General features: G+C 37.8%; 1 protein-coding gene, 1 non-coding gene and 1 pseudogene across 2 annotated transcripts; 1 reads left to right on the top strand and 2 right to left on the bottom strand.

The window, feature by feature from the left end:
- Positions 1 to 98873: 98873 nt before the first annotated feature.
- Positions 98874 to 98980, bottom strand: LOC115897816. The gene has a single exon (XR_004057603.1). It is a non-coding gene; the product is annotated as a U6 spliceosomal RNA (small nuclear RNA).
- Positions 98981 to 103544: 4564 nt separating this feature from the next.
- WDR72 (WD repeat domain 72) lies at positions 103545 to 347746 on the top strand. The gene is made up of 20 exons (XM_030931778.1): positions 103545 to 103583; positions 131760 to 131924; positions 142333 to 142439; positions 148517 to 148595; positions 149828 to 150002; positions 150685 to 150761; positions 152283 to 152402; positions 153711 to 153856; positions 154238 to 154334; positions 159090 to 159231; positions 159936 to 160181; positions 163404 to 163624; positions 165795 to 165990; positions 193746 to 193942; positions 250643 to 251460; positions 253158 to 253249; positions 257433 to 257512; positions 270238 to 270433; positions 338172 to 338276; positions 343781 to 347746. Exons 2-20 carry the CDS (start codon positions 131772 to 131774, stop codon positions 343834 to 343836), a joined length of 3303 nt encoding a protein of 1100 aa, XP_030787638.1. The 5' UTR covers positions 103545 to 103583; positions 131760 to 131771; the 3' UTR covers positions 343837 to 347746.
- Positions 208161 to 208267, bottom strand: LOC115898038 (annotated as a pseudogene).
- Positions 347747 to 576716: the final 228970 nt, after the last annotated feature.

Genomic DNA, 576716 nt, shown 5'->3' with positions numbered 1-576716 from the left:
AATTCTTCTGGAGAGGTAATGAAGGCCAAGCTAACATGCCCATGGAACAATCCGCTGGATCCGCTTCCAACTCATTGTGTTTCATGTCTTTCTTTGCCTCACTTTTCTTTTTTCCTTTACCTTAACACACAAGGGTTTGCACCTCTATAGGCAGCAATCCTTTAATTGTTGCCCCAGGCTCTGTTTTCTAGAAGACCCATGCTAAGAAATGAGTTTTTGACAAGCACTATATATTGCTTCTCAGCCTTTTGACAAGATCAAGTGTGATAAAGATGATATCTTTTTATTATGATAGAAAGAAATCCAGTGACCTTATTAAAAAAACAAAAATAACACAACACGCAAAAAATATGGAGTTGGGTCATTTTATGTTTAAGATGGTTGTTTAATACCATTGTCTTTCAGAAAGCAAGTGATAAAGTTTCCAATTATATCCTTGTATAAACACAAAGGCTGAATAATAAAACATACTTAATAAATTCATGCCTTTTAGACAATTATACCCAAGTAATATAAATTAATTACAAAGTTTAAACTTAGCAGGAGGTCTCAAATATGGAGTCCTTGAACATACTCATTTTAATGCTTGTCATTGACATACATTTATTTTAAAAGCTAAACTGAATGTGCAAATAATATGAAATAAAGAGAAATATATGATATTTTAAATAAAATTAAGATTCAGAATGATGTCATTCTATAATGTAAATTATCTCTAGCTTTCAGAGAATACTTAAATACATTGACAAGGTGAATTTCATCAAAAATAAGTCTAAAGCCCCACATTTTCCTTCGGAAAATAAAATCTACATGAACTGGGTAGAAAGAACCTATTTTAGCAGCAAAGATTAAATCTAGGAACTTTAGTTGATCACAACATTTACATGCATCTTCTCTTCAAGAAGATGCATCAATAGGAGCACAGTGTCCAGATGACCTGAAAGAATAGTCTGCCATGCTCAATTTTATAAGACTTTTTCAGGAATATTGATTCCAGCTCTGGAAGACAATGTAAGACTGTTAAAATAACCGACATATTCAGAAAAAAAAAAAAAAAAAAAAGGCTAAAAGATTGAGGATCTGAAAAGCATGTTATATGAAGAGTGAATGGTTTGAAAGGAATAAGAATGTTTAACTTAGAGAAGCAAAGGTTCCTGGGAAATTTCACAACTATCTTCAAATAGGGCTATTTCAGGTCATTCTAAGAGAGAGTCAGATTTCAGATCTGAAATTGCAGATTTCAGATCATTCTAAGAGGGAAATTTCCAATGATGATGGCCAAACATGGAATGAGAAACCCTATGGGGCAATTACCTCCTCATGACTGAAGTATCTAAACAGATGTTGCATGACCAATTAATTCATTTGTCATTATTCTGCTTTGTGGCTGGGATGATGGACCAATGACCTCTACAGGTCCCTTCAACTGTGAGTTACCTCCCTGAGGATCCTCAAAATATCCTTAATTTTGAAATTTTGAACATTTTAGGTCATAAAAGCAACCTGTAAAATATAGCTTGAAAACGATATCATGTGACTTATCATATGATATTATGATTATCATCTAACTCTAACCTCAATAAATTATTAAAGTAAAAAAAATCCATACATATATTCAAAGCTTAAGACAACTAAATAACTATGTTATACAATTGTACAACGTGCATTCTTACTTTAAATGTCATTGGCAACAAGGAGTCATCAATATCTAGAAAGAAGTTGGACTGTGCTGCTATAATAACAGAACTGAAATTTGATACAGAATTCAGATAGAGAAAAACATATCTGGATTTCTTATCAAAACTGGGACAATCACAGCTAGAGTAGGAATTCCAAGAGGCAAGAAGGCAGTGCAGTTATTTCTCACCCTAAAGAAGCAGAGAAAGACAAAATGTAGGAGTGCGCATAGCCCAAAACTGTTAGAGAAAACAGATCCCCCCAAGCCTGGAGTGAAATCAGGATTCAGCAATGGAAATAATACAAATAGGTATCAGAAATGAGATGTGGAGCCAAGAATCTGGCCAGGGAGATAAAAGCAGGATCTGGGAAACAGCCTAGAACTGTCTTCCCTGGGTACCCATTTATATGAAGTTTTCTGAATACGGGGTTGGAAGTTTATAGCATTAAAAATGATAACCAAATATGAGTGTGTGTGTGTGTGTGTGTGTGTGTGTGTGTGTGTGTGTGTGTGCATGCCTTTACCTATTTTATAAACCATTCTTATCAAAGACTTCTTCAGTGTAAGATTACAACCTTCCTTTTCTTTTTTGGTGTTTAATATCCTCTCTTTTATAAAATAATGATAAAACAATGCAAATAATTTGTTTCGTTTAATGTTTTCAATGGCAATAAGAAATACCAACAAACTTGAAAACAATGCAAAGAATTTGTTTTGCTTAATGTCTTCAATGGCAATAAGAAATACTGACAAACCTGGGCCATCCCTTCCATTAGGTTTTCTTGTAATTTCACTCATCTATGAAATTTTAAAATCTGGAAGTGGTTGACCCAGAACATGCATTCATATTTGCAATTTTGGTGAGGCAGTCAGGATGATATATTTTGACCAAAGAAAAAAGTTTGAAAAGAATCAATCAATCTAGCAATAATTATACAAATTATTTCTATCATAAAACATTGTTTTATTAATGATGAGACATTAAAAAATTTTAAATTAACATTAAAATATTACAAAGACTTCCTAGGGTTCTTTTTTGTTTCATTTTGTTATTTTGGTAATGCTTTGCTGAATGCTAGTTAACTAACTTTCTTCTTCTATGAGTTGTACATGCACATTTACAAAATGCAAATAAGAAAAAAATCAAAGATAATTATTTTCAATATTTAGATTTATCAAACTTAAAATATTAAATACCATTACCCCAAATATATCTAAACATATAAAAATTTTTAATATTTTAATATCAAGTAAAATGTATCTATGGCATAAGATGATAGATAGTTTGAATCATGTGACTATGACTGAGTTAGGCTAGGTACTTATTCCAACTACTGTATGGATATTTTGAGTATTAAAATGTCTCCTTAATATTAACCATATGCATGTTTATACTTATAAAATTTAAGAAGCAGTGTGTTAGCCATTAGGCCACAGATAAACATGTTTTTGTTTCTGAGCCTATTTCAAAATCTCATTATCTGGGTTCGGCACGGTGGCTCATGCCTGTAATCCCAACACTTTGGGAGGCCAAGGTGGGTGGATCACGAAGTCAGGAGATGGAGACCAGCCTGACCAACATGGTGAAACCTCATCTCTATGAAAAACACAAAAATTAGCTGCGTATGGTGGGGCATGACTGTAATTCCAGCTAGTCAGGAGGCTGAGGAAGGACAATCACTTGAACTCGGGAGGTGGAGGTTGCAATGAGCTGAGATCATGCCACTGCACTCCAACCTGGGCGACAGAGCAGGACTCCATCTCAAAAAAAAAAAAAAAAAAAAAAAAACTCATTATGAGGAGAAAATGACATAATGAATACACAACTGTAAGTTGTTTTTAATAAAAATTACATATCATGTCACAACACTAAAGTGAAACCAAACATAATTTAATACTATTCCTAAGCAAACAATTAAAATACATATCAAAATCTTAGTGTTTTATATTGTTGTGTTCAATTTTCACTAGGTAAATGTTACACAGTTCCAATTGATAGAATGCTAGATAATACGTTGCCTGCCTTATCTAACCACCAATATTACAGATGTACATCTCAAAAATGAAGAAATTAAACATGACACGTGACATTCATGTAGAGGTTAAAATTATCATTTCTGCAAGAGCTAAATTAGAAGCCCTAAAACAATGCTTGTCATTTTCTTTTAATAACATGTTCCAAATTAAGAAAGCAGCATGTTAAGCATAAATCTTAATGTATGAACTTCCTTAGGGAATGAAATAAATTCTGGGTGACTAAGTTGTTTTAAAAATAACTTTGCATTCATTAATGTTAAATAATATTGAAGAAAACCTTAACACCAGCTCACCATTGTACTTTCAGCTTGATAAATGAAGTGTTACCAAAAAAGTTGATCGGATAACATTTATATAATTTCACGTTTAAGATAATTTTCCTTCTAATCATCTGCCAAAATTCGAGAGAGAAATGGAATCTTTTCTCTGCATAATTTTCCCCAGCAGACTGCCATTGCCAGCAGCAGTTGGTTAATAATAGATGCTCAGCATCTTAGAATATTACTGGTATAGACAGCACAGAGCCTAAGGTTAACACAGAGGTCACTTAGGGTCATTCTGCTCAATAGATCTGCAATAATAATTTGCTAAAGCTCTGTTCCTTATAGTTTGAAAAATGTAATGTCTTTCCTAAGACTTCTAAAAACTCCCAGGGGTTTTCCCCAATCTGACTCTGAGCTTCTGGTCCCAATATTATCTTAGTTTAGGATAGACTTGCCATCTCATACATGCTGTTTCTGTTCTGCCTTGTGCCAATGCAGATGTAAAAAGTCTCTCTTCTTTAATGTCTACAAAATTCACTCATTTATTTTGGTGTCTAACAAACTCTACTAAAAATTTGGGTTATGAGAAGTAATTTTATTGTCAAAAGAGAAACTTTAGTTGAATTAAATTTAAGAGTTTCATTCATGAATCAGATAGCCTCCCGAGCCAGAGTAGGCTTAGAGACTCCAGTGCAACAACATGGTGGAAGGAGATTCATGGGCAGAAAAAGGAAAGTGATATACAGAAAATGGAAGTGAGGTATAGAAACAGCTAGACTGGGGCTGGACGTGATGGCTCACGCCTGTAATCCCAGCACTTTGAGAGGCCAAGGCGGGCAGATCACAAGGTCAGGAGATCAAGACCATCCTGGCTAACATGGTGAAACCCCATCTATACTAAAAATCCAAAAAATTAGCTGGGTGTGGTGGCGGGTGCCTGTAGTCCCAGCTTCTCGGGAGGCTGAGGCAGGAGAATGGCGTGAACCAGGGAGGCGGAGCTTGTAGTGAGCTGAGATTGCACTCCAACCTGGGCACTGGGTGACAGAGCGAGATTCTGTCTCAAAAAAAAAAAAAAAAGAAACAGCCAGATTGGTTAGAGCTTAGCACTGGTCTTATATGAACACAGTTTTAACAGTTGGCCATCTTTTATTGGCCAAAACTCTGTGACTGGCAAAAGAGTAGGCTACAGTGTGTTTGCAGTTCCATTTAGGTTATAGTCCATGATGTACAGAGGAATCTTTAGGCTGAACTTAAGATATATAAGGAGGCAGCTTTACTTGGTTTAACAATATCAGAGAAACACAACTTACAATTTAATGTTAGGGATTCTTCTTTCTCAAATACTTTCTCATTCCTTATTCTTCTCCTCTTCCTTTTTCTCTTTCTATTACTAATTTCCTATTTTTGGAAATCTATCTCCTAAGCTCCAGTCTCCCACCATGCTACTTCATCCTCCATTCTAGCTGCTGCTTCTCCTCATCTGATTTACCTATCTTGTTTGTCACACAGGATAGGAAAATATAACTTGCTCAAGCTTTTTAATGCAGACCAGTTCAAGTTCCTCTGAACAGTATTGCCTTTCACAGTGCCTACAAAAACCAACATCAGCGTCATTTCTTTAAAATTCAAAAGTGTTTTTCAGTTTAAAGGCTCACAAGTAAAGTTCCGAATTACTTAGAATGATGTAACCTAAAATTACCATGGTCAAATATTCTCTACTGAATGACTACGGTGAAGACTAAATTCTCTGGAGCTGACTTAAAGCAACTAGACCCTACCAAAGAATGCACATATGTTAGGGAGTTAGGGGTATAAGCCTGGTAATGGTGTGTAGGCAGCAGCCAAAGTTCAAGAGTTCTAGATATGCATGAAATACGTGTTCATTATCTGAGTCAAATATTCTTAGCTTTTCCTTATTGATGCCCAGTCACACTAGGGAAAAATCAGTTATTAAATCGGTCACTTCAGCTTGAAAGGCCAGGTCACCTACAAAGGGAAACCTGTCAGACTAACAGCAGACCTCTCAGCAGAAACCCTACAAGCTAGAAGAGATTGGGGGCCCATATTCAATATTCTTAAAGAAAAGAATTTCCAATCAAGAATTTCATATCCAGACAAACGAAGCTTCATAAGCAAAGGAGAAATAAGATCTACTTTTGACAAGCAAATGCTGAGGGAACTCATCACCATTAGGCCTGCCTTGTAAGAACTTCTAAAGCAAGCACTAAATATGGAAAGGAAAAGATGTTACCAGTCACTACAAAAACACACTGAAGTAAGCACACCAGTGAGACTATAAAGAAACTACATAACCAGGTCTGCCAAATAATCAGCTAGCATCATGATGACAGGATCAAATTAAAATGTAAATGGGCTAAATGTCCCAATTAAGATACAGAATGGCAAGAATGGCAAGCTGGATAAAGAGCCAAGATCATTTGATATGCTGTCTTTAAAAGACCCATCTTAAGTGCAAAGACACATAGGCTCAAAATAAAGGCATGGAGGAAAATGTACAAAGCAAACGGAAAACAGGAAACAGCAGGGGTTGTAATCCTAGTTTCTGACAAAACCAACTTTAAACCAACAAAGATCAGAAACAACAAAGAAGGCCATTACATAATGGTAAAGCGTTCAATTAAACAGGAAGAGCTAACTATCCTAAATATACATGCACCCAACATAAGAGCACCCAGATTTATAAAACAAGTTTTTAGAGACTTACAAAGAGATTTAGACTCCCATACAATAATAATGGGAGACTTCAACACCCCGCTGTCATTATTAGACAGATCACTGAGACAGAAAATTACCAAAGATACTCAGGACCTGAACTCAGCTCTGGATCAAGTGGACCTGATAGATATCTACAGAACTCTCCACCCAAAAACAGAATGTACATTCTTATTGCCTCATGGCACATACTCTCAAATTGATGAGATAAATGAAAACACTTCTCAGCAAATGCAAAACAACTGAAATCATAACAGTCTCTCAGACTACAGTGCAATATAACTAGAACTCAAGATTAAGAAATTCATTCAAAACCACAAAACTACATGAAAATCGAAAAACCTGTTCCTGAATGACTCTTGGGTATATAATGAAATTAAGGCAGGAATCAAGAAATTCTATGAAACTAATGAAAACAAAGAGACAACATTCCAGAATCTCTGGGGGCCCAGCTAAAGCCATGTTATAGCACTAAATGCCCATAAAGCTAGAAAGCTAGAAAAGATCTCAAGTTAACAATATAATATCTCAACAACAACAACAACAAAAAACTAGAGAACCAAGAGCACACAAACCCCAAAACTAACAGAAGACAAAGAAAAACATATTATACCTGAACTGAAAGAGATAGAGACATAAAAAAAATTCAAAAGATCAAAAAATCCAGGAGCTATTTTTTTAAATAATAACAATAATAATAATAAAATAGACCACTGGCTAGACTAACAAAGAAGAAAAAACAGAAGAATAAAATAAACATACTCAAAAATGATAAAGGGTATATCACCACTGACCCCACAGAAATACCAGCAACCATCAGAGAACACTATTACACCTCTATGCACATAAACTAGAAATTCGGGAAAAAAATGGATAAGTTCCTGGACACATACACACTCCCAAGACTGAACCAAGAAGAAATTGCATCCCTGAATGGACCAATAACAAGTTCTGAAATTGAGGCAGTAACAAATAGCCTGCCAACAAAAAAAGCCCAGGACCAGATGGACTCATGTCTGAATTCTACCACAGAATTCTACAAAGAAGAGTTGGTACCATGTCTACTCAAACTATTTCAAAAGATTGAAAAGGAGGGACTCCTCTCTAACTCATTCTATGAGGCCAGGATCATCCTGACACAAAAACCTGCCAGAGATACAACAAAAAAAGAAAACTTCAGGCCAATATCTTTAACCAACATCCATGCAAATATCCTCAATAAAATACTGGCAAATCAAATCCAGCAGCACATCAAAAAGCTTATGCACCATGATCCTTCATTCCTAGTATGCAAGCTTGGTTTAACTTAGACAGATGAATAACCGTAATTCATCACATAAACAGAACTAAAGACAAAAACCATATGATAATCTCAATAGATGCAGAGAAGACCTTTGATAAAATTCAACATCCCTTCATTTTAAAAACTCAATTAACCAGGTATTGATGGAACATACCTAAAAATTATGGGAACTATTTATGACACAACCACAGTCAATATCATACCAAATGGGCAAAACCCGGAAACATTCCCCTTAAAAACCAGCACAAGACAAGGATGCCCTCCCTCACCACTCCTATTCAACACTGGAAACTCTGGCCAGGGCAATCAGGCAAGAGAAAGAAATAAAGCATATTCAAATAGGAAGAGAAGAAGTCAGATTGTCTCTGTTTACAGATGACATGATTCTTTATCTAGAAAACCCCATCATCTCAGCCCAAAAGCTTCTTAAACTGATGAGCAACTTCAGCAAAGTCTCAAAATACAAAATCAATGTGCAAAAATCACAAGCATTCCTATACACCAACAATAGACAAGCAGAGATCCAAATCATGAATGAACTCCCATTCACAATTGCTACAAAGAGAATAAAACACCTAGGAATACAGCTGATAAGGGATGCGAAGGACCTCTTCAAGGAGAACTACAAACCACTGCTCAGGGAAATCAGAGAGGATACACACAAATGGAAAAATATTCCATGCTTATGGATAGCAATAATCAATATCATTAAAATGGCCATACTACCCAAAGTAATTTACAGATTCAATGCTATCTTCATTAAACTACCATTAACATTTTTCACAGAATTAGAAAAATCTACTTTAAACTTCATGTGGAACAAAAAAAGAGCCCAAATAGCCAAGACAATCCTAAGCAAAAAGAACAAAGCTGGAGGCATCACGCTACCTGATTTCAAACTGTATCACAAGGCTACAGTAAACAAAACAGCATGGTACTGGTACAAAAACAGACATATAAACCAATGGAACAGAATAGAGAACTCAGAAATAAGACCACACACCCACAGCCATCTGATATTTGACAAATCTGACAAAAACAAGTAATGGGGAAAGGATTCTCTATTTAATATATGGTGTTGGGAGAACTGCTTAGCCATATGCAGAAAACTAAAACTGGACCCCTTCCTTACACCATATATATAAAAATTAACTCAAGATGGATTAAAGACTAATATAAAACCCAAAACTTGGTGGGTCATGGTGGCTCACACCTGTATTCCCAGAACTTTAGGAGGATGAGGCAGGTGGATCATGAAGTCAAGAGTTCGAGACAAGCCTGACCAACATGGTGAAACCCCGTCTCTACTAAAAATACCAAAATTAGCCAGGCGTGGTGGTGTGTGCCTGTAATCCCAGCTACTCGGGAGACTGAGGCAGGAGAATCACTTGAACCTGGGAGGCAGAAGTTGCAGTGAGCCGAGATTGTGCCACTGCACTCCAGCCTGGGTGGCAGGGCAAGACTCCAAAGGAAAAAAAAAAAAAAAAAATACACCCCAAACTTTAAAAAAACCTGGAAGAAAATCTAGGCAATAGGCAATACCAATCAGGATACAGGCACAGGCAAAGATTTCATGATGAAAATGCTAAAAGCAATTGCAACAGAAGCAAAAATTGACAAATGCTATCTCATTAAACTAAAGAGCTTCTGCACAGCAAAAGAAACTATCATCTGAGTGAACAGACAACCTACAGAATGGAAGAAAATTTTTGCAATCTATCCATCTGACAAAGGTCTAATATCTGGAGTCTACTAGGAACTTAAATTTACAAGAAAAAAAACAACCATTAAAAAGTGGGCAAAGGAAATGAATAGACACTTCTCAAAAGAAGACATTCATGTGGGCAACAAATGTATGAAAAAAGGCTCATCACCACTGACTATTACAGAAATATAAATCAAAATGACAATGAGATACCATCTTCTCCTAGACAGAATGGCTATTACTAAAAAGTCAGAAAACAACAGATACGGGCCAGGTTGCAGAGAAAAAGGAATGCTTTTACACCCTTGGTGAGAGTGTAAATTAGTTCAACCATTGTGGAAGACAGACTGGAGTTTTCTCAAAGACCTAGAGGCTGAAATATCATTTGACCCAGCAATCCCTTTACTAAGCATATACCCAAAGGAACATGAATCATTCTCTTATTAAGATACATGCACACGTATGTTCATTGCCCCACTATTTACAATAGCAAAGACATGGAATCAACCCAAATGCCCACCAATAATAGACTGGATAAAGAAAATGTGGTACATATACATCATGGAATACTACGCAACCATAAAAAGAAACAAGATCATGTCTTTTGATCCCCACGGATGGCGCAAACTAATGCAGGAACAGAAAACCAAACACTGCATTTTGTCATTTATAAACAGGAGCTGAACAATGAGAACACGTAGACACATGGTGGGGAAGAACACACACTGAGGCCTATTGGGGTTGGGGGTGAGGGGAGAGAGAGCATCAGGAAGAATAGCTAATGGATGCTGGGCTTAATACCTAGATGCTGGGTTGATCTGTGCAACAAACCACCATGGCACAAGTTTACCCATGTAACAAACCTGCACATCCTATGTGTGTACCATTGAACTTAAAATAAAAGTTGAAGTAAAAAAAAAAAAAAAGATAGTTACTTAAGTGAGTGGGGGAGGCAGAGTGCACACACATAAAAGATTACCCCTTATTATGAATTCTGTAGCAATTTTTCTTAGATAAATAACATATTTTTCTTACTTTCACCATTAGCTACCCAAATAAACAGTTAAGTAGATTCCACTTCCAATCATGAAGGAGTATTAGAATCCAGAATTAATCTCCTGCCATAAACAATTAGAAAACTAAAAAATATATAGAAAATAAACACTATTTTCATATGTTGGACTACATAGGTAGTGCAGGGCTATGATGGCAGAGAGAGAATGGACACGATACGGTAAACCTTGTAATTGTTCACATTTTCTACTTGAGGCAATTACCAAACAGCAGCATGGGGCAAGGGGTGAGAGTGATCTGGAACAGCCTAGTGAAAGAGCTCAGATTTCAGAGTGGCAGAAGTGGCTAAAATTTCCACAGACATAGAATACGCAGAGAAAACATTATAGAAATTTATTTTGTAATTTTAAGTCTGTGGCTGAATATCCCTCTGTACATACACAGGGAGAACCCCCATGATGCCAAGCTAGGAGAACCTTCTAGGAAAGGAGAAACTGTAGAAAAAAAACTGTAGGTGGAAAATTCTAGAGTTCACATAAGGCCTGGAGTCATTCAAGCTTCCAGTAGCTACAGTAAAAGACCTGTTAGAAAAAAATGTCGAACACACTCAAAAGTGTTTTTATCTATTCTCTTACTCAACAATCCAATCAGCACAGAAGACACTGTGACCAAATGTGTGAGGGTTTACCCCACACACCAAGTGGCAGACACCAGCTGGGTTTCCTCTAATTCAATTAAAATCTGGCAATGTCTTCCCGGGAAAAATGTCAGATCCCACAGGGTGAAGGCTGAATCCCGCAAGACTGTCCCTACCTTCAGATACCAGTCACAAGTTTGGGCCTCCAGAACTTCTGACTGAGCAGCTTCAAGTTGGGATTCCCACAACTCCCTCTTTGGATCCCATTTATTTGCTACAGTGGCTCACAGAACTCAGGGAAACACATTTACCAGCTTATCATGAGGTATATTACAAAGGACACAGATGAAGAGACACATGGGATGAGGCACAGGGGAAAAGGGAACAGAGCTTCCTTGCCCTCCCCAGATGGACAACCCTCCAGCAACCTCCGTATCCTAAAGCTCTCAAACTCTGTCTTCTTGGGCCGTATATGGAGACTTCGTTGGACAGGTATGGCTGAATGATGGACAGGCATGATTGAATGATGGACAACCATGTCACAGTGTGATTGGACAAAAAGGGCATGATCTAAAGCCTGCAAAGGCTTGCTGTTCAGACCCTTCTTGGTCTCTCTGTGCAGCATTCCTTCCTCCAGGGTACAGGATACAGCCCCCCTGGAATGAGGGTTTACGACCCCCAATGAGGTGAGAGTCCTGCCTTGGGCAGGTGAAAGGAGGACAGGAGGAGATGAGAGAGAGAGAGAGAGAGAGAGAGAGAGAGAGAGAGAGAGAGAGAGAGAGAGAGAGAGAGAGAGAGAGAGATTCTGTCTACTATAACAGGGGCTTGGGAGTTATGAGCCAGAAACCATGGTTGAACATCCCAGTGAACAAAAAGAGCATTCATTAGAAACTGCATAAGGGCTAGGCATTAAAACTGGGGCTAAAGTAAAGGTAACTCCTGTTACTTTTAACATAAAGGAGCTTTAAAACAAGTCTCAAAATGATCAAACTGATAATGAGTTAACCTTTCTGTCTGCCAGAACAAAGTCCAGTACTCATTGCCGGAAAACAACAAAATCTAGACATTCAAAAATGGAAAATTTAAAATAACTGGATAAAGAGGAAGGAAAAATGTCACCAATAACGAGAAGAAAAGTCAGGCAATTAAAATACACTTCAACATGACATAGATGATCAAATTTATAAATAAGAAGGGATGTTAAAACAGTTTACTTGAACATGCTATATACGTTCAAGGATATAAGAAAAAATTGAAATAATAAGAGAAATAGAGGATACGAAAGAGAACATATTAGAACTTCAAAGAATATAAAAATAAAATTTCTGAAATAAAAACATCACAGAATAAAAATAAAAGCAGATTAGACACTGCATAAGTAAAGATCAGTGAACTGGAAGTAAAAGTAAAAGTAAAACCACTTTCCAAAATGAAATATAGAAAAGGAAATAAAGGTTGAAAAAATGAGCCTCAATGACATGTGGGAAAATATCAAATATTTAATGCATGCATAATGAAGTCCCCATAAGACAGAAAGGAGAACAGGAAATAAGAAAAAAAAGAATATCATAGCCAATATTTATCCAAATTTGACGAAAATGGTAAACCCATAGATGAAATATGCTGAATGAATCCTAAGTAGAATTAACATAAAGAAAATCACACATGGCTAATTGTAACCAAATTGCCAAAATCCAGTGATAAGGAAGAAAAATTTTAAAGGAGCCAGAAATAAAAGACATTGTTTCAGTGTAACAAGGAATGATTGCAGATTCATATTAGAGATACGCATTTTAGAAGACAATCAAATAGCAATCTTTTAAAGAACTTAAGGGAGAGTGGGGGGGTTGTGATGCCCCACTAAATATTTTTAATTAATTAAAATTCAATTTTAAAAAATTATTTTTAGAGACAGGGTTTTGCTCTGTTACTCAGGCTGGAGTACAGTGGCACAATCATGGCTCACTGCAGCCTCAACCACCTGGGTTCAAGTGATCCTCCCGCCTCAGTCTCCCAAGTAACTGAGACCGCAGGTACATGCCATCATGCCTGCCTAAATTTTTTTTTTTTTTTTTTTTTGTAGAGATGGAGTCTCACTATGTTGCCCAGGCTGGTCTTGAACTTGACCTCAAGTGATCCTCCTGCCTCATCCTCCCAAAGTGTCAGGATTAGAGGTGTGAGTCACCATGCCCAGCACCACCTAGAATTCTATATCCAGCAAAAAATCTTTCAAAAATGAAGGCTAATGAAAATAGAAACTAAGGCAAACCTGCACCACAAGAAATGTTAAAGGAAGTTCTTGTAAAAGGAAAATGACACTAAAAAGAAACATGTATCTACAGCAAGACAAAGAAGTCTGTAAGTGGTAACGCTGTGGGAGAATACTACAATACATGCTTTATTCATTGTTTAATTTTTTTAAACACATGGCCCACCTTCTTCATTGTCTCACATATGTATGTGTAGCATATTGCTTATTCTTCTTGGCCTTTTACAGTGGCCTGCATCACGCCCAGAGCCCCTAGTTGCCAATGTCTTAGGAACCCCTGTAATATCATGTCCTGGAAGCACAAGGATTGCCCTTCCATGAGAACTGGTGGTTGCTGCCACAATACATTTTGTGGAAAAGAATAGGAATCATGTGACTCATCATCTAATGGCTTACTTGCCTTCGTTAAAAATGAAAATATGCAATAAGAAAAAATATTTTTGGTCTGAAAATGCTTTTTTGGAAAAAAAAGAAAAAATATATAAGTGACTGCTCAAAGTAAAAACTGTAGCAACAGTAATGTATTCTGGAGTTTATCATCTATGAAAATTTTAAATTAATGGCACTATTGTTTTAAAAAGTAGAATGGACTTAAAGTATGTTGTAAGATTTATATTTTATAAAGAAGTTTTATAACACTATTTGAAGATAGACCATAAAACTACATTTTATATTGTAAACCTTACAGTAATTACTAATAGAGACATATAAATAATACATTGATAGTGGAGATAAAATGTAATTATAAAAATTGCTTACTCCCAAGGAAGGAAAAATAAAGGAAGATGGCACAAAACAAATGCTGAAAATAAAAAATAAGCAACAACATGGCAGGTTTAATTCTACCTCATAGATAATCACAATAATTTTAAATGTTCAAAATGCATCAAAAGGCAGAAAATATCATATTGGATGAAAAGACAAGATTCAACTACATGCTATCTACAAGAAATTCATTTTAAATATAAAAAAATAAAAATTCACTTTAAATATAAATTTAAATAAATTATAAGCAGCTATCTATAAGAAATTCACTTTAAATATAAAAATGTAGATTAAGAGTAATGGGAAAAGTTATATAATGCAAACACCAATAGAAGGAACCTGGTGTTGCTCTTAACATGAGACAAGAGAGTCTTCATAACAAGAAATACTGCAAGGAATAGAGAGAAAAGCTGCATAATGTTAGCGCGGTCAATTCATCAAGAAGATATAAAAACACACACACACAAAAATGCATGATCTAGTAACATAATTTCAAAACACATGAAGTAAAAAATGTAAACACAGAAGAAGTAGTTAAAACCATAATTATGTTAAAACCAAAATTATATTTCGAGATGTCAGTACTTCATATTCTAAACAGATTGACAGAACAAGAAGGCAGAGAAATCAATAGAAACACACAAGACCTAAAAAATGTCAAGAATCATCTTGGCCTAACTGACACATAGAACACCCTGTCCAACATCTGACAAATATACTTTCTTTTCAAATGCACATGGAATATTCACCAGTAGACACCATGTGCAAAAGGAAAATGACACTAAAAAGAAACATGTATCTACAGCAAGACAAAGAAGGCTGTAAGTGGTAATGCTGTGGGAAAATACTACAATACATGCTTTATTCATTGTTTAATTTTTTTAAACACATGGCCCACCTTCTTGTTTTATCCACAAAACAAATCTCAATATATTTAAAAGAAACAAAATAATTCAAAGCATGTTCTCTGACAATATGCAATTAAATTGAGCAATAAAACAGAACACTATCTATGAAAAGGTCCAAAATACATATTTGGAATTAAATAACATACATCTCAATAGGAAATCACAAGTTACATTAGAAAATATTTTAAATGAATGAAAATTAAAACATGACAGAATATAATTTGTGAGGGCGAAGCTATAGATGAAAACAATAATCTAATTTTCTACAAAAAGAAGCTATAAAAATAAGAGCAAATTAAACTCAACTAGAAAGAAAATATAATTCAAATAACAGCAGAAACCAGTGAAACAAAAGGAAATAGATAAAATCAATAAAAACCTAGTTCTTTAAAAAGAGTAATTAAATTATAAAACATTAGTTAGACTGATTAATAAGGGAGACAGAATACAAATAAAATACCGATGTCAGAAATTAAATAGAGAACATCACTAGACATCCTACAGACATTAAAAGGGTGATAAGGAAATATGAACAATTTTATGACTACTAAATTAACTGAGATGAAATGTCATGTGCCCATCCTCAATAAATTATGTCAAGGTCATGAAGTACTTTGATTGGCTTAAGTTTCTTTACATGTTTACCTCTGTCATTAGAGGTTCAAATTCACGCAAAACACACAATCAATGAGAGAGAGGTCCTGAGTAGGCAAAGAAAATACATGCTTATCTTATCACAATGGTCCATGTTTAACCTTACTGTTTCATGTTTGGTATTTGTTCCATTGAGTCATCCCTGTATTGAAGTTGATTTTCCTATATCTAAAGGTCAAATCCTCTAAATCTAGGAAGGATATAAAAAATTAGCTAATGAGGCCAGGCACAGTGGCTCACATCTATAATCCCAACACTTTGGGAAGCCGAGGCGGGCAGATTACCTGAGGTCAGGAGTTCAAGACCAGCCTGGCCAACATGGTGAAATCTCATCTCTACAAAGAAAAAAAAAAAAAAAAAAAAAAGCCAGGTATGGTGGTGGGCACCTGTAATCCCAGCTACTTGGGAGGCTGAGGCAGGAGAATCACTTGAACCTGGGAGGCAGAGGTTGCAGTGAGTGGAGACCACGCCATTGCACTCCAACCTGGGCAATAAGGACTAAACTCCATCTAAAAAAAAAAAAGCTAATGAAATGCCTTACCTAGTTCATACTCTATAACCTTTCTCTTTCTGTTAACCTGGATTATTTAACGTCTTCCACAGTTCTTGCAACACAAATTGGTAAGTAGTGAAAGTTAAAAACCTGCAAGTTCAACTCTACTACAAGATCTAGACTAAATCTTTGTTTGTAGAAAGTTAATAAGTCATTATGTTTTAGCACAAAGTTCCTGCAACTGTTTGTTTTTATGTTGGGTCTAGTTTCCCCTTCCTTGAGCATTTTGTTGTTGCTGTTGTCGTTGTTGTTGTTCTTGACATCATGGCCGAATCCTGCACTCAAGTAACTGTAGACCAGAACAATGGCTCTAGTGAGGTCTCTCTAGGACAACTATTCTCAATGCTGACCTCTGCAGTTGGGCCCTACACTGTAAGACTTGACTCCTCCAAAGCCAGATTATGGACTCATAGTCATGGGGTTTGCTCTCCTGCTGAGGTATTCTGAGACACCTCTGTCTCATTCTCAGTCTGATTATACATCGCCACAGTATAACTAAAGCTTCTACCTAAAGGATCTTGGAATTATTCAATGGCTTATCTTCCTGAAAATGTTATTTCTGAAAATAAGTTGGATTAGGATATAAGGCATATGAAGTATCTCTTTTATATAGTACAATCTGGAAATTTTTTTTAAAAAATTGCCATTCATTACACTGTTGGTGGGACTGTAAACTAGTTCAACCATTGTGGAAGACAGTGTGGCGATTCCTCAAGGAATACCATTTGACCCGGCCATCCCATTACTGGGTATATACCCAAAGGATTATAAATCATGCTGCTACAAAGACACATGCACACGTATGTTTATTGCAGCACTATTCACAATAGCAAAGACTTGGAACCAACCAAAATGTCCATCAATGATAGACTGGATTAAGAAAATGTGGCACATATACACCATGGAATACTATGCAACCATAAAAAAGGATAAGTTCATGTCCTCGGTAGGGACATGGATGAAGCTGGAAACCATCATTCTCAGCAAACTATCGCAAGAACAGAAAACCAAACACCACATGTTCTCACTCATAGGTGGGAATTGAACAATGAGAACACTTGGACACAGGGTGGGGAACATCACACACCAGAGCCTGTCGTGGGGTGGGGGGAAAGGGGAAGGGATAGCATTAGGAGATATACCCAATGTAAATGATGAGTTAATGAGTGCAGCACACCAACATGGAACATGTACACATATGTAACAAACCTGCACGTTGTACACATGTACCCTAGAACTTAAAGTATAATCACAATTTTAAAAAATTTGCCATTCATTAAAACTACCTAAAAATGTCTTGAAGCAAACAGTTATTGCCATATTAATATATAAATATGCTCAGCTTTGGCTGTGTGAGTAACCTACAAAAATTTATTTAATTCCCATCTAACTCTGTAAAGTAAATACTAAAATTTTCTTCTTATGAATGTGGAAAATAAGTAACTTGCACAAATCCACAAATGTGGAAAATACATAACTTGCACAAATTCAAACCCAAGTTTGTGGCATCACTAGTCTCATGGACTCACTGGTTATCATAAAAGCGATATAAAGTGCATGCAGACAAATTTTTTAAAAATCCACCATAAAAACTGAACTTGATTTACCAAATGAAGATTATTACCAATCTCATAGATTCATTAGTTATGTGTTCTAAACCTCATCACACTACACAATGCCATGTGAATGCAAAGATCTGATCAAATCATGTCAGTAGAGTTGCTCCTTAACTGACAATGGGGTTATGCCTCAATAAATCCATTGTAAATTGAAAATATGTATTTCATACAACTAACCTACTGAACATCAGAGCTTAGCCCAGTCTACTTTAAATGGGCTGAGAACACTCATATTAGCCTACAATTGGGCAAAATCATCTGACACAAAGCCTATTTTGTAATAAGGTGTTAACTACCTCACGTAATTTATTGAATACTGTACTGAAAGTGAAAAACAGAATGGTCTTATTGGTACTTAGAGTATGGTTTCCACTGAGTGTGTAAGTCTTTTGTACCATTGCAAAATTGAAAAAAAAAAAAAAAAAAAAAAAAAAAAGTAAGTCAAACCATCCTAAGAGGGGGACTGTTTATGTAAGGATTCTGCCCCAAAAAGGAAAAATGATGCTGTCTGCAAATGTCAACTGGGTCTGCCACAGTTCAAACATGTCTCATTATTAATACATAAAATTTCTCTAGATTCATAGCATTCTAGGAAATAAAAAGGTTCATTCATAAAACAGTACCATTTCATGGACTGAATCACATAAAATTTACTGACAGTTAAATTGAGTTTAAATATAATACATATAACACATAATTAATAAGTAGTTACAATTATATTGAGCTTTGCATCCCTAGACCCGTGATTGGCATAGAGTAAGCATTCAGTAAATTTCATGAAAGATCAAAACATTGAATGCATAAGGAAATAACATGCTGTGGTATTAAAACCAACTTCGTATCATTGGACATTGTGTTGAAGGCTATAGGCAAAGTAGGAAGGCTGTGTGGTCTTCCAGCTCTGCTTCACAGTCTCTTCTGATTGTAGTTGTGAGATTAGATTCTTTTTGACCTACTTCTCTATTTCAGTTTTCCATACTGTTCCATGCTGAACATTCTGTTATCAATTTTCTTTTTTTTCTTTTTTTTTTTTTTTTAGCTCTGTCACCCAGGCTGGAGTGCAATGGTGTGGTTTCAGCTCACTGCAACCTCAGCCTCCCAGTTCAAGTGATTCTACTGCCTCTGCCTCCTGAGTAGCTGGGACTGCAGGTGCATGCCACCACACCTGGCTAATTTTTATATTTTTAGTAGAGACAAAGTTTCACCATATTGGCCAGGCTAGTCTCGAACTCCTGACCTCGTGATCCACCCACCTTGGCCTCCCAAAGTGCTGAGATTTCAGATGTGAGCCACTGTGCCCAGCCTTCAATTTTTAATATAATCAGTTTAGAGAGCTTTATCTGAGATTGCTTAAACTTAGCTCATACATTCAGACTCACTGCTTTAACACCTGGATATAAACCTGTATCATCCATTTCATTATGAACTTGAGAAAGTCAAACACAACATGGTGACAAACGCTCTCTCCTTGACCAACCTGTAGCATGGCTTCTCACAGCTCAAGTTTGGCCCTCCAGGATGATATCACCAGTCCCCTTAACATGCCTGCTTGAAAAGCTCAATGCCAGCAAAAGAATTTACTATTTGTTCCAGCAGAAATCTGACTATAGGTCCCTGATCTCTTTTTTCTTAGGAACTGTCCCTTCTACTTGAGAAAACTTGCAGTTGTAAAACCCTTGTCGCTTCGACATGCATCTTCTACAACCCAAAACTGTCATTCTCAAGGACCTGAAAGCCAACCTTATGAAATGTCATCATCCAGAATGCTAAAGCTCTGTCTTCCAGGCTATGTGAGAGTACAGGAGCCTAACTTTGTTAACAAATACACAGATGACCTAATCACATTGACCCACCTTCCCTGCCTCAGCGTCCTTCAGTACTTTTCCTTTAGCACACCCCAGCAAACAAACACTCCCGCCTTTTGTTTCAACAAAACTGAGCTCAGTCAATACCAAAGTGTTTCTCTCCAATTGCAGTAGCCTGAATAAAATCTGCCTTGCTGCCTTTAATGGACATTGGACTCTGTTTCTCTTTAACAGTGACCAAATTTCCTTATCTCATAGATAATCTTGCCTTCTACTTCACCAAGAATATTAAAATTATCAGTGGTGATCTTCCTTAGCTCTCTGATTGGCAACCAACATGCTTATCTACAGTGACATACACTTTTTCCTTCCTTCCTCTGATTTCAGAGGTTGTGTCTCTCCTGCTCCAGGAAAAACATTTACATATGCTCTGGGATTCACTTATTTTCCCTTCAACTGGGACCTTTCGTTATCAGTTCCCCTCTTTATATGTCACGTCTCCTTTAAACTGGCTGCTTCTCAGCCAATCAGCATGCTTAGGCTCTTCTGCTCTGAAAAGATTTTAAACTCCATCTGATTTATTTTCTCTTCTTATTCCATGAGTCTTCAGTGAGTTATCTCTACTTTTCAATGCCCACTTTCTAATATTCACTTAATTCTCACTCCACTGAAATGGAGCCTCTCAACAAATCTCATGGACTTCCTCTCACTAGTGACTTCCTAAATCCTGACCTCAAGAGAAACTTTGACTTTGTTCTGCACACATGGCCTTCATTTTCAGGCTTCTTCATGGGCTTTTTCTCCACATATACGACATAGTATCCTCTTCAGGCCTCTAGCCTTGGTCCTTTTCTCACCCACTGCTCCCTCCTTGAATAGCATTACTAATCTCATGATTAATTGCTTATAAAAAATAAGTAAAACACACAAACCAAAAAAAAAAAAAAACAAACAAACAGAGCTACCCTGAAGAGTGATATATTTGAGATAGGATTTCACTCTGTTGCCCAAGTTGGAGTGCAGTGGCATGCTCACAGCTCACCGCAACTTCTGCCTCCTGGGCTCAAGCAATCCTCCCACCTCAGTCTCCTGAGTAGCTAGGACTACAAGCATGAGCCACCATGCCTGGCTAATTTTTGTGTTTTTTTTTTCTTGGTAGAGGCAGGGTTTTGCCATGTTGCCCAGGCTGGTTTCAAACTCCTGGACTCAAGCAATCTGCCTGCGGCCTCCCCAAGTGTTGGGATCACAGGCCTAAGTCACTGAAAAAGTGAATTATATTTACCAAATAGGTGACCCAATTCATTGTTCAGAAATAGAAATATTAATATGGAAAAAGAAATATTCAAATGAGAAACATCTAAAGGGCAAGTGACTTCAACGTCAGAGATGACTGACTTTTGACCATTCTAGTTGTGAGTAAAATTCTAGTCATTTAGCAAAATTTTTCTATTCTTTGTTTTAATTTTTAAATTACAAAGCAATTTTTATCTATTTTAATTTTTAAATTACACATATATAACTTAAAATTATATGTATATAAGTACCTGAATGATCCTGGTGTTCAAAATTTCTTCAGTTTCAAGTAATAGAAACCCAACTCAAATTTGGTTTAAGCAATAAATCAGCTACTATAATTTGAGGAAAGTTAAGGAGCAGATGTCAGGCACTTCTGGGTGCAAGTTGTCAAAGTATACAATTTCTATCTCTCAGCTCAGCTTCTCTGTGTGTCAACTTCATTTTCAGGTTTAATATCTCCAACCATAACAAAGATGCCTAAGATGCCTATTATCAATTTAGATTTATATCCTACCACCTAAACAGCCATACCTGAAAGACAATATAACTTTCTCCATGTAGTCAATGAAAGTCTCAAGAAGGGTTCAGTGGCCTGGCTTGAGTTAATCCAAGTCCATCCTGACCATTTATTATGCCCAGAAGAATGCAGAACTCTTACTGGCCAATTCTGAGTCACAGACTCAGCCAATGATCTTAGGAAATTGTCAGCCTTACCTGAATGTCATGAATTGAGAATAGTGGAGATAATTTCCCCAAAGGTAAATCAGAACGTTAGTGGCCAGAAAATGTATCTACAATGATACTTTATATCTGTAAAGTTTTCTTTTATCTTTTCAACAACAGAAATTATTTACACTTTATGAATTAGCAAAACAAAATTCAGAGGAAATAAATTCAGTCACATAGTAAAAGACAGTATTGGATTTTCACTTCCCACTCTTAAGACTAATATTCTTTTCACTATGTGATGCTTCCCATTCTCCTGCTCAATGCTAGTAGGAGATTCTGCATTTGTCAGTGTCAAAGACACTGAAAGCTTCAATTTATGCAAATACAAGTCATAGTTTGATGTTCTCACTCATGTTCAGAATATTTAAAAAGACATCAAAATGTTCATGGATAACTCTCCACCCTTACTCTTGCTTTAACATATAAAGATCTTCCCCTAAGTGGTCCAGAAATTCTTCCTATCCAGCTAAAGCGAGAGTCATAACATCACCATGGCAACAATAACTCTGAAGAGAGAAGAGGCAAATTTTGTCTGGAAAATTAATCAGCTGCAGTGACAATCTTATTTACTTTCTCTCACAAGTAGTGCAAATCCACATAAGACCCCTGACAATCTTCCAGTTTCATTTTCAGTTAAAAACTAAAAACTACAGATCTATGTTAAAACACTTTTTTCTAAACAAAAATCATAAACCTTCTATTCCTCAGCTACCTTGTGGGGAGCTCTTTGTCACATATGCCATAATTTTTCAAAATTTCATGCAATAGGTAGCAATTTTTTCATATGCTTATTCTCAACTAAAATATCTTATTTTTTTTTTTTACTTATTTAATGTCTATTAGCTGCCTGCAGATTTGTGCTTAATAAAGACTATGTCTTGAGAAAGAGGATGTTCAATAAAAGTGCAGAATAAGATAATCCACACAATATATATTACAGAAAAGCAAAGCAAATGTGTACTTTTTAGCCTTCCTTTTGGTTGGAGCTTTCAATATGTAATTGGAAGGAACAGGAGTTTATTTCACTGGGAGATGGTCAAGGTAGGAGGGAAAGCAGAGACTCTGGAGTCAAATAAACTGGTATTAAATCCTAGCTCCCCCAATTGATAGTTGTAAAATGGTCAAGTCTCTTGATATGTTTTAATCTCAGATTTTTTAAAACATAAAATAGGGATCTGTAATTCCCTGATTTTCTAAGCTTCTTGGAAAGATTAGAGAAAATGTATATGAATTGCGTGGCACACAGTAGGTGGTCAGAAAAGGCAAATGAAAGAAAACCATTCCTGTTTGTGAGACCATCCACGCACTGGTTTTGCCAACACCACAGCTCCTGGACTTCGACTTCTCACTGACTTCTGATAGCTTTAAGCTAGACTAACCATCTGAATTCGACACTTGCAGTTACTACACTGGAATTCTGATACTTAGGATGATGTACCCATGCTATGCCTCATACTTATACATTTCATGATCACTCCTATGTGAGCAGAGCAGTATGAGGTCATGGCGTACATGCTATGCCTCATACTTATACTTGCTCTGCTCACATAGGAATCCTGCTCATTTACATCTGTTTCTCTTTGTCCTTCCATTCCAAACTTGAAGGCTCGCATTGATACTTCCTCAGTGCCTTTATTCACAGTCAAAATGGGACCTATGGTGCTAACAGAAGAGGCACACAAGCCTTACTAGAACCTATACATCAAGGCAAAGGGAGGTGGTGTTAACCATTTGCTGCTTGCTACAGTCTTGAACCCTGTCCTCAGGCTTCACCTCAGGTGCTTAATACTTTGCCTCATGACTGCTCAAGTCTTGCAGGCCTCTGTTCTAGGTCTTTCTCCTTGTTTTTTTTTTTTTCATGCTCCTTCCCATTATGACTCTAGTTTTGCTTGGCTAGAAAAAGATCTCAGTCTTACGACTTTGTAGAGAATATTGACAAATTCCATTGCAAGCTCTCAGTAAATTATTTAGTTGAGCACATTAATCTCTATTTAATAGAGCTAAAATTCTAATAAAAGGCAATTCTTAGACATTTAGATAAGAAGAAAAGTTCTCAAGCATATAGTGTAATCTTCAAGCTTTTTTCTCATAGCTAAAATACTGAACATGGATTCTTCTTCCTATTAGTATTCTTTCATTGTAGGAAACAATTCTCTATGCTTAATAATCAATAATATTATCAATTTGCAATTCTATTAATTTTGAAGGAATTGGTATCTTAGCAGAGACACCTAACTGTTAAGTTGGAGAAACTGTTCTTTCATCCTGTTCATTTGTTATAAGAAAAGAATCACTGCAAATGTTAGCAGTTTTTAGAAATCTACAGATATGAGTCTTATTGAGGGATGGGAAGAACAGTAAAAAATAGGATAGAATAAAATACTTGCCAGCAATAACATGTAAAATGTGAGGCTGGTGATTAGAGTTCAGTCTTCCAAAAACCTCTTACAAAGATACTGATTAATATGAGACATTATTAAATTACATACATATATATATCAAAATTGAAGTGGCAACCTTCAAAAAACCAAAATGGTATATATACTTTCCAAACAGAGCAACAATAATTAATCCAATGAAGGCAAGAGAGGAGGGGAGAAAGCAGAAGGGGGAAAAAAATGGAAAGTACCATATAAGATGTTAGAAATAAGTCCAAATACCCAAAGTAAACATAATAAATTTAGGTGAACTAAAATAACAGGTTAAAAAACAGAGACTGTCACAGTACATAAGCAAAATTCATATGCTGTTTATAGGAGTCAACATTAAAATATAAAGATACTGAAAGGCTGAAAATGATGAAAATTAGTAAAATAATAGGTTAAAAAACAGACTGTCACAGTACATAAACAAAATCTATATGCTGTTTATAGGAGTCATTGTTAAAATATAGACATTAAAAGGTTGGAAATAAAATGATGAAAATTAGTAAAGCTACATTTTATTTAAAAAATTATCTTTAAGACCAAAAGCATCTTGTAAAGAGAGACACTAAATAGTACAATGAAACAATTCTAAAACTGTCTTAAATGTATTATAAAATTAAATAATGTGTAAACATGTTGCTGGGAAGCAGATTTCTCACAGTAGAAAAAACACACACACACCCGCCCATATACACATGCATATACACATTTTACACGTTTAAGAAATCATGCAAAAAAGGGACAAACACATATATACAATACTTGCCATCACAAAATCTCATAGCTAAAGATAAAGTAACATTTAGAAACTAATAATATAATATTTTGAATCACTACACCAGTAAATTTGAAAACTTGGACAAATTTTCAATTTCCTATGAAAGCATTTATCAAATATTACTTAATGACACAATAAATATCTGAATATACCTTAACCAGAAGTTGAATAAATAAATTTTAACCAACTGTCTCTCCTCCAAAAACTTCTAACATTTTAGGACTTACTGGTAATTTATGCTAAATGTTTACATGTTTTAACAAGCTCTTTCAGAGAACAGAAAATGAGGAAATTTTCACTAAATTGTTTTATGAGGATAGAAAAATCAGAGAACAAAAAATTATAGGTCAATTTCTCTTATAACATAGTACATGTATCCTAAATAAAGTGTTGTCAAGCCAAATTAAAAGATATAAAAGCATAGTTCATTATAATCAAGTTAAATGTATATTAGAGATGTTAAAAATCAATTAGTATAATTTTCCACATTAAGTTTGAAGAAGAAAACCATTTAGCTGTCTCAACAGACGAGTTAAAACATTCAATAAAATTAAACATCTATTCATAGGAAAAGTTAAATCTAGAAGGGAGCACATTTAACCTGATAAAAACATATCCATAAAAATCTATGGTAAACATCATAAATATTAATGAAGAAAACATTTTAAAAATCTATATGCTACAAGTACGCTAGCAAATGTTGTGGTTCAAGTAAGCCTTCTAAAAAATATAAAGAAATGAATGAATGAAAGAGTGAGCAACTGGCATAAGAGATTTGTGATATTTTATGGAGAAAATTATAAAGTTTGTAAAGTATTAAGGGAGACATAAATGATGGAAAAACACATCACATTTATAGGCAAACATTAAGGATATTGATCCTTCCCAAATTGACCCATAAATTTATGTAATCCAATTAAAATCCCAACAAGATATTTTCACGGAAAAATTATAAACTAATTTAAAAGTTTTATAGAACTTTTTTTAGCAAAAATTATATTTTTAGAGCAAAATTTTTTAATTCAAAAAATTGATCATTAAGCAAGGGAGTATTATTCAACAAAATAGCAAGATTTATTAAGCCAAATAAGTTTAAAGAGTTAGTGAAACTTTGATTTAAAAGTAATGCATTGATTTTCTAAAAACTCAGACCAATAAGATACTATATAGCACTTAGAAACTGATCAACATATATAAACATAAATGTGATCTTTAAAAGTGGTGGCATTGCAAACCAGTAAGAAAAAGATGGATTATTCAATAAATGATCCTTTGGGGAAATGCCATGTAAAAAGTGAAACGGGATTCCTGTCTCATACTACACATAAGAAATCAATTCCAGTTAAATTTGCAAATACAAAAGCAAAGCATTAAAATTTTCAGAAGAGACTGTCATTTACCTCCACTACTGCCTCCTAATGCTGGCTGTGTGCTAGTTGGTGCTGCCTGGCACCTCTTGGGTAAAAAAGCAGCTAAAACTACTTCAGGACTCACCTTGGCCAATGAAAAGCTTATGCACTGAGTCAAGATTGAGAACGAGGAACCAAGTTAATTTGAAGTGGCAGGGCAGGTGTTGTAGAGCAGTTTAAGATTAAGAGGTTTATACCACTTAGTAAACTTAGGAAAACATGTTGTGAACCACAGGGCTTTTCAATAAGGCAGAACAGCTCCTGATTTGGTGGGCAGCCAATCAGTAAACCAAACACACCTGCAGAGTTGGAGCTGGAGAATGATGATGCCACTGATGTATCCCAGCAGCAGACAGGGGTGCCTCATAAACAAACAACAAAATGACTGCTTTTTGCTTAAACTGTGTTCCCTTGAGGTGATGCATTCATGATTAGAAAACTGATTTGATTCAACAAATTCCAACTGCTGTGGTAGATCTTTTTCCGTCTTCAATTTTCCCCCTTCTTGATTCATTTCAGTTGTCAATCGTCCATAACATAATTGATGTATGCACACAGGTATGTTGCATTTTATTTTCCAAATAGACAATGATATTATAAGGCAAAATTACAACAAATTTAGTTTAAAGATCTCATTTACTTTTATTTGTGATTCTATAACATAGAGTGAGTATTCTGATGAGCTGAGAAGACAAATTTGGCTTTATAAGCAGAAAATGGCTGAAGAAAGCAGAAATACAGAACACAAGGCAGACTGGTTATTTGAAAGTTACCATCCTCATAGGGTTAAAACTGAGGGAACTTCCTTACTATGCTGACTCAGACAGATTGGAATCTCCTGTGTTTTGGAAAATTGGCCCATTTCAAAATTGTTTGATTACCGTCCCTTAGTCTAAGTGCCTCCATTCTGGTTTGGTCTGGTCTGCTGAGACCAAGTGCAAGAGGCTAGTTCACAACAATGGCCTCCAATAAACTTTGTTTAACAATGTGCAAAGCTGAGTATTAAAGCATTACTCTGGCCCTTAGAAATTCTGATAGGACCTTCCCTCTCTCAAAATTTTGTCATTAGTTCCTCATAAATAATATACTCTTTTCAAATCATCCTAATTGGAATAATACATCTATTTTCTTGCACTCTGGTTTATACACCTATTTTTTCCAACCATGGCCCTGAATCAGAATGTTTGGTGGCAAAATATGTGTGAGAGTCTACTAGTTGGTGTAATCTGTTCTGACTGAGGTCTGCAATTCTGAATTCTCAAAGAAGAGATGAGATTTAGGTAGCTGGCTGTCCCACAGCCCAGCCAATATGTGTCCCTAAGTGTGCTTCTAGGAATAGGATGAAAGGTAATTAAGTGAAATATTGGGAACCACCAGTCTACATACAAGAATTTGTTCACATAAAACTTACTTGTAGTTCATAGATTGCAGAGTGGAAGCAGGCATATTAGGCACTTATTTACTCCAGTAATAGCCGGATTTCTTACTTTTTTGTATAAATTTTTATGCAAATAACTTTCTAATCTGTGAGTATATGAAGAACTTTGATAATAATGAGGGAATATAGTCATAGAATAGTTACAAAATCTTACCGTTAATATGTATTTTGAAGTAAAAATATTAAAACTAACCAAAGACATATTTTAGTTTCTCTTTATACCAGAGAAATATAACATATTTCTTAATATAACATATTTCATAATATACAGAAATATAACATATTTCTCTGGTGTAAAGGGCTGTTTACCTTCATACAGTGAAAATGATATTAACTCTGTGGTTGCAAGAGGAGCAAGGGTACCATACCACCTAGGTTTTCATCCCTCGGAAGCTTGTGAAGTTCAAGACAAGATCTAAGCATGCTGATCACAGCTGGGAGGATTTGTTTTGTTCTGTGTTGTTTTTCTGAGCTGTAAGATATTAGCAGTATTTAATTTTGTACTTTGCAAAGCCCTATGCTTTTCCCCAATCTGCATGTATATTTGTTTCTTATAATAAAAAATCTAAACTATTGACAGACAGAAGATATTTCACAACTCAGCTCCGACTACTTCCCCAGGTCATCTCCTATTTATCCATCTAACAGGCTTTCCCCCGTCTCTCCCTGTTCCTGGCACACTCATATCTCGACACTTTCTATTGCAGGTGATATTGTTCATACTTTCCTACCTATGTACCAGAGGTCTCCTATCTGGAATGCCCTTTTCCCTTTTCAGACATATTTCAAAACATTTGTTATCTTCCCACAAGGTGATTCACTGAACTCTTTCAAGGAGCTGGCCCTTGATGTTTTTGTTTCACTCCTTGACTTATTGTTCTGGTATATTCAGGGAACAGAAGTCCTTTCCTTCCTCTCTCCATCTTCCTGGGCAGGTGTTGTCTACCCTGCCCTGAAATATTATATTAACTTTTAAGTGAGCTGGCTTTGGGCATTGTGAGAACCACTGTGTACCAGGTAGCCTGTTAAGCTCTGGCAATACAAAGATTGCCAGGGTGGCAAAGTAAAGAAGGTAAGAAGCACTAGACACTCGGGCAAAGAAGCATCCTCCAGTTGTTCATCCCGGAGGCAAGTGCAAAAGGCTATGTGAACACAGATGCCATAAACAAGAAAGATGATCAAAGGTGATGCACCGGGCAGGAAAGAGTTAAACATATTTCTTTCTGGTTCCAGTCTGGAGCATTTTATTGCAAAATCACATTCATACAGTTTCTGTTCATCTGAGAGAGAAGACAAAAAAGACCTTAGAGCAAGTAGTATGTTTTCCATGGAATATCAATCTTCCCGCAGTCCTCTCTTGACCAGCATTATAGGGCAGAGATGGATATTCCCTGTGAGAACACAAAAGCCCATCTGTGACTATGGCCAATCCCCTATTAAAAGATCTCATGAGAACAGGTATCTCTCTTTCTTAGCACTTGGCATAGCCACAATTTTGAATTTTGTTAAACATAATTACATGATGATTTTCTATAATGCTAGACTGTAAAAGCCACAAGACCAGGACTGGACTTATTTTTCCCACCTTTTTATCTTCAGCACTGAACACAATGCCTGTCACATTAAAATGCTCAATAAATACAACTCAAAAAGAGAACCAATAAATGATAATACTACTATTAGCTAAGTAGCTACATAAACAGAGATACATTACTTCATGTAATCTTCACAATAACTCTATTTTAATCATGAGATACCTGAGTCTTTGAGAGCAGGAAAATCGCAGGTTAAAAGTTGAACCCAGCTCTCTCTAACCTTGCTGCGGCCTCACTCTCAGTCCCAACACTAAACCATCTTATAATAAGATCCATGTGCAGATACAACAAGTGTCCAGAAGCAGCAGGGGCTGGAAGCACCAGACAGAATGGAGAGTCATTTTTAGCAAGGCCATCTGACACCAAATGCAGAAGTGCTGACTTCCTGCCACTTTCTATTCCACAACTATAAATTAGAAACCACTTAAATACCCAAAAAAGGAAAATTGTTAAGTCAATTATGTCATACCTATATGATAAAATATTATTAGGTAATTAAAAGTCATGGTTTATAAGAATAAAAGAAATGTTCAAGATACACCATTAGGTAGACAAAGTAGATTATAAAATGTACTATAATCTCAATTTTGTTAAAGTATATATTGCAACAAATGCAACACACATTTTAGAATAATATACATAAAAATGTCAATGGTGGTGTTATGCATAGAAGTATAGATTATTTTCATTTTCTTCCTATCTTTTATTTTTCCTATATATTCTATAATTATCATAAATTACTTCAAAATTCTTACAAATATGATTTATGGTTAATATACAGATAAAGGAACTAAAACAAAAGATTAATGGTGATTTTCCTCTGTAAGGTAAAATGATAATTTTATTTATTAATAATTTTTATGTATTTAAAAATTTAAAGCAATTGAAAAGTTTTATAAGACTGAAATAAACTGCCCTCTAACTATGTTTTGACAGCCCTCAAGTTGCAAATAAAATTGCCTTCCGTTCCCTCCTGCTCTTCCCTACATAATTTTCCTACCTAAAATTATGTTCTTAGCAACTACTCATGACACACGTTTGCAGTCACACAAAATTTGGGGTCCCAGTCATTTGTCTAACACACACAGACACACAGGAACAAAAGGAAACCAGTTATTTATTTTAGGGTCCACATTTTTGGAATATGGACCAAAAATATGGACGCTAAAATAAACAAATGATTTGCTTTCATAAAGTTGCTAAACATCACCAGAGTCACTGAAGCAGTACTAGATTTATTTTCATAGCGAATTCTTGCCTTTTGGCTGCTCTGAACCCTGGCATCATTCCCAGATTAGATCTTAGCTTCTGCTAGGAGTCAACCAACTGCTGAAAAAGCAGAGACTTAGAAGCCAAAAGATTGGAAAAGAAGAGTTCACAGAATGAGCCAGACTGTCTGCTAGCAAACAGGCTATAGCTAGTGGAGGGGGCAGAATAGATGCCTCTGCCAACCACTAAGGGGACTCCAGGGTGGATCACAGAACATCTGGGACAAGCTACAGGGAGCTCAGAGGTGGGAATTTTCCAAACCTGAACCCTGGCTATGATTTAACTGTAGTTCTTTTCATCTGATTACATCCCAGGAGAGTTTTACCTTTTATCTCTTCCTCCCATTGTGCCTCCCATTTTTTCACATCCTTTATAGTAACTCCCATTATTAGCAGATAATACAATTCCTTCTGCCTTAACTGCCCCAGTAGAACTTGAATTGGTCTGGTTGCTTCAAAAATCTATACCTAGAGTAGAATGCAAGACTGAGAAATCTATGAGCCCCTGAAAGATTAGCAAGATGGCCATCAACCCTCCTACAAGCTCTTGGAAATCAGAGCTCCCAGGAAACCCAAGGGCTTTGCTGAAATGTAAGGGTTAGCTCAGGGTTAGTTTTTCCTGTGTTCGTAGATGTAGAGTACTGAGCAATAAAGGGCAGAGTATGAACTTGTACCAGAAGTCAGAGGCAGCAGCTTGAAGCAAATTCTCCCACAATCTCCATCTCTAAACACAAACTACCCACAGTAGAATCTGTGGATTAAACACAAACCATCCTCAGTAAAATCTGTGTGTTAGCACAATGATTCTGATTTGGGAAGAGTTTTCCCCTTGAGAAGAATCTTCCATTCTGGCATGTTACTCTTAATTCAGCCTAAACCAAACATTCAATTGTAGTGTTATTACCCCTCATTTGCTGGGGCCTTATGAAAGTTGCATATGAAAATGCATATGAAAATGAGGGAGTAGGGGGCAGTCAGTTATGTATTTGCTCAGTAAAACTGCACTTTACATAAGGTAAAGTAAACATAGAGTAGAGGAAGAAGTCAAATATGCATTTGTCTTGGGGTGGAGGGGACAACTTCTAGTCTCCTCTTGTCCCACACTCTTAAAGGTAAGCTGTTAATTTACATTTTCAGGGTGAGGGATGCCACCTGGGGAGATATGTGGCCTTTTATCTTGTAACTGTTTAGGAACAAAAGGAAAGGCAGGTGTTGGGATTTGTTTGTTTATTTGTTTTTGTGCATGACTCAGCTTCCAAGCTTAATTTTTCCCTTTGGCATAGTGAGTTTAGGGTGCTGAGATTTTCTTTTCCTTGCTCACTATATAGCTATTTATTTAAAATAAGCCCACAAGGAAACCTTGTGGTATTAGAACTGTGTAGTGTCTGGACCATGGAGGAAAATACAGGAAACTACATAGGTGATAAAATGTATAGAGCTTAATACACTCCAATTCATACCAATGAATACAAGTACAATGGGGGAATCAAAGTAAGATCTTTGGATTGTATAGATATCTGTACCTTCATTGTGATATTATGCTGTAGTTTTGCAAAATGTTACCATTGGGGGAAAATAGACAATGTGTACAAGTGACCTTTTGCATTATTTCTTACAACTACATGTGAATCTACAATTATCACAAATTTTTTAAATCTTTAAAAATAGTTTAAAAATCAATGACAAGCTTCTAAATAAAATATATTCTATACTCCTACCTTGAAAAATAGACTTTTCAACTACCTGGAATTCCAGTAAGGGAGGAGACCAGTCTTCATAGTGACTTATGACCAATTACTGCCTCAAAGAAAAAGTAGGAGTTAAAGACAGAAGTGAAATCAGTAATCAGACAGCCTGGAGCTGCATTCGGAGCCTGGTAGTTAAAGATTGACTTCTGACTTAACCAGTTACGTTATCTATAGATTCCAGACATCGTATGGAAAAGCACTGTGAAAATTCCTGTCCTGTTCTGTTCCGTCCTGATTACTGGTGCATGTAGCCCCCAGTCACGTAACCACTGCTTGCTCAATCGATCACGACCCTCTCATACGGACCGCCTTAGAGTTGTAAGCCCTTAAAAGGGACAGGAATCTCACTCATGGAGCTTGGTTTTTGGAGATGTGAGTCCGCCGATGCTCCCAGCTTAATAAAGCCCTTTTTTCCACAACTCAGTGTCTGAGGGGTTCCTGTCTGCGGCTGGTCCTGCTACACCAGGTTCAGATTTCAGATTCCCTGACTTGGAATTTTCCATGGGAACACAGCTGCCTAGGAAAGCTGCCCCGTCTCAGATGCACTCCTTTTCTCTTCTCCTCCCTCTTCTCTAAAATGCATGTTTGTGTACACCCACATTTGTGGACAGAACGTACAAACCTCATCTACACTCCTCTTACCTCTCAAATGGAGTCCTTGGCCACTTCTTGCAGGCTCTGAACCCAGGCTTCAAGTCCTTCAAACATGAAATTCTGAGTCCCACATACTTGGAGTTGGTCTGTGGGTCAGAGCGAGGGGCACTGTATCCTCTGGGTGGGCACATCTCCTTTACCTTGCTAACTCTTCACATCATCTGTAGCCAGAAAAGGACCAGGGAAGAGTCCAATGCAGGGTCTCTTGCCAAAGTCTAAGGGGAGTATCAATCATTACTACCATTTTATAGATAAGAAAATTGAGTGAAATTATTCTTCATGTCACTGATAACTAGTAATATCAGGTTTCCAGCCATATCTATTGGAGTCCAAGGCCATGTCACAGCAATTATAGCACACTCTCCCCTGATGAAAACCTGAATAAAATGCCCATTTTATTGTCTAAGGAGTCCACAAGGGCCTATGTATCTGCTCACAGCAGTCCTAATTATGAGCCAGATATACAGTTGCCTTTCTCAGGACTTGTGTCATTCATTGAATGAGGCAGATTATTATTGAAATTGAGTTCAATTCAACAGGCCTTCACTGAGAACACCATAGTCATTTAGACACTGCTCATTATTTGCAGGACCAGCTCATTAATCTTGATTAATTCAGGTGTCAACTCTACAACATAAAAAATAGATGCTAAACATATACAGATGCATTATGCAGAAGCCGTTATCAAGAGTAGTGCTTTCATCGGCATTCCTGAGACATTACTATGGATTCTGCTCTATTTTTTTCATTATTTACAGAAATCAATCTCTCTCTAGTTCTCAAAAAAAAAAAAAAAAAAAAAAATCAGTCAATTAGAGAGGATGGTACACAAAACCCACCCTTTTTTCTCCCAGGTAGGGAGATGGAAAAGAAATAGACAAAGAAGAAGATGAACAGTGCAGATTAGTAGAAGTGGGGATAAAATAACAGAATGTTTGGAAATGCTTTTTAATTTGTCAATGACAGTTTTTCCATGACCTTTCACTTCTCAACTTAAAAAAAAGTGTCAGATATATCTTTGCTCCTTCCAGTCGGAATGTCCCAGGCTGTTTCTGCAAGTGTCCCCAGTATTTCCTCCTTATTGAGTGGTGTAGACAGATGGGACTGACTCCACCCTGCATGGTGCTCAGTGTGCCGAGTGGACCATTCCAACAGCTGGGGAGAAACAAGTTCCTCTTTGCACCCAGTGTGATAATAAGTGAGATCCCTAGGAACAAACAAGGAAGGAAGCTTCCTGACACAGTGCACCATGGACATTTAGCATGTAACTCTTCTGTTATTTGTGGAAATAAGGTTGTAAGAGGAAAATATGTAGACATGAGAGCGTGGAGTTGGGGCATCTTTTCCGGCAACCCAGAGGCATATTCTTCTGGGTTCTCTTCTGCATTCCATTTGTAATCAGAATTCTCTAGGTAAGAAAAATGTTACTTTAGTAGATAGAATCAGTAAAAGTAAAGTAAAAAAAATTTTAAGCATCATAAATGTGGAATAAGAAAATGAGATATTTAGGTTAAGCTTGACTGGTTTAGATTCATTTTAAATCAAGTTTTAATATTTCCTTTTAAATCTTCATCATTAAAAATTCTGCTGATCTACTTAAAGTTGAAAATACAAGAAAATCATTCTTAAATTAAGAGATTTAATTGTCAGAATCCACAAATGTTAAACTATTTGAAAGATGTGAAGAGGATTTCCCTGAAATATCTTTTCCAGTATAAAATATACTGGAAGTGAATGAAATCAGCCAATGACATGAGGTGTATCACAAAGAACTGAGTAAGCGGAGAGAAGAGTGGGATAACACCCACAGAAGGGGATCAGAGCAAAGGGAAGAAGCAGAAATGGGAGGAGCATAATAGTTAGGGGTCTTCCAAACTGGTCAACTGCAGTAGCCAACAGTGCCTCCTGCTTTCACACTTGTCTGCCTCCTTCTATTCTCAACACACTTCCAACCCCAACCCCCAAGGGCTTCCCGTAATACTTGAAAGGAAACTCAAAGGCTGACCTTACCATTCCCTTGGTCTTGTAGGATCTGGCCCCTGGCAATTTCTTTAATTTACATTTCCTACTACTGTCTCCCCTAGTTTATTCCACCTGATCCACTCTGATCAGCTTGCAATTCCTCAAATTCCTCATGCATGTTTCCATTTCAAGAACTTTGCACTTGCTCTACCCTCTGCCTGGAATGCCCTTTCCCTAAAGAGTCACATAACTATCCCACTTAATTATTCAAGCCTCTATTTAAATGCCCCAAGAACACTTCCTTGGCCACCCTATCCAAAGTAGCACATATATCCATCTAAGTTGCTTTCTTTCCTTCCATTCTTATTTTTTCTGCACAGTGACATTTACTGTTATCCTGTTGTTTGTTTATAGTCTGAATGTCATACTGGTTTTAAAAACTATGAAAGCAGGGACTTTATGTAGATTGCCTCCGTATCTGCAGTTCCTACAACATACCCAGCACGTGGTAAGCACCCACTAGGATCTGTGAAATCAATAAATGAAGTCAGGTGAGTTGGTCACACTGGAGGATTATGTGGGAGGTAAGTTTGGCTGAATGGGTAAGGTCAAATCACGAAAAAATTTGAATCATAGGATGAGTCTGGATATATATGATACACTGCAGTTTCTGAAGAACAGAGTTCAAGCCCCAGGACCTAGCATAGTTCCTGACCCACAGCAGGCATTCGTTACATGTTTCATGATCATGTTATGTCAGATGTTAAACAAAAATGGAGAAATTCCTTTTCTGTCCAACATGAGAAAAAGGAGAATGCACTCACCCAGATTACAGAATTGACATTTTCTCTTCTTTCTTTCTTTCTTTCTTTCTTTCTTTCTTTCTTTCTTTCTTTCTTTCTTTCTTTCTTTCTCTCTCTCTTTCTTTCTTTCTTACATTTTGTTTTTTTGTGTGTTTTTTTTGAGATAGAGTCTTGCTCTGTTGCCTAGGCTGGAGTGCAGTGACACAATCTCAGCTCACTACAACCACCACCTCTGGCTAATTTTGTATTTTTAGCAGAGACGATGTTTCACCATGTTGGTCAGGCTGGTCTCGAACTCCTGACCTCAAGTGATCTGCCCACCTCGGCCTCCCAAAGTGCTAAGAGTACAGGCGTGAGCCACCTTGCCCAGCCAGAATTGACATTTTCTGAATTATTCTTCCCTCCTACAGAATACGGCAGCCTTCTGATATTTCTACTCCACGAAATGTTAGAGCTTTCTTCTTGTTCAGTCTTCTGGGAATTCTGCTCTGGGTGAAACAAGATAGCAACTGATGATGAGGGAAAATGAGACTGTTTCCGTAAAAGACACTGGCTTAAGTTACATAGCTATCACTGAGGCAGCCAGCATGAGGACCCCATTATAAGTGCCCTCAGAAGACATCTGAGAAAAGGAATATCTCATTTCCCTTGAGACAAGCATCTAATTTTCTGTAACATTGTGTCTTCTCACAGATGAAAAGGGCTGCTCTCAGTTACTTGGATCAGTGTTCTCAGATGCTCTAGGAAAAGCACTTTAAATGGTTACCATGACCAGGACAAGATTTTTGAGCCAGTGTGTTACCTGCAGTTTTTGTGTGTGTAACTACAAAGAGTGTTTAACAATGTAGTTATAAAGAATAAGCATCATTACAAGTTAATTTTAAAAGAAAAATTATCAAGTTGCATATATATGTACATACATATATTTTTATAACAAAAGTGAAAAAATACATAAGGAAAAGCACACTAGGAAATCATCAGCCGGTAGTCTTAAATGATGCTAGCAATCCTTAGTGAATACAGCCAGATGGATTACCTGAATACTCATTTCATCTCACGACAACCTCATGGTATGGTTACTATTAACATCATCTCTACCTTGCAAATAAAGGAACTAAGGCCCAGACAGGTAAAATAGCATTGCCAAGTACATGCTTTTAGTAAATGGCATAGGTGGAATTTGAGTCTAGTCAATTAGATCCTAAAATCTATGCTCCAAACCATTACACTGCCAATGGTATGGTATTTTATTCCTTCTACTTCTCCATCTTTGATAAGTTTTACTTTTACAAAAAAAAAAAAATATATATATATATATATATAGGATTGTCCATATTTCTTGTTTGTCATGTAGAAAAATAAAATAGTATTAATGGGCTCATATACCAAATCCAAGATAATATACAAAATATATCCTAAAGTTACAATTTTTACAAAACTCTGTCTTGCATGAATAAACACCATGCCCTATTTCTTGCTGAGTCTATTTTTTTAGAACAAACAAGTGCATATGTTCTGAAACAATGACCCATACCTTAAAAAGGTAACCTGCTGTGACTGTATCCGCAATCTGAATTGTAATTTTTAAAAAGAATTAAGCTAAAAAAAGAAAATCACAGGTGCATAAAGTATCTGATTTGAAAAAAAAATTAATGATGAAACCATTTTATCTTTTAAAAAAATTATTACTCAATTCTATTTAAGTTTTAAAATACTTTTCTGGGAAAAACATACTATTTAAAAATTATACATTTTTAATACTATACTTTTCTGAAAGTGATATTGACCCTGTAAGTAGAAAAAATTAAACAAAATACCGTGGTAACCTTTGAAACTCTACAACTCTAAGTCTTTTTAGAAAAAAATTCTAAACAGAAAGTTGTATATTAAAATCTGTATCTGATGTATACTCTAAGAATCAGTGACTGTGAGTCTCATTTTACCAAAGACCTACTTTAGATAGCAACGCTCTCCTTCAACTCATCTTCAGCTCATTTAAGGTTTTTTCCCTCTCAGGTTCTGTTTGTTGTCACCTGATGCTAACAATGTTTTCTTAAAAGTATGAAGGAAATGTTTTCTTCCAACATAATTTTCTGTACGCTACAGGTCTTTTCTTTTGCCATTAAATCTCTGGTAACTGACCTAACAGATTTTATATTTTACTAATTCCTCCACCATTATTACTACGTTTTGGTTAGATTAGAAAAAAATTTGAGATAAAACTATTTTTAATTAAGGTTATTACATCTGTGTATCTTTCCGTATGTGCTTTCAAAGTCCTTGTGACGCTGAGTTACAGGGCTTTGACTTCTAGGTCTAAAAAGTACATCAAGTCCTGGTAAGGCTTAAACACTGACAACAATTAAAGCCTCATCTTAAGGCTCAGTAGAAGATGCCAATAAAAATAAACTGTGTTCCTGACACACAGGACCAGAAATTAAAGCTATTCAACTCCTCAAGGCTCAGGGACTATTGCAGAAGGGGTGGGTGTGTGAGATTGTAAGAGCCAATTTTGAGAGAGAAAATAAGTTCACTTTCTCTATAAATTAACCATCAATGTGAAGCACACACTGATGCAAGACCAACATATGGGCCCTTGTGTCACGTTAACAAGGTTTTCTTGAAGCATTAACTGACTCTGTACTAAAGGTTATAAAAGTTTTATGGAAGGTATATCTTATGGTCACAATTAAAATTGTATAGATTGTTTAGAAAAACAAATTTAATTGGCTTCATCCTGTTTTATTAGGGCTTAGTGTTTGGAAAATTAAGTCTCCTCTCTCAAAGAATGAAGGTTTTCACCTTTTTAAAAAAATCGTTGAGTTATCACTCAAGTTAAATGAATGACTTATTTGACAATGACCTGTGATCCTATGTTGTGATATCAAGTATTTTAAACTTTTGATATGTGACAAACTTTCCAAGATCAAGTTATAAATTTTGTCTTTTTCTGACCTAATTAATCCTTTAAGATATTAGCTTCACTAAAGTCCAAAAAATGACATATTTGGCTTATTTAGTATAAAAATTGTACAGGAAACATTAGCAAATAGGAAATGGTGTTTGGTTTTCTTTGGACTGTAGTTGTATAAATATGCTATTGGTATGTGTTCCAAAATTATGAGAAACTCCTGTAATTCTGATATGACTTAGTGTTTCAGTAATAATCATAATTGTTATTTTAAATTATTGTGTGCCACAGAGGTAACAATTTCCTTGTCAATTGTGTCTTTGACTATGGCTGCCCTAAAACCTTTTGTCATCTACAAACAGTTGTTTTGTTTTGGTCCACTTTAGAAGGTGGTTTTATAATCAGCTATAAAACTAACAGGTGCTCTTGAATGCAGGTTTCTGGCAAGTTTGGAGACTGTGACATCAGAATAGAGGAAAAATTTTCAGGACTCATGGAGAGTTAAAATGTTCATGAATATCAAGGAATTAGCTGCATGGACTGAACTAATAGAAGACAGAAGTAATTCTTTGACTTTTTGCTTAAAACATTACTGATCCTTTGTTTTGTTTTTCAGAGTCAAGAAAACATTTATTTTGAGCTATTGACAGCTTTTAACAATTAAGTATACTCCTGTGAACAAAATGTGGAGCATATTTGTTTCTCTCTACCTGATTTCTCCAGAATTCAGAAACTATTTGTGAGTATTCTTAACTATGGCAATAGTTATTTGCATAAGTGCAGTAAGAATCTGTTTTCATTTATAACAGAACAAAATTGGAGAAACTGCTTATTTTACCAAGGCTTTGACTGGAATGGTGTGATTTCCTTTAAGGAATTAAACTTGACTTATAGAGTTGCCATTAAAAGAGTCTTAGGAAAACTGGCTTCATACCTTGTCTACACAGTTCCTGTCCCAGTTCCTGTCCTGTGATAAGTAAAGAATGTCATTTTATGACAGGCCCAGGAGCCCCAAGTTTTTGGGGAACCACAAGAGGAGAGGAATTCACCCAACTTACAGATATTTGATGGTACAAATCCATGACTGTGCTTGGTTTTACAGAAGTCTTATCTGAGATTCCTTCTATGGAACAAAGTTCCATCAAAACCAATTTAAAAAGCCTATGTGGAAAAAAATAATTATTTCTGCTGCACTTTATACAAATAATCTGGCCTAGTATAATAAAGCAAATTGGTCCTACCATGATTTGTCTTTAATAAAAATGGGAAACTGGAGAAAGAAATAAATATGTTTCAAAAGCTACAGTATATCTGTTATTAGATTCTAGTCTTGCCTACTGTTTTTCAATTTTTATTATTGTCTACAGTTTGGACTGAATTCTAATTTTTCCTGGGTATGTCTCCAAAATAATGCTTTCAATTTTTTTCTTCTTTCTTTCCCTTTTTTCCCCATTTTTCCTAATTTGAAATCACTGAAAACTAAGCCATGCTTTCTTAAATCCTTGCAAACTGAAGTTAGACAACTTAAACTTCAGAAGAAAATAACAACTTGTTTATATACATAAACCGCTTTCGTACCTGCCTACTAATACACGGACTTCAGGGTAATGTGGCTATATTAATTTTCCAGGATTATTCTTTTCATTGTTGTTGTTTTCCTCCCTTCCTCCATTTTCTCTTCACAGGACATGAGACTTCACAACCTGCTAAAAATGAGCTTTGCTAATAACATAAAACCTACTCATCTAGGAATAAACTGTCCTAGCCATGAGAGATCAGACCAGAGACTCATTGTCTTCTAAAATGCTTCCTCCAAAAGATTTTTAAAAGAAAAGGGGGGAAATTTGAAGGGAAAATCATTCTTGAGGCCCCCAAATCACTAAGCCAAGGGGAAAAGTCAAGCTGGGAACTGCTTAGGGCAAACCTGCCTGCCATTCTATTCAAAGTCAGCCCTCTGCTCACTGAGATAGATGCATATCTGATTGCTTCCTTTGTAAAGGCTAATCAGATACTCAGAAGAATGAAACTGTTTGTCTCTCACCTACCTGTGACATGGAAGCTGTCTTCCTGCTTGGATTTGTACCACCTTTCGAGACAGAACCAATGTACATCTTACATATATTGATTGATGTCTCATGTCTCCCTAAAGTATATAAAACCAAGCTATACCCCAACCACCTTGGGCACATGTCATTAAGACGTCCTGAAGCTGTGTCATGGGTGCACATCCTCAACCTTGGCAAAATAAACTTTCTAAATTAACTGAGACCTGTCTCAGATATTCAGGGTTCACAAAGGAAAGCCATATTTTAGGGTGAGTTCTGGCAAAACTGCCAAGAGATAGTATACATTACTTCTGTCCATGAGTTAGCCTGTGTCTCAATTACAGGTTTTGCATGATCTTTTTAAGTAAGGAGTCAAATAATTTTCTAAGTTTATTTTTTTCAAATCAATATTATATAACAAAGAAAGGTATACATATATTTAAGATAAGATAGAGGGTTTTTTTTTCTTAAATATTTATTCAGCATTGGAAAAGATACATCTCATTTATTGTTGCTAAAATATCATTGGATATTATAAAATCATACTTGTTTATTTTACGAGGTGAAATTTTCCTGCTTGTCATTCAGTCACTTACCTACTCTTTTATGTATTCCCATGATTCATGTATTAGATTTCAATTAACAGATTTAAACATAATAATCTATAGGTGAAAAGAGTCAAACTCTGTGATATGGTTTGGCTGTGTCCCAACCCAAATCTCATCTTGAATTGTAGTTCCCATAATCCCTACATGTGGTGAAAGGGACCCAGTGGGAGATAACTGTAACATGGGGGCAGTTCCCCCATGCTATTCTCATGATAGTAAGTTCTCACAAGATCTGATGGTTGTTTTATAAGGGCCTTCCTCCTGCGCTTGGGACTCATTCTCTTCCCTGCTGTCCTGTGAAGAAATGCCTTTCACCAAGATTGTAAGTTTGCTGAGGCTACCCCAGCCGTGTGGAACTGTGAGTCAATGAAACACATTTACTTTATAAACTACCCAGTCTCAGGTATGTCTTCATAGCAGTATCAAAATTAACTAGTACACTCTGTAAAATATTTGAAGAGATTTACTCTGAGCCAGATATGAGTGACCAATGGCCCATGACACAGCCCTCAGGAGATCCTGAGAACATGGACCCAAGGTGGTCAGGCTACACCTTGGCTTTATACATTTTAGGGAGACATAAGACTTCAATCAATATGTGTAGGAGGTACATTGGTTTGGTCTGGAAAGGTGGCAGTGGGGTGGCTTCTAGGTCATAGGTAGATTCAAATATTTTCGATTGGCAACTGGTTAAAAGAGTTAAATTATTGTCTAAAGATTAAGAATCAATAAAAAGAAATGTTGGGGTTAAGATAATGTACTGTGTGCACCAAGGTTTTATTGCAGATAAAGCCTCCAGGTAGCAGGCTTCAGAGAATAGATTGTAAATGTTTCTTGCCAGACTCAGACAGTCTGTTCTATCAATCTAAAGGCCTGTGTTGATATTAATGCTGGTCAACTGGGCCCAAATTCCAAAAGGGAGGAGAGTATAATGAGGCATGTTCGACTCCTTCCCGTCACAGCCTGAACTAGTTTTCCAGGTTAACTTTGGAATGCCCTGGGCTGAGAAGAAGCGTCCATTTAGACGGTTGGGGGACTTAGAATTTCATTTTTGGTTTACAATCAAACGTTATAGATTCTTCTGTAAATAGTGTATTATTCATAAGCTCATACTTAATTCATTCTCTTAATTCTGCTGTTAATTTCTACATAGTTGATTAAAGTCCTCTCTAATATCCATTTAAGTACAGGGATAGAACAAAATGTTCCCAAATTACAACCCAGAAAGTTATGCTCTGAACTATAGAAGGATAGTTTTGTTTAATTAGGATGAATTCCATGCTCTCAGATGTTAATAAGAATGTGCTTGGTCCGTCAAATGCATAATTATAGATTTAATACTTTTTCGACTATGAAATAAAATTACATATGTAACCACCTATAAGAATTCTCAAGAATTTATCTCTATTAAGCTTCTTAAGGCATATTTGGACAACCTATATAATTGACATTTGCCTATGCAAAAAATAATCCTAAAGCACACATTAGGGATGAAACTAATGCTGATCTCTGAACTCCATCGTATTCTAGCTATAAAAAAAGTTAATCACTAGAAATATGGTCTAATAAAAAAAGTTCCATCCATCTCACTAAGAGACAATATTACAAAATATTTTGCTTATTATCTTTAACAATTAATTGGATGTATTTGAAAGAAATATGACCTTTTTTAAAATATTATTTTTTTAATGCAAGGAATTTTTCTCCAATATTTACTTTTAGTTGTCCATTTTAAATATCTAGGTCATTTGAACAAAATATGTTAAGAACATGCCAGTCAAGATTTCTAATATGATTCTAAGTCAATGGAAAGTCTTTAAAGTTTTATCATGAGATTACTGAATTAATGCAATTCATATTTTTAAAAAATCACGGTGACTGATATACGGGGAACGAATAGGGGAAGAGGTTAAAGAGTGAAAGCAGTTAGACTGGTTGAAAGGAAACTGTAGTCTTTATAAGAAAGGATGGTGTTTTGGACTGGGGTCGTGGCTAGAGAGATGTAAAAAGGGAGAGGATGTAGCATATGTTTTAGAGGTAGAAACAACAGAATTTACTGATGGGTTTGATATGGACCGTGAAAGTCAATGATTCCTAGATTTTTGTTTTTGTTTTATTACATTTTGTTTTGTGTTTTGGTTGAGCAATCGAATGTAATGTTGTCATTCATTCTATTAAGAAGCCTGGGGGAAGGGCAGACTGAGAGATAACAAGAGTCCTATTTCTACATATTAAATGTCAGTTGCTTATTAGATATTTAATTAAGGTTTCAAGTAGTCTATTGTATATAAAAGTTTGAAACTAATCGAAGAGATCAGAGGTGTAGAAATTTAGATTCATCAATATCACATGGTACTTAAATCCACAGGACTAAGAGAAACCACCTATGGAATGACAATAAATAAATAGACAGCTCTTGACTCCACCCAGAAGCAGTCTATCATTTTGAGGTCAAGTAGAAAAGGTGGAACCTGAAAGGAAACCGAGAAGTGGTGGCCAGGTAAGTAGGAGGAAAACCAGGAGGGTATAGCATCACAAGAAGCAAGAGATGAAAGCTTTTCCAGACACATTCATTAAAAGGATGATCTTAACCCTATATTCTATTGGACTGTACCTGGAATGTGCCATTTATAACAACAACAAAAATCTTTTAAGTAGGAGATTATAACAAAGAAAAATTTTTCAACCTGAGAAAAGAAAGGGAAAAAAGACAGTTTGAGTGATGATTAAAGGGACATGCAAACCAAAAATAGAATCCTATGCACCCCCCTAACTGACTGAATGAACCCCTCTGGCCACGGGAACCCCAGAGAAACCTGAAAAACTGAATTTCTAGCCATGACAGGAAGGGACACAGGACATGCCTCATTATATCCCTTCCCTTAAAGATGCTTTGTGGCAATAAGGTACCAAATTCCAAATTGACTGTGGTATAGCATCACATGGCAGATAGCAGACCCTGAAAGAAATCAAAATGTTTTATCCCAAAATATATTTCTTTAACATATTTTGAAATGGCCCTGCAAAGTTGTCCTTTCTGGAGGAAATTTACTTCTGTAAAGAATCTCCATTAATGCAGCCAAGACCTCCTCCTTCTAGGAGAGACTAAGAGTCTGACACCTTTAAAGGTCTGAAAAGAAATATTTATGATTTTTTCTCTTTGAAGGCTGCTACCTGGAAGCTTCATCTACATAACAAAACAAGAACCTTGTCTTCTACAATCTCCTTATCTTTACTCAAGAATTTCTTTCTATTGACTTCAAGTCTTTAGACAAAGCTTAACTCTTTGAACTAATTGCCAATTAGAAAGTCTTTGAACCCACTTATGACCTGTAAACCTACCCTACTTCTCCCACTCCACCTCCAATTCAAGATATCTCACCTTTTTGATCTGAACCAAGGTATTGATTTAAGTATTTGCTTGTAATATTGCTCTCCATAAAATGTATAAAACCAAACTGTAAGTCAATCATCAACCACCTCAGGCACCCTTTCTCAAGACCTCTTGAGACTGTTCCTTGGGCCACAGTTGCTTGTATTGGTTCAGAATAAACCTGTTTAAATATTTTACAGAGTTTTTTTTTTCTCCATCAAGAGACAGATAACCTCTTTATTTATTAACTTAATATTTATTCACTTATAACTGTGTGATTTTCTAACATTTTGGGAACAGAGAACAATTAAGAGGTCAAGAAAGCTGTTCCCAGAACTCTCAGAGGCCATAATCATGAAGAACAAACCTAAAGTATCCTTTTTCCCCCACACAGCAATAGTTACTTTATCTCATGAATAGGCCAAGAAATGCCATATTTAACATTCAGAAACATGAGAACAAAGTAAATCATAAAAGGCAACAACATATGAGTGAGGTGATAGTAGTGCTTACTCTCTCTCTTCACCTCCCCACTCAATTACCATAAACATTTGCATGAAGTAACCAGACAGTAAATACTGTAAAGACAAATGCACATTTAAAATCAGACGCTTACTCATTTTGAAAATAAGAAAAAATATCTCTTTCTCTCCATTTACTTTGAGCACTTACTTTAGAAAACTTATTATTGCAAGTTCTTTCTCCTCTCTTTGAAATGTATATAAATTCTTTTGAAGACTAAATTGGCATTTTGTCAGCTATATAATCTAGAAATATCTTTCTCAAGTCCCTGGTAGCCATTTCTTTGAAATGTAAACATCAAGGAAGAGAGTACCTATATCTCCCAGTCTTTGGGGTAGGCTTAAGTCTGACTTAGGTGGGCACCTTGCTCCAACTTGCAAAACTATTTCCTGTCCTAAATATATGAGAAGTTTGAATTTCCTCTGGATAAAGCAAATTAACTAGCACAGTTAATTGTACCCAACTAAAAGGTGCAATTATGGTAACCTATGTGTGACATATAGCACTGTCAAGTCCTCTTACTTGAGTTATTGTTGATCTTGAAAACATGCATATAATGGGTCATGTCTGCTTGGCTGTATATAAGGGTGAGCAATGTGGATTGCCTGTGATACCCATTACATTATGTTTCAATGCTTTCAATATTAAAAATGTTTTCTTTCCCTATTACCTTTGTGGAGATGATTTCTAGATAAGAAGATTTTGGTTTTAGTTATATTTCCCCAACAATACCCATTTACTAAGTTAGCCATCTGCCTTAATTACAATTAAAACAAAAAGTTCTATTTGTGAAAAGTATTTTCTACCAATGATAAAGGAAAGCTAGATTATATAGAAGAAAACTTTGTGAATTTTCAATGCATTCATCCTAACCAGACAGCTTTTCTTGTTTTTCCAAAGTAATTATATGATATGGAAATGGGTATATTATATAATGAGATGAATTACATAGCAGAATAAAGACATTTAAATTAGGAAAAAGTGCATTTTAAATAAAGTCAATTACATTTGACTATTAAACAAGTGTGTTGAGTACTTCCTGTGTTCCAGTTGCTATGCAGGCAATGGGCTAGCCAAAGGGAATGAGACTGTTGGGTGCTGTGGCTCACACCTGTGATCCCAGCACTTTGGGAGGCTGAGGTGGGTGAATCACTTGAGGTCAGGACCAAAGAGAATGAGATAGCCTCTGTTCCAAGGGTACTCGGGGTTTAGCTTGGAGGAGAACTATCATATCTTTAATTAATTTTGTATATATAAATAGTAATAAGCAGGAATATCTTAGCTGTTAAATAGATGATTTGTGATTCTATATACAGTTGCTTCCCGGTATTTTGCTTCAATTTCATATTTTTAATGTTTTTCCAATTATGATATAAAGGGAGACTAAAACACTAAGTTCTAAGGAGGAACTTAAAATGTATAACTTTCTACGTGTTTTAGCCATGGATGAGAATATTTTTTAATAGACTGAAAATCTAGGACAAGAGTCAGCAATATTTTCTTAATGGAAAATTGAAAAAGAAAATTTAATTCCAAGGCAGGTCAAATTCAATTCTTTGCCCATAAGCAATGGTAAAACACTGGATGAAATATTAATACAACAAGAAGATTATCCAGGTCTTCTGTTTATTCTCATGGCCCCAAAATACATCCAATCAAGTTGACTTCCTATTCCAAACAAGATTTTTTTTCTTTTTGTCAAGATTGAAGCCATGTTTTGGAAATATGTGTACTGAGCTATAGCCACAATTAGTAGATATGGACTTCCTAGATTGTTTTATTCTCAGTAACTATGAAAATCCATGTCTGTAGCCCACCTCATTTCACATCACAGTTGTAGTTCTACACATTTAAGTGCAGGACAGAATGGTCTTTGGAGTCATTCAGACCTAGGTTTAATTTCTCCTCTGCCCTTTGTTCAACTATGAGGATTTTAAGTAACATTTCCAGATCTCAAGCTCTTCAATTATGGAATGGGTGTAAAACTCACAATTCTATTAAGAGAATTAAGAAAAGATAAAATTTATGAAACATGATTAAATATTTAAAATCTCTGGTATGAAGTAGAAAAACATTAAGTATGTATCCTTTTGCTGTCTTGAAAACCCTAAAAATGATTCAGTAGAGGCTACAAAAGCTATTCTCAAATCTTTTGGTCTCATGATTCTATACACTAAAAATTATTGATGAAGGCTGCGTACGGTGGCTCTTGACTGTAATCCCAGCTACTCAGGAGGCTGAGGCAGGAAAATTGCTTGAACCTGGGAGGCAGAGGTGGCAGTGAGCCAAGATCGCATCACTGCACTCCAGCCTGGGCGACAGAGCAAGACTCCATTTCAAAAAAAAAAAAAGGAAACTAAATACTTTGCCACATATTGAAATGTTAGATAATTTATAGATAACTCTTATATAATGATAAGAACATTATCCCCAGTTAATGAATATTAGTAAAAGAGTCATTGCTCTAAATATTAAACATTTTGTCTTTGAAAAATATTTAAATTGTCACCACTTCAAATGTTTTACTATCTCATGATAAGTCAAATTCACTTTACTTCATGAGTTCCCTCCCCACCATATATCATTGGCCAATGTATCAGAAAGAAAGGTGAATAGGAATACCTCTGGTTTTCAGCCAGAAAACCTTGAAGTATGTCCCTGCTCCATCATCATGCTCTCTTGAGCACATTGCCTAAACTTTCTGAATTTCTTTTTGACTAGGGGTTGGAGGAAAAGAGAGGAAAAAATTTTCTGTCCCATATGTGGATCTTTGGAGAGCATGGAGAGGAACAGTCTTAGAAAGGGAGACACAAGAGATCAGGGCTTCAGCAGGAAGCCAAATAGAGCCAGAGCGAGAAAAAGAAATGTGACTTCTTTACAGAAATGTCTATTAGAGCCCTTTCCCCATTTTCAAACTTTGTTGGTTTTTTATTGTTGTTGTTGTTGTTGTTAAGCTGTAGGAGTTTTTTATTCATATTTTGGACCTTAGCTCCTTATTAAATATATGGTTTGTAAATATTTTCTCTCATTCTGTAGGTTGTCTTTTCATTCTGTCAGTTGTTTTGCTCTACAGAAGCATTTTAGTTTACAGTAATCCCATTTGTCTATTTTGGCTTTGTTTGTCTCTACTTTTGGTATCATGTCCAAGAAATCATTGACAACACCAATGTCAAGAAACTATACCCTACATTTTCTTCCAGTAGTTTTATAGTTTCAGTTTTTACATTTAGGCCTTTAATTCATTTTGGCTTTATTTTCGTGTATGGTGTAAAATAGGTGTCCAATTTTATAATTTTGCATGTGGATAACTTGTTTTCCTAGCACCATTTATTGAAAAGACTCTCCTTTCCCTCAGTGTATGGCCAGTAAATACATGAAAAGGTGCTCAACATCACCAATCATCAGAGAAATGAAAACCAAAACCACACAAGATATCATCTCACACCTGTTAGTATGACCACTATATATATTTTAAAAAGATAATAAGCATTGGTAAGGATGTGGAGAAAAGGGAATCCTTGTAAAACAGTGCAATCAAAAAGTATGTGAAGGTTCTTCCAAAAGTTAAAAACAGAACTACCATAGGACCTAGCAATCCCACTTGTGGGTACATATCTAAAATATTAAAATAAAGATCTTGACAAGATATCTGCAATCCTACATTCAATGCAGCGTTAGTTACAATAGCTATTGTAGAAAACCAAGATTAGAGAAAGACAACATAGTATAATACAATGGAATATTATTCAGCTTTTGCAAAGAGGGAAATCTTGCCATTTGTGACAAAACATGGATGAATCTAGAGAACATTATTCTAAGTGAAATAAGACAGCCACAGAAGGACAAATACTGTGTGATTCCACTTAGGTGAGTTGTCTAAAATAGTCATAAGCACAGAAAAAACAGATAGTAGGATGAAGGGTACCAGAGGCTGGCAGGGGTGGGAAATTGAGAGTTGATTTTCTTTATTTTTTTTTTTTTTGAGACGGAGTCTTGCTCTGTCACCCAGGCTGGAGTGCAGTGGCTGGATCTCCGCTCACTGCAAGCTCTGCCTCCCGGGTTTACGCCATTCTCCTGCCTCAGCCTCCCGAGTAGCTGGGACTATAGGCGCCCACCACCTCGCCCGGCTAGTTTTTTTGTATTTTTTAGTGGAGACGGGGTTTCACCATGTTAGCCAGGATGGTCTCGATCTCCTGACCTTGTGATCCGCCCGTCTCGGCCTCCCAAAGTGCTGGGATTACAGGCTTGAGCCACCGCGCCCGGCCGAGAGTTGATTTTCAATGGAAATAAAGTTTCAGTTATGCTTGATGAATAAGTTCTAGAGATCTGCTGTACAACATAATACACATAGTTACCAATACGGTATAGCACACTTAAAAATTTGTTAAGGAAGTAGATTTCATATTAAGTGTCCTTACAACAACAACAACAAACAACAAAACAAAACAAAGAGAAACAAGGAAACTTTTCGAGGTGATAGTTATATCTCTTACTTGATTGTAGTGATGACCTCGCTGGTATATGCTTATGTCCAGGCTCATCAAATTGTGCAAATGTTAATTATGTGCAGCTTTTTTGTTTGTTTAACAGTTAAAGTTCAATTAATCTGTTCTTTTTTAAAAAAAAAAAAAAAAAGATAAAGACAGACAGGAAGAAAGACAAACAAGCAAGCAAGAAAATTGCACCACTCTCTCTGCCATCAAGAATTCTCAGATGGGCCAGGCACAGTGACTCATGCCTAAATTTCAGCACTTTGGGAGGCCGAGGCAGGAGGATCACTCAAAGCCAGAAGCTCAAGACCAGTCTGGGCAACATAGTGAGACCCTATCTCCACAAAAAATAAAATTAGCCCAGGCATGATGTCACATGACTGTAGTCCCAGCTATTTGGGAGGCTGAGGGAAGAGGATCACTTGAGTCCAGGAGTTTGAGACTGTAGGGAGCTATGACTGCACCACAGTACTCCAGCCTGGGTGACAGAGCAAGGCCCTGTTTCAAAGAAAACAAAATAGAATTCTCAGACAGGCTGAGTGTAGGATCACGCCTGTAATCCTAGCACTTTGGGAGGCTGAGGAGGGTGGATCACTTGATCCCAGGCATTTGAGACCAGCCTGGCCATCACTGTGAAACCCCATCTCTATTAAAATACAAAACTTAGCCAGGGTGTGGTGGCATACACCTGTGCTCCAGCTATTCTGAAGGCTGAGGTGGGAGAATCACTTGAACCTGGGAGGTGGAGGTTGGAATGAGCTGAGATTGTGCCACTGCACTCCAGCCTGGGAGACAGAACAAAGCTCTGTCTTTAAAAAAAAAAAAAAAAAAAAAGAATTATCAGGCAGATGTTTTCTCACTCTGCAGGGGATAGGATTTTCTCTTTTGCTTTTTTCTTTTATAGGGACAAGGTCTCACTATGTTGCTCAGGCTGGTCTTGAACCCTTGAGTTCAAGCAATCCTCCTGCCTTGGCCTCCCAAAGTCTTGTGATCACAAGGCGTGAGCCACGGCACCCAACTGGGTTGGGATTTTCTATCAATCAGGGGCAAATCTTTCAAAAAACAATGAAGAATTTAACTCATATTTGGATCATATATATAAAGTTCCTGACATATGGTAGATGCTACATAAGTTTTGGTTCTTTATCTGCACTTACTTATTTTGAAACAGGGTCTCTGTTTCACAGGCTGGAGTGCAGTGGTACTCTGTTGCCCAGGCTGGAAGGCCAGTGGTACAATCTCTGCTCACTGTTAACTCCCAGGATCAGGTAATTCTCCCACCTCAGCCTTCCCGAGTAGCTGACATTACAGGTGCGCACCACTATGCCCAGCTGTAAACAATTAAAAATCAAAGCACACACTTTGGAAGATAGAAAATCTCTGATTTTCTATCAGGACAGTTCTGGTTTGTTATTATAGAGTGTATGAGCACTCACACACGCTCACACCCCAATTAAAGCACACAATCGAAGAATCCTTAAAAGAAGGGGAAATTGGGGCAGAGTAAAAGGATGCTAATTGTTGACAGTGAAAAATGTTATTTGTAATGCTAGAGACTAGCGAAAGCAAAACACATGTTGCTTGTTTGTGAGACCACCCCACACCCAGCAGTCTGACTTGATTGGAAGTTGTGTCAATGGTCCTCCATCAAAGACTATCATCGTGAATGACGTCTGAACAGATGTTTCACTGCAATTAAGAGAAGCTTTAAGTGATCTGCACAATGGCCATGTACTTTAGGTTATTTGCAAAAGTTTTGTAAGTTAAATTGTGACTTTAACTGAGAGGACTTTTAAATCTATAAGCAGTGAAAGAAAAGTTGAATTGACAGTGTTATCTAGAAAGGTGCCTCTCTCAGGTAAGCAAGGATTTGGAGAAACATAAAGACTTGGGTTTTATTGAGCACACATGGACATAAACATGGGAACAGTACACACCGTGGAATACTAGAGGGTGGAGAGGTGGGTTAAAAGACTACCTGTCAGGTACTATGCTCACTACATGAGTAATGAGATTCCTACTCCATACCTTAGCACCATGCAATATTCCCATGCAACACATCTGCACGTGCACCCACTGCATCTAAAATAAAAGTCGAATTAATAAAATTAAATTAAATTGAAAAGGCTGGGCGTGGTGACTCACGCCTGTAATCCCAGAGCTTTGGGAGGTCGAGGTAGGCGTATCACCTGAGGGCACGAGTTCAAGACCAGCCTGGCCAACATGGTGAAACCCCATCTCTACTAAAAATACAAAAAATTAGCCGGGCGTGGTGGCACTTGCCTGTAATCCCAGATACTTGGGAGGCTGAGGCAAAAGAATTGCTTGAACCCAGGAGGCAGAGGTTGCAGTGAACGGAGATCATGCCATGGCACTCCAGCCTGGGCAATAAGAGAGAAACTCCATCTCAAATAAATAAATAAATAAACAAACACACCTTGGTTTTTTTCTCCAATCCCACCTGCCCTGGCCCCTATTTAAGACGTAAACTATCACCAGTTTATATATGCACTGTCAAAAATAACAAACAAACAAACAAACAAACAAACCAGCTAGGAAGACTAGCTCTTTTGTTTTCTATGGCTCCTAAGAAGTCAGGGCGACATCTGGTAGACAGACAGTCTTAACTATCTATCAAGACAGTCTACATTTCTATCTGACTCCCACTTTAAAAGTTCTCAAAGAGGCAACAATTTAAAAAGGAAGTTGTGCCTCAACTGGACAGAAAACATGACTCTGAACCCCAAACACAAACTACTCAAAGAGTATCCTCACAATTAAATAGTTGGATCTAGAGATACCACTAATGCTGTAAATGCACATATCCAAGATGATGCGTGGCTCTGAATAAAAAGAAAGATTTGTGCTTTGTTTTGCTAAAGGACAATTTTTAAGAGGATGTAATTGCAACTCTCCTATAAAATGAATTGTGTCAAATATTTTAGTTAACTCTTTTAGTCATGTAAAGAAAAGGAAGACATTGAAATTGCACAAATATAAAATACATGCTCAGCTCATGAATCCACCAACAGGAAAGTATGACGAAAGCGTAAGGTGCCAGATGGGAAAACCGAATGAAAGGTCTATGCAAAATAACTGAAGCCAAATCAGAAAAAAATCTTGCAAATCGATAGGAGAGCAGATACTTTTTTAAAGAAAATGGGAAGCCATTGTGATTTTAAGTAGAAGAATGACATAATCTAACTTGTGCCACAGAAAATTAATCTGGCACTCAAGTGGCGCATGGATTACAACTTGGAGAAAGACAGAAGGCAGGATCCAGGTTAAGAGGCACAGTATTCCAGGTAAGAAATGATGAAGAGCTAACATAAGCAGCGGCATGGGGAGGAGAGGGAAGGAGACACATTTGAGAAGCATCTATGGAAGGTGGGGCTCTCTAACGTCACAAACTTGCAAGGGCAGACTGAGTTACATGCACCCTTATCTTCTAATCTTATTAACTCCAAATGCCACCTGCAGAAGCAGCACTTCCTCTGCACAGACACTCCAAAAAATGTCTGGGAGTTTGCAACCGACTTCTTACATATGCTTACAGAACAACAAAAGTATCAGGTTGCTACTTGCCGTTAGCATCTTCCACGATGAAATCAGAAATTTGCTGATTTTCCCTGGCCACCAATGCTCTCGGTCCTCAGGGTACAGCACATGCCCAGCAATCTCTTATTAAGTGGAAAGGAGTTTCCTCCCCCAGCCCATACCCCTATTGTATTTAATTGAGGGGTGTCCATAGCAGGGTAAATTGAGCAATGGTGTGCTATACAGTTTAGCGACTTTAGGGTACAAACAATTCATTTTTTTTCAGGGAGCACACATATCACCAGGATAGCTGAACTGGAATGGGTTTACCTACCAGTTACAACATTGTACCTTGCACCCCTCTGACCCTTAGTCCCTTTGGGTGAGGCTGAAGGTCCATGCTAGATAACTTCCCCACTTAGAATGAATTCTCTCTGTGTGTATTAGGTTGGTGCAAAAGTAATTGCGGTTTTGCCATTACTTTTAATGCCTATACTTTCTTACCTGCCTATAACCTAACTCGCAATCTGGCAGCCCTGTCTGAACTCCAAATATGGACAGAGTTCATGCTTTACATCCCTCAGTGTCCTCAGTTTTCCTGAAAATCAGTCTGTCAGAACAGTTAGAGGTCATGGAGATAAGATGAGAAGAAAAAACCAGCTCTACATATTAGCCACATTAGAATCTAGTTCTAAACCAGCTGAAATCTATTACACCTCAGGTAACAGGCATCAGTAAAATGCAGACATCAATAAAATATAAATGTAAACAATTAAGTATAGAATGTGAGGGAAAGAAAGTGGGCAAAGAGGTCTCCGAGATCTCTAACTTAGGTAAATAGAAGCCTCCATCAAAAAGGTGGGTAGGGGGAAGGAATACAGGAAGTGAAGCAAACGTTTAGGTTATGAAGTGATGATAGTCTTCATGGAATATCCACATTCCAGTGGAGGTATCCGGAAGACTGGAGCTCCTCCAACCATAATACATCCCAACGAACTGGAACACTTTAAAAAATACATCTAGGGAACTTGTATTGGAGCCCATACATCCCTCTCTTTAACAAATTCTTTAAAATTCTTGAAAGGCTCTCTTAAAATTTACCAAAATACCAACAGTGATTGTCTCCGGGTAAGATCTATAGTTGCAAGCACTAGAAAAAAAAAATCTAGTTATTTTAAACAGTAAAAAGGAGATTTAAAAAGAAGATTTTAAATAGTTTACAGACTCTTGAGGCAGGAAGTGGTTGGGTGTGTAACAAAGGGCTAAAGGAAGTCAGTTCAAGAAGCCAAGAGCAATGTTCAAAATCATCCCAAAAGCAGTTTAGTGAGGTCCCACTGTGCCATCCATTGTTTGAAATTTTCCTCAATTTGGTGAAAGATCCATGAAACTCAATGAACCCCAGTTCCCAAATGAACTGGGCCAGGGACAGGGCAGGGCTTCATCACTGTCCCTTGCATCACTGATGTTGCTGCCTCAGGAGCGAAGGTCACTGCCACTCCCTGGTGCCTCACCTCTTACCGGCGTGGATTCTTTCCTGCTTATGCTCTCTTATTATCAGACCCACATCTAGGGCAAAGCCTCACTTACGTGTCCACATCCAAGCTGCAAGAGGAGGTAGGGAAAGCAGGGATTTTCACCTCCATAGCGAAAGAGGTTCTGATGTCAGGCAAACCAAAAAAGATGAAAAATGTATACAACAGTGATTTTTTTGGGCGATGTTTTCTGGTTCTTTATGCTTCTCGATATATTCTACATTTTCTATAATGAAGAGGGTTAAATAATCAGGAAAAAAAGTTTAAATAAACTTACACTGGAGATTGTATTCAGGTTTCTTTTTTTTTTTTTTTTTTTTTTTTTAGCACGTCTGTCTGGTATTGCTTCTCCCTCTAGTGGAGACTAAAGGAAATACACAGGTGGATGACTTCGGATGGTTCTGTAACTTGACTACTGTTAGAGTAAAATGTACCATCACTCCATTTCATAAGTAAGCAAACTGGATCTAAGAGATAAGAGACAGTTTACCAAAGGCACATATGAACTTAATGGTAGAGCCAGTTCTACAATCAAGATATCTTGATTTAGTTTTCTATTTTGGTTCTCTCATAAAGAGCATGACTGTAAACTATACGGCATGATTTGAGGGGCATTCAGAATCCCCGAGTTAATTCTCTGTTTGTTTGTTTGTTTGTTTGTTTTTAATAGAACACAAGAATTAGCTATGACTAAAATAGTAAGTGGGTTTAGCAATTATCCCCAGTATTTCATCTTCAGTGAAAATAAATGTGAGAGGAATCATTGTTAGAGAATAAGAGTGCAAACTTTGAGACAAAACTTCCTGGATTTGATCCCAGCCCTTCCATTTCCTGAAAGGAGTCCTCGAAAAACAAAAATTGCAGCTGGCGAGATCGGAAAATGTATAACTTCCTGCCTGAGGACAATCTCGAGTCTGCACAGCAGCTCTGGGCAGCAGAACATCGCAGCCTTACTGCTCTGAAGCATAAAATGTCAGAGTTTAGGGCTTGGAGAGCAGCCAGAAAGCTTGAAAGAGAAGGGGTCATGTAGCAGGTGCATCCCAAAATATGCAGCTAATATTGGCCTGAAATGTAGGCTGACCACTCAGCAAAACTTCACAGGGGAACTAGTTAAAAAGCAGCAGCTGGAAACTACAGATCTTAGGGAAACTGTTGACTGCAGGGGACACAAATGGAGTTTGAGTCCAGTCATGTTAATTGTTGACTGTAATAAAAATCAGCCTTCTCTGAGTCTATTATGTATCATTCATGCAAAGAAATGGAAGCACGTGACCAACACTAAAGAAAAAAAGAGTCAAGATAAACCCATCTCAAAATGACTCAAATAGTACAATTAGCAGAGAAGTGAAAGAAAAGTAATGGATATAAATAAATGAAAATACTAAACAAAAATAACTCCTCTTGGCTGTGACAGTTTCTCAGACTTTCTTGCATTTTTTTAACTTTAGCAATTTTGAGAAGCATTGGTCAGTTATGTTGCAGGATGCTCCTTTATTAGAATTTGTCTGATGATTTTTTCTCATTATTAAACTGGGGTTATGAGTTTTAGAGAGAAAGATAACAGAGGTTAAGTGCCATTTTTGTTATAACATATCAAGGGTATAGACTATTAACATGATTTATGACTAATAATGGTGACTTTGATCACCAGACTGAAATAGTCTTTGAAAAGATACTCCTTTTTTCTCCCATTTCATTCTGTACTTTTTGGAAGGAAGTCACTATGCACACCCCACACTTAAAGAGTAGAGTTGGCTGGGCGCGGTGGCTCAAGCCTGTAATCCCAGCACTTTGGGAGGCCGAGACGGGCGGATCACGAGGTCAGGAGATCGAGACCATCCTGGCTAACACTGTGAAATCCCGTCTCTACTAAAAAATACAAAAAACTAGCCGGGCGAGGTGGCGGGCGCCTGTAGTCCCAGCTACCTGGGAGGCTGAGGCAGGAGAATGGCGTAAACCCGGGAGGCGGAGCTTGCAGTGAGCTGAGATCCGGCCACTGCACTCCAGCCCCGGCGACAGAGGGAGACTCCGTCTCAAAAAAAAAAAAAAAAAAAAAAAAAAAAAAAAAAGAGTAGAGTTATGTTTCACCTTGTTGGATGGGGGAGTACCCGCCGCATATTTATTTGGAATTATTCTACATGGGAGATTTGTCCCTTCTTCCTATTTATTTTTCAATCATTTATTTATATCAGTATTCATTCATGGATATTTATTTTTCACTTTGGGTTATCATCCAGTACTACTTGTTTTCTTTTGTTACTCAAATTCTTTCAGCTTTGGACATTGGGAGCTCTTTCAGTTGGCTTCTGTATTAATCATCCAGGGCTGCTGTAACCAATGACCGGAAACTCCATGGCTTAAAACAACAGAAATGTATTTCCTCAAAATTCTAGTGGCAAGAAGTCCAAAATCAGTTTTACTGAGACAAAAACCAAGTGATGGCCAACCTGTGCTTTCTCTGGAGGTGAGAAGTTATTCCTTGCCTCTTCCAGTTTCTGGCGATGCCAGCAATCCTCCCTTGTCTTGTGGCTGCCTCACTTCCATCCCTGCCTCCCTGACCACATGGCCTCTTCTTCATCCCTGTGTCTGGGTCAGATCTCTCTCTGCCTGCTTATAAAGATACATGTTAACTGGGCACGGGGGCTCACACCTGCAATTCCAGCACTTTGGGTGGCCGAGGTGGGTGGATCACTTGAGGTCAGGAGTTCGAAACTAGCCTGAACAACATGGTGAATCCCCATCTCTATAAAAAAAAAAAAAAAAAAAAAAAACCACAAAAATTAGCCCGGCGTGGTGGCGTGTGCCTGTAGTCCCAGCTACTTGGCAAGCTGAGGCAGGAGTACTGCTTGAGCTGGGAGGCGGAGACTGCAGTGAATTGAGATTACAACACTGCACTCCAGCCTGGGCGACAGAGCGAGATGCTGTCTCAAAATAGAAAAAAAGTAAAAAGATACATGTGATTGTATTTAGGATCTAGCCAGATTATCTGAAATAATATTCCTTATTCACTCCGCAAAAACCATTTTTCCTCATGAGGTAGCATTACCAGGTTACAGGGAATAGAAACTGATACCTTTTGGGGAGCATTATTTAGCTTACCACAGCTTTTGTGCCACTTTGACATACCCACATCAAGGTAGTTTGTGGGTTTCTTTTCTGTTCTGTTTGTTTTTCGAGCATTTCCTTACACTCTAACACTATAAGATGCTCCAGGCTCATCTTGTGTATTTCCTGCTACAGTCCTAGAATTAGCCATTGCTCCAAGGAGCCCTACTTCCTTGCATTGGAGAATGGTATTAGAAACCATGATCTGGGTGCTAGATATGCTAGTTGCTACTAGAGTGTTGCTTCTTTTAGGATCTCTAAACTGACAGAGCAAAACAATAGATGTGTGTCCTGACCCATGTATATACGCATACTCATAAATATTTCTATGGGCAATCACCTGTATCTCTTTTAAATTAAACTTGAGTTCTTACTAATGTAATCCATTACCATAGGGATCATTCCAGCCTTCTCCCCTTGCTTATCTGTATATTCTCAAAACACTGAGAAACCTGGCTCCCACCATCCAGCATTCCTTGTTCAGTTCTAGTATTCATGTATGGCAGTATGAGAATCATTACTCCATATCCTTAGGGGAAACAAATGGATCAACTCCACACAGTGCTTATGTGCAGTTCCTTTTGCCTTTAGTCTCACAGACTCCACTTATTTCCAAAGTTACTTAGGTCAGCAACTTTTCCCCAAATCCCTCCGTGTGCTTGATTCATACATGTGTGATATAGCTAGATTATCTTCTCACAATATGCATTTTTTTCCTGTGACTCTAAAACATCCTGATGAATTTTCTAATTTGCATACATTAACATTTACTCCTTTTATTGTCAAGTTCTATGAGTTTTGATAAATGCATAATGTCTTGTATCCCCCGTTACAGTATCATACGGGATTGTATTACCACCCTAAAAATCCCATGTACTTCACCTATTCATCCCCCCAACCACAACCCCCCCACACACCAAAATCCTTAACAATCACTGATATTTTTCTTGTCTCTATAGTTTTAGCTATTCCAGAATGTCATATATTTGGAATCAGCAAATATTTTCAATTTGACTTTCCTCACTTAAAAATGTGCATTTAAGGTTCTTATGTCTTTTCAAGGCATAATCACTCATTTCCTCTTACAATTGAATAATATCCTATTGTAAGGCCGGGTGTGGTGGATCATGCCTGTAATCCCATCCCTTTAGGAGGCCGAGGTAGGTGTATCACCTGAGATCAGGAGTTCGAGAACGGCCTGACCAACATGGAGAAACCCCATCTAAAAATACAAAATTAGCCAGGTCTAGTGGCACATGCTTGTAATCTCAGCTACTCGGGAGGCTGAGGCAGGAGAATCTGTTGAACCTGGGAGGTGGAGGTTGTGGTGAGCCGAGATCGCGCCATTGCACTCCAGCCTGGGCAATAAGAGTAAAACTCCGTCTCAAAAAAAAAAAAAAAAAAAAAAAAAAAAAATATATATATATATATATATATATATCCAAAATCAGTTTTACTGAGACAAAAACCAAGTGTTGGCCAACCTGTGCTCTCTCTGGAGGTGAAAAGTTATTCCTTGCCTCTTCTAGTTTCTGGTGATGCCAGCAATCCTCACCTGACTTGTGGCTGCCTCACTTCCATCCCTGCCTCCCTGACCACATGGTCTCTTCTTCATCCCTTCATATATATATATATATATATATATATATATATATAGAGAGAGAGAGAGAGAGAGAGAGAGAGAGAGAGAGAGAGAGAGAGAGAGACTATTACATGGCTATACCACTATTTGTTTATTCCCGTACTTTTGTGTTTTTTAAAAAGTTTTCCAGCTTCACTGAGTCATAATTGACAAATGAAATTGTATAAATTTAAGGTGTATAATGTGATAATTTGACATGTGTATATTGTGAAATGATGATCACAATTAGGTTAGTTAATACATCAATCACTTCACCTAATTACCTTTTGTGTGTACATGTGTGTGGTATGAACAATTTAAGATCTCTATTAACAACTTAAAGTGTACAATACAGTATTGTTAACTATAGTCACCATGCTATACATTAGATCCCCAGAATGTATTCATCTTATAACTGAAATTTTGTGCCCTTTTGCCAACATTTCCCCATTTCATCCAGCCCCAGCCCCTGGCAATCACCATTTTATTCTCTATTTCTATGGGTTCACTTTTAAAACTTCTACATGTAAGTAAGGTAATACAGTATTTGTGTTTGTCTGACTTGTTTTGCTTGGCATAATGCCCTCAAGATTCATCTATGTTGTCACAAATTATGGTATTTCCTTCTTTAGTAAGGATGAATGATATTCCATTTTCTATATATAACACAATTTCTTTCCCTATTCATCTATCAACTGACATTTAGGTTGTCCCCATGTCTTGGCTACTGTGAATAATGCTGCAATGGACATGAGAGTGCAGATTCTCTTAGAGATACTAATTTCATTTCCTCTGGATACATGCCCAGGAGTGGGATTACTGGGTCATATGGTAGTTCTGGTTTTAATTTTTTGAGGAACTTCCACACTGTTTTCCATAATGGATGTACCAATTTACATTCTCACCAACAGTGTACAAGGATTCCCTTTTCTCCACATCCTTGCCAACATTTGTCTCCTGTCTTCTTGATGACAGCCATTCTAACTGGTGTGGTTATATCTCTCATTGCAGATTTCATTTGCATTTCCCTGATGATTAGTGATGTTGACCACCTTTTCATAATATACTTTTGTGTATTAACCTTGTATCCCTTGCTATACTCATTTATTAGTTTCAGGGGTTGGTTTTTGGGTGGTTCTGGGAGGTTGTGGCATGTTTTTTTGGTCAACTAATTGCAATTGTTTAGATACACAATCATGCCATCTGTGAACCAAAATGGTTTTATTCCTTTTTTTCCTAATCTGTGTCACTTTTATTTCATTTTATTTTCTTATTACACGATCTACGAGTTCTAGCACAAGTCTGAATAGGAGTGGTGAGAAAAGCCATAGTCACTTTGTTGTTCCTAATTTTAGGAGAAAAGTATTTAATTTTTCACTAGTATCATGTTGGCTGTAGGTTGTTTTAGATGTTCTTTATCAAGTTGAGAAATCTCACCCAATTCTAGCTTGCATAGAGTTTTCATCATGAATCGGTATTGTATTTTGCCAAATGCTTCTTCTGCATTATTTGAATGATCATATCAGTTTTCTTCCTTAGCCTGTTGATGTGATTGATTGTGTTAATTGATAATCAAATGTTGTATCAGCCTTGCATATTTGGAAGATATCCTGCTTGCTTGTGATATCCAGTTCTTTTTGTATGTTATTACAATCAATTTGCTATTACTTTGTTCAGGATTTTTTATCTATATTTTTGAGAGATATTAGTCTTTAAGTTTCCTTGTTGTAATGTCTCGGTATTAGGATAATGCAGGCCTCTTAAGAATTAGGAACTGCTCCCTACTCTTTGTTTTTCTGAGATTGTGGAGTATCATTGGTATATGTCGTGAACATTTCTTCCTTAATAATTGGTAGAATTCACCAATAAAACCATCGGAACCCACCTGAAAGTTATTACTTCTTGATTTAATTTCTTAATAAATATAATCCTATTCTGATTATTTCTCCTTGTGTGAGTTTGGGTAGCACTGAAAGTTTTGTGACTTTCAAACAATTGGTAAATTTCATATAAGTTATTAAAATCGTGAGCATAGAGTTGTTCATAACATTCATTTGTTATTATTTTTTAATCCATCTCCTCAAACGTTTATCCACTGAGTTGCAAACATCCTAAGTTATTTAAAAATATACAGTTATTATTGACTATAGTCACCCTGTTGTGCTATTAAATAGTAGATCTTATTCATTCTTTAAATTTTTTGTGCCCGTTAACCACCCCTTCCTTCCCCATATCCCTCCACTACCCTTCCCAACCTCTGGTAACCATCCTTCTACTCTCTATGTCCATGACTTCACATTGTTTTGATTTTCAGATCCCACAAATTTTGTGTGTTTATTTTGTATCTGTATCCTGTAACTTTACTGAATTTGTTTATCAGTTCTAATAGTTTTGTTGGGGAGTCTTCAGATTTTTTCAAAAATAAGATCACATCATTGCCAGGTGCGGTGGCTCATGCCTGTAATCCCAGCACTTTGGGAGTCCAAGGTGGGTGAATCACCTGAGGTCAGGGAGTTCAAGACCAGCCTGACCAACATGGAGAAACCCTGTCTCCACTAAAAATACAAAAAAATTAGCCAGTAGTGGTGGCACATACCTGTAATTCCAGCTACTCTGGAGGCTAAGGCAGGAGAATTGCTTGAACCTGGGAGGTGGAGGTTGTGGTGAGCTGAGATCACACCATTGCACTCCAGCCTGGGCAACAAGAGCAAAACTCCGTCTCAAAAAAAAAAGAAAAAAAAAAATTATCTGCAAACAAGGATAATTTGACTTTTTCCTTCCAATTTTGGATGCCCTTTATATCTTTCTCTTGTCTGATTGGTGATAGTGAGCATCCTTGTCATGTTCCAGATCTTAGAGGAAAGGCTTTCAGTTTTTCCCAATTCTGTATGATTCTAGCTGTGGATCTGTCATATAAATTTTTATTATATTGAGATACATTCCTTCTATCTCTAGTTTTTTGAAGATTTTCATCAGGAAGAGATGTTGAATTTTATGAAATGCTTTCTCAGCATCCATTGAAATGATAGTGAGTTTTTTAATCTTTCATTCTGTTGGTATGTGTATCACATTGATTGATTTGCGTATGTTGAAACATCCCAGGGATAAATTCCATTGGTCCTAAGGAATGACCTTTCTAATGTATTGTTGAATTCAGTTTGCTAGTATTTTGCTGAGGATTTTTGCATCAATATTCATCAGAGATTTTGGCCTGTAGTTTCATTTATCTGAGGTATCTTTGTCTGGTTTTGATATCAGGATAATACTGGCCATGTAGAATGAGATTGAAAGTATCCCCTCCTCCTTTATTTTTCAGAATAGTTTGAGTAGGATTCGTGTTAGTTCTTCTTTAAATGTTTGGTAGAATTCATCAGTGATGCCATGATGTCCCGGGCTTTTCTTTCCTGGAAGATTTTTTTTATTATTATTACAGTTTTGATCTCATTTCTTGTTTTTTATCTGTTCAGCATTTGGGTTTCTTCCAGGTTCAATCTTGGTAGGTTGTATGTATCTAGGAATTTGTCCATTTCTTCTAGATTTTCCAATTTATTGACATACAGTTGCTCATAGTAGCCACTAACGATCCTTTGAATTTCAGCAGTATCAGTTGTAATGTCTCCTTTTTCATTTCTGCTTTTATTTATTTGGATCATCTCTCTTTTTTTTCTTAGCTAGTGTGGCTAAAGGTTTGTCAATTTTGCTTAACTTTTCAAAAAACTACCTTTTGGTCTCATCGATTTTCTGTGTTTTTTATTTCAATTTTATTTATTTATACTCTAATCTTTATTATTTCTTTTATTCTACAAATGTTGGATTTGGTTTGCTCTTGTTCCTCTAGTTCTTTAAGGTGTATCATTGGGGTATTTGAAAATTTTCCTCTTTTTTGATGTGGGCACTTACTAGCTTTAAATATCCTTCTTAGTTCTGCTTTTGCTATATCCCATAGGTTTTGGTATGTTGTGTTTCCATTATCATTTGTTTCAAGAACCTTTTTAATTTCCTTCTTAATTTTTTCATTGACCCAGTGGCTATTCAGGTCCATATTGTTTCATTTCCATGCATTTTTATAGTTTCCAAAATTCCTCGTTGTTAATTTTTAATTTTGTTTGTATCCAAGATGCAAGACAATGTCCTCCCCTCTCTTTCTTCCCTCAAGTAGAATGAAGGGGTGTCGTTTTTGAAGTCACGAGTTGTGCAGCCTGGTGTTAGGGGATGGGTGATGCCAGCACTCTCTTGGCTGCCCCAGCTGGTGTCTCAGTATGTCATTCCCTTTCACCCCCAGTCTACTCTCTCTGGGCTTATTTCAGTCCTAGGATTCACCTATGAGCTGCAGTCATATGGCATAGAGTGCTTTTAAGTTTACTTACAGACCAAGAGCCCTTTAAGCCTTGGTAGGGAGGTTTGTGGGCACTCAAGTTCAGACTGCTTGGATCTTTGACTCCCCTCTGGTTAGGGCTGCTTTAAATACTCCTTCTGTGGGCTGTTGTCAGTTGAGTTTGGTCTATGAGTGCTCACCTGATTTTTGGTTCTTGTGAAGGTGTTTTTTTTTTTCTTTTTTCTATGTAGGTAGTTGTTGGTGTCTTTGTGGGGAGGATGATCAGTGAAGCTTTCTATTCTGCCATGTTGCTCCACCTGTTTGTTTGTTTTCTTTAATTTATTATTTATTTAATACCCGTAGTATCAACAGTGGGAACTCCTTTTTTTGTTTCTGATATTAGTAATTTTTGTCTTCTATTTATTCGTGGTTAGCCTGGCTAGGGGTTTACTAGTTTTGTTAATCTTTTCAAAGAACCAGCTTTTGGTTTTGTTGATTTTCTCTACCTTTAACTGTTTTCAATTAATTTGATTTTCCCTCTAATGTTTATTATTTATTTTCTTCTGCTTGCTTTAGGTTTACATTGTACTTCTTTCATTAATCTTTTAAGTTGAAAACTTAAATTGATTTTAGATCTATCTTATTCTCTAATAATATGCATTCAGTGCTATAAATTTTTGTCTAGGCACTGTTTTTGCTGTGTTCCACAAATTTTGATAAGATGTATTTTTATTTTCATTTAGTTTAAAATATTTTAATAGCCCTTGGAACTTCTTCTTTGACCCATGTTTTACTTAGAAGTGTTTGTTATTGCTTCTCTGCCACTTGGCTAATATCAAGTATACACTTGTTTAATCTACAGCTGTCTTCTTACGATTGATTTTTTGCTTAATTCCAGTATGGTCTGAGAATGTAACTTGAATTATTTCTATTTTTTAAAAAATTTTAAGATATGCTTTATCATCCACAACATGGTCAATCAGTGAATGTCCATGTGAGCTTGAGAACAATGTGTATTCTGCAGTTGTTAGATGAAATATTCTACAAATGTTAGTTAGATTTAGTTGACTGATGGTGCTGTTCAGTTTAGTTATATCCTTACTGATTTTCTACCTTCTGGATCTATCAATTACTAAAAGAGGGGTGTTCAATTCTTCAATCATAATAATAGATTTTGCTATTTTTCCTTGCAGTTTTCTCAGCTTTTACCTTACAAATTTTGACATTCTGTTGTTTGGTGCATACATGTCAAGTATTGTTATATCTTCTTGGAAACTTTACTCAGTTATCATTATGTCATGCTCTCTTTATCCCAGGTGATTTTCCTTGTTCAGAAGTCTATTTTGTCTGATATTAATATAGCTACTTCAGCTTTCTTTTTATTGTAGCATGGTACTCTTCTATCTCTTTATTTTTAATTTATCTGGGTTTGTACATTTAAAGTAAACTTCTTATAGATAACAGATAATTGAGTCTTGTGTCTTTATCTACTATGACAGTCTCTGTCATTTAATTGATAATATAGAAAATTCACATTTCAAGTGACTATTGATATTGGTGAAATAATATCTACCATGTTTTAAACTGTTTTCTATTTATTGCATTTTTTTCCTTTTTTAAAAATCTTCCTCTCTTTCTGCCACTTCTGGTTTTAATTGAGCATTTCACATGATTCCATTTTATTTTCTCTCTTAGGAAATCAATTATAATTATTTTCTTCCATTTTTAGTAGTTGCTCTAGAGTTTACACACCTTTACAACTAATCTAAGTCCACTTTCAAATAACACTGTGCCACTTCACTAGTATTGCAGATGTCTTAGAGCAGAACATTCTCAATTTCTCTTTCCCATCCCCTATTACTTTTACATTTTTTACTCATCCATATGCTATAATGCCTTAATATTTTAACTATTATTAATTTGACAAACAGTTTCTGTTGGATCATTTAAGGAAAAGAAAAATAAAATGTTTCATTTTACTTTCATTTATTCCTTCTCTATGAACTGTTTTTCCATATAGATCTGAGTTTCTGACCTATATTATTTTTCTTATCTCTGAGGAAATTCTTTAACAGTTCTTGCAGGACATATCTACTGTTAATGAATTCCCTCAGTTTTTGCTTTTCTGAGCAAGACTATTTTTCTTCACTTTTTCAGGATAAATTTCCTGAATATAGAATTCTAGGTTGGTGTTTTTTTATTTATTCAGTACTTACATTTTACTCCACTCTCTTCTTGTTTGCATGGTTTCTGGCAAGTATTCTACTGTAATTCTTCTAATTGTTTTAATGATAAGGTGCTTTGTTTGGTTTTATTTTGTCCTCTGAATTCTTATGCGATTTTCCCTTTGTCTTTGAATTTCTGCTGCTTTGATAAAATATGCTTATTTCTTGGTATTTATTCTATTTGTTCTTTATTATGCTTGGTGTTCTCTGAGCTTCCTGGAGCCATGAACAGATAAGAACATGATGACAAGGTGTGGGAAGAAGAAATGTTCTATAATAGTTTAATTATATTTTAGATTTCTAGGGGGACTGTCTGCCTGAGCCATAAACGTCACAAGTTTTTCTTAGCCATTTTCTCCCCTCTCTTTAAATGAAATAGGAAGGCTAGAGAACCTAAAGTTGGCTAATTTCCTTCCCCCAGGTTAGATAAAATTTTGGTAAAGTGTTTACCATGACTTAAATTAAGGAGACCAGCTATTTGTTATGAAATCTACTATGGGAATATTTCAAAAGCTGTTTTTCCCTGACCATAATTCAAATGGTTACTTTTCCTTCCTCCTGCCCAAATTGGGATTTTTCTAGATCTTTACCTTGAGAACCTAGTGGGTTTATGGAGGTAAAACCCACAAAAGTGTGGAGGGTTCCAAAGCCTGAGCCTCCAAGCTTTCTCATTCTCAAGCTAATCCACACTCAGCCTACAGAAGTTCATCAAAACTATCATTTTGGGTTCTTACCTATTTGTGGCTCTACTGACTTCTGTTCCATGTAAATTGACCTTGGCTGAGATTCTCTGTATTTACCTATCTTGCCAGGTTTTGGGGTATTCTTGTCCTATGACTTCAGTTCCCAGATGGGTCCAAGAAAAGAGTGATTTTCAGTTTCTTAGGTATTTTAAATTATTCTGCAGACAGGACAAGCTCTTTCTATGTTGGAGCTGAAATTGTAAGTAGTCTGTTACATACCTTTTAATCTGCAAATCTTCTCTTACTGTTTTTCTTCTTTCACTACGTTTGTTGAAGAAAGTGGGAAGGCAGGTGGAGGGGCTCATGCCTATAATCCCAGCACTTTGAGAGGCTAAGGCAGGAAGATCATTTGAGCCCAGTAGTTCAAGATCAGCCTGGGCAACATAGTGAGACTTTGCCTCTACTAAAAACAAACAAAAAATTAGCCAGGTGTTGTGGCATGCACCTGTGGTCCCAGCTACTTGGGAAACCGAGGCGGGAGGATCACTTGAGCCTAGGAGGTTGAAGCTGCAGTGAGCCATGACTGCACCACTGTAGTTCAGCCTACACAACAGAGCAAACTTTGTCTAAAAAAAAAAAGAAAAGAAAGAAAAAGGAAAAGAAAATGGGCCATCTCTTGGAGATTCTCACCTTCTAAAATTTGCTTATTGCCTCCTATGGGGAGTTTTCACACATTATTCTGGCTTCTTTATTATCTGTAAAGCTAACGGCTTGATCCGATTTGGCTTAGATTTATGGCATGTCTGTTGTATATGGGTGTTGTGTTGTTCCATTAAGAGGCACATAATGTCTAGTTCTTTCCCTTTTTTGTGGCACGAAGTCTGGGCAGTAGGTTTGCTGTTGTCAGCCTCATCACCATTATAAAATTCCCTATCAGCAATTCACTTAATGGTTTTAGTAGCCATTGATAATTATAACCTAAATCCATTATTTCATTCGGAGTTAAATGATGATATTCTAATTCTACTACTGCTTTCATGGTTTATATGCTATAATTCTTTTTAAAAGTCTTTTTTAAAATTAACTGTTTGGTACCCTAAAATACTATTTGTATAAGAAATATGATGTCAATGCTTGATCATTTCACTCAGTTTACCAGTTTTTACAATAAAGTATTGGTTCATAGCATCTTCCAAAGGTGATTGAGAGTTTTTGTATGTGAGTATCCTTAAGAACTAATGAGTTTTAGTATATTTGATGTGTCTTAATCTATTATCATTATTATTCTTTTTTTGTTGCTAATATTTTCCCAGTGCAATCCCCTTCAAATTGGCTCTGGGATCCAATTAACATGAACCCAGTTATTTCTTTTTTTTTTTTTTTTTTTTTTTTTTTTTTTTTTTTTTGAGAGCGGAGTCTCGCTGTGTCGCCCAGGCTGGAGTGCAGTGGCGCGATCTCGGCTCACTGCAAGCTCCACCTCCCGGGTTCCCGCCATTCTCCCGCCTCAGCCTCCGAGTAGCTGGGACTACAGGCGCCCGCCACCGCGCCCGGCTAGTTTTTTTTTTTTTTGTATTTTTAGTAGAGACGGGGTTTCACCGTGTTAGCCAGGAGGGTCTCGATCTCCTGACCTCGTGATCCACCCGCCTCGGCCTCCCAAAGTGCTGGGATTACAGGCTTGAGCCACCGCGCCCGGCCGAACCCAGTTATTTCTAATAGCTTCCTTGTCTTTCGTTAAGACAGAATATTTCAGATATCTTTTATGCATTTCCTGGCCCAAAATTGGTATCTGCCATTTCTTCAAGGATCCCCATACTCTTTAAGCCCTATACTCTTAATACAAACCACACATGCAAGCCTGTTTGAAATATCAGTAATGGTGTACTACAACTTGCTAATATTTAATACTATTCTATTGGCTGTCTGCTTTTAACTATAAACAGGATGTTCATCATTCTAACAAATGTCATTTCTGAAGATTTTTCCATAAAGCAAAATTAATGTATCAGTAAATAATCTACTTGCTTCAAGTAACATTCTGTACAACACAATTCCAGCATACCAAAACAATATTTATTTATCTCTGAAAACTAACTTGGTATTTTTCTTCTTCTGATTACCTATTTATATACCATTGTTCATATTTCTGCAATGTCAATTCTCCAGCCTTATTCCAACCTTGATTGTGTTGAGGTTTTTGTTTGTTTGCTTTTGGGGGGGGGGTTTTGAGACAGGGTGTTGCTCTGTCACCTGGACTGGAGTGTAGTAACACCATCAATTCTCACTGCAGCCTTGACCTCACAGGTTCAGTTGTTCCTCCCATCTCAGCCTCATGAGTAGCAGGGACTACAGACACATGCCACCATGCCCAGCTATGTTTCTCTTTTCTTTTCTTTTTTTTTTTTTTTTTTTTTTGAGATGGAGCCTCACTCTGTCGCCCAGGCTGGAGTGCAGTGGCCAGATCTCAGCTCACTGCAAGCTCCACCTCCCGGGTTTACGCCATTCTCCTGCCTCAGCCTCCCGAGTAGCTGGGACTACAGGCGCCCGCCACCTCACCCGGCTAGTTTTTTGTATTTTTAGTAGAGACGAGGTTTCACCGTGTTACCCAGGATGGTCTCGATCTCCTGACCTCGTGATCCACCCGTCTCGGCCTCCCAAAGTGCTGGGATTACAAGCTTGAGCCACCGCGCCCGGCCTGTTTCTCTTTTCTTTTCTTTCTTTCTTTCTTTTTTTTTTTTTTTTTTTTTTTTTTGAGACAATGTCTTCTTATGTTGCCCAGGCTGGTCTCTGAAATTCCTGGGCTTAAGCCACCCTCCCACCTGGGCCTCCCAAAGTGCTAGGATTACAGGCATGAGCCACCATGCCTGGCCAACTATTGTTTTCACACCACTGCCTCCATAACTACACCTGGTCCTCATTTAGATCTTATTCCCATTTCAATTCCACCTATATTTCCAAGTCACAGCCTAAACACTCTGGTCAGTGAATGTAGGACATTTCCAATTTTAAACGACCTATGTAGTAATGTCTTCATTCCCACTCACATTCTGTTATTGCCCCACACATGGCCTGCTCTAAGTGTGTGCACAGCAATAATTTGTCCCTCTCCACTGCCCAGCAACTCTGACCTCTTGAGCAGTACTTCTTAAATTTTACCCACTGTAGGAATCACCTGTGGTTTTGTTAAGATGAAATTCCTATTCAGCAGGTCTGGAATGAGGTCTGTGTGGGACAGAGAGTTTCTGGGGTGCCAGTTGAGTTGGTCTCCCCTGTGTGAGACATCCTTGGGAAGCCATGGGTGGCCTCTGAGGAGCAAAGTCTCCTTATTGCCTTCATGTCTTTATGCTTCAAGAGCATAAGAGCTCAGCAGCATTCCACAGGTTGCTCAGGGAGATAACACTCCCTTGAAGCAGTGGAGTATAAGCAAATATCTTGGTTCCTCCTGAAACCTGCTCCCATCCATTTCAGTCCCGATAAGTTAAATATCTTAAGCAGTTTAGACACATGCCTTTGCTCGAGGAAATTCACAGAAACCGCCACTTCTATACATCTTATTGAATGACTCACGAGTTCTCCTTCACTGATTAATCCTTTTCCTCATCCCTTCCTCCCCTTCCCATCTGTCCCTAAGAACAAAGAGCTTGTAAACCAAGTAATTGGGTGGAGGCCGAGAGCTCGGGTGGTGAGCAAGCCTCCGATGCTCCGGTCCCCTGGACCCACCTTTAAACTCTTATTCTGTCTCTTTCTAATTCTTTTGTCTCCACCGGACTTGGGGTACCCGCCAGGTGGTGTGGGGCTGGTTTCCCCGACAGTCTGATACTCTGCATTTCTAACAAGCTCCTAGTAGGTGAATGTTGCTGATCCTACGCCATATTTTAAGAAGCAAGGCTCTAGTGTGCTGGTGTTATGTGCTCTATAAAGAAATATTCCAAACACACATTTCTCCCTAATCTGTCCTTCCCTTCATCTCTACTATTATGCTTGATACTCTTCCTTCTTACTTCACCTAAAAGACTGACAACATCAAATGTGAGCTTGGACAACTGAATATGCTCCTACCCTTTTGATAATGAGAAATCTGTTACATCATGTGGTTAAATCTGTTAAAACATGTTAGAGATTATTTGGCATTTTTCTCTTCAAAAAGGAAAGATTAGTTCCCCTTCCCTTGAACACAGATCAACCTTAGAGACATGCTTCTAAAGAATTACAGAGCAGCAATGGTGAGTGATCTCCAAGACTGAGTCATAAAAGAAGTATGGCTTCTGCTTGCCTCTTTTTGGATCATGTGCCTTTGGAACTACCTGAAGCTGCCAAGCTGGATAGACCACATAGAGAGAGAGAGAGAGACGCCTGAGGAGCCCCAGCTGTCCAGTCCAGCAGTTTGAATTTTCCCAGCCCTGGCACCAGACATGGGAACGAGCGAGGCTGCAGATGATTGAAGGCTTAGCTGCTGACTATAACTCCCTGAGAGACCTAGAGTCACAACCTCCTTGTTGACCTACAGGCTGCTCACAAAAAAACATGAAAGATAACAAGTTCATGTTCCAAGTCATTGTTTTGAAGTGGTTTGTTATGCAACAAAAGATACATGGAAATATATCACATTTCCTCTTGTCCCTGACTGCCAAAAACTTCAGAGCCAAATCTGATATTTAATCACTCCAACTCTGCCAGCTCTCACGGCTATCATATTTGCTTCTTCCTTCTTTCTAAGTCCTGATTTTTTTTTATTAACTTCATTATTTCTATGTTCTTTTTTTAAACGGCCTCAAATTCTTTTAGATAATAGATGAAGTATAAATAAACAATGACTCTGTTTCTCACCCACTTGCCCCTACATTCTTATTTCTCAGTTTATTTTCTTTCATTCTTTTATGTCGTCTCAGAAAAAAATAAATGGTCTTTTTTTTAAATTTTCTGAGACATCTTTAATCTCTTGCCACTTGTGTTCTTGCCATTTGATTTTAAATAAGTACAAAGCTCTTCATCTTGAGAAAACCTTTACTTTTCTACCACTACCATGTTTATTACTTTCTTTTCATAGTTAATCTTCTGAAGAATGCTTCTCTTCCATTTTATTGAAGCTCAAACTGAATTTTCACTAGTACATCAGGATGTGAAATGCAACAGCACCTACAAAGTAAAATTGTGCGTATGGCTGGTGTGTTAATTTAATGCGGAAGAATGTCAGTAGAGTACTTCTATTGTTACTCATTAAAAACACTTCTTGGCCAGTACTTAAAAACACTTATTTAATTATTGCAGGTATCTCCAGTGATCACTTTTTGCTTGTTTACCCTTTAGCAATTTGTGAAAGCATTTTTTTTTTCCCATTTTCAAATGTCGTTGATGACACTCTTGTTAGTAACACTGTTAATCTTTCACCCTATGGTCCAGTAGATTTTCTTTGCAAAACAAATGCCTGGTAATGACAGGAAAAGTGACATTTCTTATTAATATTTAATTATGTTGTGTGTACAATAATGCAATAAATCCTCCCTCTTTGACACTGTCCTAATGTACTTGGAACTAATGTCTCCTTATGTTTTATTATGACAACATTTCTTTCCAGGGCTGATAAGCCCTAATTAGGGGTGCTGGTTGGGGACAAGGTCTTGTTGCTGAGCGGACGAGGGGAATAGAATCTATGCCAAACTCAGTCCAGGTTCAGAAACATATTTTGCAACCTTGATGGAAGTAGATATGATGAATTTCAACAAGAATTTCAAACCATGTACACTACATCTAATGAATGGCAACACATTTCCTTTTACACCCGAATTTTGCAGATTCCATTCTCTGTCTAGATTTCCATCTCCCATTCTTCTTGCCCTAACCCTCTTCTTACTGACATTTGTCTGATCACCATCTCAGTTCTTCACTGGGATGCCAACCCTTCAGGAGGGCTTTCTGACCACCTACTCTGGGGGTAAGAGCCCTTTCTCTGCATTTCATTATGCTCCTATGACCACAATGTTGGACTTGCCTTCTCTCCTGTCTATTTTCACTAAGTGGTTTTCTGAGAAAAGAACCATGGTTTTTTCCTTTAAGATCATATATCTTGCACCCTTAGCACCTAACACAAACCTGGCTCATGAAACATTTGCAATGTATGTTATATGTGGAATAAGAACTGTATGTTCATTCCTTTCAATATTTAAAAACAGGACATCTTACACATTTGAAGGTAGGTTTGATTTCCTAAACAAGTCAAAGTTTATTTAAGTGGGGGTAAGCAAAATGACTGATCAAGCTTAATAAAAGCATTTTTGAGGTGACAAACAAAATAACCACTTGTTCTCCCCCCAAAAAGTACAACTACATAATAATAAGACTGGTTTTATGTGGTTTTTGAAGTATCACTGAAAACCATTCCCAAAGAAGAATGTAGAGTAACAGAAATGACATCTGATATGAATGAGAATATCACACCTTAAAGAAGCTCTTTTGAGTGGGACAATTTTCCTTTGGCTACTTGTGAAACAGTCACACTGAGAATTAGTTCTAGTGGACAAAACAAATTCTGAAATATAGTTGCAAGTTCTGTCTCCAGCTTTGACACTATAGCTGGGTATAAGACCTTGGGAGAAAGATCCACTCATGTTTCCTTCCTTCTTGACAAAGGAATGGACTAGCAGTGCTGCTTATTAGGGCACTGCTGCACTGCAAGTATCCTGGGTCCCTGGCACCAAATGCCAGGAACAACCTCAAACATTGTAACAACCAATACAATGGGCAGTACGGCCGCCAGAGGAGAATTACTGCCTGATGCTCTTTCAAGTTGCTTACCATTCTATCATTCCGCAAAAGAAGCAGAGGTTTCTTCATTGAGTTTTTTTGTTTGTTTGTTTGTTTGTTTGTTTGTTTTTAATAATCCTCACTTGTATTTATACCGATGAAGTGTCTTATGAGGGTGAGCAAATTGGATTCCTTTTCTAAATGTGACTCTTTCTCATCATTTGGGCCTCATTGTGGTATTGGATATTTCATCACTTGATTCTTCATCTGGGTAAAAACAATGTCATTTTAGAACTCTTGTACATGCTCTAGAACCCAAAGGAACTCAAATTAACGTCTTAAGTAGAAAAGAGTAGAGAAGAAAGGACTAATCAGTTTTTAAAATAGCCTAAAATTTAAGTAGGTTCCTGATAAGGCTCTGAGAATTATAATATTTTCCACTAAGAAAGACAGATAAAAACACTAAGTATCAGTTAGTGCATTAGCTAAAAATGCCTTGATTCTCTGCTAAGGAATACAGAAAATGTCAATACCTCTACCTTTTTCTGTAATACATAATGGAGAATAAATAAATAAAAGGAAAGAAAGGGAGAGTAATGGGGGAATACAAAGTAAGAGATTTATTGAGGAGAAATTATTCCTAGACTTTCACATAATCAGTTTGAAAGTATGCAATTATTTTAATCTATAAGACAGTAATAAAGTCTTTAACCTGTTCATTGTCTCTTCTCCAACACCTCAAATATAATAGACCTTCACTAGATATTTGCTGAGTAAGTAATAACAGGCTAACCATTTCTCAAATGTTGTTTTTACACCAGATTCTTTCACTTGACAAGTTTGTCAACAGCCAGACCTGGCAGTAAATCATCTCTGGCACTTTGTGTTAATCAGAGAAATTTAAGCTTCTCATTAATGTTATCTCAGGAGTCGTAAATCGACCACACAGTGATGTATTTTAATAGGCATGAAAGCCTGTAAATCAATGGACTAAGCATAAACTTCGGGGTTAGGAAGTTATAGGTTTAAATTCCAGAGGAGTGTATATCACTGTTTCCTTCCCAGACTCAGGAGCAAAAGCATTGCATTGAAGGGAGCTAATAGCATAGTTCTGATGAAGCTTTCCAGGGTATAGTGTATTCTGTTACTTTTTAGTCTTGTATTTTTATCTTGATAAAAATATTCAATATTTACAGTAGTCAGAGAAAAACACAGAACTTCACTCGAGTTTTACATATATTATTAATCTTATAATAAGACATATGCATATGCAGGTGCCATCATGATATATTGTTGTATTTCTCTATAGTAGTTTCTCTTCCTTTGGGACATTAGTTAGTGATGGGGCATGCCACACTGCCACACTGTAACCCAGAAAACTTGCAATCATTCCACTTTATCATCAACACCAAGCTATACCACTGTTGCAATATTATAGTTGAATGGTCTTAAGCAAGTTAGTTTACCTCTGTGAGCCTGTTTCCTTATTTTTAAAAGGAGAATTACAGTAAAAAATAAAGCTTAATGTGTGCTAAATCTTACTCTGAACAATTTACATTACAATACCTAATCTGTAGGCTTCCTGGAGGGTAGGTACTATTATCATCACCATTTTGTAGAAGAGGAAGGCAGGGGTCCTGAGAGGTTAAATACCTTGCTCAGTAACATAGCTTTTAAGTGGAGTAGCTGGGATTCCAAACCAGACTGTCTAGCTCTTGGGTGCAAGTCCTTAGCCACTGTACTACAGCCACTGCTCGTAAAGTAGGGAAGGCAGTGAGATGATATAATAAAGGCATTTAGCACAGTGCCTCAAAGATAGGGAGTTTTTATAGATTGATGGTTAAGTTCACTGGAGCAAGGTTCAACCCCTCAGAAAAAATGACAGTGTAAAGGAAAGCACGAGGGTTTTGGAATTGAATGACCCGGTATTTAAATCCCAGCACATTGACTCCCTAGTTGTGTGATTTGGGGCCAGCTACTTATCTCTTTGAAACTCTGCCATTTTCTTACTGTTGCAGTGGGATGACGATACCTTTTACGGTTGTCAAGAGATCTAAGTTTAAGACAACACACGGTGTATGGTGTGCCGTGGTGAGGGCACTATGTGAAGGGTGGTGTACAGAACAGCTCAGGAGCTAGGACCCTCTGTAGGCCATTCTCCTAATTCAACCAGCTTCATGTCCAACTCCCCTCTTCCCTAGCCACCAAATGCTCTCATTAAATGAATAAATAAGTCTGAGTCAAAGACACAATTCTTCGCTAAATCAGAATCGAAGGCCAGCTTAGATTATGGACCAAAGCTTGGATGAAAACACTAATTTCCAAACTGGTCTCCTTGCTTTCACTCTTGCTCAACTCAAAATAATTTCACACAGCACTCCTTATGATATGGTTTGGCTGTGTCCCCACCCAAATCTCATCTTGAATTGTAATTCCCATAATACCCATGTGTCATGAAAGGGATCTAGTGGGAGGTAATTGAATCATGTGGGCAGTTTTTCCTGTGCTGTTCTTGTGATAGTAAATAAGTCTCACAAGAACTTACGATTTTATAAAGGGAAGTTCCCCTGCACATGCTCTCTTACCTGCTGCCATGTAAGATGTGCCTTTGCTTCTCCTTTGCCTTTGTTGAGATTGTGAGGCCTCCCCAGCCATGTGTAACTGTGAGCCCATTAAACCACTTTCCTTTATAAACTACCCAGTCTCAGGTTATGTCTTTATGAGCAGCATGAGAACAGATTAATACAGTAAATGGGTAGCAGTAGAGTGGGGTGCTGCCGTAAAGAAACCTGAAAATATGGAAGCAACTTTGGAACTGGGTAACTGGCAAAGGTTGGAACAGTCCGAAGGGCTCAGAAGAAGGCAGGAGATGTAGGAAAGTAACTTCCTAGAGACTTGTTGAATGACTGTGACCACAATGCTAATAGTGATACGGACAATAAAGTCCAGACTGTGGCGGTCTCCAATGGAGATGAGGAACTTCTTGGGAAATGGAGTAAAGGTCACTCTTGCTATGCAAAGACTGGCAGCATTTTGCCCCCAGCCTAGAGATCTGTGGAACTTTGAACTTCAGAGAGATGATTTAAGGTGTCTGGCAGAAGAAATTTCTAAGCAGCAAAGCATTCAAGAGGAAGCAGAGGATAAAAGTTTGGAAAATCTGCAGACTGACTGCAATAGAAAAGAAAAACTCATTTTCTGGGGAGAAATTCAAGCCTGCAGCAGAAATTTGCATAATTAACAAGGAGCCAAATGTTAATCACCAAGACAATGAGGAAAATGTCTCACCTGCAGGACCATGCCTCCCATTACAGACCTAGAGGCCTAGGAGGGAAAAATGATTTCCTGGGCCCGGCTGTGTGCAGCCTAAGGACTTGGTGCCCCATGTTCCAACCACTTCAGCCATGGCTTCAGAGGGTGTAAATCCCAAGCCTTGGCAGCTTTCACATGGTGTTGGACCTGCAGGTACACAGTAGACAAGAATTGAGGTTTGGGAATCTCCACCTAGACTTCAGAGTATGTATGGAAATGCCTGGATGACCAGGCAGAGGTGTGCTGCAGGGGCAGAGCCCTCATGAAGAACCTCTGCTAGGGCAGTGCAGAAGGGAAATGTGGGGTTAGAGCCCCCAAAGAGAGTCCCCACTGGGGCACTGTCTACTGGAGCTATGAGAAGAGAGCCATAGTCCTCCAGATCCCAGAATGGAAGATCCACCAACAGCTTGCACCATGTGCCTGGAAAAGTCACAGACACTCAACTCCAGCTTGTGAAAGCAGCCAGGAGGGAAGCTGTACCCCGCAAAGCCACAGTGGCAGAACTGCCCAAGACCATGGAAACCCCCATCTTTCATCAATGTGACCTGGATGTGAGACATGACGTCAAAGGAGATCATTTTGGTGCTTTAAGTATTGACTGCTCCGCTGGATTTCAGACTTGCATGGAGCATGTAGCCCCTTTGTTTTGGACAATTTCTCCCATTTGGAACAGGAGCATTTATCCAATGTCTGTACCGCCATTGTATCTAGGAAGTAACTAATTTGCTTTTGATTTTATAAGCTCATAGATGGAAGGGACTTGCCTCATCTCAGATGACACTTTGGACTTGGATTTTTGAGTTAATGCCAAAATAAGTTAATACTTTGGGGGACTGTTGGTAAGGCATAATTGGTTTTGAAATGTGACAACATGAGATTTGGGAGGGGCCAGAGGTGGAATGATATGGTTTGGCTGTGTCTCCACTTAAATCTCATCTTGAATTGTGGTTCCCAGAATCCCCAGATGTCATGGAAAGGACCAATGGGAGGTAATTGATTCATGGGGTGTTTTTTTCTGTGCTGTTCTCATGATAGTAAATAAGTCTCACAACTTAGTTACTCTGATGGTTTTACAAAGGGCAGTTCCCTGCATATGCTCTCTTACCTGCTGCCATGTAATTTGTGCCTTTGCTTCTCCTTTACCTTCTGCCATGGTTGTGAGGCCTCCCCAGCCATGTGGAACTGTGAGTTCATTAAATCTCTTTCCTTTATAAATTAACCAGTCTCAAGTATTTCTTTATTAGCAGTGTGAGAACAGACTAATACAACTTACAACCAAATCTTATTGTTATCCTGCTTTAAAATGTTACAAAGACTCTTTGCTGCTATAAAGGAAATAATCAAATTTTCTACCACAAACTGAAGGCTCTGGGTGAGCTGGTATCTGCCTGCATCTCCAGCCTCACTCACACTATGCAGTTACCCTGTTAGTACTCCTTTGGATGCTTTCTCAGATGTTTTTTCTTTTCAAATATGTATACTTGAAAAGGAAAAATATATATTTGGAAAGAAAATATATGTATTTGAAAAGGAAGATTAGAAAGAAAGGGAAGATTTTGAAATGAAAGGTTATATATGTGTAAATAATATTACATATTGTAATGTTAGATATTACATGATATTTTAATAAACATAAATACAATTGTGTGGCATCATTTTTGCTGCACTACAATGACATTCATTTCTAGAGCCAATCAGAAACAAATTTTTGTTATTATAGAAACATGCTGCATTGACAATAAAAAAGAACCAAATCATGTTCTTTGCGGCAACACAGATGCAGCTAGACATGGCTTTCCTAAGTGAACTAACACAGAAAAAGAAAATCGAATATCACATATTCTCACTTATAAGTGAGAGTTAAACAAAGGGTACACATGGACATGAAGATGAAAACAATACACACTGGGGATTCCAAAGTGGGGAGGAAAGAAGGTTGGGAATGGGTTGAAACATCAGACACTATGTTCACTATTTGGGTGATGGGTTCAATCGAAGCCCAAACCCCAGCATTATGCAATGTATCCATGAAACAAGCCTACACATGTTTCACCTGAATCTATAATTTTATAAAAAGTCAGATTTTTAAAAATTACAATAAAAACTTGCTGCATTGAGATTATCTTTGTGGCTGAAACTTTGTGTCATTCTTATTTCTTCTTTCAAGAAAATTTTCTGAAAACAAAATTGTTGGGTCAAAGGGCATATGCATTTTTGAGACATTTAGTACATACAGCTAACCTTCCTTTTAAAAATGTCTTATGACGTTCAGTCACACAAGCAAATAGTGGATGTCTTGCTGGATTGTCACTAATACTAAGGAATATCATTCCATTTTCTTTAGATCAATTTCATAGTCAAAACAAACAATAAAAGAATTAAAACACCAGCCAGGATACTATTTGAATTTGTTCAAATATTGGTGAGATTTAACAAGTTTTTATATATCTGTGAGTGAAATGCCAGTTTATTCTCTGATATGGTTTGGCTGTGTCCCCAACCAAATCTCATCTTGAATTGTAATTCTCATAATCCCCACTTGTTGTGGGAGGGACCTGGTGGGAGGTAATTGAGTCACAGGAGTGGTTACCTCCATGCTATTCTCAGAATAGTGAGTGAATTCTCATGAGATCTGAAGGTTTTATAAAGGGTTTTCCCCCTTTTGCTCTCATTCTTCTCCTTTCTGCTGCAATGTGAAGAAGGATATGTTTGCTTCCCCTTCTGCCATAAGTGTAAGTTTTCCAAGGCCTCCCCAGTCGTGCTGAACTGTGAGTCAATTAAAACTCTTTTATTTAAAAGTTACCCAGTCTCGGGTATGTCTTTATTTGCAGTGTGAGAACAGACTAATACAGGAAATTCATACCAGGTAGTGGGACAGTACTATAAGGATACTCAAAATGGGGATGCCACTTTGGAATTAGGTAACCTGCAGAGTTTAGAACAGTTTGGAGGCACTTGGAAGAAGTCAGGAAAATGTGGGAAAGTTTGGAACTTTCTAGAGATTTGGAGGGCTCAGAAGACAGAACAATGTGGAAAAGTTTGGAAATTCCTAGAGACTTATTGAATGGCTTTGACCAAAATGCTGATAGTGATGTGGACAATGAAGTCTAGGGTTGAGGTGGTCTCAGATGGAGATGAAGAGCTTGTTGGGAACTGGAGTAAAGGTCACTCTTGGTATGCAAAGAGCATGGTGGCATTTTGTCTCCACCCTAGAGATCTGTAAATCTTTGAGCTTGAGAGAGATGATTTAGGGTATCTGGTGGAAGAAATTCTAAGCAGCAAAGTGTTCAAGAGGTGACAGAGTATAAAAGTTTGGAAAATTTGCAGTCTGACAATGCTGTAGAAGAGAAAATTCCATTTTCTGGGGAGAAATTCAGCTAGCAGCAAAAATTTGCATAAGTAATGAGGAGTCGAATGCTAATTGCCAAAGCAATAGAGAAAATGTCTCCAGAGCATGTCAGAGACCTTTATGACATCTCCTCTCATCACAGGCCCAGAGGCCTAGGAGGAGAAATGGTTTCCTGAGTGAGGATCAAAGCCCCCCTGCTGTGTGTGCAGCCTTGGGATTTCATGCCCTGTGTCCCAGCCGCTCCAATCATGGCTAAAAGGGGCCAAAGTACAGCTCAGGTCATGGCTTCAGAGCATGAAAGACCCAAGGCTTGGTGGTTTTCATATGGTGTTGAGCCTGTAGGTACACAGAAGTCAAAAATTGAGGTTTGGGAACCTCCACTTAGATTTCAGAGGAAGTGTGGAAATGCCTACATGTCCAGGAGGAATTGTGCTACAAGGACAGGGCCCTCACGGAGATCCTCTGCTAGGGCAGTGTGGAAAGGAAACATGACGTTGGAGTCCCCACAGAGTTCCCCCTAGGGCAGTACCTAGTGGAGCTGTGCTAAGAGGGCCACCATCCTTCAGTTATACCAGAATGGTAAATCCACCTACATCTTGCATTATGTGCCTGGAAAAGCCACAGGAGCTCAATGCCAGCTTGTGAAAGCAGCTGAAAGAAGGGCTGTACCCTGCAAAACCTCAGAGGAAGAGCTGCCCAAGGCTGTGGGAGCCCACATTTCACATAAACATGCTCTGGATGTGTGCCACGGAGTCAAAGGAGATCATTTTTGGAACTTTAAGGTTTTATTACTGCCCTACTGGATTTCGGAGTAGCATGGGGCCTGTAGTCCCTTTATTTTGCCAATTTCTCCCATTTGGAATGGGTATATTTTCCGATGCCTGTACCTCCATTGTTTCTAGGAAGTAAATAACTTGCTTTTGATTTTACAGGCACATAGGTGGAAGGAACTTCCCTTGTCTCAGATGAGACTTTGGACTTGGACTTCTGGGTTAATGCTGGAATGAGTGAAGACTCTGGGGGACTATTGGAAAGGCATGATTGTGTTTTGCAATGTGAGGATATGAGATTTGGGCAGAGCCCAGGACAGAATGATGTGATTTGGCTGTGTCTCCACCAAAATCTCAACTTGAGTTGTAGTTCCCATAATCCCCACATCTTGTGGGAGGGACCTGGTTGGAAGTGACTGAATCATGGAGGTGGTTACCTCCATGCTGTTCTCATGATAGTGAATTCTCATGAGATCTGATGGTTTCATAAGGGGCTTTTCCCCTTTTGCTCTCATTCTTCTCTTTCCTGCCACTATTGAAGAAGGCCATGTTTGCTTCCCCTTCTGCCATATTTGTAAGTTGATATGGTTTGGCTGAGTCCCCACCCAAATCTCATCTTGAATTGAAGGTCCCATAATTCCCATGTGTTGTGGGAGGGATCCAGTGGGAGGTAACTGAATCGTGGGCGTGGGTCTTTCCCATGCTGTTCTCATGATACTGAATAAGTCTCATGAGAGCTGATGGTTTTATAAAGGGAGTTCCCCGGCACACACTCTCTTGCCTGCTGCCATGTAAGACATGCCTTTGCTTCACTTATGCCTTCTACCATGATTGTGAGGCCTCCCCAGTCATGTGGAACTGTGAACCCATTATTTTGTATTAGTTTGTTTTCATGCTGCTGATAAAAATATACCTGAGACTGGATAATTTATGAAAGAAAGAGGTTTAATTGGACTTACAGCTCCATATGGCTGGGGAAGCCTCACAATCATGGAAAAAGGCAAAAAGGAGCAAGCCCCATCTTACATGGGTGGCAGCAGGCAAAGAGAGCTTGTGCAGTGCAACTCTCATTTTTTAAACCATCAGATCTCATAAGACTCATTCACTATCATGAGAACAACACAGGAAAGACCTGCCCCCATAATTCAATCATCTCCCGCTGGGTTCCTCTCATGACACGTGGGAATTGTGGGAGTTACAATTCAAGAAGAGATTTGGGTGGGGACACAACCAAACCACATTAACCTCTTTCCTTTATAAATTACCCAGTCCCAGGTATGTCTTTATTTGAAGCATGAGAACAGACTAATACAGTAAACTGGTATTGGGTAGTGGGGAGCTGCTGTAAAGAAAACTGAAAATGTGGAAGCAACTTTGGATCTGGGTAACAGGGAGTGATTGGAACAGTTTGGAGGGCTCAAAAGAAAGGAAGATGTGGGAAAGTTTGTAACTTCCTACAGACTTCCTGAATGGCTTTGACCAAAATGCTGATAGTCACATGACAATAAAGTTTAGGCTGAGATGGTCTCAGATGGAGATGAGGAACTTGTTGGGAACTGGAGCAAAGGTGATTCTTGTTATGCTTTAGCAAAGAGACTAGTGGCATATTGCCCCTATACGAGAGATCTGTGGAACTTTAAACTAGAGAGAGATGATTTAGGGTATCTGCCAGAAGAAATTTCTAAACAGCAAAGCATTCATGATGTGACTTGGATGCTGTTGAAAACATTCAGTTTTATGTATTCACAAAGATATGGCTTGGAAATGGAACTTATGTTTAAAAGAGGAGCAATGTTCAGAAAATTTGCAGCATGACAATGCAATAAAAAAATTCCATTTTTTTTATTGGAGAAAAAGGAGAAATTCAAGCCAGCTACAGAAATTTGCATAAGTACTGAGGGGCCAAATGTTAGTCACCAACACAATGGGGAAAATGTCTGCAGGGCATGTCAGATACCTTCCTGGCAGGTCCTCCTACCACAGGACTGGAAGCCTAAGAAGGAAAAATGGTTTCATGGGCCAGGCCCAGGGCCCTCCTGCTTTATTTAGCCTGGTAACTTGGTGCCCTTTATCCCAGCAGCTTCAACTCCAGGAATGGCTAAAAGTGGCCAATGTACAGCTCAGGCCATTGCTTCAGAGGGTGCAAGTCCCAAGGCTTGGTGGATTACATGTGGTGTTGGGCCTTGGGTGCACAGAAGCCAATAATTGAGGTTTGGCAACCTCCACCTAGATTTCAGAGGATGTATGAAAACTCTTGGATGTCCAGGGAGAAGTTTGCTGCAGGGGTGGGGCCCTCATGGAGAACCTCTGCTAGGGCAGTGTGGAAGGGAAATGTGGAATTGAAGCTCCCACACAGAGTCCTGACTGGGGCAATGCCTAGTGGAGCTGTGAGAAGAGCACCACCATCCTCTATTCCCCTCAAATGGTGGATCCATCAATAGCTTGCACCATGCATCTAAAAAAGCCTCAGGCACTCAATGACATCCCGTGAAAGCAGCTGGGAGTGGGGCTATACCCTGCAAAGACACAAGGGCAGAGCAGCCCAAGACTGTGGGAACCCACCTCTTGCATCAGCATGACCTGGATATGAGACATAGAGTCAAAGGAGATTATTCCAGAGCTTTTGGTTTTATAAGAGGGAGTTCCTCTGCATATACTGTCTTGCCTCCCACCATGTAAAACATGCCTTTGCTTCTCCTTTGCCTTCTGCCATGACTGTAAGGCCTCCTCAGCCATGTGGAACTGTGAGTCCATTAAATATCTTTCCTTTTTAATTACCTAGCCCATCTTGTACCCATCTTGTAAGATGAGTAAAAGAGATACTCATCTTACTTGTTGGCTTATAAGACTTCATTCATTTATTCATCAGACACTTAGCATCTATACCATTTTCTGGACACTGTGCTATGTCTTGAAGATACAATTGAGTTTAGGATTAAGTCAACTTTTACAGTCTCCTTGAGTTCCTTCCAGTTTTGACTCCTGATCTAGTTCCAAAGCCAGTGGCATGTATTTTAGGTTTTTCATTATAGCAGCACCTGAAATTTTTTTTAACATTTTTGTTTGTTCATACTAGCGGTATATATTTATAGGGTACATGAGATATTTTGGTACAGATCTTAAACATCAACCTTTTTATTATGTCTCCCAGGTATGGGGGTTGATTGGGATCAGTAAGATAATTCTCCTTCTAATTTCCCTTGGGATGTCTCTCAAGTATGCCATCACTGGCATCTCAGGCTGGATTTATTTGGAGGTTGAAATGGATGCTCATATGTTTGGCCCTCTCCCTCTCTTCAGGGAATAGTAGGACTTAGGGTCAGCTACAGAGTCAGCCCAGATACAAGAGGATGGGAAATAAAGGCTATCTCTCAATGGAGGAGTGACAAACAATTTGCTGCCATCTTACATCTACTACAGATCATAATGGTTTCAATGTGACTTAAAAGTATTTTTTGAAGTTTGTCATATGCCCGTTAACTTTCATATGGATTCGATGTGTAGATGATTTTAAATTATACACAGTAAAATTTGTCAGTCTCTTCCAAGATGATCCCAACTTCCGGCCCACATACAAAATTCTCTTCTTAAATGAAAAGTAAAAAAAAGATATCTTGGTTTGTGTTGGGTGGGAAGTGCATGTACTATGAAGAGATTCATTTTCTTCATAACCTTTTGGTATTTTTACAAGATAATAAATGTGTATGATTTTTATATGTTTTTATTCTAAAAATAGAAAAAAAAAGAAAGAGGAAGAGACAAAGAAGAAATAGAAAGGCAATCATTAAGAAGTCAGGAAACAACAGGTGCTGGAGAGGATGTGGAGAAATAGGAACACTTTTACACTGTTGGTGGGATTGTAAACTAGTTCAACCATTATGGAAAACAGTATGGCAATTCCTCAAGGATCTAGAACTAGATGTACCATATGACCCAGCCATCCCACTACTGGGTATATACCCAAAGGATTATAAATTATTCTACTACAAAGACACATGCACATGTATGTTTATTGCGGCACTATTCACAATAGCAAAGACTTGGAATCAACCCAAATGTCCATCTGTGACAGACTGGATTAAGAAAATGTGGCACATATACACCATGGAATACTATGCAGCCATAAAAAAGGACGAGTTTGCGTCCTTTGTAGGGACATGGATGCAGCTGGAAACCATCATTCTTAGCCAACTGTCACAAGAACAGGAAACCAAACACCGCATGTTCTCACTCATAGGTGGGAACTGAACAGTGAGATCACTTGGACTCGGGAGGGGGAACATCACACACTGGGGCCTATCATGGGGAGGGGGGAGGGCGGAGGGATTGCATTGGGAGTTATACATGATGTAAATGATGAATTGATGGGTGCTGACGAGTTGATGGGTGCAGCACACCAACATGGCACAGGTATACATATGTAACAAACCTGCACGTTATGCACATGTACCCTAGAACTTAAAAGTATAATTAAATAAATAAATAAATAAAAGAAAAGTGGAGGAGACGGGGGAAAATGTAGACAAGGAAAGCTCTTTATCACACTAAAATTTTACAATATTACTAATATTTAACTCAAGACATCTTGTAGTTTCTTTTTCTCTACTTCCAAATGTATAGTTCATTTGAAAATTATTTAATATGATATATGTTAGGGTATAATTTTAATTTATTTACAAGTGCTTAACTAGTAATACAAATTCAGTAGTTGATTTCATTATTTAACTAGTTTTATTCAACATCTAATATGTGCTAAGCACTCTGGCCATTACTAACTGTACAGTCCTGAAATTGATTCAGTCACTGCCATGATGGAGCTTATAATACTCCAGTGAGGAAAACAAGTAAATAAGAAATGAATATATAACAACTATTTTCACTTTTGTTATGAAGGGAAAAAAATGGGAGCTGTAGTGAGAAAATAGGAAGGGAAATAATGGGAGTAGAAACTCAGAACTAAATAAGTCATAGGTTTTGACAATGCAAAGTCAAAAGCAAATGATTTCTATGTCATATTCTTTCTCTATTGTTTATGTATCCTCTCCTTCATTAGATCAGTTAAAATGACATATGTGAACGTTTGTTAAAGAATCAGGAAACATAAAAGGATGCATTTAAGAGTGGATAAATGGTCAAAATCCCCCCTAAAATGTTTTGTGTGGTTGCCGTGGGAGGGGATGGAGGAGAGTTTATCCAGAAACTGAGTTTGAATCAACCCAAAGAGTATCTGCAGAAGGCCCCGCACAGTGGGGCATATTGGCTACAGGGAGGGCGGAAGCATTGCCAACCAGTTGCCCATCTGAGCTATGACTGAGCATTGATGATTCTCCCCAGAGGAAAAGAATTTCCTCCTGGCCTTCGAGGTCTCTTGGTCTTCAGCACGGGTCCTGGTGCTGCAGCTACCGCCCTGCTGCTCTCAGTGACGGAGCTGCCAAAATGAACCTGAAAGACCGAGAAACAAGAGGGAAGCCGGGGCTCCCTTGCCTACAGTGGAGTGTCCCAGTTCTGTCAGCTTCCCTCCTCACAGTGTCTACTAACGACCGACATTTGCTAATGTAAATAATAGTAAATTATTGAGAATGCTAATTATTTTATAGTTTGTTTTTAATATAATTTAATTAAATAAAATCTGTTACTGTAAAAAAAAAGTGGATAAATTGGAGATGATCTGGAATATTTCTGAGAATGTAAAATTGATAACTGAAGGAAGTTTATATTATCCATGAAATGAGCTGGATTATTTAAAAGGACAAAGACAGGAAGATAGTCCAAAAGAACAGCTTCTTAGGATGACAATTACAGTTCACTTCAAAATGATGACATCATGTAAAATTGCCAAAAACAATGCAAAGTCCAAAGCAAATGATTTCAACGTCATATTTTTTCTCTACTATTTATGTATCTTCTCCTTCCATTAGATCAGTTAATATAATATAGATGAAAGTTTGTTAAAGAAGCACTATCCAAATGTAAGGCATTGTTGTTGCTGTCATAAATTGGAATTCAGTCCTAGTTCCAAATTGATTTTCTCAGGATAACAAATATAGGACTAGGATACTGACTATAGATTACTCTGCTCCTTGACCTTTTCTGGGATATTCATATAATTAAGTTCTGGGAATTAACTTCCCTTCATGTCAGAGTGTGCTACAATCTATAGCACAGTTTTTCTTCTGGAAACTTCCATTTGCTGATGATTAAGTACACAATGTTGCAGTCATTTATATAGGCAGCTGAGAAGAATTCACAAGGAGACTGCAAAATCCAAACTGCATCTGGGTCATTTATTCTATAACATTGTCTCAGGTAATTATTCTGCTCTTGCACAGAGCATTTAGAGCATGGAAAATAACTAGGTTTACCACTGTTATAGTAACAATTTCAAAGTGTTCAATGTTCACCTTTTTTAAGACACAGAATTCTGTCATTTAAAAATACATTGACTTGTCTTTTCTCATTTTGCCTTCAATGTAGGCACTTCCAAAACATGAAGAAGAAATATATTTGACCCTGAAATCAGGTGCTAGAAAAATAGCCTGTCTAAATGTTACTTTTCACCTAAAATATTATATTATAGGGCTGCTCAATGGCATGGCTATTATAAAGAATCTGCCATCATTTTTTTAAGCTCCTAGTTACACAGGCTATGACTTCTTTAAAAGTCATTCCAAGGATCTTCAATTCCACTGCCAGTTCAGGAAAGAAGACACACTCACATGCACCCACGGCGGTTATCTTTTCAGTTTTATTTTACAACCCATATATCTTTCCAAATCCATTTTATAAAAATATTAAGTCCTTAATTTGAGTAATAAGTGAGAAGTTACCAGCATGATCTGAGTCTTAACTGAGACGATGGGGATTAGGGGAAAGACCAGTGACTAGTGAGGTTGATACTTGAGCCCAGGTTTGTCACAACGAAATATACAACCTTGAAGGAAACCCTTAACTTCTTAAGGCTTCAATGTCCTAGCTAAAATGTGGTGTTGAACTTGACAGTGTTTACGATTCTTCAATTTTCAGTTAGGACTTTAGTGGAATAGCATAACAATGGAAAGTCCTGGACTTTCCTCTCTGATGATTGCTCAGAAAGACACATTTGCAATCTCTTCAATTCTTTACTATTATCAGGTATTTATCATAGTTTTCCTATTACATACTCTTGATCCAGGGGAGTAAAATCTAGTGAAAGAATGCATGTGAAATGTCAATAGTAAATGCTAAATTTTTTCTTTTTTTTTTGAGACCGAGTCTCGCTGTGTTGCCCAGGCCTAGAGTGCAGAGGTGCTATCTCGGCTCACTGCAAGCTCCGCCTCCCTGGTTCAGGCCATTCTCCTGTCTCAGCCTCCCGAACAGCTGGGACTACAGGTGCCCGCCACCACACTCGGCTAATTTTTTGTATAGTAAATGCTACATTCTTATTCTTCACTGATGATTTTAGTTTTAGTTAACAACAGAAACCCACTCTCGAAGTTTTAGCAGAAAAGTAATTTATTTAAGTCTATCATGAGGACTGCTAAGGACAACTTAGAGTTTAGAACTGCTCTGTGGACATGTGAATACCACTACTTTTGGCACAGGAAGCAGAATTCTCACCACCACAGCTGTACTCTGGATCCTATCACTAGAGCCACTGCCACAGATGCCTCTGAAGTAGAGGTCTCTGCTGCCAATGTGGCTGAATTCTGCAAGCACCTACTTTGTCGCATTGATGCTAATCTACGGGCGCATCTGATCGGTAGCCTAAGTTATGTAACTGAACCCTGGCTTCAAAGTAAACTGGGAAAGATATTTTACCTTCTATCTTGGGGAGGTAGCAGTGGGTTAAGTGAGAAATTTTCCCCAACTACAAATAGTGTCCCAAGAACCTGAGAAACCCAAAAGAAGAATAACTGTCCATTGTAATCTTCTCATAGCAAATTTTAAGTAGCATGAACTTTATATATATACATGTGTATATATATACACACACACACACATATATACACACACACACACATACACACATACACACACACACACACATACACACACACACACACACACACACACACACACACACATATATATAATTTTATTTTCTTGGAGATGGAGTCTTGCTCTATCACTCTATCACCCAGGCTGGAGTACAGTGTCGGCGATATCGGCTCACTGCAACCTCTGCCTCCCGGGTTCGAGCGATTCTCCTGCCTCGGCCTCCCGAGTAGTTGGGATTACAGGCACCCACAACCACACCCGGCTAATTTTTGTATTTTTGATAGAGACGGGGTTTCACCATGTTGGTCAGACTGGTCTCAAACTCCTGACTTCAGGTGATCTGCGTGCCTCCGCCTCCCAAAGTGTTGGGATTACAGGCATGAGCCACCATGCCCAGCTATTTATATATTTTTACATATAAATGTTAGGTGTTATTATCTTTGTAACTGTTATCTTTCATTCTAAATAATGTTGAATTTAGTACTTGTATTGTTTTGCATTTTGGTAATTTTTTAGTATTTTTCCCCAGCGTTCAAACCGACTCATCAAATATTTACCAATAATTTTTGAAATGCTCATACATATCAAGTAATTCATCTATTCCACATTCCTCTGAAGACTATTGTGCATCCCTTTTATCCTGCTATACAGACTGGCTACTATTTGGGCTTTGGGCATGTATCTCATCATGGTGTGTTTTGCCTTCACTGCTTTCTTAAATTGATTCCCCTGTTCCCATCATTCCTCGATGTCATGCTTTCCTTTTTCTTGGTTACTTTATTTGTTTATCTGAAGATATCCTCGGTGGCTTCCTAAAAAGTGTGTTTGTGAGGTTTACATTTTTGTTCTTGCATTATGAAAACGTCTTATAATTGTTGTTAACTTGACAGAATATACAATTCAAATCTGAAAATAGTTTGTTCTCAAAGCTGTGAAGGCCTTGATAACCTGTTTTCTATTATCCCACATTGCTGCTAGAAAGTCTAAGATAATTACACTTCTTGTTCCTTTGCAGGTGACCTTTATTTTTCTCTCTGTAAGTTTTTAGAATTTGCTTGTAACCCCTGGCATTCTGTAAATTCACAATAATAATAATATACATTTTTATTTTTGCTTAATAACAATTTTTAATGTGTTAATGTGTTTTATTTTTAATGATGTTACTTGAGAAAATAAAAATTGGCAACTCCCATTTTCTTTGAAATTTTATTCAGGTCTATGAAATTTGACATTTGGGAACTGCTTAGAGCAAGGATCTCTAACCAAAGCCTTTTGAGATCAGGTGGTCAGTTGGCGTCCTTGGTCTCAATGATAGAATAGGCTTTTGTCAGTGAAAATTCATGTGCACTCTTTATGCATGACCTTGCAGAGTTTTATAACTAAAGTGGAGAGATCCTGCCCTTAAAGCAAAGTACCTTCCTTTAAGTATTTCGTGTGCAGTTCTAGTGTTGGTCATTAGAAGGATAGCTTGTCCCTAGTCACCCAGCAGCAAGCCAGAATGCACGAGAGAGAGAGAGAGAGAGAGAGAGAGAGAGAGAGAGAGAGAGAGAGAGAGAGAGAGAGAGAAGAGACTCCATGTCCAGGTCCATACCTCTGCAGAGACACAATTAGTTTGGTAATTCTTATGTCTCACATGTGCATATTGCTTACAGTTTATATACGAGCCCCTTACTGATAAAAATAAATGTGTTTCTGAAGATTGTGTGATTTGTTTATAGTTACATATATGATGTCAGGCGCAGAATTCACAGATCACAAATCTCTGGCTCTTTTTGTGAATTTCAAGTAATTCCAGCTTTTAATAAAAGGAAGGCTCTGCTTTAGAGAAGATTCAGAGATTATATGCGAAAGCATAAAAGTAAATAATTTCAAGCGCAAATAATTTTAAATAAATATTGTAAAGGTTGCACAAAAGAGGCATTTGACCCCATTATTTTTTTATTTGTGAAATGTCATCCTGATATGATATTTCTTGAAATTATTCTTGGTCTACTCAGTCACTGAAATGTTTTGCTTTCTTTTGGTGAGTTGTTATTACTCTGGTGATAAACACATTCTAGTCTCTCAGCTTAGTTCTATTTAATACATGGTTAATGGTTAAACGAATGACACTTTAGTTCCTAGGCTTTTTCTTTAAGTCTACCTACAGTAAATTCACACTTTGTGGAGTTTGGTTCTATCAAAAATGGCAAATAGATACAGTCATGTAACCACCAACACAGTCTAGATATGGGACAGTTTTATTATCCAAAATAGTTATTCCATCTCCAAGGCAACTACTAAAGTATATAGTCTCAAACCTGGCTTGTTTCATGTAGCATAATGCACTTGTGATTCAGCCATGTTTTGCATGCATTCATAATTTGTTCCTTTTTATTGCTGAGTAGCATTCCAATATATAGATATATCAGAGTTTGTATGCTCACCAACCTAAGCTGTTTCCACTTATGAATAAAGCTATGATAAGTATTCACAAACTGGACTTTATATGAACATAAGTTTTTATTTATCATTATACCAAGGAGTAGCATTGATAGATCACAAAGCAAGTGTATATTTAACTTTGTAAGAAACTGGAAAACATTATCCAAAATTTCTGCATCATTTTACAATCCCTCATCACTGTATGATAATTTTAGATTATCCTCACTGGCATTTCATAATACCAATATTTTAAAAACTTCAGCCATTTCAGCAGGGGCTTAGTAATATCTCATTGTGGCTTACTGTGCATTTCTTTAATAACTAATGATGTGGGGCATTGCATCATCTGTTCATTTTTCATCGGTAACATTTTCTTTGGTGAAGTGGCCAAATCTTTTGACAGATTTAAAAATTCAATTGTTAGTGTACTTATTGTTGAGTTTGGAGCATTATTTTGTATTCTGATAGAAGTCCTTTACCAGATACATGATTGGCAAATAATTTCTCCCAATCTGTGGCTTTGCTTTTCTTCCCCTTAATAGTGTTCTTCATAAACCAGTTCTTTGATCAAATACTATTTTTCAGTTTTTTTATTTTATGGATATTGCTTTTTGCCTAACTCAAAATAACAAAAAATCTCTTCTATGTTTTCTTATAGAAGATTTATAGGTTTGTGTTTACATTTAGAACTAAGATCCATTTTGAGTTAATTTTAAGATGCAAAGTGTAGGTTAAAATGTATTCATTCATTAATTCATTTAGTGTACGGATGACAATAGTTCTAGCATCATTTATTGAAAAGACTATCCTTCATACAACCTTAAACAAAGATCAGTTTGACTCTACACATTTGAGCCTGTTTCAGAATGCTGTTTTGCCTCACTGATGTATATGTCTGGCCTTTTATCACCACTGCAGTGTCCTGATTACTGTGTTTTATAGTACGTTTTGAAATCAGAGAATGTGAGTTCTCCAGCATTATTCTTTTTCAAAATTTTTGACTATTTCAGTTCTTTGCCTTTTCTTATAATTTTAAAATGTCTGTCAATTTCTTTGATAATATTTTTTAATTGACAGATGAAATTATAAGCATTTGTCATGTTCATGATGTTTTGAAATGCATAAATATTGTGTAGAGGTTAAACTTGCCAGTTAACAAATGTAATACCTCACATAGTTATCATTTGTGTGGTGAGAACATTTAACATCCACTCTACATTTTTCAAGAATATATCATCATTAACTATCATCATTGTGCTGTATAACCTCTCCTGTACTTTTTCCTCTTTTTTAATTGTAATTAGGTATACTTTTGTCAGAGGTATTTGAACCAGAGCAACTCCATCTTGACTAGGGGCTGGGTAAAACAAGGCTGAGACCTACTGGGCCGCATTCCCAGGAGGTTAGGGATTGTAAGTTGCAGGATGAGACAGGAGGTCAGCACAAGGTGCAGGTCATAAAGACCTTGCCTATAGAACAGGTTGTGGTAAAGAAGCTGGCTAAAACCCACCAAAACCAAGACAGTGACTAGAGTGACCTCTGGTTGTCGTCACTGCTCATTATATGCAAATCATAATACATTAGCATGCTAAAAGACATGCCCACTAGTGCCATCACAGTATACAAATGCCATGGTAATGTCTGGAAGTTCCCCTGTGTGGTCTAAAAGTGGGAGGGACCCTCAGTTCTGGGAATTGCTGACCCCTTTCCCAGAAAACTCATGAATAATCCACCCTTGGTTTAGCATATAATCAAGAAATAATTACAAAAATACCAACCAGTTGCCCTAGGGCTGCTGTACCTATGGAGTAGCCATTCTTTATTCCTTTACTTTCTTAATAAACTTACTTTCACTTTATGGACTTGCCCCACATTCTTTCTTGTGCAAGGTCCAAGAACTCTCTTGGGGTCTGGATTGGGACCCCTTTCTGGTAACACTTTGGCTAACATCTCCCCGAGCTGGCTCCACTCTAACCACTGCAGCCTGTAGTAAACACTGTTCTACTTTCTACTTCTAAGATACCAGCTTTTTTAGATTCCACATATGAGTGAGATCATGTGGTATTTTTGTCTTTGTGCTCGACTTATTTTACTTCACATAATGTCCTCCAGATTCTTCTGTGGTTTTGTAAATGACAGGATTTCCTTATTTTTTTACAGCTGAATAGTATTCCATGATGTATGTCTATCATATTTTCTTTATCCATTCATCTGCTGGTAGACACATAGGATGATTACACATCTTGGCTATTGTGAATGGTGCAGCAATGAATATGGTAGTTCAGATACCTCTCTGACATACTGATTTCATTTTCTTTGGCTATGTACCCAATAGCGGCATTGCTGGATGATATGGTAATTTTATTTCTGATTTTTTGAGGAAACTCCATACTGTTTTCCTTAATGGCTATACAAATTTGCAGACTTAGCAGAGTGAAAACGTTCCCCTTCCTTCACATTCTCCTCTGCTCTTATGTCTGGTCTTTTTGATAATAGCCGTACTAATAGGAGTGAGGTGAGATCTCATTGTGGTTTTGATTTGCATTTCCCTGATGATTACTACGTGAAGCATTGTTTCAGATACTTCTTGGCCATCTGCCAATAGACATTTGAGAAATGTCTGTTCAGATTTTTTGCCCACTTTTATTGCTTTTTAAATTGTTATTAAGTTGTTTGAGTTCCTTAAATACTTTGAATATTAACCCCTTATCAGATGTAGAGTTGCAAATATTTTCTCCCATTCAGTAGATTGTCTCTTCATTATGTTGAATGAAATTTTTTCCTGCTCCCTAAATTATTTCTTCCCTTTTCCTTTTCTATTTGGGCATCTTGCTCTGCCTCCTCTTCCTTTTTCCTTTTCTAATTGATGTGTTTTGATCTTTTTCATATTGGAAGTTTTCTACATAATTCTGGTGATCCTTTGTTTTTTATTATAATGTAAATTTAAAGTACTACAATCTGAGTTGGCATTCTTCCTGTAAGGTGTGGATTGGCAGATCCTTCAGAATCATAAGTATGCTCACCCATTTGCTTGAGAAACTTGCAAATGTCATGCTTTTGAGGACTTTTTCTGGAATCACTCAATTTCTTTTGAGAAAATGTCTCCAGTATCCTGTACAGGGCCTATCTGCCTAGCTGTCAGCATTCTTATAGCTGATGTCATTACAGCCCTGGGGTCCCTGTTGCATATGTAGACTTTGTCCTAATCTCCCTCTGTTGGTTGGGCAGAGTCTGGGTCTTTCCATTCCTTTTGTTGGTGAAATGGGGTGAAGTCGGGCAGACAGGTAAATGAACTTAAGCATTTTATTATGGATAGAAATAGAACCCTGGGAAAGCATTAGAGGTGGATGAGAATAAATACCTTTTCCTGAGGGCTCAGAAGAATAATCACCACAACATCTGAGTTTTGAAGTAACCTCCAGGCAAACTGATTAATGAGTGGGAGGCAGAGATGGACAGATAAAAGCACTTCCATGAAGAGGTATCAGTGTAAAATCCAGAAAGCTTGGAAAAGCATGGTCCATTTCTGAAGCAGCAAGGGCTTCAATGCCATAATGTTTACAACTAATATATGGATTAGAACAGGGAGCTAGCACTTTATCTAGTTTAAAGAAAAACAATTAATTTGTTTGTTTTTAAAGGATCTAAAGCTTTTACATTTTTAATTCTAAATTTGAATATTACTTTATTTGCTTAGTTCAATCTGCACTAGTTAATGTATTTCAATTCTATCACTTGCTACTTGTATCTAACAACACATCATTTAACATCTTTGGTTCTCAATGGTCTCATCTGTAAAATGGAGCTGCCTGTATCAGTCAGGGTTTTTACTTGTGTGCAAAATAAAGCGACATGCTAATCTAAATTGAAAAAGATTTTATGAAACGGTATTGGATCTCTCCTAGGAAATAGAAAACTAACTTTGAATGTTATGCAATCCTGACAACATCCAAAATCATACTGCAGAACTAATACCATCATTACTGCCACCAGCTGGGCATAGACACTGGATCCTGCACCACTGACACTCTGCTAGTGTTCTTGGATGCAGTCACTAGACACACTGCACCATTGCCTTTGAAAACCAGATGTGGCTGTGGTGCTGCCGTCTCCCTCACAAGAATGTGTTTTGTCTAGAGCTGTGGGTCTGACTGGCAGAACCTAGAGCATGTGTTCGTGCCCTACGTATAACGGAATATTGAACAGTAAGCAATGCACTGTTAAATTCCCACTCCTAAAGAGGGAAGTGGGTTTCCAACCATAGAAAACAGGGGCAAAAATTGAATCATCAACAAGAATGATCAATGCTCACATAGTTTAGGCTACCAAAAGGTTTTTAGAAGATACATGACATTATAATACAGAAAACTTTGAAAATGCCAGATTATTATTACCATTATTGTCATCCTTAGCACATCCTCATCAAGGAAAGTTCTTGAATAAATTCTGTAGTAGTTATTTATTACTGTGTAACAAATTATCCTCAAAACTTAGTGGGGTATATGTAATAATAAAAAGGACTTTATTATTGCAGAGTATCTAGGTGACAGGGATTCGGGAGTGGTTGAGATGTGTGGTTCTGGTACAGTGTTTCTCATAAAGTTGCAGTCAAGATACCAGCTGGGACTGTCAGCCTGATTGAAGCTAGAGGATTTATCCACAAGCTGGCGCATTCACAGGAGGAGGCCTCGGTTTCTTGCTGGATATTGGAAATAGACCTCTGCTCCTGGGCCTTTCCATAGAGTTGCTGGAGTGGCTTCCCCCAGAGAGAATGACCCAAGCAGCAGAAAGAACAAGGTGGAAGTTACATTGTCATTTTACAATCTACATTTCACAGTTGTTCTCCATTATATCTACCATGTTCTTCTTGTTGGAAGGTAGTCACTAAGTATTGCCCACAGAGAGAATTCAGGCTTCACCAGGAGGAGGAGTTTCAAACAATTTCTGGACATATACTAAACCAACACGAGTTATTTTTATCATTTCACAGATTGACCAAACTAATTTCCCTAGGCATGATTTCTAGTCATTTTTGTATTACAATATGTCAGAGGATCTTTCTGATTGGAAATTACCACATCTTCTCCAAAGATATTTATTGTATCTGGCAAAAATCTTTCAGTGCTTAAAAGGAAGTGAGGTTCACACTGCATAGCATCTTAGCAGCAAAGAAACACATTTCAACTATAAATGAAATATCTGTCCTTTTGTTCAAGCATCTGAATCCTGCAGTACAGAGACTAACAGATCATAAAGCAAGATGTCATTGTCTGGCTAGCCCTATTGATGTGATGGGAGGAAAGGTAGGAGACAGTTTTTGTAAATCAAGGCACTTTTCTGGGAACCACAAAGTATTCTAGGAACACAAACTTGAGTGTCTTCAAAGGCCAAGCATGTAGTAGAGATGGGTACAGACTATAGGGAGTGGCGAGGCCTACAACATTCAAATGTCAGTTAAGAATAACAGCACCAGGCTGGGCATGGTGGCTCACGCCTGTAATCCCAGCACTTTGGGAGGCTGAGGTGGGCAGATCACGAGGTCAGGAGATCAAGACCATCCTGCCTAACATGGTAAAACCCCGTCTCTACCGAAAATACAAAAAATTAGCCAGGCATGGTGGTGGGTGCCTGTAGTCCCAGCTACTCGGGAGGCTGAGGCAAGAGAATGGCATGAACCCAGGAGGCAGAGCTTGCAGTGAGCCGAGATTGCGCCACTGCACTCCAGCCTGGGCGACAGAGCGAGACTCCATCTCGAAAAACAAAACAAAACAAAAAAAAGAATAACAGTACCAATACCAGGCCAACCAAACAAATCTCCTTCCAGTGTCCAGTCTGACTTTCAGCTGCCAGCTTGCTCTTCCTGCTGATGTCTAAGCTCTAACTTGCTTTTCTTTGGGAGAAATAAAGATGCAAGGAACGAGTAAGTTAAGGGAATCCTTGTGGTTCCTTTCTTTTTGTTCTCCCTTCTATCCTAAACTAAGGATTAACTGCACGTCCCCTTCCATCATCTACAGAGAGAGACAGAGGGCAGGCTCTCTTCATCCTCTCCCATCTGTTACACTGAACACAGTCTTGCTGTCCAAGGCAGTTGGACTCATATGCGTCCCCTCCAGGGGCATGTATTAGGGGCACTGTGTTTCTTTAAATAGGATGTCATTCCGAGTTTATTATTAGACCAGTTTTGATCATGCTGTGTTGAGGCTATCTGTGCCTTGACAGTACAGAAATTCATACACTGGAAACAAGGCCAAATAGGCACAATACTTCCCAAAAATTCTTTGTAGTTTAGGCGATAACATCAATGTCTGGGTTTGAGATATTCAGTGTACTATTAATTTTTCTTTATTCAAAGGAGAAAAGGCCTTTTCAGAAACATTGCTTTAGAACCTCCAATTTTATTTAACCCCATCTTGAATGGCAATTCTAGAAGAGTTTTTAATGACCACTTCTCAGGCCAAGGATTAAGACCAAGAAAAAATCAGGTTTTATGGCACTTACAAACTATGTTGGTTCCTTGCATTCCAAAATACAGTTCATTCAACAGTGTGATAAGATACAATATTTCCTTCATTCAGTCTTCTATTCACTATGTACAAAATAATTACCGAGCAAGGAGATAAGGTGGTGAACAAACAGACATAGCCCCTCATGGAGTTAATAGTCAATTTAGTACATCAAATCTGAAAATACTGAGAATATGTATATTGAATCCCCAGTTAAATATTTCCTTGGTGGAGAAATTGGCTCTCACACAGTGATGAGAGCACTTACTCCAATTATTAAAAATCAACTTGGAAAGGTGGATGGAGAGGCATAAACAATAGGAATACATTTTGATTTAATAATTCTGCTTCTGGAAGTCTGTCCTAACAAAGTATTCAACACAGCATAGTTTAGTGAAAATTTGGAGACAAATGCCCAGCAATTGGGAAGCAGGCATATTACAAAGCACCTATTTGACAGTCTATTATGCGGCTACTAAAAAGGATGATTATGAAGACAATGTAGCAACAAGGTAAACTTCTTATAATGTAATGTTTCAGGAAAAGGATACAAATTGTATCTGTATAACATCACAAATACATAAACAAGTACTTTTTCAAAGAGGCAAGAAAGAAATATACTGAAAAAAGGATACTAAAGGTTGTTTTAGATTGCTATAGTTTGGGATATATATTTTTCTCTTCCTCTTCTATATATTTATTTTAATGTATATTTAATCTTGGAAAACAAATTATACTAAAAGTACAATCCTTTTGTTTTTTTGAAAAATTATGATTTATTTCACTTTGGAAAATGGAATGCTTCATACATTTGAATGTCATCCTGGTGCAAGGCAGAGGCTGGTCTTCTCTGTATCATTCCACTTTTACTGTATATGCTGTTGAAGCAAGCACAAAGTGAGCTCTTCTTAAAGAAGTGGGGAAATTATGAAATTTCATCTGAATGGGCGAGGTGTCAAATTGCATATCATGTTGTTTTTACTTTAGAACTTATGGAGGTTTTTCAGTTATAATATCATATACTACATGAATAAGAAAATAAGAAATGAAGGGAGGAAGGGACAAACTATTGCTATAACCAATACCCACTGTGTCAGGACCTGAGAAATACATATAGGTTGGTACACAATCAAAGGTATTATTTGTGTGCTGGAACTTTCAGAAATGAAGCCTTGGAGACCTCCATTTTATCCCAAAAGCCAGGCACAGGAACAGCCCTGAGTCCAGTCAAAGAAGTAGCAATGAATAAGATGGTATAACAAATGAGGTGGGCGTGTCATTCTGTCAGTTGCTTCCTCCTGACTAACCAAGAGCAGATAATTGTGCTTCTGAATTCATTAATTTTGGCAAAAGGTATCTTGGTCTACCTAATTCAGCTTCTCCATTTAACAGTGAGGAATCCGAGGCAGGTTCACATTATGATTTTAATGGGCATTCTTGCTTTGGGAAGGCCTCTTCATTTATAATTAAAATTATATCTTACAATATTAAAAATTATATCTTACAATATCAAATTAAAAATATAGACTTGGGTAAGCAAAGACTTCTATTCTAAAGCAGTATTGCAATGGAGAGAAAGTGACTTTCAATAGGAGGAGGAGGACTATCGCAATTGGAAGAAAACTTTGATCCTGAGATATGCAAACCTCTCAAAGGTTAGGCAGAAAAGGTCTTTTCTTTTCTAGGAAGGAATAAACAATGCTGGAAAAACAGGATGTCAAAAAGTGGAATGAGTTAGGGTGAATGATCTTACGGTAGAAAAGAGAAAATTCTACCCTATGATCACCCTATTTTCAGGAGGGGCTCTTAAGGATGGGTTGTATGATGGCTCAGGCAAAGGGCAGGTCAAAGCTCAGGGGCCAGGGGACAGAGAGAATTCTAACTAAACTTGGGTCAAGTCAAGGTAGCAGATATTTTGTCCATATTTGTCAGTGGGTGAAGCAGTTCAGCTAATCATTAATGATGCATAAGAATGGAACGGTGGAGCGTCTATGTTCAGCTTTGTCACAAAAAAAACAAGGTTGGCATCAGCAAGTCTTATCGAAGTCACATGGGGAGGATCTTTCCTTGTATAAGCTGTTTCCTAGAACACGAATGGGTGGGAGGTTTCCTTTAACCCTCCATGTTTTCCAGGATCACAGGACTTGGGTAAAGTTTAACATGGTCAGTGACTACATTGGTACAAAGACCAATACATTAAAATTATATATTACAAGACTTTCTTTGACTTAAATGTTCTTTTGTTCTTTTCTCTCTGCCACCATTGTGTGGGCCACCAAATTATCATGGATCCTGGGCACTGTCCCTAATGGATAAACCAGCCCTGATCTGAGACACAGCGAGATTGAGGGTCTCTAAGATCAAGATAGCTACAGCACAGCTCAGACAAGAGCAACTAGGTCTAGACCTCTTTCTACACTTGTGACTATGAAGACTATGGAGAAGGCTCTGCTCAAGAGGTAGGATGAAGGTTTGGGGATGAGGGGATATGTGGGGATATTAACTTTGATGTAAGAACCTGCAGACTTAGAAGGAAAGGATTGGTGAAGGAAATTCATTAAAGAGTTGATGGCTGGGAGTGCCTTAACCATTGACTGTCACAGGCACATCATTCAGCAACATTTATTCTGTATCTCCTGTGTGCTTGGTGTCCCTGCCTTTACAGAGCTTACAGTCAAGCAGGGGAGGCCAATGCACAAGCAATGGTAGTCAGTTGTGACAAGTGTAATGACAGAGGAAGCAAGGTCATTAGGAGTGAGTAGCAAGCACACCTAACCTGCAGGAGGGAAGTGAGAATCCAGAATAGAAATGAACCAGTCCCAGAGGATGCAGAAAGCGAGAGGAGTGCTCTAGTAGGAAACATTGCATGCAGCCCAGGATATGTAAAGTTTAAGAGATGGAAAACCAGTGATCTTCCGTGGGCCTGGCCAAATATCCTTAATATTTTGGAAACCAGATATCAGTGAATAAAAGAAGGAGTTAAAATCTCTCCCAACCTGCTTCCAGGAGTCTTAGAATCCAAGACTAAAGAGTCAATAGGATTTGGAGGGCAAAGTCTTGTTACTGAGAAACTTAAAAAAAAAAAAAAAGCAGTGTCTCCCCACCCCACATTTTACTAACCCACCCAGTTATTCAGTTCAGGTACTTAGTCTATCCAGGCTAGGATGCTAGTTTCAATGTTGAATTTTTCACCCACTCTTGATACTTTTAATGTCTTTTCCCTATTCAGAGGCTGCATTTTTTGTTTTGTGGGTTTTTTGCTTTTGGTTGGTTGGTTGTTTGTTTTTGATAGAGTCTCACTCTGTGTCTCAGGCTGGAGTGCAGTGGTACAATCAGGGCTAGCTGCAGCCTTGAATTCGCAGACTCAAGTGACCCTCCTGCCTCAACCTCCAGAGGAACTGGTACTACAGGTGCACAGCCACCAAGCCTGGCTAATTTTTGTATTTTTTGTGGAGATGGGGGTCTCCTCCTATTGTCCAGGCTGGTCTCAAACTTTTGGGAGCAAGTAGTCCATTCACCTCAGCCTCCTAAAGCGCTGGGATTACAGGCATGAGCCACCATGCCCACGCAGTCTTGAGGAAAACGTCGTTCCATCTCTTATCAAAAGATCTGGGGTATACTGATTTCTTTTGCGTATATACCCAGCAGTGAAATTGCTGGATCATATGGTAGTTTTATTTTCATTTTTTTGAGGACCCTTCAAACTACTCTCCATAGTGGTTGCACTAATTTATATTGCCACCAACAGTGTATGAGGGTTCCCTTCCCTCCACATCCTTGCCAGCATTTGTTATTGCCTGTCTTAGATATGAGCCATTTGAATTTGGGTAAGATGATATCATATTGTAGTTATGGTTTGCATTTCTCTGATGATCAATGATGTTGAGCACCTTTTCATACGCCCTGTTTGTCATTTGTACGTCTTCTTTTGAAAAATGTCTTTTTGGTTCTTTTGTCTATTTTTATATTTATTTATTTAGAGATGGAATTTCACTCTGTAACCCAGGTTGGAGTGCAGTGGTGTGATCTCAGCTCACTGCAGCCTCCAATTCCCAGGTTCAAGCGATTCTCCTGCCTCAGTCTCTGGAGTAGCATTGACTACAGGCACACACCACCACGCTCAGCTAATTTTTGTACTTTTAGTAGAGACAGGGTTTCACCATATTGGCCAGGCTGGTCTCGAACTCCTGACCTCAAGTGATTTGCCCACCTCGCCCTCCCAAAGTGCTGGAATTACAAACGTGAGCCATTGTGCCCGGCCTTTTGCCCATTTTAAAACTGAATTATTATATTTTTTCCTATTGAGTTGTTTAAGCTCCTCAGTACTTCCACTATGGAGAATAGTTTGGAGCTTTCTCAAGAAACTAAAACTAGAACTACCACATGATCCAGCAATCCCGTTTCTAGGTATATATCCAAAAGAAAGAAAATCACTGTATCAAAGAAATATCTGCACTCCCATGTTTATTGCAGCACTGTTCACAATAGCCAAGATTTTGAATCAACCTAAGTTGTCCATCAACCAATAAACGCATAAGGAAAATGTAGTACATATACAGGGTGGAGTACTATTCAGCCATAAAAAATGAGATCCTGTCATTCACAACAACATGGATGAAACTGGAGATCATTATGTTAAGTGAAATAAGTCAGGCACAAAAAGACAAACTTCACATGTTTCCACTTATTTGTGGGAGCTAAAAATTAAAACAATTGAACTCATAGAAGACAGAGAGTAGGACGATGGTTCTCAAAGGCTGTGAAGGGTAGTCGTGGGTGGGGGAGTGGGGGGAGGTGGGAATGGTAAATGGGTAGAAAAAAATAGAAAGAATGAATAAGACCTACTATTTGGTGGCACAACAGGGTGAATGTAGTCAATAATAATTGTACAGTTAAAAAATAACTGAAAGTACAATTGGATTGTTTGTAACACAAAGGATAAATGCTGAGGTGATGGAAACCTCATTTACCCTGATGTAATTATTACACATTGTTTGTCTGTATCAAAATATGGCATATACCCCATAAATATATACACCTACTGTGTATCCCCAAAAACAAACAAAAAGCAAAACAAAACAAAACAAAACAAACAAAAAAGGTTGAGGCCTCGTCTCTGCTAATGCCTGGGGTCAACAGTTCACGTCATCTGGGCTCTTTTGATCTAATCCCCGCTAACTCTCTCCAGCCCTGAGAGGACAGGCAACCGCAGGCTGCTGGCGAGCCTTTCCCAGCCGCCACCGCAGGTGAGAGAAGGAGGGAGGGAGGCGGCGGGTCACGGCTGCAGGAGGGGAGAGCGGGTGCGCCCGGCCCTCGGGCGGCTGGGGCCAGAGCGAGCCGGGTTCGCGCGCTGCGGGGGCAGGACCGGGGCGGGGCCGGCCGGGGCTGACCGGGGCGGGGGCGGGGCCGGGGCCGGGACCGGTGACCCTAGGGGCGAGACCCGCCAGCTGCCGGTCCGCAGCCCAGGCCTCCGCCGCTCCGCCGCCCCTCGGCTTAGGTAAGGCAGGCACCCCCAGAGCTCAGGTCGGGCTGCCGGGTCCCAGACTGGGGGTCTTCGTTTGCCCCTGGCTGGTGCAGCGGCGCGCCTTCCCGCCCTCAGAGTCCGGCGCAGGAGGGGACGGCCCGCGCTTGGATATAGCTGGGTGGAGAAAAAGGGTGGGCGTGCACAGCGCTGTCTCTAACCCCTTCCTTTTGCTCTAAGTTCTTGCACTTGGAAATTGGAAAAGTCCTTCTTCAAACTCTTTTCCAGATGTGGCATCAGGAGTGAACAAAGCCGCTCATCTGGCAGTATCACTACCTGTGCTCCTGGGAGGAGTCTACCCCACATACTTTTAGGGACCTGCCTTTCACTGTTAGGATGATTTCTTGGAACTCGGGAATCGATTGAATTAATTTTATTTATTTATTTATTTTGTAAAACTTTAATTTTAGGTCGAATTAATGTTAAAGCTGAGTTCAGTTCAGGGTCAGGGAAAACGACCGGGTGGGTCTAAGCCTGCTGGGGTGTGACAGCTTGGGGCTGTGGGGACGGAGGCTGGCAAAACTTTCCTTGCTCTGCCACTTCGGCAGAGTCGGCAATAAAGACTGCGGGGACAAGACTTTCGCCACTTGTAAGACTGGATGAGAGGCAGGAAGATAAAGGGGGGACTGTCTTCACTGACAGAATCTGGAAAACATGATGCACTGGGAATACTTCCTTCGGAAACAGGTGCTTGCTTCCTTATACCATCTTCCTCACTTATTAAAGCATTTTTGTATCCATTTCAATACAGTTAACGATGTTCTGTTAAACAAAACGTAGGTACGTTTGTCTTTGCGCCCCCCCCCACCCCGCCCCCAGTTTTGTGCTAAGTGAGTTCAAGGTCAACGATTGGAGACTAGGTCACCTGTTAGGGATCTTTTTACCTGAAGTGTTTTCCTCCAGCCCTTCCCATTGTCACATGCCAAAGAGCCATTCTTTTCTTCCCTGTTTAGCTCTCACCACTTACAAACCAGTGAAAAGGAAAGCGACCACTTCTGTCATGCAAGTAGTTGCGGTTAAGTTAGTCTTGTGCAGCTTTTTTGTAAACATCACTTGTTCCTTTGTATTTTTTTATTCCTTCAATATTAAAATGTGCCAGTAGAGTCTTCTGTAAAGAATGCGCAAGACTGTAGGAGAAAGGGGAACTGCCCTTGAAGGCGTCTAGTAAAGTGATTTTTTTAACCTAAAAATTAATATTCTATATTGCGTTCCAATGCTTTCACTTCTTTTGGAAAAGATATTTTAAAATTATAAGTATTTTGTCAAGAAAATATTAACTAGGCTGGGTGCTGTGGCTCATGCCTGTAATTCAAACACTGTGGGAGGCCAAGGAGGGTGGATCACTTGAGCTCAGGAGTTCCAGACCAGCCTTTACAACATAGCAAAACTTCATTTCTACAAAAATCAGCTGGGTGTGGTGCTGTGCATCCGTCTACTACATAATCCTAGCTACTAGGGAGCCTGAGGCAGTAGGATGACTTGAGCCTGAGAGGTTGAGGTTGCAGTGAGCGATGATTGCATGCTTCACTGCAGTCCAGCCTGGGTGAGGGAGAAAGACCCTGTGGAGAGAGGGAGAAAGGGGAAGGGGAGTGGGGAGGGGAAGGAGGGGAGGGGCTCTTAAGTTTCTCCCTGTGTGTAAAATCTTCCTTTAACCGTCTACCCAATGAACTGAATGCTTTAGAAATCTGATGTTCTAGTTTACACATGCCTCCTGGAATAGAAGAGTGCATTTGACTTGTGAAATAATTTAAAGGAACCTTGAAAGTAATGGTATCAGTAAGATTTTAAGATTTCAAGTTTGTTGCATTCAGATATCTTTGTAGTTTGACAATTCACGCACTCGAAATTTCTGTTATTTAATAATAATAATGTTAGTAATAATGTTGCTCACAATGGGGGCATCCTTTATGAATAATTCTTTTAATTTTTGTTGTTGTTGTTGTTGAGATGGAGTCTCACTCTGCCTCCCAAGTAGGAGTGCAGTGGTGCTGTCTCAGCTCACTGCAACCTCCGGCCCCCAGACTCAAGCGATTCTCCTAACTCAGCCTCTCCAGTAGCTGGGGTTACAGGTGCCCGCCAACATGCCTGGCTAATTTTTGTATTTTTAGTAGAGATGGTGTTTTACCATGTTGACCAGGCTGGTCTCGAACTCCTGATCTCAAGTGATCCACCTGCCTCGGCCTCCCAAAGTGTTGGGATTACAGGCATGAGCCACCGTGCCCGGCCCTTTAGGAATAATTCTATCAGTACATCATAAAAGGCACCTTTCTGGAGGCCTTTTCAGTATGTATGGTTATTTTTTCCCAGTTGTTAAGCTTTCTAGATTCAATTCTTCTGTAGGCTGAATTGGAAGCAGACAGCTGTGGTGGAGACCTGGACTAAAAGTATCTATCTGTGCACTGAGGTCTAGCCCCAGGTCAGCTTTGAAGTCCTTGCAAGTCCTCTTCCTAATTTATTTTGGGAACCCAGGAGTTCTTAATTTACATGTGTCATGTTTATCTTCAAAATGAGAGAGTTATCCTTAGTCTAAAAAGACATTTGGACCCCTTTGAACTTTCCTAAAAAATGCAAATTTTCATTTACAGAGCTAGGTATCATTGCTGTAGGGGAACACTGATTCTAGAATTTGCTCTCATTTCCAGAGGGTGTCCTCACATGCTGACCACCACCTTTGCCCCACCTAACCAGTATAGTGCAGTGATTAAGACTGTGAGTTTTTCATAGACTGATGGATCTGTTTGTTTCCTAGCTCTGACCTTAGGCAAGTTACTTATGTTTTCTAAGACTCATTTTCTTCATGTTTAGAATAGTGATAATAATGCATATTGATATTATGAGGACCGCATGAAGCAATGCCCATAATGTAAGCAGCACAGTATCTACAGTTTAACATATAGTCAGTAAACGGTAGCAATTGTTTGCTTTGACACTGACTTTTCCTTTCTCTCTCTCTCTTTTTTTTTTTTTAACAAATTTGAAATTTAACTGGGAGAAATGCAAAGCCCTACACAGTAAGTGTTTAAAACAATAAGCAAGTACAGGATGAGGGAGATGTAATTTACTGAACCAGTCAACTTTTTGGTTAATTGACATTTGGTTGCTTGTGAGTGGGCAGTGAGTTGTGAGGGCCCATGTGTTAGTCGTTTCTCATACTGCTCTAAGGACACTGCTCTAAGACTGGGTAATTTATAAAGAAAAGAGGTTTAACTGACTCACATTTCCACATGGCTGGGGACCCCTCAGGAATCTTACAATCATGGCGGAAGGCACCTCTTTAAAGGGTGGCAGGAGACAGAATGAGTGCCGAGCAAAGGGGGAAGCGCCTTATGAAAACATGCGATCTCCCGAGAAGTTACTCTCACGGGAACAGCATGGGGGAAACCATCCCCATGATTCAATTACCTCCCACTGGGTCCCTCCCACCACATGTGGGGATTATGGGAACTACAATTGAAGATGAGATTTGGGTGGGGATGAAGCCAAACCATATTAGCCCTGAAAGCTCATATGATTTTAGATCGCTTTAGTATAAATGAGAACGCACATCTATAGCCAAGGATATTTTTTTTCCGTCTGTCTTTTGCTCTTTGTGTGTACTTCAGAGTTACTCTCAAGATGAACATTTACAAACTGACTTGTCTGGGACAAGAAGGAGGAGCGAAGAGAGGCAGCTCTTGAAGCCATACCATATTCATGCATAACGAATACGTTAATTCTCTGACTTCCCTTTCAACATTTTTGATGTATTGTTATATGTAAAGCTCGCTGCCAGCAGAGTGCAAAAGAGAAAAAGAACCCCCCCCACCCCCTCCCTGGCCTCCTGCCCTCTAAGCATACATTCATGGAATAGTTCAGGTAGCAGGAATAATTAGAGCAGAGTAATAAGTGCTCTGATAAAAGTAGCAAAGGGGAGGCTGAGAGTTGAGGAGTGCTAAATATCCACCAGGGCAAGCTCAAAGCAGTGAAAATTTAGTTCTAGTTTTGAAATTTCCAGTTTTGTGGACGTTTGCCAGGTGTAAGTACTGAGAAAAAGCACTTCAGGTTAAGGCAGTTTATGTTAAGGTATGCTGGGGAGAGAGAACATGACAACTGCAAATCATGGCAAACTGTGTCCCATCTTTTACTGACTATGGGACCTTAGCAAATTGACCTCTGAGCTATAGTTTCCTCATGTGTAAAATGGAGATCTTATTATTATTTTACATTATTAGGTAGTGATTTAATCTTCAAGCCTAGCCTATAAGAGTATCTAGCTCACAACACAGTTGGAAGACTTAGTTGTATATAAAACACTAACCTACCTGGTGCAACCAAAGTTGTGCCTTCCATCCCTCTCATTCTCTTGTTTAGAGACAGGGGAACACTACTCTAAATCGAGATGGGATTTAAGCCTTTCATGCATATTACAAAAGCAGGCCAAGAAACGTTTTAACTGTTCTTGTTGTTTAGAATGAAATATGAGATTTTATGCTTCCACCACCACTAAGCTTTTTTTCCAACCACTGTAAACTTTCTTTTTACTAAGGCTATGTTGTTAGCCTATGTTTTGGGGCCAGGCTCTGTGAAAGGAGTTCCTCTGTCTTTGAGTTGTTCTCTTGCTGGATAAGTCCACATTCTTACATTTACATGGTAAGAACTGTGGCCATTTTTTTGGGCCATGTTTCCTGCCCCAGCCATTGCTTCAGTTTGAGCTATTGAACTGACTCTTAGAAAACATTTTCATGTGGAGGGTATAGTAAAAACTGATTCATTACTTTGGGGCACTAACATGCAAACTGAACATTTTGGAAGGAATTTGTTATAGAATTTTACACTTTTGTGATTTTCCTTTAGTATTGTTAGCTTTTAAAATCCTTCTATATTTGGAAGAACTTGCCTCAAAATTCCAACTTGATCACGCATGAGTTTTTCCTCTTGCAAAGATTGTGCCAATTTGCTGAATAATTAAATACTTAGAGTTTTCTCCTTTAGGTCATTTTCTCTACATGGATTTCAAAGAGAAGACCTTATGCAGTGTTTTTGCAATGCCCTCAACAATGGAAAAATTCTACATTCCATGTAGGCAGTAGTAGACAGTAAGAGAATTTAAGTACTTTAGGCTTTGGTCATTTGAGGTTAGGGTGCCTGGGTAGGCCTGTTGGCTATGGAAGGCCCAGATCAGGCCAGGGATGGGTTCTTCCTAGATCATGAAGACCTATCATGAGTAAGAGCTTTTTGTGGGAATTGTTCTTTTTGGTCATTCATTCATTCAGTATATTTTGCTTCAATTCATTAATTAATTTGAGTATTTCATTGATTGTGTTATACATGTGGATGGGGATGCCGAGATAGATTCAAGTTCCTTAGACTCTAATTTGAATAAGAATTACTTTGGAGAACTAGTTTAAATTCAGATTCTTGCACTTTATCCCTTAAAAGCTCTGATTCATTTCATCCAGTGTGGGGCCTAGGAATCTGCATTTTAATAAGCCTCACAGGTGATTCTGATGCTGCTGGGAGCTTTCTTCTTTTATTAACCAATTTTTTTTCCCCAGCATCAGTGTACACATTTACATAGACTTTTTGGAGAACAGTGTAATCTCTCTGTCTAGGGCTTGTTATATCTGGTCAAATATCTAGACAAATCTAAATTCTGGTTCACTCTCTGCTTTTAACCAAGTCAGTGTACCTTTATGTTGCTTTTTTAATTTGTAAAATAGGGACTTGAACTAGATGTCTGTAAATTTCCATGCTGTTCCTTAATGTGATGATTTTCTTTGTTTTAAATATAAATCCAGTAAAAAGTATGCTTTGAACAGTCACAAATTAAAGTCATTCTTTGAATAAATGCACTGTTGAGTGATATCTACCCAAAGCCCTGTGAAATCCATATTCTCCTTAGGGTATCAGTACCCCTACTTTTTGTTACCACTTTCTTATGTTAAGAGGAATCATGAATTTCAGAATGGGGAAGTGAGAAGGTGTGGTTGATAGAGACTACCTTTTCTATTAGAGACTGAGCTATGCACCCCACTTTATTAGACGGCATATGTAAATTGCCAGCTGAATGTTTCAGTAATTGGACTTCCTTGGAGAAACTCTTCTTGATCTCCTCCCAGCAGGGTTAAGTGCAGCCTCTGCTGCACTCTCTACCTGCTTTGTGGGAACCAGGCCTACCCTTTCTCTCTCTGCAGTAATGGAGGCCCCATGATCTATCAGCATCATGGGACAGGAAGTGGGGCCTTCATCTCGTTCTCAAGAGGAGAACAGAGTCAAGAACACAGTAGGTGCTTCATAAATCTGTGTTAAATGAATTAACTGCCACTTCCCAAACCACTGTTAAAACAAAATTGCTTTATTTTCTGTAATGCGTTGCATAGTTTTCTCCTCTTTCTTAAATGTGCAAAACCCTGTGCTAATTCTATATGCCTGCTTTTGAGAATCTATATGCCTGCTTTTGAGAAATACAATGTATTTACCTGTAATTATTATTTAAAATTGAAAATAAAAAGAATTTGTAATAGCATCATCAATTTTTGGTTAAGGGAAATAACAAATGTGATCCCTACTAACCCGTTATGCCACATAGGCACACTGATAATTATTTCTCCTCTTCTTGAGGAACTGGGATGTAAGCATTTAAAGTATCTTCTTTATATGCATTTTGATTTCCTATTGAACAAAAAAATGTAAACAGGAAGGACTTCATTCTTTTTTCCATTGAGATCACAGAGATAAACCAATTTAGAGCAACTCTCTTGAATAGCTAATAGCTGTCGCCTGGGGAAGGAGAAAATTATTTTCTGCCTTCCATGTTGATGTATATAGAACATGTGTTCTGAGTAGCTGCTATTTTCACTGCCTCTTTTTCCAGTTGAGGTGCAACATAAACTATTTTAATTAATATTGTGTCACCAAAAGGAGTTGAAATAGCCAATTGAATTCTACCAAGATAGAGTCTTTTGATGAAAACATATCTTTATTGATTGTGGATGAAGAAAATCATTCTTAAAATGAAATCCAGAGAAAAATCATATCCCTCAGAGAAAATTTCTGAGTGGCAGGCTAAGATTAACATCATAAAATTGAATTTGTGCTGCAAGCCTTTGATGCAATCAGCAGCTGGGAGATGCTGTTGCCCTTGCTGTGCTCTCTCTGATTGGGGTGAATTATTGTGTGGAATGAAATAAGTGTTTCTTGTGTTCCTCCTCCTAGAAATACAAACAAGGTATTACCAGGTAGTTTCTTGCTAGTTAAAATGGATTGGATCGATTCCAGGCCTCTCAGGCTCTTCTACACCCATGAACTATAGGTGTTGGATATTTATTTATGCCCTAGGGACAGAATTTCTTTATATCACTGGACAGTGACATCTTTGGTTAGTAGAAATCAAGCAGAGAAGAGGGTTCCCCTTTGCCAGGGATTTTTTTTTTTTTCTTAGAATAAGCAGAGGCCAGGATGTTTTAGAAAGTGCTATAGTGCCACATATTGCCTGGCTTTTGTTGGCCTGTAGGTTCAGGCAAGCCCTTTCCTGTCTCCCTCTGCTACCTCTTATGTCATAAACTGCATTGAAATCACCCCAATGTGGAAACCTCACATTGTGTATTATGAATCATTTTCCATGACACTAGTGTTACAATGAGCTTTGTAGTGTTTTTGTATTAAGTTCTGATGCTTTGAAAACACTCTGGCCCATGCATACACTTCCACATATATAATGAATAGGTTTTATAGATTAAGACTCTTAGACTAAAGAGTGTTTGTGGATGCCATGTCACTCTTAGACTAAAGAGTTATTTGGCATCCTAACCACCCTTGTGGTTGAGTTTAAGTTGTGTTTATTTTGTTTTGTTTCATTTTCTTTAAAGAAATAGGTGGACTGGCTTGTCTGTATGGAAGTATAAACAGATGATGATGTCATCATTATGAACTCTTATTTTCAAGGCCTTTAAGAAATGGGATGGGCTTTGAGGTCATACAAATCTAGGGATGTAATCCTAGCCGGGGGATTTAGATTTACCAAGCCTTCTTTACCTAATAACAGTAATGGTAGGTGTGTAGATTACTTGAGAAAATGCATAGGAAAGCCACCAGCACAAGGTCTACAACACAATTGGCATTCAGTAAACACTTGTTGAATTGAGCATATAACCCTGTGCCTTAACACTGAGGAAAAGAAGCAAGGACAGTAAAGACAGAAGGTGGGATGTGTTTAGGAAGAAGGGAAAGTAGGAAGAACTAGGACTAGAGAAAATTTTGAATAATAAAGTGGTGAGACAGGGACTATGAAACAGAGGTGGGACTTGTCTTGGCTCATGACAGAAAATCCACAAAGATGTTCACAAGGGCTACAAAGGCTACAGTTCCTTCAGATTATGAGCCTCAAATCCTATACTTCCTCTACCACTTTTTCCAAACCACCTTGGGATTCTGCATTCATAGCCTTGCTGATGAAAGTCTGTTTTGGCCTAGCTTCTGCAAGAATCCTTTAGTGCAAAAGATGAGTTTAAAGTCTTTCCTGGCAGGTGTTCCTGGTTGGTAGGACAGAGTCAGAAAACACTAGAATCGTGGGCATTAGGGAGGATTCTCCAAATAGGCCTTGTCCATATAGGCCTATATTCCTGCCTATGGGAGTGCCTACCATTTGCTTATTCTGGGAGGAAAAAAGGATTGTTATAATTACAGTGGACTGACTTCCAGTGTCAACTTGTGCTGAAACTGAAAGAAGGGAAGTAGATGTCAGGGCCAAGGAAGAAGATAACTAGTCCTTGGAAGAACACAGGATTTTTCCACGAGAAGCCAAAGTGTAAGGGATGACCCGTTGACAGCCATGGGAGTGAAACTTGCTTTGCTGTTGTGCCTTGGAAATGCTTCTACCAACCTCCTTTACGTCGGTTCTTTACGTACTTAGGATTTGACTTATAGGTTGTGAATTCCTAGAGAGCAGAAACTTGTGTTTTTTTGTCTTTCATTTAGTAGGGCTTAACTAGATACTAATTATCAAATTAATAAATGAATACATTATTTTCTTAAGGAGCCGATAATGTAGATGGAAAAGAGATTTATTACACAAAGAGGTAGAGAATAGATGTTGGTATATGACCAACTGTGTGATTCATACTGAAATTTAAGTATATGTTTCAGGAATTGGTACATGTGTTACTGAGATCTACATTCTGACTCGAAAGAAACAAAGTCTGTCAAATGCTGTATTTCTTTTCTAGGAATGTGTAACAAAGTACCACACACTGGGTGACTTACACAACAGAAATGTAGTCTCACAGTTCTGGAGGCTGGAGGTCTGAAATCACAGTGTCAGCAGGGTTGGTTCCTTCTGAAGCAGAGATGAAGATTCTGTCCCATGTCTCACTTAGCTTCTGGTGGTTTGCTGTCAATCTTTGGTGTTCCTTGGCCTGTAGAAGTCACCCCAACCTCTGCCTTCACCTTTACCTGACTTTCTCTGTGTGTGTGTCTGTCTGCACATTTCCTTGTTTTATATGACAACCAGTCAGACTGGATTAGGAGTTCACCCCAATCCAGTATTACCTCATCCTCAATTAATTATATCCACTATGAACCCCTGTCCAAATATGGTCATACTCGGAGGTACTCCGAGTTAGGGCTTCAACATATAAATTTTGGATAGGCTCAATTCAACTCATATTAGATGAGAATGTGGTAGATTTTTGAAAAAAATCAAATTGTTTTTTAAATTTAAATTATTTTACTTTGCCAATTTGATACTTTTGAAGTTTTATCTTTATCTTTCCTACTTAATTCACTTCATAGATGGGATCTACTGTAAGTTATGAATGATAGAATGAAGAATTATAAATGACAAGAATTTCATTTATCTTAATATTGTTTACTTAGCAGGATTTACATACAGATTTTGAGATTTTAAAAGCCTTCTGATAATAGAGTAATATTTATTGAATGCTTACTAATTAATTAATGATTTTCAAGGATTATTTACTCATATCAACCGTATTAGATTGATATTATTTATCCTCATTTTATTGATAAAAATCCAACACAGAGTTGTAAAGTAACCTTCCCAAGGACATAGATTGGTAGAGTTGGCATTTGAATCCAGGCTTACTGACTAGAGGGCCTGACTCATTGGTACATGCTGTCTCCTTACTCATTACAGCCAGTTACAATAGATAGTTGATCCCCTTCTATGGATGACCAAATAAGCTCGTTGGGTCACAGAACCAGCAAATGTATAAGATTTGTGATTTAAACTTAGGCATTACAGGCATATCTTGGAGATATCATGGGTTCTATTGTAGGTTTGATTCCAAGCCTCTCTAATAAAGTGAATATTGCAATAAAGCAAGTCACACAATTTATTTTGGATTCCCAATGCATATCAAAGCCTATTAAGTATGCAATAATATAATATCTAAAGTAACAATGTGCATATTGTGATTAGAAATACCTTATTGCTAAAAAGTGCAAATGATCATCTGAGCCTTCTGCAAGTTGTACTTTTTGCTGGAGGAGGGTCTTGCCTCCATGTTGATGGCTGCTAATTGATTAGGGTGGTGGTTTGCTGGAGTTTGGGGGTGGTTCTTGCAATTTCTTAAAAATGACAATAATGAAGTTTGCTGCATTGATTGACTCTTCCTTTCGTGAAAGTTTTTTTTTTTTTTTTTTTTTTTTAAGGAGTCTCACTATGTTGCCCAGGCTGGTCTCAAACTCCTGGCCTCAGGAAATCCTCATACCTCAGCCTCTCGAGTAGCTGGGATTACAGGCATATGTCACTGTGTTCAGACCTTTTGTGAAGGATTGCTCTGTAGCATGTGATGCTGTCTGATAGCATTTTACCTACAGTAGAACTTTTTCCAAAATTGGAGTCAATACTTTTAAACCCTGCTACTTTATCAGCTAAGTTTGTGTAGTATTCTGAATGTTTTATTTTCATTTCAACTATGTTCATAGCATCTTCACCAGGAGTAGATTCCATCTCAGGAAACCACCTTCTTTGCTCATTCATAAGAAGCAGCTTCTCATCCATTTACATTTTATCAAGACCTTGTAGCAATTCAGTCCCTCTTCAGACTCTACTTTTAATTCTAGTTCTCGTGCTATTTCTACCACGTCTGCAGTTACTTCCTGCACTGGAACTTTGAATCTCTCCAAGTCATCTATGAGGGTTGGAATCAACTTCTTCTCAACTCCTGTTGATGTTAATATTTTGACCTCCTGCTGTGAATCACAAATGTTCTCAAGGCATCTAAAGTGGTGAATCCTTTCCAGAAAGTTTTCAATTGACTTTGTCCAGGCATATCAGAGGAATCTCTACCTATGGCAGCGGTAGCCTCACAAATCGTATAGCTTACATAATAAGAGTTGAAAGTCAAAATTACTCTTTGATCCATGGGCTGTAGAATGGATATTATGTTAGCAAGCATGAAAACAGCATTAATCTCTTGTGCATCTCAGAGCTCTTGGTTGACTTGGTGCATTGTCAATGAACAGTAATGTTTTGAAAGGATTTTTTTTTTTCTTTTTCTGAGCAGTGGATCTCAACAATGAGCATAAAATACTCAGTAAACTATTCTGTAAATACATGTTTTGTCATCCAGGCTTTCTGGTTCCATATACAGAGCACAGGCATTATTCTTAAGGGCCCTAGAATTGTTAGAATGGTAAATGAGCATTGGCCTCAACTTAAAGTCACCAGCTGCATTAGCCCCTAACAAGAGAGTCAGCTTGTCCTTTGAAGCTTTGAAGCCAGGCATTGACTTCTCCATTCTAGCTAGCAAAGTCCTAGATGGCATCTTCTGCCAATAAAAAGGCATTTCATCTACATTGAAAATCTGTTGTTTAGTGTAGCCACCTTCATTAATTATCTGAGCTTAGATCTTCTAGATCACTTTCTGTGGCTTCTCCATCAGCACTTGCTGCTTCATCTTGGACTTTCATGTTATGGAGAAGGCTTCTCTCCTTCAATCTCATGAACTCAGCTAGCTTCCAGCTTTTCTACTGCAGCTTCCTCACTTCTTTTAGCCTTCATAAAATTGAAGAGAGTTAGAGTGCTGCTCTGGATTAGTGTTTGACTTAAGGGAATGTTGTGGCTGGTTTGATCATCTTACCTGATCATTAAAACTTTCTGCATATCAGCAAATGTTTTGGTCTCTGGTCATTCATGTATTCACTGTAGTAGCACTTTCAGTTTCCATCAAAAACTTTTCCTTTGCATTCACAATTTAGCTAATGGGCTGGTATAAAAGGCCTAGCTTTAGACCTGTCTTGACTTTCAACATGTCTTCCTCACTAAGCATAATCATTTCTGACTTTGATTTAAGGTGAGAAAAGTACAACTCTTCCTTTCATTTGAACACTTAGAGGCCATTATAGAATTATTACTTGACCTAATTTTAATAGTGTTTTGTTTCAGGGAACAGAGAAGACTGAGGAGAGAGAGAGAGATAGGGGAATGGCCAGTTGGTGGAACAGTCAGAACAAAAGCTTAATTTACCAATTAAGTTTATCATCTTATATGGGTATAATTTGTGGCACCCCAAAACAATTACAGTGGTGATATTTATGATCACAGACCACCACAACAGATATAATAAAAATGACAAAGTTTGAAATATTATGAGAATTACCAAAATGTGATGCAGAGACATGAAGTGAGCACATGCTGTTGGAAAAAATGGTGCCTATAGATTTGCTTGAGGCAGGGTGGCCACAAACCTTGAATTTGTAAAAAAAAAAAAAAAAACACACAATTATCTGAGAAGTATAATAAAACGAAGTTTTATTCCCTCCCCTGGGGGAAATCCTTTCCAATTTTGACTTCAAGTTCTAATTGTGTTCCCTCCCTGGAGACTCTTGCATTTACATTAACACAGCACCTATCACACTATGGGATGACTTAGGGCAGGCCTGCCTCTTTAGACACCAGTAAACTCCTTGAGGTTTGTGACTTTCTTTGTCTCTCTTGTCCACATCCCTAGAATCCTTGCACAGTCTCTGACATGTAGCAGATAATGAATATTTTTAAACTAAATATATGTAAACAAAGGCAAAGGGACCAAAGAAGAGAAATCAGTTGAAGTCAAAATAAATAAGTATTAATAAAGGAAGTCATTGAGTTGTCAGAAGATGAAATCTGGAATAAAGGTAAAAGGGTTATCAGAGGAGACTAGTGTGGATATCTCAGAAGAAAATAATCGTAAAAATAAGAGAAAGTGATGGAATGTTGAAGTAATGAGGAAGCTCGTGTGTGAGAGACTTGATTTTCTTGGTTAATTGAAAGAAAGGATCATCAACTAGGAGTGCTGGGATATGAGGAATTACCTGTTAGGGTGGAATTTTGAAAGGTAGAGGAAAGGGTTTGACTATGACAGAGGATGAAAGCCACGTTTCCCAATGTGATTTTAGGTAGTACATACCAAGTATTTATGTTAATAGATAAGTATTTCTTTTAATGTGTGTTTTGAAAAATATAACCTGTACATTAAACCTCACGATTTTATGGACACTTATGATTAAGGTGATTCCAAAAAAATATACTTATGTAGCTTAATTTCTTCTTACTTAAGTTTAATTAATACATAAGGCAAGTTAATTTAAAGAGAGATATTAGACAAACAGTTTTCCAGATTGTTTTTGGATATGGGAAAGAAAAACATGACTCAAGACCAGAAATAGGTTTGCAGAATTTGTACACACACAAAACAATTGTTTTGTCTAGTAGCATGAATACGTAGTTAAAATTAATCAAAAGATGACTCCATGGTAGGTACTTTGAGGACCGGGATGGTGTTTTTCTGTTCTTTGCGTTCTCTGCAGCCCAACTAACCACATGGCTATATTTAGTTCTCAATACATATTTGTTGAATTTAATTAAGAATGGTCTAGGACAATGGTATTTTTTGTTTATGTTAGCCACATCTAAGTAAAAAAGAAATGACTTGCACTGTAAATAGAGGGTTAAATGTGGTATAAGCCAAATACATATCCCCTTCTTAAAGCCTGAACTTTGAGCTTTAGACAAGGGGATTGTAGTTTCTTGAGTTTGTGCACTAATTGAATATAAATAAAAGTGAAGTTACCACCCAGAAAGAATTGAATTGTTCTCTCATATTTCTCTTACCACATCTAATGCTCATCTCCTTGACAATGACTGCAAGTAGACACACTTGGCCTTCCTTTGAATGTGTCAGCTCTGTTGCACTACAGCTTATTGAGAGAGAAGGTGAAGTCTGAAGGTAATACTCTGTGAAAATCTTCAACTCTCAAGTCTGGAAGAGCTGTGAACTGTGATGGAAACCTCATCCATGTAGTGAAAGAGATGTGATTTCCTGGCTGTTTTGCTTTATACGTATTCCAGGTCATGAGTGTTTGGAATTCAGAGATTAATTTACACATCTGTTTAATTCCTCCTTTGATCTGTGGGCTGTTTCAGCTTTGACTTTACCTGCTAAGGTATTCTCTATCTAAAACACATTATTTTCTAGAGTTTACTAAGTAGCAGTTAATTACTCAGTGACAACATTTTTGCAGGAGCTTGGCGTTGATGTTGGTTAGGAGTTAATTCTGAAATAGTCATGTTCCAGTGGGTTGACCAGACAGAATGTTATGTGTTATTTAAATATGCCTTGGACGCTCTTTGACCTCGTAGAATTTTTTTTTTTTTTTTTTTTTTTTACCTTTTCTAAGGAGTGATCTAATTGCAATCTGTTGATAAAATAATAACTTCGGCTTCAGAGGCATTTTCAAATAGATTTTGGGTGGACAGGGCTTCTACTGAGACCCATGCCAGCTTGGACTGGCATGTTCTCATGGACTGAAGTCAGGCTCTATGGACTGCAGAGCCTGCTTGCTTCATAGTCTGCTGTGGTTAAAGTAGATCTCATTCTGGCCTACCTGAACACCCAGTTACTTTCTCCAGCTTTCTTCAGTTTCCTTGAGTTCCTTGTTCCTTCATAAAGCTCAACTTTGCCCTCTCCCAAGCTGTTTCCACTTACTAGATAGCTGTGTGACACTGGCCAAACCACCTTACTCTGCTTTCCAATCTATTCATTTGTTTTATAAAGCTTATTAGGGTAAATTTATAATACATTTAATAAACTGCACACTTTTAAAGTGCACAATTCCAAATTGAGTATACAATTTTCACACCAAAGCTCTTTTTATCTCCACCTAAACTCAAAATTTAAAAGCAAAACTCCCTCCTGGGCTAAAGATGACCAAGGTATGTTTTCTGAAAAAAAAAAAAAAAAAAAAAATCTTTAAGTCATTCATCTTGGCCCTTCACAGTGCCTATGAGTTTTGAAGAAAGTAGGTGGGATTCTTCTCCACTTAAGAGATGGAATTCACAGAGGTCACATAACTGTAAGTGGCAGATCTGAGATTCAAACCCAGGCCTATTTTATCTCAAAGCTCATCTTATTCACTGCTCTACTGTATTTACTTTCCTCTTAGTGTTTATTCTGGTTAGGATGTTATTGTTAAAATGCATGGATTGTAACCAGAGACTTTATCCTTGTGTTTCTAGTGGGCTGTCCTCAGTCCAGGGGTTTGAGATTTGTCTATGTTTGTGAGGTTGGTAAAGCAGACTCAGTGTCTGGGTGTGTCCCTGAAGACAGCTATTTATGACAAGGGTAAACAATTCCAGTGTCCAGCAGACACCACCCACAAAACCACATTTGCATCATTATTCTGCTACCCTCAGACAAGTCAGAAAGGTAAAAACAAATTGTTACGGGGAAGAAGATGAAGGTGGGCTGGAGGACGGGAGCTGTGATGGTGTGTTGTTGTTCCTTGTTCTTGCCAGGTGTTGTATTTATGGAGAGAGGATCAGGAAGTGTCAGTTTAGCTTTTAAAGGCAATGAAGACCATGTTGGAGCCTGAATGAATAAGAGGTTTATTACTCTTGTTTTGTTTGACTTTTTTTTTTTTAAAGAACAACCAAAATATCAAAGGAATTTCACATTGCAAATCCCTAAGAATTTCTGATGGTCATGACAGGGACATCTTTGCAATTGTGTGCAAGGAGCAAGTTCCAGATGGGCTGTTGATAGACCTGGTTCAATTTCTGTCTCAGCCACTCATTTCTTTGGTTACTTTGGCCAAGTAACCAACTTCCCTGGGCCTTCATTTATTCATCTATAGAAGGAAGGAGTGGTACTTGTGATTTACAAGGCTCCCTTTTGTCTTCAGCTTAGAGATACCAGAGACCCTACTATGCCTACAGGTCCCAGTTATATTTGAATTTCAGGTGAACAGTACATCTTTTCTATAAGCATGTCTCATACAATAAACAATATTTTTTAGTGTAACCATGTTGCAAATATTACATAGTATATACTATACAAAAATTATTTGTTATTCATCTGAAATTCAAATTTTGCTAGGCATTTTGTATCTTTATTTGCTAAATCTGGCAACCCTAATTTGGCTCGGAGTCATTGATTTAAAGATCATCGTAGAGTTTAGAAGTAATAATAACAAATTGTGTATTTTCATAGCCAAATATTCCAGCATATAGCCACTGTATTTTCAAGAAAAGAAATTGTAGTGTCTTTACTGTAAAAGTAAAGGAGGGAAATCTCACACTCTCAAAGGTATTTCTAGAAAGTGATAGTCATAATTTCTATCCACAGTACAAAATTATAGTGATTCATTGCCTCATCCAGTCAATTCATTCCATGTGCTGAGTGCTGATTATGAACAAGGAATAGTGATAAAAGTTATCTACACAGAGTCACCTATACTCCCATCAGTTCTCCAAGGTAGTTATTTTTTTTCCATTTTATAAATAAGAAAACTGAGGCTCAAAGAATATTTCAAGTTTCTAAGGTGTGGGAAAGGAAGGCAAAAATTTATCTGACTCATTCTATTAATATTTTCTTGCCTTTTTTCTTTACAATAAAGTATATTTTGAATTAAAATAATACAAATAGTGATATGCTGGATACAACCCAATGAGGAACCCAGAATCAGAAACTTTATATTTCTGTGTATTTTGTTAGAACACGAAGAGAGGAACTGGGGTGGTTACGTTCCCCAGAATATGCTTCTCCCAGAGCAACACTATGCTCTGGTCCTAGGAAGGTCACACCACCTTTCCTCCACTTCCTCATCAGCAAAATAAGAGTTCAGCATTACATTCTTCACGTCTCTTCCAATTTCTAGTGAACTCTTGCTTCAGTCTCCAGGTCAAACACATCATATAAGAAATATTTACTGAATGTCACCTATGTGGTAGGCAGTGTGCCAGGGACTAGGGATCAAACAGTGAAAAGACATACCCACCTTTTTCCAGCTGTAATTTACAGTTTTGCAAAGTGTCCCTACAGTGGTGATTTGAGAGGCCCTACGGTTTAGGAGGTGATTGGGAAGTTAACATTGCTAGAGTAGGTAGCCTATTTCTATTTCTATTTTAAAATATATTATTTAAAGAAATTTTCATGTTAAAACAGAACAGTTTGGGAGCTGGCAGGTCATCCTGTGAGTGTGCAACAGTCAGTGGCTCTCAGCAGGACTGCATCACCAGGAGGTTTATTTCTTAAATGTGGATATGGTTTTGTGAACTCTGTAATGGTTTGAACCCTCTATGGCTTTAAATTATTTATATTTCTAGACAAGTTTTACTTAATTCAATGCTTCCCATCCTTCCTCATATCAAAGCATAAACATAGAAAATGATTATTTTTGTATACACCAGGTTGAAAGTTTCAGTTCCTCTCACCACTATAAACTCTTCATAGCTCGTTATGTACCATGGCATGTTGATGGGAGGCCCTGATTTAGTTATTTTATATTGCAATAGAGTGTTGATTATAGAAAGGAGCACAGGGAACTCTGTTATTAAAATCCTGTGTCAATGAGAATGAAAACAGAAACATTACTGTAGATTTACTACAAGAAGGTATTCCTTTGATCTGAAGAGAAGATTCATTTGATAAAGATTTTTTATGTGGAATATCAAACTATCACTAGTATTTTAAAAATCAGTATTAAAACCAGAAATCCTAATGATTTGGAACATTGGATATGGCTTTTTCTAGAAAGTAAAAATATTCACGAGCTTCCTATATTTTGAATGGCTAAAAATCATTTGCAAGTAACAATTTGAAACATCTTTTATTTAGAAACAAATGTGGAAATTATAAACATGAACAGTTTTACTTTATTAACTATAAAAGATAGGAGGTCCCAAAATATATCACAAATGCTGTTTTGGTCTTATTTGATATATACCTAAATTTCAATCAATATTAAATATGTAATACTAAAATAACATGTTTAAATTTAGTATTATGCTTTTATTTCATAGTTATGTATAAATTGCAATGATCTATATATATAATTAAACTCTATAAAATCAGCTTTATAACACTTTCATAATTATTACACCTAAAAAATTTTTTCTTAAAATTTTTTTTCATTATGCCACCAAGAAATGACAAAATTATATACATATATAATGTGAAAATGGTAGGATATATATAAATGCAACTACATAACTAGCAAGTAATTCATTACATTGTTTTTTTACCTACTGGCTGTGAGCTTCCTTAAGCCCATTCATCCTTTCATCTTGAGAATCCAGTGTGGTATCTGAGTAGGCTGCAGTCAAGAATTTGTGTAGGAATTATTTGAGAGTTACTTAAGAGAAGTTTTGTGTCTGTATGTTTGGTTGTTTATATAATTATTTCCATAGCTGTATTGATTATATGATAAAATATTCATTACATTGCTTATATGTTACAAAATGCAATATCAAAATGTACTTAGTACTAAGATGTACTAAGTAATATCTATTAATATTTACCAAGTATTTACATACAAAATGTAATGTACTACAATGTTGTAGTTTGTCCTGTGACTAGAGATCCCCATGAGAGAAATTCATTTGACCTCTATAATATAGGCTCTAACTTTATCCCTATCTGTGGCTATGATGCTTACTTTTTTTGCTTAGCCAAAAGGCCAAGAAGTAATGCTATGTTTCTCTCTCAGTGTTCACTTACTTTTCTCCAGAGGAAGTATTTATTTTGAATTGCCTTTAAATAGACCAGATTTAAAAATTATCCTGCAAAATTCTACCAGCTTGCTTTAGACACCCAAATATTATTGAGGTACTCAAATTTGGTATACAATAATTTTAAATTGAGGGCTATGATAGAGGTTTGTAATCCCTTTCCAAAGACTTCTTTAAAACTTGTCTAGACACATAATTATTTGAAACACAACAGGTGTACTTCTGTCAGGAACGTAACTTTCTCCTCCACACCACAGAGATTCTAATGTAGAGAATTTTTAATCAAATGGTTTTTTTTCCTTTGAGGTTTATTTTCACTTAGAAATTTCGAGGGAATTATTAGGGATATCAGAAGACATGGATTTACTTTCTATCCTATTGATAGCAAGGCACTACGTTTCTGGGGTTACTTTTTAAATTTTGCTGTGAAAAAATAAAGAGTCTGAAAAAAGTGACTTCTGATATGTGCAAGCTTTTAATCAGTTCTTTCTCCTTACTGTATAATTCATTTGGTCTTTCTCAGAATCTCAGAATTAGAGATGATCTTAAGAATTATTTAGATCAGGCCAGGTGCAGTGGCTCACGCCTGTAATCCCAGCACTTTGGGAGGCCAAGGCTGGCAGATCACTTGAGGTCAGGAGTTTGAGACCAGCCTGGCCAACATGGTGAAACCCCATCTGTACTAAAAATACAAAAGTTAGCCAGGTGGCGGCAGGTGCCTGTAGTCCCAGCTACTCGGGAGGCTGAGGCAGGAGAATCGCTTGAACCCAGGAGGCAGAGTTTGCAGTGAGCAGAGATCGTGCCATTGCACTCCGGCCTGGGTGACAGAGCAAGACTCTTTCTCAAAAAAAAAAAAAAAAAAAAAAAAAAAAAAAAAAAAAAATCTGGATCACATTTCTCATCATCAACTTTCTTATAAGTAAGGGGGGGATTACATTAATGATCTAAGGCCACTTGCTGTAAATCCTATGGGAGTTTATGAGTAAAATATGCAAGGTAATATAATGATAGCATAATATGTATATTTATACCCATATGCTTTTGTTTATATCATTGTATTTGTTCCTCATAAGAATAGTGAAATGTAGGCAGCTCAGGTGATAATAACCTAATTTTACTAATTACTATATTTACAATGTGGTAATAAAGGTTATAAATGATAAAAGCAGCCCTGGAAGTACGTCTCTGAATTTCAGGTATGTTGCACTACACATGGCAATCTGGATTGTTCAAGATCAATTCTATTTGTGATTTGATTTCTTGTGGCTTTGGCCTTGGTCCATTTTGTTTTCTAATTTGGTTGTGTTAGGAATCCTGTGGCTATAAAGGTTTTCAACCTGTGAAATGCTTTGATTTACTTTCACCTCCCTAAACTCCAAATGCCTTGTATTTTAACAGGTATGTAAACATTTGTAAATATTGGAATGGGGGGATGTTTTATCATACGTAAGTCTTTAGAACTATATTGAATGTTCTCATTCCTTCATTAATTCAGCACATAGTTACTGAGTGTCTACTTTTGCTGAAACTGCTCTGGACCCTGCGATTATAGCAGTAGACAAATGAGACAGAAGTCTCTGCCCTCAGAAAATTTACAATCTACTGAAAGTGAAGTTGAGGTGAGTTTCATTTGAATAAGAATAAAGCAAAAGTGTCATGGTGAAAAAGTTTGACATGTGGATTATCCAGAAGTATGAGAGCCAAAATGAAAATAATAGTAGTAAGTTATGAATATTACACTCTGCTCTACATTGTGTGCATGATCTCATTTCATTCTCACAACAACACTGTAAGGTATCTATCATTATTATTTTCATATTATAGGTAAGGAAACTGAGGCTCAGAGGGACAAAATGGCTCATATTTAAGTCTAGCCTGATTAAAGTTTACACGCTTAATCCACTCCCTCTCTTTTGGTAGACAGAGCTTAAAAATAATGAAAAGAGGAATTTATTCAACCAATATTTATTTTGTCCCTATCTTCAAAGCACTGTTCTTCAGGCATTGTAGGGAATAGATCAGTGATTAAGAAATGATTCCCATATTTCAGAAGGAATGTAGAAGTAAGAAGCATCAAAATCAGTTGAATCAATTTTTTCAGTAGAAAAGAATATTTTCTACCATGGGATAGGCACTATGCTACGTAAGGAATGATCTCTTTCTTTGTGGGAAGTGTATCACTTCACTGAGGGAGACATCAATGCAGAGCAGATAATTTTCAGGGAGATACAAAACCAGAATACAGGTGGCCAGTTATTGGGTAGACAGTGTTGCAAAGATTCAAGTAAGAGAAGCTAATTTCCCAGAGCAATAGGAATATAAATACTGCACCTCAAGAGTTATTTATCCCTTAGTGTAATGTTAATCATTACAGATATATTAATTCCCGGCAAATGTTCCTCGGAATTTCTTTCTCCTGCTGTTCTACTCAGCAGGCTAGATGAATTTCTTTGGCTAGTTTCCTAGGTAAAGTTTAAAAAAGACACAAGTCCTTGGACAAGAGCCAAAGTGCACGTTGCCCATAAAAAATGCCCAGTTTCCTTTGGAGCAGTGTGACCCAGGAGCTTTCCTTTGTGTACCACTTTTTAATTCTTGGCTAAGCACACATTAGCCAAGCCAAGAGTGAAGGTCAAATGATTTTTGTATGGTGATTTTCATTGTCTCAATACTAAAAGCTGTGGTGAAAAGAGCAATACAAAGTCAGGAGCAGTATTTCTTGGAGCAGAATGTTAGAACACGCCCATGTGTGTCCTTCTCACTACCTGCTTTGCAATCTTCCCTTGTATCCCATTTATCTGGTATTCATGAGAGTGAGCTTTTCCCCAAATGTGAATTTTCCTTATCAATGAAACTTACTATCTATTTAACTCTTGTCTTAGAAATAGTTAAAACTGCTCGTTTCTACTTCCCCCACTTCTTGTAATAGAATATATTGGACATCTCAGCATCTTTTATTCAGACAGGTGGGTGCCATCAGAGGCAGTAATTGTCCCGGGCTAGAGGACTGTGGAGCCTTCAAGAGTGATAGAGATTTAGGCCAATTTGCTCTTACACTAAGGGGCCCAGGACTGCTAGATTCTGCGGCTTTAATGTCAGGTTTTTTGGACTTTTTGATCTCCTTTCTCCTTGCTGATTCACTTTTTTTTTGTGCTTACATCAGTTGAAAATCATTATGTTCCTACTTTCTTCACTTCATTCTCCTTCTGTCTCTCATCTGTTGATTTTAATATAAATGAGCTGTTAAATTAGCTGTCATTTTACTTAGGAGAATTTGTGGAGGTTTGTCCTATGTGCTTTCATATATAAGAATGTATCTGTTAATTCCCCAAGATTACACCTAATATGAAGTTTTTGCTGAAATAAATGTGTATGTGCATAATTTTACATATTTTATTCCATTTTAATGGTTACAGGTATTTGTGTTTCTATTTCATGTTCACTCAGATTTAGTAATCTATGTTTTCTGGCTGGGTACAGTGGCTCATGCCTGTAATCCCAGCACTTTGGAAGGCGTGGAGGGCAGATCACCTGAGGTCAGGAGTTCAAGACCAGCTTCTTCAACAAGGTGAAACACCGTCACTACTAAAAATAAAAAATTAGCTGGGCATGGTGGTGGGTGCCTGTAATCCCAGTACTAGGGAGGCTGAGGCAGGGGCAGCAGCAGGAGAATCGCTTGAACCCGGGAGTGGAGGTTGCAGTGAGCCGAGATCGCGCCATTGCACTTCAGCCTAGGTGACAAGAATGAGACTCCATCTCAAAAAAAAAAAAAAGGTTTGTGATCTATATTTTCTATAAGAATTATTTCACTTACCTTTCCAAATTTTTAACATTAAGTTAATAATATTCTCATTTAAGATATTTGAGTTATACTCATTTTCTCTGTATATTATTTTTGATGTTTTTAGGGTCTTCCTTATCAAGCTTGCCATAGATTTCCTCATGTTATGTCTCTTTTCAACCTGGGTTTGATTTGTAGATTATTTCTTTTCTGTTGTTGTTTTTATAATAATGTATGGTTTTGTCTACATTGTTTCCTTTTGCATTCTTTGTATTTATCCTGCTCTTCTTCTATATAAGATTTTAGTTTGTATGTTATTTACTTATTAATTTGCTGTCTTTTTTCTTAGTAATGTATGTATGTATGTGTTTAAGGCTGTAATTTTTTTTAATACAAAATCTACATTTGGCAAGTTTTATTACACAAAGTTTTCATACTCTTGAGTCTTAGCTACATCGAATTTATATTATGTTTTCTTGGTAGCCCAGGGATCATTTAGAATATTTTTTTTTAGTTTCCAAACATTCAGACAGGGAATATTTCGAACTTTTGTGTTACATGTATGTTGCAGGAGTGGGGAAGGAGGCAATTTCAGATTTTTATTGATTGTGGTCAGATAATGTTTCCTAAATGGTATTAATCCTTTTAGATGTTTTGAGACCTATTTTGTGGTCTAGCAGGGTCATGTCTTTTTAAATGTTGTATGCATGGTTTCATTGAAACGTATTTTTATTTAATTTCTAGGTGCAGGAATCCATACATTTTCATGATGTTACTAATACAAATTATGTGGTTCAAGTATTTAATATCCTTAATTTTTTTTGTCTACTTGATCTATTTATTACTGATTGAGACATGTAAAATGTCTCTCTGTCATAGTTAATTTATCAACTTTTCCTAGTAATTATGCAATATTGTATTTTATGTATTTTGAGACTCTACTTATTTAATCATTCTATAGTGATCACCCCCCCCCCCCCAACAGTGGTTTTGCTTTAAGGCCCATTTTGTCCAATATTACGTCAGTTTTCTTTTATTACCATTTGCCTGGTACATTCTTATTCACCTGTTTATTTTCAACCTTTCTGTGTTAATACTTTAGGAATCTTTTGTAAGTAAGATATAGTAGAACATATTCTAATTGAGAATTTTTGTCTTTTAACTAGTAACTTTAATCCATTTATTCATTCTGTTGCTAGCATTATTTATTTTGATGCTCAAATTGTCCATGGTTTGGCTGGTGGGGGCTCCTTCAAGCAGACTTCTGTGTCCCTTTGATATATCCTCACTCTTTGAGCACTTCCTTGTTTTAAGAGCAATTTAGTCCAGTATCATCTTGTGTTTCCCTGCTCCAGGGCTGGAGTCAACCAGTTTCCCAATAAAACCTGATTCCTTTTTAGTGTAGAATAGTATTTAGAGATGCTACGTAAGCTCACTGCTATTGGAGTGTTGCTTCTCCCAGGACTTCAGCCAACAGAGATGGCAAGTCTGCGTGTGTGTGTGTGTGTGTGTGTGTGTGTGTGTTTTACATCTACCTTTATTTTACACCAATTCCTCTAATTCGACTCCAGTATCATAGGGATCATTCAAGTTTTTTCCTTTCCATATTTCTAACTCTTTTTTCTAGCGGTAAGAAATCTGGTTCTTGTTATAAATGAGCAATATAGTAATTATTTGATCAGTCTGTTATGTAACCAATTTCCTGTAAATGTGCTGCCCTGTCCCCTGTGTGGATGCCCTCCTGATCATTTTATGGCTTTAACACTCCTTGTGGACCTGTCAGCTGCCTAATGTGTGAATATCCTGTTTACCCCTGTATTCCTTTACTATGTCTGATTACACTTTCAGGCAACAACCTTTCTGATCCTACCAGTGTTCTCAGGATGCTGAACATCCTCCAGTGTGCATGCATGCCTTCCTATCCTCCTTGGGCTTCAACACTTTGTGCCAGACCATGACTGTAAATGGACGTCCTCCTTACCCTGCCCAGGCTCTGGCTCCTCACAGCAGGGCCACTTCCTTCACTGTCCTCACCGCTAGTAGACTCATGACACTCCTTGTTGACGAACCTCATTATGTGAGCTCCTTTCTCACTTGTTCCTGCTCCAATACCCAGTGCCATACAGCCCTGTATACATTATTCCTCTTCACCCTGCTTAGGGGCTGCAACTCACATGCGGTTGCCCATCACATGCAGCTGCCCCCACATTTGGACACCTCACTCACCATCCCTGGGCTCTGACTCCACTGTCTTCCTATCCTGACACCCTCCTCATACTATTTGAACTCCAACACTCTACTCTTGCTCTGTTCTGTTAATACTCAATGGCTTTAGGAGTGAATTAGCAAAGAAGGGAAAAGGTTCTATCATTTTGGGAGCTTATATTAGATAAATATGGGGTCTTTTCACTTAGCATTTATATCTCTTAACATCTCTGATTAGTCTTAATGTCTCTGAATTCTTTTTACTCAACATTTTCAGGGTTTTTTTAAAATGACTTCTTGCTGTATTCTGGGACATTTCCTGAAAATTGTATTGAAGTTAATTATTCTCCCTTCACTTGAGTCTATTCTGACTTGTCCTTTTGAGATTTGTTATATTTTAACGATTATGTTTTATTTCTAGAAGTAATATTTGTTTCTTTTAAAAGTCTACCTTTTTGTAGGCTTTTTTTCTTTGGGTTTTTAATTTCATCTGTTGTCTATTTATTGATTTATAATAATTTATTATTTGTTCTTCTTTTGAAGTATGTTTTAGATTGTTCACTTATTATTAGTTCCTGGGGTACTAATCTTTCTGTTTGCTCATGGTTTATCTTGAATGTTTTGTAATTTTTTATTGTAAGATTATTTGCTACTGGGGCTACTTGTTTTACAGAAATCCCATTCACTCTCGATAGTGAGAGTGTCTTTCAGAATGCCTTAAGTAAAACATTCAACAACTTTATTGAAGTGTAATTGACACACACAATATTTGTGTGTCTACATAAATGCATTTATAGTATAAAATTTCATTAAGTTTTGATATATGTATACACTCACGAAACCATTACCATAATTAAATTAATGAACTTATCTACCACCTTCAAAAGTTTTCTTACTCCCCATTGTAATCTCACTCTTCTCTGTTCTTTCTTTCCCTGAGCAATCACTGACCTCTTTCTGCCAAACTGTTTTCCATTGTACATTCCTACCATCAATGTCTGAGTTCCGGTTGCTGTACATTCTTCTTAATACTTGTCATGGTCTTTTTTTTTTTTTCCCCCCTGTCTTGCTCTGTAGCCCAGGCTGGAGTGCAGTGGCGCAATCTCAGCTCACTGCAACCTCCACCTCCTAGGTTCAAGCGATTTCCCCACCTCAGCCTCCCGAGGTGGGATTACCAGTGTGCGCCACCATGCCTGGCTAATTTTTGTATTTTTAGTAGAGAGGGAGTTTCACCATGTTGGTCAGGCTGGTCCCGAACTCCTGGGCTCAAGTGCTCCACTCACCTCGGCTTCCCAAAGTGCTGTGATTACAGGCCTGAGACACTGAGCCTAGCCATTAACATTTGCCATGGTCTGTGAAAAAAATTTAGATATTCAAATAGGTCTGTAGTGTTTCTCACAAGCCTCCCAACAGTATCATTGAACTGGAAACAATTTTGTATGTATAATTATTAATAAAATATTATGTATAATTCCAGAATCCCCATGTGAAGAAATCCTTTCTGGAATTATCTGTAATACTTTTTTATTTTAAAACTCCCAACCCATTTGTACTTCAGGCTTGACAGATTTTTCTTGGGAGATTTGGAAATACACTTTCTTATCTTCCTGGGGTAGTTTTTCTGTTCCCCTTTCATTGAGCAAGGCCACTTCTGAGAGCTTTGCTTCCTATCCTTATATAGGGATTAACATTGCAAACTCCTAGCCAAAAAAGCCACATACTAATTTAGTTCCAATACTTATTGTATCGGTTTTCAGGTTTCTCTTAGTGTTTCACTGCTTGGGATTTTCTAGACTTATTTATAAGCTTGGTCATGAAGCAGCAACTTAAAAATAGGTATAATGCATTTTTCTCTGTGTTTGAAGCAGAAGAAGGTCCATGTTCTGGTTACAATATTATTGAAATCAAAACTCTCTGGTTAGCTTTGTTGTATGATTAATATGTATAATCCTGGCATTCAGAATTACAATGCTCAGAACATTTCCTATAGAAACTTTGGCCTCGTGGTGCCTGCATATGGCAGTTAGAATAATGCAAGTGTATCATAGACTAGATAGACTAACATATTGACCTAAGAAGTGAAAATGGGGAACTAGATACTGAATTCCAGACAATGGAACTACAAGGAAAATTTGTGTTCATAGTGTCAGTGCACACCCATGTTTATGTATATTTGTGTGTGTAGACATATATAATTGAACATTAGAAACAACATGTATCATAAGTTTTAAAAATTTATATTGGTATTTACCCTTTTGGTGGCTTAGCAACAGAAATCCTGTAGGACAGAAGGCTGTCATTTTCTTGACTTTCTCAAAGCAATGTGGGAAGTATGCTTGGCCCTTTTCTCCTCTCTTTTTGATATTTTTAATGGGATTAAATATATAAAGCTAAATTGCCTCCCAAAATTGTTTGTGTTTCAGGAACGAATGACCATTTGGGGAGAATATTTAACTCAGTGTTTCACAAAATGTAATGCACACATCACTGAGTGATACTTTGGGTGGTCATAGGCAACATTTATTTATACTTACGTATTCATTTTAACCCTTGCAACTAACATAAGAATGTAGTAATTTCGTAAAGATTATTGTTCAGGAAGATACCAAGTATAAAAATAGGTAAAATAAAAATTATTACTAAAATAGAATATGGCAGAAATCATGACAGTCATACATGAATCTTTGAAGACTAGGAAACACTGTTTTTATGGAAAAGATTTATTTTTTTAATAACAAATTCACCAATTTCAGGTATTTATTACCTAGATGAGGAAACATTTCTAGGGAGAGAGAGCTTGCAAAGCTGACTTCAAATTATACCATGTAGACAGCTGTATGCTGCTTGAGAGACCCAGCAGGACTTTGTAGCAAGTTAGATGTAGCCATAGGAAGAGCTGGGTGTGAAGTGAATAGACTGTTCCTTTCTTTCTCTTCATCGATAATAAGGAATTAAAAGATAATTCATTCTTTTTTGATGAATTCGCAGCATGCATGGTAATTTCAGTGTCTGATGACTACTTTCTCTTCTAACTGATGGGGAAGCACCCTTTTCCATAGCCCTGGGAGAACACGTCATTGAAGTTTGGGTCATCATAAATCCGCTTTGTAATATTATCAGTTTCCGCAAATTTCAAAAAGGTGACCATGTATGCTTCTTTCATTCTTTGTATTTTCAGGATTCGCCCAAAATGAGGACTTCCCTGCAGGCAGTGGCACTCTGGGGACAGAAGGCCCCTCCCCACAGCATCACTGCCATCATGATCACTGATGACCAGCGAACAATTGTGACTGGAAGTCAAGAGGGTCAGCTCTGTCTGTGGAATCTCTCACATGAACTAAAGGTTAGTGAAAGCTACTGATACTGAGACAGACACCACTCACAAAATAGGCACAACTTGCATTTTCTGTCTGCAATGACAGTGGAAGATTTGCATGATTGTTAAAAAGATGCTTATTAAAGTAATAAATTGATTTTACTTCTGAATTTTGAGAAAATAAAGTATTATATGATTGATCAAGATCATGTTTGATAATTATATTATGAATATTGCTAATCTTAGCTACCAGCTAAGTGTTATCATCCTTTAAGCTATACTGAGTTTTACTATTTTGTATCCTGAATTATATGTTTAAGTAACTGAACTACAGGCATGTAAGTATAATTCTAAAAATTATGGCTCATTAATCTAAACAAAGGGCACCCTTGAAAGCCACGATTAACTAAATGAGTAATATCTTAATTATCTGGGTGTTTCTACTGGTTTGGCCTGCTTGCTATTCTTTTAGTCTCTGCCTGCCTGTGATTTTTGCAGATCACATCAAAATGCTCTAAATCCAATTTACTATTGTCATCCTTCTGTTTCAGAACCTGACCTCACCTAGGATTTGGCCCATTGATTAGCAATTAATTGTCCCTGTCTCAAGTCATAAACATTTAACATATCGGAATAGATATTTGCTTAACTCTAGCAGTCTCTAGACCCAATTTGAACATTTAAACTAATGATGTAGTTAAAGTATACTGCCCTCATTAAGAAGCCTTTTAAAGATCAAAGACTATTTTTACCCTTTAAAGTTTGTCACTTTAAAACCTAAATTAACAATTAATTGTAATTCTATTTTATAGTATAATTAATTAACATCTCCCATCACTGAACAGTTCTACTACAGGACTGCCAAGAACTGCATAGCAGACAGCTCAGCTCAATGTTAATGAACGTTCTTGAAGGAAGGATGGGTATTATTGCAACGGTTGTGCTTTAAAAATAGTGGCCGCCTTTGAAAATTAAAACATTAATTTTCTATTATAGTTTAAACTCTGACTTCTAGGTGACTAAAATGTCTTACTTATTTTCAATGTTGAAGTGTATTATTTTCTGGGTGGAATAGTTGTGTAATAATATGTAGGTTACTATAAGCTTAAGAAATCTGGAATTCTAGCATCTTCATATTTATGAAGGCATTGCTAATATTTATTCAACATTTGTTTAGCATACATTTGTTGTTTGCATGCTGTAAATTGTGTGGTATGGTGGGTACTCATTCGTAAGTTCAAATGTGAATGATAAGACCTGGTGCTGACTGCCCAGGAAGTTACGATGCAGTACAGAAAAAAATGGGCTACTGTGGCACAGTTATGATATAAGGTACTGTAAGTAGGGAATGGTCTGCACTCCATATTCAGTGGAGAAGTTATGCCATGCATCTCTTAAGAGCAAGTCCTCTGCTTGGATTCAGAGTAGTGGTGCTTACAGGGGGCAGTTTTCCTCCCAAGAGACATCTGTTACTATCTACACACATTTTCGTTGTAACTATTGAAGGACGAGAGATACTGGTGGCATGTAGTGGGTGGAGCCGGAGATACTACAAATGTCATATAGTGCACATGGCAATTCCTCACAATAAATAATTTTTCCATTCCAAATGCCAAGAGTGCTGATACAGAGAAATCCAGGGATAGAGATATGGGCTGGGAATAGGAATTAGATTGGTGAGAGTGGAAGAAGCAAAGTTATTCTACATTAAGGAGACTGCCTGTGCTTAGAGGAAAGGGAGGAGCTGTCTGTTGCCTTAACCTAGGTGTGAAAAAGGATCAAAGAGAGGTAAGTCCAGAGGGGAAGACGGGCCTGGAGAAGTTTAGATGACAAGTGAAGGAATTTATATTGAATTCTCGAGAGCTATTGAGGAGATTTAAGTTGGGGATGGGATCAGCTTTGTGTTTTTGAAATTCACTGTGAGGACATTGTGCAAAAGTTAATTACACAAACAAGTTATTGCTTAGTATGAATGTGAGATACTCCATGTAAAGATTTTCCTGAACGTTTTCTATGGCTAACCATAGAGCCAGATTGAATAAACAGCATCTCTTATTTTCCCATGAATCTCGCCCCCACATTGCAACTGATCAACTATTAGTAGGAAAAACTCCAGACTGAAAAAAAATCAAGGGCATTTTTCAGTTCTCAACAAGTCCTCTTGTTATCCATAAGGTGGTCAAGTGAGTAGTTTAATGGGTTAATGCTTCGTGGTTTAATTTTATTTTTGTTTAAAAATGTGTATATAAAGGAATGATTTGGGTAAGGATAGAAAAAAAGGAGTCCTTGAGGACACAAGAGACTGTAAAAAGGACATAACTATATGGGTGACTGAGTCACTGTAGGGCAGCATCTCAGGGAGAGGATGGTAGGAAGAAGAGAAGGAACTCGGGCATGGGAGGTTGTAAAGTGAACAGGGAGCCATTTATTTTCTCTTCATATTAAATTTGGAAAGTTCTTTCCCCCTCCAAAAGTACATAGGTAAGAGAATACATCAGGTTCTGTGGTCTTAAACACTCGCTTGCCACCATGCAAAATGGAAAGACAAACCAGGGACACTTATTTGCGCTGTCATTTGGGAAACTACACAGGTACTTTTTGTTCTAGGCACAAATCCTCCTCCAAGTCTCTCGGAGTCCAGTGTGGGAGACAGATTTGTAAACAGGAAGTTGTAAGGCACTGAGACACTTTCCATCTCTATGAATTTGACTATTCTACATACCTCCTGTACAGTGGAATCATACAGTATTAGTCTGTTTGTGATTGGCTATGTAGTATAATGTCTTCAAGGTTCATTCATGCTGGAGCATATGACAGTATTTCCTTTCTTTTGAAGTTTGAATAATAGTCCACTGTATGTGTATACCACATTGTCTTTATCTGTTCATCTACAGATACATACATGGGTTGCTTCCACCTTTTGGCTGTTGTGAATGATGCTGCTATATACATGGGTGCACATGTAGCTGTATCCTTGCTTTCAACTATTGGGTACATACTGAGAAGTGGAATTCCTGGTTCATATAGTAATTCTATTTTTGAAATTATTTTTAATTGACACATAATTGTACATACTTATGGGGTGGTAATTCTATTGTAAATTTTTTGAGGCACTCCTATGGTGGCTGCACACTTTGCATTCCCATCTGCAGTGCACAGAGCAACCAGTTTCCCTGTATCCTCACCAGTGCTAGTTACTTTTTTTTTTTTTTTGTAATAGTCATTCTAATGGGTGTGAAGTGGTATCTTGTTATGGTTTTGAATGGAAAGCCTTTCTGAGAGTGATGCTTGAGCTGAGTTCTAAAGAATGCACAGGAATTGAAGGTTAGTTTGCAGACACAGGGAATGACAAGTGTGTGTGAAAGACGTGAGCATTTTGCCTTAAGGGAAATGGCAAAAGTAGTTGAGTAGACCTGGAGCATACATAGTGAATTAGAGGTGACAGGCTCATCTGGAAAGGACAGGATGAGTCCAGCATGGAATTCCACAGGTTGAAGGGTTTATAAATTTTGTTTTGTTTTTTCACTAGATAGAGCTAACAGCACAAGATAAGTAAAAGCAGTGGCGATTTTGAGGGCTTTAGAGGATATTTTATGTAAGATGGCATAATACTATTTAATTGTATCTGGGTTTTAGAAGATCACTTGCTAGCAATGTGAAGGGCATATTGGAGAGAGGGGGAGATGACATCAGGGACAGGGACTATGGCTATCAGACTTCTACTGTAACTTATTCAAGAAAGGTTTTTTTTTTTTTTTTGAGACGGAGTCTCGCTCTGTCGCCCAGGCTGGAGTGCAGTGGCCAGATCTCAGCTCACTGCAAGCTCCGCCTCCCGGGTTCACGCCATTCTCCTGCCTCAGCCTCCCGAGTAGCTGGGACTACAGGCGCCCGCCACCTCGCCCGGCTAGTTTTTTGTATTTTTTTAGTAGAGACGGGGTTTCACCGTGTTAGCCAGGATGGTCTCGATCTCCTGACCTCGTGATCCGCCCGTCTCGGCCTCCCAAAGTGCTGGGATTACAGGCTTGAGCCACCGCGCCCGGCCTCAAGAAAGGTTTTGAGGATAAACCAAATCAGTGGCAGTGAGGATGAAGCAGAGATGAAAACTGGAAAGACATTAAGAAGACAGAATGGACAGAACTGAGAAACTGATTGGATGTAGGGTAAGGGAGCAAGAACAGCCAAGGATCTTTCCCAGATTTGGGGTTTGGGAGCTGGGTGGGACTGGTAGAATGATGGTATTATTCATTTGCATATGGGATAAAAGGGATTGGAGAATAGGAATGGGGAGGGGAAAAGGTGGTGTAAATTCTGCATATCTCAGAGTGTCCAAGTATTCAATAGGGGATTGAAGATGTGCCTCATCTTTCCTTGACCATGTGCAGTGGGATGGCAGGGTGCAGGGGACCTAGAGAATAAGTGTCTCCCTCTCTTGGGCTTCTCACTGCATGCCTAGGTTATACATTCTGTCTTCGAGTCCAAAGTCTGACTCCCATAGCCCTCTAGTTTCCCCAAAATTTTGTAAAGTCTACCAGTGAGGAGCTTCTCCAAATCCCATGCCAGCAAATTCCTTACTTGGGTTTTCTGGTATTGATTGCTGGTTTTCTTCACACCTTTAAGCATAGAGAAAGGTGAGGTGAGTATCCTCTCAGATAGACTCCCTTAGTATTGCTATGTTCTGCTCTTCCGCCTGTCTAACACTCAGAAGGAAACAACAAAATGAAGAAGAGCAATGTGTGGAGAAAAAGAATGGAGATCTGAGTCAAGTGCCAGCCCTGATATTTACCAACTCTGTGATACTGGGCAAAGGACTTACATTCTTTGAGCTTCAATTTCCTCACCTGTGAAATGGGGATTTAAACACTGCCCTGTGATTGTGTTTTTGTCTGGAATATAGTAGATGTTCACTGATGTGGTTTTGGCTGTGTCCCCATCCAAATCTCATCTTGAATTGTATCTCCCACAATTCCACATGTTGTGGGAAGAACCCAGTGGTTGATAATTGAATCATGATGCTGTTCTTTCCTGTGCTACTCTCGTGAAAGTGAGTTAGTCTCACAAGAACCCAGTGGTTGATAATTGAATCATGATGCTGTTCTTTCCCGTGCTATTCTCGTGAAAGTGAGTTAGTCTCACAAGATATGATGGTTTTAAATAGGGGAGTTTCCCTGCCCAACCTCTCTCTTTTCCTGCTGCCATCCAGATAAGATGTGATTTGCTCCTCCTTGCCTTCCACCATGATCGGGAGGCCTCCCCAGCCATATAGAACTGTAAGTCCATTAAACTTCTTTCTTTTGTAAATTGCCCAGTCTCAGGTATGTCTTTATCAGCAGTGTGAAAACAGACTAATACATTCATCAAGTTGTGTGTTCTTCTCAGTCTCCCATTGTGCTGTTGGAAGTACCTGGAGGTGAGGGTGGTGGTCAGGAGGAACCAATGCTTCATAAAAGTAGAGCTAATGGACAACAGGAAAGGTCTCCTGGATTTCATCATGGCAATGACTAAGTGTGATTGTAGAATTTTTAAATTTTGTTATTCTTCATGGCAGTTCTACAACATGGTAAATGAGGAAATTTTAGTGAACTGTCTTAGCTTATTCAAATATATATGGGGATTTAGTAGTAGAATGAGGACTTTATATGAAAGGCCATGATATTCTGTTCTGATGTTTTGTCCACGGTAGATTTTCTCTGGATGAGGGAATATCCTTGATGTTCCCTCCTTTATTGCTTAATTTGGCTTTTAATAGCCTGGAAAGGCATTAAATGCCCAGGGATATGCACCCGTGAGCGTGATGACAGGGAGAGATGGTAGGTTGTTCTCCGAGATGGAACCTTCTGGACCTCTCAGGTAAAAGGTAGAGCGAACTTGAATTGTGTAGGATTCTAATCAACCACAAAACACTTCTTGTAGCACTAAAAAGTTAATCTGACAGCAGACCTTTTAAGAGGGAAATATCTCTGATTATGATAGAAGTGATATAAAGGCAGAGAACAATTACGTCATGAAATAATTTGTCCTCATTCATATGGGTGAGTTATCATCTATGTATGTTTGTATAGTTCAGAAAAAACATAATTCATGTTAATTCATTTGGAAAATAGATTTTTATTACCCACAAGATATTTGGTAGCTATTCAAATTCAATTTTTGATCTTTTAATTTTTTTGAGACAGAGTCTCACTCTGTCGCCCAGGCTGGCGTGAAGTGATGAGATCCACTACAGCCAGCTAATTTTTGTATTTTTAATGGAGATGGGATTTCACTATGTTGGCTAGGCTGGTCTCGAATGTCTGACCTCAAGTGATCCACCCGCCTCAGCCTCCCAAAAGTGCTGGGATTACAGGTATGAGCCACCGACTGCACTGGGCCAATGTTTGGTTTATTAGTGACAACTCCTTCTCCATCTGAGGAGATCTTAAATGTTTTCTGTTTTGTAATTTAATTTTTGTCATCTTGTTTTACAAAATAACAAAGAATGTACTTCTTTCACACTTGAGATAGTGGGGGAATTAGCCCTCTGTGCCATATGTTTTAAATTTTCATGCAGGAGAAAAACATTGGGTGTTTGTTTTTTCTTGAGATGGGATCTCACTCTGTCAACCAGGCTGGAGTGTGGTGGCATGAGCTCAGCTTTCTGCAGCCTTGACCGTCGGAGCTCAAGTGATTCTCCCACCTTAGCCTCCTTAGTAGCTGGGATCACAGGTGTGTGCCACCATGCCCAGCTAGTTTTTTTTTTTTATTATTTGTAGAGATGAGGTCTCACTACATTGCCCAGGCTGGTCCTGAATTTCTGGACTCAAATGATCCCCTTGCCTCTGCCTGCCAAGGTGCTGAGATTATAAACATGAACCACCATGCTTGGCCAGCATCGGTATTTTAAAGAATCATTTTAGTTAAAATTTTGTTTTTAATGTAGAAAGGTTAATTTTAGTATTCCTGATGCAGGAACATAAATAAGATCTTTTTAAAAAGTATTTCAATAGACTATTTTTGAAAGCAGTTTTAGGTTTAAAGCAAAATTGACTGGAAGGTACAGGGAGTTTCTATACATACCTGATCAGCCCTGCCCCACTCCCAACACACATGTACACACGGTCTCCTTCACCATTAATATCCCACACTAGAGCAGTATATATATTTTACAACCAGTTAACCTACATATAATCAAGTATTGGCTCACTCTTGGTATTGTACATTCTTTGGATTTTGACAAATGTATAATGTCATGTATCTTTTTTTTTCCCCCCCTTGAGATGGACTTTCACTTTGTCGCCCAGGCTGTAGTGCAGTGGCTCAATCTCAGCTCACTGCAACCTCCACCTCCCAGGTTCAAGCAGATATACTGCCTCAGCCTCCCAAGTAGCTGGGATTAAGGCCCATACTACCACTCCTGGCTAATTTTTATATTTTTAATAGATATGAGGTTCGTGCTGATAGCCAGGCTCATGTATCCATTATTATAGTATCGTACAGAATAGTTTCATTGCCCTAAAAATTCTCTGTGCCCCATCTATTTATCTCCTGCTCCCCACAAACCCCTGACAACCACTAATGTTTTTATTGTTTGCTAAGTTTTGCCTTTTCCACAGTGTCATATAGTTAGAATCGTAAAACCTTTTCAGATGAGCTTCTTTCATTTAGTAATACACATCAACGGTTTTTCCATGTCTTTTCATGGTTTGATAGCTCATTTCTTTTTAGTGCTGAATAATATTTCATTGTATAGATGTACCCTAATTTATCTGTTTGCCACTTGAAGTGTATCTTGGTTGCTATCACATTTTGGCAATTATGGATAAAGCTACTGTAAATATTTGTGTATAGATTTTTGTGTGGACGCAACTTTTCAACTTATTTGGATAAATGTCAATGAGCGTGATTGCTGTGTTGTGTGGTAAAAATATGTTTAGTTTTATATGAAACTACTGAACTCTTTTCCAAAGTGGCTGTCCTGTTTCACATTCTCACCAGCAATGAGTGAGAATTCCTGTTGCTCCACATCCCGGCCAGCATTTGATATTGCCAGTGTTCTGGATTTTGGCCATTTTGATAGGTGTGCTGTGGTTTCTCATTGTTTTTTAATTTGCACTACTGTTATGACATATGATATGGAGCATATTTTTATATGTTCACTTGCCATCTGTATGTTTTCTTTGGTGAGGTGTCTGCTCAGATGTTTTGACAATATTTTAATCAGGTTTTTAACTTTCTTATTGTTGAATTTTAAGAGTTCTTTGTGTATTTTGGATAATAGTCCTTTATCAGGTACGACTTTTGAAAGTATTTCTCTCAGTCTGTGGCTTGTTTTCTTATTTTATTGATCTTTTCTTATTTTTTAATATAAATAAGAAAGGTGTTTTAATTTTAGAAATTTTAGGTAATATAGATAATTTAGAAGTGAAAATTGATGCCTAAAGTTTTCTCTGGGGTAACTGGTCTGATATTTAGTCTATGACTAATGGAATTTTAGTCATTTTTATATTAACTTTATTGAGCTGTAATTAACTAGTAAAATTACATAAGTTTAAGGTATACAGATTGATGATTTGATATATGAATACATTGTGAAATGATTACCACAAATGATATGTTTTGGCTCTGTGTCCCCACCCAAATCTCATGTTGAATTGTAATCCCTACCTGTTGGGGGAGGGACCTGGTAGGAGGTGATTGGATCATGGGGACGATTTTCTGCATGCTGTTCTTGTAATAGTGAGTGAGTACTCATGAGATCCTATGGTTTAAAAGTGGGTGGCACTTCCCCTGTCACTCTTTCTCTCTCCTGCTCTGCCGTGATAAGATGTGCTTGCTTCTCCTTCACCTTCCACCGTGATTGTAAGTGTCCCGAGGTCTCTCAGTCATGCTTCCTGTTAAGCCTGTGGAACTGTGAGTCAATTAAATCTCTTTTCTTCATGAATTACCCAGTCTCGGGTAGTTCTTTATAGCAGTATGAGAATGGACTAATACAACAATCCAATTAATTAACACATCTCTCACCTCGCATAATCATTTTTTTTATGTGCGTGGCAAGAACTCTTAAGACCTACTCTCTTAGCAAATCTGAAGTATACCATACAGTATTAACTGTAGTCACCATGTGTACATTAGATCCCAAAACTTATACATCTTATGTATAATTCAATGTTTGTATCCTTTAAGCAACATTACTTCATTCTTCCCTCTCCCCCAGCCATTAGCAGCCACTAATTCTATTTCTATGAGTTTGGCTTTTTAGATTCTATATAGAAGTGAGATCATATAGCATTTGTCTTTCTGTGTCTGGATTATTTTATTTAGCATCATGTCCTCTAGGTCCATCCATGTTGTCACAAATGGCAGGATTTTTTTCTCTTTTATTTTTTTGGCTGAATACTATTCCATTGTGTATACAGTCAGCCCTTCGTGTCCATGGCTTCTGCATCCATGGATTCAACCAACTGTGGATTGAAAACTTGGAAAAAGAAAAGAGGATTGCATCTGTACTAAACACGTACAGACTTTTTCCCTTGTCATTATTCCCTAAACGATATAGTATAAAAGCAATTTACATAGCATTTATATTGTATTAGGTATTATAAGTAATCTAGAGCTAATTTAAAGGATATGAAAGATGTTCATAGGCTATGTGCCAATACTATGCCATTTTATATTGCATAGTTGCACATCCTAGGATTTAGGCACCTATGTGGTGGGGCATGGGGTGGGGGGCAGTGGTGTCCTGGAACCAGTCCCCCATGGATAATGAGGGATGACTGTATGTGACACATTTTATTTATCTCTGCATCCGTTGATGGACATTTAGATTGTTTCCGTATTTTGGATGCTGTGAGTAATGCTCCAATGAACATGGGGGTACAGATACCTCTCTGAGATACTGGTTTCATTCCCTTTGGATATATACCTAGAAGTGGGAATCCTGAGTCATGTGTAAGTTCTATTTTTATTTTTATTGAGGAACCTGTATACTGTTTTTAAAAATAGCTGCACCAATTTACATTCCTATCACCATATAGGGTATTATGGTGGTTTCAAAAAGGGTAATATTTTCTCTTGTATTATTTTGTAAAGTTATTTTGAATTCTGAACTGTGTATTAATGTGCTACTATTATTGAGGGGACATTTTGTTCATAGGAAGCATCAACACAGACTTATTTGTATTCACAACCTAGCTGTTGTAAGACAGGTTTAGCAGTCATGGAGGTTTCATGATGGACACCAAACCAAAACAAACAAAACCTGTCTACAACACAGTTCCTCTGCCTAGGAGTTTATTAGTCTGTGGATGTTGATATTCCATATATCAGTTTTCTGGAAACTTGTATACAGCAAAAACATAACAGAATTTCCTAATCAGAATTGTGAATACTATATTGTTGTGTTTTTATTCTTCAAACCGTTTACAATTATTTAAAAGCTCACTCTCACTATTTTCAGATTTCAGCAAAAGAACTCCTATTTGGTCATTCAGCTTCAGTAACGTGTTTGGCAAGAGCAAGGGACTTCTCTAAACAGCCGTACATTGTTAGTGCTGCTGAAAATGGGTAGGTATGGTGTGTAAACTTTGTCCCCTTCTCCATGTCCTTCCCTTTTTAAAAACTGCAGTGGAGTACAATTTTAGTGCTGAAGGAAACTTTTGTGATCCACATGTGCCTCTCACATATAGGAACATTTAGATCTTGAAAGTTTGAATAACTTGTGTGATGATCCCAAGGAATGTAATCAGTATTATGAACCCTCACTCAATACTCTTGTTGCTGGATTGGGACCAAGATAAGCATCTCAACATGTGTATCAGAACTTGTAGCACTCTTACTGGGTAAAGGTTAGTGACCAATGCCTAGTTTTGTAGAATCAGCAATGAAAAAGTCTAGGTGTCTGTCTTTTCTCATGTTGTAACATACTTTGAGCTCTTAAGCAAACCCATCCAAGCTTTCATAGTTTTACAAAACAATTTAATAGTTACAGTCTTCATGTTGTACCCTTGTCTGATGCTATTATGAAACTAACAGGCCGGGCATGGTGGCTCATGCCTGTAATCCCAGCACTTTCGGAGGCTGAGGCAGGTGGATCACCTGAGGTCAGGAGTTCGAGACCAGCCTGGCCAGCATGACGAAACCCTGACTCTATTAAAAATAGAAAAATTGGCCTGGGTATGGTGGTGCATACCTGTAATCCCAGCTACTTGGGAGGCTGAGAAGGGAGAATTACTTGAACCCGGGAGGCAGAGGTTGCAGTGAGCCAAGATGGCACTCCTGCATTCCAGCCTGGGCGACAATCTCAATCAATAAATAAATAAATAAATAAATAAATAAATAAATCTAACAGAGGAGAGGACTCAGTTATCAGTAGAATGGTGGCAGAGAGATAGAAAAGGAACATAGCCAGTGATTTAGGTGCAGTTTCATGGGAGCAAAGCTTGCCCTCATGAAGTAGGACTTACCTGTAGGAAAAAGCCCCACTGATGGAAGAAATACTATGAGCTAGGCTCCTGATGAGTTATTTGCCAAAATATACTCAGGAATGTGGTATCAATTCAGTATGCATTTGTTAATAAGGGATTGGGTTGCTAGTTGAAACAAGATAAGCCTCTCTTTGTTTTTAATCCAAAGAGAAATTATATGCTTCTGAATTCTGAAAACCAAAAGAATAACGAGGAATCAAGGTCCAGCCTGTATAAACAGAATAGTTTAATATGTTGGCTAGTTGAACAGATATCAAAGAGATACCTATTTTCATAGCTTATAGTAAATCATTAATTGTAATATTTAGAGGGATTGAACTTTGGCTAAGTCTAAAGTGAAATGTCCTAATACATTCCTTTTTTAACCTTTGCCTGTAGCTTTCATTCACCAGGACTGCCACAAAGTCTGCTACACATGCTGAGATATTTATTCCCAATCTAGAGAATTTTGGAGATGGTTAATTTTTTTCTGGGGCTGCATGAAAAATTGAGAAATACGTAATAGCTAACTGAGAAAAAGATCTGGAAAGTTACTGAGTTTCACCATCAGGTATTTGCCCATAGTGATATCACTCCAAAAGAGAAACTAGGGCTTAATAGATATATTTTTGATGAAAGATGAATTCAGCTGTATGAGCCCTGTAAATATTGTTAAAGAGCCTAGGAGTCTAGCTTCAGTCTAACTAGCTGTCCTCCTTCACCAAGTTGATGTGTATTTTCTAGAACTTTGTTCTTTTGAGGTTTCTAAATCTTATGCTGTATCTATAAGATACTTTTAAATGAAGGCAGTACCTACGTTTCAGCTACTGTGTACTTGGCAAGTCTTAACTTTATTCACTGGAAATTATTACTCCTACTAGGCTTGCCCCATTATTTTCCAAACAACAATGCATTTTTAGATTTGAGAAGTCCCATATATTGGCTATGGACTTAGCATTTTTGCCTTCATGGTGACCAGAGGGGACCCAGAGTTGCTTTATGGCTCAGTGTTTAACATTTTTCCCAAATTATTATTTTATTTGTAGGCAGACATCCTCAGATTCAGTAATCACAGAAAATTCTAGGATAATGAAAATAAACCATTGGAGATCTGATGTTAAAACAACAGAATGCCAAAGAAAAAGAGAAGATCCTGTAGGTAGACAGTGAGAAAAAGCAGATTATTTACCAAGGAATGTTAATTAAGCAGAGAGCTGACTTCTCAACAGTAATGCCAGCAGTGAAATCCCTTCAAAAAGTGGACAGAAAATATCTGTCCGCTTGGAATTGTATATCCAACAAAAACACTTTTGAAAAATTGGGGCAAAATAATAAATCTTCAGACAAACAAAAACTAAAGGTGCTCACTATGCCAACAGACTCTGGATAAGTATAATAACACATTTCTAAATGATGTTCTTTAGTAAGAAAAACAATGATTTCAGAAGGAAGATTTGAGATGGAAGAAGGAATATTGAACAAAAACCCGCAAAGTTGTAGAGACTTTATAAGATATAGTGATATTTATATACACCCACTCACACATACACGATTCTGGTCAACAATAGCATATAATAATATAGTAATAAGACCCCACACATTCTGGTGTTCTAGAGGTGGGTAAAGATGTTGATTAACTTTAGACCTTAAGCTATATTTATATATTTACATTTCAAGTATTGTTTAGTAGCTACAAAAACAATAGACAAAAGAAATAAAAAATAAAAGAAAGTGTATGTAACTTTCAATTTAAAAAAGAAAAAATATTGTTTAATTCAAAGAAAACAATTTTTTTTAAATGGGACAAATAGCACAAAATAAGCTAGTTGAATAAATCTGACTAAAACAGTCATTCCAATTACGTATTATCATTTGTATACTAATCAAAATAAGATTGGTATAACTGTATTAATATTTTATATATAGAGAGAGTTAATAAAATTTTAAGGCAAAAAGCCTTGGCACCGATAGAAAGGTTTATTACTTACTAATGGAAGTATTAGTCACTAGCAAGAGATGAACCCAGGGAAGTAGGGCACCAGGACTTGGAGGCTGCTAGGTGAGTGCTTCTCAATCCTGAGCATGCACCAGAATCACCTGCAGAGTTTGTTTAATTACAGATTTCTGGGCAGATTTAGTAGATCTGGGCTGGGGTCTAGTAACTTGTATTTCCAAAGCATTCCTAGACAATGCTGATACTGCTGGCCCAGAGCTCATATTTGGAGTAGCAAGTACGCACATTTGGGGCAGTAAGAGAAAATGTTGGGTCAAGAATTATGGGAAATTTATTAGTAATTATATCATTCATTGTGATAGTGAACCAAAGAGGGAAGATGCTATGCTTCATTTTGAACATGAAAGGGTGTGATCTCCTGAAAGTCATACAGATGGAGATGTCTAAAAGCTATTTCCATATAGAAATATAGAGCTTAAGTAAACAGGTCTGGGCTTCCAATAGCATAATAACAGTACCCAAAGCCAGGGAAATAGATAACTTACCCAGAAAGAGAGTGAAATGTAAGGATGTAAGAAAGTATAAGACAAATATCTAGGGAAAATCAGCACTTAAGAAGCAGACAGAGGAAGAAGAGGAGGCTGAGAATGCCAAAGAAAAAAATGAAAGTATAGTAAAAGACAAGGGAAAAGAGTTTGAAAAATGTAATAGACTTCCAATGCAAGATGGCAAAGCAAGCATTCATGTTTATCTCCTGTCCTTCTACACACTTCATTAAAGTTTGAGCAAAACTATAGTGTTACAAGCACACAAATATGAAAAATAAGAATGAGGTCAAGAGAAAATAATATATTTCCAAAAGATATAAAGTGTGTGGAATAATAGTGACTGATATATTTATCCATGGAATAAATTTTTACTGAGGTGCTGAGGAGGGGATGTAAAATTGAATATGACCAAAAAATGCCCCTTTTCAAGGCATTTGTAGTAAGAATATAACAGTTTTCTAATGTTATGTGTTGTAGACACTTTCATCTGTTTTCTTTTCATTGAAATAAGAATTTAAGAATTTTTAAGCTTCTAAAAATTCTTAAGATTTTTACAATTTTTAAAAATTATTAAAATTTTTTAAGATTTTAAGAATTCTTAAGTTTTTTTTTTATAATAGAAGGTGATTTTTGCTATGTACACACTTAGGTGAACAGTTTCAGAAAATGGAAAGAGTATACTTTTTAATAGTTCAATTTCATGTCTTAGTTTGACATATGTAACTGACATGGTTCCAAGTAAGATGTCAGCATTCCATTTGATATACCACAAATTTACTTTATTTTATTACACAAAATTGACAGGCAAAGAGCAAATTTTTTCTTTGTGATATATTTTCATTTTATTTTCAGATTTAATATAGAAAACAAAATGATAAGCAAATAAATAGGGAAAGAAAAGGGATCCAAGATGGTTTAAATACATTAATATTTTCAAAGGAACTTTTACCGGTATCCAGGTTCCAATCCTGGAAAAATGTGAATTAATTGGCCTGATTTGATATCTTGCATGGTCAGCCATCAGTATCTTTGAAAGTTCTCAAATAAGTCTAATGTATAGCTAGAATTTAGAGCTACTGGTTTAGAAATAGGCTAGAAACAAGTCAACTGACCGTGTTTTCAAAACCACACATGCCAGGATCTCAACACAGAGTCGTGGAATTAGAATCTCTGAAGGTAATATTTGGAATAGTATCAGGTGGTTGTTGATGCATAGCTAGAGTCAAAACCCTTGTTAATAAGCTCAAATCCCTTAAAGAGCTAAAATTTTATAATGTTGACTGCTTAAGGTTCAATTATTTTACCTTTGAGATATATTTCTTGATTTTATAGATGCATTATTAGTTTGTTTACCTTTGAGATATATTATTTCAATATCTACCTTCTTCCCAATCTTATTTTTTAGTAGGTACACACAGACACACACACACAGATGTTTTTCCTCCTGTTTTATAGAATTATATGTCTTTTCAGGTTACCTCAAATCTTTTTGGAAAGAGGTTGGATATAAACAGAGGGAAAATACTATGAATATTTCGTGTCTATTTCTGGAATATGATTTCTGAACCTCAGTGCTAATGGCATTTAGGAACAGATAATTCTTTGTCGTGGGGGACTGTTGTATGCATTGTAGGATATTTGGCAGCATCCCTTGCCTCTCCCCACTAGATGCCAGTAGTGTGTTCCTAGTTGTAACAACCAAAAATATCTCAAAATATTACCAAGTGTCCTTGGAATGTAGGTGGAATAGGGGGAAGCAAAATCGCCCCAGTTTAAGAAGGACTAATTTAGAAGATTGAGTGCCAGTGTTTGGTTAGAAAAACAAAAAAAAACCTGCAAATCACCAAATGCATACAGTTGTTGACATTATTAGTCTATATATTTTGTTTCTTAATATAATAGCGGTATCTCCTTTAAGGCCTATAAAACTTTTGTGTTATAGAACATGGAAAATTTTGCTTATGTGTTAAAACTCGCAAGACTGAAGAATATTACCAAACAATTCTGAAACAGTCATTCTGATTTTTGGGAAGTCATATAAACTACCCTATGCTGGGTGTACTTTGTAACTGTATTTTAAAACTGTGTCTTTGGAATATGTAAACCAAGTAAGAGTTTTCAAAATAATAATATTTTTCTAAATATTAGGTGGCAAGGATGATTTCAGGATTCCAAATCAGGAGAAGCAGAGATACACTGTTATCAATGATAGACCAAATGTAGCCTCTTGGTGGCACTGTTTGTTTTTACAAAAATGATACATTGGCCTCAGAAGATGCAGCACTTGATGCATTATGATTTTCAGAATATGTAGTTTAAGTTCAGTGAAATAAAGCATTTTCAAGAGGCTACAGTTTCCACTGAAAGATTGTTGTACTGTCACTAACAGGCTGTGATAGCTGTATCTCCACAATTTGTTGTAGGCCCAGTTGTCTCTAAAGTAAGGTTTGCAGGCTGGCAGCAGGGTGTAATTACCCAAACAAAAAGATACAGATACAGTATGTCATCCCTGCTAATGACCACAACATTTTCTTGCCCAGTAATCTGTAACAAAAAGCCACATAAATGATCAGGCTGCACTTAAGTGCAGCACTAGAGAAAAACTTGGTGGCGCAAAAATTATTCCAGACAATTGAGTGGAAATGACAGAGAATAATACAAAGTTATTTCTGCTAGGGAGATGTGTGTTTGGAATGTCACCAGTGGACAGTGCGTGGAGAAGGCTACACTTCCTTACAGGCACACTGCAATCTGTGTAAGTACGCTTACTTCCTTCAGGGCATTTCTAGATTCTGCAACTTGTTTAGGGCATTTGCAAATACACTTCTAAAGAAACATCTTTGGAGAATATTCTTTGCTTGAATTTTTATTTTGTCATGAGGGTGAAATATCACCAGTTATCATCTGCTATTTTGGCATTTTGCTTTCCCAAAAGGTATTATTCAAGCAGATTTTTTCCCCTGATTCTTTCATTTTTGTGTCTTTCTAATAGATTTGAAAGACAATTTCCATATATTGCCTTAGTGCCACAAAACATACACATACTTGTACATGTGTAAAATTTCAGTTTTAATGATGTGCTGTCTTATAAAGAACAAACAGTTTTTTTTCTCCCTCGTTTCCAATTTTAACCCTTATGTTTTGGTAGATAGGTTCTTAATTTCTATATATATAACTTTTATAATCACTTCCCAGTCTTTAAGGCAAATCTTGACTTTTAGTAGATGGTTTCCAAGCATATGTCGTGTGGTTGCATGATTCCAATGGTGCTGACCACGTTTTTAAATGTTTTACACTTTTAGTGTTGATGATGTGCATTTCAGCATTCACAAACTCTCCCCTTTTTTTTCTGGGAATAAAACCCTGCACAGAGAGAGCTGGTTAAACGTAGAATACTTTACTTGATCTTTAATAAAATATTTCCACAACTTTTTTGGCATAATAATCCTCAAATGCGCTTCAAACACTTTCTTTTTAACATACAGCATTGTTGCTACGGTAAGGAACTTGGGTTTTGTTGTTGCTATTAATTATTTTTCTTTAAGAGACAGGGTCTCACTGTGTCACCCAGGCTGAAGTACGGTGGTGCTAACGGCAGCCTCAAATTCCTGGCCTCAAGTGATCTTCTCACCATAGCCTCCCAAAGCACTGGGATTACAGACATGAACCACTGTGCCTGGCCTTGTTGTTGTTTAGTTCCAAGTTGCACTCCAGAAATAATTCAATTATGAGCTTTCCATGATTTAGAATAAAATTACTTCTTCCAAGGGATCTCTCTTTCTCCAGAAAATTCATGAGATGCAAATGAGACTAAAGTGCCAGTAGGAGTTTGGAATAACTGAACTAAGAGAAATTTTAGTTGCTGTTCAATTCAATACCTTAATTGATCATATGCTAAAACTAAGGTCTAGAGAAATCTTCAATGTAGCCAAATTATGTTAATTTCTAGTGATAATTAAATGTTTGCTTTGATTTCCATATGCATAGTATTACCACTGCTCATTCCGGATGACAGGAGAAGGCTGGCTTCTTTGTTGTGGAGAATATCAAGATGTCCTTATAATTGATGCCAAAACTTTGGCTGTTGTTCACAGTTTTAGATCATCTCAGTTTCCCGACTGGATCAACTGCATGTGCATTGTTCACTCCATGAGAATTCAAGGTAGTAGTTAGATATTATCTGACAGTAAAGAGATTGCGTATAAAAATATCTACTTTTGAATTATTTGTCGAATTATTGGGCAGGAGTTCAGAAAGAATGCTTCTTTATGTTTACCTATTAATGAGGATATGTCTGTAATACATCTGATCAAGAAAAACTAAGAACACCCATGCCAGTGGTTCAAAACACTGGAAAGTCAGCAAAAGGTTAAGATGAGGGGGAAAGAGGTGAATCTGTGCTTTTATCACCAAGTTCTGCTTGTTACATTTTCAGAGTGACAAGCAGGTTTTGTTGTGGATTAGCAGGACTCCTGGAATTTTGCCCTGCTGTATCTTCTAGATGTAGTATTGATAATTCAGTTTCTGTAATGAGTGACTGCAAAGGGAAGTGGAAGTTGGCTCCTCACTTACTTCTGAAACAGGAAGGTTCTTGTTACGATGATTTGCAATGTGATTCTGCTTCTAGTGGTGCTCTTCTTATACCTAGGAATCACTTTGAAATTTTAAAACAGATTTGGAGCACGATGTAAAATGTTTATTTTTTTCTAGTTAAAAAGTAACTCCAAAGCTGAAAATTTTCCATCTACACAGCCCTGCATAATTCTTAAATGACTATGAAATGGTTTTTACCTACCCAATTATATCCATGGTAAGCTTATATGTGACTTTTATTCTTTTCACAGAAGATTCTCTCTTGGTGGTATCAGTAGCTGGTGAGCTCAAAGTATGGGATCTTTCCTCATCTATCAACAGCATTCAGGTTGGCTTGGGAACCCTACTCTTTTTTCCCTACAATTTCAAGCATATTCATTGAAATGTATAAATTATAAGGCTATTACATGCTTATTGTCAAAAGTTCAAATAACATAGATGTGTATAAGTTCTACATCCATATATTTCCGCCATCCATCTTCCCAGGGGTGAGCATTGGGTACAATTGGCTTGTATCCTTCCAACCTTTTCTCCATGTATATACAGATGTTTTCATTTACACACATATACACACACACACACACACACAGAAAGATTACATTTTTAATTTTTTAAAAATAGCAGAACATCTCTCTGTTCCTTACAGCAGAAATCCTCCTTTCTTGTAAGTATGTGTGAACAGTGGCAGGCAAATGACTCTAAAAAATTGAGAGGCGTGTCCCTGGGGAGTCCAGTATATTCACCTGTTCCCTGGCATCAGACTACAAGTTGAGATGATGGACGAAAGAACAGCCATACTATGTGTGCTGATGACAAAATTATTTAGGCTTCCCCAAGGAGCTCTGGGGTCTTTTTAGGAATTTATTGGTTGAGGAAGCCTAGGAATTGTGATGGTATGCTGAGCTCAAGAAATACACATCCAGCATTATCACAAACTTATGGAGAATGTAGTATTTTATGTGCTGTGTGTTGGCTATTCTTTCCTTTTTTAATTTTTATTTATTTATTTATTTTTTAGCAATCAAAATACTAGGCCAGGCACAGTGGCTCACACCTGTAATCCCAGCACTTTGGGAGGCCAAGGCAGGCGGATCACCAGAGGTCAGGAGGTCAAGACCAGCCTGTCCAACATGGTGAAACCTCGTATCTACTAAAAGTACAAAAAAAAAAAAAAAATAGCTGGGAGTGGTGGCGTGCATCTGTAATCCTAGCTACTCAGGAGGCTGAGGAAGGAGAATCATTTGAACCCAGGAGGCGGGGATTGCAGTGAGCCGAGATCCTGCCACTGTGCACCATCCTTGGTGACAGAGCAAGACTCTGTTTCAAGGAAAAAATATAAAATAAAAGAAAATACTGTAGGTTTTTTTAGTCGTCATTTTAGATTTTTTTGTTTGACCTTTCTGCCATATCTAACGGTCTCTAGCTTATTCTCATCTTGACATTCTTAGCATCCAGCCATAGTTCCTCACAGAATGTTTGTTGAATGGTTGCATGTAATGAGCCCTTGAATCTAAGTGGATTTCCTGATCACAACTTTTTTTTTTTTTTCAAGAAATACATCCTATATTTCTTTAATTTTTTTTTTTAAGACTTTCAGAAGTACATACGCAGGTTTGTTATACAGGTAAATTAAGTGTTGTGGGGATTGGGTGTACAGATGATTTCATCACCCAGGTACAGAACTTCTATTGCAAAGTAACTTCTTAGTTCAAAACACTCAAAAGGAAACTCAAATACTTTTCATTTTATAATGTTGTGATCTACTTGAGATGCACAGGAAGTGGGTCCTCTCATGACTGTGTGTGAATTACCTGGAACTAGTACTAAAAGATTTTCTTTCCTTTTGAAGGAAAAGCGAGATGTCTATGAAAAAGAATCAAAGTTTCTTGAGTCCTTGAACTGCCAGACAATACGATTTTGCACATATACTGAGAGACTTCTATTGGTGGTGTTTTCTAAATGTTGGAAGGTATTATAAAATAACATAATAAATACCAGTGATGTACAAGTGTAATTTTTTTTTGATTTGTACAAAAATTAGAATATGATTTAAATATGATACAAATTCTCTGTAATAGTATTACCAGAACATGGAATGATGTGTCTTTTATGACTGACATAACAGTTTTTTTTTTTGTTTTTGTTTTGTTTTTTTTGTTTTTTTTGAGACAGAGTGTCACTCTGTTGCCTAGGCTGGAGGAGTGCGGTGGCACGATCTCAGCTCACTGCAACCTCTGCCTCCTGGGTTCAAGCAATTCTCCTGCCTCAGCCTCCTGAGTAGCTGGAATTACAAGCGCACGCCACTATACCCGGCTAATTTTTGTATTTTTAGGAGAGACTGGGTTTCACCATGTTGGTCAGGCTGGTCTCGAACTCCTGACCTCATGATCTGCCCACCTCGGCTTCCCAAAGTGCTGGGATTACAAGCGTGAGCCACCGCGTCCGGCCTGACATATAAGTTTTTAACTCTTTAATAAAATTAGGATATACTACTACATATTTAATATCATGCTATATGCAAGAGTTTTGTATCCCAAAATATTATATATGTAGTAGTATATCCTAATTTTATTAACAACAGACCATAATAACAATGAATATTTAGCTCTAAATTATTTTCAAAATTTGGTGTCTATACTTTAGAACTCAAATATACTTCTCACTTACATAGTTTGATTATATTTTTAGATGTTTTACTTTTTCTACTTTGTCACTGCATTTGTTTTAAGAGGGACAAGCATTATTTTCTTGTGAATATGTTCATTGACATTTCCAAGAAGAAAGAAAAGCTAAGTTGCCATCATTTCATAACATTTATTTTTCTTTAAAGTTTTGTATAACTGGCTCAGTTAAGAAAACTGTATGGTCTTACTTGTATGGTGATAATGTATCTTTGAACAAAGATTTAAAAGTATATGGTCTAACAAAATATTTATGTGATATACATTTTTTATGTGCATAATAAATTTTCAGATGTAAAACTTGGAGTGCTCATTATGGAAAGAATAAAATTACTTAGAAATTTTGGGATTTGGGGTTTCTATGTTTAGTGTACACACTCTGGAATGATATAACCAGATGAACTTTATCTACTGAAACCTACCCTAAGATAAATATAAGTCAATAAGTGATGGTAAAAATTCTTAATATATGAGTACAGTATGGTCTGTTATCAATGCTTACTATGTTGTTATATTATTACTATCATAATTTATATTCATCTTATTGGCAGACTAGATTTAAACCTTTGATAATGTGCATCAACTTCATATTTTAGGTTTATGATTATTGTGATTTTTCCCTTCTGCTGACTGAAGTTAGCAGAAACGGGCAGTTCTTTGCTGGTGGAGAAATGATTGCTGCCCACAGAATCCTCATCTGGACAGAAGATGGTCACAGTTACATCTATCAGCTGCTGAACAGGTGGGCTCAGATGGGAGCGGTATACAAAACATTCAGGTAGAAAATGAACTTTGGGAGGTTTATTATGGAAAAATCCCTGCATGCTGCCCATGATCAAAAACCAGAACAAAACAACTTTGGCACTAGAAGATTTACTCTGGGCTTGGTAGGCTTCAGCCTTTGTACAAAACAGCAGGGGATGGAGGAATGAGATTAACCATGTATAACTTGTACAGCTGGTGCTGGGTTTTCAAAAAGTCACTTGTAATTATTAACCCAACAATTTCTAAGTAGAGTTTAGAAACTTGAACGGTGCCATCCGGCTTTTGAAAGTGGGAGGGGGAAAAGAACGAATAAAGAACTTCAGAGTTCTAAACTTTGCTTTTTATTTTTGCCATGCAGTGGGCTTTCAAAAAGCTTATACCCTGTTGATGGAAGAGTGCTTAAAGAGTCCATTTATCCTCATTTACTGTGCTCTACTTCTGTGCAGGAAAATAAGGTAATGCAAGAAAAGAGTGACTGCCTCAAAGCTGTTTCACTCAGTTTCTTGGATAAGTGTTGCTTTGTCTGTCAGAGTCAGGCTTGAAAAAATTGAATGGAAGCATCCCATCAAGTTGTTAATGAGAAAATCAAGTTTAATTGTCAATGGCTACCAAAGAGAAAACTTTGTCTTTAAAAATCTACTATGTTTAAGTCTGTGTTTTAAGTTTAAAATGAAACAATACATATTTACTATAGGAAAATTATAAATGTTGAAAAGAAAGGAGAAATTAAAATTCCTAATTTCACCGCAGTAAATATTCACTGAGTTTTTTTTTTTTTTTTTTTTTTTACTTTCTTGTATGTATTTGGATAACACTACTGAAATAGAATAGCTGCTTAAATTTTATTTTGATTGGGAAATTTTCAAATATTTGGAAAAGTTGCAAGAGTGTTCAGTAATTATTCATATACGCTTTACCTAGATTCACCAATTGCTAACATTTTGCTCTATTTACTTTCTTTCTCATTCTCTCTCTGTCTCTCTCTGCATTTGTGTGTGTGTGTGTATATACGTACAAGCACATACACACACACCACACATTTTTTTCACTGACCCTTGTGATAAATGGTGTGACAAAACATTGTTAAACATTTTTATGTATCTACTCCAATTTTTAAACTTTATGGAATGTTTTATATTCTGTTTCTTTACTTAATCATATATTGATATCATTTTCAGATGTATTTAGCTATTCTTACGAATAAATTTTCTTGTTAAAACAAATATAATTACGCTTTTGGCAGAAAGTTGATACTATAATTGTGAGCTTATTACTTGACTGAATCATACCTTTGACACTCTAGGAAGCCTGAAAATTTAAGCAGTTATTTTATTTCAGTAGTGTTATCCAAAGTGTTTTTTTTTTTTTTTTTTCTAAGCCTTTGGACTTTGTCATCAGTTAATTATCCAAAAACATATTTCATGGAGAGTGGAAGAGTTTTGAATTATTGATGTGTCAACCAGGGAAGCATGCTACTGTTAACAGAATGATGGTTTACTTAATTAGGCAGCATAGCTGTTGGAAATCCTACAGTTCAGTAATTGTCCCTTTAACATATCTGTGAGGTTTTGTTGTGAAAACTTGATTAAGAAACTGTCAGCCAAAAATTAGAACCCCAAGTGCCACTGGGACACAAGCAAACTTTATAATTATGGCATGCATCAATGACTGTTTCTAAAATTACCTGTGGGCAGCAATAGGTTCCTGTTTTGCTGTTGATCACAAAAACAGTACTGGGGCTTCCTTAGAAAGGCATATTTAGTTATTTGTTTAAAGGATCTGCTCTTTTCCTCCTTAGCTTTGAAAGCGTTTTTACAAAGCACAGTTTGCCCTGAAAGCCAATGATCAGTTGTGCCCTTTAGGGGCTTCTTGTTCCTGAAAATTTCAATGTTATATATAACCATGAGGAAAGAGTACAACAATTAAAAAATAACTAATCTCATGGGAAGTTACCTTGCTTTGTTTCTCAAAATGTGAAGACATAAACTTATAGGTCTTTTACCAATAATTCTTGTTTAAACAATCATAGATGTTTCTGTATCTTAAAAGTGAGAAATGCCTAGAAGCCAGTGAAATGTGAATAGAATAATTGGAAACTGGAAAAAGTTGGTCTGCCTGTCCTTACTTGCCTTTTATCCAGGACATAAAGTCATACTTTCTTCCCCTTATTCAAACATCACCACTGTTCACTAAATATAAGAATCCTTAGTCTCTCTTGCAGTTACCAAGTAATGAAGGCATTGTGGTAGGATGAAGAGATGAATTTGATACATTCAGTGAGCTTAGAAAAGACTGCTCTGTAAGCAGGTAGTATTGTCCGGACTCATTTTTTGGAGTGATACCATCGAATTAAATCTCCAGGTTTGACAGTAACAGGTTCTCAGTATTACTGTTTGTAATGCCCATGTACATATCTGCTGATGGAGTTGCAGTGGTGAGAATGAGGATTCGTCTTTCCTTCCAATAGCTGCATGAGGATCTCCCTAGCTTCAAATCACAGCTAGTAATTGCTGAGGCCTGTGGTGCAGGGGTTCTGGCTGTTGAGATAAGGAACTGGGTTTCCCAGGGTCTCAGCCACAGAGTAAGGCTGCTGTACTGAGATGGGAATAGCTGAGATAGAAACAGCCTAAGGATTGCAAACAAAAACTGTGTGTGCAGGAACTAAGAGTAATGGTGATGATGATGATGATGATGATGATGGTGATAATGACGATGAAAACTTCATTTGAGTCCTTATTGTCAAACATACAAACAACCTGATTTATTTTAGTTGCCACCAAGATCCCATGTTGAAACTGATGGTCAGAGGGGTGAATTCCCAGGATTTGAACTCAAGTGGTTTAGCCCAAATCCAGTAATGGGTTTTGGAGTGAGTTTCTCAATTGTTCTGAGAAAAGAATAACCAGAATTGTCAAAATTAATTAAATAGGGACTAAATGTCAGGGACCATTCTGTGTACCTTATGTTTATCTACTCATTAATCCTTATACCAATCCCATATAGCAGGTGCTTTTATTAGTCTTATTTCACAGTTAGGGAAAATGAGACAGTGAGGTGTACTAAATTGCCTACAGTAACCGACTTGCTCTTTCAATGGAGCTAGGATGTGGTAAAGCCAGGATTTAAATCCAGGCAGTTAGCCCCAGGGATTTCAGGGAAGAAAGTATGACTTTATGTCCTGGATAAAAGGCAAGTAAGGACAGGCAGACCAACTTTTTCCAGTTTCCAATTATTCTATTCACATTTCACTGGCTTCTAGGCATTTCTCACTTTTAAGATACAGAAACATCTATGATTGTTTAAACAAGAATTATTGGTAAAAGACCTATAAGTTTATGTCTTCACATTTTGAGAAACAAAGCAAGGTAACTTCCCATGAGATTAGGCATAGCTAATGGCTATGTTTTATTACCTCCTGGATGATGGAGACTCTCATGATGAATACTGTGATGAAAAATCGGAATTCACATGGTAAGGGACTATGAAGAGGTTTTCAGGTGAAGAGCAGAACGAGAGGGAACTGTTTGGGAGGAGGAGGAGCGAGGGACCAAGGGGTGAGTGTGAGCAATTGAGAAGCGGCAATGTGGAAGGTGAAGGCAGAGGGCATGAGAGCAACAGCGAACTTCAACTGCAGGGGCAAAGCACCAGCTGGGAAGAGTTGTGCTGCCACCAACTTGAGTAACCCACCAGCCTCTTGGAGCTTCCTTTTCAAATCAGAATAACCAGGGAGTTGGAACAATCAGTTCTAAGTGCCTACAAGGGTGGGAGAGTTTGAATAGCCAATTTAACCAAATTTTATCAACACCATTTCAAATAGCTGTAAAAATCATGGCTGTAAGACACCGAAGTGCCCTCTGAGTCTTAAAAAAATTATTTAGAAACTGACTTTATTGGAACCATTTTCTATGATGCTCTTATTTCTTGGGACTATAGGGAATTAATTACACATCTTGGTTGGATGACCTTGGATTGGTTTCCTATTTTCTGTCATAGTTTCTCTATTTTCATATCAGGATAATAGCAATGTTTACTTAACTACATAGCTTTGTTGTGAAGATTAAATGTAGCAATATCTTGGCCCTTAATAATCACTAGTGAATAGAATTTTTCACTAATGTGTCTAAATCCACACCTTAAAGCATGTATTTTCTGACTAGGAAGTATCACTTTCCTGGACTTCTTTAATTCTAGCACCAGCAATTGGCTTTCTTTTTAGGATGACTTTTACTTCTGCACCAAAGAGAGTTCAGGTTTTGTTTTTGTAATTGCTTGAATGATTTTGATCCTTTAATATCTATGTACCAACCTGCCCGAAGAACAGATATACTGCCCTGAGAAAGACCAGGGATGCTCTAGATGCATTCACTAGTGAAGGCATAGCTTTAAGAGCACTGGTGCCCAATATTCATATTCTCCTTCAGCAAGATTATAAATTATGTATAATATGTATACTATTATACATAATTTATATAATGTATAACAGTGTATATGTATATACACACACATTATAAATTATGGAATCATTTTCCTTTGTGGCCACTTGAGAAATTGGAAATCAAGTATGTTAAATTTGAAAAACAGTCAACAAAAAGTGGAAAACATGTTAACAACACAAAATTACTGTACAAATATGAGTTGTTGCTGTTTTAACTGACAATTAGAACTATAAAGGAACTATGAAGAAATTAAGCCTTCTTAGTGAACATCTTTAGCATCAGGACATGGGTTGCTGAATCAGAATGACTGGACTCAAAGCCCATTGCTTCCCCTAATCGCCTTAGACAAATCAATCTCTTCACTTCACAGGAAAACCCAAGTTTTCTTGTTTGTAAAATGAAAACAATGATAGTATCAATTTTATAGGGTTATTGTGAGGATTTTTTAACTGAATATGTAGAAAACCCCTTGCAGTAATGTGTACACATAGCTACACACACACACACACACACACACACACACAGTCAGTAAATGTTAGATACTTTTATTGACTTTCTGAAGTCTATGACTTTGCTTCTTGTTGTTTAAAACCTCTTTAGTCCTAGATCACAGATTATTTCATTTAATTTACTTGAAAATTTTGAAACAGTGGGAAATAAATTGAAAATATTTACTTCAGTTATTAAGTCTTGTTTCTCCATTTAAAAACAGTGGCCATCTCTCTATAGTTAGAATATTTCCTACATAAAAGCCCACTTTTTGTTTCGGAACAGAGCCGTCCCTTTGTTATGGGCTATATGAATGAGAGGAAAGAGCCTTTTTACAAGGTACTTTTCTCTGGAGAAGTCTCAGGAAGAATTACTTTGTGGCACATCCCTGATGTTCCTGTATCCAAGTTTGATGGTTCTCCTAGAGGTAAGTCAGTTTCCATTTCTAGTCACATGTCTTCTGAGAACAAATTTGTAATTAACTCATTGTTCTTCTAAGTTGAGCAACATGGGACCACAAACAAGAAAAATTTATTGTGTACTATTATGTATTAAATGACAACATAAAGGCAGGTATAAACACAAAGCTTAGGCTGGGTATGGTGGCTCATACCTGTAATCCTAGCACTTTGGGAAGCTGAGGTGGGTGAATTGACTGAGCGAAGGACTTCAAGACCAGCCTGGGCAACACGGTGAAACCCCATCTCTACTAAAATACAAAAAATTAGCCAGGCGTGGCGGTGTGCACTTGTAATCTGAGCTACTCAGGAGGTTGAGGCAGGTGAATTGCTTTAACCCAGGAGGCAGAGGTTGTAGTGAGCCGAGATCATGCCACTACACTCTAGCCTGGGTGACACAGTGAGACTCGGTCTCAAAAAAAAAAAAAAAAAAATTAAAAATTAAACACACACACACACACGCACAAACCTTATGGATCTTATATACTAATATAACCAATATAATTCATGTTAACATCGATTGAACTTAACAAGAGATGAATGCTGGCAATATGAATCTGGGATAGGCTGTAACACTGTATTCATATTTTTGAAGGGAGGGCGCCTTGATATTTTCCATGTCTATGATGCATTGATAAACCAAATTTTCTTTTTATCTCTGTTTTCTTTTTAGAGATACCAGTAACTACCACCTGGACTCTTCAAGATAATTTTGATAAGCATGATACTGTGTCACAAAGTATTATTGACTATTTTTCTGGGCTTAAAGATGGGGCAGGAACTGTTGTAGTCACTTCATCAGAGTATATTCCAAGTCTTGATAAACTAATATGTGGCTGTGAAGATGGGACAATTATCATTACCCAGGCTTTGAATGCTGCCAAAGCAAGACTTCTAGAAGGTGGTTCTTTAGTAAAAGGTCATTGAATTTTATTTGACCCTACTTATTTGATTTATCTAAAACTGCAATTTCAACAAACTGCACTAAAGAAGATTTAGGGGCCTAAAGAATTAGCTGGCATTTGCTGCTAAATATGTACATATTTTAATGTTGAAGTAAAACATACATATAGGGTTTTTTTTATTTTTTTGTAAATTCCCTGTAATCCCAGCACTTTGGGGGGCTGAGGCGGGTGGATCACGAGGTCAGAAGATTGAGACCATCCTGGCTAACATCGTGAAACCCCGTCTCTACTAAAAATAAAAAAATAAAAAAAAAATAGCTGGGCATGGTGGCGGGCACCTGTAGTCCCAGCTACTCGGGAGGCTGAGGCAGGGGAATGGCATGAACCCGGGAGGCGGAGCTTGCAGTGAGCCAAGATGGCGCCACTGCAGTCCAGCCTGGGCAATAGGGCAAGACTCCACTCCATTAAAAAAAAAAAAAAAAAAAAAAAAAACTCAGGCAGAAGGTTATACAATACGAAATGAGTTTTTCTCCTTACTTGATCTTCCAGTTCCTTTCTCCAAAGGCAACTGCTAATAACGGTTGATACTCTTCTTGAAATTTTCTACGTGTATACACGCACATATCAGCATAACAATATTCAGTCTTTTAATTATATTGCACAAATTAAAGTGTATTCTACACGCTTTACTAGAATGTCCTTAAACAAATCTAAATAAAATATTTTGGAGTTCATACTTTACGAGCTGACTTTAAATAATTAGTAATAATCAAACTTTAATTGCCTATTGGTGTGTAGGTTTTCTAGTTTTTAGCTACTATGGACAATGCAGAATTGATTATCATTGTACATACATATGAGTATATCTGTATATTAATTCCTAAGAGTAGAATTACCAGATCAACATTGGTTTGCATTTTTAATTTTGAAAATATATGTAAAATATTCTGTAAAGAACTTTCATCAGTATGCATGCATTTTCACTAATAGCCTATAAAATGCCTTTTTGCCCCAAACTTTATCTACCAACTTTGTGTTCTATTAAGCTTTTTAATCTTTGCTAATCAGGAGAAAAATAGTATCTTCCTGTTTTAATCTGTATTTCTTTGTGAAGGAAATATACATGTGTTCTTATACATCTTTCTGCATTTGTGCATTACAACAACAAATGCCTATTAAATTGTCTTGTGTAAGGGAAGGAAATATAGGAGGTGACTGAGATTTAGGATGTGTAGAAAAAAACTGTATACTATTTTATTATTATTATATGAATCGTATTAGAGCATAAGGTCCTTAAGGGTAACGACTAAATCTCAATTTAAAAAAACTTCTTATATTGCCTACTATTGTTCTCAGCTTACTTTGGCCACTTACTAAATGCTACTGACTTGTGCTTCAGTGATTGACTGAAGTGGAAGAGTAAATGGCAATGAACCAAACAGAGGTAATGTACTGGTATACAGCTAAATGGCTGCTGTTAAAAGTTAGTGAAAAAGCGAAGACCTAGCAGTTTTTATCCAGGCTGATTTATCCTAATATCCAGAAAGCGAGAAAAAGTCACATGTAACTTGTAGCAGCTCAATGAACATTCATCCTGGTTTTTTAGGAGATACAAAGTAAGGATATGCCTGATGGAATAGAAGTTTCTGAAGTATAATAATAATTCTTTGAGGTTTATTTTTAGTGTGAATAAAGAGAGTTTGTGGTTTATGGTTCTTTCCAATTTGGGGGAGTTTAGCTAGTGATGAAGGAAGAAGCAGTGTGGCTGGTGGGAAGAGTAACCCCCAGCACAGTAGTGTGTCAGTAGTCCTGTGCTCTCATACAGCTGTGATTTGAAATGCCCATATGCCTACCGAGTGCCAAGCAGAGTGCTACAAAATTATAGACATTATCTTATTTATTCCACACAACAGTCTTGTCTGAAGTAAGGACTATTATTATCCTAAATTTTCAGATGTAACATCTGTGGTTAAGAGGGAAAAGGCAACTAGCTAGGGTGACATATCTAGTAGGTGATAGACCCAGGGAAAAAAAGACAGATTCATTTAACAGCAATGCTGTACTCTTAAACATTTTACTTTGCTTTTTCACACTTGGATGCAAGTCACTTAACCTCTCTGAGCCTCAGATGCGTTATCTGTAAAGCCAAGAGGTAGAATTAGGTAATCTCTAACATCTTTCAAAGCAAAAAAATTTCCTGAAACTTTTCTTTTCTTGTATACTAGACTTAGTCATTCTAATTTAAAGAATTATGGGCTACGGCCTGTAATCCCAGCACTTTGGAAGGCTGAGGCGAGTTGATCCCTTGAGGCCAGGAGTTTGAGATCAGTTTGAGCATCATGGTGACACCCTGTCCCTGCAAAAAATACAAAAATTACCTGGGCATGGTGGTGCTCACCTGTGGTCCCAGCTATAGGGAGGCTGAGGTGGAAGGATCACCCGAGCCCAGGGAGTTTGAGGAATAGAAGTTTTGTCTTATGGTGCCATGATTGCACCACTACACTCCAGCCTGGTCAACAGCGAGACCCTGTCTCTAAAAAAGAAGAAAAAAGAAAAAAGAATGAAAATAAATAATATTCGGAACTTATTTTTGTGGAGGCAAATGTATGAAGTGTTCACTCTTTTAGAACAGTGTTTACTATTCCATGACAGTGGAATTGGTAATTTACTAATGTCCTTAAGAATTAATAGACTTTTTTTCTTTCTTTCTTTCTTTTTTTTTGACAGTCTTACTCTGTTTCCCAGGCTGGAGTACAATGGCATGATCTCAGCTCACTGCAACCTCCACCTTCCAGGTTCAAGTGATTCTCCTGCCTCAGACTCACGAGTAGCTGGGTCTGTAGGTGCGAGCCACTATATCCAGCTAATTTTTGTATTTTTAGTAGAGATGGGGTTTCACGATGTTTACCAGGCTGGTCTTGAACCCCTGACCTCAAGCGATCTGCCCATCTCATCCTCCCAAAGTGCTGATATTATAGGCATGAGCCATCATGCCTGGCCTAGAATTAATAGACTTTGAACAACTAACTGTAGTGCTTCATCAAAAGCGTACTCTGGCTTCTGGTGAGGCACTTGTTTTTCAAGATGATCTAAGGGTGTTCACTAGTTTTCTTAGCCAAGTGCATGCTTTAATTATGTGTAATTTCCTTATGTTAAAATTTTATAAAAGAGAATCTTGGGACGATTTTCTGAACAAAAATAACATCTGTATTATTTGGTGTTTCATTGTTTTTCAGATTCTCTGTCTCATAAAGTTCTTAAAGGCCACCACCAAAGTGTCACTTCATTACTTTACCCACATGGTCTCTCTTCAAAATTAGACCAAAGTTGGATGTTGTCTGGGGACCTAGATTCATGCGTCATCTTGTGGGATATCTTTACTGAAGAAATTTTGCATAAATTCTTTTTGGAAGCTGGTGCAGTAACAAGTCTTTTGATGTCACCAGAGAAGTTTAAAGTAAGACAAAGAGTAAAATATAACACCTAAATTTGAAAATTATATAACATTATAGAATACTTAATAAGACAAGTAAAAATGACCCATATTTCCAAAGGAAAGAAAAATAAGAGTTCTATGTACTTATAATACAACTGGATGATTTATATATATTTATTTCTAGTCTTTCTATATGAATTGTAGTATTATTGTAACTTACATTATACAGATAATTTGGCTGTAAAGCAAAGATTTAGTCAATGCTTAGCTTTACAACAGCCACTTAATTCTTTCTCTTCAAGTACTTACATCTATTTTTTTTCCTGTAGTTCTGTGTCTTCATTTTTAATGGAATTATCTTTTAAAAATAAAAGTAGATACTCAAGGCAAAAACAAGCCAAACAATATAGGAATCTATAAATTAGAAATTAACTTTTGCCTTCAATAACTTCCATTTTGTGGTGAGTCGAAATCATGCCAGTGCATTCCAGCCTGGGCAACAAAGCAAGACCTTGTCAAGAATTTCTTTTTATAATAATATTGATAAATAGTTACATTTGTCGTGTGTGTGTGTGTGTGTGTGTGTGTGTGTGTGTGTGACAGCATCTCACTTTGTCACCCAAGCTGGAGTACAGTGGCGTGATCATGGCTTACTGCAGCCTCAACCTCCTGGGCTCCAGGGATCCTCCTGCCTCAGCCTCCCAAGTAGGTGAGACTACAGGCATGAAGTCCAGCTACTGTTTTTTATTTTTGTTTTTGTAGAGACAGGATCTTGCTTTGTTGCTCAGGCTGGTCTCCAACTCCTGGATGCAAGGAATCTTCCCACCTCTGCCTCCCAAAGTGCTGGCATTACAGGTGTCAGCTATTGCGTGCAGCACATTTTCTTCTTAAATGGGTTTTTATTTGCTTATTCATTTATTTAACAGAGAATGAGCTTTAATAAGTTTGTGAGCATCTACCTTGTCAGGGGCAAAATGAAATCGCTTTAGGTAGAATTTTCTTATGAAATGTCAACTTAAATTCAGCTTTTATAAAGTTGACTTTAAAAAAAACATGAACAAACAACTTTTGCGTTTCCTCTGTCGTAAAAGGACATGGTAACACAGGTAAAATGATTTTTTAAGTCAGTTAATTGGCTTATAAACATTGTTTCTCGATAGTCTATTCCTAACCATAAGATTTGTGTTCACATGGTCTGTGTGTGTATGTATGTAAGTTTCCTGGAGCACGTTGGACTGCCTGCTCTAGAAGCTGTGGGATGGGCAGGTTCTCCAGCAGATAGAATGGTTAGGGAAAAATGACATGTGATTCATTCGGCAAGTCTAGGCTCCAGATCTATCACACCTGCCATTTTGTGATTTTTTTTCCTTACGATTTCTGGAGTCCACTTAATAAAGAATTAGGAAAGAAAACATGTACCCCAGTATTCCCCTCATACCCGCCTCCAGAGAGGTTAATGATGAGTAATGGGTGTCTCAAAGTCTCCAAACTTATGCTTTAAACAAAACAGCCAAAATTCTGGCTTGATCCTGAGAATCCACCTTGGATAGTAATTGTCCTAACCTGTTCAAGGTAACCACATGCTGACTTTTAAAAAAGTATCTTAAGGATTATTGTCCTGGGAGGCTATTTTTGGTTCTTATGTCTTTGAGGATATACATTCAGTTCGAGCTATCTAATGCTTACCTCTTTTAGATTGTGTCTACACTGAGTTTCCTGTTTGGATTAGAATCTGTATAGTTCTGGGAACAGCACCAAATCACATTTTGAGGCTTTAAGTGGAAAATATCAGCTCATGATACCCTTGGGCCTAAGCTTGTGTCTACAAATAGCTTCTTTTTGTGGCAACAAATTAGTTCTGGGGTTTATTTTATTCTGCATTATTTCCGATGTCTGCCTCACTGCCTGAATTTGCTGAGTGATGGTCAAGTCCTTCATTTATCTCATAAGTACATCTGTCCTGGATTCATCTTGTGACCTTCCTGAGAAGTTGTTGAGCTTAGACTCTACTCAGTGTTTAAAGCTCCCCTGTAGAGGGTTACATGGAAAGGTGCTGTAGAAAGCAGAAATGTTCTTTTTGTAAATGGGGCTTTAACAAAACTCTTTTATGTTACTGGGAGAAAAAAATCTGACTTACTCATAAAGAAAGCATTTGACTGTTTACTTACATAAGCATGTTGTTTTTTCACAGCTAAGGGGTGAGCAGATAATTTGCTGTGTGTGCAGTGACCATTCCGTGGCTCTCCTTCACCTTGAGGGAAAGAGTTGCCTCCTGCATGCCCGGAAGCACTTTTTTCCTGTGAGGATGATAAAATGGCACCCGGTTGAGAATTTTTTAATTGTTGGATGTGCAGATGACTCAGTCTATATTTGGGAAATTGAAACAGGTAAATTGAAATTTTACCCCTTTCATTCTTTATATATTTATGATGTACAAGCATTTGACCAGATGGAAAATTTCAGAGAAGACGCGGTGATGACCTCACTCGCTTTAACCTTTGTTTGGGTTGCATTTAATGGCTTCAGTTAAAGGCATGTGTGCAAAATAAAACACAGCGGCCTAAGTCAGATCCTGACAAACTGATGATTAGCTGACAGGGCAGTGCACAGGAATGAGCCGGATATTTCTGGAAGCTATAAATAAAAACATAAGTTATCTACTTTAATTATTAACAAGAGAGAAATTTAGTGTCCTACTGGTCTCAAATTATCATTAAATTCTGCTTTCTTCAGCATGCTCACCATCTCAGCAACATTTTGAGCTAATTGATGATCAGTAATAATGGAATATAATTAATTATAAAACTCCAAAAAGTTGAGTCAGGAAAACTGAAAACTGAGGGCTCAATTGAACTTTTGATATCATATCATAGAGAATGTAGAGTTTGAACTTTAAAATTGAAAAAAAAAAGCTACTACATAACTGAAGATTGAGAGTAATACATTCCAGAAAATGCTGGAATATATCAAATAAGGTGAGGTAATTAATGAACGTGAGTCAGGGGAGTTCGTTTGAGAGTACATTTCACTGAATCTATAGCATGATTTTTATTGATTAATCAGTGGTGGTTTTATGTTGGGTGTTATTAACAGACTGGGATAGTTTATAATATTATAGTTTAGAGCCATACTTCACCAAAATAATTGCTATTTTCTTTGCATTTGACTGTTGTGTGTAAGTGATGATAACTAATGTACTAGTGTTTAGCGGGTGCAACCTAATACTGCCTTACATTTGTAAATTGTTTTATAGCTTTGATGGGCTTTCCTGCTCATTTTCCCCTTAGAGTCTCTCAACTTCTGAGGTAGGTTGGAGAAGTATTATTCACTATTTTATTGATGAGGAATTTGCAGATGTGATACATAAATGTACAAGACTGTACAACTAATAAGTGGTGAACCAGTTTGAGGATCTTGCTTGTTCTTTGCATGATATACACAAAATTAGGAGAGTTTTGGAATTCTTGATTTGAGCAATACAGTTAAGTATAATAGATAAAATAGGCCCTAAAGCCTGGGCTTGCCTCCAGAGCCTGTTAATAGGACCTCGGATCATATTACATTGCTTCTTTGCTGGTCAATCTCCTCATCTGTGAAATGGGATAATACTGCCTTCCTGTCAGGATTAAATGAGCTAATACCTACAATGCTTGTAAACAGTACCTGCAGGTGGTTAGCCCTTAGTAATGGTTGACTATTGTTATTATCAACAAATGCAGCGAAGTCTTGACTTGTGCTTGTAAAATAAATCCTGTTAATCACATATCCTTATTAATGTGCCCAATTGCATTTTCAATTGTGAACACTTGGTAGCTAAACTTTTTTTCATGGGTGATAGAATCCAGCAAGAATAAATAAATATCTGGGCACTCCCGAGTGTTCATGGTCCCCTTTTCCCATCGGGACACCCTCAGGCTATGTAACTTTGTTTATGTGTTTTTTGGCAGAGTGGGAAGTAAAGCAAAGCCAAACTGTTAGTACTTCTTGAGATTATATTTCTTCCCATTCTGTATTTTAATTTTGTTATTTCTCTTATGTACTCCCTCAAATATATAACCAAATTTTGAAGAACGTTTGAAAAACAGATATAAAGAAAAACAAATAATCCTATCCTACTAATTAATAAGTGCTATTAATATTTTGATCTACTTTCTGTCAGACATTTTTCTATGTCAATAAATAGATATTTACTGTATTTTAGTCTATATTTTATTTCAGTCACAGTCCTGGCAGGAAACTGAAGTCAACCCAGATGGGTCAAATGAAGAGACTTGAATGAAAGGACTATTTATAGAGGTGTGGGCAGATATTAGGGACCAGACAAGGAACGGATGGTGAGGGTCCCCAGCACCCAAGCACTGGCAGCATCAGGAAGCTCTGGCCACCTCTAGGACTGAAGCAAAAAGAGGAGAAAACATTGTTGCTGGGACCCAGTGAGAGTTGAAGCTGAGGAGGAGTGGTCACCCCATGAAGTCATAGAAAAGAAGCAGCTCCTGCCAGAGATTCAGGACTCACATAGACAGGGGAGGGTTGGAAGAAATTCTTTCTTCTTCTGCAGTCACCTCCATTAATTTAATCCACTGGAAGCGAGAGGGGAAGGGCATTCGGTTCTAGGCATCAGCCTCCCTGTGCACAAAGAAGGAAGGACACAGAGGGTAGGAAAGGATGGAGTGGGTTGTCACATGGACAATAATCGATAGAGTTGTCATTATGGACATACTAGGCTTTAATTGAGGAATCTCCTATAGTTGGTTATTTATACTGTTTTCTATAAAAAGTTTATTGTAGAATTTCCATATCAAACAATATGCATAGGTTTAGTGCCAAAGTAACCTATAGAATATAAGTTGTTCTTCTTTTGGTTATCTGTATTAATAGTTTAAAAACAATCTCAACTCATCTTAAGATGAGGTTGTGATTGGTGATGATAGTATTAGTGTTTCTACCCAGACCTTCACATTTGTGACGAGCCTCTTCACTTCTTAAAGCACCATCCCATTGACCACCTCATTTGAGCCTCACAGCACCCTGTGAAGGTGGCTAGTGGCCCAACTTTCTACATCACATTCATTTCTTTTGAATAAGTTTATGTTGTTCCTTTATTCTTGTGTCTGGTGTGGCCTTTGTTGTGTTTTGCCTTTAATCTCTGCAATTTTAATTTTGGTTACAATGTAGTGAATTATGTTTTCTTTTCCAAGTCAGATTTCAGCTGACTAAGATGCTTCCATCATGTTTACTGTCCTTGATTTCTGTTTTATTATCTACTTGTAAAGGTTGAATAGTCTGAAATCAGGAAGTGTTTCCATTTAAATTTTCATAAAGCTAGGGGGAAAATACCAACTAAAGCCAAAACAGGCTGAAAAGAGCTATTTGAAGGTATGGAATATACTAGCTCATGGATGTGCCTGGCACACGAATGATGAATGAATGAGTGAACTAATTAATCCAAATGCTCTTGCCTCAGTAGATTGAGTATGAATGTTCACCTTAACATTGGCCAGTTGTGGCTCTTAGATCCTGGCTGCCCAATTGTAAGCAGGTTCTTAGCTTTCTGCTTCAAGTCTTCCTTAGGGTTTTGGAGTTCACGGGGCATGTCTCACCTCCTGAAGTGAAGGTCTGTGTATTTTGTGTTCCAGTCCATTTTTCCTGGGTGTTGGCCTTTTAGTTTTGCTATTCTCTCCATAGGGTTCACACTTAGTTCCACGTGAACAGACCTATTCCTACTTTCATTTCTCCAGCACTCTGCTCCTCTAACTACGTGAAAGAGGAATAAATTGACATAAAGGTATTTATCAGATCTTTCAGCACTAGAGCAATTCCAGAGCCCACAGAGAGAAAATAGGAGGTGTTAGTGGGATAAGAGTTTTGAGGAAAGGAGACTAGAAAGAAAAGGCAGGAAAAGGGGCTTGAAGCCAAAAATAATTAATTCTCAACTTATCAAAAGTCTGCCTTGGTGGGAGCTTGGGAAGTATGGGGTATAGCGTAAGTCCCTGTGCTACCTTTCCTTGGTTATAGAGGACAGGATGTGAGGCCTCTTCCGTTTTTCACAAATACTTTATAACAGCCTATTCTCACTTTACTTATGAGTCTCTCTGGCAGAATACACAAGCATATTCTAGAGTCATGTACCACTGTGCCTATTTTATCTTGGACTGATAAGGGGTGTTTCTTTCTGTGATAGGTGGCATAGTGAGATGGATGATAGGGTAAATTTTGGGATCATAGGTGGGCACACTTATCTCTTGGAAGTGGCAAACAACTGAGGTAAAGAAATGTTTGTGTGACACTGAGGGCCCTCGTCCTCTGGCTAAAAATGTAGTGCTGCCAGGTTAGGAGTGATGAGGGCATCTAGTTTTGCTTATTGATTTGCCGGATGTCCCATGATGTTTAGGCTTGATTAGGAAAGGAAAATATTGCAGATGTCATTTTGATTAATATTTGAGCTCCCACAGTATATTTGGCACTGACAACTCTGGGCGGCTTGGTCGCCCTCATTGCTGTGAGACACAATAGGGGTAATAATGTATTACTGATTTTATTTTCCCTAAATTACATACCAGAGATAAATCTTAGCTCTGAGCTAATTATTCTTTTAAGAATTGAATTTAAAATAATTCTGAGTACTACTCTTTTCACCGTAGTGGATTTACATAGCAGATAATTTGTCTAATGAATTTCTTATGCGTTATTAATATAACTTTCTATTGAAGGTCTTCTGTTAAGTGTACAAGCTATGTTGGGAAATACGCCATATTAAGTAATTGCATTGTGTGTGTGTGTGGGGGGGACAATGAAATCTTGTTTGCTTAAAAATAATACTTTAAAAAAATATCTTATGATGGATCAGAAACACTTTTTTTCTGTAGTGGGCTGGTTAGTAGACGTTTTCTGCTTTGTGGTCCATAGATCTTTGTTGCAACTACTGAACTCTCCTGTTGTAGCATAAGTGAAACCATAGATACTACATAGAGGAGAGGGTGAGGATGTGTTTCAATCAAATTTTACTTACAACAACAGGCAGCAGGCTGGATTTGGCGTGCATCTATAGTTTACAGACCCCTGAGAATGATGGTTTTTTTTTTAAAGACATTGATTTCATAATAACTCATTCTTACAGCAGCAGAAAATGTTTAATCCATTAGACCTCACTGTAAGCAGGACAGGCATAGTTATACCCATTTTACCAGTGAGGAAATGGAACACAGAGAAGTTTTGTGAGTTTGAATATCCCCAGGGTAGGTGTTGGCACAGGCACTAGATTATATGTCTCCTTCTTCCATTCTGGTGTGTTCTTCACTTATCGTGCAATAGGAACATCTCTTGCAGGTGGAGGTCACCTTTTGAGACTGTCAAGCAGGGAATTAGATAAGAACAGCTTTGCAAAGAAAGGAGATGGCTGCCAGGAAACCTGCTGCAAGATCTCCTAAAGGAGAGGGTCTCTGGCTGTCTTTCAGAGCTTGACTCTAAATTTACATGTAGTTCTAACGGCTCTGGTCATCTGATTTCTCAGATGACAGATTAGCCGCAGCAAATTACAAGTGGGGAGGCTGTTTGTGGCGGGCACTCTGATAGCAGAAGCGACAGCTGATGGGAAGGGAGGAGAAGCAAAAGCTGTGTATCACTGCTCAGGGCTGGCTGTCTTGTGCTCATAGGAAGATATGTGCCAAAATATAAAAATGCTGAAATTGCTCCCCCCTATTCAGCAAGCTCCCACAGATCTCTGCACAGACCATGGGAAGCTGCCAGTCCACATCCTGTGACTCCTGTTGGAGAACTGGGCTGGCTTCTTCCCAGATACTGCTGGGCTCCAGGAAGAATATTTAAAAGTATTATATCCATGGTGGATTCCGGACCTAAGGACATCTCAGAAGCAGCTTGGGGCTTGGGTTTCGGGGACTGAAGTATTTGACCAATTAGTAGGTAGAAATCAGGGTCCAGGGGACTCTATTTTTGTTCATTTCTTCCAGTTCCTGCTCAGGTAATGTGGACTGTGTAACACTGAACAGAAAGCCTCATGACTGTAGCATGGCATGAACACCCAGCCTCTGATTATGACATGGTTTCTGTGGGAAAATACACTCCAAGTTTTAAAACAAACATTTTTTATGCAGAGCATTGAAACAAAACCTATTCATAAGAAATTAAGGAAGTAAGGAAGAAGATACGTTTCAGAGTTATTTTCACCACAGGTGTTAAATTTTCTTTCTTTTTTGCCTTGCCAGCAGGAAGTCAAAACTTCCATCTTTTAATTTCTTTTTCTTATTAGAATTAGTAGTATTTAGCTGGAAAATTATTCAATCCACAATACTGCGAAGTGGAGCATTTGTTCTTCCATGTTTTCAAAGTGCATAGGCTTAGAAATAACTAAATTTAAAAAGTTTTTAAAAGAAAAAGATAAAAGTATAAAGAAATGAGTTTTGTCAACCAATAGCTAATAGCTCATGTTTTTACAAAATATTCAGTGTTTAATCTTGTCCTATAGATTTGAGTTTACTTTAATAGTTTACAGTGAGGGGTATGTAGAATACGTGCAAGATACAGTTTTTCAGAAATATAGCCATGTTTGCCTCAGTAGACTAGAATTGTGTGGTTAAATTCCTACTTTGCCACACCAAAATATCATACAAGTTTACTACATGGAGAAGTAATTTGCCAGTTCACAGGTTTTACTTGGTCACCTTCTTTTATGGTATACAACATCTAGTATTCCCATACATATAAAATAACATTAAAATTTACACTAGTGACCAACTATACCATTCTGAGAAACAATATTGCTTGGTTTTCTCCTCAAGGTCACCACTTTGTAGATATCAGGGCAAGGTTATGTTGTGTTGACAGTCTTTTCAGCATAACCAGTATACGATTTTCATTATAGGTATGTTAAAGGTAGGTTTGGGGTATGCCGCATCCTGCAGGTAATAGTCTCTCTAGTATGTCATTTTCTCGAAGCCACGTTATTTTGTTGTGGTAGATTACAGATGGAACCCTCTTGGGATGATTGGTTTTAGAAAAGAAAAATAGGATACATTAAAGTATAGGGTGGGATTTTTCCTGTATCACCTTTTCCAGACCTCTTTCTTCTTTACTATAATAATTACTGATGTTATTACTCAACATATATTTTTAGTTTACTGACCATTTTTTGAATCTTTATTTCTGTCTCCTTTGCCCTAGTTATCACAGTTTTACTGCAATTTGTGATTTTGATTCATGCAATATTGTACATGTACACGTTTGCATGCGTATGCACATGCTTTTGTATATGAACTTTGCAGTTTAGCTATGAGATATTTACACAGTTGTCAAAATTGATCTCTTAAGTAGGTGACAATGTCCAGAGGAGTTATGTACATGAGCCCTGGGAGTCAGCTTGCCTGGGTTTGAATTCTTGTTCTACTCTTTTTATTCTATATTACATAAATCAAGTTTGAACTCCTCAAAACACTGTCTCTTAATGGCAGTGAGGGCTGAATAAACATTAACTATTATTTATTATAAATCCTTCATGAATTACAGTACTAGTGTGTACTAAGGATTCATTATTCCTGACTCCTTAGCTCCTTCTCTCCATTCTAGTTGTGCTCAATAATTATTTCCTGTTCTGGTGTAATGCATACCACTGTGAAGGACACTGGAATTATCACATATGGTTTCCCTCCTTAAAGAGCTTTCAGTGTAGTCAGGGAAAGCTTGTACCTCTGAAACAATTTTTAAAAATATAAAGCAACATACAAGAATGTGGCATATGGAATATACTAAAGTATCCAAATGTACCGATAAGTTTTCCTGTGGGGAGTTTTATGACTTGTTCCCATAGCACAATGCACTTCCCCTCTCATACTTACACTTCTGGGGTTAACATCTGTCTTTCTCACTAATCTGAAAACATCTTGAGGGCAAGAATTCTGCCTGTATTGTTCACTGTTCTATTTCTAGAAGCTGATATGGGACCTGACACATAGGAAGAACTCAACAAATATTTATTGAATGAAAAAACATTTAGCTTCCATGAGCACAAGTAATGCCATGTAATTAATTATTCACCTTTAATCTGTCAAACTAATACTATTGCCTAGTGTTCAAAGACAAGATTTTTCCACTATTAACACGTGCAGTCTTTGGCAAATCCCTAACTTGATCAGAGACCTAGTTTCTTCATGGTAATAATGAAGATACTTAACACACAATGTTTGCAGAAAAGATGTATGAAGTTACTGTATGTGGAATACTGGCTTTATTTTTGTTAAATATCTATCTATCTATCTATCTATCTATCTATCTATCTATCTATCTATCATGTTTGCTGTAATAAAAAAGAAACCTGAGCAATGAAAGAAAAAAATAGATGAAGTTTACAAAACTTAAAAACTTTTGTGTATCAAAGGTCATTATCAGGAATGTGAAAAGACAATCTACAGAATGGGAAAAGTAATTTGCAAATTAAACATCTGTTAATGGTCTAATACCCAGAATATATAAGGAACTCTTATGGCACAGCAACAAAAGACAAGTCACTCAATTCTGCAAAGGACATAGGGTTGGTCAAGGTGGTTCATGCCTATAATTTCAGCACTTTGGGAGGCTAAGGTGGGAGGATCACTTGAGTCTAGGAGTTTGAGACAAGATTGGGCATCATGGTGAGATCCATCTCTACAAACAATTTAAAAAATTAGCCAGGCACAGTGGTATGTGCCAGTAGTCCCAGCTATTCTGGAGGTCGAGGTAGGAGGATCACTCGAGCTGGGCAGGTTGAGGCTGTAGTGAGCTGTAATCATGCCACTGTGCTCCAGCCTGGGTGGCAGAATGAGACCCTATAAAGGTTATCAACATCATTATTCTTCAGGGAAATGCAAATCAAAATTATAATGAAATGCCATTTCATATTCACTAGGGTACTTATAATTTAAAAAGTGGAAAACAAAGAATATTAGCCAAAATGGGGAAAATAGGAACCTTTGTACATTGCTGGTGGGAATATAAAATGGTACCACCACTTTTGAAAACTGTATGACATTTCCTCAAAAAGTTAAAAATAAAATTACGAAATGACCTAGCAATTCCACTCTTAGGTATATACCTAAAGGAAATAAAAACATACCCACACAGAAGCTTGTATATAAATGTTTACAGTAGAATTATTTATAATGGCCAAAGTTCAGAAACAACCTAAATGTCCATCAGTGGAGGAATCTCCATAGACTAATCTCCTGTTAGTCTAACAAATCATAATATACACATACAATGAAGTGTTAACCCTCAAAATGAATGAAGTACTGATTCATGCTATAACTTGGATGAACCTTGAAAACATGCTAAGTGAAAGAAATCAGACATACACAAAAATGCACATATTGTATGATTCTTTTTATATGAAATATCCAAAAAGGGCAAATCCATAAAAACAGAAAGCAGATTGGTGGTTGTCAGGAGATGCGGTTGTGGAAGGGTGGAGAAGGGGGAGTGATTACTTAATGGTATGGGGTATTCCTTCAGGAAGATGAAAATGTTTTGAAACTAGAGAGAGGTGGTGGTTATACAACATTGTCAATGCACTCAATGCCACTGAATTGGGTAGTTAATGTATGTTATGTCAATGTTACCTCAATTAAAAAAAAACAACATACAGTAAGTATAAAGGCAATTCTTAAAAGTGGTAGAATCTCAACATTTGCAGAAAATGATTGTTAAAAGTTGGTCTATTATACTTTCAATGTTTTCTTTCTTTTATATATTAACATATGCAAAGGTATGCTCATATTTATTTTCATATTGTGATTTTAAGATTTCGCTGATTTTAAAAATTAATTGATATCCTTTATAATCATTTGCATTTTATTTACAAATGTTAAATCATTACTGGAAAAAAAGGGTTCATTGACACCCCCAGATTGTTGAAGGGGTTCATGGTGTAAAAAAGTTAACAACTCCTGTTAGTCTAAGAGATTTTGAATTACTCGATTGGTAGCAGTACAGTGGGAAGTAATAAGTCAAAATCTGGTATTTTATTTGTCAGGCTGTCTGTATTTGCCATCCATATACTTTTTAAAAAAAATCAGAGCATATATATATGATAGATAGACAGATAGATAGATAGATAGATAGATAGATAGATAGATAGATAGATCGATCGATCATTGATTAGGTCCCTTCTTCCTCTTTCTCTCTCTCCTGCATGGTTCTTACCCAAGTAATTATAAATTAATATATCTTAATATTCACTGTATTGTGTGTGTGTGCATGTGTTTAAAATGTATTTTCTATGGGGAAATAGATACATGTAAAATACATAATGTAAGAAAGAGAAAGAGCAATTTATAGTAGCCAAATACAATTGTTTCATAGGATTCAGTTAGTATAAAAATGAAAGTAAATTTTATGTCGAGAAGATACTATCCTTATTTTTTTAAAATTTTGTATTGATACATAATATTTTACATATTTATGGGGTACGTGTGATATTTTCTTATATGCTGGTATGTGTAATGATCAGGTTAGGGTATTTGGGCTTTCCACCACCTTGAGTATTTATCATTTCTATGTGTTGGGAACAATCAGGTTATCTCTTCTAGCTACTATGAAATTTATAATACATTGCGGTTAACTCTAGTCACCCTATTCTGATGCCAAACATCAGAACTTACGCCTTCTAAGTATGTGTATATACCCTGATATGATTTGGCTCTGTGTCCCCACCCAAATCTCATCTCAAATTGTAATCTCCATGTGTTGAGGGAAGGGAGGGATCTGTTGGAAGGTGGTTAGATCATGGGGCAGTTTCCCCCATACTGTTCTCATGATACTGAGGGAGTTCTCACAAGAGCTGATGATTTTAACAGTGTTTGGAAGTTGCCCCTTTATGCTTCTCTCCTACCACTGTGTAAGGCATCCCTTGTTTCCCCTTCACCTTTTGCCATAACTGTAAGTTTCCTGAGGCTTCTACAGTCATAAAGAAATGTGAGTCAATTAAACCTCTTTCTTCCATAAACTATCCGTCACTGTTACTTCTTTATAGCAGTGTGAAAACAGACTAATACAGAGAACTGGTACAAGTAGAGTGGAGTACTGCTATAAAGATAACCTGAAAATATGAAAGCAACTTTGGAACTGAATACCAAGCAGAAGTTGAAACAGTTTACAGGGCTCAGAAGAAGACAGGAAGATATGTTGGGAACTGGAATAAAGGTGACTCTTGTTAGGCTTTAGCAAAGAGTCTGGCAGTATTTTGCCCGTGCCCTAGAGATATGTGGAACTTTAAATTTGAGAGAGATGATTTAGGGTATCTGGTGGAAGAAATTTTTAAGCAGCAAAGCATTCAAGAGGTGACCTGGATTATTCTGCAAACATTCAGTTTTATGCGTCCGTGAAGAAATGGTGGGAAAAAAAAAATCAGAGCAAATATACAGTAATAAGAAAGAGTTTGACCTTACTATGAACCAAATTAAATCAAACAACTGTTACTGCATCACTGAAGAGAGGCATATAAGTCTCACTGTATATATATTTTTTATTTCAATGTAGAGACAAGACCCAGTGGACATCTTTACATGCATGTGCATGCACAGACATGTGAGTGCATGCTCCTACTCCGCAGGCTCACCACAGTCTCGTCTTTCATTCCATCTGGTGAATATGGATCTCTACTGTGGTGAAATTATGTAATTGTTAACTTGATCTGATAGTTTTACAAACTTTTCAAAGTAAAGACATTCCAAGGATGAAGTAGTAAAATGATCTGCATGGAGTGGTTTCTGATATGCTTTGTAAAATTCAGGTATCACATTGAAAGGCTGTCAACAAAACAGGCACATGTAATTTTTTCCCCAAATTTAGAGTTTTTGTCAGTCTTTGTTAGTTACAAACATTGGAAGAATTACCTACATTTTATCACAAGATTATACTTTATATAAACATATTTCTATATTGTTTTTAGGTATCCGTGACTTATTTCAAAAGTTCTAGATCATTTGATTTACTTTTTTTCAAGTGACACACACAGGTATTTGTTTGTGTGCGTGTGTGTGCATTTTAATTGAGAGATTATTCAACTCCACCTTTTTTTGGTTCTCCTGGCATCCTAGTATACATTAGGCATATTATTGTGGTATTTGCAGGATGTCTTCAGAACATTTTGTATGCTCAGAAACAAATAGGAAAATCAATACAATCTCATTCTAATGATAAAAATAAATATTGTCTGCTCTTAAAATTACTTTCACCAATTAAGTCCCACCCTTTGCTGCGTTTATTGTTTCCTTTGGCAGTTGCTATCTTCCTGGGTTTTCCTTTAGTAAAGAAAATACTGGCTGTAATCAGGTTTAGTGATTCCTGTGGTCTAATTACACTTTTGGATTGAGTTCTGGCTGAGTAGTTTGTTATGTATCTGCTATCTGCATTTAATGTTTATGGGGGCTTCACCTACAACAGTAGAAAAAGAAACACATCAGGATGACTGCTCTTTGGCTTCTCCCTTAACTAGGCCCTTTTTGGAAGCATTTTATATGACACTTGGAACGTTAGTGGGTTTCACAGCTGCAACGTTCAGTGGAAATAAACCCAAAGGAGCCATCTGCCCTCCCCACGCTGCCTTTTTTCAATTCCCTAGCAACTTCCCAGTAGCCAGCTGCCACAGAAACAATTGGAAATGCAAGACTCAGTGGACTGTGATGATTGTTATTCTCTGGGAAAGTAGGTTCTCTGATTTGGCTGAGAGATAAAGGATACCGGATGCACTTGATTCATCTGACTGTATCAATAATATCCAACTCCTACCATTTACTTACCTGTTAGGATTTTATGGGAAGGGTCTTTTGTGTTTCTAGGGATGAACCAGATGAAAACAAATTCAAGGGTCAAGTCCTTGGCTTGGGAGTGGCAAGCAGAGAATTCAACTGAGGGAATGTCAGACTTTATCTTCTGTGCTGCAAATAACGTTGCCTGCTAATCTCAGCCTTGTCAATGCATCCCAGGCATAGATTGGCCCACCACTTTCCCCAGTCCTTTTCACATTTGAGGGAAGCAGGTTCCATTCCACTTAGGCCCATGTGCTGAGAAGGCAAAGGACTTGTGTCAGCCCTTGGAGCATCTGAGTACCCAGCACTCCACTGAAGGGCATACAATGTCATCTTACAGTTCATCAGCTGAGCAGATCGCAAGTTGTTTTCGTAAATTTAGTAAATGAATTGTACTTTCTGCTAATAAAAAAATTTAGAAAATGTATGGGGTTGAGGTTCTAGGAAGATAACTAAAATAAGAAGATTTGATAAAAAAACAATTGACTTTAACCCACGATTTGCCCTGCAGGTTAACTTTCTTTGGTCACCACATTTTTCTTACTTCTAGAAGTATCAACCATAAGTCAAGTTTGAAAATTACAGTTACATGTTCCTTATTAGAGGTCTTTCATTTTAAAAAAAGAACTTCTCTCCTTTTCTTACAACCATGATAGTTTTCTTAAGCTTTGTCTGTTAACAACCTTATCTCCCATCAATAATTGTGTAAAGAAACTTGTGCTTCTTTTAAACACTGAATTTAACAGAATTGTTAGTACATTATGATCTAATCCTAGAGGGCATAGACAACAATCAGCCAAGCTTAGGGTTGGAATTGCATGACTAAGCATACTTGTATAGGTATAAATAGGAGCTAAATGCATGAGTTAATATCCTATATTGTAGGAAACTGAGCATTCTATTAACCCATCTTATCCCAGAGAATATTTCTGGTTAGTTCTGGCTACCTTGCTACCATGGATATAGGCCTATATTTTCTTAGCCAAAATTTATAAATCTAAAAATCTCTGAAAATAAAAGTGTTTAATGGTTCATGGTAAAGCAACATAACCAAAATTTAAATTGTATAAGGTTGTTTATTTCACTAAGTATAAGTATTCTTCCTTTTCTTGCTTTTTTTTTTTTTGCTGCAGATATATAAAATGTTTGATTACTATCTGCTCTGTTAGACTTTGCTTCAGTTATTACATAATATGCATATGTGTATTATTTTATCTCTCCAAAATCTGAAAAATTGTGAATTCTAAATTCATATGGTCTGAAATGTTTTAGATAAGGACTTCTGGCTTGTATTATTTTTCTCTGAGATTCTTCCTAAAGTAACTGGTGGTTTCCTACAAAATGCCATCTCTACTCTGTATCTTTGCCTCCCATTGATTTAATACAGTTTAATCTGGCCTTTGCCATACTTTTTCCATTGGAACTCTTCTTCCTATACCTCACTGCCAAGTTGAGTTGCCATGCTCTGGGTCACAGGTACTTGTCTGCAGTCACTCTGCCATCAATGTCCTTCTTTCCTCCCTCTCTCCATCATCAGCCTCATATGACACTGCCTTCTCCTGATGGCCAATGGTCCCTCTTTCTCAGACTGCCCAACTTCTACATGCTTTCTGTATATTATTCTTTGGTTTTATTCTCAGAATTTTCTTTTTCTTTGTATTTTCTTTGGGCTATCTTATTAACACAGATGCTTTTTTATTATGATGATTGTGGTAAAATATAAACAAAGATGTGGGATTTTTACATAACATAGAATTTACCATTTTAAGCTTTTTGAAGGGTACAGTTCAGTGGCATTAAGTATACTCACGTTGTTGTGCAACCATCACCACCATCCATCTCCACAACTTCTTCAACTTATTTAATGAAACTCCATACCCACTGAACGGTAATGCCCCATTTGTCCTTTTCCCCAATCCCCTGGCAACTGCTATTCTACTTTCTGTTTCTATGAATTGACCTACTCTGGATTGGGTGTATCATATAAGTAGAATCATGCAATATTTGTTCTTCTGTGACTGGCTTATTTCACTTAGCATGATGTCTTCAAGGTTCATCCATTTTGTAGCATGTGTTAGAATTTCCTTTTTAAGGCTGACTGATACTCCATATTAGCTGTATACAACATTTTATTCATCCATTCATTATTTGATGGGTTGCTTCCATCTTTTGGCTGTTGTGAATAGTGCTGCTATGGACATGGGTATACAAATATCTGTTCATGTCCTTGTTTTCAGTTACTTTTGGTATATACCCAGAAGTCAACACAGGTGCTTTTGACCATGATCTATACATTATGAGAGGTGGGGGATAGAACCTTGTGGCATAGGATAAGCAGCCACACATACTGGGGTCTTTACCAGACAAGGGACCGCAAAAGGGAGGAAGAGCAAGTTGTTCTCTAATTCAGAGTTGGGTAGGACAAAGTCTGATGCCAGAAAGTCTCTGTTCTGTAAGACTCCCTCTATAGTAGAGATAAAGTATATGCACCTGTATACAAAACACCTAGAGGAAGTGGCAGCAGAGATTATAAACTACAGAAATAAGGATGATAGTGAGAAGGGATAGGGTGGAATGCTCTGGGCAAAGAAGAAGAGAAAGGAAATGGTTCTATAGAATTAAGAACCCACCAAAGACCATCTGGTTATATAGAGAACCTGTGTAGCCATTCCATGGAAGTCCTAATCATACCTGTTTCTTAGCCCCAATACTATCAATAATGTCTAGTGACGAAGTCAGATTATTTGAAAGATAAACTATTGCTACATTTATTTTGTAAGCCTACACCAAAACATAAAATTATACATTTTCAGAGGTGGCAAAATTAAAAAATGAAATGTTTTAAGGGCAGATGGGTTGGGATCTTTCTAATCTTTTACGTGAACTATTGAAAAATTTCCTGATTGTCTTGCCAATGAAGGTCTTTCTTCAATTCTCTTCTCTGTATTGCCAACCAAACATTCCCTACTTTAAATCTATCCCTAAACCTGCCAGTCTCCATGGTCTCTGGTGGAAATGTAACTCCACAACATAGCATTATGGCCCTTCCTGTCTTTTTAGTTAAAATACTTTCCCTAATCACCCTCCAACCACAGGACACACTAATACCCTGTCACTTATTCTTCCTGAACCTCCATTTCTTTGCACTTTACTGGATTGTTGTAAAAATTAAATGGCACTTAAAAATACTCAATTAGTGGTAGATAATGGCAATTTTGATGATGATCATGATGATGATAATTAAAGAAGAGGATGAGAAAACAATATTTTATCTCTTACATGTGCTTCTGTATTAGTCTGTTCTCACACTGCTAATAAAGACATACCTGAGATTGGGTAATTTACAAAGAAAAGAGGTTTACTTGACTCACACAGTTCCACGTGGCTGGGGAGGTCTGACAATCATGGCGGAAGGCAAATGAGGAGCAAAGTCTTGTCCTCCATGGCAGCAAAAGAGAGTGTGTGCAGGGGAACTCCACTTTATAAAACCACCAGACTATTCACTACCATGAGAACAGCACAGGAAAAACCTGACCCCATGATTCAGTTTCTTCCCACTGGGTCCCTCCCAGTACACGTGGAATTATGAGATATGAGAGCTAAAATTTGAGATTTGGGTGGGGGCATAGCCAAACCATATCAGCTTGCTTTGGAAATAGAGTGCTTTGAAAGGAACTTTTTGATGTAGTATATGATTGTGGAATCATCAGCTATTTAGAGAATATCTGAATGGCTTATAGTACTTAGGGTGTAAGAAAGGAGAAGGAGTTATAAAAAAGGTATGAAATGTCTAGCTAGCCATCACACTTATTTATTTTTATGCATTTAGTTTTATATTATGTTTAAGAAGCAAGAATTTCACATATAAAGTAGTAAAGAATGACTAAAATATTTGAAGTCTAAATCTGTTGTTCTGAATAAAAGTACTGCCAGAAGCCCTGGTTATATTAATTTCCTATTGTGCGTAACAAATTGACACAAACTTAGCAGCTTAAAACAACACCTATTTATTGTCTCACAGTTCTGTAAATTGAAAGTCCAGGCAAACTCAACCAGCTTCTCTACTTAGGATCTCATGAGGCAAAATAAATATGTCAGCCAACAGGGCTCTCATCTAGAGGCTCTGGGGAACAATTCACTTTCAAACTAATTCAGGTCCTTGCCAGAATTTAGTTCTTTTCACTTGTAGGTCTGAGGTCCTTGCTGGCTGTGGCCAGGTGTTGTGTTCAGCTCCTAAAGGCCACTTTCTGATCTTTATTCATGGCCTCCTCCCACTTCCAAGCTAGCAATGACACATCAAATACTTCCAGTGCTTTAAATCTCAACTTCCTCTTGTTTGAGTGGCTGGAGAGAACTTTCTGCATTCAAAGCGCTCATCTAATTAGGCCTGGTCTATTTGAATAATCTCCTTATTATAAGGACAACTGAGTAGAAACCTTAATTACATGTGCAAAGTTCCTTTTGCTCTTTAATAATCACTGGAGGGCTATCCCATCATATTCGAAGGGGAGGGAATAACATAAGGATGACTGTCACTGGGGATTATTAGTAGAAGTCTTCCTATTACATTGGTGGTCAGGTAGGACAGTCCTATCTTTCTGGAAGTCCTCACTGGTGAGTGAGTCTATAGAAAGGAAGTGTGAAGAGATGAGAGAGCCTTTTGAGATCACTGGGTGGGGTAATATGGTATTGAATTTTACAAGTGGCACTGGGGAGCCAGGACTACAGTGAGGGTACCCTGAGCCTTGGTGCTTTCAAAACAAATCCTGACATGCCTGCTGGAGTGTTAGTCACCCATTATTTGCCTAAGGCAAACCACTGCCATGTCCCAAGGGAAAACTGATTGCAGTTAAAATGTTTTTGTACTCCCGACTGTACTATATCCTTCCTCTCCAAAAAAGTAACCAAAACAACTCTCAAAGGACTTCACCCCTCACCCAGCACTTTATTCAGGAGACCATACCCCAATTTATCCTTTCCCAATACTCTTCCTCTTTCCAGGAAAAATTCCAGATCAACTCAGCAAGATATTGATCTGATTAAATTAATTGACACCACAAGCGTATAAATGACAGACTCAAATCTCTTCAAGGATATTATATCCAATAAGTAACTTGACCTACAGTTAAGAGCATGAGGGACAAAATCTACTTTTGAAATATTTTAAAATGTAAAAATAACATGCCTAGTATAATAAATTTAAACTATGCAATGGGATGAATGAAATTTTGAAATACTCAGAAGCAGTATAATTTTATAGTTTTGTATATAATAGATAATTGTAGAATTAATTAAATATATTATTCACGTTATACTTAAGAAACACTTGACTGTGAATATCTACCTCTTAATTTGGTTGTAAATTGTATTTAGTCTTAGAGTGAGGTTAAAAATTAAAATTGAGTCTTTTTTTTTTTTTTTCGAGACGCAGTATCGCTCTGTCGCCAGGCTGGAGTGCAGTGGTGCAATTTCAGCTCACTGCAACCTCCGCCTCCCAGGTTCCAGCAGTTACCCTGCCTCAGCCTCCTGAGTAGCTGGGACTGGGTAATTTACAAATTACCCAGGCTTGTGCCACCACGCCCGGCTAATTTTTTGTATGTTAGTAGAGAGGGGGTTTTACCGTGTTGGCCAGGATGGGCTCGATCTCATGACCTCATTATGTGCCTGCCTCGTCCTCCCAAAGTCATAGTAGATGTTATGCTGCTAGCACGTGTTTAAGAAGAGGACATTTTTAATAAGTAGATACCTTGTCAAGAAAACCCTAGTTTAAAATGTGTCAAAAATTAATGCATTCTTTGCTATCTTTATACATCTCAGCAACTCTAAACCTCCATGTGTTTCAATCCTTTTTGTTTCTTTCAGTTGTCCCCCACCGCACCTCTTTATTCCGTTTTTCTGGAGGTCAGTGGTCAGAATTAGAATGAGGGCCGAATGTGGCCCAGCTGATGAATCCCAGCGTTGCTGTGAATGTGCTGGAGGCTGTGGCAGAGTTGGGGTTAAGGTTGTGGTGGTTAGAGACTTTTTAAAAATGTATCCTATATACCCTTAAGGTATAGAAGGTTGATGCGAAGCCAATCTAAGTTTGTTATCATATTAGGACCTCTATATAGTACAAAATGAGCCAAGTCTTTGACATTCTATTTTATAGCTGAATTTATTGTATCAACTCCATTTAGGAATGAAGGTAGGTGCCTTTATCCCTAATTTAATGTTTTGAGACTTATTCCCTTTCCCCACCCTTCCATTATTTTCTAGTTAGCTAAATTTCATACCTCCAGGGCCCCTGTGTGTGGTGAGAACCCCTGTCAGTTATACATTTCCTGGACTAAGATGCAGTAACTTTGAAATGGTTTTGTTAGGAAAGGGGCACTAGGTCAATCTCCATACATGTTTCTAAGCAAGGCAATGAACTTCATGAGTAACTGAAGACAAATGATAAATTGTACAACAGACTCGGTGGTCAAATATTTTGATTTGTGGAATTTGATTATAGCTGTCAGTTAGCAGTTTTGTTGAAACCTGACTTTTATGAATTTGATTATCAAATTTGGTCGTGAGGTCATTTTTTAAAACTTACTCTGTTTCAGAGAGAGTCACTTTGAAATATTGTGCTCTTAATCACTTGCCCAGTATCATAATGGATTCAGTTAGAAAATGCCTACCTGATATGGAAAAGACCTAATTCTATAATGTATCCACTCACGTGTTCTTGCTATTAAGCTTTGTTCATTTAAATACAATTATTTGCTAAATAATTCGTATCCTATTATGTGATTAGTGATGAATATATATGCTTTTTTTTTTTTTTTCTTGAAATGGAGTTTCACTCTTGTTGCCCAAGCTGGAGTACAATGGCACAATCTCATGTCACTGAAACCTCTGCCTCCGAGGTTCAAGGGATTCTCCTGTCTCAGCCTCCTGACTAGCTGGGATTACAGGTGTGTGCCACCATGCCTGGCTAATTTTTTGTATTTTTAGTAAAGATGGGGTTTCACCATGTTAGCCAGGCTGGTCTTGAGTTCCTTACCTCAGGTGATCCACTCACCTTGTCCTCCCAAAGTGCTGGGATTACAGGCGTGAGCCACTGCGCCCAACCCTATATGCTTTTTTCACAATGAAATATATATGCTTTTTCCACAAACCAATAATAAACAGAATATTTAATTTAAAATGTGTTCCTTTTCTATGAAACAAATTTGTTTGAGATTCGTTGGTTTACAATATATGTGCTTTGGATGGTCTGGGAGAATTTTATGTTTCTATGGAAATGCTGTTTCTACAGTGTTCTTCTTTGGAAAGACACCATGAGTTATAATAAGCCAATTAGTCTCAAATGTATTTATGTATAATTTTAACATAAAGAAAATATTTCTGTACAACATGACAAAGTGTTAATCCATCTGGGTGATGTTGTTTAGTCTTAATTTCCTCTTGATCATTTGCAGATGAATTCATCAAATGACTATGATTTCTTTTTAAATTATTTCTCTCCCTTTGAGGGTAATAGGTATTCTTTTTTTTTTTTTTTTTCAGAGACTTAGTGTACCTAGTTAATTTGTAGGAGGAAGTATGTAATTTAAAGCTATTCATAAATTGATAGTAGGCTAGGATACTTGGATACTTTTGTTGATTTTGGAAAGTAAATGTCAATGGGAGTTGAAAAAAGTTTCTCTCCTTTTCTTTTCTTTTCTTTTCTTTTCTTTTCTTTTTTTTTTTTTTTTTTTTTTTGAGACAGTCTCATTCTGTCACCCAGGCTGGAGTGCAGTGGCATGATCATGTCTCACTGCAGCCTGGACATCCCAGGTTCAAGCAACTTTCCCACCTCAGCCCCCTGAGTAGTAGGGACTACAGGTGTACGCCACCACACCCAGCTTTTTTTTGTAGAAATGAGGTTTCACCATGTTGCCCAAGCTGGTCTTGAGCTCCTGAGCCCAAGGGATTAGTCCGCCTCAGTCTCCTAAAGTGCTGGGATTACAGGAGTGAGCCACCACTCCCAGCCAAAATAAAATATTTAAGTAGAAGACAGCAAATAATAAAAATATGCACAAATTTCAAGGAACATAAAATCAAGGAAACAACTTCTGACTGTTTGGAAGGGAATTGAAGTGTAGAATGTGATGCTCCTTCTTCTCCTTCTTTAGGTAGATGTTTAGATCTTTTTCATCACTGGGGCAGATGTATAGAAGTGTGCTCTACTCTGTGTCTTGCTCTACTACTGCAATTGAAGGCCGCATCCTTCACTCTCCATGTCGTGCTTTAAGACAGCCTGATACTGCAAGATCAGATCTCATAACCGGTACATCACAAAGTGATTATTTGCTCTATTTAAGAACAAAACAAAAAAAAACTGTAGATGCCTATAAATTTGACAGTCCTAATCGGTTTACAAGAGGGCTGTATTTTGGCAACATACCGATTTACAGCAGTTTCAGAATCTTCCTTCTTTTTTGTGTAGAAACTGCTAACGGAGTTTATGCTCATCTCCTGAAACAGCTCACTCCAAATTCACTTGGAGATGGCATTTTTTTTTTTTTTATTGGCATTTAATGCTCACCTATCTGCTGCTAATGCTTAAGCCTTTGTGTCTGCTCTGATCTCTACCCGGAACTCCACATACTGTCTATTTGAGCCTCCTTTAACTTGGCCTTTACCGTAATAGAAACATCTCTGCCCCATTCTTATTAGGGCCCCTGTTAGGTAGGAAGTAGTAGAAGTAAAGTCAATGTTATCAGAAAGTGGTGTTTATTGTAAGGATTCAGGGGTGTATTTCAGACACTTTCGGAGCACTGTTCCTTAGGAAGGAACTAGAAACAAAACTAGAAAGTTGTAAGTGCTCTCTCTCGCTCTCTCCTTCCCTCTTGCCCTTTCTACCCGTCTCTCCTCTCCCTCTTCCCATTTTTTTTCTCTCTTTTCCCTTCCCCTTTCTTCCTTCTGCTTTTCTGCCTCTCTCTGTGCATTTTCTTATTTTTCCCGCATCTTTAGACCAGCATCTTCTGCTCTGTAGTCCACGAAGCAAGAAATGGCTAGTTCACAGGTCAAGACAACACGTCACATTCAGAAACTGACTTGCTGTCTCCAGTTACAAGTTCTTGTGCCATCAGGAGTGACCTGGCAACATAGCTGAAAGCTGGGACAGGCCTCAGGCTTGTGCATGGCACTGTTTGCAGTGTTGGCCTCTCCTGCGCTCTAGGGTCTAAGTTTATAGTGCATATTTCTGGCATTAAATCTTGTCACACTGAGACCCTGGTATGCTCTGATGCTTTACAGCCACCTCTTTTCACTGCCTCAGGGAAAAGATAAAATTATTTAATTTCTTCAGGGAATATTTAAAAAGAGCTGCTTTGTACCAAGCTCATGGAACACATACTTGCCAAAAAGAGTTTGGTATCTGGTGGGGAAGCAAGCAAATAAAGGACACCAATTACAAAAGTGGTAAGTGCTGTAAAGTGAAGAAGCTGAGATGAAAACAGTACAAGATACGGGCATCTATTTTAGAAAGGCTTCTCTGAGGAGGTGAGGTTTTAAGCTAATACCTGAAGGATGTGCAAGAGCTAGCAGGAAAAAAAAATGTTTTCAACAAAAGAAAAAGAAAAATCTAATTTGTGAATAAGGGGAGGCTGACATGGGAGAAAGCAGGGGTGAGAATGTGACTTCTTGGTCAAGGAGTTTAGATTTAATCCCAAGTGCAGTACCAGTTTAAAAAAAAATCATTAGCAGGTTGTTGATGTCATATAATCTATTAAGAAGTATCATCTAGCCTTTAATTTATGCCAGACCCCATTCTGGTGTACTGAAGAGGATTAAAAAATAAGTCAAATATATAATCCTACTCTGAGTTTGATTATAACGTAGCCTGCAAGGAAAGGCTGATTGAAGAGGTTCAAGTTTCAGGTAGGAAGCCCTGGGGGCCCAAGCTGGCCATATGCCCAGTGACCTCAGGCCTGGGTGTCAGGCAGACTCTAGTGCTTGGGGGCCAAAGAGGTTTGTTAATCAGCTCACCAGCAGCTGAGTGAGGACCTCTGTCATGTGACAGAGAGGGCTGTCATATAGCACAGCATTCACTGTGTGCTGAAACCTCTAAGTGCTTCTTATATCTATTCAATTTAATCCTCAAGTAACTCCATGAGGTAGGGATTATCATTATCCCCATTGTACAGATGAAGATATTGAGGCACAGAGATGTAAAGTAACTTGCTGAAGGCCACACAGCCATCAAAGGTAAAACAAGGATTTAACTACAGGACAGTCTGATGCCATAGTCTGCTCCTAAACACCATGCTGTGATGATGTGTCCTTGTTGTCCACCTGGACAGATAGGAAGAACATGGGCAGTGTTGTGCATGGGGTCATAGAGAAAGCTCTGGTTTTAAACGTAGTTGATTAAGTACGCTGTGGGGTATGTTGAATTGACAGGGAAAGCAGTGTGTACAAGTGAAAATCCTGTCAATATGGGTCTAGGGATCTGCAGAGATTATCTTGGCTGTTTCTTATATTTCTGTGCACTGACTTTTTGAAAACTATGCAACTTTGGAAACTGATCTTTCCTTCATTTCTTATCAAGATGTTAATTGCTTTAAGCTATCTTTTCTTATGATTAGCTCTGCTCTCTAATGCACTATTACATAGTTTAAGATTAAAACAAATTATATAAAAATCATATTAAATAAATAATAGAAAAATACAAAATATTTATTGGAAAGCATTTTATACAATAAAGATTTTACTTACAATAGATTTTATGGAATATTTTTGCACACCTACTTTGAAGGAGGAGATGTAGTGTAACTTTTAGTAGTACTTAACTCACCTATGTCTCTACATCTTTCCTTGTCATGTTCAGATTGATTCAAATGAATAATAAATGTGAATTAACTCCTATTCTTGATGTACTATAATGAAATGAAATTCTAATTATCAGTGAGTTTACTTTGGAAAGCAAAAGTTCTCCTGAAACTGGAAGTTGAATTAAGCAATTTTGTGAATCTTCAGTTTCTTACATTTCTTTAATATCTGGAAATAGTAGCTATTCTGTATCTTGCCCAAGGCAGTATATTAGAGTTGGAAAGGCATCGCTTGTTGGAAATCTTCCTTGTGGTCATGCCTCCCTTTTTGGTTATTTTTTTTTTTTGGCTATAGATGTTCTCTAATAGTTTAAATATATCTCTGAAGTGGTATAAAGTTCATAACTTTGGAGATATATTTAAGGAAACATTCTGCATCATAAGTGATATATCGTAGTGTATTAATCAGGGTCTAATCAGGAAAGAAAAATGATGCAGTAACTTAAACAGAAAATTTAGTATAAAGAATTATTAACTAGCATAAAGAATTTGAATAGGAGAGATTGACTAGTAAGAAGAGAACTCTAAAGAATATAGGAATAGCAGATGTGAAGGATGACTCCTAGCCTTAGAACTTGAGATAGCTTGATCAAGAAATCAAGAAAGACCTCCCTTTCCACCCCCCAGGGCTAAGTTCCTGACCTTGCTAGAGAAGGTATGGTTATATGTATTGAATGACAAAGACGCTGCTATGGTGTAGTGCTGGTGGAACTTTCCAGAAATATTCCCTCGAGGGTGCCAGAGAAAGCTGTCCACAGGGAGATGTCTTGCTGGAGGCGCTGTTACAAAACTGCCCAAAGAGTATGCCAAAGAAAGTGTTTGGATGCAAAGTGCTGCCGGGGCAGCTGTCATGTAGTACAGACACCTTTAGTGGAGAAGCCACTAACACTACTCCAAGAAAAGCACACCAGAACCAAGAAGAAAAAGCCCTTTCTTCTTCCCCTTCCCCTCCCCTCCCCCTGCCCCTTCTTCTTTCTTGCTCCTCCTCCTTTCCTCCTCCTCCTCCTCTTCCTCCTTCTTTTCCTCCTCCTGCTTCTTCCTTTTTTTTTTTTTTTTTTTTTTTTTGAGACACGGTCTGACCTTGTCACCGAGGCTATAATACAGTGGTATGATCACAGCTCGCTGCAGCCTCAACTTTCTGGCTCAAGTGATCCTCTCACTTCAGCCGCCCAAGTAGCTGTGAATACAGGCACATGCCACCATGCCCAGCTAATTTTTGTATTTTTTGTAAAGACAGGGTTTCTACATGTTGCCCAGGCTCGTCTTGAACTCCTGGACTCAAGTGATCCACCTGCCTCACCCTCCCAAAGTGCTAAGATTACAGTCAGGATGGGATGAGCCATCACACCTGGCCTTAACCCTTTCTTCTACTTGGTCTTTCCAGCACCCTCTGTCCCCAAAGGTTAACATTTCACCAGCTGATAAACGAGAAAATATTTCTCAAGCCCATATTCATTTTCACAAAGCAAGCAGTGAAGGGTGAATTTGAATCTAAGAAGCAATAAATTGATAACTAGCACATGTGGGAATGCCCACCAACTGTCAGAATTTTGACCAAGGTCTTTCAAAAGCTGCCGTCCTGAACTTATTGCAAAATTAAATTACTGCTTTGAACATGTAGTTTACTTGTCTGTCTGTCTATATCTTTTACAGAAATTGATTGACTCTAACCACTCCTTATGTCATGTGTATACCTTAATCACTTCTTTGAAACAAAATATTCATTATTTTTCAACTATTTTGTTTTATTTTATTTTTTTTGAGACGGAGTCTCACTCTGTCGCCCAGGCTGGAGTGCAGTGGCTGGATCTCAGCTCACTGCAAGCTCCGCCTCCCAGGTTCACGCCATTCTCCTGCCTCAGCCTCCCGAGTAGCTGGGACTACAGGCGCCTGCCACCTCGCCCGGCTAATTTTTTGTATTTTTTTTTTTTTTAGTAGAGACGGGGTTTCACCATGTTAGCCAGGATGGTCTCGATCTCCTGACCTCGTGATCCGCCTGTCTCGGCCTCCCAAAGTGCTGGGATTACAGGCTTGAGCCACCGCGCCTCAACTATTTTATAACTAATCTTGACAGAAACTCTTGTACACAAAACCAAATGTCTAACATTTTTAGAAGGTGAGATTTTTAGTTTTGGGTGGAAATAGCTTAGGTGTTACTTTAAATATTGCAGCTTATCAGTTTTCAGATGTTTCTTGCATCTGCACTACCATTAGGTTTTAAGGAAGCTCTCGGGGACCTTGACTGAGTCATTCTTATATACTATACATTGTCATCATCTGGCATGGTGGATGGTACATGGTAATGTAGTAAATGCTCAGACAGAATAATTATCTGCATGAATGAAAATGGATTACAACTACCTAAGTTTGTAGATAAACTATTCTCATCATTAAAAAAATACAAGAAATAGTTGTGTTTGGGTAAGCCATCAGGTATACAATAAAACATGGATATATAGAATGCATACATTTTGCATGAGGCACTTAACAAATGTATTAAAGTGCAATAAGTTCTTTCCCAATAATTCCTAAAATATGTAAAAAATATCATAGTTTGAGGAGCCACAGAGAACTTGTGAGAAGAAAATATTCAGGATGATACCATTTTCAAAGAGAGACTTCTCAGAAAGACAGTAAATTTTACCACGTAACACGGTTCCAAGTTCTGGAATGCAGTAGTTTTCAGGAAGCAGTAATAAGTCTTATCTTTGGTTTCTGAAGCTTTTCTTATTGTCAGTCTTGAGAGGAAGGGTTTTCTTGATGTTGCTGTCAGCTTCATTTGTTGATCTATAAATAATTTTTTTCTCCCTAAAGTGTATCCTTCAGAAAGTAGATCAATATTTTTTCCTAATTTATAAAAATTAAAGTCCCCGAATATCTAGCTGTTGCATATCATTGTGACAGACTTTGTGTTTATTCTTTTTTGAGACAGAGTCTCGTTCTGTCACCCAGGCTGGAGTACAGTGGCATGATCCTGGCTCACTGTAGCCTCAACCTTCTGGGCTCAAGAGATCCTCCTGCCTTAGCCCTGTCTAGTAGCTGGGACTGTGGGTACTCGCCACCCTGCCTGGCTAATTTTTTAATTTTTTGTAGAGATGGGGTTTTGCCGTCTTGCCCAGGCTGGTTTCAAACTCCTGGACTCAGGCAATCTGCCCACCTCAGGCTCCAAAAGTGCTGGGATTACAGGCATGAGCCACCACACCCGGCCAGATATATCAATCTTGATGAAAAAGGAAAGCTTAGAAGAATAACATGTTTATAAGTTTGTATGATAAGGATGTTTATTTATGAATGTAGAAATGTTACAATAAAATTATATTGTTAAGGGACTCGAAACTGAAGTTCTGCCTGTTATTTGAGCAAAGTAACTGTTACTGGTTCAGAATCCATTGTGCCAACTAATGGTAGTTTAGTTGTAATAAAAGAAGGCTATAGAAGAGTGGGAGAGAAATGAGAAAGGATAGAATCATCATAATCTTCAAATATATCTACGAATCTTTTTATCTAAAGACATAGTGGCCTACAATTATTATTTCTATTTTCTTATTGTAATTAACTTGATATTTTCTTAACAATATAAATAGTGCATCTACTTCTTTCTCACTGGTAGAAAAGAATATGAAATAAAGTCTGTATTTAGGTATTGTTTATTAAATTAGTATTCGTTGGTGTCTTTATTCAGTAGGAAATAACCTATATATTTAATACAGTATGAATAATGCAAATGAACTCATAAGAGGCAGAGAACATGATTAATTCATATTTATTGATATTTCACTGAGTGTATGGCATTGTATTTTATAAAAACATTGGACTATTTGTGAATTGGTTTCTGATCCTTTTGGTCTATTTTATACTTTTTTTTTTAACTTTAAATTGAACTTGATAGCACTCCTAAATTCTGAAACTGGAAGAATGACAGAGGCAAAGGATTTTTTTCCCCTTCTAATAACATAAGAAATAAAAGCCAATGGATATAATCACAACAATACCAACAATAAAACAACAAAGCCCTGCGGGGACACTTGGGTGAGGGAGGCAGTACACAAAGCATCCGTGTTCTTACTTGCTCCATTCATTTAAATTATATGTTACCAATAGAAACATTTCAAGCCTAGGAACCCAAGCAAAGCACTGTGGGTTCTCTGTTGCTTGTGAGTTGGAACACTAGGGGACAGCACTAAAATATTCCATAGTTATGTGTTATTGATCACTTGCATACTGTATAATAAGTTAGAGATTTTACTATTAAAGACTATTGAATCTCCTGTTGATTTCAGTGGATGAAGAAGCACAAAGAGGAAGATGAGCTTTTCAAATCCATAAGTTCAGCCTTTATGAGCAAGTGTTTTGAATAATTTAGAAAAAGCTCCCAGGCTATTTTTCGGTTGCAAGATACTAAGGCACGATAACTTAAAGGACTGTGATTCTTCTGTTAAAGAGTGTTTTGTTCTGTCTTATTCGGTTGGGGTAAATATTTTGCTGACATTTTTACTTCTTGTTTTCCAGGCACTTTGGAAAGACATGAGACAGGAGAAAGAGCACGAATTATTCTTAATTGTTGTGATGATTCACAGCTTGTGAAGTCTGTACTTCCCATTGCCTCAGAGACACTTAAGCACAAAAGTATAGAACAGAGATCCTCCAGCCCCTACCAGCTTGGGCCATTACCTTGCCCTAGTCTGCAAGTGGAGTCTTCATGTAAGGTAAGTTCAAATCAAGCTGATATTCACAAAGAACATTATCAACTGAATAAGAAGTTAGATGCATTCATAAATACACGGCACTTAAGTATCAGCACAAAAACAAGAACTAAGAGACTGCTGCATCTACCAAATAATCTTGGGTGAATCAGTGTAACTTTTTGAGTGACTGTTATACTTATTATGGCATGATTTTTGACAAAATAGATTCTGGCTTGTCAAAATTGAGTCCATTTTATATTAACCCTTGAATCCTAGGTCGTTTTCCATAAGGAAGGGAAAACATTTATATTCTGTAGTTTGGATCTATTTTATTTTTCAGTTAAGAGTATCTGACCTCTTAAAAAGGCTGATTGAAAATAAACAAAAAAAATCAGAAAAACTAGATCACAGTATGGATAATTATTTTGATATACCCAGTATCAGTAGGATCAGTAACTCTCTAGGATTCTAAGCCTCAGTGAATACACAGTGATGGAGTTGGCATTTATTCTCATAAACCAAGTCAACCAGCTTAGCAGAAATTTGGGTGGCTTTATTGTTTTTTATTTGTAAATATGATATAGTAATTTAATCTGATTTCTATAAGGGATTATTTTCCATCTTTTTATATTTTCACCTCCAAATTATCCCCTCAACATACTGTTGTAACTATGCCATTTATATGTACATATCAAATGTATTTTTTATGTAAACATATTTTCATGGTACTAATATGTAAGTTTTATTATTAATGGCTGCATTATGCTCTATGTGGTGTTTCTATAATTGCTGGTATAGATCGTTTCTCTGTGGCTTGATACATGGCTTGGTTTTTATGTTTCACTTTTTAAATAACACAGCTATGAACCTAAAGCTTTTTTCATGCAGATTATTTAAAGGATATATTTTTCGAAGTGGGATTGCTAAATCAAGGTTTTGCTGATTCTTAATTACATATTGTTCATCTTTTCTGTTATTTTAATGGTATTATGAAGACTAGTAATATGCTATTAATAAGAACATAGAATAAGACCTTATTGGCCGGGCGCGGTGGCTCAAGCCTGTAATCCCAGCACTTTGGGAGGCCGAGACGGGCGGATCACAAGGTCGGGAGATCGAGACCATCCTGGCTAACACGGTGAAACCCCGTCTCTACTAAAAATACAAAAACTAGCCGGGCGAGGTGGCGGGCGCCTGTAGTCCCAGCTACTCGGGAGGCTGAGGCAGGAGAATGGCGTAGACCCGGGAGGCGGAGCTTGCAGTGAGCTGAGATCCGGCCACTGCACTCCAGCCTGAGAGACAGAGCCAGACTCCGTCTCAAAAAAAAAAAAAAAAAAAAAAAAAAAAAAAAAAGACCTTATTTTGCTAATGTGTATGTATATAGTTAGCCAAAAGAATATGTCATCATCAAGAAAGGCCAATGGGCCATTAAAGCCATGCCTCAAAGCAGCAGAGTTGGGGGCAGGGGTGCTAGCATGTAATCTTTAGCTTTTTAGGTTTAGAGGCCTGGTTTAGATTTTTACAAGTGAGTCTAGGATTTGTCAACCTTGTGAGAACTGAGTCACACTAACTAAATACCTACAAAAATGAATATATAAACTAGAATGACAATTCCTTAATTGGCATTCTGGTTGTTGCTTGGTACATTCTCACTGCAGCAAAGCTGAGGCCAGGGGAAATTGTAACACAGGGTTTCTTCATGGGCATGGAGTCTGAGCCCAGAGAATATTCATTTATTGAGCTCTGAGAGTTGAATGTAACCAATGCTCTCAGCCCAGCAGAGTACCATCTCCCTTGGTCAAGGCTGATAATGCATGGAAAAATTTCTGAATTTTGGATTTTTCTTTTTAAGACTCCATTTAGAACACCTGCTTTTGTTTGTACTTTCCTCCTTCGGATATTGAAGCTGGTGATTAGGTGACGGCTTTTTTTCTTTTCTCATTCAATCCATTGTCTTTAGGTTTTTGAAACCTACTTTTTCCTATTCTTAACTTGAAAAGGTCATTTTTCTAAGGACAGTTATAGAGATGCTTTGAAACTTCAACATTCACAGCTGAACATAAGTTGGGAAATTGAATCACTCTGACAGTCTTAGGTATCATAAGGCTGTAGTGAATAAAGCCCAGTGAGTGAGCTGAGCCAGCTGCCAAGCATCCCCATCTTGGTGTGCCTTTGTTGTGCACCATTCATAACAGAATTAGCATCTTATAGTGGAAATTATATGCTAGAGTAGTAGGTGAAAACTGGGGGATGTCTCTTGACCTATGCCTTTAAGATGTCTAGGGTCTGCAGGAGCAAATCTCATTCATCAAGTGTCATGTTTACTAGTTTAACTCCCAGAAGGTAAACTGACTGCTATGTATTTCACTCTCTTGAAGAACTTCATAGCTACTCTCTAGGTACTGGTAATAATATATATAGATTTCATTTTCTTTATATAATTTTGTTTCTTCGTTGACTTCAAGAAGCAATAAAATGCCAGAATCTTGTTTTCCTGCTTACAGGCTGATTTCAACTTTATTTTCTTGCTTTTGCCCCTTACCTTAGATGACTACAATTTCAAACTTTCATTCTTTACATTCGGAGATAAACTCAATTGGACAGGACTATCACCTTTTTTGTCCTATATACTATACTTCTCTTATTATTAAATTTAGTGCTAATTAGAACAATATATTTTTATGCTTCTCCTAAGTTACATCTTTTTAAATTATGTACTGGATATCTTCATGGTCCGCTATACACTTTTTCTCTTAGCATTTCATCCTGATAGAGTTAGGTAGGCTGTTGAGATTGTTTTATTTATTTATTTATTTATTTATTTATTTATTTATTTATTTATTTATTTTTAGAGGCAGGGTCTTATTTTTAGAGATCGTGCCACTGCACTCCAGCACAATCAGAGTGCAGTGGCATGATCACAGCCCACTACAGCTTTGAACTCCTGGGCTCAAGCAATTCTCTCAGCTCAGCCTTCCAAGTAGTTGGGACTACAGGTGCACAACACCATACCTGTCTAAATTTAAAAAGTTTTTTGTTTAAAGGCAAGATCTCATTTTGTTGCCCAGGCTGGTCTCAAACTCCTTGCCTCAGGTGATCCTCCTGCTTCAGCCTCCTGAGTCTCTGGGATGAGAGATGTGAGCCACTGTACCTGCCAAGGTTGCTGTATCTTAGTCTTCTTTAATTTACAAATTTGATAAGCATGACATTTTATGGGTGCTGATACATTCCCCATTCTCCTTGTTACTAATATGGTAAAATGCTTCATGAGTTTTCATAAGAAAAAATTAATTTTAAGAAACCAAATTTGAATCATACTCATTGTATATGTGGGGAAAATGAGGGACAGTATACCTGTGAAATTAAAAACTGTTAAAGGTTACTTTGTATTTCAGGATTGTTTTTGTTTGTGGATTTTAGTAAGACACAGGTGAAATATTCTCCAACAATAGAATGAACTGTTTAAACAGAAGACTAGCAGCGGAGATTTTTGTGTTTGGCAACATTTGGACTTTATTAGAATGCTGTATTTATTTTTTCTTGTTGCATTTGAAGCAAGTACATATAGATCTGGAGAAAAGTTTAAAAGAGAAAAACAAATACAACAAAACATTTTGAAAATAATTCCAGTTTGAAATGCTAGAGGAGTTGAATTTGTGCTGCTAGACAAAGAATATCTCTGGCATAGGAAAGGAAGGCCAGAGTCATAAAGGATTTAAAGGAATACAATATCATATTAGTGATGGGGAACTGCTTTTCTTAGATTTATCTAAGGATAAGACAAGATAGAACCTGTTTAAATTGCAGTGGGAGGAATTTAGCATCAAAGTAGAGAATAAACAACCATGCTAAAATCATCTATATATTGCAGAAATCTTTGTAGCTTCATCGTATTTTAAGGGAAAAACACCTATTTTGTTTGTTTGTTGGTTAGTTGCTTTTAAATTCTTTTTCTGCATTTCTTGTCTGTGAAATGAATAAAAGGGTAATGTGGATTATTATTTGGGGCCTATTGTAGTATCCTCGAAATGTCTTTTCTTTAAAATTGATTTTCTGTAGACTGGATCTCCCAGCAGCTCCTTCTGATTTGCTTTTCTAGAGCTTCACTATCTAAAATGGTAGCCATTAAACATTTGTAGCTACTGAGTATTTGAAATGTGGTTAGTACTACATGTTAAATTCTATTTTGGATATATAGGATTAAATGAAATATATTACTAAAATTAATCTCACCCATTTTTTTTTCCTTTTTTTTAATGTATCTACTAGGCAATTTAAAATTACAAATGTGATTTGCATTCCATTTGTATCGAACAGTGATGAACTAGACCAGGAATAAGTACTTTTCTTTTTTGTAAAGGACCTGCTATGATTTGGATATTGAACCCCTCCAACCTTATGTTGAAATTTGTTCCTCAGTGTTGAAGAAGGGACCTAATGAGAGGTGTTTAGGTCGTAGGGCAGATCTTTCTGAATAGATTAATGTGGGGACCAGAGTGCATGAGTTCCATCAGTTTCCAGGAGCATTGGATGCTAATAAGAGCTCCTCCCTCTCCTGCCTCTCTTGTTTCCCTTTTCACCATGTGATCTCTGCACACATGGCTCTGGTTCACCTTCTGCCATGAGTGGAAGAAGACAGGCCTTCACCAGATGTCCTGTCTTCCAGCCAGCAGAATCATGAGCCATATAAAACTCTTTTCCTTATATATTACTCAGCCTCAGGTATTCCTTTATAGCAACACAAAAATAGGCTAAGAAAGGACCAGATAGTACATATTTTTGGCTTTGCAGGCCAGAATTTTGCAGCTATGGGTACTCAACTCTGCTTTTGGAGCACAGAAGCAATCATAGACAATTCTTCAACAAGGGTGGTTGTATTCCAATAAAAACATTATTTATGAAAACAGGAAGTGGACTAGAGATGATGCACTGGTTGTCGTTTGCCAATTTATGATCTAGACAGTCTTTACTGGACCTGGAGATCATGAGGCCTGAGGACAAATTGGCAAAATAGTCAACACCTCCCTTTTCCCTCCATGTCTGTATTTTACATGAAACAACTTATCCCAACCTCTTCTGAACTGTGTGTAATGTAATCCAAAAGAGCTTATATCAAGTCTAATCTGTGACAAAAACCAGGAACTCATATGTGTTTGGAAAACCACCCTTTGTAGAGAAACAAATTTGTAAGTAATGGCTCCCAACTTAGTTGGATTTTTTTAATGGAATTTTCTTTAAATAATGCACTTATATGTGCATTTTTATCTAAGCATATAAAATTGATTATAAATAAAGACTACACTGCATTATTTACATTCCAGTTGAACTTTCTAGAAATATGGTTATATATATTTTTAACCTTTAGCTGACCTTATGGTGATGTCTCTCTGGTACCATTTGCTGAAAATTTTTATTAGAGCTTTATTCTGATGCCTCTTGTGAAAAACAGCTGGTGTATTGGTGGATCACCAATTGAAATTTGATCCCACTACTACCTATCACCTTATCAGAATGGAAAGTTAGTTCTTTTACATTTTATGACACAAAAAATAACCAAAATAGAATTAGTTTCCAAATTGTGAGATTTGAAAATATCATCTGAAAATTTACTTGTAAAGCTATTAAATAATAATTCATCATGGCAATATTACGTGTTACCATGGTTTTTATTAAACTACCTTTATTTTAATATTAAACTTGTATAACTATAAAAAAGAACAAATATTTATTTTAAAACAATAAATTACATTATATAGGGCTAAATCATCCATATAGAATGAAAATTTTCCCTTGTTGATTAGTAAATTTTTTATTTATTCTTTTTAATATAATAAGCAGCATAGAACTATTTTTCGAATGTGGAAAATATTTTATATCAATTTTTTATAATTTTAAAAGAAAATAGATTTTTATTTTAAATTTCAAACACTTGATGAACAGACAGTCATTTTCCTCTGTAAACATTGGATTAAAATTTCTGTGTTAAGTATTTTGATTTGGTGAGTCTCAACTTAAAACTGTAGTACCTAAATGATAATATCCAGCCTAGGAAGATAGAATACAGAAATAAACGTTAGGGGAGAAATCTACAAGGTCATTTGCTTTCTGAACACATAAAGTGATGCAAGTTTTTGACAGTGTATAACTGTTTATCATAAGAGTTTTATAGATAATTTTACATACCGTAGGTTAAACAAAAATTTCTGTAATAACTAATCCTTTTTTTTATAACTGCTTTATGAAGAATTTCCCTTTTCTCATTTTGTGGCGTGAGTTTAGACTTTTTCCGTTTTTAAAATATTACCTCAATCACGAAGAAAACTATGAGGAATATGTCACAGCTTTGTTTCAAAACTAATTTAGAAGGTCTGAGTGACTGTGAAAAGTAGGAAATGCACCATTAAATGACTCCAGCTGTCCACCTCGCACCCAGAAGCAACTCCGAATTTCCTCACAGGACTTCAAAGCCTGGCTTGTATCTAAACATTTGTTGGCCATGTAAATCACAGGCACAAAAGGAGAATGCTCCTATTTCATGGTGCGAGGCTAGTTTAAGCCTGGCTTTGTGCAGCACGTGCCGGTGGGGAGTGCCAGCAACAGAAGGACTCTGTTCTGACTCGTGTGACAAATGTAGTTAACACCGGATCCATATTAATGTTGTCAAGTTCTCTCGATGTATTTAAACAGATTTTAATTATTTTCAGCGTCCAAAGGCCTGAAATATATAGCCTAATAGTTCTTCAAAGAAAGCTTACTTAATGTGTGAATGTAAAACCTCTCATAAAAATGAAACTTTTATATTGGCCTTAGTCATTGACATAGGTTATTCATCAAGTCAGCAATTTGTGTGGCAAAGTGCCATTTGAATAGTGTATTGTTAGGATACTTATGGTCCACTTGACAAGGGCTCTTGCTGTAAATAGTGCAATTTGACTCCAGCTGTTAAAGAGTGGCTTTGACAGCAGCCAGATAGAATGGAGATGCCTTACTGCACTGCCGAAAAATCAATATTGGGTTCTTGTTCATAGTAACCTGTTCTTTTCTCTTCTGTAGATTTATAAACGACTATTAAGGGTTTATAAGTGGAAGTTTAAATATTATTTTAAATGTAATTCACTTTAAGTTTCAAATTAAGACTTGCGATAAAGGGTACAAATGGAGAGTTTTCAGGTATTATTTCCAAACCCTGGCTCATGTTTAGTCACAATTACAGTTAAGTTTAATTTGGATTATCTAGCCTCAATAGAAAAGAATTTGTGTAAAACATGGACTCAAAATTGTGTGCCTATTGTATATTGCCAGCCCAATTATTTCTTCTTTTTGGTTTTCCTTATCAATTTATCTTCTGTGTCCCTCCCCTCTTCTCTGTGTGTATACCTTTTTGTATAAATGGCAGAGTTCTTTGTGGCTGTGCCCATAGCAACACCCACAGATGTTGACAGCCAGTCATGTCCCCAGTGTTGTTTTCCTAAAGCAGAGTCTTGCTGGTTTTGAAGAATTTTCTAAGCAGTTTTCAGCACTACAAGGTTGCTATGATACCTGACTGGCGGTAATAGATATTGAATCTGTTAATTACAATAACTACACACAGGGCTGTTTTTTGACTGGGTTTCTCTACCATTGCGAGCTGTTATGTTTAAGATACAGAGAGGAAGTGCAGTTATATATTTAAGATGAGAAAAAATGCTCCAAGGTAAAGTCTGGAAATGTAAAAAAATTCCAGGTATAAAAACCTTTTAGCTGACTATTGCTTTCCCAGGACTGCCGATATAATTTATTTAAATCATTTCTAGTTTTGGCTGAGTTTGATTTTTAGTTTTTATTGTTGTTCCTGAGAGGACATAAGTCCTCATCTAAAGTGTACTGAGCAGGATTTGAAAAAGCTGCAGTTTTTAACATGGAAAATGCCAGTATAACGTGTGCTTTCTCAAATGCCTTTTTCAATGAAGTCAGCTGTTAAAATAGCTGTCTTCCTATTACTGATCAACTCTGCATTTATTGAATTTATGGCTGAGATAGCAACTGAAAATTCATAAAGCTGATAATATAATTGTGAGTGAAGACCTTTAAGGCTGATTCAAGGTCGGCGTCATTATTTTTGTAATTGCTGATAGGCAACCGTGATTTCTGCCAGAGGAGGGGTTAGTTCTGCTTTGGGTTAACTGGTTTCAAAAAATGTTCTCTCTTCGTTATTTCTAAAGTAAGATTTTTCACTGAATAAATATTTATATCATTTATTTAGTACTAAACTTAGCTTTAGATGTATTTCAGTTTCTCTCCCCCCACAATATTTCATTACCTCTATAGGAGACATGGAAATCTAAGATTATAAATTTCTTCCTGGATTAAATACTCTGTAGTTATCAGTTAATTTGGAGGGGGAAGTTCTAGCATAGAAACATGGAGAAAAGTTAAGCATTTTAGGCATTTTAATTTTGTATTTAGCTTTATCTAGGGACTGTGTTAGCATGATTTATTAAAGCACATCTTTACATTTGCCTTCATTTACATTAATAATTTTATAGATATTTTAGAACCTATGAATTCTGTAATCATGTTCATATGATATTATGCACCCAAAACTATTTAGCTTATTTAGACTTTTTTTCTTCCTTATTTCTTTTTTCCTTTTTGCCCAGACTGGAGTGCAGTGATGTGATCTCAGCTCACTGCAGCCTGTGCCTCCCGGGTTCAAGCGATTCTCCTGCCTCAGTCTCCGAGTAGCTGGGACTACAGGCGCCCCCACCACAACCGGCTAATTTTTTTGTATTTTTAGTAGAGATGGGGTTTCACTGTGTTAGCCAAGATGGTCTCGATCTCTTGACCTTGTGATCCACCCGTCTTGGCCTCCCAAAGTGCTGGGATTACAGGCGTGAGCCACTGCGCCCAGCCTGTTTTTCCTTTTTAAAAACATGTAGCCTCTCAAAATTTGTTAAGATCCTGCTTCTTGTAGTACCCAAAAGATGACCCTGTTCCACCTACTTAAAGAGGTTATTATCTGTTAGAGTCCAAATTCACTCCAGTGGATTTGGATGCTCTGTTATTGAGCAACTTGTTGGTTCTGATTAAAATGATTATAAATGTGACCTCTTCAAAATGTGTTTCTATTCTGTTTTTTTAATGACTAATGCACTGGATGGTATTTTCAGGAAAAAGAATGAAGTTTGTAGAATTTAGATGTTAACTCAAAGTATTAGTTGCTTATAACTGGAAAGAAATGGAGGAGAATAAAATCTTTCTTGTTGAAAGCTGGTAATATCACTTATTGACTGAGAGTACCATCTGGACCCATTTAAAGCAATCCCAACAGGAGCACTACTTCTGTACCAATGACTTATGTTGAAACTGGCCCTAAGAGAGCAGCAAATGCAAAAAACTAACAGGAAGCAATTCTCAAAAAAGAAAGCATTTATTTTCATGGAATAGTTCCCCTATACTATTCAAAACAAAACGTATTAAGACTTTATCTGTATTTATTGGAACTAAGAGCATGAACTTATTAAAAAAAATATATACAGCTAACATTCTTGTCCATTTTTCTGAATTCGGTTTTAATAGTGATGTCCTGAAGGCACCACCAGTTCTCTGCATCTCCAAATGACATTTATTTATTTGTTATTTTCTTCATACTATATAGCTCATACAATTCTGCAGACAGCTTTAATCCTAAGTTAAAATATCCTGCATAATCTTTTGGTTCAAGTGTGATTATTCCTGCCAGATATAAAAATGATCCTAACAAGCTGCCGTGAGCAGCAGGGGCTTTCTTATGCACGTATTTAACCCCGTGCACAATCAAATGGGACTGAAAATGGAAGTTGTTCTGTTTCTTCACATATTGCCCAAAACCTGATGACTTTTAGAAAGCCATTAAGAAAGCTTACAAAGCCAGGAACTGTGGCTCACGCCTGTAATCCTAGCACTTTGGGAGGCTGAGGCGGGCAGATCGCGAGGTCAGGAGTTTGAGACCAGCCTGGCCAAGATGGTGAAACCCGGCTCTACTAAAAATACAAAAATTAGCCAGGCGTAGTGGCGGGTGCCTGTAATACCAGCTACTCAGGAGGCTGAAGCAGGAGAATTGCTTGAACCCAGGAGGCGGAAGTTACAGTGAGCCCAGATTGTACCATAGCCTGGCCGACAAAGCAAGACTCCATCTCAAAAAAAAAAAAAAGAAAGAAAAAAGAAAGCTTACAAAATGCAAAGCCCTGCTTACCTTCATTACTTTCTTCCTAGCTCCCACTAGAGGTCTCTTGTTGTTATATAAAACGTGGCCTTCTCCATTGATTCTCTGGTAGCAGATGTTTTGTTTTCCTTTTTGTTGTCTCTCAAGCCAATCTCTGTTTTACAACAACCATAGCATGACATTGATCATGTAATCATATGGCAAAATATGGAAAGAATAGTATGGGTCCTGTCTCTTCATGTGTGATTATCTTGCGGCTCAAATGAGAAAATTATTTGAGAGTTGACATCTCCCCAAATCTAAGAGGATACCTGAACATTGAACTTTCACATAGTTTTTATTATATGACTGTCAGTCCAAAATTGTTAATTGCCAAGGATCTATCTCTTATTAAACCAGATCAATTATAAAGTCAAGTTGATAGAAGGTAACAAATTGTCTTTAAGATCTCTTTTTTTTTTTTTTTTTTTTTGAGATGGCATCTTGCTCTGTCACCCAGGCTGGAGTGAAGTGGCCTGATCCTTGCTCATTGCAGCCTCTGCCTCCCAGGTTCCAGTGATTCTCCTGCCTCGGCCTCTGGGGTAGCTGGGATTACAGGTGTGCACCACCATGCCCAGCTAATTTTTGTATTTTTAATAGCTATGAGGTTTTATCATGTCGGCCAGGCTGGTCTCGAACTCCTGGCCTCAGGTAATCCACCCGCCTCGGCCTCCAAAGTGCTGGGATTACAAGCGTAAGCCACTGCGCCTGGCCAAAGATCTCTTAAGCATATCTTTCTTTTATGACTTTAACATTTATGTATGCTAATGATCAGCTTAGAATATCTTGAGACATATTTTTAGTCATTAAATTTCTGGTGTTAACAAGGATGGAATTAGTAAGGTAGAAGCAGAAAACTAACAGTTCTGAGTGTATTTTGTCGAAATTTTCACTTTTTATAATTCAATTAATCATGACAAATTATGCCCTCAATATACATCTGATTTAAAGGGTCTACCCTTCTATCTTAATCCAGATAGCAAATGAGATCAGATACAGAAAATTTAATGAGTTGTGTGGTGAGGAAGTGCCCACATAACACACAGTACCTCAGATGATGGTTTGTTTCACTGTTCTTGTGCACCTACCACAAAGGCCCAGCTATGGGGCCGCAGCTTGATTTTTTTTGCCTTCACCTAATGTTCCATGTCCATTAATTCTAGGACCAAGTTCTTGTATTTTAAAACATTGAGTTATTATATTTTATCAGACTTCAGTTTTGTAACGAAATAATTATCAAAATCTGTTTATCTTTCACTGATGAACAAAATCTAAGGATTTGAGCCCTTATTTCTCTATCTGTATAATGGGTATAATACATGGGTATTTAATTCACAGACAAATAATGAAGTATAATGGGACTAAGTAATATAATCTACAAAAGTCTCATTATGTATGAATGATACATCATATCTCTTAAATCTTTTGCAGCCCTCTTGCGGTTACCTGATGTCTTCTTGATAAATCATTTAGTATGGTTGCTTTTAATTCTTGTTTTCAGAATATACTGAATTTCATTCAGCATGAACACATGTCCCGACCTGCGGGACAGTCGAACGGACCCTGGAAGGGGGAGTGGGAATGGAGGAGACAAGAAAACACGAGAAATGGAGACAAGACAAATAGCCTGATCAAGTCTCGTTTAATGGTGGTGGTGGTGGTGGTGGTGGTGCAATGCCTTATATAGGCTGGCAGAGGAAGAGGTTGGGCCAGGGCGGTGACAGGAGGCTGGGTTTACTCAAATTACAATTGCGCATGCGCCGTTGGTTGATCATTTTCCCGGGCGCGGGATTGCGCCTGCGCTGTAGGCTGCATATCTTCCTGGGTGGGAAAAATGTTTGCGCGCGCGCGGGAAAGGTTTGTAATAAAGAACCCAGAAATGTGCCATCTTGTCTCCGCTTTGCGGAGATCAAGCAACAGAGGTCGGCTAACTCCGGGCCTCATGGCTCCGGACAAACACATACATCATATTATAATTAAAAGTTTCTTCAGTTGAGAATTAGAGCAGGATTTGTCAGTAGTTCATGAGTGATACTTGGGAAAGAACTCTAATTGATTTTTACTATGCACTGGTAATTTTGTGTTGATTTCAGACTGGGTATATTTATGCATAATCAAAACCTAGGAAAGATCCACTTTAATATTTCAGAATGTTCATAAAATTCCAATTTCTATTTAGTACTATTATTTTAAAATGTATTATATCTCCTAAACTAGGAACTCTATCTATTATTTTCTTAGCAAGAGTATCTTTAGAATTATAAATTTGATTTTAACACTTACCGTGTGGGGCAGGGGATGTCCTGTCAGGTTTAACACATATTCTTCAGACATAACAATTTCCAGTCTATTGAACTCACGTAACTGTTTATGAAATATTATTTTCAGCTTCCACAAGCGTGATGGAAAGAAAAGAAACTAAGAATGAGCATTCCATTGTTATTAATCTGAGTTGCATTCACCATTGTAATAAAAACCAAAATCAAAAATCATACATTAAAAAAGATGAAAAACATCAACTACAGGTTCAGTTCTATGACCCAGATATTTAATCCCCAACTATTTGACCTCATTAAAGAAACTCATATTTCCACTGATGTTAGTCTTTTGCCAGAATATTTTCACCCCAATTCTATACCTTCAAGTCTAACTTCGATGTCAGTTTACCATTATGTAGATAGCAGCCCACTTTCTGTTATTCTCTTTCTCAGCATCCTTTTTATTTCATTTTGTATCTTCCCCACTCTCTACTGCAGTGTAAGTTCACAAGGGACAGTTACAGTTATGATAAACCTATTTTATAACTTTATCATGAAATTCTCATCATCTAGCATATCTGGCACATGGTAGGCATTCAGAAATATATGTGGAATAAACTCATGAACTGTAAACTACTGAAGTCTAAAACATGAAGAATAGATGGCCTGAAAGTAAAGAATGCTTCCGTTTTTGAATTGTAAGAAAAAATATATAAATGACTGACAGAAAAAAAAAAGTGTATTTATTTTGCCAGTCAGTTGCTTTGAGTCCAAATCAGGTTTACATGTGACTTGATTGTACAGAGGATAGTGACCTAGCAAAAAATAGTCAGTAATAGCAAAGAGGCTGTTGAAACACAGCAGCAACCTCCACTGATATTTAGACATGTCTCAAATTAATTCAAAAGTTTATAAGAAAAAGTTTATTAAATAGTGGTGATAAAACTTAGTATGTCCAGCATATTAGTGAGAAATGATTCACTTTGGGTGAGGTGGGCATAGAACAGAGCTGATAAAGACTCAGAAAAGAAGATTGAAAGGCAATGTGGTTAAAATGGCTTGTTATACCAGCAAAGTGCATATTATTACCCCATTTACTTGCCCTCAAATCTTAGACTTCTTTTTCTAATAACAAAGTTGTCTAAAATAAGCACTCAAAAATAGCCTGAGGATTGCATTGTATATCAGGAGCCTCTACTTCCCTGAAATAATTACTTTACTAAGCCCTCTCCTCAATACAAAACCCCTGAAGCCAGCAACAATCTAATCAACAGGTTTGTAATAACTTTCAGAAATTTAAGCGTAATAAATATGAAGAGGCCTGATTTATGTTTCATTTCCCAGATGCAAAGACTAGTACAATTCCGCTTCCCCCAAATAGCAAACATTGCTTCCTGCTTTTGTACATCATTTGAAAACTGCTTAACTCACTCTCTCATGAGAGGATAAGGAGGAGAGAGGGCTGATTACGTTTCAACATGTATGACATTAAATGCTTTTAGGTAGCTCATTGTGGGAACGTAGGGTGGCATACTGGATTAGCAGCCCCAGGAGAAACTGAGCTTTGTAGGATTTGTTCTTCTTCCTTGTCTCTGAAGTCCCCATTTAGATTCCCATGACAAGGCTCTTCCATAATTTCTGGTACCCCAGTGCTCTTCCACATGGGTGGTGCTGGTAACTCTATTCTCCACATTTCTTCCTGCCCAATCTCATGTACCAGAGATGTTCTCTTTACCTAGTCAAATCCTACCCAGACTGCAGCATGTGCATGTACAACTTACCATGAACATATTAGTTAAACAATTTATATTAAACTGATAAGAACAGATGCTACGTTTGATCTTAGCCAGAAGGCCGAGAGGTGATTAATCAATTTATAAATTAACTAGGGACTGGATGCAGTGGCTCACTCCTGTAATCTCAGCACTTTGGGAGGCAGAGGTGGACAGATCACCTGAGGTCTGGAGTTCAAGACCAGGCTGGCCAACAGGGTGAAACTCTGTCTCTAGTAAAAATACAAAAAATTAGCTGTCATGGTATCACACACCTTCAGTCCCAGCTACTCGGGAGGCTGAGACAGGAGAATTGCTTGAACCTGGAAGGCAGAGGTTGCAATGAGCCGAGATCATGCCTTTGCACTCCAGTCTGAGCAACAGAGCCAGACTCTGTCTCAAAAACAAAATAAAACAAAACAAACAAACAAAAGAACAAAACTATAGATTGCCTAATTATTTTACCACTATTTATTTGTCTTATTTTCTCAGTTAGGCCTAAAGCTCCTTGAGAACAAAGAATTACTGTGTCTGTATGTTATGTAAGTTTTGTAGCATGGAATGCAAACAGAATACTTTATTCATTCAGCAAATATTCATTGAACATCTACTATGTGCCAGGCACTCTTCTTGATACAAGATCATGGTGCCCATGGCACTTACATTTCTAGTGAGAGAAGATACATCACAATTAAAACAAAACAAAACAACAACAACAACAACAACAAAAACACAAGACTATCAGGTAATGATAAAGGCTCTGCAGGGAATTAATGTTGGGCAGTTTGATAGACAGTCCTAGAGGTTTACTATAGGCTGAGTGGTCAGAGAAGGAGGTAGGATTTATCCTAAGTTTGAATTGCAAGAAGGAGCCAGAAATTCTCCCACCTTTCAGAGGGGAGAATATTCTAAGCAAAGCAAACAGCTACTGCAAAAGGTCTAAAGTAGGGATGAGCTTGATGTAGATAATGAAGTCAAAAAGGTCAGTGTGACTCAAGAGAAGTACGGGGGAGGGAGCATTAAGAGTCAATATTGAAAAGTGAGGGAGGGATAGAATATGTTGGGTGTAATAATACAAAGTAAGAAGCTTGAGTTCCACGTATTAAAGGGAGTCTTTTCACAATTTTACTCAAAAGAAATAACATGATTTGATTTATGTTTTCAAAAGGTCATTTTGTTTGCTATGTAAAAAAAAAAAAATTGAGTTAGAGAAGAGAGTGTGTCTGGAAGAGGAGTCTATTGCTTAGTTGAAGCAAGAGAAATAAATTGTTAGCTGGTGTTTGTTTTGTTTTGATTGTTTGTTTTAACATCAAGTTGGCGAAAACCATGGTGTGACATATATGCTCTAGTTGACCTATATCCGGAAGTGCCAGTGGGAGGAACCCCTTTAGATGGTGAAGCTAACCCTGTCTGTGGTATGCAGGAAGTCATATTAGGACTACATCTTGATGGATGAATACGATTTTGCCATAAGGAACAGCAAGTCCAAAAACCCAGAATATGAAGATGGGGAACAAGTAGGAGGTAAATGAGAAGTTGGTATGACTGGAGATGGAATATAAAGTGAGATGCAGTGGAAGGTAACTATGACTTGTACCCCTGCAGAAAATAAAAGGAAGTCTTCGAACCTGGACTTCAACTTCTTATTTTATTTTGGTAAGAACACTTAACATGACATCTGCCCTCTTAACAAATTTTTAAGAGTATATAATACATTATTGCTGACTCTAGGTACAATGTTGTACAGCAGATCTCTAGAGCTTACTAATTTTACTGGGCTGAAACTTTATGCCCATTGAATAATAAGCCCTAGCAAGCACAATTCCACTCTTCAATTCTATGAATTTGACTATTTCAGATATTGCATATTGGTGTTATCAGGCAATATTTGTCTTTCTGTGACTGCTTATTTCACTTAGCATATGTCCTCAAGGTTCATCATGTTATCACATATTGCAGAATTTCCTTCTCTTGGAAGGCTAAATATTATTCCATTGTATGTATATATCACAATGTCTCTATCCATTCATCAGCTAATGAACTTTTAGGTTATTTCCACATCTTGGTTATTGTGATGCTGCAATAAACATAGACATGCTAATACTTCTTCAGGATCCTGATTTTAATTCTTTTGGATAAATACCCAGAAGTCAGATTGCTGGAACATATGGTAGTTCTCTTTTTAATTTTTTGAGGAACCTTCATGCTGTTTTTCATAGCAACTACACCATTTTGCATTTCTACCCACAGTGTGCTAGGATTGCAATTTCTCTACATCCTCACAAACACCTGACTTTTGTTTCAGTTTGGTTTTGTTTTCATTTAATGATAGCCATCCTGAAAGGTGTGGGGTGGTATCTCATTGTGGTTTTGATTTGTATTTCTTTGATAATTAATGACATTGATCATTTTGCATATATCTGTTGACCAGTTGTATATCTTCTTTGGAGAAATGTCTATTCAAATCCTTGGCTTGGTTTTTTTTATTGTATTATTAGGATTTTTTGCTATAGAGTCGTAAGAATTCCTGGACTTGGACTTCTGGGAGCAATTTATATTTGTGGTGGAAAATCTCATGAGTAGCAAAAACAACCAATACAGATTTAAGATAGGGTCCTCTTTTAAAGTGCAACTTAATGGAATTAAGGGAATTTAACACATAAAATGGCTTTCTTTATATTTAATTCCATTTTTGCCCAGAAAGAATATTTTGCATAATTTAAAATTCCCATTAATTTAGAATAAGCCAGAGGTTGGCAATATTTTTCTCTAAAGGATCGGATATCAAATTTCTTTTGGTTTTGTGGGCCGTGCAATCTCTGATACATCTACTCAGCTCTGCCTTGGTAATGCAAAAACAACCATAGCCAACGCATCAGTAAATGAGTGTTTCTGTGTTCCAGTAATATTTTGTTTACAAAAAGAAGTGGTAGGCAGGATTTGGCCTACAGGTCTAATCACAGTGCTGTGATTGGATTGTGTTAAAATTGAGTATAATAGGCCACAAGAAGAGGAGTGTGGTAGCTTTCCACTGGAAAGAACTATATTTTGTTATTATCATTAACAGATTTTCTTGTAAAGCTCCCTATTTGCTGAAAATTATAACTGGTTTTGCTCAATGTGGGAGCCCTGGTTTGTAAACTCTCATTTGGGTTTTCAGAGATTTTTGTCTTATTTCTTCTGCTTCTTACTTTTTTAAGGTAATCTACAAGCTTGATCTTGTCAATCAGTTGCTAGACATGTAAGAAGTTATTGTGGTATGGTTGTTTGAAAGAACTCATATCCTGAGACATTTCTTAAATTTTATATACTTTTTTTTTCAGTGAGCATGCTCTCTGGGTATTGATTTCAATTTAATAAGTATGTGTTGAATTGAATTGACTGAAATATCTGGTGACCATACAAATATATACCCAAAATAAGCGTTGTGGTTGATTATTCGTTATGTGAAGACACATACAAATCACTCAAAAGAGGAGAAGCACTATTTTAAAGAAAAAATTGTCCTTTGGTCTTCTTAGTGGTGAGCCAATTCTGGCTAAGTTGTTTTTCCTTCAGACCTCTATCTTTACTGACCTTTTGGCCAATTATAAGCTTGTTAGTGTGATGCTTAGAAAGCATCAACATGATACTGCTGATTTCAGTGTCGTAGATGGGAAGCAGAGGTGTTGGGAGTAAGTAAAATTACATGTTCATACCACATCTCTTTTAATTAGTTTTCATCTCTGGAGGGTGAGTACAGAGTAATTTAGTAACACATACTTGTTATCTTAATTGACAAAAACATATAGAGAAAGAGGTGAAAACAAATGGAAGGAAATAATTGCTATTTAAAGAACACATGAGAAGTATCTTTCCTGCTACATAAAATTTGACTTATTAATGAATTTTTAAGATTTGATATTGAGAACTTTTATTCTATTGGTGCCATTGAATTTTTATAGGATGCAGAATAGACCAAAGTTGGATTATGAAGTGTCTATTCAAACAGATGTGCCATCTGTCAGAGGTGGGGAAGTTAGGGGGAATTTGTTTCTGTGTCTTCGAGTAGTTTCCAGGGAAAGCATAATGCACATAAGCACGAGAAATCACATTTCATGTAGTGGAAGGAGCACTGGACTAGGAGTAGTCAATTTGGGTTTTAATTTCAACTTTGGCGTTCCAGTAGTTGGGTTGATTAAATGAGTGGCTATATGACATTGAGTCAGTCACCAAACCTCTCTTTTCTCTATCTGTGTATCTTTTCATGTGTATATTGATATCAATTTGGATAATATCTAGATCAGAATAGGCTATATTATGCTCTAGTAACAAACAGTGTCCCAAATCTCATTGGCTAAAACGGCTCAAGTTTATTATTTCTTAGTCACTCAATGTACCAACCTGGGGTCAGAAGGGGTCTCTGCTCTTCATTGTTACACAGAGGCAAAGCTAATGAAGCAGAAGCCATGTACTCGGAAAAGGTGGAGAACTGTAAGCATTTGGTAAAAGTACCGATGATTGAGGAGAGGGAGCATGAGAGAGGAAAAAAATACTAATGATTGCACAGATAATTTCTAGGGCTCTATATAAAATTATATGAAATTTTGTGGAAAAGTGTGGTTTCTCTTTAGATTCCTGCTTCAGAAAGTTAAGGATCTCCCTAGGTGTTATAATTATGGGTGATCTAATTTTCTTTTGATTATCTTGATTATTGAATTCTGTGTAAACAGTATTAGTATTGTTTATTAAAGGCAAAAATAATATAACAAAAACTATTTTTAAGTAATGAATCTCTTTCAAATGTCCCTTGCTTATCTTACTTTTTAAAAAATTTATGCATGTATATAAATACCTTTAGTTTCTTCTGTAATTCAGAATTTGGTGTCTGAGTTAATATTTCATATTCTGTACTATTGTGATTTCATAACAATTGAACACATTTTTTCCATTTTTCACATGGAGTTATATGATTTTCTAATCTGTTTGTGCACAAAAATAATTCTGATTTTTCACATTTTATTCTTGAGATCTGGTCAGACTTACTAAGCTTTCTACTGGAGTCCCTGCCATAGGACTAATGGAGTCCTTACCTTTGCATTGTACCAAGAAAGGATAATCCTTTGTATATTGTCTCTAATACAGGCAATACCCTACAATTTGGAGGAATATTTTGGCTTCAGTAATTTATCAACAAAGACCCTTAATTATTCCCTTTTTTGTTTTTGGATATGAGACTTCCTTTTTATTACACCTATTTGGCCATACCTTACCTTCCTTGCCATTTTTTTTTTTTTAACTGTCCCAGAGCTTTTATTTGACGTTTTCTATCATTTCAATATTTCAATTCCTAGAGAGGATATTTTATTGTACATTTATTTCTCAGAGTTATTTATAAAACCATGGAACTTTAAAGCTGGCATTTGGTTTCAATCCCTTTCCAGAAGCTGGGGACACACTTGTGATTGTGGTTCTTTTTGCTGGGGAGAATACATTGGTCCCTAGCTTTTGTCTCTTGTTTGTTAACCAGTTCTCAATACAAGGTGACCTGAAACAGTCTTCTGGCCTCTGGCAATTTTGTTTACCTTCTTTCTTTTCCTTTTCTATCCCTCACTCCCTCCCTTACCTTGGTCTTACAACGTTTTTCAAAAATGATGAGCAGTTTGTTTACCTCTGAATCCATTATTTGTATTATTTCTCACTTACTTGCAACTGAATCTGCATCACAGAAATTTAGTTGATTTCTGAGAGATTATTTTGGTCATGTGATAAGAGAATACAAATTGCAGGGGTTTTATAAGCACGATATATAAAAATCAAACTTTCAAACAATCTAGCAGTATTTTTATAATTAGGACTTTGGTTATTTTTCCTTTGCTATGTACATCAGAAGTTTTTTGAGAAGTGGAAATAAACTATCTGAGAGTTTAAAAAGGAACTCAGTTTCTTTGCAGTCATTTAAAAAATAGATGTACAGAGATATAGTTATGATTTACAGAACAATAGTCACATTTTAAGTGTTACAGAAACATTGATGCTTTTTAATAAGCCAAATCATCACCTTATTCCTGTAAGATAGGGTCATCACACATCCAGGTTCACTGGGACAGTTTTGGCTCATGCCTCTTGTTCCAAGGTAATTATTAATAATGCACCATTTCACTCTAAAAAGTAGCCTGGTTTGAACAATAAATTATATAATCACTTTATTTAAAAGAGACTAACCTTTAAGTTAAATGAAGAAAAATATAAATGTGTGTCCTACTTAAGGTTAATCTAGCAATTTCAAAATATTCAAATAACCGTGTATGATATACTAACACAAATGGGTTAAAGAATATAAAGCTGATGCTTAATCATTTTCCTTTTACATTTAGATATGCAAAAATACTAGAATCTCCTAGCAGTTAAATGATAGATTTTAAGAGAAAAATCATGCTTAAGGCAAATAAAAATCTTAATTTTTACTTCATCCAACATTTATAGTTTTAGTTTTACTGTGTTTGGCATATCTTTCTTAGCACATCATTTTAAAAACCAACATGCAAAAGGTTCATTGCACAGTAAATGACACCCTTCATTTTATAATGGTTTATTGATATATGCATTAAAAATGTAACTGGATAACCCTGAGAACTGCTTTACAAAATTCTGCTATTCTTCACACTTAAAACACAAAACCTATAATTAAAAAAGAAATGAGCAATTTGTCCATTAGCCAGAGTCAGATTATACACTTTAAATCTGGAGATTTTGTAAACACACTAATAATATTTTACAGGCATAAACCAGTTTGAAGCCTGAAACACAATGTCATTTATCTTTATATTCTAAGCTTTATAATGTCACAGAAAGTGTCCATCTGTTCAGCTGAGATTGCTTCAAATAGTGAGTGGTCAGAAAGACTTAGATGATGAAGGTCAAAGGAGCCTCTTGACCCTGTGATACTTGCCAAAGCAATTGGAGCATCAGGGCTGATATATAGTTAGATACAGTTTGCTAAAGCAGGCTCCACTTTAATTGGTAGTGATAGCAAGAATACACAGTAAAGTCACTGCTGAAAGAAAACAAAAAGTATCCAATATAGTAATTTATTACCAGTCAGTGGGTTTCACGCACTAGGTTGTTTTACCCCTGCAGTGGTGAGAGAAAGCAAAAAGGTACTCTAACACTTAGCTGAAAATGGATGCCCTGCTGATACCCAAGATGCGTAGTGGCCCCATGATTGCTCGTGCCATTAGCTTGGTAATGTTGTCTCTATTGTAAACTCAGCTCCCCATGTTCTTCCTGTGCATCAGCTGCAGATTGAAGGCTTTCTCCTTTGTCTTCTATTTGCCCTGCCAATCATGCTGCTCTCCACCGGACCCGATGGAAGGAGACAGTTTTACTGCCAACAACTATCTTCAGCAACCTAGGGCTCAAAGAATCTGAAAATGAATGGTTGGCGCTTTCATTTACACCTTGCTGTTTGATTTACATGTTGTTGGGATTTTTTTTGTTCCTATCATTCCACCAATGGTTTCCAGATTTTTCATATCTTTGCATAACTAGTATACACCTATATGCTTATGGCTCCCTATGAAATTAAATTATTTGTTACAAATGTTGACATGTATTCGGTGCAGTATGAGCACAGCTCTTTGTGAATATTTTTTATTTAATCAGTTGAAAAATTCTTTAAAAAATAGTTACTGGTTTCTGTCAATGAAGATAAAACTCCTATGGGGAAATATGAACTAGCTCTTCAATGTCTCGATTTTTTTTCTTAGACATGTTAAGAAAAACTATATAGCACCAAGAAAAGATAAACTAAAGCAGATACTTTCCTAATTGCAAGCACAGATGCAGTAAAATAAATCTTATTTCACATTTCCAGTCATATATGGGAGGTGTAGTTTGTGTTTTTGGTTTGTGTTTGTTTGTGCTTATTTAAAATATGGATACCTTCTCAAATATTTAAATTTGCTTCAAGGATCACTTGATTTCAAGACTGATGGACACACTGTTTTCATCAAATCACAATAGAAATTTATTCTTGAAGTAATTACAGTAGAAAACAATATTAGCTTGGCATTTACAATTAAACACTAAACTTAAACTTGATTTGGATTTTCTGAGGGCTCAAATAGTATAGAAAAAGTATGTTACTATATACATTTTTCATGGATAAAATAGTCTTTTATACATTTTGTTTGCATATGTAAAGTTAAAATTAGATAATATTGTAATTCTATGAAAATGTATTTTCTTTCTTTCTTTTTTCTTTCTTTTCTTTTTCTTTTTTTTTTTTTTTTTTTTTTTTTTTTGAGACAGGGTCTTACTCTGTCACCCAGCTGTAGTGCAGTGGCGTAATCAGGAAATATATTTTCAATTAAAGTTTAAACACTCTAGGTTAGATCATGGAAATGGTAAGTTGTTGAAAAGTATGTTACTTTCTTTCTCTTTCTACACATACACACATGCGCACTCTCACACACACACACACACACACACACATACATGTACATTTCAGTTTTTAACTTAAGCAAACAGTATCTGGAATTTTTCTGAGACTAGCCCTAGGTATGTGAGGAGTTAGAAAAGACCAGATTCAGGCTGTCCTGCCAGGTTCTTAGCATTGTATTGGGTTACCCCAAAGAAAGTTTGATGAGGAGCATGTCTCAAACCAGCTCCCATCTGTTTTAGAAACCATGGTGCTTTGGACATCAAAACAACTAGGGACTTTAACGTTTTAGTTTAGAATGAAGCTTTATCATCTTTTCAAGGACAGAAGGAGAGACATTTCAGAAAAAAACTCCTCATAGCGTGTTTGTGTACTGTGAGTGATGGTTTGACTTCCTTGATAAAAGTATTTATTTAGCTATTACAATATTAATTAACTGACTAATGAATTAATTAATTTGCTGCTGGAATGGAGACTGGGCACTCATGCCTAGTCTTATGCCTTATGTCATAAATCTTCACAAACCAAGGAATTCTTAAGTCAATATCTGTGTAAGTTTTCAGTTTTATTATTTAGGCTAAATAATTCTAAGGTAAAAATTGTATGAAATAATTTTAGCACTGGATAAATATTAATTTGTCATTACATTTATGAAGAATTCTTTTGCTTTTTTTTCCTAACTTGTATTTTCTACTTTCGAATCTTCAAATGGACAAGGCAGCGGCAAAGGAGAAGCTTGTAGATTAGGAAAATGACTAGCTTTGGGAAAGAGGACAAAGAAGAGGTAAACCAATATAGGACTCTCCATCACTAATGGAAATGCATATTTTAAGGGAGGTAGCACAGTTCTCAGAATAAGCTGGATCCCAGTGGTAAACAGCCCTCAGAGACAAGAAGGTAGATAAGGAAAGTAGCATTTACATTGTACTTTCCATGAAATTTTTATGTGGTTATGTGTATTAAATCAGTTAAAGTAGATGGCATGTCTTGATGTATTTGAAGGGGGAAAATTTAAAAGCATTTTCTTTTCCTGGATGTTATGCCAGTAATATATAGAGTAACCTGAGTTTTCAGGTATGGTTTATGTTGTAATTTAAGACTTTCCAAAATACGGTGTAGCAGTATCAGTTTTCATGTATCACTAATGGATTAAGGCTGAATTTTAGGAAGTGAATGCTTGACAGTACAGAGAGGATCCTGACATTTATGGACAATAAAGAAACCTCTCTCACTCTTTGAAACACATCCTTTGTGGTAGGCTCTATTATTATGATGCTGTTGATGTGCCCCTTTCTAGACATGAAATAAACATGTGTACGCATTGGTGTGTGCATGTATATAGTTTTTTTTACGTAGAACTGAGATACTATAGAGCTGTTCTGCAAGTTGCTTTGTCGAGTCAAAAATATTTGGCAGACATCTTTCAATATCAGTACATGAAGATCTACCCTGGTTAGATTTTTAACTAAACTTAAAATACATACTATTTTAGTTTTACTTTTGGAAAATCCTTGATGGGGAAGCAATTTGGGACTATATGCTAATATACAATTATTACTAGTTTATGCTATTATAATGTCACTCTTCTTTCATTTACTTAATACTACTGCATATATCAACTTCGAATTACAGGGATTAAAGAAGGGCGGTTACTCACATAAATGGACCTAGAAAAACCATTTAACTTATTCAACATCAAGAAAATACATGAATCATATGAGTTTTTAAAATAGCAACAGTAATCCTATCAAGTGAAATTCTAGTAACCTACCATTTCTACTATTATTTATTTTTTTTCTGACAGCTTAAGCAAATTCCAAAATGTAAGAAAAAGAAAAAAAAGATGAAGAGAAGGAAAAACATTACCTTTATTCGAATAGAGTAATAGTGGACACTGCATATAAAATATTAATAGATCAGAAAACCTAATAAAACAAAAAATAATGTTGAGCATGGTAGTTGGCTAAAAACAAAACTTATATACTTACATGAAAACACCAATTAGAATATACAATGGAATTAAAATTCCATTCATAATAACAATAAAAAAGAAAATAAATAGGAATAGATTTCATAAGAAATGTGCAAGAGCCATATGAAACCATATTTTTTTTTTTTTTTTTTTTTTTTTTGAGGCGGAGTCTTGCTCTGTCTCCCAGGCTGGAGTGCAGTGGTCGGATCTCAGCTCACTGCAAGCTCCGCCTCCCAGGTTTACGCCATTCTCCTGCCTCAGCCTCCCAAGTAGCTGGGACTACAGGCGCCCGCCACCTCACCCGGCTAGTTTTTGTATTTTTTAGTAGAGACGGGGTTTCACTGTGTTCGCCAGGATGGTCTCGATCTCCTGACCTCGTGATCCGCCCGTCTCGGCCTCCCAAAGTGCTGGGATTACAGGCTTGAGCCACCGCGCCCGGCCATGAAACCATATTTTAAAAATTACTAAAAGACACAGAAATGCCTTAATTTAATACAATAATATAGTCCCGCAGGGAAAGCACACTAATTTAAAGGTTTCCATACTCACAACTCTATATATTTAATACCAATCCATTTCAAACTCTCCTTAGTGGGTTTCCAGGAACCAATGAGTGGATTATAAAATACTTCTTGAAAAACAAGTGTGTGAATTGAGCTAAGAAAACTTAAAAAATAGCAGAATGATGGCTGGAGCCTTCCTTCTTCCTTCTCAGATGTCAAACATATTATCTATCTTTCTACATATTTATCTACACACACAAACACACACACAGTAAAATAGTAGCACTTGGTACAAGTTCAAGAACAGAAAAAGAGATAAATGGGGGGAAAAAAAAACAGTCCAAGAATGAGCATGTCATAACCTACTCTTTGTTAAAGATGACACTTAAAGTCTAAAAGGAAAGTTGATAAAAGGCTTTTGTATAATTGAGTGTGATTTTTGTATAAAATATAAAATTATATCACTTCTCTCTACCTTTCACAAAAATAAACTTCAGATGAATAAAAATTTTAAATGTGGAGGGATAAATTGCTAAAGGAAAACACTTGATAAAATGTTTAGTAATCATGTTACAAAAGGCCTAAGAAGCAAAATTTCAAAAAAAAAGAAAAAAATGATTTTTCACTATGTAAAAAATCGTATTGTAAAAACCTCAAAAACTTACAAGCCTACTTAAAACCTCATAACAGACTTGAAGAAAATTTTTGTAATATTCAATAAAGTATTAATATCTCCATATATAAAGCGACTCACACAAATTGAAAAGGAAAAGATAAATAGTAAATGAAGAAATTGGGCAAAGATTGACACTTAAGCCACAGAAAAATACAAATAGTCATTAAGCTTTTCTCACTAAAAGCCCACAATGCAAATTTCCTCTTATTAATAAATATTAAAAGAAGTACTAAATTTTTTCATGGCATGACAAAATAATATATATATCCACATTTGTTGAAATGTGTTTTGAAACAGACTTGCTGGAGCAGCCTCACAATTTAGTCAATACTTTAAAGATAGCATAGCTTTTTACCCTGAAATTTCATTTTAAATAATTTTTTTTAAATTTTTTTTATTATACTTTAAGTTCTAGGGTACATGTGCATAACGTGCAGGTTTGTTACATATGTATACTTATGCCATGTTGGTGTGCTGCACCCATCAACTCGTCAGCACCCATCAATTCATCGTTTATATCATGTATAACTCCCCAGTGCAATCCCTCCCTCCTCCCCCCTCCCCATGATAGGCCCCAGTGTGTGATGTTCCCCTTCCCAAGTCCAGGTGATCTCATTGTTCAGTTCCCACCTATGAGTGAGAACATGCGGTGTTTGGTTTTCTCTTCTTGTGATAGTTTGCTAAGAATGATGGTTTCCAGCTGCATCCATGTCCCTACAAAGGACGCAAACTCATCCTTTTTTATGGCTGCATAGTATTCCATGGTGTATATGTGCCACATTTTCTTAATCCACTCTGTCACAGATGGACATTTGGGTTGATTCCAAGTCTTTGCTATTGTGAATAGTGCCGCAATAAACATACGTGTGCATGTGTCTTTGTAGTAGACTAATTTATAATCCTTTGGGTATATACCCAGTAGTGGGATGGCTGGGTCATATGGTACATCTAGTTCTAGATCCTTGAGGAATTGCCATACTGTTTTCCATAATGGTTGAACTAGTTTACAATCCCACCAACAGTGTAAAAGTGTTCCTATTTCTCCACATCCTCTCCAACAACTGTTGTTTCCTGACTTCTTAATGATTGCCATTCTAACTGGTGTGAGATGGTATCTCATTGTGGTTTTGATTTGCATTTCTCTGATGGCGAGTGATGCTGAGCATTTTTTCATGTGTCTGTTGGCTGTATGAATGTCTTCTTTTGAGAAATGTCTGTTCATATCCTTTGCCCACTTTTTGATGGGGTTGTTTGTTTTTTTCTTGTATATTTGTTTGAGTTCTTTGTAGATTCTGGATATTAGCCCTTTGTCAGATGAGTAAGTTGCAAAAATTTTCTCCCATTCTGTAGGTTGCCTGTTCACTCTGATGGTAGTTTCTTTTGCTGTGCAAAAGCTCTTTAGTTTAATTAGATCCCATTTGTCAATTTTGGCTTTTGCTGCCGTTGCTTTTGGTGTTTTAGACATGAAGTCCTTGCCCATGCCTATGTCCTGAATGGTACTACCTAGATTTTCTTCTAGGGTTTTTATGGTATTAGGTCTAACATTTAAGTCTCTAATCCATCTTGAATTAATCTTCGTATAAGGGGTAAGGAAAGGATCCAGTTTCAGCTTTCTACTTATGGCTAGCCAATTTTCCCAGCACGATTTATTAAATCGGGAATCCTTTCCCCATTTCTTGTTTCTCTCAGGTTTGTCAAAGATCAGATGGTTGTAGATGTGTGGTATTATTTCTGAGGACTCTGTTCTGTTCCATTGGTCTATATCTCTGTTTTGGTACCAGTACCATGCTGTTTTGGTTACTGTAGCCTTGTAGTATAGTTTGAAGTCAGGTAGCGTGACACCTCCAGCTTTGTCCTTTTGACTTAGGATTGTCTTGGCAATGCGGGCTCTTTTTTGGTTCCATATGAACTTTAAAGCAGTTTTTTCCAATTCTGTGAAGAAACTCATTGGTAGCTTGATGGGGATGGCATTGAATCTATAAATAACCTTGGGCAGTATGGCCATTTTCACGATATTGATTCTTCCTATCCATGAGCATGGTATGTTCTTCCATTTGTTTTTGTCCTCTTTTATTTCACTGAGCAGTGGTTTGTAGTTCTCCTTGAAGAGGTCCTTTACATCCCTTGTAAGCTGGATTCCTAGGTATTTGATTCTCTTTGAAGCAATTGTGAATGGAAGTTCATTCCTGATTTGGCTCTCTGCTTGTCTGTTACTGGTGTATAAGAATGCTTGTGATTTTTGCACATTAATTTTGTATCCTGAGACTTTGCTGAAGTTGCTTATCAGCTTAAGGAGATTTTGGGCTGAGACAATGGGGTTTTCTAAATATACAATCATGTCATCTGCAAACAGGGACAATTTGACTTCTTCTTTTCCTAACTGGATACCCTTGATTTCTTTCTCTTGCCTGATTGCCCTAGCCAGAACTTCCAACACTATGTTGAATAGGAGTGGTGAGAGAGGGCATCCCTGTCTTGTGCCAGTTTTCAAAGGGAATTTTTCCAGTTTTTGCCCATTCAGAATGATATTAGCTGTGGGTTTATCATAAATAGCTCTTATTATTTTGAAGTACGTTCCATCAATACCGAATTTATTGAGCGTTTTTAGCATGAAGGGCTGTTGAATTTTGTCAAAAGCCTTTTCTGCATCTATTGAGATAATCATGTGGTTCTTGTCTTTGGTTCTGTTTATATGCTGGATTACGTTTATTGATTTGCGAATGTTGAACCAGCCTTGCATCCCAGGGATGAAGCCCACTTGATCATGATGAATAAGCTTTTTGATGTGCTGCTGAATCCGGTTTGCCAGTATTTTATTGAGAATTTTTGCATCGATGTTCATCAGGGATATTGGTCTAAAATTCTCTTTTTTTGTTGTGTCTCTGCCAGGCTTTGGTATCAGGATGATGTTGGCCTCATAAAATGAGTTAGGGAGGATTCCCTCTTTTTCTGTTGATTGGAATAGTTTCAGAAGGAATGGTACCAGCTCCTCCTTGTACCTCTGGTAGAATTCAGCTGTGAATCCATCTGGTCCTGGACTTTTTTTGGTGGGTAGGCTGTTAATTGTTGCCTCAATTTCATAGCCTGCTCTTGGTCTATTCAGGGATTCCACTTCTTCCTGGTTTAGTCTTGGGAGAGTGTAAGTGTCCAGGAAATTATCCATTTCTTCTAGATTTTCTAGTTGATTTGCGTAAAGGCGTTTATAGTATTCTCTGATGGTTGTTTGTATTTCTGTGGGGTCGGTGGTGATATCCCCTTTATCATTTTTTATTGCGTCTATTTGATTCCTCTCTCTTTTCTTCTTTATTAGTCTTGCTAGCGGTCTGTCAATTTTGTTGATCTTTTCAAAAAACCAACTCCTGGATTCATTGATTTTTTGGAGGGTTTTTTGTGTCTCTATCTCCTTCAGTTCTGCTCTGATCTTAGTTATTTCTTGCCTTCTGCTAGCTTTTGAATGTGTTTGCTCTTGCCTCTCTAGTTCTTTTAATTGTGATGTTAGAGTGTCAATTTTAGATCTTTCCTGCTTTCTCTTGTGGGCATTTAGTGCTATAAATTTCCCTCTACACACTGCTTTAAATGTATCCCAGAGATTCTGGTATGTTGTATCTTTGTTCTCATTGGTTTCAAAGAACATCTTTATTTCTGCTTTCATTTCGTTATGTACCCAGTAGTCATTCAGGAGCAGGTTGTTCAGTTTCCATGTAGTTGAGCGGTTTTGATTGAGTTTCTTAGTCCTGAGTTCTAGTTTGATTGCACTGTGGTCTGAGAGACAGTTTGTTATAATTTCTGTTCTTTTACATTTGCTGAGGAGTGCTTTACTTCCAATTATGTGGTCAATTTTGGAATAAGTGCGATGTGGTGCTGAGAAGAATGTATATTCTTTTGATTTTGGGTGGAGAGTTCTGTAGATGTCTATTAGGCCTGCACGGTGCAGAGCTGAGTTCAATTCCTGGATAACCTTGTTAACTTTCTGTTTGTTGATCTGTCTAATGTTGACAGTGGGGTGTTAAAGTCTCCCATTATTATTGTGTGGGAATCTAAGTCTCTTTTTAGGTCTCTAAGGACTTCCTTGTGAATGTGGGTGCTCCTTTTTTGGGTGCATATATATTTAGGAGAGTTAGCTCTTCCTGTTGAATTGATCCCTTTACCATTATGTAATGGCCTTCTTTGTCTCTTTTGATCTTTGATGGTTTAAAGTCTGTTTTATCAGAGACTAGGATTGCAACCCCTGCTTTTTTTTGTTCTCCATTTGCTTGGTAGATCTTCCTCCATCCCTTTATTTTGAGCCTATGTATGTCTCTGCATGTGAGATGGGTCTCCTGAATACAGCAGACTGATGGGTCTTGACTCTTTATCCAGTTTGCCAGTCTGTGTCTTTTAACTGGAGCATTTAGTCCATTTACATTTAAGGTTAATATTGTTATGTGTGAACTTGATCCTGTCATTATGATATTAACTGGTTATTTTGCTCGTTAGTTGATGCAGTTTCTTCCTAGCCTCGATGGTCTTTACATTTTGGCATGTTTTTACAATGGCTGGTACCGGTTGTTCCTTTCCACGTTTAGGGCTTCCTTCAGGGTCTCTTGTAAGGCAGGCCTGGTGGTGACAAAATCTCTAAGCATTTGCTTATCTGTAAAGGATTTTATTTCTCCTTCACTTATGAAACTTAGTTTGGCTGGATATGAAATTCTGGGTTTAAAATTCTTTTCTTTAAGAACATTGAATATTGGCGCCCACTCTCTTCTGGCTTGTAGAGTTTCTGCCGAGAGATCTGCTGTTAGTCTGATGGGCTTCCCTTTGTGGGTAACCCAACCTTTCTCTCTGGCTGCCCTTAAGATTTTTTCCTTCATTTCAACTTTGGTGAATCTGGCAATTATGTGTCTTGGAGTTGCTCTTCTGGAGGAGTATCTTTGTGGCGTTCTCTGTATTTCCTGAATTTGAATGTTGGCCTGCCCTACTAGGTTAGGGACGTTCTCCTGGATGATATCCTGAAGAGTGTTTTCCAACTTGGTTCCATTTTCCCCCTCACTTTCAGGCACCCCAATCAGACGTAGATTTGGTCTTTTTACATAATCCCATACTTCTTGCAGGCTTTGTTCATTTCTTTTTCTTCTTTTTTCTTTTGGTTTCTCTTCTCGCTTCATTTCATTCATTTGATCCTCAATTGCTGATACTCTTTCTTCCAGTTGATCGAGTCGGTTACTGAAGCTTGTGCATTTGTCACGTATTTCTCGTGTCATGGTTTTCATCTCTGTCATTTCGTTTATGATCTTCTCTGCATTAATTAGTCTAGCTGTCAATTCTTCCACTCTTTTCTCAAGATTTTTAGTTTCTTTGCGCTGGGTACGTAATTCCTCCTTTAGCTCTGAGAAGTTTGATGGACTGAAGCCTTCTTCTCTCATCTCGTCAAAGTCATTCTCTGACCAGCTTTGATCGGTTGCTGGCGATGGGCTGCGCTCCTTTGCAGGGGGAGATGCGCTCTTATTTTTTGAATTTCCAGCTTTTCTGCCCTGCTTCTTCCCCATCTTTGTGGTTTTATCTGTCTCTGGTCTTTGATGATGGTGACGTACTGATGGGGTTTTGGTATAGGTGTCCTTCCTGTTTGATAGTTTTCCTTCTGACTGTCAGAAGGACTGTCTGTTGGTCTGTTGGAGATTGCTTGAGGTCCACTCCAGACCCTGTTTGCCTGGGTATCAGCAGCAGAGGTTGCCGAAGATAGAATATTGCTGAACAGCGAGTGTACCTGTCTGATTCTTCCTTTGGAAGTTTCCTCTCAGGGGTGTCCTCCACCCTGTGAGGTGTGGGGTGTCAGACTGCCCCTAGTGGGGGATTTCTCCCAGCTAGGCTACTCAGGGGTCAGGGACCCACCTGAGCAGGCAGTCTGTCCGTTCTCAGATCTCAACCTCCATGTTGGGAGATCCACGGCTCTCCCCAAAGCTGTCAGACAGAGTCGTTCGCGTCTGCACCGGCCCCCGCTGCTTCCCCTGTTGGTCTTCAGCTGTGCGCTGTCCCCAGAGGTGGAGACTACAGAGACAGGCAGGCTTCCTTGAGCTGCTGTGAGCTCCACCCAGTTCGAGCTTCCCAGCGGCTTTGTTTACCTACTTAAGCCTCAGCAATGGCGGGCGCCCCTCCCCCAGCCTCGCTGCTGCCTTGCAGATAGATCGCCGCAGACTGCTGTGTTAGCAGTGAGGGAGGCTCCGTGGGCGTGGGACCCTCCTGGCCAGGTGTGGGATATATTCTCCTGGTGTGCCTGTCTGCTTAAAGCGCAGTATTGGGGTGGGAGTTACCCGATTTTCCAGGTGTTGTGTGTCTCAGTTCCCCTGGCTAGGAAAACGGATTCCCTTCCCCCTTGGCTTCCAGGTGAGGCGATGCCTCGCCCTGCTTCAGCTCTCGCTGGTCAGGCTGCAGCAGCTGACCAGCACCGATTGTCCGGCACTCCCTAGTGAGATGACCCCAGTACCTCAGTTGAAAATGCAGAAATCACCAGTGTTCTGTGTCGCTCGCGCTGGGAGTTGGAGACTGGAGCTGTTCCTATTTGGCCATCTTGCTCCGCCCTTATTTTAAAGAATTTTTAAAAGAACCAGAAAGTGTCCAATGATTGTATTTTTAGAAAAAGAATGGAAAGTGCTACTTTTCATTTGTAATCTGTGGAGAAATGGCTTATGTAAGGATAACTTATGTCCTTTTCCAAATTACCCCAAATTCTGCATCAATAAGATTTTGAGGAGACTTAGTACAAAGTTAGGGCTATGGCATCCAAGCATACCAGAACCCAAGAGTGGAGGCGTCCTAACTCAAGCTCTGGGTGGACAAGAAGCCACTGATGAAAGCAATCTGTTATAGAACAAGTTGACTTTTGACTGACCTTGTAATTAGGTGCTTAAATGGGCTAGTGTTGTAAGACATTTATTTTTAGGCAACAGTTTCTTAAGTGAATTTATCTGGTCACACAGAGGTTAGAGATGGGCTAACTGAAATGTGCAGGACTCACACCCAAAGGCTATATCCCATGTTACCATAAGCAAAGGCATACTTAATTTTTAAAAGTGTGCTAGTTTTTATTATTTTTTAAAAGACCTGGAACAACACCTTCAACCATTATATTTCAGTATTGAATAGTTACCAAACAGAGCATGTCATGTTGTCCTCCATGATTATATGATCCAATTTTATCTGATATTTTTAGGCTCAGTGAAGTCTTCTATAAAATACCTCATGTTTTATGAACTCATAACAGAACAAACTCCTGCTGATATAATGCACAAAGGTTGAGGCATGTCCAGCTTTTAAGAGATTGGAGTGGGTGAAGAATAATGACACTTATGCATATGATGATGATGAAAGGTAAAGGTTGGAAAAGATATTACAATGTCATGGGAAGTCCAAGGAAGGCAAGATTGCAACTGGAAGGGCAGATTAGTAAGGGTTTAGGGAAGGTGGTCTCTTGAAGGAAATAAGCTTTCTTCAGGACTACAATTTCTGTAGATGGGTGTTAGGGCATTTTCCGCATGAAAAGAGATACAAAGGCAGAGCAATCACAAAGATCATAAGGCCAAGGTTAACTGTTAATAGCAGAAGAATCAGGCAGCAGTGCCAGACACATACTGAAGTTAGGAGACGAGGCAAGAAAAGAATATTTTTATTCTATATTATTTTTAATTATCCGTAGAGACAAGGTCTTGCTATGTTGCCCAGGCTGGTCTCAAACTCTTGCACTCCGCCTCCCAAAATACTGGGATTACAGGCATGAGCAACCGCACCTGGCCAGAAAAGAATTTAAGTGAGATGAATTAGGCTGCAAGCTCTGCTTCAGGGACTGTGAGTGTCTGTTCTGCTCGCTGTTGCGTCTTCCACATATAGCACATCACCCAGCACATAGGAGATACTTTTGATGAGGAGATGGATTAATTAATGGTTAACAAACTATAAAGGAATGGATGTGATAGAAAAGGCATTGAAGAAAGAGAGTGGATTCAGAGAAGAGAAAGAAAAGGTAATATCTAGATATAAGCTTGGTGGACTGGGAGAATGTTGTTGCCATTACAAGAAACAAAAATGTCAGGAGATGAAGTGGACTTCCTTAGTGAGAAACTTGGTGTTGCAGTAACCATGGTTTTTTGTTTGTTTTGTTTTGTTTTGTTTGTTTTTGAGATGCCCAGGCTGGAGTGCAATGGCTCGATCTCAGCTCACTGCAACCCTCCCGGGTTCAAGCAATTCTCCTGCCTCTGCCTCCCAAGTAGCTGGGATTACAGGTACCCGCCATCATGCCTAGCTAATTTTTGTATTTTTAGTAAACACAGGGTTTCGCCATGTTGGTCAGGCTGTCTCGAACTCCTGACCTCAGGTGATCTGCTCGCCTTGGCTTCCCAAAGTGCTGGGATTATAGACGTAAGCCACTGCACCCGTCTTACCAGGGTTTAATAAACGTATCAGAGCACAAATAATACCTTCTTGACATTTTAAAGTTAGAAAAATTTTCCAATTTTTCAGTATGTTTCTCTGTAATTTGGTGCAAGGCCAGTCTGTACCAAAAACAAACAAACAAAAGAATGTGATTAGGAGAACATATAAAATCTTGACTACAAATCTAGAAGGATATTTTATATGTTAAAGTACCAATAACAAAATGTCACTTTTCCTGACTTTCAGGACCATGTTTAAACAAGCCTTTGGCATGTTGCCATGGAGTAGAAATCTGTCATTGTTCTTTCTTGTGTCGTTTTTCTATTCCAGGGTAGCCCTCTGTTTTATGATTGGAAGGAAATGAAAGCCCTGCTAGATTGGATATTAGACCTGAGCATCTCTTACTTTGCTAAGGCACTGGAATATCTGGCAGTGATGGAGCTGCCCTTAGATAGCCCCATTGTGGTGTTGAACATTTTTCATTTCACCCTTGAAAAAAGACTTTGTCTAATGTTATAGCTAAGAGGTTGGACACACATTTCTTGGGAATTATTCTTAGCTCTTTTGTTGTTGAAGTGTTGATAGTAAAGTTGAAGTTTATGTTTGTTCACCTCATTCCTTACAGTTAAAAGGAAAAAATACTGCTTTCATTGGTCAGTACTATTTCATGCTTTCATTTTCCTGGTTATGTAAAGGAATACAAATTTTTCATTTGATGAACTTTCTTGAGTACTACTAATTGCAAAATATTGATATGGGAAGTAACCCCTCTCCACTCCTCATCCCCCACTGAAGGAACCAGACATGAAACCTGCCCTCAAATAGTTCACACCAGAAAATATATTTCCTAGCTTGAAGGAGCCTCAGTCACACTTTCACGCATGAACAGGTTCTGTGAATGCCTAAGGCTAAAAATATGATACAGAAAGTCGTTGCTAAAGAGTTAAAGGGAGAGAGAATATGGGGCTGGAGAGGACAAGAATGAAGTATTAAAGGAGGTAGGATTTGGGATAGAAGCTGAGAAGAGGGAAAGGATTGCTATTTGGGTAACAGGCACAGGAAAAGCACACACCTGGAAATGAGTTAAACGTGTAGGGCGTCAGTCAGAGAAATCTGACCACATGAAGGAAGAGGGATGCAAAGTTACACAGGAAAGGAAAAAAGAACTTGACTGGAAGTCTGGATGTGCCAACTCAATGAATTTGAACTTAATTCTACAGACACTTGGGAACTATTGAGAATCTAAAAGTAACATACTCGAAGCACTTTTTAAAATATACTCTGTTACTCCAGTAAATATACTCTAAACTCCAGGCTGCTGTGCAGCCTAGGTTTGAAGCAGGCAACAAGTAAAAATGTTCTGGGGAAATCCACATTAAATGACAAAAGGTCCCCAGACTCAGATGATGAAGATGCGGAAGGAGAGAAATGTTGTGCAAAATAAGGATTTTCACTAGTGTAAGAAGATCATAGATCCTAATGTCAATACATTTTTATTTCTCTTCAATTATAAGATTATTTCTGCAGTATAAAGCTAATAGAGATGCAGCAATAAAAAAGAATGTAATATTGATACATGCCACAACATGAATGAATCTCAAAAATATGTTAAGTGAAAGAAGCTGAATAAAAAGATCCACATATTGAGTGATTTTATTATCATGAAATGTCCAGAAAAGGAAAATCTGTAGACATAGAAAGTAGATTAATGGTTGCCTGGAAGTGGGAGTGGCAATGGGAAGTGAGAGCAAGGGATCTTTTTGTGGTGAAATAAATGATCTAGAACTGAATTATGGTGAGGGCTGCACAACTCTGTAAATGCAGTAAAAATCATTTAATTAAACACAATGGATTAACTTTATGCTATGCAAATGATCATAAAGTTGTTAAGAAAAGAAATAAATCATTAAAACATGGGCTTGGAATTAGAATGACCTGGGTTTAAAAGTTGCCTCTACCAGTCGTTACCTGTGTGATTGTGGACCAGCACACAGAATTATCTAAGTCTATAGCCTCCTATCTTTGAACATACAAGGCGTACTCCTTTGGAATTTTCTAAAGCTTAATGACTAAATTTGCCTTGCGCTTAGTCTTAGACATGGTGAGTTCTCACATAGTAGATTCTAAATGTATAATTATCTAATGAAGAATAGACAGTTGACTTAAAATTATTTTATCTCAAAGCTACATTTCTTATATAGTTTGTAATATTATTGATAGTATATGTGATGTATGAACTATATAAAATATGGTAACAGATCTAATTGGGAGAATCTATTCCTCCAGATTTAATTTAACTTAATTTTTGAAAAGTTTCAATGAAGTTAGTTCGGGTATTCATTTTAAAGATTTATTTAGAAGTTGAATTTAAAAAGTTGTTTTGTCTTTACAACCACTTATACTGTAATTAATTGTGTTTTAGCATAGCAGATCAGGTTAGGATTGACAAAGGAAACCTCAAATCTCAGGTTAGCATATTCAAACATTTTCAGCTCAGTTTCTGGAACTCCATCTTGATTGTGAAATAGGCTTAATTAGGACATTGGCATAGAAAACATTTACCTTTATTGACAAAGACATTAAAATGTGAATGATGCACCATGCATTTGAGACTTTAATTAAAATTGTTTACAGAATAAGGAATAGTAAAGTATAGCATAAAACCAAGCAGCATCAGTGGATGCACTGAAGCAGTAAAAGAAAAATTAGCAAGCAGCCCCAACATGAGGATGAATTGTATTCCCAGCTTGCAAATGGGTTGCTTGGAGCTTTGATTGTTATTTTCCTTAGGAAACAATTGAATAAAGGGTACTTGGTTTCTAGGCTGTCTCACTAAAATCTCTTTGACCTGTGGTGTAATTGCATGTCTTATTAATAGCAGCATTTATTTTTCAACTTTTATTTTAGATTTTGGGGGTACATGTGCAAGTTTGCTACCCGGGTATATTGCAGGATGCTAAGGTTTGGGGTATGAATGAGATCATCACCCAGGTACTGAGAATAGTACCTAACAGCTAGTTTTTCAGCCCTTCCCCATCTCCCTCCCTCCCCACTCTAGTAGTCCCCAGTGTCTATTGTTTCCATCTTTATGTCCATGAGTGCTCAATGCTTAGCTCCCTCTTATAAGTGAGGACATGTGGTATTTGGTTTTCTGTTGCAGCTTTAATTTCCTTAAAATAATGGTTGCCACTTAACAGCAGCATTTGAAACTCCACTAAGTCATTCTTGTAGTGATTTTTTAAGAAAATAAATTTTAAACTCCCACCCAAGGAGAACAGGAATTCCCAGAGCTTTTCTATCCACATGTGCGTAGGGCTATAGATGGCTAGGCAAAAATGGCCCCAGTACTGAATTAATTTATCATTTTCAAAAGTGAAGGGATCTACCTCAATTTGCTCCATAAGCTGAGTTTTTCTAAATTAAAACAGCAGTCATATAGGCAAACATTGTGTTTCAAAAGCTGTTAAGTTTTCTACCTACGTTTGTCTTTTTTCAGTTAAAATGGCATCAGAGCTATACCAGGTAGGATGGTACGGTGATAAACTTGTATCTCCTTGAATGAGGCCTACTTACTGGTCTATTCTAGGTGCTTCTCATTGGTTCACAGAGGGTAGGGAGGAAAGAAGTTAAGGTCAGCATTGTTTCTGAAAGATCCTCACCCTCTGCAATTTCTCAAGTCACTTTAATGACACAGTTGGGGAAGGAAAAGGCAGAGCTTCTATACCTGCAAAAGCAGAGTGACAACTTGCACCACCTTGCTCTGGCTCATTGCTTCTGTGTGAGAGCAGAAGGTCCACTCGGGGCCTCCCTGACAGGAATAGCAGAATGCAAATAGCACTGTCTTACGCTACTACCTTTGCTGCCTGCTAAGGGTGGAAGTCAGCTACCCACCACTCAGTCCCCCTACCCATTCAGCCCTACTGGCACCACCTTGGTTGTGAAACTGGAAGGTCAACTTACCTTGTCTTATTGTTTCTTGGTGAGACAAGAAGTTGAGCTCCTGCTTGGCCTCACTAACACCAGGATGAGAGAAGAGCAGTTTTTCCTTTGGTGCTGAGTGGAGTAGGGTGAATACTGTCTAAAGGACTTTCTGTTCTGCTAGGCCCCCTTTTTCCTAGTCCTTTGGTTAGATCAGGCTTGTCCAACCTGCACCCCAGGGGCTGCAGCAACCCAGGATGGCTTTGAATGGGGCCCAACACAAATTTATAAACTTTCTTAAAATGTTGTGAGTTGTTTTGCAATTTTTTTTTTTTAAGCTCATCAGCTATCAATAGTGTTAGTGTATTTTATGTGTGGCCCAAGACAATTGTTTTTCTTCCAATGTGATCCAGGGAAGCCAAAAGATTTGACACCACTGGGTTAAAAGGGACAGGCTTTTCTTGGGGCCTTTCAGATCTATGCCTTCTGGCAGTTTGAGGCCACTGGTTTCACCATAACCTGTTCTGGGATATATGGGAGACAAGGTGAAAACCCAGGGAATTCACTGTAGTGTTGTTTGTTCCTCAGGTCCTGAGATTCCTAGTTAAGCAGGCTTCTGTCTACCTTCCAGAGACTATGTTTGTTTGTTGTTTATGTCCAGGGTATTTTAATTGTAAGAGGGAGGATCTCAGTTTTAAACATTTTATAATTTACATTGTGATGTAGTTTTAAACCATGAATTACTCAGGAGGGCACATTATCATTTTCAAAACTTAACTTTTTATAACTGATTTCCAAATTAAATATGGAAATATTGCAGTATGGATAAGAATGAAGATTTTAGCAGATACTGTTTCTTTTAAATTTATTGAAGATTTTTATCTTTCTTTAAAAAAAGTTCAGTGTGTGCCATAAAGAATATCTATTCTTTATATCACTGGTACATATGTTCATATTGTACATTTGTGTTTGTGTACACACAAGTGTCTGTAGCAACTTGAAAATGATGTATTCTTTCTAGTTCATAAGTGCAGGTATGTATGTTTTAGTATTTTTATACATACATGCTTTACCAAAGTTATTAATTCTGTTTTGTACAGAATATTTTATGCCCTTGAGTTATCTGTTTCTGATAGACCTGTGCTAAAATCAGTATAATGACTGTAATTTTGTTAATTTATCTTTATAATTATATCCAGAGACTATGCTATTAGATACATAAACATTCATGATTTCTTGGTAGACTTTCTTTTTTGTGGTGCTATTGAGAGAATAATTATTTTATTAATTTTATTTTTGGATTATTTATTGCCAGAATTACAATGGAATTTTTGTGTTAGTCGGTTTTTGCACTACTGTAAAGGAATAACTGAGACTGGATAATTTATAAAGAAAAAAGATTTAATTGACTCACAGTTCTGCAGGCTGCACAGGAAGCATAGTGACTGCTGCTTCTGAGGAGGCCTCAGAAAACTTAATCATGGCAGAAGGTGCAGGGGAAGTAGGCATGTCTTACATGGCTATAGCAGAAGAGAGAGTTGTGGGGAGGTGCCACACACTTTTTAAACAACCATATCTCATGAGAACTCACTCACTATACAGTACCAAGGGGGCATGGTGCTAAACTACTAGAAACCACCCCCATGATCCAATCAGTTCCCACTAGACCCAACCTCCCACATTGGGGATTACATTTCAACATCAGATCTGGTTGGGGACGCATATTCAAACCATATCATTCCACTTCTGTCCCCTCCCAAATATAATCTCCTTCTCACATTGTAAAATAGAATCATATTTTCCCAATAGACCCCAAAGTCTTAACTTGTTTCAGCATAAACTCAAAAGTCCAAAGGCCAAAGCCTCATCTGAGACAAGGCTCTTCCCTTTCACCTATGAGCCTGTAATGTCAAAAACATGTTAGTTACTTCCATGATACTATGGGGGTACAAATATTGGGTAAATACTCTCATTTCTAAGGGGAAAAAATTGGTCAGAAGAAAGGGACTACAGGTCCCATGCAAGTCTGAAACCCAACAGGGCAGTCAGTAAATCTTAATGCTCAAAAATAATCTCCTTTGACTCCATGTCTCACATCTAGGGCATACTGGTGCAAGGGGTGGGCTCCAAAAGCCATGGGAAGTCACCCCTGTGGCTTACTGGGATTCTGCCCCCACAGCTGCTCTCATGGGCTGTTGTCGAGTGTCTGCAGCTTTTCCAGGCTGAGGGTGCAAGCTATTGATGAATCTATCATTCTGGGGACTGGAGGATGATGGCCCTCTTCTCATAGCTCCACTAAGCAGTGCCATATGTGGGGACTTCATGTGGGGGCTTCAACTCCCCATTTCCCCTCCACAGTGCTGTAGTAGAGGTTCTTCGTGAGGGCTCCACCCCTGCAGCAGACTTCTGCATGGACATTCAGGTGTTTCAATACAGCCTCTGAGATCTAGGCAGAGGCTTCTAAGCCTCAACTTTTGCACTCTGCACATCTTCAGGCTTATTACCACGTGGAAGCTGCCAAGGCTTACTGCTTGCACTCTCTGAAGCAGTGGCCCAAGCTTATCTTGGCCCCTTTGAGCCACGACTGGTGCTAGAGTAGCAGGGATGCAAGGAGCAGTGTCCTGAGGCTGCTCAGGACAGTGGGCCCTGGTCCTGGCCCAGGAAACCATTTAGTCCTTACAGGCCTCTGGGCTTGTGATGGGAGAGGTTGCCATGAAGTTCCCTAAAATGTCTTAGAAGCCTTCTCCTCATTGTCTTGGTTATTAGTACTTACCTCATCTTTACTTATGCAAATTTCTGCAGCCTGCTTGAATTCTTCCCCTGAACATGGGCCTTTCATTTCTACCACATGGTCAGACTACAGATTTTCCACACTTAGTGCTCTACTTCTTTTTTACATATAAGTTCCAATTTCAGGTTATTTCTTTTCTCTACTTCTCTTTGCTCATATGAGATAAGATTTTAGAAGCAGCCAAGTCACATCTTGAATGCTTCAGTCCTTAGAACTTTCTTCCACCAGATACTGTAAATCATCACTCTCAAGTTCAAAGATCCTTAGAGCAAACCCACAATACAGCCAGGCTCTTTGCTAAAGCATAACAAAGTGACCTTTACTCCAGTTCCCAATAAGTTTCTCATTTCCATTTAAAACCTCCTCAACCTGGCCTTCACTGTCCATATCACTGTCAGCATTTTGGTTGCAACCATTTAACAATTTCTGAGAAATTCTAAATTTTCCCTCATCTTCCTGTCTTCTTCTGAGGCCTCCATACTCTTTCAACCTCTGCCCATTACCCAATTTCAAAGCTGCTTTCACATTTTCAGGTATCTTTGCAGCAATGCTCCACTCCTCAATGACAATTTTCTGTGTTAGTTCTTGCACTGCTATAAAGAAACACCTGAGACTGGGTAATTTATAAAGAAAGGAGGTTTAATTGGTTTATGGTTCTGCAGGCTATAGAGGAAGCATAGTGGCTTCTGCTTCTGAACAGGCCTCAGGAAACTTACAGTCATGGTAGAAGGCAAAGGGAAAGCAGGCCTGCTTTACATGTGGCTGGAGTAGGAGCAAGGGAGTGGGGATCCCACACACTTTTTATATGACCAGATCTCATGAGAACTCAATCACTATACAGTACCAAGCGGGGGGGATGGTGCTAAACTATTAGAAACTGCCCCAGTGATCCAATCAGCTCTCACCAGGTGCCACCTCCAGCACTGGGGATTATACTTCAACATGAGATTTGGGCAGGAACACAGATCCAAAAAATATCAATTTTCTACGTTGATATTGTGTACTACAATCTTGCTAGACTCATTTGTTAGTTCAAATTAGTTCAAATCTTGCTAAACTCATTTGTTAGTTTTTGTGTGTGTGTGTGGATACCTTAGTGTTTTCTATATACAATATTACATAATCTGCAAATATAGACAATTTTTTGCAGCATCAGGAATTATACTTCAACATGAGATTTGGGCAGGAATACAGATCCAAAAAATATTGATTTTCTACGTTGATATTGTGTACTACAACCTTGCTAAACTCATTGGTTGGTTCAAATAGGTTTTTTTTTTTTTTTTTTTTTTTTTTTGTGGATACCTTAGTGTTTTCTATATATGATATTATGTAATCTGCAGATATAGACAATTTTACTTCCTTCTTTCCAATCTGGATGCCTCTCATTTATTTTTCTTTCTTAATCACCCTGTCCAGGACGTCTAGTACAATGTTAAATATAACCAACAAGAAAGGACATACTTGTCCTATTCCTGATCTTAGGAGGAAAGCATTTGGTTTTTCACCGTAAGTGTTATGTTAGGTGTGGGTTTTCCACAGATACTCTCTATCAGGTTGCAGAAGTTCTCTTCTATTCCTAGTTTGTTGGGTGTTTTTTATTATGAAATTGTGTTTGATTTTTTCAAATGCTTTTTGTGTATCTATTGGGATAATCATATGTTTTGTTTTTTATTCTGTTAATATGATACATTATGTGAATGGATTTTTGTGCATTAAGTCAACTATATTTGTAGGATAAATTCTAGTTGGTCATGGTGTAAAATTATTTTTAGGTTTCGCTGGATTTGCTTTGTGAGTATTTTCTTGAGGATTTTTGTGTCTATAATTATAAGGGTTATGGGTCTGTAGTTTTCTTATCTTGTGATATCTCTGTTTGGTTTCAGTATTAGGGTAATACTGGCTTCTTAGAGTGAGTTGGGAAGTGTTCCCATACCACTTGTATTTTTTTGGAAGTATTTATCAAGAACTGGTATTTACTCTGCTTTAAATGTTTGGTAGAAATTAACAGTGAAGTCATCTGGACCTGGTCTTTTCTGTATAGAAAGATGTTTAACTACTAATTCAATTTCTTTACTTGGTATACGTCTGTTCTGCTTTCTATTTCTTCTTATGCCAGTTTTGGTTGTTTATGTCTTTTTAAAAATTTGTCCCTTTCATCTTGATTTCCTAATTTGCTGGCAGATAGCTATTCATAGTGTTTCTCTGAGATCTTTTAAAAAACCTCTGTAAGATCAGTGATGATACCCCTCTTTCATTACTTTGATTTTTCCCCACTAATTATTTAGGAGTGTATTGTTTAATTTGCACATACTTGTAAATTTCCCAAATAATGATAAGGTTGGCAAATGGGACTTCTCAGGGAGCTGGGAGGCAGGTGAAATATTGCCAGTTTTGTGGTGATGAGGATTTTTGAGGGTCTTTACACATATATGTCTCGTCCAGTGACTGGTAGGCTGCTGGTTTTCACGGCCACCATGATTGCCAAACTGCTGATTTTCAAGACTGTGGAGCTAGAGAGGGGCAATGAGAAAAAGGCAAATTAAAATGCTAGGACGCTCACTGTTATTACTGACATCCAGCCATTTTACTAGGGAAGAAAAGATCCTTATCACAAACCTTTGGTTATTTCTTGAGTTCTTTTGCCTTTTTTGAAGGAGCATGTTTTCAGTGGACTTAATTAACCCAGAATTTCTGCCGCTACCACATTTTTAATATAACTATTATACTTTTCCTAATATTTCTAAAAAATTCTTTTTCTTTTATTCATTTTATTTTTACTTTTTTTTCTTCCATAACTTCTTGGTCATTTTTATGAATGTCATTCTTCTGATTTCTCTTCGATGGTCATAAAAAATATATTTTCAGTCCCTTCTATGGCACTGATTTTATCTGGAATCAATATATGTTTCAGCTTTTATATTTGTAGCTATCTTTCTGAGTATTACTTTCGCTATGTTATAGAAGTTTGGTTTGCAAGCTCATTTCTAGAGAAAAATTTTTTCTCTTGGGTTTTTTGTTTTGCTGTATTCTCTCTCTCTCTCTCTCTCTCTCTCTCTCTCTCTCTCTCTCTCTCTCTCTCTCTCTCTCTCTCTCTCCCCCTCCCTCCCTCCCTCCCTCCTCAGCTGATATTGTCTGTTGGTTCTAGGTATGTATCTGCATACCTTGTCAAGGCCTTTAGTCTAGAATGGTACCTGGACTGCATTAATGTTGGGTGTATGTCTGCCTAATCAGTGAACTAGCTTATGGGTTGATTGAGTTAAAAGTTAGATTAGGATTTTTCTCGATTGTCCACCTGCCAATGGCCTGACATTTAACCTCAGAAGTTGACTCTAAAGCTTTATGATCTGCTTGTAGACTTGTTGGTAAGCAGGCCTGTGACTTCAGCTTCACTTAGCACTTTGTGTTTCTTTCCATTTGTGGTCTTCCAACATGTTTATTTTGTTTTTGAGCTTAGCTAAACATTTTAAGTTTTTTTTTTTTTTTTTAATTAAAAAAGCTATTGTTGGTGTGAATTTAAAAAAGATAGTTTACTTCAAAGTCTAAACTTTGCCATCTTGACTAGAAATCAACTCATATTTTCAAAATATTTATAATTTGTTAATTTGTCATAACACAGAGTCAGTTATTTGAAATTTTTAGCAGCAAAGATGTAAACATCTACTGTAATTTCTTTTTGTATCTAAGTACTATATTCTCTACCTTTTTATGGCATAAGTTTTAAAGTTAACTTCTTATAAGTTAGGTTATAAATTTATCTACATTGTGGACTTGTTTCTCAGAAAAGTTTCTACATCAAGAAATTGCACTATCTTTTCCTGTCAAACTTATGATGTAGGCTAATCATTAAATAATTTCTCAGTAATATAGTATTCAATACATGGATGTCAACTTTTTTTTGTATCATCTGTGCCATCTCTCACTTGAAAAACTTCCATTGTTGTAAACCTACTGATGGACATCCTTTCCCTTGAGTGTAGATTCATAGTTTAAATTTCCTAATTCTTTTTCTTTGCATTAACTACACTCCTAATGCTTCAGCTGTGACTTATAGTTTTTATTTACTTAAAATGTAGAAGTAATTTAGAAACTTGTGGAGTAACTAGAATGCGGATTTCATAGGGTCTTTCAGATTATTAAACTTTGTTTTCTTAGGAACTAAGTTGTATACACAGAATTCTTCAATTTTTACCTAGCTTATTAAAATATGTAATTAATGTGATAAGCACAACTGGGAAAAGAAAGTTGAGAACAAAGAGAATTAAAATTACTGGAAAGTAAATATCTCAGTTGCTATGAGTAGAATACAGAAAGTGGAAAGTAGTATACCAGTGGTTAGAGGGATTGGAGAGCACAGATTAATCTGATGGGTTAGCTAAGTGGAGAACTGTAAAGGGGATTTTAAAAAGTATTTTTTTAACTTAAAAATGAAATTAAACATGTAAAATAATGTAGCTTATTTATATTGAGAAAAATGTAAATTTATGATTGCAATTAGGCACTAATTTTTTAAATGACTATATAATGAATCAAGCGAGTTTTGTTTGGTGTGTTTTTTTCTAATTAAACTGTGTGGTTCACAATATGTCATCTTTTATTTTATGTTTGAATTTCACTAAGAATAATAAGGAGTTTTGTTCTAGAAAAGAATTTGAAAGATAATCAAGCTTTCCACAGGCCTGACTTACACACTTTACATTAAAACATTTTTCATTTGAAGCTTCTGAGTTAGTTTTCTCAAGCTATCTGTTTTTCTCTGTTACATCCTTATTTGTCATTGGCATTGGTTATGACTCAGAGTTCTGCTGTCACTGTTAGTGTAATCCTACATCTTTAACACTATTTGCTATCTACTCTACAATTGAATTGCATCATCAGATAACCGGTCCAAGTCTAATAGATGGGGCTAGGTCTTTATGTTATAAGGCAAGGAGTGTTTAGGTACTAATTTTATATGTGACTAGTTCATTAGTGAATGTTTTCACATGATGATGACTTTTCCTTCCTTATACAGCTCAGTGACTGTGTTGTATTGTAAAATGAGCATTTAGCTAATAAAGAGCCTTGTATGTTTTAAAAAAATAAATAAAAATATTATTTCATTCTTTGAAGAATCTAAGTGGATAATGTCATCAGTAGAATAGTTAGGAAAAACAGACTTGGGAATCTTGGTTGAGTTATTTGCCAGATGGGTAACTTAGAACAAATCATTTCCCTTATCTCTCTCTTTTCTCTTAGTGTAAGGAGAAAGAGTCAAATTAGACAATTTCTAAATTCTTCATTCAGGAAGATAAGAAAATATCTAAAATGTTTTAGCAATCGCTGCCTATATTTCCTCACTTTGTATTTAAATATTTGTATTAAGTGTTACTGTACGAAGTCACAAAAGTGAGAAGATGAGGGTAGTTTTAAGCATCAGTCTCATGTAATCTATTTCATGGTTGTAGTAGCTTGGGCAGGTCAAATTTTTTCATAACAAACTCATTGGGGGATCCAAAATGTTTTGAGAAAGAAGTTATCAGAACATGTTGCTAGAAAGTGCGTTTCTACCTTCAAAAGCCAGGAGTAAAACCAGTCTTGTTTAACCATTTTGTCTTTCTGAATCAGGGAGAAAAGGAAGAAGAAAGCACAAGAGAAACACAGTAGGCTGAAGGAAAAAGAAAATAAATCAATGCACTTCTTTGTTCTTCAGATAAAAGTGTTAGACTTGTACTTTTTCACACCTATTACATTTTTTTTTTTTTTTTGTCTGAACAGTTGGTCCTGTTTTTCCTTTTTATATGTACTTTGGATTGCTTACAGTTTGAATTTTGTGTTGTTGGCTTTGGTTTTAATTATTCTGGGCTCTTGTGGGTAGCAGAGGAATAATTTTGGCCTGCCAGCCATCTGGGATTCTACTTGCAGACTTTCAGACTCAGTAGCTTTTCCCAAAGTCTTTCTACTCCAGACAAAGAATTCAACCCTGTGTGCCTTTGCCTGCTCCCCACCTGCTGTTTATAGCATTCACATGTAGATGTATCAGCATTATTTTACTTCCCAGACTCTCCGAAGTTCAGAGGTTGGAATGGATTGTCCTTTAGTGCCACCCTCTTGCTTTACCAATTGTGAATAATACCTCCTCTCTTTCCTCAACCTGGGATTTCAGAGAGTAGTAGTAAAAGTGATGATTTTTGAGGAAAATACCAGGACTTTCTCTGTGATGCAATACCTAGAAATCACATGTTGGGGAATTATCTGTCAGGCAATCAGATAGCATTTTATAAACAACATGTAAATCAATCACTTAAAATTTGTATTTACTTCTCACATTTTTGCAGTTACATAGATGGGATGAAATACTTCTTGCATTTAATTACTTATTCTAGACTTTTAAAGATTGCAATCAGATTAATAAATGTTTCCAAAATACTTTCGTTAGAATGATGTTTCAGATATATTTTATCATCCTAAAATTAACGTAATTATATTTGTATTTTTGCATTTAGTGTGCTACTTTTAATAGAATTTTTGTCTGTGAAATATATTGCATATAGGTAACATAAAAATAAAGTTAATATTAACTACAGCCTTTGCTAAACATTACTGAATATTGTGTCTGCCCAATCTATAAAATGTGAAAACTCAGAAAATAATATTATGGGCATTTACTGTCATTTTTCTGTGTTACTTATTTCCAGAATGATAGTCATTATGTTTTCAAGGCCCTTTGGTAATAAGATTTTTAACATATACTTCCTAAAGTTTCAAACAGTGATGACTGGCTGGAATTATGTTTAATAATTTTAATACATTAAAACGTAGCAATGATTTATACTTTTAAAATCAAGTATAAATTTTTTAACTTAAAAATGACTTAAAAATAACAAGTTAAAAAATATTTTTTTTATTAAAAAATATTTTAAAAATAACAAAAATAACTTAAGTTAAAAAACAAATTTTCAAATGGAAGCCAATTCTATTGTATGTTAATTAAATTTGGAATAACATTTACGATTTTAAAATAATATAAAATATTCAGTTGCTTCTTTGATAAGATGACCATATTTAGGAACAGAAATTTAGGATTTTTGTTTATGGCAGTGTACTAGGCCTATTGTGGCTGTGTGGACCACAAAATAATAAGAGGAGAACAAGAAATATTGTTCGAATCATTGCTATGATTTTGATTGCCCCAAAAGTTGAGGAGATCTAGGTGCTGAGACAGAGGGTATAGCTTTGAGGACGTGGAAGTGCATAGGAGGACAGAACTCTGCCTTCAGCCTGCTTGATTAACCAGTAATCCAGAAGAAACCACAGCTATAGTTTGTGATTAGGTGACTTCTTAGCTTAAATGCCCCTTCAAGAGTTATAACCATTCTTAGAATACATTTAGTAGTCAGTAGAGTTTATACAGATCTATGTAATCGGTACCTCATCTCTTCTGTGTAGCTCATTCTCTACCTTCCCATATTCTACCTTCCAGCCATTCTGAAATTTTCTCAGTTCACGCTCTATGCATACCTTCTTACCCTTCTTCTAGTCATCACTTCAGAGGTCTTCTCATATTTGCAATGCACCCAACAAAGGTCTAATAGCCAGAATCTATAGGGAACTTAAACAATTGAACAAGCAAAAAATAAATAACTCCATTAAAAATGGGAAAAGACGTGAGCGTATACTTCTCAAAAGAAGACATACAAGTGGCCAAGAAACATATGAAAAGATGCTCTACATCACTAGTTATCATAGAAATGCAACTCCAAACCACAATGAGTTACCATCTCATGCCAGTCAGAATGGCTGTGATTAAACATCAGAAAACAACTGATGCTGGTGAGGCCACAGAGAACAGGGTATACTTATGCAGTGTATACTTATACAGTGTATATTTATGAGTGGGAATGTATACAGTGTATACTTATACTTGGTGGGAATGTAAATTAGTTCACCTACTGTGGAAAGCAGTGTGGAGATTTCTCAAAGAATTTAAAAAAGAACTACCATTTGACCCAGCAATCTCATTACTGGGTATATATCCAAAAGAAAATAAAGTTCTACCAAAAAGACACATGATCTTGTATGTTCATTCCAGTACTATTCATGAAGCAAAGACATGGAATCAACCTAGGTGCCCATCAACAATGGATTGGATAGAGAAAGTGTGATATATATATATGTGTGTGTGTGTGCGTGCGTGCGTGCACATGTATATATATATAGATATAGATATAGATATATGGAGCGAGAGAGAGAGAGAGCATATAATGCTACTTAGAAGTCATGTTCTTAGCAGCAACATGGATGCAGCTGGAGGTAATTATCCTAAGTTAATTAACACAGGAACAGAAAGTCAAATACTGCATACTCTCACTTATCAATGGATACTAAACAATGAGTACTCATGAACATAAAGATGACAACAATAGACACTGGGGACTACTAAGTGAAAAATGAAAGAGGACTGTGGGTTGAAAAACCAACTATTGGGTACTATGCTCAGTACCTGGGTGTTGGGATCAATCATATCCCAAACCACAAATCTGCAGATGTATCCCCTGAATCTAAAATAAAAGGTGAAAAAAAAGTTAATTAAAAAAATCAAAACCAGTAAAAAAAAGTATACAAAATTTTATACTTTTTTGAGACTAATGATTTAAAAACTGTTTCTCTCTGCAATATTTTTATCTCTTTGTTTATCTCTTGTGATGGTATGAGTATTTTACAAATTAATTTATGTGAGTTCTTTATATGGCTAAAATATTAGCCTTTGATTATTGATCTTGTGAATTTTATTCTTATGCTTTTAAGTTTAATTTCATCAATGCAACTGTTTTGGGGGAGGGTAGTACATGTTAAAAACATTTGGCTAGTCATATCTATTGTTGACATTTTCTTTTTTCCCTAGGGCCCCTTATTTAATTTAATTTAATTATATTTTAGTTTAGTTTAATTTAGTTCCAGGATACATATGTAGGATGTACAAGTTTGTTACATAGGTAAACGTGTGCCATGGTGGTTTGCTGTGCCTGTCAAAACCCATCAACTAGGCATTAAGGCCAGCATGCATTAGCTATTTATCCTGATGCTCTCCCTCCCCCTGCTCCCTCCTCAGACTGCCCCCGGTGTGTGTGTTTTACCCTCCCTGTGTCCATGTGTTCTCATTGTTCAGCTCCCCCTTATAAATTAGGACATGGGTGTTTGTTTTTTCTTTCCCATTAGTTTGCTGAGGATAATGGCTTGCAGCTCCATCCATTGTCCCTGTAAAGGACACATCTCATTCTTTTTTATGGCTGTGTAGTATTCCATGGTATATATGTACCACTTTCTCCTTATCCAGTCTATCATTGGTGGGCATTTGGGTTGATTCCATATCTTTGCTATTGTGACTAGTGCTGCAATGAACTTGCATGTATCTTTATAATAGAATGATTTATATTCCTATGGATATATACCCAGTAATGGGATTGCTGGGTCGGATGGTATTTCTGGTTCTAGGTCTTCGAGGAATCGCTACACTGTCTTCCACAGTGGTTGAACTAATTTACATGTCCACCAACAGTGTAAAAGCTGGTCCTGTTTTTCTAAAGCCCTGCTATTATCTGTTGTTTCTTGACTTTTTAATAATCACCATTCTGAATGTCATGAGATGGTATTTCATTGCGGTTTTGATTTGCATTTCTCTAATGATCAGTGATTATGAGCTTTTTTCATGTTAGTTGACCACACAAATGTCTTCTGTTGAACAGTGTCTGTTCTTGTCCTTTTGCCCACATTTCAATGGGGTTGTTTGTTTTTTTCTTGTAAATTTGTTTAAGTTCCTTGTAGATTCTGGATATTAGGGCTTTGTCAGATGTATAGATTGCAAAATTTTCTCCCATTCTGTAGGTTGTCTCTTCACTCTGATGATAGTTTCTTTTTGAAAAAAATGTTTATTTTTCCATAGGTTATTGGGGAACAGGTGGTGTTTGATTACATGATTAAATGCTTTAGTGGTGATTGTGAGATTCTGTTGCACCCATCACCCAAGTGGTATACACTACACACAGTTGTAGTCTTTTATTCGTCATCCCCTTCCCACCTTTTCCCGCTGTGTCCCCAAAGTTTGTTGTGTCATTCTTACACCTTTGCATTCTCACAGCTTAGCTCCCACTTATAAGTGAAAACATACGATGTTTAATTTTCCATTCCTGAGATACTTCACTTAGAATAATAGTCTCCAATCTCATCCAGGTCACTGTGAATGCCACTAATTCATTCCTTTTTACAGCTGAGTAGTATTCTATCACATATATATATCACAGTTTCTTTATCCACTCATTGATTGATGGGCATTTGGGTTGACTCCCCAGTTTTGCAATTGAGAATTGTACTGCTATAAACATGGTTGTACAAGTATTTTTTTCATATAATGATTTATTTTCCTCTGGATGGATACCCAGTAGTGGGATTGCTGGATCAAATGGTAGTTCTACTTTTAGTTCTTTAAGGAATCTCCACACTGTTTTCCATAGTGGTTGTGGTAGTTTACATTCCCACCAGCAGTGTAGAAGCGCTCCCTGTTTACCGCATCCACGCCAACATCTATTATTTTTTTATTTTTTTATTATGGCCATTCTTGCAAGAGTAAAGTAGTATTGCATTGTGGTTTTGATTTGCATTATCCTGATCATTAGTGATGTTGAACATTTTTTATATGTTTGTGGGCAATTTGTATATCTTCTTTTGATAATTTTCTATTCATGTTCTTAGCCCACTTTTTGATGGAATTGTTTGTATTTTTCTCTCTGATTTGAGTTCATTGTAGATTCTGGATATCAGTCCTTTGTTAGATGTATAGATTGTGAAGTTTTCTCCCACTCTGTGGGTTGTCTGTTTATTCTGCTGACTGTTCCTTTTGCCATGCAAAAGCTCTTTAGTTTATTTAAGTCCCAGCTGTTTAATCTTTGTTTTTATTGCATTTGCTTTTGGGTTCTTGGTCATGAAATCCTTGTTTAGGCTGATGTCTAGAAGAGTTTTTCCAATGTTATCTTCTAGAATTTTTATATTTTCAGGTCTGAGATTTAAGTCCTTGATCTGTCATGGGTTGATTTTTTTGTTTAAGGTGAGAGATGAGGATCCAGTTTCATTCTCCTTCATGTGGCTAGCCAATTATCCCAGCACCATTTGTTGGGTAGGGTGTCCTTTCCTCACTTTGTTTTTGTTTGCTTTGTTGAAGATCAGTTGGCTGTAAGTATTTAGGTTTATTTCTGGGTTGGCCATTTTGATTACTATTTTTAGAAGAGCTTTTTGTTTGGCATAGTAAAATATAAGTTTTTGTAGAAATTAAAAAAATAAATATATCCAAAAAATTTTAAGAAATCTGCAATTTTATAGAAAATGGGATTATATTTTTAAAATTTTAATTATTTTCCATTGACAATATATATGAATTTTTGGCATATATATGTATGTCATAATGTATTTTGCATATATATATGCCATAATGTATTCAGCCAAATCTATTGTATGGGACATTTATTTTCAGCTTATTGAAATAGAAAAATTTTCAATGACCATTTTTTTATATGATTTTGTGCATATTTATAATCATACCTTTAGGATAAGTTACTTTTAAAATAATTTCTACATTAAAGAGTATGTAACATTTTAAGATTATTGATACACGTTGCCAACTTGCCTTCCATAAAATAAGTACCAGCTTACACTAATCTTGCAGTGTATAAGAATGCCTGTTTACTCCCTCCATTATCAAAACTGAATATTCAATTTTTAATGCTATTTGCAAGTTTGTTGGCTAATAGTCTGAGCATCAGCCCTGTTCATTTCTCTACAAATAAAGATTAAGCTGTTTTAAAATTTATCTTTGAAAATAATGCATATTTGAATTAACGAGAAATTTACAGAAGTTCTTACAGGTAAAAAGCAAAATGAGAGCACAATTCCAGACAAGTTGGAGAAGGCTGAAAGAGCATTTGCTAATCCCTGGGTACTTTTAGGTTTAGTTTAAACCACTCTAAAGGTTAAAAGACAGAATTTCCAGGTCCAGTGCAGTGATAGGAAGTTGGATAGGATACCACAGCATAAGTTCATTGTCCCCTAAGAGCTGTGTATTCAATGAAAAAGCCAACCAAGGTGAGCAATATTTTTTCACACAAGAAGAGAATGAGGCCGGGAGCGGTGGCTCAAGCCTGTAATCCCAGCACTCTGGGAGGCCGAGACGGGCGGATCACAAGGTCAGGAGATCGAGACCATCCTGGCTAACCCGGTGAAACCCCGTCTCTACTAAAAATATATATATATATATAAAAAAAAAAAAAAAAAAAAACTAGCCGGGCGAGGTGGCTGGCGCTTGTAGTCCCAGCTACTCGGGAGGCTGAGGCAGGAGAATGGCGTAAACCCGGGAGGCGGAGCTTGCAGTGAGCTGAGATCCCGCCACTGCACTCCAGCCTGGGCGACAGAGCAAGACTCCGTCTCAAAAAAAAAAAAAAAAAAAAAAAAAAGAAGAGAATGAATAAAAATATTTGTCTTTGTTGGTCTCAGCCCTAGATGGAGGGGGGAAAGTACTTTTGCTTAAGTATTAATAACCTTAATCTTAAATCAGAATTCACACCACCTTCAAGGAATGAAAACTTTTTAAGCTGGAAATTTTGTTTAAAGAGGGCCCTATTTGGTAGTACTCCTGGGTAACTGGTATTCACAAACTAAAATCCTCTCTTACAGAGTGCACGCTCACATATATCTCAAAGGATTCTCACTGATCATATTTCATACGCACACACACACACACACAGACACAATTATAAAACATACACGGAAACAGGAAAACATTGGCAAAATAAAAAAGCAGAGCCATATCCACAAAGATTTTAGAAACTTTATAGATGCAAAGTATAAGACGTATGTTTAAAAATATAAGAATGATTTTAAAATATGGTTAAGAAATAACTATGTATAAAAATGACCATTTTGTTTTTTTAAAAGAACCAAATAGAACTTCTGGAAATAAAAAATGTAAAAATCAAAATTAGGAACTCAGTGCATAAGTTAAGTGATATATTAAACACAGGTGAGAAGAAAATTGGCAAACTAAAAGAAAAATTTTGAAGAGATTGCCCCACATGAGGTACAGAAAGACAAAGAGATGAAAAACATGTAAGGGGATAGAGCCTCTGACAAATACCTGATCAGAGTCCCATAAGGGGATAATGGTATGATGAGAGAAAATATTCAATAGGATAAGCCCAACAACTTCACAAAGTTAATGAAAGATAGGGAGGCTCAGATACAGTGGAGGACTAGGGGAAAACATCCACACCTAGAAGAATCATAGTGAACCTGTGGAATATTAAAGCCTAAAGGATCTAATCAAACAGCAGAGAGAAAAGACAGATGGTGTGACAGACTAGCAGCTGACTTCTCAACTGCATCAGAGGAAGGCAGAGACTGCAGAATAATCCTTTCTTCACCAATACTGGGAGAAAATAAGTCAAGCTAAAATTGTATACTTAGCAAGACTACCTTTTAAGAAAAACATTATTCCATTAAGAGGATAAACAAAGTCAAAAGTTGATTCTTTAAAAAGTGTATCAAAATTGACAAAATTCTAGCAGGAAAAAAAAAGAGGCAACAAAAGTAATAAATTTTAAGAGGGCCCAAAGTTATAGGTACTGCAGAGTTAAAATAACTGATAGGCAAGTAATATAAACATATTTTTGAGTGATTATAAAACCATCAAAAGAAATTAAACATGGTCTAAATAAGTGGGAGATGTAATCTGGAGTTTGGCAAACATGCAAAAACATGCAAGATTAAATAGCTCATATAGGAAGGTTAAGACCTAAACAAAAGCAAAGAAATTATAAGCATAAAATTCATATATTGGTTACTTTCTGACAGTATGCAAGGATAAAAAAAATCAGGACATATTCTACTTTTTAGTCCAAATGGAGGCACTTTGTTAATATTCCTTAAACAGTTCATTTACACTATTTATTTACCATGAAATGTATAACACATAGAGAAAAAAGTAAACAACACAGCACAAAAATGTACAACTCAATGAATTGTCATAAAGCACACGCCTTCATAATCACCACATAGATCCAGAAATGAAAGAAGTGAGCACCCCAGAAACTATACTTTCCCGGTCCTCAAAAGATAGCCTCTATCTTTGTAGATTTATTGTTTATGAATGTATCCTTAAACCGTCTTGCTTTGTTTTCTCCTGTCTTTTGAAAATAACAGGGATGGAATTACATACAGTTAATTCTTTTATGTCTGGCTTCTTTGATGAACATAATGTTGGTGAAATTAATAGGCCAATGAATGGTATTATTTTAATTTCATTTTTCTGGTTACTACTTGTAGTAAAAATTTTTCATATTGTAACTTTTGAATATTTGTTTTGTGAATTGTTATTATCTTTGCCCATTCATCCATCTGTAAGATCCTCTTATTATTGACTTGCAAAAATTATTTGTTAATAATTATATTAACAATTATTGACAAACAAATGTGCTCTTTACAATTCGTTCTCCATTTCGTTTTTTAACATTTATAATTTGTAATGGTTTTCTTTTTATACTTTCCTTTTTTATTATTGAAAATTAAATATATCATCACCGTAAAAAATTTCAGAAAACCAAATCAAAACCACAACACACCATAGTATAAATAAAGATCATTTTAATTTCTTCTTCCCAATTAAATGTTAACTATTGTTAACATTTTGGTTCATATCCTTTGTGACTTTATTTATTTGTATTTACTTATTCTCCATATATGTACATTTATATATATAAATGTAGATACAGATATATGTCAAATTTTTAAATATCTGTATTTGTACGTAAAATTTTACAAACGGAGAATTATTTTGTCTGCCTAATAACATGTGTTTCACCAATTGATACAATTTATACCACCATTTTAAATTATTTAAATGCTGTTCCATTGTATAAATTTGCTAATTATTAATTCAACAGACATTAATTGAGTCTCTTGATAATGCTGTATAGCAGCATTATTTTGTAGGCACTGGAGACAACTAACATACAAAATTCCTGCAAAGGTGAGGTTGAATGCTAGTGGAGGAAACATACAATAAAGAAATAAATTTTTCATATTCTATAAGGAAATCCTAAGTCCTAGAAAGAAGAAAGAAAGCAAGGAAGAGTTTAGAGAGTAATGGGTTGATATGAGGGAACAGGGTATTCAAGGAATGCCTCATAAATTAGCAAGAACATAGTAGAAGTATGGGAACCCACTGTGCCAGCCTTTGGGGAAAAATCAAATGCAAGACAACAAGGTGAGTTTTTCGGGTTTTTCTTAGAGCAATATGACATTGGTCAACATTTCAGTTACTTCCAATTTTAACAAATTTGGAAGCACCATTGTTGTTAAAATACTTAATTTTTGCATGCGTTCTTACATTTGTTCTCCTCAGTTTTCACACCTACCTTGTCCTTGTGTGTCTTTATGACTATAATAGTAGAAAGATGTGAGCGTGTATATTAAAGGATGTTAATCTAGTACCATCTTACTCCAGAGACATAATTCATATTTATTTAGAGGAAAAATAAAATTTAGGAAAAAAGAAAAGAAGTTTTCAAAGAATGTTAGAATATAGAATATTTAATTTAGAAAGGAATTTTTTATAGCTAAGACAAAAAAATTAAAATGACTTGCCTTTAGCTGCTCTGCAATTTAATACTTTTTAAAAATGCCACTTTAACGTCATGGAATCTTTAATAAAATAACTTAATAAGCAAGAACTTTGACACAAAATATTTTTTTGTTCCCTTAGGTTGCTGATGCCAAATTTTGCCCAAGACCTTTTAATGTCTTGCCTGTGAAGACAAAATGGAGTAACGTGGGCTTTCATATTCTTCTATTTGATCTGGAAAACCTTGTTGAACTTTTGCTACCAACTCCACTCAGTGATGTTGACTCTTCCAGTTCATTCTATGGTGGTGAGGTCCTGAGAAGAGCCAAGAGCACAGTGGAGAAGAAGACACTGACACTGAGAAAAAGTAAAACTGCCTGTGGTCCTCTCTCAGCAGAGGCACAAGCCAAGCCTATTACTGAAAGCCTGGCCCAAGGAGATAATACCGTCAAATTCTCAGAAGAAAATGATGGAATTAAAAGGCAGAAGAAAATGAAGATCTCCAAAAAAATGCAGCCTAAGCCATCAAGAAAATTAGATGCCAGTCTTACAATAGACACAGCTAAATTGTTTCTGTCTTGCCTTTTGCCATGGGGAGTGGATAAAGATTTAGATTATCTTTGCATTAAGCACCTCAATATTTTAAAGCTTCAGGGTCCTATTTCTTTGGGACTTGCTTCGAATGAAGATCATTTCTCACTGATGTTGCCAGGCTGGGATTTATGCAATACTGAAATGATAAAAGACTATTCAGGAGTAAATTTATTTTCCAGGAAAGTTTTGGACTTGTCAGATAAATACACAGCCACTCTTCCAAATCAGGTTGGAATTCCAAGAGGACTGGAAAATAATTGTGATTCTTTGCAAGAGTCAAATACTATAGTTTATTTGTTGAGCAGACTATTTTTAGTTAATAAGTTAGTTAACATGCCTTTAGAATTGGCATGTAGAGTTGGCAGGTAAGACATACCTAGAGATTTTGACTATATTAGATTATGTCATAAAAAAAATCATGATTTGCTCTTTGCTATATTCAGCTCTTTAACATTCCTTCCTTCTTTTCAGGGGGGGTAAATATGCAACAATTTCTTAGTTTAAAAAACATTAAGAAAATCTCCCTTTTAATTGTTTGGATTGGAGTATAATTTGGCAATAGATCTATATGATTTAAAATTCATTCATTCAACAAATATTCAATGTTCTCATAATATGTGTCAGAAAAGACATAGTGTGGGATGCTGAATGAGTAGATAGATAGATAGATAGATAGATAGATAGATAGATAGATAGATAGTTACATACATACATACATACATACATACACATATGCATACATAGACACATATACATCTTGAAATCCATTATACATGCTATGAATTAAGTATGAACAAAAACATTTAAGTAAATGCTTATGATGATATGTTTTTTATAAAATCAGAGAAGGAAAAATTTGAAAATTTCATACCTCAAATTTTACCATTTATTTCATATTTTGACATATTAAAATAGAATAAAATAGAAGAGGCTATTTAGTAATTCATTTATACATAGTACAGTTTAGTAATAACTGTTGTTTTTGAGTGTTGAGATTACACTACTATGTGACTTTGGGCTAGTCACTTTGCTTTTCTGGGCCTTACTTTCCTGATTTACAAAATGAGGTGGGTGGTATAGGTGACTGTCAAATTCTTAAAAGCTTAGGCTGCTGACCAATTTGATTTATTGGTCTAATCATGATCCCACAGAGCAGATGAGGGACTTAGTTGTTTGCCAGAGGTTTTCATTGTAAGTTTATTCCTGATACAGATTACAGGATGGAACTGATGTGTCTGATGTCTGGTGCACTTTAGGGAAGCTTACGGACTTTTGGTATGCCTTTCATTAAATAGCCTTTCAAATGTTGTCACACATTAGTTGACTCTTTAAAGAATTCTTCATTGAAACAAATTATAGAATGAAGGTGTCAGGATGAGAGACTGCTTCTCTACTGCAGCCACTCCAGATTTGATCTGCTGTCAGAGCCCAGATACTATTTTTTGAGAAATCAAAATAATGTATATTGGATTTGTCACACCAAATCCTTCCAACAAATTTGACCATTTCACAGATATTTTACTGTGGTTGTGAAGGTTGAGAAATCTTTGTAAGCTTAACAACTGGGCACATGATTTAACTGAATTTTAAGGCAACACCTGCCTACTTATCAGAACATCCCTGGCAGTTTCGGAAGATTCCTGTGATGGGAACACTGGTGTAGGGTAAAACCCGCCTTCATAAGGCTCCAGTGGTAGCTGAGGAGAATTCTTTGACAGATGTCAACATACTGGGTTTTTTTAATTTGTTGCATTAGTCAGTAGTCATGTGACCTAAAATAGCAAAGCCTCTCTTGTAAACGTAGGTCACAGATAATACTGGCAAACTAAGATGTGCAGGTCAATTGGGATTAAGATTTTAGGTGGGAGCCTAAAAAAAAAAAAGATTTAGGTGGGAGCAAAGTGAGGAAATCAGATTCACAAAAAAAATTGATGTGAAAGATATTGCTAAAAATAATCCGTATTCAATTTCCAAATTTGTGAAAGTGGTCATGTACCCACATCTTTGATTTATTTCCTCAAATATTTTTTTGTGCTTATACTGCTAATCTTTTTTCTAACAGTTCTTTCAGAATGGAATGTGCACATAATAAGATGAGAAGTGCTGGGAATGACATTTTAAATATGTCAAGCTTCTACGGTTGCTCACGAAATGGTAAGGGAGTTACTGACACAGATATGATCTGATTTTTTTTTCCTATGAAAGGAAATAACTAGTCTTTCTATAACTGGTTAGCAATGTCAAAATAAATAACATTTATAAAACATAGATTTTACCTATGTTTGTGATTACACTAGCTGTGTGGCTTGAGGCTAGTCATTTAGCTTTTCTGGGCCTTACTTTCTTCATTTAGAAAATGAGGTGGGTGACATTTATCAAACATTTAAAAACACAAATTGAACATTTTATAATTTTAAAACATAGACATAACATTCTAACATTTATAAAACATAGATTTCAAATGATCTTTGAAATGCCTAAAAATTTGAAACTTTTCAGCAAAGGAAAGACTTAGGTGTTAAGTATTTTATTATTGTGTTTTATTGGAAAGTTTATTGCATCAATATCTTTATTACCAAATAAATGATTATTATATTAGATAATGTTCTTGCAATTTTAGAAGGTTATATTCTCAACTTCAGTGTTTAGATTTTCTCTTGATACCAAATGGCAAATTTATCTCCCAAACCTGCTTTTCCAAGTTTGGGACATCTCAGTAAATGACAGTTCTATCCTTCCAATCGCCAATTGCTCAAGCCAAGAACTTTGCGATTATTTTTTCCTTTCCCTTTCTCTCACAGCCCACATCCAATCTGTTAGTAATTGTGTCAGTTCTACCTTCATAATGTATCCCAGAATCTGACTGCTTCTCACCCACTACACCAGCAGCTCCATCTCTCTCAACCTTCCTTTCCCTTACCCTCACCCCTGTGAGCATTCCTCCTGTCCTGCCTGGATGACCACAGTAGGCACCTGATCATCTCTCTGCTCCTATTCTTGGCTTCTGCACTCTGTTCCCAACCAAGCAGCCAGAATGATTTATTCAGAACTAAGTCAGAACCTCACTCTTCTATGTATAACCTTCCAGTGGCTTCTGTTTCACTCTGAATAAAAGCCATTGTCCTTACTATAGCACACAAGGCCCTATAGGATCTGGCCGCTTACATATGTCATCACATACACACCCCCATCCAACCTTATCTCTTAGTGTTCACCCCCTGCTTAACTCATTCCCGCTACCCTAGCCTTTTTACTCTTACCCAAACATGACAAGCAGGTCTGAGGACCTTTGCATTAGCTGTACCCTTGCCTGTGGTGTTCTTTCCCTAGACCTTCATATGGCTCAACCTGCTCACCCTCCACCTGCTACCATCCATCAAGTCTTGCTCCAGTGCCACTTTATCACTGAAGGTGCCCTACCTCCTCCCCAGCACTCCCTACCCCTTTCGCTGTCATACTGTTTTCCATAAGCCTCTTCACTATCTGACATCTGTTACTTTTAAAAATCTCATCTGCCTCCTGCTACTAAATTGTAAGCTCCATGGAAGTTATATTTTGGTGACAGTTTTATTCATTGTTGTGTCCCCAGTTCGCAGTACAATATCTAGAAGGAATTAGCAAATAACTTTTGCACTAGTGGATGAGTTAAATTAATGGACAAATAAAATTAAAGGATAAATAATGACTAGAACAATGGTTTTCGAGATAAATAAGATAGATGGCTGAGATTCAAGATCCAGCTCTGCCATTGACTACTTGTGTTCTATTGGGCATGTCTTTTACTTTTTAAATGCCCTAATTACTACATTTGTAAAATGGGAATGTGATCCCAGACACAGTGTGCATGTTGCCTCCAAAGCTGTGCAGTATATGATCCATAGGATGGGGTGACCTGAATAACAGTACACAGTGGCCCTCACAGGACTGCTGAAAAGAGTATTTTTAAGTGAGAGTTTATTAATAGCTTCCAATTATCTAGTGCTTAGTATGTTCCAAGAATTATGTTAATGGTTTTACATATTTAATGTTTTTACTCATTTAATGTAAAAACAACCCTGCACAGTAGGAGGCAGCATCTCTGTTTTACCTTAAAAAAAATGGGACTCAAGGAAGTTCGATGACTTATAGGCAAACAGCTCTTCGGTAGAGGGGCCTGCATTCCAATCCAAATCTGATTCCTAACCCCATTTCCTGTCCACTGTGTCAGGCCACTTTTCACATTTATGATTACAGACAAAGTTCCCTCTAAATAGCCCCAGTCTGGGTTGCCTCCTTTCTCCTTAGACAGTTACTCTTATTAGGGTTAGCTATCCAGTATTTTTTGCTGTTGTTGTTCGTTTGTTTGTTTGTTTGTTTTTTAGCACTGGTAACTGGGAAGGGGATTGGAATTTAAGATTTAATATAAGTGTTTCTGCAAAGACAGGGGATTGCTAACTAGAATCAAGGAGGTCCCTGTTTTTCCTGTGGCTGCCCCAGCAAAAAAGCCTAAGCAACTACTGTTACTATAGAATCATCTCTCTGGGATTTAAGTTGGCATTTATCGCATTTGAAATTCAGCTAAGGACGAGGAAAACATTTTTCAAAAAAAAAAAAAAAACTAATAGGAAGAAGGAAGGTTAAACAAAAGGAAGTATTGACTTCATAGTATTAATTTTATAAAGCCAAATCCTAAAGAATAAAATAATACTCTGAGGTGCTCATTCTAAAATGTTGACAGGAACCAGTATTCACGTCTGTCAGCAGGAATGGTGACTGAATAATATTGGTAAGCCTCGGATATTTTCTTTTCATCTTTCCCCCTAAAGTTGCAATTAATTCTTTAACTCACTGACATGGCCAAGATAAGTTGGCTCTCATTTCTATCACATATTAAAATTTCAACATCACATTAAAGTGTGCTTTGAGGTACCCCATGATATTAGTAAGTAGTTACAGTTGAGACCAATACTTAGCTTTGATGGTTGAGTCACAAGGTCAACAAAGTGGGAGAGGGAGGAAAAACAGAGATCAAAAGAAAATGTTCTCTTACCTGCTGTGTTCATGAAGAAATGGAAAACATGTCAAAATTATAATCTTCTATCATATTTACATGTTTTATATAGTGTTCTTGGTCATTTTACATTTATATTAAGTGCTCTATCAGGAAAAAATACTATCAATAATTGGTCAGAAGTTTCTTATATATTACTTTTGTGTTCTCAAATTGCATTGTATACAATACTTTTATTACATTTTCCTTGACTACTAATGTGGTAAATATAGTCATATAGATCGATCGATAGATAGATATCTCATGTTAATATAAAAATAGGGATTTGATGAAAAGTGTATCAGACAAATGCTAATTTAAATAGTTGATACCACAATGTCAAACATATATCAATATATTAATTTAAGTAGACAATTATAGTAACAACTTTTCCGCTTGTGCAAGCCCTTACCATTCTTCCCTATCTCACTCTCAGGATCTGCTGCCTAGATAATAGACTTTAGCCATCAGAAAGCCTTAATTCATCGACTGTTCATTATGATTATATGTACATTTTCAATTAATGAAAAGATACTTATTAAGTATTTTTTTGTGTAGGAAACTGCTGGACACTCTATGAACCAATTTACTTAAACCAAATTAATGAAGAATTCTCATTTCTTCATTAATCATTTAGGTCTTTGCTTAAAGCACTCACTCATTCTTAAAATTTCACACTGAACATTAAGACAAATAGATAGGAAGGACATTGGAGAGGGCAAACAGAAAAGAAACAATACATAACAGAATGAGTCAAATTAAAACAGTAGTGTTCTGCCTATTGATCAGAGTGGTAGAGCTGGATAAGGACAAATCAAAGGAAGTCTTTTCTTTGATTTTACATGTGATAGAGACTAATTCATGGCAGAGTAGAATTTCAGAATTTGTATAAGGAAGGAATTGTAAGATTTGGTGATCTGTCTTAGGTCAGCAAAAAGAACAAAAATGTATTGAAACTGTAAAAATGAATCTGATTTGATGTGAATATGTGTTAGCATAATTGTTAGAATTACATATAAATGTGTGTGTGTGTGTATGTGGGTGCGTGGGTGTGTATATAAATGTACACAAATGGATGTTGACTCTGGTTGTACATGTAAATCATCTGTGGCACTTTTACAAAGCATTAATACCTGTCCCACCTCTACCACAGGATCTGTAAAATAAAAATCTTTGGAAGATTGAACCTGGGCATTGGTGTTTATTAAAAAAAAAGCTTCCCAGGTGATTCTAATATGCAGCCCATCTTAAGAGCCGTTAACCATTTTTAATACTCTCAAGATATAAATGTGTTCTGTATATTTCTAGGTAAGAATGAATCCCATGTACCTGAGGCTGACCTTTCACTTTTGAAGCTAATTTCCTGTTGGCGAGACCAGTCTGTGCAGGTATGATATAATTCACATTCATGAAGTTACTGGAAGAGTACCTTGCTGCTGTGGTTCATGGATACCCACCTCTATCTGAAAATACAAGTAGTTACTCTTGTCCTCGTAAAATGGCCTTTGAACAGGCATAGAGATGAGGGAAAACACAGGCCATAACATAAGCAAGGGTACACCATTCACCAGGGGAGCGTGAATGCCCGGGACTGAGGGAGGGAGGTTCTTGTCACCACAGGTAATTTCTTGCTTGTTGAAGCTTCAGTCTGAAGCAGAATTGTCCATTATTTGATTTCAAAATATGACATACATTAAAGTACCTATGTGTGGGAATTTGAATATGTGAAATTATAACTTTTTTTAATTTTTGATTTTTGTGGGCACATAGTGGTCATATATATTTACGGGGTCCATGAAATATTTTAATACAGGCATGCAATGCCTAATTATCACATCACAGAGAATGGGGTATGCATCACCTCAAGCATTTGTCCTTTGTGTTAGAAATAATCCATTTATACTCTTTTAGTTATCTTAAAAAGTAAAATTAAATTATTATTGACTATAGTCACCCTGTTGTGGTATCAAATAGTAGGTTTTATTCATTCTTTCTGACTTTTTTTGGCGCCTATTAATCATCCCCACCTACCCCTATTCCACACTACCCTTCCCAGCCTCTGCTAAGCATTCTTCTACTCTCTATGTCCATGAGTTCAATGTAGTTATTTATTTATTATTATTATTATTATTATTATTATTATTATTATTATTTTGAAATGGAGTCTCGCTTTGTCGCCCAGGCTGGAGTGCAGTGGCCAGATCTCAGCTCACTGCAAGCTCCGCCTCCCAGGTTCACGCCATTCTCCTGCCCCAGCCTCCCAAGTAGCTGGGGCTACAGGCGCCCGCCACCTTGCCTGGCTTGTTTTTTGTACTTTTTTAGTAGGGACGGGGTTTCCCCATGTTAGCCAGGATGGTCTTGGTCTCCTGACCTTGTGATACACCCGTCTCGGCCACCCAAAGTGCTGGCATTACAGGTGTGAGCCACTGCACCTGGCCTATTTATTTATTTATTTATTTATTTATTTATTTATTTATTTATTTTATTTATTTTTGAGAAAGCATCTTGCTCTGTCACCCAGGCTGGAGTGCAGTGGTACAGTAATAGCTCACTGCAGCCTCGCTCTACCAGGCTCAAGTGATCCTCCCACCTCAGCCTCCCAAGTAGCTGGAACTATAGGCATGCACCACCACAACTGGCTAATTTTTTGTATTTTTAAAGAGATGGGGTTTTGCCATATTGCTCAGGCTGATCTCAAATTCCTGGGCTCCAGTGATCCACCCACCTCAGCCTTCCAAAGTGCTAGGATTACAGGTGTGTGCCATCTCACCTGACCTGTTTTGATTTCGAGATTCCACACATAAGTGAAAACATGCAATGTTAGTGTATCTGTGCCTGGCTTATTTCACTTAACATAATGATCTCCAGCTTATCCATGATGTTGCAAATGACAGGGTCTCATTTTTTTATAACTGAATAGTGCTCTATTGTGTATGTGTACCATGTTTTCTCTATCCGTTTATCTGTTGATGGATACCTAATTGCTTCCAAATACTTACGTTGCTTCCAAATATTGGCTGTTGTGAACAGTTCTGCAACAAACATAGGAGTGCAGATTTCTCTTTGATATACTGGTTTGCTTTCTTTTGGGTTATACTGAGCAGTGGGATTGCTGTATCATATGATAGATGTGTTTTTAGTTTTTTGAGGAACCTCCAAACTGTTCTCCATAGTGGTTGTACTAGTTTACATTTCCACCAACGGTGGATTTTCTTTTCTCCACATCCTTACCAGCATTTGATATTGCCTGTATTTTGGATATAAGCCATTTTAACTGGGGTAATATGATATTGCATTGTTGCTTTGATTTGCATTTCTCTGATGATAAGTGATGTTGAGTACCTTTGCATATGCCTGTTTATTCTTTGTATGTCTTCTTTTGAGAAATGTCTATTCAATTATTTTGGCCATTTTTTTATTGGATTGTTAGATTTTTCCTATAGAGTTGTTTGAGCTCCTTGTATACTCTGGGTATTAATCCCTTGTCAGATGGGTAGTTTGCAAGTATTTTCTGTTATTCTGTGGATTGTCTCTTGATTTTGTTGATTGTTTCCTTTGCTATGCAGAAGCTTTTAAATTTGATGTGATTCCATTTGTCTATTTTTGTGTTGGTTGCCTGTGCTTACTCAGGAAATTTTTGCCCAGACCAATGATCTGGAGATCTCCCCCAATGTTTTCTTGTAGTAGTTTGATAGTTTAATGTCTTAGATTTAAGTCTTCAATCCATTTTGATTTGACTTTTGTATATGGTAAGAGATAGGGGTCTAGTTTCATTCTTCTGCATAAGGATTTCCCAGCACCATTTATTGAACAGGCTCTCTTTTCCCCAATGTGTGTTCTTGGCACTTTTGTCGAAAATGAGTTCACCGTAGGTGTATGGATTCATTTCAGGGTTCTCTGTTCTCTTCCATTGGTCCATAGGTCTACTTTTGAGCCAGTACCATGCCTTTTGGTTACTATAGTTTTGTAGTTTAATAAATCTTTTTTTTTTTTACATTCTGAGAGTACCTCATCTGTGAGTTGACTTAGAGGGCTGGTTTCTTCAATGTCCAATTTAAGTTCTTCTTTCTCCTTTAAGGCTCCTTTTGGTCTTAAAATTTTACCAGTACTTTTGTGCATTGTACAATAAATAGTTGTGCATTGATTCCATGAATGTTTACTAGAAGTTTATTCTTTTTTATGAACTTGATACATTACATATCAAATTTGCAAGATTGAAATAGCAGTAACTCCTATTACAAATGATTATTCTTGGTTATAAGGAAACAAAAAAAGTTAACTCGTAATATACTGTAGGAGCTGATGCTATAATACTAAATGTACACAGTTGGAATGGCTCTAAAAAATAGTTGTCCTGGCCTGCAAGTATGCATGTGATTTTTTTCCCCAGCCTGACCCCATCTGTCATCATTTACCACCTCCTATCTTACCTTGATTTAGCCGCAACTGGCTTTCTTTTTATTTTCAGAAGACGTAAAGCTCATCTGAACTCAGGATCTTACTGTTCTGTTGGGCTAGAATTCTCATTTCTTCATTAATCATTTAGGCATTTGCTTAAAAATCTGTCTCCTTAAAGAAGTCTTCTCTTATAACTCCAACTAATATTGTTGCCACATTCTACCCAACCCCACTCATCCAGTCATCATCACATTACCTAGTTTTTTTGCTGTGATTACTTTTAATGGAAATTATATTATTTGCTGTTTTGCTTGCTTATTTTGTGTTCACACTGCTATATAAGCCTGCTGAGAGCAGTGACCTTGTTTGTCTCATTTGCCCCTCTCTTACCAATGCCCAGAAAAGCAGAAGTGACAGTAGGCAGTCAATACATATTTAATGAATGAATGAGTAGCTATGCAGGCAACCTTTGTAATAATTGGAATATACACAAGTACATGCAACTTTATCAGCACATTAGTAGTCACCCCATAAAGGCTTATCTATTAAAAGTGAGATTTTTTCCGCAGTAACCAAAAAATTCTTAAATGGGAAAAAAATTATTAAAAAGAAGGATTCAACAAAACATTTCTCTTAAATTGCTCTCACTTGAAGATCTTTGGTAGTTGTTCATTTGACCTTCAAATAAACTTTAATGTGATTTGGGCATGTTTGGACTAACAGACCTTTAAGGTTTATGACTCTGTGACGGTATGTGAAATGCCGGCTGTAGACGAAGACTACCAGAGAATTTACCCACTCTACAGGAATTCCAGCCTTCAAGATTCTCTTCTCATCTCTGCTACTGGCCTGATGCATGATCTGGAAGATAGGTTAAACTTCTTGATTATTTGTCTTGCTCATATGTAAAATGGAAATGAGTAATGCAGCCCTTCAGGAAGAATAGAGACTCTTGCAAGTATCCATTTTACTGCTTCAATAGCCGATCCTCAAATTATTATTATTATTACTTTTTCTTTCTGTCACCCAGGCTGGAGTGCAGTGGCATAATCTCGGCTCACTGCAGCCTCCGTCTTCCAGATTCAAGTGACTCTCCTGCCTCAACCTCCCAAGTAGCTGGGATTACAGGCATGAGCCACCATGCCCAGTTAATTTTTGTATTTTTAGTAGAGACAGAGTCTCACCATGTAGGTGAGGCTGGTCTCAAACTCCTGACCTCAAATGATCCTCCCGCCTTGGCCTCCCAAAGTGCTGGGATTACAAGTGTGAACCACTGCGCCCAGCCATCCTCAAATTATTTATAAAATTATTCATTTAAGCATTTAGCTGAATTATGTTAGCTTGATTTTACTTTTTTTTAAACTTTTATTTTAAGTTGAAGGGTATAAGTGCAGATTTGTTTCATAGATAAACTTGTGTAATGGGGGTTTGCTATACAGATTATTTCATCTCTCAGACATTAAGCCTAGTACCCATTAGTAGATTTTCCTGATCCTCTCTCTCCTCCCACCTTCTGCTCTTCAGTAGGTTGCAGTATAGGTCGTGTTCAAGTGTTCCATCATTTAGCTCCCACTTATAAGTGAGAACATTCAGTATTTGGTTTTCTGTTCCTGTGTCAGTTTATTGGAGGATAATGGCCTCCGACTCCATCCATGTCAGTGCAAAGGACATGATCTTGTTCTCTTTTATGGCTGCATAGTATTCCATGGTGTATATGAGCCACATTTTCTTTATCCAGTCTACCATTGATTGACATTTAGGTTTATTCTATGTCTTTGTCATTGTGAATAGATCTGCAGTGAACATACGTGTGCATGTGTCTTTATAATAGAATGATTTATATTCCTTTGGGTATATATCCACTAATGGGATTGCTAGGTTGAATGGTATTTCTGTTTTTAGGTCTTTGAGGAATCACCACACTGTCTTTCACAATGGCTGAACTAATTTACATTCCCACCAACAATGTATAAGTGTTCCTTTACTCCACAGCCTCTCCAGCATCTGTTATTTTTTGATTTTCTAATCTGTAATTTTTTGACATCAACATTCTGACTGGTGTGAGGTGTTATCTCATTGTGGTTTTGATTTGCATTTCTCTAATGATCAGTGATGTTAAGCTTTTTTTCATATGATTTTTGGCCACATGTATGTCTTCCTTTGCAAAGTGTCTGTTCATTTCCTTTGCCCATGTTTTAATAGAGTTTTCTTTTTTCTTGTAAATTTGTCTAAGTTCTTTGTAGATCCTGGATGTTAGACCTTTGTCAGATGCATAGTTTGCAAAAATTTTCTCCCATTCTGTAGGTTGCCTGTTTACTCTATTGGTAATTTCTTTTGCTGTGCAGAAGCTCTTTAGTTTAATTAGATCACATTTGCCAATGTTTGCTTTTGTTGCAGTTGCTTTTGACATCTTGGCCATTAAACCTTTGCCTATGCCTATGCCTATGCCTATGTCCTGAACGGTATTGCGTAGGTTGTCTTCCAGGGTTTTTATGATTTTGTGTTTTACATTCCAGTGTTTAATCCATCTTGAGTTAATTTTTGTATATGGTATAAGGAAGGGGTCCAGTTTTAATCTTCTGCATGTGGCTAACACTGGTTAGTTATCCCAGCACCATTTATTAAATAAGGAATCCTTTCCCTATTGCTTGTTTTTGTCAGGTTCACCAAAGATCAGATAGTTGTAGGTGTGTGATCTTATTTCTGGGTTCTCTATTCTGTCCATTGGTCCATGTGTCTGTTCTTGTACCAGTATCTTGCTGTTTTGGTTACTGTAGCCCTGTAGTATAGTTTGAAATCAGGTAACGTGACGTCTCCAACTTTGTTTTTTTTTCTTAGGATTGCCCTGGACATTCGAACTCTTTTTTGGTTCCATATGAATTTTAAGATAGTTTTTTCTAGTTATGTGAAAAATGACATTGATAGCTTGATATGAATGGCAATGAATCCATGAATTGCTAGGCAGCATGGCCATTTTAACGATATTGATTCTTCCTATTCATGAACATGGAATGTTTTTCCGTTTGTTTGTGTCATCTCTGATTTATTTGAGCCATGGTTTGTTATTCTCCTTGTAGAGATCCTTTACCTTTCTAGTTGGCTGTATTCCTAGGTATTTTATTCTTCTTGTTGCAATTGTGAATGGGAGTTCATTCGTGATTTGGCTCTCAGCTTGACTGTTGTTTATAGGAATGTTAATGATTTTTGCACATTGATTTTGTATCCTGAGACTTCGCTGAAGTTGCTTAACAGTTTAAGACATTTTTGGGCTGAGACGATGGGTTTTTCTAGATACAGGATCATGACATCTTCAAACAGGGTAGTTTGACTTCCTCTTTTCCTATTTGAATGACCTATTGGTTTCCTTTGTGGATTGCCTTAACCAGAAATTCCAATACTGTGTTGAATAGGAGTAGTGAGAGAGGGCATCCTTGTCTTGTGCTGATTTTCAAGGGGGAATGGTTCTAGCTTTTGCCTATTCAGTATGATGTTGGCTGTGGTTTTGTCATATATGTCTCTTATTATTTCAAGATATGTTCCTTCAATGTCTTCTTTATTGAGAGTTTTTAACATGAAGGGCTGTTGAATTTTATTGAAAGCCTTTTCTGCTTCTATTGAGATAATCATGTGGTTTTGTCTTTAGTTCTGTTTATGTGATGACTCGTATTTATTGATTTGCATGTGTTGAACCAAACTTGCATCCCAGAGATGAAGCATATTTGATCATGGTGGGTAAGCTTTTTGATATGCTGCTGGATTCGGTTTTCCAGTATTTTGTTGAGGATATTTTCATTGATGTTCATCAGGAATACTGACCTGAAATTTTCTTTTTTTGTCATATTTCTGCCAGGTTTTAGTATCAGGATGGTGCTGGCCTCATAGAATGAGTTAGGGAGGAGTCTTTTCCTTTTCTAATTTTTCAGATAATTTCAGTAGGAATGATACCAGCCCTTCTTTATATATCTCATATAATTCATCTGTGAATCTGTCTGGTCCTGGGCTTTTTTCGGTTGGTAAGCTGTTTATTTAACTGCCTCAATTTCAGAACTCATTATTAGTCTTTTCAGGGATTCAGTTTCTTCCTGGTTCAGTCTTCAAGGGTGCATGTGTCCAGGAATTTATCCATTTCTTCTAGATTTTCTAGGTCATGTGCATATATTACTAGTTTGTAATATTCTCCGAGGATTGTATTTCTGTTGGGTCAGTGGTAATATCTCCCTTATCATTTCTGATTGTGTTATTTGAATCTTCTCTCTTTTCATCTTTATTAGTCTAGCAAGTGATCTATTTTATTATTTTTTTCTAAAAACCAGCTCTTGGGTTTGTTGATCTTTTCAATGGTTTTTGTGTGTGTGTGTGTGTATTTCTCTCCTTTAGTTTAGCTCTAATTTTGGTTATTTCTGATCTTCTGCTAGCGTTGGGATTTTTTTGCTCTTGATTCTCTAGTTCTTTTAGTTGTAATGTTAGGTCGTTAACATGAGATCTTTCTAGTTTTTTGATCTGGGCATTTAGTGCCATTAATTACTCTCTTAACCCTGCCTTAGCTCTGTCCCAGAGATTCTAGTATGTTGTATCTTTATTCTTGGTAGTTTCGAAGATCTTTTTCATTTCTGCCTTAATTTCATTTACCCAAAAGTCATTCAGGAGTAGGTTATTCAATTTCCATGTGATTATATGGTTTTGAGTGAATTTCTTAGTCTTGAGTTCTAATTTGATTGTGCTGTGGTCCTGGTGACTGTTTGTTATGATTTCAGTTATTTTGCGTTTGCTAAGGAGTGTTTTACTTCCAATTGTGATCAATTTTAGAATAGGTGTCCTGTGGTGATGAAAGAAATGTATATTCTGTTGTTTTGGGGTGGAGAGTTCTATAGACATCAGGTCCATTTGATCCACTGCTGAGTTCAGGTCCTGAATATCTTTGTTAATATTCTGTCTCAGTTATCTGTCTAATATTGTCAGTGAGGTGTTAAAGTCTCCCATGATTATTGTGTGGGGATCTAAGTCTCTTTGTAGGTCTCTAAGAACTTGCTTTATGAATCTGTGTGCTCCTGTGTTGGTTGTATTTATATTTAGGATAGTTAGCTCCTCCTGTTGAATTGAACCCTTTTCCATTATGTAATGTCTTTCTTTGTCTTTTTTGATCTTTGTTGGTTTAAAGTCTGTTTTGTCAGAAACTAGGATTGCAACCCCTGCTTTTTCCTTTTTTCCACTTGCTTGATAGATTTTCCTCCAATGCTTTATTTTGAGGGTTGACATGTTATGTTGAAGACTACATACTGATAGTTTTGATTCTTTATCTAGCTTACCACTCTATGTCATTTAATTGAGGCATTTAGTCCATTTACATTTAAGATTAGTATTGATATGTGTGGATTTCATCCTGTCGTCATGATGTTAGCTGGTTATTTTGCAGATGTGTTTATGTGGTTGCTTTACAGTGTCACTGGTCTGTGTGCTTCAGTGTGTTTTTGTAATGGCTGGTAACAGTCTCTCCTTTCTATATTTAGTGCTTCCTTCAGGAGCTCTTGTAAGGCAGATCCGGTGGTAATGGATTTCCTTAACATTTGCTTATCTGAGAAGGATCTTTTTTCTCCTTTCCTTATGAAGCTTAGGCTAGGTATGAAATTCTGGATTGCATTTCCTTTTATTTAAGAATTTTGAATATTGTCCCCCAATCTCTTCTGACATGTAGGGTTTCCACTGAGAGGTCCACTGTTAGTCTAATGGGCTTCTCTTTGTAAGTGACCTGGCCTTTCTCTCTAGCTGTCCTTAACAATTTTTCTTTCATTTTAACCCTGGTTAAGTGGAATACTTTTGTAAAATGAGCAAAATTAGCTCCAGAAGTTGAATGTTTATCTTTAAGGTTAGGGGAAGAATGAATTAATTTTGCTGATGAATAAGTTTGTCTAGAGATTGTCTCTTTTCTTTTGACACATTAAACACTCAACATAAAAATAAATGCTGGAAAAGAAACAGAAAAGTTTGGGGATTGCTAATTTGCATGTTTCTGGTACCGCACTAAATTTCTTTGGATTTTATAATGCAACACCACTGGGTACACATCATGACATTTAGGCCTCCAGCTAGAAATGTTGCTTTTCCAGGAGACACCGCAAAGACATGAAAGGTCAGCATGAGCAGAGTGTTGGGAAAAATATTTTCTAACAAAAAAACTAGACACTGGAACAACAACCAGGACACAGCGGTTCTTATGCATCTTGATGATGCTCTATGCTATTTTACAGTATTTTGCTCTTCCAAGGTGTTAATGAAATACTACTAAAACTTTTAGCTTGCCTAGGACTCAGTAATACCTTTAGTTAATAAGGGTATGTCCCAGATTTGTAGCTGACTCTTTCCAGTCAATGAGTTTGTAAACTTTATTTTTAGTCCGTGCACATTGCCTCATAAAAGAATACGATTCTTTGATGTCTATGTTTTGGAAGAAATTTATTTATATATGTTGGGAAGACAGCTTTATAGCCATAATACTCAATGCCAGCTCATTATTAAAATTACAAAGTTATATAAAATGCCATATAAACATTTTATATTTTGTTGGAGAAAATTCTATTTCTATTGACTACCTGTAAAATCCATCTACTACATTTATAGAGAGAGACTCAAGTATTGATAGTTATAAACTATCAATAAATTATACTTTCCACAGTTTATTTTTGAAAGTCTGCAGAATCTATTTCAATTCCACTAGTATTTATTTAGTGTCCGCTCTATTCCAGATACTGTAATAACATTATTGCATGATTAGAAGATAACAGCCTTTCTCTCATCTCACACTGAGTTGAAATATATATTTTGAGTTTCTTTCCAATTGGATGCCATTCAGTATTCACTTTTAACTGTTGTGGCTCTGAGTACCCTACTCATCATGGTTAATCTATTTTATTCTATAGTTATTTCTGTTCCACTTGTTTTTGATGATATTCATTTCTTTGTTCTTATAATATGCATTTGTGGTGACAACTATGTAAAAAAATCAACAGTTAAAAAAAGTGAAGTAGTGACATGTAAATCAAATAATTAGAAATATTAAATTAAAATACATAAATTCCTGTATATTTTTAAGAAATAATGATTATCCAAGTTATATAGAATATTATATTCAGTGGGAGAGATGACATTTTAGATCCCAACTGTGGGCATGCCTCTGGGGTGATAAGCATCCCAGGGTGAGAGGACAGCCATAAGCCCAGTGAAAGCATATGGCCAAACTACCCATTCTGAGGGGTATGATATAGTCTGGACACATTGTAGGTCTTAGAATATCATCCAGTATCCTTAATTTATGAGTATAGAAAGAGCAATTTCCATGCACTATTCTGTTATTGACAGCTCTTATCCTAATGTCTCTCAGTATCACAAACTCTTTTGTAAGTGAGAACATGAAGTTTCAGAGAAGTTTGTGACTTGTCAAAGGTTGGATTTGTGGTAACTGTCATAGTGGAATAGGAAATGCAAACCTTTTCACTTATAGTCCTGAGTTCTTTCTACCACATCATCCACATCATCGAACCAGTGCTATGAAATAACATGTATGACAAAGTTAAAATGAAATAACTTCAGTGTTATAAAATTGTTCATCATGAATAAGTAATACAATATATCCCATCATGTGATATACATAAATCAGCATGGTTTACCAATACTGTGATATATATATATATATAGCAGTATATGTTAGCAAGAAACATATATAATAATTTATATTTATATCTCAGAAGTGGTGTGTGTGTGTGTGTGTATATATATGTGTGTATATATATATGTGTGTGTGTGTGTGTGTATGTATGTGTATGTATGTGTGTGTGTGTGTGTGTGTGTGTGTGTGTGTGTGTATATATATATATATATATATATATGGCAGATTTGTCGCCCAGGCTGAAGTGCAGGAGTATGATCTGGGCTCACTGCATCCTCTGCCTCCTGGGTTCAAGCAATCATCCTGTCTCAACCTCCTGAGTAGCTGGGACTACAGGTGCACACCACCAAGCCAGGCTAATTTTTGCATTTTTTTGTAGAGACAGGGTTTCACCATGTCAACCAGGCTGGTCTCATATGAGAGATATTAATAGGCATTATTTACCAGCATCATGATGTGCAGAAGTATATCTTAGATTAATGGTGTATAATTGATACTCTGATGTTAAATATCTCATTACATGATATTCATGAGTAAGCACCATTCACTTGTATTGCGATTAGGCAGTACTGCATGTTAGTATTCATGGTATGCAGTAGTGATATTCTACTACTCATTAGCCTTTTTTCACTCCTAAATCAAACATTTGAGTGTCTGCTGGATAAGGACAAGGAGATAATCGGCAATCAGGAAGTTGCTGCAGTATTCTCAGGAAGCTTCCTATATTTAAAAGTCAGAGGCCAGCTTCTCTGTCCCAGGAATTCAGCAAGTATCTGCCATCATAATAAGCTCCTTGGATGTCCCTGGAACCTGAAGGTCTCACATGCTACCATTACATGCAAAAGAGACGGAATATATATTTACATAAATACACGTTCAGTTTTTGGCCAAAGCATCTCTAGGTCACCACTCTCGGTGTTGTCCCATATCCCTAGCTCTAGACGTGCTTATGGGTAGACTGGGAGTAATGGAGGGGGACAGTGGCAATTGTGGAGCATGAGTCAGCTTGACAGAGGACAGACTTCTGAGGGGAAAATATATATGCTATGGCACTGGGATGTGGCTATATGAAAAGCACTTGGATGTAGCTATATGAAATGTTTAACTATTGGCTGGAGAAGGGTGACGGGAAGGTGTACCTGCTTTGTCTGTATCAGCCGTGTCCATTCTTTTCTCTCACTAATTCAGCTCCTGGCCTTCTTTTGGCTGTACCTAACTGCTAGACCTTACCTCATCTTTTACCAGGAAGAGGTCTAGGAAACTGTCACTAGCTTTGCACTGAAGGTAGAGGATATAGAATCTTGAGTGGACATGTACTTCAAAAGACAGAATCAGGGATGAGAAGGTCTGTCCACCAAGTCTGTGTAACCTTGAGGTGTCATGCCCCAGATCCTTCATTTTAAAAATGAAGAATTTGGTTGGATGTTCTGTGACAAGTGTTCCTTTCCCCCTCCTTCAAACCATAGGTCCTTGACTGGGCACACACAGCAGTTGGAAGACGTGCCTTGCAATACCTTAATATATGTAAAACCACATAGGTATACATAAAATTTAGTGACATTTATTATTAAAGTCATTTCTTTAATTTTCTGTGTAGAGCATAGTTTAAATGCAGTGTTTTGTTTAAATAATGCTTTGGAGCTAGACATAGTTTGAGGATCTAACCTTGTCTTTAAGAGCCATAGGATAAATTCAAATGAATTTTCTTTATCTTCTGGTGGAAACGAAAATAGGAGAAATAATTGAAAACTCCTCTTTGTCCCATAGTGTAATGTTTGACATTCTGGACTTTAAAAAAATGCCCCTCAAGTATCCTTTTAGAATCTCTTGCATTGCAAAAAAAAAAAAAAAAAAAAAAAAAAACAGTGTGAAAGTCTGGGTGCCAGTTGTTTCTGCCTACATTTCAGTTGTTGTGGATGCTAATGCCAGAAGAATGAAAAGTTGTTGTTTATGGAAACCTGTTCAAATTTAAATTCTGGGCTTTGGATTTTTTGCAACATACCTAAGCATTTGTAATAATACTAAAAATAATTCACTTAAAAAAATACCTTACAGGTAACTGAAGCAATACAAGCTGTTCTCTTGGCGGAAGTTCAACAACGCATGAAGTGTTTGGGAAAGATACCAGTCAATAGTCAACCAGTGTCCGTGGCAGAGAATGGTAACTGTGAGATGAAGCAGATGCTGCCAAAGCTGGAATGGACAGAGGAACTGGAGTTACAGTGTATTAGAAACACTTTGCCTCTGCAAAGTAAGTACAAAATGTATTGGCATACTCTTTCAACAGAACTTTTCTACTATAGATTCTCCAACTTATGGTGGTGCAACTTATAATTTTCAATTATATTATGGTGCAAAAGTGATAGACATTCACTAGTCTCCGTGACTTATGATGGGGTTATATCCAGATAAACCCATTGTAAGTTGAAAAGGTCATAGGATAGGTTTATCCAGAAGTAACACCATCATAACTTGAGGAGCATTGCTACTTAGAGAGTGTTGAAAATGTAAGTTCACAGTATATCATTTCTGCAAGAACTGAGCCAAGTGCCCTGTTTCTGACCTATTCTGCTATCGATTTCCTCTTGTAATTGTCAAATGTTTAAAGAACTTCTGGATCCTATTATAATAATAAATATTTGCTAGAAGAACAGCTTGTATTATTTATAACAGTGTTTTGAAGTTAAGCAATTAAAAGCGAAAGCAGAATTAACAATAGCTTAATAGGATATATATTACAGGAATACTGTAATCATAATGGGGAAATTTGCTTTTACTTTGTACCTCGATAAAAGTCATGTGCCAGTTTTCCTTTTCTGGGCAACAGAAGTATCATATAAAAATTAAACTATTTTTATAGTTGGATCATTTGATTTTATAACAAACTTCATCACTGTCACTTCCTAATGATAACGTTTATGGTTTAGGGCCAACAAGTGAGTCTAAATTTATGTTGCAAAATGTTCTATGATTTTTATCGTACTGTTAGCTGTTACTTAAAAAAAATTAAAACTGTAAAAAAAAAAGTACAACTTTAATTTTCAACTTTATTGTAAGCTTTTGATGAATACGCTAATTGATCATGTGATTAAACGTGTGTTTTTGTCAGGAAAACATGTTATAAATTTACATATTACAGGTGGTTAAATTGTTAAGTACTTATTTTATCTCTCACAAAGGGTTTTCTTTTAATTTATTCAGGACTAGGAACAATGTTACTATATATAAAATGTTAAATCTTAAAACAGGCATCATTCTTGGAAATACTTAATGATTTCTTCTCATTGTTTTTATGAGATTACTGATTGGAGAGTGTTATGTAGAGAGAAATGAAAAGGCATATTTAACGAAGGCCAGAGATCAAAACAGGTAGAATATGTTTTAATGCCAGGACAGTTGCTGATTATGGTAAATTCAATTAATAATTTGATAAAGCCAGATGGTTATTTTAAGTCATTTGCATGTTTGTTTCCAAAAATTAGTTTTAATGATCTGGTAAATTCACCTCTGTAAAAAAGCTCCTGTTTCATCATACCACATAATTATAGTTGTACTACATATTTTAAGCAAGAAGTAGAAAAATTGCTTTTTAATTAATTTTGAGTGACTACATTTGCGTTTTTGATACATATGGAGGGCCATCCATAGTGTCATTGATAGGTTTCTTCCATCTCTCCCAAGACAGCCAGTGTTATTTGTTCATCGTGTGTTAACTCTCAGTAGATGTCATTTCTGAATTTTCTCCCTAATCTTGAGAGCCTACCTTATTCATTGGCCCAGAGCCCCATTTTCCAGGTAAGAAACTGTTGGTCAGCTATCAAAGTGAAACTTTAGGTGAATTTTTCTGTCACTTGGGTTACTCATATTTGAGGTTTCACCAGAATGTGCCCAATTCTGTCATCAGTACATTCTTACAGGATAAGGATACTAGCCAGGTGCCTGCAGTCCCAGCTACTTGGGAGGTTGAGTTGGGAGAATGGTTTGAACCTAGGAGTTTGAGTCCAGCCTGGGCAACATGGCCAGACTGCATCTTTAGAGAAAGAACTGTTGATAGTAGAGAATTTAGTCTTACTATGACTAAAGACATTTGGATTAAAGTGTGGTATTAACTCTCTTTTGATTAATTATTAAATAGTCCTTTCTTTGCCTATGGTAAAAGAAAATTTGTGGTTAATTTGTGATAAGAATTAGAACACCAGAATATTACAGCCACTTTATGTGTTGGTGGATGAAATTTAGAATACTTTGTTTAAAAGAACAAAACATATTCACAAAATGCTGGGCATATATTATTTTCAGAAATAATTATCTGCAGGAAAATGTTAACTACAATTGCAATTAAATGGGAGACACATAGAATACATTGAAGAGAGAACTATCCAAGTAGTATTATATTTCATATTAATATTGCCCTTTTCTTTTTGTGAAAACGCTTATTTTAAAAAACACTATTCACAAGAACTTAGTAAAATTACAGGAAATGTTTTTAGACTTTCTTTTAAGTGGTATGTACTGCCTTAGATAGGATTTTTTTTTTTTTTTTTTTGAGGCAGGCTCTGTCGCCCAGTCTGGAGTGCAGTGACATGATCATAGCTCACTGCAACTTCCACCTCCTGGGCTAAAATGATCCTCCTGCATCAGCTTCTTGAGTAGCTGGGACTACAGGCAAGCACCACCATTATAAGCTAGTTTTTTGTTTTTTTTTTTTTTAATTTTTATTTTTAGTACAGATGGGATGTCACCATGTTGCCCAGGCTGGTTGATAGAATTTTTAGAAAACATAACCAGAAAACTGTTTTCTTTATTTCTAATGTCCTGAGACAAAATGTAATATGATTATATAGGTGCTATTCACTGGGTATAGTAATTCCTCAAATTTCATAGGCAGATTTACTTAGCCTAATCATTGCAACATATGTCATTTTGCAAAATATTATTATGGCAAATTGTATATGTCATTTAATTTCATCAACTCTTTGCTTATTTGTCCTCTGTGAGCTCCTGTCCCTCCCCTTGTTTCTTCATTTCTTTTATTCTTTCTTGGTTTCTTGGTGGTACATATTATTTACAAATCATTTGGAAAGTAAAAGATGATGGTTTCGCTCAACACAGATACTCAAACTTCTTTTATGCTAAATGGAGTATATTTGATTTATTAGGATTATAGTAATATGGCAGCAGTAAGTCACAAGGAAAAATAATAAGTATTGAGTTCTTAATATATTCCAATGCTTTGCTGAATACCTTATGAAATTTAGCTCCCCATTTCCTTTAATTCTGACACAATCCACATGAACCCTAAGACCCTTCTTCTGACATTTAGTTTTTAAAATGTTCTTTACTGTTTTTAAAATGTTCATGTTCATTGAAGTGAAATTTCAAAGTACAACTGAAAAGAACTATACTCTAAGAAAGAGAGATTCCCATCATGCTAGCTAGGTTTGTCCTGAGAAATTACTTATTTTTTTATTTTATATACAAATTTTATATTTTTATCATACACATTAAAATAGTGTTGAGATACATTTTTAAAAATAAGTTTATCACCACACCAGCTATCTTTCTTTTTTTTTTCCTTTTCAACACAGTGTCTCACTCTGTCACCCAGGCTAGAGTACAATGGTGTGATCTTGGCTCACTGCAGCCTCAGTCTTCCTAGCTCAGGTGATCCTCCCACCTCTGCCTCCTAAGTAGCTGGGACTACAGATGTGTACCACCACACCTGGCTAATTTTTGTATTTTTTGTAGAGATGGGGTTTCATCATGTTACCCAGGCTGGTCTCAAACTCCTGAGCTCCAGCAATCTGCCCACCTTGCCACACCAGCTATCTTAAATGCCACCAGTGGTATGCATCTTACTCTTTGAGACACACTTCTTATTACTACCCCCTTTGCAAAATGAATAAACTAAGACTTAAGAGAGGTTATGTGTCTTGCCTACAGACACAAAATTACTGAAAACAGGGAAACAAACCCAGATATTCTCTTAAATACTATGCTGTTATCCAGTAAACTACGTTTTCCATACTTGCAACATGGAAGAATTTTATCCTGAATCAGTTTGATCTAAAAATTGAGTAATTTGTTAAGTGTTTTTCCTAGATTTTTATTCTTTTCTTGTAAATCATGCTTTCTCTTACCAAAGGAAATGCAGAGTGCTTAATTATTGCCATCTCAACCCTCATAATAAAGAAAATCACCAGGTGTCTGGAAATATTTGTAGGGAATGTGTCTAGAAAGTAATGGAAATCCAATGAAGTGAGAGTTAAAGCATAATGTATATTTAAACCTATAATTTTGTCTTATTTTTCAGTGTTTTCTCCTGTTACACTTCACAGCATGGATTTTATTTGTGGTCTTAATATTTATGTACCTGTGTTTTATGGAAAAATGGCAGATTTTATCTAAGTTTACGTTTTTATAATGATTACATTGCTATCTTCCTTGAATCTCTTTAATAAGAACTTGTACAATTAACACATTTGAGGCTTAGATTCATTGCTTTAAAAACAGCAATAGTTTCTATTATTAAATTGCATTTGAAAGTTATTTCCCTTTACTTCCTTTTGAATGTTACTTGGATCAGTTTAAACAAGTGCTCTAAATTGTTCCATTAAATAAATTGGTTGAACTAGAAATGGAGGCTTTGTAGATAAAACTGTCACCTTGGAATTATTGGCTGAATTTAAATTTCATGCTAAACCGTGTGGTTTGAAAATGATGCATCAAATATGAGTATTGCAAATAATCTTTATTGCAGGCATCATTTTCAAAGACTTATCTAGAAAATTAAATAATAAAAATGTGTTTTTTGTTTAAATAAAACCATGCATTTATTGTAAATCAAGAAAGTAAAAATCCATTCAACAGAAACATTTTGGTGATCCTGCCCTGCAGAAGTATGGGCCCAGAGCAGGCTTTCTTGGCCTGCTGAGTTTTCCAGAAGGATATCTACTTGTGGAAAGGCTTTGTGACTACCCTACAGGGAAACTCTTCCCTGACTGCCATTTTTTGGAGCAAGTGCGTCTTTTTTCCATTTACTCTTAAGATCTCCAGACTAAGTGAGTTCTTCTTTATGGCCACAGAAGTCATTTAGGAAGGGCCTGTGTGGTACGTGTAATCAAGGAGCAGAGAAGTAATGGAGGACACATCATAGAAGGCCTTGTATGTGATAGTGAGGTCTGGGGCTTTCTCTCTAGTGTGGTATGGGAAATCTTTTAAGCACACTAGTGGCACAAATTGTAATGGGATCACATTACCTGTGGTTTAGGGGCAAAGCACAGTGATACATGACTGACTGTGGTGTCATGACTTGGCCCCCATGTTGGGTGGTACGTTGTTGCATATGGTATTCTAGGTGTGCTGAAGATATAGTGGAAGGTTGAATCCACAAAAGGAATCCTTGGTGTGTTCAGTTTCAAGTGTACCTGTTTAGGTGACCTATAGATTTTATTTTTTAGTTTTTAACTAAACTAATCACCAGAAAATAGACAAGATGCTTAACAGTTCTCTGTCAAGAAACCATGGTTTAAAGATACTAGGAATAATGCAAGATTGAGAAAACAAGATGTAAATGGCATTGCCAAACTTATGCTACATCAGAAGATATATATCTTTCAAAAAGCACTGTAGTCATTTGGGTTTAATATATATCCTGTCTTATTTTTAGTGCCTTATAAAATTGAGAGAGAAATTTCATCATTTCCCCTTTGCCCATATAAATTCTTCTAAACTTCTTTACTGTTTCTGCCCTCTCTGTATCATCTTAAAGATTGCATCACCTTAGAAAGACTGATAAGAGTTCACTGCTCTTTTCTAAAAGTAGTTTCATCTTCCACGGAGACTGAGATTGATGATTTTCATCTTGGCATATGAAAAACTAGAGTGTTTCATCATCTTTTTTCCTCATGAGCAGTTAGAATGCCAAGCCGGCTCTTCCCAGAGATAGTCGGATTGAGGAATTGAGTTAAATATTTCTTTGGTAACCGTCGTGCAGGCACCACTTTATTGATTATTGTCTGCATACCCATTTAAATTATTGATGAAGAAAAAGTGATCTAGATTCTGTCACTGAAATCAATGTGTTTTGCACTATTGTTCTCTGAAGCTGAGGCTGGCCTCCCAACACTGACCCTTCAAGGACAGGGATCAGGTCTATTTATCTTTTTTCCTTCCATCACCTAAAATGGTCTCTTACCTAGAAGCTGATAATAAGTGTTTATTGAGTGGATGGATGAATGGATGGAAAGTGAGATAGTTTGTACTGAAGATTCAGCCAAGTCCTAATTAGTAAGAGAAGAGGTAGTGGAGGAAAACCAGCCGACTGCTGTTCTTTAGCATCCAAACAAAGTCTTGAATACACACTGAAATTCGTGTTATCTGAGAGTCACCATCCTAGGACCATGAGATGTATATACAGCAAGGTCACAAAAAATTAAAAAATAGACATATGAATGAATCTAGTTTGTAACCCTCCAGAAGACTCTGTTAGTGATAGTTAGTTCACTCTTGACTGCTCACTTTGTCATGATCTGATTTCAGTTTGATATTTTTAGAGGCCTGAGCCTTGCCTGAAACTTGCCTCACTCCTTATTCAGTTACAGTTTATCCACAGGAGTTTCTAAGGAGCCACTGCCTCAAACATTGTTTCCTCAGTATTTGGATTCACATATTGTGTTCTGACTCATCACCTGCCTATGGACTTCTGGCTCATTCCTGATGTCTTGTAACCAGTAGCCCTCCTGCTGCTGACACAGAGCTGTCTTTGCAACCTGGCTGGCCTGGGTCAGCCTCCACTAATGATTCATTCTACTTCTGAGCCTGGGAATTTGTGTGACATTAGTTCCTCCATCAACTGCAATTCTGTCAGCCAATATGGATATGTATTCATAGTTCTAAAGACAGGTTTGGTAAATAGAGGGATTAAATTCCTTCAGAGAAAAACGAGTGATTTAGAGAGTTTTGTATTCTCAGCAGATAGCACAGTGTCTAGTATGTGGCAATTGCTAGAGAAATGTTGGCTGAAGGAAAAATTATCCATTTGTCCCAATGCCCTTGGAATATCCCATTCCCATCAGAATGTCAATCATCTTGCTAGCTGGAGGCTTGTCCTTCCATTTTAACTCTTCAATTTACCTGCCCAATTTTCAGCCTTGGAACAATTTGAATAACTTCAAAACATTTCTTTTTTGGCACTTACTATGTCTAAGGTTCAATGTTAGGTGCTGATATTTTCATTTATATTACTTTCTACACTCCTTTTATAACCTTCTAAAATACTGTATATTACCTGGCATTCTAATTGCTTATTTATTTGCCTTTCTTTCCCAACTCTGTGAACTCCTTGAGGACAAAAGTTGGAACTTATTAATCTTGTGCTCCTAGCAGCAAATGGACCACATGGTGCATGATGGGTGTTCATTAAATGTTTGTTGCCTGAGTGAGTGGATGTGTAATAAATGACAATGACAGACATCTATCAAAGAACTCTGGTCCAAGGCAGAATGAAAGAAATGCTAAATAATATGTTAACAGTCTGTACTAAAAAGAGAATGGAAATGATGATTATAAGGATGATGGTTTTCTTCTAAAGTGTTAATCCAGGGGCATTGCCTCAAATTTATCTACTTTGTTCAAGAGCAATTTATCTGTCTAGAGAACCACCAGGAAAAATTAATGCTGACAAGTATTTGAAGGCAAAAACCAAGGCAGAGTACTTTATTTTCAACCCCTTGAGAATAAGAAATGAAGACAGTTCAAAGAAGAGTTGTTAGTTCTTTCTTTTACCTGCTACAGATGAGCATGAGCCCTTTATGTCTATCTGTGAAGAATATCTGTCCTCCAGCCAGGCAGCCCTGCCAATCTAGGGATAATGTAAAAATGCTCCTTGGTAGCTGAATATGCATAAGAACATGGTCTATATAAACTTCCAGCCTCACATGTTTCTTCTCATTAGAATGAGAAATTTTAGAAAAAGTAATTGTAGTGGATCTCAATGCTCTGAGTCCTAGCCAATATTTTGTAATGCTCCCTTGATAATCTTAAAATAACATTCATAAGCAATATAACCTACCTACATACATCATTTATAGAACATTTAAAGAAAAAAAAACCAGTAAGTAACTTATAGTAAAGTATTATGTGCAAAATCCTGGGCATGACTACACTAAAAGATATAGTAACATACTGTTATATAGCATGCTGTGGTATACATAAGACCACTGCTATTGATGCAGATGTCTGTGTGTGTGGTAGTTCTGTCAGTGATGTGGGTATCTAAAATAGATTTTCTTGGCAAAATTTTGGACAGTAGTAGCAAAATGTGGCCATTCCTTAATATACAGGGTAGTGACCTTCTTAGAAAATTCAAGGTATATTAAAAGCCTTGAAAGATTCCTCCAGGGTTATATGTAAAACAAAGTTATGTTCTGGACTTGGGAAATTACACACAAAGCTTTTCTTTTCATGAATGATCAGTGGAATATTTGAAAACCGAGCAGGACAATTATTCACTGTGAAAGGTGTTCCTAAGCATTGCAGGCCATTTGGCGTCTCTGGTGCCTGACCACCAAATGCCAATAAGTGTCTCCACAATCATTGAGAAACCCAGTGCCTCACTTTGGCAGTTTCCAAAGCCTCCCCCTAGGGGGCAGTACCAACACTACTGAGAACTGCATTAGAGAAAGGGATTCTAGACATTCTTAAGGACTTTGTTTCTGTCCCACTTCCCTTTAAAAATTCAGGAGATAAAACCAAAAGAGTAACTCACACTAACTCAAGAAGTTCCTTTTCTTTCTGTCCCATGTTTTCTTTTTCCCTTGTGTACCCTTTAGGTATTATAGCACTCCCCAGTCCATGTAGTGAATCATCTGCTATTCTGTCTCCACCATTAGAAAAAGGGCTTCTTATCCTATTCATTTACTTTCATCTTTATGTCCTCACAGCTTAGCTTTGGGCCTAGCAGAGAGTAAACATTGTTGGCTGATTAAATGAAGAATGTATGTTATTGAACTATTAAGCCTTGCCTAAAAAGGTCATCAAAGAAAACTCTAAAATTTACAACTGAAATTAAATTATTATTTTACAATACAGAATAAACACAGTACATCTTAGAATTTTAAAATTAGATGGACTGTTTCCCAGTCTGTAAATTGAAAGAGAAAACTGGAAGTGAGAATAATGGATGGAAAGAGATACACAGATAGGTTCATGTAATCTGCTTATGATTGTGATTAGATTTATGATTGGGAACATAATTTCAAAACTTTGGCTTACAACGTGCTAATTTTTGGTACATGTTATCCTTAAAGTCCAATAGTTCATTAGTATTTAAAGTACATTGAAATTAGTTTTTGAGAACTTCTTAATACCTTTCACTTTCACACACATGAAGTATATCCCTTAGTATCTCTGGACGAGAATAGAGAATAACCAGTCTGGTCTGTTATCCAGCTGGTAAGTCCAACCATCAAATCACTCCCTCTTTTGAATATATTTTATTAGGTGCTATGTTTCCCAAGCTATGTACTAGAAATCTGAGAAGAACATGATGTGGTTTCTACCTTCCAAAAGGCAGAGAGAAAGCTGTAAAAATAGTGAGGACACAGTGTGGTATGAGAAGTTAACATTCACATTGCTGTAAAGGCATAGAGAGCCACCAACTGCCTGGGAATGAACTTTAGAGGCTTCACATAGGAATAGACATTCACATGTGTGTTAGAGAATAATTGTGTGGCAGACATGAAGAGATGTACTGCTAAAATCCCTCTTCAAGAGAGGACTCCTTTCCCAGATGTGAGGAATATGGCTATCTGACAGCTTCCAGTTGTTAGTGCCTTCAACATCTGACCCAGCAGTGGAGCAGAGGCCACACTCTTCTTGGGACAATGGCTGAGCAAAATGGTGATAACAGAGCCTCGCCATTTCTGGCCCATGTTGACCTCTTTTCACAGGCATTCTTTGCTTTAGAGTTTCTGTTAGACTGATAAAGCCTGAAGGGTAAGAGAAACTTCTCTGTACTCTCTGGAGCTTTGATAAGTGAGTCTGCTGAAATAGACAGACAGTAGACAAATTAATAGGAGAAAAGGCATACCAATTTATTATATGCATGGGGGCATCACAGGAAAGTGAGTACCCAATAGCTCAATTATTTGGTTTGGCTCTGTGTCCCCACCCAAATCTCATCTCTAATTGTAATCCGCATGTGTAGAGGGAGGGACCTGTAATCCCCACATGTAAAGAGAGGGAGGTGATTAGATCATAGGGGTGGTTTCCTCCATGCTGTTCTCATGATAGTGAGGGAGTTGTCATGAGATCCGATGGTTTTATAAGCATCTGGCATTTCCCCTGCTTGCACTTCTCTCTCCTGCTGCCTTGTGAAGAAGGTGCCTGCTTCCCCTTCACTTTCTACCATGATTGTGAGTTTCCTGAGGCCTCCCCAGCCTTGCAGAACTGTGAGTCAAGTAAACCTCTCTCCTTTATAAATTACCCAGTCTCGGGTATTTCTTTATAACATTGTGAAAATAGACTAATATACCCAATGAGATTTAAAAACTTATATATCCTTTTTCATAGGGGTGAGAGAAGTGGGGGATGTAGGCACTTTTAGAGGAAGAGTAAATGATTTCTAGGCGATGTGAATGAGATATTAAAGGTCACAATGTACACAATCCTGCTTTTGCCCTTTTTCTTTCATGGGTGTTACTTCCCAATAAACGTTTGCATTTCTAATTTCATCTAACATCTGCTTCTGGGGAGACCCAACTGACACTAGTTGGAAAGGGCTTGATGCAAGAAGGGCATTTGAGGCAAAGGGAATAACATGGGGACAGATACCAACGCAGGGCAGTATGGCATGGTCAGGAGATGGGGTGATTTTGGTGTGGGCAGGACATGGGAATGGGGATACTCCAAGCTGGGTTCAAAAGGTGAGATACCTGGAATGAAAAGGTTCTGCTGTGGAGCCTTTTTCTGAAAGAGAGCCATTAAAATTATCTTAAGAGATGCAAGACACTTTCAGTGTAAAGCAGAAACTGATAAAAGCAGAAGGTGGAAAGAAACCCTGTGTCCAAATTTTGTCAGAGTATCTTTCCGTTTAGTGTTTTATTTGGAGAGCAGTATTTATTTTTCTTAATTTTTTAAATTGTCTTATAATTTTTTTTCTGCCTTCATGAATGTAGCTTATTTAGATGAACCATTAGTGCTCCATGTCCTACATGGAGAAAGAAATTTTGTTCACATTACATAGGGGAGAGAAAGCATGCCTCCTTGCTTTTAGACCAAACAGCACCAAATGCCCATTAGGATCATCAAAGTTCAGATCTCATTAGTAACACCTTCTGAGTTGCTGTGGTTCTTCCAGCCAATTTGAGATTATTTGTCTTTCTTTCTTTGGTCATTATCTCGATTGCCCATCCTCTTTGAATCAGTTTTTAAATCTTTTCCAATTTCATAAATTAATATTTGGTCTGATTTTTCATCTCCTTTGATTCATCTGTAATCATTTACCATTTATTGACAAGTCTGGGTTTCATTGTCAATTTTTCCCTTTCCTTTTTTTGTGTTATTATGTAGACATTATTAACCTCCTTCTCTACAAACACCCTTAACTGAAACATTAAGTAAGACTAGATTATTAGATGTTTGTTCTTAGACATTTTCCAGGAATAGGATATATTATCTCTCTTTGTCATTTAAAAAATTTTGATTTAATCAATAGAATTTTAGCAAAGCATCTTAGAAGTGTGTTTTTTAATATTCAATGAATACTTTCAAAGGTTAAACTTCATGATCCATCTCTTCAAGCCATCTACTTAATTCTAGAGTCATTACGTCACCTACTTCCCTTATGCCATTGACTTATGTTTCTTTGAAACTGCTGAAATTTGGCAGCATCATTTATTTTTTATGTAACATACCCTGCACTGTGAAACAGTGTTTCAGAAGGTAATGACAAAGTACCTATAACACAGGACAGAATTGCCTGCTCACCTGTGGGTATCAGTAACATATTTATTGCCCTATGTCTGGGATTCCTATAATGCTAGAAGTAAAAGAAATGTTTTAATACACCTTTTTCCCCCCATGGTAAAAATATCAGGGAATCTCCAGGTGGTGGTAACATCAGACACCATAATGTATTTGTGTTTAACGTTGAGGAATGCAAAGGAGTTTTCAGAATTTCCTTAGGGACTTCATATTTCAAGCTTTCCAAAATAAGTAAAGTTTATTCAAAATATACTGTGAAGAAACAGCAATTTCAGGACCCTGAAATATCTATTCTACCATTATTTTTAGATACTAAAACAAATTAGATGAGTTATTTTCAAATGATTAGCATGCCTTTTCTACTTATACAACATGTTACTTTTCAAAACATTTTAGCATGTCTTTTTTGTTTATTTTTTCATATATTAAACGAAGTAATTCTTGGCCCACTTTGTTGGGAGGAACACTAAGGTACACTGCACTTCCATAGCTTTACTATGATTAAATAACTTATTGGAGAATGGCACTAGACTGGATTACGTGTTCCATCCTATTTGCCAACCCCAGATTCTTTTCTGTATATCACCCTATTTCATGAGGTATTATGTAGAGGATAGAATTTGTAAGACAATAAACTCGTTTATTTATAAAAAATGATATATTTTACTCTAGCTACATTTGGGCCTTTCCACAGGAGAATATTGCCATTTTTATATTTCCAGTGGTTCATTTTAATGTAAAATATACTGCCCATTTTAAAAATGAGTTAAACTATTTCTGCTGTTAATGGCAATCCACTGTTATGATATTCATATTATAAAAGCCAACTATTAGTCAAAAATATAGTTTGATGAATATACGATGTTTATAAATTGAAAATAGTCATTTCATTTCTTCATAGTAAATGTGCTTTAAATATTAGTTTATTATATATGTTGGCTTATATTACAAATATTTCCAGTAAGCAAACACAAATCATTTTTATATTTAGCAGTTAAAATGTATCTTAACTTGACCATTAAATCATCTATTAAATATTCAATTAAAGTGGGTTTTTGATTCATTTTTTAAAATTAGTGGTCAGATATTCGGGGAAACAGGCTCATAAGATTTTTCTAAAACACAATTCACTTCATTTCTTGTTCTGTATATTTTGTCAGAGAATGCCTTAATGTAACAGAAATCAGATTTGGTGTGTATTTTTACACCAAATCAAATTGTGCAGGCGCCACCCTCAGCTTTCTCCAAAACATTATGAAGGATAAGATTCCACCATGATATAGCTTAAGAAAGCAGTATGGCCCAGGAAGAAGTCTATGCAGGGAAAGTGGAACTACAGGAGTAGGTTTTACTGGAAAACCACGTGTCCTGTAACACCATTACAGAACTGGATTTAAAAAAATAACTTTACTTAGCCAAGTTCTGTCTCTTTCTGGAATCTGTATGTAAAACATATATGATTTTTCTAGTTATTCTGTAGGCATAAATCACAAGTATAAAAGGTACTACAAAATGTAAGAATGAAACTGCAATACCGGAGTGACTAATGGTACAAAGCACTTAGATGCTCCAGTTATAACTGTATGAAGAGGGTGAAGGCATCATAAGTCACTTTATATATTACAATTGGCAGATTTCCCTTCAGAGTTGCATTGAATATAGTCACACTTTCCCTGTCCTCTTTGCCCAATCCTCGTCTTCTTAAATTCGCAAGTCATAATTATAAATTTTAAATGTTTTAATCTATTATTTTAATATATAGCAGTAATTCAAAATTAGTAATTCCTTTTCTCAAATCTAGACATGGAAAAAGTCAAGTAAATCTTTATGGAATTTTTCTAATATAAAGTACAATTTTAGATCGCAAGCTCCAAAATTTTCCATTTCTTATTGCCAGAGGTAAGAGCTGTGCTATCTCCGTACACGTTGTTGCATAATAGCAGAAAGGTATTTCAAAATAATTTCTGGTCTGCGAAGTGAGTTAGGATTTTGTCTTCTTCATATGGGATCTTCTACACAGCAATAATTGAAAATTTGCAGAGTATCATAAAATTAGTGCTAAGGTTCATCAGTAACTTCCATCTTCCATCTCCTATGTAAAGCACAGAGCTTTCTAATTTTTACCAATGACTAGATTCCTTTTATTGTTTATGAAAGAATCCAAATTGCTGTTTTAAAACTTTCATAAGCATCCAAATATTTTGTAAAAATGAAACAACTGGCAAAATCAACAAAACTCTATCTTAATTGTTTAATTTTCCAATAATTTACATAGTAAATATTTTTATGAATTATGAGATTTGAAATTAAGGTAGATGGATGACAGTAACATAAACTTTTGGTCTCAAGATCGACTTCATTTTGGCATATTGCTTTGGTTACATTGTAGTGAAAAAATTTTGATTCAGAAGAAAGCAGAAGAGTACTTCAATAGCACTTGCTTACAGAATTTTACATGAGCAAAATTGCTAAGTACTAACATTAAACACACACACACACACTTTCTGTCTCTAATCAATAATACATTCATAAATATAAGTATAAGCACAGAAATTAATCTTGAGTCTGCACAAAAACTGTTGTTTGAGAGCATAAGTCAATGTGTTTATGGTTTCCAAGTTTATTAAAATTAATATACAAAATTTGAATTTTTAATCACAATTATTTAACAGTAGCTAAACAATTGCTTTAAACAAATAATTAATTATAACTACCTTTTAAAAAGAAAATTCGAAACAGGCAATTATGTCATTCCCTCAGAAATACTACAATGCCATGGAATGCAGGTTAGAAAATGCTGGGCAGCCTCATAAGAACAGAGGCTGTATTAGTTTTTCTATGCATCCCTGAACTCCCACTATAAAATTGTGGCTGTTTGGAATAAATACTTGCCATAATTACCTCAATTTTATTTTTTCCATGGCCACTTTTAGTCGTACTTTTGTTTTTTAAGGCTTATCTCGTGATTTGGATAACATGAGCTGTTGTCTTCTGCCAGGTTCAAGGCTCGAGTCACAAATCGCAAACTGTATCATCCTAGAATGAGTTTCCCCATGCTCTGTAAGATGCTGTGCCTCTGTTTGGTGCCCAGTGCATACCAAGCTAGCTGCTGAAGCACAAAGAGGAATTCCAGGAAGTAGCTGGAGTGGGCCATTTTCCAATAATGCTCCCTGGCATGGACTCAGTTCAGGGCTCTTTTGCAAATGGCTATTACACTGAGATCATGATGAGATTTCCTAGAAGTACACGCAATTCTTTTCACTAAAATTTCCTACTTCAAAACTTTTTGTAAAAACAGAGGTTTTCTCCTGCATTCTCGATCGATACATTTTAGTGTCCCCTCAAGATATGAAAGTGCTTAATTTTCTTGGAGACAAGCTTTTTTAAATGAAATTATTATTTTCACTTTGCATTATTTTGTTTCAGATTTTAGGCTTAAATTATGCTGGATTTTTATGTCTTACTTCAAGGTAGTTGAAGAATATGGGAGTCCTAAAATATTTATTATCTCTATTAATTCTGTCAATCAGCTGCAATCACTGAGAGTTTATGGTGGGCAAATGTTACAGTAAGTACTCCAGACATGTGGGCAGCTATCTTGGGTAATTTCTGATAGGTTATCACCTAGCAGAGCCTACCGTAGTAGCAGTCAAGTGAGGGGTCCAAAGCACATGATAAAGTTTCAGTGATAGATGCGATTATCATGTTAAACAGGCTGACATTTGGGTGTAAAGACATAATGAAGTCCTTACTTCAACCTTGAACTAGACTTACTCTAGCCGTTGGCCCCAGCCCTTGATCTTTCTATTACAAGCATTTGATATTTACCTGATTTTGAACATTTTTTTAATAGGGGCAGGAGGGATATTAGAGCTTAGCCTAGTACTTGGCATATGAGTGGTACTCAGATTATAGGACTCATAGAGTCTTGAGTCAAAATCATCTCCAGGTCATTGAGTCTGAGTCCTTTGTTCTTTCTGCCAAGAAACCTGAGGTTCAGAGAAGTCTGATGACTTGTTTAAAGTCACACAGCTAGTTAAGGGGTGAGATAATATTTCACATCTGACTCTTTTCGATAGTTGCTGCTTTCTGAAAATTTCTTGGTGGTCCTTGTTTAGTATTTTGCCCTTTCCCTCTAGTGGTTCCTATTTGCCAGTCCAGATTAATGTTTTCTCCATTAAGTGGCAGATGAACTACACACCAAAAGATAGGGAAAGCAGTTTGCCCTCCTGTAAGTTCCATTTGATGGGCTTAGGGCCTCTAGGTTTAGGTAAAACTTAAAAGGAGGATGCTTTTTCCTCCCTTCTTTGTAGGTTTCCATTTGATTCCAGCAAGACTATTAATAATTCTGGTTAATGTGTTATTTCAGTAACCTGTCCTGGGGCATTTGCCTTCAATAGCTAAAGAAATCCTGTAAAAGTCTATTTGTATTAACTCTCCACTTAAAACCCTTCAATGATGCAGTGCTTGTCAGCGGTTCTTCTTAGGCTCACCTAAACATGCAGTTTCACAAGGTGACCATACACCACACCTGGCACTTGTCTACTCTGAAGGGCAGAGATCAGGAACCATAGCTCACCACAGCAGCAGGCCTTCCTCATCAGGAGTCCATGCAACAGTCTAGCAGTTCAGCTGTGGAAGTCATCTTGCTTACAGCCTTATATCTCTTGCAACAATTTCTTCCCTGCTCACAGGGAAGCCCAAAGCTATGAAATTGGGTTTTTATGGTTCATTTATAGTCTCTCCTAGTCCAGATACATTTTACCAATGAGAGGTCATTTTTGCTATCAGCAATGTCACCTTGACACTTAGTTGACATTCTGTCTTTATCAAGTTACCAAGGGAATCCAGGTAGTTAACCAAAGGTCAAGTTGCTGAAAAAGAAATGGGGATTTGGGTTCTGTTTGTTTATTTGTTTGTTTTAAGTTTTATTCATGTATGCACATATAGCTTCTCTTTTAGGATTAAGTGCAGATTATTTAGATGATTCATAAGACTCATTTACAACTGGGCTTTGGATGTCTCTCTAGTCTTATTTCACCCCTTTCTACCTACTTCAAACTCTACAGCTCAACCAGACCATACCCTTTTTGGTTCCTCCAAAGGACCGATTACCTCCCATGGCTCTCTGCCTCTGCATATGCTGTCCCATCATTCATTTATTTATTTTATATATTTTCAGTACCTTCCATGAACCAAGCACTGAGCAAGGGCCTGAGGATACAACACTGAGAAGGGCAGCCCTATGGAGTATGCAGCCTCCTGCCTAAACGCCTTTTCCCTTTCCCACTATTGCCCGAGATCTTCATGCCATGGGCAACCTCTGGAAAGCCCTCTCTGTTGCCCAGTATGTGTTAGGCGGCCTACCCTGTACTTCTATCACACCACTGACCACCCTGTGTTTTCATTGCCTGGTTTCTTTTCTGCTGCAGTGAGACTGTGAGCTCCTGAAGAGAAGGGGATATGTCTAACTTGCTCACTATTATATCTCCAGTGCCTAGGCCAGTGCCAGGTACATTTGATAAATAGATGACAGGGAATTCTAGAATTGCAATATGCATTTAAAATGCAAATAACATACTTCTGAAATTAAAATTTAAAGTCCTGATATAGGTGATGGTGAAAATATTTTGAAAGCAGATATCCACCGAAATCTATGATATGGATAGAATTCTCTTTATTTTTAAAAATTGTATTTGTAACAAAGCAAAACAATATTATAGAAAAGGGGGAAATGCATTTTAAAAATTGTGATTACCCAGAATCATATCACTAGAATAAAAACAAACTATTATAATGGGATTATTCCTAATTATCTAAAACCTAAAGCCAATGTTAACTTTAATAAACAAATAAAGGGGAAGGATTAGTAAGGACTTCAAACATTCTGAAACAAACTTCGGACTCTTATTCTCACTTAATGTAGCTTTTTAAGTTTGTCCTGGCAACTAGGGAAAAGAAATTGTTTCCCATTAAGGCATCATACATAAATAGATGCATCCATGAGGATAAACATTCTTTCCTGGAACTATTTTCCTAGAATTTATTACACTGCTTTATATATATCCAATATAAAGCAGTGCTATGACACAAGGAAGAATGTGTCTCCAGCCAGTTTTCTAAAAGGTTCAAACTATACTCTTAAACGTGACAGTTGTTTTATATTAGCCTTCTGTAAGATCAAATGACATGGTATTGAGTCATATCTCAGAAGTCTTGTCTTTGATTGACTAAGATAATGTGGTCTAAGACATTATTTTCTGATAGTCTGAGACTTCACTGATAGAATTTGGAATAGTGCAGGTAAATGGATAGTTAACTTGCCCATTTAGGCTTTTTCTCTAAAATATCAAATATCTTAAATGAGTTTTGGAGAGGTGCTGGACTACATTCAATTTGCAATCAAATTCCCTTAATAAGCTTTTACAGTGCAGAAGTTCTTCCTTGCTGATTAAAATGAAAGTCATGATTTTGTGAGGCGGGTACTGACCAAGCTTCTTCCATATGGACGGATAGCACACCCATGAACAGCCTGGGTGCGTCCTAACATCCTAGTCTTTTGGAAGAACAATGGATCTTTTCAAGCTAAGATGCACAGTAGTGATTTCTAGAGACTGCCCAGTCTTGGAGCTCTAAAGCAAAGGTTCAAACTGGTCCCTTACAAGTACATTCTGTTTGACTTACACAGTGCTTTACAGAGAACAAAAAACAAAACAATCAAAAAACCACTGAATTTCTGACATATAAAAACCAGATTTCACAAAATATTCTGGATTTCTGACTTCTCATGACAGATGGGAAGAGAAGCCACACTAAATTGCCATTTTCATGCAACAACAGTAGGCTGGAGCTTATAGCAGCTAGTGAGATAATAACCTTTTTTGCATATATGTGTGTTCTCCAAGTCATCCCAATACCCACCAAGTCTATCTTGTTCAATTTTTCCTAGGTTCCCATAGGAATCTGAGTTTTTCACTTGCTTACTGTCACAGAGAGGTAGCTTTAGCTTGAAAAATTCTGTATGTGTGTATTTTTAGGGGTGGAGGAAGAAGAGAGAAGGAAAGGAATTATTTAATCTAAATTTCACCTAATAAGTAATGTGCACTATACAAGTTACCATGCATACAAAAAGGAATAAGACACAAGGAGTACAATAAGATGTGTCATTTGCTTTAGTGCAATGGGAGTGGCTCTCTTGGACACACCTGCTTATGGAGAGTTTTGGAGGAACTGGAGGCTCTATACCTTACTTCTCTTTTCTGAACATCCTTAAAACTTAGTTTCAGAGGGGGCCGGGTGCGGTGGCTCAAGCCTGTAATCCCTTTGGGAGGGAGCCTCCTTTGGGAGGCTGAAACGGGTGGATCACGAGGTCAGGAGATCGAGACCATCCTGGCTAACACGGTGAAACCCCATCTCTACTAAAAAATACAAAAAACTAGCCGGGCAAGGTGGCGGGAGCCTGTAGTCCCAGCTACTCAGGAGGCTGAGGCAGGAGAATGGCATGAACCTGGGAGGCGGAGCTTGCAATGAGCTGAGATCCGGCCACTGCACTCCAGCCTGGGCCACAGAGCGAGACTCCATCTCAAAAAAAAAAAAAAAAAAAATTAGTTTCAGAATGTTCGTCTTACTGCTGACATTCTGAGGGGTCATGAAAGATGCCAACAGCTGAAACTCCTTTCAAGTGTGATTATCTTGGAAGATATGAAGAGGCATACACTGGTTAAACTGCCCCTAGGCAAACACATACTTTGAGGTACAGCCCTACAAAGGGCTAGATGGGGATTAGATGCCTGATTAACTATAACACAGCATCATAAGAGCTATTTTAGGGGCATAATTAAAGTACAATCGTGTAAGTGAGGTGATGGAGCAGGCTTAAATTGGGGTGGGGCCAGTTTGTGAATGGTTTCGTATGCCATATTGTAGATACTAGAAAGTTTTCAGATTTATAATTTGGGTGTTTCTCAGTTTGGTAGATGAATCAAAGATCAAAGCGCCTATAAGCAGGGTGACCAATGGTCTCAGTGGGCTCCAGTGATGTCTTCTTTTCAATCCTGCAGAAGTTGTTGACTGCCAGTTCTACCCTGTTAGACAGTGGAATGAGCTAAGTGATTGCATAGACTTGGATTAGCAATTAAATGTCTCTGTGTTATGGGCATTGACAGCAGCTGTTAAAATGCACAGGTTAACACTAATGCAATTATGGACATCAACACTCAACCTTAGATTACCATTCTCCAAATCTAGAAGCCCAAAAATTCTGTGTGCTTTACACACATAATCTGATCTTTCTAATAACTATGTGAGCTAGGAACTGTTATTTCCATTTTACAGATAAGAAAACTGAGTTCAGTTTCCCTTCTACAATATATGACCTGGTTGCCTAAAAAAAACAATACACAGACTCAGGTTATACCATCAAAATATCAACGTTTTAAGACTTTCAAACCTTCGGTTGATCTTTATACCTGGTAGAAAAGTTGTGTTGTGGGATATACAGGGTTACCATATTTCAAAACAGGATGTTTGTGTTATTAATTAAAACTTTATTTGCAGAACAATCATAGTTTTATTTCAGTGACAGAGCATGTAGCAAATAATATTGATTATAGCCTAATACATAAAGTGTCAGCATGCAGATATAAAACATCTTCTTGGCGTAATGTAAAAACTAGCCATGAATCACTTCCCATGAACATCAGAGATTAAGTCTACATTTACACATGAAAGTTTTCTCACTTGACAGTTTTCAAGTGCCATTAGTAGTGACTCTTCTGTTGAGTTCAGAACTTATGATATGGTGGTACGCATATGAAAAATAAGCTACTAATTTACTACATTGGTTTTTGAAATATGTATGTATCAAAACACATAATATATGCGTATAAATTATGTATACACATATGTGTATACATACATTTTAAATATATGTGTCTGTGTGTATATATATGTGTGTGTGTGTGTGTGTGTGTGTGTGTGTGTGTGTGTGTGTGTGTTGTGTTTGATTTTCAGTAGCCTCTTTAAATGTATTCTAGGGCAATGCTTGTTGGAAGATTTCCTCACTTGGAAGTGAGGGCTTGGTACAGGAGTTGTTGTAACCCTATCCAGGTTCATCATTATAAAATTCCTATGTACACTCCTCCTGTCTCGCCCCACCCATATGTATTTCTCCATACATGAGCACAGAGAAAAGAAATAGACTATCCTATGAAAAGCCTCTGTTAATTTATTTTATGGAAGGAAAAAATGGAGGAAGAAAAGAAAGTCTGATGTCATTTGTTATATAAAACTGAAGTATTTGTTTTGCATTAGAAATAATATAATGAAAAAAATTATTTCAAGGAATGTAAGTAAATACTAAAATAGTCTCTTTAGGACAAGTTTGAATAAAATAATTGCATTAGAAATAGCTGAATTCAAAAGTATGACAGAACCCTAAAGCTACATCATATCTCTCTTTGTTCTGAGATACATATTTTACATCTTTCTCCATATTTTATCATTTCCAAAATCTGAGTGCCTCTTATAATTAAAGAACATAAGTTCAATGATGATGAAGATTTTATCTATTATAGTCACCCAATTTTCTCAATACCTATGTCAATGCCTGTCATTATTAGGCCGTAAATAATATTTGTTGAATAAATGCATGAATCTAAGTTAAAAGATACTTTTGAGCACCCTAAGAGTGGCTGTCATTGTCTATGCAGGAACTTAGCCATGTATAGAAGGTATCTCTTCAGTCAATTTTCACTTCAGCTGAAATTATTAGCATTAATAGCAATGCCTACTGCTAAATTTTAAATTAAGTTTGGATTTTTAATTGTCACTTAAAATGTCTTTGGAAGGATTATATTGTAATACAGAATTGAAACAAATACCAACTTATAAACAGAAGATTCCCTGTCATACATCAAGAGATACAGTTAAAGACAGCAGAAATGGGCAAATCTTTTATACGAGATCATCACATTTTCAATCTGGGTGTAGCTCTATAACATACTCAAACGTTAGAAAGAACTAAGAAGTTTCCAGCTGACTTTCCAGAGGATATGTTTAATATCCTGAGATTTGTGAATCAATTAAAGAAATAAAAACAAATACAAAACTAGGACATTAACAAATTTAAAAATGTAAATAAAGCAGTTGATGTTGGCTGGGTGCAGTGGCTCACGCTTGTAATCCCAGCACTTTGGGAGGCCAAGGGTGGTAGATCACCTGAGGTTAGGAGTTCGAGACCAGCCTGGCCAACATGGTGAAACCCCATCTCTACTGAAAATGCAAGAATTAGCTAGGTGTGGTGGTGCACACCTATAGTCCCAACTACTCAGGAGGCTGAGGCAGGAGAATCGCTTGAACATGGGAGGTGGAGGTTGCAGTGAGCAGAGATCGTGCTACTACACTCCAGCCTGAGTGACAGAGCACGACTCTGTCTCCAAAAAAAAAAAAAAGAAGAAGAAGAAAAAGAAAAGAAAGAAACAGTTGATGTTAAAATGGATAAAGGAGTTAAAATTACAAGCAAGAATCATAAAAAAACCCACATCATCTAATGACATTTATGGAACAGCAATGACTGAAATGAATCAGAAAAATTTTAGCCTTTGAATACATACAGAATTAGACCCCAAGATTATTACGATATTGGAAAAGAAAGGTACATGTATACTATGAATAAGCATACACCATTGTGAATTGATGCAACATGTGAACAATTAACATGGAATTTCCTTCTGCGTAATGACTGTTTACACACCTCAGAGTGATTCATAATGTCATGGAATGAAGGAAATAGACACACAGTCACATGCACATTTAGAGAAGTCATTTGGACAAAATGAGATACTTAGCTTAGAGGAACAAAGTTAAATCACTAGATGTTTGAATGTGACAAAAATCAAATTAATGTTTTTAACACAGTATTTGCTATCAGAGTTGAATGGCACTATTTGGAAGCCATGACCATGAAGTGAAGTCTCGTGACTGAAATGTTGACACCACTACCTCTTCCCAACCCAACTATAAGGATGCTGGTATTCAATAAAATAACATTCTACTGCTTCCCTTGATTTTGTCATCCAATTAAGGTAAAACCCAATCCCTATGGGAAACTTATATTTGTGATGAAATGATAGAAAAATGTGGTTCTCTAGAAAGGAGAACTCAAATTGCTACTGAATGCTGACTTTCTCTAAGGTTCAGGAACATTCCAGGAGGGCAGTAACTGGAGCACAACATGTATGGCAACAAAGATAGGGCTTTTTAAATCCAAGTATCAGTCAGCCATAGGCTGCAGTTCTCACCATTTCCCAGGCATCTCTAGTCAAGTTGGCTCCTGTCTGTTTAGGAAATTCTTTAGAGAAAGGTTAAGAATTTCTTGCAGCAAGGACCCCATTGTCTCCCACAAAGCAATTGTTTTTTTCATTTGAACGAAGTCCAATTTATCAATTTTTTTCTTTCACGGATTGTGCTTTTGGAGTCAATTCTAACAAACTTTTGCCTAGCCCTAGATCCCAAATATTTTCTTCTATTTTTTTTTTTTTATTTCAATGAGCTCTTTGAAAACATAAGCTTTCAATGTGAGGGGAAAATATCATAAGAAGGGCATATATATATATATATATATATATATATATATATATCACACCGTATACAAAAATTTCAACTCAAATTGGATTAAAGACTTAAACACAAGACCTGAAACTCTAAAACTGCTAGAAGAAAACAGGGAGAAAGCTGCATGATACTGGTCTGGACAGTGTTTTGTTTGTTTGTTTGTTTGTTTGTTAATACAGTCCCAAAAGCACAGTCAAAAAAAGCAAAAATAAACAAGTGGGATTACATCAAACTGAAAAGCTTCTTCACAGAAAAGAAAACCATCAACAGAGTGAAGACAACCTACAGAATGGGAGAAAATATTTGCAAATTATACATGTGGTAAGGAGTTAATATTCAAAATATATAAGGAATTCAAACAACTGAATAACAAGAAAACAAATAATCCAATTTAAAAATGGGCACAGGACCCGAATACAAATTTCTCAAAAGAAGACCAAAATGGCCAACAGGTATATGAAAAATTGTTCAACATCACTGATCATCAGGGAATTGCAAGTCAAAACTACAATGAGATATCATTCTCACCTATTAGAATGGCTGTTATAAAAAGATGAACGATAACAAGTGTTGGTAAGGATGTGGACAAAAGGGAATACTAGCACACTGTTGGTGAGAATGTAAATTAGTACAACCATTATGGAAAGCAGTATGAAGATTCCTAAAAAAAAAAAAAAAAAAAAATGAAAAACAGAACTGCTGTTGATTCAACAGTCACACTGCTGGGATTAGTACCAAGGAAATGCAGTCAATATGTCAAAGAGATCTCTGCACTCCCATGTTTATTGCAACATTGTTCACAATAGCCAGGATGTGGAATCAATCTAAGTGTCCATCAATGGATGAATAAAGAAAATGTGATGTGTGTGTGTGTGTGTGTGTGTGTGTGCGAATACTGTTCAGCCTTTAAAAAGAAGTAAATCCTATTATTTGCAGCAACATCAGTGAACCTGGAAGACATTATTTTGAGTGAAATAGGACAGGCACAGAAAGACAAATACCACATTATCTCACGTTTATGTGAAATTTTAAAAAGTTGAACTCAGCATCAGAGAATAGAATAGTGGTTCCAGGAGCTGGAGGTAGGGGTTGGGCATTGAAGAGACATTGGTCAAAGGATACAAAATTTCAACTCAATAAGAGAAATAAATTCAAAGTATCTATGTTTTGTTTGTTTTTTGTTTTTAAATTCATATGCAGATTTGTTACATGGTTATAGTGTTTGATACTAAGTTTGGCTTCTAATGATCCTATCACACAAGTAATAAACATAGTACCCAAGAGTTCAACACTTTCTCCCCTCTTTCCCCCACCACCCATTTTGGAATCCCCAGTGTTGATTGTTTCCATTTTTGTGTCCCTGTGTACTTACTGTCTAGTTTCCACTTACAAGTGAGAACATGCAGTATTTGGCTTTCTGTTTGAGTTAATTTGTAGTATTTTTGCTACATTTATAAGTGAGAATATTCAGTATTTGGTTTTCTGTTTGTTTTAATTTGCTTTGGATACTGGCCTCCAGCTGCATCCATGTTGCCGCAAAGGACAAGATTTCATTCTTTTTTATGGTTGCATAGTATTCCCTGGTATACATGTACCACATTTTCTTTATCCAATTCACTATTGATGGGCAACTGGGTCCATCCCATGTCTTTGCCATTGTGAATACTGCTGTGATAAACATGAGTGCAGGTGCCTTTTTGGTAGAACAATTTATTTTCCTTTGGGTAAATATCTAGTAATGGTTTGATGGATCGAATGATAATTCTATTTTTAGTTCTTTGAGAAACCTCCAAACTGCTTTCCACAGGAGTGAACTAATTTGATTCCTACCAACAGTGTATAAGCATTCCTTTATCTCCACAACCTTGGCAACATCTGTTATTTTTTGACTTTTTAATAATACCCATTCCGAATGATGTGAGACACTATCTCGTTGTGACTTTGATTTACATCTCTCTGATGGTTAGTAATGTGGAGGATTTTTTCATGTTTGTTGGCCACCTGCGTGTCTTCTTTTGAGAAGTATCTGTTCATGTCCTTTGACCATTTTGAATGGCTTTATTAATTTTTTTCTTTATCTGTTTAGTTCTCAAGGTATCTATTGTACAACATGGTGACTATAGCTAAGAACGATGTGTTGTATTCTTGAAAATTGTGAAGAGGTTAGATTGTAAGTGTTCTCACTACAAAAAAAAAATTGGTATATGACGTAATACATATGTTAATTAGCTCAATCTAGCCGTTCCACAATGCATACATATTTCAAAGCATCATGTTGTGCCCAATAAATATATAGAATTTTTATTTGTCAGTTAAAATAAAAAATTTAGCTTTTAAAAAAGTATGTACTGAAAAAAAGGGGAAGTGTATTCTTGCAAAAGCGTGAGAAACATTCTCACCTATTAGAATGGCTATTATAAAAAGAGGAAAGACAACAAGTGTTGGTAAGGATGTGGACAAAAGGGAACACATTTAGTGGAATATGACCTCACTCCTGCTGAGTTGTTAAGTGTGAATCACCGTTACATACATTTCGCCGAAGACCACAAAGGCCACCTATGTCAAGTGTTCATTGTTTTCATAATTTGTTGTTTTTATGATTCATTGTTTATGTAAATATAAGTAAGCAAAATAAAAAGTAATGATGTATGAAATAATGCAAATTATACTTTCTCCCCTCTCATACTGACATTCTAGGGAGGGCATGATAAAGAAAATCATTCCTCTCATGACAGCAAACCTCAGTACTCTGAGAAGGCTTAATTAGAAGTACAGCAACTATACCTCTTTAAAGATATGCAGGTGCTTCATAGCTTCTGGTACCACATTCAACATTTGGTCTTGTGAATGCAAATAAATGCCTCATAAGCTGATGTATAGATATTACAAGGACTTCTTATATATGGAATTCTCCTGACTTGAATGGGTGGTTCAGAGTGTAGCCATTCTATGATGGTTTCAATCTTGTCTCTGTATTCAATACTGTATTTTAGCTAACAGACACATGCTTCAAAAATATGACACCTCTCAGGATGCCCGTGTGGCTGATGAATTTTTCTCCCACAATCTTGTCCACACCCTTTTGGAGAACTTGTACCTACAGTGCATACACATGAGCTGCTGGTCATGCAATTGTTGTCGTCTCTAATATTACCTGTGATGGGTGGAGACCTAGGATAAAATGAAATAGTGTGTCCCAGGTCTTGGAAGCTGGGAGTGTAGAGGCTCAACATAGTACTTGATGTAGACCAGAATGACCACATAAAGGCAGGGATAGGCTGGCTACCTGTATTTCAAATCACAGAAGAGTGGTCTGCAGAGAAGGAGAATGATCTCATGTGCAGAAAGACCATAAGTCCTGTGAAAAGGCAAGAAAACTTAGGTTAGTATTATGTTTTCAGTAAACTCTCTACCACACCTAAGTACTTTGCATTCTTCCATTTCTCCCAATTACTCTAAGAAAAACTGTTAAATTAAACATTATTTTGCAACCTAAATATATCATAATTAAAATTTATATTTATATTATATATATAATATGTATCATACCATTCTTTCTGCTAAACTTCAAAAGCAAACAAATTTGTGTGTATCAATGATGTGTTCAAGGTATATATGCTTATAATGTATGTTCACCTTGATAGCAGCCGAGTGTTTAACTCATGGGAAATGATAACTCTACACATAGACCTATGTTATAGTTGAATGAAATGGTCTGTAGGCCTGCTAGAGATGACAAGTGGTCTTTTTGGAGCAGGAATTGATGAGGTACTTTTCAAACCATGATGTGGAAGAGTGACCGGAGGAAATGGAATTGTTTTACTTCAAAAAAAATAAATTATTAGCATGGAAGATATCAATAGTGACCACCTTAGTGACAATGGGGAGCAAAGTGGGATCATTATAGAAACCAGAGTGAACACCATTGCTAGATGTACAGGGAAGCAGATTTTTGTATAATAGTTAAGGAAAATGTTTACACCCTTAAGCCTGTTGAATGAACAGGCTGCCTCATTAAGTGGTGAGCTCCCTGTCACTGTTGTTCAAATAGTGTCTCTCACAAAGTTAGAGCTACTGTTTTGAGTATTAGACTGGTTAGAAAATCCCTATTTTCTACTTCACAGAAATTGATTTCACTATTCTGAACCTCTTAAAGGTCTGTAAAAGCAAAAGCTTATGTACTTTGAAAAGCTGCTTAGTAAAGTTCTACTGTGGATCATACATGCACTTGTATGTGATCCCCACATATGAGTCCCATATTAAATGGTAAAAAATTATTTTGCATTTGATGTAATTTTTAAAAATTTACCTATTTTTAAAAATCAGATATTCATTGACTAATATTTAGAAATTAAATAGAGTTTACTTAAAGAAATAATAATAAAAAAAAAAAAGACAAAAAACACCTAGAACCAAATCTTGATTTGGAGCATCCTAGATAATCAATAGTCTTTATTTAAGGCAACTATGTTTGTTATGATCAGGGTAATATGCAATTAATGTTTGAGATAAAACTTGATGAAATGGAGGAATATAGAATTTAAGGCATTTCTAGTAAAGTTTAGAAATGATTGTTTTTTATCTATTGATAAAATATAAAATTTGGTTTAATAATTAAAACTATTTTAAAATTAGCTATTAATTTGACTTAAAAATCTAATACACACTAGATTTTTTGTTGTTTTCAGAATATTTTAGTAACTTTACCATTTTATGTATATAATTTTCAAGGCTTTTGTTCCTATAAAGATCAGTTTAAACACACAAAGAATGTGTTTAAATTCTGTAGTTTGGTCCCATCCTAGTTTTTAGTTTCGGTGTATTCAGAAGTGGAATTTGGTATGCTAACATAAAAGATATTGTCTTTTATTTATAAAACTGGTTATATAAACAAAATAAGATCAGTCCCATCTCTCCAGGATATGCAGGATATGCAACAGACATTGGTCAGCCACATTTAAAGAACTTAGTCCCTTTGAAAAACAGGGCTTTTTGTTTGTTTGTTTTTGGGTTTTTTTTTGTTTGTTTTGTTTTTTTTTTTTTCCTTATGAAGGAGTTGGGGAGAGTGGTGGGCCTGTTGGAGCTTCTTGAGACCGAGTCCATCAATTGACTGACAGTACCTACATATTCTTCCCCTCAAATATATCGTATGAACTACATATTACACAGTCTAGGCAGTTTCAGAAAATCTATACTCATTTCTCGATTCCAAATGTGAAGGTCCTCCTTAAACCTAGAGGACTCCTGGAAGGATTTACAGGGAAAATATAACGAGACTGATTTTCCAACACATGTTGGACACACAGCTCACATAAACCTTTGCGTAGCCCTCTGTAGATTTATACGAGGTGGTGTGGGAGAATTCTCCTTGCCATTGAGTGCGGCTCTCCTGCTTCTGAGTTATGTCAGGTACATAGGAATCACTCCCAGACACTCTCCCGGGACTGCAACTATTGCCTTTAAATCCTCAATTTGACACTTTTCTGCATGGTTATTAGAGTTGAAAGAAATGTATCAAGACTCTCAGCCAGCTTCGGGAACGCTATTTGCCCCTGGACTATCACCTGTGCAAGACAGTGTTGGTGGGTATGTTCCAGTAACCTATTCTTTCCTGTGTTTGGAGACTATTTCATGAATATTACTTTTGCAGTATATGAGAGTCCTTATAAATAAAAAAGTGGGTATTAATGATTTATTTGTAAAGCAGTTCAAAGTGATTTTTTAAAAATTTGGTTTGGAGATAACATTTTCTTTGGGTTTTCCTTCCTGTCTTCTTGTCTCTTAGTTTATTCTTCACCTCTTTCATGTTCTCCTCATCCTTGACTATTCCTTAAATGTTGCTCCCTACATGAGCCCATCAACGCTGGTGACTTCCCCAGCACAGTGTCTGTACACTGGTGAAGTCCCATATATTCCCCAGACTAGACTGCTCTCCTGCCTCCCAGGCAGTAGATACGTCCCACTGTCACCTCAAACTCAAAGTCTCCCCCCGACTCCTTGCTTTCCAGTTGTAAATCTTCTTAGATTCCCAGTCTCGAGAGATAGGCCAATCTGTTCCTTTTCTTTATGCTCTGCATGCATTCAGTTACCAAATTCTGTCTGTTCTACCGCTGACAAATCTCAAATGTATCAACTTCTCTGCATCTCAAATAGTATTGTAGTGACTAAAACCACTTGCTCTGAGCTAATAGTAATACTTCCTTGGATCTGAATCCCAGTTTTGTCATGTACTACTACCTGCATGTACTTGGACAAGTAGTTAACTATGAGCCTCTGTTTCATTTTGTCTTTGTCTGAAAGCAGTGATAACAATTAGTGTGGTTATAGGTAATAAATGTGATAATGCAGTATAAGTGCTTAGCAGAAAATCTGTCATCTAATATATGCTCAGTAAAAATCCTTACTCTCTCACATAATCCATCTATTCTCCACACTGCTGTAGAATATAGCTTTCTAAAATGTAACCCTGATCAGAGCATCCCTTCTCTTAAAACCCTTGATTTCTGCTCGAGTGTTCCCAAGATAAAGTCTAACTGCTTTTTTGAGACTGAGGAAACAGTCATTCTTATACTTTGCAAATGACATTGCAAATTAGTACAGCCTCCGTGGAGAGCATTTTGTCAGAATCTACCAACATGTTAAATGCTCATACCCTTTGACTCAAAAATTCTGGGTTTTTTTGGGAATTCAATGTATGTGCACATGTTTGAAATGACTTAGGTACAAGCTAATTCTTTACATTTTTGCTTGTAAGAGCAAAAGATTGAAAATAACTTAATTGTCCATCAGCATGTAACTGGTAAAATAAATCATAGTGTGTGTATAATAGAGTACCATGCAATGTTTACAAAGAAATAGGATATGTGCTCAATATCCAAAATACATTAGGCCAAAAAAGCAAGATGCAGAACTGTGCATAGTATACCTTATAGTTTTATTTACTGGAATAGGAATGTAGAGAATAGGTCTTAGCACATTCTTGCATATGCATGTAACATCTCTGGAAAGACATGCAAGAAGCAGTTAACGGTGTTTTCCTTCCAAAAAGAAATGGGTGGCTGGGGACAGGACAGAAGGAAAACTTTTCATTGTATATCCTTTTTACACTTTTTTTTTCTGTGCACATGTTCGAAAAGTAATTTATTGAAAAGAGAAAAAAAGTCCTATGTGATAGTTTCCTTTCAACTTCTTAAACTGCATCTCTTGTTTTGCCTCTTGAACTTTCTAAACTCACCTGCCTCAAGTCCCCAAGGGCTCCCTTTCTCATGTGGTTCCCTTGCTGGGAACACTTTCCCCAATCTTACACTTACTGTACTCAGAATATACTCCTGAAGTTTTTATTTCTCCAGCACGTTTCTCCAAAACCTTTCCAAGGCTTTTAGGATTGAATCAAGTGTTTTTTTCCTGTATACCTCAAAGCACCCAGCACTAATTCCTTTCACTTAGGACATTTTCCTGTAGCTCATGGACTACCTGCATTAGAATTATGTGGAGAACATGTTAGAAAGGTACATATCAGAGCTCAACACTAAATCTGTCGACTCAGATTCTGGGCTTGTGGCCCCAGCGTTTTCATTTTTGGGTGGTTTTTCTGCACACTAAGCTTGTTATTGTACTTGCATATTTTCTTGCCTGCTGTCAGCAGGACTAGCACCTTCATCATTTTATGCTTACCCATGTGACTGGAAAGGAGGGATGTTCAGTAGACATGGAAGGAATAAATGTCATCCTACTGAATAAGACCTTTAGTAGGTCAGAAAATACCATTCCTATAAGACCGAATGTGGATGCTAATGGTTAGAGCAGCCAAGTGGTTTACCTAAGGCCATATAGAAAATGTAGACACAGAACCTGAAGTCCAAGGTGGGCCTCCTAGTTCCTGTGCTAATATTCTCTTAGGGCTATGTAGTTGACCTGGAGATAGTTTCTTTAAAGTTTAATTTTAAATTCAAGTTATTTTAATCTTAGGAAAGGAAATAAAAGATAATAATAATACATGGCATGTTTACCAGGTAATGTGTATGCTATCTTTAGATGCTGTTCTAAGATATGAGAACATAACACACAGCTAAGAATTTTAGATAGGCATTTTAGCAAATTTAAAATTGTTTAAATGTAAAAATTTAAATTATGAGAAACAGTTGACAATTCAGATGTATATTCCTAACAGTATATAATTATTCCTCATATAAATTTGGCTCCAAAAAAATCAGTTATCACACTGAGCAATTCTAGCCATGCCAAGATGATAGTCATTAGACCCCTTGTTTATTAAATTCTTTTGCAGATGAAGGTGCCAGAAATGACTTAATGACTGTTACAACATCTGGGCTTTCTTGGTTAAAAGAAAAACACCTTGACATATTTTTTGACTCTGTGATTGGTCTGCATTTCAAGGATATAAATTAATCTTCAGAAGATCCTAAAGAATATCTTCCCTGGACACTTCACTTATACATCAAGTTGGCCATGTTAGCAATCTAATCACAAACCTGTAATTCAGCGGACAACAATTTCTTATTGTGAACAGGATAGCAGCTTTTACTATCATTTAGGTCAGCCCAAGATTGCTGATGCACTGTATGTTTCAGGCCAGGGATGATGGATGACGAGCTCTGATGTCCATCCCTAAGTGATTGGAAAGATTGAAGACACACAGTTCACTTAAGCTTGCTTACTATTACATCAAGTAATCAGTGTGATAGGCAAGTCTGTGCTCTTTATGTCATCCAACCAACATGCTGTAAGAACAGTATTTCAGATTAAAAAAAAAATCTTAAAAATTGTGTTCCATCTGACAGTCCTATTACTAGATTAATCATTTAGCAAACATCTTCACCTCAAACCTAGTTTGAGGGTATTAATAAACATTTTTAAATGGGCTTAATACTTAGGTGATAAAATAATATGTACAACAAACCCCCATGACACGTGTTTACCCATGTACCAAACCTTCACATGTGCCCCCAGTCCTAAAAGTTAAATCATAAATAAATAAAAATATCTATTTTATAACATGCAGATCCTGCTTTCCTTTATTTTAACAGCTCAAATGAAGTACATGTCACTGAAGTTATAAGTGAAATATGAAATTAGTTTCTTTTACATTTTACTCAGTCGCAGTAGAGACTTAAAATAAATTTATATTATATACCTAATTTCCAATTTAATAAATTAGTCTGCTTGTCAACTTTAAATCATAAAGTTCCAAGGATGTGTCTTTGCTGAAAATGATTCGTGTAAACACTATTCTCTCAATCACACCTTGCTAATATCCAACACAAATAATTAGGACCATCTTTCTAGCTACTATTCTGTTATGTGGAAAATTTCTTTCCAAAAGTGATGAAGAAAAACCTAGTGTATATTTTAAATTGTCAGCTTTGCACTAAGAGCATAAATCACTGAGATAAATTTTTTAAAATTCCCTCACTTTTATTGTTTCAGACACTGTAATTTATAACCTCAAGCAAAACATTTCGTGGAATAATTAAATGTATCTTGGTATGATTTAAGTAACTTAGAGAACACAAGGCATAGAAGACCTTAAAATTGTTCATCATTGCTCATTTATTTTCTAAACAATGTCATAATGTAAGTTTATTTGACTTTTAGAATACCTGCATTGCCTGCCATCATATACCAAGTCTATTTATAACTTTGTGGAGAAAAGAATGCTGAGGTCCATTTATCTCTTCGGAAGGGTTTGCAGTAGGGGATAGGAAATCACTTCTTACTTGAAGCTTTATTTTTATCAGTTCTTATTAACATCATTTGTATATCATCATCCTTCTCTTCTTTCCTGTTTTCACTTATACGTAACTTTTCTATTTACATAAATGATTTGAGGAAATTTGTAATGAAGGCAGGTAACATCATAAGAGCCACCACAACTAATCTAGCCCACCGATTCTTAAAACTTGGTTTTGTCCATGGACCAGCAGCATCAGCATCACCTGGGAATTCTTTAGAATTACAAATTTGGGGAGTTGCATCCAAGACCCGCTGAATCAGCAACTTGTGTTTTAACAAACCCTCTAGTTGCTTCTCATTTACACTAAACTTTGAGGTCCACTTTTCATTCTGAGCTCAAACCAAAGCTAGGAATTAAGAAATAATTGAGGTAGGGGATAATTAAGAGAAAACTAGGCTACAGGTTGGGAAAAAGCTGCAAGAATTGAATATGCAAAGTAGTAACAAGGATTTAAAAATGTAAACTCTGTAGTCAAAAACAACTGGTTTTAAGTTCTGAATGTTCTGCTAGTAAAGGTCTATCTCACCTTAATTTTTTCAACCCCTCCTGGTCTCAGTTTGCTGGTATGTAAAATAGGAAGAATAACATTGCCTTGAGCATTAAATGAGAAAATTTATTTAAAAAGAGCTTAATGCAATGACTAGTGTGAGATATATATGTATTAATGTTATCTTGTTTCTTGTTCTTAATATAACACAATTAATAATATAATTACCTAAAAAGATTCATGTTAACTACTTGAGCTTTCTAGTGGCTACCATAAAAAGATAAACAAAACAGGTTACATAGCTTTGATTACAGTAGTGGTCCCCATCTCTGGATGCACGTTTGAATTACCTGGGGAGCTTTTAAAAAATATCAGTGCTTGAGCCCTACTGTCAAAAATTCTGATTTAATTGGTCTATAGTAAGGTGCTGGCATCTGTATTTTCTAAGAGGTCCTCAGGTGAACCTAAAATGCAGACAGAGTTTAGAAGTACTGCATTAAATCAGGGCTTTTGAAACTTGAATGCGCATATGAATCACCCAGGGAACTTGTTAAAATGCTAGTTCTTACTCTTGTAGGGTGAGTTCTGAGCTTCTCTAAGAATTCCCCAGGTAACAGGTACTTTGGATAACAAGGAATTCAGGTTTGGGAAATATGTGAGTTTCTGGGGCGAAATTAATCATTTTCTTCGTTTATTTGCATGAGGAAATAGAACCAGAATGCAGCAAAGCATGCACTTAATTTATGTAGACGAATACCTTCTTTGCTGACATCTTTAAGCAAAGTAAAACTACATCAAATTTTGATTATCTTTTTAAATTACTTTGTTTTATATATTTATATTTGGGATATGAATTTGGGTTCTGGACAGAATAAAAGCTTTCAATATGTTTGCTTTTTTCCTCAGGAAGTTTAAAAATAGAGTAAAATTTCTAATTTTTTTGGAGAGAAAGGAGAACTAATATTAGGTCTTAGTGGTGCATTTAAGTTTTAGAAATAGCTATATCCTTATCAGAATTGATTTCAAATGAAGTCCTTTTGGTTGAATGTGCTACACCAGTTGCCTCATTTATTAAAGGTAAAATTCCAGGTGTTCTGAACAATGCAGTTTATGACACTCAAAATCAAATAATACAACTCTAATATGCCAATAAAAGAGTAGAACTGAAGATTTATGATGTTCTAATCTCAAACAAAGGACTGTGGTAATAATATCTTTAGGGAGAGTGAAGTCTGGGAATTAGATAAAAAGAGAGAGTGTGGAAGAATATAATGTTTTTAAAATGATTCTAGAGCAAGTCTCTTTTTTCTCCTCATTCATTCTCTCCCTGTGTTTTTTGGGGGGTCAGGGCTGGAAGGACACAAATGAATATAATGAGAATAATGCAGTGTGGTTATTTTTAGGTTAATAATTTTAGTTGACAAGAATCAAGCTAAAGACAAGGGTCATATCATTGTATTATTTGCTGTTAAACTCCTTAGCAAAATAAATTCCAGTCACTGAAACTACTCAAAGCAACTAAAAAGCTTAAACTAGGCTTCCATAGGTATTTATGTCTTATCTAAAGGCCATTCTCTATTTTAGAGCACAAAATAAAAATAAGTACCGCATCTTAATTCTTGAAAAAAAAAATAACCTCGTATCGGGGTCATGACAGTGAACATCCTGGTTTGTGATGCTTTGGAGTTAAACTGCACATGAAGGAAGGGGTGGGTCACCATGGGATCTCTAGGATAATGCTCATTCTCATCCTTTACATCTCTACAGTTAAAAGAGTTGCTAGTAAGGTCAAGTAAAGAATCTGAGCTTCTAACCAGTGCGATATTCTGTCCTTTATAGTGAACTTGTTTTGTTTTGTTGTTGCTGTTTTTTAATACGAAGATGTCAAACCCCTACGTTAAGCACAATGGCCCTCCAGTCAAGTCAACCATGTGCGTCAGACAGTAGCAGAATATGAAGTAAGGCACAACCTCAATCTGGGCCATAATAAAGTAGCTGTTCATCTGTGGTCAGAGAGCACCATGAAAGACCTTGAGTTCTTTCACTTTATTTTGCAGAAAGCCATCGGACAGCTTTGCATCATCTAGCTATATCAATCAAGGACCTCAACCGCTGCTCACTGCTGAAAGCTTTCCTGTTTGGCTCTGTTTTTTCACAGACAGCTCAATAACTTGTCTGTGGAGTTGTGATAAATGTGCCATGTGCTTCTAAACTGTCTCTTTAACACTGGACTGCATTTCAACTTGTAATGCTTGTGACTAATTGCATGTATCAAAGGCTTTTTATTTATTTCTAATGATTATCCAATAGGCTTATCATTTCTATTTCTCACTCGTCTTCATAAAGTGGTTTTATTTTAAGTTGCACCCTGCAGACTGTCAGCTAACCTCTAATGTAGCAGCTCTTGCTCAATGAATAAGCTGTCGAGTTAAGAGAACATAATTGGCAAACCCCAGTATATAACTAGAGCAAGTGCAAACTCCTAATGATTTTTCTTTCTCTTTTTGTGATCACCACACATAAGCCATAGTTTTAAACACCAACTTTATGGCCACCTACTGTGGCTGTCGGAACGGAAATTTCCTATTGGTTTTGTCCTCCTGTGTAAGAACGGTAGTCAGGATCACAAAACCTTCTTGTTTGGGCACAATTGCTAGTTTCTGCTAAGGAGGCCCCGAATAGAGCTATTATGGTAAATGAATAACTTCTCACTTTGAAAGAAGGTGGTTCTTTCAAATCAGGTTGGAGGTCAATGACAGGGCAAGGAAAGGAAGCTCATATTGCAGCTGTCTGCAAATGAGCTTTTCCTACAGATACTATAAGGAAAAATAAGAGTCTGTTGGGGAGGCTGATCTTCACCTAATCTTTAAAAAACGTTTTTAGAAAACCTGCATGCTTTTTCTTAAACTTTCATTGTACTTTAAAAAAATTCCACATGTTTATTATCATTAAAGTTTGCGTGAATTGTGAATGAGGACTCTTTCTTCTTTCTAGTCCACGACTAAAAGAAGCCAAGGCTACTATGGCAGTAGCAAAATCCATGTTTTCCAATCCAAAAAACAAAAAGCTAATATTCAGGAAGAAAAGTATATTAGCAAGTTATAAGTAAGTAACCATTTAAGGTTGGTGTTGCTTTTGGGCTATATTTGTGTGGACTAAAAGCTTGAGTTTGAATCATACATTGATAAACTGAAGAGATGCTTCAAGGTATGCCTGAGATTATAGCTCTCCAAGAATGTGGATTTCAATAAAAATCATATGCATTTTAAGTATGCACCTGGAATAAGCTAAGAAATAGAATGTCCCATTTTTAAAGGCTAAAACATTAAGTTTCATTAAGAGACTTTTATTCTGAAGCCATTTCTTGCCTCACTAAAAATCCTGTCAAACAAATGAAATCAAAAGGCAGGTGCCATTTACTGCTGTGAATCAGAATAAGCCAGCCTCAGTCATTGGCTCCACTGGAAGAAAAAAGTTACACATAAAATCAAGAAATCATCTACATAAGGATTTTGGAATACATTACAGGGTTCTTTCTTATATAGCAACCTAGTGAGTGGACTTTAACTTTTTGAATTTATAAATTAAGAAATCAATTCAACATCCCATTAAACATACTTTAATGGGATGTTGAATTGCTAAATCATCATTTTGCAACATAATCAAATAATCTTTGCTTCTCCTTCACTCCACCCCTAAGCCATTTCCATAAAGATCAAAGATGGGGGATAGTATCTATGGAGTAATATTTAATGAAGTTTCAATTGTCTAATGTGATACATAGCATTAACTTTAGAGCACATTTTTCAGAATTCGTTTTTGTTTGTAAACATCAGGGTTACTTTTTTATGCCATAGTTGTAAATGTTTGGCTTGAATGGTTGGAGTCTTCGGGATCAAAGCCAAAAATCTGCCAGGTAATAGGAAGAGGCAATCTAGAATTAAAGTTGTCATGGATAATATCTTCAATGTTGACAACTAAGGATAATTATTAAGGATAATTGCCATTAAGACTGGATAAAATGTTAAAATTAATATTGGAGTCTATAAATTCCTGCTACTAGAATGTGCAATCGATTCTAGGACCCATTTATAGTAGAAGTGGAGCTGTGTCAGTCAGTGTCTGTGGAAAGATAGTGACCTGGGCCTTTGCTCTGAGCTCTCTGCTCAAGGTACCCACTGCTCCAGATTCCACCAGTGCCCCTGTTTCAGCATCAACAAGGGAAGAGGTCATTTCTACCCATTATTCGCTACAATAACCATACCAATGTGCACTTCTACGGACATGCCAAATACATTGGGTAGAAACTAACATTTGAATCTCACCTCCTCAATCTGTGTCATCCTGGCTAGCCACTTTGAGCTTTCGTTTTTTTCTAAAACCTAGTAATAATAATATAGGAAATTAATATATATAAAATATTTTTTGAACTGTAATATTACTTTACAGACCTTAGATGCTATTAAATCATTCTAAGGCTAATGAGAGCCTTGGAGATTATATAGGAACACCTCCTTCGTTTAACTGAGCCTCAGGATGGTCGGTGGCCACTTTTCCAGGCTCACAGGCTCTCTCTCTTGACCTCAGACAGATTTCATTACACAAGAACTCAAAAGGTGCCACGTGAGCTGTTGCTTCTCCATCCCTACCTTCTGGCAGACATTGTTCATAGATCAAGACATTGTTTCTTGCGAGATCAAGATACAAAGTTAGAAATCTTCTGAACATCACCTTCCAAGCAATCACACCATACTCTTTTTGAATATGACATGTGAGATAAAATTCTTAGCCATCGTAATGTCTGAGAGACCCTTAAGCTCACACAAAATAAGTCAACATTTGGTGCTCCTCACTTTGAATTTTCATATTATCATACTAAAGGCAGCAGTCAATTTTTTTCTCCAAGATAATCTGAAAGTTCAGGGAAATTTAGTAAATTCTGAACACAACACAGCTCCCTTCACTTAGAAAACAGGCAAGAACTTCCTAACCTTAGAAAGCTTAGTATAATGACACTGTAATTGTTCATTTTGCTCTGACGGCTACGGCACTGCTAGTTGGCCTCTAAGCTCTTTGGATAGCCTGATACACTGATAACTAATAAAGCAAATTACCTTTAAAGTGAAGTTTCTTATTCTGGCCAACTCAACCTTGGCAGTATCTATTGTTTAATTGTTGAAGTCAAATTTCTTTCAGTAAATCTTTTATTCATCTTTTCTTTTTTATCTATTCAGGTGAAACTCCTTTCTATCATTGCTCTAATAACCTGAGTTAATTATTCAAGTTATTGTATGTGTAGGTATACTATATGTATATATATGTATTATACCTGTAACATGGATTATACAACATTAGTGAGTGTGTAACCTTTCCACATGTACTCAGCATGCTTTATACTCATGATTTATATTTCTGTAAAGACTAGGTTTATGCAAGGTTTTGAACCATGTTGTAGAATGTCTATAATAGCAGTCTGTATTTTTTTCTTAGATGACTTGATGAGTATGCTATTGTGGATTGAATCCATTCAAGATATTGCATTTTGAATCATCAAAAAGGATTCTCCATGATTTCCCAATGCAATTATATTTATTCTTTGAACTTTTATCAGTTTGGTCAGTTTACTAGGCTAGGTTCACCAGATAATTGCCAGCTCAGTGCCAATTCAGCCTTCTTCACATGGATGATTTGGGTGATATGGGTGACAGTTGATAAGTCAGTTCCATCCATCCATGTACAGAAACACTGCTGAATGTCACCCTGCTGATTTCCAGACCCTACTGTAGGCAATCTGCTAGAAACACTTATGTGAATTCTTTGAAGTAATAGATTAGGGAAAAAGTGACTTATTTGCAAAAGAATGAAAACTAAAATGAAGAAAGGAACACAAATCTTTACTTCTAACAATACTCTAACTTAATGGTTTGTTCTTAGGCTAGTAAGTTTAAATGGTTTCCATCATTATAATCCATATCCTGATACTCAATTACTCAATCTCATTATTTAACTGTTGGTAAAATATTTTCTCCAAGGATGGACATTGTATTGCCTCATTTATATATTTACCTTTTTATTATGCCTTAAACTTTTACACTGGCAATTAAAATCGAGCATTATTATTTGTTTTCTCCATAGATAAGTGACATAATGCATTCTTATCCAAACATTTATTTTCAAATAAAATGTGTTTAAAGATTTTACTGTATATTTTGATTTTGAAACAGTGTAGTCTAGCTACATATTATAGAATAATAACGTAGAAACACAGATTCAAGCCTCAGTTCATTTTGCTGTTTGTTAAACAATTACTTAATTCCTTTTGTCTTTGTTTATTTTGTAAATTAAAATTAATAGCCCTTTCTTCTGAAGGAGTGCTATAGGACTTTTTAGATAATGGATGTGAAACCCTTTGTCTTTGCAAGGTAATACTACAGTAAAGGGCTGAGAAATATCTATTTTTTTAAACTGCAGACCATTGACCCAGCAAAATAATCAAATAAGTGGTCTGAATGTAAAACAAATAAATCAAACTTCATTTTAATTTAATTGAATTATGAGTGATAGGGTGACATAGTAGGAGAGTCGAGTGAAATATAAAACATTAGCTGGTTTGCTATTTTAACAAAACTACAAGAATACCACAAACAAAAAATATATTTATTACAACATGAAGGAGGAGAGATAAAAGTGGGAAAAAGGTAAATGAACCAGAAGGAGAAAACTGATATAAAAGTTGAGTATTCCTTATCCAGAATGCTTACTTGCACATGTTCTCTCTCTCTCTCTCCCCGCCACATTTCCCAGTTTCCCCCAGATCTATTTCTTTCTTCTTTGTCTGCATTTTTGTCTCCCAGTGTTTCTTTCCTTTGTGTCTGCCTCTGCTCTGAAGTCTTCCATGGGTCTGCCCTGCCTCTTTCCTCCGTGAAGTGCACGTGCACTTCCTGAGTTGGTGCACAGTTTCCTTACCCTTCCGGCACTTACACATCCTGCCTTTTTTATCTTAAATGGCTTCACATTTTAGAAAGTGGGGAAAAACTCAGAACCTGGTAATAAAAGATGTCTAAGTACCAGCTCTGCTATTCTTTGCATCTCCATCTCAGATGAGTCATTAACTCTCTCCATACCAGTTTCCTTTACTCCAAAATGAAGATACCAATAGCCCCTCTGTATTCTGTGGTGTGATAAAGCCGGCTAGCACCAGCTCACAACAGCATGCATCTCTCCTCAGCTTTGTACGTAGCGACATCATTTTGGTACCTTGAAATTAGTTATGGTGGGAGTATTTGTACCATAAAGATTGATGAACAGTACAAATCAGGGTTTTTGTTTGTTTGCTTTTATTAAACATTTACCAACACAAAACTGCATATATTCTACATGAGTTTGTAGTGAGGTTATATAAAAATAAATGTGAAGCGTGTAAACGGGACAAAGAAGTGCTCCACAAAACACATACATAAGGTGTCATTTTTCCTCACTCCCTGTAAACTCACTTCCTTTCTTCTCCTGTATCACAGTTCAGCTGATGTATATCTATGTAGCAGTAGTATTCCATGTTACTAATTAGAATGGGACCTCACCCATAAATCTAGGTCAAGTGCCTTTACTTTGGAAAAGTTGTGACTTTCTGGAAAAGTTCAATATGCACAAAGCAAAATGTTTGCGTTACCTCACGATGATGCTTACTAGGGCTGTGCACACCAGAAGTCTTCTATATACATTTATTCAGTTACAGCAAATCGAATAGGCTTGAAACCAACTGAACAACAACCAGCTTTGGCTGCCATTTTGTCTTTCTGTTTTGGGAAGATAATGGGAAATTGTGATAAATAATGTGGTGAGGGTTTCTCTAAATCCTTCATTGTTAAGGTTTTTTTTTTTCCCCCCAATTTATGGTAAATAACAAAAAATTGGTTCAAAACAGTTCTTACTCATCTGTGTGATATTACTGCAAATAGAGATCATGTTATTTTACCAAATGACTCTTCTGCAAGTCATAAATTGGCAAGAGTTTAACATGAAGCATGAAGAAGACTATTATAGTCAGTTGAAAGCTAAAAGAGCACCTAGCAAGAGAAATATAATTAGCTAAACTGGAATTTGGCCAGGCTCCTGAAATCTTTTATTGAAAAGAATACCAAGTAAACACAAATTAAAGGCACTATACATGTTATTAAGCAAAAGTGTCAAAATTATTAGACATATGATAGGATATTTACCAAAAAGAACATAAACATTTACCAAGTTTACTTTGTAACAGCTGATATTTTCCAAAAGCAATAATGAAAATTTTAAGGATTAAAATTGTAGGGATGGATAGTATAGTTTAAAGCCATAGTTGTTTTCATTTTAGTTGGAAATTTTTAAAGTTTCAAATTACGTCACTGTGTTACTCAAATAAAGTTAAACATCTAAACTAATTACTATATCACAAATATTATATAGCTTAATACCTTGTACATCTAAATCTGTTATCTAAGTATAAGGACTATTTGCTCCAAAATGAAGGGAAAGAGTCGCATTTTTAAAGATAAGTAGGTTCATTCCCATTTTTAGAAAATTCTTATAAAAGCACCTTGCTGTTAATATAAGTGAAATGCATATAGCATTTCCTTTCTTCTTTGCCAGTGCTAAAATAATAAAGGAAATCAGAGGTGGAAGAAATACCTTGACCAATGCTTAGGTTTCTACTCAACTCAACAACTAAATAGAAACATTGGGAACCCAGGAAAGAGCCTCCTTAAAAGCCACAATAGAAATATTTCTATAACTATCACTTTACACGATACAACAGCTTCAGAAATCTGTTCTCTCCTATGCTACATAACATGAAAACACTGCAGCACCCACTACCTGGGTTGAAGCAGCTCATTAGCTGAGCTGTCTTGGTGTGTGTGTCTGCCATCAGCATCTGTGAAACAGGAAACACTCACCCTGCCAGATTTGGGTCATGAGGTCAACAGGTCTCATTTATTATTCAAAATTGCTGTCTGACCTTTTATCTTCTAGGTCAAAGGACGCTGTATTCTAGTTGGTTGAATTTTCTAATGATGAAGCCACTATCTTGCCAGATAATAAAATTACATCTCCCTTCTACTGGGCATTATGATTTTCTCCTCCCCTGTCTAAAAATGTAGCATTCTGAATCATTGCTGTGGGAAGGACCCTCAAGAAAGCCATTATTTTTTTAATCTTTTTTTTTCATAAGATTTCTAGAGATTTAAATGATATTGACCGTTGTCAGTGACTGAAGTTATTTTTCTTGGCTATGATTTGAACCTTCCAACCCACCTTTGGGATTCCACCACGTCCTGTAGAGCTCCTGGGCTGCACAGAAACTAATACTTTCCATGCCGATGTCCCCTGAGTGTGGGTAGTCATAGGTTTCCCAAGCCAAAGGGGATGAAATCAAATGGCATTCAATGTTGACCGGTTAATATTTGCTTCTGAATGAGAAATAAGCAATAGACAAATGTGTAACTATCTTCCAAGTCAGAGGATGTTTGGGAGCAGTCTTCTATTCTTCTGTATTATACAGGTTTTTCATTATCCAAGAAAGAATTTTTTAAGCCACTTCGTTATTTTCTGTGTCTATTTTCGATCTCATAAAACATAATGAAAGAAGAACAGTTAAAACCACTGCAATAGAGAATGCATTTGAAAATATTCAGACATCTAGCCCTATACTATAAAATTAGCTATAAACATTTAACAAGCAATATTGAAGAAAATTGAGACTGCTTCAATAGCAGATTGGCTAGCTGTGCAAATAGACATTGTTCCTAAGAATGATTTTATCCTGTGTAAAAGAAAAAGTCAAAGGTCACATTCGTCCTGCCCTTGAAGCAGACATATGAGATGTGACCATGTGCTTTGTGACACTGCATGTCTTGAATAATTTGACAAGCTAGTAAACAAATAGTGGAGAATATGTAGCATTCATGAGCCCAGTGAGGCATTAATACACTAAACAGTTAAAGTTACAACTCTGAACTTGGATATATAGCTTTGTCACCACTATGAAATTACCTGATACTGACTCTATGTCTTTGAGTATTTATACATACGAGTACATACATACACACACACACACACACACACACACACACACGATAGATGTAGAATAATTCATTTGAGGATAGTCTAAAAATGCCAGGTGACACTTGCTAGGCATTCCAAACAACCACATTTCTGTCTTTTCCCTGAATATGCTCAGCAGCAGATGGGTGAATGGTCACTTCAATTCCTCCTTTTCCCACCCTGATCTCAAAAGACTGTTATACTAAATAGAGACCAACTGCCAGACAGAATCAGAAGTTTCCTGCCTAGCATATTGCATGTGCATGCGTGTGTGTGTGTGTGTGTGTGTATTCTATCTTATTCCATTTCTGAATTGGTTTCCTACATCTAATTTTATCACCTCTTTCATTGATACCTTTTATTGGGTTTAGCAGAATCTTCTTCAAGGGATTTCCACCTTGGCTCCCTGCTTTCTTTGTCTAGACCATCTTATGTCTGACTCTTAAAGTAATTGTTTTATATAGTGATTCTATGATTTATACATGGGGATGACTTTTGTATTTAATTCTTACACAGCACAAGAATTGTATGTTTGCATAAGGAAGCAAATTCATGGTGATAAATGTCTCCAGGTTATTTATGGACATGTAATAAACCTAAGGAAGAGAGATACAACTTTCTCCTTTTACGCATCTCCTGGTTCTGGGTCAGTTGCCAAGGGTGCTTTGCCCAGAGAAGGTGCTGGAAAGAGAAAGGCTGAGAGTGGGTTTGATCAAATTTCCATTCCAAGACATATTTCATACACTAGTCAGCATGATCTTTACATATGTAAATCTAAACATGCCACCTCTGCATAAATTATTTCAATGTCTTCTCATTGCATTTAGGATACAATACAAAATGCTTAACAAGCGCTCTTAGGCTTGTGGTTTGACCTGTCTCCTCTCCAGCTTCATTTTTGCCGGTCACCTCCCCGTATTCTGACCCCCCAGTCTCACTGGCCGTCCTCCATTCCCCAGACCAGGCCAAGCTCCTTCTTGCCTCAGAACTTTCACAGATCTTTTCAAGTGACACCCATGTAACCTGTAATCTTTCCTATTACCTACTCTTCACCTAATTTCTGCCCATATTTCAGTTCTTACTTTAAAGGTCATTTCCTTAAATAGACACTCCTTGACCTCCAAGCTTCATTAGGTTCACTCCATTATTTACTCTCATAACAAACTGTGATTTTCTTTCATATTACTCGTTTTCTTTTGCAATTAACAATCATTTATATGTTTTGTGTTTATGTACAGATCGTATGTCTCCTAGTCAGATTCTAAGTTTTATAAGAGATGGAGAGCCTGTGTCTTTTGTTTGCCACCTCTCTAATACCTGTATTCCAGGACCTGTCACATTGTAGGTGCTCAATAAATATTCTTTGGATTAATGATGCTGTCATTCTCTCTGCTGCTTCATTTATACCACTTTTAAAGTGAAGTCCTATTTATCTGAGCAGGTCTCTAATGTTATACAGCAAGTCTCTAACCATTTTTCTAACCATTCCTTGTGGAGGAAGCCAAAACACACACCTTTTTCTCTGCTGGAGCAGAGTGGTGGTTGAATGAGGCTTTAAAGGGGTAGGCAGAGCAAGCTTTTTGTTTAATGCATAATAAATAAAAGGATGGAGAGATGTTTATGTTTTAATCTTAGGCTCAGAGGTTCTGATAATCTCCCAATTCGTATCATGACTGTCACTGTGATATAAAAACTGGAGCTCAGCTGGTAACTTGATGCACCAACCAGAAATGGTCAAGACGAGAGGTCTGCAAACCGTTTGTAATTCAGCCTGCTATCTGTTTTTGGTAAATAAAGCTTTTTTGGAACACAACCACACCCATCCATTCATGTATTGCTTTTGGTTACTTTCATGCTTCAGCTGCAGAGTTGAATAGTTTTGATAGAGACTATATGGCCCACAAGTCTAAACTATTTACTATCTGAACCTTTAAGAAAACATTTGCCAATCCCTGGTCAAGACTGATGAGAGTGGAAAGCAAACATAAGTCATAGACTGTGTCTTACTAAGCTTGTTTCCTCAACACTTATCACAGTGCTTTCCACCAATCAGTGTTCAGTAAACAATGGTTGGCTTCAATTAAACAGGTTTTTCTGGTTTAATGGAACTCCTGTTTTCTGGAGCTGATATTATGAAAGGGGATACCAGCAGTTCACTCAGGAAAGTATCTGCATGAATGAAAGGGAAAGCAAATAACCACAGATGGGTAAAATAACTCTGGGAAGCCCTGGGACCTAGATCTGGGGCCTTCGGTTTAGGCACTTGAATTTGGATATGTATTATAGAGTTGGGCACGAACATAAGGCCAAAGTCTGGGCAACAGATCACCTTTGATCTGTTGTAAAACCAAAGCCTAAGTTAGCCTAAGAGTAAGACTTCATTTTTATATTAATTTAACTATAAAACCAAAACAAAAGCCTACGTGACCTTAGGTGTAACGCTTCACCTTTATATTGGTGTAATTAACCATTGAAATGTTCCTACTGAAAGTGATCTCCCTGCATCAGTCTGTGTTACTCATCTTTTTTTAAAAAATCCTAAAATCAGCTTGTTTTTGAAGCAGGTCCTTTTTTACAGCCTTAGCTTTTATTATGTGTGTGAAAAGGGTGTGTTACTTTAACTACCTTGAGTTTAAATTTTCTCATTGATAAATGAGAAAACACACATCTATTCGGGAGGGTCATTTTGAGGATTAAAGGATGCAAAATATGTAAAGTATATATATGTCAACATCCAAACCTGAAAATTGACTAGACAGTTTTTGAACAGAGTCTATCAGCTACATTCTAGTTCTCTCAAGAAACAAAATGGTCCAGTGTCCCCTAGCTGCTTGTTCCAAAAGCACTGTGTATCAGCCCAGCTTGACATTCATCACACACGACTGTAATTACTTGTTCAATGTCTCTTGCCTGTCAGACCATAAGATCTGTGAGGGCACAAACCATGCCTATCTTTTATTGTTTCCTCTCCCCAGCACCTTGGACAGTACCTGATGTACTGGGTCCCCCAAATATGCATATGACTGAAAGAATAACATGCTAAAAGAAATAAAAATCCCTAAGAATAAATAAACGTCGTCCCTACCTAACCGTTTGAAATAGTTCCTACTTTGATGTTTGTTCTTTATACCTGGGGAACAGTTATTGGTTCTTTCTTCTATAAATTTCTTCAAATTCTTTCTAGATCTTCTTGCCTATCATTCCCAGTCTTCTCTGTGTCGATATAAAGAAGATGAACAAAAAATGGAAACACTGTTTGCATTGCTGTCTATGCTAATCTCTCTCTGTTGACTCTGAATTCTAAACATGTCTCCTGTAACTGCTTATGACTTACAAGCCCCTTCTAGCAAATAGCTCTTCCATTTTAAGAGGTCAGAACTAGTTTTTTAAAAATCTTACAATCACTTATAAATTACTAAATAGTATGTAATGTTTTATAATCAAGCTATAGTTCCCCCCCCCCCCCCCACCCACCTCCTGCCAAACCAAAAGAAAAAAAAAGCACAGTTCATGACATGGTCAGAAAATCATTAGCATTCACTACAGATAGTTCCCTCAGCTTTTACTTTTTAACCTCACCCCAATTCCCATTGCCTTTATAAATTAGTAAATGGAGCTTATCAAAGATTAATGCCTTGCTTTCTCCTTTTGGCAACTAACTCTCTTTTCTCAAAATCACTCTCTTTGAAGTCAGCCGAAATTCTGTACATGGTCCGGATGCACAACAGGAATTCCAATCCCAGTGTGTGGCAGAAACTAACGCTGCTGCATCTGAGAGCCCAAGCCCTCCCATCAGGCCTGCCCTGTTTATTCTGTAGGAGCATGGTGGCACTGGCTATTTCTCTTCTACTTAAGAAGTCTTACCTATAAAAGATACCTTACCATGGGTACATTTAGAAGGAAAACAGGTATAAAGTTCAGTGCTACCACACACTACTTTATTGAAAGAAAAGATGATTTAGTTAGAAGATGATCAGAGCACAGCTCTAAATTACTATAGGGAGTAAGCAGAGTTGATGACCACTTTATATAGATTTTATACTGGTTATTTTTCACCAGGTAAGTTGGCCTCACATTCAGCATACACTTATATGGCAGACAAATCCAAGTGGTCAATTACAAAGAAGTCATTCAAGTGGTCAGTTACAAAGATGTCATCAACCTTTGGAAATCAGCAACATTTCTTTCTTTTCTTTTCTTTTCTTTTCTGTTCTGTTTTGTTCTGTTCTTTTCTTTTCTTTTTTGCTGTACAGCATCCACTACTGCCACAAGAGCACCCTAGTTTTCTTTTGTGCATTCCTGCAGAAACAATGCATTAATTTGTCCTCTTCCTTCAGGTGCCCTAAGCACACTTGAAGTGCCTACCACCAGATCAATTCCTCTATCATTACCACAGTATGGCCATGGGATGGGCAGATTTCTTTAGCTCAACCAATTAATCTCTTCTGAGGCCCTGAACTTAAAGCTGAATGAAGCAAAGGCAGAACAAGTGGATGAAATTCTTTTATTCCAGGTGTGGCAACCAAAAGAGGCCGGTGTAGTTCTTCCTACAAATAAATTTTAGAAGTTCCCTGTTCCTGTTACCCTGTGATGAGTGTCCTTTGTGTACATGGTCAGTATTTAACTCTTACAACCACAGAGACCTGATGAATATAAAGATTATTGATCGCTGCTCTATACCCAGCATCTCCTATGTGCTCTGTCACCCAGTAGCACTCATGTTTATAGAATGAATGATATTATAATAGTAACAGGCCAGGTGCGGTGGCTCATGCCTGTAATTCCAGCACTTTGGAAGGCCGAGGCGGGTGGATCATCTGAGGTCAGGAGTTCGAGACCAGTCTGACCAACATGGAAAAGCCCAGTCTCTACCAAAAATACAAAATTAGCCAGGCGTAGTGGCGCGTGCCTGTAATCCCAGCTACTCGGGAGGCTGAGGCAGGAGAGTTGCTTAAATCCAGGAGGTGGAGTTTGCAGTGAGCCAAGATTGCAACATTGCACTCCAGCCTGGGCGACAAGTGCAAAACTCCATCTCAAAAAAAAAAAAGAAAATAAGTAACGCTTCCGTTACTTTGGAATATTAGGGCATGAATTATTACATAATTCATTTCTAACAGAAACCATTTCCAGACATCTTGATGAAAATGCCCACTCTACTCTTCAAATTTTATATTTTAAAACTGTACATATATATTTAATTTTATCTATCTTATCATGCAATAATTAAAATACTTGGGAGACTGAGTATAGCCTATTGAACGCTGAATCATGAGTTCAGATCTAAGGCCACGCTCTTCCTTTAAAACAGAATCTCCATGACTTAACATTTCTGAACTTTTTTGGTTTGGTTTGTTTAATGTCATTATGCTATACTAATAGATTCAGAGAGTTAATTCAATTACTTGCTCGATAGAGTTTCTTACAAGAATAAAGTGTATCTTGTCGTTTATTCAATCTGTTTTTGTGTTTGTTAAGAGCGCTTTAGAGTTTTCCTCAGAGGTTTTAGAAAATTTTTATTACAAAAAACTACTGTAAATAGAGGCTTCTTTGTCATTACATCTTTTTAACTGGTTTTTGTTTGTACTTTTGAAGAATATTGATTTATATACCATGCTACTTCACTAACATCTTTTTTTTTGCAACATAGTTTTTTGATCCTTTGAGTGTTCTAGGTGTATAATTACACCTTCCAATAAAAAATAGTTTTATTTATTTATTTCTTTATTTCAGTGTAATAGTTACATTTCCCCTAATTGTTTCCATTTGACTTAATTGCAACAGTGAATATGTTCAACTCAATGTTAAATAGTTGTTGGAAACAGTGGCATCCTTGTTGTTTTCCTTATTTTGATGGGAAATCATTGATGTTTCTGAATTAAGTAGGTTGTTGGCTTTGGAGCCAAGGCTTATGTATTTTGTCATATCAAAGAAATATCCAGCAATCCTATTTTATTAAGTATTTTTACATAAGTGGATATTTAATTTTGTCTAATGGCTTTTCTTTCCCTATTTCTACTGTAATTGTCTACTTATGCTTTCTATCACTACCAAGTTTTCCAGAAAAGTACTTATTTAATCTAGATTTTCAAATTAATTTGTATAGACTGAGCATTATAATCTCTTAAGACTTTTTGAATTTCCTCTCTATTGATAGTCATTTTCCTTCCCCTTTCATTTTTGATTTTGTGTATTTGTGAATTTTCCCTTTGCTTCTTGATTAGATTTGTTAGTGGTTTGTTGGTTTTATTGATTACTTTGTTAAAAGTATCTTTTGTATTTCTTTCTTTGTTCTTCTCTTTTACTGTTTTCTCATTGTCTTTCTTTCCTCTTGTTTTTTTTTTTTTTTTTTTCTTTCTTTGGTTTGCTGTATTATTATGTCTTCATTATTATAATTTTTTTTAAGTTCTGCAATTTTGTATTGAATTTCTCTTTTGAGCTAAATTATTTAGTAACGTGTTTTGAAATTTCCAAGTGGAAAGGTCTAATTTCTAGCCTTACTGCGTTGTGATCAGAGAACTTGTCTGTGTTAGTTCTATTCCTGGAATGTTGGAGGGACCACTCCGGAAATTAAGATGTGGCCAATTTTGGTAAATGTTTCATGTGCACTAAAATACAAGGTGTGCTGTCTACTATTGGCATTAGAGTTTGATTATTACATCTACTTTATTGACTTAGTTCTGTAGGTTTTCTATATTCTTGTCAATATTTCGTCTCCATTACCTGTCTTATATTCAGAGATATGAGCTAACGTTATCTATTGTTAGTTTGCATTCCCTTTAGTCTCTGCCTTATTAAAGTAGCTGTGTTACTACATACACATGTATTAGTCATTGAAATACCTCCATTGTGAATTACAGTCTTTAGTATTATGAAATACTCTTCTCTGTGTCTTTATTTATTGCTCTTCGGTTTGCATTCCACCATGTTCAATAATATTGTGACCACTGCTTTTTAAAAATTTATTTATATCCTATCTATCCTTTTATCTTTAATCTTGCTTAACTCTTTCTTTTTGATGTATCTTTTTAAAAACATCATAGTGTTAGATTTTACTTTGTTAGTCAATCTTAATATCTTTTATGCTCATAGGTGAATTAAGTCCAGTAACATCTATTGATAATGTTGATACATTTGTATATGGACACAAATATATGAAACTATATATATTCTTTTACTATGTCATCTATTTCATTGTATTTTCCTCAAAATCTCTCTTTCTCTTTTTCTGTATGTATGTATTTGAGGGAGTATTTGGTAGTTTTTTTTTTTCTTAATGTTTACCTTTATGCTAAAACCATTATATATTACCTTTCTTCTCATTGCCAGATAGCCCTCAACTATTAGCAATAATGAAATAATTTGCTACTAACATTTTTGCTTTCTCTCTTCCAGCATCTAATTTAAAATGATACTCTTTTACTCTCAGATAATACATATACTGCTAAGTATATGTATTACTATGTAATTACTCAGCTTATCCAGCTTTTTATGCACTCTCCATATCCCTCTGATCACCTGCATTTTTCATAGTTGTTCTATGAATTGTCAGAGAATACAGCCATATTTCTATAACCATCATTTGATTTTAGTTCTACAGGTAAATGTATATTTAGTGGTTACTTCCTATTCTGATGTTGATGGCTTTTCAGTTATTCTAGTTATCTAAAGCTCATTTTTAGTAGGTCACCCAGGAAAGGCATAGTTAAACAATATTTCTTTTTTTTTTTTTTTTTTTTTTTTTTTTTTTGAGACGCAGTCTCGCTCTGTCCAGGCTGGAGCGCAGTGGCCGGATCTCAGCTCACTGCAAGCTCCACCTCCCGGGTTTACGCCATTCTCCTGCCTCAGCCTCCTGAGTAGCTGAGACTACAGGCGCCTGCCACCTCGCCCGGCTAGTTTTTTGTATTTTTTAGTAGAAACGGGGTTTCACCGTGTTCGCCAAGATGGTCTCGATCTCCTGACCTCATGATCCGCCCGTCTCGGCCTCCCAAAGTGCTGGGATTACAGGCTTGAGCCACCGCGCCCGGCCACAATATTTCTTAAGTTATTGCATGCTTATATTAGCTTACAGCCTTTCTAGTTAAAAGTCAATTTTGCTGGATAGAAAATCTTAGTTCAATTTTTTCTTTCTTTTAAATTTTTAAGCATGTTACTTTATTTTCTGGTGTGAATTGCTATCATCAGAATCTTTTGACAATTTTATTTTTTTCCTTGTGAGTAAATTGACCCACTTCTTATTCTATCACTATTTTGAAATTTGCTCAAATATAGAATATTGCTATTATCTGTAAGTTCAAATTAATGAGTTTCACGGAGTATGTGTTGTAAAGACCAAAAGCAAGACACTACTTATATCTAAATGTACTTACTGAGACCAATCATGAAGTCTCGGATCCAGTTATGTCAGCCGTTTTCATGGAAGGATCAGAACCATGCAGTGACGTGATTCATTCTGTGATCTGTTGTGTGTCTAGCGGTGGGTGAGGTGGGGCGGGTAGCAGTATAAATATTGGGTCAAACAAGATAAAAATACAGTGAAAAACTTTTTATACTAAGCCAAAATAAATCTATTTTTCACCTTTAACATTAATTAAAATGGATATAATAATGGATTCCACATCCCCCAATGTTAACCTGGTGTTCAAGAAAAAGAGTTTTTTGATGCTATTTTATATGAGGTTTTATAGTGCTTTCTACCCTGGAAATGAAAAAGAAGAATGTTAATAACAAGTAAACCACTGTTTCTGTGTGTTAGATATATACTCCATCAAATGACCTCCTCCACTAATGCATTTGCCATTGATGGAGCTGAGCTGCATTAGACTTTCAGTTTCAATATTAGCGTTTCTTAAATCCTAATGTGTGAATGGAGACCAGTAAAAAAGCAACAATCAAGAACCATGCACAAGTGATGGTGCAAGACCTGTTCTTACTTTCAAATATAAAAGATTATACTTGCTCTTTTAAAATGTTATGATCTAATCGTATCCATAAGCTGAAATTTGATTGTGCACATACAATAATTTAAATTTCCAAACCCAAATCAGTTCTCTAAAAGGGTAATATATATATGTAAATTGTATCACCATATCATCATTTCCATTCCATTTAACTTTTATTTAATTTATCAGCAAAAGGCCGGGCGCGGTGGCTCAAGCCTGTAATCCCAGCACTTTGGGAGGCCGAGACGGGTGGATCATCATCCTGGCTAACACTGTGAAACCCCGTCTCTACTAAAAAATACAAAAAACTAGCCGGGCGAGATGGCGGGCGCCTGTAGTCCCAGCTACTCGGGAGGCTGAGGCAGGAGAATGGCGTGAACCCGGGAGGCGGAGCTTGCAGTGAGCTGAGATCCGGCCACTGCACTCCAGCCCAGGCGACAGAGTGAGACTCCGTCTCAAAAAAAAAAAAAAAAAAAAAAAATTTATCAGCAAAAAAAAAAAAAAAAAGAAAAGCTATTTAGAATAACTTTCCAGTGAGGTTCTATGTTATCTGGTCAGCATTGTCAGAAATCACTTTTACTTCCTTCCATATTCAGCACTCTTGATATGAAAAAAAAGAATTACAGATGACTTTGGATGGGTTTTTATTTAGTTAATAGATACCATTACATGGATACAAACGGATATGCCTCTTCAAACTGGTAAAATAAAAGGGGGCCACTAACAATAACTTGTAGATTTCTACAGTCTTCAATGAAGATCAAGATAATATAGCTATTTAAAATATTTCTTATATTACTAGGTCAGAGAAATTTTAGATATTACTACATTGCTAGTAAAATAAAATAAAGTGTCTTGACCTTAAGCCTGGACATCTTATTTACATTTATGCATATTTCTAGACAAAAACAGATATAAAAATAGTAATAATACTGAATTTACTTAGACCATCTACATTTGAGCACTTTACATGTTTTAACTCATATAATTGTAACAAGTTTCTTGCACCTGGTAGTCACCATCACTGTTGCTATTTTGTAAATGAAGAAACAGAGACCGAAAGGTAAAGTAACATGACCAAGGTCACCCAGTTTATAGATGAACCAGGATTGTATTTGAACTGGGCATTTTAATAACATTTAGATACATTTCTGTCACAATAAACTACTTGTCTTTCATTTGTGAAAGCTGTCCTTTTCAGAAGAGCCCCTAAAACTCAATAATAATCTTAAACAATGTTTGTTGAAGGAAACACTTATAAGAAACCAGCCGATTAAAAAAGGAAAGCAATATATGTAATTCTCTGAACATCTAATAATTATACAATGTCATTCAATTAAACCATCACTCTTAGAAGCAGAATCCTTGTATTACCAAGTACAATCCTTGCCAAATATCCAGACACAATCATGGGCTTTAAGGATTACAAGTCACATAATAAAGGATAATGACCTAAAATTAAGCACACCAATATAGAAAGCTGGGACTGTCATGCTCAGTATAAGTCAGCAATCTATTAGATTTAATGTGAGATTAACGAGCTATGTAACCCCCAATTACGCTGTTTTTCATTAAGAAAAAACGTGATGATGGTGCTCAGTACAATTCTTCCTTCTATTTACCTCTGTTTAATTGGATTGTGGACTGCTTAAACATCTTTGAGTTGGAGCTTATAAGAAGATGATCCCAGCTGTTTTTCAAAGCTTAAGGCAGCAGACAGACAACACGATCATGTTAAGGCTCATGCAAAAGCCTTAATCCTACTTTTTACCGTCAACCAGCTACTGCAGTCCAGTGTTTAACCTTATAAGTACTAAATGTGCTTTGTCACTGCTTTGGTAGATTTGAATTGTCATTGCTTTAAAACTTTTAGCTTCAATGCCGTTAAAAGATCTCAATTCTCTCCACCTTTGGAGGCTGACCATGTTACTGTGCAATGGTTCACCACACTTCTAAAACATCATCTGGAGAACAGTGACTTGTTTGTTCATACATTCATCCACCCATTTACTCATCAGATAAATATTCAGCTTTTTTGTGTCTTTCCTCAAGCTCTCTTGTAGACATAGGAGAGCAACCAGAAAGGCACTCTTCCTTTCTTTGGAGGTCAACTGACGAGCCCCATGATCATAGTGTCTCAGACAGCTCTTCGGGACTCATTGTTGAAAGTAAATAAAACAAGTTGAAGTTCTCTTCCACTTTTTCTAACTACATTTTTCTTTTGTAAACCACTTTTCTAATTACATACAGTCCAGCCCTTGAACAACTTAACCTTACAACTAACAGCTGTAGTTTTACTGAAATTAACAATATCGAAGTATTTAAGGAGTAAAGGCAAATGATCAAATTAGCCTTCTCTACAGCTGCACATGCTACTTGGATGGTGACATACTTTCTTTTCTCTTTTCCTTTGGAGGGTGACTGGTAAAGGAAAAAGGGGGTGGCTCTCTGATTTGTCCCAGTGATGGTGAGCAGCCAGGAGAAAAGCAGACACACTTAATGCTCAGCTGCTCTGACCAGTCAAGCAAGCCACCAAGTCCCAGCTGTGCCTCTTGATGTTTTCTGATTGCACCTACTCCTCAATCTGTGAACTGTTTTCTGGACTCAGATTCATCAAGCGCTGCTGCTTTAAACACGCATGCAGGCAGGCATCCTAGGATATGCCATTATAAGCTGCTGCCAGGGGATCTTCTAGGAGATAAATGGAATCTGTGTGAAGTAAATTAGTGTGAACCAGTCAATCTCAGTGTCAGCCTTGAGCCACTTCCATGGATAACTAGCTGGCTGACTGGAGGCCAGGATCTTGTGCCGTAGGTGGGTTGGAAGCTCTGAGATTCTGCTGCACAGAATGAGATGATTTTGGAGGCTGTTTAGTCCTGGAATAAGGCCAATTTGATCTGTGTTTCAGATTTGTCAATGAAATGGAATTCTAAACATGTTTGTTTACCTCCTTACTCTAGCTATACAAAATGCGTCTAAGTTGGACAACTTCTTTACTGTGGGATAGGAGAGAAATGCCCTGGAGATAACTGGTGCCTCCCAGATTCAGCTGCCATTTGCAGGCTCCAACAGTGCTCTGCTAGGTTTGACCCTGCTATCTAAGACCTTTAGGGTTTTAAGACTAAATAATGGCCATAATCTGGTAAAAAATTTTAAGCCGAATCTCTCTCCCTGTTTGTTTTTGCAAATAAATCTCTGTGATCTTAAACTCATGAAGAGAAGTTCTCTGCAAAGGTTGATGATCATGGTTCCCCATAGATACCCAGCATGGGAAATAGAATTTTGGTCATTAGAAGGGGAAAGGGACAATCTCTTCCATGGCAATACAATGAGGAAACATTTTAAAATAACTTGGAAAGGATTTAGAGACAAAAATGCCCTGGAAAGGATTTAGAGACAAAAATGTATATAAGCCAATAGAGCCTTAAGAATTATTGTTTAATAGGATTAAATTCTATGTGTAAATGGTTCTATTATGTAAAAATCATGTTTCCATAATTCAGTATTCTTTTAGAGATCATACTCTAATATTACATTATGATCACAAGAATTCTTTTTATCTAGTTAAATTATGACAAATCCTCTTTATTTCTTTTTTCCTTTATTACATTAATAAAAATTTTTTATCACCTCCCTCTCTGCAGAATGAAATATCAGTGCAATGGTTGAACATAGAATTAAAATGTATAAAATAGAACTAGGATAATCTAAGCTTCCTATTTGGTGAAATTTTTTAAAGCGTTTCCTCCCATAGCCCCAGGGAAGTATTTTACCTTTCACAAGAAGAAAAAGAAATTTATCGTGGAATGGGAACTTGGGCAAAACAACAATTATTTAAATATTCAACAAAATTAATTTTCTACTTCTGGTCACCTTACCTAGACTCATGTATCCATAATACAGCTTTTGAGTACTTTATGTGGAAGTACCACCATTATGGGGTCCATGGAGACACATTTTATATATAAGATATGTTTCAGTATATAGAGTGTGTCTGTGGATGTTAGGTAGCATGAATCATAGCAAAGATCAAACCAAATGCTTTAAAAATTGAGTGATCCTTTCCTTAAACTAATGAAACAAAAATGGGATGTCCTGTGAGAAAAAAATTTGTTTTATGCTTGTACATTGAGTTCAGAGAAATAAAATCCCTAGGGTAAATTTAACTTTATGATTTATGAGGATAAGGAAAAGGGAGTGGAAATCCGTGAATTTCCCCTTCTGTTGTAGGGAGAAGGTGTAATCTTTTGCAACGTATGACTTATATTATTTTATAAAGTTATTTGAAGGTTAGGAAAGTGAATGTTGGGAAAATGATGTTTTGGTCTAGAGATATTGCATAATATGATCCACCCAATGCTACATAAACATTCAGTGCAAATAAAGTAGACTTCTTCAGTCATCACTACCTGGAAGTAAGCTGTCCCGTGAGCATTAGACTCATCATGTTTGTGGAGCAAACATATAATCTATAAATTTCCAGGTATCTGAGATAAGCTAAAGATGACAGAAACTGACACATTGGGTCAGCCCTCTGATTATTCTAGCTCAGTCTTCTGATTTCGGCACCAGAGGTTCCATTGTATAGAGGCAAAGTTATCCTCATAACATCAACCTCAAAGTCTCAAAATGTGTCTAAAATGTCTGCTTCCCTGTTACTGTACCCCAGTGAGGTAGTCAGAAGTGAGACCCAAAGAATGGGATTAGAAGTATAACACAGGCCAAATAAAGTGCTAAGGAATACAGAAGAGAGGAGAAAAATTAATGTTAACTGGCAGATTGACGAAGATTTCACAGAAAGGTGAAATTTCAGCTAAGTCTTCAATAAAAAGTAGTATTTTGGAGAGCAGAGATTTGAAGATTGATGTTAGAGGGGATATCTCAAACTGGGAATCTGTGCAGAGGCAAAATGCAGAAAATAAATGGCATATCCAGGGGACAGTGAGCAGTCTCATCTAACTGTAGTGATGATATCAGAGGCTGAGATCAGAAGGATAAAGAGAGGGGTAGCATTTAGTGAGAAATCACTAAATGTGAGTTGAGATTATATTGCAAAAGGCCGTGAAATCCATGGCTCCAGAATCTTTCATTGCTGAGTGAACAAAGGTCCTTGTGGGTTTTCTACATAGGAAATATATGATCAGACCTTGGTTTTAGGGATATGACTTACCTTAGTTTAAAGAATGGCTGGAGGGAAAGATACCTACTATTGGATAATTAAAATAGAGGAGTGACTCTGGTAATGTCAAATAGAAGGAGAGTATAATCATCTTAATGGGGTGAAGGAATGGAAGTGAGAAGATGACAGTCATAGGTATATATAACTTTTTAGCAGTTTTACAAATATCAATCGTACTCTTCTTCAGATTTACTTTCAGACTAGAGTCTTTGTCTTCTTAGTCTCTTCTAGAGATATTCTTATATAAATAAACTCGCCTCACCATTACTTCCTCCCAGACCTTTGGATGGCCTCTTAAATTCCATTGTCTTCTGCATGGGCAGTGGTAACTGGAAGACACACACAGTGTTCCAAGTGTGAAGTCCTCATGGGCTTACTTGGTTTTCTTGTGGTTGGTTGATTGTGTTGCTCGTCCTCCTTCCTAAAGCACCAGCCTTCTGTTAGGCATTTGCCTACATTTTTACATTGACACAATGTCCTTGAGTCATAACAAATGATAGCTCAGTGCCATGTTCTTATTACATATACTTAGGGTTATTTTAAAATTTTTATTTGTAGTTATTACAAATACATACTACTTATACATATTTTTGGGTTACATGTGATATTTTCGCATAAGTATACATGTATAATGATGAAATCAGGGTAATTGGGTTTCCATCACTTCAAGCACTTCTTATCTCTTTGTGTTAGGAACATTCCAATTCCACTCTTTTTGTTATTTTGAAAGGTACAAAAAGTTATTGTTAACTATAGTCTACCAAGCACTAGCTCTTATTCCTTCTATCTTACTGTATTTTTGTACTCATTAACCATCCCTTCTTATCCCCTACTTCTCACTAACCTTCTTTTAGTTGCCATCATTCTACTATCTATCTCTGTGAGTTCAATATTTTCTTAGCTCTCATATATTAGTGAGAACATGCAATATTTGTTTTTCTGTACCTGACTTATTTCAGTTAACATAATGTCCCTCCAGTTCCATTCATATGGTTGCAAATGACAGAAGTTCATTATTTTATGACTGAATAATATTCCATTTTGTATAGTACCAGATTTTCTTTATCTATTCATCCACTGACGAACAGTTGGGTTGATTCTACATCTTGACTTTAGTGAATAATGCTACAGTAAACATGGGAGTACAGATATCCCTTTGACATACTGATTTCCTTTGTTTTGGACATGTACCCCACAGTGGGACTGCTGGATTATATGGTAGTTCTATTTTTAGTTTTTGAGAAACCTCCATACTGTTCTCCATGGTAGCTCTACTAATTTACACTCCCACCAACAGTGTAGGAGGGTTCTCCTTTCTCCACATCCTTGACAGCATTCATTATTGCCTGTCTTTTGTCTAAAAGCCATTTTGACTAGAGTGAGATGATGTCTTATTGTAGTTTTAATTTGCATTTCTCTAATGATTAGTGTATCACATATACTTTGGGTTGTGTTTCCTCTAAATGTTTTCCAAACTTTACTGCAATGTATATGCAACATTTATTCTCATTCATTCTGCCGTACAATTGTTTTCTTTAACTAATCTAATTAGTCTAACATTTCACAACTCAGGAACCCTCAGTCTCCTGGAGATTTACCATGCATTCTTCCAAACAGTGTGTAAAACTATATTAAGAGAGAGATTTTACACTAATCTAGGAAACTGTGTTATCTAGAAATATCTATTCATCTCCTACCCTTTGTTTCCTATTTCTTAGCTCTCCAATATGATAACATGTTTTTGTATGGAACCTGGCTTTCTGGAAGTATCATTTGATTATATTTACTAGTTTCCCTTTATACACATGCATGTTTGCTCTTTAAAACTTGGCTTTCTTTAGGTGTGTTTCTCCTATCCTTTGTTTATAGATGTTACTAGTTTGTATAATATCAAATGAGACTCTACTGCTTATCAAAGTCACTTTCATATTTTCAGCAACCATCTCTTGGAAATATTAGTCCAAATACTGAGTGTTATGCTGTGAGACAGCTTGAGGATTTGAGAAGGCATCTTTCTGTTATTTATCTCTCAATAAAACTAATACTTTTAAATGAGTGGCTACATTGAGATGTGTGACTGTAAGAACCAGCTGATGCCAACAGACCACTTATGCTTTCTATGTCTTGTGTAAATGCATATGGTGGGGGGGGGTGTGGGGTGTGAGAAAGTGATGCTCACTACTGATTATATTATCATATTGTGGTAAAATACTTTTCAACATCCAAGCATATCTTTCATCCAATCTCAATATGTTTTCAAGTACACTAACATACCACTTTGATGTCATTCAAATAAAAATAGTCACATTCAGAGTAACTCAGTCTAATGATACGAAATATGGTAACTCAGACATGTTCTTCCTTGCATCCTTCTTAATGTTGACAAAGAACTAGAAAACGGAGCCATAGTCTAGATAATGTGATTTTCTTATTTTCCATTTCCTATCCGGGAGATGAAAGAGCTCTGACACTTGACTAACCATCTGAGACAAACGCTTTCCCTTGAGATAGAGACGACTATCAGCTGGGAATTTGAGACGCCTGCCAACCATTCTCCCCACACTGATGGTGTTGTCTTAGGTTCAGTCTGTGGCAAGGTTGCTGCTCTTACGAATTCCAGTGCTAGTGCCATATAACAGCTTTCTCTCCTACTGATTGAAGAGGGGAGTGTTTTTTGGTACTTTTCCTTGGTTTAAATTGCCCTGTGATGTGAATCCTTATCTTAAGTTCATATATAAATCATGTTTATCTCTAGTTTCAAATGTTAGCATGATGCTCTTTTGATTGAAGTGTCTTTTGTTTTCCTGGCCTCCTAAATTTTCAAGTACAAGCTGGGAAGTTTACTATAAATTCCTCCCAGAGTTTTCCCTTTACTGACTGTTCTTCAATTTATGAATATGTGGGTATCTATTTGTTTTCTTCTTTGAATGTATTCCTGCTTTCAACTTAGTATTTTCTTGAACTTGTGAACAGTAAGTAAAATTAATACATTTCTGTATTTGCCATAGAAAACAAATGACTTTGCAGAACGTAAATTGCATAAAGAGTGCAAATTAATTTCTATACATTCTTAGCCATCATTCACCACCATACTTCTTTTAGTGATGAGCAGATCCTTTCAGATATTTCTGAATCTCTTTTTCTTCATTATCTATATGGTATCAAAAACTGGAATTGAGCTTACTGACTTGACCAATTAACTTCTTGTATCTAGAAATTCTCTTCTTTACCAAATTGTAGATAAATATTAAAAAATAAGAAACATTACTTCTTATTTTTTTATATTTATCTACAATTTGGTAAAGAAGAGATTTACTCAGTAATATTCAGAGACGAAAGTCATGGAAATTATTGAAATTTTCTTTAAGTATCTGCTCATCTACTCACCAGCTCTCTCCTTGGAACACTGCTTGCCACAAAAAATGGTCTTCCGAAGAAGAACATAAAGAAATCTAGGCAAACCTCCCGATGGGAACTCTTAGAATTACCCTGGTTGGGAGTGAGGAAATGTAGCAGGAGGAAGGAATCCAGTTGTACCATTCCCTGTTACTTTTCTTTTCTACTTCCCAACCTACACATTTTCTTCCCAACCTACACATTTTCTCTTTCCCTCCGTCCTATATCCTTATAGTCTCTTTCAGATTCTGAGAGTTTAGATAACTTTATTTGAGTTGGCTTTCATGCCTTGCTTGACTAAGACAAAATGAATTCATGGACCCCATCCTTACATATAAAAGGAATAGAAAGAGTTGGGAGTATACTGGTTCTCCCTTTAAATTGAGGAGAATATGAGTCCACAGGAACACCACACTGCTCCATAACCTTGTCCATTTGTTCAACAAACAATCATTGAGAACCTCCTTATCACTGGGAAACTGAAACCAAGAAGGAACACTTTCTCTTTTAGGAAAATGCCAATCTTCCTTAATTCAGAAAGGACCTCTGAAGTCCTCATTAGTTCCCACACTAGTGTAGTGTCTATTTACCCTCTTGGTATCCTGTTCAATTGTATACTCAGTAGTTGGTTGGTCTTGGATTCTTAATTGGCAGAATATTTGAGTCTCAAAGCTGGAAGGTATCAAAGAGGCTGTGTACTTCAACTCCCACATTTTATAAAGGAAAGAACTTGAGTTTAGGAAAGTGAAATGGCATGCCCAAGATTGCACTATTAGGAGCAGAGGTAAGATTGAAACCTAGATCTTCTGGTTTAAGGATTTTTTTTTTTTTTTTTTAACAATACAACACATTCCCTCCCTGGGAACTCATAAGTTCATGTCTTCGATGACAATTTTTTAATATTCTTTTTTTAAATAAATAAATATATGTGGAGGCTGACCAGTGTGGAATATTATTTTCCATCCAAAAATAAGTCAGACGGGGTTTCCTTCTTTATACAGACTTCCTGTTGGCATTAATAAGAGGTTTCTGGGCATGTTTGATTAAGCTTGAGTTGTAAACCCTAGCTAGACCTCAAGATTTTTCCCTTAAAATTGCAAATGAAATTAATCATTGATTTTTAAAAAGTTTTTATTTGTTTTACTTCGTAAGAATCCTTGTGAGCAATTTCACCCAGTCATTTGATAAATACTCTTGGGTGCCTACCTTGTGCCTTGCATTAGGCTAGAAGTGCAGTATTGCTTATCAGCCTTACTGAGGCAGCCCTTTGCTCAAACTCCTGAATAACAGGACAATATTTGTATTTGAGAGGCATACAACAATATTTTAAAAGATTTAGTAAGCAATTTATACCTCTTTCTCATTTATCTTCCCTGAACTTGGCTGGGTGGTCTAGCCATATTTCTCACCTGTGGAAGTTAGCTATAGACAGATTTTTCCCCTAAGCCTAAATAGTCAATAATTTAATCCTCTCTGTGTGTATTTAAATGAATAGTTTTTTGTATTTTTTAGTAGAGATGGGGTTTCACTGCATTAGCCAGCATGGTCTCGATCTCCTGACCTCGTGATCCACCCGTCTTGGCCTCCCAAAGTGCTGGGATTACAGGCTTGAGTCACCGCGCCCGGCTAGATACTCTTAAAATAAGGGTGATGTGTACACAGCTCTTTAGCCAGATATGTTTTCCTGATAAGACATCTGTCCAGAGAGATTCCACTTATAAACTGAATTTGGAGTCTGTTCAAATGACTTTGTCTTTGTTTACAAATTTGGTGTTACCCCTTAACGTCTTTTCATAGATTATGCCTCCCTCTGGTTTAAAATATCTTGCAGTCTTTTGAGATCTGCCAGTTTTGCATTTATATTTTCTTCTACCTGAATTGTATGCAGCTTTCTCACTTCCATACTTCTAGAATGCTATATTTTAGTTTATTTTATAGTGACTCTTTAAAATTGGAGAGAGATTTGAATTACAAAGCAGGATGGTATTCAACTCTTGACTACCATATTGAGCTAGTAGCGTTCAACTCCGGTCTTAGAGTTTTCACTGCTTATTTCACAGGCCTGAGCTATCTTTTAGTGTTTCCTGACCTCTGCATCCTGTACATTATTTTTGTGCTCCTGATTAGTGTGTAATTAAGATTTTTGTTTGGATTTTGTCTGGTAACTACAGTGGTTTATTCTATTCAGTTACCCAACATTTCAAACTGCTTTTTATTAATGATTTTCCTATATATATCCTCATTACTTCCAAAAAGCCACGATACAGATGATGAATGAGATCTGTTTTTAAATCATTCATAAGTCATTGTATTGAAAATGTTATTTAGGACTGTAGATTTTATTCATACTGTGAATTATAGGATTTTTTTAATGGGCTCCGTCTGTCCAACAGCAGTTGCCTAGCTTGGAAGATCCAGCCACTGTTTGTGGATGTGGGTGGAAACTTTTTTCTAGTGGCCACTCTTTTGCTGGGGACGTGGAGATGTTTTTGGGGGGAAGTTGTTGCTGCCCAGGCCTAGCCCCTTTAACAGCTAATACTATCTTTCTGCAAGTAATGAGAAAAGGGAGAAGGGAGTTTTTAGAGGATAACTGAAACCAAAATTAGAGAATAGAGCAGGTGGAGGAGTATTACCACTGATGGCCCTGCTACCACTTTTTTAATTTTAACAACAAATCCTGCTATAGAGTCTTCCTCATACTATCTCCTGAATTTCCTCTTACAGTGTTCTCGAATGTGATTTAAAAACTATTGATTTCATGTTGTCTTTGGCCGAACAATTCATTTCTTTAGGATCTAGAAGAATTACACTAATAGTTAAATGCACCATAGTGAAACACATCCATACAAAGTTCATAGATTCCTCTCTTATCTAGCTACCAAAGATATTGCAAAGATATTTAGAACACTGGCCCTTCAGTCATCAATATTTTGAGGCATGTGATGAGTAAATGGAATAGCCTTACATCTTTCAGTGGCAGAACTGTCAAGAAGAGTTTGTCTTTTTTGCCCCTTACCTCCAAATCTGGACTATTTCAGAATCCATTACAAAGGAAATAACAGTTGATTTTAAGCTAAAGATGAGTGTAGCAACCATTTGCATTATATTGATGTCAAAAGTATCTCTCTGCCAAGCTCTGAAATGCACCTTCAAAAACTACTGAAAATATCCAAGAACTTTAGTGATGAGCTACAAATGGACTTTGGTATTGATAAATAAAAGTCAATATGTATGGTAAAAGGACAACTTACTGTGATAAATGGGCCCACCATCAGTAAAGATCAAATTATTGACTATCTAAAGCAAGGAAAAACCTGTCTATAGCTAACTTTCACAGGTGAGAAGAATTAGCTAACAACAGCAATTTAGAAAAAGCTCAAAGAGACGTGTAAAGAGAATTCATTAAAAATGCATACCAAGTAGGCAGCAGCTTTAACGAATATATCCGTGGCACTAGGTTAATGTGTATCTTTGGTCATGCCCAGGTTCACACCCTTTTCTTTTGCCTTGAATGAGCTCCCTTTGGGTTTTCCACATTCCTACTCAAGGAGGTCTAATTCAAATTTTACCTTCAGACTACTCTGTTGTGGAAGAATTCGCCTCTGCACTACTAAAAACCATGTCCCTCTTAGAATGTGGTCTCCAGTGCTCCTACTAGTTACTTTTCATCATACTTCAACTAGAGCACAAGTTGTATGAGGGCACATTAAAAGTGCCTTCATGTCTTTACCCCTCACAGTCCAACACAGAGCTCTACCCATAATAAACACTAGATCAATATTTGTTGATTCATCATTGTTGAAGTGATTCATTAGAGAAGCCTTAGTCACATATCATGTCAGAGTTCAGTGATGAAACATCACAGGAGACACCCAAAAGAACAATTGCAAGGATTAGCCTATCAAAGAAAGAAAGAAAGAAAGAAGATGTAGAATGGCAGTAATTAACCTCTCCAATGCCTGCTATTCCCAACTGGTAGAATGTAGCTATTTCTTCTACAGTAAATTTAATTGGTTGCCCTAGGAACTACCCAGTAAAAATGACAAAGCTTGTATCATTTCAAATTTGGAAACTAATCTGTAACCAAGTACAATATCTGAAGAATAACCATCTTTACTTCCCCTCCCCCACACAAGCCAGACCCTCCAAAATCAGAGGTGGAAGCAAAGTAGTAGTCTGGTACCTACTAGTGTGAGTTTAATGAAGATCATGCAGCTAAAACTACACCTAACTTTCTGGCCTTTTTGAGAAGTTTGGGATGTCAGTTCATTCTTGGACCACTTTATTGCCACAAAGAATGGTTGCAGACATATACTTTGTCTAATACCATGTCCTCTTCCTCTGTGAGGTCCCTGATTTAAAACAGTATCTTCTGAATATTTGTTTGGTGCTTGATAAATATTTTTGAAGGAATGAATAAATGAATGAATGGAGAAATGTTTTAAATTATGAAAGAATAGTGTGTTGGATGGCAAGTGCAATGCATTTGTCCAAATCAATAGAGGTGCTACCTCATTGGCTTTTAGTAATAGATTTAGCTATGTGATTTATTTCCTTTTACAAATACCAATGTAAATATTTCAGAAAATTATCAAGTAAGATATACAGAGATAAAAATCATTAAAGTTGGCCAGGAAATCTTGACCAACATAATGGTATTCTGAATGAAACTGATACATTTAACTATACCACTTAAACATTTCACAAAAAATCTATGGATTCAAAAATAATCTGTAAGTATGACCTAAACTGAAGAAAATTAAACTAGCTACATCAATAATTACATAGGCCACACATCCTCTCCTTCAGTGTCACAAACTAACCCACATCACCACTTTGCAAACATGTATCCTTGGTCTCAAGTTGGCCTAACAAGAAATTGAACAGACCCATTGAAAAGATAATTGAAAGCACGTATCCTCTTGGATTAGGAGGACATTTAGCATGGTACCTCTGCATCATTCATGTGTTCATTCATTCATTTCACAGATCCTTCAAGAACACCTTCTATGACTTAGACACTGTTGCATATGAAGTCCACAGAAATGTATGGATGAAAATGAAAAGATCAGATTTATTATTGAAAATAGCAATTTTGTGCTTTTCTTACATTTTGTTCCCCAAAAAAGATTTTAGAGAAGTAGTGAATTCTAACTACGCTGGGATTTTGATAGAACAGAGAAGTCATATCTGTGTACTGAGAGAGTTGGTGAAACAATCTAGAGGGAGAATTTAAACCAGAATCGTGTTACTAGTCTTCTGTAAAGTTTGTCTATGTGGTCTTTAGGTTACAAACATCAGTGCTATGCACACTCCATTAAAATAAGTGGAGGAGTGTGCCAGGTCTGAACACTACTAATACTGCCTGGACTTTGGGTGGAACACCGTTGTGTCATGTACCAAATGTGTGAAGGAGCACAGTCTCAGCCTCTGCCTTGCTTTCTTGTCTCCTAACAGAGGTTTAGAAACAGTGTCCAGGCCCACTCCCCTGTGCCAACAAACATATCTTATGTATGATTGTAAATATATATTTTGTTTATTGCATTTATGGCTTATAAATAAGTTGCATGTGTTATCAAATCAGTGGTGGTGTTTACTGCAGCAACTTACAATAAATAAAATTCCACTGTACTCAACAGTATCTATATATTTAGAACGTTTGGCTTAATTGTGGCCTAATTTATGCTATTGCAGGCTTGTTTTGCTTTGTTTTTTTACTGAGCTTCTTCATGAAGACAAGGCCCACTTTTTCTGACAATTATTTTCTAGAACAAATGTAATATGGAAATATGTTACTTCCTGGAGACGACATAGAGCAAGTCTTACAACTTGTGGAAAAATGTGGAAACTTGAGTCTATTTCTCAGACAGAATTAGTGGATACCATGGGTTTATAGGAAATTTTAGACTTCTGTACTAGCTTCTGTCTGTGGTGATAATCCTACAATATCTCATGATAGTTTGGTTGTCTGGAGACCTACCATTTGAAACAACAGCCCTTCTTATTACAATTTTCAGTGTATATTCATGCTACATTTTAAAATTTACTTTTTATAGTACTAATTTTTCTGGTGTTTGGTACCATAGTTTTTAATTTAATGAAAGAGAGCCAAAATGCGCACAAAATGTTCATTAGCTGTGATCTGTGCAATGAGAGGAACCATTGCCACCAGTACAGAGCTGGTCTTCCTAATTGACTAGCCTGATGTTCTTCTCTCTGTGTTCTATTGCCGTTAATTGACTATATTGTTTTAGATTTATGCATTAAAAATACGATTTCTACTTCGAAGAGATCACTTTGTTACTTTGTAGCTTTTAAGCCGATGCCGTGAACTTATTTTTCTTCTAAGATAAAGTCACATCTATAGATTTTTCAACTAATTACATGTCTGCCAATAAATACTTAGAGGATACATTTTATTTCAATTTATTATTTGTGTTTACATAGTGTGTCCCTGGAAATATCTGTGGAACTGAAAGGAAATGTTTTAATGGTATTTGCTACTACTTTTTCATCCTCTCGCTTCTCTCTCTCTCTTTCTCTCTCTTTTAATAGCTCCAGTCAGTCCGGTCAAGCATGACAGCAACTCAAACTCGGCAAACTTCCAAGACGTGGAGGACATGCCTGACAGATGTGTCTTGGAAGAGTCTGAGAGTCCAGGTGAAAGCCATTTAAAAATAGTCAAGTATAAAATGATAAATTTGACACAGCTTTGGGGTCCTTGGAAGGGGGTGAGGGGAGAGGACATTGTAATGCTGTTTTCTCTTAGCAGCTGCACGGTCACATTAATGGTCACCTCCAGGGGTCACAGTGTGGAGCTGTTATCTTTTCCTCTTTCATCAAGAATTCAGTTGGAGGAAGTACAAAGGCTTTATGACTGAGAAGGGAAGCTGACGCTATTAGTTCATTATCGTCAATTTTAGGCTAAATGGTTAATAGAGCCAGAGATTGGAAACTATAGAGAAATGGCAACATTTTAAATATTTCAAATAATGGGATCTAACAAGAGGGGAGAGGAAGTGGACAGACGGGGATGAAAAGAGAAATTGTCATAATTACAGTTCAATTTACCTTCCTAGAAACAAACAGGACTATAACTGGGATGAGAGGATTTTAGCATAATCGTAATGAATACTGTCAAATGTTTAGGGAAAAATAAAGTCTAGAAAATAGTAACCCTTCTCTCATGCAATAAAAGCTATTCTTTGTCAAAGTTACATATTTGTATATATCCTTTATAGAAATAAGAGAGAAATGTACTAGAAGGTTACAGCTAGAAACACTTATACATAGATTTCTGTGTCTATTTTTGTTTCGTTTTGAAGCATGCCTAGCCTTAACAACTAATTAATTAGAAGCAAAAAATCTTGTAAAAGTTGGATGAATATTCCTGGATAATTATAAAGTTATAAGGTGCTAGAAGGTACCTTATGATCATGAATGAAAGAGTTAAATATCTCCTCCACTTAAATTTGTGGTTCCTGTTTTATCTGGCTCCTGTGTACCCTCTACCCTCTCACATCTTTGTGTGCTGATCCATGTATCATATTTTTGATTCATCCTCTCTGTGGCCTGTCAGCTTAGTTAAGAGATTTCCAAATCTTGTAGCCTTCGTTGACAGGGGGCAGCTGCAAACAGTCCCCTGATCCTTCCCCAAGGAGAGCTACTGAGATTTAATTTTCACTGAAAGGTGCAGCCTGCAATCTATGTCAGCTCCCCTAAGTCATCTCGGAACCCCAATAGGCACAGTGGCGATGGCATTGTATATCAGTCCTCTTCACTCCACCAAGATTCCTCCGAAGATGGACTGCTGCTGTGTGCCTGTTCTCAACCACACTTCTATGTTCAGATCCCATGGAACTGAGAAATGGCATCTTTAGCAATGATAGAAATGTTTAATGAGCAAGTTAACCCCACCCCCTGCCATAATAGCTAAAAGAAAAATGTAGATGAGTCTCATTCTAAAAGGGAGAGGGTAAATGGTAGTGTTAAATTTCTATAATAAAAATTATTTATCCATTACTTTTAGTTTTGACTAATTTTGCCGAATTTTGATTAGGTTTTAAAAATGTCTTAATACACAGTTTTCCATTACTCATTTTGTCAGGCAGGTAAATCTATGAGTCAAGTTTTTACCTGACTGTCCACTGTTTTTGATAAGAATAGATCAGCTTTATATCATTTCAAAAGTAGAATAAATTTCCGTCATCGCTTAATATGAATGGAATGGGAGTGAGATTCAAATATAACATTCTCTATCTGATTGATACACACAAAAGCATTTATCAAGAAAGAAAGATGAATTAGAAAATATAGGTGCTGATAAAAAATCTTAACTCAAAAAGTGAGTACTGTTCTATACATCGGACATCATTATACTGGTAATAAAGAATGAATTACTCTGGCTTTTTCCTCTGTCCATTCCTGCATTTTAAGACATCTTGCCTTATAGGCCTAGAAACCTCTGGAGAGTTCACTACTGGTCTCACTGCCTTCCACTGAGAATTTGTGGCTTGGTTGTCATGGAGACATCGTATTTCTCCAAGAATTGCTCATATTGATCCGTGGCCAGGAGTAAATGGCCAAGCCAGTGTGAGGAATAAAGGGGGCTGGGCAGTCCTATAAAATGACCAGGGCTTGTGGGTTGGAAATAAGCTCATAGCAAACACTTAGCTAAAAAGAAAGACACAGTTTGATTTTGTTTTAGGATTTCTTTCTGCACTTTGGGCCATTGTCTTCTTTCGCTATGAACTGAAAGAAACTTGTTAGTCACTTGTCATGTCAGAGCTTTGGTGCTTGTCCTGACACAGCTGTCAGCCTTCCAGCTCTGCGCAGTTCAGGGACACACAACAAAGAGGCAGTGACATGAATTATTTATTGCTCCTTGTGTGGATAAAATTCTGTGATAAGAAATTAAGACACTTCTGACAGAGGTGCTTGTTTAGTAAGAAAGATTTTGATGAGAGAGTGTGTTTCCTTGAAGCACGAGTATTCGATGGGCAAAATTCTTAAAATTGAACATGGAGGAAAATAAGTTTTATGTTTCTTATGTGAATTTGGTGGCAGAGAAGGACGTTCTTGAACTATAAAAATATGACTTTCCACTTTTCAAAGCCCAAGCATTAACTTCAAAATATCAAGTATTTCAAAATGTAGGGGCTCCAAAACCATAAGCGTTCCTCTAGCGGTTTAGTTACCTCTATTCACCACATGTGAGTGGTGTTTCTCTGGAAAATATTAACTACCTCAGTCAGAAGAAATATTAACTACCCCAGTCAGAAGAAGAAACAAATTTGGGGTGTTTAGGTGGTGAGATTTGGGAAGATGTCCTCAAACCAGAAGAGGTGCTTCAGTAGCTAAACTTGTAATTGTGTGAGTGTATTCTTTAGTCATTGTATGGAAAAGAGTGCATTTGATTCTGAATGCACATTCTTACCATTTTCAACTGGAATGTTCTCACTCATTCAAAATTTCTTTTAACATTTTTATGTACATGCAAAATCCCCCAGTTACAAAGCTGAATGTGGTCAATCTTCTAACTTTAATGGATATTGAACTTACATGATTTTATCTATGCAATGCTAAATGACTAATATAATTATTACATCATTTTAATGAATAGATCAGTTATTTGAACAGCATATAGAAAATGGAAAAAAGTGTTTTTCCATGCAAGCACAGTTCAAGTATATTGCTTTATATATTGTTCATTCCACAGAAATTCTCTTCTTTGCAAATCCTGTAAACATCACTTGACTTTAACTCTTCTGGTTTTGTATTGTGGATGTGAACGTATTTTCATATGCAGAAAGCAAAAGGGACATTGAAGCACAGAAAAACTAAGTTTTTGGAAAAAGTGAAGTTGATATATAGATGTTGATAGAGAGTCTTAAAATGTCATTAACAAAGCAAAGTTGTTTGAATGTATATAAAATAGAAAGAACCACTTCACGTATTACCTCTGCATGCAATGGGGCTTGAACTCAGAATGTAGATTGTTTATTTTTGTATTGACATCACTCCTTCTCCAGCGCTGAATTGACTAGGATGACCCATTTGTAAATGGGCTGCAGTCTGCATGTAGGTCACAATTTAGACGCCTTGTGGAGTGGTTGTTCACCTGGTCTCTAGAGCACTCTACCTTATTCATCATGCCATTGTGATCTCTTTATGGGTTCAAGCTGTATACCCAGGTGAGTGCCTGAAGTCCATTAAGGTAGGCAAAGCACCTTTAGACCAGAGTATTCCTGTTACTTTGACCCTGCTAGTGAACCTGGAGGTCTTGTCTGATAGGGAAAAGTATCTCTCAGCAGTGTCTTTTCTTTGGAATAATTCATTAGCAAAGAGTTTTGACTCACAGGTGAATCCCAGAATGAAGTTTCCGGCTCAGACTCTGTGAAGTCTGCTTGCTCCTTCACTGGCATTTCTACGTTCCTGAAACCTGTGGGAATAACTTTGATGTCTAGTAATAGCAGCACTGAGACAATATCATGAACTTGCAGTTCCCTTTTTTGAGATTTTAGGGCCATTAGGCTTTCTTTCTTTGGCTCTTTAAGGCCTGGTTGCTTCTGAATCTGAAAGACGTTATCACAAAAATAGTTCAGTGGAGCCTTTTGCTAGTTAACTTCTTACTGTTTCTTTCACAGTGATTAAAGCTCATTTTTCATTCTTCAGAATTTTTTTTAAGGATTTCTAGCTCCTCATCTTTAAAGTCATGATGATAGAAAATTTAGTGTGGCATTCACAATTTTTTACGAAAGGGTTAATGAGAAATCTTAAGCCTTTGTCACCATATTGGCTTGGAAAATTAATAATTTTTCTTTTTAGTGCACTAGAAACAGTGTACACTCCAAAGTAGCTTCTGCTGAAAATAATAGTGACAAGAGAGAATTAGAAGTCCAACAAAATGCATTTACGTAAGTGTTTCCACATCATTCTTAAGTAGTTTATAATCAGTATGCATTCTGCCATTAATAGAACATTTTTGTGGTTTTTATAAGGCAGGTTATGTATGTAGATCTATATACATCATTGTCAATCAATATTACATTTGCATGAGTCTGATGACCAAAACTAGATTTCTCACAGAGTTTCCAGGGGATACTACATTGTGAAAAGCCAAGGTGGAGTTTTTTTTTTTTTTTTTTCTTTTACTATTCTGGCTCATGAATCACCAGCAAAAATCAGGTAACAGAAAGTAGGACAGATTCAGGACTGGAGTGCTGGAGATGGCTGATGATGATGCATGAAGCAGAAAAAATGTGGAATGTGTGAGCAGCCCATCAATCATGGCCATCGAGAACACACTTCTTACGGTTAGTGCTAAAAAAAAATCTAGAAGAATTAAGAACAATTCCAGTAGGAAGATATAAGCACTTTCTTCAAGTTGTTTTTAACAATATCACATTATTAAAATTTACCCAAGAGGAAAATTCAAACATCAACATATTTTTTAAAGAATGTAAAAGTATACATTAATACACACATACACACACACACACACACAGACAGTATACAGTATTGGTTTAACTAAACCATAGTTTTTGCCAGTAGGAGTGAAAGTTACTATTCATAGACATGTCATTAATATAAATGTGTTTTGAAATAGTTATTAAGGAACAATGTTCCAATTAGTTTGGTAGTCAATTTGATTTTAAATGAGTGGCTTTTTTTAGCCTACAAAGACAATCATCCAAGTAGTCTGAGAAATAAATACTTTTTTGATTCTCTAACTCAAACAGTATTTCAACTAATAAATTTTGACCCTAAAACTGCAGTTCTGGATTTTCCTAAGAACAATTAAACTATTTGAAATTTATGGAAATTTACTAATTTCAAACTAAATTTTTCTTATAGAAAACTTCCATCTTCCTTGGCAGTTAAAAAAAAAAACCCAAGCTATAAATAATGTGTGCAATTAGTGTATTTATCTACTTTATAAGACAAGTACATTTTTATTATATTATCTTATTTTAGGATGGAAAAGACATGTAGAAATTACAAGCAATACATTTCTTCCTTTCGTTCTTTTTTTCCTCATTCTCTCCCTTCTTCCTCTCTGTATCTGTTCTTCATTTCCTCTCTCCCTCCCCTCCTCTTGGTCTTTCTCTTTTTTCTCTTTTTAGATTTCACCATATAACCCAACATATCTGCTTTTCTCCTAGGTGAGCCAAGGCATCATTCATGGATAGCAAAGGTCTGCCCCTGCAAGGTGTCTTAAATGGAATCTCATCAGTAGGAGCTGAATTTGGACAAATTAAGAAATCCAAACGATGCAATTTGTTTATTAGTGTATAAAAGCATTGTTGTTATTGGTCAAGTTATTAGGCTGTAGTAGATTTACTAATACTTTAGCGACCATGTATTAAAAGTGATTTTAATACATGCTGATTAAAATGCAATACATACTGATTGAAAATATTCAAATTCATCTAATTTTAGAAAAATATTGTCTAGATCATTATCTATTGCCGCTTCTTACTTTTTCTGTTAATATTTCCAACAGGGAATGCCAGTCCACAGACACAAATTCAATACTGCTTTAAATTTTCTCTTATCCTTTTAGTCCCTAAATTATATAATAAACAATGTTAAAACCAATGTAGTACACAATGCTTATAAATTTAATGTTGCTTCAAGGTATTTAATCTAAAATTTTACCAACTTTGATTTGTCTGGTTAGGATATTTTGTTTTAGTGGATACGCTTTAATTCAGATCAATTACTGCAGTAAATCTCATCCCTAAGCATGAAATGTTGTCAGCAAATAACCAGTTCCATTTAGTTATCAATTAGCCCAAATAAGTGATACGAAGTATAACAGTGACCAACCTTGTACTGTCGAGTTAATTTGGACTTCTAATGACATTGAGGCTAATGTCTTTAGCTAAAGGTTGATCTTGTTGGCCATGTAGATGTGAACTAGGGAAGGGGAATCAACTTATGGCATATCACAATTGATCCTTATTAAGTATAAACTCTTGTAGGTCTTTTCCCAGAAAGAAGCTTGACTAGCAGGAATTCTAAAACTAAAATATATCAAACAGCATAAATAGGAATAGACATAAAGTGCTCTTCTATTAAAGCCTTCGGTGATCTGATTTATTCACTATGATTTATATTGCACCGTTCCTCAATTTAAAGAAAATCATCAAAATATTATTAATCTATGTATCTTATTAATATAAATATTGCCTAATCCATAGACAAAAGGATACAAAGTATTAAATATATGATATGTAGCTATATCTATCTATCTATGTATCTAATGGGGAAGTTCAAGTCACTTCAATTTAAGAAACATATTTCTGAGCATAGGAGCAGCCTCAGGTCCTATGGTAGTATACAGCGGACAGGAGAGGGGGAAATTAGAAAAGATAACTATGTAATTGAAAAGGGAATATAAAGCATTAAATATATGATATGTAGCTATATCTATCTATGTATGTATTTAATAGAGAAGTTTAAGTCACTTCAGTTAAAGAAACATTTTCAAGCATGGGACCAGCCTCAGGTCTTATGCTGGGATACTATAGACAGGAGATGGGGAAATTAGAAAAGTGACCTATGTAATTGAAATGACATGGGCTGTACCCTTAAGGAACTTGTAATTAATGATGACCTGAATAAACATACCAGAATAAAGATGTCAAATGAGTGTGACTCCCTTAAAGTAGATTACAGTGTGCATTCTTTGTTTCCTAAAATCTGATTTTACTGCTTGAAATTACATTTGAGTTGAACTTTAGAAACTAACATAGTGTTAATAGGAATAATCATGGAAAATTATCATCTTTTGAAAACTGATAAATATATTCCCCCTCCTTTAGAAACAGTCAAAAGTCATTCAAACAAGTTTCAAAATAAAGGAAGGCAGCAAGTTAGGCGATGGATTATATTTTCTAGCATGTTGTATACCAGCTGTCAAGGTCATTGTAAGGACTCCCAAAAGCATTTTGAATGATGGCAATATCAAATAAGTGTATGTGCTCTCAAACGAGGCATTTTTAATTGTTAAAACCTATTTGGATGCTCAAGTTATCATATGTTTATGAAAAATAAGCTTCATTATTTTTATAGCTACATCCTATTATTCCCTTTTAGAAACAAGAATAACAATAGGTTTTAATAGTTGCCATACTTAGCATTTATCAGGTCTAATGAAACCAATATTGAATCTCTGATAAGTATTTTCTGATATTACTAGCTACAGCAAATTAGAATTGGCACAACCCTGACATTACTAAATGGAAATGTTAGGATTTTTCGGCATCACATGTTAAAATCTCTGAAATTTAAACTTTCATGTTAAACGACTAAAGTTTGCTTTTATCAATATGAATTCTGAAGACCAGTATCATTAACTATGAAAACTTTTAATTCCTAAAAATAGAGCTTTAGAGATATTCAAGCAATGCTCTCCTAATATCCATATACAAGTGTGTTTATGACACAAATTCAGTAGTCTCTTTAAAAAGGATTTCTTTATATTGACTGGCATTCAACATATTTCAGTAATTTCTGTTATGACAGAATTTGAAATAGCAAATTGTCACACAGTTAACTGGATGGACCATGTACGTGGTGATCATAACCACTTGGTACTACACCCAGAGACTCAAAATTGTCTTTCTTCTGATGAGATATGGGTGTCCTTTGTACATCTAGCCCTAGGTAACCATGAGTGATTATATTAGCAAATGTGTTTGTATCCAGAGTATTCCTGTCATTGTAATAAATAATTTATTTAAAAATTTTATCTTGTGTTTCTTTTTTGGTAATCATCTTGGTGATATTTATGAATATATAGATAGATAGATAGATATAGATACATACACGTGTGTGTGTGTGTGTGTGTATGTGTGTATGGTATATCCCCCAAAGGAATATCATATTTTCAAGTTTGCAAGCCTTGATTCTTTGACTTGCTGTTGAGTTTCACATTGGCTGCATTGTATATTGCAGGGAAAAGTATCTGGAAAGCATGGAGGGTTAAGAGCAGAGGCTCCTCGGCAGTGTGTCCAGGCCGTGTGTGCTTGCTGTGCTTGTCAGAGCCTCATTCCCTCCCCTGTGTTGGAGAGCTTTCTCATAGGGCTCATCCAGAGGTGCTAGAAAGCAATCTGAACACTGTTAAACACTTCAAATATAAGGAAAAATGTATAATGCTAGAAACACACAGTTAAAAAGTAGCACCAGGTATCAAACATTCTGTTACTATTTTAGAAACTAAATTAAGGCTACTTTGAACATGATGGTATTAGAAAAATGATAGAATATGGTTTGTTAAATATTAATATTCTATCTTTAGATGATAGCTTTGGTGATTTTTATTTCTTTTCTTATACATTTTTTCCAGTGTTCTGTATTTTTAGAATCCTTTTATAATTATTATAACGAACACTTTAGAAAAGATACTATTTCTCTTTCATCCTTAGGGGGCACATTATAATAATTGAGTATTTTAAAATTAAATTTTATGCCATATGTTTAAAATGAAAGTTCAGGTTACATTAATTCCAATTGATTTTAAAGCCTTATTTTCACAGAATGGACTCATTCAATTTTTTAAGTTTTATATTCATACATTTTGATTGCTCAGTTATATAAAAGCAGTGTTATAGACTCCTTTATTCTCCACAAAATGTTGTCTTATATGTAAAATGCCAAAAATTGTGTTAAATTTCCTAAGAAAGTCATTGCTTTGTAAACATTTGCATAATACTTAGTGTTTTTTGAAATTTTAAAAAATTAACTTAACCAAAAGAGTTGCAAAATTAAAACTTTCTTGAGTAGATATCTTTCAGATAAAGCTGCACGGCTTCATGTACAATAGTCCCCAGATCACCTCACATTGTAATTTGCTCAATGAGGAGCCTACAGGTAGCAGGTAGGAGAAGGTAAACTGGAAATTAACAGGTCTCTCCATAAGAGCATGCCACTGGAAACGCCCATCCAATTTGGGGCCCCTGGAAGACAGCATGTGTCTCATGGGAGGCCTGTACAACTCCTTTACTCTTTTCACCTTCATCGTGACCTTCTCAGATACCATCTTTATGTAAAATGTTGATGTTATGGAGTTTTTGCAGTAATTTAGTTTTTATAAATATTGTATTAAAATATATTTCTCTTGATTACTGTTTTTTGTTTGTTTTGTTTTGCTTTGCCACCACCTACTCTTGGATCCTGCCTGTGAAGTCTAAGATAAATTCACCTATACCCCAGAAAACACACTGCAGGTAAATAGACTGTGACGATTGCATCATTACAAGCATGATTATAACGATGCAAATGGTAAGAAATAGTTATTTTAATACTATGCGAAAATTAAAGCCATAAACCAGTGAAGATGTCTGAAATGGCCTACTTCTAGAGGTATACTGGGGGAAATTAGGCACCCATTATATGCAGGGCTTCTCACGCAGAGTAGTTCAGACCAGCACCCCAGCCCCCACCTCCAGCCCCACAAGTGGTGTGGAGAGGTCACTCAAGTGACCACGTGAATGGTTCCCCTCTTGGCAGGGACAAAACCAGGAGGAGTTCCAGGGTAGGGTTGAAGCGGAGCATATTTTATTCTTCCTTTGACATTGTTCCTCCAAATGCCTATTTTTCATTGCACGGAGCATATTTTCCTAACATCAGTTTTAGGGTCATTTTTTGTCTTCAGCATCCTGCTATTGGAAAAATAGCGATGATTTTTATTCAAGAATACAAAGCTTTTAACACTAAAGATAATTAGTCCATATTTAGGCCATAGTACACTATGCCTAAATCTGCAAAGTGCCAAATGCCGGGGAAACGCCAATATTCGTAACATTGTGTAATAGCAATAATTAGTTGGCACATGCTTCCAAAACTCATCATTTATTCACTTAGCAATCATTTTAATTGCAATTATCTGTAAAGTCATCAATCAAGTTTTCGATCTTGCATGTATATTTTCTAGGGAGAAGGTGTTTTCACAGCCTCAGGAACAGCATCGTGGCCTTGGATGATGCCTTCCAAGATAAAAAGACAGCCCATGATGTTCTTGACATATCACAGGTTTGCTTTAGACTTTTAAAGAAGTTTCTGGTTAATTCTGTGGTGTCAACTACATTTCTTATCAGAAATAACCTCTCTGATCAATATCAAAAGAATTGTGACGTCTGTGTTATCCCCGTTAGCATCAATTTATAGTTACTATATAATCAATTGAGGAAACAGTGTTTCATTTCATTTTCCTTTTTTTTTTTTTTTTTTTTTTTTTTTGAGGTGGGGAGGTGTGTGTGTGTTTTAGAATCGGCTGGGGTGGGAAATAGGGAGGACCTGTAGTACAGTGAGATTAAGAACCTTCATCCTTTCCCTAGGACATAGCTATGGGGATCAAGTTGCACTTGGGATTTTTTTATAATGAGGAAGAATTCTTTGAATCAGCTTCTATTTCAAATAATCAGTATATTCACACCAATCTAAGCAAAACCATTTACTCCAACGTCTGCAAGAATTTGAGATAGAAAATGAGGTGAAACTAACAAATACTAACTTGCCTTCAGGGTAGTGAAGTAAATAAACAAATTTGGAGATTTCTAAAGCACATTTTCATAGAAAGCATACTGCAGCTGATGCCTGTCTGAAAGGTGTTAGGTTTTGTTTGTAGTCTTCCCGCCATGTAGGTGGCAGCAACACTCAAGGCTAGAAATTTTCTTTCACATTCTCTTAGGTCTAGTAAAAACATATTCTTACTAAAAAAATCCTTGTGGGAGAGAAAAGGTTTAAAGTGTAGAGACAAATTTCTCTATATCTTCACCTATCTCTAAAGCACTATTTTAAGGTTGTGCTTAAAACGGTTCCCATAATGTGAAAACATTCATCATTCCCCTTAATACAGAAGTCATAGTCTGCTCTCATACATGTTGGTAGTAGTAGGTTGCTGTTTTTTTATTTACTGGGATGTTACTTCTTTACCCTTTCTCAGACTAAAGCTGTTCTCTTAAGAAAAAGGAAGAAATCTGATTTAGAGTCCTATCACCTATGTTTTTTTGGGAAAATAATACAAGGCTGTCCCCTTTTTTCTTTGTAAACATCGAAGAATCCAGAGGATTGAGTATATATGGAGAGTTTTCTCTTCATCTTCAAAATGCAGCCACATTCTCTGATTGTCCTAACTAGAAGTGACTGCATTCAACTCGGTTCTGTGTGCAAATCAAATGAGGGCTCTGTCTGAGCAAAGAGGCTCAGTGCACCTGAGAGTGAAGGCAGAAGACCTGGACACAAGACATGTGGGTTAAAGCTGAGAGTGTTGCCATTGTGCGGATGAGGGTCACTGTCTGAGAAAGCTGTTTACTCCTGTGCCTGGGTTGAAATGAAACCAGGATGTCCCCCAACCCCCTTATAGAAATAAGTTTGTTCTTCCTTAATATTGGAAACTGATGGGCAATAGGCTTTTCCTCAATTCCTGGTGTTTTGCTGGAACTAGTATATGTTATAGCAAATACAGGCAGCCTTTCTGAAAACATCTTCAAAGTGTTCTTGTTACGTAGGATCAGTCAACATGTCCAAAACACCAAGCAAACACACACAATTCCAGGCCCAGGTGAAACAGATAGCAGTTACATTTCCAGGCTAGGAAGAGGCCATTGAGTGTTTTGGGGAAGGTGAAGAGAGGTTTTTGCATCTACTATCTTTCAATCTTAGTGTATATTTCCCCCCATTTCTTGTGTCCTTCTACATCCTTAATCTTTCTTCCTGCATCTATGTAGTTCAGAGCAAATCTTTTGGCAAACAGACCCATGCATTGAATATGGAGTCAGAGAACTGATACTGTGTCCCAGCTTCTTCACTTTATTACTTGCTGTTTGAGATTAGAAAGAAGTTTCGTATAATATTCTGAACCTCAATTTCCTCATGTATACGTTGAGACTAATAATTCCAGTTTTGCAAGCATCATACACATGTATTATCGTTATTTAATATACTATTACAAATAATGAAATTACTATACATACCAAAAATGCCTGGTTAGAATCTTAATTATGGCCAACCATATGGCATTCCAGTGCTTAAGCAGGCTTTCTACTCAGATTGGATAAAGCAGTTCGGCATAAACAAGCTAAATTGGTTATTTGAATAAAAGTTTCCTCTTTTAAAATGTTTCATGTTAACTTGAATTTTGAGTTTCCTCAAAATCAAGGACTGCTTCCACAGTCTTTGATAACTTCTTTAGCGGTCAGGGCTTTCCTCTGCACAGTGGGTAATAATAAATAGGAAGTAGTTATTTTTCTGGGTCCCAGAAGATAATCTTCTGGCAATGTATGTGAGAGTAGGATAGGCCATAGTCCATCAGGGTTGTACAAAACAACAAGCAGCTCCCCTCTCAACTTCTGCCAGTAAGCATACAATCAAATGATACTACAAAGGATATTTCTGCAGCCTTAGATGAGTGTGATGAAAGAGACCAAACCATAGCCAGGCGTGATGGCTCACGCATGTAATTCCAGCACTCTGGGAGGTTGAGGAGGGTGGATCACTTGAGGCCAGGAGTTTGAGACCAGCCTGGTCAACATGGCAAAACCCTGTCTCTACTAAAAATACAAAATGTATCTGGGTGCAGTGGTACACACTTCTAATCCCAGCTACTCCAGAGGCTGAGGCACGAGAATTGCTTGAACCCAGGAGGCGGAGATTGCAATCAGATCATGCCATTGCACTCCAGCCTGCGTGACAAAGTGAGACTCTGTCAAAATAAAGAGAAAGAAAGATGGAAGGAAGGAAGGAAGGAAGGAAGGAAGGAAGGAAGGAAGGAAGGAAGGAAGGAAGGAAGGAAGGAGGAAGGAAGGAGGGGGGGGCATGCGGAAAGAAAGAAGAAGAGAAAAGAAAGGAAGGAAGGAAAGGAAGGGAGGGAGGGAAGGAGGGAGGAAGGAAAGGAAGGAAGGAAGGAAAGAAAGAAAAGAAAGAAAGAAAGAAAAAGAAAGAAAGAGAAAGAAAGAAAGAAAGAAAGAAAGAAAGAAAGAAAGAAAGAAAGAAAGAAAGAGAAAGAAAGAGAAAGAAAGAAAGAAATCCAAAACACCTAAGTACTTCTAAAGAGGTGTTCTAAAACTTAGAAAGTCAATGAATTCCTGAAAGGTTCTGTGTAAAGCAAATATGTATGTCAGATTCTAGCTTTGCACTGAGAATAGTTTGTATTCACGTTTTCTCACCAGACAAGTATCTGAAAATGGATGAATGGAGCAGAAAATATAAGTCAAGGAAAAGTTAAAATGGAGATCTGACTGTGTCATCAGGATGTCAAATACCAACAGAATGTACCTGGAAAGGGAAGATCATCCCTATTTTTACTTTCATAAATCTTCGTGAAATATCTCATCAGAACTCTGTCTCTGCTTCTGTCCTCTTCTTTCCTCCTATCTTTAAGTGAAAATAAAAATGCTGTTAGGAATAATAATAATAAAATAACTATGGGGATTTTCAATTAAAATGGTAAATGAAAGACATTCATCTCCATGCTCTCCTGAAGCCTCATGGAGATGATGGGACAAAAATCATAAACGCAGAAGAAAAATAGAGAAGAAGAAAAGAAATAACAGCAAAAATTTAAAAGCTGAAGGCAGAGAAGTGCCATAGGGGACAATGCCAAGAAATGAGCCTGCTGGTATTACAGAGCTCCTTAAAGGTTTAGAAACTGGGTCAGTGACCTCTGAAAGTGGGGATATAAGTGTGGCTGAAACAGGAAAATTGTTTCAAAGAAACAGTTAACTTCCTTGAGTCCCACTCCCATTTGGCAGGCAAGCAGTTACTCTTCCCCTTCCCCAGCGGACACCTGGATGTTCCCTCTCTGAACAGGCTGAACAAGAGGGATTCTGGATTTAGGGACACTAGGCTCAGCCAAGAGCAGGAGCATCATCCTGAAAGAGGAGGGAGGGTGAAAATCTGTACACTGATGGCTACACACTTACCCCAGCTTCCTTCTGCTTTGTTCCAAAAATGCTGGTAACTGCTCTTATTAGCCCTGGAGAAAAGACAGACGATTCTTTTATGATAAAACAACCAGTCTGAGGCCAATAGGCACATGAAAAGATGCTCAATATGACTAATCACCAGGGAAATGCAAATTAAAACCACAATGAACTACCATTTCATACCCACTAGGATGGGCCACTATTAAAAAAAAAGAGAGAGAGAGAAGAGTAAATGTTGATGAGGAGGTGGAAAAAATGGAACTATTGTGTACTAGTCCGTGGGAATGTAAAATGTGTGATCCAGCAACTCCATTTCTAGGTATATATCCAAAATAACTGAAAGTAGGATCTCAGAAAGATATTTATATGTCATTGTTCATAGCAGCACTATTTATAATAGCCAAAAGGTGGAGGCAACCTGAGTGTCTATTGATGGATGAATAGACAAACAAAATGTGCTATATTCATACAATGAAATAGTATTCATCATTAAACAGGAAGGAAATTTGGACACATGCTACAATATGGATGAACATTGAGAATATTATGCTAAGTGGAATAAGCCAGTTACAAAAAACACACATACTGTATAACGCTACTTCTATGAGAAACATAGAGCAATCAAATCATAAAGACAGAAAGTAGAATGGTGGTTGCCAGGACAGGAGGGAGGGAAGAATGGAGAGTCATTGTTTAATGGGTAGTTTTGACTTTACAGCATGAAAGAAGACATTCCAAAAGTTAAACTTATGTGATAGCATTTACTTTGTCAGTCCAACATTTTTTTTCTAATGTACTAGGCCCTGTTCTAGCTATTGAGAATACTGCAGTAAACAAAACACACACACACTTTCCAAGGCTAGCATTTTTTTTTTTTTTTTCAAAAAAAAGAAGTTTAAAAAATGCAATTGAGGGCTGGGCGCGGTGTCTCATGCCTGAAATCCCAGCACTTTGGGAGGCCGAGGCAGATGGATCACCTGAGGTCAGGAGTTCGAGACCAGCCTAGCCAACGTGGTGAAACCCCTATCTCTACTAAAAATATAAAATTAGCCAAGCGTGGTGGCACATACCTGTAATCCCAGCTACTCGGGAGGGTGAGGCAGGAGAATCGCTTGAACCCGGGAGGCAGAGATCACACCATTGCACTCCAGCCTGGGCAATGAGCAAGACTCTGTTTCAAAAAAAAAAAAAAAAAAAGAATACAATTGAAGAAATGTCTCAGAAAGTAGAAAAATTACTAGAGTCAGTAGAAAATTTTAAGACTAATTCAATTAGAGGCGGTCTTGTGTGAAAAATAATATTAATGAGAGCTCTACAAAGAATAAACAGAGAAATCAGGGGGAAGAAAACTATGTAAAATAAAATCAAGCAAACTTTCCGGAACTGATGAAACCAAATTTCAAATTGAAAGAACCTATGGTGTGCTCAGCAAAATTCATAAAATGACCCATATCAAGGCACATTTTAGTGAAACTTCAGAATACTAAAGCAAAAGAAATGTTCTTAACTTTAGAAAAGGGAAGATAACTTTTGCTCAATACAAATAATTAAGAATCAGAATGGCATTGGAGCTCTTAATTGCAATTCTGGATGCCAGAAGAAAATGTGGCAATGACTTAAATAACCTGATGAAAACCATCACCATCCTAGAATTCTATACTTAGGCAATCTATTTCTTCCATGTACCCTTTCTCATGAAATTACTGGAGGATATGATCCACCTACAAAATGGAGTAAACCAAGAAGGTTTAGCATATGCAACATGGGAATGAAGAAACGTCCACAGAGGACAGGGAAGGCGGATGGCATGTCTACTGCTGTACTCAAGCCTAGAAAGCAGCTGGTCTAGATCTTAGCAGAAAGTAGAGGATTCCCATAGGGATGTCTCCAGGACAATAATGAAACTGACAGATTACTCGGTAAGTCTGACCCTACTGAGAGTACTGTTAGAGTTCTGTCAATGGGTTTGGGTCATGAAGTAGTGAAGTTATTGTACATGACAGAAAACTAAACGAATAAAAAAGAAGGAGAAATAGAAGAAATGTAATCATAGTGTATTACATGACCCAAATTTATTAATTCTAATAATAATTATTACCAAATAATTATTATTCTAACAAAAAAATATAACGAAACTATCAGGAGGATGAGGGAATGGTGTGAAGGAAATGGATGGGAGAAAGGAAAGCTAAATCCTTATTCTCTATAAATCAATAACATGAGCCGGGCACGGTGGCTCATGCCTATAATTCCAGCACTTTGGGAGGCCGAGGCAGGTGGATCACCTGAGGCCAGGAATTTGAGAACAACCTGGCCAACATGGCAAAACTCTGTCTCTATTAAAAATACAAAAAATTAGCTGGGCATGGTGGCAGGTGCCTGTAACCCCAGCTAGTCGGGAGGCTGAGGCAGGAGGATTTCTTCAATCTGGAAGGCAGAGGCTGCAGTGAGCCGAGATCATGCTATAAATATAATAAAATATTGTAAGGGATAGTTCAAAAATCACTAAAATTAAGAACTTTAATCTGAAATAGTGGGTAAATTCCCACTTACAAATTTTCTTATAGCAAATGTTGGCATATTGAATTTATTTACAAAAATGAGTTATCTGGAATCTTTAGTATTTCGTCTCTATTAGCCTTGTTTGTGTACGGCTCTGTTGTTGCATTTCTCTGATTGTTTAGGGCCGTAACTTAAGAAACTACCCAGGTCTTACGGTTCCTCCGAATTCCACAGAAATGTCACCCAGTTAATGCTGTTCTAGCCCCATCTTTGGAGTAATGCAAAGCCTACTGATGTAGCTTGTAGGCAGGAATTTTCCTGCACTATGGCCCTGATTGGTAATGATCCTCCTTTGTAACTTGATTAATGAGTGTTATGTGTGATTAATGAGTGGGATGATGAAACATTAAACAGCTGAATATAATATTGAGTATCTGGCTGTTCAGAAGGTCACTTTTGGATATCAGCTAAAAATATTGGTGAAAAATATTCTATGCCTGCATAGCTGTCCAGGGACCTAGAAGGCCACCTACTTTTTTGCCTCTCAAAAAGTTATTCCAAAGTGTTGTCAGAAGAAAAGCATAATAGTATACAAAAGTAGCTCCAAAGTAGAACACTGGAGATGTGAAATTCTTTTGTCATTTTGTAGTTTATCTTCTAAAATTCATTTAAATTTTGTGTTCATACACATTTGTGTTTGTTAAATACATACTATTCTAATAGCTAACATTTACTGAACATTTTATGGCTGGGCTGTGCTGTGCCTAGTGCTTTACATACAGTTTCTTAATCTTCACAGTTATTTTATAAGATAGATTTTATCCTTATTATGCATAAAAGGAAACAGAAACACAGTCAGGTTGAGTAATTTGCTGAAGACCACACGGCTAGTAAACAGTGGGAAAAGGAAGTAAACATTATGGCACCATTTCTAAGCGTGCAGCCTTTGCTTTCAGACTCTTTGGAATCATTCAGTCTTTTATAACTGCCTCTCTTATCTATGGTTCCCAGTTTTTCATAAGGGGTATTAGGACTGCATTTGAAAAATCATGAATCTGTTTCATCTACTCTCATTCATTATGACAGAAACCAATAGAATCAACGTCATCACTTTTAACAAATATTGATCAACAAATTATTGATTTGATTAAAAAATCTATAGATGTTTTATTCCTGGCATTAATACTATCAATATATTTGTATCAATTACCTGGAAGCCCTTAGTGGAGGGTCACTTTGGAAACAGTGGGCTGGATCTAAGTGTTCTTTTGCTCCATTGATAACACTCTCCACCAGCTAGACACCAAAGCCCATGGAGATGACATTTATTGAGCGTATACAATGTGCCAATTACTCCGCTAGCTCTGTGTGTGATATCTCACTCACTACCAAACACAAATCTTGGAGGCAGGATATATTTTATCCCCATTTGACAGATGAAAAATGTGCTTCACAGGGAAGGATATGTAATTTTCTGAAGATCACCCAATTAATGAGTCATAGGACCAGGAGTCTTGCAATGTCAGATTCAGCAACCTGTGCTCTTCACCATTATGCTATATTGCTGACCACTTGCATCTTTCTGTCCTCACATTTAACAATGCAGTAGTCAGATTTAATGGTCATTTTCAAGCTTCATGTTTTAGATGTCCTTGGTGGTATGTACATTCCCATCTATTCCCATGGTATTGAACTGTTATCTTTGCATTGATTGCTAGCCTACATTGTGGGGTTCACTGAGTGAATATGCCATACATTCTCGGAGCCCTCAATGTCGTGTGCTCACAGAGTACTCCTGTGCACATAAGGGCTTTTAACCAGGGAAACATTCTTTTGAGTTGAAAGGCTAATGGAATGGACTTCCCAGCCAGAATATCAAGGTTCTTTCATGCATTACAGCGAAAGTCCTTCTCTGGTGTTTCTTGATCAGAAAAACAATTTAAGGATGATTTGAACTCTTTTTTTAAAATTTTCTAAGCTCGATCGTCTGAGGCAGGGGTTTCTCAACCTCAGCACTATTGACATCTTGGGCCAGGGAGTCCTTTGTTTGGTGGGGGCTGTCCTGTAAGTTGCAGGATATTTAGCAGCATCCTTGGCCTCCACCACTACATGCCAGTAACTGCCTACCCCCTACCATTAAGACAAGCAGAAAAATGTCTCCAGACACTGCCAAATGTCTCCCGGAGGGACAAAATTGCACCCAGTTGAAAAACGCTGGTCTAAGGTAAATTCCAACATAAATTCTAATGCAGAAGTTCATAAAGTGTTATACTGAGTTTTATTTATTTCAGAATACTACCCTCTAGCCTGACTTCAATATAAAGCTTATTTCGGCAATTTTTACAGTTACTGTAAGATCAAAAGAAAGTACAGTAATCACTATATTTTTTCCTGTTTTTTCAATGCCTTCTATTTTCTTAAAATCAGATGCTTCCAAAGCACAAATCCCTCATGCACAGCTTCACGTCAAGCTCCAAGCTCACATATTCACCTGCATAACCACCATCTTCTCCTGACCATCCCCCAGGAACCTCAACCCCATGTTCCACACTGAACTCATTCTCTGATTCAACAAATCTCTTCTTTCCTCACTCCCGGCATAAAATTTGTTTCCAAATATTTTTTATTTGATTTCCTAAATGTCTCTTGAGTCTGTCCACTTGGCCTCCCCCTGGTTATTTCCTCAATTCAGACTCATTTTCCATCTACACTGCAGCAGCGGCCTCCTGACTGCCTCCAGTCCATCCTCCACACGGCTGCTCAAGCCAGCTCTGCAACACAAACCTATTATTTGACTTCCTTGAACACCATCCAAATTCCCTTAGCAGGGCTTGTGAAGCCTTTTGTAAAGCATCCCTTGCTCTCCACCGTATTATAATAATAAATTAGTGAAGGCTATGTTCCCTGATAGAATAAAGGCACTCTACAAAGTTGAGGGACAAATTAAGTACATAAAATATTAAAACTTTATATATCCTATTATTTTCAAGTAATCTTAGTGAGATGGACTTGAGTATGTAAACTTCTGAGGTTTGAGTGCTTTTTAAATTAAGAAAGATTTGAAATGTCAGCATACACTATCAGGAGTGCCAAAAAACAGCCTTATTTTCTCTATTAATGAATTTAATTTCCATTTTAGATTTAACTTCTTGTTTTTCCAGGTAGAAAAATCTTAACCTCAACTGGTTCAGTGCTTTCCTCCTGTGTTGCATCTAAGTTCTGAGACCTTAGTTAAGTCACAATAGAGTTTTTAGTGCAAACCATGACACTTTCTAGAGTGAGAAGTACTGCTGCTTAACTATTAGGCTTGAGGCAACTGGCATAAATCAAGGCTTTTCTGGGAAAACAGTGATATATGTTAGTCCAGTAACATAAGGGTGTGGGTCTTTGAGGATATTCAGTCATCAGTCTGTTTGTGCTAGATGGACAGACAATACTATATACAGGTACATTAGAGTCCAGACGGGGAAATATTCTGCCTCATTCCTATCTGGGTCTTTGCTCCTCTGTGGTCATCTTTGGTCATATGTCTCAGCTGCTTCCTCCCTCACTTTCATCTCTGATCTAGCTTGCTCCCCAGTCTCTCCAAGATCCACTGAGATGGGCAGAAAAAAACGGAATCTCCGGCCCTTCACAGAGATGAAACACGGCTGTCTCAGGCATTTCTACTGAACCAATTTGTTATTTATTTATATTTATTTATTTTGCTTTAAGTTCTGGGATGCATGTGCTGAACGTGCAGGTTTGTTACATAGATATACGTGTGCCATGGTGGTTTGCTGCACCTATCAACCTGTCATCTAGGTTTTAAGCCCCACATACATTAGGTATTTATCCTAATACTCTCCCTCCCCATGTCCCCCACCCCACAACAGGCCCCAGTGTGTGATGTTCCCCTCCCTGCATCCATGTGTTCTCATTGTTCAACTCCCACTTTTGAGTGAGAACATGCAATGTTTGGTTTTCTGTTCCTGTGTTAGTTTGCTGAGGATGATGGCTTCCGGCTTCATCCATGTCCCTGCAAAGGACATGAACTCATTCTTTTTATGGCTGCATGGTATTCTGTGGTGTGTATGTGCCACATTTTCTTTATCCAGTCTATCATTGATGGGCATTTGGGTTGCTGAACCACTTTTGTGTCGTGATAGATGCAGAAACATTCCATGGGGCTTGCAACTGTCTTGACCTCCCCCTCAAAACCCAAATAGAGCTCACCACTGCTCTTGGATTCTGAACTCTATCTCTGGTGTCTATTCCACACCCCACACCTAACTGGGAAATAGACTTTGGGTGAGATACAGAATTGCTTTTCAGGAATCCACCTGCATGGATTCCTAAAGACAGAGTTATTTTTCTTCCTCTCTTTGCTTTCCCTATGTAATATTTACCTCTCCTATAACAAGGTAGCCTGCTTTGCCTTTTTTCTAAGATTTGTTGTTTGTGACATAAACATTATATCCTAGTATTATAGATTTTAAAATGAAAAATTCTAATTGAAACCCAAAGGTGATTCCTTTGTTTGTGTGTCTTATTCTATCTCCCCAGAGACACTAAATGCTGCTGACAATAATGGGTGAAGGCCAAAGATATAAAAAACTAGAGAGAGTAATACAAGTCAAATATTTGATAAGCATAACAACATTAAATGTTTTCATCTACTGAATGCAAATATAGTACAGAGTAGAAAAAAATGTGTATGTGAGTTGCAATGGTAAATTTTACATGTCAACATGGCTAGGCTGTGGTGCCCAGTTGTTTGGTCAAACACCAGTCTAGAGGTTGCCGAGAAGATATTTTAAAAATGTGATTAAGGGAAAAAAGGGACATACCTTAAGGTAATAAAAGTCATTTATGACAAACCCACAGCCAACATTATACTGAACGGGGAAGAGTTGAAAGTATTTCCCCTGAGAACTGGAAGAAGACAAGGATGCCCACTTTCACCACATCTATTCAACGCAGTAGTTGAAGTTCTAGCCAGAGTAATCAGGCAAGAGAAAGAAATAAAGAGCATTCAAATTTGTAAAGAGGAAGTAAGACAGTTGCTGTTTGCCAGTGATATGGCTGTATACCTAGAAAACCCTAAAGACTCATCCAAAAAGCTCCTAGATCTGATAAATGAATTCAGTAAAGTTTCAAGACACAAAATCTATGTGCACAAATCAGTAGCACTGCTATACACCAAAAGTGACCAAACTGAGAATCAAATCAATAACTCAACCCCTTTTAAAGCAGCTGCAAAAAAAAAAAAAAAAAAAAACCTTAGGAATATACCTAACCAAAGGGGTGAAAAATCTCTACAAGGAAAACTACAAAACACTGCTGAAAGAAATCATAGATGACACAAACAAATGGAAACACATTCCATGCTCATGCACAGGTAGAATCAATATCGTGAAAATGATCATACTACCAAAACAATCTATAAATTCAATGCAATTCCCATCAAAATACCATCATCATTCTTCCAACAACTAGGAAAAACAATCCTAAAATTCATGGGAAACCAAAAGAGAGCCCACATAGCCAAAGCAAGACTAAACAAAAAGAATAAATCTGGAGGCATCACCTTATCCAACTTCAAACTGTACTAACAAGGCTATAGTCACTGAAAAACAGCGTGGTACTGGTGTAAAAACAGACACATATACCAATGGAACAGAAAAGAGAACCCAGAAATAAAGCCAAATACTTGCAGCCAGCTGATCTTTGACAAAGCAAACAAAAACATAAAGTGGAAAAGGACACCTTATTTAACAAATGGTGCTGGGATAATTGGCTAGCCACATGTAAAAGAATGAAACAACCTTATACAAAAATCAACTCAAGATGGATCAAAGACTTAAATCTAAGACCTGAAATCATAAAGATCCTAGAAGATAACATTGGAAAAACCCTTCCAGACATTGGCTTAGGCAAAGGCTTCCTGAGCAAGAATCCAAAAGCAAATGCAGCGAAAAAGAAGATAAATAGATGGGACTTAATGAAACTAAGAATCTTCGGCACAGCAAAAGAAATAATCAGCAGAATAAAAAGACAACCCACAGAATAGGTGAAAAATCTTCACAAACTATGCATCTGACAAAGAACTAATATCCTGAATCTACAAGGAACTCAAACAAATCAGCAAGAAAAAAACGAGTCTCATCAAAAATTGGACTAAGGACATGAATAGCCAATACCCAAAAAAAGATATACCAGTGGCCAATAAACATATGAAAAAATGCTCAACATCACTAACGATCAGGGAAATGCAAATCAAAATCACAGTTCAATACCACCTTACTCCTGCAAGAATGGGCATAATTAAAAATTAAAACATAATACATGTTAGCATGGATGTGGTGAAAAAAGGAACACTTTTACACTGCTGGTGGGAATACAAACTAGTACAACCATTATGGAAACAGTGTGGAGATTCCTTAAAGAACTAAAAGTAGAACTACTATTTGATCCAGCAATCCCACTACTGGATATCTACCCAGAGGAAAAGAAGTCATTATACTAAAAAGACTCTTGCACACACATATTTATAGCAGCACAGTTGAATTGTGAAGCTACGGAACCAGCCTAAATGCTCATCAACCAACGAGTGGATAAGAAAAGGTGAGATATATATATATATATATATCCATGGATTACTACTTAGCCGTAAAAGGAATGAAGTGAAATTATGGCATTCGCAGCAACCTGGATAGAGTTGGAGACCATTATTCTAAGTGAAGTAACTCAGGAATGGAAAACTAAACATCATGTGTTCTCACTTATAAATGGGAGCTGAGCTATGAGGATGCAAAAGCATAAGAATGACATAATGGACTCTGGGGACTTGGGGAAAGGCTGGGAGGGGAATGAGGGATAAAAGACTTCTCATTAGGTGCAGTATACACTGCTTGGGTGATGAGTGCACCAAAATCTCAGAAATCACCACTAAAGAACTTATCCATGTAACGAAACACCACCTGTTCCCTAAAAACTATTGAAATAATAACAAGAAAATGTGACTAATATGTAAATCAATAGACTTTGGGGAAAGTTGATTACCATCCGTAATGTGAGTGAACCTTATCTAATCATTTGAATGCCCTAAGAGCAAAGATGGAGGCTTCCCAAAGAAGAAGGAATTCTCAAGACTGCAATATTAGAAGGGCCTAGATTATTTCTTAACCAAGCAGCACATAGTGAGAATTCCATGACATTAATAAGACAGGGAAATTATTTACCTTACTGATAATTTATAAAACAGAAACCAAGTGACTGCTCTTATTATAGATGACAGAAAGGCACTTAATAAAATCCAATAGCCATTCCTGATACAAAATTTTAAAACTGTAACAGCAAATATAACAACAATAAAAAACTAAACCTTTTAATTAACTAGAAAGAACAATAATTTCTCAATATAATAAATAAAACTTAGAAATATATAGCAAATTTTATCCTAACAATAGTGATGTTTTTTGGCTGTGTCCCCACCCAAATCTCATCTTGAATTGCAGCTCCCGTAATCCCCATTTCTCATGGGATGAACCCAGTGGGATGTAATTGAATCATGGGGCTGGGTGTTTCCTGTGCTGTTCTCATGATAGTGAATAAATCTCACAAGATCTGATGGTTTTATAAAGAGCAGTTCCCCTGCACACACTCTCTTGCCTGCCACCATGTAAGATGTGGTTTTGCCCCTCCTTTGCCTTCCACCATAATTGTGAGGCCTCTCCAGCCATGTGGAACTGTGAGTCCATTAAACCTCTTTTTCTTTACAAATTACCCAGTCTCGGGTATGTTTTTATTAGCAGCGTGAGAACAAACTAATACAGACACTCAAGGCATCCAGTTTAAACGAGAAACAAATAGGCTGTGGTCAGCTGTCACTACTGTTCCTCCAAATGATTTTGGAGTTCCAGCAAATGCGAAAGAACAAAATAATAAAGAACTACAAATATTGAAAAGGAAGAACACATTAACAAAATCCATAAATTGTATGTCAATTCCAAGAGAACCAACTGAAATCAAAGTGTGATAAGACAGCCAAATGTAAGGTAAACATACAAAACAACAGCTTTCCCTGTACATTGAGAATAACCAATTAGAAAACCAAAAAAAAAAAGAGACCTAATTCACATTACCAATGTTTACCATGAAACCAGGATAAATACAACTTAATACAACATGTTTATAAGCTATTTGACAGAAACCTATAAAATGTTACTAAATAATGTAAAAGATGAATGAAAAAATGATGAGAAATGCATGCCACATTGCTGGATGGGACAGATCAAAATTATAAAGATATTAATTATCCTTAACAAGTTTCCAATTAGTGAATTTCTATCAGAATCTTTGTGTCTATGTGTATGTGTTTGGGTGTGTGTGTAAATCTACTTGTAATTTGATAGTTTTATAGAAAATAAAATGTAAGTATTTAAAGTTAACTGAAGAAAAAATAAAAACTTGAATAAGCAAATAATCATAGAACAATATTTTCTTTCTTTATTTTTTTATTTTTGGAGATGGAGTCTCACTTTGTCACCTAGGCTAGAGTGCAGTGGCATGATCATGGCTCACTGCAGTCTCAACCTCCCAGGCTCAAGTGATCATTCTCCCTGTCTCCTGAGTGGCTGGGACTACAGGCATCTGCCCCCATGCCCAGCTAATTTGGGTGTGTTTTGTTTGTTTGTTTGTTTGTTTGTTTGTTTGTTTGTTTGTTTTAGAGATGGGGTTGCACTATGTCGCCCAGGCAAGAACAATTCTTAAAAGTTACCGGAAAAATAGTTCCTCTTCATAAAACACCAAGTCTACCAAACCATCTAGAATTTTACCAACCCTTCCAGAATTCTACCAAAACTTCCAGAAGCAGCTAAGTTGTGTACAATTTAATTTAAATACAAAAATAAAAAGCTTTCTAATTAATTCTCTGCATCTTCAATAGTGTTGTTATTGAGCCTAATAACAATAGCACATGCACATGTAACATATACTCACCACTTCAAAGCAAAGTCAATTATTTATATTGAGGCAAAAATTCTAAATGAAATGTTGAGTTTATATTTATCAAATGTTTACAACTATGCAAATATTCTCAAGCAAAAAAAAAAAAAAACAGTGTCTGGAATATGTTAAGTCCAATATAGGAACTTATTAAGTGTAAATTAATAAATAAATAAATGTAAATTAAATCTAACAGGAATGTAAGGATTATTTCCCATTGAAATATAGTAATCACATTGGTAACTTAATGGAGAAAGATTATATGATTAAAAATTCAGATTTTTAAAAGCATATACTATGTTTATAAGCAATTGATAAGTTTGTAAATTATCTATTTGACAATATTAAAACACTCTCATAAATAACTTCTGGGTTGAAGAAAAATTTAGAGCTGCAGCATAGCACATTTAGAAAGTAATAGCAAAATACTATATATAAAAACTTGCAAAATGCAGTCAAAATTGTACTGAGTGTTCATAGCACAAAGTAATTTTTAAAATAAAGTAAATAATGTAGTCCTTCAACTCAAGCAGTTAAAAAAACAAAGATATCTTTAAAAAAAGAAAAAAGAAATAAATAAAAATTATAAAACTTAAATCAACCAATAAAAGATACAGAGTTACTGAGATAAGTAAGTTGCTATTTAAGTCTTGAATGATGTCAGAGATACCAACTGTAACCCTATTCTGGCACTGGTCTGGTCCAGGGTGAGGTGAAAAGTTCTATAGCACATTGTTTTAAGCACAAACTTAAATACAGTAGCAACTAACTATCTAGTAATCTCTAGCAACCTGGTTGGATCTTCCCTGCTCATAAAATCTCTGCTGATTCTCTCTCTTTCTTTCTCTTCCTTCCTTCCTCCCTTCCTTCCTTCCTTCTTTTCTTTCTTTTCTTTCTTTTTCTTTCTCTCTCTCTTTTTCTCTTCTCTCCTCTCTCTCTCTCTCTCTCTCGCCCCCTGTCATTTTCATTATTTTCATTTAAAGATACCTAGAACACAGGTCAGCAAACTTTCTCTACAAAGGTCCAGATAGTAAATATATTAGGCTTCCAGGCCCAACTGATACACCAAATTTGGCCTGCAGGCTATAGTTTGCTAAGTCCTGATCTAGAGTAAAAGTACAAAATGTGAAAATTCAGTAGCTAAGTAGAAAGTCAGCAGCCTGCAGCTGCTTATATTCATAGACATTGTGTCTAAGGCTGAGTAGGTGGTCATCTACTACATGGTATAGGCCAAAAAGGGGAAGGTAAATACTGAAGCCACATCAGTAGTCTGAGCATGGTGGGCACCGGGACACAAAGTTGACAGTGCTTGACCCGAACAGAGCTTGCTGTAGGTGCACATTCCCTGGAAACTGCTCCTCCACCATTTGTTTCTTTGTATTGAGAGAGCATCCTAATCATCCGAATCTGAATGTCTTCCACTGATGAGAAGATAAGACAAATTTGTATCTACCTGCACTTTCTCAGTATTTCAACATGTAAGAGAATTTTCTTTCAGGTTTCTATTCTACTTATGCCAAATGCCATATTCAACCTGCTTCTAGGCTGAGATTTCAGAAACTTCTTTTGTTAGAATGAGAAAATCAATTGCAATAAAAGAAAGAATAGTTATCTCTTGTCCTTGAAGTAAGGTGTAGGAGCAAATTCTGTAGGTTTTTTATTAATAAATTATTTGTTAGGGTTTAATCTAGTTTGACCTTTGTGAGAGTGCTTTTGCTGAGCTGTAGTACACACAGTACAATCTAGACCAGTACTACCCATCTGAAATATAGTAATGTGAACATAAATGCAATTATAAATCTTCTAATAGTCACATTAAAAAGTTTTTTAAAATAGGTGAAATCAATTTAATAATATATTTTGCTTTACCCTATGTAACCAAAACTTTATCATTTCAATATATGAGCAATATAAAAATGATTAATGAGATATTTCACATTACCTTTGTTCATGCTAAGTCTTCAAAACTCTGTACATATTTTCCACTTAGAGAACAACTCAACCTGGACTAGCTACATGTGGCTAATAGCTAACATATTGCACAGCACAGATCTAGACTAAAATGTGTTGTGAAAAATAATTAAAAAGACATTTCTGTGCATTATCGTAAATCTACAGATTATTAAAAGAAGGAAATATATTTAAGGTTTAATTTATCTATCTGGCTCCTTCATTATACGAATAGAAACACTAAAAATTAGCAAAGTTAGATGATTCTCTGGAAATCATTCAATTAATCAGAGTGGCAGAATCAAGACAACAATCCAACATTTCTTATTCTCAGCTATAGCCTTTAAATAAAGTCACTAAAAATATAAAGAATATCTGTTAGGATGGAAAAAAATCAAATATCCAATCAAATGGGCTCAAACAATACCTTGGATGATCTTGATACCTAACATAACAAGATTCCCAGGTTGGTTGCTCTGGAATCTCAACAGAGTCATCAAAAGTTCCAGTTCTTTCCATCCTGCTCTGCCATCCTCCATGTGTCAGCTTTGCCCTCAGCTGGCCTCTTCCTGGTTGCAAGATGGCTGTTTCTATCCCAGAAAAAAACCTCCAGCAAGAAGGATGTATGGAGGAAGAAAGGAGCAGTCTCTTTACATGCCTTTTTCTTAAGAGAGAGAAAAGTTTTTCCAGAAACCCCCAACAGTAGAATTCTTCTTTTATCTTAATGACCAGAACTGGAGTTCTGCTTATCCTTAAACCAATCACTGGCAAGACAAATAGGATTACAGGATTCTCTTAGATTAATCATTTCAGAGTAGAATGAAAGCTGGAAAAAACAACCACAAAGGCTACCACACCTCTGATTAAAATCAATAGCTGAAACACCATTTGTAGTGGTGATATGGTAATATCTATAACCCCCAAACTCTATAAACAGCTATCTTTTATTTGCCCCAAATTCTATTTGGATTTAATAAACTAATGACTTCACAAACATACATGAAATGACCTAACCAATATCATCTTCATATTCCTTGATCTAAACCCCAGAATCTTAAAACAGAAAGCTCCCATTATGTTAAAACAGAGATTCAATAGTCTTATTGAAGACTATTAGAGATTAAATGTTTGTGTCCCCCAAAACTCATATGTTGAAACCTGACCCCCAACGTGAGTGTATTTGGAGGTTGGGCCTTTGAAAGATTATTAGATTATGAGGACAGATACGCCATTAATGAGATTAGTCCCTTTATAAAAGAAACCCCACAGAGCTCTTTTGCCATCTATGAACCAGGAACCAGGAAGCAAGACCTCACCAGACACTGAATCTGCTGATGCCTTGATCTTGGACTTTCCAGCCTCCAGAACTGTAGGAAATAAATTTCTGATGTTTATAAAACAGCCGGTTTATGATATTTTTTATAGGAGCGTGAACTGGCTAAACTAAGAGCCTATTCTGTAGCAGGTACTGATTTCATCACTGCCACATGCACTACATTTGATCCTTATAAGCACCCACGAAATAACTTTTCAAATCATTTCTGTATTAGCCTGGGTCTCAGAGAAGTTAATGGTGTCCTCAAACTCACACAGCTCTGAAGTTACTAATGTATAGATCCCAATTTCAAATCCAAGTTTTTTGCTCTAAGTTCAGTATTATTTCTGCTCCATAAATTGACTATTATACTGGAAAATGATGTCAGCTAGTAGCTTAGGTTACGGGGCTGCATAGAATTATTTTCTCTTCCTTTCTAATCTTTGTAAATAAACTATGTAAAATTTTGGCCAGAAGAGGGAGTCCATAACTAAATCCCAAAAGGAATAGAGTTACAGAGAAAGTGCCATATACAGTAGAGGCTGGCAAACTGTAACCCAGCAGCTGCCTGGTTTTTAAACAAAGTTTTATCAGAACACAGACATTTGTTTACATATTGTTGATGACTGCTTTCTCTCTAAAGGGCAGAGTTGAGCAGTTGCAACAGAAACCCTATGGGCTGCAAAGCTGAAAATATTTAGTTCTTTACAGAAAGTGTGAAAGTGTCCTAACTCCTCACATAAAGGAAAGCTGCTAGAATTTGAAATTTGAAATCAAGTTCTGACTTGATATAATGGTTGTGTATACTTGGGGCTTTGAATTTAACCTCTCAGAATTCAGTTTCCTTCTCTGAAAGGTAGAAATCATGTTTAATTCAAGAAATTTTGAGAGTTATATAAGCTTATGTAGATGACAGTGGTGTGTAATTGAAAAGTGGTGGCCAGTACACATGAGCAGGAAGAATCGCTTTTGTCAAGGCTCAGAGAAGACAAGAAAATCTCATTTCTCTGCTATATTGAGGTTTTCATAACATTAGAGCAAAAAGTCCAGGCTATAGCCAAAGCAAAGTGAGAAGAATAGGGATATTTTGCTGCTCGAGGTAGCACTATTTGCTTGGCTGAACAGGAGCTGATTGTGAAGAATTCAATGACATGAAGATAAGGTGATGGGCATGTTTCTCAAATGGCTTCCTACAGAAACCAGAAGAATAAATAGGAGGCCAATGGGCATTGATGGTTAGCACAATTGACCAGACCAAATAATTCAGTGACCAGATAATTGTCTTTAAAGATTTTAAAGTTAGATTAAAAACATACCAGCCTCCTATGATTGCATTATCTGCTAAAAAAGGTGCATGTTTCCAATTACAAAGGTCACACTATCAAAAGACGGTAGCATTTACATTATAATATGAATTTCAAAAATAAAAATGTCACATTCTTATAATTTTTTAAAAACTTCCTGTGGCCTAAATTTGTTTATGATACATACTCATGTAAATTCATCCCTTGCTGTTGACCTTGACCACAATAAAAAAAAAAAATAGTCATTTTTCTATTTTTAAGCCTTGTCAGCAAATATTGTTTCCCTCTTGTTCTAGGCCACCCTGGATTACAGAGGGAAAAAAAAAAAGTAAAATATGGAGCAAAAAAGGGCCATTTATACTGCTATTCTGACTGCTATTACTAGCAATAACTATCAACTCTAAACTATTCAATAGTGAGTCCACACCAATAAGTGGAAACATTTTTTATAAGTGCTGTGTAATAATATCTGACATGTATATAGCACTTTTCATCTGTAAGAATCCCAAAGCACCATGTGCAGCATCCTGGGATCACTTCATCTACTAAAAAGTATAACAGCCTCTGGAGTACAAGGTGGCAACCTTTCCATACCTGTAACAGTCCACAATTTTTGGTATTCTTGGGGAGAAGGCAAGAGGAAATATGTGTCCATCTTATAGCCCTCCAGAGCCTGCCTAGTTTATGCTCTCCTTTCATATGTTCAACATGTGGACCCAAAAGCTAAACTCTTCTACCTCTCTTTCTGCTTCAATGGGAGGGCTGGTTCTTGAACAACAGTGGGGAATTGAGAAATCCTATTTAAGCACTGATTTATTTTGACTGTTTTTTATTTAGAGAAGGGTTTGTGTATTAGTCTGTTCTCACGTTGCTAATAAAGACATACCCAAGACTGGGTAATTTATCAAAGAAAGAGGTTTAATAGACTCATAGTTCCACATGGCTGGGGAGACCTCACAATCATGGTGGAGAGCAAAGTCACGTCTTATATGGGCAGCAGGCAAGAGAGTGTGTACAGGGAAACTCACCTTTATAAAACTATCAGATCTTGTGGGACTTAGTCTTTATCATAAGAACAGCATAGGAAAGACCTGCTCCAATGATTCAATTATCTCCCACCAGGTCCCTCCCATCACAGGTGGAAATTATGGGAGCTACAATTCAAGATGAGATTTGGGTGGGGACACACCCAAACCATATCAGTTTGCATGAGTTAAATTAAAAATAACAACAGTAGAATTTCCTTTGAAACCACAACCATTTTTAATACCTGGTATTGCTACTTTCTAGCTGTAGATTTGGGGCAGATTTCTTAAAATTTTTAAGCCTCATATTTAAAAAAGGAGATACATTTAATACCTACTTCAAAGTAGGCTTACAAATTTAAATTTAAAGTGACTAGCAGAGTAGTCAGGATTGCATAGGCACAAAATAAATGTGTTTTTCTCCACTTCCACAGGGTATGTCTATAGGAAACAGTCTGTGTTCATTGATTAAATTGGGTGGTGGGAGGGGTTTGAGAGTGGAGTTCTATTATTCCTTAACAGAGAAGTTTACTTTAGTAATGGCAATGCTATGGATTAGGAGTCAAGGATTTGATTTAATAATCTTTGGGTGTGTCAGTTATTTGATGTCTCCAATTAACCCTGTCTACTAAAAGGAAAAAAATAATATCCCCTACTCTCCTCGCTAAAGAATTAGAGGATAAATGAAATAGTATTTGTAATACGGCTCTACTTCCACAGAAAATGGTGTGGAGTCATGCAACATTACTCTGGTTATGATATTAATCAAGACTGAATTGGAAAGAGAATAATAAATACAAGAAAAGGATTCAGAAAGGTCAAAGTCAACAGATAAAAAGGAACACAAATGCTGTCTAAAGATAACTCTCATCACTCCCTATCCCCCGTTATAAAAGTTCAGAAAAATATAGGAAACAAATAGAGGGTGAGCCATCTGTTTTTTCTCGATTGTAGCATATTCATTTGGAAAATAGTTACTAAGAACCTACTGTGTGCAAAGCACAGCGAAAGGAATGTTTCATTCACAGAAAAAATTAAAAGGTACTCAGTTCAACAAACGTTCCTCGATGTCGGCTATGGACAAAGCACCGTGCTCACTCTCAGTACTCATGAACTTGAAAAAATGATTTTAAAAAAACCCTTCATCTTCTAAGCCAAATGTCTATATCGATAGAAATAGCTATGTCATAGAAGAGAAGGTGAAAATGCATATGATCATTGTAAACAGCATGAGCTTTGGAATGGACTAATGGTCGAAACAAAAGAGCTCCACCATTTGCTAGCTTTGTGACTTTAAAATCTTTTTTTCCTCATATTTAATTCATAGAGTTGTTTTAAGCTTGGAACAAGTTTATGTATAAAAGTACTTTCCAAAGGGCCTGGCCTATAGTATTCACTTAATTACACTAGGCTTTAAAATATTAATGATTTTGTCATGATTATTTACTAGTAACTGGGAGTATAATGGATTTAGGGCAGTGATTATTAAGTGGGGGTGATTTTGCCACCCAGTAACATATGGCAATACCTGAAGACATTTTTGGTTGTCTAACTTGATAGGGTGAACGCTACTCTCTAGTAGGTAGAGAAGAGCCAGGGATGCTGTTAAACATCCTGCCATAAACAGAACAACCTCTCAAAACAAATAGTTATCCCATCCAAAATATCAATAGTTCTAATGTTGAGAAACCGTAATTTAGAGAAACTTATCTATCTGTCTGGCTATCTATCTATCTATCTATCTGTCATCTATCCACCCATCCATCATTGTCAATCAAAATCAGTTTTGCAACAGCTAAATCGATTTAATTGCCATTAGGTTAGCTAAGAATCAAAAAGCAAACTATGTCTCTAAAGTGAAGTCTGGAGCAAATGTGAAGCCTAGAATTTGTGAACAGAATATGGGATCCAGGAAAACCCGTGGTACTGTTGGTAATCAAGTATTGAAGCCCATTATTATTAAGGCATTAGACATAGAAACCAGGGCATTGCTGTGGGAAAGTACAATTTAGTGATACTTGCAACTCTGTCATTAAAGAGATAATAGAAGAAAATAAAGAAAAGCAGTCCAAACAGAGGCCACTAAGGCCAAAGAAACTCATCTGGAGAGTAACATGCTTAAAAACCAGCCTCAGGATCTTGCTGCTTTACTAAATGAAAAATGAGAAAACTTGAAGTACCATACAAAGAATTTCTGGTCTGTCTCCTGGGGCAATGGGCCTCCCATTCAAGTAAATAACTCTTTTATGATATAGAGAGTGAGAAAGAGAAAGATGTAACAATACAATCAGTCTCCCACGGGGCAGATAGTAGGTGAAGAGACTGTGAGAGGACTGGGAGCCAAGTGTCTGGTCTTGGGAGGGCGGGCAGCCCCAAAGAAACAGCTGGGAGCCAAAGGGAACACGGTGGTGCCTAAGCTGGAAAGGAGTAAATGCACAGGGAGGAGACAGCATGAGTGGATTGTGTTTTATGAAACTGCAGCTAAGAAAATTGCAGAAGAGGCAAGGAACCCAGCCAGAGTGGAGAGTGTTGGCAAAAGTTAAAGTGACCTATTGTGAAGGCCTTTTGTAGCCAGGGCCCTGAACCCTAGTAATAATACAGGATATTGGGTAAATGTAGAGGGAATTCCTAATGCAATTACAATGCACATAGAAGATGAAGGATCATTCCAACTGAGACAGCAGGACTGAGACACTTCTAATATCCCTGTCTTGAGACTTCTTACCCACTTTTGTGCATCTGCAACAATTGGTAGTCAGACTCAGCAGGTTTAATTGTAGTTAGTTTTCATATTTATATTTCATAAAACTGTTCAAATGCAGCAGATATTGAGCCTCCGCTATGACAAGATACAGGTCTCAGTATTTAGGGAGATTAGAGTCAGGGATACAGTGTGATGGGATACAGTGGTGGTGGTGGCAACAAGTTAATAAGCACAAGCTGAATGGAGCCTGAATTCACAAACTGGAACCTGAAAAGAAGAAAATTCAGGAAAGAGACACATTATCAATATAGCATAAACGTACCCAAATCTGGACAATACAGTGATTATCTTGATTAAATCTACCTAAAGAGAAGATAAGGTCAGGTCAGGGTTTGTTGAGTTGCCGCAGAGCTAGAACCCAAGCAGGGTATGTATGAATGAGCCCTCAGGAGCTCGTCAACTTTCTTCATCAGAGAATTCTTTAGCCATCCACTTAGATCACAGTTAGAAGAGGGCAGAGAGGCTCTGGGCAGGTCTCCCAGGAGCAACCGGGAGCAAGGGAGGAGATAGAGTTGTACGCAGCTTCTGCAAATTTGCAATCTGGGGCCACTTAACACAGGGGCAAATAGACCTTTATGTCTAAAAGTCTTATTTTGTTTCATAAATTGTGAGTTAGTTAATGTTCATAATAAAGACTCTGAGTTACTATGAAAGACATATATTATATAATAATTTCTATTCGAAAACTAGGGTAATATGTAAACCATTTCAGAAAAATAAGTAAAAGAGACATTTTGACATTTACGAAGCTAAACCTTACGTAAGAAATTGATTCACTGAGAACAAGTCATACCTGAAGTGCTTAAGAAAAGAACAGTAATTAGTAGGACAATCAACATTTGATATTAAAATATTATATAAAGCATGGATAAGTAAAACTTACTGACTCAGGAACAGATAAACAGATTAATAGAATAAACACATTTCCTAAAGGAAACCCAAATATATAGGGAAATTTATAATACGATAATATAAAATTTATAATATAATTTATAATATGATATATAATATGATAATAGTGAAACATTAAACCAGTGAGGTAAAGAGGGAAATTTTAATAAAGGGTGTTAGGATCACTGGATAGCCATTTGGAAAGGAAAACATTGTATTTATACCAGTACAAACTCCAAATGCATCAAAGTTTTAAATATAAAAATGAAATTATAAATGTATTTGAAGAAAACATGCATGAACTGTTTAATAACCTGACAGTATAAAACTATGACTCATATGGCAAACAAAACAAAAACCAAATCCTTCAAAAACATACAACTAACTGGGAAAAAATATTTGCGACTCTTGGGAATCAGAAAATGGATGAGGAACAACCGAATAGAAAAATGCTTTAAAAACATTAATAGAACAAAGAAAATGAAATGTAAATGGCTCTTAAACATCTGAAACAAAAGCACAATTTCACTCGTAATTAAAGACTACACTGACATTCCATTTTCTTAACTATCGAGTGGCAGAAACTATCCCAAAGTTTTTACAGCATGCTTTGTTGGCCAGGCTGTGGGTAGCGGCACTGACCCGTAATGCTGGTGTGAGTACAAAATGGTACAACATCTAAAAAGAAAAAATAGCCACCAAATCTGGAAACATCTACCAAGATTACTGAAGCATTTATCCATTGACCCGGAAATCCCACTTTGGAGCCTCTTTCCTCTAGCATTGTTTCAAATAAGAAAAGACTGTGCAAAAAGGGGTGGAAAATAAAAATAAATGCTCATATTTACTTGTGTTGAAATAAAGCAACAAGGAAAACATGAAGAAAATAAAAATGGTGATTGATAGGAGGCAGGAGAGTGAGATTTCTCACTTCTCACTGTCTACTTTTTATTATTATCTTTCTTTTGTACACGTATTAATTATGCAAACCAAATTTAACAATTCTAGCCTGTAGCAGTGTTTTCCCAATGGTCATTCAGATGCCATTCTAACCATGTTCAAAATGTTTTTAACAAAACACGGATCTGATTATGTCAGGTTAAAGTTCTTGGTATTTTCTCGTTGCCTTCAGGAGAAAAATCCCAATTCCATATTTGGCATATAAGGCCCCTCTCGACTTGTTCTGTGTGTCAGGATCTACGGACTCTCCTCTTCTCCTTCATCTAGTGCAAACCTGTCCATGTCAAGATAATCTGCCTTATCTTGTTGTTTCGTTATTGTTCTGTTTTGTTTTGTTTTGTTTTAGGCTTTTAGCAGCCTAAGCCGTGGGTTTTAGTTTCTGTCTCTAGTGATAAGCAGAAAAGAGGGATGAGGAAGGGGCTTTACCGGCCCAACCAGAAACAGAAACTAAGAACCCATGACTATGTTCTCTCCCTTGGACACCCCTGATAGCGGATCCCTATTCTTTTTTTTTTTTTTTTCGAGATGGAGTCTGGGTCTGTCGCCCAGTCTGGATTGCAGTGGCATGATCTCGGCTCACTGCAACTTCTGCCTCCTGGGTTCAAGCGATTCTCCTGCCTGAGTCTCCCAAGTAGTTGGGACTATAGGCACGCACCACCATGCCTGGCTAACTTTTGAATTTGTAGAGACGAGGTTTCACCATGTTGCCCAGGCTAGTCTCAAACTCCTGACCTCAAGTGATCCACCTGCCTCGGCCTCCCAAAGTGGTGGGATTACGGGTGTGAGCCACCGTGCCTGGCCCTACTCATTTTTAACATTCAGCTCTGGGCTGTTCTCTCCCCATCCGTCCTTCCTCCCAGGGCTGGATGAGGTGCTCTACTTTACGTTCTACATTTCTCAGTCACTGTCCAAGTCACACTTTCTGTTCCCTTTACTCTCCTTCGCCTTCCCTGAGTCCCTAGAGGACAAGGTAATGCTTCTTAGCCTTCAATGTTTGACACACAGTAGGTAGTCAGCGTTTATTAGGTAGTTGAAGGAATAGATTCGAATCAGCTGCTTCCTCTCAGTTCCACACCCAGCCTTCTATACCCTGCTTTGTGTGACCCAGGAGCTGATACCATGTAAACTTCGTTACTGCTTGGCCAGAGGCCCTTATGAAATGCATCCAATAAGATGCACCAGAGAGAGCCTGCAAGACTCCGGGAGGGAAAAGGGACTTGCTCCTTACTGTCCCTTGTCTGTAGCACCCCCGCTTCATTTCTTCACCCAGTAAGTGTTCTCGTGTTCTAGAAGCAGCAGTTGAATCCCATTTGACGCCAATTTTTCCAACATTTGAAAAGCAGCCACATCACACCTCGTCAAAGATCTCAGCACCAGCTGAGGGATGCCCTCCCTAGAGGCCTAAGTCTGAATAATTGTAACCTCTGCTTCCCCTCGTTCCCAAGTCCACATGGACTTGAAGTTGCTTCTGGTAGTTGCTACCTTTTTAGTACCTTGGATTTCTCTCTGTTGAAATAACCAATGTGGCTTCCGTCTCTTGCCTAAAGCCAAGACAGGTCAGAGAAGGCCAGAATTCTGAGACATACTGCTGCCTGCCGGGTGCTCCATGCTCAGAATATCCACACATGTTTTCACTGGGAGTCTACACATGACTGTGGGCCACATAAATGAGTCCTGCGATCATCCTTCAGGGTTTCTGTTACCTCTGCTAAGTCCTCCATGAACTGGATAAGCTAATGGGGCCTCTACATAGGCCTGGGTAAAAAGGAGGACCAGCTTCCAGCAGTTTTAAGGGTGGCTTTGGCTCCCTGCTTCCTGCTATTATTTTGCTCTGTGTTCCAACGCAAAGGACTCAGGCCCATTCAAGTGTCCAAGTATCCTTTGTTCTAGCTCATTATATCTGCCTCCTCCAGATGTCCTTTGTTCCACAAAATCTTTGCAGGTTTGAAAATTTTCTCTCATATGTAACAAGCATGGCAGAAGTACAATAATAATATTACCTAACACTTAAGCATTGACTGTAAACCACAAAGGTAAGATCCTCCTTTAATCCTCAAAACAATCTCATTTCATAGACAAGGAAGCTTAAACACAGACATACAATCAGCTGCTCACGGTCATCGTTATAGCCCAGATTTGGCCCCAGACAGACTGACCTATTGCTTCCTTAAGGACCATCAGAGTAACATTAACTGGAGATCATTTCGGCTGCTTTGCAACAGGTGATGAGACTATGGGGTCTTGTTAGAATTCCATTTTGTGTGAATGTGTGTGTACACAGTGTATGTAATATGGGCTCTAGAATTTGAGGAGAAAAAATATTTAGAATTTGGTGAAGAAAAAGTCGTCTGTAAAGATTTTATGAAACATATTGTAAAACCAGAGGTCAAGAGTAGGGGGAAGGGAGGCATTGTCATAGAAAAAATATATATAACTGCCCATTTCTCTTGGCAGTACCTGGATGATTACTGGCTCCTTGGCATTAATCACCTGTCAGAAATTACCTTCCCCACACTTGACACTCCTACCTTGACAATTTTTGCCTCCTTGCTCATGAGTGATGGGGTGATGGTTTTACCCTATCCATCATGCATTTTGATCAGACTGTCATCCCTGGGTGACACACATCTCCTGGCTGGGACTTGGCCCCAAAGATGTCAGCCCCAAAGTGATATCTTGTGATGGTTGGGTAGATGGTTCTGGGAGCAGATTGATGGCAATCAGGGTGTGCTGTATGTCAGCACCGGCTCGCCTGCTGCGATACATGAGCTATGTACTCAGATAAAAGTACAGCGCAAAGATGATGCTGGCCCGGGCCTACCTCTTTAGCACAGGGATGAGCCTAATTGGATAGATACTGGCACCTTATTTGAGGTCAAGGACAGGTCAGAGAGGGCCAGAATTCTAAGCTAGTAAGGAGGCTGAGTCTCTGTGTTGTCTGAGCAAATGACTGAGAATGCCTCTTGATGCCAACCTTGGGAATAAAAGAACTGGAAGCCTAAGAGGTTTCTAAAACTCAGAAGACCCAAGAATCCCAAAGTAACAAAACTAGGGGAGTTAAATCATGAAGATCGAAGAGTAGACTCTGCTTTCAGAAGAAATACATTTGTAATTATCATTATATGCTGAAGGTAATTAGTTTCATAAATCCAGGTCAGTACAATCTTTTTTAAGTGGAGAAACTCAAAGGCCTTTTTTTTTCTTTTCATGGTGTCCCAGATTTTTTATCAGCATTTGGTACTGTTGCTTTCCCTCCTTTTTGAAATGCTCTTCTCCTCATCATCTACTGTTTACCTATCTAGAGCCACCTAAAATTCCTCCTCCGGTCCTAAATCCCTATTGAGTCATTCTTACTCAGTCTTATGTTGTACATTTGTAAAACAAATTTATGTTGGTTTTTATCACACAATTCACATATTATCATTGTCCTATACTGGGTATAAGTTAAGTTTGTATTAGCTTTCTCCAACTTGTTTAGAAGATTAGAGACTATATTTTATCCATTTTGAGATTAGAGATTGTATTTTATCCATTTTGGGTTCCTAATACTTAACACTAGTATATATATGCTTTAGGACTGTTTTTGATTAATGGTATTTAGGCATTAACACCTAACACAGAGGGCTAGGTATATAGAAGCTAAGTAAGAGCATACTGATAGACTCAGATAGGGGTCGATGTCTTGTTTAGAACTGTGTCACTAAGGCAGCACACACTCTGCACCTTTTCTAGATATACAGATGCCGTTCCTATTCTCAAAGTGACATCCAGCAAATTGAAAACATTTCTTGGGCCTCACTCAGTAAACGCCTTGCAGTTGAAATGGCATCTGTTTCAAACACCATTTATAAGAGCAGATAATAATACAGGGGCTTGATCTTAACAGCAGAGAAATGTGTTAACTTTCCCAATGTGCCATATTTTCTGTAATTTTGAGTAAATTTCACTTGCTTTACTGCCTCTACTTCAAACTCTTTCATTTGAAGAGTAATTTCTTTGGAATACTGTCCAGGTTAACAAGAGGACTCCTTTCCCATTTTGACTCCTGATGTTGTCCTTAACCTAAATGTGTAATTTCTTCTCACTTTTCTAACTCTTATCACAGTCTCTTATCAGAATTCATTCTGTTAACTCCTCAACGCTTTCACCCACACATTCATTCCACATTTATTAAACCCAGCTACTGTTATTTACTCTCCTGGTTTTACTCTTTGTTAGCTATGTGACTTTAGCTTTTTCTGTAGCTCAGTTTGCTCATCTACAAAATAGGGCTAATAACAGTGTCTGCTTTATAAGGTTATTACAAAGATTATGTGTGTGTGTGTGTATCTGTATGTGTGTGTCTTTGTGTGTGTAGCACTTAGATTTCTGCCTGGCACAGTTTAAGGATTTATTATTATTTTTGTCTTCAGAAAGAACTGCATAAAATGCAATGAAAAGAAATGCTAAGCCTCCAGAGCACTATGTTTTTCTCCCTCCAATCTAAAATGAGTGACAACAGATTAATATTCTTCAAATACAACTTTTATCACACTACTCTCCCCACAAAGTTTCTTGAGCAGCCAAGAAAAGGGAGCATTATGGCAGAAGGCTGGCTGATGTGAAAATCCAGAGATTTCAGAATAAGCTCGGTTTCTGTGGAAGACTGGCTCACTTATTGATCTGTCAAACTGTCCATCAGCAGATAATTTATGAGTTCCTCCATTTGTGATCACAATTCCTGCTGGGTTGCAGGAATAATCTAAGATGCAGAAGGATGTAAGGAAACAAAACATCCACAAAATGAGTAAATTCTGAGCCAACATTTCCCAAACTGAGTCCTGAAGAATTTTTGGAAATTATATAAGGAAGGAAGAGTCTCATAATCAAAATGTTCAGAAAACCTTAAATTTATCAGGTTAGCCTTCCCTACTGCTACCATCCTATTCCAGATTTTAAATCATTTGACATGGATTATTGCTGTAACCGTCTGGTGAGACTCTGCCTCTCATTTGTTGCTTCCTCTGGTCCAGAACTTTCTATTTATTCAGGAAGGACTGTTCTAAAACATAAACTTGATCATACCATTCCCTTGTTTGAAATCGTTGATAGTTCTCATTGCCTACAGCCTAGAATCCAATTTCTTAGTGTGACTTACAAAACCCTTCAGGATCTGGGCCACAAACTGTGTTTCCAATTGGCCCTCCAATCTTCCTATTGAAACACACCCTGTATTTTGTTCACACCAGAGGTTTGCTCTTCTTTGACATTCCAGGGATATCCATCACCTCTGTGCATACTATTCCCAGTGGAATGACCTTTCCAGGCACATAGGTACTAACTTATTTAATTCTCACAGCAACACTCTGTGATATGTTTTATTATTATCCCATTTTACAGTTGAGTAAACTGAGGTGAAGAGTAGTTAAATAACTGGCAGATTTGAACCCAGACTATCTAGCTCTGGTGCTAAAGACCTTAAACCTTGGGCTTTCCTGCCTCTGGGAAGTTGACAGAGAGAGACTGATAACAAACTCCTACTGACCCAAGTCAAGTTAAGCTTCTCCCTGAACAAATACACACGTTTTTCTTTCTCCCAGAGGAATGAATAAATTATCCCATTATTTTTTTCTCCCACCGGGCGTGTGTGTGTGTGTGTGTGTATACATACAGTGTTATACACACACATATATATACACACTGTGTGTATACACACACACACACATATGTACACACACACATATACAGTCACACATTGCTTAACGACAAGGATGCATTCCGAGAAACGTAGTGTTAGACAATTTTGTCATTGTGCAAACATCAACAAACCTAGGCAGTATAGCCCAAAAAACACCTACGCCATAATGGCATACTATTGCTCCAGGCTACAAACCATGTCACTATACTGAATACTGTAGGCCATTGTAACACAGTGGTAAGTTTCTGTGTACCTAAATATGTAAAAGGTAATACGTTGCACTAGGATGTTATGACAGTTACAGCATCACTAGGTAATGGAGATTTTTCAGCTCCATTATAATCTTATGGGGCCACCATCATATATGTGGTCCTTTGTTGACTGGTGCATGACTGTACATGTATAAATACATATACACATGTCTATCCTCAATTACAAGTGCTTATTTAGTTGTTTAGAGACCTGTGGATTCTCAGGAACAGAGACCCTTTATAAATACCCTGACATTTAGCCCCACCCCAACAGCCAGGCACCTGGTGCTTGTTAGACACTTAAATCTACATGGAGGTGAATTAAAAGGAATCTGCTTGAAGGTAATGGGAGGCTGTGGTGACAGCTTGGTTATGATTTCTGTCCAACAGCTCCCAGAAACACAACTGATAAATGCAAACCCTTGTCAAAAATGACAGCGTGTCTGCTGAGCTGTATGTTCCAAGCAAGTGTTTCTGAACTGTAATTGTCGCAGCAGGGTTTAGAAATGGAACTCGAAGTACTTGCAAGAGAGTCCACCTCAGTCAAGAACTCCTTCCTCTGAAATGGCTTTGGAAAAATCAATTTGCCTTCCTATCTGAGATTTCTTGGTCACTTCTCACGGACGTAGGTGTCCTTGGTATGCAGTAGCTCTTCCACAGGTCTTTCAATATCAGAATCAATCCCAAAGCCTTGGTTCTGGTTCCCACTCAGGGGTTTGTGTCTTGTGAAGAGCTCTCCAGCAGGCCACAGGGCACAATTCACCCATGTGCCTGCCAGCTATTGAGCTCCTCTTATGCACCAGCTCTGTGCTCAGGCTGGAGATGCAGACAAGGACAAGACCCAGCCTCTATCCTAACAAAATTCACAGTCTTATAGAAGGCAGACAAGCAAGTCAATATTATGGTATGTCACATTGTGGAGGCCTGATACAGGCTACTTAGAAAACAGGAGACAGCCTCCAATCCTTTGAGGATTGAGGGGCCTTAGAAATAGCTTTGTAGGGGAGGTGATGCTTGGTCTGAGCCTTCAAGGAAGTAGGAATTAGTCAAAGACAAAACCTCAAATGCATTGTTAATTCCACTTCCATGTATCTCTTGAGTCCATTCACTATCATCCCTTTCCTTGTCTTCCAGAATAGCCTTCTAAACAAAGGCTCCACCTATTTTCTCTTGATTCATTTATCATACAGCTGCCACAGCAATTGTTTAAAAATGTAAATTAAATCATATTGCTCCTTTGCTCAAATCCAACCCATGACTTCTAATTGCACTTGCTATGAGCTACAAGGCCCTGCATGATCTGATGCCTGGCTCCTACTTCATCCTCACCTTGTGCTGTGTCCCCTACACCTCCCACACTCCAGCTGCACTGGCCTTTATTCAATTCTGTGAGCCTGAAAAAGCTTTTTTCACATTAGGACTTGCACATTGCTGTTTCCTTTGTCTGGAAGTCTTTGCTATGGATTTTCACCTGGTACACTCTAAATGTCACCACCTTCCTCTCCTCCCTGATTGTCTCTATGTCAACACTCAAGTTTTTTCCTTCCCAGCAGCTATCACAATTTGTTTTTATTTTATTCATGTTTATTTTTCGTTTTGGCAAAGATGGGGATTGTTATTTTTCTTTGTTAGCCCCACCAGGCCATAAATTGCACAAGCCTTTGGATCGTGTTGACTCCTCATCATTTGGTCTTATCTGGCACGTAGTAGGTACCCAGGAAATATGTAAAGAATGAGTTAAAGAAAGGAAGGAAGACTTGGGGACATAGTTCACTTAGGAGCTACAGTAATTGATGGTGATACACCTATGGTGACTGGCGGACGTGTGGGTGTCAGGATATGAGACTGGAGAGGCAGAGCAAGGGCCAGGCTGTCAAGTGTCTTGCATGCCACTGGGAATGATAAGAACGTCATATTCAAATGATGGAGCACTGCTGAAGAATTTTAAAGCAGTGAACGTTTTGACATATAATGAGGGTTTTGCGTTTTGCCCAGGGCCATCCATGTGAGAAATACGTCCTTGAGAACTAAGAATGTCCAGCGATTGTCCAGTCCCTGCCCTGTGTACTTCTGTAAGATTCTGAAAGGAGCTGTATTTTACCATTGGCCTAAACACAGAAACTGCTTCATGTTCCTTGCAAATTGCTACCTATATTATGGCTTTTATTTTTTCTTTCACTGAGGGACAGCTTTGGATAAAAAAGAGCAAACAGGGTAATTACTGATCTTATTGGTTAAATGGTGACAAGAATTTAAGTGTGACCATTGCACACCATTCCTCTGCCTTCCATTCCCACCTGCAACATAAGAAAATATTTATATGTAATCATTTGTCATTTTCACACTCTGACAAACCCTTTCCATATTTTTATTACCAAAACACTGTAAAGTGTACAAAATGCACATGATATAGTGAAGGTTTTATGTCACTTTCCAGACCAACTCTATTGCAAAAGAACCGAGCAGGCTGTCTCCCAAGATATATTTGTACAAGGACTGGTGTAACACACAATATATTCTGGATTCTCCCTCTGCCCAACCTTCAATTATTTGACCAATGGGTAGCTTTTCATTATTTGAACTGAAAATGTCCTTTTGATAAATTTGTACACATTTCAGCTTTACTTAGGAAAGGCATCTGCTTCGAGTATTTTCTGGGAAAAGCAATATGTTGAATCTGAAAAAAAAATTTCACTGGGCAATATTTATCAAAAAGTAAATCACAAGAGGTTCATATATTATGATCTAAACTGAGTCTCTTTCTAGCCTTAAAATAAAACTAGCATAGAGTAAATGAGAAGTGCTATCTGAAAAACCACTTGTTAAACAAAGACCATAAAATAGTAAATATTCTACTACCTGCCTATCTAATTCCTGGCAATGAATTATATTTTTATTGGTTTCATCTTTAATCTTCATTTTTTAAAAGAATTCTACTAATAGTTACTTTTTCTATTAAACTTAAATGACATGGAATTCCAAAGTATTAAACAGAAGATTTGATTTTTAGTTAGATTTTCATTAGCTACAAACAGTTTTATACTGTAGAAATCCCTAATATCTCTACTTTCCACATCAGAATCTGAATAGTCCCAGCTCTACCAATGTCTTCCAACTTAGTCCCCAAAGTCAAGGACTTAGAGTTGTTGTTTGAGGGAAATTTCTTTTAGGAGATTATCTAGATAGTTTTTTTTTTGGGGGGGGGTGGCATATCACAATACACTTTTGTTTCTGATTATCTTTTTTTAGCGGGGGGGAGGCGGGGGAGGTGGTGACGGAGTCTTGCTCTGTCACCCAGGCTGGAGTACAGAGGCGTAATTTCAACTCACTGCAACCTCCACCTCCCAGGTTCAAGTGATTCTCCTGCCTCAGCCTCCCAAGTAGCTGGGATTACAGGCACTCGCCACCATGCCTAGCTAATTTTTGTATTTTTACTAGAGACAAGATTTCTCCATTTTGGCCAGGCTGGTCTCAAACTCTTGACCTCAGATGACCCGCCTGCTTCGGCCTCCCAAAAGGCTGGGATTGCAGGCGTAAGCCACTGCGCATTGTCTGTTTCTGATTATCTTATCCAGATCTTCTAGCAAGATGAATGACAAAGAAAACCCTCCTATATGCAATGCTAGAAAATCCAGGATCAAAATATGAGATTACCTCATGGCCTATTTGTATATATTGCATTTGAGTTCAAATGCACGTTAGATCTTTCAGGAGCTTGAATATATGAATCCACAAGAGTATGCAAGCTTTAATGTTTTTAGTGCTATGAATTTCTCTGGGTGATTTGGGCGTTTCTGCTACAGTAAACATTTAAATGCACTAAAGCGTTTCCACAAGGTAGCTCACTGCATTTCCATCAACACTGAGCATGTTCTTTACTCTGGAAGAGGCTGAAAGTCCTCAGCAGGGTAAGTGGGATGGGGGTGGGGCTGGGGGAATCCAGACTTCACTTTCCATTTTCATTTTTCGAGAGCAAACCTGTTATTGTCAAGTAACTCTGAAATTCCACTTTGAGATGAAACTGAAATTGAGCTCTGAAAACCTCCATTGAAGAGCACCAAATTACAGAAGAATTTATGTTTAAATACCAGACTCACTAGTTTTCTGATAATTCCTCTGGGTGAGGAGGAGGAAATATGTACACAGAATCTGGGATGTCCATTGAGCCCATCCCCCTATATGCAGGCATAGCCACATTGATTGCCCCAACACTGCGGTATTTCACATCCCATAAACAGAGTATGCTTTTTCTATTGGCAACTTGTTATAGGTTCTGCCACCAATACTGAAACTGTCTTCCTCACAGGTAATCCTATCTGATAAAATGAAATGTTTTTATTGTAAAAGCAATGCAATGTTTTATCGAATATGAGCATTTAGAATAAAATTAGAAAGTATAGCACAGATTTCACTTGAAAGACAGTACAACATGGCTGTGGGAGAAAGAGACAATAAGACGCTTGTGGCTTCCTTGAGAGAAGGAGTCATTCAATTCTGGTAAAGCTTTTTGGGAAACAGGAGTATCAGAAAATCTTCCATTATAAAACCCTTTCTTAAATGGACCCAAATATGATTGCCATGAAAATATTTATTGTTGATACTTTTTTTTTAGTTTCTATAATCAGAAGATAAAACTTCTTTGAAAACAATGGCTGCTTTTACTCCTGTTTTAGAATCAATTACAAGACTTAGTCAATTACAGAGACTCTGCAGAGAGGTCCATACCAGGCTATAGGTATAACAGATAATAAATGGGTACCTGAATTTGTGCTATGGGAAAGGACAGTGCTGGATACTTTCTACTTGCCTCTCTATATTTACTCTCCACCCTATCCCATGCTCTGTGTGTGTCAGGGCATGAGGACAGCACCAATAGGTGCCCTTGCCTGCCGGCTTCCAGTTGACTTTGCCCATAGGAGGTGCTAGTAAGTGACAGAGGCTGGGAGGAAACTGAAAAAATGTTTTCCTCAGCTCCTTCCCTGCAAGATCATGGTGGACTGGCTGGGTTCCTCTACCAATGACCCCGCTTCAGGCAGTCCTCCTTTCCGTACAAGGACCCTCAGTGGATTTTGAAAACTGCTCCTTCCTTTACTTCTTCAGGAGTAGAATGGTAATTGCATCCACTACTATGAGACCCTGCGTTCTGCACAATTTATTTTCCTAAACCCTGTTTATATCTTCGAAAGCATTTCCTGTATTACATTCAGTTCAGTTATGAAATTTGATGTACCATTTCTTGCCTGCTGATAAAAAATACTGGAAAAACTCAAGAAAGAGCAACGCAATCCCCTTCTCAGAAACATGGCAGGGTCAGCGTCCTTTTGCACAAACTATGTTGGTTGTTTGTTTGATAGACTTTTTTTTTTTTTTTAAGAGCAGTTTTAGGTTCGCAGTACAATTGAGAGGAAGGTACAGAGACTTCTCATATACTTTCTACCCCCACACATTCATAATCTTTCCCACTATCTCCCACCAGGGTGACACTGTTTTCTATAAAAAGAAAAACTGAAAGTTTCTCTTAGATTTAAGGAGTTTACAAGCAATTTGAGGATGTCTACATTTCCACTGTGGAATACATTTTTTCCTCTTAAATGGGAGGAAATAAAAAAAAATTGGGAACAAACCCAAATAAATATCCCAAAACAACAAATTCCTGGTTGCTTGTTGGTGGAGGTGTTTAAGAAATCTGGTTTAAAGGATCTAAAAATAAGAGATGCCTCTGAGCAAGTTGTTCTACCATGAATTTCTGGAGAACATTTTGAGAACATCTGGAATAAAAGGGATCTGAGACATTATTTCCTTCTATCTCCTTCTGGTGCCTGAATACTTGCAGTGACAGCTATGCCAAAACATAGCTCAGTCTTTGCTTGCACATTTCTGGTACCTGGGAGTTTCCCACCTCCTGGGGCAACTCACTCTAGCATGAACTGATCACATCATGTGGAAAGCTCCACCTTCCACGGAGCCCCCGTCCACCTCCCTGTAGCTTCCACCCACTGACCCTAGTTTGGCTCTGGAGGACAGAACACAGTGAGCCTAATCTGTCTTCTCTCTGACAGCCTTTCCCAACACAAAGACAGCAATCATGTTCTCCCTAAGCCCAAATCCCTAGTTCCTAGTGGTGGAGACACAATCCTCTGAACACAGACACTATTTTATTTTATCAAAGTCCTGAAGTAAAAGTTGTGTTTGAGGTGTGATCTAACCAGCATACACTAGCACTGTCCGCTTCTACATTCCAAACACTGTATTTCTATCAATGGAAACTCAGAGTGCACTCCTTGTAGAACAGTCCCACCACCTTGTTAAATGCCCAGGGATTGGGAAGGTACGGTTTTTCATATGATGGGCCAAGAGAACTTAGAAGTTTGACAATATATCAAGATATGTAGTGTACCCTGTCAAGGTCCACCAAGTGCCTACATGATAAGGACAGTAACAAATAAGTTGTGAAATTTTGGAATTTTTTCATGAATTTCCATAAATGAAATGATGATAAGATGACTCACATAGAGCACCAAGGTGACAATATGTCTATCACCCAGTGCTAGGTTCACCTTCCTGGCTGAACAAGGTGGTTTGAAAAGTCACCAGCAAAGTTCTGGGAGTCAAAACACCTGAATTCCAATACAACTGACTGAGTCCCTGAGAATCAATTCATCCTTTGGAATTATCCTGTGTAAACTGGGGATAATAGACCTCACATAGTTATTGTGATTATGAAATGAGAGTGTTCCAGAGACAATGTTCTATAAACTCTAAAGCTCAGTACAGACAAGCATGTCACATGTGAGGGAAGAGCATGGATCAGGAGAGAAGTCCTTTATTTATTTGGTGATATTTCTGGCCATTACCTTGTCCAGGTCCTGAGAGATGTATGTTTCTTTGACTTTATGTATACACTAAAAACATAGTACAGTAAGTCGTCACTTGATGTTGACAGACTCTTAGAAACTGACTTTAAGCAAAATGATCTACAACAAATCCTCAGATAACATCCTTTTGTTATAACATTGATGAGAAAAAAAGTTGGTTTTGTTATACATTGTTTCACTTACAAGTTGCAGTTTCCAAGAACCTACTGATGGTAAGATGTAGAAGACTTACTGTAATGGGGTTAAAAATTATTCCACATAATTATGGGACTCACTTACATGCAGGAAGGAGATTGGTCACTGATGAAAAACTAAGCCAAACAAAGAAGGAAAGATGGTGAAACATCTAAATTCTCCCATTCTTTGGGAAACCACCAAAGAGTGAAGAAGTAAGAGAACGTACCTTCTTCCATCTTTGGACCAGAAATATGCATCTGCTTATATGCTGGCTATTCTAATAATTGAGTTTACAACTGCCAAGCAATGTTTTCTTAAAAACAGGCCCTTTTACAGGAAAGGAAGAAACTGGTAGGCATCCTTATAAAGCATGTTGAATGTTGGCATTCAACATGGGAAAGGTGTACTTTGAATCCACCTGGACACAAATGGAGAAGACAGGGCTTTCGGGAAGACAGAGGTAGTATCTGCACAAAAAAGCAGTCCACCACAGCCTTCTCTACCACCATCTGGATATGTTTATGAGCAACAGAAGCTTTCTCTTTTTCTTCATTTTTTTCCATGTGATAAATTTTCAATCTGATATTTCTATTTAAATGAGTAAAAAGATCAATGGAATCAGATGAATCCCAATTGGTACTTGACAGTTTTCAAGTAACATTGAACCACATATGGAGTGTGCTGAAAGCACATGGAATAGATGATTGAGCACTGCTCATAGTTTCAGTAGTGGCTTAGAAGATCAAAAGATGATTTCTGCAGATGTAGTGCCAAGATAATTACTACATTATTTGGGCCAGATTTAAATAAGTTAAACAAACTTATGTCAGTTGTATTTATAGTTTAATTGCTTTTCACACTATCTCATCAGATTCTTTGTAGACCTTATAAGGTTGTCAATATAAGGATTATTATCCTTATTTTACAGATGAGTAATCTGAATTCCAGAAGTCTGAGACATTTGCTTAAGCTCACTTTAAGCCTGAAGCCTAAATAGGTTTTTAAACGTTTTGTTGGAATGATTGAATGAATACATGAAAGAATAAATGAGCAGATAGCAACAGGCATGAGTAGGTCCAAGGTCAACTTTCCTGACCTTGGGTTGCAGTGTTTTCCAGTATACCAGCAATATTCAAACTCGAGCAATATGTGTTTTGCTCAAGAAAAGAATCTCCATTGTAATTATATTTATTATAATATTCTAATGGACAGTATAATTCTGGTATTAACTTTTCAACTCTTATCAGTAAAAGACTGGGGAATCTAGTTTAAATTTCCTTTGTCATTAAGGTTTCACATTGTGTGCCTGCTCTGTGTCCTTTGATTTTGTTTCATGCCACGCTGAACTGTGCTCACAGTTTCCTCTTATCATTGACTTTTCATAACAATTGTAGAGAATTCACAGCTTTTCCTTCAGCAATTGTGCTGGGCTCAGATTTTAAATTGATTTTTGGCTGTTCCACAGCTCTGACTGCTGGTGTTTCTACTTCCACAATCCATGATACCAGAACAGAAACATGGGCTTTTAAAAATACGCACTCTAGGAACCTTATTTATCGGTTGTTCCAGTGTTAGAATTTTAGTTTCCTCCTTTGCATTTTGTGAGCTCTATTTCTGTATATTTGCTACTCTATGGAATGCTGCAGCTAAGGGAATACAATACTCTGCCCTTTTAGTAGGAGACATTTATAACAGATCTTAGAATAAAATAGCTACTTTCCTGTATATAAGTCATTGGCACCACTGACACTAGCAGAATCCCTCCTCTGCCACCCATCCCAACCCAACCTTTGACAGTAGATGCCCTGGGTTTGCCCTACAAAACTAGCTCACAACCACTGTCCTCCCAGCTACATTAAAACTGCAAAGAATGCGGAAATGTATCATAAGACATAAATCTTTCCCTCAGGAAGTTTATCCCATACTTGGATTTTAGGACTAAACACATATAACACATATGGAGAACAATCAAGTGTCACACCATGTTTTTGTATTAAGCATAATTAAAGAGGGATTTGGAAAATGGAGAAAATTCTGTGGGCTAAAATGATTGGAAAATGATTCTTGAACCCTCAAGGGGCAATGCACGATCTTGAAAAGTACATAGAATTTATAAAGGGATGAGAGCAATAAGGATATTACAAGTGGGAGAACAGCACCAATAATGAGTGCATGGGAAGAACACATGCTCCAGTGAACACTATCTCCTGGCTAGGTGACAAATTGGGAATTGGAAATAAAATGTGGAAAGAAAGTCAGAAAGGAAAGATAAGGACTAAAAGGGGTAGAAAATAGGGAGGAGCCATTGATGGTCCTGGAGCAATGAAACAACATAACACCTGCACTTAAAAGTTCCATCTGGAAGCTATACTCACACAAGCTCTGTAGTCAACAGAGGATAGCATCTAAACTTGAACAGATAACATAAAATGCATGACTGTTCACAATCTGCCTCAGCCTTCATCATTGCTTTCTTCCCATCCTAATATTTGAGATACAAAGAGCCACTTGGCATCCCAAACATTTCATGAATTTTAATGCCTCTCTGCCTTTGCTTTCCTCTCATCTTCTTTCCTCCTGATTTCTAATTCATTCTTCAAGGCCCCCTCAAATTGCTACCATCTGTGATTTATTAGTAGTTATTTATTGAGCTTACCCTGCAATGTATTAAGTGCAAGGGACCAGGAATTTCAAAAATTATCTATCTATCTGTTGAGAGGGAAAACAGAGAGAGTGGGAGAGCAAGAGAGAGAGGAAGAGAGGGAGAGACTGAGATAATACATTCCTAGTTTTGCAATTGGCACAGCATCCCTTCCAATGTATTTAATTGATCAAAGCATGTCGCAAGCTCCACCAGGGAAATACACTTTGCCTTTTGAAGGAAACAGTGGCATAAGTATTATGGGTTAGAAGGATTATTGGTGGCCTTCTTTGCAGAAAATCCATGAAAGCCCCTGATAGGTCAATAATATGGTAGAGAATTAACCATTGGATTTGGCCACATAGAGGTCATAAGTGGTTCTGTATCAGTCAAGCAGTTATGTCAGAGCTTGAATGGAGCATGTGCAAGAAATAATGGGAGGACAGGAATAAAAGGCATTAAGTAGGCCGGGCGCAGTGGCTCACGCCTGTAATCCCAGCACTTTGGGAGGCTGAGGCAGGTGGATTACGAGGTCAGGAGATCGAGACCATCCTAGCTAACACAGTACAACTCCGTCTCTACTAAAATCACAAAAAATTAGCCAGGCATGGTGGTGGGTGCCTGTAGTCCCAGCTACTTGGGAGTGTGAGGCAGGAGAATGGGATGAACCCGGGAGGCGGAGCTTGCAGTAAGCCGAGATGGCGCCACTGCACTCCAGACTGGGTGGCAGAGCGAGACTCCGTCTCAAAAAAAAAAAGGCATCACGTCAACGGCAGTGGGGAAATTATGTAACAGTGGAGAAAGTCTGTGGCAAGAAACCAAGAAAGTGTAATTTTTTGTTTTTAAGATGAGAAAAATGGCATGTTTATTTGGTGATGGGAATTATTCAATAGGTTGGATGAAATAGAAGAATTTGGGATAATTGTTGGATTGAGGTCTTCATATAGGCAAGACAGGAAAAGATGCCATGCATGAGTGGAGGATTTTTGCCTTAACAAGAAACAAAGACAGTTTAAACAGAGTAACAGGCAAGAATATGAAGAATATGGATTCAAATACAAGCATATGGGTAGATGTGGAGGGGTAATGTGTGAAAGCTCTATTCTGGTTGTTTCTGCCACCTTAGTTAAAATGGGAAGCCAGGTTATCTTAAGAGTGTGCAGAGAAGAAAGATTGGAAGCTTTGAGAAATAAGAAAAGGTATGAAGTCGTCATGTAGGAGAGAAAGAATGTATAAGGAAAGTGTAGAAGAATTGGTGGGCAGTAACAAGCATCTACATAAAGCTAGAAGCTGTGAATTGAAAGTGAAATTAGGCCATGTGAATGTGTTTCATAAAACTTTCAATTGTATGCATTCAGCCACAAAGTAAAAAGAAGATTGGAGTTAACCCAAGCTAGGGATTTCTAAGGGAGCAAGAAAAAGGGAGAGTTGAACAAGGGAAAGTGGGATGACAGTAAGAGACATCATTAAGGACTGGTCATGGAATTTAAGTTGGGTAAGGAGGGAAGTAGCAAGATGAGATCGGTGCAGGATAGGGTAAAAGTAGGGTTGATGGGATCAATGGATTGGAAGTCGTGAGGTAGTTGAAGATCTGCAGGAATGAGAGTTTAGAGAGAATTACTTGGAAAAAGTAAGGGAACTGCTTGAAATTGACATTATGAAGGGAGTGTAGTTCCTGGAAATAACAAATCTAGGATGTAATCATGAGAATGAGTGACTGAAGTAAGGTGAAAGACAAGATTATTGAAAGACAAGAGGTTAACGAACTTAGAGGGAACGCTGAGGTGAAAATTGACATCACCAAAAATTTCATATAGATTGTGTGTTGAAGGGAGTGGCAGTGATGTAGATGCTAAAAAGTCCTTAAGAAATGAAGGTAAGTAGACTATGGGCTTGTAGATGGAAGTCACAAAGAGAGCCAGCAGGGAATACAGATCCAGGGCTTAAGCTTTGAAGATGGCCAAAGGAGGGGATTTTCTGGAAGTGGCAATGAGGAGCAAGGAAGACACTCAGCCCGTCCTCAAGAAGTGCAAGATAGAAAACGAGTGCCTCCTGAGAGGGCTGCAGGGAGCAGTTTCCTCAAGGAAGCAAGATCAGGAAGGAAAGAGGGGGTACATCTCTCATGCCTGCAAAAGCAAAGCTCCTGTCCTGGGCCACACAGCAGAGGACTCTGCTCTTGTGTTTCACTGCCTACACCCCAGCACATGAAGTGATGGGTAGGTGGGATCATGGGAGTTGCACTCACTTGGAGACAGCACACCTCTTCTAGAGCACACTATAGGTACCAAGGCCCCAGAATTTCCTGCTGAAACATCTCTGAGCCATATCCCTGTGCCCATATGTGCTCTACCCCAGTCCATCCTCTGAAGGACCAAACAGTTTTCAGTGTTCTGTGAACACAGAGACCCTTCATAATGCAGGATGGAGCCAGAGTGTGGCTGGAAGATGGATTGGCTGTAAGGAAGGAGCCAGGAGCTGGGGCCTGCTCACCCCATGACATCACATGAACTCCTAAAAGTTTCAAACTTGGCCTTCCGGTGGAGATTAAGTTCTATTTGTCAATGTATGGAGGTGAGATATAATTTATTTCTCAGTCTGTTAGCTTGATTTTTAATTTTTAAAGACTTAGACTATGGAACACGGGCCTCTATTTCTACTGTTGTCAGGGGTTTGTGGGGCTGAGGAAAAGCTTGGGAGAGTAGAGAATTTGGGTGATGACACAGAGTTCAAGAACCTTTTCCCATTTCTACAAGCAGGGTTGATGACAAACCCAAGAATTCAGTTACATGGAGATTGTAATCCAATTGACAATATGGCCCTTAATCTACTGTGTCATAGTTAAATTTATGTTATCTTTCCACTAGACTATGAGCTTCATGCGGGGAGAGACGGTCTGCATCATCTCTATGGCCCCAGCCTTTGAATACAATGCTTGGTATACAATGATCACTAAAAGAGAAAAAAAAAATTCATTAAGAAATTAATGGGAACAGAGTCCAGAAACATCTAAGAGTCTAGCCAAAGTGTGTTTCTGCTTTCCAGATGATGCTGATGAAACAGCTCAAAAATGTACACTCATGTCCATATATACATTTGGTTCTGAATATCATTCTTCAGGTTTTCTGGACACTGGAACTTAAAGCTACCTTAATTGCTGCTTTAAATTTTAATAGCAGGTACAATTTTAAGAAAGGAAAACCCTTTGAGTGATTGAGAATAAGTCCCTGGAATGTTGCCTTCCTTGAAGCCTCTGATGCATGTTGCCCTTTCTGTGGGTATCCCCTGCTGTGGCATTTTTGTAGGTAATTGATGTTGGCATTTCAGATTAAGATGAAATTTTGGGTGTCAGTTTTGGACTGCTTCAATGGCCATGATCAGTTAGCTCTCAGTTTACCAATTTGGGTTCCACTGAGTTGAACAGTAAAAATCCTTGGTAGTTTACCTGAAAGGCCGTGAAGATGACTTATGGGCCACAGCACACAATATTTATTTTCTGTACTTTATCTAGACAAATAAGTGCTTATAACTCTGGATTCAGGAAAGACTGTTTATTCTTCAGAACTGACATCCCCATTAAAAAGAAAATAAAGTAAGCATCAGGATTAGTCCCCTAAGCTTCCATCAAGTCTCTTGCCATGAATGTCTGTGTGTTTTTCCCCTGTCAGTTCCTGACACCCAAAACACATTTCTCTACAGAAGATAATATCGTGTTACTCTTTCTCTCTCCTCAATATTTGCCAATCTTCACCCACCTTTCTCACAAAAATCAAGCCAGAGCCTTTTAAAATAATTATAAAGCAATAACTAATAAATTAAGGCTCTTGTGGAGAAAAAGGTGATGCTAATAACTTTGGCAAAGAACTCCCTCCACCCTCAAGAACAATCCATCCATTGCTTTTAGGAAAGAGGGGCATGGGATGCATTTAGGCTAAGTACAATGTCACAGGGACTTTAGAAAACCATGGGGAGACAAGAGTTGATGGAAAACAAAGGAAGTGGTAGACCACTATTTTACTGTGCTCAGTGGATTTTACTGGAGTAGGCAACTTCTTTTCCAATATCTCTTACCTATCACTCTGTCAAATGAACTCAGAGAACAAGAATATATTTTGATCAAGAAATTATAATGCAATATGTCTAAGTCCTACCTTGTAGGAGAAAAGAGACCTTGGAAAACCAAATGGCCTGTTCTTGCAGGTAGGTCACCAGCCAGGACCTAGGGGGATAGAATGACCATTACAGCTCTGGGTCTCATCTTCAATGACCAGAAATTCACCCTCTGGTTTCCTTGAGGTTCTTTAGTAGAAAACAGAACACTCTCCTTTCCATCAGTCAAAGGCAGGGCTTGTTGTGATTTTAAGGAGAGAAGCACTTAGGGATTTTGTATTTTGGTGGAGACTTCTTTGGAGTGCATGCCCTCAGCCTCCAAAACCGATGAGACAATGTTAGTTATCCAGCAATGATTGGCATCTGGAAAGCAACTGGTATTGTGTTTATAAAGCAACTAGCAATGAGATTGGAGGTTGTTTACATACCTAGCTACACCCAGCCCACACCCCTCCAATTCTCACTAGTCATGGAGGAAGCTGGCAAGTGACTTTCTCTCTTTTATACATGTTACCTTTTTTAACTTCTTAGACTGAGACATAGCATTCTCAGACTAGAATGAACCCTAGTCACCATCTGTGTGAGCACCTCCACTTTTATAGTGAGTTAACTGAGGCACTAAAAGGGGACACTGCTGGTTAAAATCAAATCACACAAACTTGTTCTTTCCACTAAACAACACATGGTTGACGGATACATTTGTTTCTGTTTACAGACTGAACTTGATGCTTGTTTTTACCTAATAACACTTAGATTAAAATGTTTGAGTTGGGAGACTTGCCATCCCCAGCACTATATTTATGGTTCATAGTCCAAGGAATGGCCTTAATGGATCCTGTTGGATGATCATAAAGAGAGATCTTGTCTTATTTTTGACTCTAAGAAGGAGTATTTATTGAGCTTCAGGAAGGTGAATTGGAAGGTGAATTGAATCCCCTTTTTTGGGGAAACAGAATATAAATTTTATTATAGCAAAGGATGTTGCAGAACAGAGGCAGGAATTTCTGGTTGGCCTGATTTCAATGATTTAAATACGTTTGTTGTATTTGTTCTTGTTCCGTTTTACACCATATTTTTATGCAGTAAACATATGTATCTTCTGTTATTAAAAAGAAAAATCCAAATGGATATTTTGAAAGGTGTACATAATGCTTCAGTATTAGTGTCCAATAGGTGAAAATAACTCTCTATTATGACTGAATGATAAGTCATCCTGATATGCTAAGGAAAGTGCTGCCAAAAGAGCCAAAAACCTGAGTTTGAGACCTGGCTCTGTTACCTTTTGGTAAATTCGCAGACAATACTGAGCATCTGTAGTGTAATGGGTACTTCCCTGAGCCCTGGGAAGATGATGAACATATGTAGGCATAGTCCTCCATACATTTACAGGAGTCTGAACCCATTCATCATTCATTTCTCTGAGCACCAGTTTCCTCATTTGTAACATGGAAATAGCCACACTTTAGTATGTCATTATGAAGATTAAATTATATCATGTATGTGATTCTCCACGTGCAGAGGAACAACTCAATTAAATGTAGGATTTGAGAGTGTCGGAACACAAAGATGAGCCATTAGAGTTTCAGCAGACAAATATTAGCTCGCTAATCATAGATATCTCAATGTCTGTTATCAAACCCGTGTTTCTATGTTACTTATTATGAGTTTAAGAGAAAACACATTAACTTGTTCAAATATAAACTGTTGAATGTAGCTCTGGCTTTGATTTACCTTTCCCACCAAGCTGCTGTACACAAGATCTGAGTGATAGAACGCCCCTAATGCTCATTTCCTCTTGTCACCTGAGGGGCAGGTTTCTAGACATTCAAACTCTGTGTGGCTCTATCTAAAAGACCAAATCAATGGGGTGGAAAAATGAAAGTGTACTTAAATTAATGAACCGTTCAACTGATGCATTCTCATAATTTTAACCACAGACTCCTTTTTCATGACACTTTCCAGAAGCTTGTCACAGCAATTTCAAATACATTTTCCTCAGCACCTCAGCACTCACTGTGTCTACACAGAGCCATGCTCACAACAGACCATGAATAAATGAATGAGAGAATGAAGGCATTTTAAGAAAGTGAGCCTATGAATGGTCGCTATGAAGAAAGGAGGTTCAGATTTCCCCATGTTGACAACACATTTTAATTTCCCCAAATGGCTAAGTGAGTCTACCCCAGGAAATTCTCTGCCATTTTTCTCCCTGAAGGTTCCTTTGAAAAAATCTTTAAAAAGAAAACTTTAAAAAATCATCTTTCTTAAACTGACTTAGATATATTCGCCATCAAAACCTTCCTTCTCCACATCTCTTCTCACAACTATATTCCCCAGGTAGGGGTTGTTTCCTAGCACCCAAGAAATTCTGCCAATTCCTCTGCAGGCTGAAAGGCCCCTTCTCCAACGTCATTAAGGCTTCAGGACTCAGTCAGGTATGAAGGCTGAGGCAACAACAGCAGTGGGTCAGTGTGGTGCAGGACAGAGTAGATGGACCTGAGGTTTTAATTCAGGGGTCATAAACATATGTAGGAGTACTATAAAGCCTTCTTTAAATTCTTGCAACTTCATGTTCTACAGTCTGTAAAATAGATTATTATTGTCTACCTCCTAAGGCTATGGATAGGATTACATTTAAAAATACATGAAGGTAGCAAGCATGGATAATCACTAATTTTTAAAATCTTAATATTGCCTGGTGCTATGGACTAAACTGTGTCTCTTCAAAATACATATGTTGAAACTAACCCCTAATGTGACTGTATTTGGAGATAGAGCTATTGGAAGGTAACTAAGGTTAAATGAGGTCATCAGGTGAGGTCCTAATCCAATAGGATTAGTGGCCTTATAAGAAGTGCCTGAAAAAGGCCATGTGAGTACACAGCAAGAAGGCAGCTGGCTGCAAACCAGGAAGACAGCCTCACCAAGACTGAACCATGCTGGCATCCTGACTTTGGACTGTGAGAAATAAATGTTTGCTGTTTAAGCCATCCAGTCTACGGTATTGTGTCATGGCAGCCTGAGTTGACTATGATGACTGTTCTCTGCAGTCTTACAATTGCCCCTCATTAACTCCCCTTGACCAAAACACACTCCTTGAAATTCTCATCCTTCAGCTCTTGCAACTAATGAAATGCAGTGATTAAAAGCAACTCTAGACATTTACCAGATGTGTGACCTTGGGCAATATGTTTCCCCTCCCTATGCCTCAAATTTCCTATTTTGTCAAAGCAGGCTAAAAATAGTGCTTATCTCATGGGATTGTTTTAAATATTAAATTAGTTCATGAACATTAAGCACCAATGGCAGATAATAATGGTTTGTCATCCCTAGACCACAAATTTTATAAGAGAAATGTTGATCTATTTTGGATATATCCCTAGCACCTAAAACTATGTCCAGCACATAGTCACACTCTCTGTTACTGCAATGGTTGAATAAATCCTCCTCCCACCATTTCTGACTGGCTTTCCAACCCCTCTATAATTTGACTATGCCCAACCGTTCCAGTCTTCTTTTTCCTCTACAACCAGCTCAGGAAGGTAGGTACCAGTCATACAACTGGCTGGATTTTTGTTGTTGTTGTTGCAAGTCTTGCATTTTCATTTTTTTTTTTTTTTTTGGCTCCAGCTATTTCTTGTACTTCTAGAAGATTCCTTAGCTCCCCTTCATAAATGCCATCTCTTAACAGAGGTGACTGTGCACCATACACATGCACACACACGCACACACACACACACACACACACACACACAGAGAGAGAGAGAGAGAGAGAGAGAGAGAGAGAGAGTACTAAGACATACAATCCCAAAGGTTTCTTGAGAGATAGGAAGTAGGATTCTCATGGTTCTCCCATCTCAGACTCTTACAGTCCTCTGCATACCAAAATTGATACATCTTATGGGGGTGGTTTGGATTTATTGAGTACCTCCTCACAATTTCTCCAGGGAGTACTATCTGACTGAGAGAGAATAGTGATATCTAGACAGAATTATCACACATTAGAATTCACTCTGCTTCAGTTTGGAGGGAACTTTTCCAATACCATTTGAGATGACCAGAGAAGACACCTGCTGGAGTGATGTAAGGTCAGGACTGATTCTCGATGTGGTGGAAGCAATGCTCACAGATGAAAAGAATGCTCTTGAAAACTTCCTTCTTTTCTCCCCACACCCCTGTGTAAATGAACTCTTGACTGCCTATCCCCCCACTGGAAAATAAGCAGGGCTTTTCCACGCACTAAGTCATTAGATATTATGTCAAGATTTGGTAAGGAAGGGGTAACAGGGCAGAAAATATGCCTGAGAGCCTCTGATCCCTGAAGCAACTTGGTCTCCTACAGAATTTGGATGGAAAGTCCTTTATGAGTTTTATGTATTTCCATGTTCTTCTCTCTCCAGTCAGAAGATGCTATCTACCCTCCATGCCTGAGGCAGTCTCTTCCCTATAAAAATAGGTTTGTTTGATCAAATCCTGATTGTACTTTCACAAATGAGTTGGAGGGTAAGTGTGGCTGTGTTTGGTTTTCCAGAGAGACTAGAAACTTTTCCCCTGACAGTGTTCCCCAAGGTGAAGGGGAACAATGGCACTATCTCTGAGTTCCTAGAGTCTTTATAGTTCCTCGCAATCATAAATGGATACATCCTGAAAGCACAAGTCCTAGCTGCTGCTGATGCACATGGCTTTTTACCATGGTGAGGGGACTGGAGTGCACTCTCGTAGCATCAGAGACCTGAGGCTGTGGCTACACAGTCAACCAGTTCCCTCTTATCTCTGCCTGTTTTGCTCTTCTATTTCTGCACTCATTATTGCCTTGACTAGGGATGTGATGAGTATCCTAATTAAAGCATCTGAAATTTTTTTCTACCCAAATATTCATATCAATACTCCGTTAACTTCCAGAGAAGGTGAACATGGTGCATAACTAGAAACACTGCAGCAATGCCAACCTACATCCATCTCATATACTCTAGTGTACAAGGCACATTCACACCTATTACTTCAGATTATATTCATGATAACTAACCCCATGAAGAGAGCTGGGAGATTATGATTAGTCCTTTTACAAATAAAGATTCTCAGACAGGTCGGCTAAGTGATTTTGGCTTATAAGTAACAGAATCAAATTCTCTATTAAATAAATGGAGGGAAAGGGCTGTTAGGAAGAGAGTGGCAAAAGGTAAATAGGCCCCACTAAGAAAAAGTATGTGATGTGTCAGACAAAAACCAGGATCTGGTTAACCTCATATGTATCAAGCTTATTTAATTAATGTATGGAATCACCTCTACCTCTGGTCTCTTTCAGCCCCTTGATAGCTTGCCTACTCTTCTATTCTTACCATAACCAACATGCTGCAGCCAGAGAAATCTCACCTGATCAAATCACATCATATCATATCATATCGTATCATATATCATATCATATAATATCACATCACATCATTCTCATGTGTAAAACTCTTCAATGGTTTTCCATTGCTCTTAGGACAAAGCCCACAGCTTCTCATGTCTAAATGATGGTTTCCATGACCCAGTCCCTAATGGTCTGTTTCTGCTTTGTCTTACCTCCCAGTCATCCTAGCTCTCTCCAATCCAGCCATACTTTCAGTTCCTTAGATACACCATGCCTGCCTGCAGAGCCATTGTCCACTGTATTCCTGCTGCTCGAATGTTCTTCCTTCACCTGATTTTAAGTACTGTTCCTTCTTTACATCCAAGTTCAAGCAACACTTCCTCAGGTAAGTGTTCTTGATCTCTGATCTTCCTGGCTAGGCCAAATAACACTTTTATTTGCCTAGTCCCATGCCTTTCTTGTTGGAGGGTTTAGTAATTTTATGTTTATTTGTGTGATTAGTTGATAAATGTGTCTTTCCTTATGTCCCAGGAGAGATAGAGACGCCTTGTTTGGCTCACCATTGTGTTCCCAGTACCTACTGCCACACCTGGTGTATAGTTGGCTCTCAATAATTAATATTGACTGAACAAATCAGCAAATGGAAACATGAAGGTGATTCTTCAAACTAATTAGTCCTCATTTATATTTAAAGTTCAGTGCAAAAGTTATGTCCCTCATGGCAAGTGTCTCCCAGATGAAATGGACAGTGAGTAGATATGGCCTATTTCTGTGTTTCTAAGAATGAAATTTCAACACACTAACTGTTAAAGATTACATTGGCTTTTGTTAGCAATTTATAAACCAGGCATCACTCAGGGTATGCAATAGACAGGAGTTCCATTGGGTGTGGCAAAACAGTTGGCTTTTGTGAGGCAGGTTGGTCAGGAGCAGGGAAGCAGCACGGTACAGAAAGTGGGTTAGTTGACCTCAGGTTGCTTCAGGTTACTTTCCTTGTATGGGTGAAAGCAGAGGAGGCTTCTTTGTCATGCCAGCTCAAGTTGACTGGGCTCCTTTTGATTGGGCGCTATGAATCTACGATGTTGCTTTTGGTTTTGGTTTTTGGAAAACTGGCCTATTTGGGGATTTGGCTATCATCTCCTGATTTCTGGGAAGGTCGGATCTTATAAATGAACAATTTCATTTTCAGTTTGGTGATGTGGAACTTTGACACGTGTGACTCCATTTTGGGTTGTTCTGTTGGGGCCTACTACAGGAGCTCAGGTCAAGGAATGGCCTTCCTTAAATTTTCTTTAACATATGTTTTGTTGCAAAATGTGTGATCAAGATTTTAGTCTTAAAGAACTACTGAGGAGTTCTTATGTAAATGCTGCTTCTTTTTCTTTTCATTGGGAAAGATCTTCCCTGTCTTTTTTTCCTCTCCACTCCTTATCCCACATTATCTTTTTAAAAGGCAGTTCAATGCTAGTGGTGAGTAACTCCCTGGAACGAAGCTTTTGATGGTCAGAAACCCCGGTTAAGTGCCTGGTGTGTGAGCTAGAGTCTCTCATCCTAACCCATCCACGGGCACTGTCCCTTAGAGGGGACAGGATGCAGAGCTCTGTCTACATGAATAGCTACCTTCCTCTTTCACCTCCTGAGCCTTTTGCTAAGAGCCCCACCTTGAGCTTATTTACATCGAGAACAGCTTTTGAAGCAGATATACACCTGCTCCTGCACATCCCCAGGGTGAGCTGTGGGGTTTCTTGATGAAAGGGTTTGTTCATGTTTGTTCGTACAGAGCTCAGTGCCTCTGAGTCAGAAAGAAGAATGAATAAACAGAGGTTTTCTGAAAAACAGCTCTGTGAAAAGGAAAGTACTGAGAGAAGAGAGTTTTAAGGCAAAAGAGGCAAAACAAATAAGAAGTCATCATCAAGAAACCATGTTGAACAGTTTAATTTCCTGAAGGAGAAATGAATGTCTATTTTCCTCTGTAGCAGATTGCTTCAGAGAAAGAAATACAGTTCAGTAGATTAAACTGGCATTTGCACCATGGTCTTTAAGTCACTAATTCTTGCTGGGGGAACAGGGGGCAGGTGGAAGTGAACACTTGAAATTGGCTAATTTGAGGTCATTGTTGGTTAACACCGATATATTTATGTCAAGAGTCAGGAAAGGATTTAGCCCTCTACTTGATCTGTGGAAGTGCCTGAGGGGCAGTGAAGTTTTGAAGGAAACAAACCAATGGAAGATTTGCGTTTCACTCCATCAGTTTGGACCTGAGAATCTGAGAAGATGCTTGTAGCACTGCCTTCTCTCTTAGCAGATTTTTTTCTCTGAATCATCACAACATGTAAAGCTCTGACACCTAGGATATCCTGAGGGGGAAAGCAAGAGAGAAGGATGTAATTGTGCCAATTCATCTGGCCAGGAGACTGAGGGCACAATGTCCTTTGGGCAGAATAAATTGTTATTTTGGGACCTTGTGTTGATCATTTTGGCAGTAGTATCCTGGAGGGACAAATCCAGAGTTGCAGAAAGATGTTCGGGTGCCTGGGGCAGGGAGCCAATTAGTTATAGGGCTCTCCTTTTTCACACCCAGATTTATACAGAATGAATAGCCATTAATACTCCAGTTTAATAAAGTGATAACTGACTTGTATAGCCTTATTTTAAAAGCTTATGATAGTCTTTATTAATTTGTCATAATAAAAATAAACAAATACATTTTATAACTTGCAATATTTAACACACAGCAGAATGCTGAAATTAAAAAACAAAAGTACATACACCTGTATGTCTTATGATATTTAAGGTTTGGGTCTCTTTACCCCTCAATTTCTCTTCTCATAGTTAATAAAAAATACTTATATATTACCTTTTAAGAGGAAATATTTTCTGTTCTCTTTCTGTAAGAGCATCTGGACCTTATTACCAATTACCCTTGCAACCTTGAATTGGCAGCAGCCATCTACATCAATGTAGAATTAAATACAGTTCTCAGATTTAAGGGCTAAGAAATTAGCAATAAACTTTATTAAATGTATATGAAAATTGAAAGTAAAAATTTTGTCAAACATGTGTACATACGTATATATATATACACATTTTCAGCTCTGAAACAAATAAATGCCCTACCAACAGAATCTACTTTAAAACATTTTCTTGATTAGAAAGCGCTATTCCATTGTTCTAAGCCTCTCAGACCACTCTAGCCACTTTCCAGTTTTGACTAAGACCCGGCCCTCACATGTGGCCCAGAAGGGAAGGACAGGGAAGACAGGAGCATGCAGAGGCCAGGTTAGGACTGAACAACAGTCTCTTGGACCATTTAATTCACCGGATAAAGGGAAAATGTGGAAATTGCGGGGTTAGGGCCATTAAATTCACCAGATAAAGGGAAAATGTGGAGATTGGGGTGTTAGGGCTTAGTGGCTCCCTTTTTCAGCTAATACCTTTCTTTTTTCTTCTTTAAGATTGTCACTTATCACTTTATGTTTCCCCTCTCCCCCTCTTCCTCGTCATCTTTCTTTTTCTTGACCTTCTCTAATTAATAGAATACAGGATCTGCTATAATGAAGGTAGCTATGGGGGCTGTTGACTGGGTAAGCCCTATACAAAGGCAAAGTGCCCAGGGGACTGTGGAGGGAGAAAGATAAATGAATTTCTGCCCCTTTAGAATCTGGAGAAGTGCCACCACTGACAACAAAAGAAGAACGGAGTTGACAGCAAGAAGAAGGGGCTATTGCTTTGGTGTGTGCTTTAGTACACAGCTTTCATATGTAATCAACTGAAGTAAATAATATTTGTCTCACATTTTCCATTATATAATAGTTTTTCTTTCAATGTTCATTTAGAAAATGTGTGTCCTTCCTTGAGTGGCATAACCTGCCTAATGCAATCTCTTTCATCTGTGTTGATAATTGACCTTTCACATGAGATACATTCCTTCTTGTGTGACCCATTCCACGTGTCACTAGAGCATCTCAATAGTTAAATTTTTACATGATGGAGAATGCATCATTGAAAAGCAAACATTTTTGAGATGTTTCTGCATCTGTTTTAAAACGCAGCTTGGATATTATCAGATTCATACGTTTACACAGTGCTGTGTCCCACGCAACTTGTAAATATTTGATAAATGTTACTTTTTAATTCCTGATAACATTATGAAAGTGTTAAGAAATGTTATGGCCGATAACCTCTTTCCGAGCCTAAGACTCACATTTACCATGTAAAGTTATTGATTGACTAGAGCAAAATGATTTTGTTTTCAGGGAAACAAAGTCCCTCAGAGGCCACATTCAAACTTTCCCTTCATTTAATTGTACGTTGTTCAAGGACAGAGATAAGAGATTTTTTTTTTCCTGCTGTTTCTCAAGCAGGTCAACCTCGGTCTACCAAGACCAAATATTTATGGACATATGTGAGTATGCAGTTCCCTAATGACAAATGTGTGATAATATGTCAGAATGAAAGATTTTTGAGACAGTAATGTTGACTGTCTGCGTTGGGCATTTACTTAAGCTGTGTTGCTGGGAAGCAAGTACCTGGCCTTCAGTCAAATAAAGCATTTTCTAATGAATGAGTTCACATTCTGAAATGTAACCTCCAAGATCAGGACATCCAGGTACAAAGGCATCGTCCTGTGCAGAAAGAGTCAGCGATTTTTACGCAAGCTTGAGAATCCTTCACTTGAAGCCTATGCTTCACAGTGGAGCAAACTTCACTGGTTTAAGTTTAATGAACAAAGCATCAAAAAATACTCTGAAACTTGATAGGAAAATAGTTTTAAATCTGCATACTATATGATGCTATTTACACAAAATATAAATTTATTTTATGCTAATAAAATACAAGATGTTGGTTACCCTAAGGGGCAGTGACTAGAAGGGGTGTGATGGAGGGATTTGGAAGGTACACATAATGTTTTGTTTCTTTTTTTTTTTTTTTTGAGACGGAGTCTCGGTCTGTCGCCCAGGCTGGAGTGCAGTGGCCTGATCTCGGCTAACTGCAAGCTCCGCCTCCCGGGTTTACGCCATTCTCCTGCCTCAGCCTCCCCAGTAGCTGGGACTACAGGTGCCCGCCACCTCGCCCGGCTAGTTTTTTGTGTTTTTTTAGTAGAGACGGGGTTTCACCGTGTTAGCCAGGATGATCTCGATCTCTTGACCTCGTGATCCGCCTGTCTCGGCCTCCCAAAGTGCTGGGATTACAGGCTTGAGCCACCGCGCCGGGCTGATGTTTTGTTTCTTAATCCATGTACTGATTACATGTGTCTGGTTTGTGAAAATTTCTTAAATTATATTTATTTTATTTATTTATATATACATATATATTTGAAAACATTTTCACTTTCAATTTTCATATACATTTAATAAAAGTTATGCACACACATATCAAAAGTCTGCATATATTCTTGTTTAGTCTTACTTTACTTTTTAAAAAGATGCATTCTCTTTCTTTCAAGTTCAAAGGCATCTTTTGAGGAAATACATTTGTATTTTCCTTGAGCTTGGCATGTACACACCTACATATATTTCTTCAAGGAATCTCTAGCATATCCAACTTAGGTTTTGAGTAATTGTTCTTATAAGTGAAAACTTGTTCTCATGGCAGCACCGGGCTCTGAGCTCCCTGAGGCAGGGGTCATGTCATGTTTATGCCCTAGGAAGCTGGCCTATGGTAGGTAATCGATAATTATTGAATAAGATGCAAAAGATCAGGTAGTTCAGGAGTCCTGATAGTCCCCAACTCTGACCCCCGAGTCCCTTCAGTTTCTTTCTACTTGACAGTTTGTAACACTGGGCACAAAAGGGAGACAGAGAGAACAAACCACTTCTGCTGTGACCAGGTTACATGATCTGCAGGGATCCAGCCTCCGATCAGGAGCCATTGCACAAGGGCTAGCAAGTAGTCAAGGACAAAAACCAGGTAACTTCATCAGTTAAGTAAACAGCGGCTAGCACAATGGTTGTGCTAAACAGGACAAGCTCAAAGTGCAGTGTCATGGCCAAATGTCTGCTTCCAATGGAATGGACATAGGTGCCTCTTAGAGACCTGCCTTGCAGGAATGATTACAATATTTATCAAGTAAATGACAGCTTATGTACTTTGTCATGTGCTTTTTTTTCAATCTTACAATAACCCTGTGGTAGAGGTAATATTTTTCTCTTTTCATAGATAAGGAGACTGAACCAAGCAGTTAAGCAATTTACTCTTGGTTACAAAGTTAAGTGACAGAATTGCAGCTCAAACCTGAGTCTGTATGGCTGACTCCAAATCCCATGAACTGATGGCATGACATATTTTAAAAGAGAAAAAATCTGTGAAATGTCAGGATTATTCTGATTAAATTCAGGACTCAAAAAAAAAAAAAAAAGGTGGGGGATACTGGCATCTTCTACATTATTATTTTCTGGATGATAATAATACAACTGAACAGAAGATCTGTAAGGTTAAGTAACTTGCCTAGGGCTGCTCAGCTAATAAGTGGAACCTGCAGGATTGGGAACTAAAGTCTCTTCAACTCCATAACCTATGCACTTCTCACTCTACTGAGGATACTGAATAGCTTTCTTCTCTAGAGTCAACACTGGCCAGTGGGCAGTGGCTGCCTGGAGTTCTGTGCTGAAATGGATCAGGAGCCACTGAAGAGCTCCATGGGAAACAAGCCTGGGATAAATTAGCCATGCTGCTTGTTTGCCATCCCTGTGCTAGACTGCTCCCAAATCCCACTGCCCTTTGACCCCTGGGGATGCATCAGTACTTAATTATCACAAGCCTTGTTATGCTTCTCAATATGCAAGGCACACACACTGAATACCACATTCTACTAAGCATTCTTTATATTTACATGCTCTAAAGACACCATATCTATTCTATTAGCAAGCAGCAAGTTTGGACGTTGGTAATATTTCTACTTAGGCTCTAATTCCAAGTAAGGAGACATCTAAATGGCTAAAGCAAACATGGACTACAATTATTCTTAGTGTAATTTCACTTCACTTAAAACCACTTATTAAATGGCTCACTATTTTGTGAAAGTGGGAGTATACCAGGACAATAAAAAGGGAACTAGATTGAAATTAGGATTATCAGACCCAGGTTCCAACTTGGCCCCCCACCAGTTCTACACCTCTGGGCTAATCACTCAAAGGCATGGGTTTTGGGGTCAGACCTTAATTTGATTTCTAGCCCTGACATTTACAAGTGCTGCAATTACCTTATGCAATTTTCTGTATTTCGTAAAGCTTCAGTTTTCTCATATTTAATGCAGTGAATAATAATGACTTCCTCATTGGGTTGTTATGAAATTTATGGAGATGTTGCATGCTAACTGCTTAGAATAATTCTTATAACATTGAGGTCCCTAGTAAATGCAGCTGTCATCATTATTCCTTGTCATTTCCTCATCTGTAAAAGTTGGTTACAATGCAAACCTCCTGATCCTTCATAAAGTTCACTGACAAGTTCAGGCTTTACAACAACATAAAATTTCTTTTATTGTATATCTCACCTCAAGGTGTATCCCATCTGTTAAGAAACAGAACCCGCCCAAAAAAAGAAAAAGTAAGAGATAACACATAATAAACATTTATAAAACAAATGAGGAGTAATACATGGATATGGGGAAAATGGAATAAATCAAATAATTAGAACTGAAAAGTTTAGTTAAAAATGTGGATTTTGGAGGAAGAAAAAGGCGTGCCTTGCCACAGAGCACATAAAATAGGGTCATAGACTCATGGACTGGAAATTCTGGTCAGGTTTAGAAGAACTGATATTCAGTTCTAACTCTGATGCTCCCTAACTTTTTAATTTTTCCTCAAGATTTTTAGAATTTCTCATTCTGTAAAATGGGAAAAATAATAACATTGCCTTTCTGAAGGCTGAGAGGATACAATTAGATCATACATACAAATAGATTTTTGTCTTTTTTTTTTTTTTTTTTTCCTTTTTGTGGAGAACGGGGTCTTGCTGTATTACCCAGGCAGGTCTCGAACTCCTGGGCTCAAGCTATCCTCCCGCCTCTGCCTCCCTGAGAGCTGGGATTACAGGCGTGAGCCACCGCGCCCGGCACAAATAGATTTTTGTTGCGTTTATATTATGATATGAGGAAAGACCAAAGCTAGAACAAGGCAAGTGAGCCACATAGGGTATATCATTTAAGGAGACACACGATGAAGGGCTCTGGAGTATGCCTCTTTTGACTTGCACCCTTGTCTTCTCACTTGCCTTAACCTCATCCTGGACCTGGGAAGAAAAGACAGCAAACAGGTCTTTCCACTGGAGTAACAATGTTAATATAAATAATGAGACATGAGAGCATGTGACAAATCCAACTAATAATGGATCATAAAGCACAAGGCAATGAGTCTGGGGCCGATGAGACAGCGGAGCTACTGCAGGTTTTGGAGAAGGGGTGTGGCATGTGTTTTCATAGTTTGATCATAGAATGCAGCGGTTCAACTGGATTCTGGAACGTAGGCCAGTTGGATCTATGGAAGAGGTCAGTATTGTTCTATTTTATTATGGATTTGGTAGGAAAATAAAATTACATATATAATTGTATGACAACTACTAAAATTATAAATTATGAATTAATTACATTAATAAAGAATTGATAATGCATGCCCTCTTACTGTGATTTATAGATGATTGTGGTGGAGATTGCCAGGTGTCTCATGCCAGCCAAAGAAACATTTGCTATCTGCCATTTGTACAAATTGACTACTAAAAAAGGAAGCAGCATTTGGATAAGCTGGTACTTTCAGCACAGTAACTCTTGAAACACAGAACTTCTTGGATGTACATTTTGAGGAAAGTTGATCTGGAGCCTATGGAGTGTCATTGGAGCTGAGTGTTCACAAAGCTAATGGAAAACATATTAATTCTGTTCTATGGAAGGTTGGAAAAGAGCTTCTAGGGTCATGGTGGGTCAGAAACCTAGGAATTCATTTTGGACTATAATGGAAAAGTTTTATCCATTACATCTAAATTTATCATTTAATAATGGCTGCCAGGAACACTGTCAAATGAAGGATTCTGAGCCCTCAGCCAGGCTCCGCAGGTAAGGGCCACCATTGATTAGCAATGTCTGTTACAAGAGCGGCAGAAATGAGAGGTGGGACGTGTGTCTGATCTGGTTCAATTATTTGATTTTCCTGTTGTTAAAGCCAAGGCTCTAGGAGGGGAAAAGTTACTCAGAGCAACACAGGTCAATTAATAAGTGAAGAATCAAACTCAAGTTCTCCAGCCCACTGTAATTTGTTCACAATCCACTTCTCAATAAACCACAGCACATTTTTATTTATGGCGTTTGTTAAGGAATGTTTTCCTCTTCTTTCAAAAGCCACATTCTAACTAAACTTTTTGCTTCTAATTATTTCTTTTATTCCAAAATGTTTTACATTCCTGTGTATCACTCATTTGTTTTACAAATGTCTATTGTGTGGCATCTCTTACTCGTTACTCATTTTAAAATTTTATATCTGAGATTATCTTTGCTTCACATTTTAGTCCACAGTGGAAGATTCTGATGACAGAGTAATGCTTTTATTCAAGATACTTTATTCTAGCTGAAACCACATCTTTTCTATGCTAGTCTATCAGAAATGCAGCATAATGGGAGTCTTTGCTGAATATGAAGCAGATTCCTAGAAAACAAGTGGGCATTGATTTATTTTTATTGATGTGCTTTTACTAACTGATAGGAAGTGTTCTTTGAACACCTCTCTTCCTACCATTCCACTCCAATAAGCCACTGAGTTTGATCATTTCCAACACATGGTCCATGCCGCTGTCTACAGGGCTGAGAGCCTCTCCAGCCACAGTGCTAAGTGGGCCAACAGCCACCCAGGTCTCCTCAATTCAGATGTGGCATTTTCTTGATGTGGGACTTACATCCTGACCTGATATAACCTTTCGGTTTGGGACTATGAGCTGGGATATGGATACCTTGGACAACTCTTGGTCTTCAAAAAAAGAGAAAACTAACTAGGAGTAAACCATCAGGTGAACTATGCATATATCCAGTGTACAAGAGAAGTAGGTTTTGGCGGGGGAAAGAAAGGTTATAAAATAAAGAGAGAAAAATCAACTATTTTTTCTCTTTGAGTCCAGATGTTTTTGATGTCATTGAGCATCAGGCATTGCCTAGAGTCTCCAAATTTTATGTCACGTTCTCTGTGGAAATTGCAGCACACAGGCACATGATGTTTTGAAGGTGAGTGGGAAAAGGCGCTGGGACATTGCTGTTGGGACCAGAGTACCTCCTTTGGGCTAGAAAGAGCCCACCGAGCCTTTTTAGTCCCAATTTACCACGTAAATATTGGAGAACTGTGATGTTAAGTTCTAATAAAACTCTGGGGAAAAGTTGTACAACTTCTTTTTGAATGATGTTCTCACACACCAACAAGGGCTTCTTAGAGCTTATTTCTGCCTACTTTTTGTTTGTTTCTAAATCAATACAGCATCCAATTCTCTACCAATTAGAATAAAAGAAAAAACATACTTCACCCATAATACTGCTGTCCTAACACAACCATAACATTCTGGTGTATTTGTTTTTGGTGTATTTTGCTGAGGATGCATTTTTCCATAGCTATAACTTTATTATTATTGTTTTACTTAAATCCACAAAGTGTTTTTCTATATCTTTGGTGTTGTTTCTCTTTTCTAAAACTATTGTCTTTAATAGCTTCATAATATGTATATGCCACAGTTTATCTTTTTAAATCAATTATTGCTAGATAGTAGGTTATTTCCAATTCTTAATAATACTTCTATGAACATCTTTGTGCATGCCACATGTATCATATCTATGAGAGTCCTTAGCTTAGGTTTCTTTGGTCCCTAGCTTGAATTTCTTATTTCTACTGCTCATTCTCATTTGTATTCCGAAACAAGCAGCATTCTTTTTCAAATGGTTGAATTATTGAAAATATTTGATATTTTGCCAAAATTCTGTCTGCTGTTTCCTCAGTAATGACCTTGGCCTAAATGAATGCCATTTCGGTTTCCCACATTTACATGTGGGGGCCAACTTTCCTACAAAGAGAAAGACAGTACTTAGATCTTCTTTGAAGTGCTCCAATGACACTGTAGGTACAACGCTGTGCTGTTGGCCCCAGCAGGGGCATCACTGAGAGGCCTGCCTGAAATAAAAATGGCACTTTTATGGCTATGGATGTGTTTGTCCAAAAAACATTTAATCACTGTGAAGGTTTTTTTCCCTTGTCTGTAGTAAGCAGCATTTTGTAACTGTAGAGTTCTGCTAATGCACACTTCTGCCGGGAAGCGTCCCAGGGTGGGGCACAAAAGATGCTAAGTGGCAGGGGGGAGACGGGGAGAAAGCCATTAACACTCCAGCAGCGAGGTCAGATCTGATGTTTCCTTTTGTTTGCAGGATCCAAATTAAGAAGCTGCTTCTGTACTTTCCCTGTTGCCTCCCACCTAAACACACTCTAGGGTCATCTCAGTCTGGTCACATCTTTTGACAATTAGCCACCCATTAACAGGGTGATTGAAAAGGAGCCAGAGTGGTTTACACATAAAGTGCTTACTCTTTTCCAGGAAGAACGCATGTCTCTACAGTTTCATTAATGCTTTGGCCGATTAGTCCCCACAAGAAAATAAAATACTTACACTCTAGAAAGCACTAGCAAAGGGAAGAAAGTGAGGTGGAAGGAGGAAAATTAAAGAGCGAAAATAACTCTTAGAGATTTTTCTTTTCTTTTCTTCTTTTTGCAAACATGCTTTAAAGGGGGGTGGGGATGGGGGGGTGTTATCTTGCTTCTATCTTTTTCTACCTTTAAAGCCAGTATTACCAGCCATTTTACTTGTACTTTACTATTATTATCTGGGTGATGGCTGTGACATGTTGATCATATATGGCAGTGAGAAAATTGATTTCCCTCAACAGAAATGCTTCCAATTTTCCCAGGGCCATAATTTTATGTCCACAACAAAATAAAAGGGTCATTTTCCTTAAGATGAGGGGAATTGAAATCTTTGATAAAAGCTATGGTAAATGCTGTACTTTTGAATTGTGGAAACGGCGGTTTTCACAAACATCTGGCCTGTCTGATTTGGGGGTGTGGGTTGGGGGCAAAGGAGAGAGGTTTGAAGGCAAAGAATTGTTGTTATTTTTCTTTAAAGAGTTGAATTTGCTTTAAAAAAGCTCTGTAAGTCCACAGCTTCACTCTAAGTGTTCATATTCCCATTAAAGGGAAGCTATAGGCTGCTGCTTTGGCTTACCTGCCAACAAGCAAGAGCACTAAAAAAAAGCCACAGTCACATGGATTGAGCCTTCTCAAAGAATGAACACCTGTGCAGGCCTTCAGTTCGTAGTGAGCCTGCCACAGAATGCATTGATAACCTCACAGATGTTGCTTTGCAAGCCAAAGACATTTCATACCAAAGAAGGAGGTAGGAGGTTTGAGGCCAGGGACAAACAGACTTTGTATAAGTACAAGAAGAATAAAAACAGAGGCTGTTTTCTGAGGCCTAATTGCTGCTTTGTTTGGTTAGCAGGCTTTACCCAATCTGATGGAAACTGATTTCCAAGTAGCTGATGGAGCAACGTTTACCAACAAATATTTAGAATTAGAGACCTTTGCTTCACCCTGAATCCACACGCAAGGTTAAACCCAGTTTTCTAGCTAAATAGCCGAGTGTTTTATTCAACATTTGATTCACCAGTGGAAATATGTTTATATCATGACTGCAGTTGCAGTTACGGATACATGAGAGAAGATAAAATGATTTCTTGCTTTTAAATAGTAATTTTCCCCGAGCTAAAAGTAATCTGTGATCTTATACATTTTTCATGTAGTCTAAAATAAACAAATGCAACTTTTGTAATCAGAAAAAGTAATTTTATTAGGATTATTTATGAATATGAATAATGAATATCCGTTTGTTAGAAAGGAAAAGTTACAATCCATTAGGAATTTGGAAGTACATTCTCCTGGGAAAAATTTAACTCAAAGAGTACTGAAATTACAAGAAAAAACACAGCAATCTAAGGAAAATAGTCTGGATGCTTCTTGCTTTTTTTTCTTCTTGAATATTCTCCTTCTAACTCTACCAAAGTAAAATCTGAAATTACTAGTATTTACACACTGCAGCAGTTGTTTTTTGTATTTTCGTGCTTCCACTGATCTTCATGAGTTCTTGTTGATAAAGTACTCAGAAATGAAATGTAAGCAAAGAGGTTATATGTCTTATTTTCAAAAGTACAGGTTAAAACAGGAGTCAGTAAACGGTGGGCAATGGGCCAAATCCAGCTGCCACCTGTTTCAGTATGACCCTGCCAGTGAAAAATGTTTTTTACATTTTTAAATCACAGAAAAAAAATCAAAAGAATAATACTGTTTTGTGACATGTAAAAATTATATGAAAATCAAATTGCAGTGCAGTCCATAGCAAAAATTGATTGGAATACAGTTGCACACATTCATTTACATATTGCCTATGGCTGCTTTAATACAATAATGGCAGATTTGAGTAGCTGCAACAGACCATATGACCCACAAAGCCTAAAGTATTTACTATCTAGTCATTAACTTACCTTCTCCTTTACCTACAGAAATAGCTTATTAGATGATTATGCCACATCACTTTGTGTGGATGAGTCATCACATAAACACACCAATACATTTCACTTTCTATATAGGCATGAACTTTACCTTCTGACATGAATAAAGTTTATTGGTAGGTGTAATGTCATCAAAAAATATCTTGCCTTTCCGACTCACAATTTGGATGAAGTTGAAATGTAGCTTTTATACCTGTGGTACAAATAATGTTTCAGTGTCACTGAAGAGTCAGTCTTGAAAAGTGAGGCATTTTCAAGGAGACCCTTCAAATAATAGAAATTTTTAAAGCACTTAGAAAAATGTCTGTGCCCAGAAGAAATCTAAGTGCTTACATTTTGCCAGCTCAGAGCATTTATGATGCAGTGCAGGTAATAGGGGAAGAAAACTCACTTTGTTTCTTGGGAGCTGTGCTCTTTGAATGTCCAGTTCTTTTCAGTGCAGTTTAGATGACAGCAATCATAAATGGCTTTGGCCTAGCAAGGGTGAGTGACAAGCCGTAAGTGACTGATGCTCATTTGAATCCATTGCCCCACCTTTTCAATATGAAAAGGTCCCTGCATTTAGAATAGTAACGATGAATTAGAGTAACTTGCCTGCCTCATTAACATGTGGTCTGATCTAGGTAAATCAATTTGGAGGATGTCAGCGTATTTAATCCTTCCCAAGGGTGAATTGTGGCTTTTTCCAATTTGTTGACCTTACAGCTACGCCCAAAAGAGTTTCCTTATTTCATCTCCAGCCTATGTTGGATACTGAGTGTGCCTAGGCTGAACCTGGAACGTGACTGAATCCCTTTGCAATTATTCTGGCAAACACAGTAGATTAGTGCATGTTGGAATATCAAGGAAGATGTGGGTGTTTGTTCAGGAAATTCCCCACACCACACTGAAAACACCCATCCTTAGAGTAGCAGTGCTGCTCTTTGCTGTTATAGAATCAGCCTCCTTGTGTGAATTGCACTTCTTAAGGGTCAGCATCTGAGAAATTGCAGAGCATGGCTATGTCTTCAGGACAGAAAGATTTGCAACTAAACTGTAATTTGGCGGGGGGGGGGTGTCAAATGGATTTTTCAGGACTGCTGCAATGTCCTGAATTTGGTTCAGTGAGTATGTGATTTGCATGGGCGACCACATCTCAAAATCATTCAGAGTATCATGCACATCTATTCAGCTTCAGCTTCCACTTGAGGATGAATATATAATGCCTTCAATAACCAGTAGAAGGTGGTGCTCTTGAAACTCCTACTCCCTTGGCTGCTCTGTGTTTTGAGTGGTGAAGGAAAAGGGATAGCATATGGAAGATATGCCAGGTGAAGCTTACTGGGGAAGCAGCAGCCAGTCATTAAGGATATGTCGATATGAACTTTGTTACAAACTCTTGAAGGATTTTAAGCAGAGAAGCAACACAATCACCATGTCTTTCCAATGATCAACCTAAACCTGATAAGAATTGGGTTTGGTGGGTATGAGAGGACTCACTGGAGAAAGAACAATTAGAGATCATCAGTAATCCAGAGGAAAGATCATTTAATCTGGGAATGGTGGGACTGAAGAAAAATGGGCAGGTTTTACAGATAGTTAGAAGGTAAACTCAAGAACACATAGCAATTGTTGGGATGGTAAATTGAGAGGCAGAGGTAAGGGTTAAAGACAGTGTCCAGGTCTCTGCCTTGGGCACATTTTTGGATGGTACTGTCATTTACTGAGCTAGGCATCAGGAGAGGAAGAACAGGTGTTTCCTTTGGGATGGGATGTGATGAAGTTAGATAATGCAATCTGGTTATTTTTGTCTTTAATGTTTTAACCTAATTATTTCTAGAATATTTGAATGTAGGATTTTTCAGAGGTAGAGAAATTCTAAGTGATAAAATAGCCCTGAGTGTGCCCTTGGGAATTAATGGCTGGAGTCGAGAGGAGGCAAAGGCTACTGCAGTGTAAGAGATCAAGAAATGCAATGACTAGGACAAAGCATTCTTAAGAATTCTCAAATCTCCCAAAATGACAGCAGGGCTTGGCACAGTGATCCAATTAAGTGATCCAGGTTTAAAATCCTCAATAAATAAGAGGGGAGTTACCATGAGGCTGTGAGAGTGACAAGAAATCAAGAGTGATATGGCCAAATATCATGAGTGGTCTATAAGGAGCCACAAGGGGAGAAGTGTGATGTTTTGGAAGCAGTACATTTTTGTGAGTCAGATACTTGGGATGTAAGAAAAATAAAGGCATCTTCTTGAGGGACTTTCAAGGATATTCAAGGTGTTCTCAGGAAAGAGCATATTACGGCTAAAGCCAGCACTTAGGAGAAGCATTTGGTGGAGAGTTTGAGAACACAGGGGAGTTTGTGTGCAACTTAAGAGAAAGCCTAGAACACTGAGTGGGAAGTTTTGGAGAGAAGGGGATCAGTGGGAGTTTAGCGCAACAGAGGGAGCACAGAGCAGCCCAGCGGTGAGAGTCTAGGGGGAGACTGATGAACAGAAAGTGAATTTTAGGCAATAAGGGGTGAGAAATGGTTGATTTAGGGGATTTTCAGATTCATATAGCTGCTGTAACAAAGCACCACAAACTTACAGGCTTAAAACAACGCAAATTTATTATGTTACAGTTCTAGAGGTTAGAAGTCCAAAACCAGGACTTAGGAGGCTAACATCAATGTGCCAAGAGGACTACATCTTTTTCCTGGAAGCTCTAGGGGACAGTCAGCTTCATGCCTTTTCCAGATTCTAGAGGCTGCCCTCATTTTGGGATTTGTAGCCCCCTTCTGGCAATGGATCACTCCAAATTCCGCTTCCATCATCACATCTCCTTCTCTGACCTTCTTGCCTCCCACTTTCCTTTATAAAGACACCTGTGCTTACTACATTGGCCCCCACCTGGTTAATCTGGGACATTCTCCCATCTCAACACCTTTAACTTACATCCATGAAGTTCTTTTGCCATGTAACCTAGCACATTCACAGGCTACAGGATGAGGATATGAATATCTTTTGGGGGTCATTAGTCTGCCTACCACAGGGGCCACAAAATGTCCTGGTAGAGGAGAGAGTAGAGCTGGAAGTGGCAGCAGAATTGACCACATCCTGGAATAATTGTGCTTCCAGCAGAGTTCTGATGCAGATCGGATGAAAGCGACATGTAGATTTTAGATTCTCACTACCAATCAGTTAACGACAATGGCCTTCAGAAGTTATCAGGAGGGAACTGAGACAATGAAGATTCAAGCTGCTAGTAGCCACTGGGAGGTCACATCAGTCTCCTTAGAAAAGAGTAAAAATGGGATTCATTCGTCTCATTTATTCATTCTTTTAACAAATCTTTATTTAGTTTATAGCTACGGTGGCCTTGAGGACAAAAATAAGAGCAGTTAAAACACTTTGGCTAGTTGGGGAAAGGATAAGGCAGGAACAAAGAATGGCGTCAGAAGTGATCCGGAGCCTGCTTAGGCTAATGGCAGTGTATCTTTGAATCATCCCTTACATCTTGCCAGCCATTAAATCCCATATTTATTCCTTGAGAAGTTCTTGCAAGCACATTACTTTCTCCTTGTTTTGCCTGCTACCACATTAGTCCACATCCATCTATACTTTACACCTTAAAAAAAAAAACAGAAAAATGTATTTTGGGAGAAAGTGATGGATTAGATTTAGTATATGCTGACCTTTAAAAAAGGCAGAATAAGGGATACAGGACTGAGCTGATGAGGTAGATTCGAAAGTCATCCTTATAATGATAGTATTGAAACCCATGACAGGCTAAATACCCGTATAGTGAGATTTTGGAGAAATAAGAGCTGATAATCAAGGACTGAGGACCTAGATGAAGAAAAAGAATCGAAGAAATCGGGGAGAACCAGGAGAGAGAAGCATGGGGGAATCAATTATTTATTGGGGAAAGTTTCATCAAAAGATTCAAATGAATGGTCTTCAGGGTTAAGAGCTACAAAGAGAGGAGACAGAGACTAAAGGCTAAATGACTGGATTTAGCCAGAAGGAGGTCATTAGAAACCTTGAAGAAAATTGCTATGGCATAGAATTAAGCATCATAGGCAATACAAAACTTTAGTTTTCTTGAAGATGGTGGTATTAGTTTCCCAAAGTCCACACTCTTAAAGCTGTTCGTATGATATGGCAAGTTGTTGGAAGCCATGGACCTTCCAGTCTAGGTGAGCTACAAGGAGAATTTTCAACCTGTCTTCCCATTAGTCAAAAAGCCTAATGGCTTGCAGAGGAGATAAATTTTAAATATAAGAAAGAAGAAAACAAATGGAAGCATCTAGACCTAGGTTTTGGTTTTAAGTTGAGAGAGGAAATGTAGAAGGATATTTTGGCCTTCGGTTTGTTGTGCAAACGAGCAGCAATGCTGATTCCAGTATAATATTTAGCCTCTTAGGAAATAACTCATCATAGCATCCTTAGTGCTGTGCTAGGAGGTTCAGGAGGATGAGTGCCATAATGGTGAGACTCAGAAACCTGGTTTTGCTCTGCTCAATTTGACACTTGGATCAAGAAATTTTACCTACAATCTGACATCTCCGGGGGAGAATGCGTTAAGTTCCTGATCTCATTTGATGTTTCCCCCAGTTTTTGCTCGTTAAAGAAGATGAGCATGAAGGAGATATTAAGGACACTTTCTGAATCAAAAGTCCTGTCACTGTCTTTGGCGTCAGTGAGCAGGGCGGATATGAAGCCTGTAGGGCTAGTACAAGGCAGAGGAGAACAGTCATATTAACTGAGAAGCCTGATTTCCAGGCAGATGAGACCTTGAATAAGAAAATCGTGGCTCACTGGATGGAAAGATGCACAGAAGTTCCCAGAAAAGATTTTGATACATTAGTAATGATAACCAGGCAACTGGAAAGTGTGCTTTACACAGGCTGGCCTGTCCAAGTTGGATAATATCCTTGAATGGACAAACACTTAGGTGTTACCAGGATACAGACAGAGAACAGTACTGAGTGAATGGGGCATGAAAAAGGCCTATTCCATCTTATAAAATATAAATCCACTCCACAACACATTACTTCCTAATTGAACACCAATCGGTCTGTAACAATGCAATGGGGATGAGGGGAAAGCTTTGATTTTACAGGAGCAAGAGTTGCATTCATACAATGGTGAAATCATAATTTTAGAAATGTAAATTGTTACTTTGGAAAAAAAAATAATGTCCATACATACCTATTTCTTTCACCCATTCTCTTTCCCATCATCTCCATGTTTCTTCATGGTATCTGTCATAAGAAGCAGTACTGCATTATGGTTAAGCACTTTTGCATGGTTTCAGAATCCATCTTTTTTTTCTTAACTATTTAGTTTTGTCACGTTGACACAAGTTACCCAAGCTCTCTAAGCCTAAGGTTATTCATCTATCAAATGACACTAATAGTACTGTCTCCTTCAAAAGTGGTTGTGAGGATTAAATGAAATAATGTAGGTAAAGTACTTAGCACAGGGCATAGAATACAATTGATGTTCAATAAATAATAATAATAATTTTACTGGCTAATTATTTATTATAATAAGAATCATTTATCAGCTAATATCACAATGCAATAGAAAGAAAATTAAACCAGAGAATGGGTGAACGTATACTCTAATCTAAAATATATCACTCCCCAAATCGTAAAAACCCTAGAGGAAAACCTAGGCAATACCATTCAGGACATAGACATGGGCGAAGATTTTTTGATGAAATCGCCAAAAGCAACTGCAACAAAAGCTAAAATTGACAAATGGGATCTAATTAAACTAAAGAGCTTCTGCACGGCAAAAGAAACTATCATCAGAGCTAACAGGCAACCTACAGAATGGGAGAAAATTTTGCGGTCTACCCATCTGACAAAGGTCTAATATCCAGAATTTACAAGGAACTTAAACAAATTTACGAGAAAAAAACAACCCCATCAAAAAGTGGGTAAAGATATGAACAGACACTTTTCAAAAGAAGACATTTATGTGGCCAACAAATATATGAAAAATAGCTCAACATCACTGATCATTAGAGAAATGCAAATCAAAACCACAATGAGATACCATCTCATGCCAGTCAGAATGGCAATTATTAAAATGTCAAGAAACAACAGATGCTGGTGAGGCTGTGGAGAAACAGGAATGCTTTTACTCTCTTGGTGGGACTATAAATTAGTTCAACCATTGTGGAAGACAGTGTGGCTATTCCTCAAGGATCTAGAACCAGAAATATCATTTGATCCAGCAATCACATTACTGGGTATATACCCAAATATAAGTCATTCTACTATAAAGATACATGCACAAGTATGTTCATTGCAGCACTATTCACAATAGCAAAGACATGGAACCAACCCAAATGCCCATCAATGATAGACTGGATAAAGAAAATGTAGTACATATACACCATGGAATATTATGCAGCTGCAAAAAGGGATGAGATCATGTCCTTTGCAGGGACACAGATGAGTCTGGAAACGATCATCCTCGGCAAACTAACACAGGAACAGAAAACCAAACACTGAATGTTCTCACTCACAAGCAGGAATTGAGCAATGAGAACCCATGGACACAGGGAGGGCAACAACACATACGGGGACCTGTTGTGGGGTGGGGGGCAAGGGAAGAGAGAGCATCAGGACAAATACCTAATGCATGTGGGCCTTGAAGCCTAGCTTATGGGTAGATAGGTGCAGCAAACCACTGTGGTTCATATATGCCTATGTAACAAACCTACAGGTTCTGCACATGTATTCTGGAACTTAAAATAAAAAAGAAAGCAAAAATAAATAAATCACTTCTAACCTTTTGACTTCTGTCTTTGAAACAGGAATAACAGTATCTATACTAACATATTCTCCTAGACTTATTCTGTGAATGAATAGAATTATGACTATTTGTACTTTGTAAAAGATATGTAAGTATAAGATAGGGAAAATAAATAAAAATGTACCGCTACAGTTCTGTTTCTGCTTTCACAACTTGCATAAAGGCGAGTAAAGATGATATTTAGTTAGTTGAGACTTATTCTGGCTGCTATCATTTATCTAGCAGAAATATAATGGTTATTTTTCAGCTGGAGATGTTCAAACCAGTTGAATGTGTCTATCTTAAGTCAGTCTTTGGTTTTAAAAAAGTCTTGAAGCTGCATTTTATTTAATTGACTATTGATAATACAATAAAGCTCAATGGATATTTTTAAAAACCTACTATGTACTATGCATAATCTAGAAGTAAATGTTAGATACGAAGAGTTAGGACCCTTGAATTGTACCTCTTGTAATAATTTGCAGTGACATTGACCTTATAATGTATGTGTTTCCATCGAGTCATCTATTAAAAGACTATTATGATACTTATCTACTATGCAAAGGAATTATAAATTGGTTTGAATGTTAAGCTTCACTCAGGAAAAACACTGTCTAAGCAAAAGCCTCACCATTGTGTCATTCCTGCATTTGGTGCCATGGTTAATAGATGCAAAGTACAAACCACTGAATTATGCATTTGCCAGTACATTTCTGCCCCAGAGCAGGTACTGTTGGAAGCCAGCCCAGTGGAGGGCAGCAGAAAAAATGCCTGGTTTTGAAAAACTGATGACAAGAAGACATGATAAGAGATGGCCAGCAGGTTTAGAGAGGCACACTGTGAGGTTGTGTCCACTAACACAGCCCCTGTCACTGGTCCAAGGCCAATATTGTAACCAAATTGATTGATTGACTCAGAATGTTAAGCAAGAGTCTCACAGGAAATGGACACAGACAAGCCCCTTCATGGAAAGATGGTTTGACCAAATGTAAGCAATCCATGTATGGGACAGAGCACAAGAGAGGGTTCAGCTTTGTTTACAAAAGTCTCTGCTACATGAATGTGAGTCCTGACATAATAAACAACATTGACACATCACTTTGTGGCTTATAAAGCCCTCACACATGCACACAGTCCCATCTCCCTCTTATTGGTCCAAAGGTTCAAGGATTTTTGTATCTGTCTACATTCTGGGTCAGCGGAGGCAACAGCCTCTTTTCTTCTTAGGCTGCAGGTTCACCCTGGTTTAAAGTCAATATAAACTTCTATATGAGCTGCCACCTTTCTTGCCAGCCTGAAATGTCCAGGGTCATGGCCGTCTGCTCTTGTTAGCAGACAAGGTCATAGTATTCAGACACAGGCTATCCTAGGGCTGCATCCTTAGCACCTTCAATTTATCCGTATGTCCTTTTTTGGCCTGGACATTTTCTTATATGCCACAGGCCTATATAATTCAGCTTCCTAAAATCTTCAGAGTACCGGGGTTCCACTGTTGTTTCTATAGCCTCATAGAATCTGTGAGATGCAAGAGACCTTTAGAAGGTCATTTAGTTGAAATTTCTGTTCATATTAGGAATCCCCTCTGCAACCCTCCTGACTGCTAGTCATTCAGCCTCACTGTGAATGACCTCAGTAGAAAGGAGTTCACTGTTTTGCAGGGCAGTCCATTCTAGCAGATTGCATTTTCCTAAATGACTACAATATTTTCCATCCCACTTGCTCTTTTTACAATGTGACTTTGAGGCTTTCTCATTGAGAGTAGAGCTTAGGGCTTCTCCACTTGTATCTTGACAGAGCTTAGGAAGGCTTCAACCAATGGAGTGCAGCAGAGTGATACTGTGTATCTTCTGAAGCCAGCTCATAAAAAGACCACAGCTTCCAGCTGGGTCACTCTTTAGAATGTTTGTTCTAAGGAAGCCAGCCATTGTGCTGTAAGGAAGCCCAAATAAAGTACACAAAGAGAATATATGGAAGGGTTCACCTAGAGAAAAACTGGGACTCCTAGCTAAGATCCAGCACCAGTTATAGATGTGCAAGTAAGGGATACTTCAGATGCTTCCAGCCCCCAGCCTGGGAGCTGCCCTATCTGACAACAAGTGGAGCAGACATGAGCTATCCGTGGGGATCCTCATCGCTGTAGTTCACAGGGCTTCATATCAAAAAGACCAGTGTTCCAGGATCTGAAGCCAAGGGTCCTCCATGTCATCAGGACCTGATTTAGATGATGAGATCCTGGACTTTAAGCTGATGGCTAATTGGGATGAGACTTGGGGCCTTGAAGCGAAGGCATGTATATATTTAGCACATGGGAGGGATTTGAGTTGCTGTAGCCAGAAGGCAAATTATAGCAGATTGTATTTTCTTGAATGCAACCATATCTCCTTTCCGTTTGCTCATCCTACAATGTGAAATAGAGGCTCCTCCTACTGAGAGGTGAGGTCTATGTTCTCTCCCCTTGAATCTGGGCAGCGGCTTGTGAATCAACTGATAGATTAAGGTAAAAGAGATGCTATGTGACTTCCAAGGCTAGACGGTTTGGGGATGCTTGCTGTACTCCAAGAAAGCCTGCTATCATGTTGTGAGGAAGTTGAATCACCAGGTGGAGAGAACACATGGAGAGGTCCCCATGGAGAAGAACCGAGGCCTCAGCCAATGTCTTGCATCAGCCACCAGACCTGTGAATAAAGGAGCCTCCAGATGATTCAAGATGCCCCTGCTGATGCCACATGGTGTAGAGATAAGCTATCTACCTCAAGCTTAGTCCAAACTGTAATTTATGAGCAAACACATGCTGTTAGTGTTTTGAATCACTAAATTTCAGGGCAACTTGTTATGCGACATTAAATCACAAGAACAGAAATAAATTCCTGCATGGGAGATCAGAGCCCCACAGTAGGAACAGAGACCTATTGTATTAGAGTAAAGCCCTGTATTGGAGCAGAACCCTTCATTGTGCTAAAACTCTGTATGAGGGATAGAGCCCTGCATCAGGGATTGGAGGTCAGTATTACAGGAGAACCCTGTAATGAGGGCGTAGCCTTATATGAAGGTAAAACCCTGTATCAAGAGACAGCAATGCAGAGCTGCAGTCATTTGTGTATTCCTGGTAGGTAGGCCTTGGACAGGATGTGTAAATGTCTCAGGATCTTAGACGCTGAAAAACTGAGATCATAACCTTATTCATCTAGAGGAAAACACTGGATAATAGGTTAGCTCCTGCTCTAGACTTTATGATTCTGAACAGCCATTTATGCATCCAGATACTCATTGTGACTCGCCATTATGATCAAAAGTGGGGCGTATTTCCAAACTGAAAACCTTCACTCAGCAGGAGAAAAGTCCTTATCACTTACATTTTTGTATCTTCTAAATCACTCCCTTACCAATCCTCACCAATTCCTGTCCATATCTAGATCTTTCACTGAGGCTATTTCTGTAGGATCAGAGCAAATGTGATTCTTGCAGTATCTACAAACAAAATAGGGGGTTGTGTGTGTATTTTTCTGTCAAAATAAAGTACTATCAAAGAGCAAGATTTATACTTCTTTGCAATTAGTTTCTGGGTTACCAAAAGCACCGTAACTTTCCAGAATTCCTTTTGTGTGTGTGTGTGTGTGTGTGTGTGTGGTTTTTTTTGTTGTTGTTTTTTGGTTTTTGGTTTTGGGTTTTTTTTTGAGACAGAGTCTTGCCCAGTCACCCGGGCTGGAGTACAATGGCACAATCTTGGCTCACTGCAACCTCCGCCTTATGGGCTCAAGTGATTCTCCTGCCTCAGCCTACTGAGTAGCTGGGATTACAGGTGCACGCCACCACTCCCGGCTATTTTTTTTTTTTTTTTTTTTTTTTTTGGTATCTTTACAGAAATGGGATTTTATCATGTTGGCCGGGCTGGTCTTGAGCTCCTGACCTCGTGATCCACCCTCCTCAACCTCCCAAAGTGCTGGGATTACAGGCATGAGCCATCACGCGTAGCCCAGAATTCTTGCAAATAATATCCTTTGCCAGCAGCAACCTTCTTCCAAGCACACAGCAATATTCTCAACAAACTAATTTTCCATCTGGAGACTTAAAGTGTGATGTTGTTTCACTTAAAATCTCTGTTATGCAGTAATACGAAGACAAGGGATTGGCTAAGTGGTTTGTCAAAAATACAACAGAGAATCACCCCCTACAACTTCAAATATAGCCCAATGATCTAAACTATGAAGCAAAACTACCAAACATCATAGAAATACTGGACTCTAGAAAGTTCTTTCGCTGTTGTTCCTGAATAAGGGGTTTAGATAAAGATGTGGATTATCATATACTGAACTTACTTTTCCAATAAAAGAAATCCTACTTTCCTGGGCCATGTGGCTTCAGATTTGCACATGAAGGTGGCACCCAGATTCCAGATGAAAAGGGGCTCTTGGGGCCTCCTCCTCCTCCCCTCGACCCAAATCTCCTTTCATTTTCTCCCACTTTTTGCACACCCTTAACCTTCTTCCCAAAGACAGATCTTTAAGATGCCTTTTTTTCCCCCTAAATTGATCATTTTGCTGTCAGGTCATTTTGGAACCAGTGATTAGTGAATGTGATAAATTACCAGTAGCAGGTTTGCTTTAGTGGGTTTGAAGTTTTGATGCATTAGTTATTTCCACCCAGGAAAATTATAACTCTGAACAACAGCAACTTGTACATCTCCAGATAGAAAACTGGTTTGTTAAGGATATTGTTCTGTGTTTGGAAATGGAAGTTCTTCATATTGACAAGATCTAAAAGTCACCTGCTATCTTTTAAAATATTTCCAAACGTGTTCCTTAATCTGTCTTATTGAGCCCAGAGGTATTTCTTAGAGTTTAAATCAGGTTGATTATACCAATTTTGTGTCTCATAAAAATTTCAAGACATAGGGACAGAAGAGTCTATCCTTTTGTTAGAGGTGTGTGCATGACACAGGATTATCTCTTAGAGGTGTGCTTTGGAATTGGCAGGTCGTCTGTCTCTTTGTCCCCATCTATTTTTCCTTCCTCTGAAAAGGCCTTTTAAACAATGGAGTTCACAAACTGCACCTAAAGCAAATGCCTAGATGTTTATATTCCTAGGTTGTTGTTTATACAAATTTTTTTAGTGTTTGTGATTATGGGTGTCGCTCTCTGAGATGTGAGGGGCTGAGGCAGGCTTGTTTACATGAATTCCTCTCTGGGAATGCACATGGATTCACATTCGAAGCAGCAGGAGGATTTCCAGGGGAGAGAATTTCAGGACAGTGTACAGAATCGGAGCCGGGGGGTTGTGACCTTGCCTATTGATCCGGTCTCTCTAATTTCCACAGCTTGCTGAGGCTTGTTCTTCCAGCCTGCTGGTGTACATTAGAGCAGAAATCCATAACATGGCCATGTTCATCCAAGCACAGGAAGAAACTAAATTAAATGTTAAAAAACAATCTGAGGCTAGAGTTGGAGACAATTCATCATGATCCTAGACGCCAGGCAGGTGGGATGACCAAGGATTCCTTAGCCAATAGCCCCCCAAACAGAATATGGAAGGGCCTTGGTGCCTCATTTGTCAGGTACACAGCAGAGAGTCTGAAAACGCACCAAGGTCAGCTCTTTTGGCTGCAACGTATTTTCTCAAAAATGAGATATTACACATCTGAAAAGTGTAACTGAAGTAAATTAGCAGAAAGTATTGGGAGAAATAAGTGGGATTCCTTATGAAAAGCATATTTGGAGTAGTGTTTGGCAGATTCTCCAAGGCAGCAATGCTCCTGCTCTGGTCTCGGCATTTTCGTGCCACTGTATTATTCTGGGGCTGGTTGCTTAGATTTATATTGGAGGAAGGAGAACGTTTTGCCAGAGTCATGACTTTTCTTCTGGGTGACAGAGATTCAGGACAATAAAACCTTTGCACCCTAAAATGAAGTCCATGTGTTAAAACAAAAGGCGCCAGACACTCTGATGTTCTAAAGCATCTCTGGATATTCACCCAAAATAGGCAGAGAAGGCAGCACTTCCTAAGGCGTGTTGGATGGTGCCAAAAGTGCCCTTTTCTGCCTCTTCAGTTGATCTCATTTATATTGAACATGGGGCTCATGCCATTTATTTGCCATTTACTTATTGATTAATCTAAAATGTTTAACCTGAAGAAGGCATCACAAATGGCAGGTTGTTCTGCTGGGAGCTGCCTCAAATGCTGGGATGCATTCCTCAAAATGCCTTTTGCATTATCCAGGTAAAATCTTATTCAAATGAGCAGGGCTGCAGCACAGGAGTGTCTCGTTTAGAGAAACTAGCCTCTGTATGGGTGGGGCCTGCACCAGTGATGATGGGATTGTATTAAACCATAGCAACTGCAACATAACCCTAGAACAGATTCAGACAGCCCTTGCACAGGTAGCACTCCACCTACCTGCAAAGGAAGAACAAAAAATGGTTCTGCAATTGGACTTCAGACTAAAGTTCTCTTTGTATGCTAACATCTCACTTGGCTATAACGAGAGTTTTTTTTCTTTTTCTTTTTCTTTTTTTTAAGGGGAAGGCCACAGGGAAAAAAAGAGAAATAAAGAGATGCATGAACCTGTTAATCAATTCAGATTGAACTATAATGTGAGAGCTGAAGGAAGCAGGAGGAAACTGAGGCTCCAGGACAATGAAGAACTCACCCTCAAACACGCTAGTCCAGACAGAACACACCATTTTCTGTAGCTCAGTGGTTCAGAGCATGTGCTGTGCATTCAAAAGTCTGTGTTTTGTGACCTGTCTCTATTACTTACTACCTGCATGGACCTTGGACAAGTTAATTTCGCTACTGTATTGCGGTTTTTTCATCAGTGAACTGGGGATAATAATAGTATTCTAATAGTGCTGTGAGAATTAAATGAGATAATGTATCCACAAACCTTCTATCAGAGCCTCATACATGGTAAACACTCAATAGATAACGTTATTCTGTGCTGCCTTTCCCTGTGAAGGCATCGAGCCCAGCATACCTTTTATTTATGTGTCCGTTTTAAGTAAACACAACCACACAGCAAAATATTCAGATCATAAGTGTATAGTGTGATAAATTTTCCCAAAGTGTATAAAATCACATGGTCTCCACCCAGATAAAGAAACAGAACTGTACCAGAACACCAGAAACCCTTCTTGCCTACCTCCCGGTCATAATCCCCCCAACAAATGGAGCTACTAATCAAATTTCTTTCATGGTGTATCAGTTGTGCCTGTCTTTCAACTTTATATGAATGGAATCATGCCATATTTATTCTTTTGTATCTGATTCTTTTTCTTTTGAAGTACTGTGATTGTGAGATCCATTACTTGTAACAGCAATTTATTAATTATCATTGCTGAGACACTGCATTTTCTTATTATAGACACAAAACACTAGTGTCTTCTAAACAGGTATAAGGAATGTACGAAGTAAGTTGTTAATTAAAATTGATACCAAAGTTGGGTAATGTTTACTTTAAAATTTTATTTAAATTAAAGATCATTCACTGAGCAAGTCTCAAATTCTCATTATCCAGATGGGAAAACTGAGTTCCAGAGAAAGAAAATTGTTAAGTCCAGGATCATGGAGTTAGTAAGTAAAAATTTAAGACTGAATGGAAAGAAGATAAAAGAATAGAGGAGTTTGGATGTTGGTTTTAGCTGGAGCAAAACAAAGCTATTGCAACAATGGCATAGCCATCTTAATTTTTGCCTCTTTGATCCACTGCTTGTTCTGCATAAGAACCAGTTACTTGGTAGCCCAAGCATTCCTTCAACAGTGTTAAGTGTTCCAGAGCCTGTTGCTATTCACAATTACAGAGCAAAATGGTGCCCCTCTTTTACTCAACCACCATTCTATATTCTGAAGACTATAAATATCAGTTGCCACCTAAATGTAATTTGACTTTTCAAAAGAAAAAGGGGTCTAGTCAAACAAAAGAGTTATTTTTTCCCCATATAAATGTTATCTGATGACAGCACCAGCATTTGTCACCTCCACAATGACATAAGATGTTCAGCATTCCATCAGGCGTCTGAATTTCATCCCTGTGGCCAACTTTAACTCAGTTGGTTCATTAAGAAGTTGTCATGTAATTTCAGTCATTTAAGTTTGATCATATCATGTTCATGGCATCACAGTTGCTCTTCAGTATTATTGAGTTGACTTGATACTACATAATCTAGTCTTAGAAAATACAACAGGGCAGAATTGAAAAAGAAAAAAAAAAAAAAAAAAAAAAACTTTCTCAGTCCTGGCCAAAGATGAAGCACACTTGAACAGCTGTCAATGAAATGAAGTCCTGCACCTCTGCTAGTTAAGCAGAAATCAAATCCCTCATATAGAATAATCTTCCTTGCAGAGGGTCAAGAGAAATGCACAGAGCTCACCAGGGATGGGAAAAGCTATGCTCTGAACCTAGATTTATCAATGACACATCCTCTAACAAAAAAGACTAAGTACAATATACGTGGGCTCCTTTGCTTTCTTCACTCTATATAATCTGATTAAAATTCTCTATAATCGCGAAACCCAAATTGGAAAAATAGATTATCTGAAAATATGTATATTCCTGATGTAATAATTTAGTTTCTGTGTTGCAAGTAAGGAAATCATTTATGTATTCACACTTCAATGCTGTTAAGTGTTTTTACTTTGCAAGTTTTCATTTTCATGCTTTCTGTACTTAGTCTGCAACTCTCATTCTATAAAAATTTTCTTTTTCATACAAATGGCTTTTTTGTATGGCTTTCTCCTTTATTTTTCTGTGAATTTGATGTTGCAATGTAATTTCAGATTTTGAAACCCCTTTGTTCTTAAAAATGTATAATTTAGTTCCTACCTATTTCCAAAAATAATGTGAAGTATATTTTGGAACTTCTGGTATAAAATACTTTCCCCGTCTCTGATTGGGTAGTGGACCATATTTGCTCATTTCTATTCAAACAAGAAATTAATTAATGCAACCAGATAAATACAAAGAATACAACACACACACACATATTTTGAATACGTTATGTGTATATGTCTGTGTGTGTGTGTGTGTGTGTGTGTGTGTGAGTGTGTGTGGATGGAGGAACAGATGGATGGATGGATGGATGGATGGATGGATGGATGGATGGATGGATGGATGGTTAGACAGATAACTACAAAATTGCTACCTGAAGCAAAATGAAGAATAAACAAATTGCGGACAATTAGCTTGCATTAATCAGCTTATATGTGTGCAATTTAATGTAGTTGTTAAAATTATGGAATAGCCCAGATGCCATTGCCACCATCTCTGAATTTGGGAGAACAGGTCTGTGTGAAGAATGAAGTGAAGTGACTATAGTGAGTTCACAACAATTACAAGGATTAAAACTAGGGATAGCCCTTTTGGCTATGATCAAAGAAGGAGCCTCATGTGTGCTCACTAAGAAAAGAATTGTTGATCCTAAAGTCACAACGTGTTCTGCCCCCTTCCCTTTCACACACGTGCCATTTTCTGATTATAATTTGAATCAAGAAGAATCAGTTTTTGGAGTTAAGGAAAGGAAAGGTCCCCTAATACCCACCTAGGACATATCTATAAGGCATGATTATGATTCTATTGATAATTTCCCAATCAAATAGGTTTTTCTGGCCTGTCATCATAAGGGCTGATTGCCATTAATGGCAAAGCAATCAATGGGATTGATGTTATTGCAGGCATCTTAACAACTGAATTGGATCAACCAAGCATGCGTGTTCATAGAGAGCTCATTGACTGGCTGTTATTGTGGCTGATAAAACCAAGTCAGCTGGAAAAGAGCTCTTTCAGTCCAGTCTTGTAGACAAACTTAAAGTCTTTACTGTGGAACCATCGAAGCTGATTGGCCCTTTGAATCACCAACTGGCCTAGAGGGATTATGGCCACAACAAGAGGCTGAAGCACAGAGATTCAAGTAAGAGAGCAAATACACACTCAAAAGCATTCAATGATTGGCTAACTAGGGCTAAATTAGTTAAATTCATGGACATTTTCATACTCTTTTGGTGGCATGGTAGTCAAGAGAGAGAATGGTCTTTCATTCTCTTACAGGAATGAAGCACATCAAGGAAGCATATCAATCCAAGTTAGTGGAAGAAATTTTGCTAAATGCCCAGGTCCAAGCCTTGTCCTACTGCAGAAGCACCTGGTAGGAACAGAGATAGGTATTGAACTACTTAAGTCAAAACATATAAGATACACTATCGCTGCCATCCCCAGAATGCTGTCAGACTATTCAGGATGAGGAGGCATTTGGATATGTGCCAGGCCACTCACACTTAGTCCTAGATATTGGAAATAGACTTCTCTATATAAGGAAACATGTGTATCATAGTTATACAAGGGAGTAGTCTGCTGTTTTCACACCAGTGCACCTTTGTGTCTACCAATCATCCCGACAGAAGTCCTAAGCATTTGAGCTAAGGCAGAGATTGAAGAGATTAAGTAGAGGGTTGTGCACAGATACATTAAGGGGGCAAGATCTACCAGCCTGGGTGACAGATTGGATAGGGGTACAATGGAGAAAATGTGTCTATACTATTAATTATAAAATTTCTTGAGTGTGTTTCTATTGAATCAAATAAATGTTTAAAAGTACAACTAAGTTGCCTTCACCTTTTTTGAAATTTGACATTTAAAAACTGACTTTAGTGAAATCATGGGTGAGAAGAGATAGTATTGTTTTGTATGCCTTTCATTCATTTATTTTTCATTTATTCTTTTATCAGATAATTACTGAACACCTATAATGCACCAAGCATCATGCTGGATGGACACCCCAGATTTATTTTGAGTGGATGATACCAGTTTGGTCTCTACCCTCACAGTGATGTGGATCAGAGTCATTTGATGTGACAGAGATATAGACATAAATAGTACATGCACCTGTGCCATTTTCATGATTACCTACAATGATTACCTACAAGAAATCATATCTAAAATTTTGTTTTATTTCCAATGCCCCGAGTTCAACATCTCAATATGAAGGAGCTACGATATGCCAGAATCTGTGCCAGAGATGAAGCAACGATAAATAAACAGGATACTTTTGAACAATAATGAGTGCTGAGAAGACAGCAAGACAGGATGAAGCAACATCAGTGGCAGGGCAGGCAGCAAGGGACACTGGTGTCAAGGGTCATCGGGATAGAGGTGACACAAAACAGAGACCTGAGCAACAAGAAGAGAGAGGCACTCGGTAAGCATCTGGGGGCAGAACGTTCCAGGCAAAGGGCGCAGTAAGTGCCGAGGCCCTGAGCTGGAAATGAGCATGGAGCCTGTGAGATACCAATGGTCAGTATGAGCAAGCAAGAGCAGGGTGAGAGCGGAAGTCAAAGAGGAAGCCAGAGGCCAGAGCATTTCGAGTTTCTCGGGACATGGTTAGGAAGGCAGATTTCTATTTAACACACTTTATTTTTAGAGCAGTTTTAAGTTTACAGAAAAATTGAACAGAAAGTGCAGAGCTCTCATATACCCCCTCTCTTCCCACACGCAGTCTCCCCATGATGAACATCTTGCATCACAGTGATACATTCATTGCAACTGATGAACCAATATTCCTACATTACTATTAAATGAAAGTTGTTTGTTTACATGAGGGTTCACTCTGTGTGTTGTACATTCTGTGGATGTTGACAGTGGTATGATGACATATATCCACCATTATGGTATCACACAGAGTCACTACCCAAAAAGTCCTCTGTGTCCCGCCTATTCATGCATCCTTCCCTTCTCCCTGATGCCTGGAAACCACTTATCTCTTTATTGTCTCCACAGGTTTGCCTACCTTTTTGGCACCAGGGGCCAGTTTTGTGGAAAACAATTTTTCCGTGGATGGGGGTGGTGGGGGATGAAACTGTTCCACCTCAGATCATCAAGCATTACATTCTCATAAGGAACATGCAACCCAGATCCCTCAAATGCACTGTTCATAATAGGGTTCACGCTCCAACAGAATCTAATGCTGCCACTGATCTGACAGAGGGTAGAGCTCAGGTGGTAATGCTGGCTTACCCACCACTCACCTCCTGCTGTATGGCCCAGTTCCTAACAGGTCACAGACTGGTACCAGTCCCTGGCTCAGGGCTTGAGGACTGCTGTCATAGAGTTGGAATCATATGGGATCATATAGAATGTAGCCTTTTCTTACTGGCTTGTATGAGATGGGGAGGCACTGGAAGATTTTAAACGTGATGTGGACTTACAGTTTTAAAAGATCCCTCTGGCTGATGTATGGAGAAAGTACTAAAGGGGAGCAAAAGTGGGAAGCAGGTCATTGTTGAGGACCACTGTATTTACCCAGAGTTGCGAAATGGTACAGTCTAGGACAAGCATGGTGGCAGTGAAAATAAACAAATTGGACAGACTTGAGATATATTTTGCAGATGGACGGGATTTGCTGATAAATTTGATGTATAAATAAAGGAAAAAGGTGAATTTAGGAGTTCAACTTGAGGAGGTGGGTGTGTGGTAGTGCCATTTATGAAAATAAGAAGAGTCAAGGCAGAACAACAAACCAGGGTTGGGAGGGAAAGTTAAGAACTCTGTTCGACCATATTTTAAACGTTGAAATGTTTGCTGGCTATCCAAGTGGAGAAATCAACTAGGCTGTCAAACATGCAAGTCTAGAGCATAGTAGAAATGTCTGGCTAGAGATCAAATGGGGGTGTCATTGGCATATAGGTGGTAGTTAGAGCAATGAGTAAAGGCAGCACCTGTGGAGAAAAGTGGAGAAGAGGAAGAGGACTGAGGGCCAAGCTTCAGAGAAGGAAGCTTCTGTAAATGCTTTTAGGAGGAGGTAGGATTCAACAAATTAAAGAGTGCAGAAGCAATTACTTGCAGCCTTATTTTGTCTTGCAAATGTATTAATAGTTTTGTAACCCATGCATCATTTGCAATAGAATATTTAAATTTTGTGATTTGACCTTCTGGAAGGTGTCAGAAGCTCACAAATACACCTCTAACTGAATCCCGGTATGAAACCATGTCAGAGCTCAAGCTGGAGTCCAGGGTCCTTCTATTAAATTATAGTTTTGCTCTTTAGCTACTAAGTGATGTAAAAAGAGGGGCTGGCCCATGCTTCAGCTGTGCATCTGTTTCTGTTGTTCTTCAACAGGCACTAAGGGTGTCATAGCCCCTTGACCAGAGACAAAAAGGCTAGAACAATCAAAGCACTAATAAAAAAGGGGCTATGCTATTGAACTGCTTTCCTGCCTACCCTGGGCTTTGAGTTTCCCTCCTGCTATGGAGTTCAGCAGTAAGCATTTTAATTTAGGCTCTGACTCTCATTTCATTCAGATCTGTTTCTGGCTTCCACTGTAGTTTGTCACACAAATGATCAACTCTTTTCCCTATATTGCAGCTAGAATTAGACAAATGCACTCACTGTGCTCCCTCATGTGGGTGGTTTCTGCCCTTCTGCTGTCGTTCCTGCAAGGATGTCTATTAATACCCAACAGAGGAGTCAATTTGACAGTTAGATAGTTAAGCCTGAAACTCAGTGTCGAGTTATCCCTTCACTCCTGGGTGTGTATCCTCTCAAAACCTCCACCACGATCTTAACCCCTGTGGGCTCTGACTCTCTACAACACAGGATGTCTCAGATTGGGCCATCTCAATGAGCTCCCTGTGGTTCAAGTAAACTAATTTACCTCTTGGGAGCCTCGGCTGACTTCAATCTCAAGGTTCCTCTTTACTTGCTACTGAAATTGGTTACACTAGGGAATTCCCTCACACTGCACTTCAGGGATCATAGAGAAGTTGGAATGTGTCTACTCAACAGAGCTTTTCAAATGGCTCTTATTTGAGTTTTCTCTCTCTCCTATACTTTCTTACCATTTTGTACCTCTTGAAGTTCTCCCCTAAAGGGAACTTATATTATAGTTATTCTTTCCTTTATCTTTACCCTTGGAGAAAAAAATATTTTACCATCTTTGTAATGTAATGAATAATAACTCATAATATATATCTACATAGTACATTATACATTGTCTCCACTTTTAAAGTTTAAGAAAGGGAAATGCCACTGAAAGAGAAACTAAAGAAATGAAAGCAATTAAAAAATCTTGTGAATGCTAATTGCCAATGCAAAAGACAGATTTTTATTTGTAATATAAATGAAATAATTTATAATACACAAAAATACTTTTAAGTATTATATTGAAAATGAATATACAAAAGTAAGAAAATGTTATGGAATCTGTGGGCTTGTGATTGTGACTCCTGGGGGCCCTCACCCCACCGTGTGAGAACTGCCTGGCCCTGAGGGACCTCATCTGTGGACTCCCAAGGGCCCTTAACTCACACTGGGCCCTCCCAGTGTGAGAGGAACCATGAATATGGACTCCAAGGGAGCTTCATCCCCAGTTCCAGGAGAACTACCGAGAAGTGAAGTCAGCAGAGGACCTGGGTCTGTAGACTCCTAGGGTTATATCAGGAATAGCAAGAACAAGACTATTAGGAAGAAATTAGACTTAGGTTAGTGCTTCCCAAATTTCTGCCAAGTGTTGTGTTAGGTTCTGAAACTGCTAAAGTGAATCATATATATCATAGACTTTGACTTCATGGAGAATGTGCTCTAGAACACTGTTTCTTCAAATGTGTTCACAACTTAAAAGTCTGGCCTATAAAAATATTTATCTTTGTTTAACGCAGTCTTTTCCAAATGCGTTCAGTCAAGTAACACCTCTTTCTACCCTTTTGTTTTGTAGCATCACCTTCACAGTTTTTGTTGTATTGATATGGTTTGGCTGTGCCCCCACCCAAATTTCATCTTGAATTGTAGCTCCCATAATTCCCCCTATTGTGGGAGGGACTCAGTGGAAGATAACTGAATCATGGGCATGGGAGTGGTTCCCCCATACTGTTCTCATGGTAGTGAATAAGTCTCATGAGATCTGATGTTTTTTACAAGGGGTTTCCCCTTTCATTTGGCTATCATTCTTCTTGCCTGCTGCCATGTAAGATGTGCCTTTGGTTTTCCTTCACCTTCTGCCATGATTGTGAGACCTCCCCAGCCATGTGGAACTCTTTCCATCATAAATTACTCAGTCTTGGGGATGTCTTATTAACAGCATGAGAACAGACTATTACAGTGAGTAAGTTCTCCTGAGATCTGATGGTTTTATAAGGGATTTCTCCCTTTGCTTGGGTCTCATTCTTCCCTCTTCTGCCACCATGTGAAGAAGGACTTGTTTGCTTTCCCTTCTGCCGTGATTATAAGTTTCCTGAGGTCTCCCCAGCCATGCTGAATTTTGAGTAAATTAAATCTCATTCTTTTATAAATTGTCCAGTCTTGGGGATGTCTTATTATCATCATAAGAATGGATGAATACATGTATCAACAGACCTTTATTGTTATTGTTATTATTTAAGTCTACATATTTTTATTACTGAAATAAATTTTATTTCAAAAGAAAATGTCTTAATATAAGTTAAGTGTACATGTTTCTAATATTCACTATAATGAACATATGTTTAAAATGTTCATTATTCTGTTAAAGTTAGCTTAAGTAACTCACTTTGGGAAACCGTGGCTTAATGACAATGGGCTTGGGTTTTGGAATGAGACAGGACTGAGTTTAATATTTGTCTTTGCAATTTATTAAATGAGTGTCCTTGAAAATTTACTTAACTATGTAATCTCTAGGTTTCTCATCTGTAAAATGGAAATACTAAAATCTATCTCAGAAGACTCATTGAAGGCTAAAGGAGATGTTGTATGTAAGGCAGTTGCCACACTGCCCACTACAAGAAAAGGCCTAATCCTGTGGTCACCACATCATTTTTTAATGATTCAGTTATATTATTTGAATAGGGATGGTAAATGAAGCTCCATCTGGCCAGTGCTGGGATCCACAATTGAACAGGGAGAAAGTGCCCAGAGATGCAGAATCCCTGGGGGCCGTCTCCCAGGAAGGGTCTCAAAGGAAAATCATTCACTGTATCTCTGTTTTTAATTTTTCCCCAGAACCTGAGTCTGAAGGATTTTAATATGAATTACTACAAAAGGGGGTGGGATAGGGTTTCTCTTGGCTAAATACATTTGGCAAAGACTGGGTTAAACAAAGAGATATTTCTGTCAGACTTTTTGGAACCTTTACAACTAATGTACAATGAGAATCTTTAAGAGGGACAATTATACATAGTACTTCATTTTCCAATGCATTTTTTTTTTCAAAAGAAACCCCTATGAGATTAGGCTGTGAAGAATACATTTGAAGAAACAGTGTTCTAGACCAAATTCTCCATGAGGCTAATGTCTATATATGATTCACGTGAGCAGTTTTAGTACCCAGCCTGTGCTTGGGACATGCAACGGTTTTGTGGAGTGAATTAAAGGAGAAACAGATGAATAAATATATGAATGAATAAAAACTTTACCAATACTTTACAACCGTATCAAGGGAAAGCCTTGATTCATGCAAATAGGAAAGTACCCCTACTACTTTCCTAAACCCAACTGAGAAGATTCCCCAGTTTTGCAACAAAGCTGATTTCCAGATCAGAGGACACCTGTTAGAGATTTTCACAGAGGTGTCAGAGTCAAACCAGCAAAAAAAAAAAAAAGTGAGCATTAAAAACACAACATTGAAGGAAAATGTGACCTAAATCCCCAGCCGCGAAGCAAGAGGACTGTGATAAACTAATAGTAGACTTAGATGGGCCTCTGCACTCTATAGACGGACTTAAACAGGTGAGGGTGGGAACAGGGGCAGCCTGAAGCAAGGTTCACCTCAAAGGCTTCATGGAGGTTTTCTCAGTGAGAAGGGCTGAAAAGGAAGTCAGTTTGCAGCAGGCTTACAGTGAATTTAAGTTTTATCATATTTCTTGGCCTAGAATCTTGCTCCCCTATTGCATTGCTGTTTGAAAACATCTTGTCAAGAGATGGATTGGGGTTTCATATCTAGCATTTCCTAACTCAAAAAAAAAAAAAAAAAAAAAGAAAAGAAAAGGAAGAGGTAAAGAAAAAAAGAAGAAAAGAAAAGATCAATGATATACAAAGCAAAAATGTAGATTACTCCCCGTCTGTAAATTTTACCTACCAGTTGCCCTACAGATGTAATAAAAGTGTCCAGAATTCACAGGAAAGTCACCAAGAACATGAGGATCTGCCTTCTGAGAGGACAAACTCTTTGTTTTCTTTATTTTCATCTGATAGAAGCATACGGTCTCTAAATGATTGTCAGAAGCTCTGAGTGTAAGTCTTAGTTCTGTAAAGTTCAAGCTGTGAGGTCTTGGACCATTTGACCCCACTAGGCCTCTGATTTCTTGCTAGTGAAAGAGAATATGGACTGCCTGCCCTGCTGTCTTCACGTGTTCACTGTACACATTACACAATCTCTTTGTACATACTTCTCTTAGAGAACATGCCACACTGGATCATTAGTATTTGTGCCCTTGTCAGTCTGTGTGATTAGATTCTGAGAATGTGGAGATTAGGGTTGGAGCTTTGGTTAGCTCTGAAATCCCAGTGCCTAGCACAGTATATGCTCAGTAATTGTTTATAAAATAAAAGCCAGGGTATCAGTCAAGTTATTTAAAAGCTGGGTATCTGTCTTAGTCTATTTGGGCTACTATAACAAAATGCCGTAAAGTAGGCAACTGATAAGTGACAGAAATTTATTTCTCTCAGTTCGGGAGACTTGGAAGTCCAAGATCAAGGCACCTGCAGATTCAATGTCTGGTGAGGTCCCACTTCCTGTTTCATAGAGGGCACCTTCTTATTGTGTCTTCACATGGTAGAAAGGGAGAGCTATAATAGTTTCCTGGGATCTCTTTTATAAAGGTTCTAATCCCAATCATGAATGATCTGCCCTCATGCCTAATCACCTCCCAAACTCCCCACCTCCAAATACCACCACCTTCAGCATGAGGTTTTAACATATAAATTTTGGGGGAACACAAGCATTTAGAATGTAGCAGCATCTGTGCACTTTTAATAATATCCCTTAACCTCCTGCCATCCCTATGCCAAAAGCTGGAGCTGGCAGAGAGAACTTTGAGTGCACACTGTGGTGGGCCAAATGGTGGTCCCCAAAAAGATATGTCCAAGTCCTGACTCCAGTACCCGTGAATGTATTTTTGTTTAGAAAAAGAGTCTTTGGCTGGGCGTGGTGACTCATGCCTGTAATCCCAGCATTTTGGGAGGCCAAGGCAGGCAGATCACCTGAGGTCAGGAGATCGAGACTAGCCTGCCCAAAATGATGAAACCCCGTTTCCCCTAAAAATACAGAAAATTAGCTGGGCATAGTGGCAGGTGCCTGTAATCCCAGCTACTTGGGAGGCTGAGGCAGCAGAATCGCTTGAACCTACGAGGGCAGAGGTTGTAGTGAGCCAAGATCGTACCAATGCACTCCAGCCTGGGCCACAAGAGTGAGACTCTGTCTCAAAAAAGAAAAAATAAAAAGGAAGAAAGAAAAGAAAAGAAAAGAAAAAAGAAGGCCTGGTGCGGTGGCTCACGTCTGTAATCCCAGCACTTTGGGAGGTTAAGGCAGGTGGATCACAAGGTCAGGAGTTCAAGATCAGCCTGGCCAAGATGGTGAAACCCCATGTCTACTAAAAATACAAAAATTAGCTGGGTGTAGTGGCGGGTGCCTGTAATCCCAGCTACTCAGGAGGCTGAGGCAGGAAAATTACTTGAACCCTAGAGGTGGAGGTTGCAGTGAGCTGAGATAGTGCCACTGCACTCCAGACTGGGCAACAGAGCAAGACTCCAAACAAAACAAAACAACCCAAAAAGAAAAGAAAAAGAGTCTTTGCAAATATAATTAAGAATCTCAAGATGAGATCATCCTGGATTAACTGGGTGGGCTCTAAATCCAATAACCAATGTCCTTGTAAAAGGCAGAAGAAGAGAAGGCCATGTGAAGACAGAGGCAGAGACTGGAGTTACGCACTCACAAACCAAGGAAGACGTGGAGCTGCCGGAGGTCAAAAGAGGCAAGGAAGGTTCTCCCCTAGAGCCTCCAGAACAGCCCTGCTAACACCTTGATTTTGGACTTCTAGCCTCCAGAACCCACAAAAAACATAAGCATTCATTCAAATATTTGTTGAATGAATTAATGAAACTTAATCACCAAAGGTGAATAACACACAACATGAATGACCATGCACCAGGTATAAAGAATAAACTTCTGTTGCTTTAAGCTACTAAGTCTGTGGTAATTTGTTTTGATAGCCACAGAAAACTAATACAGCCCCAAACCTTCAAGGTCGGTCCCTACCTGATCTGAGTCATTGCAGCAGCTCCAGGGAGCGCAGGCCTTCAGAGGCCATGGGGCCTTGTCACCAGGCAACCAGGGGCCTTTGGAATCCCAGTTTCCCTGTTGTGAACACAGGTGATCAAAGTTTCATTTGTTGCTTTCGACCACCAGCCTTGGAGAGAGTTAGAAAGCAATGGGGGAATTCAGAGTAATGTGATTTGTCATCCAGGGAAGTGACCAGATGAGAAGTCACCAATTATTGGCTTGCTCAGCAGAGGGAAATGAAAAATAATTGTTGGAAACAACATGAAGTCCTCCCGAAACAGAAGGGCTCTCATTTGTGAGACACCAGCCTCTGAGGGAATTTCTGGTGTGAAATTGCTTCCCTGAATATTATTAGAAAGGTCTGTGTTCATTATAATTTAAATATGGCAAAGGAAAATTACGTTATATGGATTTTGTGTGACTGCCTTTTGGTTTACATTTAACATTATCCGAACAGCTCATGAGTGGTTAGTTGATTCCCTCTAAGCCTCAGTTTCTCCATATGTAAGATAGAGACAACAGTAGTAGTTATTTCACAGGTTTTCGGTAGAAATAAACAAGATAATTTTTATAAGTGGTTAGCACAGTAATAAGAGCATAGTATTCAGTAAGAAGAGTCATTATTATCACTACTGCTGTTGTTGTTTTCTATGCCGGCATACAGTGAAGCAGAAGAGCAAAGTGGTTAAGGCTCAAGCTATGAGGTCAAACAGTCATGGGTTTGAATGCTGGCTGACTCTAGCACAGGCAAATAATGTAATATTTATAGAAAAAAAATCACTAGGCCTCTATTTTCTCTTCTGTAAAATGGAGATAACAATAGAGCTATTCATCCAAGCCACAGATTTGCTAAGAAATAAAGTGATAGGTGTAAAGCATCTAACATAACAGCTGGTTACATGGTCATTCATGCTGCATGTCTTTCACCCTTAGGGATTACACTTTATCCATTCACTGATTCGACAGATATTTTAATGAGTGCTTATGCGTTATGTCTGACAAGAACTAGAGGTTTAGCAATGAACAAGACAGTCACACTGCCTACTCTTCAGGAGCTTACCTGCAAGAGGGGGAGACAGGCATTAGCTAACCATGAAATAGGTGGAGATGATTGCATATCACAAACCCTTTAGAGACAGTGCTGTGTTTTTTCAAGAGGAAGTTAATAGCATGCCTGCCTGCCAGAGGTATATTGTATAAACTAAATGAACCTGAATGTTGGCAGGACCATTTGCCATCTCGTCTGCCCCCACAAAAGGGAAGACATTAACTGTAAACTCGAGTGGCAGGAAGGGAGGAAGAGAGATGATAGGGTTGCACCAGGGAGCCATTAGACATCTGCTGCCTTCCGTGAGATGCTCAGGTCTTTAATGAGGTTCTAGACATAGGAACTATCTGAGGGCAAGTGAATTTTCTTTTGATGGAAACCAGAGAAGAAGCAGCTTACATCTTTACCTCTAAGTTATGAGATACTGGGGGACAGAATGCAGAATCTTGACTGCACACTCCAGCCTAGGAACAGACAGGCAGAGGGCACAAGAAGAGGAAGGATGCAATTAGGGGTTAGCCCAAGTTTAGCCAGGTCTTCCTGAACCAAGATGGATTCTAACCCCATAAATGAGTTTCATGCAATTAATTCTTTAAATATCACAGTGATCAAAGTAGGAAAATAGAGAGCTGACATGGCAAGAAGTGAAGGAAAAGCCCCTAAGGAGGTGACACGTGAGTCACAATGTGAATGCTGAGACAGGGCCAGCCCCACAGAAGCCTCCCAGGCTGCAGGAGTAGCAGCAATAGCTCAGGGACCAGAAGGAATGTGTTGTATTAGAGGAACTTTGCAGAGACCAGAGTGAGGATGGGGTGAGCAAAAGACAGTGTGATATGGAAGGAAACTGGAGGGATAGGCAGGAATTTCTGATGAATAGACTCTAAGGGAGGACTTCTTTGAGATCTATAGAGGCCTGTGCTCTTTGGACATTTAACAATGATGACATGTCAGAATAGGGTTATAAGTCGTGATAAACTGCAATATTTACCTTTAACAAATTAACTCTTTTGTCACCCTAAGATTACAATGATATGTAAAGATGCTATTTACAAAATAATAGAAAGATTTATTTTTAAAAGTTGACTAATGCATACTGCACTATAGGTTGCATGGTCTGGTAATGGGACACGTGTTTCAAGATAGATCGTAAATGCTTTTCCTCAATCTCATTATTACCTCTAAAATCTTATTTTAAGATAAAGTTAAAAATCTACGTTTAAAGGCCTTGGCCACGTGGCCTTCTCAGGGAGTCCCTCCACCCCTGTTCCTGGCCCTTTGATGGCCTCAGGGTTTGTAGAAAGAGATATAGTTGCCTAAAGAGACTCTGTGTGGCAGCCCCTAGCATAGTCCCCATGGGGGACAGGATGCAGAATCTACAGGGCATATCCCAAAGGAGACGCTCACTAAGTGTTTGATGAGTGGGTGAGTAAGTATTCACAAATGACTGCATGCTAACACACCACTTTCCTTTTCAAAGTCCCAACCTGTGAGACATAATTGACTTCCCAGGAACAAAAAAGACAAAAAACAAACTGAAACTCAGAGAAAATAAGTTGAGATGCCCTAGACATGTTTTTGAATTAAGTCAATTTCTCCAACACTTTGATGCTGCAGTTTGATTTGCAGAATGCGGTAGACTTTAAGCACCAGCAAAATAGCCACATGATTCCATTTGGTGTCTGCTCTGCCTCCAGCCCTGCTAACTTAGGACAGCAACCCAGGCTTCTCACATTACAGGCAGAAGGTAGCTTAGAAAGGACATGATATTACTCAATGCTGTGTTCTCGTATTCACTGTCTGGAGAGGAAATGAAAAGTCTCCAAAGTATAATCTTGGATAATTTATAAGAATATCTCATCTCTGCTTTGAAATTAATTTATAGAAGTTGTATCTTTATTAACTTGCTGTGTGACCTTGAGCAAGTCAGCTAACATCTCTGGGACTCTTGATAAAGTCCAAATTATGTAGAATTTACCTCATAATACTATTATGAAGCTTCCATGAAAAAAGCATTTAGGAAAAGATCCAAATTTGGGGGTGGGGGAAATGAAGCCAGTACAAATAGGAGGGCCCTCTTTTTAAAAAAAAAGGAACTTAAAATTATTAGTTACAAGGTCTTAGAAGGTATCCAGACAAGTGAGAGTCCATTCACCTTAAGCTTCATGGCAATTCTATCTCAGGGAAAGTGATAATCAGACAGTAATTATTGTAAGAATAATTAGCACAGACACTTTTGGTCTTACTAGATAGGTGTGGGCTAGAAGGAACAATTTCTGACCATGCTGCAGTTGCTCAGAAAAAGGAAAGTTTGCATTTCCTGTGAAAGGCTAGGTGTCCTGTGAAAGGCTAGATCTTTGCCCAAGATGGGATTTTACTCGAGCTGACCTCAGACCTCACATTCTCTCCTGTTTGGACAAGTCCAGCACAAATGCCTCAGGGTGTGACTTAATTCAATTTGAATCAATCCAATGCATGTCTCTGGCATACACCCCAAGAAGACGTTGATTCAAAAAGAACTTGAGACAAGGTTTCCATGTTCAAAATGTTGAAGTCTAGCTGAGGAGATAACCCTGACACACATTGAATAAGTAGAGAATGTGATGTTGTAGCATCGTGGCAAACTTGAATCTTATCTAATTCTCACTCTTCTCTTAGGACAAGCTTCAATCACTCTTGTAAAGTGTGTCCTGACCACCCAGCCTGCAGACTTTCACTCCACTCTGCTCATCCCACACTTAGATCTGACAGCACTCATTTGGCATTTCTGGTATGTTGTCCTGTAGCAACTTTTGCATCGTCGTCTTGCTATATAATTGAGTGTGTGTGGGGGGTGGTGATGGTGGCATTGATGATGATGCTGATGACGATGATGTCTCCCAAATAAGATCATAAGCTCTTTGAGGGCAAGAACCAGGTTATTAACTTCCGTATGATCCTGCAAGCTCTGTTCTGTCCTGTTGAATGAAAGAGTATGTATCAAATGTCAAAATATGACATTCAGACTTAGCTCATAATGTGTGCCATGGGCTGTTAGAAGAGGGACTGTTTGGAGGCAATAAAAGAGGGTTTCTGGAAGGAGGTTGAGCTAAATCTTCATGAATTTTATTTCATAGTGTTAGTGCATTTCTCCCTAGCTACACAGTTCATCACTCCCACTTTTGAGCACCAAGCACCAGTTTGGACTTCCACAAATAATTTGAAAGAGAGGCAGTAGGGTAATTTGCCACCCTGAAGAGGGAAATTGTTCAAATCAGGATTCGACTGCACGAGAGCAACAGAGGTAGATACTGGAAGAGAATATAAATATATCACAATCTAATTTGCAACTTCTTGGGAGAAGTGAGGATCAGCCAGGGATCCAGGAGTGATGAGAGCCCAGGGAGTCAGTCTGGGGAAGGCCAATGTGGACTCTATGACTGGAGACTTAAGGGCACACAGTTGTGGGGAGTCATCACCACACGAGCAGAGAGGAAAGGGCAAAGCATGTGGCAATAAAGTTAAGGACTGACAGTAGAAGAGCAGTGCTCTACTAAAAACAACCACAGCCACCCATACACTCGATGAACACTGCAAATGGGAAGGCTTGCCCAGCAATTATTCCTGCTCACTGCCAACAGGATCCTACCTCTCCAAGCAAAGCAGTGTCCTGCTTCTCTGTGGGCCCTGTTGCTGCAGCCTTTGTACTTCCTGAAGTCAGTACCAGGAATGCCTACCTGCCCTCGGGCCTTCTCATCTTTTGAAGTCAAGCTTACAGCACCTGAGACACTTCCCTGATGTGCCAAGCAGGTGTCTTAAAAATCTAAGTCCTGCACCTTTGGAGTTCCAGGAGGGAAGCACAACTCCCATAACGTCTACCTAGGAATATCCCTTTTCTGTCATGGAATGGCACCCTCTTTGACCAATGGAGCAATGGAAGGAAGAAAGGGCCATGAAGCCAGCCAATGATGTCAGCTGAATAATCAGCTCTGGCAAACATTGCATGATGAAGAACTCTACAAGATGAACCTTCTTCCCAGCCCAGCTCAAGAGTGTCTGTACCCCTCATAGTTACACTTAGTACTCTACTCCTTGGCATTGCTATCTAAATATCTCAAGATATGGGCAGAAAGTAGGTGCTCACCAAATTCTTACTGAATAAATTCAAACCCTTTTGTTTTAATTTAAAAGTCAGGGAAGCCTTTGTGCCCAGAGTTTCAGTTTCTCAGGGTTCCATTGATCACAAAAGGTGACCTTGTCATCCAATGCCCTCTGTCTCTTATATCCCATTAGCTTTTTCCCAACAATAAGACCCTAGAGGTTGGATACAGGATGGAAGTTTCCCCTGCTGTGGGAAGGATCCAATTTCTCAGCAGGTTGATTTCTTTCTGGGTACAGAAAATCTTGCAGCTGAGACAGAGCCTCTTCTCATAACCAGGGCAGGTAAAACTAAACACCACTTCATACAATCCATCCCCACAAGGACAAAGCTGTTCTGTAATGAACCCCCACTTGGCACTAGGTAGCCCTGGACATTCCCCTTGCAGCATCTTCCTGTCCTGATAGTCTCTTCCAAAGGGACCACTGGGGACTGCAGGAGACCACTGTCGACAACCGATAAATGCAGTCTTCAAAGCCACTCATCCATTCTTAATGGACAGCCCGTTAATTTGAGGTCTAGGTCATGAATTTGAATGCTATGCACTGAACACCTCTTCAGCAAGAAAACCTGGTTTTGCCTCAGGGTAAATGGTGATTCATTAATTGTAATTAAATTAGGCTGGTGGCTTAAACTGGATGTGACAAAACGAAAATCCCCATATAAAACCTGAGATGCATATCACAGGCCTTCTGTCAATAACATCTAGTTTTTGTCTAAGTGGATTTAAAGGGAACAAGATGCCTCTTCTTCAAGAAAGAAAATAAACTACCTCAGTTAAATAGGGAAATAAATAAGTCCTGAATGTTTCTCTATTTCTTTTTCATTCAGGTCCTGCTACAGAGACCTGGAAGGACTAATAATAAGGGTTTTAAGTGTCCCTTGCATATCTGGGAGAAAATGAGCAGCATCTTAGGAAGCCCCTTTAGGGTGGCTCTGAAGCCGATCTACCCACATCCCACTGGCCTTGGGGTGTAATTTGAGTTATCTTGGCAGAAACAACACAATTCTCTCTTAGCGCAGTCGGTGAATGGGCTGAATCCTTGGATGGAAACCTGCAGTCCTGAGATCTCACTCAGCAGTTAGCTGTTAACTTTGGGGCTTTGTCCCTGAAGTCCCTTAACGGAAATAAGGGGGTTAGACAAAGTTCCTCGTTTAAAGCAAAAGAAAGCTAAACAGAAACACAAAATGAAACAGGCAAACATGAGGTTTTGCTGGTTTAACAGAGTGGAGGAGTCTTACCTGCTGTGACCCACAGTCTACCTTTGAGCCCAGAAGAATCTCAGGAAAACCTAGAAGACAGTGGAGGAAAGTTTAAAACCCATTCAACTGGGTATTGTCCCAAGTCTTTTCCAGAACCAAAGCTTGTGAAAAGCATAATTTGTTCCATCATGCTAGGAACTAGAATATGATTTTAAATAAAAAATGAAATCATAGTGCATTAGGGAGCATTTAATCAGAGAAGCAGAACCACTATGAGTGGTATAGAATAAAGGATCATTAATAGGAATAGACTTTTCACAATTGTGGGATGTGGTGAAGAAATCCATGCAAGGCTGTTGAACCTGGTGTTGGGCTGAAGCCACTCTACATCAGCTGCAAAAACTGTTGGAAAAGAAAACCGGATATGAAGTAAGAGAGACCATAGCAGATTGGAATCTATGACTGTCTCTCAATGACTCTTAGCACAATGATGCAGGTGACCTGCAAAAGCTGACACCTTCTGCCATGGATCTGCACTTACACCTGGCCCAGGAAGATGAAGAGGATCTGATGGGAGCTGGAGGAATGGCAAGGCTGGTGCTGCCTCACCCTCACAGGTAAGCCAGCAGCTCAGCAACAATGTGCATGACCTGTCAAGTGCCTACAGCCACCTTCAGAGCAGGAAAAGGCTGGTGCTTAACTCCCATTTCCCAAGTCTTATACTAATATCTTTTGTGGCCAAACCCAGTCCAGAGTCATATGGGAAAGGGAATTCTGGGAAACACAGTTCCAGCTCAGCAAAATTGACAAAATACAAAGCCATTGCAGCCCGGCCCTGGTCACATGGCTTCCGTATGCACTTCTGTTAACCATACTTAATTTCCAAATAAAGGCAAAAATAAAATCTCATTTACACCAAACATAATGGATCCATCCTCCAATCAAAATACGCTATCCCTCTCCATAAAAGAGAACACATGATTTTACACATACTGGCTGATGTTATTTTTGTTTCTAAGTCATATTCCATTTTGGATAGCTTGCAATTTGCATACTGAGCTTTAGGTGTAACAACTATTAACACATCTCACATTAGTGGAATGGGAAAGGGAAAGACAGAACTGACTGATACTAGGTAAATTATTTAGATCAAAATATGGAAGAAATGCTAATAACTATTACACTCTTTGTTTCTGCAACTTGTCACCTAATTATATGTGGTATTTATAACTACCTTCTTCTATTACCCATTCCATACTCCTTTACCCTTTGCAAGTATATTGCCTAGAGGCATTCCTTGGGTGGTGGGGTAACCTAAATCTTTATTTCTGAAGTGTCTGGGCCATTAGCAGTCCTGCATGTGGTGGCCATTATTTCCACTGACGTTCATCACAGAGGAATCTAGGAGGGGGATTTACAGTGTACATTTTTGACAGTGTAGCAATATCCTTCCTTGAGGGGACTCGAACTCCACTTCATTCCAAGGGCTCTAGGTCTTCTTCTGGCTCGGGTCTGGGGTTTGGTGGGTTTGTAACTCTCTATTGTGGTGATTCAATGAGGCTTCTGGTCACTAAACATAGAATGCTTCCATTCACACAAAGAAAGGAGACTGTGCATCTAGTTCAGTATGAGAGATACGATCATCAATTAGCCAAAGTCAAAGATACTGTGTTTTCTGTATTTACAAATAATGTAATGATAAAAATCCCTGCATATATGTCGTTGCATATTGATGCAAGCGTAGAATATGTTTCTAAACAGAGAAGTATGGAGCATTTTCTTTTAGGACCTCTTGGTTTCTGATTATTTGTTCACGCATTAGTTCATCGATGGTTCTTCTGGGTCTATGGGTAGTAATTAACATAATTATTCACTGCTATTTTTAGCACTTACTATTTGCTAAGTGCTTTCCCTATAATATCTCATTTAATTCCTACAACTAGATAAATGTTATTGTTCCCATTTTACAGATAAGGAAATGCTCACAATTGCAGGAGCATATACAGGCATGAGAATAAGGAGATTTTCATGAGAGTAAGGAATGTAAAAGCCTTAAGCCAGATCCCACAGTTAATGGTTGGTAGAGCCAAATTAAAACTTTCTCCTCCCCAGAATCATTTTCCCTATATTATGGCCTAGGAAAAGATAAATAACAAACACATCTATTTAAATAATCCCAATATTAAATACTCAAATATTTAAATATTTATTAGATTTAATAAATTAAATAAATATTGATAATTAAATATTAAATATTTAATGTTTAGATATTTAAATAACTTTTAAAATTAGGTTAATGAATGAGTATAAAATCTGGATCTATCACTGGTCAGAGACAAGATGAGGGAATCTTGAAAACACATGGAGCAGACAGTTCAGTCAAATGATTGTCCAAAGTTGTTGAAAGTGTTCAGGAACTGGGAGGTCTCTGGGAATAGGGGCAACCATAATACGGTAGAATAGAGTGCGGCTGTTTACCATTTGTATAATTTTAGCACATCAATATACCTCCATTGCCTCATCTGTAAGATGGGGAAATAATAAAATCTATTTCATAGGTATGATGAAAGAAGTCAACAGCATATATGAGCACCTGATAGACTGTGAGGTGTTGTTGAATTAAATATTGTAATTATTACCTTGGGACTGCAGCAAGTCAAATAGTCACACATCAAATCAGCAGTAATTAGGGTGACAATTACTAGCTTAGGAATGCCCTAGACAAACCAGGACATACACTTAGTAACACTGTTGGGAGACAGTCCCATTCAGTTTAATACTTAGACTTAGGAATACAGTTGACAGAGTGTCCCACTCAGTTTAATACTACTGGACTCTCAAATGTTGCCTGGATTTGAACAATAAATTATAGGAGAACCAAAGTATCAGGAGTAGAGCAATCCAGCCATTCACCAGGTGCAGAGGTTACTGGGTAGCATAGTTTCTACTCCCTGTTATTCCTGTTTCCCTGGAGAGAACTATAGCTAGGTGAGTCCAACCAAGGATATGGATTTCAGGAAGCATACAAGGCTGAGAAGGATTTTCCTGACAGTCTGGCTGATTTCTTAACATTCATTGATAAGCCAGACCTGGCAAACTACGTGCATTACAAAGTAGCAAAAGCTTCTGCAGTACTAATTATGTGGCAGGCACAGTTCAGGGTGTCTTATATTGCCAATACTTTTAATCCTATTTTAAAATGCAGATGATAACCTACAAAACAGGTTATCATCTGCATTTTACAGATAGAAAACTGAGGCACAGAGAGTAAGGTACTTTCTCCAAGATCACGCAGCTATTATGTGCAAGACCAAGTTTTGAACATGTGTTCATGGACTTCAGAGTCCACACTCACACGTTCAGTTCTGCTGCCTCCCATCCTCCTGAGTCTAGAGGAGTAGAACAACAAGGTCCATTGTCAGACTAAGACTACTCTCATGTCAGATGCCACCAGCAAGTCTTGTTCACATGTACTTCTGATGGACCAGCTATAAAGTTGGGGGGATTCCCTTCAACCTTGTTCTCAGGTTCAATAATTTACTAGAATGGCTCGCAGAACTCAGGAAAGCTTTTTATTTACTATGAGCAGTTCCTAGTTGATCAACATCCATCTCCAGCCTCTCTCCCCTCCTAGTAAGTCAGGGGATGGGACTGAAAGTTCCAACCCTCCAATCACGTGGTTGGTTCCTCTGGCAACCAGCCCCCTTCCTGAGGCCATCTAGGGCCCACCAAGAATCACGTCATTAGCCTAAAGCTCATTGCTACAAATAATAAAAGATGCTTCTATCCCTCCTACCACTCAAGAAATTCCAAGGGTTTTAGAAGTTCTCTTTCAGGAACTGGAGACGAAGACCAAATATATATTTCTTATTACATCAAAAGGGTTCATTGCTCAGTGTTTACAAGGTCCTTTGAACAGGAATTTCTTGGGTGAGATGGATTGGGAAAGAGATGAGAAAGGTAGCGTGGTCCAGTTAAATTTAGATCCTGAAAGTCAGGACATTTAGGGCAACTGGGAACATTTGGGACATTAGGCATCTGGGTTCTACTGTTGTTCTGAGTCAGCCGTGTGACATCAGATATCCTGTGTCATTCACGCTCTGTGAACTTTCTAGCCCACAGGAATTTTCTGAGGAACAAGGAGAGAATAGACCCAAAAAGACTTGGAACAGTTTTGTGTTGCTGTTGTTTTTACGTCCTAGAAATGTAAATGTCCTGGGTCAGACTTTGGAAAAGAAAAGCATGAAAGATAAACTGATAGGAATTGTGTTAAAATGGATCCAAGGGAACTGGGAATTCCACAGCTGGCCTGGGCTTTGTAAAATATATGTAGTCAACTTCAAATCTGGAATGACATTGTTACAGGGGTTTGTTTCTTTTTGCTTTTTTTGGAAACATGGTCACACTCTGTCACCCAGGCTGGGGTGCAGTGGCACGATCTCAGCTCACTGCAAGCTCCACCTCCCAGGCTCAAGTGATTCTCCAGCCTCAGCCTCCTGTGTAGCTGAGACTGTAGGCATGTGTCACCAACGCCCGGCTAATTTTTGTATAGTTTATAGAGATGGGGTTTTGCCATGTTGCCCAGGATGGTCTGGAACTCCTGAGCTCAAAGTGATCTGCTGGCCTCAAGCTGCCAAAGTGCTGGGATTACAGGTATGAGCCACCATGCCTGGCCATGTGTTTGTTTGTTTAAATGTTTATTTTATTACTCATGCTTGGTGTGAAGGAACTGAAACTCCAGCGGTCTGAGAAGAGTTCTACTCATAGACCATCTTGCTCTGCCTCCCAGGACAGTCTCATCCCTCAGGTTTGCAGCTGCACCTCTCACACAGGTGACCATTAACTCTGCCCTCTCGTGTCCTCAGACCCCAAGGAAGCCCAGCCCTACAGCAGGCGTTATTGACTTCTGTTAAAACAGTCAAACTGGCCTTCCTGCTGAGAATTCCTCCCCCTCCAGCTCCTCATCTGCCTTTACCTCAGAATGAAGCACGAGCAAAAGTGCTACCTGACGACCTGTGAGAATGAAGGACATGGCAAAATGCAGTATCTCGGGCCCCGTCATCCTGGATGTGAGCGGCAGCATCAGCGGGCCGCTCTGGGGGGTGCATGCAAAAGGGCTGTGAGCATGCTGACAGCCAGCTGATCACCCCAGATCCATGTTCCCTCCTCATAGTGTCAGTTTGTTGCTGGGAAGTGGCTGCCCAGCCAGGGACTAGATGTCACAGTCACCTGTCATCTAGGTGTGGCCATGCAAAGTAATCATCAATGAAACATAGCCAGAAGTGATCTGTGTCCCCTCTGGGTCTGAGTGAATAAAAAGCAGATGTGCCTTCTCTTTGCTTTGTTCCCTGTCTTTCAGTGACTGGAGAGAACTCTGTGGCTCCAAAAGAGGCAAGAGCCACAAAGTAGAAGGGGCCTGGGTCTCTGAATGACCATGTGGAGGAAAGCCACCTGCCAGTCAGAAACATCTGCATTGGACTTCCATATGCACAAGAAAAATGTATATTTATATATTGTGATAGGCTATTGTGACTTGGAGGTTTGTTTGTTACAGCGCTGAGCCAATATAGTCACTAACACAGTTAGGAATTGAACAATTGAAGGCCCCAACATAGTTCTTATTTTTACCTATAAACAAAAGAATTCTGGAAATTTAAAATGCAGCATAAGACTGCCTAGCCACACAGAAACGACAGGTGCTTACATTAGAAAATTCTATTTCTTCTAGGCCAATATAGTGCTCCTTCTCTCAGGCCTCTGTGAAAATCTTTAACCCCTTCCATGCTACACAGTTCGAAGGGCAGAGAAGAACCAGGAATCCTCACACAGGAAATCTCTAAGAACAGCTGAAGCCTTCCTGGTCACCAGGGTCCAGCTGAGGTTGATAGTGCATGCTCCTGAGAAATCTGAAGGGACTGCCCCTTACTGAGAGAAAGCTGGGTGCAAGTCATCCCATTCTCACCAAATTAGTGGGTTTGGTTCCCCGACATTTGGATTATCTAATAGGAAGTAGAATAGCCACCATTAGATTTGTCACTTGATTTGGATAAAAACTGAGCCTGAATGGATGAGCATCTAGAGGTGGCAGGGAAAGAATATTATTCCTCTGTGCTAATTTTGATTTTGAAAAATGTCCCCACTTGGGAAGATGCATAAGCATCATCCTACTGGTTTCACCTGCAGCCCTTGCACGGAGTAAAGAATTAATCAGCCTCCTCCCAGATCCTCTGTGGCACAGGCCTTTGCAGCACATGCCAGAATTCTGGGTACTGGCCCCCGAGACCTACAAGGGCCAGCATGGGCTGCTTGTGCCCAGGTGTGTGTGGTGCCCTCTCATTGCAGCTGCTGTGACACCCGGGGAAGAGCAGCTGCCTGCCTTTTCCTTGCTAATTTCTCTTCCCTGCTGAGCTACATAGGGGAGAATAATTGCCTTCACTCTGAGCTCTGACATTCCCACATTCAAGCACCTGCTCTACCAATGTTCTCCCAATAGGAAGACAATTTCTGCCACACTTGGTGTTTCCTTCATAGCAAGCCAGCTGATTAGAGAAACACACTTTAAAAGAGATGACTGGGAACCTGTGAATGAGGCCAGGACCAAAGCAGCATTTTGGAAATGTGGTCGGCATTTTCCCTTGATGAAATATAAACTGCGGTGGCAATTCCCCCAGAGTGACTGGGCAAAGGGTAGACTCCTCTGGAGCTGCTCAGCCCATCTCACTCTCCTACAAGGTCCCAGTCCTGTGAGCAGAAACAAATTAGGAAAACCTAAATCTAAGGAAAAGGAAAACCAAGTCATGGTCATTCAATGATACCATATTGAATTTATCAGAAACTTTCTCTAAGATATTCAGATTTATTCTCTGACTACTAGAGGGCTGGGATCAATTGATTTTTTTTAGGATGTGCATTCTTATTCTAGAGTATAAATTGTGATACTGTAGCAGTTATTAATTTTGGTAAGGTCAGAGGGCCAATGTCACAGCATCTCATGGTAGATGGGCAGGATAATCTAGGACTCAAAGACTTTCCCTCTTTAAGTAAGTAGGCCGTAGCTAGGAAACCATAGCTAGCAAGAAAGACAGCTTCCCGTCATCTCCTTTTATCATCCCCCAAAGAGCCAAACATTAGGTGTTAGTTAGCCAACCATTAGGTCTTAATCTTAATTAAGATTACAATGTGTCCCAATTTTTTAACTATTATAAATGTTTATATTTCTTAATCATACAAATAATAGGCTTTGATATAGAAACATTAGATCAGGAGTTGGCAAACTGTTACCTGCAGGTCAAATCTAACCCTCTGCCTAATTTTTTAAGTAAAATTTTATTGGAATATGTCCATTTGTTTGTGTGTTTTCTCTGGCTGCTTTCACACTAAGAGTCGAGTGTTGAGTCATTGTAACTGTGTAGCCCAGAAAGCCTAAAATATATACTATATGGTCCTCTCCAGAAAAAGTTTGCAGACATTTGCATCAGAGTACACTGATAAGTAAAAGAAAAAAATCAATCTTTCATAATCACATTGCTCAGAAATCATAAATGCTCATCTTACCCATTCCTCGTTTTTATTCCTATGGAAGTCACTCTTTAGAAACAGGACCCTCACCCCAAATTTAGTTCATATGTTGAGACTTATCATGTTACACACATGCCAACAGAGTATAAAAAGTTTCTTATGACATGGTCAAGGTTTTTCTGGGAAGAGCAGGAAAGCCCTCCCAAACTGGCCTGAGGATGTCTTGAAAGAGCCGGGAAAGGAGACTGACCCGGGGCTGTTAGGAGGGTTAGGACGTGGGGCAGAGTGAGAGCTTCTGCATGAGGGCAGGGGCGTATATCATTTGAATCTTATGCTGTTGCCAAAGGAGGGAGCACCCTGGTTTTCTCATCAGCTTCCCAGGTATATGGTTTGGCTGTGTCCCCACCCAAATCTCATCTTGAATTGTAGTTTCCATAATCCCACGTCTCATGGGTGGGAGATAATTTAATCACGGGAGCGATTACCCTCTAGCTGTTCTCATGATGGTAAGTTCTCCTGAGATCTGATGGTTTTATAAGAGGCATCCCTCTTCACTTGGTTCTCATTCTTCTTGCTGTCGCCATGTGAAGGAGGATGTGTTTGCTTCCTCTTCTGCCCTGATTGTAGGTTTCCTGAGGCCTCCCCAGCCATACTGAACTGTGAGTTAATTAAACCTCTATCCTTTATAAATTTCCCAGTCTTGGGTATGTCTTTATTAGCAGCATGAGAATGGACTAATATACCAGGGCTGGAGCAGACGGGGCAGAGAGAGGGGTGAGGCTTAAACAGGGTTATCTGTCAATCATCAAGAAATGGAGGCACACTCCTTATACAATAACACAGTTTCTATATCACTGCTCCTTTTAATCTACCCAGTATCTTCCCTCCCTGGCTCCTGACAGAAAGCAAATCTATGGTTTTACCCTACGATTAATTTTTCTGAGATGAATTCTTGCCTCTATCCAACACTCCCAATTCCTTCTTCTCCCCTCTATCCCCCCACCCCACTCCCATGGCTTGTATTCTGCTTCTTCCTAGGAAGAGAGTGTCAAGAATTTCTTGGACCATAATGAAGAGGAGTGAGGAAAGGAGGGACTAAACATCTTGAAGAGTTCTCTCTTTTCCTCTTTGGGGCTCACGGTCTGCCATTTTCTGGCTTCTTCCTTAAGAGCCCTGGTCCCTAATTAAGAGCCAGGCACCTTCCCCTATTGGGGGAGAGGGGATATCTCTGTGGCATCCTGGAGTGAGTAGTTGTGACTAGCTCTGCCTTAGGCTCTGAGGAAACATTTTCTCTTTCCCTTCCATTTACTTTTTCTCATTACAAGAATCGAAGTATCTACAAATGCAAAATTAGGATATGAGTCCAAAGAAAGAATCAGAGCCTCTCACCTTGGACGAAGGAGTCCTGCAGATCCTACGGCGTGGCTGGGCTCGCAGGCTGCCTACCCTGTGCTCTGGACTTTAGGCTCAGGAAGCAAGGCCTCCTTTGCCTGATGGCATTCACCTTGCTGGATCTCCCCTGGGAGCCTCAAGAAGAAGCAGCTGAGGATGGAGGCAGGCATCCTGGGCTCCTAATGAGCCTTCATATACTCCCTGTCTGTGACACACTTAACGGAAGGGCAGGAATGAATACCAGACACACTCTGTGGAGGAGGAAGAGAGTGAAGATTGGTACAGAAGGAAAGCAGGGGGAGAAGGGTGTTCTCTACTATGTGCTAGGTGCTTTATAGACCATATATTTTATGAAAAGATTTTTATTGTGGAAATACCCAAGCACATGCAAAAACAGAAAGACTAGTACAAGGAACCCAGGTCGCCATGAGTCATTTGAAACAATTGCCTTATAAACTGTATAATAACCCTGAGAGGTAGATGTCATTCTTACCCCTGCTAGACAGGTTTGAGGACTTTAGGTTACTTGCCTAAGGCCACAGAGCTATGACTTGGCAGGAGAAATGGCAGTTCGTTCTGGCTCTAAATCCCACACTCTTTCCATAGCATGTTGCCTCCATGGAGGGCTTTGTGAAGAAAGGAGACTTAACCTGGACCAGAAGTGTCAGGGAAGCAGCAAGAGGACATTTTGGAAAGAGGAGAGAGAGAGTGAGCTCATATCCAGTGGCAGAGATGAAGAGAGAGCATTAAAAAAAAAAAAATCCCATTAGTCTTCTGCTGCCAGCAGTATTTTAAAATTTTCCATGTGTTTAAGTCAGTTTCTATTTGGAAAATCTACAAACAAATTTAGTCATGTACAGAAATGTGCATTTAGAGGAAAGGATGCCTGTCATTTCCAGGTGAGAGTAACCTCTACCGCCATATCCCAGAGAATGTTAGCTGTACAGATGTGGGGCAAGTGCCCATTTAGTGATAGAACTTTGGGCCTAAGATGAAAGAGACACACATGGAAGGCATAGACACTGGCTGTGAGTCTCAGGAAGAATGTTTTGGGCCTCACCCCCTACCCTAGCCACCATGAAGGCATCCAACCTTCATGTAGGAGCTGCAAAAATGGCGTTCTTCAGCCCACACCTCCCTGTTGCATGGCTGCTTACTAAGTAGAGCTAACCCTTCCTTTTAGACAGAAAGAGACATTAATATGTGCCTTGTTATAAGGTCCCAGAGTGGATGGCCTTTCTCTGCTTCCTGAGTATAGATGTAAGTGATGTCTCATCACCAGCATAATTTTATTTATTTATTTATTTGCCACCAGATTGAATACTGCTCAGCCATTTCAGAGGGGCCCTGCGTTGGCCACTTCCTGCTTTGTTTATTATTGAGTGCTTCCAAATAAGGAACACGAGTCTACGGAAAGGGAAATGATTCTTTGAATCTGCAAGAGGATGCTAAAGGACATCTTCAGCAATTTTAATAATAGCTTTGGAATAGATGCCTCTGTGGTCTTGAAATGATGACAAGTGAAACCCAAAAAAGCTTTCGTATCTCAGGGAAGGTAGAGTCAAAACTGGGGAAGACGAACCTTAGACACATAGAATAAGAATTTGAGATGCCTACTTTTGTGATGGCTTTGTTAGTTTGTTAAAAAAATTGAACATTAAATAAATATATGTGTACTTTTTATCCCGTTGTATATCTCTTACATATATTTTGTAATTTATATCTAATTTTGTAATTTATAACTAATTTTGAAAAAACATTCATATTTATAATACTTACCCTAAATATGTCTCTACTTTTAATACATATATGACAAAACGTGCAATCAAACGTTATTTTGCTTTTTAAATTCTGGGACAAAATCGTGTGACATGTAGCTCCTTGGCCCATATTTTTAACCAGATCCAGTTGCTTAAGGACACCAAAAAAATCCTGTTAGTCATCTGTTGTCAGTATTTTAAGATTTTCAGTGTGTTTAAGTCAGTTTCTATTTGGAAAATCTGCAAACAAATTTAGTCATGTATGGAAATGTGCATTTAGAGGAAAGGATGCCTGTCATTTCCAGAAGGTAAGAGTAACCTCTACTGCCATATCCCAGGGAATGCTAGCTGTACAGATGTGGGGCAAGTGCCCATTTAGAAACAGGACTTTGGACCTAGGATGGATGAGACACACATGGAAGGGAAGACATACAGTAGCGGGAGAAAAGAGGAGGATAATTTCAGCTCCAAAGTTTTCTTCCCTTATGTTTTTGATAAACTAGAAACTTGTGAGCTTCCAGGCATAGTTTATTGCCCATCTTTTCACTCTAGTTGGAGAGGAGGTATATGGATAAAGGATGATGTTTTTTATGGCAGGGTTTTGATGTTGCTGGGATATTTAGGGATTGTGTTTGTCCTTCAAGAGGGCCTTTTCATATGTTCCTCTAAGGACAGAAAAGGAAGGATGACAGGCTGAGCAAAGTCATATGAGCCAAAATGACACACAGGAGACAACTTAGCATCAGGCTTATAAGTTTTCTGGTGGGATCGAGAGATTTGAACAATCTATACCAGACACAGAGCCACACGGGACTAGCATAAATGAGTTTCCCTGCCGCTGCTCCCAAATTGGCAAAAAGCCACAGTTCGAGAGAGATTGAGCCTTTTCTTCCCTGGCAGTCAATAGGCGTATCTGGCAACACGCAAACTCCTGAGCACATCCAAAATGCAGGAGTGTGATGGCTCAGTGTCTTGAGTACAGCATTCTTGAAGAAATGGTATCCCAGCTGCCCCCATTTACATGAACTATTTAATCTCACTCCAAATAGCGCTGGTGTCATCTCCCTACTGTTTCAGTACTGCTGTGACCTTGCCGTCAAGTCTGAGAATCGTGGAGATTGTGCTAAACATAAAAGGCTGAATTGAAGTGGATTTGTGAAGTCAGAACACAATAATTCTTGGAAAATATACTGCTACTATCAAATGACTAATATAATGCTGTTTTACTGTGTAAATGTGTACTTTTCATTTCTGGGGAATAAATACTCTACAATTGTATGCCTTCTACATTGAATTTTTCAATAGGGGCCAATGTGGGAAACTGTAGATTTCATAATAAATGTTCAAAAATATTATTCCACCACAGTAGAAAAATGAGCAAAAGACAAGAACAAGCAGTGCACATACACACACACAAAATACAAATCACTAATGTGTACCTACAATGATGTCTAACCTTAATAGAAATCAAAGAAATGTGTATCAAGACAATGATGAAATGCAAATTTTTCCTTATCATATTGGCAAACATAAGAAAGAATGGTAATACTAAGAGTCGGTAGGTATAGGAGGAAGTGCATATTTTCTTTCTCTGGTGTTAGTACAAATTGTTTGCTCCTGGAGGTGATTTGAAAATATTTATCAAAATATAAATGTGCATGTTGTCTAACCTAGTGAGTTTATCTTTAAAAAATAATACCCAAGATAAAATCAGATACATATGTAAAGACACTTGTATACAAGGGCTCAACACAACACTGTCTATAGTACAAAACAATGCAAACAACTTAACCATTTATCAATAAGAATTGCTTAAATAATTTATGGTATAAGCCAAACAATAGTATGCTATGTAACCATAAATATGAAGCTATATTATAGAATGGATATGCAATGTATTGTTCAGTAAAAAAAGAAAAAAGCTGTTTGCGAAACAGAAGGCATTGGATAACAGACTTGCAAATTTTTGTGACTGAAAGAATATCCACCACAATGAGCATGGTTATAAGTGGCTTGTGTGGGCAGAGGGAGAGGGTCTGTGAATGTTTTCTTTCTCTTCTTTGTAGCTTTCTTTATCGTACAGGTTTGGTTCCTTGTTTGTTTACTTCTGACTTATTTGTTCACCAAATTTACTGAGTACCTACTGCATACCAGATACTATTCTAGACCCTTGACACAACGGTAAATGGACAACACTGGATAACAATCCCTATCTTCATGACACTTGCATTATGTTGCAGGGGAAGACAGAGAACAAGGAAAGTAAAACATAAGCCAAATGGTATGTTAGATAATATCAGATGCCCAGGAGAATAAGGCTTCGCTTATACAAACCAAGGAAAGGGACTGGTCAGGGAGCTCATCCATCTTCTCCCATACTCACTGAGGGCCTAGCATACTATATGATCCAGAGAAATGCTCAATGTCTTTTGGCGAATGAACTTAAGAAGGAGAATTCACTCAGAGCACTCTTTGGCCAGGGTACTATGCTGAAAGCATTCTACAGGACTTTCATTCCTGGGTTCTCCTGTCTTAGGTACAGAAAGGTGATCTACTTCCTTCAAACCACACATTCTTTTCTCCAGACCCAGTAACATTCAGCTGATCTCGTTCTACCTTTCTTTATTCAATTCCATTCTGACTTGGCCTTCTTGAGATGAACATATTTCCTAGGACTAAACTCAATTCTTTATCACGCAGTTTTTTTTCCAATTATTTTGTAGGGTTGCTTATCTCCATGCATAGCTGATCCCATTTATTATATGTTGATGTCTCACAATGTCACATTGCCTTCATACTTTGGGGAAGTTTTCTTAAGTTTTTCCGCATAACTGCCACAAATCAAAACACATCTGGCAATGAGAAATATGTTATTGCTGACTGCCCTCCTTTATTTCCTTCTTTAGTTTGTGTTTCTTTGAATTTATTCTTGTTAATGCCCCATGACTTCTGGTACCAGGAAAAATTAGTCAGATTATAGAAAGAGAATGAAGTAAATTAGAAAGGCAGCAGGCATAATAAATAATGAGTCTCCCCTCATATATATTATTTCAACTATTAATAAAAATGTTTTCTTGTGCACAGAGATGAATGTCAAGGGCAATTGGTATCTTGAAGCATGACAATGAAATTTAGGATACAGAGGACAAAGAAATACATATTCAGCAATTATCTTCCACCTGTCTTCACAAATGAAGTGGGTGCGGACTTAACAAGGGATTCAATTGCTAAGAGTGGCAGATGAGGAATTAGCACATACACAGATTAATATCAGAAATGGACATAATAGGCTTAAAGTGTTATTAATTATCACTGCCTAATGCCTTTTTTAAGTAGATAAACACAAATACACTTTTGAAATTGGCATAATAAAGGCCATTTATGGATATCCTCACAGGAAGTTTGTTGCTTGAACATTTGAGCTTACTGCTAAGACAAAAAGAACAAATACTTTATCAGATCTCACAGTCACACTATTAAATAATCTATCAGTTTTTATTGCAACAATCACAGGTCCTTCCAATAAACTTAAGGAAGTCTGGCATTTTGCCTCAAATTCTCTGTAGTCTCATTTTCCAATGTGACACTGTTATTTGGGTTTTGAATTTTATTTATCTCGAGAAACTGCTTCCTCATCAGGACAATGGATGTATTAACATTTGTCACCAAATCAGCTCTCAGAAATTAGCCAGAGAGGATTCTTACAAAATTCTTTGAGTTTCCCTGTATTATGAAAATACTATTTAAGTAGCACATGTGGTCAGCTTCTTGATAGATTTTTGACAGGAAAATAAGCATCAGTTATGAAGACACTAAGCCCTTTCCTTAAGTCTCAATAAAGGACAAAAGTATTCAATTGTTCCATGCCCTTGTTGTACAAATTATCTTATTTAATCCTTACTAGTCTGTAAGAAAAGTTATAATTATTATAATTTTACAAATACAATTAAGACTCAGAGACATCAAATAAGTTGTTCACGGTCACACAGCCAGTACATGGCAGAGTCAAAATTCAAACCCATATTTTATTGACTCTACCTTATACAATTTTTTCCCAAAAGGACAAAGTTTTCTCTTCCTAGAATCTGCCCAAAATGCATGTTCCTTTTGGCCATCCTCCCACACTCCTGTCCCTAAAATATAAGTAAGGTATTTCTATCAGTACAATCTTTGAGGCTTCCAGTTAGTTTTTTAGGTTATTAGTATAATTCTTAGCCTATCTCAGCGCATCTACTGATTCATTTTGTAGGTATTTTTCTACTGTTTGTGCTTCAATATCCTGTTTTCTCTATTAGGGCTAAGAGTTATAAAGATATGCACCATAACTAACCTCCAGCACCCATTGAACCTCAAAGAACCATGTCAGTAATGCATGGAATGAATGGCACAATGTCCCCTAAACCTGAGAGATTAGCTCTGATTTGGACACAACATTAAATACATCTCATTCTGTTTTTTGAGGTTTCAAAAAGCAAAAGTTCACTGAAATCACTTCCAAACAAAGAGGGACATTTATGCATTTTCAGAGCGATTTCATGGGACTCAGTAAAGCTGTACAACTGTGCTTCTGGAAGGCACAGAGCTGAGGCTGCTCCCAAGACCAGCTTCTCTCTCTTTCTCTCATAACATCTCCTCCCTGGTTGCTACACTTTCTTCTTTTTCTGATGATAAGCTGCCTCATCTTGCACATAGCCAGTAATTGTTGCCCCAGCCAGATTCCTATAAAAGCTTTTACTTCTAGCAACCTCCCACCCCCACAACTGGCAACTTTTCATTCTATTTATGGAAGAAAATCTGATTTACCCAGCTCATCTTTTCATACCAGGACACACAGTCCTAGGTCGCTGACTAGTCTATGAACGGGCATCTCTAGGTTAGCGGTACCCACAGTCCAATGCACTGCAGGGGGAGGGATGCAGATCTCCCAGTTCACCACCTACTCTTTCTAAAAGGAGATATGCTGATGAGCAGATATCAAGAACTCTGTTGAATGCTCATATATTCAATTTCAGGTCTCTATCTTCATGAGGTTTGCCTTCCCATCTCTTTTCCGAAGCACAAAGAGAGATTAGGTCCTCGACCTCAGTCTGACTTCTAATTAAATTTCAGCCATTCTCAGTGAGAATGTTGATAGAGGAAATGGGGTCACTTCATATAATAAATGGTAGTCATAGAACCTAAATGTAAAGGTACAAATTAAAGAGATTGTTTGAGAGGCAATGACTGTTACATGACATTAGTTTCAGCCTTGTTCTGGCAAAAGGAATTTCAGGCCATAATCTACACAGAGCCGCTCAACTGAGCATTTGGAGAACAGTTTGGAGTTTTTAGTTTCGCTTAGCCTGAGACTTGATAAATGAATTGATCTCTCGTAGGTTGAATTCCGTAAAGAAAATGCTTGAAAAAAGTCTAGCTACCAAGCTAGATTTGGGGTTATTTTAGCAACGTGGTCATCTGTTAATATCTGGAGATTTATATAAAGACACTGAATTAGCCTCTAGCACGTGAACCATTCATTAATACTTTATCAATACAGAAGTGGAATAGAGAGGACTTAAAACATGTTACTGTAACCCAAAATGCACGTCTCACATCCTTTTCAATATTCGCTTTGCAATTTCGTTACTGATTGTCTCTGACAGCAGATGTAGTCCAACTTTATGGACAGTCTTTTCGTTTTATGGAGCTTTTCATGTGAAATATTAGAGAGTTGGTATTAGCGATTTCATAGACACAAGTTCTATCATTCATAAATCTTTTATCTTAAAATTGAAAGCATTTACTTTAAATGTGTTCTACAAATCTTTCATGGGAATAAAAGGTCATTTATGCACTATATGTGAGGGGACTGGACGAAGTATACTTTATGAAGTTTTTGGACCATTAACTCTAGATTTTTATTTTTCTTCATTTAAAAAAACGATACCTTTGAATGTTTCAATAGTATGATGGGAAAATCAGCTTCAGTGAATTTTCTCTTTGTAGTCACTGAGGTAGGTCATGAAGGTGATTGAAGTCTCCCAGCAGACTTTTAAATATTTGAAACTGAAAATATTTAAGGGCATACCAAATAACTAGTGCTTTAATTTTTATTTATATTCTATTTTTGGTGTGGTTGTGATTATAGCCTCACCAAGGCGGGTGATCAGTAATGAATGTGTCCTGTTGGTAGATCCCTCCAGGGCTCTGATTCAATCTTTTGAGTTATGGGATGAGGACAAAATGAACTATTTTTCAAGCTTGTAAATATGTGACAAATGACAGTGCAAGAACTATTGATTCCAATCACAGTGATACAATGTTTCATAGTCAAGACTGACTCTGGCTTTATAAATTACTTGCAAGTTGAACAGTAAACCCATGCACAACATGCTTCAAACTGGATCAATCTTCAAGAATATTTGTGTCACTATTCACAAATTCCCAAATTGAAATGGACTTTTCTTCTATTTTTACATTAAAAGGGTGCTGTTGAGTTCTCCCTCAATCTTAAAAAAGGATGAGAAAAGCAGAACCTTTATAAAATTTCCAGTGACACTATGCATGTTTATCTGTGTTTATCCTTATTAGTTAAATGGGCATAAGCCAAATATAATCCAGAAAGGCCTCTTGAGAATATGAATGGTAAAACAGCTAACAATTCATAGGTACTGCCTAGTTCAGCACTCAAATCCTATTTATCTGGAGACAAAAAGAAATTCAACCGATTGGAATATGAGTTACCACAGTAGCCAACCACTGTGTTCCTGTTTGGGACAATTGGATTTGATTCTTTTTGAAGAAGTCCCTAACACAGCAGGCATTTATATGTAAAGACGGACTCTCTTAAAAACGTCTTGCCTTGGATCCTGAGTTCTTCTGTCTTGAAGAAAACTTTTCTTATATCCCCACTATACAAACCCAGTAAATTACACTTTTGGGGGGGTGAGGTTGGGGGGCAGAAGTCATTTTTGCAGCAATTGCTCAAAGGCAGCATCTGTACATCCCCCCAGCACTCCCACCCCCCACTCCCACTGTGGAGCACCATTTTAAACTTGCCCTCAGGTTGTCATGGCATATTTTATGCAGGACTGACCTTAGCGGAGACTCTGCATGCTGATGTATTATTGACCTTCTTCCCCACTGCTTACTCAAACAGGCCATCTGGGTACCAGGACGGTACAGGGAATATGTCCAACTTTCCAGACCAAGATAAAAATAAATAAAACGGAGTGGGGTGAGGGAAGGAAGGCTCTTTAGCTCGCACTGTGGATTCATTTATTCAGACATAATTGGCGTGGATCTGGCCAAGGCACAGTTTCCTTCTTTGTCTAAACCACTGGCCCCCGAGCCCCTCCCCTCATTGTTCATCTCCATCAAAGTGTGATGAGTCACTAAGCAAGAAAGGAGGGCAGAGACGCGGCAAGACCACCACCAGCCCCTCATTACAGTCACGCTTCTGGAGAGGCTGGAATTAGCTAGGGTGTGTGTGGCCGCTGAGTCCAGCAGATGACCCGATCTCAGCCCAGTCCACCCTGGCGGGGCCTGCTTCTTCCTTCCGCTCTTTCCTCTGCCTCCAGTAGGTGCTGGGTATCTGAGACCCAAAGCCAGGTTGTTGTGGCTGGGGTTTTGACGGTAGAACAGCCCTCAGCTCTCACCCAGTTGAGTCACAGAGGACCCAGCCCTGCCAGGCCAGGCCAGGACATTTACAGCCTCCCCAGGGAATTTTTCCCAGGCTGGAATCCATTTTTAGCAGCTTCCCTTGGTTGATCAATGGCTTCCATTCAATGGGAATATTGACTTAGGAAACTAGCTCAGAATGTCAGACGAAGTTCATACCCTACCGCTCTCCAGACCCCAAAGAGAATCGTGAGTTCCCTGCAGCACAGGAATACCACCAAGGGCAGGCGGATTCTGCTTAACCTCATTTTCTGATCTTCAGAAGGCTTTGTTCACTCTCTTTTTCTGGAGGAAACTTCTGTTTGTTTACAATTTAGTTAAGGAGAATAAAAGGCATTGGACACAATATTCAGCACAGTTTGTTTTGCCTAGCATGGAAATGCAGTAGCCATTAGCCAAGAGCAAGACTTTGAAGCCTTCTCTGGCCCCTGTCCCCACCTACTCCCTCTCCTCTCCTTTGTTCTTTTGTGACACTTCATAGACACCATTATAATAGCCTCCTTAATAGAATTTGTTTTTCATCTGTGTCTACCCTTTTGAAAGTACAAAAGACTAAGACTGTACTTTAATCATCTATGCCAAGTCAGTCTTATGCCTGGTATACAGGACAAACTCAATAAATATTTGCTGAATAAATGACTAGTCACTCTTTAGAATATAGCAGTGTACCAAGAAGTTAAGTTAATCTAAACAGGTATATACTACCCTTACCCCCATTGTACAGATTAGAAAATTGAGGCCCAAGAGGCTAACTAGTAGCTAGAAGAGTGTGAGTCACGATTGTCATTTGGTCAGTATGATTACACAGCCTGGGTTCTAACTACAAGGCCACACAATAATGAGTGAATGCTCATACCTCTTTTTGTATACAAATAGGAAATGCATGCTTCCATTTTTGGAATAAGTAAGCATGGTTCTACTTCATCACTGGGTTTATTGAGTTTGTGACGCTTCCTCAGCATCTTTGGGGAGATAGACTACAAATTGTAAAATCCAGCCAGGCTCTGTTCTGTTTGTTCAGACTTTTTTACGGCAGCTGAATTGAGAGGCACAAGCACAGATTTAGGATATGCATTGACTGTGTCTTCAGCAAAGCGGACTGGTCTGTGGCATGCAGACCCAGTGGGTCAGTGGATGTTGTTGTTTTAATGTACAGATTCTTCAGCATACAAACTTCCTCCAGTTATCTCCTCTTGGCAGCAGTGTGACTTCGAACCAACAAAATAAAACCTCTCTGACCCTCAGTTTCCTCATCTATAAAATGGGATAATTAAATGGTGTTTTCCTTACCAGAATGCTGTAAGGAATAAATGAGATGAGATATATCAAACACTTACCACAGTAACTGGTGCACTTTTAGGAGTTTAATTAATAATGGGTATCTTTATGATATTCAAACATCTGAATATTTGAATATCTTTGAATACCTATTCAAAATAAATAAACATTACCAAGGATAACATAGGCAAGTTAATGCACAAAACATAAAAGAGATAAAAATATCTGTCTAATGCACACTGAACTACACACTTAAAAATGATGAAAATAGCAAATGTTATGTTATGTACAACAAATAAAAAATAAAAAACTCAGCATGCATCAATCCAATAAAAACCTCACAATAAAACCTCAGCATACATCAATGCAAAAACAAAAACCAAAACAAAACAAAAAGACCAAAACAAAACTGCTAATGCTCCAGAAAATTCTAAACATGCAAACTGAATAAATGTGTTTATTCACATTTATAAACACTGAATAGTGTTTTTGTTGTTGTTAACATTTAATGCTGCTAAACTTTTCAATTAAAATCTTTGTGTGCTAAGTAATGAGAACATTTAACCAAATTTTCATTATATTGCTTGGACTCTTTCATATTCTCTTTGCATTGCCAAGACCTAAATAGGTGGTCAAAGAGGTTTTTATTAGTATATATTTTAGCACGTTTAATGCTTTCAAAGCACATATTTTATGACATTTTCTTCTCGACTAACGGAAGTTAATGTTTCTCATGGTTTGGGACAAGGGGTGAGTTTGGTGCGGTGCCTTACTGAGGGTCTGTGGCTGCCTATCTGGACAAGCCTGACTTACCAGGCTTAGGAGAACAAGGGCAGAGCTTTGCACTGAAAGCCTAGACAAGGCAGTGCACTGGCTGCTTCCAACCTGTGGCTATCAGGTCCGCATTTCACATACCCAGCCTGCTTCTCCCTTAACACACTGAATTGTCTCACAAATAGTAGCATTTGCCATCATGACACCTCTGTTATCTGAAATCAGGACATGTGACCTAACTTTGGTTTGGTCTGACGCTATCTGAAGAATGGTAAGAAGGACCAAGAAAGCTTCCAATACCTCCAAGGTTAAGACCAAGGGGTGAGATGGAATACTGTGGGAAGAGGGGTGAAGTGGTAGCCTTGCAGGATGTTAGAAGCGCTCCCTGTGTCCAAGAAGACATTTCTAGCCTTAGATTGCAAAGTGACCAGCACTCAGCATCGTCAAGAGCCTTCTTTGCAGAGATTTAAGGCAAGCACAGGACCTAAAATTTCAGGTGAGCCAAATAATCACTGATCTAGAATGCTGCTGCAAGGAGTTAAGTGATGGAGGCAGAGTTTCCTGGGCTGTTGAACACAGGGTGAAAGCTATGTGTTGGAGAATATTTATCTGAAAGCCATACATCAGATGGAATTAGGTAGGGGTGGTGGACGTCAACCTGAGGTAGTAAATGTGGCCATATTTACAAGATCTCCAGCCAGACTCCTTCATCTCCGAATTTACAATTTACTTCCACGCTACCACTTGGGGGTCTGCATTTATCTACTCCCCTCCCTTCATCCAAGCTGAACATGGCAATGGCCTCTGTCTTTCAGACTTGAGATTTCAGTATCATCTTCTACTGTTTCTTATCCCACGGTAGCCACATCTATCTGATTGCCATTTACATAGACAGTCTTGCTAATTCATTTAATTTTAACACTGTGCTTAACATCATATGATGAACACCTATCATCTGTGTGCTGTCGTCTCCAAGCACACGGCCGAACCCCTCATCTAGACCCAGATTACTTCTCATCTGGTTGACTTCTGCCTCTTCCCTTTTTCTCTTTGGGCCTCTATTTATCAAATATCACCACCCTTCTAGCAAATGTACAAAGCACAGAGAACTGGAATATTAGTAGCAGGCAGGGCCTTGAAACTCATCTAGTTCAACACTTTTTATTTATTAAAGAGGGAACTGAGGCTCTGAGGGGTAAAGCCACATAGGAAGGGGGATGAGCTTTAAAGGCAGACCTTCTGATCCCCATAGGGGGACTCTCATATTGCTCTGTTGTCCTATGTGAGTATAACCTACCACAATCCTGCCAGCCAACAAAGCACAAAACCAGGACCCACAGAGCTGGAACAAATAGTCTAAACTTGCTGCTTAGGAAAAATAAGAAAGTAAAATTTTGTATAATATGTATCCATACCTAGGTAGATACTCCTTGGCTTCCTTCCATTAGAGCCTAGGTTCACCATCTAAAGAACCTCTTAACACATTAAAATGAGGGTTGACGAACTACTGTCCATAAGCCAAACCAGCCAGCTGCCTGTTTTTGTAAATAAAATCTCCTTGGAGCACAGTCACGCCCACTTGCTGATATACTGTCTCTGGTTGCTCTTGAGCTACCATGGTGGTGTTGGGCAGTTGTGACAGAGACTGTGTAACCTGCAAAATCTGAAACATTTTATCTCTGGCCTTTTACGGAAGATGTTCGTGGAACTTGTATTCATTGTAGTTTTATGCAGAGCCAAAATGGATTCTACCTCCTGTGTAAGGGAATTCTGTGAAACTTATCCAAGGTGGCGGCTGGTTGGCCTTGGAGTTTGTGGCCACAGCTGGTTGTCATCCTTATCTTCACATCTTTTCTTCCTAATTTGTGAGTTCCTTTGATGGCAGTTCATTCCAAGTCTTTTTAACTCTGCAGGCAGAAGCTCACAAATATGATTCCACCTGCCAGTGCTCCACCACTACGTAGTAGTCTTCTAACAGCCTCTGTCTCCAGTCTAAAGCCTCCAAGTCGCATCCCATGCAGCTTCCTGCATGCCTCTTTATGTACTAACTCTCCAGGACATGCACCCAGCCAGGTCACCCTGCCCCATGCTGAATGTTCCTGTGAACATTCTTACCCCACTGCCTCAGGTAAGCCTGCTTCACCCAGCTGCTCATCAGAATCTCGGCATGCTTTTTAAAAGCATGTATGTCTAGGTCTCTCCTCAAAAGCACTAAATCTGAAAAGCACATATTCTTTTGCATGTCACTTCCTTGGAGAGGTCGTCCCTGCCTGTTCCATCTGAAGGAGAGTCCCCAATGCCCTCTATTTTATTCAATGTTATTTCTTTGTTTTGCTTCCTTATTACCATGTTTCAGTATCTGACAGATTAGAATATTTGTTTCCTTCTTTATTGTCTTTTGTCTTTTCACCAAACAATATGAGCTTCTTGAAAGTATGGACTGTATCCTGAGCACCAAGAAGAGTATGGCCCATAGTAAGGCCTCTAACCCATCTGTCCAATCTGTTTGGGTACTCTTCCCCAATGTGGTCCCACGCAGCATTCTCTCTGGCTTATCTATCCAGCTTTAACCTCTCCTGTCTCCATGCTCAGGTTCCCCCTATACCACCCACTTAGAGTGGCCCAAGTGCATAGCGCCACCTGCAGGTTGCTAGGCTGCCAGGCTGCCATGCCGTGGTCCTATCACCTCCTGTCTTTAATATCCTCTCCTCGGCCGGGCGCGGTGGCTCAAGCCTGTAATCCCAGCACTTTGGGAGGCCGAGACGGGTGGATCACGAGGTCAGGAGATCGAGACTATCCTGGCTAACACGGTGAAACCCGTCTCTACTAAAAAATACAAAAAGCTAGCCGGGCGTGGTGGCGGGCGCCTGTAGTCCCAGCTACTCGGGAGGCTGAGGCAGGAGAATGGCGTGAACCCGGGAGGCGGAGCTTGCAGTGAGCTGAAGTGAGCTGAGATCCGGCCACTGCACTCCAGCCCGGGGGGCAGAGCGAGGCTCCATCTCAAAAAAAAAAAAAAAAAATCCTCTCCTCCACATCAGCCTGGGAAGCCCATAAATGCTCCTTAACAAGTCACTTCAAAGTCACCTCCTTCCCTGACCCACGGAAGCAGATGTGATCACCTTCACCTTGGAGCCAGCAAAGTGCCCCTTACAGAGAATCCCATTGCTGTGACTGTTTAGTACACGAAGACCTGCTGTCACTAAACCGGAGGCTCCCCGCGGGCTTTCGCTTTTGTATTCCCAGAGCCTAATGGTATACTTGGCAATATTGAATCCTAAAAAAATGTTTTTTGAATAAAATAAGAGATGGGTGAAAAAAGAAGGTAACGAATAAGGGAGGAAGGGGAGAGGGAGGTGGAAGAGATGAAAGAAGGGACAGAGAGAGGTAGAGAAAGGAGAGAAGGGAAGGTGAAGAAACCAACTTCTCCCACGGAATCTTCTGCCTCAGTGCTCATGGTTTGGTGCTGCCTTGCTAAACTGGCTGGCCCTATGTTGTAAAACTAAGACAGCAGCCCCAGGGACATGATCTGTTCAGTGGTTTCTTTTGAACACTCTACAGTTGGTCTCTGCAAAGTCTTCTTGCAGATGTGGCCAAGAGGAAGAAGGGATGGGTCTTCTTAAGCAGACAGTGTGATGTTTCAAAAACCATTTCCTTGTGTGCCTCCAAATCACAGGCTTGATAACATGGTAAAGAAAGAGAGCAGCAAAGAACACCGCCAGTGGAGGCCAGGCAGCCTCAAAATTAACTGGCTTCCAATGCTTTTACAGGTCCTTTGCTCTTCTCCAAGGTGTATCAAGATTGTCATTTGTGGCATTGATGTGGTTTGTATGTTTTTCCTCTCCAAATCTCATGTTGAAATGTGATTCCCAATGTTGTAGTTGGCACCTGGCAGGAGGTGATTAGATCATGAGAGCAGATCCCTCTTGAATGTTTTATCACCATCCCCTTGGTGATGAGTGAGTCCCTCCAAAGTTAGTTCACATCAGATCTGGTTGTTTAAAAGAGTCTGGGGCTCCCCTCTCCTCTCTCTCTCTTGCCTCTGCTCTCACCATGTGAGATGCTGTCTCCTCATTGCCTTCTCCCATGATTGCACATTTCCTGAGGCCTTACCAGAAGCAGATGCTGGCACCATGCTTCCTGTACAGTCTGTAGAACCATGAGCCAATTCATCATCTTTTCTTTATAAATTAACTCATCTCAGATATTTCTCTATAACAATGCAAGAACAGAGTAACATATGCATTGAGTGTTTTAATTCAATATTTTATGACACCCTTAGGATGGATCAAAGTGAGAAACTAATATAGGAATTTTTTCTCAGATGGAAAAGTAGTGGAAATTGTTTTTCTCTATATTGAAACATTGCCTTCTCCAGTAAATAGGAATTTTCACTTAGGTCAAGGATGCACACAAGAGAGAACAGAGAGCCTGCTAGTGAGGAACTTGCATGCACTCTGAAGGGCATTTTGCATATGGCTATTTCTGATAATACACCTTTGAAAATATAGCTATATTATGGATGCATTTCATTAGTGAAAAGGGTGACATTTCTCCATATTAATGAAATAGAGGTAAGTTCCAATCAGATGAACCTGCCATAAATATACAGTTCTAACTGATAGAGTTTTTACACTTTCATTGATGATAAAAAATGGCTTCCTGATTAAAAGAGAAATTCTAGCTGCTTCTTAGAAGAACAGTTGGGAGGAAAAGGAACATAAAATAAAGATGTATTGCAGAGGATAGCGGAGCTATGCAAGTTTCACATTTTTCTTAAATGTACATGACAGGGCTCCAGTAGAAAGTCCTCTGGGAAATAATTTACAGAGGGTGAAACCAAGGCTCAGACAAGTTAATTGAACTTGCCCTGAGTCATTCTACAGATTTGTGGTGGGAATAAGATTTGAACCCAGAGCTACTGAGTTATGATGCTTTTGCTCACCTTAGAAACATCCACATTATACAGAGATATCAGGAACACGATTGCACCAGAAAACCTGGCTGCTGCAGTTGAATTCTACTGCTAATTCTGCTGGGCCATCTCTCACAGCACCCTGGTCGTGTATTGAGTTGTACTGTTGACTGGTCAGTGTCATTCTCCTTTCAGATGTGCAGTAAGTCTGCAGTCATTTATTTATGCAGTTTTTTTGTTTGTTTGTTTGTTTGTTTTTGTTTTTTGCTTTAATGCTATGTTTTGTTTCTTTTTAATTTAAAAAGAAATTTTAAAAAGAAACCTTGTTATATAGAGTTAAATTTTTCTAATTTGGGCCCCATTAAATTCAGGACTTGTGGTGATTGTACCCAAACAGAAGCCGAGTTTTGTATTGTTTTTGAAGAAAAGATGAACTAAGCAAATTGATGGCATAAATAAAGGACATATTTAAGTTATTTAAATATAACCACGTATTTTTTTAAATGTTGGCTTGGGATAGTTTGCAATGAATATGTCGCATAATAATAATAACAGCCATATACCAAGTGTCTGTTCCAAAGCAAGAAGGAGAGATAACGTCATGTATCATCAACTTTGGTCTCTACAACAAGCCTATAAGGTAGTCCAATTTTATAGATAAGAAAACTAAGGAAGTGATTAATTGACTTGTCCAAGGTCCTTCATCAAGGATTCAGACCCAGGTATGGCTGGCTCCAAAGCCCATTTTCTCCTCCAGATGCTGCATTGCAATAGTTTCTGATCTTCTGGGGGTCCTGGATCCTTACAAGAATCTAATAAAAGGTGAGAAACAGAACACACTCATACTGTTGCATGATTTCAAGAGGTTTTCCAACTCAAGAACCCTTGCACTACTGCCAATGTATAAACATCTCCCTTTCTGTTCATAAAAACTTATCATCTAGCACAAACGACTTTGTTAATCTTATGTTTTATAGATAGCTGTGTATTGGAAAGCAACACCCATTTTTATTTACAAATAGATTAATTCTGACTTTTAATTCCTTCTTAGCTGATATGAATAAAATTGTACTCTACAAAGATAGAGTTTAGTATTCCCTCAACAATAATTGATAATTTACCCAACTAGTTTATTTTAGGCAGTATCCTGATTGTGCCTTGAACTGATCCAATGCAAAGCTGGTTCATTGTGACAGTAGAGTGGCTGCTGTATGTTCCAGATCACAGGCTGCAAACTAGAGGCTGAACGCAGTGCTGGGTACAGCCGTATTGGAGTCCGAGACAAAAAAAAAAAAAAAAAAAAATGCCAATACTGATTCCATCATCATTTTAAGATTTTGATATTTTTTTGAAATGAAGTTTTTGTTTTAATTTTGATTGTTAAAGTATTGCATTAAGATATTATTTATCTCAATTGCTAAATTTTCGGGTGCTCCCTTAAATTTTATACCTGAGATGAGCACCTCACTTGCCTCACCCTAATCCCCGTCGTGGGTGAAGGAAGGGCTAAATGTGGCCACAGGAGTGTTCTTAAAGGCAGGACATTTCCCATGAAAATCAGTATTTCTGGCATCCCTTGTAAAAATCACAATTTCTGGCAATATTTCCTGTCAATGGCAGCTGCCTCCAATGGCGAGGGTAGGGGCAGGGGTGAGTGCCCTCCTGTTCTCTGAAGCCCCCTGGCTCCCTCTCAGTTCAGTTACCTCGTCCCTGTAGGCATTTGAATTGAGCATTCTGGGGCTAGACCAGGTGGAGAATGTATAAATGTTCATCTCTAGCCCTCATAAAACTTGTTCAGCCATAGCCTGTAACATTCTTTCAGGATTACCAATGTGCCACCCTTGACATTAAATCAGAAGATAAGATCACTGCCAGCAAGACCCTAGGGAAAACACCATTGACCAGCACTGAAGCATCATAAACCACAGTACTGAGGGTGCATGTAACATGTTTTTCATGCAAAGCAAAAGTGTTATTTTTTCATGTTAAGGACTTAAGCCACTTGTATTATTCCTAAGATTTTTTGAGTGCTTACAACATGCCTAACTCTGTGCTGAAAGCTTCACATATATGATATTATTTAATTATTAAAAGAATAGCATGAGATGCAGTAATATCCCCATTTTATAGATTCAGAAACTGAATTACTAAAAGGTTAAGAAAATTGCCCAAGGACACATAGGCAATAGGCAGAGGAACCTGAACTCAAACCCAAGAGGGATGACACCAAAATCCTATGCTTGTTCCCACGATGAATGCTGCCTGTCTGTGCCCTGCTGTTATCTTTAATAATAGACAATCCTGCCTCCTAACTTCACTAATTGCTCTTTGCTGTCAGTGATGTTAACGTTTCACAAGCACATGGAATTTGATCCAAGTGCATACAACAGCTGCCTATTGTATTAAATTCACTTTAAGAGCCTATGTTCCTTGTTTTTGTGCCTTTTCTTATACCAGATTAATTTTTCAGAGGTTAATCACATGGCACTTATTTTAATTATGCCTTTCTAGTCACGACAAATGACAGCATTTGACTTCTTGTAGCCTTCCTTTGTATTGTGTGACCAATGAGATTATTAATAAATGCTTTTTTATTATGTAGTCATGCTGTAGGTGCCCACGGGGTATGGGCTGGCCTCATGTATTTTATTCCGGGTGCAGTGTCAGCAGGGCCTTGCGGATTTGCTAATGAGCTAAATCCGGTTAGTGCCACATGCCCTGGACTGCCAGAGATCTTTTAAATACATCATTGCTCTCAGAGACTCAGCTGGGTTCAGTTTGAGAGAGATTAACTTCTCATTCCAATTAACAGAGAGTCATACTACTGGAGAGAGGGTTGCTTATGTGGCTCCAAACCTAGGATCCTCCGACTGATGAACTACTGACCAGTCAACAACAAACCCGGACTTGTGAAAGGATGGCCTCAAGAAAGGATTTTTGTATTATCATTATTTGTTTTGTGTCTGCCTTAGAGGCCACCATCTCCTTAATAGGGTGGGCAGTGGGGAGGGGGAGAGGCTGTTGTGTTTCCCATGTGGACGGCAACCGAGCAGGAAAAATATATTGACTTCTATCTAGAATAATGGAGGGTTAAAAAGCAAGGGAGTGGAGCATTTAAAATCAACTTGAAATCTGGTATTTATAATCCTTCACCAGATTCCTCCCACAAAATAGTGGGTGTCAATGCTATTTTAAATTCTATCTTTTATTTTTTCAGATAAGAGTAACGCCAGCTAACAATGATTGAGCACTTACAGGGTCCAGCACTCTTAGAATTGCTTTATGTATATTAATTAATTTAATGCTCACAACAACCCTTGGACAGAGATACAATTATCCTTCTACACTGCACTGCTCCAAACAAAATTCGTGAGATAATGTCTTTGTTCATCTTGTGTTTTTGTCTCTCGTCACGTCTTGTTCTCGCGTTGAATTAACATTTAAGCTACGCGAATCGCTCTTCCATGTTTTTGTTCAGAGGGTAAATAAATAACTATTTTAAAAGGAAATGCTTTTTAGAATGAAAGTCAACCCCTCATCAAGAACCTATAAAGATAGCACAGATGTGCAGAAAAATAGGAAATTTCCACAGACGCAGGGAAGAAAGGAAAAGATGTGCTTTTTATAGAATATAATTTCTGATAAGAAAAAGATGTGCAACATAATCAGCTTGGAAATCAAGAAAAGAGCAGAAATGCACATTTTCCTTTCGTTTAAGATTAAGAATGATTCAGAAAAATATAATCTAAAATGTGCTCAATAATAAAGTAAAAATATCCTGTTTAGATTTAAATTATCTCACCGTAGCTCTATTAGTAAGACAAGCACACTGGCCCATGTAAAGAGAGCTCCAGAGGTATTCCTGAATAGAAATCAATGTGTGTACCCTAACCACAAGCCCATCTAAAAATCAATGAGTTTTTTTTTTTTTTTTAGAAAAAGAAAAAAAACAAACTTGTTTTACAAGAGAATGTATTCTTTGCAAGCCATAAAAACCCAAAGAGTTTTATTTGGGAGGTTTGATGAATCTTTTTTCAAAAGTAATATCCCACATTTAAAGATCAGAGTATCACAATTGTTGTTCGTTTTAACAGAAGGCAAAGCTAAGAAAGGATTCTAAATGTGTAAGTGTATTTTGAAGCTACAATTGAACACACACACACACACACACACACACTCACAATGGCTTTAAACTGGCTTCCCTATCTAGAGGCAGCCAAAGGCAAGACTTGCTGGGGGAAGGGTTTGAATGTACATGTAAAGTGCCTATAAATGTGCTTTTTCCAGACTGCAATTACTTCCTTTTCCTTAATATTTACAGGGAAGTAAGTGACACTGACACTGGGGTGCACAGCAGAGCAAACAAAGGATCCACTTGAAAAAATTCCAGGAGGGAACTCCATGGGTATGTGATACATATGTGTGGAGGGACGTTGGGTGGTTTGTGTGGTGTTTGGGGTTGGGGGATACAGGCACAGACCAACCAACAAAAATCCCGAGGGTCCCAGAGTCCCTCTTTTCAGCCTCACGAAATAACAGCTGCATTTTATGAAGGAAATATATTGGTTCCTTGTGTTTCTTAAATGGGACTTTCTCATCATTTGGATCCTAAGACGCCTCCTTTTCATTTTTCTTTATTAAAAAGCATCCTTAGAAGCATTCACCCAGTGAAGAGGAAAACTGTCTACTTTCTATGGTTGGACCTCTTCTGTCCCCACCTATTGCCCCACCTTTCTCCTGGCCTCCCCTTACACTGCTCTAAACAGCACAGGTGATTGAAAACCACTTTCAGCCCCTACCAAGCTTAGGTGACCTTTGGGCTCTGGGGGACCAGGGCTGGCTCTTGCTTATCCATGTATTCCCTGACTTGATGCTTTGTGGGTTGGACACAGATGCTGCATGGTCGGTAATGCTTTGCTAAATGAAAAAGTTTCTGGTTAACTCCTAAAAACATGTTTATTGAACCTAGTAGAGAGGAAAGCATGAATGTTTGTGATACCTGTTAGGCTGTGTAATGTTATTTTAAAAATCAGGACAAAGTTTTTCCATCCACCTTTCCAAAACCTCATTGTCCAACTAAATAATAAAAATCCAAGATATAGTTTGCCTGCAATGAGTGACTAGCAAAAAAAAAAAAAAAAAAAAAAAAGTGCTGTTAGATGTATATCTGATGTCTTTAAAATGGAGAGTACAGTGCAGTTGATGAAAACATTTGAGCTGTTTGGTTTTCAGGCTGAGTCTCTTGAGCAATGAGATTCACTCTTGTTGCCCAGGCTGGAGGGCAATGGCATGATCTTGGCTCACTGCAACCTCCACCTCCTGGATTCAAGTGATTTTCCTGCCTCAACCTCCCAAGTAGCTGGGATTACAGGCATGTGCCACCACACCTGGCTAATTTTTTTGTATTTTTAGTAGAGATGGGGTTTCTCCATGTTGATCAGACTGGTCTTGAACTCCTGACCTCAGGTGATTCGCCCACCTCAGCCTCCCAAAGTGCTGGGATTGCAGGTGTGAGCCACCCCGCTTGGCCAAGATCTGGTCTGTGATCAGATCAGATCAGATCAGCTGGTCTAGCTCCTATCCCACTCCTGCTGGGTCCAGAAACTCTGGAACAAGGGCCCAATAATTCATAGTTGAACAAGCCCTCCAGGTGATTCTGATGCACATTAATGTTTGAGAGTCAGCGGCCTAAAGACCAATTATATGCAGTGATATTCAACCCTATTTGCATATCAGAATCACCTGATGCATTACTCTCCCAGCCCCCTGTCAATTAAAACAGAATCTCTATTCACTACCATCCTCCTCTTTAGTCACTGTCTTGTTGACCTGGTTGTATTCTCACTATTAACTATGACCATGTCATAGATGCAATTAGCAACACTTACAATGTCCAGTGATTATGAAATTTGTCCTATTTGATTTTTCTGAGATGCTTTTTGTTAGCTCACAGGCTAATTGACGGTCTAACTTTATAGCTTTATAGAAATTCTTTTAGATGCCCAAGAAGTTCCAAATCCTCCAAGAGATCTTTCCCTAGCAACTGCTATATTTCCCCTTTTGAGTTTTCTCTGTCTCACTTGAAGCTTTTTTCTTCAGTTCACATAAACTCCCGCTGAGAAGAGAAACAATGATCAGTAGTTGTAACTTATGAGGAAAGATTCCAATATTAAAAAGCTGAATGGAAAATATTGATAAGGTTACAAAAGCAGACTATAATTTAAGTTTCTTTGCTTTTGCCTGGAATGATGACATCAAGTCAGTGTGGTAAGTGCGGTTATCTCGTACTGATAAAACCTGATTGGCATTTGTGTATGTATTTGATGAATGAAGAAATCTAAAAATGGATTAATAATAACGCTTGGTAGAGAAAAATCTCAAAACATTACATCTATGTAGAGTAAGTAAGTAATAAATAGGGTCCTTGGTGGTTAAAAAGGTTAAGAGCCACCATGTAGAATTATCAGTCATGTGTACCAGAGAGATAAGGGCAGTTCTGAGAGCAGCAGGCATGTACAAGGGAAGGAAGAAAGTAAGTGCTGGTTAAACACTAAGCCAGGGAGAAGAAAAGGACTCTTCTAGTCTGTTCCTCCTACCCTAACAGACGGAGGTTGCAGCTTATGTGCACCTGTCCAAAGTAAAGTTGATGAGCTGGGGTCCTGTTTGTGCCGTCTATTGTCTAGGGTTTTCGTGGGAGATTTCATGGAGTTCTTACTGGGACCAAGATTCTATGGGAGTTCAAGGTCAGAACCAGGAAGAGAGTGTGAAATCAGGTCACAAGTTTATATATGGATAGAAAGAGAGTGAGAGCACTCAGAAATGAGGCCAAACAAGACAGATAATAAAATCAGTTTAAGTTGACTCTCAGAATGGGCAGAGCTGACAACTCTCTTAGAGAAAAAGGCAGAGGAACAGTGGATCCTCAAAGCAAGTTTCTCAGCTTCATTTTCATTTACCAATTAACCCTGAATGGCCAAATAAGAAATTTTAACTCAGAAAAGCCCTCCTCAATCTGGGAAAGATAATATACACAGCTGTAGGCCCCTTTTAAAACAGCCATGGACAGACAGACATTCTAAGATGTGAGCTTTGCCTCCGAATGGACACTGTTACTCACCAGTGATTTTGCTGAAATGAACAGATTCATTTTGCTTGGGTTTGCAATGGCAATAATGACATTAAAAATACCACCCATAAAACAGCTATAATTATCTGATTCTTTTTTTGACATGTACTTATGTTTTGTGGTGGTTTGAAGAAATAGCAGTGAAGTTAATGCCTCATTACTTAGACCCTCCAAGGTTAGAGCGTCCAACCTAAATTGAATCGCAAAAATACATTTACAGCTAATTCACATATTAGAACTTCTATCAATCATCATTTGTGCACTTAGGGATTTGCATACACCTCGTCTACTCTCCAAATCCCTCTCCTTAACAGTCATCCAATTTTTTACAAATCCATCATAGTTGTAGGGCCAAAGTATAGGACTGGAAACTGATGGGGAAAAGGGAATGCCCTGACTTGACTGGAGATACTATCTCAACCACAAAATGAGAGTAAGAATAATGTGAAGCTCTTCAAATCTAATGACCCAAGGTACACAATTCAACTTTTCTGCACCTCAACTTTCACATCTGTAACATAGGAGTAATAATACTTCCCTGTGTATCTCAGAGGCTTGTTAAAGCTTAAGTAAGAATTGTCACGATGCTGCCCGATGGTGGATAGTGCATCTTCAGCATAGGCTCAAGCAGAAAGTCCTTTAGCCTAAAAGATTTTAAAATGCTCTTTTCAATTGCAATGCTATGTGAAAGAATGCTGGCTATGTTTGAGAGAACTCAGCAGACAACATGCATGGACAGAAACTTATGGGCTAGAGAACCAGAACGCCCACGTTTTGCAGGGTGTACTAAAAAGAAACATGATCTCCTACAGAAATCTCATCTAAAGTCTGAGCAAATATGAACGCAAAACCTAATAACTTAGAAATAAGGCATCATGGAAGAGATCGTATGTAACCCATGTGGGAAACTATATACAGTTTTTATTATAGGTAACCCTACAGGAAGGACTAGCCTTTATTCAATGTTCACTATGTGACATTCATTTGATCCTTCCATCCAGTTCAAGAGGTAAGTGTATTAGTCCATTTTCACACTGCTATAAAAAACTACCTGACACCGGATAATTTACAAAGAAAAGACATTTAACTGACTCACAGTTCCACATGGCCAGGGAGCACTCAGGAAACTTACAATCTTGGCATAAGGCAACAAGGAGGCAAGGCACATCTTATATGGAAGCAGGAGAGAAAGAGAGATGGGGTCAAGGGGAATTGCCAAACACTTTTAAACCATCATATCTCATAAGAACTCACTTACTGTCATGAGAACAGCACGGGGGAAATCACACCCATGATCCAATCACCTCCCACCAGGCCCCTCCCTCCACACGTGGGGATTGCAATTCAAGGTGAGATTTGGGTGGGGACACAAAGCTGAACCATATCAGTAAGTTATGGATATGGGTATGCCATTTTAAAAATTAGGAAAGTAAGACTCAGAGAGGTGATGTGATTTACCTAAGGTTGGTATAAAACAGATCAGGCTTCAACTTCTAGAAATATGTTAGACTGAAAATTTGAAAAGCCTTTCCTCTGCAAATGTATAAATGCAGATGATGTATGAACCACAGCACATTTACTTATGCATCATGGTGCTCACTACAAAGCAAGAGAAATTTCTAAAAGAGAGTTCAAACTAGAGTGTTAAGAACAGAGCCATAGGGATTACCCTCACAGGAAATGCCATTGACCAAATCCTAGAAGTTGGGGATAAATGGTAGTATATGAAATGAAAGACTTAGACTTGTGCAAGGTGGGAGCTACACCTTAAAATTCCATATAAAGCTAAGACACTTGAAGGTGCTGCAGATTCGTGATGATGGCTAAACAAAAATCTGCATGGGCAAAGTGACCCAACAAGAAATCTTGTCTTCACAAGAAAATAAAATTTCAAAGAAAAAACTTCAATAGAAAATTAGAGAATAAAATAAACAGCTTCACATCAACAAATTTAAAATGTGTACAATTTGAAAATGCACAAAAAACTTTTAGAAAAATATACTTAACAAAATGTACTGAAGAAAAAATTTTAAAAATTAATATTAACATTCCCATTAAAGAAACTCTAGGTGCAAAACATATTACAAATAAGCTTTAAAAACTTTTAATAAACAGATTCTTGCAGCCATAATGCAAATTCCTCCCAAAATTAGAAAATAGAGTGAAAACTAACTCCTCATCCTATTTTGTGAAAATAATATAGTCTTAATATCAAAACCAGTTAAGGACATTACAAGAGAGAATGGTTACAGGCCAATTTCATTTATAGAACATAGATGTAAGAATCATAAACAAAATATTGGGAAACCGAATATGGCAATATATTAAAAATATAATAGATCATTACCAAGTTGAGTTTGTTTCAGTAATTCAAGATTGGTTTAACTTTAGAAATATTTATTACTGTAATTCACTATATTAATAGATAAGTAAGAATAAATGATTTGAGTAGATGCATAAACATTTTATAAGTTTCATGATAAAATTATTTTTAGTCAATTAGAAATATAAAGGAACTCTGCTAACCTCACTAACAGAAAACTGCAAATATCATCCTAAGAATTCCCTTGAATATCAGAAATAAGATGGATGTCCAGAGACCCTGCTTCCATTCACCATTGTCTTCAAGATCCTAGCAAACATGATAAAACAAGAGAAAAAAATCGGAAATAAAAACAAGAGAGACAAAATTCTCGTTATGCACAGATAATATAATTGCCAATAGAAGCTCCAAAAAAATCCACAAAAATTGTTATTATGAACAAGAGAGCTTAACTAGTTGGGGAGACATAAATTACTACATAAAATAATTTTAAGTTCATATACTAGCAACAATATACATATATAATTTATAATAGCAACAAAAAGGGTACCTAAGAATAAATACAATGAAAGCTTTCCAAACTATTAGAATATGTAATAGTATTTTATTTTAAAATGTTAGTTTATTCTATGTTTTTCTAATCTGCCCATAGTGGTTACCATAGAAGATATATATATATATATATCGGTCACCACATATCCATATAAGATATTAAAATTATTTTGTACCATCAGTATTCATTTAGATTTACCCACAGGTTTATCCCTTTTAGTGTTCTTCAGTTTTTCCCATATATTCATGTTTTCCTCTGAGACCGTTTTTCTTCTACCAAAAGAATTCCCTTTAGTAGTTTCTTTTTCTTTTTATGAGATTTATTGATATATAATTTTATACAATAAATTTTTACAAAGTTTAAGCATGTTTTTTCAAAATGATAAATGTTGTCAATTTTTTATGCTGCAAAAACATCTTTATTCACATTATGTGTGAAGGATATTTTCATTGGCTATATAATTTTAGGTTGGCAGTTACCTTCAGAACTATAAACTTTTTTCTTGCTTCCATGATTTATTTGGAAAAGTCAAGTATCAGTTTTATTGTTGCTCCTTTGAAAGTAATGTCATTTTGTTTTGCTCTGTCAGCTTTAATTATTTTTTTTTCTTTTCATTGCTTGTTTAGCAATTTGTCAAGTCTATTTGGTATGCTTTTCTTGTAGTTATACAGCTTGGAGTTTGTAGAGCTTCTTAAATCTGAGAATTGATGTTTTTCTGTTTTTTGAAAATTTATAGCTAGTATCTCTACCAATATTGCTTCTGCACAGTTTTTTTTTCTCTCATTCTAAGGCTCCAAGTATACATTTGTTAGACATAGATACTGTGGCATTTTTTAAATACTCTTGTTAGTTTCTCTACACAAAATTTTTTCCTCTTTGTCCTTAAGTATGGATATTTTATATTGATTTACCTTCTGATTTTATAAATCTGTCTTCTTCTGTGTACTAATCTCCTGTTAAACCCACCTATTCAGTTCATAATTTCAATTATATTACTACAATCATATATATTATGTTTTAATTCTAGAATTGTCATTTTTAATAGATTCAAGATCTTTGGAGAATTTATCTTGTCATTTCTTGAGTTATGAATCAGTTACTTTAATGTCTGTGTCTGAATTATCTGATATCTCTATCACCTATTGATCTACTTCTGTTTTCTCTTCATTTTTTGGTCATTTGATCCTGTATTCTTCCATACCTGTTAATTTTTTTATTAAATACCAGACATATACAAAATTATAGTGATAACAAGCTCTGGTTGCTATTATCTTTTCCCAGAGAAGCTTTTTACTTTTAAAAGGGTGATGAATAAGAACAGATTGCCTTATTCCATGAGTGGGACTGATGGAGCTTGTTTGAAGTTTGGTTGTGCTCTTTTGTGTGTGCCAGTCTATTACTAAAATATAGCTTTTGAAGGATTCCTAACTGGAAGTCTAGAATTAATAATAGCACTCTTCCTCCTTATCCCACCCTAACCTCCCATTTGTGTTTCCCCAGCACCATAATACTGAAAAAACTGCATCTCAGCTTCCTAACCACTGAACTATTACTTTTTGCTCTGCTTTTCTCTCACTCCCAAATCCCTTAAAAATCAGCAAATTCCTCGAAAGACACAATACTGTAGAATATCTCACTTTGTGGGCTTTCCCACTCTCTGAAATTTTTTCTTCTTAAGTCCTGGCACCTTTGAAAGCTCTCTGATGTCTTCTCTTTGAATGGATGTTCTCAATATTTTGTCTAATTTTTCTATTTGTTATTGATAAGAATATTGGTTCCTGAAAAGTGAATCTGTCATTAGTGGAAGTCATTAAGAAATATGTATATTTTAATAAAGCTGGAATCATCACAAATTCATACTGATACTTCTAATTCAAATTCAGGAATACAGTACTTTTACTTAACCTCACTGATCTTATATATGTATCTCCTTTATCCAATGTCAAAAGCCACAGTTCTCAGGGACACTCAAATAATTACTCATTTGTTTTAGCAAATATATATACCATATAAAACAGTCAGATAATTAAAAAAAGCTAAAGCTATCAATAAAAATGATTATGAAAAACAGTTTAAGGTTTTTTAAAAGACGTTTCTTATAACTTAGTTATGTTTTAAAATTTATGTAAACAGTTTAACAGATTCTAAAGTAAAATTCCTCAAGAAAAATCCCTCTTATTCCTGTCGATTCTACCTTATTCTGTTCTTTCCCCATGTTTAATGGCTTGCCCTTCCATTGTTTTTTAAATAAATGTATTAAAGTACATGTGTATTTTTGTAAGCCCTTCTTCCTTAAATAGTAGCATAGTATACACACATTTTTTACCTCGGCTTATTTTACCTGTAACTATATCCTAAAGATTGTTCCATAGTAGTATATGCAGCCAGTTCCAACTTAGATGGTTCAACTCATGCTAGTTTAACTTTAAGATGATGCAAAAGCAATACACATTCATTACACTTACATCCAGATAAACTACCATAAGTTGATTTACATTAGGTTTATCTGGATATAACAGTATTGTAAGATAAGGAGCATCTGTAATGATAGTCTGTATTCATTTTTACAGTTGAATATTACTCCTTTGTTAAATTTCTCAATAGCTTCTTCCCAACTTTATTCATTATTTAAATATTTGTTATTTTATTATTTGTTGTTGTTACATTTAAATATGTATTATTTTTGTTTCCTTACTTTTACTTACCTTGGTTTTTGCTTTTCTTCATTTAGATTCTTATGGTATGACTTTGGGTCATTGAGTTTAGAAGATGTCCAAAGTCTTAGGGAGATTGGAATGCTAGAGCGTATTTATTACCTGAGAACTTCACTTGCCCTCTCACTATGCCCCCTGGGAAGTTCCAGACTATATTCCCTCTACCAAGTCTGTAAGAACTACATTTATGAAAGAAGCCCCAGCATCTTCCGAAGTGTTTCGTTGTGCTATTCTCTGTAGCTCAGAGGGTAGTAGGAAGTGCTGCCATCAAACTAGAATCTCTGAATACCATAGAGATGATGGTGAGCATGGTTAGTAGAAAGAGCAACAGAACCAAAACAGCAATCAGAATAGTTTGACCCACAGAGATTAGTGTTGGGTAGCTAATCTTGTTATCTCTAGAACTGAAAGAGATAGGAGACAACTAAAGCCTAACTTAATTGGCGTAAACGAAAAAGCTCTAGGTTTGGTAAACAGGAAGTCAGACTTGAATTACCACAATAGAGAGTTGCACATTCCCGGTATTGGGGACAGTTTGCAGACCCAAAACCCTTGAGTGAAGGTGGGGGCTGGATCCCTTTGAAGAAAGGCGCTATGACACCAGTTTATACTGTGCATTGTGCCCTTCAGTCTTCTGCAAGGGGGCTGTGGCCATTTAACAGGGTGACTGTGCATTGAGGAAGGGGATTATTGGACAATGGCTCTGGACTGACACTCATTCCTAGAGACCCAAAATGCCAGTCTATGGGACACTTATTAAAGTAGGTGCTTATGGAGGTCAGATGATCTATGGAGTCCGGGCTCAGGTCCGTATCACTGTGGATGCATAGTGATCCACCTGCTTGCCACAACCAATAATGTGTGTGTGTGTAGAAGCTATTTTGTGTTGTGAGCTGGTAGAGGTATCCACAGCAAAAGCACAATTTTTTTAAAAAATAAGAAGAGCATAAATAAAGCATAGAAAACATTGTTACGATATGACAATAGATAACATTAAACTTAGTCAAACATTCACAATTCCAATAATCTGAATGTAATCTAAATGATGGATTTGGTATTAGAAAAATCTATGTGAGTAATGTGCTGCATTTTTCACCTCCCACCAGACCTCATGGCAGTGGAAGGCATGTTAATTGATAAAAGCTCTCCTTCAGGGAGCGAAGGAAAAGTATCAGAAATCAATATTTCAAAGTTTCACCTATATTTCGTTGTCACAAGGATACTAAAATATGCCAAGGATAGAAAATTAGATTCCAACTCCTCAATGAAATATAATGTGGAAGATGAAAGTTGCTCCCTCCTCTTCAATAATTGCAGAACTACCATGCCTAACAGTATGATTCCCAGTGATGCTTTCCAAGTATGATGGCACTTTTCATTTTAAAGCAGTTTGAAAATTTACTTTGTTTCCTCAATATATTTCTCTCTATAATGACTAGAATACCCATATATCCTGGTTTGCTCAGTGAAGTCTCACTTTATGACTATGTCCTGACATCTCATCCAAATTGAACACCTAATACTTTATAAAAAGTACCACTGTTTGGGGCATAAATTAAGTGATCACCCAATCTATAATTCGAGGGAGTCTATTTATGTGACATTTCATAATCTCTTTTGAAAAAAAGGAAAATAAAAAATTTGAGAGTCTTTGCTATGAGATGGATAGAAGAGCAAACGTCTTTTTGGTCAAACAAGATAAGGTGAAAAACTCTTACTCTCATGATTTTGAGCCCATAAAATGTAACACAGGGCAAGATTCTCACCCCAGTTGTCCATACGAGTGATTTCTTATTGCAAACGATGGACTTCAACCTCATGGAAAATTAGAAAAAAGAAATGCTAAAGTCTGTTTTTGATCTCACTTTTAAACCAGTTTGGCAATAAATTAATCCCATGCTTGGCCTTTTTGGTAAGTTATCTCCAAGTCAGAAGAGTTAGGGCTCGTAAGTACTGCAGAGGTGCTGGAGGTCCATGTTCAAAGGTCTCCTTTCACTAATCTGTTGTAGGTCTTGAAGTGACATTACACACCACCCATCCCTGCCTGTGCCACAAACTGTCATATATCAACATCTGGAGGAGAAGCAGTGAGGTCAGATGCTTCTGATGAAAAGGCAGTACACTAGGTTCAGACTGGAACACTTGTCAGCACAAAAGAGCCATTGCATGAGATGGGGACTTTCAAACTGAGAGTAGCTGGAGAGTGGTCTTTTCAAACTTGGCTTTGTTTTTCTTTCATAACAATGTGTCCTTCTTTTTCATTTTCCTACTCAGTCTGTGAAATCTCTAACCAAGCTTCATGGCTCAGAGAATGCTACCCATCCAGTAACCCTTCCCTGTTTTCTCATTTATGTCCCTGCACTATTTTATGCCTCTCTCTTAGCTCCTACCTTCTCATATTTAAAGATGCTTAGTTCCATGTATACCTGCACCCCACAACAAGCAAGTGAAAGCATCTTGAGAACAGGAGTGTATGTGTCCTGCTCATCTCTGAATCACCTCAGCTCCTACAATGCTATCTACTGTAGCAGAAAATATTTAATTTGATCGCATGAGGTACACTCTCTGATATTCTTCATTTTAGTAATTGTTCTTTCATGTGTAAGTGGAACTGGCTAGCCTACTGTTGAATCATTTGGAAAGATTATCTCAGGTATCTATTTGCATACTCAAGCCATAAGCATGACTTAACATACAGAGCAGCTCTTACTAGATGTTCTCTGCAGTGTCTTATGGACTTCCAAACATGACCTATAAGACATCAGAAGAAGTAGAGTCACTGGAAGGGAACATCTAGTACATTAAAAACAAGTAAAATGATCAGGGTCTGCTGCATTCACTGCCTAGGACGTATTAATTTTTTGCTTTTTTTCTACTATTGGTGTATTATACCACAATAAAGTCCACAATTAATTGTATAAATGGATGAATTTTTACATATGTATACACTCATGTAACCATAACTCAGATCAACATGGAGAATATTTCCAACATTGCAGAGGCCCCTCTTGTGTACTTTCACCGTTAAGAGCCACCCTCCCACAAATAAAGCCACTATTCTAATGCTTATCACCAAAGATTAGTTTTATCTTTCCCTAGACATGAATTAACAGTATGCACTCTTTTGTTTCTGGCTTCTTTCATTTAACATTATGTCTGCAAGATTCATTCATGTTGTTGTATGTAGCTGACATTAATTCTTTCTCACTGCTGTGTAATACTTCATTAATGAATATACCAAAACGTTGTCTTCTAATATTTTTATAAGTATACTAACATTTATTTGAGTAGTCCCTTATTGATGACCATTTAGCTAGTTCTAATCTTTCTATAACGAAAATACTGTAGTTAATATCGTTATACAAATATCATTTCCCCCATATAAAAATATATCTGTAGGATAACTTCCTAAAAGCAAAGATACTGCTTCACAGGATGCGTGCATTTATACTTTCAGTAAATAATACCAAATTTTCTTCCATTGGCTTTTTACCGATTTGCATTCTCATTAACAGTATATAAGAGAAGATGATAGAAGTTTTTAATCTTGAGTTTACAGTCCCTAAAATTTTATGCAATCACGTTTTCATGTGTTTCATTGATTTTTCAGCTTTAACAAAGTATAATTGACAAACTAAAATTATGTATGTTAAAGGTGTACAATGAGACACTTTGATATACATATACATTGTGAAATGAAGACCACAATCAAGCTATTAACACATATATGGATCACCTCACATAGTTATCTTTTGTGTATGAGTGTATGGTGAGCATACTTAAGATCCATTCTCTTAACAAATCTCTTCTACTGTTGATGACTACTTTCATTACTTCCATCTGGGTACTGTTATAAATAAAGCTGCAATCAACATTCTTGTACATGTATTTTGGTGAAAATATTCACCTGTGATATATTCAGGGGTAGAAATTTCTGGGTCATGGGTTATGGGTGTTTCCCATGAGTATTTTTTATATACGTTAGTGAAGACTACCAAACAGTTTTCCAAAGTAATTTTTTTACCAGTTTACACCTTCTCTAGCAGTGTATAAGGACCGCCCCCCAGCAGTGGTGTATGAGGGTTCAATTTTTCACCATTAACTTGCTAGTGCGGTAACCCTTGTTACTGTCAATTCTTTTTATTTTAGCCATTCTAATGGGTGATACAGCTATTTCGTTGTGGTTTTAGTTTGTAGTTCCCTTGTGAATAATGGAGTAATTAATAGTAACTTCCTAATAATAGTAGTTTACTAGTTAACTTTTCTAATTATTGATTCCTTTTTGTTTGTAAATTAGCCATCTGGATATCTCTGTTTGTGAAGTGCCCATTCGAGAAACAGAAGATTAAAGTTGAGGGGTGGGAGGCTACAGAAAGCATAGGGAGGAAATAAAGGGAATTCAGGAAGGGATGAGAGGAGCAGCTAAGACTGCTGACCACCTCCCTCACTGCACAGATCCAATAGAAGCCAGTATTTGACTGTTGAATTTATCTTGACTTTTGTAAGGATGAACAAGCATGACCACTTGTACATAAAGTTCCTGACAAAACAAACAAACAACAACTCAAGAAAACTTTAAGAAAAACTTAAGAAATGTTCCCGGATATACACAGGTGGAGGAAGGAGAAGAAATCTTCAAGAAAACATTGTGGATAAGCTTTTAGCAAAAGTAGAGGAAGAGAGGTTAGGACAAATAATTGTGCATGATTTGATATGAGCAGGTGAAAATGAGTCACCAGGGAGCCATTCCATAGCGGAGAACAGGTTGGTGCGAATACGGGACCTTATTGTGTAATTCTTAGTTAAATATTTCCCCTCTAGCCCAACAAGGGTTTGTCTGTGCTAACCGGAAACTCAGAGTGTGATTTCTTGCCAGTCATAAGTGCTATTTACTAATTTCAGACTGTAAGGAGCATGAACATTGGAAGTAAAGCAATAGACAGTATAGACTAGCAAACTGCTTTTCTAATTATTGAGGGAAGAAAAATAAATCTGTTCTGGGGGAACAATAGGTTTGATTTCTAAGCCTGAGCTACATAAAATAGAGCCTGTCCAAAATCTTGTTCTGCATATCTGTGTGTGGATGTGTCTAGGGCCAGTGGGCAGGGGGCAGGGGGCGGTATTTCCCTTGCACAGACCTTCTGCCTCTTTGGCCCTGACTTGCTCACAAGCTGCCTGTGCTTCCTCTTTCAATGGGATCTCTTCCCCAGAATTCCATTGCTTTTTGGAAGTTAGTGATAATTTCCTGCAGACCTGCTGTCTGTCTCCTAAAGTGGCCCCTTGCCCAGGCCTCTGTCACCTCGCTGGGGTTGCAGTTCCTTGCTTTCCCTGTTTCGTGAGGATGAACTTTTGTGTTGAGGGATTGCTCAGGTTGTACTCCTTCTCTGCTTTTATAGGATTGCTCTTCTCCCACAGAAACGTAGAATGTTAGAGCCAGTAGGACTTGATTGCTCATCTGGTCCAAGACCCTCATTCTGCAAATGGAGAAACCAAGGCCAGCTGAAGCGCCTGGAAGTTAGTGGCAGAGGTAGGACTGGAACGTAGATCTCCAGGCTCCCTGAGTCTCCACACTTGCCCACCGTTCTGTGGCTGCATTTATCTTGCTATTCTACTTCTCCCACTCCTCTAAGTCTAACAACTTATTTGTAGAAAGTAAATGTGGATTGGAATAATCATGTTATGGTCGAGAGGCTGTTAGGTAAGTATGAATGAATCTGATCCACGCCAGCAAATGAGGAAGTATCTCTAAAAATTTGCTCCTTTTCTGGAATGAGAGTTTTAGTCTTCTATGTGGCTGCAGAAAAAAACGCTTTAAAAGATTTGTGACTTTGGGCACAAAATTCAATGCCTATTTTGCTGAGTTACTCCTTGAGTTTGCTTTGGATTCCTAAGCAGAACAGTACTATCTTTGAATCCTGAATTGGACAATTAATAAAAATGGCAGTTCTGAAGATGAAGTCTAAAGTACACCAGGAAATAAATGGCTTCTCTTCAAATCTGGGGATCATTTCAAGTGATCAAAGAATTCAGCCCTTCTTTGAGATTTTATGTGTAACAGCAAAGCCCACAAAGATCATTGCCGCGATTTTTTGTTTAATCATTGTTTACTTGCCCTGGTATTGAAACTACTGCAGGGGAATAAAATATGGCTTCAGAAGTAGAATTATTTTTAATAGATAAACTTGTTCTTAGGTTCTCTGGCAAAATAATATGAGTCTTCATAAGTAGAACCCAAGGACTGACACCGTAGGGAAGGTGACAGCTAAAGTGAGAAAGAACAAAGAGAAAGAAAAAGTCACGATATTGAAATGACGTTCAGTTCATCTCATTATCAAAGCTACATGAGATGTTTTAAATGTATAGTTACAAACACTTCTGCCCCTCAGTATTTTTCCTAATATGACAAATAAGTGTAAAGGAGGCAATATAGTATAAAGTGACTCTCAAATGGGAAAACAGCTGTTGGCTTGTGTATGAGTAATTAGGCTGATAACTCCCTTAAACAAAGACAAGGTAGACACTAAGTTCTCGAAAGCTCGGGAAGGCTGGGCCCACAAGGGGAACCATTATCTCCCCCTTTGGATGGATTGTATTTCCCACAGATAGCTCCACATCTGGATGTTCCACAGTAGTTCAGCACAGCTGTTAAATTAAGGCTGTTGGTAGCTATTTCTTGAAACCCTTTAAAGAGCTGTTCCCTAGTGAACAGGGCAAATGTCACCGATAGCAGATCAGGCAATAGGTTACTATTCCTTCCTCAATTAAATACAGACTGTCCTCCCACTCCAGCCTCATAATGCACCCTGGGTGGTGGGAGAAACCCCAGGTCTCTCAAGCAAAGAGACAAGTAAATATCACTCCCCACTGCTCCTGAATTAAATTTTGAATGCATTCCTTGGATTTCTTTACCTCTATAAAACATGTGTCAGCCAGTTACTATAGTATTGTTTCTGTTTTCAAGATTATTGGTTGTAACTTTAAAAATAAAGCAAGCTGTCTCTCAAACAAATGGACAAATGAGATAAGCCCAGTTGATTCTTTCTTTTAACAATAAAAAATGAGTAAAAATTCTAAGAAGCAAGGACGACCACTATTGTGTTGGGGTTTTTTTCTAAATATTGTTTTGATAGGCCTAACTGATGTCCTGGCCTCCCCATGTGTGGAGCTGCATACCTGTTGCTGTATTAATGCTCTCATTACCTTTATCTCAGTGGCCAATACATCTGAGAAAGCCTCCTCTACTCCATTCATTTAAATGGACATATGTGCAGCTTTGTACAGGACAGACTTTTGATGACTGCTACAGTTTTCTCCATTTAAGAATTGAGTCATTGGCATTTTAAATGTAAAACACAATCTCTGTGATAGTATAGCCTGGAGCACAGGAATGAGCATAGGATTGGGAAATAGAATTTAAATTCCTGATTAGTTACTACCACATGAACCTTGAATATGACTCAAGTACTCCAAGCCTCAGTTCCCTGATTTATGAAATGCAGGTAAAAAAAATATCTTTGAGAATTCAGTATGTATGTGACAATGCATTCTAAAGCTCAGAGTTCTACAGAAAGGAAGTATTATAATTTTATTACAATTAGCATAATTGAAGTTCTCAGGGATTATAGTCTTCCAATTCCCATTTGTTTAAGATTTTTTCCTTTAACAATAAAAAAAAGAGTAAAAATTGCTAGGCAATTTTTATTGCCTAGCCCAATTTTATTGCCCAAATGCTAGGGGAACCCAGGCATCCCAGGAGGCATATATGGCTTGTAAAAACTGTACTCTAAGAAGGTCTCAGGCTCAGATGGACAGAGTGACTTCAGACTTTCTTCCAGGATTCTGATTGATCGAGTGAGTCCCAGTGAGAAAGCCACTTGTATAAGTGGAAACCATGAGGTCTCAAAGCCAGTGATATCTGAAGAACTGACAAACAATACTCAAAAGCAAGCCCTGAGACCCTAATCTATAGTTTTCAGAAGCCAGGCCGGATTGGAAACAGGGGGAAGATGGAGGTAAGGAAACCAGATGGATGACTGGAGGGTAGGGTGATCCAGGAGATAGCTGATGGTGGCCTAAGTTAGGATAATGGCAGTGGGGATGGAGAAAAGTGGGTAAAGTGAGAGACAGAATGGAAAGTCAAATTAACAGAACTTCTAATCAATTGGATGTGAGTGTGGAGAGGAAGGAAAAGGTGGGATATAGTAAGACCTTCACTGAGATGCTGTTGTGGACTGAGTGTGTGCCCCCAAATTCATATGTTGAAATTTTAACCCCCAGTGTGATAGTATCAGAAGTGGGGCCTTTGGGAAATAATTAGGTCATGAGGGTGAAGCCCCCATGATTGGGATTAATGCCTTGTCAAAGAGACCCCAGAGAGCCCTCCTCCTCTCTTTTCCTGCCATTTGAGACTATGGTAAGAACACAGCCATCTGGAAACCAGGAAGAGGGCCCTCACCAGACACTGAATCTGTCTCTGCCTTGATCTTGGACTTCTCAGCCTGCAACTGCGAGAAAAAAAAATTGTGGTCTGTAAGCTACCCAGTTTATGGTATTTTATTATAGCGGCCCTGACTAAGACAGTAGGTGATAGTAAAGGGGAGGTAGAGAGAGTGACTAAGCTGAATGACACACTTATCAGTGAGCAGGGATTTTATCAGGAGAGTGCTGGCCCTGTCTCCTGATCTGAGGCACTTGGGGTGTGAAAAAAGCTACTGCCCCTTGAGAGGCTGAATGGGGAGTAAACTCCTATAGGAGAAGCTAAGATTTTTTATGGGAAAGGAAGTAAAAGAAATGTTCAGTGAAGAAGTCATAGGAGCTTGTTAATGAGATAACAAGTTTCCCAAGGTTAGAGTGTAAAGATTGGGACAGAGGAAGATCGGGTGAAGAAACATGGAAGGTACTGAGGAGAACTGGTAGCTAGAAGACCTACGTTCACAGTAGCCAACTGGCATTCAGGGATGGGAACATGGTGGGTGCAGCCAGCCCAAGACTGTCAAGAGAATGTACCCACTACTCCTTTGGTGGACACTGGGGAACCCAGGCATCCTAGGAGGCATATATGGCTTGTAAAGATCATACTCTAAGAAGGTCTCAGGCTCAGATGGATAGAGTGACTTCAGGTTTTCTTCCAGGATTCTGATTGATCGAGTGAGTCCCAGTGAGAAAGCCTCAGCCTCACTCAAGGGAACTGACATCTTCACAGTGGTGAGCAGCCTGGCCTGGGAGTAAAGAAGCTAGGGAGACAAGATCTCAGTGGTCACAGACCAGTTAGTTGCTAAAAGCCGGCAAGAAAGTTGAGTCTAAGTTACTGAAGAACAAAACCAAAAAGGTAAACATGATCAATTAAAAATGTACATATAATGATCACAAAAAAAGTTACTTAGGAAAAATGCAACTGTTCTCAATACTATGACCAGATAGGAATATTTCTCATGTGTGTTCTCAGAACGAGAGGAGTATGTGATGTGCAGGTGCGGTCATGTATCTCATGGGCTCTTTGTTAGGTCATCTTTAATGTTGGTAGGTTACTTGTTCCTTCAGGTGACACAAAGAAGCACTTTCTAGAAATCAGAAGCCAAGAGGGCTATATCCCAAAGCAGTGAGTTCCCTGTCAGAGGCAGCGCATGTCAGCCTGCAGGAGTTTAATATATAGAGTAAGTTCCTCTATGTGTGTACATATAGTCATATATATATATATATATATATATGTATATTTACATAGTCATATACATATATTTACAGACCATTTCTTGCCTAAAATAATAGGAGGAAGAGACTTTAGCTTAAATCTTAGAAACCATTTTAAGTCATCTTTGGAACAAGTAATAATATTCTTATTACAAATAAGTGAATGAATAGATTAAATACAAGTCAAGTGACAATCAATTAGAATGAATGAAAATGATACCATAGATCAGGTTAAAGGAAAAAGGAATTTATCATACTTCACCAATTCAAAGTTGTGTGTTGTTTTCAAACTTTAAAATCTCTGACTGCCTCGTGAAATCAGTGAAGTCTTGCAAGCGCTGTGAGCCTGGCAGTGGTTTGGTTGAGATTTCTTATTCCAACAATTTTAAAGGTTTGTGCTTCTCTCCCACCAGCAGCATCTGCATCATCTATGAATCTGTTAAAAGTACAACTTCATGGGTCTAACCCCAGACATAGTAAAGCAGAAAATCTGATCCAGCAGTGTGTGTTTTAACAAGCCCACCAAGTGATTCTGATACACACTCAAGTTTTAGAACTACTGGCTTGCATGCTGGAAAGAACATAAAAGCACTAAAATTAAACCTGCAGAATAGGAGTATTAGTCAGGATTCTTCAGAGAAACAGAACCATGGTGTGTGTGTGTGTGTGTGTGTGTGTGTGTGTGTGTGTGTGTGTGGAGAGAGAGAGAGAGAGAGAGAGAGAGAGAGAGAGAGAGAGAGAGAGAGAGAGAGAGAAAGATTTGTTTTAAAGTATTGGCTTACATGATTATGGAGGCTGAGAAGTCCCACAACCTGCCGTCTGCAAGCTGGAGACCCAGGAAAGCTTTTTGTGTAGTTTCAAGGAGAGCCAGTGGTGTAGATTTCAGTCTGAGTTTGAAGGCCTGAGAATGAGAAGTGCTGAGGGAAGAGAAGATTCATGTTCCAGCTCAAGCAGTCAGGCCAACAATGAATTCAACTTCCCTCCACCTTTTGCTGTATTCAGCCCCTCAGTGTATCAGAGGATGCCCATCCACACAGGGAGCACAACTGGCCTTACTTATTCCACCAATTCAAATACTGGTCCCTTCCAGAAACACCCTCCTAGATACATCCAGAAATAATGTTTAACCAGATATCTGAGCATTCCATGGCCTGATCAAGTTGGCACAGAAAATTAACCATCACAACAAGTATCAGTCTTGGAAGAAAATCTAAGGGTCAATAACAATGCATTCTTTTAACCTCGAAAAACCAAATGCTTGTGGGAAAGGAGTAAGAAAGAGGGTAAACCAGGCATGTACGCAACATTTCCAAAGCGAGGCTACCTCTACGTGACTGCAAAGCCAGGCTAGGAGTCCAAAACAAAGAACTTTTCATTTATTTATGAATTTCTGCAAGAACTTCTGCATCTTCCACACACTTGAAGTCAGGGGATAACATTGTGTGGAAAAGCATAGTCAGGGCTGACTGTGAGAAAGGAAGAAACTCACAAGAGTAAAGCTCCAACGTTGAGAAAGTTTTAGAAATATATCCACTTAAGGACATTTTTAATGTATGTATGAGAATGATAAACTATAAAAACTGTTTCATGCCTGTAATCCCAGCACTTTGGGAGGCCGAGACTGGCGGATCATGAGGTCAGGAGATCGAGACCATCCTGGCTAACCTGGTGAAACCCCGGCTCTACTAAAAAATACAAAAAACTAGCCAGGCATGGTGGTGGGTGTCTGTAGTCCCAGCTACTTGGGAGGCTGAGGCAGGAGTACGGCGTAAACCCGGGAGGCAGAGCTTGCAGTGAGCTGAGATCCGGCCACTGCACTCCCGCCTGGGCAAGAGAGCGAGACTCCATCTCAAAAAAAAAAAAAAAAAAAAAACTGTTTCATGGAGTCTAAGCTTTTTCAAGAGGTTTAAAATAAAAATTCTACGTGATAAGAAAACACTGTGTCAATTTAATTTGGTGTCCCTTTTCTTTTTTGTAGCATATATAAACTAATGACTAATGATACATCTCCACAATCAATGCATTTTAGTTTGATGAAATGTGGTAATTCACCAGCCCCTGCTTGTCAGGTACTTGTCTTTGCCAAGATACACTTGGTATTTTAGGAAGGGTTCAAATTTTAGAAACTGTAGCCTCCTGATTTGCTCAGCTCCAGAAAGGGAGTGACCTGGCTCAAAGATTGCGTGATAAAAATTCGTAGGGAAGCAGAGCAGATTTTCCAGGTCTCTAAATGCGATCACATTGCCCTATACCGGAAGTAGGTACAGTATATTGGCTAAGAGTACATGTTTTGGATTCTAATTAACCTTCATTCAAATCTTGGCTCTGACGTTAGTTAGCTGTGAAGCTTTGGACAAATCATGGAGCCTCTCTGAGACGCAATATCATCTCCCTAAAATGGGATGATGTTCATAGGGTTACTGCAAGGATTGAGGTAAATAATACGTATGAAGTGCTTACAAAATGCCTGAAGCATAATAAATACTCAGGGATTGGGAGCTAATATAATAATTGCCTACAGTCTGCAATGCAACCTCCCTTGCAGTTTTTAGGGCAGCCATCCAAGGGAGCTCTACCCAAAAAAACAAAGGGAGGCCCTTGGTGCCTGGCTTAACCATTTGAACCTACACAGGAAGGGTTGCCTCTGCTTGTGTTCTGATGAATGAAAGTCTGCTCTCTGAGAAAAATTTTAAAACCTCCAGAAAGTAAGTCAATTAAAGAGTCTTACTAATCACATGCTACATTATCAAAATGAAAATACTTTTTCATTAGGGAAAAGCATTTCAGAGGTTATAATTCTTATTGATGGCGGAGATCTTTGAAGAAAATCACTAGTGGTAAGAGACAAACATATTTCAAAGTGACTCATCCATCCTTGATTGAATCAACAAGGAAATTCTTTTTCTTTCCTGAACCAGTGTCCAGATCATCACAAAAAAACACTTGCATCAACTCCTCAGAGAGTCTCTTTCTTGATAAATAATGTAGGCACAGAAAGATAAAGAGACTGTCTGAAAGCGTGATGTCACACAGGTTTAGGATTTATTATATTTCTCTGTAGAATTTTGAACAGTGTCATGAGGTTAGGAAATCAGAGTCCCAGGCTCAGATCTAAAAGACAGGACATATACCTCTCTTTATCCAAACAATATCTGCCTCTTGAATTTTCTGTTTTTTAAATTAATGTACGAGAATCTCTGAACTATAATTTGAAGTCCATGAAGTCTAAAAGAAATAAGATACACACACATAGATAGATAGATAGATAGATAGATAGATAGATAGATAGATAGATAGATAGATAATAGATAGACCAATGATGGTTAGATAGACTGATGAATATAACTCACTGACACTCTTTTTGAGTGTTACCAGGTTTGGGGATTATCTGGGATTAATTTTTATTTCAATCCAGTGTCCCCTGATCCCATAACTTCCTGTCTTGTTTCTTCGTTCTCTTTTGATTAATAATGAATAACAGTCACTATGGAAAAATAATTTCATTATAAATTTAAGCCATGTTTCACTGCAAGTTAAAATGGCTTTTATCCAAAAGGCAGGCAACAACAAATGCTGGTGAGGATGTGGAGAAAAGCAAACCCTTACACACTCTTAGTGGGAATGTAAATTACTACAACTACTATGGAGAACATTTTGGAGTTTCCTCAAAAAATTAAAAATAGAGCTACCATATGATCCAGCAATCCCACTGCTGGTATATAAACAAAATAAAGGAAATCAGGATATTGAAGAGATATCTGTACTACCATGTTATTGCAGCATTATTCACAACAGCCAATATTTGGAAGCAACCTAAGTGTCTATCAACAGATGAATAAAGAAAATGTTGTATATATACACAATGGAGTACTTTTAAGTCATAAAAAAGAAAGAATGAGATCTAGTCATTTGCAAAAATATGCACGGAACTGGAGGTCTTTAGGTTAAGTGAAATAAGACAAGGACAGAAAGAAAAACTTCACATGGTTCTCACTTATATGTGGGAGCTAAAAATTAAAGCAGTTGAACTCATGGAGATAGAGAGTAGAAGGATGGTTACAAGAGGATGGGAAGGGTAGTGGGCGGGGGAGTGGGGGGAAGTGGGGAGGGTTAACGGGTACAAAAACTAGTTAGAAAGACTGAATAATACGTAGTATTTGCTAGCACAACAGGATGACTGCAGTAAAAATAATTTCATTGTACATTTTAAAATAACTAAAATAGTATAATTGGATTGTTTGTAACACAAAGGATAAATGCTTGAGGTGATGGAGATACCATTTACTCTGATGTGACTATTATGCATTGTATACCTATATCAAAATAACTCATGTACCCCACAAATATGTAGACTACTCACAGAAATTAAAAATAAAATTAAAAAGTAAGTTTCAACTATGACAAAATCCACTCTCCAGAATGTTAATATATTCCAAAGTCAAATACAGACATAATGGAGAGAGATAACTTTTTGGGCTTAATGGCACTACTGAAGATGAAGCTACCATCATTATTATTATTATGCTGTACAGTGACATTAAAGAGTAAGGTTAGTTTGCCACCCCAAGGTGAGCTCTGAATGTGCCTATACCTTTAACACGGTCAACATGAGTCCAAGATCTCAACTCAGCTTTTTGGGTTCAAAAACTTGTTCTAGTCTATTCCATCAAGAATGATCACATCTTAGTGCCTGACTGATGTTAACCAAACTCACAAGTGTCTAATTTATAAACCAAAATTGGTTCTAATGTAGGACATCTTCTCGGTGGCCAAAACCCTGTGCCAGTTCTCCATAGTTTCACATTTTCTGTATTACGGTATCTCACTTGCAGAATAATTAACTGGGTGTTTCTTTATTTTGAAATCAGAGCAAGGATCATCAAATGACATCAAGGCATTTTACACCTTCTTATCCCCACAGTGCCTTGTTGAATGTCAATGAATGCTCAGTTAATTAAAGCCGTTTTAGTTTATTCACAGTATAGTCTACCTAACACACCTGTCTATTGATCAGGACACACATTTACATTTCTTTTATAAGTTTCTGAGCAATAGGATAGGATACATGTTGGTTTCTGATCCCATCTACAAATTGTCTTCCAATAAAGGTCACCTCTGTTGACCCCGACATTCTTATCTATGTGCTCTATTTTCACCAATTGCAATGTCAAAATATTACCTTTTCCCGACCTTGCCTCAAATTTCAGTTCAGCTCTACCATGATTCTCAATTTTATGTGTCAACTTGACTGGACTAAGGGATGCTCAGTGGGCAAAACATAATATCTGGGAGTGTCTGTGAGGGTGTTTCCAGAAGAGATATACGTTTGAATCAATAGACTGAGTAAAGAAGATCTGCTTTCACCAATGTGCATAGACATCATCCAATCCACTATGGGCCCAAATAGTTCAAAAAGGCAGAGGAAGGGGAAATTTGATCTCTCTTCTTGAGCTGGGACATCCATCTTCTCCTGCCCTTGGACATCAGAGCCCTTGTTTCTCTAGCCTTAAGACTACAAGACTTACACCATGGTCCCAACGCACACCTTTCAAACCCCTTACTTCCTGACACTAGTTCTCAGGCCTTCAGCCTCAGAGTGGAAGTTACACCATCAGCTTCCCTGGTTCTCAGCCCTTCAGACTGGGACTGAAGTACATCACCGGCCTTTCTGGTTCTACAGCTTGCAGATGGCATGTTGTAGGACTTCTTGGCCTCCACAATTTCATGAGATAATTCCCATAATTCCCATAGCAAATATCTCTCTCTCATTTTATATATATATATATATATATCTCCTATTGGTTCTGTTTTTCTGAAGAACCCTGACTAATACATATACTATATGATATCTCAACTACAGATTACACAGAATCTTAGAATCAGGTCTCCTCTTGTTGGAAGGGACCTAATTTAAAGACCATTTAGTCCAACTTCTCACCCTTATGCTTGAATCCACTGTGTCATGTCAGCCTTTGAGGACCGTTGGAGATTATTTATTTATGTATACTTATAAGTAAGCATCATTATGATTTGATATTTCTGATATACATGAAATTCAACAAAGACATAACTTCCCTGCAAAATTAATTGCCTTTTTAAAATGGTAATCTCACCGTGAAGTTTCTGTATATTCAGCCAGACGACAGAGGAAAAACTGTCTTTTGAGCTACCTGTTTTGGTTTTCTGGGTTTGGCAGCTGTTCTAAAATTAAGAGTGTCCTACTGCCAATATTTTCTTCACGAAATTAACTGCTTTTGATGGGGTAGTCAGTGCTGACATTTGAATCAGCACTGACCCCCATCAATCAGGCAGTCTGGTCAGCTTATTAGGTCTTCAGGGAAGTTTGAATTGAGGATAAACAACACAGATTAACTAGCAGAAGAGTCTTGTGCCCAGAGAGACACTAAAGTGATCATTTGAACAGCACCTCCGAGAGCTCCCAGTCTGAAGGCTTACCTAAGTAAGAGACATTGGAAATGGAGCAGAACAGCTCAAGGAAGAAGTACTTAGATGTTGGGCATATGGATTATTTAGAACCACTTTGATTTGTTAAATTGACATTCTGTTAGAGCAGACAGAAGCGAATGTAGATGAAAAGGGAGATGAAAGTGCCAAAATCAGAAACCCACTGCTCAGTGGGAAAAAATAATAAGACAGAAGGTTTTAGGATAGGGAAACACGACTGACTCGCTTACTATCTTTTTTTCTCTTAGGTCCCAACTAAAGAAAGCACTTTGAAGAGTCAAAAATAAGATTCAGTCATACTTAACATATATCCAACTCTTTGGCATACTAATATCGGACAAGGGAAATTGAAGTTACACAAAGCAGACACATGAACTACTATTTAACATGTGTTTCCATTTCTGTTATTAATTAACATGAGACAAGCACTGGAGATACAAAAATAAATATAGTCCAATTCCTTTATTTAAGGAGATGATGATCTCGTCAAGGAGGAACAGGATTAAACCGTGATGGAACATATGAGAGAATAGGATCAAGACAAAGGTGATTCGCAAACTCAGAAGCTACCTGACTTACTTTGGATGGGATCTGGGAAGAGAGTTTGTGGAAGATGCAATGCTTTCTCCACCATCTCCATAAAAAACTTTTATTTATTTATTTATTTATTTATTTATTTATTACTTGTTTCTTTACTTATTTATTTTTGAAACGGAATTTTGTCCTGTCACCCAGGCTAGAGTGCAATGGCGCAATCTCAGATCGCTGCAACCTCTGCCTCCCAGATTCAAGTGATTCCCTCGCCTCAGCCTCCTGAGTAGCTGGGATTACAGGCACACGCCACCACATCGGGCTAATTTTTTGTGTCTTTGGTAGAGACAGGGTTTCACCATGTTGGCCAGACTGGTCTCCAACTCCTGACCTCATGGTCCACCTGCCTCGGCCTCCCAAAGTGCTGGGATTACAGGCATGAGCCACCGTGCCCGGCAAAAATCATTTTTTTAAGAACAATTTTAGATTTGTAGAAAAAAAATGTAACGATAATACAGAGAGTTCTCTATATCCTGTACCCACTTCCCCTATTATTATCTTACACTAATATGGTATATTTGTTACAATTAATAAAATAATATTGATACATGATCAGTAACCAAAGTCCACCATTTATTGAGGTTTTCTTAGTTTGTACCGAATGTTCTCTCTCTATTCCAGGATCCTGTCTAAGACACAGCATTACGTGGAGTTGTCATGTCTCCTTAGGCTGTTCTTGCATCTGACAGTTTCTCAGGCTTTTCTTACTGTTGATGATCTCGAAAGTTTTCAGGTGTACTGATGAAGTATTTTATAAAATGTCTCTTACTGGGATTTTTCTGGTGTTTTCTTTATGATTCGATTGGGCTTGGTTAAGGGGTTTTGGGGAGAAAGGCAAAAATGCCATTTTCATCACATAGAATCAAGGATATGTACAATTAACATGACTCATTACTGTGTTAATGTTGACCTTGACCACCTGGCTGAGGTACTATCTGTGAGGTTTCTCCACTGTAAAGTTGACCATCCAGCCCCCACCCCCCACCTTTTCCTGCTATACTCTTTGGAAGGAATTCACTAGGCACAGCTCACACATAAGGAGTAGGCGAATAAAAAGTGATGCTCCCTTTCCTTGAGGGAGGAGTATCTACCAACATAAATTATTTAGAATTCTTCTGCATAGTAGGATTGTTTCTTCTGTCCCACTTCTTTATTTATTCCATCACTTATTTATATTAGTATGAACTCATAGGTATTTATTTTATACTTTGAGTTTTAATCCAATGCTACTTTATTTTATTGCTCAAATTGTTCCAGCTTTTGCCATTGAGAGCTCTTTCAGTTGATTCCTATATCTCTGTGACATGCCCTCATCATTGTGGGCCTTTTCATTTTTCTGTTCTTTTCCTGTTTTGTGTTGTTTTGAGCACTTTTCTACTGACTGGCACTCCAAGATGCCCCAATCTCATTTTGCTTATTTCCTATCCTTCCTCCATCTTTTGAAAGATAGGCATAGTCAGTTTTGCTACAAGGCTTGTTTTAAAGACATGAATTTGTTCCAGCATGATTGATATATTAGGGAATAATTCGAGCATGACACCAATTTAGCATTTGCTTATAAACAAGAAACACTGTGGTGAATGCAGAAAACTGCTGCTTGCTGGAATGAGCTGCATAAGAATAATAACGCCAGCACATGCACACACCACAAATGTCTGACAACTACCCCAGTTCCCTGGAGGTGCGAGGAGCCACACCCAACCACACCAGGTGCTGTAGTTTTTTATGTGATCTGACCTAACCTTTCTGCTGCCACTTCACAATCACCCCTAGACTGTAGCCCTTCTGCTGCCCATGTCCACCAGTAAGCTTAAAGTCTTTTTCAAGGTGAAGTGACATATTTGTTGCAGCATTTGTGTTTTTCTGAACCATTTAATATACGTCAAGCAATGCTACTGGTTTTGTTAGGATCATATCTTATTTTTATATGCATCAGAGATTTTTTGAATGCTGTACTTCTATCCCCATGGTGGGGGTTATTGTACCTATTTGCATAGCACAGTGATCATGGACCATTCCAGTGTCACGGAAGAGCAGAATTTACTGTAGGTATCACTGATTGAAAAGAGAAAAAAGAGTGTTTGGGCAGAGATGGCATGGAGGTATGAAACAATGATATGCATGGTGTGTTTTACCTCATTTTGTATTGTTGGAGTATAAAGGATGATGATGAGTTGAGGCCAAAGTGATACCTGGAAGCAAAAGGAAGAGCAAGCATTTGCTAGAAGAAATTTGGACATTAATCATCTAGCTATTAGGACATCATTCAAAAGTTATGAGAATTGCAGTGACAGGTACAAATCTGTATTTTATGTAGATCACTCTATTCTGGCCATTAAGAAGAGGATGAATTGGAGAAGGAGAGAGATGTAGGCTGGAAGACCAGAAGGCTCATAATTAAGGCCAAGAGTATGGCCATAGTAACTGGAATGAATTGAAATAGAAAGGTTAATGACATAGTCAGGAGATACATTTGACAAGCTGGTTAATTTTTTTAACATGATCTAGACACAGTGTCACTTAGGTGTGAAGTTAGATCTTAAATGCATATTTTTAAACAAAATTTCAAAAACCAGTTTTGAGACTCTAGGATTCCTCAAGAGATGAATGATTTTAAAAAGATATAATTATTTTTATTAATGAATATACTTTATTTACATATGAAATAGTAATTTAATAATACAGCTTAAAAGGCAATTGCTGTAAAATTAAAGTAAAATGGAATACATGAATAAATCTATATATGAAGTTAGATACAGATAGAACTATGTCAAGTGATTTTTTTATGTATACTTTAAGTTCAAGGGTACATGTGCACAATGTGCAGGTTTGTTACATATGTATACATGTGCCATGTTGGTGTGCTGCACCCATTAACTCGTCATTTACATTAGGTGCATCTCCTAATGCTATCCCTTCCCTCTCCCCCAACCCCATGACAGGCCCTGGTGTGTGATGTTCCCCATCCTGTGTCCAGGTGTTTTCATTTTTCAATTCCCACCTATGAGTGAGAACATGCGGTACTTGTTTGTTTGTTTTTTTTGCCCTTGCAATAGCTTGCTGAGAATGATGGTTTCCAGCTTCCTCCATGTTCCTACAAAGGACATGAACTCATCCTTTTTTATGGCTGCATAGTATTCCATGGTGTATATGTGCCACATTTTCTTAATCCAGTCTATCATTGATGGACATTTGGGTTGGTTCCAAGTCTTTGCTATTGTGAATAGTGCCTCAGTAAACATACGTGTGCATGTATCTTTATAGCAGCATGATTTATAATCCTTTGAGATGAATGATTTTTTAAAAGTTACAGTGTGAAAAGACAGAGAGAGACAGGGGAGAGAGAGAGAGGAGAATTTTATGAGGGGCCTGTCTCCAGAGAAAATGGAACTGCAAGACCCATCTCCCCTCCCCCTATCTGAGTGATTGTGTGTATGTGTGTGTGTGTGTGTGGTGTATGTGTATGTGTGTGCGCATGCCCTTTCCTCTCTTACATAATGAAGAAAACTTCACAGAATACGTAAAGAAATTTGAAAAGTCTTCTTAAGAGGACTTCATTGAGAAAGCCTGTCATCTGGGGTGTGACTTCCACCCTCAAATCTAGAGAATCTGAAAAAGGTTGACGGGGCCAGGGCAGAGCAAAGAGTGCTATTGCATCAGGGTGGGGCTGCTCTGTCTGAGTTCTGCAGGGCAAGGCATGTGGGGTACAGATGTAGGGTGATCTAGATCTCGCTCAAATAGTCACCGTGAGTTGGCCTTAACAACAACAACAAAAGGCCAGAAAATAGCACCAGATTTCCAGTGGCTCAGAAAGGAGCCACCAGCCTGGAATACAGCTGTATCTACTAGGGTCAGGAGACTCAGAGAGAGGGGTTCAACAGGGAGCCTCAATAGCCTGCCATTGCTATTTCCAAAGAGAGAGCAAGCTTCAACCATCTCCCTGGCCCAGAAAGTGAGATGCGACCTAGGTGGTGGCTGACTCCCATGCCACTCCACCCCTATACTTCTCCCTCTAACTCCTCCATGCACACAGACAGGGAGCAAAATAGCACTGGCCATTGCTGAGAAAGAAGTGAGCAGGGAGGAGGACCTTCCCTCTCCTCATCCACTTTGAGCATTCAGGCCAAGGCTCACCCCTGAAGAGGGGACAGTAACTTGCATTTGGATGTTTTATTATTATATGTTCTTGGACATTCTGCTTTCTGATTTGAGACTGTGTGATTTAAATAGACTCTGGGTCTACTACTTTAGAGTGAGTCATAAAGTCAGGAACTTGTTCCAGTTTCTTTTGGGGGCAGAGACAAGTTACTCATATTTAATAAAATGTATGTAAAGTAGAGCAGAAAGAAAGAAGTGAAGTTATATTTTGGTTACATCCAGAGTTGTGTTTGTTGAAAATACTTGTTTCACATACATGAGATTCTTGGTCTAGATGATGTAAAAATGTTTGCCAAAGAGGCTAAAGACCACCCGACATGAAAACAATATAAAATGCAAGCATCTCCCACATGGTGCTTAACTTTTGTTTTATGTAAGAAGTCCATGGTTCAGTAGATGGCCTAATTGTAAAATAGCATGTGTCCATATTTTGATGATCAGCATGGTCATGGAACAGAACATATTTCATTTTGTTAGCTTAGATGCCACCTCTCTCAGGAACTTTCCTAAGAGCCCACTGCTAACACTTCCCTGAGATTTCCTCTATGACTTCCCCTTTCCAAGGCAAGACACAAGTTCCTCCTCAGAAACTCATGTTTCCAAAGCACCTGAAACCTTCCCTTATCAAAATTCATATCATGTTGTATTATAATTGCCTGTTTTCTTGTCTGCCTTTCTTAACAACCTGGGAGTTCCTTGAGGGCAAAGAGCATATCTTGTTCACTGATATATCATAGCATGGTGCGTGACATAGAGTAAGTACTTAATCAATATTTATTTAAATCAAATATTGCTTAATTAACTAATTCATGGTCAAATGAGGTATAATTAGGTGTAGCCACTGGCTTACCCCTGCAAAGGTCCCCCAGATTGACTGTAATGCAACCCGGGGTGGGGGGGAAGTGAGAGAATATGGACCAAGCGGCACAAATCTACTGCTTTCCCTGAAAGCCAGAAGGTGGCTCATTAGAATCCTCCTTGCAGTTGACGTATCGACGGACAATGGATCGGCATACTTCATATCCTGTTGAAAGTCACACAAAATCCTTTTCCCCTTTAGCTGCTCCTATATATCTGAAGTGAAGTTGGATAAAGCAACTTCTCCCTATGCCTTTGAGCAGCTTTAATTGATGTGGATCACTGACCGATTGATGTGGATGCAGCAATCAGTATCAATTGGAAGGCCGTGGAGTAAGAGGATCAGCCATCCTGCAGTCTGGTTTGCCAGCCCCATCTAGCTAGAGCCTAGACAATTGATCTTTCCTGCTTTAAATGATCAAACTGCAACCTATTCAAGATGCATATGGTTTCAAAGGCTCCCAAATGCTGATGTCGGACACTGCTAAAAGGGGAATAATGAACCTAGCACCATTAAAGTTGGAGTCAATTAGCAGAGTCAGGAGACTGACATTGTGTGTTTCTAAGTATAATTTGAATCCTTTGTATCTATAATAAAACCTTAGTGATTTTCCTGTAGATGGTCATTCCCTGGGGAACCACATTTGTGGCTAGGTGGAGCGGTGTGTGGAGTCACATGAGCAGAACCATGAATTTTTTGCCCTCAGAGGTTTAATTCCATCCCTAAATTTGATCTAGTCAAGGGTCCAAACTAAGGATTGCTTCCTCTGGGCCAGTTTTCCTGGGGTGTATTTGAAGAATATTATTTCCACAAGAAATCATATATTATTTGAGAAAAAAGTTCATATGGTCAAAATGTGTAAAACCCCTTAGATAAAGAGGTCTCTTGATTTCACCATACTTCATAGTCCATTGGAAGTCATACAAACACCCTTTAGTTGCTCCTATCTATCTAGCACTTATATTATGTGCTGTATTTTATATACACTTACTAGGAATTTCTAAGGGAGGAATAGTGTTACCCAATCATTTTACCAATGAACATTGTATCACAAAACATCTAATGGATTGTATTCTGCGAACTATACTTTGGGGAATGCTGCCTTAGAGATGGCTTCACATTGAGTCCCCAGAGTCCTACTGTGAAAGAATTTGCTAAGTACTTTCCCCACCTTTTTTTTTAGTTTTAAACAATGTTAACTTATTTTAAAATAAAATGTTCATTTTAGAATAGTTTTAGATTTACAAAAGTGTCGCAAAGGCGATACAGAATTCTCCTACATCACACAATTTCCCACGTTTTTAACATCTTACATTACTGTTATATATTTATCACAACTAAGAAATCAACATCAGTACCTTACTATCCATAAACCCAACCTGTTATTTGGACTTTTAATAGTTTTTCCCTAATATCCCTTTTCTGTATTCCATCCGAGACACCATTTTACATTTAGTCATTATATCTCTTCAGCCTCCTCTGGTCTGTGACAATTTCTCAGAATTTCCTTGGTTTTGAGAAAGCTGTTTTCAATAACAAGAGGGATCAAGGAAGCAAAATGAACTGGTAAATCTTGTGGAATAAAAGGGGATGCAGGAAATTTGAAAGGGCAGAAAAATGCAAGAAAATAAAAAGATAGGAGACAAAGTTTATTGACTCCTCAGTTTTACAAGATCAACGCTGCCCATAAATGAATTTTGTAGAGTGTATGTATGGAAAAGATGGATGCAAATCACATTTTTAAAATTTACATCATTCACTTATATCAAATCATATCATTTTCTCCTAAAATGCTGTTTGGTATAGTTCAAAGGAGAAAAAAAAGCAAATATCAAACCAAAAGATAAAGCCTAATAAAATTTAGGACTAGGAAAGACTGAAAGTGGCTTGAGATGACCAGAAGGAAAGAGTTTGAAGGTTACAAGTGTCAAAAGATTTTTCCATCAGGATGATAGCCCTTTGACTGGAGTTGGTAGCTTTCGAAGCGCTACCTTTTGTTCTGTATGTCTTTGTTCTTAGAATGGGATAGTTTTGAAAGTGGGAAAAAAGGAAAATTCTTAGAAGGATTGGCTCTTCGTTTCCTGGGCTTGGGTTAAGGAGGGGGAGGCAATGGTTCCTAGAGACTGTTTTTCCTTTCCGCAAACCAAGAAAGTACATTTTCCCTTCTCTTATACTGACCAGATGGAACAGACTCTGGGAAACCCACAGGTAAAGAAGAGTAGAGAGATGTTGTCATCTGCTGGGTTTAGCATAATCAAAGCTACTTAAACGGAGTGTCCTGTTTTTAAAAGCTTTTTTTCTTTCTCTCTCCTGCCCATTTCTTTTCTTGCCTTTAATAATGAGATAAAAGTCTTTGCTCACTTTCTTTCTACCAGGCACCCTCCTGAAAATTGTTTTCCTTATCTAATTATGTGTTTGTTTAGAAGTTCCGAGACTAACTATTTAAATAATTCAAGCCACTGTGGGATTCTCCCCTACCTGGAGATCTTCAAGGCTTTGGTTAATTTACAACCCAGCTATACCTGAGATAGTCCCAGCCCATTCACCAGATGGGGCAACAGCTCAAGATAGTCACTGGAACAAGTCACGTAGACTGGCACCTCCTCATCGCTCCTGCATGCCCATCATGCAAAACTCCCCTTTTTTAATCAATACCCTCAACCCAAAAAGCTGAAATGCTTTCTTTACGGCACAAGCCTTGGTCATTTCCCTATGACTAGCTCTGAAATAAAACCACTTTTCTTCTACTGCACCTCATTCTTGTTATTGGTTTTGCAAGCAGTGAGCAACCAAGTCTGCATTTGGCTACACTACCATAGCCATGGTGAGCAGCATGACCAGGGAGATCACTGTGTCATGGTCAGTGGCCAGACAGAGTTTCTTAGGGCACGTGATGGATATGGTGTAGATGAGGCAGTAGGTATTATTAGTTGCTGTGATGGTTAGGGGACAAGCTAAGCTGCTATAACAAAGCCTGAAAATACAGTGACCCACCCAAAATGAAGAATGATCTCTTTCTCTCTGTGTAATTGGGAAGGCCCTTGAAAGCTAGTGGTCATTTCTGCCATTCTCAACACTGGATCCAAGGCAACTATCCAAGTTCTTGCTATTCCCCAGCTAACTGGAAGAGGACAAAAAGCCAGGTAAGTATACAACTGATCATTTTATGGGAAAGACCTGAAAGAGATACACATCATATCTGCCAAAATGCCATCATCCAGAACATAGCCACGTGGCCACATATAACAGCAAGGAAGTCTGGGAAACGTAGCCTTTAGCTAGCCATCTGCTCAGCTAATATTCTATTACTATAGTAGAAAGCAAGAATAGATGTGGTGGAATATATATACACATATATCTATCAAGCTGTTTGCCCATTCTCTATGCCTCCTTTGTTCTAGTTAATAGAAACCCAATATTGTTTAAGGAAGCAACGTGCCCAGCTAATTGCTCATTTTTCAGCCTCCACTGCAGTTAGGAGATGCTGTGTGACACAGACACGGACAGTGAGAATAAAAGCAGAAATCAGCTGGAGGTTTTAGATAAACCCTTTGCTTTACTACTAAAGGAGGACAGATACAGCTGGTATTGTGTCCTTCCTAATTCTGCTTCCCTGGAATGCAGATGTGATGGTTAGAGCTACAGCTGTTTAACTGTGCCCATGAGGAAAGGTCAAGAGAATAACATAAATATCTGTCCTGACATCAGTGAACTGCTAGACTCATACTAACAACTACTACTTCTAGACTTGTGGAAGTCAGAAAAAACACACTCCCCCTTCTTTTAAGCTTTCGTTAGTTAAGTTTTCTATTATTAATACTTGCAGTGATTACATACTTAGCTGATTGATTCAGAAGATAAGTGGCCAGAAAAAGAGAAAGCTTAATGGCAGGTAAGTTAGACAACTCACCTGAGAGAGGATCACATAAGAAGGTCTGCCTGGGCCGGGCGCGGTGGCTCACTCCTGTAATCCCAGCACTTTGGGAGGCCGAGGCAGGCGGATCACGAGGTCAGGAGATCGAGACCATATCCTGGCTAACACCGTGAAACCTCATCTCTACTTAAAAAATACAAAAAAAAAAAAAAAAAAAAAAAAAATTAGCCAGGCGTGATGGCAGGCGCCAGCAGTCCCAGCTACTCGGGAGGCTGAGGCAGGAGAATGGCGTGAACCCGGGAGGCGGAGCTTGCAGTGAGCCGAGATCGCGCCACTGCACCCAGCCTGGGCGACAGAACGAGACTCCGTCTCACAAAAAAAATAAAAATAAAAAAAAGGTATGACTGACACAGAGTGACATTATGCACTGAGAGCTTGAATTCAAAGAACAAAAAAAGAACTGAGAGGAAAAATAATCAAACAGCCACAGTAGAAAAGATCTCAGAGTATTACAGGAATGGAAGTAAAGATCTAGAAATATCATGATGGGGTGTTAAGAAAATGCAGACAGAATCTGTAAATCTCTTTGTGTATGTGTGTGTATATATATACACACACACTATGCTTTCTCTATATATAAAGTATACATATATACCATATTAAAGTATGTATAGTATACTGTATAAAGTATATGAAGTATAGTATAGTATACTCTCTATAGTATATATAGTATACTCTCTATATAAGGTATATATAGTATAGTATACTGTATATATACATATATACTTTAGTATATATGTATACTTTATATATACTCTATATACAGTATACTATATATAAAATATATATACTTTATATACAGAGAAAGCATAGTATATATACATAAAGTATACATATGTTATATAGTAATGTACTATATATGTATACTTTATTTGCTGTATAAAAAGTATATATGTATACATTATATAGAGAGAAAATATAGTATAAATACACTATTATATATAGTATATATACATAAAATATACATACATAATACACTGTACTTTCTATATATATAAATTATACATGTACAAAATATACACATATATGCTTATACATATATAATATATGAAGTATACATATATAAATTATGTGTATGTGTGTATATATATACTGAGTAAAGAAGTAAATAGAAGTAAGTAGTAAATTTATGTACCAAAGAACAGAAATAGAGCTACACATGTGATTAGAAAACTATGAATATAAATTTCTAGTGAGAAACAATTAACAATGAATACAATGCAAAATTCATGAACCACAGAATGAAAGTTACACTACAAAGCTGTTATTAACAGAATTGTTAACCAAAATAATCTAGGAAACCCTGGTTGATGTTTATCCTTGGTAGTTCTGAGTTTTTTCCAAATAACATCTTTGTTCCTAAAGTCACATTTTAAAACTTCATTCAGATGAGATCTTGTGTACATCTATAGAGTAGTAGAGTGGTTAGAAGTCCAGATTTAGGCATTAGTATGTCTGGATTTGAATCCTGGGCTGATTATTTCCTCTTTGTACAATAGTGAGCAAACTAACTAACCTTTCTGTGCTTCAGTTTTATCTAAAGAATCATGACAGTTTTTTCAATCTATCTGTCTGACAAAGGGCTAATATCCAGAATCTAAAAGGAACTTAAACAAATTTACAAGAAAAAAACAAACAACCACATCAAAAAGTGAGCAAAGGATATGAACAGATGCTTCTCAAAAGAAGATATTTATGCAGCCAACAAACATGAATAAAAGCTCATTATCACTAGTCATTAAAGAAATGCAAATCAAAACCACAATGAGATACCATCTCATACCAGTTAGAATGGCAATCATTAAAAAGTCAGAAAACAACAGATCCTGGAGACGATGTGGTGGGAGTGTAAATTAGTTCAACCATTGTGGAAGACAGTGTGGCGATTCCTGAAGGATCTAGAACCAGAAATGCCATTTGACCCAGCCATCCCATTGCTGGGTATATACCCAAAGGATTATAAATCATTCTACTATAAAGACACATGCACACATATGTTTATTGCAGCACTATTCACAATAGCAAATGCTTGGAACGAACCCAAGTGTCCATCAATGATAGACTGGATAAAGAAAATGTGGCACATATACACCATGGAATATTATGCAGCCACAAAAAATGATGAGTTCATGTTCTTTGGAGAGACGTGGATGAAGCTAGAAACCATCATTCTCAGCAAACTAACGCAGAAACAGAAAACCAAATACCGCATGTTCTCATTCATAAGTGGGAGTTGAACAATGAGAACACGGGGAGGGGAACATCACACACCAGGGCCTGTCAGGGGGTGGGGGACTAGGAGACAGATAGCATTAGGAGAAATACTAATGTATATGATGGGTTGATGGGTACAGCAAACCACCATGGCACAAGTATACCTATGTAACACCCTGCACGTTCTGCACATGTATCCCAGAACTTAAACTGTAATTAAAATAATAATAATAAAAAGAATTTACCTTGAAGATTGTTGTGAGGACCAAGTGACAAATGTAAAGTAACTGAGACACAGTGAGTGCTCAATACGTATTACAATTGTTAATGCTATAGAAGTACCTAGATCCAAATCAACTATTTCGTCTCTACACTGGGTGGGTACCAGGAGTGGAAAGCAATACTCCTTAAGTTCTGGACGCGCAGGCAACACAGCAAATCCCCCTCAAGCCTCCTCTGTCTGGCAATATTTGGGAGCAGAGGTTCATGTGAGCACCTAGGCATGGATGCCACAGCTATACAGATGTGCTCACCTTATTCTCAAATCTTCTGGCTTGGAGGTTTGATTTCTGCTTTCTTGTGATTGATAGTCTCACACCCCTCAAGACTTTTCCTTCTACAGATCCCGTGTCTTTAGGGACTTTATCACGTAAACACCTAGAGGTGATGGTTGAAATACTAACATGAAAAGAGCAGAAGGTTGAAAGGTAGTTTTTCTTAACAGCAGAGAAAAAAACCTCTCACTTTTCTCTGTTGTCAGAAAATGATAATTGTCTTGTTGATAAAAGAGGTACTAAAAGTTTATTATGGATTTTTCCCCTATTTCTAGGTAGGAAACCAAAATGGTATACCTGATAGGGCAGATCATACTAGGTAAGCTAGGTCAAAGATCCGATGAGTGTGATTGGTTCAAATGTATCTATTTATCCATACCAAGTGAGAGTTAAATAACTAGGTGATGCCATTAGTTCTCTTCACACCGACATACACACAAAACCAATTAAAATACACACAGTTCATGTAAGTTCTGCTTTCATGCATCCTTGTGCATACTTCAGCAAGATTGGTATACATGATGCTATTGCCCAAAATGGTCCACATTATGTAAAGTTCCACAAGATTCCTTGGGGAATTGAATTACATAAGAATACATATTCTATTAAAGGAAAAACATTCAACAGAAGTTATAATTTTACAAGCATATTTTTCTGCTCTGCAATTATAATTCTTTGAAAGAGAACTGAAGAAATATTGTCACTGAATACCCAGAACATTTCAATAAACTACATCACTGAAAGATTTTTCACTGGCCCCAAAATGAGTAATTTAGTTTTCTTGTCCAGCAAATGAGCATCATTATAATAAAATTCTCTACAAATTTGCTTTGACCCTCTATTACCCTGTGCTCAATGTTTTCTTGCATGCCAAGAAAATGATGTGCTCAGGGAACCCATAGTTCCATGTCAACAAGACATGTAATACAGAAGAGAATGCAAATTATCCGCTGCATGGAAATTGTGTAATCTGCTTTTAAAAAAACAAAAAACAACAACAAAAAAAAAAAAAACAAACAAAAAAAAACTCCCAGATCTTCATATAACTGGAAGGTTACTTAGAAAACTTGTATGTCACAAAACCACTTTAAAGAATAATCATTGGCAATAGCTTGTAGAACACTGCAGCTCCTCATCTAACTCAATAGGCAAGTCAGTCACAGGGAAACCACTTCAGCAAAGCCAACTGGGGAGCAGAGAGGTCTGGGGATGTGTCAGCTCCACACTGCAGAGTGTGATGGTCAAGCCCCAGGTCAGAAGTCACAGATAGCTGGTTGTCACTCTGACTCTGTGACTTGGTCTAGGTATTTGGCAACTCAGATATCTCAAGTAGAAAATGCAATGCCTGCCTCAGAAGATTCTAGTAAGGAGTAAATGTGTTGATCTATATATTCAGCACTGCTACATAGCCAGTTGGTAAATCACTGGTCAGGAACCATTCCTGGAGGGATAGGAGCAGTCCCCATATCCCATGAATGCAGACAGAAGAAAAGCTTCCTTCCAGGGGTAAGAAGGACAGATAGACCATGCCTGGAGAAAGACATATCAGAGAGAATTTATGCCCTGGAATGAAGTTCTAGAACTCAGGCAACTATGGCTCGTGGAAACAACTCCAGGTTTATACACAGAAGCTTGAAATGTAAGCTCCACAAGGGCAGGGGCTTTATTGAACTTGTTCACCACTCTATCCTCTAAAATAGAGCCTGGACTACATACGTATTTGTTTATTGAATGAATGGATTAATTGTGCCATCACCCTGTCTCATATTAGCTGTGTGATCTTGGACAAGTTACTTAACTTCTCTGAACTTCTATTTTATTACATATAAAATTGGAATAAAAATAATGTATACTTCACAGGACTACTCAAGCATAAAGAGAAGTAGCATTTCATGGAAATGCTATTTGTGATCAGGAAGATTCTGATGACAATGTATATCTCTAACACAAAAAGAACTATTTTAGCTATATCATAAAAGTGACAAAATGCCTTAGTGGCTCTCATTCCTATGGAGACTCCCTCCAGCAACTCAGCAGTCCCTTTGAAGTCACAGAAGAGTGGAAGTCAGGGTCTTCACAGCCAGCTCCCTCCAGAGAGTAGGGGCTACTGCTACGGACTGAATTGTATTCCCCCAAATGCGCAATTGAACCCCTAACCTCCCATTTGACTGCATATGAAGATAGAGTCTATAAGGAGGTAACTACAACTAAATGAGGTCATAAGGGTTGGGTCCTAATCTTACAGGATTGGGGGCCTTCTAACAAAAGGAAAACAAAGAGATCTTTCTTTCTGTGTACACAAAGAGGTCATGGGAAGACCCAATGAGAAGGTGGCCATTGACAAGTCAGAAAGAGAGCCCACACCATAAATTGGTCATACAGGCACTCTGATTTCAGAATTCCAGCCTCCAGAACTGTGAGAAAATAAATTTCTGTTGTTTCAGTCACCTAGTCTATAGTATTTTGTTATAACAGCCTCAACGGACTGATACAGACTTTGGTATCAAAAAAGTGGGGCATTCATGTAAAAAACACCTACGAATGATGCAGCAGTTTGGGGACTGGGTAATGGTGGAAGTAGAAGGAGTTTTGAGGTGCTTACTAGAAAAAGTCTAGATTGCCATGCATAGAGTATTGGTAGAAATATGGGCGTTAAAGGCCGTTCTGCTGAGTTCTTAGTTGGCAATAAGGAACAAGTTACTGGAAACTGGAGGACAAGGGATTCTTCTTATAAGTTGGCCAAGAAATTCCCTAAATTGTGTTCTGCTGTTTTGTGGAAGACAAAGCTTATGAGGCATGAAATTGCATATTTAGCTGAGGAGACTTCTAAACAAAATGATAAAGGTGCAGCTTGGGTACCCCTGGCTGCTTATAGTAAATCGCTAAAGGAGATGAATGAAGAAGACATTATTAAGCAAAAAGGAACCAGAACTTAAAGATTTGGAAAATTCTCAGCCTGTCCATATTGCAAAAAATTAGAAAGTGTCCAGCAAATGAACACTTTCCCATGTAGAAACTGTGTTTGGAAAATGATAAAGGTGTGGCTGTTATGGCAGAAATGCTGCCACTTTAAACTGAAGGGGACAGTAATGCAATGAAATGAAGTAAAGCTCTTGTAGTTCTAAGATTCTATGGGACAGAATAAACTTATCCAGCTATTACATATCTTATCCTTCAATAAGAGGGAAGAATGACGCTAAGAGTGATTCAGAAATCATCAGGGCTGCCACAAGCCCAGGGGACAGGGTTGGTTCTACTTTAGTCTTCCCTTCATTTCAGTAGGCCAGAATGACTCCACTCAGGGCCTCAGGGTTGGGGGCACAGCTCTAAAAGGGTGGTGCTGCCACCCCAGTGAGCCTAGAGGGCAAAATAATCAAAGAGGATTATTCTCAAGACTAATGATCTCATGGAATTTGCCTTGCAAGGTTTTGGACTTGCTTGGGACCCATCACTCCTTCCTTCTTTCCTATTTCTTCCTTTTGGAATGGCAACATCTATGCCTATCCTGCCATTGTAATTTGGAAGCCCATAACTTGCCTGGTTTCACAGGTTCACAGCTGGAGAGAATTTGCCCCAGGATGAATGGTACTTCGAGCCTCCCCCATATCTGATTTAGCTCCCTTCTTTCTCTGAAACACTGGTTCCACCATGATCTGCTCCTCTCTTGTGGTGACCACTCTGAAGGGAACCCCACACATTTACAGGTGAATGTCCTGGTGTTTGGTAAATACATCTTAATATATTGTCATTAGATATTCTGTACAGACCCACGCAGGATAATAGGCCACTTACTTCAGCCATTTTTCTTTATCTCATTTTCCTCTGCGTTTCTTCATTTTCTTGATCTGAATGTCCTTTGCTGTCCCCCACGCCAGATTGTCTCTGCCCAGTCTTCCTGGCCTGGTTGGGTAGAAAGAGCACCCAATTAGTGCTTAGAATTTCTGCATTCTGGCCTTGACTTTGCTACGTCCAATCTACATGTGTCTGAGCAAGTTTGTTTCACTGGTTGAAATCTCAGATTCTCACCTGCAAAGTGAAGACACTGATACCAACACACTGGCTTAAAGGCTCAACTGAGATCATATAAGTAAGAACATATTGTGAAGCACTCTACACATTTAATCCATTCATGGTTCATTCACTTTTTTATACATTCCTCCTCATTGTGTTTAAGCACCAATTACAAGGGATTATTTTTATTAATATTCTACCTAGTCTCTGCCTACGTTGGCTGATGAAAAATGTGAACTCCTGATGTGACTGTCAAATCATAGAAGAATAATAACTCAGTGCCAGAAGCACAAGGAGTGAGAACTGAGTGAATCTCAGTAAGGGAAGCTGTGATTTGGGGCCCATAGTCTTCTACATCAACGTGGTTTCAAACTCTCTTTTGCTTCATCTCATTATGCTATTTTGATGTAGCACTACAGAAGTCCAAACTTCACTCCAGAGCCACCACAAATCAATCAATCTCAGCCTTGTTACCAAGGCTTCAGGGGCCTAGGCCCTTGTGAACTACGTGTTTGAGTAATTAATCTTCGCCATCCTGAAGCCCTTATATGTGGGCAGCCGTCACCAACGCCAGGAGTGATGTTGCAGATTAGATGCTTAAGTGCAGCCTGGAAGCTGCCTTCTGAGTGAAGTGGTGCTAATTAAACCCTGCACCCTCACCAGGACCACTGCTTGTAAGACAAACTAGTTGTTAATTATGACCTGGACACTATTTTGGAATTCGCTGATGAACTCCTGAGGGGTTGATTAGTCCTTAACACAAAAACATCAGTTTATTCTGGGGAAGCCCATAAGTGAAGAATTCTATCTTGATTTTAGGTCCTTTTATTTGAATTAGGTCATAAGAAAATTATGTGAAGTTAAATAAAGAATTCCAAACAATTAAGCAGTGTGACATTTTTCAATAGCAATTATTATTTGTATTATTTATTATTCCTAAAATCTCAGATATAGGAAATTAAAAGAGTACAGCAAAATTCTTTTACATTATAAATAGAAAGAGAGGCATAGTGTCACTGACAGTTTCAGACATTAATTTTATTCTTTTTGAATTAGAACAGAATGTAAGTGAGATAATTTTACTTAAATTTGATTTTTCCTCTCTCAATACATTTAATATAATAATTTAACTAACTGTGTGGCTGGTAACAGCTATAGTAAATGTACAGATTATGTAAAACTATTTCATTATGACCTGAATAGTGGTGATGACTTTAGCTAGAGTCATTATTTAAGTTCTTGTGAAAGCTCCATTAACGTTTCTTTCCTATACCAAATTTACTGCTGTCACACTTAAAAATCATAAGAAATGAGGAAACAAGCATCATGAGATAGGAAAAAATCATATGCTCTGCAAGCAATATTTTAACAAAGCCTGTTACCACATGTTTACTCTGATCAGTTTTTAGTATATTTATTTATTTTGGGCAGATTTACTGACCAAATTCTGCAGAGACTGGGCACAGTGGTCCATACCTGTAATCCCAGCACTTGGGGAGACTGAGGTGGGAAGATCGCTTAGCCCAGGAGTTCAAGGCCAGCCTGGACAACATAGTGAGACTTCATCTCTGCAAAAAATAAAGCAAAATTAGCCGGGCATAGTAGTGCACCTGTAGTCCCAGCTACTTGGGAAGCTGAGAGGGGAGGATCACTTAAGCCTGAAACTTAGAGGCTGCAGTGAGCCGAGATCGCACCACTGCCCTCCAGCCTAGGCAACCAAATGAGACCCTGTCTCAAAAACATAATACGTATTTAAAAAACAAACAAACATACACAAAAGTCTGTAGAACCGTTGTTATTGAAATGGCTCTAAATTTTGACCTTCTCTGTGTATTTTTGTGTGTATATGTACACACATGAAAACAGAGTTTTGTTTTCTAACACTACCACTCAATGACTCAATAACATGTTATTGTCTTAAGATCTTAGAAATACAGAGAAACAAGAAAGAACAAGGAAAAACAAATCATTGCAATCCAGTGAAAGTCCAGCTTCGTAAAATTTAAGCCGGCGAGACTGAAGGAAAGGGTAACTGTAGTAGAAACCCTAGTCTTGGATCTAGATAAAGAGAGAAAAACTTGGAGACAACAAACGGAAAAAAAATCCTATTAATGCTAATTTCTGGCAATTTGTATTAAAGGATGATGATTTATATCCAGTGAGCACTTACTAATTGGCCGGCCCTTTATGTTACTTTATCTTCCCAAACAGTCTATAATGTAGGGGACTAGTATTCTTACCATTTTAGAGTTGAGAGTATTGAGCCTTTATAGAAAAACTAAAGCAAGTTGTCCATTTGTAAAAAGCAGTAAAGTCGGATACAAACTCACTATGGTCTTACGGAGATCCTATTATCAGCTACCATGCTACCTGCCTCTCTTCTAGTTTCAGAGATTCTAAGATTATGGCAAATTACTGTAAAATTTCATGTAAAAATTAGAAAGCAGAAACCCTGTAATATGTGAAACTCTGTAATATGTCATAGTAATATGTGAAAACTTTCAGGTAACTTTTGAGATTTGCATTTAAAATGCCAAAAAAGCAAGAAGACTTAAATGCCCGTCCTATATCTGATTTCATATCACCAAAGGTGACTAGGAATAACCTCAAAATGTTTTACTCATGGCAAAGAGATGAAGATGTTGGGCTGAAATCTCCAAGCAATGGTTTCATTAGTCATCATATTATTTTTATACGTGAAAACGCAGTTCTTCATTCATACGAAATGCATAGTTTTATGCATTTCACCAAATAAAACATTTATTATTTTCTTATTCTAAGACGTATTTTTTTGCAATTTCACATTTCTGATATAGTGGCTTACCTTATAATCACTGCTTACCTTTACTCAAGGTTTTCTCCAAAAGCTTTTATAAACCTTCAGTGCAGTTTACAATCCAGGGAATACTATGTTCATTGGCTCCTCCTCCTCCCAGAGCCCCATTCTCACTGTGAACACTCATGCCCAGGTCAGCCAGCATACCTGCATTACCTCGTGTCGGGCAACCAGGAAGCACAGTCTGCCCATGAAGAGCATTAATCACCAATCTGATGGTAGGAGAATACCTCTCAATAAATATCAGAAATAAACATCTTGGGCCAGGCACAGTGGAACCTGCCAGTTATCCCAGTGCTTTGGGAGGCCAGGCAGGATTTCTTGCTGCCAGGAATTTGAGATCAGCCTAGGTGACATAACGAGGTCTCGCTTCTACAAAAACTAAAAGTTAGCTGCGGATGGTGGCATGCACCTGTAGTCCCAGCTACTCCGGAGGCTGAGGTGGGAGGATTGCTTGAGCCCAAGAGTTCGAGGCTGCAGTGAGCTGTGATAGCACCACTGCACTCTAACCTGGGTGCCAGAACAAGACCTGTTCTAGAAATAAATAAATAAATAAATAAATAAATAAATAAATAAATAAATGTAAATCTTTACAATGAGCTCCCAAGTTAAGACACAAAAGCTGCTACAGCAAACCATATATCCCTGTGTGTCACATTACAGAACTCACAAACACATGGAATTGCATTCTTCGTTATAAGTTTTGATTATTGCAACTATACCTACATAGGTATTTGTGAGTAAGATTGTACATAACAGCAATCTGAAAATTATGTACAAGTAAAGTATAACATTGTATAATGTTGCTGCTAATTCTAAGATTCCAAAATATTTGTGTCAATTGTAGTTCATTCTGTGTAGCAAAAACATTTCCTGCATCATCACAGGTACTGCCAAGTACAGTAGATTTAAAACTAAAATGGCTTACTAGTTTCTAAATAATCCCCCAGGAAACAGTTTAGTCTGAACCATTATCTTGATAGTTCATAATTAGGTTCAATAATAAAGCTTGTTTTGCTGACCTAGGTCAGATCGGCATGTCCACAGCATCTGGGCGCAGTGACCTTGCTTTGAGAGGGTATTGTTAGAAAATCCATTATTATCATCACATACACTTCAGAGAAGTGGCTGTTTTGTGAATTGATGGTGTGATGTTGCCACTTTAGATAAAAGAGTCCATGAATTATTGACTTAATGAGTTAATGTTGCTTGATTTCACAACAAAGTCTTTACAGTCTTGATGCAATTTACTGAACACATAATCACAGCATATGAAGGAAAGCACAGGTGATAGGCTGTGCTGTGGATTTATGAGCCACATCAAATCTGGAAAAGACATGAACCTCAGAGGTGTCACTGTCTCTCTCTTGAAGGCGTGACACCTTTGTCAGTGTGTCTTACGGCCAATTCATGAACAGTCGCCTGAGATGGCTTTCTTACCATTATTTTTGTCTTAAACACAGAGCAGTTAATTGCTTTTTCCCCTCCCTCAGAGTTCATTTTGGTCCCCAGACAAAGCCTTGAGGTCAGTCCTGTGTAATCATCCTGGCAGTGTGGTATGGGTGCAGCCCACAGAGATAACCTATCACAGGGGAAATATGCCAGTAGCCTGGAGCTTGCCACGGCAAAAAGGAAGCAAAATCTCTAATCTGATGATGTTTTCCTTCAGAGTACACCAAACATGGGGGAGATGATAAAAACCCAGGCACAAGGCAGTTAACAGGTTCTCCGGAGAAGCTGGTGAGCAGGTGAGACCCAATTATTCAGTGAGCCAGTCCTAATTTGGGTTTTGCTACCATTCATGGGGGGCTTATTATCTGCCAAGACATTTCTGTACAAATCCGCCCAACAAACTTACAATGTACACGTTATTTTTCCCATGTTACAGATAAGGAAATTGAGTCCCAAAGAGAAAATAACTTGCTGCAGAGCTAGCAGGGGAGGGGTCAGGATTCCAAGTGGGTCTGGCTGACTCCCAGGCATGTGTGAATAGCCACTGCACAGAACCGTGGCCCCTGGCTGCCCTGTCTAGCATCTGTTTGCTGTTTAAAAGTCTATAAATCTCTCTGGCTATGGGATCTCACTTGTAGATACCACCTGTCATCCTCCAAGTAAAGTTAAATGTCCACAATATTCAAGATGGCTCACATTTCAGTCCCAGCATGATGTTGCAGCCTTACCTTCCTCAATTCCCACTCACATGTCCTTTACTGCCAGTTTCCCAGCACGCCATTTGTTTATTTATCAAGACCATGGCTCAAATTATTTCTTCGTGTCTCTCCTGAAATCTGGTAAATTTTTTCAAAACACAATTTTTTGTGTGTGTTTTTGTTTTCATGACATTTTTTCAGATCCTCCAACTCCATTAAAAATTATTTCCTATTTCCATCTTCAAATCCCATAGCATTTTGCTTGTGCCTGCCTCTCTTAGGGTATTTCATCACAGTATGAATGTGGTCATTTCTTGTGGGCTTATCTAACTACTTCTTGCGATAACTGGAAGCCCTTCAAGGGTAGAAACCATGTCCTAGTCATCACTAAATAGTTAGCATCATATTTAGAATGAGGGATACTCAATAAATGCTTGTGAGATGAATAATTAGATAAATGAATAATTGTGAGAAACAGCCGGGTAAATTAGTTGGGTCATGATTCAGAGGCACTCCATTCAATTTCTTGGTGAAAGGACTACTATGAAATAATAGAGAGGCCAGGTGCAGTGGCTCATGCCTGTAATCCTAGAACTTTGGGAAACCAAGGCGGGTGGATCACCTGAGGTCAGGAGTTTGACACCAGCCAGACGGGGCGAAACTCCATCTCTACTAAAAATACAAAAACTTAGTCAAGTGTGGTGTTGGGCACCTGTAATCCCAGCTATTCGGGAGGCTGAGGCAGAAGAATTACTTGAATCCAGGAAGTGGAGGTTCCAGCGAGTCGAGATGGTGTCATTTGCACTCCAGCCTGGGCAACAGGGGAAGATTCTGTCTCCTGTCTCAAAAAAAAAAAAAAAAAAAAAAAAAGAGGAAAAGAAAAGAAAAGAAAGAGTAGAGAAAGTTGACTTTGCTCATTCATCCCTGCATCCCAATCTACAATTTTGTTTGTATATTAGAATTCAGGTATGGAATGGGAAAAAAATAAGCTGTGATATGTAACAGCACCTTAGCCCCTTCTCACTGGCCCTACTTTCTTTGCCTGAAAGGAGTTTTACACCAAACTGGGAAAAATTCCAGCCCCCTCTTGGCCAAGTTGCCTGATGGTACCATAGCTTCATCTGTATGATGAAGGTATCATAGTACCTATTATTATTTACCTCATTTCTGGATACACTGTATGTCCCTACTTGTGATTCTTCCTTTGCACTTTCACATACAATGGGCTACTCTGTTAGAAAGCTCTTTCTTACATTCAGCTAAAATTGGTCCCACTAGTCCAGGGTCTACCTGTTAGAAAATATGGAACAAATCTAACCCCATTTCTATATAATACTTTTGGGGTGGCAAAAATACCCATCGAGAGTGCACACATGCACTTTATCTGCAACATAGGCATAGCACAGGTGCTCAGAGTCATAGTCAACCATTTTGAGAACTTAAGGGAGAAGCAGCCCAATTTATGGCTCCATCCCTGACTGTCTGCCTCTGCTACAGGAGTCAGTGTGACATAGTGGAAAGAAAACGGATGTTTAAGTCAAAAGTTCCTGGAGGTAACTTCTGACCTACTGCTGAATGTGAGGTGAGTCGCTTAACTTCTTTGGATCTCGAACTCAAATAATCTCATCCATAAAATGATCAGGGGCTCCAACCGAAAAAAAATGAGGTAACAGTAACTATTTGAATGTCCACACTAAAATATTTTTACCAGAGTTTCAAACATTTAAACAAAAGCATCCAATAAAATAACATCAAATACTTTTCAAATATTTCTACAAATGGCCATTGCTGATCCATTAAATGTGAATAACTTCGCTTCTTTTTTATCATTTGACTTAATTTTCAAATTTGAAAAATAGCAATAATGGTAACAATGCTTTCAGATCATGTTACCTGGGAAGGCTTGTTATATGGAGTCAGAAGAAAAGCTGAAAGTGTTCTGTGATTCATAAAAGCTTCCTAAAACGACCAGATAAGGCTTCAAGGAATGGGAAAATGGAGCTGGAAGCTCAGGAAGGAGGTGTTCTTATGTTCACTCAGGGTCCCCCACTCCTCAATTCTACAGACAGGAAATTGTGAGAGAGGGGAGAGAAGGAGGCCCAAGGCCTGTAGAGAATTTGCACTCCTTGACTAGGGAGAAGCCCCAGTACTTCCCTTGCACTGGATTTTCCCAACCACCACACTTTCAAGTCATAGTTGCTGGGATCCTCTATCTTCAGGACCTTGGACAAGTTCTCCCAGTGGCGCACCAGAGAAATGTCTCTGCTCACCTGTTCATCATCCATGGAGTTAGAAAACCTTTGTGCTGAGTGGAACCCCAGAGGAGACCGTTGAATGTGTTATAAGAAACAGACTCTTTGCCACTCAAGAGGCACCATGCTTTGTCTTACATCAGCACCTTTGCTCTGGCTGTGCCCCAGCCCCCATTCCTAGCGAAACGTTATTTCCCCACATCTTGACCTATGTCTAAGCGAGAGGCGGTCTTCTGTGTAAAGTTTTCTCACACCAGTCTCTCTGATTTCCTATACCTCTTAATGAGCATATTCCTATGGAAAGAGTATACGAGAAGCTGTTTTGTCTATCTCATGTGCTTGGGCCAGTGTATCTGTTTATTCTTTTCCTACCTTTGTCACCACTATCTGTGTCCTGCCCCAGACCCTGATATTGTCCTTCTTTCTCCTTCTCTACCTCACAAAACCACTCTTAGGGTTTCTCTGGACTTGCTCTTCCACTTCCTTTCTCACCCCCTACCCTACATCCCTTTCTACCCTAAGTTGTGTCAATTGTGTGTTTCTTACTCCTGATGAAACTGAACCCTTAAAGGCATACCACGACTTCTAAATCTCCTACCCATCAAGAAACCCAGTGCTAAATGTAGTGTTCAGCTGCAGCACTTAACTCACTTCTAGTGCCACCTTCTAGTTCACTTTTGAGCTGTCTTGTTCAAATGTTTATTTCATTTGTCCTGCTTAATGTGTGTTATAATCTTTTAAGTATCTTCAAATACATTTTGGAAAAAGGCAAGAAATAACTACTTGTCACCAAAGTCACTGAGTCCTGTGGTTCCTTCTCAGCTTGCACCCATCTCTGTCCTTCTCTGACTTTTGATGCTGCTGCTGACTGTCACATGGAAACATCCTCCTTGCTCCATCTCTGCCATGCTGTCTCTACTTTCTTTGCAGTCTCCTTGTCCTGCCCGAGGCAAACACAGTTCCTGCCATTTGCCCTAGTCATCTCTTCCCCTTGTTTCTACTTTTTTCATCCCCACCCCATTCTCTCTCCATTGGGTGGCCCACTCAGTGCCATGGCTCAACTAGGACTGAGATGTCAATGACATGGGTGCCAGTTCAGGCTCAAGCCCCAGGACTACATTTCCAGTGGCCTCTTCAACAGTTCTTGGAAATGTTATGGGTACCGCAGACTTGATAAACCTAAAATTTTCTTTTATCTTCTCCATTTTTATTAATAACATCACCAGATCCTTGGTCTCCTAGATTTCAAATTTCAGAGCCATCTTATACTCCTTGTTTTCCATTATTCCACAATCCATTAATAGCCAGATGCTGCCAGATTAGCATCCTCTATGTCCCACATTTGTCTCCTCATTTCTATCCCCTCTGCCTCTGTCCTAGCTCCAACCCTCATTCATGCTTCCTTCCCTGTACCCCTGCTGCAGTCCTCTATTTGGCTTCCCTGCTTCTAGTCCTTCCCAATGCCAATATGGTTTCGCACTGTGCCAGAATCATCTTCCATAAATACCTCTCTGACTATGACTCCCTGTTCCTGTACCTCTGATGCCTGCCCAGTGCCTAGAGAACAAAGGCCAGATGACTTGGCATTCCAGTCAAGACCCTACAGGATTTGAACCCCAAGATCCCTTTGCTTACTGTCATCTATTTCCCCTGCCTTTTAGTTCCAGAAAACTCCTTGTCTTTTCTCTCTTCCTTGCCTTGATTCCTACTCCTCCCGTCTCTTCTTCAATACCTAACCAAGTTTTCAAATGCTTCCCTGTCTAAGTCTTTCCTAATCTCTCTGGCTAGACCCATCTTTCTCATCTGTATTTTGCTAAAACTTTATTAACATTTGGTATCAGTCTTAGAGGGAACTCATTTTTAAAAAAAAATTCCTATATGCTGAGCTATGTGTTTCACATTTTGTCCTTTTCAATCTTTATTATTCCATGAAATGGGTTTATTAAAACCATTTTGTAGATGGAATAATGGGTTCATAAAGCCAAGCCACATGGGTGGTGAAGCACAGTGACTCTTCAGACCATACTCCCCACACTCTCCACACACCAGATAATCTCTTTCAAATAACTATTCTGCTTTGTCCTCCCTTAAGAGCCACAGAAATCTAAGAGAACTGATATGACTACTTCATAGTGACAGAGTAGCTCTGTCTTTGGACTGTCCTAGTCCCAGTTCTTTGTGTGGCTTTTCTCTTTTTAGACCCTCTTCTGATATTGGTTACTATTGCTCTTAAAGATTTCATTATTATGCATAACGTATTCATTGAAGGGCAGCATTTCCTGTAATTTATGTCTCTTCATTTTACTACTCAGCAATTCCTCAGTATTTAACCTCATAAAGTTCCAGTTATTGTCCTATATTTACACATTGCATCTGCTGGAGAAGTCTGTGCAATTTAATACTACGTGGAAGCTAAAGGGATACTTACAAGGAGGGCGAATCTGCTGCTTATGCCCTTACTATCTAAGTCAGATTGCTCATGACTAGGAGCAAATAGTCTAACCTACCCCCACCCTTCTGCATTTATCTTATTAAATAACATAAGGGGCTAATTTCCTGGACTTTCCAAAATCATCTCCAGTCCATCTCTGGGAGCCTGAACTGCTGGCCTCAAAGCCCCTCTGAGCTGTAAGGCATTTCCTATGCTGTACCTCTCAGTCTCCTGGGCTGCCAGACCCTCCTCCTCTGAAAGGCCAAACAGTACTAAAACCTCACCTCATCTGGCTCTCAGTCCCCTTTGTTTCTCTTATATTGTTCTGCCATTGCCCTAAGGCCAAAAGATCTTTGGGGCAGTGGCCCTGTTTGGTGTTTGGCACAATTTCATTTACTGAACATCTCCACGTACATTTATGATGCCATATAACTAATAATAAAAACAGGACGGCCTAGGGCATCGTTTTTTATTGTCAGCACCGTGGCAGCTGTGGGGGATGGGGAGGCAGAGGATAGAGAGTGCGGGAATGGTACAGGACTCCCCAGGAGAGGCCAGCCCTTGCTGAGCTCATTCTGCAAGCCACATTCCTTCCCAAATGATCCAAACCTTGTCCAGACCCTCTCAAGGAGCCATTCCAAGCTTTCTGAACACTCTGCAACTGTGCAGAAGGCCAGATCAGAGGCTTTTGTGCACTATCAGGAAACTGCCTAAGCTGTGCACCCCACTACTTTTCAGATGGCAGGTTTGCCCACCTTTAGGCATGTGCAGAATAGATGACAGCAGAGTTCACGCTGAACATCACTGCCTGTTGCTAAATTGACGTGGCTCTCCTCAGATGCCATCAGCTGTGCAGTAATCCATATTGATAGCTGGGCTTCAAAGCAGCCATTTGTACACTTTGCCTTTCTCGTGGCTGTCTACTCTTTGTGAATATGGCCTGGATGGTATACGCCCCCCCCACCCCCCATCCTCTGACTTGGACCTCAGCATGTTGAAAAGGCTATTACTAGGTTTTAGAGGCAAAAACTTGCCCTTTGAAAGCATTATCAGAAGGCAGCATAGAATAATGGAAAGAGCCTTGACTCTGAAATTAAATGGCCTGCCTTGTGTTTCAGGTCTGCCCTTTACTAGCTGTGCGACTTTGGGTAAATTACTTAACCTTTCTGAGCCTCAGTTTTCTGTAAGTAGAGAGAAGAGAATAATTCTACCTCACAAAGTTGTTTTAAAAATTCTGTGTAGTCTCTTTGTATATTAAAGTAAATATATACATTATTTGCTGAAAAGTGCTACGTAAGAGGTCATTATTACTATCATTTTTAAAAGAAAAGTACAGAAAGAACTCTTGTGCTACGTAACTCTTACATTATTACTATGCAGGTGTAGCGAAGTGAACGATAAATGTTGAAGCCTATACTGAAGGGAGAAGGAGAAATAAACAGCAATTTCTGCCCTAGATAATTCCCGCTATTTCAGATGCCTTGGCTGATCCAGAACACTTGGCACAGTTCTGCCACAAGTGCAATTATTGACAGCATCTGCTACAGAAAGAGTAAGTGAACTCTTTCTGAGCTTAAAGTAAAAATCAATGCTGATTTTTACATCTATTCAGAGTGTGTGGCTTGTAAACAGTTAAAGGACTTGTGCTGTGGCGATTCATGGATTAAAAAGTGGAGAGCACACGGGTGGGATGTACTGGAAAAACGAATCCTGTCCACCTGACTGCATTGACCGTGGAAACACATGGTGAGCTGGAAGCAGCTCTTGAAATCTGCCAGAGCCAAAAGGACTGAATCTAGGTTACAAAATTTGTCTCAGTGAAAAACAGATTCATTTTGGGTGGGTTGTTTAGTCATGGTGCCAAAGCAAAGACAAACTCAAACACACAAAGGAAAGAGAATTGACCACCTGGGATGAGGGCTAGTGTGCATCCTCTTCTGAAATTTCCTTAATGATCTCAGCTGTTTCTGCCCCACATGCTGTTTGTGAAGGGACCAATTCTCATTATCTTCTGAAATGATCTCTTCTCACTATAGGCAAACCCTCGTCGGCACACAGTGCATGCTATTTGGGGGGTTATTACAGATGAGTTAACAATGATCTCTGAGCTGCACATGCTAAAGCTGTACTGACTGGGCCCTATGGAAGAAAGGGGTCAAGTCCCTTATATGTTCTGAGGACCCAACAGACATTTCAGAAACAGAAGGTTAATAAAAAAGGAAGGGATAATCTGATTTGGAGAATATTTTCTTTCATTCAGGAAAGAATATGCCCTGTAGTACTTTCTTTGACTTCCCAGTATGCTTTTTTTAAAAACAAAGTTGAACAAGCGTCTTAGCTGTCTACTTTTACCTATAACTAAGAAATCCATCTGGCCTATAAAAAGGACAAGACCATAAGGAGGTGTTTCCTCAACTGCAGGCGAAGGAAGGAAAAGTCAGTGGCTGGCTTGGATTTGTTTTTGCCTCTGCTCTGTTGGTTTGGACTCCCAGTTTTTGCACATTGGAAGATGTGTCTACCCACTGGCCCCCTAACCCAGTACTTCAGGTTTCTTCAGTCAATAGCAGGAAGGAAGGAAGGGGATCAGGGCAGCCACTCACAGCCATTTATCTTCTTCTTCAAGTGCTGCATTCTTTGTAAATGAAAGAGGCCAATCAATAGGGCAATAAGGAAGGAGGACAAGTAGCTAGGAGGGACCCACTGCATGGTGAGGTCTATTCACAGCCAGGGCCCCTTGCCTTGTGCACTCCATCCCTGAGGCATGGCTCATTAGCATTCCAGAGAGGTTTGCTATTTAAAATTAGCCCTCTCTTACACAGAACAAGATGATCACAGTGAATATTTTCATTGCTGGCCTCTGTAGAATAAATGTACACATCTGTTTAACACGTGGAGTTATTGAAATCAGACCCGTTGTACATTTGCCATCTATTAAGAGGCAGTGCTATAAAGGGGAAAGTCCCAGACCAGCAGTGAGACAGACTGGGGTTCAAATCCAGGCTTTATCTCTTATCAGCTCTGTCCACTCGTACAGCTACCTTGCTCCTCTGGACTTCAGTTTCCTCATCTGCGCAATTGGAATGATAACAATACCTACCTTACAAAATATACTGATCTAAGATAATCTGTATTAAAGTAATTCATATAATGCATACAGCAAGTGCTCAAAAATATCAATTCTGTTAGTATTGTATGAAAACTGAAATACTAAAGGTTTGAGGAGAGGAAATAGGCAACTCTTTGAGAACCCGTAAGGCCCTTTGAAGCTGTCCTGCCATACTGGTGTATTTGTAATTTCTTTGAGGAGGAGGCATTTCCGTAACCGCAAGGCTTCCCTAGTCACAAGGAGGTGATATATATGACATGCCAATATGGGGAGACACTAAACATCACCACTTCAAATCTCATGTTTTGATCATATAACTTTTGATTGAGACTGAACCCTAGAGAACACGCAGCTTCATCCACTCATTTTGTAGAAGCCCTGAAAAAGGTTAAGTGACTTGCTCAGGGTCACATGTTGAGTTAATGGGTTGAGCCATATTTCTCTTTCATTCCGTCTAGGTAATTTCCCAGAACTCTTTATAAAAGAGTATATCAATATTAAGAAAGAATGAAATGGTCTTTCCAGCAATAACAGTAATATTCAAATACCCTAGGGAAAAAAATACATAAAGTCTAAAGCTCTTCGTTTGAGAGATCTACCAGGATCTTATTAGAATTCTCCCTTAAAATTCAAGCTTGAGTTCTTCACTCAAGTCTGTGCAGTTTACCCTTTGGCCAGATGGTAGCTCTGGAATTCCCTGGGTTTTTTTTTATGGTAATCCTTATTGTCTTTATAACCAGTGAAAATAGAGGGGATGTTTATTCACACATTACTCACTAAACAATAAAAATTATTCAGCAGACCGGGCACAGTGGCTCATGCCTGTAATTCCAGCACTTTGGAAGCTGAGGCGGGTGGATCACCTGAGGTCAGGAGATTGAGACCAGCCTGGCCAACATGATGAAATCCTGTCTCTACTAAAAATACAAAAAATTAGCTGGGGTGCAGTGGCACGTGCCTGTAATCCCAGCTACTCAGGAGGTTGAGGCAGGAGAATCGCTTAAACCCAGGGGGCGGAGGTTGCAGTGAGCTGAGATCGTACCACTGCACTCCAGCCTGGGCAACAAGAGTAAAACTCCATCTCAAAAAAAAAAAAAAAAATTATTCGGTAATACTTTTCAAAGCACAGTAAGAAAGACTTTATTCAGGACCATCGATATAAGTATAGGAACAACTGCAATAGAATTTTGCAGTGTGGGAGAGATATAAGCCACAACTCTGAATATACCATGCGCAAGTGGGAATTTATGGCTAAGAAGCAGGGCAGAAGTCAGTGGACAGAAAATCACCAAGAGAAAATATCAAGGGCACGGGGAATTCTGGCTAAACTGAACTGTCACAATTCTTGCTGAAGACAATCCAAGGTAATCACACATTACCCGGGGGGTTTTGGGGGGCTGAGAAACCTGATCAGATATGGAGAGTGGGAGGTATTTGCTAAGGTGACCTAGCAGGGTTCTTACTAAAACTGGATTTTACAAGGAAATGCACAGATGGGCCTAGGAGAAGGTTCAGAAGCCTGACTAAAGTTTGGCCAAGCAAAGAATCTTTGTCACTGGCTAAAGACATAAAATAAGGGGTTGATGAAAGCTAGATTTTCAAACACAATACACCTGATTTTTCTATCGTCCTTGGATTAAAAAAATGTAAGTAATAGATTTTTCCCCTTACCTCACTGGCTCTAATTATTGCAGACTTTAACTTTGCACATTAAGGTCCTCTCCATAATTGCATTTGCATATAGCTCGCAGTCATAGCCCCATGTACACAAAGAGAAATATTGTTTTCCTTCCAACCTTGCTGCCAGCTGTGACACGCATTCTTCCTAAGCTCCTTTCCTCCCCCATCAGTCCCAGAGACCAGTAAGGAGGTCTTGACTACTGAAGAGATGTTGAATTGACTCCACATACTGAATCTTGGCTGCAGGATCCTTTTGCAGATGAAGATGTCAAAAGGCAATCTGCAGTGAGAATGACAGTGTGATTAGCCAGAATGAGGCCGAAGTCAGAAGTAGCACGGACCACTGGGAAATTAAGGCACCAATTTTCACCGTCAAGATCAGCTGTGATAGGGCGGTATATCCTAGCAACAGCAGAAGTCTTAACCTTGCCATCACAGCAAAAACTAATTTTGTGGTGTTATCTCTTCCAATATCTTTTAATCCAAAAAGTCTTTAAACAGAAAGTAAATACTCACACATTTCTTTTCCTGGATCTGCCTTTTGCCTCTAATTGGGAAATCCTTAATTCGGTGAATTAAAAGGTTATTGAGTCTCAACACAAATTTCATTTGCTTTCCTTCTTGATGCAACCATGGGAAACCTCATTGGAGAGACAGAGAGGGATTGTAATAGTTAACGTTAACTGCATTCATGAAGAAAATGATGCTTAAAATCACCCTGGTGTATCTTAAACCAAACATAGAATATTTTATTATCCAGCTGAACAGTGTTAGAGCATGCCCTTGCTCTTATGTTGATTCAGATTTACCATAGGACAGTGCCATCTCTTAAAATATAACTTCATGTAAAATGCTCACCCAATTACAATGGAGACTTTTCTGTCCCTTGATACCAGTTCTTTAAAGAGGCTTGTCTATGATATATTTATATTTACAAAAATATGCATCATAGAACTTTAGCTGCCAGATCTGTTCTTGAGACAAGATAAATCAGCAATTTCAGCCACGATATTGAATATCAAAGTCAGAACGGGTAGTTTCTTTTTTTTTGAAAAATAAGCAAAAATAAAATTGCTCTTTCATAAGCCTAATCCTCCAAGCAAAGGTAAAACTGTGCCAGAGGGCAGATTATTCTGCATGTTCCTTCCGATAATTCTGATTCAGAGGTCCTTACCCAAGTTCTCTAAGCTGTCTGAGACCCCCAGAAACCCTCCCTGAAGCATTCTGCTTTGCTTCCCTCTTCATGGTAGAATCCAATGCTCAGTTGAGAACTAAGCCTTGTGCACAGGACACAGTGATGGAAAGGAAAAGTCCACAAAGGATTTAGAGTAGACACAGCTGGAGAGTTAAGAGAAGAAGAACCCAGGCCAAATGGATTCAAGAAAGCCAGGGGAGAAGAGAGCTTTAAGAAGGAACTGGTGAGAAACCATGTTGAATATGGCATAGACACTACAAAGCTTGAGAAGTAAAGGGAGATTGAAGGATTCTGAGGTCACCAATGACCTTGAGGAGATCTCTTCCTTTGGCTTTATAGAGGCAAAGTACAGTTATTAAGGAATGAGAAGGTTAATGGTGAACAAAAGGGAAAAAACTATGGTAGTTCATCCAAGTGTTCAAAACTCCACCCACCAGGTAGAACGGGGCCCCTTCTTGATGCAATTGCAGGATGTTGGAAAGCTGACCAAATGCTTGCCCCATGGGCCTCGCAGGATCCCTAATTCAGGAACAGAGTAAGTCTTTATGTTGGTAGATACAAAACCTTCCCGATCCCAGAAATTCCTTCTTGGGATAGAATGTTACAGTTGGGTCTACAGCCCAACTCTGATGTCAGTTTCCTAGTGGGGAGAAAAAGACAGACAAGGAAACTCCAGAGGAGGCAGCAAAATAAAGGGTCTATTTGCATGATTCTCTCAAATTCAGGCAAAGGATAGATTCAATTAAAGCATGATTGAATACAGGAGGAGGCTTCTCTTCTTGTGTGGCTACCTGGGGGAGACATTTTGTTGGCAAGGGGATGACTTGGATTCCACACACCAGTGGCTCTTACTCTCCCTGGTCTTTACAGCACACATTTGGCTTGGTGAGACTAAGGGCAGGCCTCAGAGATCTCAGAGGTCTCTAGAAAGTATTAGGATTTTACATGAGAGTGCCAGGACAAGTTTGCTCATGTCTTCTATTTGGCAATGCATTGCTGTTCTTTCATGGATGCAAAGCTGCCTCTTAAAAATCTGAAGTTTGCCCAGTGACCTCTTGCTTCCAGACACCCATTATTTCAGTGTGTCACTTCACCAGCCACATGTAGGTCTTGTTTCTGAAGAGCAACTTATGCATATCTCAGGCTATCTATGCTGCTGCTGGGCTACTCTTGCTAAAAATAAGCCACACTTCCCCACTCTGCTGCCTCCCAATATGGACTGGCAGCTTTCCTGGTCCCCCCTTCCCCATAGCTCCCTGTCAGTGCTCAGAGCTGAGTATCACGGTGCCTTTTCTGCATATTTCTCCTGCCCCTGCATATTGACCTGCATATTGACAGGTTCTGACTTGTCAATAACTCACCTTACTTTCACCTCCTCTCCTCCTCTCCTGTAGCTGCAGTACAGTGAATATTACATGCATAGATTTTGAGACAGACTTCCTGGACTGAATCCCAGCTCCAACACTTACTAACTGTGTGACTGCAAACAAGTTACATAACCTCTCTGGACCTTTTCCAAAATGTCAAATGAATGGTATCATACAATATGTAGCTGTGATGATTGAGTTTATGTGTTGACTTGATTAGGCTAAGAGGTGCTCAGAGAACTGGTAAAATATTATTTCTGGGTATGTCTGTGAGGTGTTTCTGGAAGACATTAGCATTTGAATCTGTAGACCAAGTAAAGAAGATCTGCCCCTGGGTGGCCGAGGCGGGTAGATCACAAGGTCAAGAGATCGAGACCATCCTGGCCAAAACGGTGGAACCCCATCTGTATTAAAACACACACACACACACAAATTAGCCAGACATGGTGGCAGGGGCCTGTAATCCCAGCTACTTGGGAGGCTGAGGCAGGAGAATCGCTTGAACCCATGAGGCAGAGGTTGCAGTGAGCTGAGATCGTGCCATTGCACTCCAGCCTGGGTAAAAAGAGTGAAACTCTGTCTCCAAAAAAAAAATCTGCCCTGGCCGGGCGCGGTGGCTCAAGCCTGTAATCCCAGCACTTTGGGAGGCCGAGACGGGCGGATCACAAGGTCAGGAGATCGAGACCATCCTGGCTAACACGGTGAAACCCCGTCTCTACTAAAAAATACAAAAAACTAGCCGGGCGAGGTGGCGGGCGCCTGTAGTCCCAGCTCCTCGGGAGGCTGAGGCAGGAGAATGGCGTGAACCCGGGAGGCGGAGCTTGCAGTGAGCTGAGATCCGGCCACTGCACTCCAGCCTGGGTGACAGAGCGAGACTCCGTCTCAAAAAAAAAAAAAAAAAAAAAAAAAAAAAAAAAAAAATCTGCCCTTAGCAATGTGAGCAGGCATCATCCAATCTATTGAGGGCTCAGACAAGTAAAAAAGTTAGAGGAAGGGTGAATTCACACTTTTTCCTTGAGCTGGGACATTCATCTTCTCCTGCCTGCGGATATCTCTTGGAACTTGGGGACTTATACCAATGCCCCGCTCCTGCACCCCAGTCTTTAGCCTGGGAATGGTAGTTACACCATTGACCTTCCTGGTTTTCAGGCTTTTGGACTCGAACTAAATTACACCACTGGCTTTCCCGGCTCTCCAGCTTGCAGACGGCATATTGTAGGAATTCTCTGCCTCTATAATCATATGTGCCAATTCCCAAAATAAATCTCCTCATACACATGTACAGGATACATATATTCTATTGGTTCTGTTCTTCTGGAGAACCCAACCAATACAGTAACCTTTTGAATCTGGCTTCTTCCACCTTAGCGAAATGAATGTATCAAATTGGTGCAAAAGTAAAAGTAATAGCCAAAACTGCAATTACCTTGGCAGCAACCTAACCTAATAGAATTCATCGATGTTGTGTGATAGCTCACTCCTTTTTATTATCAAAAAACATTCTATTGTATGGATATACCATGATTTGTTTATCCATTCACTTATTGAAGGATATCTTGGTTACTTTCAGTTTTTGGCAATTACGGATAAATCTTCTAAAAACATTCATGTGCAACTTTTTGTATGGACATACATTTCTTTAGCTGGGTAAATACCTAGGAGTACATTGTTAGGTCATATGATAAATCTGTGTTTAACTTCGTAAGAAACTGCCACCTGACTTCCAAAGTGGCTATACTATTTTGCATTCCCGCCAGCAATGAACGACAGTCCTTGTTGTTCCAAATTCTCATCAGTACTTTGGACTGTCAGGTTTCTTTGTTTTTTTGTTTGTTTGTTTGTTTGTTTGTTGGTTTTTTTTTGGGCTTTAGCCTTTCTGTTAGGTATACAGTAGTATCTCATTGTTGTTTTAATTTCTATTTCCCTGATGACAAACAAAGTTGAACATCTTTTCTTTTCTTTTTTTTGAGACGGAGTATTGCTCTGTTGCCCAGGCTGGAGTGCAGTGGCGCGATCTGGGCTCACTGCAAGCTCCACCTCCCAGGTTCACGCCATTCTCCTGCCTCAGCCTCCTGACCAGCTGGGACTACAGACACCAGCCACCACACCCGGCTAATTTTGTTTTTGTATTTTTAGTAGAGACGGGATTTCACCGTGTTAGCCAGGATGGTCTCGATCTCCTGACCTTGTGGTCTGCCCACCTAGGCCTCCCAAAGTGCTGGAATTACAGGCATGAACCACCACACTCAGCCGAGCATCTTTTCTTATACTTATTTGCCATCTATATATCTTCTGTGGTGAGGTATTTGTTCAGATCTTTTACCCTGCTTTTTGTGGGGAATGTTCGTTATCTTATTGCTGAGTTTTAAGAGTTCTTTTTATTTACTGAATGGAAGTCTTTTATGAGATATGTGGCTTGCAAATTTATCTCAAATCTGTGACTTGTCTTTTTATTCTCTAGTGGTGTCTTTCAAAGAGCAGAAGTTTTTGATTTTTATGAAAACCTATTTATCAATTTGTTATTTTACAGATGGTGCTTTTGGTGTCATACTTAAGAAATCTTTGCTTAACCCAAGTTCACAAAGACTTTCTCCTGTTTTCCTTTAGAAGATTTTTAATTTTAGGTGTTATACATTGGGCAATGAATGGTTCATCTTAAGTTAATTTTTTTACACGTGGCAAGGTATAGATCGAAGTTTTTTTTTTTTTTTTTTTTTTTTGCAAAAAGCCAATGTTCCAGCATGACTGTTGAAAAGTTTCCTTTCTCTACTTTTACTTTCACACCAACCTAATAAATAAAAAAGGCCTTTGTACCTTTGTCACACATCATTTGCTCATATGTACATGAGTCTATTTCTAGATTCTCTATTCTGGGGAGAAATACACTGATTACCGAAACTTATTGTGGAATGCATTAAAAATTAAGATGGATTGGTGGATAAAAAAGGGATAAATGGGCCACGCACGGTGGCTCACACCTGTAATCCCAGTACTTTGGGAGGCCAAGGAGGGTGGATCACAAGGTCAGGAGTTCAAGACCAGCCTGATCAACATGGTGAAACCCCATCCCTACTAAAAATACAAATATTAGCAGGGCGTGGTGATGCACACCTGTAATCCCAGCTCGTCAGGAGGCTGAGGCAGGAGAATCGCTTGAACCTGGGAGGCAGAGGTTGCAGTGAGCCGAGATCACGCCATTGCACTCCAGCCTGGGCAACAGGGCATGACTCCATCTCAAAAAAAAAAAAAAAAAAGGATAAATATGATGGATGTGGTCAACAAAACTATAGTAAAATATTAATGGCAAATCTAGGTGGTGAGTATACGGGTGCTTACTGTAAGCTTTTATCTTTGTGTGTTTGAAATTTTTCATAGTCAAAGTATTAAAAGAAAACTCCTCTAAGGATTTTGAAGCACTAGCATGCCATCAGTCTTTAAGAATGGGTTCTTACATAACTATTTCAGTCAAGCTTTTGGTATCCGAATTGTACAAATTTGGGTAAGAAACATCCTCTACCAAAAAAAATCTTCCTAAGACTTTATTCTATCTGGCTGTGCTTCCCATAATGGTCAATTACTACTGCTTTTTAAAAACGTATCAGTTTTTGCAATGAGTTTCTTCATCAATCTATTATTGTTGGATTATCTGTTTTGTACTATTATTATTTATTATTATTATAATATGCTAAAATATATTGTACGACATGGCTCTTTGCTGTTTGACAAGAGTGCTTTCACACACAATATATCATTCGATCCTAAACAACCCTGTAAGGTAAAAATTGTGATAGGATATTATCTGCATTTTTCTAATGATGAAACTCAGTTCAGAGGGAATCCTTTTTTCCCAAACCTAGCAAGTGGCAGTTAGCACTCCACACAGTGCAACATCATGTCACATTAAAATAAGCAAGCAGATTTCACTCCCACTTGCAACTTCAAATGTTTGTGGCTTTTACCAGTCCTCTCAGCGATTTCACAGTTAAGTTTGGTTGTATTTTAATTCGTGCCTTGGAAAGTTTCCAACAAGGATGGTAAACGTCAACCCCTGTCAAAAGAATTGCTGATTTGATGCAAAGTGATGTGTGAGCACCAACAGGATGCTGTTAATTGATTCGTCAATGCTCCTATGTGTGAACAGGTGTGATGAAGTGTAAAGAAGTATGGGACGTGGATGTGGCAGAGCTGTCACATAGACAGGACTGTGACTATCAGAGAAGATGACTCTTCAACTACCTTCTATCCTCCTGTACAAACACCTGTCCCAAACCATTCTCCCTCGGCAACTTCAAGAAGTGGTAAAGTGGTGTGCCCCATCTTGATGTACACCTGAGTAGGATGGGCATATATGGACCACATTGAAACTTGGAGGTGGATTTTCCTAGAGGGGGTGGATCACCTTTGACCTATAGTAGAGGACAAAGCTTATTTCTAGGAGTAGGAATTTTTTTTAACTGAAAAAGCACATCTTCACCAGAATCCATATTTAATTTAAGAAAACTGCACCTAGAGAGCCCTTCCATCGGTTATATATTATTCTCACCAAATTGCAGCCACAAAGAAAAGCCTAGGTAGGAAGAGCATAGCCAGGCAGCTGAGGCCAGAGGGTAACAAAAACATCCCTGCCAAGAAAAGAGAAAATATTTGCATAAATATTTGCACAACTTGGTGCTGCTCATCACTCCTTGCACTCTTCCAGGTGTCTCTGGTTACCTGTAATCTGTTTCCTCTTCTCGCTGTTAGCAAGTCAAAATATCATCCGTGTGGCTCTGTGTGCCAGTTGACTTTTACAGTTGAATAGTCTCTGTGTCTGAGAGTGAAAATGTCAGATGCTCTGCCCTCATTCTCTCCCACATACCATAGTCCTTTCTGCCTGGGGTTCTTGATTGTTGGGGTTCTTCTTCATTCTTCCAGGACATTGAAGCTCTATGGTTGTGGAGGTTTTCAGGAGTTGCCTTGGAAGGAAAAGTTAGAATCTAATGGGCATGGTATTTATCAGGGGTCAATACCTATGGAAGGGGGGGAAAGAAAAACAGGATAAGACAGAGAGAGAAATAGGACTGTGATGAAGGTCAGAGGTCAGACAAAGACTCACCAACCCAGTGGGAAGCTGTGGAGTAAATAGAGCCCATCAGTGTTGTCATCTATTTACCAACTTGTCCTGGGTTGCCAGATTTTCCTTGTTTTAGCACTGAAGATCTCGTATTCTGTAAGCCCTGTCATCCTGGGCAAAGCAGGACAACTGGTCGCCCTAGCACCTGTCTCATATTGGGCTTTGTGTCTCATTGAGGTTCATATTTTGACACCAAGGCTGACTTGAATGAGCTGCAGGTAGAAGCTGTCTGCTTGCCCCATTACAGAAACTGAATAGCCAGTCCCTGCCAGAAGGGAGGTCTGAGTGAAGCATCCCTGCTTCCACCACAGGGAGGTAGGATGCTGTAGGACCCAAAGGACCTAGCTCTCTTCCTTTTTTTTTTCCTCCTGTCTTTGGTCCTCCTGCCACTGTGTTTGACAATAAGCATGGCCTTTGGAGATAGGCATGAATTTAAATCCTAGTTGGGCCAATCACTAGTTCTGCAATCTTGGGCAAGGCCAGCTTCTGAAGCCCCAGTTTCCCATCTTGTGGCAAGGCCAGGCACAGTGGCTCATGCCTGTAATCCCAGCACTTTGGGAGGCTGAGGCAGGTGGATCACCTAAGGTTAGGAGTTCAAGACCACCCTGGCCAACATGACGAAAAACTATCTCTACTAAAAATACAAAAATTAGCTGGGCATGGTGGCATGCACCTGTAATCCTAGCTACTCAAGAGGCTGAGAGAGAAGAATCACTTGAACCTGGGAGGCAGATGTTGCAGTGAGCCAAGATCGTGCCAATGCACTCCAGCCTAGGTGACAGAGCAAGACTCCATAAAAGAAAGACAGAGAGAGAGAGAAAGAAAGAAATTCAGTGAGGTCATATACGTGTGGAACCGGCACAAAGTAGGTCTTGGGTAAGGATGAGCCAGTGTTATTTTTGAGGGAAAAATCTCTCACCCTGGAAAATGGCAGAGAAAAGTACCTCAAGCAGCCCCCACTCTGAGCAGCTTCCTGCCTCCCTGCCTGCCCTTTCATCCCCTTATTAAAGGTACCTCTCACTTTCCCCACTCACTGAAGAGTTTCTACGACCGTGTAATCCCATGACAACAGCAGCCATCCCCACCTGACAACCAGGAATTCTGAAATATGTGAAATACACAGTGGCAGCCAGAACAGAATGGCTTTAACTTAGGGCTGCTGGCTCTGGTATAAATCCGAGTCAAAGAAGGAATGGAAGGCATCCACAGCCCGTGTTCTTTGAGGTCCCTGTAATTCCGAACTGTGGGCAAGGAAAGGGTAATGCTGACTGAGCGTGAAAAGGTGCAGTGGAAGGCAAACAAATAAATGATTTAAGGTTTTGGAAGAAAGACTTTTGAAGAAAGCTTGACCTTAACCTTTGGAGCTTAGAGCAAAGCTCCACTGAGTGAAGGTGGGTTGCAGTAGTAAATTGGTCTGGACAAAACACATAGCGAGTCATTATGAGAGGAGAAAACCCTCCTCACCTTGTTGGGGCAGTGACTGCTGATAAGACACATCCTGAAAGGGCAGCCTGCTGAGAAGAATCGAGCTAAATTCAAGGACAATAGCAATCCTCATTAGGGCCAAAAGCCAGGGGCTGTGATATGGGGGTCAGCTTACCAGGCTATTTCAGGAGCTGCTTGCCTATGGCTAGTTGGCTCAGTTGGATGGAGCAGTGAGTTAATGAGGCCAAGGGCAGGAGGCTGACTTTCTGCAAAAGTCAGCTAGCTTTATACGTTTCCGCAGCCATGGATTCCACCACTAAGCCAGATCATGCAACTCACACCTGGGTGCTTAATTGCTGTCAGTGTATCAAGTTTACACTGTGAAGATTTCACAGAATTCTTAGCCAATATACGGATATGCTATTTTGTTGGAGGTTCAACCAATGATCTAGCCTAGCAGTAAGATGTTAATTCAATTACACGTTTATTCATTCTGTCAGTCAACAAATACTTGAGTGCATACACTGCTGTTCTGCAAAGATAATGTGCCAGGTGCTTTGTATGGCAGTAAATATGAAGAAAGAAAGACATAAAACTAAAGAAACAGAAAATTCAACATGGGAGACAGGCAAAGAGAATACCCAGGTTGATATGAATGGAAGTTCCAAGATGACAACTGACAATTGTGTGGCAATACTAAGGGGGAAAAAAAGGATTCCTGATTAGAAAGAGAGGACAAGGCCAGGCAGTGGCTCATGCCTGTAATCCCAACACTTTGGGAGGCCAAGGCAGGTGGATCACCTAACATCAGGAGTTCAAGACCACCCTGGCCAACATGACGAAAAACTATCTCTACTAAAAATACAAAAATTAGCTGGGCATGGTGGCGTGCACCTGTAATCCTAGCTACTCAAGAGGCTGAGAGAGGAGAATCACTTGAACCTGGGAGGCGGATGTTGTAGTGAGCCAAGATCGTGCCAATGCACTCCAGCCTAGGTGACAGAGCAGGACTCTATGAAAGAAAGAAAGAGAGAAGGAGAGAGAGACAGAAAGAGAGAAAGAGAGAGAGAGAAAAAGAGAGAAAGAAAGAAAGAGATAAGACAAAAATCTATAGAATATATCTCCAAGAGAAAAAGAAAAAGAAATGTTGAGATGACCAAAGAGTTTGAAAGTATAAAAAGATTTTTACTACTATTGACTAAGTTTAGGGTGACTAACTGAAATATACATGGAAAATCAAGAAAATGAATAAATAATACAAAAATTCCAGAGAAAATAATAAATTGTACAGGAAAAAAAATGAGATCACACTACGGGTAACAGAGTTGAAAGAAGTTCCATGTGAAGAGATGAAACTGAGAATGTGGCATGGGAGAGAAAAGACTGCCTTTTCATCATAAACCTGACAGTGCTATTTGATTTTTAAAAAGCTGTATATTTATTGCTTAGAAATTTATTTTTTTCTTGAGACAGGGTCTCACTCTATCGCCCAGGCTGGAGTGCAGTGGTGTAATCACAGCTCACTACAACCTTAACCTCCTAGGCTCAGGCGATCCTCCCACCTCAGCCCCCACCTTTTTAACTGTTATAGCTCTAAAAGCAATGGTCAGCAGGCATTTAAAAATGTTTGAACATGTACATAGATATACCTAAAAGACTATTCACTGAAGCACATAATCTGTAACAACAGAAATGTTAAAAATTTAAATGTTCATCAATAGGATTGGCTAAACAAATATGAGTAAATTCATAAAATAAATGAACTATTTCACAACCTTTGAAAATAGAGGGTAAGCTGATTTGTATTGACATGGAGTAATCTCCCCATATATTGTTAAGAAGATCAAGTTGCAGAATAGTATGTACCAAAGCGAGCATGTGTGTGTGTGTGTGTGCATGCATTTCTATCTTTGTATGTGTTTGTATGTACATAGGAAAATGCATGAAAGGATACAACATAAATGTTAACTGTGGCTATCTCTAGGGAGTGATTAGAGTAGGGTCTGGAGGACTTCCACTTTTTCTTTCTAAATATTTATTGTCTGTATTTTTTACAGTGAGCAAGTACTACTTCTATTATTAAAGTCCACAAAGATAGTATTTTTTTTTTTAACTAAAACACAAGGGAGAGGTAGACCCAACTGCACCTGGAGAGGCAGAGGGCAGGCAGGCCCATCAGGAGGCATACTGGTCCTGGCCAGAGTGCTGAAATATGGCACCAACGGGGAGGATAGAAAAGTGGAGAGATTCGGAAGTAGAAAAGTGTGGCATATGCTTTGCATTAATTTGCTAGTAATGATGAGAAATTTGTTTTGATAGTTTGTATTTTGTTGTAAAATGGAATGAAGAGATGGCCAGGATATACAACTTCCAAAGCTATGAATACTCATGTGAAGCACCAGGTATTTCTTCTCAAAGAATTAGCCCAGCAGCTGACAGCATCTGGGTATCAAGTGAGCTCTAGTTCCCAAACCCCTTTGTGGTCAGCAGCTGCCCTGGTTTAACCCTAATGGCCTATGGTCTTCAGCCAGGCCTCCTGGGCCCCCTTTTTCTGATTAGTCAGTGCCTTCAAGGATTTCCATACCCACGGTGAGAAGAAGCAAAGAAAGGTAATGCAAACTGGAATGCGGAGGGTGTGTGCAGAGGGTGTGTGTGGAGGGTGGGAGATATTTAAATCTGACATTGGCTGTGCCTGCTTTTGTATTCCGAAGGTGACCAGGGAGGGGTGGGGCTGTAGAGGAAGGTGGGGGTGCGCTGACATAATCCATGAGATGTGGATGTAACTGTGAAGCTCCTGCCCACTGTGGAAACGGGTTTCCTGAGGCCTCCCCCAAAGCTGAGCAGATGTCGGCACCATGCTTCCTGTGCAGTCTGCAAAATTGTGAGCCTATTAAACGTTCTTTATAAATTACCCAATCTCAGATATTTCTCTATAGAAGTGTAAAAATGGCCTAATACAGTGACAACAGTCCTTAAAGTGCCTTGACTATGCAGCCTATAAGGATCAGCCTCCCATGGCCAGGGTGGTGGAGAAGAGTAGGAATGTACCTCAGGGGCCCAGAGAATTCCCAGCACACAAGGACACCTCAATTTCAAGAAGGGGCAGAGAAATGCAATTATCTCATGTGCCCCAGAGGCAGGAGATGAAAACATTTGTTGAATAGTGAAAGTGACAACCACAGTAGGTTCACTGAGGAAATTTCTTGAATTGTTTAGAAACCAGTGCAGAAATTATGGCGCTTGTGTGGGTTATGGGGCCACTACTACAAAGTCCTCTTTAACCAATGCTCTACACTTCCCAGTGTATTATTCACTCCTCAAAAATACCCTATGAGGGAGGATTTCCCAGCCCTCATGTTGCCAGGGAGCCAGGCCAGTTTGTCTATATGGGTATATTTGAGAAGTGATTATAAAAAAATGTGGTTTTTTTAACTTCCTTTACATTTATATAATACTTTGGAGTTTACAAACTTGTTTATAAGACTCGTCTCATTTTGTACTCGAAATGATCACCTTTTAGACAGGGAAAATGTCATTGAGAGAGGTCAAGCATCCAAAGTGACAGAATGAGTCAGCAGCATTCGCAAGCTGTTGTTGTGAGGCAGACCCTGCACCAGGCCCTAGTGGTACAGCTGCAGGGAACATCAGATCCTTTGCCACTGGGCCTCCCTGCCTTGTGACCATAGGAGGGCCTTTCATTTAGGGATGGAAAAAGCTGGCACAAGATGCATAGCTTAAAACAGTGCGAAAGCTGGTGAGTTCCTGGAGCAGCTGCTGCCTGAGCATTCTCGGATGCTCGTGCTCGGAGCTACTCAGGGGGATCTTGATGCCTGAAAGTCGGAGTCGATGCATGGAAAGCAAAGACGGTCTTGTCCTTGCTTGTTTTGACTCAGCCATCCCAGTGGGGAGCTTTGGGAACAATAGATTTTAAAATACAAGACTAGTGGTTGCTCTGGGAAAATGCACAGCCCCACCCGCCCCCACCCCAATGCATATATTAATTAGCTTGATTTTGCCATTTCATGGTTTCTAAGTATTTCAGAACATCATGTTATACAACATAAACATATACAATTTTTTATTTGTAAGTTAAAATCGCCAATTAATTTTGAAAAATCACCCCATTCCCATCCTCAATGAAACCTCTCATCTGAAAATATGAGGGCCAAGTTTACTGAGTCATGTGTGACTCATCAAAACCTAGAAGCAAACGAAAGGATCCTTTTTGCTCTTTTCTTTCTTCAAATCTAGAGTGCTTCCAAAATACAGAACTCCTGGTTTCCCCTTTTTTTGGGTTTTACTCAGGGGCATTTCCAGACCACAGTGTGCCAGGAGAACAAATCTTACCCTCAAAAGCAAGTTTGCATGGGGAAAAGAATCTCTCTTCCGGCTTTGGCAAATCTCTGCACTCCCCCATCCCCTGGGAAAGTCAGAGAGAGGACCACCCCTGTTTTACAGATGAGACTCCAACTGAGGCCCAGGAGCCTCATGTGCAGCTGCTCTGATGTGGATGGTCACCTGCAGAGCTGGGGTTCACTTCAGCTCCTCAGTACCCCCCACCGCTTGCTCAACGTGTGCTGTGCCTGCAGATGGTCTTGCTGGCCATGCTGGATCTGCCACTAGTATCCGTGTGACCTTGGGCAAAATTCTCATTTTTTCTGTGATTCAGTTCAGAGGTGGACTGAAACGGGGATGATAATAGTAACTCCCTCACAGGGTAATACATGTTAATGTCTGAAAAATGTTAACTACTACTATTGTCGTTATAATTTTATTGCACAGAGAGAGTTCCAGCTCCACCCCAGGTTTCCAAAATAAAAGTGTTCCAATTTCTGAAAAGGATTTTATCCCAAAAGAAAGCCTAGAGAAACACAAGAAGTTTACTTTCAGATATCCTCCTTACCTGGTAGGAGACAGAGAATGTCGGGACACATCAGCTGTCCCAAGCAGAGGCTCAGGGACATGGAAAGAGCTTGGGCTATTGTGCCCAAGCTTTGAATCTGAGCTCTGCTGCTCACCACCTATTTGAGCTTGGGCAAGTCGTTGAACCTCTCCAAGCTCCATTTCTTCCTATAGGCCAGGAACACTATGTAACCCCAAGAGCAGTTGTGAGGATGAAAGATTACACATACGAAGAGCCTTGCATGGTGCCTGCCTTGTGGTAGGTTCTCAATAATTGTAGCTAGCATTTTGATTCTTATTATTTCATTGCATCAATGGCTAATTCCTGTGACCCATGACAGAAGTGCACATGCACACATATACACAGATGCTGACACATTCCCCTTTCAGGCCTGGGACAGCCGTGCCTGTGGGTGTGGCCTTCTTCTCTTGGAAGAAATTGGTCCAGCTATTGATATTAAGAGCAATGAGGAATAGGTGAGCAAATCGACATGGAAGGGTGAAATGGAAGAATAGCCACAATGAGAATGATTGCATTTCACATTACAGTTTACAAAAAGCTCTAAGACTGCCAAGATGCTGTCACCCAAATTGTCTCAGGTCAAGTTTGAACAGGTGATCTAAACTGACACCCCAAACAAGACCTGTGTTTCTGAGCAAACAACCCTTATTGTAGACCACAAGCAATTTTTTGAATCTTCTCTCCCTACTCCTTGGTTAATTTGCGTACCTAGATAGTTGGGCAAAGATTATAGTTTGTACCAGTGGACTTCCATTTCAAGCATTAGCCTTGTGCAGTAAATCCTAACCTAAACCCCAATCTCAAAGCTTCCTAAGTGAATAGACAATAGCCACTTCACCATGACCTACTGGTGTTTTACTTTTTTTTTTTTAACCTTGTTATAGAGCTAGTCTCAGATACCAAATATATGAGGCATTTTTTTAAAAAATACAGTAAAAATTGATTCTTAATCATTATACTATCTCTTGGACTATTGCCTTTCTCTTGAAGTGAATTCAGATTAAGACTAACTTATATTGATTTTTAAAATCTAAATTGCATGTTCCTCTAACTACATTCAAAAAACAGAACCAAATTTTATATTATCATTTAAGCCCTTTGGAAAACTTAAGCAAATAATATTTATAGGTGACCCCAGTCTGCACTGAGAAAGATCGTATTACTTTTAGTGCTTTACATTGGATGTGGTACCCTAGGAATTAGATGGTCCCTTTACATATGTATTACTTGAAACTCTACCTTTCCTCATCTCCCACACCACACCAGAACAAAAGGAGTGGAGAGAGGGAAAAAATGTGCTTGGGTAAGATTAAAGATGAGAAATTGTTCACAGGGAAGTTCTGGTTATTACCTTGGTGCCTAGAACAGCATTCAGCACAGAATAGACACAATAAATATTGATTAATAATACTGGTAATCTACACTAACGGAGGGAATTGTGACATGGTTAACCAACATTTATGAATATTTTGACATGAACACATTACCTGTTTCTATCTGCACGTTTTCAAGGAAGCTTCCCTAGCATTTTGAGAATTCTCTGATACAGCCCAGGTGCCTCAAGGAAAAGTGGGCCATCATCCCCAGCTCCAGAGACAGGTTCTGATTAATCTTGACTAGGAATTAGCAAACTTTTTCTTACAGGACCAGGTGGTAAGTATTTTACGCTTTGCTTTACAGACCAAGAAGCAACACAGAAAGTATTATTTAAATATGTAAATGATCATGTAAAACATAACCATTTCACAAGGTCAAAACCATCATTAGCTCTTGGGCCATAATGAATAGATGGCTGGCTGGATTTGACTTGTGGGCCACAGTTTGCAGACCCTTGGTATAAGCCACCATGACAATCCCATGCTCTTTGCCAACGATAGTCAGAAACTCAGTTTAAGTCAATAAAAACATGGCTGTTCCCTGAGAAGAGTTATTGGTCTAAGGGTGGGTACATGATTTGAGTTGATCCCATAAGACCAAAGACCAATATCCTATGACTGGAAGAGCAGTTCTTTCTCTCTTTTGCTTTCTCTCATCCTTTTTTTTTTTTTTTAATCATCCCTTTCCCCTTCCCTCTCTCTCACTAGGAATGAACAGGTAAGCATATTATAACAATTGCTGCTGACAGCTGTCTTGTGATGGTTAGAAAAGTCAACCCGAAAACAAAGCATCTACATAGAAGTGCATAGAGCTGAGAGAATCACAGAGGAACAGAAGCAAAACCCTGATTGTACATTGCCTGATGCCCATTCCTCTTTGGTGCTTCTTATTATATAAAATAATAAATGTACCTATTGTTTAAGCTAACTTGATTATTTCTTGCAGACAAAGCATTCTGATACAAAGTATAAATTAACTATTGTTTAAAAACATTAGTATTTCAAAACGTCTAGCTTGCAGTCTTTGTTTGCTTATGTATAAACTAATGGCTCTCCTGAACACGGAAGTCTTTCCTATTTATTTCTGAAAGTCTCTAGGAGTGCCTCACCTGTGCTAAAAGCATGTAGGTCCATATTTTTTTGCTCCAGCCTGAAAGTCTGTTGTCTGGAGATTTTGCCACTGCTAGATAGAGTTACCTGTCAATAATTTCTGTGAAGATCTACTTACTCAGCCATCCCCAATACTCTCAATACCACTGTTGTCATACTGACAGAGCCAAGTTGTGCTCTGAGCAGAAGTGTGGGAAATTTTCTGTTTCCTGTTTTACAATAGGCTAAGCTACCGCATCAAAGAGACCCCAGGATTCAGAAGCTTGAAAGATAAAGAAACTTTTATTTCTCACACATAGTAGTACAAAACGAGTGTCCAGTTCAGTGGGGGAAGATCTTGGAGTGGGAGGCTCAGTTCTTCATAGTCTTCCAAGGACTGGTGATAGCTCTCCCATCTTCAATAGTTAGCGTGTAGCTCACTCTACTAGTCTCCTTTCCAGGGAGAAAAAGAGAAGAGAATGGGGGAGCAAGCATGAAGAAGGACAAGGGTGAAAGCAGCACACATCCCTTCTGCTCACTTTACATTAGAGAGAATTGCTCACAGTGCCCCACCCAGAAAGGAAGCCTGGGAAATGGAGTGTCTCTGGGAAGTCAGATGCCAAATTATGACCCAAATGTTATGGAAGAAGGGAAGAATGGAATTGGTGGATAATCAGTAATCTCTGCCACATTCTTCTATGTGTTGTCATCCAGATCTCCACTGTGCACACTTGTGCACCACAAATCTCAAATTCCTTACTAAAAACAGCCCATTTGGTTTCCACCCTAGTATCAGGGCATATCTTCCCACATTGCCTTGAAAGCTTGTTTTTAACCATCAATCCATTTGATCTTTGAACTTCGATGAGACAGACTTAGACATGACTTGCCTAAGGTTACTTATATTTTTGGCAGAACTGGGACCTGACAAAGACTCTCCTGGACCAAATGCTACATAGTCTTCTCTGAAAGGCCCTACTCTTGGGCATGTCCACAAAGGGTCAGTTTAGCAAGAATCCTGATAAGTCAGTTTAATCAGAATCCCATACCCTTGACATCTGACCAAATCCCTTATTCCTTACCATGCCCCACATGATGTCTGATTACCCTGGCCTGCCTTCAGCAAGAATCCTATTAGGCCACAATAGCCAGAACCCCTCTGCATTAGTCTGTTCTCACATTGCTATAAGGAACTACCTGAGACTGGTAATTCATAAAGAAAAGAAGTTTAATTAACTCATAGTTCCACAGACTATACAGGAGGCATGGCTTGGGAGGCCTCAGGAAACTTGCAATCATGGCAGAAGGGAGAAGGGGAAGCAAGCACATCTTCACAAGATGGCAGGAGAGAGAGAGCATGAAAAGGGAAGAGCTACACACTTTCAAACAGCCAGATCTCATGAGAACTCACTCACTATCATGAGAACAGCAAGGGGGAACATCCCCCATGATTCAATCACCTCCCACCAGACCCCTCCTCCAACTCGTGGAGATTACAATTAGACATGAGATTTGGGCGGAGACAGAGCCAAACCATATCATCACCCCCACACTTGATGTTTCTTCTTAGTAGTCTTTCATCAATAGCTCTTCCCCCTTAACTATGAATTCTCAGTTTTTCTTGGTCCATTTGGAGTTGAGCCCTATCTCACTCCCCTACTGCAAAACCTCACTGCATTAGTCCATATCCCTATTTCAATAGTCCTCAATAAAAGCTACTTTACCACTTTCCAACTGGATTCAGCCAATGGGACACTCCATAAGAAATCAGAGGGTGTGAGGCACAAGAGATGGGGTATCTCAATCTTGCTGCTTTCCTAATTCTCTGAAACTAGCTGCATCAATCCATGATTCCCTCTTGCCAGGCAGCCCTTTCTCCTTGGCCCCAGCTCTCTCAGTGCCCCAGTCATACTCTTTTCTCCCCTTACCCCTTCAGTATTTGGAGGTCAGAAAGAAAGTATTTATGGCAATGACAGTTTCCACTACTTCTAGTCTCTGGCTGCCTCAACATCCCTTGATGGTTTTCTTAACTTTGCCTTAACCTTGCCTCCTCCTTATATTAATATTTTCTCATTTTAACTCTCTCTGACTAATTATTTCCTTCTAGGACCCTGACTGACACAGAACACAAGTCGGGCATCAGAACTCTAACTAGAGCAAGTGTGGTTATGTATCATCCTTACCTCTGCAATAAGCATGCCGCAGTCCCAACATATCCATCACAATAACCCTATCTTCTCCCAATTCAGGGTGTAGGCATCATCAGGGAAACCTAGCCAGCCTGTGGTTGTAGAGTTATTTCTTTATTCCTCTCTTTCTTTTGAAGAAGCAGATTTTGTTCAATGCTTTGTGGCTTGTGGTTCACCTGCTGGTGATGCACTCAGAAGCAGTGGGGAGGTTAATCAATCCCTCTGAAAGCACGTAGAACACTGGGATGCTGTCTTATGCAGATCAGAATGTCTTTCCAGAGCCGCTATTGTCTAAACAAATTCTTTTCAGTGAACATGAGGGATTATTATCCATAAAGAAAAGATTAAACCCAGTCTAAGAGGCATTTGGTAGTATTAACAACGATGTAATAGTTAACATTCATTGAGCACGTATTTTGTGCCAAGCCCTGTTCTCAGTCTTCACATGTGTTTCTTCGTGTAATCTTCATGAGCAAGTAAGGAAATATATCTTAGGAAAACGATAACACGTTTTGTTCTGACTTTATAATCAGAGAACACTGGAATAGAAGAGAACTTGCAGGTCACTGAGTTTACCTTTCTTTCTGTAGATGAGGGAAGTGACATGATGTGGCTTTTCTACATTTGTATGGCAAAATGGCAGTGGTGACAAGATGACACCCCAGACGCCTCTTTGTTTGCCTCCAAACATATTAAATCTGCAAGCCAACGTGAAGCCTTAAGTTATCAGCTCAGCAACTCATGAGCCAATTAATCTGACACAAAGAAAGGAAGAGTAGTCTCAGTAAAAGATATTCTACGTTCTCGCCATTTACACATTAGCTGCATCAATAGTTGTAGAGAAAACAGACATAGTAGGTAAGCCCTGAGTTTCGTGAAGTTCATAAGCACTTTTAAGGCTAAGTCGTTTCCCATAACCAAAAGGAAAGACACCCTCCCTCCCCAGGACAAACTGAGATTCTGAAGATGAACTTGTTACCATCCCTATTCTGGCTTCACGGAGGGGTCAAAAACAATTCTCTAGATAAGGACTTAGCAAACTTTTTCAGTAACAGGCCAGGTAATACTTCAGGCTTTGTGGGCCGTGCAGTCTCTGTCACAACTACTCGACTTTACTATTCCTTCAGGCTCTAATCTGTTACGTCTTTATTTAATTTAACTTTTATCAGTCACAGTTTGGATGTCATTGTTTTCCACACTGGGAAACGGAAAAATTAGACACTCTTTTAGTACCTGACTTCTGTTTCTGGCCTTATTACAACCTAAATTCAAAGAATCCCCTGCTAATACAGCACAATTAAAAACACTGAATAAAATATTTTTAAAGTAAAGCATTGGCTATGCTGATAGAGAATTTCTTGGCAGTCAGAAGGAAAATGTAGAAAGTGCTAATCCACAGGAGGAAGTTACGGAACCAGCATTTGCCCTGGAGAAATATGTCAATTCTGGCTGTCTATAATCAGAGTTTTAATAGACCTCTACAGAAACAGGATACATAGTCTAGGGCCCAAGTAAAGAAAGAAGTTGTATTGAAGACGCACCTAAAGCCAGGATATTCAAGGGATAATACTTTCATTGGGAAAAAACAGAAAAAAAAATCACCCAACAAAGGAAAATAGTTGAAATACATGCTTATCTTAGCCTTGGCTCTAGATAATTGAAAATAAAAACAAAAAATTCCTTGTAACTTCATTCATGAGCAACAACTACCTAGACCAAAAGAAACATAACATTTTAGTTTAAATTAGTCCTGGATCGGTAATGCCAGCAAAACTGGGAGATGTACAAGTTTTTTATGGAGGAAAAACTTTAAAACCAGACCTCAGATAATTTCCACAAATAACGACTATGGTGTAGCCTGAATAATGGCCCCTCAAGATGTCCATGTTCTAATCCCTAGAACCTGCAATTGTTACCTTAAATAGCAAAGGAGACTGCAGCTGTGATTAAGAACTTTAATATGGAAAAAATTATCCTAGATTATCTGTATGGGCTCTAAATAGAATCACAATTGTCCTAATAACAGGGAGACAGAGGGATATTTGACACAGACAGAAAGTAATGTGAATATACTGTAGGAGGAAATTTGAAGATGTTACACTTCTAGCCCTGAAAATGGAAAAAGAAACCATGAAGTTAAGAAGAACAAAAAAAATCCAGCTCTAGAAGCTGGAAGAGGCAAAGGAACTATTTTTGAGATGGCCAGCGGGAGTGCAGCCTTGCTAACAGTTTGGTTTAAGTCCATTAAAACCCTTTCTGGACTTCTAACTTTCAAAACTATAAAATAATAAATTTATGTTGTTTTAAGCCACGAAGTATGTGGTTGTTTGTTACAGAAGCAACAGGAAACTCCAAGGAATAGGAAGTCCAAGGAATATGAGCTCACAATTTTTTCTAAAAAAATCACTAACTACACAAGGAAATAAACTATCACGAGAAGGAACATGCAGAAACAACATACCATTAAATCAAACCTGTAAATAAGCAGATATTATGTCTAATGAAAGCAGAATATAAAATAAGATTGATTAATATATTTGAACAACTAAAAGAGGAAATTAATAGTACAACAAAGGAATGAAAACATAAAATATATCAGGCAAATTTTTTAAAAAAACCAGATAGAATTTCTAAACGTGAAAAGTATAGTAACTAAAATTAGAAATTTAGTATGTGTTAGACACAGCTAAATAAAAAAAAAAATGAACTGGAAGATAAATATAAATAAATTACCAGATAGAATATAATGCAGTACAAGAGGGAGATGAAAAATATGACAGAGAAAATAAAAAGCATGGAAGATAGATTGTCTAATATATATCTAATAAAAGATATAGAAAAAGAATGACAAGAATGAGAATGAGAGGGGCAATAAAGTTCTCAATGAGATGATGACTGAGAATTTTTCAAATAGAGTGTAAAACACCAAATCCTCAAATTTAGGAATCTCAATATATCCAAAGCGGAGTAAATTTTTTAAAAATTCACACCTAGACACACTGTATAACACTACAGGACACCAAAGATGAAAATCATCTAGGGGAAAAAGAAATAGGGTCAGATTACCTAAAAATGAAATGTTAACAACTGGTTTAGTAAAAATAAAAGTCCAAATTCAGTTTGTTCAGTCTATACTAGTCCACCCAGCAAAACTATTTCAAAGAGGAAAGGAGTAAAAATTTTAAAACATTTTTAGATAAACAAAAACTGAGAGAATTTATACCAATAAAAGTGAGTAAAAGAAAGTCTAAAGGCAAAATTAATGTGATACTAAGTTTTTAGATATTTATTTTATTTATTATTATTATTTGTTAATTTTTTATTATACTTGAAGTTCTAGGGTACATGTGCACAATGTGCAGGTCTGTTACATATGTATACATGTGCCATGTTGGTGTGCTGCACCCATTAACTCGTCATTTACATTAGGTATATCTCCTAATGCTATCCCTCCCCCATCCCCCAACCCCACGACAGGCCCCAGTGTGTGATGTTCCCCTTCCTGTGTCCAAGTGTTCTCATTGTTCAATTCCCACCTATGAGTGAGAACATGTGGTGTTTGGTTTTCTGTTCTTGCGATAGTTTGCTTAAAATAACGGTTTTCAGTTGCATCCATGTCCTTACAAAAGATATGAACTCATCCTTTTTTATAGCTGCATAGTGTTTCATGGTGTATATGTGTCACATTTTCTTAATCCAGTCTGTCATTGATGGACATTTGGTTGGTTCTAAGTCTTTGTTATTATGAGTAGTACTGCAATAAATATACATGTGCATGTGTTTTTATAGCAGCATGATTTATAATCCTTTGGATATATACCCAGTAATGGGATGGCTGGGTCAAATGGTATTTCTAGTTCTAGATCTTTGAGGAATCGCCACACTGTCTTCCACAATGACTCAACTAGTTTACAGTCCAACCAACAGCATAAAAGTGTTCCTATTTCTCCACACCCTCTCCAGCACCTGTTGTTTCCTGACTTTTTAATGATTGCCATTCTAACTGATATGAGATGGTATCTCACTGTGGTTTTGATTTGCATTTCTCTGATGGCGAGTGATGACGAGCATTTTTTCATGTGTTTGTTGGCTGCATAAATGTCTTCTTTTGAGAAATGTCTGTTAATATCCTTTGCCCACTTTTTGATGGGGTTGTTTTTTTCTTGTAAATTTGTTTGAGTTCTTTGTAGGTTCTGGATATTAGCCCTTTGTCAGATGAATAGATTGGAAAAATTTTCTCCCATTCTGTAGGTTGCCTGTTTACTCTGATGGTAGTTTCTTTTGCTGTGCAGAAGCTCTTTAGTTTAATTGGATCCCATTTGTCAATTTTGGCTTTTGTTGCCATTGCTTTTGGTGTTTTAGACATGAAGTCCTTGCTCATGCCTATGTCCTGAATGGTATTGCCTAGGTTTTCTTCTAGGGTTTTTATGGTTTTAGGTCTAACATTTAAGTCTCTAATCCCTCTTGAATTAATTTTCATATAAGGTGTAAGGAAGGGATCCAGTTTCAGCTTTCTACATATGGTTGCCAGTTTTCCCAGCACCAGTTATTAAATAGGAAATTGTTTCCCCATTTCTTGTTTTTGTCAGGTTTGTCAAAGATAAGAAGTTTGTAGATGTGTGGTATTATTTCTGAGGGCTCTGTTCTGTTCCATTGGCCTATATCTCTGTTTTGGTATCAGTACCATGCTGTTTTGGTTATTGTAGCCTTGTAGTATAGTTTGAGGTCAGGTAGCATGATGCCTCCACCTTTGTTCTTTTGGCTTAGGATTGTCTTGGCAATGTGGGCTCTTTTTGGGTTCCATATGAACTTTAAAGTAGTTTTTTCCAATTCTGTGAAGAAAGTCATTGGTAGCTTAATGGGGATGGCATTGAATCTATAAATTACCTTGAGTAGTATGGCCATTTTTGCGATATTGATTCTTCCTATCCATGAGTATGGAATGTTCTTCCATTTATTTGTGTCCTCTTTTATTTCATTGAGCAGTGGTTTATAGTTCTCCTTGAAGAGGTCCTTCACATGCCTTGTAAGTTGGATTCCTAGGTATTTTATTCTCTTTGAAGCAATTGTGAATGGGAGTTCACTCATGATTTGGTTCTCCATTTATATGGTGTATAAGAATGTTAGTGACTTTTGCACATTGATTTTGTATCCTGAGACTTTGCTGAAGTTGCTTATCAGCTTAAGGAGATTTTGGGCTAAGATGATGGGGTTTTCTAAATATACAATCATATCATCTGCAAACAGGGACAATTTGGCTTCCTCTTTTCCTAACTGAATGCCCTTTATTTCTTTCTCCTGCCTGATTGCCCTGGCCAGAACTTCCAACACTATGTTGGAGTGGTGAGAGAATAGGAGTGGTGAGAAAGGGCATCCCTGTCTTGTGCCAGTTTTCAAAGGGAATGCTTCCAGTTTTTGCCCATTCAGTATGATATTGGCTGTGGGTTTGTCATAAATAGCTCTTATCATTTTGAGATATGTTCCATCAATTCCGAATTTATTGAGAGTTTTTAGCATGAAGGGCTGTTGAATTTTGTCAAAGGCCTTTTCTGCATCTGTTGAGATAATCATGTGGTTTTTGTCTTTGGTTCTGTTTATATGCTGAATTACGTTTATTGATTTGTGTATGTTGCACCAGCCTTGCATCCCAGGAATGAAACTCACTTGATCATGATGGATAAGCTTTTTGATGTGCTGCTGGATTCAGTTTGCCAGTATTTTATTGAGAATTTTTGCATCAGTGTTCATCAGGGATATTGGTCTAAAATTCTCTTTTTTTGTTTTGTTTCTGCCAGGCTTTGGTACCAGGATGATGTTGGCCTCATAAAATGAGTTAGGGAGGATTCCCTCTTTATTCTATTGATTAAAATAGTTTCAGAAGGAATGGTACCAGCTCCTCCTTGTACCTCTGCCAGAATTCGGCTGTGAATCCATCTGGTCCTGGACATTTTTTTGGTTGGTAGGCTATTAATTATTGCCTCAATTTCAGAGCCTGTTATTGGTCTATTCAGGGATTCAACTTCTTCCTGGTTTAGTCTTGGGAGAGTGTACATGTCCAGGAATTTTATCCATTTCTTCTAGGTTTTCTAGTTCATTTGCGTAGAGGTGTTTGTAGTATTCTCTGATGGTAGTTTGTATTTCTGTGGGGCTCATTATTGTCTCATTAAAGACAATAATTGCAAATAAATAGTCAAGAGAGGAGGAGGTTAAACTTTTTTTTATTCCTTATGTTATTTGAGACAAAGGTAAAGACATAAATAAATTCAGACTTTTCAGAATAAATGTTAAACTTTCTAGGGAATGGCAAAAATAATATAAGTAGAATTAAGACTTTCAAATTAATAGAGAAAAATGTAATGAGGAAGAAAATATTTCGCTTAATCAGACAAACTTTAAGAAAAGGAGGAATTAAAGTCTACAAAGGGCAGGGCAAAGATAAAGTATAAAAGGATGTTACATATAAAAATATATCAATAAACACAAATGCAAATAGTGTAAGTCGGCTACAGTCGCCAGTAAAAGACAATGATTTTTAGAATTTTTTAAAATATGAAGTTCTGCATTGTTACTTTCACGAGACATGTCCAAAATCTATGGCACAGAAAAATTAAAAGGAATGGAAAAAGATACCAGTAAAATTCTTATCCAGCTGACATCTGGGTTATATGCATATCAGAAAAATGTGTTGTAAAAAAAGCATTACTAGAGATAAAATCGTCATTGACTATTGATTAAAGGTGTAATTTACAAGGAAGCTAAAACAGATGTAAATTTGTACCTAATAATATGAATCTAAAAAATATGTATGTAAATGACAGAAGTAAAAGATGAAATTAATACATCTACCTCATAGCAAAATCCTTTAAGACACCTCTGTAATTAATTGACAAATTAAGCAGTGAAAAAAATCTCATAGGAATACAGATTTGAACCACATGATTAACAAAGCTGTACCCAACTGTACGCAACTGCTTCACATTATATCACATGTCTAAGCATAAATAGAACATTTATGAAATTTGGTCATTTAGCAAGCCATAAAGCAAGCTTCAATAACTTCCAAAGTATCAGTATGGAAACATATTCTTCAATCACAATGAGATTTAAATTTTATAATCAAATGATAACTAAATAGGACCATATTCCTGCCTCCAAGAAGTTTATACTCTATAGGCAGAAACATAGCAAGAAGCAACTAATTAGAATAAAAGGCAGGATGAAATAACTACATATAGAAATGTGAAACGCATTGTGAGGGAACATAAAGAAAGATGAGTGGATTCTGACTGGTGGAGTCTGGGGCAACCTAGAGGATGTGGTAACATCCAGACTCTGTATTGAAATGTAAGGACGACGAAGCTTGGGAGTAACAGCTTTTCTGGCAAAGGCCCGGGATTAGAATGGAATGCCAGGAGTTTGGGGATGGTCCTCAAGTTAGTGTTTGCTTTTTGTTTGTTTTGTTTGTTTGCTTGTTTGTTTTTTTGACAGAGTCTCTCTATATTGCCCAGGCTGGAGTGTAGTGGCGTGATCTCAGCTCACCTCAACCTCCGCCTCTTGGGTTCAAGCAATTCTCCTACCTCAGCCCCACAAGTAGCTGGGATTACAAGCACCTGCCACCACACCCGGCTAATTTTGTGTATTTTTAGTAGGGGTTTCCTCATGTTGGACAGGCTGGTATCAAACTCCTGACCTCAGGTGATCCATCAGCATCAGTCTCCCAAAGTGCTGGGATTACAGACGTGAGCTGCTGCACCCAGCCTCAAGTTAGCTTTTCTAAAGTAGAGATTATTAACTTTTCTTGTGCTGTGGACCTCTTTGGCAATATGGTGATGTCTGGGGAGCACCTCTCAAATTTGTTTATAATGCATAAAATAAAATATATAGATTTGCAAAGGAAGCCAAATATACTGAAATCATTATCAAAATATTCAAAAATATAATTTGTGTTGTATTATAATAATAATGTGTGTTGGTCTAATAACAAACAATTTCAAAGCAATAATGAGCTATGAACAATCTACTTCAAGAGATCTGCAACAACTGTAATGTGATATGAAAATATCTGCAATTTCTACTGGTGACAAAGACACTTTATTGCTAATACTATTGTGCCACATTTGTAATCAAAGAAAATGTTAAACTTTAGTTAAAAGTGAGCAAAAATTAAGATGTAATTTTCTCCCAGAATTTCATCTATAAAAATGTTATAGGAAAAATGTTATAGGAGAAATCCTGCCAATCTAGCAGTAAGCATCTGTGTATAATGGTCTTTGCACAGGTCCTAAAATTGAAGGTGTCTCTGTGACCTTCTACTGCGTATTGTGGAGGCTGAACTATAATCACTTTTCTAACCATCACATTCAAGTCTTCATCTACCACCTCATGTTTGCATAGCAAGTCTGTTTTAGTTGCCTGAAGTACGCATGCCTCATTTTCGTAATCTACTTTAGTCTATTTCTGTACACTGAAAGACAGTCCAATTCAGTATTCCACACTTCAATATTAATTTGTCTTTTCAGCTATTTCAACAGAGGATGTGTGTCCTCTGTTACAACTTGGCTGAAATCCATCCGTCATTTTATTGACCTACTGGAAACAATGTCCGATGCATTCCGGCTCACAGATTGAGTTTGCTTTAGCCATGTGTGAAACCAGTACACAGTTGAGTATCTTTAAAAAAAAAAAAAAAAAAAAAAAAAAAAAAAAAAAAAAAATTCACAATGACAGCTGTTTTCTGCCTAAGAATGAATATACAGTAGGTCCTGCATATCTGTGGTTTTACATTTGTGGATTCAACCAATGGCCAACTGAAAATATTTGGAAAAAAAAAAAATGAATGGTTGCATCTTTATGAACATAGACAGATTTTTTTCTTATCATTATTCTCTAAACAATATAGTATAACAACTCTTTACATAGCATTTACATTGTATTAGGTATTATAGTCAATCTAGAGATGATATAAAATGTACAAGAGGATGTGCCTTAGGTTATATGCAAATACTATACCATTTTATTTAAGAGACTTGAGTATCCATGGATTTTGGCATTTGCAGGGGTTAGAGAGGGTCCTGGCACCAATCCCCCATGGAAAGCAAAGGACAACTGTACATCATAAAAATTAGTATACAGAACAATGGATTAGGAGCTTTCAAAATTTCAAAGGTTAAGCAAATCACTCAAAATTACAATCGTAAGTGGATGGATATGCATTGACTGTAGACCCAAGAACATTCCATGCATTTTCTTTAAATTCTGATTTATAAACGGGATTTCCCCCAACAGTTTTAGAAGAAATACTGAGCAACATATGTCGATCATTTTGAAATAGAGTATCTGTTTGCTACAAAGCAAAATGAGCCATTTTGGAAGGACAGGAACAAATTATTTTCCAATATAAAATTTTCCCTCAGTAAACACATTTTTGTTTTGTTTTGCTTTTTGTTTTAAAATTTCCTTAAGGATATATGATCCTTAATGAAATTGTACACAGAAAAACCCAGTGTAATTGTAATCCTTCTTATCTGTGATGCAGTTAATTGCATTCTAAGAAAGGGTTGCTGCGATTTATTTGCTATTTGCATCATCCCAAACAAATAGGAAACTGGCAAATAGTCGTTTCATAAAAAATGTGAAGTGGGCAGGAGGATTGGGGTTTTTCTTCAGCTGCTAACCAGGACGAATGCAGTATCTTATTTGTCAGGTGAAGAGGGACTCCGCTGACAGGACAAACAGAAAAGCCCCATTGGAAAGCGGCTCTGCTCTTCACACTGTTTACAAATGCCTCATCTTTCTCTAGGCAAGAAGTAAATTGTTCAGTCTGGTTCCCAGGATTGCTTTGCTTGCAATAGCTACATAACATGTTCTATGTTACCGTGAACTGTGATTTTATTTAAAATGATGTCTTTGCTAGATTCAAAGACTGGAAATAATTCCTAAAGTAGATCTCTTTCAAGGACTTCTAAGAATAAAAGAGTCTCTCCTCTTCTCTCAAATATTAATATGCATTTTGAAAAGTAGTTATTTTGAAGATCCATACTTCGCAGACTGCTATACAGATTTTCAATTGCATTTCAATTTCAAATCAATGCTTACATTTGCCAGAAATGCTGTTCCTAAAAATGGACTCTTTTCTTTTGCTAATTCAAAAATGTATGCATGTGTATGTGTATATGTATATGTATATGTATATGCATATGTATAGACGTATATATGGTGGGTGTATATAAAACTTACAATCACAGAATATTTAACACATGTGATTTTAAAAACTAAAAAAATTAGATAATTGTGGAGAATGTTGTATATAACTTGAAATATGAGCCAAACTTTTGACAGTAATTATCTTTAGAAATTGCTAGATTTGTAAATTTCAATTATTGGCTATAATACACTTCTACAAAATTAAGATTTTTTTTCATTCACAAATTAGCCAGCAATTTTTTCTGTTATATAGATTGCTAATTCGGGTGCAAGTCCCAGCTCTTCTACTTTCTAGCTGCCTGACCTTGTAAATCACAATCACTCAGAAACAGTAAAATGAGGATAAAATTATCTCCCTCTAAGGTTTTGAGGATTAAATCAGATAATGAATGAGAACATGCTTTGTAAGCTATAAAGTGTTATTGAAAGATTAAGTATCACCAGTGCTTTTTAAAGTACAAACTGAGATATCATTACTCATATTTGATATATTATAAAATGTCTCTCTCAACCCTTTTGTCTTCCTGAACCTCTCTCCCTTTCTGAATTGGCATGAAAACTTATTGTTTCTGCCAAATGAGTCTGCATGTGAACAGTCATTGATTTGAAGACATGTGTCAATGTTACTTGCAAAAAAAAAAAAAAAAAAAAGCCGCCACATACCATTACAAAATTCACTGGGCATTTTATTACCTCAATAGGGAATACAGAAGGAATTAAGTAGAGTGCATGGAAATGCCACTGTGTTCATCAAAAAAAGCAAAATAGTGGCAAATTCATATGGTTCAACCTATTGTCTATTGAAATATGGACACAAAAAGACTTCAATTCCACAGGACATATTTAAGTGAAATAAAGAATTATTAGTTGTCTTGAACACACACAAGAAGAAACAAAAAGCAAATGATCAAAATGAACAATAAATGCTTGATGACTATTGCCTGACCACAGAAAAAGGGGAGTTGAATTATATTATCTGTATGGCTTTTCAACTAAATACACATATGTAATTTTTTTTCTTATTGTGGTCGCTTGTCTCTAGTTAGTCACTATGTGTCCCTTCTCTCCCTGTCTGCCCATGCCATTCTTTCCTTGAAAGGTAGAGTCTATACCAGAAGAATCAAGAAGTTCTCCACCTACTTGCTAATAAAATGGTATGAAAGTAACACTCTGTGACGCTAGGTCACAAGAAGCTTTGCAGTTTCTTCCTGATCTTCCTGGAGTGATCACTCTCGAGGAAGTAAGCTGCCAGGTAAGTAGTCCAGTTCTTGAGACTGCCACGCTGTAGAAGCCCAAGCCACATGGGAAGACCCTGAAGGAAGGCACACCACATGGAGAGAGAAAGAGAGAGACGAGAGAGAGAGAGAGAGAGAGACCAAGGAGTGCTGAGGTGACAGTGCCACTTCATGCAAGTGATGAAGCCATTTTGGAAGCGAATCCTCCTGCTACTACTGTCCAGGTTAATGCCACTAGACCAGAAATGAATCACCCCCTTGAGCCCTTCCTAAATTCCTCACCCAGAAAAATCACAAGCAAAATAGAATGATTACTGTTTTCACCTACTGTAGGGATAGTTTGTTACTCAGCAATAGGGAACCAGACCATCTAAATTGGGAATTGGCTTCTAATAGCACAGAAACTTTAATGCAGGAAAGACAGACATTTCTAAAAGCAACTTGAACCTGAAATAATGTTTAGCCATGTCACATCTACTTCCCAGGAGTTTTGATAGATAATTGCATAGATGTTTGGAGGCCTTCTATTTCATTCAACAAACATGGGCTGTCTAGTAATTGGCAGAGCACTCCTGTAAGGAGTAGTGGAAGATCCGTGAATAAGTATAATAACAGAGGTGGACAGCTCAGAAATTCTAGAAAAGCTTCACAAAACGTGTGGTATGCGCTGATGATCTTTAAGGATTTTTAAAAATATTTTGGTTTTGCCAAAAGCCACATTATTTTCTAAACCACTTCATTACTCATTCCTCTTATTCACTATTGTAGGGAGCTTAAATCAAAAAGAATTAGAAAAAGGTAGTATATTTTGTTTAAATATCTTTAAAACACTATCTTCCTGGGACAGGGAATAATTATTTGAAAGAAATATCATCTTTCAATTTCTTTTCCTGAGGCATTTCCAAAGTGCAAATAAAAGAACTGAGAAGAATCCTGAACAATATAAAGACGATATAGTATTAAATGTCCAGCTAATAGTGAATCATATGATTCAATTCAACAGAGAAGGCTCCACTAAGTCTGTAATAAAAAAGTAATGAGGTTTTATAACAAAACTGAAAAGCCCTCTCTGAAATGCAGAGAGAAATCTTTTCAGTACAAAGATGAGAAGGATTTGCAATTGAATGCTGAAAATGCACACAAGTGTGAAAACCATGACTGATGAACTTTAAATATGTAACAAATCTTTAGTTAAATACATTAATCAAAATACACAGTAGCATAATAATGGCATTTCATCACCCTTACCTCTTCGCAATTGCAGTGTTAAACAAGGAGAGCACAGAGAGGAAGAGAAAGCACTTTCAAGCTGGAAAGAACCTTGAAGAACAGAGTTCACCTTCCTTATTTTACAGTTAAGGAAGCAAGATCCTCAATGAGAGGTAGTTTGCTCAAGGACACCTAACAGGTTTGTGCCAGAAACAAGGCAAGAATCCTGATATTCTGACCCCGGACTAACAATCAGGTTTCTTCCTCTATTGTTACTTAAATCCCTCAAATTAATTATTTTTATAAGTGTTTCTAAAAATATGCATTCACAGTATAATATGTGAATTTACTTGAAATAAACAGATTTGTCAAAACATAATTGGCTTGCTACTAATAGGACAAGGAAAGCCAAAATCAAGCTTTGTCAGGACTAACATCTTATGTTATAAAATACTAGGTGCTTTGCTTTTTTTTTTTTTTTTTAAATGGAGTCTCACTCTGTTGCCAGGCCTGAGTGCAGTGGCGCCATCTCAGCTCACTGCAACCTCCCCCTCCTGGGTTCAAGCAATTCTTCTGCCTCAGCCTCCCAAGTAGCTGGGACTACAGGCGCCCGCCACCACACGAAGCTAATTGTTTTTTTTTTTTTTTTTTTTTTTTTTTTTTAGTAGAAAGGGGGTTTCACCATGCTGGCCAGAATGGTCTCAATCTCTTGACCTCATGATCCGCCTGCCTTGGCCTCCCAAAGTGCTTGAATTACAGGTGTGAGCCACCACACCCGGCCTGCATTCTTTTATCCTTCTTGTCTTCTTCAAGAAAACAAGTAAAATCATATCACATTCTTTCTTCACATCAGACCCTGTGCCAGGTGTTAAAGGAGATTACAAAAAATAAATAAAATATAATCCCTGCCCTCAAGGAACACAAAGTCTAGTCTACAACTTTTCAAGAAATATAAAATTATTCTGAAATAAAAAGGTTAAAACAAAACGAACAAAAAAGAGATTCTCTGATTTGATCAGTTATCTCATTTGACCTTCAAAGGCAAAAGAGCAAATATTTCTTGCCAAAAATAAAAAAATTAAATCATTCAAACACCCTAGGTTTAAAGCGACAGGCCCATTTTGCCATGAACTTACATAGCAGCAGTTTAATGCAGGTTGAATCAAATCTAAAATCTGTCTGTTAGTGGAACCAGCTCTTGAAAAATGTGTAATTATTTTTTCATAGTAAGACATCACATTCCCCCAAAGCTCTCTTTCTTCTCCTATAAATGCAATCTGCCATCCCAGTATGTATGAGTTTTGGGTTACAAAGTCCTTTGGATTTAAAGGTCAGTTAGTTTGGTACCACTTTAATTAGAAGCCATCATAATAGTGCTGTGTGAGTAATTTACAGAAGCATAAATATTGACATCAATTTTTGTCAGATATTCTGATATCATAAACATCATGTAAATCTAAGCACCAGCAATCAATTTGCACATAATAGACTAATTTTATTAGAACTGTGTGACTGCACTATTTGGTTTTTAGAGTCCCTCTCCTCTTGCTACATTAAATCATCGTTTTAAATCATGTCATAGTGTTCCTCACAGCAAGCAATCAAAAACAGAAAATTTAAGTCTATTGGATCTTTGCCTAATTTAATGATTTTTCTCCAGAGTTGTGCTCTCTCAGAGCCCTGCAATGAAGTTTTGGCCCTGTGCCTAGAAACACCTCCATGTTGCTTCAGAACCCGGTAAGTCACAAACCAAAGCAAGAGCAAGAAAAGTCCTGCATTGCTATTCGCGTATGGTGAAACTTCCATTAAAACAGTTTCTGCTCATTTGGGCTCCTGGGTGGAGACACTCTCTGCTTGCCGCTCACTCTGAAAAAGGTGACTGGTGGGGGTGGTCACTGAATCTGTGACAAACCTCTAGGGTGCATCTGACAGGTGTTTCTCAAGCTGCAATCCTCGGATGTATTTGTAGGGGTCCCTGATTCCCTATGAAAGTGTTTTGAATATTTTTATCCAAAATTAATTTTATTTATTATCTATATTATTTATACTTTGTTTCTCTATGCTAAAATATAAATTCCACTGGGGCAATGATCTTGTCCATGAGATATTTGGATATATCCAAAATGCCTAGAATAGGGACACACAGAGTAGAAACTCGTTGAATGGACTAGTTAAGACAAGCACATTTTGAGCCATCTGGTTGACCACCATATACCAGACAGCAATCTCAGGGTTTCACACCAGCATTTGGGCTGATACAATCACACTGCACTACTTGAGCAATACTTTAAGACAGTATTCCTCAAACCGAGATCCAGGGACCGCCGGGCTCTATAAAAATGTTCCCAGAGGTAGGTACTTTCGGAAGATGGAGAAACACTGGTCAAGCCCAATTTCCTCACTGCACATATAAGAAGACTAAAACCCAAAGAAGGGACATGGCTTTCTCAAGGCCACTCCGTGAGTGATAGAGCCAACATTAGCATCCATGTGTGTTATTTCTTAGTTCTGAGCCTCTCCCATTATGCTTCACTAATTTCTCTTTTGTTCTTCTTGATCTTACCCTCAGAGAGTTCTAACTATGGAATCCAACGCCTGAATCAATCATTTGAATAAGAAAAGGAGGACATTTTATGTCAGAAGCTATTTTTGTTTTGCTTTGCAGTATGCTATTATTTTATGATGTTTAAATATAGTCAAACCTTAAAATATTTTTAGTTTTTATGTGTCTACTGTCATGGTTGCTTCTTACTCTATTTTATCTTGTTTAGACTATGAATAATCTGAGGACCTGAACTATGTTTTTACCATGTTATTTACCAACATCCAGTTTCCAGTGGGTTTCACTTAGAATAAAACAAAAACGTAAAAGGAATACTTCCTTTATATCAAGAACCTCAACTTATACCTGTTCCGAAAACTGGGGAAAACTCCCAGAAGCTGAGGATTACCCCTTCCCATCACAACCCTCAAATAGCTGTTTTTTCTGCCTTTTCTCAGATCTTTACTTTATTATTTTCCATATACATGCCCAGTCCTAGAATATACATCATACCACTTGCTTGAAGAGAAACGTAGCCCAATGTGGTAAAACGGGATCACACAAAAAGCTTGTCTCAGAATGTTAGTGTCTTCTTCAGTCATCTTTTTTTCTGTTTATTTACGTTACTTAATTAAATTCATAGACTTTTCACTTATTTGAAATTATAAAATAAAGTTTAAGAAAATCATTGGGATATTTTATTTGAAGATTGTGTAAATTATCCAGCCAGGAACAGTGCTCCACCGGGGGATCTGTAGACTGTTTTTTCACAGCATCATAGAGTCATAGAGCTATAACTGGAAAAAAAATCAGGATTATCTGGCCCAACACACACAATAAAGAAACTGAGGCCCAGCAAAGGGAAATGATTTGCACAAGCTTACCCAGCTAGTCAGTGTGAGATTGGGATATGGAAAAGGTTTCCAAACTCCCCTTTCAACATTTCTCATGTTGATGGCATACAAGTAATTTATATCCAACAAATATTTCTGATGCAGAAAATTCCTGATATAGAACCTATTATATTTCAGGAGGAGTTGATAATTGAGCCACATTAGGTCACAGGTGCATTTGAGGGCATTTATAGCTTTACCCTAAATTCTTTCTGATATGCCAATTAGCGCTCTTCCTGATAACAAAAAGAGAACTATGACCAAGATCATACCTCCGTGGAGTTTATAATATATGCATATATAGAGATAGCAGTAAAAGTGAAAAAAGAGTTAGCAGCAGAGAATGTCAAGAAATTAGAAGAGAAGCCTCATGATGTGTGGAGCGGTGTGGTAGCAGAGAGTCAAGGATGGTTTGGAGTGAGTCCAGGGCCACATCTCAATGTCATCAAAGACTGAGTTGATTTGGAGCATATGAGCTGTTTTTGTCTCCACCCTGGCAGTAGCTGAACAGCTAGGTTCTATGAGCAATAAGACTTCAGAATTAGATTAATCATTTGGGGTTTGATTAATTGCTTCATGATCAATCAATGTGGAAATAACGACTCCAGCAATATTATAGAGTCAGTCTCAAAATTTGAATTGTAAACAGACTCTACAAAATTCATGTGGAAAGTGGACCTCCAAAGCAGAAGACAGTCTTTGCAAATTCTTGCTTCAAAAGGGGCAGTGGACCATGGGTTCGTCTTTGCAGTCATGCTCACAACTAGTGCAAATAGTATCAATTTCTAACAGGTAAAGACAAAACACAGACCAACAAATACCAAAAAAAAAAAAAAAAGGACAGGTTCTCACATTCAGAGGCTGAATATTCTTTACTTTATATATCCAGTTACTAAGTCCTGTCAAGTTTACTTCTAAGTCTTTATTTTTCTATTCCTTAATATCTACTCTAACTCCATAATAATTCAAGTCATTCTTCACATTGCAGACATACAGAACTTCTCAATGTGTAGATCCGAATTTCTAATTCTCTTGCTTAAGGATTATCTGGCCTTCATTAACACTTTGTAGTAGGTCCTCATTGCCCATCATGTAGCCTTCAGGTTCTTGAACACACTATTCAAAACATATCTTTCCCCTAAGTTCCTTTTCCTTCCCCTTAAATACACCCAAGCTGTAAACATCACTTCCTTAATATGTCATGCTGGTTCCTGTGTCCATAACTTTTTAAACGCTGTTCCCCATGCTTAGAATTCCCTTTCCTTATGTCTACCCAGAAAATGTCTAATCATTCTGCAAGACTATTCTCAATTATCACCACACACATGAAGCTATTTTCTAGGCAGAACTATTGCTCTGCTCTTGATGACCATTAATTATTTGTACATACCTGTATTAGTATGTATCTTTCTTCATTATAATAATGTGTTTGCATGCCTGACTGATTTCATTGGGTGTAGGAACTCTCTTTTTCATCTTAACCCTCCATAGCATTAATCAATTTGCAGAATGAATAAAAGTCAAGCATTTGTTACATAGGGTAAGACTTTATGCTTTTTCTACAAATTTGATTAAAAATAGAAAAGAGGTTAGCTGCTGGGACCCCTGGACATTAAATGAAAATCAAAGGTGCTGGTGAGAAATCAAATCATTTTTATATGAGGATGATCACTAATACCCTTAAGCAGAGTAGAACATTTTATTTTAAAACGAGTGATTGATCTTGATAACAGCAAGGCAAGCCAAAGGACAAAGTCCTTTCGCTAGCTCCTTGAAAGCAGGGACTCTATTTTCTAGTTCTTTCTTATCACATGCAGCACCTTGTAAAGTACAGGACACATAGCATAGCCTTAATACATGTGGAGCGAATGAATAGTGTTAGAAAGCTGTGGATGAAATTCTATATTCTAAACTTGCCTCTCACTTTTCCCTTGCCTCTGACCTTGATTTAAGCTAGTTAATGTAAAATTAGTCAGCAATGTTAATTAATCTCAACATTAGCTACTATGATTGCCTTTGGAGAAGTTTCTCACTATCTTAGTATCTTAAACCTTATATATTTAACTGTAACCTATTTTTCTCCATACAGTTTTGGATCCCAGCCAGTTATCTGAGTGATCACTTGGAGGCCAAGGATGATCTTGACCAGCATGAGCACTTCTGCACGTGCGTTTGCAATGCTGTGCACACAGGAGGTTCTCAACAAATGTTTGCTGAAATGAAAGAGCAAAATAGATATCTACATTATTGAGGTGCAGAATTTAGCTGTAACACCTATATACAAATACACACAAATACATGGCATTCTGAAAAACAGAGAAAAAAATATTTATCTGAAATAAGAATCATTTAAGCTAAGCACCAAGAAGAAAGGTGAGCATTTTAGAGATTTGGACAAGTGGCACAGTAGAAGTATGAGTTAGGGAATCGGCCAGACCAGGGTTCAATTTTCAGTTCTTCAACTTACCTGCTCAGTGACCTTGGGTAAAGATTTATGCCTCAGTTTCCTCCTCCCACGATGCTGGGCTAATGCCATCTTTTTAAAAGACTGTGGTTAAAACTAAATAAACTAATACATCTAAAAGCATCTGCCACCATGCCTGGCACAAATCAGTCACCCCATGATGGTTTGTTGGGGTTGATCTTAACCGTGATGGCTGTTTAAGCCTTCTTCACTGTTTCTGGAGTAGTGGTTGCTACTGATGATCTGCAGCTAGAGAACGCTCACCCTTTTGGGCTGTGCTACTCAAACTTCAACATGCAACAGAAGACCCTGGAGGGCTTGTTAAGAACCAAAGTGCTAGGTAGGCTCCACCGCTCTAGTTTTTGATTCCTTAGGTCTAGGGTGAGGCCAAGAATTAGCATTTCTAACAAGATCCCAGATGATACTGATGATGCAAGTCCTTGGACACAGCTGAAGAACTGCTGCTTTTGAGTAATTGTATCTGCTGTAATGAGAATTATGGTAGGGAAAAAAAGACATTTGTCATTTCTTAGTTTAGATATTCAGAGGCATCCTCCCAAGGGTTTGAATATACAGGAAAGAAGTACTATCTCACCTGCCATGTCTACACAAGGAAAGACTGAAATCATTTCAGATTTGCCCACAATTCTCAATGAAGAATCCCAGAGCAACTACCAGATGCTCCAAGTGGCAGTCACAGGGCAGAGGGCAAAAGACAGAAATTCTCATGGCCCCAAAACACCTGAGTGCTGTCATTTTTCAAAAGCTTTCTTTTACTGACTCTATTTGAAAAAAGAAAAAAAAGAAAAGAAAGAACCCCTTTGAAAAATTACATGCACTAAATGTCTACTCAATCCCAAAATTGTACTCATTTTGGGAATTGACCAATATATGTGCTGGGACAGAATCAAAGAACTTAGAATTACTGAGGTTGACAAGAATGTTAATTTTTTTTTTAAGGTGCTTCTGAAAAGCCAAACATGTGGAAATTCCTGGAGGGTGGCATGAGCAGGGAGGGTATAGAAGCTCTGCACCCTTTCTCCCATGCTTCGCTCTACACATGTCTTCATTCATATCCTTTGCAATATCCTTTATAATAAACAGTCAAGAGAACTGCACAGTAAGATTCTACTGCAGAAACTTCCCAGGAGACTTGAATTGAAGCATCAGCAAAACTGAAGGAGTAATGCCTGTCCGCACATCCAAGAACAGATCCATCCTGAATCTATTCTGATAAGTCAGCTAGCAATCAAGAAACCCAGTGTGTGATCCATGTACCTGGCAGAGCCTCCCATCAAAACATGAACTGGGCTCCTTCTCACCTTATGGATATCTAAAGGAGGTGGGAGGTGGATTTGCTGATTGGCCTTATGCTGCACCCAAGCACTTGGGCCAGGACTCAACCCTCATTGCCAAGCAATGAGGCTTGAAGTTTGTTCCCATGATGTACCCTAGCCTGTCACCAAGACACTCATCCTGGCCACTTCGACCGCTGGCTCATGGTTGTGCTGGTGTGAATGCAAACCCAGCTGTCTGCCTGTCAAACATCTATGTGGTCAGGACAGCAAATCGAGCATTCAGGAACCCAGCAAGAGGCCTTCCCAGATTATCGAGCAGACTTTCCAAAATTTCCCAAAGATACCACGACTTTCAGATTCCACCTTCAAAGAGAATCAGAGATGGAACCTGGAGTCACCCAGACTCTCCAACTTCCTCTGTAGTGAAAATGGACTTGGACCCAACCCACAAGGGCACCATTCCAGATGCTGTGCATGGACCTCCTGCCTCCCCATGTCAGACCTTACCTGAGTCCCATCAAACCCACACTGTCCCCAACCTCCACCATCCAGACATGTTACAGAATAGCCCCTCAGAATTGTCCTGATGGGATGGGACAAGGGATGGTGGAGCTCCAGGTTCAGAATGGCTGCCTCATCTCTCCCTCCTGAGACGTCTGTACCTGCTGATGAGAGCCCTCACCCCTGAGCAGGCTTGGCCCAGGTCCCAGGAAGTGTCTCCTAAGAGGACCTTCTGCTCTGTTTTTCCTCTGAAGAGAGTGCCCAAGAATGAGACCCTCTATCCTAGGGAATACATAGCCCCCACTCTCATATGACTTGATTGACTGATGAACTGATGCCGCGAGAAAGGAAAAGATGCAGGGAACATCCTGTGTCTTGAGCATTATGTGTTTCAGCCATGGTGACTGTGCAAATGGTGGAATCCCAAAGAATAATGGATGGTAGACACACAGAAACTGCCTAATATGATTATGTCAGTTCAAGTTTAATATACATGGAGCTTATAATGTCATATAAAAATGTTGTTACTTAAGTTTATAAGAAAGATGAGTTAAATCTTGTAAGGACGTTAAAATATAATTTTAATAAAGAGACATGAAATTTATCTGTACTTGGTATGTAAATGATTGAATTTTGGATAAACCTGTAAAAACCACCTATGGGTGTGAAAAGGGGTCTGCTATTTACTTATAAGACATCTCCTTCCAAATCTTTGCTATTTTTAACAAAAGCCTTCTCATGATACTAAAATTTTTTATTCTGAGTAAGCATTTCCATGGAAACCTTAGAGAGATTTTGCTAATTTTAGATTCAAATCATTATAAAACTGTTTGGTTGTTTTGTGTCATTGTTAACCAAATGCTCCTACAGGTAGCATACTGCACATGTGTTTTGATTTCTTCTTTCACCTGAGGTCAATTTTCTTTCATTTTATTCATAAACTTTTGTTTACATTAGATAAACTCTTTTAGTTTAACTCCCTTGTAGTTACCAGGTGCTCCAGAGTTCTGTACCTTGTTCAAAATACAAATTCTCAGGCAAAACCCAAATCTATTTTATCAAAATCTGGATGTTAAATATTTCCAAGTGATTCGCCTGCATATTAATGAGTTTTAATTGGGGTAATTCTATTCTTAAAAGGAGAAAAGATTATATGGGTGTATTGATTTATCAAAAAGTTACAGTTAAAATTATGAATTTCAATGCATATACATCTTATCTCACAAAAATATCTTAAAAGAATAATAAAATGGGGGTGGTGGGGAATGGGTTGACGTATAGATGAAACAAAAATGGCAAATGATTAATAGTTGTTGAGACTGGGTGTCATGTCTATTATACTACTTTGTTTATTTTTGTATATGGTTAAAATGTTCTCTAGTAAAACACTTGTATAAAAAGATAAAGTTTTTCTACAATATTAGCTCTTAAGATTGTGGCTGCCTTTTGGGGGAAAGAACAGAGTAAGTGGTTGTCAGGGGCATGAAAAAGGCTGGTCCGATGCCATGGTTACACAAATGTATTTGCCTTGTAATAATTCATTGAGCTCTGCATTAATGCTTTGTGCATATATTTCTGTATGCATGTTATTCACCAATAAAAATTGAAATAAAGAAAAGAAAAAGATGATGATCTAATGCTAGTGCTATAATAGAAATCCAAGTGAAAGGGGATGTAGAAACACATAACAGAAAGACTAATGATAAAAAGCCAAGGCTTTCGTGGTACTTACTGTAAATGTGGCACTGCTCTATTAACTCATTTAATCCTTATGACAACCCTATGAGGTAAGCAAGCAGTATGACTATTCCCATTTTACATATGAGAAAAATTGAGGCACAGAAAGGTTAAGTGAGCTGCTCAAGGTCACACGGCTAAAGTGTAGCAGAGTCAGGACTTAAACTCAAAAATCCTGCTCAACACCTTTGCTCTTCACTATGCTATCTGGAGCACTGCACAGAAAGACAAAATTTAAAAAAACAGATGGGGGTAAAATGTGATTTAAGAGAGTAGTTCGAATTATCAGCAAGAGATCCACCTCCCTTCTTTCTTAAATCCCTGAACTCATCTTGGTACTGAACTTTTCCTGTTCCAGAAGTTGAACAGGTAGAACTATTACTGCATTGCCATTTCCTAAATGAAGATAATCTAAACCGCCACACTGATTAGTGCACTCACTTCTGTTATATTGCACGACTTCCCTAAATATCCCACAGTACAGAGAAAGAGTCTCGTAATAAATTATGTCTAAGTCTTGTGCATTAGTGTTGGCTACTCTCCCACAAACAATGTCAAAATTGTAAGCAACTGGCACAGAGTCAGTGACAATATGTAAATTACTTGTAAAGTGAACTTGATCTTGTGTAATAAATGCTATTTGAATCTTAATTTGCTTACAATATTTTAATGCGGTAATTGAGGTCATGGAAGATGTGGTCTAAAGATGAAACCATCTATAACTGTCAAATTTAAGCAGGACTGCATTACCCAGGTTTATAAAATACTCCAAGGAATTAAAAGGCAAACGCAATGCTCTATATATTCTATGAACACGCACTGAAATATACGTGTAAAAAGTATTGTGGGGCCATAAGAGGAATTTGGAAGAGGATATCAAATGTTCTAAAATTCTTTGGTTCTAGAATCAGTGACCCCTGACCCAGCGAGCCTTTCCTTAATGAAATAAAAGAGCATTTCATTAGATGATTACATGGCCCCGGTTTAGTCCTTAACAATTTGGGGCACCTCCTCATCTCCATGCTTTCATAATTAATCATCAGACCTCTTTTGTCTTCTCAAAAAACCTTCCATCAATTGCCTACCCAATCTTCTTTTTCCTTTTTTCATTCCAAATCTCAGATTAAAATCAGGTTCAGCTTCTGTGAAATTGACCCTCCAGTGTGAAATATTTTTTAATGATGAAGTGCCAAAAGTGTTCTGCAAGTATGCAAGTATAAGGTATTAGCTGAGTGTTATAATTATTATTATCCAGCTCCTGCCGCAGTGATGGCCTTTGTTCTCCTCCACCTCTCCTTCATCTGCTCTGCTTTATGGTCTGTCATTTTTGAGGGTTTAAAGACTCTCTTCTTTTCAAGGATGTGAACATCTGGTGTTCTTGTTCTACCCAGTTCTGCCTTCCGTGAACTACGCAAATCCTTCTCCAAACCCAGCATATCCTGTGGGGAAGCAGCCAGACTGCGCTCTGAATCAAGACGTGTCATAATTCCCCCTCCCACAGGTGGCCAAATAAAACCCTATTGATTGACTCCCACTTACATAGCTTAGCCAACCTCATGAGCAGGAAGATCTTCTGAAGGAAGCCCAGCAACCAGAAAAGGATTGAAAACAAAACTTTATGTTATGCCCTTTGCTCAGAAACCTAAAATGTTGTCCTTTATCATATCAAGTCATAAGTCCTTTTTCAAGGCCTATGGTCTCCTTAATACAACATGTCCTATCACTACTCATTATTTCTAGCTTCTCCTCTCCTGAGGTATGTGCTCCATTATTCCATCCTTCTCTGTATCCCTTCCTGACCCCTATTTCTCAAATGAGTAATGTCCATCCTTCTTCCTGCCATCTTGGCCCTAGCCTGCTTTCCAAACCAAGTTCAAATCCTACCTTTGCAATGGAGCTTTGGACCACGTCACTGGTCTCAGGTATTTCTTCACTTTTTGATTCAAATCCCTGCTCAAAATTTATCTCTTCTATGGTTACTTTTTTCTTCTTCTGGGCTTTCAAAACACTTTGCTTATAATTCTGTAAAAATACTACATGGCACTGCAAGTATTGTTTATGTCTCTTTCTGACCATATTGTGTATTCCTCATGGAAGAAGCTGTATTTTGTTCATTTTTATAATTTAAAAAGTATCAATAAACTCGATTTACAGCAGATGCTTGATAGACAGTTGTTGAATAAAGTAGTAAATGATTCCCCAAAGCTGTGCATGTATATTTGTGTGTGCGTATGTGCATGTGTGCGTATGATTTGTGCACATGACTCCTACTATGCCAGTGTAAGAGTTTATCTTGAGAATATACCTCAAAGTGGAATTTCTGAGTTGTACGTACAAAACAGCTTCAGTATAAAATGCCAAACTGCTTTCCAAAATGGTTATACTATATTTGATTCCCACCAGCACTGTGTAATAATTCCTGTAGAACCATTTTCTTTTTAACTTTGGTGATTGCCAGGCAGGTTAATATTTTGCAAACTAAGTATAAAAGGATTTAGTTTTCATTTCCCTGATGACATGATGTTGCACTTCTCTTCTTGTATTTATTTATATCTTTGTCCGTTTTTCCATTACTTATTTTGTTTATGTATCCACAAGTGTCTTTACATATTCTTCACACCAACCTCTTGTTGGTTATATGTATTGAAAATATTTTCTCCCTGTTTGTAACTTGGCTTCTCACTTTAAGTTTCATTTATTAACATGTTAATGTTAATTTTAATGTGGTCAAACCTGTAAGTATTTTATTTTACATTAAACATCTTTTGTGTTTTGTTTAAAAATCTTTTCCTACTCAAGATCTAAGAGGGCATAAGACGCAGACTCAGAAAACCTAGGTGTGTGCTCCTATTCTGCTATTTGTTTTCTGTGTGATCCTGGTCAAGTGACTTAATTTCCATAGCCCCCTAGTTTTCATTTTATAAACAAGAATATTATGATACCTGTATGTAGGCTTGTCTTAAAGATTAAGTGAGCATGAGCTTTGTATGTAAAGTGCTAGATGGTTGTGAGTTGTGATGAAGATTAGATTAGTTTTGTGCCAGGTGGGATGGCATGGAATTTCCAAAGTGAAAAGAATACCAAAACTGTCCAGTGTGGTGGCTCACACCTGTTATCACAGTACTCTGTGAGGCCGAGGCAGGCAGATTGCTCGAGCTCAGGAGGTCAAGACCAGCTCGGGAAACATGGCGAAACCCCGACTCTAGCCAAAATACAAACAATTAGCTGAGTATGGTGGTGTGAACCTGTACACCTGTGGTCTCAGCTATTCAGGAGGCTGAGGCAGGAGAATTGTTTGAACCTGAGAGGCAGAGGTTGCAGTGAGCCGAGATCGCGAGACTCTGTCCAAAAAAAAAAAAATGTTCTTGACCCATTTCTGCCATGGTCTTTCTGAATATCCTCAGACAAGATTTCGAACCTTCATCAGCCTCAGTTGTCCTCTGCAAATGTCTATCTCACTGTGATACAGTGAGCACGTGGTAATGTTTAACACACAGGCCTGGGACTAGAGTGAAGCAAAGGAATTTCTTACCTCAGGTGCACAATTTCAGGTGGTGCCAAAATACCTCAGTAATCAAGACAAACAATATATGTTTTTTTCTTCAACTTTTATTTTAAGTTCAGGGGTACATGTGTAGGATGTGCAGGTTTGTTACATAGGTAAACGTGTGCCATAGTGGTTCGCTGCATAGATCATTCCATCACCTAGGTATTAAGCCTAGCATCCATTAGCTATTCTTCCTGAACCGCTCCTTCCCCCAAGTCCAGCAACAGGCCCCAGTGTATGTTGTTACTCCCCGATGTGTCCATGTGTTCTCATTGTTCAGCTCCCACGTATAAGTGAGAACATTTGGTGTTTGGTTTTCTGTTCCTGCATTAGTTTGCTGAGGATAATGGCTTCCGACTTCATCAATATCCCTGCAAAGGATGTGATCTTGTTCCTTTTTATGGCTGCCTAGTAGTTCATATTGTATACGTATCACATTTTCTTTATCCAGTCTATCATCAATGGACATTTGGTTTGACTCCATGTCTTTGCTGTTGTGGATAGTGCTGCAGTGAACATTTGCATGCATGTATGTTTATAATAGAATGATTTATATTCCTTCGGGTAAATACCCATTAATGAGATTGCTGGATCAAATGGTATTTCTGTCTCTAGGTCTTTGAGGAATCACCACACTGTCTTCCACAATGGTGGAACAAATTTACACTCCCACCAACAGTGTAAAAGTGTTCCTTTTTCTCCACAACTTCTCAAGCATCTGTTATTTTTGGACTTTTTAATAATAGCCATTCTGGTCAAGAGACGACAGATGTTGGTGAGTCTGTGGAGAAATAATAATGCTTTTACACTGTTGGTGGGAGTGTAAATTAGTTCAACCATTGTGGAAGACAGTGTGATGATTCCTCAAGGATCTAGAACCAGAAATACCATTTGATGCAGGCATCCCATTACTGGATATATACCCAAAGAATTATAAATCATTCTACTGTAAAGACACATGCACACGTATGTTTATTGCAGCACTATTTACAATAGCAAAGACCTGGAACCAACCCAAATGCCCATCAATGATAGACTGGATAAAGAAAACGTGTCACATATATACCATGGAATACTATGCAGCCATAAAAAAGAATGAGTTCATGTCATTTGCAGAGACATGGATGAAGCTATCATTCTCAGCAAACTAACACAGGAACAGGAAATCAAATACCCCATGTTCTCACTCATAAGTGGGAGTTGAACAATGAGAACACATGGACACAGAGTGGAACATCACACACCAGGGCCTGTCGGCAGGTAGGGGGAAAGGGGAGGAAGAGCATTAGGACAAATACCTAATGCATACAGGACTTAAAATCTAGATGATGGATTGTTAGGTACAGCAAACCACCATGGCATATGTATACCTGTGTAACAAACCTGCATATTCTGCACAATGTATCCCAGAACTTAAAGTTATAATAATAATAACAGCCATTGTGATTGGTATCTCATTGTGGTTTTGATTTGTATTTCTCCAATGATCAGTAATGTTGAGTTTTGTTTCATATACTTGTTATCTGCATGTATGTTTTCTTTTGAGAAGTGTCTGTTCGTGTCCTTTGACCACTTTTTAAGGGGGCTGTTTGTTTTGTCCTTGTAAATTTGTTTAAGTTCCTTGCAGATTCTGGATATTAGAAATTTTCACCCATTCTCTAGGTTATCTGTTCACTCTGATGATAGTTTCTTTTGCTGTGCTGCAGCTCTTTAGTTTAATTGGATCCCACTTGTCAATTTTTACTTTTGTTGCAATTGCTTTTGGCATTTTCATTACAAAATCTTTGCCCATTTCTCTGACCTGAATGGTATTGCCCAGGTTTTCTTCTAGGGTTTTTATAGTTTTGGGTTTTATATTTAAGTTTTTGATTCATATTGAGTTAATTTTTGTATATGGTATAAGGAAGGGGTCTAGTTTCAATTTTCTGCATATGGCTAGCCAGTTCTCCTAGCATCATTTATTAAATAGGGAATCCTTTCCCCATTGCATGTTTTTGTCAGGTTTGTCGAAGATCAGAGGGTTATGGGTGTGCAGTCTTATTTCTGAGCTCTCTATTCTGTTGCATTGGTCTATGTGTCTGTCCTTGTACCAGTACCATGTTGTTTTGGTTACTGTAGCCTTGTGGTATAGTTTGAAGTAAGGTAGCATGATGCCTCCACTTTGTTCTTTTT

The sequence above is a fragment of the Rhinopithecus roxellana genome, chromosome 5 (genome assembly GCF_007565055.1).
Source record: "Rhinopithecus roxellana isolate Shanxi Qingling chromosome 5, ASM756505v1, whole genome shotgun sequence".
NCBI classification, from domain to species: Eukaryota; Metazoa; Chordata; class Mammalia; order Primates; family Cercopithecidae; genus Rhinopithecus; species Rhinopithecus roxellana.
This window is presented reverse-complemented; position numbering and strand designations above follow the sequence as displayed.

What these genes read in the sequence shown, in the direction of transcription:
- WDR72 (XM_030931778.1), top strand. Translation starts at nt 131,772, where the DNA reads ATGAGGACTTCCCTGCAGGCAGTGGCACTCTGGGGACAGAAGGCCCCT. An exon ending in GTTTGATGGTTCTCCTAGAG is followed by an intron (nt 159,232 to 159,935) that starts GTAAGTCAGTTT and finishes TTTTCTTTTTAG; the next exon opens with AGATACCAGTAACTACCACC. An exon ending in CTACGGTTGCTCACGAAATG is followed by an intron (nt 253,250 to 257,432) that starts GTAAGGGAGTTA and finishes GTATATTTCTAG; the next exon opens with GTAAGAATGAATCCCATGTA.